This window comes from Morchella sextelata, assembly GCF_020137385.1.
Source record: "Morchella sextelata strain SCLS chromosome Unknown scls_14, whole genome shotgun sequence".
Classification (NCBI taxonomy): Eukaryota; Fungi; Ascomycota; class Pezizomycetes; order Pezizales; family Morchellaceae; genus Morchella; species Morchella sextelata.
Window position 1 is genome coordinate 723,842 of NW_025408629.1, and position 468,132 is coordinate 1,191,973.

The window sequence follows — 468,132 nt, forward strand, 5'->3', positions numbered from 1 at the left end:
CCCCCACGGGTTTTATACCACTGCAGAGGAAGGAAACAAAAAAAACGCCACTTTGATCCCAAGGTGTGCGGATTTCATATACAACTGGTGAAATATAACACAGCTGGTTTCTGATCTGTACCTTCCCTACTAGCCTGGCTGACAATATCGTTGTCATCCATTGCGCAATTCCGAATGTCCAGGCCCAGGCGCTTCAAGGTTTATACAGTACATATGCTGATAGTGCTGCTAATTACCTAGATAGAGAAGCTTTTGTTAGTTATCTCTGTTGCTGCGGGTAGACATATATGGAGAGTGCCATATAACAAAGCGCGCGGTAGACAGGGAATCCATTTGTCAATTCATCAACTGCCACGGTACCAGTGAACAATAATGTTGGCTGCAATATATCAACCTAGAAGGGGAAAAAAACTCCAATTTCAATAGCGTGACACCCCGCTTGATTGAAATAGGTTGACACGTAATCCTATAATGGGGGCTAATTTGGTCCTATTGTTGATATCATGCTATTAGCAGACCCAGAAGAAACAATTAACGTATTGAATTGTACTATGCTTAAGTCTCTCCTTCTCGAGGCTAATATGTCGGTACATACGTACGCAAATCCAGATATTTCCAGTATATCAATGGCGGTTATCTACTCCACTCCACCATCTCGATCTATAGGCGAACATCCCCGCCAATCCCAGACTCATAATCCCGCCAAACCATTTACCTCAATCTCTCCACAGTTTCACTGCAGAAACACCTACAGAAGTATGTACTCACACCAAACTTCTACCAAATTCGTAAAACAGCCAAGATCTATCGTTGGCCACGGCTAGCGGCAAAAGTTGCAGCCGGGTGATATTTCATGAAGCAAGTCTACCCGACCAGAAACTCCTAACCGCCAATCAAAAGACCCACAGGTCTTACTACCTCAAAGTGCATGAGTCTCTGTTTCGTTGTAATCGGGGAAGAGGTTTGAAGGGGGACATACCATCATGACGTTCTGAAGTCACCCCGCCATTGAAAACTCGGATAAAACCGCACCAGACGGGCAGAAATTCCAATTCAGTCTCACTTATAGCTGAGCTACAACACACGGCGCCTAAGCTCTAAGATTCTGTTGGATGAAGATCGTGATGGATCGACCAGTAGTAATCTCCGCTCTACGAATCACGGGAACGGCCTTAATATAGAAATACTGATAAATGTGAATACATGATGTAAGTAAATACGTAGTTGGTAAAATGAAGGAAATGCATGTATAGCCGTATCATACGCTTGGCGAGGCGTTAATGGTGATGAGAAGTCGACAGTGGTTTGTGGAAACAAAAGAAAGAAAGGCGGATCTAGAAGAAAGCTCTCTGATGTATTAGGTCGATGTGCGTGGATTGTTGTCCGCTATTTTGCGGGCTAGTGTGAACTCCAAGTTGTCCTTTTACATCTATTACTACAAAGTACATGTACTTAATACATGTAGTTCTAATTCTACAGTCTAAAAGGCATCGCAATAAGAAAGAACTTTCTTGAGTGTACCACAGGGTCAGGGTGGATAGTAGGTTTATAGATCATGACTCGAGACCTAAAGAAGACAAAAAATTGAGTAAAAAATCAAATTAAACTAAAATATCTTTCAAAGCCAAAAAATTGGATGTCACTGGGCCTAGATGTTTCTAATGGACTTCCCCGGACAGGCTTGAACTGTCAACCTCTCGATTGCAACAAACCCCATAGATGGGACAAATAACAGTCGAACGCGCTAGCCAATTGCGCCACGGAGAACTGTTTGTTGGTGGTTGCTTTACTAAAATGAACCCAATTTACACTAGCCATAAACTGTTAGTGAGACACGACCACTCCCATTATTTCAAGGAAAAGCTTCTCGAGTGATATCTCATGCGGAAAAGTAGAATATACGTCTTAAAAGGATGTAGTCCACGATTACTATTCTCATCCACTCTTGGAAACTCCGATAAAATGGGTGACAGATAGACTCTCGTCAAAGACCGTATACCGTCTTCACTTTCACCGCTTTTTTCCAGCCGCACCCCCGTGGTCTGTAACGTCACACCCCATCACTCGTCCCGCACGTCGCACCAGGACATTGCAAATTTCGGAATTTTTCCTGATCGCCAATTCGGTCAGTGTAGTGTATTAGGAAAACTCCCCCGAAAGTTGAAACGTACAAGACAATAAATTGTAATTTTAAACTGGCATGATAAGCAGTGTGATATGTGCACATGGTGATACTGGAGAGAGAGAGAGCGGGGATGGTTGTATCGACAGCCTCTAACGTACTAATCGTTACCTCGAACTTTAATCAAATGTTTTGTTATCAAGTCACACGCTGGCAGCAGTAGCACTAAATATGTACATGTAGTCTCGAGCTCGTACCCATCGCCTACGAGCAGATCGCTGCTCATCGTAGGGTCTGGAGCATTAATTTGCTGACAAATGTCGGGAAATAATCCTGACACCCTCTAGCTTCCTGTCCGAGTCCAAATTTCCCTGAATTGTGATATCGGAGTCTAAATTGTGATATCGGGGTCAAAATAAACTTTAACTTTCATTTCGGAGCCTAAAAACCCATTATAAGCTTGATTGTCATGTCGGAGTCTAAAAGAAACCTTAATTTTGTATGTAAACTGGGCTCCGAAAACATCTCCGACATTGGAGAGCTCTCAACACCCCTAGAAAAGGATCCCATCAATTAACGTCAGAAGGACAATGCCCTAGCTCCTCCGGTAGTTAGACTAGGTACAGGCCTACAGTAGCACGTATGCGTAGTGAACAATGAGCAGTTCAACGCTTTAACCTTATAGGGCTCGAGGGTGGTTAGTTAGTTTACAGGAAACCGATAGTTATGTCTTTCTCTAACTTGAGTTTGAGTCGGTCTAGCTATAACTGCCGAAAGGTGATATCATCTCTCATCGACTCGGAGGTATTCGCTTTATAGGAATACATAGCAGATACCACACTGGCATTGAGCAACCTTACCTTACGGTTATCCATTGTCACTGTCTCTCCCCCCACGTAAGTGCATATATATGGCGCATGTGATCTTAGCATCTCGCACTCACATTCTGGGCAGTGGTTCAATGCTAATCCGTACTACATACTAGACACATTCAGGTTTTTCTCACAGAATTGTATAAACTGTTAATTTCTTGCATGCAGCTAGCCTGCACGCATAACGAATAAGCTCACCGCCAAGCCGATATATGCACCCAAGGGCACGGATCCCAGAGCCTCACCCCACGTCAACCTCAAGAAGTCCAGGTGCTCTCTGATACCAATACCAAATACAGACCAAAATCACCATGGTGTTCCCCACAATCCACATATCATGTCCCTGTGCCGATTCGATCTCTATCACTCCCAAGCCTGCCAAAAAGAAATCCCGATCCCACAAAGCGGCGGAAGAAGAAGAGTCGGAGGAGGAGGAACGGTTTGACCCCAGGTCGGCCAGGAGCAACTTCAGTCTATTCCCACTCGAAAGCTTGCTTTATTGCGAGGATTGCAACCAGATACGGTGCCCCAGATGCGTGCATGATGAGATTGTCTGCTACTTCTGTCCGAGCTGTCTCTTCGAGGTCCCCAGCTCCGCCATCAAGTCTGATGGGAACCGGTATGCACCTCTCCGACTGACCCCCTCTCCCATAGATCTGGGCCACGCTCACTCGGACACACAGCTGCACCCGTAACTGCTTCTCCTGCCCCATCTGTTTTGCCTCTCTCGTCGTCGCCTCCACCCGTGACGACCAAGGCGGCCCATACGTCCTCCTCTGCCCCCACTGCCACTGGAGCTCCTCCGAGATTGGCATTGAGTTCGAAAAACCTACCTCAATCACTACACAGCTTGCACAGAAGCTCAAGACTGTCTCTACGCCATCAGTAACCCCTGCGCCATCAGTACCATCAGACTCCTACTTTCCTACCATTAGCATCACGCCTACGATATCCCTCCCGCCCAACGATGCGCCTCGCGCACCCCCGACAACAGCAGAGATGTACCAGCGCCTCAAGGTCCATTACGCCTCTCAGCGCGCCTCTACCGGCACAGACGAGTTTGGCTCAAACGCTCTTTCGCGGCTGATAGGGCTATACTCTTCCACCTCTCTCACTGTCGGGGGCCCAAAACCCCGTTCGTTCAGCGGTGGGTCTGGAATCTCGAAGCCACTGATCGGACGAGACCGCAAGTCTGAGTGGAGCGAAATGGATCACACACTCGAGATCCAGAACGAGGACGCCACAATCGCGCAGCTGCGTAAACAAGGCTTTGCCGGCACCACCAGCACCGCGCAGCGACTCAACCAAGGTGTCCCCGGCCCGCTATTCACGCAGGACGTCCGCCCGCTTGCGGTACTTCTACGGACGAAGCGCTCTAAGCGCTGTAGAGCTTGTCGTCATATTCTCGTTAAGCCAGAGAGCAAAGTCACCACCACGCGATTCCGCATAAAGCTTGTAGCAATGAACTATATCCCATCGCTGTCTATCTCGCGGCTTGATCCAGGGAGTGTGAATTACAACTCTCTGACACCGCTAACGACGCACCAGTTCCTGCTCACGGTGACGAACCCACTGTTTGACGCAATTAATGTGACACTTGCAACACCACAGCGGACCCCGGGGCGCTTCGGCACCACTGTGACAATTCTCTGCCCAGACTTTGAGGTCGGCGCCAACAGTGACATATGGGACGAAGCGCTCGGGACCGGCGATGCCGCCACAGGAGGCAAGAACACACGCAAGGGCAAGAAGACCGGTAATACCGGGACTGTCTGGGACGCAGGCCGCAATTGGACCACCGTCGTGATCGAGATAGTGCCCCCGCTGCTGCCGAGCGAGTATACGACCGATGAGGCCGGAGGCAAGGACTCACCGACCGAGGACGATTACCTGGTACAGGTGCCCGTTTCGGTCAGGGTTGAGTATGAGACTGATGTAGAGCGCGAGGACGGCCTCGGAAAGGAGGTCAAGGAGCGTAGGGAGCATACGTATTGGAGTGTGCTGGGGCTTGGTAGGATTGGCAAGTTTGGAGCGCCAACGACGCCGCTGGCAGTAGGGACTGGTGGGCCGGTAGATCTATTAGGCGCGCTGGGGCCAAGTGGCGTGGGGCTGGGCAGGTCGAGTACTTATAACGTTGCGAAAGTGGGGAGCTCGCCGCCGATTGTGGCCGGGATGGTGGGGATGGGTGTTGCGGGTGGACTAGGCAAGAGAAATTTAAAGTAATAGCGGGATTAGGAGGAATTAGATATGTGGAATAGACTTATTTTCGTCTTCATGTTTTCTTGGTGCTATGTTTTGTTTGTGTTGCGGTTTAGAGTCTAGTCACTGTTCTCAGAATAGGTATTGTCAACCTATGAAGGGCCATGGGCTCGATGAGCTTTAAAGACTATATTTATCGGCTTCGAATAGTTTGTGGTGATGTTATTAATGGAATATAATATGTGTCATATCGGTTGCATTCATTTTTTTGCGTTTCGGTGGTCATCTTCAGATACGATATCCCACAGACCAAGTATGGGGCCGGGGGTGATAAATAACTCTCGAGGCAGTAGACCATGCTCTACACGCTCCCAAGACCAAGGGAACCCCATTCCTCCGCGCTCGGCGTAGGTGTGTAACCCTCTTGTTATAGGCAAGACGTGCCGAGTGATATTATGTGATGCTCACTAACTGTGGAGTGGAGAAGAGGTTACCGTGTAAGTTAATCTTTTGTAGTGGAGGATGAAATTCTTACTATTCTTTATCTGTTGGTAGGCACTATATGACTGTGCTTTGCCTGCCCCCCCCCCCCCGCGTCGGAGTAGTGGGGGGCTTCTTCTCCCGGTATCGTGGTTATCCCCTAAGAACACAAACTTACAATACTGGTTACACCCACTCCAGGAACCTTCACCGACTGGCTGATAGGCCTGGTATAAGATTCGATCCACTGACGGAAAGGGGCTCTTAGGGCTTGTGCCAGGACCATGAAATCTGCATACTTCTATAGATCTAGATGGATGACTTCTCATCATTACCGAGAATAAATAATCACACACTTAATTCGTTCAACCACAATCTTCAATCCGGTCGCCCCAAAAGTCCTGCACGTTTCATGGCTAGCAGGTGAGCATAGCGCAGGCCCAGCAATGATCCCGTACTGGTTGCAGTCGCTGTGATGGGCCGGGGTTTCCCCCCAAACCATGTACGTATCTGCATGAACAATATGTAGGCGCTCTCTACTTGCAGCTGTGTCTCTTGCTAGGAGTTCCTGTAAGATGTTTTGTGGAAAACATCACCGGCGGTAGTTGTAGTTGCGAGTGAGGATGGGAAAGGAGAGGAGGGGGAGCTGCCTCGATAATGACAGTGGTTTCTACTCATGCGTGACGCGCTTAGAAATTGGCGCTTGAAGGCAAGCGAGTGATAATCCATGACAATAGCCTAGCGCAGTAATACCTGACAAAGCCTACAGCATGAAAGAGAATCCCAATCTCGTCACGTTGGTAGTCAGAGACACGGTATCATTATCGCAGCTTATCCCCCCTCACCCATCGAGCCCATCAGCACCCAAAGTCTTATCCTGAACCTCCCACAAGCGACCCATATGGATAGTATTATCCTCGTCATTATACAGCGTGACTAGCACCCCACAATCATACATACCCCTCGCACTACATCTATAACCTTTACACTACTGCGCACCACCGACGGGAAGCGATGTTGCGCCGCCTCTATTCCCAGATCCGCAACGGGCTACAAGAGGTCTGCACGCTGTGCATGTGATTCTTGCGCTAGATAAGTAGTTGTAATTGTCCCGATAGAATCAACTATCTTGGTCCTATTACTAGAGTCCTGGTAGCGGGGTAGGCTGTTCATGAGGAGGGACAGAACAGATCCACTAGATCAGCTATTCCAAGGCTTCAGCAAGACAATATCTGATAGACCTCCATCCCATATATTCCCAGCAACACCTCTCTATCTCTACCACAAAAGTATTGGGTGCGCTGACACCAGTCAGTCTGAGTTTATGAACATATCTGCAAATTCAATTCAATAAAAGGGGACTCTGGATAAAAAAAGAATGCGGACGAATAATAATAAGAGGAGAGGGTAGATAGAACCCGAGAACCACGCACGACTCATCACTCGATCACTCCCTCTCTGGCCTGCATTTTCTCAGGGCCAGATGTCTAAAACCAGCCGCAGCACTTGTTGGAGCAAGTTCTGCTTCCGATCTTGAATAAGATGGCCCGACCCCCAAAGAACAGTAAACTCCCACCAATGAAATAGCTGTAAAGAAAAAGAAAGAAGACAAACCGCAGCAACTCCTTAAGAAAACATCAAAATCAAAATAACTCATAGGAGTCATATGGTTCATGAAGGAAAGAGAAAGAAGAAAATGGAAAAGGGGGAGAGTGTAGAAGATATCTTTGCACCATTGAACACCCATCATAACCCCCTTCACCAAACCCGGCACTCCTTATAGTAGATGAACCTCCCAGTAAAAAAAGAAAATTGCAATTCCAAGAAACCCCCCACTAACACAAAATCACAAAAGAAAAGACAGTAAAATAAAATTGATCCATGAAAGAGTGAATAGAATCTCTCACAATAATGTGCCTTACCGGCAAAGGCGTATAAAAAAAAGGGAAGAAATACCGTCTAGGTCTCCTCCTGTTACCCGCTATGTCACCCGACCAGCTCCCCTCCCACACGCAAATCTCAAACCGCTTAACGCACAGTCACCAGAAGCTCTGCCTCCAAGATGAACTTTCCCTCCTTGTACTTCTCGGGGGTCTCGTAGGCTTTGTCATATTTCCAGCCGACGATGACCTTGCACTGCTTGCATGAAATATCACGCACGATGTGGCGACCAGTCGTCATGTTTCGCTCCACCGGTTCCGCCTCTTTGATGTTTACGACCGTATTGAAAAGGTACGCTTTTCCATGTTGGCCACGAAAGTTCTGTAGGAGCAAGCGAGCTAGGTTAGCTTTCATGCGAGCTTTAGAACTAGAACTAGCTAACGAGCTGGGGGGCGACGTACCCTGCTGATGATATCGTCGTGGTTTGAGAGGTGTGTTTTACAGTCTTTGCATCCGTAGATACGGCTTGAGTTGAGGTAAACGTTATATGCGAGGCCCATCTTGTTCTGTGCTGTAGCTGGTTGTTAAGCTTATTGAAGTCTGTCTTGCTTGCTCTCTTGGTCCACTAACGCGTGCTTTTAAGCCGTTCCTTTGATCAACTGAGTTCCCTGTTTTCCCTCTTGGTCCCTATCTCTCCGGAAACGAGTCAGGTGTTGTAGAAATGAGAAGTGCACTCTAGAGCGGAGGGTGGTGTCCTTCTTGTCTGCGTGTTGCCGTCGAGTAATTGTATCCTGGTAATCGGTAGCAACGAACCGTTATCGTGACCTGACGTGAGGTGTAGTTATGAAACCAGCACTGTCTTTACTGCTAATCCTCCCGGCTCGGAATGTAGCTGCGGGGCTGAGGAAGTGCGGAATGACCCGGTTAAGGGATCAATCGTTCTTTATTCTGCCTCTTGTAGTAATGCAACGGTTCTCTATAGCTAGTAATGTGTCTGAGCGCGGAGAGATATCTGGAGGTAACCTCGGCGGGAATCCGAGGAGCAAGCAAGTAGTTGGTATGGTAGTGGGTAGGACTTGAGGTTTTGGGACACAGAAGATCGATGGAAAACCCGGGCACAAGTCTGCTGCAGTCACCTGTCACTTGTTCGGATTCGCTTGTTCACTCGAGTAGACTATAGTAGTAAGAAAGATAAAAAGACTAGAGAGAGAGGGAAGAAGAAGAGGAAGAAGAAGCTCGGATGGTAGGGCCTTATCTGCCGATGACGTGAGAGCCGGACGGAGAGGAGAGAGGGGGGCAGGTTGATTGAATGATTGATTGATTTACTTTACTGTATTGATTGTAAGGATTAGGAACATCCTGTCCTACAGTACCGCCAGTACTAATAACAACCTACATAACACGCTCTCTTACCTGCTTGCTTGCTGCTATCTGCTGCTGCAACGCAACAACGGGTGAAATTGGGGATGCAGCGTTGAACGTCGGGAAAGTGGAGAGAGAGCCCCACGTGAGGGAGGGGAGTGGAAAGAGGCGCACGCGGGGGGGGGGGGGGGGGGTTCAAACTCATCACGAGGTTTGTTTGACTCCTCTTGTCCCTCCTCCTCCTGCCATGGCCATGCTCCCCCAAGGAAAGTTCTGAAGGGAGGAAAAACTGCAGTGGGACCTGACTTGCGCTATCGTGTTGCTATCCGGGGAAGCTTCAATAGATAGATAGCTCGATAACCTAACTTCCTCGTCCATCCCCTCCCCTTCCACCACCTCTATCATGCAAATTATAAAAAAAAAAAAACATCTTCAATCCCATCCCATCGCACTTTTGAGCCCCCACGGGTAACGGAGCTCCGGGAAGGATAAAAAAAAAGGGCGGAGGAGAACCGAAACTGGGTCCTGCCAAAAGACATCATTTTAGTCCCGGATCGGACAGATGCAGGAACCTTGCGTAAAAGGCACGCCCTTGCTTTTTCCCTGACCTTGGGATTTTTATCGTGAAAGCCGTTTTCCTTTTTTCCCCTGGTACAAAGAAGGGCTTTCTTTCTTCTTTCTTTGAAGGGCATGTTGGCCATTCACATTGGCAGAGCCTAACGTGCATTCAACCACTGACAGTGGCAGATGAGCTATCATATTATTACCCTAGCAGCTGACAAACCGGAGAGAAGTATTGAACTACCCCGCAGAAAAAAAATTGGTGCCTAAACAGAACCTGATATTGATCCGCCCCCGCCGAGCTTTCGACTCTTATTCGGAAGTGGTAAATTAATCCGGGCGCGCCAAAAACAGTAGCAAACGCGCACCTGGCTGGCCAATTAGCCATCCCCAGCGGAGCTTACTCTACAGAGCCGGATATTTAAAGGAAGCAAAGGCACAATCCGGCGTCGACTTCTCAGCAGTATCATGATATGCATATGTGGGGAACCGCAGATTTGCAGGGCACGAGACTACTTACTTATGCAGTCAGTAAGCAAATTCCCGGGATTCAATTGTTGGCATATCTTCTGCAGGAAACGTTAACTACGGGAAGCTTTAGTTAACCTGACAAGGCGAGAATCTAAACAAAAGCAAAAAGAATGGTACTCTACTAGAGTATGCGATGACGCATGGTTTATGGCCCCACTCCGGCAATAGTAATACTCAACGTCTAATGCTCGAGATCAAATGCCATACTACACTAACATCAGGTATATAATCTACTCAATAGCCACGACCCGAAATCCTCTTCCATCTAGATCCAGAATAGATACAAAACTACAATGATTGTATCGCAAATCCTCAATTGATTGACTTTGACTAGCAACAGACACACACAATAGGGAATACACACTTTTTCGGCACCTGCCATCCATCCCATCCTTGATTCCTATCCCCTGCGTTGACAAAGGAGAAATACCTGACTAGATAACAAAGAAAGAAAATAACCCGATGAGTAAGTAGAAAAGGAATAAAAGATAATAATAAGTAATAAGATAAAAAAATAATCAAGCAGATTGATCTCATCTCAATCAATGTCAACGCCTCGCCCCATTCCCATCCTCCATATTAGCCCCCGCCCCCGCCCAACCTTCATCACTGTCTTCTGCGCCTTCCGAATTCCAATGACAATCCTAAGAAACATCTACGTATCCTCAACAATGCTTTATATTATTTTCTTAAACATTTCCGACCCATCCCAAAACAGCCCCTACAAGGACTGTCGCAAGCGTCCAAACTCCGCTAATACCCATAGCACCCTTGAAATCCCCTCCCTTTACCGTCCCAGCCAAAGCTACAGTTGCGCTAACACCTTGGTAGGCCGCAACCAGCAGAGTCCGCTTCACGATCTTTCGGCCTCGTGGCGAAAGTGACTTGAGCCACAGACGGAGGATATAGGCCCAAACACCCGTCGCTTCTTCTCCTGGCCCTTCGTTCTTCTCCACTGGTGGATATGTGGTGATCGCGGAGTCAGTGGCATCGTTAGGAGAGTAGAAGATGATTTCTGATGCAGCCCATCCGATTGGAATCATCAGAAATGCTCTTGCCAGCAGCACCCCCTCGGGGGCATCATGCACGCGCACAACGCTTTCAATATCCCATCCGGAGCTGATCAGCCAGCCCACGAGAAATTTCTTGCCTGTAGAGTGAAGTACTAATTGATAGAGTGTACTTGTTAATAGCGTCGTTAGGAGTCTTGTTGTGTCCAAAATCTTATTCTCTTTCTTTGCGGGAGTTGACTTCGAATCTGGGGGGCTCTTGCGAAGAAATAGGAGCGGTAGATAGAGACTTAGAAGATCTCCTGCCGCGACAACTGCAAGGGTTGGTATCAAAGGGGAATGTGACGGTTGGAAAGTGTGCATGTAATGCATGGTTGGCGCGAGAGAGAGCATTACTAGGGAAGCTGCTTGGGTCGCTGTTTTGCGCAGTCGGGTCAGTAACCAATTTAAACTGTAGGGCGAGCGTTGTACCATCCCAGCCGCCGACCCAGTGGCACATAAGCTCGATGATTCGCCATCCTACAAGGCCCATATAGTCACTGAGAGAGGTCATAGGGCGTTGGATCGCGGTGACATCTTTATATATCCAGGGAGACGCGAAATAGGAGAAGGCTGTGGAAAGGACGAGGTTCATGAGAACTAGTAGAGGAGGTTTAAGGCGCGTCGGGATCGCGTCTGAGGCAGCACGTAGAGTGGACGGCATAGCTTGAGAGATAAAGTGGTTAGGAAAAGCTTGTAATTATGGTGGTTGTGGTTGAGGTGACGATGATGGTGACAGAAGATAAGGGAGAGGATGGGGATTTGAGAGAGAAGGCTGTAGGAAGTGTTGGAGGTGTTGGACGAATTGTGTGACGTAGAAGAACGAGCTAATCAGGGTCGTCATGTCATCACAACAAGCCGGCACCAAGAATTTAACGTGAACAGTTTCCCCAAGGGGTAATAAACGAATAAACATGGAGTGGAAACAAAATCCGGGAAAGATGGAAAAATGTCGACGGGAGAAAAGGCAGTGGGTGCGATATTTGTTTAAACATGTGTATATGTAGCGTCCTATTCTTTTCACACTCCTCTATCACTGCATCCTTCCCTGTCACTATTGCTCAGCTCTATCTTGCTCTGGAATTTCTGTAGGTACATACCGTCCCGTACTGTGCTGCGCGGGATACATGATTCCTAACCCCAGATTCGAACGGCTTCACCAAAATAGGAATAGCCTTGCTCAGTCACGTGTGTGGCGCTACCGACCACTGGCTGGGACAAACCATGATGAGGTATGTATGGCGGGGCTGTTGTTGCCAACAGCACAGTGATACGGTAGGGCGAGAGAGATACATGTAGGTAGCGCTTCTCGGGCCGGCGATAAATATATGTATTCTGTAAAATGATTATAATAGTATTTGTTATACTCAACAACTTGTGTTTTATTCGAGATAGTTGTTTTGATAGCTTGACAGATTCGAAAAGGCACAAGCAGAGAAGGCACTCCCGTACTTTCTTGTCAGCCCCAAAAATCTAAAGCCACCTCAACAAAACACCTACGATTCACATCTCAACCCTCTACATTCATCCTCATTCTCTTTGGCCCCAACCCCGCACCTTGAGCTCTTAACACCCGCGACACATGGAGCATATCCGGGTCGCTAAAGTATTCTACCCTTGCCCTTTACTCTCTATATTTTACTGGCTTTGAAGCTAACTATTAGATACCCACAAAGGTCGAAGAGGTGACAATCCTACACCGTGGTCTACCCACCGTTGGAACAATCCACCTCACCCCTCATCACCTCATCTTCCGAGCAAATCCTGATGAAGAATCGAATACACGACCTACCGAAATATGGATAACATATCCTATTATCGCCAATGTGTACCGCAATCCCCCGAGTGCCGGTTCACAGGCTCACATTAGACTTAGAAATCGTGATTTCATGTTCTTAATGTTGCAGTTTCGTACGGATAGGGAGTGTAGAGAAGTCTTCGAGAGCATAAAGTCTCTGTCAGTTGTGAAGAGTGTGGAGAAGCTCTATGCTTTCTTCTATACCCCTGGGTCCCCAGAAAGAAAGCACAATGGTTGGGCAGCTTACGATCCACGGAAGGAATATGAAAGAATGGGAGTTGGTACGGATAAGTGTAAAGGCTGGAGGATCTCAAGGATTAATAAAGACTACGCTGTGAGTAACGTCATCCTCTGAGTTCCAATCGTAAGCTTTGTTGCCATCGATATTTTACTATACTTCCTAGCCTCTCAACCCACCAGCTAGCTTATGGTTTAACATCTATAGTTTTCGCCGACGTATCCTCAATTATTGGTAGTTCCAGCAACTATAAGTGATACGACACTGTCTCACGCAAAAAACTACCGATCTCGTGCCCGGATACCCGTACTAACGTATTTATACCTCTTTTCCTCTATCACTTGGGGCGGACAGAAGACTAACAAATAAGGGCATAGATACCTGCATCCCCTCAACAACTGCTCAATAACTCGTTGTGCACAGCCCTTGACTGGAGTCCGCGGAAATCGCAGCATTCAAGATGAAAAGCTTGTCGCAGCGATATTCGCTTCGTCGCAGCCTCAAAATGCGTCACAAACCCCCGCATATCTCACCACGTCTACCCCATCCCCCAACGGTTCCTCGACCAACCTCTCCAGCTCATCATCCGTAGATAATGGCGTGGATTCCATAACTTCAGAGCCGGTAGTTGCGGAAGGACGCGTTTACGGAGCACAGCAACACAACCTCATAGTCGATGCCCGCCCAACAGTTAACGCCTACGCTATGCAAGCCGTCGGAATGGGTAGTGAAAATATGGATAATTATCGACATTGCTCCTCGCCTCCCTGTACCAAAACTTATCTCGGTATCGACAATATACATGTTATGCGAGATTCGCTAGCAAAGGTTGTAGATGCGATCAAGGATTTTGATATATCCCCATTAAGCCCTAATAAAGAGCTCCTCGTGCGATCCGGTTGGCTAAAACACATCGGTCTTATGCTTGATGGGACTTCAATTATTGTCCGTCAGATTGCAGTCGAACATAGCCATGTTCTTATTCACTGTTCCGATGGATGGGATCGAACCTCTCAACTAAGCTCACTCGCACAGATATGCTTGGATCCCTACTTTCGAACCATCGATGGCTTTATCGCTCTTGTGGAGAAGGATTGGGTTAGTTTTGGTCATCGTTTCCGTGACCGTTGCGGCTTCCTTGGGTGTGATAAATGGTTTGTCGAAACCAACCGAAATGCACCACCCACAGTTGAAGAGGGCTCTCTTGCCGATGAGGACCCGCTCCAACGCACTACTAGCATCGGTTCTTTCACCCCCACTGGGGGGTTCGGAGAAGCTCTCGAAAAGGGCTTTGGGCAGGCCAAAAACTTCTTCAATACCGTCAACCGTTCTTCCTCCGCTACCGATAATAACGACAGTGATCCCGATTCCTCAAACATTGATCGTAAGACCAAACTTGCAAACCTTGTATCCACCCCTGTACACATTACAAAGCCAAAAGAGGTATCTCCGATGTTTCAGCAGTTCTTGGATGCAACCTATCAACTTCTGTATCAAAATCCAACTAGATTCGAATACAATGAGCGATTCCTCCGACGGTTATTGTACCACCTTTACTCGTGTCAATATGGAACATTTTTGTTCAACAACGATAAGGAACGCGCTGATGCACGGGTTAAGGAGCGTACTAGAAGTGTTTGGGATTACTTTCTGGCGAGACGGAACCAGTTTGCTAACCCTCTTTATGATCCCGGCGCTGATGGGGTTGAGAGAGAGCGAGATGTCGGTGGTGGAAGGGTGTTATTTCCAAGAAGTGGAGGGGCGGTTAGATGGTGGGAAGAAGTATGGGGTAGGGACAATGGGGAAATGAATGGTAGTGAGAGCGTACTGAATATTGGGGTTATGGGAATGGAGGAGAGGTCTCGGACTCCTATATCACCTGGTGAGGTAGGTACGGGAGCTGCGGCTGGTACAGCAGGGAGTGCAGGTTCGATCGGTGGAGCTGCGGATTCTGGAGTTGCGACGAGTAGTGGACTTGCAGCCGGAATAGGTGCGGGCGTTACGGGAGTTGCAGGACGTTTAGGTGGCGTCGTTGAAGGAGTTAAAGGATTGAGCATCTCTCCTGCAAGATCTGATTCAACAAGTGAAAGGAGAAGAACACCCGTGGAAGTGGAGATGATGTGAAGTGATTAGGACTAACGGTGGTGTTTCTTCATTCTTTCATTCTTTTCTTTTTTTTGATTTTTGTTTTATTCCAAATTTGTACCATCTTGTTTGCGCGCTGAATCACTGGGTCATTCGAGGGTAATTGTACGTTTAGCTGCAATATTTTTCTTTCTTTCTCTATTTCCTGGGATTCTTCTCTCTATTCTTTGCTTTTCTTTGTGATGTAGTGGAACGAGTATGATGATTACGAGGCATCTCTACTTTTAGCCCTTTTTTTTGTTCAGAATTCTTAGGATAGGCGAGAGCGAGGGTGGAGCAACGAGAAGGCGGGGTGTGTGCGTTAATTCAAGATACCCGAGATGCTCAAAGAGGGCAAATACATGTGTATTAGTGGGTGTATTGAAGCTGTTTGCAATTTTAATGAAAAACTGGCTAGATGCATGAAATAAAGGTTTGGGGGGTATGGCATTTTCCTCGATAATAAACCGACAACACCAAGAAAGCCAAGACAGTATAAGACTTCTTTATTCCCCACATATCTAGTTTAACCCATACCCCCACACAACAGCCATACCCTTGTGAAAGCGTCTACTCATAAAATACAGGTAGCCGTCCTACGCATCTGGCACCTTGCCTCTACCTCAAGAGGTTTACCAACCTCGTCTCTTAGATCAGAATAGTCTGTTATCTTATCTAGTAAGTTTTGATAATTAATGAACTTACTGTATACAGTGATCGCTCGCACAAAAATGAGCGGTAGGATTATTCGCACGATCGATCACTCGGTTTCTGGCATGTGGCTTACCTAAGGATATTCAAGAAGTCCATGCCAAGATTTGACGTTCAGGGATAATCATTAGTAAGTAACCCTAACCCAACTACCAACAACTCGGACCTGGGGGAGTCCGAAATCCGATTCGAGATGCTTGCTTCTGTCTTTGCAGGCTGAGGTCGAGACGTTAGACGAGATCGCTCTCAGTTAAATCACGCAAAACGCCTACACATCTGTATCACCCAGGAACTGTTTCTCGATACTAACTATTATTGGACCTGGGGAATCTTCGGGACCTGAAGCTGCCGAGTGATTTTAGCTGACTCAATACGTATCATATCATAGTGCCCTTTGTTACGTTTGCTCTTTAGGGAAGAATGATTACATGTACTCCCAGGCACTCGGTAACAGGACAGCTCTGGGGTAAGTTCTGTACTAACGTACGTAGGCTGCTAACCTAGGAGCTGCGTGAATCATTTGCTACCAATCAACTACATGAATTTACTTGATTAGGCCTCGGCATGGTAATGCGGTAGATGGCTATTATAGACGCTTATTATTAGCGCTTGTGATATACGAACGATGTCACACGATTTAACCAGCCTATTTGCAATTGCCTTAGAGGCTCATCGCCCCCACGCGTATACTACATGTACTTGCCTGCCACCTTCGTAAAAAAAAAGCTCAAATTTTCGCCATCCATATTTGCATTTGTAATCGTGCCAAATGGGGAATTAAGCTACAGACAGCCAGTACATACACAGCTGTATGTAGTGATAGATACTTTCAAACAAAGTTCTTTTATTTCCGTTTTGATCTTCCATGCAAAACATGATTCTGTCACTCGTACAGCCAACCCTACATCAAACGAGCACCATACATAGATTTTAAAACAAAAAAAAAGGGATAAACGATAGAGGAAACAAGCCTCTGTAGCCGCATCTGTAAACTATCAACAATGAAGAAAACCCATTTATGACCCCGAAAACGAAAGAAAAAGAAAAAAGGCATTAATGTAGCGAGATTTAGAAAGAAAAAAATAACAAAAAAACCCTTTCCCCAAATATTTAGTATCTCGCCCTAATAGTGAGTAGTGAGTTTGAAAGAATAAACAAAACAAACCAAGAAAAGAAAGTAATATAGTACCGCCGTTTGGAAATTTTCAAAGCAGCAAGAGAAAAGATAATGAACCCCAAAAAGGATGGAATGTAACGCTGATGGGGTACATCTCGCCCCATAACGAAATTTCAATCCAAATAGCGCCAGTGATCCGTTATAATGCAAATGGTAAGATCCTGAGATGAAATAAACAAATAAACAAATGAGAGTGCAATGCCGAAACAACGAAGCCCACCATGGAAAAGGAAAGAAAAGTGCTCAATCATCCGATGCATATGCCGAGAATCCAGTCACGACCTTTAATACTGCTCCTTCAAGTCTGGATGCACACGATATGTTGATTGTTGCATTAGGACATCATCCCACTCATACTCGTCACCAAAAAAACTATCCAGATTCATAGCACCTCCCGCAGTTCCTGACATGAAAGTCTGTCCTGGAATACCGCTATTTGGTACTGGACGGCTATTACCAACTGCAATGTGTTGTGTTGGTCGTTCACCCCCTGTCGTCGGAACATCCGACGAAACTGGTTGGGGTTGACCCTGTAGGAGGTATGGGGGTAAAGGGCCGAACAATTGGACCTCTAAACTGTCGTATGGGTTTCCCTGTGACCCGTTTGCACCAAACATACTTTCAGGGGATGAAGGGCTGTCTTGTTGCATGCGTTCCGTCTTCGTATACTGTTGCTGGCTCATATTGTGTGCGTAGTTATAGCTGAAAGGGTCCGGCGAGGGGAACATTAAAGCGTTGAGATCCGGCAGTCCACTCCCGGAAAGATGTGCCTGGAAAGACACTGGCTGTGGATCTGGAGTGCTATGAGTAGAAGGGAAAGTCTCGGCAGTTGTAAATACTTCATATGAGCTTCGACGATTCAAGTCTTCTGGAGCCTGAGTTAGAGCCACTGTTCGTTGAATTTGCATAGGTGTCGTTTGGCGTCTCATGTCTACATCCGGGGACCCGGGAAAGGTTCTTGAGCGCCTGTTCTGAGGTGATTCTGAAACTTCAGGTGAGACCGTCCGGGAGGTGTTGCTCCAAGTGGCAGACTGATCGGCATCCCCAGATTTTGACCCCGCTCTAGCCCGCTTTTTCTTGGCTAGGCTCGCTTTTTCTAGATCTGGTTTGATCTTTGGGGGGACTTTGTCAAATAAAGGCTAGAAGATGTCAGAACTTGAATCACGTGCATGAAAGGACGTCACATACTTGTAGAGCCATCGAACACCTCTTTGCAGCTAGGCTTCGTTCCTTAAGACCTAATAATAAGTCTCGCCCAATCTCCGCATCCTTCAGTATTGCCAACGATGTTACATCGGTGGAATTCTCAAGGACGTAGTACAGCATTGTGATGACGGAAAAGAAAGTGGTGTATATGCTGAACCAATAGGCGCCATTCAAGATGCCCTTTTTTCTCATTTCATCTGCCGTGTGAACAATTTTGCGCGAAACATTAACGCATGCGGCGGCACTGGCGTAAGGTCGCTCGTCGCAACCTCTGTTCTTTGGTCGAGAGATATAGTGTAAAAACGGGCGATATAGCATCATTTGCACGTGAGCAAATGCCATCTTAAGAAGAAATTGGGCCCTAAAAAGAGTTATTAGATTGATGAGTCATTAGCAAAAAAGCGATTACTTACTTAAGTAGACTCTGCGGCGTATCTCCTCCGGGTCTTAGTTGCATTGGAAGAGCGTCTAGCCAATCCCCAAGATCCTTTTCAATTTCATGAACTTTTGAGTAGCTCACACTATATCCAAATCTCCTACCAGTCACACTAGCCTCAACTCCTTTCAAGGGATAAATATATTTAACCAATTTTCCCATAATCTTTAGTAATTTAGCATGAGCATTTGCAGCAGCCATCGCAGGCATAATTCCTTCTGGCTGTGGTAATATTTCCTTCTCGGTAATATACTCGTCATCCACTTCAGCGGGTATTTCTTGATCTATATCCTCGTCTGCAATACCTTTCGGAAGCCCCAGTAGAGCCCCGACATATGTATCCATTTTCCGTACGGTCCAGAATATTCTTTTACGAATTTCCCTTTCTATAGGACTAAAGCTTGTTCCTGGTAAAGATCGATGAAGGCCTAGCCTTACAGAAGCGGAAAGCGCAATGCCGACAAATGAATAACATGTTGACATCCTAGCAGATGATTGAAGAAATACAACCATCATGAGGACGGTCTGGATGGAATGGATATCGCGACAATCAGTTATTTCAATCATACGGCGACCAGCACTAAAATATTTGGTTCTGTATGAGAAAATAGTTTGATTAGAAAACATGTGCATTGCTAGTTTCGGAAACTAACTCACCCTTCAGTAACCGGGCTCTCAACCCCGTATATAGACATGTCGTTGACAAAGATACATCCTACCGCCAATGTCAAATATAGTAATGGTAGGAAGCTAAGTTGGTTTTCAGTGTAATTTCCAGGTTCTGTCTGGTAAATTTGGTCCATCAGTTCGTTGAATGTCGGCCTGTGGACAAACCGCATAAGAATACAAGCATCGTCTAGACATGCATCCACCAAAACAAGAGCAACCTCCTTCTTTGGCAACATAGCTGTTATTGCCGCGCTTGCCTCTGGGGATGAGCTGATAGATGATTGCGGGGAATCAAAAACTGCGGGGAAAGCAGTAGAACGCATCTTCTTCAAGGCTTTGACATCCTCGCCTAGTAGATCGCCGAATTGGTTATTTAAATGTGCCAGGAAGGCCATGCCCGATGAGTGACCATGGAAGTCCATATGTCCACTCTCATCGATATCTAAACGCCCTGCTGCTTCTACCATAGATTCAAGAAGAGAATCCTTTTCTGTCCCAGTGCCGTTACCATTTGTGCTGTTATTGATTCCGAGCCTTGCTGTGCGGACCGTTGCAGCCTCCTGTATCTGCGGCAGAACCTTATTGAGGTCGAAGTTAGGGTGGTTCACATCGATATCTGGCAGTACTGCCTTCAACAATGCTTCGGTCCGCTGAAGTCGGTTCTCTAATGCCTCGATGTACTGTGGAGCGGGGTTTCGTCTCCGGTTTGAGGGTTGGTCATATGTGCATTCTAAAAGGTACCAAGAAGCAATAATCAGTGGAAAGTTCTTTTACGACTACCAGTTTGCCAGTACAGTTAAGGGTCAAGGTTGTATGACAGGTCAAACAGAAGTTCTTGCTCTACTTCGTCCCGGGAACGGGGGGCAACATAGGAAAATTCACAAACCATAGCTGTAGACTGTACAGTGTGTACATGGCTGTTTCCCGTCGCACTTAATCTTCTTCCGCCGACACTCATCGCATGCTCGAGTAACCCTTCTACGTTTCTGTAATGGTAGTGGCGCCTTGGTAGGTACAGACGATGTCGCACTGCTTCCCGCCACTGAAGGCGGGGCCGTTTGTGGAGGAGGGGGCATATGTTGCCAATTGGCAGTTCCCATCATTGCAGTATCATCGTCAAAGGACTCGGGCGACGAGTGGGTGGATCCCAAATGTGAAGTCGAAGACATATCCATAACGAACAGCTTTCTCGCGCTCAGCTCGTCCAAATTGATTTTCATCCAGCACCAGCAACAATAACGAGAGTGGTAAAAGCAACGAAAACCGATTGTCCTGGATGTATGCTCACAGACAAAGGGATATTGTTCGAAAAGAGGGGGGTTTTTGTGAAGAGTTGAGTACTAGGAAGAGAGCAGGGGATAATACTCTGAGAGGTATGGTGGGGTGGCAGTGCCTTTTTCTCTGGCGGGCTTTGTTTTGCGTCAGATCAAAAGCTTGACTATTATTATGCCCTTCTGCGACGAGGGTGCTGTTGGTCTATGTATGTACGACCGCGGCCTTTCTGTGTGCAGGTAAGTCAAAGTGTAGGGAGTAACAATTCAAATCCTGGATTCTGACGTACGCTATCCTTTTTTTTTGCCCTCCCTTGGTAGCCGTGCCCAGTGCTGCGGTCGGAAAATAGAGAATGTAACCAGACAAACCCAGGACAGAATTCGTGATGCCTAGAGAGTCTGAACGAGGGTCTTTTTTCAATCTGGCCTTGGGTCACACCTTTGATGGACAGGACTGGTCATCCACTGAACCTGATGGACAGGACAGGTTATCCACTGAACCTCCATGGCGTCTTGGAGGTTCTCACTATTTTGTCTCGAAGTGGAAAAAGAAGGGACCCACAAGGCAGATTTGGGCTTAGAATACCTCCGCCATCCATCGGTCGACCACCAAGCGAATAGTGGTTACAGGGGCCTTTGCCTTATGATAGGATAAGGTAAGGTAAAGAAAGACTACAGTACCGTACAGAAGTCTTGTCTTTCTTACTTTCTGGGGCTTGTCACAACAGGTCCGGCCGGAGGCCATGCATGTTCCAAGTGACAAGCGGCAATCAATCTTATCGCCCATCGATAGATGTGGCAACCCCTCCCGCGAAGGAAGTCTCACGGCATGCAAAGAATTGGATCATCACCTTCGCCATGTCTATGAAAACTGCTTCGTTATGTTCTAGAAAGTTCCCAGGAAATAAACGCTTGAATTCAGCAAGAAATGAAAGAAAACTCACTTATGAATCCAGTCATCTGCCCCCTTTTGATGCAACTTTTGGGGGGGGGGGGGGGGGGGGACAGAAGAGAGCCTTTCTGCAACCCTTTCCAGTGCGTAATTTTCGCTTCGACCCTCCCAACCACAGGACTTCGTCAATTGTAGTTCCACCAAAGGGTGTGAATGCAGCACTAAATGGTGGCGTCTGGTGGATTTCTAAACAGAAGAACCTTGTACCTCGTTGAGGTCCCCATAACGGCAACAGAACTCAGAACGCATCGGTTTCTCCCGCTTAGGGCATCTCCGTAAATCTCGTATTGGAAACAAGCAGGAATAATCTATTTTCTCGCAAACTTCCCCGAATCAGAAAATTTTCCTTCAAGTAAGCTTTTGGATCCTGGTTCCTCCCGGCGAAAAGGAAATTCTTTGACGTAATTCACCTGGCGATACAATTGGGGTTACGCAAAGGAACATTTCTTCCGCCGTTTGGTCTATTTTACGGAGGTCATGACATCACATCACACAGCATATGGAGGGCACAATGCAGCGAACAGTGTCCGTCACGTGTGGCGTTTAAGATGTCAATTATGATTGCATCAGTGAGAGTTGCAGGTACAGTTTGAAAGTCAATCGGCCCTCTCGATAAACATCTCATTGATGAACAGGAGTTACTTGGGGTCGTTGCGAGTCCCAAGAACCGATTAATCGATTTGAGGAGGGATCCCGTTTCCATGGCATGGGGGGAACCCATGCCCCACGCGAGAAAACCGCCGCGCCTGAAAGCTTGTCAACGCCTGCCGCGACTGTACTCTATGTAGCTGCATGTAATCTACGGCTGATACAGTGGATCAGCCTAAAACCATATCGACCGTCTTTGTCACCGTTCGGTAAGCTCCAAACCTCCAATCCCCGATCACCTTCGGCCGGCGTGGGCTCTTAACGCCGGGCTCTAATTTCTTTTGGAGAATGTCGCTTCAAAGTTGGTAGTTGGCTCAAGGCTGATGCAAATAGGTCAACAACATCACAACCGTCACCTACTGTGTACTGTGTGTAAATACGTGTATCTCAGGAGCCCAGGGAAAAGAATGGCATGTAAGGGCCACCTGCGCGCATCCTGCGGGGTTTTCGAAGTTAAGTATCGAGAAAACCTAAAATGTGGGAGACCACCGATGTGAGACGGCAGTTTAGTCTCGTCTCAAGCGCCTAATTTGCAAAGCAGGAAAGTCCCTCAACTAACTATCATTGTTTTTTCTGGGTTTGCAGTAGTCTAGTGGGTGTGACACGCAACTTCTCAGGTCCAGGACGGTGTTCTGGCCGAACTAGCGCCCAATATCTTTCACTACGCCAGACAGATCACCCCTGGGCGATGCGTGAATGGTGAGGTTAATATTACCGTATGTACTTGCACCTCTCGAGATACAAAAATGATCTATTGACATTATTAGAAGAGTGAATGGTACAGGTGTCCCAATTACTTGTTATAGAGTGTGCTCATCAGACAACCCATGAGAGTCACTCGCAGCCGTTTCTGCACTTTCATGCAGTCTGCAGTTGATAAGAAGTCAAGCTTTTTCACATCACACGAGCATGGATCAATGCGGTATGGTTAAACACACCGACCGCAGATCTGGTATCAAACAAGCCTTCTGCGTGTGCCCAAATAATATAACAATGCGCATTTTATACCCCCTAAGCATTGGGGCGAAGCGGTATTTGGTCCAAACCTCAGTCTCGGGTATTGAAACCGCCATATCCATCCAAGTACTACCGACCGATCTCTAAAACATCAGTGGTCGTTTCCCTTAAAACACTTTATGTAGTTGCCCAATTCAGGGAGCAATAAAACTCTGCCTAGGTGTCTAAACAATATGAGCAGTGAGCAGTTTCAGGGACCTGGTATTTGGACAGGCCTCGTCATCACAGCATCACATTACGACGACTTTCAGCTCAGCTCCTGTAGGCTGTAATGATCCTCCGAGCCCTTTTGCCCCCCCCCCCCCCCTTCCACTTCACTCCGCACATGGTTCCACTCCACTGGGACCCTTCTCCATGTTTAGACGGGTTGCTTGGCCCTTCGCTTGTGTTGGCTAAGCTTTTGCCCACCGGCCCGTTAATCTCAAATGAAGTCTGACATTGACCACTTGGGTGTACGAGCCCCCTACGCCTAACCACAAAGGACGAAAGAGGGGGGCGGAGCATCGAGACCCTCCTCCGTATCCCAAAAAATATCTCTGATGTCGGCCAGTTATTATCCGATCATGTAATAGTACCCATACTCGGCTTGTTCTGTCTTAGATCTTATAATCGCCATTAGAAATGATATCCGCTAGGCCTATAGGAAAGATGCCTACATTCCTCGATAATCAATAATCAAGGAGCTACTTTGGCGTTCTGTGATATTATGACTGGTTGCTAAAACTAAAAGGGATGAGGGGATTGACACGCCCTGACATGCCATTAGTGACTCGATGCTTGTTTGTCAATCGCTGCCAAATGAGCGTTATATATGTGGAACACTAGTGCTGATATGAGGCTACCTGTCCATGCGAGTCTCAAAGGCCTTCGTATTTCTCATCTTTGGCCCCAGACAATCGACAGCAAGGCATAAGCTAATTAAACCCACGGGACACCTATCCTCACAAATAATACCTCTTCGTCATGACTACACTTCACCGTCCCTCATGAGTCTGAGACTTCCATCTCGACTTTCACCCTCTTAGTAGCCCCATAACTCATGTCTATACCACTTCATCGGTCGTTAACAATAGTTCGAAGTCCACAACCGATCAGGGACAAAAACTAGCAGTAAACTATGTGTGTTATCTTATCTGTCTTTTTTCTTTTTACTTTCATATCTTCAAAGTGTTGACTGGTGTTAGAGAAGTGCACATGCCAAGCCAAACGGGTAACTCTCATCAACCTCCTACCACAGGTCTCGCAAATTCATACCCCACATCAAAACCCCGACCGGTGAACCCACTACCGAGTCCGACTCCCGAGGCTATGCACATCTTTGTCTTGCTCGCGATTACCAACATAATCGATGCCATCTTGTTCATCCAATCACTGGGAATTCGCGGTCCCTTCAAATCCCACACACATGGGAAAGAATAATCAGCATGAAATATAAAAAAAGCAATTTTCATTAGCAGCATGTTGACCTCATAGGCACTGGCGGCAAAAATCACCCTCTTCAGTCTAGCCAAAAATTATGCCGTACTACTTCACTTAGAAATACAGGGTCTCAAAACAAATGCGAAATCGCGGACCGATATCGCGACGAGTAAAGGGAAGAGGAAGAAGAAAAAAAAGCAAAATTCGGGACGCGTATACCCCAAGCCGTCAAGACATGCGGGTTCTCTCCTGAAATAGACGTACGGCTACATGCAACGGGTAACAAATACGGCTTAAGAGATTTCGATTTATCTAAAAGTACTTTCCTGGGCGGCATCACCATCATACGATTGATAATATATTATCACCTTGGCTCCCCTTTAGTCAATTAATGTCAACGGTTGAATAGGGAGGTGCAGTGTAATAAACACAAGAAGTGCGCAGGAACCCATTTCTCGGCCGATGTGACTCGCACGATACGAGGACAAAATGCTATGATCTCGGTGATTATGCCCCGCGTTGAACCGCTTGAGGGGTAATTATCAATCTCGGGATATTAAAGTTCGCTAAGTTGTTGCTAGGGAAAAGCCAAGTCCATGTGTGGAACCTGGCGAGATTGCCAAGGGAATTGTATCATGAGATATCACTCGTCACAATTATTAATGCTCGATGCCTCCCTATATCGGCTAGACAGTCGCTTGGCAACCAAGAGTTTAAGGGTCCACATTAAACGAGTGATCCCTCATGTAAGATTGTTAGGAGGGTTCTGTTTCGGATGAACCTATGGAGAGGTGGCTTTTCAGGGTGGCACTATCTATGTAAATACAACTGAAATTACTCAGTTGCCTATAAGAACATTTAACAATGCTTGAGCAAGCAAAACCCATGCATCTAAAATATACATTGTATGTACCTACATGTAGGCATAAAACAATCGTCTTCTAGGTTAGGGTTTAACAGCCCCCACGTTCCTGGGATCGTGCTGGCTTGCAGGGATCACACTCTCTCCGATGCAGCCAAGCCAAGCCTTTTCAACTCAACGTTTTCACGATCCCGGAACACGCCGGATCTGCTGGTTTTCCCGACCACTCCCCGTACCCTTGCTTCCAGAAGGCCAAGAAAGAAGAACGTTAACCAGACTACTAAGGTATCTAGCAATGTCTCACATGCCAGCTAAGTGTGTACCGTGTACGGTAGATGTTGGGTTTTTTGGCGTTGGAGCTAGCCGTCCTATGCATGTACCAGTACGGAGTTCTTCTCGGAGATGTGCGAGGACACACTATTCCGTGACTTGAACCAGTTCGTATGGGCGAGGAGGGAGACTCGCTCTGCATGTAGGTCACTGAATTCATCGACTGAGGAGTGCATGAAGTGTACCGGGGGCGGGCGATCTCTCTGTTTTTACTCTACTCTACTTTTCTGGGCATACATACATGTACTTGGCATATAATATCTTGATACCAGGGAATCTCTGTAGGTGACTTTACCTACTTTTGATTAAACCACTGCCGCTGCTACGTCACAGAGGGGGAGGTTTATATTGCGCTTCTAGAACAGAACATTGGCACAGCTGTTGCATTGCTCTGCTGATCTACTCGTGGTTATATAAGTTACCCTACGGCGGAGGCACTTAACTCAAGTTCAGATGGATCTCAACCACGCTGCACAAACAAAACACACCCATCCATGGCTAACCTTGCAAGCCCATACTCAAACGATACCTGAACCAGCGGATACAGTGCGTGACCCTGTAGCTGCAGAACAGAATCCCACGGTACCCATATATGCTCTCTTTCGTCATCATCCTTCTACTAGAAGATACATGTACTCAGCCTCAAAACGTCAACCCCTGCTACATACGACCTTTCATCTCGGAAACGCCTTCTGTTCCAAAACAGAAGTGACAACATGTCTTGCGATACCCGGCTCGGAAAAACCATGCGCATGAGTTAAGGTTATTCCGAGCTCTGCAGGACGGATTGACGTGTTGTTCTGTCCATCCGGAGGAGCACAGCTGCATGTAGGGGTGCTTATGCGAAGCATTCTGTCTCTTGATCCATTGTAGGAAAAACTAGATGATCAACCCGGAGAACAGTGATTCGGCCCTGAGTTAGGTATACATACGAAATACACTCGGGGCACCCGTTCGTGTCTCAAGTTACGGACGTTGTCCGGCTATCAGATAATCTGTATATGAGACAGCTACTTTTCCGACGCTAGCTATAGGCTAGTTTCTCCTTCCCCGGATAAATGCTTTTGCGGGGGAGGAAACCATGAAGGTTTCACTTCGGGGCGGTTTACGATATCTGTTACGGGAGTGTCCTCTTAATGGAATCTTAACTTTGCAATTTGATACTTAGAGTAAGCAAAACCTCTGAGAAACACTGTGGCTTTCTTACTACTCCATGACAAACCGAAGATTCCTTCCGAGTGAGTACAGGTTGTTTTAGGTATTAAGCTGAATGATTTTTCACAACGCCTTATAATAAGACACGTAGATCTCAAAATGGTTAGTTGCTTACATTGTATATAACTCATGTGATCTTTAAACGCATAACACATCGGTAGATGTATATAACGGCTGGTACCTAGCCACATGCCTTTAGTACATGTACTTGTTATGCATTTTATAGACCCCATACAGAACAAACGTAAACCGGCAGAGAGCGTAGGATAGTCTAGACTTCCGTGTCGATCTACCATCTACCCGCCTTCATACCTGCATGTCAATGAAAGTGGAGCAAGCTCAAAGTGCTTCTCTGACACCACATCTACCCAATTTCTTAGCCTTAACCGGTGGATACCCTCATGTGTACCGGATTTAACAACCGGCACATATACATACGCATGGAAGCTCCTGCTCCATCTATCACTCTCTCTCAAGGGAAGGATCATCACGCCAGTATCCCAAAAGACTTTTTTCGTGTTCTCTAAATCGACTTCCTCCCCCAGTCGGATTTATGCAGATGAATCGTCGTGAACATTCTGATCGACACACGATTGAAGGCCCGAGATCTCCGAGATTCCGGAGGTATATCCAGTCCAATCCAATCATGTACCGGCATCTGATTTTATCTTCTGCCCCCACCTCCTCTGCCATTTCTTAATTTCCACCGCCCTGAAGATCCTTCTGTAAACGCCACAATGCTGCATTGATCGATAGCGAGGAATATAGTAACTCACTGACCCAGGTCAATTCCTTTTGACGACTTAGGTAACAGTGAGTGGGGGTCCCGTCAAGCGTACACACTTGGAGTACGTACGCTTTTGTTTGAAAAAAGAAATTCTGTGTTGGCACCAAGACAACTTGGATCATGCAGTAACATTTCACCTATTACTCTACCAATTTAATGACTTTCCTTGGCCAGCACTCCCATATGTATTGCGTTTCTGTCAAGGAGGCTATGTCGTGCATGTCGACCAACTCAAAGTCGTCCTTGCCAGCGAAGAAGGCATGGAATGTAAGAGGTCGGGGAGAGGTCAAGTCAACAATTTAGTCCTCTGACTATCAATACCACACCTGGCATTAGTAGATAATTGCCAGGGGTAGCAACTGAGTACGTATACACACTTGTCTCGGCTATTTCCCAAATGTCATTACACCTTCCTCTGTAGTATCTGAACGCGTTACCGACTTTGAAGCTGCTCTTCATTGGCCAGGTGTCCCGAACCTTTCTTTTATTAGTTACCGTACGGCTGGTTTTCAGATTAGAAGTTTGTACGAAGGGTAAGCTTTGGAAAGCGAAAGAGAGGGCGGGTGTCGATCGGATCGAGACTCTGAGCTAAATGTAGTAATCAGATATTGGAGTTTGTAAACGAGATATTTATGATCTAAAACCTGACTCGTTTTATTATTTGTGTTAGACTCGACACATAATAACATCATCTTCACGACATACATATCTGTGCCCAGGGATTGAAAGTGGTGAATGACTGACCACGAGTCAGTATAGCAACTCGTGAGTGCAGTAAAATTCAGCTCCTGCATCGAGCACCAATGACGAAGAATAGTGGCGGCGTTGTGCGTCCCATGAAAAATATTCTTGTTTATCTGGCCTTGGAAATAATTTTTCTCAATATAGACTGCCGTCACACGATAGAATCTTTGCACGAACAGACCAGCTATGATTCTAACAACTTTATTGGCGCAGATCGTCTTATCAAGGCTGGAATGTCAGTGCGAGGGGCCAAGTTCCTAATATATTCCCATCAATATAGCTAGAGCACACACATTCATTCACTCAGATATGTGCTATGACGAGACCAATCGGCGATTGTTTTCTCACTTAAATATGATACTGCCTCTTCTGGAACCGCGCAGCCTGCAGGGACAGAACCAGAACCAGAATCTCGGGATTCTCTAGAATTAGAGTAGCTAATCTCGATGTTGACCGAGATATTATTGAGTATGATAAGTGGCAGGTATGTATATTTGCTCTTCTTCTCGGTAGCGGTGTACGGATAAAATCTAAGGGGATGTCTATATATATTCAGTAAACGGCCCGTAATTAAATCTATCCAGTCATATTTAAGAGTACGTGTACACGGGCCGACGGATCCCCAAATAAATGTAAAAGAGAAAGGATCGACATATAGGAAAAGTATTTTTACAAGGAAAGTAGGAAGCTAACCTAAAACTTTTAGTTGGCATAAAGATAATGTTGGCCAAATAAAAGTCCGTGTTTCGTTGACTGAGGTGAAATTCGACTGAAGGGCAGAGCCTGGGAGAGCTCGTCGAGGACCCGCATACATTTAGTGTTCATATGTGCCTTTTGGGAGCGATCCGGAGGAATGTGCCCGCCTTGCACCATGTTTTGAGCCCAAACTCGTAATATTTGTTCCTATCGGCCGTGACCTTTATGTGAGTGATAGTCTATGATCGACATTCGTTTTAATGCCCGCACTCGGACAATAATTTTCCTCTAATTTTGTGTGCATGGTTTCTGAATACCTTCCGATTCTTTGAAGCGGAGGTCGTGGGATGGAGGACGCGATAAACAAGCGGTGCAACCTTTCCCAACTCTAGTCCTCTTTAGAATCTATCTCTAAACAGTACCTATAGCATAAAGCCCCCGAAATCGCCGCGAAGCAGCAACAGCTTGAAGCACTGGTTCTATTTTGTGCGACGTTTCGATGCGGGTAGTATATAAACAGCCAGATCTGTAGAGATGAGTAATTCTGATGACTCAAGTTTGATAAAATGCCAAAAAAGCATAGTTGAAATGATAGTTAGCAAGTGTTGAACCCGACGAAAACAATCCCATCTTATAACGAGCTCGTTCTTATTCTCATAGGGAGCACCAGTGCTCAATAGTCATTCTTCCTAGGATTCAAAAGACCATCAGCCCTCAACTCAGCAAAGAGTTTCTACACTGATACTCGGAGATCAAGGGCTTTGTGATTCCGCTAAAATCCACAATTTCCATCATAATTGGCCTGTATGCCTGGATGGAAACCAACGAATCATCTCCACCCCTTTCTCTTTTCTTTCGTTTGCAAGATCTCCGTCTCTGTGACTGATTCTCTATTCCAGCGACGAATCTTTATTGTCGATAGACAATTGATAGAAGGTTATAGATAGAAAAGATCTAGAGTATGTATGCTCCTGGCTTTTGTGATACTGATTTCCCTTCCAACGAAGCTTGTGGCCAATCAAGTATCGATAAATTTAAGCCGAGCTGACGCTTGAGAAGAAACGTGAAAGACATTGCAACTTCAACTTGATATTCGCTTTGAACTTGGCGGTTTACAACTGATTTCTTGATATTAGGGGAACAGCCGTAAATTCTGTGGGGAGAAATTAAGGTTGGAGGAGTAAAGTGTTGTAGGTGCATTGGTCGAAAGCCCTTTGAAGACCTAAAAGGTTCACCTGAAAACACTTACACACATCCTAGTCTCAGTTAGCACGCTTTCAAGCTTTGCCACATGTCACTAACAGGGTCAACAAACGTTTTGGTGAACGTTTTTTTGTTTTGTTTTGCACCTCAAGAGTCAAGAAGTCCGTGCCCTTGTGGAGTGGAAAATCGTTTTTCCACCAGCGGATGATCCGTACATACCCATGACACGCTTGTCAATCGTTTCGGTTGGCGTAACCACGCTCCACGCTATGCCGTTATGGGCGGCGCAGTTCGAATGACGCAATTTGTCGTTTGTTTCTCCTTCCTTTCTTTTTTCCGTTGAGTTGTGTGTGTTGTGTGGATTCTTGAGGGGCGATGGGCATGGAGCAAGGCAAAGGAGTGCTTGTATTAAGTGCGGAATGCGCAAGGTCTGGAATTTGCGCGCAGGTTTCGGCTTGGAGATTCTTCGTAACATATCGTAACGTAACGCTCCAAGGTAAAAATAGGGACGCTATACAACTAATTGGCTGAACAAGAAATGGAAATAACCTCCAAGATAAACTATTCTCATTTCCTCTGTGAAGATTGTAAAGTACCAAGTCAGTGAGTAAAAGAAAGCCCCATCATTATAATGATTGACAAGGAGTCTTGGCGTTGCGGGACATTGTTGTGACAGCCTGCTGCGACGCCACTCGCCGCATCGACTCAAACACCGCGTCCGCCGCCCATCACGGTGTAATACTGTGCAGTCAGCCTTTGCCCACCCACGACGGTACACAAGACGAACACCAAGACGACAACGACTACTCAACCACCACCACCACCACCACCACCACCACCACCACCAACAACTCCTCCCCGCCGCCGCCCGAAAACAGCACACTCGCGCACCTCATCTCATCGCACGCTTTGACACTCTGCTGCACCAAGCTGTGGATCCCACAACCCCACAACCCCACAACCCCTCCCCCACTTCAAGATAACTAGCATATAAATAATATAAAGATAACCTCGTCGGTATGTACGCACATACACTTTTCTTGTCCCTTATCGCCATCACTCTATCTCGTGGTGCTCGTTTGACGTTGCCGTGCTGCTGCTGCCGATATCGGTGCTACTGCACTTGGTCTGCATCCCTTCGCATAAAGTGGCCTTATCCTAGCTATGAATTGAGAGTCACGAGTTATGCAAAGCCCACTAACCCATGCACTACGACCACAGAGACACACGTTGAGCCCCCCCAAGAAGCATCAACTTCTTCCCCTCCCCTCTCCCATCAATAGGCAACGGTTGCGTACCTGCGATGCCACCTTCGACTAACCGTCGGACTCGGGCTCGGCGCGCCGGTTCTACGCCAGATCATGAAATGCCAGATTCTTCTCCATCGCGACCGCGGAACAAGAGACGCAAGGTATTCACTTTCACTACCCCACGTTTCAACCTGCCGATCAAACTAAACGGATCACCATGATCTTCATCCTCAAACAAACAAAATACCTGTAACCTGGTGTGAGACAATGATAATGACGTACTGGTTCATATTGACTGACAATCTACCCATAGGTTCAGGAACCGCAAGAGATCCAGGAAACCACCCCTCTCTTACAAACCGACCATGTAAATGCCGTTATTGCATCTTTGGCGATGCCAGATCCCAATCCAATGGTGGCTCTCCAACACGCCAATGATGAGAACTTCCGCCAAAATACTCAAGGAATAACTGCGTATGCAAAAGTTGCTGGTGCTACGTGGACCTACTATGTAAAGGAATTGGTTATCCGCATTGGCCGTCCGCCAGATGTTCGTGCCATCGGTGCTGGCGCCGCTGGGTCACCTACACCTCCCCCTCATGCGAAACCTGATGAGGTTGTCCATATCGACTTGGGACCAAGCAAGTTGGTATCAAGGAACCACGCTACAATTAGTTATGATCAAAACGGATACAGTTGGCGATTGCAAGTAATTGGAAGGAATGGACTTAAAGTGGATGACGAGTGTTACAAAAAGGACTCGACGATAGTACTCCGCAGTGGGAATATCATTGAAATTGGTGGTGTGCAGATGATGTTTGTTCTTCCAGACACTGCTATCAATATCGCCCCATCAGTTCTCCGTCGTTTAAAAGTGCTGCAATTCCCCCTCGAGGACGATCCAACACCCCTTCCAACACAGACAAATGAATCCTGTTATGACACTTCGGCGTTATCTTCTTCTCAAAATGCCAGGCCTTCGTCATCCCAGCTGGTGTTGCCGTCGATTTCGACTGATCCAGTCTCGATGCCTGATATTATGGTCAAGCGGGAGAATATTCCATCATACCATCGCGGCCTTGTTCTTGAGAGTACTGAAGATGTCGATTATGCAAGTGACGCGATGAAAGATGTTAAGCCGCCCTTTAGTTATGCCTTAATGATTGCACAAGCGATCCTCTCAAGTGAGGGAGAACAATTGACTTTGTCGAGTATTTACCACCATATTCAGGATAAATATGCATTTTATCGTCATTCAAATACGGGTTGGCAGGTCAGTTATATCATTATCCTCAATAAAGTCGGCGTACTAAATATAATTATATAGAATTCAATTCGTCATAATCTATCACTCAACAAAGCCTTTAGGAAAATCCCTCGTCGTACCGACGAGCCGGGCAAAGGGATGAAATGGGAGCTTCTTCCAGAACATCGTGATGAATACATAAAGAAGCTCCAAAAACCACCCAAAGCTGGGCCTGGTCGCCAGAATTCTGTTCCAAATTCACCATCCTCTCCTAAACCTAATCTAAATGTAAAGACCGCCTCGTCGCAATTGCAGCAATCAATAGGGCAACCACTTGCCCAGAGTTCTTCCCAAGGATTGAGACTTGAAGACTCCCAGGATCTTAATATGAAGTATCCCACTATCAAACGATCTCCACGATCTGTCACGCCTCCGCCCATCACCTCATATCGTGTTGCACCACTTGAAGCGTATACCCCAGATCGCGGGTCCAGGCTGCCAACTCTTCCGGCTCTTCGCAGTCTTGATAAGCCACTAGTTGACACCAAAGACTCACATCATACCCGCCGTGCGAGTCTTATACAGCCCGCAAACATAAACGAGATGATTTCATCAGCGCAAAACCATCATCATCATGATTCACCGGTTCGCGGGGACGTCAATTATATACCACCATCTCCGTCACAAAACTCTCAGTATGCCGATGATAATCCAGCAGTGACCGCCATGACTCCCGCACCTCAGAGGCAGCACCCACGTCTCGCACCTCCTTCTACTGGACAGCTTCCCAGTTCATACCTGCCCACGAGCTCTCCGGCGCCGTTCTGGAAGTATATACATTTCGGATCGACGCCAGCTAAACCCAGCGACTATAGTCCTCTGAAGGACCTGCACAGTTCCTCGCCGCCGCCTGCTGTTGGGCGGGATGATAAGGAGCATCGTGTTAGGGAGCTGGCAAGTCCGTTGAAGGAAAGAGGAAAAGGATTCCGGCTGGGAGCTGGACCTCAGCTTGTACCTGATTTGAAGGAAGAGGATGAAGATGAAGATGGCATGGGTGATTTGCACGGCATTGATTTGACACGGTATGTTGCGACTTTTCGTATTTTTTTTTTGGCACAGACCCCGATGGATAGCAAAACTGATCAGTGGGATATTACGTACGTACAGAGGTTTTGAAAAGATTGGCAAATTCCACATGAATGGGCGAATAGCCGAGAGTGATTGGGGTGCATAGAAAACTGACAGATCTTAAATGGTTTGTGGTGGCCTATATTGTTAGATGCATTAACAGTTGGTGTTCCTCGAATACGGCTCGAGAGATTCATGAACCTTTACCGCAATCGGGCGTCGTAACAAAATATCCGGTGAATGTTCATTGCTTCTCGAGCCTCCCTACCCATTCTCAAGGTTTAGCGGTTCATATCGCTATCCAAGGAAAGGCGTAGAAAACCGCTTTCTTGCCTTCGCTCTTTCTTAGAGTTGGGGGATTATATATTTTTACTTATTCATACCTATTTATGTAGGTTGTAGTTTGGACTTTCCTTCTGGACATTTTCCTTCTTTATTCTGAGTAGGGTTGAATACGGCGTTATCATGCGGGGGGGAACGAAAAAAAAAACCGGATTTGTTGTCTGTCATACCGTTCCAATTTTGAGCTGGTTTCTCTTCTAGTCGATTTCAAGTTAACTTATACCACTGTCCATTCCTTACTATACCACAGTTCTTTTCTTACTATACCACAGTTCATTCCTTACTTACTTTCTTTTATATCTTTACTCGGTGGTAGGCTTTAACTATTGACCCTATAGTCTCTAGTTCTTCTATTTACGCTACTTTCTACTCTACCAGTTAACGATTGTATGAATAACTTTTGTTTCGGGGAACTTTTTTGCCCCATGTTGATCATTCTCTATCTTTTTATCGGTATCTACGGTTTGTTTTTTTGGGTTTCAGGGGACCGGGGTTGCATGGTATTGGGTCTTCTATCTTTGTCTTCTTTTTCTTGTCTGCCCGTGTATCTCTGGGGAAAAAAGGAAATGGAAAAGGAAAAATCTTAGGGTGCCTACCTCTGGCTGCCTCTGAGTTTCCGGAGTAGGCGGGTGAAAGTTCCAGGGAACTCTACCGTCTCGTTTCAATCAATTCATCGTCTCGTCTCGTCTTGTCCCGTCTCGTCTAGCAAGAAAAATAAAACAAAAAAAACGAATGCTCTAGTGAAGTATGTAAAAATAACAACCATGGGGTGCATATGCAGCGAATTTAGTGGGGGGGGGGGGAGTTTTTCCGGGCATGAGGAAATGGAGGGTGGGGAGGTGGGGATGCGAGATACGATGTAGAATGGATGTATGTAGGATGTATGTAGGATGTATGTAGGCACAGAGAACAGAACATGCCCATGGTAGATGGAAGTGATATGATGTGACCAGGAGTCTGGATGACGATGTGATATCAGCACTTGTCGTCTGTAGTTGTTGTCGGTTCTGATTGGATCGTGGGAGAGCGGTTTTTTTTTTTGTTTTTTCGTCAAGATCATCTGGTTATCTAGATAGCATAGAGTTTGTGCGATGTGACACAACTGCTTTTCTTCTGCTGGGCAATTGGATCGTGGATCGTGGAACGTCTGTTCTTGCCCCTTCCCTTGGTACATGTAGTTACGCATGTGTGTATGTAGAAGGGATTAGAGAATTTAGAGTAGAGTGCTATGCATGGTGGAAGGACGATGAGTGAGTGGATAATGTACTCTACTTCGCCTCGATATATCACCTCGATATATGCGTGTACCTGTCTGCTCTATCCCACTGTCAAGATGGCCTTTGCACTTCGAGATGTGAAATCTAGCTCTCCCTACTAGAACCGTATGTATGTATTTCCGCCCGGGACGGGGGGACCACTTCAACACATCACCACTTACCACATCTACGCGCACCCCATATTTCTAGCTAGTTAGTCTATCGACAAGTTAAAGGTTCATCCCATGTATGTACCTACATAGACTCCGAACAGAAAGAAAAAAAGAACCTGCGTTATTTCCCTCACCTCCCACCTCCACCCCCCCCCCCCGGGGGGCCGGGATACTAGACGTAACGATATCAATCGCTCTCCCCCATTCCACCTGGCCCGATTGCGAATCAGACCGGAAGACTTTTAGATTAGCTCGTAGCGTGACAGGTAGTTAGGTACTTCTTTATCTCCGCCGGGGGTAGGAGGAAGGATTGTGGGTTGGAGTACCCCGGACGGACGGGCGGGTGGATATCGTGGAGTGAGAGAGGCTAGAGAATCGGGTCTGTGGTTCTTTTTTATTTTATTTTTCCGCATTTTGGCTTGCTGGCTAGTGAGGGAGCTCGAGGTTGTTTGTTTGTCTATTTTGGAGCGGCCGGGTGAGGCTGATACCGCTGATGAATGAGGGTGAGGGTGGGCGTGAGAGGATCATATCGATGGACCGCGGTCATAGAGCAGGTGGAGTGGCAGAGTCAGTCTGTGCTTTTTGCACGTGTAGTTCCAGTTCAGCCAGAGGAAGTTTCAGGGGGTCTGGTAATATCTATCATCTACCGTTCGGCCCAACGCAAGCACGGAGAAACAAGTGGGGGGGCGTGAGGATTAAGAGGGGGTTGTGAATATTGTGTGTGTCTCTCTGGATGTGTGTACCTGTGTGAAAGCTTAGACCACTCAGTCCAGTTCAGTGGGGGGAACAGCTAGCTCTAGAATAGGAATTCCGGGCGCTTGTGGTTGTGCTTGTGGACTCTCAGATCTTCTCTCTCTACGACTACATGGAAGTACTTACATCTTACTTACTTACGTATATACTCTAGAACCAGAACACCCACCCACCCCCCCGCTCCCTCTAAGACCGGGGAACTGGGGCCGGAATTATGTACTCGCTGGTGGGAAGAAAATGTGGGTTATTTTTTTGGTGTTAGTTGTGTGTGGTGGTGGGGGATATTTTGGGGCGCCGTCTAGTGAGTGCGGGTGCGGGTTTGGCTGATGCTTGCTTGTGTTTTTAGTGAGTGGTTGTGGTTCAATTGTGGTTGTGGAAGAGAGGTGAGGTGCAAGACGATGGGCTACATGTGGTTAGGGAAGGGGTGCGTGCGATGGGGACGGGCTGTGAATGCTTGGTTTCAATCTGGCGCTGTCTGTCTCTCCCTCTCTACGCGGTACTCACTTACCTCACTGCCTGCGCATGCTGATCTGCTCTTCTCTCTATCTATCTACTTTGTAACGTAACCACAATGTTACGCTAGCCCCCAAATATGTATGTGTGTATTTCCTATGTACAGTCCCTCTCTACTCACACTTGTACCAGCTATGTACCACCCCCATTGCTGTACTCACACCCCCTCGCTAGTAGATTACGAAACGAAAACCACGGGTTAATATATCACAATGGAATAATAAAAAGAGCCAGAAGCTAGAGTAAAATTTACGGAATACAGCGGGGTTTATTTCAACCTAGCTATTATCTACCTATTGCACTTTCTACACACATACACGTGAAGAAGGGTTGGGCGGCCGGCCGGCGCAGGTTTTTTGGGGGGGGGGGTCGATGTCTCAATTAATATAATACCCAAATCCCGAAGGTCGGTTTCAGAGCCCGGAATCGATATCTCTGACAGATGCTTTGCTCTGCTTTGTTGATCTAGAGTAGGCAGACAGCCAACGTAGTTCCGGAAAATTACCTGGCGCGTGGGCGGCAATGTGAGACAAACACGGTCGTGGGTTGCGGATCATGGGGTATCACTCGTTGCCAATTTTGCGTTGCTAGTTGCTGTTGCTATGTTGATCATGAGTGGCGGCGGTGTCGATTATTTGGTCAACAGGTACGTCTAGTCACTTTTCCCTGGCCGAAGGCTTCCAACTGCCATCATAACTTCACTTCAGGTCTTTTCAGCCCTTCACTGCTCATCACCCTCACTCTGACTGATTGCACACCCGCAAAGCAGCACCTTGGGGGTGAACTTTTCTTTCTTTCTTTTCTTGGAAGAGGGAGGGGGAGCGGAATACCTTACCACACCACACCACATCACACCACACCAGACGCGGAACCATACATGTACTCTATCCATATCATGGCCAAGGGATTTGCTTTATTTCTTTCTTTCAGGCTCTCAAAAGCAATCATCTTTGGATTCATTTCCTTTCTCTCTCCTTCTCTCCCTCCCGATATTGCTGCTGTGGATGATGTGAAGAGGGGGGTAGTAACAATGAAATAGATACAAAAATCATGGATCATCATGGAACCAAAAAAATGGACCACTACTGCCTGACTCAAACTCCGAGTAATAACAGGTAATCTGAAAGCTACACAAGCTTATAAAAATGTAAACAAAAAAAAACAAAAAACCCACGCTCCCATAAGAAACGCCCCCCTACTCCATAAAGATAAAATACACAATGATATGGTAAACAGCAGGCTAACTAAAAACAAAAAAAAACAAATACACCAAACCAAAACGCCTGCCCTGGTTTACATTTCACGACTCCGTAAAGAATATATAAAAAAACAATGAGGAGGAAGCGGAGAGCCTATGCGGAAATATTACCGCCACTAGACTGGCACCGTATCCGTTTGGCCGCCGGATGGCTCGAGTGCTCGACGAGAAGGAGGTTGCTGTCAGAACTCCGGCGCTTCAGGGAGAATGTCTTGTTGAATGGCGGCTGTGCGAGGATAATGCACGCGGTTGTTATCGCCGCACTCTTGGCTGCTGTTGTCGCCGCCGCCGCCTTTGTATCAACAACTTTCTCGGCCATTCTTCCTCCAGTCGCCGTTGCGGTCACTGGCTCCACCTTTACCGCCGCATTCCCTCCAGTCTCTGACTCCGACTCCGACCCCGACTCTGTCTCTATTTCCATATTCCTCACCGTTTCCTTCTTCTCAAACCTTTCTCGCTCCTCTTCCTCCTCATCCTCCTCGTCCTGCCTCACTAAGCCTGTAACATCATCCTCAATCTCGTCTGCTCTAACCTCCAATTCGTTTAATCTCCCCTCAAACTCAACCCCAATCCTTTCTGCGCCGCTCAACCGCTCTTCGGCCTCGTCCATCCGTTCTAGCAACTCATCAACCTTCTCGTCGATCCCGCGCAGCCCATATACAACCTCCTTCATCTCGGGCCCCGACTGTAGCCGTGACTGTGACTCCCTCTTCAACTCTCGCTCCCGCTGTGCCTCGAGCTCCTGCTCTAGCTGCGATATCCGCTTCATCAGGCTTGCAACTGCGCCCATTGTCAACACACTGCTCGGGCTGCTAGGTGCTGGAGGTGCCGGGGTTGGTGCAGGAGGGGCAGTAGTAGTACTCTGTTGCGGCGTACTTGAATGATAGCAGGCATGGTGCCCACAAGCGCACAGGTCGGGTGTGTGCGGGTTTGGCCAGTAACTACGGCACTGGCAGCGCACTGATTGGGCCGCGTTGAAGACGAAAGGTGGAAGGGGGTCCGCGCAGTAGACAACAAAGCCGCAGTCACCAGTGGGAAGCATACGGCGTGGCATGTGGGTGATTGGGTAGGCCGGGAAGGGTGCGGGCACTGGTGCGCGGTGCGGTAGGTGGTAATGGGGATTGATTGTATTTAGAGTGTTCATCTTTGCGGTGAGTATGTATTGTGAAGCTTAGGTGAAGTGAAGTAAAGTGCTAATGTGTTGCAGGTAGGTAGATATATGAGTATGTGAGGTGAGGTAGGTATGGCAATGTGTATCCAGGTAGGTGAGTGGGTGGGCCGGTTCTTATATTTATCGATATGAGGTTGATATATATATATCCCAACACAGAATAATAGTCTTATACTGACTCGACTGAATAACTGACTGACTGACTCGAGTTGGTATTTTGATGTAATATTTATCTCCTCGATCTTGGGTTCAGGCTCAGGGTTCCCTCCTCCGGGTATTTATCTTGGGGCTCTAGGTCTTTATCTCCCTTGCTTTGGGCTGAACAAACTGATAGATAGACCAACTAGGTCCTGAAAACCAAAAAACCAAAAACAAGGGATGAGAGGCGGGGGAGGGAGAGGGAGGTAAGATATAATAGTACCTGCTCTCCATCTCTCCCCACCATACAATTACATTAGGATTGGATAGGATAGAAAAGATGTGGGGACCCCTTCTTAGATCACGGAAGATAGGCTAGGTAGGAAGGTAGGTGTGTAGTACTCTCGGGAAATGGTGGGTACTACCTACAGTTACCACCCTACACTCCATAGGGTCCTAATACAGCATCATCTATCCTAGCGTGGGGAAAAATGTCACATACTCTAGATGATGGTGGGCGACAAAATGCAAATCCCATAAGCCAGGAGTATGGTACCGCTGTATTTGTGAATATTCGTTGCGCCTCAGCAGGGGTATAAGCCAACCAGAGGCAGTATTTGGACGTCAATATGCAAGTTTTTGTAGAAAATACCCCTGCTGCAGCGCAACGAATTTTCTCAAATACTGCGGTAGGTAGGAAGCTCAATATTATCATCATGCAGTACTTACTCGCGCGAGTAGAAGCAAAGAAAAAGACCAGCTAGAACCGGACTGGACCCCCCCCTCGGGCTGTAAATTATTTTTTTTCCGCCTGCTATTCGGAATGTCGTAAAAGAATGTGGAAGTGACCCCCATGCGGGCCAACCCACCCGCAACCACCACCCACCACCGTAACGGGACGACCCGTGGGGCGACCACAGCAAACTAGAGCAGAGAGAAAAAAAAACAAGAACGAGACACAGAAACTCAGGATGGGCTAGCTAAGGCAAGGGAGCGGCGAGAGTACATAGAGTAGTAGGACTCATCCCACGTCAAAACCTGAGTTTGTCGGATTCGACTTTTGCTTTTTTGCTTCCCCTTCCTTTCTTCGTTTCTCTACTACAGAGGTATCCAGACCCAACTAACTAACCCAGATACTAGTTACATGTAACCTAACCCAATTTCCCCAACCCGACACCCCAAATAACCAATCTCCAACATGCCTAATGATGTAAACATCTCTGGCAGCCAAGAGGCGGGCCCGGGAAGGATCTCAGATTAGATCAAGTCGTTATGATCTCTCCTTCCCTCGATGCGTACGTGGGAGGTTAGGTTACATAAGTTCGAGGTGAGTACCTACCTACATGAGAGAAAATGTGGTTTCGGGGTTAGAATAAAATAATCTCTCTAGGTACATACATACACGTACATAATGGTACTGGGGGGCGCGGTCTCCTTCCCTTTTCCCACAACTGCCGTATTGGATTGGCTGCGATAAGGGAAAAGGAAGATTGGGGGAGAGGGTCCCCCCCATCCATGATCTCCCTCTTTCTCCACACCCCCCCCCCCCCCCCCCCTTGGGTTCCCTTCTCTCTTCATCCTGGCTGGATTCCTTTGTGCGGGAGGTGAGCAAGAAAAAAATATCCCGTAGGTAGAAGGAAAAGGAAAAACGGTGGTACATGGAATGTGCGAATCAACAGTTGCTAAGGGTACGAATCAACCTATGATCGACTGGTGAAACTACCACTATGGAAACAATCGCAGTGGATGGTTACTTTTGGGATCATCAAATCAACCTCCATGTAGGTAGAATAACCACATAGGTACTTGTCTCTACACGCCCCCTACAACACAATCCACAAGGAGTCCTCCCAGTTCTCGCGTGGCCGCAGAAATGAATGCAATCGAATGCTCGATTTAACAGAGTTGTCCCATCGTATGTACATACGTACACGGGGAGCCCACTTTTAGAGTAGCATACCCGCCAGATACCTCGTGGAGATTGATTGATTACTAAAACCGCTCTGTAATTCTCCTAACGTATCGGCGTGTGCGCGTCACTGGTAGGCACCTAGATATGAGACCCCTAGAATCTTCGTTTCCTTCGTTGGATCTATATTTCTCCCCCCATATTCTTTTTTTCTTGGGGGGGGGGGATGGCTCAAATAATAATCATTTATTTATTCACCAGTGGGTGGTTCGCCCGCTCCGCCAGTCGGCTTGCTGGGGAAAGTTTGGACCTTGCACCTCTAACTGAAAACGGTTACCGACTAGAATTGTTGTGTTGTGTGGGGGATCTTCAAGGGACGCCGTTGGATTAGTAGGGGGGTGGGAAATGGGGGTTGTTGACGTTGGAACCTTGTTAGGGTCTGGTCAGGGATGAGATCACGGGCAACGGGGAGAAAGTCGAGGTTCTCAAGAGCGAGCTTCATGTCGACTTTCTAGAGCAAGCGACTTGGTGGTTAGAAACGGCTATATGGGGTAAGAGAAATGTGCAAGCCAAAGACCCTTCATTTCCTTCGTCTACGTGTGCTTTGGGCAGGATCTGTGAAGGGGACGAAAATATGTGCCGTGGGATCTCATACATCCTACTCACATAGAGCGCGATGAAGTTCCTTGAACTGTCTTTGTGTATCCAGCTTTGTCCTAGGTGAAAGACTGTAGTCATATCTTGGACCAATTAGCTTACGCATACGCATAAATGTCTCCGGGACGCATATGCAAACAATTGCTTGATCTCATTTGTCGAAATTATCGGCATCCAACTACTATTTAGATACCTGTAGGTGATATTTTGGACAGAGATTATACCAAATGTCCCATTGCTTCGATCCTGCTCGTATCAGATTGGAATTGGAATTAGAATAATGTTCACTCGGATACCCGGCCCTAGAATAAGGAGGAAAGAAGGACTCGGATAATTGTTTGGGGGTACCCTCACTTGCGTTGCGATTCCCCGATCCTTGAGACCAGTGCGTGGGAGCTTAACGGGTTGCCACAGGGATAGAAACCAAATGGGGCCATCTTATCTTCAAGATAAATAGCCTGATCCTTAAACTACATGTACCCACAAGCAAACGACGGGTGTAAAACGGCGTGGGGCGCTGGACGAAGGGGGGGGGGGGGGGCAATACAATACAGAGTATGTAGTACGAGTACGTATTTGTATGACGGCCTGGACTGGTAAAACACCAATTCATCTGAATTCTGGCCAGCTCGTCGTCGGATTTCAATTGTCGCCTACCTTGGATCCGACTTGACTAGAAGGAATCAATCAACACAAAACCTCGGATCTAGGACCGATATAGCTAGATGGGTGGCAGTTTAGAAGCCCATATGATATCATCTTCAAACCACTCTATGTTAATTATTTAAGTTCCCGAACTGCCTAGCTGAATGATCATTGCAAATCATTAGAGATTCCGATATAAAGCAGTAGTCAGCGGGCACTTGACCTGTAGTTCTTCAGGGCGGAAATAAAAGAAAAAGTAACATTAAACTTCGCCTGGCCACATGGTCTTTCCGTCCAGTTTAAAAGTCCGATCTAATCCGATCAGTACGATAAACACCCACCACACTCGATCTCTCGTCCAAGAGAAGGCGCAAGGGGTCCCATAATCCTTATTGTTGGATGTCTCGGTGGCTGCAAAGAAGGTACCTATCTCATACGCGTGAGAGACGGTCAAAGTGTATGAAGGGAAGAAACATAGAAGCAAAAAAGAAAGAAGAAAGACCTGCACGTCAGCCGGCACACACATTCGAATTGTCCTCCCGTACCGTCCGTTCACTTCCTTTCGTACCGCCAGTTTCCCCCCTCGCTTCCCTGTCCTAGCAAAAGAAACAGTCTTTATTTTCTTTTGGTCCCGCAAGAGTTTGGGGGTAGTGAAATGTCTAGAAAGGGTGAAGCTTTGTGCTGGTTGTCGGCTGGCTACCAACAGAAACCCGACCTTTGTGACGTATTCATCCATTGGCCTTGGTTTGTGGGGTGACATGTTTGGCCGATGGGTTACTACACGGCGAGTGATTTCGTGTGACTACCAGGTAACACCCCACTGTCGGCATTTATGTTGACCGCGATATACAGGTCTAGCCAGCCGTACTCGCCTCCACTCCATCGGTATTTTCGAGTGGATAGATATCTAAAAGACATGACTATCTGAAATTAGAGGGTAGGAGTTTAATGAGCCGAGCCCTAACATAACCTGCGTTGGACATGATACTACACAGACGCCCAATAGAGAGAGCTGTGTGAATTGCCAATGAACTTTACTATTCCTATCGGCCAAAAGCGTATCCCAACGGAACGTAGCATGATCAGCTGTTCATGTAGAATGAAGAGAGAACAGAATTACTGGCTGGTTTTTCACGTTAGCATGTCATTCACGTATTATTTGGGGGGAAGGCAGAAGAAAAAGGAAAGGGAAAGGCAGGAAAGGAAAGGAAAGGAAATATGTTTATTTGTTTGTCTGCCTACCTGACACCCCCCGCGGTTCATGTTCAAGCATCCCCACGCAATTGCACAAATCAAAGAATCTGCCGGCATGTAGCTGTGGGCTATATTCCTCTCATGAAGGATTGGCTTCTCAGGTACTGTTGATGCTCCAACTCTCGGGGTTAACAAGCTCGGGGAGCGGGTATGGATTAATTCTGATTGGAGTATTCCTCTGACAACTCTATGTTAGTAGATGGCTTGTGACACATACCCTTAACCAAACTCCCCACAGTGTCCTCCATGGCGTGTAACTTACTCCACACGGTATACGCACCCCACTCCACCATCATCATCTGCTTTCTCTTCATCATCATCTTCAAAGCAGTGTACATGAACTGGAGCTCCAATCACACATCTGCAGTTGAGCTACTCTATCATCGATACGTCTCCGCCTATCTGCCTAGAGCCTGATTGCTTCTAGCTATCAATCTCCATATGCTCTCAATTACTCCGTGGGTGGGGATCTAGAGCCTTCCTGTTGGCCGCACTTCGCACGTGTTACCTCGCTCGCATATTTAGAGTTGCATGCTCCATAAAAGGCAAGAGAGGAGGCCTACATACGACCGCACACCTGCCTTCAACAAAAGCTTATCATCCATGAGATCAGCCGAGAATACAGGTTTGAGTCTGACGATTATGTAACCCGCTTCTTCGTCGAGGGCCCTCCCCACGAGCCAGCGTAAGGAAAGACCGGCAACGCCCAAACGGTTAATACGTAAACTTTCAATGAAAATCTAAATGTCCCGCTTTATAAAAAAACGATTCAATTGACTTATATCTACATGTATCTACACAAGGATTCATGCACGGTTGTCCTGGCTCTGGTAAATACCATGATACATGTTGATACCGCTTTAATTGGGCAAACATGTTTTTGAGTCTGATATATTTGAGAAACAAGGCTATTCCCTTTGAAATTTGCGCGGGATTGCGTATCGTTGCAAAAAGTCTTAAATTGGTGGTAGCCTTGTGCGAGATCAATCCCAACAGCCAAAGCTCTCGGCTACAGTCGTGGTTTTTCTCATCAAAAAAAAATTCTTCAGGCTTGTGGGGGTAGAAGTGGAGTTATCTCTGGCCAGACTTGGACGCCTCAAAATAACTCGCTGCTGTCATCGCCGTTACGACAAAATATTAAATCAAATCAATAAAAAAGAGAGCGGGGTGCTGGCATGGCGGTGGCGAATAACCCATGACCAGCCCAGTAAATCTCTTCTTCCTAGACTTACAACTCGTCCCACGAAAACTCCAACGACGATAGCCGTTTGAGGTAGGCCCGGAAGGAGTGGGGGCGGTGTTTTGTGATGCGTATTCGTTCATCATGCACCGGTGGTACTCATACCAGGCAGTCGATATGCATACTGAATTAACCCTAACCCCCACCCACCCGGTTTTGGTAAACATCCCGTTCATGTACGCACATGTACTCCGGGATTACTACACAGATGATCTCCCGCGGAGAGTTCGGTTTCAAACTATCAATCACGGAACTATGTCATTCCGGCGATTGGGCGTAATGCGTAGAACGAACTCCGGGACGAGAGCATCATATTGCATAGTAGTAGAAGATGATTGGCTTTTCTAGAAGCGCCGAGGTGGGTGATCTTGTTTTCAGTCTGTTGTTGGATCTTTCTCAAGGGGTGTATACCGGTGGTGAGGGCGCTTACTACTTCCAATGTCACGCAGCCATTTACTGTCCGAGTGAGAATCTGTGATTGTTATCTCAAAGGAAATTTACCTACCCGCATGTCACCGTCTTGGGCCTTTCGTCTCGAGTAATAAGAATAAAGCGCCTTGAGATTGTATTCTTCCCTCTTTGGTCAACATTACCGCCGATTAAATCTCATTATGTTCCGCGACAGATCCAGCTGAAAGTCGACTGCCTAAACCAATTTGGGGTTATCATCATGGGCTATATGACTTTACAAAGAAATTGACCTTCAATTTCGTATTATCTATTCAACTATATATACAGCTAGTCCACGTCCAGCGCCCATAACTACCTAGATATGTATATTTCGATTGCAACTGCTTCCGCCCGGGTGCTTACCGCATTTAATGATCCTATGTACATATGCACACAACCGTCCTATCTCGGCTCTAAGATCGGGAACAATCTCGACCCCAGGGAAAGGTGGGATTTGACCCCCCCTCCCACCCGAATGAGAGGAGTTTTAAGATTTGAAGATATGTAATATATATAGCTATTATGGTTGGATGCAGTGATGCGTGGATGCAGGATACCGTTTAATCACCTCCTTGGGTGTTGTTTCGTTTTTTCACCCGCTGCACCCCCCCGCTCTCCCCCACCCCCGGAGGGGGGGGGTATCTACGGATACGTAGTTTATTGTGGCAGATAGGTAACTACGTGTATGTAATATACACGCTCATTATTCTGATAGATATGTACTTTTGGGCCAAACTAGAATCTGGACATAATATTATAATTAAGCCCTAGTGAGTGGCCATGAACGAGAAGCATGAAATATCACTCGACGCGCACTTAAACTCTTTTTTTGCTTTTAGCGTCAGCTAATACATAATTCCTCACCGACGACGTACGAGGAAAAAAAAAAAAAAAAAGAGGCCAGTTTATTTTTGGTTGTAACGCTGATCTCAGCTAACAACGAAAAGTTAAGAAGGTAACGTACCCCCACACACGCGTATCACTAACTAATATACCGCCCCTCGCCCAATAGTTCCGCACAAAGGGTTTAAAAAAACTACCTAGTGGTCTCGTATACATAGCTATGGTTGGCCTAAGGCTATGGCCTTCCCGTGTAAAGTTTTATATAACCTGATCATCACACACGCACGCGCGCGCCCGGGGAACACAAACTGCTCGGCTTGTAACTCCTCGGCTGGCTGGAGGGGGGGTGGGAGTGGGAGGGCAGCTTGTGAAGGGAAGGGACCTTTTCGAGATTCTGAGTTGAAAGTAGAAAAAGGACCTAGGTCTAGAGCTACTTACTTAAGGCACGGGAATCCTTCAATCGTCTTGTCTCGGCAGCTCGTGCATGGACCACACGAAACTGACTGCCGGTGATTGTAAAACCACACAAAACCATTATCAAATTTGGCGATAAGCTTGTTTTGGAGCTGTGTGGAAGTGACCGGCGGTGCTGAGTGAGGTTCGTGGTGAGATAAGCTTCGCCCCCCAAATCGTAGATAGGTACTGTCGTTCACGGGGTATTGGCGGATACTGGGTGATGGCGGACAGGGCAAAAAAGAGACAGCCAAGCCAACTTTTACCTGCAATTCGCCAATACCCAGTGTCCGCCAATACCCCGTGAACGACAGTACATGTACTTGTGGGCACATTCTCGAGGGCTTGTTGTGTAATGCATACATATGTGTTTATGATGTTTCAGGCTGTGGTTTTTACATCACATGACTTTGGCTTGATTAATTAGGTGGCCCATATGTGGGAGATCATAGGGCTTAGTGGAGGCTTGCATATATGTATTCTGTTTCGTTTGATGAGCTACATATACCTTTACATCATGACCATTACGCGTTTCTGGAATACCTTCGAGCAAACATGCACGGTGAAATCTCAGGAGAGATTTCTTCTTTGCAATGCAGGGAGGCATCTGAGGAGAAGGTCTGATTCCGAAAGTCTTAATTCATGGGCCTGATGCAATGTAGTACAATGCATCAACATCATCACAAAAAAGCGCATCGAAATGGTTGAAGCAAACCGGAATTGAGGGATCATCATAGAGGAAAGGCACCGGGACAAGGACCAGAAAGGCATCACCATGAAAGGCATCACGTAATTCTCATCCCGGGGTTTCCTGGGCAATGCATTGATTTGTCTCCGAGCACCAGTGGAATAACGTCCATTTTGATCAGTGATCACCACTTTTCATCTCAGTTTACAATTTGTATGGCTTTAGTATCCGTATTCCCAAGTACACTTTGCTTAATTTGCAGGACGTTTAACGCTGTGTCCTGTTTTGCTGGCTTTGTTTTCCAGACTGCTTCCAAGAATTGGCTGGATATGCACCCCTGGGCCAGTTTCTCTCCTCATCAGTAATTCTGCAGGCTCCTGATCGCACCACCCTTGACGGAGGATCCGGGTCGTGGATCCATTTGTTTATGAGAGGAAATCGAACGTATGCACTCCCATCGCACAACAACTACAACAACAACAATCAAGCTGGCCAGGCCTGTGTTTCCCCATCCCTTGAGTGTACCCATACGCTCCAATGCCCCGAGATTCGGTCCTGGGACCCTTGCGAATCGCCATTGCTCAGGATGCACCTTCCAAACGTGACACGCCAATCCGCTGTTGTCCTTGCCCGTCCTTCGCCAAGAGTGATAAACGGTGACGCGTAACAAGGGTTCGATATTAAGGCACACTGACTGGGGTCTGGCTAGTAAACCTCAAACAAACAGCACGCGCCGGACTGGGAACTTGTCGGGCGATCAATCAACCAGTTGCTTGCTAGCTGCTAGTACAGCGGATATCTCTGGCAGGTTGTTCACAGCTCCCTATTCACAAAATTTATTGCTATCATCCATCAATTGGTCAACATCAAGTTGGTAAAACAATTCACTCCGCAGGAGGATATGTTTATTCACAGCCACAAGCAAGCAGGTAGGTACAGGCTCTAATAGTTTGATAAAGTTTATGATTTCCACCGAACTACACCAACAACCTATAAAAAAACCCTTTCACAAAAAGAATCTAGAGAAAAATAAAAAGAACCACAACATGTACAAACACGCCACCACTTCCCACCTAGGGGGAGGAAAACAATGAAGTACAACGCCGCCACATGAAAAATAGAATTAGAGATTACACCAGGCAGGACTAAAAAAAGTGTATTTTTTTTTCAGTCATCTCTTGCTATGCTACAGAAGAAAAGTCATCAATCCATCGTCAGAACGGTAGACGGAAAAAAGCTCTCTATCTCTTTAAACAAGGACGTAGGCAGCGGCGGCGAGGGCTACAGCAGCGAAGGAGAAGCCCTTGGCGGCAGCAGCGCCCTCGAAGGTGTCCTGGACAGCGCTGGCGCTGGGAGATGAAGGAACAACCGGGGTTGAGGTGTTGAGGGCAGCTGAAGGAAGGCCAGCAGAGGCTGAGGGGGTCCATGAGTAGACACCGGTGCTCAAGGGAACGGGAGGAATGGACTCGTGGGCCTTGACGGTTCCGGTGGCAGAGGTGGGGACAGCGGCCGGGGCAGAGACAGAGCCGGTTCCGACAGCTGGGGAGCTGACAGCAGGAGTCTCAACGGCAGCGATGGCGGAGCTGGCCGGGATGGTGACGGACTCAACTGGGGCAGATGACCCGGCAGCTGGGACAGATGCGACGGGCTCAACAGCCGGGGAGGAGGCGACCGGGGCCGAGGTGTAGACCGGGACGGACTCGACGGGGGCAACGGTCGGGACAACCTCGGCGGAGGTGGCGGTAGCACGAGCCGGGCAGTTGGTCTTCTCGGGAGCGCAAGAGGTGATGGTGACGACCTCAGTCTCGTAGACAACGGCGGGGACAGCCATGGCAACACCGAAGACGGCGGCAGAAACGGCAATGGCAGAGAAACGCATGTTGATTGATTTGGGTTGGTTCTTTAAAAAGGTAAATAGATTCTTTAAAAAAGTGAAGTGGTAATTAAGTTGGTCAAGGTGCGAAAGAACGTGGTAATGATCGTGGGTGCTAAAAGAGCGACTGGAATGAATGACTATGCGAGATAGGATGCTGTGGGTAGAGAAGAAAGGAAGACATTTATGGAGGGGGAGGCAGCGGCTCCTTATACCATGCTCTGCACACTACACAACTCCACCAATTCACAGTGTCTCTCCAACGTGCTCGACATGGGCTCTTGGTGGGCTCTTGGTGGGCTCTTGGTGGGCTCTTGGTGGGCTCTTGGTGGGAAAGGGGGATGTTTCCAATTTGGGAGTAGTTTGATGTCCATCCTTAATGAACATCCACGCTGTGCGCAGTTGGTTCATCTATTCACCTCCTAGATCAACAAGTATCAGGCACACTCTTGAACAATTTCGGGAAGAGCCCCTCGTCCGTGCTGAGGACCTTGCTGAATACCCTGAACAATACCAAGGTTTCCTTTCACACCTGCCTGCCTGCTTCGAGGTTCCTCTCTAGCTCTTGCTTGCCATTCTACTCTATTTTAGAGTAGGGTACATGAAGTACCTTCAATTACGAGCTCTACACTCAGGTAAAAGACTTGGAAGCCGAGATTGGAAGCGATTTCTAAGGATACGGGCAATTTGGTCCCTTGTCCAAACGAAAGAGCAGAAATAGAACTCGTTATTGTTGCCCATCCATACAAGTACTTTAGAGGTACATATACAGCAGCGCTAAACAGCAACCAAAAAGCCGCCGAGTCCCAGTGCCAGGTGAGCGGAGCGGTGTGATAGAGATGGGAGAGACAGGATGGCGCGCCTCGTTTCCCTGTATTATCAACCACACATTAAATTACGCCCAGTATGCCGCCCCTCTCTGCAGCCACACTTTTTACATATGTGTGGGTGTGTTGTAGGTTTTGATAGGCATCTATCTATCATGCACCGAGCCCCCCCTTTGCAGGTGCAATCTGAAGCGACCGTTATTTCGCTTCGTTAAGATCATGATATGAGATAGAGAAGACCGTGTACCCTACCCTACATACATGTGGCAATCCAATGGGGTTTCAAGTTTCAATTGCATGTGTTGCGAGATCGAGAGGCAACAAAAATAAAAGTTACTTCTAACGTCCATATACCTGGTAACGATAGAATAGATCTGCCCCTCAATCTCAAAGGGCAGATTGTCCCATCGGGACCAGAGGATTCTACTGGATTGAAAAACAAAAATGATCTCATCTCATCTCATAATCACCTAACTACTATTCTACCTATCTGCCAGCGCAGCCACTTAAGTTCCCCTGGATCATGTACTCCATATGCCGTTCCTGATCGCCCTTGCTGATTTCCCCATATCCATCTTGGTATGGTGGTACGGTGGTACCTGAATTCAACCTCCACTCTAGTTTCTAGGGATTTTACCGGGGTACCAGCCGACGACACGACCGCCCCCCGCGCGCGCATGCAATAGAGTAGGTAGGTGTAGCTACGGATCCAAGCGGAACTTTTTTTTTTTTTTTACGGTGCCTGCATGATCATGTAGTTTACCCACTTCTCTAAGTTCTCTCCGGCGTCGGCCGTGATGAAATGGGTTTCACCAGTCCTTCTCAGGGACCGGAGACGAGAGCGTCTGTCCGTGCATGTGCAAAACAGGAAAGTCGCTAGATGGACAGACGACGGAGACTGCAATTCGGGTGGCACAGCGGGCGAGCGAACGGAACCCCTACCCTGGCTGGCCTGTAGAGACGCGGTACGGCAGCTCCTCGTCGACTGCATACAACAGGTAACTTTGGAAGCTGAAGCTGAAGCTGGAAGGGAAGCTGCCTTCTAGAGCTATCTAGTGCCCTATGCCTGAATGGGTACCAGCTGTGCATAGATACCCTTGGTCAATTGATCTCAGGGGACGGGGGGAAGGAGAGCTGTGCGAACGATGGACGTTCTGGAAGAATGAATACGGGCGGTCAGAAAAACATCTACATCTCCTCCCTGTACAGCGCATGCGCAATCAATTGCAAGAGATGTAAAGTGATCAAGAAAGCTCTTCTTTTCACGGCTCTCGAGAAAGAAAGGAGGTCTCGGATACGCGTCCCAATCGATACAACCCGTACTTCAGATGGAATTACTACTGCTGGATCTGCACTTCTGTCGGTAGATATTTCCCCGTATTGTCTCCCCCTTCAAATTCCCTAGTATGGTAACTTTTTGTACATCTATTTACAGTAGGAAAACGGGTTGAGAAGAGATGCTAAAATCAACTCGAAAGGGATAAGGAACAAGAAACAAAAAAAAGGGAAAACAGAAAAACATAAAAATCAATTGCACCCATACAGAGTTTCCTACAGTGGACAAGAACCTACTACAAACCCAACGAACGGTCCCGTATAAATTTCCCCCCTTTAAAGCATGCTTTTTTCATTTTGCAACTTTTGTCCGCAAAGAAATAAAATATACAGCCAAAACCCATCCGTCACCATCCATCAGATCCGATTAAAGAAAACAAAACAAAAGAAATATTTATTTTGGTTTCGCCGAGCAAGAAAACACAGATGAAAGATATCGAAATGGAAGGGAAAAAAACTACTTATCATGTTCTAGAAGCACTGCCCCCACCACCCCCGCGCCTCTTAGGGTTGGTCTTGCCCTGTCTCTTCTTCTGCTTCGGGCCCTCAGAACCCTCAATGAACTTCAACAAATCGTCAATACTCCTCGAGTCCATTCCTGACCTGCTGGTCGCGGTGGTGGTGGACTCTGGCATCCCCAGAGAGCTCTGGCCAACCTGTGGCTGGGGCTTTGCAGACATCGTGACGCGTGGTGTCATCTGCAACATACGCTTGCGGCGTTCCTGAAGATCCTTCGCCTGTTTCGCAAGAGTCACAGCGTTCTGTGTGAGTTGCTCGAGCCAGTTCTCAGCCTCCTTTGTGTTGCGGTCCTTAGGTCCGAGCTGTGCGAGGAAGACGTTGTAGGCATCACGCATCTTGCTGACAGCGCCCTTGGAATCGTTGTCGAGGGCAAGAGCTTGGGCGAGCTGGAAGCAAAGAGTGGCGGTGTGCGGTGAAGACTTTCCAAAGATGTTTTCGCAGACCTTGAGGGATGCCTCGAACCATTTGCGGGAATCGGTGTAGTACTTGAGGGCCTGGAGCATGACGGCGACATTGTTCATGGTTGTGACAGAGTCTGGGTGGGAATCGCCATAAATGATTCTCCAGAATCCAAAGGCGTGCTTGATGTAGGCCAGAGCAGTCTTAGTGTTGCCGCTGGCATGCTCAAACAATCCCAAGTTGAGGTAGTTGAGGATGGTTTCTGCTGAATCGACACCAAGAGTGCGCTCAGAGACAATGACTGCCTTCCTTGCAAGCTCTACGGCAGCGGCCTTCTCATCGAGCTGGTAGTACAACATTGAGAGAGTGTTGTATACACGGGCGACCTCAGGGTGCAAAACACCGTAGATCTGCTCATGTAGAGAGAGCGACTCAAGAAGCAATTCCTGGCCAATATCCTTGTGGTCTTGGATGAGAGAGATACGGCCGGCTTCAAGGGCCTCCTCAGCCAACTGACTCTTGGACGCAGAGTCCTTGACAATTGGGACAATGTTCATCAAGTCATCGGGCTCGAAGGTTGATCCACTCTTTGAGACCTCAGTAAAGTCGGCAACAGATGCTGCGGGAGACTTCTTCTTGCCCTTGCCAGACTTTGCATTGCCATTTGTAGGAGTAGGTTCCTCTTTAGGCTTAATAGCCTCGCCTTCCTTTGCGGGGCCGAACTGGTAGTCTTTAATCCTCATTTGAAGACCCAACTTGAGAGCAATTTCACGGAGCATTTGGAGAGGCTTGATCTTGGTTTCCCATCCTGCCTCAAGCTCAAAACGGTATCTCTTGAGGACCTCCTTCTCAATTGAAGCACGGAGATCCTGGATGTTAAGCTGCTCAAAGCTGAAATCGGCATCATGGTACAATTTCCACAGACCATAGTCCTTAACAACCTTAGGGTTAGGGTTGTGCTCAGCTCCGAGAAGGCAGTTGAGGAAGTGAGAAATGCAGAAAGGTGCAAGAGGGCTAGGCAAACCACGGAGGAGACCGTTGAGAATGTACTTGCAAGCTCTTGCAACCATTTCCTGGATGGAAATGATCTGGATAGAGATAAGCTTGCTGCCCTGCTCAAGCGCGAGCTTGGCAATAGTTCCAAGGTAGCGGACGTTGATACCGCGCTTGTGCATGAGGCGGGTGAGCGAGTGACCGTCCATGGGGGAACCGACCTCGCCTTCCTTGAGATCCTCAATCTATAGGAGGTTAGCAGTGGTATTTTCATAGTCGTATAGTTTGGGAGGTTTACCAGGCGTGGGATGATCTTCTCCTGCAAGAATGCACATGCATCTCGGACATCCTTTTCGTCCTTCTCCATCTGTGCCTTCTCCTCATCGGTCTGGGGAACCTGTCCGGACATGACATCAGGGTTAAGCGCGAAGTCAAAACCAGAGATGTCAATGGTTTCTTGCGCCTCCTCGGGCTTCTTCTCCGCAACTTCCTTGGATTCCTCCTCACCTTCCTTGGCGGCCTGTTTATGTCCGTTAGCCTTTATCTTGATCATCTCTCGCATTCTGATCACTGACCTCGCCCTCTGCGGGAGTCTTCTTCTTTGCCTCCTCCTTTGCAGCCTCTTCAGTTGGCTCTTCCTTGGCCTCCTCCTTGACCTCTTCCTTGGCAGCTCCCTCAACTGCGGTAGCCTCTTCCTTGGCCTTCTTTCGCTTCTCCAACTCTGCTGAGACATATTCTCTCATCTTGACCTTCCAGAAAGCCTCCACAAGCTCCGGCCTCAGTACAGCCATTCTATGCGGGTAGCCACCCTCAGCAACACCCTCAACACCCTTCCAGTACTTTTCGATAAAGTCGATATCCAGCGGGGTGATCCTGTACAAATCAAGCACGTATTTCCTTCCATCAGTTCCCAACAATCCCTTGGTCTCTACGGAAGCGACAAGCTCATGGCTCTTAGCCTCCTTATCCCAAACAGTGTGCTTCTTCACCCGCATAGCCTGGCTCATCTTCTCAAACAACGGGACAAAGATCTCATTAGAAGCAACAACGTCCTTACCCTCTACACCACCGTAGTCGATCTGCGACTGTCCCTCTTCTCTGGGGCGGAAGATACCGGGGACAATGCTCTGGGCCACCAATCGGCGACCCATGTAGTCAACAACAACAGTTCCGGGGGTCTGTAGGCCGGGAATGTCGAGTCCATTAACAGCCTTAACACCCATAACATCTTTTCCAGTCGCAACTCTTGCCGCCTCATCACCACCCTCGCTGGCAAAAGTGCCGACTCCATCACTACCGTGTGAGAAGAAGATGTTGTTGTGGACGTAGATCTGCGCGTCCCTTCCTTCCGTTGGATTCAATGGCGCAAGCTCTCCCCTTGCGATCGCGACGGCGCCGCGGACGGCAGCATCTGTGTAGTCGGCGAACAACTTTGAAAGAAGGCGCTCGCGGAAAACACGGTCCTGGACGGTCTCACGGGGGAGTTCACGGGTCGACTGGAACTCCTCGTTGAAATCACGGAGGGAGTCGCCGCTCTCGGTTCCTGAGATGAGGTATGTCTCTTGTGGGCGGGCTTGGTCGGCCTGGTGGCTGGATATGTTTTGTCCCGGAACCAACCACGGGGAAGCTGGGATGGCATTGGTGGGAGGGTATGTGATCAATGGGTCCTTACGGCTGTTCCACTCCTGGAATGTAGCGAAATCCTTCTCAAAAGATGGGGAGATCATGCTCAAAAGGGTAATGAGTGAGTGGGCGCTTTGCAACTTCGGGGAAGTCTTTGGTGTAGGGTCAAACTTGTTGTTTGTGCACTTGTTTACGTAGAACCCAGAAACATGGGCGGAAATCTGGAATTGCTCTCCCTCATTTGTTGTTACCTGAAGGTACAAGAGGTGGCCGCGCTGTCTAAGGTTGTGTGGTGGAGGGTTCCACGATGAGAGGCACATACCCTTGATGCACTTTAGTGGAGGGGTAGGGTCGACTTTGGGGAGAAAGTGGTCTAGAGAAGCCGGAGCATCGAAATCGTAGTCGGACATCGGGTGACGAGCATCCTCGGTCTTCTTTCCCTTTGCATCCTGCGCATCTTCGCCCTGGCTGAGGCCGTCGAACAGAGAAAGACCTGCCTGGATGCCGTGAACAACATCTACACGGGGGGCAGCTGCACCAATCAATTCCCGTACCCGCAGGATGTGCATCCTAGCCTCCTTCTCGGTGTATGGGTCCTCAACGAGAACGAGCTCCGAGTCAGGCCCAATGCCAGGAACATCGGTGAGCTCGACGAAGTCGCTGATTCTGGTGCCATTGTGTTCAAGATGAAAGCAGGTGTATTGGAATGTTCCTGGAAGCTCAACAATAGTCTGTCGGATGTCCTGGACTTGCTCTGATGGACCGACCTGAACGATAATAAAAGCATTCGCAGTTAGAAATCTTTGTAAATATAACATTTGGGAGTAATAAATCTCTTGAGCCCGATGTTAATGACGTACCATGATGTCGATCTTGTGAGGCTTGTGCGGAAGCTTAACCGTTAATTGAAACACTGCCGTCATCGTATTATTAGCAATCTTACAATTCAAATCTCAAGAAGATCCAATTGAAAAGAGAAGAATCATCCGTGCACAATGCTTAACCCCCTCCCCCACACTTGACATTCTATGAACCCCACAAACTTGGCGAGCAATTGAGTGGTGGGGAAGGATATTTCAATCAAGAATAAGAGGTAAGAAATCTTACAATCCTGAGACTGCTCCTCCGCCACGGCCTCCTCCTGAACATTTTCGGTCTCCTGCTGGACAACTTCGGCAGTGGTCTCGTTGGCGACTTCATTTTCTATCCCGCAATGATGACAACATCCCCACAATTAGCACAGGCACAGGTACAAAACACCAATTTGTCCGACTCAATCCATGTCTTATCCTCAAAAATCATAGAATGAAGGAATACTCACGAGTTTCAGCAACGGGATCCTTTGAGGGAGCCATGATGACTGATGGTTGTCAAATTTACAGTAAACCAGGAATGGCACCGAATGAGATTCTATCCACAAACAAGCGACTAGCTGAAGCTTATCAGAGCCGTCTGGTGGTGAAGCAAGGGAAAAAATAAGAGAAAAAGGAAATTCGAAGAAAAACAAAAATCTATTGTTCGCTTCGAGAATGTTTTGAAAAAAAGGTTTCCTCGGGATGGATGACGAGGGGTGTTGAGATGATGATAGAAGTGAGATTTTTTTTTTTCCGTTCTGTGGGGCAACCGGCAACACCCATCCATGCATGACAGCCTCCCAAAGACTTTTTTTTTTCGCACACTTTTTAGGGCCATGGTCGGGCGAAAGATGCACCAAGGAAAAAAAAACATCCGGCTCTCCTCTCCTCTCCCCCGCGAGAATTACCGAGAGTTCGGTAATTCAATTGCCCGGCGAGCACAGCGGGGATCCAAAAGCGGGAAAAACTAAAACGGGGATCCGGATCTTTGAATTGCCCCACCAAAATTGGGGGGTGTGCCGTACTCTACTCTACTTAGAGTAGGTACGGTATCTACCCTACAGATTTCATGGATGGGATGCCTTGCAGCAGCAGTTGTACTGCGAGTCGTCATACATCCTGCACCTGCAGGCAATTGCGCAAGACGTCAACTGATATGCGTCGGACAATAAACAACATCAAAGACATCTTCTAGAATTCTGCCTCACCAAAGCCATAACTTATCGGTAAAGATTAACTGCGACCCATTCCTAATTGAACCATTTCACTCGGAGAAGCCTCTAGCTGCCTATTCAAGATGAACTAGAGAAGAAGACTCGGCGAATACTGAGTTCAACTCAACAGCAATCGTTTACACAGTTTATATCGCTGGATATCATCATAACGATAGATAGAGAAAGTCTCTATCGCTGAAGTAAAGATAGTGAGTAAAATCGAAGCTATGGCTCTAGTTTGGATTAGATTGCTTACAGCAATTACAGAAACTGCACTGTTGTACGATCTTTCTGATAATAACAACATCTTACTGACAAATGGCATACCAGTTGGTTTTCTTACGACCAGAGTACTCAGTATTATAGTGCTTAGAGGGCGGACACCGACATTAGAGGATTTTAGCTGAACAAATTCGACAGAAACTCGAGCACTTTGAACAGAAGCTCATGTACTGTTTAAACAATCGAGAGCGCATGATTTGGATGAGTTTTGTTCAATTGGTACAGCTAAAACCCTCTATCATCCCATCAAATTCGGATGGCATTGCTAGCCCTAATTACAACTACGACGACAGCCGTCAAAGTAGCTCAATCGCGAAAATAAATACAGCCTTTCTTGCTCTAAATCTGTTTACCTAAAGAAGCGGATTGTATAAAGTTCATTCGGTCGCTACGGGCTGCAAAGAAGATGGCTTGGCGGCCGAGTGATACATCCTGAAGCAATATGCTTGAAGTTTACGACCAGGCAAGGGGAAGCCGGGACCACTAATAACCAACCATCAATGTTGTGTCTATCTGATTTTAAGGGCGCAGATATCCTACAATTGTGAACAGTACTGGGATATACTTATTTTTAAGTAAAAATCTCCTAGCTTCTGCCTAGTGCGTAGCTACTATGTCCTATGGACTCTATAGACAACTCGCGGTTGATGGGGGGTTCAAGATATGTACATAGCTTTGTGGTTTAAAAACTGGTATGGTCGCCAAAGCGTGTACCTCAGAAAACATGGCTTAAAGCTGCGTTTCAAGGAGTCATTGCGAGGTTTACCTTCCTACTACTAAGGTTCTTTGTAACCCATATCACATATTCCGTCTGTAGGGAGCCGTCAGTAGTTACGGTTATGTGTACAATAGAGGTTAAGGATGTCGTGGCGAAGACGTGATAACATCATGGCGCTAAAGAGAAGCTAGGGGAGTATTTAAGGCTGTTCCCTCCAAACCTCCTGATGAAATCACCATCAAAGATACTTCTGTCGAATTAACTCTTACACCGTCCGTCCGTCCGGGCTTTAAGTCGATAAATTTAATAGCTAATATTGCGGTGTCTTTTTAACACCGCCAACCACCTCTAAAAGTAGAGTACAAGACAAAAAAAAGAACCCTAGACAAAACAGAAAGGAAAGATATGAAAAGACGATGACAGCCACCACCATACCGTCGCAATGTAGATAAAAAAAAACGAAGGAAATTTCTGAATCGGATAGACTATCTATGGTCCCAAAACAAATCGGGAGAATAAAAAAACAATCAAAGCGCCCCAGGTATTTTGATGTATATGATAAAAGGAAAAATGGAAAAAAAGGAAAAGGACAGCCAGAGTCCGGTGAGTGCCATATGGAAATAAAAAATAAAAATGTAAGCCGGGAAAGATAATACAAGAAACAGAACCAGTTTCTCCAAATGCGTGGTATGTGCAGGTGGGAGGGATATATTTACAATCGCCGCGAGCTTGTCGGCGAGATAGAAATCTAGTTGACTAGAGAACTAATCATCAGATTTTTCCGCGTCTCTGTCGCCGGGTGTCACGTCCCAGGAAATGGTCTTTTCAGTTTGGCCCTTGTGGTTCTTAACCGTCATATTGTACTTCCCGCCATGCCAAAGATCCTAAAATAATCCAGGTCAGTCTCTCTCCTCGCATAGTTGTATAATATCAAACTGGGGTTCAGTCTTACCTTTATTGTGATCTCCCTCGTTCTGCCCAAACTCTCGATATCACTGATTCTCTGCAGCGTATCTTCCAAGTACTCTGCAAATCCCTCTTCGGCCACCACCTCTCTAAACGCATTCATCATGGGCACGCTGTCGGCCCTAACCTTGCTGTCGCAGTCGATGGTGAAGATGTTGATGTGGTCAAACTCTTCGATAAACTCGGCCCTTGTCATGACCTGCCTGGCCTTGTACAGCTCCAACTCCGGCAGCTTATGCCCATGTACTCCATGATCATGTCCAGCGTTCTCCGCCTTCTTCGCGTCCTCCTTCTCCTTCTCCACCAGATGCTTCACAAGCACCATGGCCGAGGACGCAAACTTCTGCTGGTCCATCACATCATCGTCCATGTCCATTCCAAGCAGACCACACTTGTTCAACAGCCACGTTTTCTCGTCCTGGCAGATTTCTCTGCACTTTGCAATCATATCGCGCTCCCTGGCAACCTTATTCAGAAACGCAAGACGCCCGCCGACAAGATCATACACCTGTTCGAGGATTTCCTGCTTCGGCGCCTCCTCCTTCCTATATTTCATCCTATAATTCTTCAGTGCCGCGATCGCCTGCGATCTCGGTAGATCCTTGACCGAGATCAGTTCCATCCGCGACCCGTACTGCTTCAGCCTCTCATACACCCAGTAATCATCACTGTTCAATATCATCGTGACCAACTGACTCGCCGCCCATGCCTCCGCCTTCTGCTGCAGGAGCTCCAGCAAGTCGCGCCCGTTCTCGTCGTTGCGCAGCAGATGCATGCTGTTTATGATCATGACCAGAGGCTTTGGCTTTCCACCCTCAGTCTTGCGCCGGTTGAGGGCCACCTTCTCGAGCTTGTTGAGCGCGCGCTCAATGTCGAGGAGAGCGGTGGTGTCGCGGGGCCCACGGATGGAGAAGAGGGAGCCGATGTAGTCCTCGTGGAATTCGAAATCGAGGGCCTTTCCGAGGCGCAGACGGAAGATTTCGGGGTCGGCGTGGGCTTCCATCATGGAGCAGGAATCACCCTCGACTTTGTGCATGGCTGCGAGGAGCATGGATGTTTTCCCGGTCCCCTAGGGCACATGGGTTAGTTACATGGTTTTATATCTCACCGGAGGGGGGTCCCGGCGAAATGTGGGGTCTCCGGGGGGGGGGGGCGTCTCACCTTTTCTCCGACGAGGAGGTAGTAGCGTCCACGTGGGTCACCGGCTATGATTCTGTTGATCTTTTTCTGCTGCGGGAGCACGATCCTAAGGCCGCTTGTTAGCCCGCTTCAAGGTGAAAATAGGATATCTCAATATATTACCAAGGTTGCTCATCATCCTTGTCCGCGCACGCCGTTGCCATACTCAGCGCCGGGTCATCGCCCAGGTTGAACGCGTTGTCAATCTTCTGGAGCACGATGCTCTTGTAGTACCTGTGGTAGCCGTATCCCGCGAGTCTACAGTCGATCGATCCCCTCTGTCAGTAAAACCACCCACATACCACACGCTTCACCATCTATATCCCACTCACCCCAAAACACCCAGACTCATTCCCGTGGTTGCCGCGGCCTCAAAGACCTTCCACGCCGTACCGCTCCAATCATGCCCTTTACGTTTCTGTCCGCCGCTCCCACTCCCACCACTCCCACCACTCCCACCATTCCCACCACCACCACCATCACCACCGCCGCTCCCACTTCCACCTCTACCACTCTCATTAATGGCACCAACAACTTGGGTGCCGGGCTGCGGCTGTACGGTGTTTGCGGGGCCGAGCTGGTAGTCGCTCCCTCCTCCTGCAGCAGCGCCAGTATTAGAGGCCAGCCATCTGTGTTGCTGCTGCGGGAATCGACGTGCTGCCAGGACGGCTCCGGGCCGTGCTGCGATGAGTGGTGAACTGCGGTAGTGCCGGAGCGTCCGTGGTATTACAGCGAGGTTTGACATGTTTGTTGTGAAGGGGGGTGAGTACGCCTAGCTATCGCGCACGCGCACAAGGGTAAAATGCGTGAGGTGGGGAGTAGGAAAAAAATAGAGTTTTCGGATTTAAAGGTGAGTTTTCAATAGAGCTATGAGAGAATGATGGGGTGGGTGGGGTTGTTGTGAGGTTATGAGGTTATGAGGTAGGATAGGACGTGATGCAGGTAACTCGGGGGTATTATTATTATTGCTACCGGGGGGGGGTCGCCCACTCCTGATCGATCAACGGCAGGGGGAGCGTTGTGAAGGGTTTTCCGAATCGGTATCGGTACCGGCACCAAGATCCAAAGAAAAAGTAAACGTCACTGCGCTAACGGTTTCGGCGAAGCGTTTAAGGGGAGGGGAAGAGGAGAGACCTAAATAATCAGGGCAGGAAGATGTCGGCCAATAGCGGTAGGAAGCAATGCAGATTGTATATGCTTCAGGTTTCTCTCGGGGAAATGATTCTATGATGATGATATGCCGACATGTTCTTCTTCTACTACTTGCCAAAAAATAAAGTCTGGGGGGCGAATTAAGTACCTGGCCGAATGGCTGCGTTGCAACGGTACTTATTTCACCGCCAGACTTTATTTTTTGGCGAGTATGTACTGGATTAACGATTTTTCTGAGGACCTTGCGGTCTGATTGGTCGAGATCCGTGCCCTAACCCCCACTAACGATTTACGCGCTAATGTTTAAAGAGGTCTATGTATATAATTTAATGATTTTACTGGGAGTACTGGGGGTAGCTGGATTGAGTTGGAGGCTGGAGAGGTGGAATGAGAGGCGGAGCGGGAGGCGGAGCGGGAGGTGGAGGGCGGTGGAGGGCCGTGGAGGGCAGTGGATATAGGTAGAGGAAGAGAACTGGGGGGGGGGGTGCGGATGGCGGTAGAGTGGGCGGGGGGTAGAGGTGGATGGCGGTAGAGTGGGCGGGAGGTGGAGCGTGGTGGAGGGTGGTAAAAAGTAGTAGAAGATAGTAGAAGAGGAAGAGGCAAAAGAGGTAGACAAGGTGAACGGAGTGAGAGTAGTAAAAGAGGTAGAGGGCGGTAGAGAGCAGTGGAGACAGGTAGAGGAAGGGAACTAGGGGGGAGGTGGATGGCGGTAGAGTGGGCGGGGGGTGGAGGTGGAGGTGGAGGTGGATTGAAGGAGTCCACTCCATTGGAGGTATTCCAAATTAATCCCACTGTATCCAATATTATTACGCTCAGAATCCAACAACTCGCGGTGTACTTGTATTGTTGATGTTGATGCGCGCGCGATAAGGTCAATGATAGTTTCTCGTTTATTTAATGGAACATGCAGGTAGGCATTAATGCGAAGTTTATATACAGTCAATAATAGTCCCCCGTTTGTTTAATGGAACATTCTCGTTTGTTTATTGGAACATGATGGGCATTGCAAAGTTTATCGCTCGAGCAGTGACGTCTTTTCTCAAATTTACGATTTTCGCCGAGCGATACGGTACTGTAGACAGTGCCTGAGATGCTGACATTCTACAGGGTGCCCAATCACCTCGCATAGGTACACATACATATAGAATATAGAATAGAGTGTTTTATCGAAGGTTGAAATATCCACGGGTATCGAGGCAAAATGACCATGAAAAGACCTAACGTCGGATTATTTTTTGCGAGTTGAGGAATCATTACGCCGAGAGAAGAATGAGTCCCGTCAGTTTCTAAGCGGGGCGCAGTTAGGGTTAAAGTCATCTGCGCCTATCGGAGTAACAACGGCAATGCCGAAAAATACAACGTGTGCGGAAGAAGCACAGTTCTTTGGATTGGTAATGATCGGGATACAGCTATGTAGCTGAGGCCTTGTTGGAGAAACCAGTCAGTTCAAACCGGCCCTCCAGAACCGTTTTACAATTTGGTTTAGAACCGGTTTTGTATGCCCTATGATCCTGGGCAAGTTGTTGTGATTTGGAGGGGGCGGGTGATCCTCGCAGTTCTAGAGTATCTGTTGCACTCAACATCCTCGTTGCAACGGACATACCCCACCAATTTTTTGATGTGGTGAGCCATTGCTACGCAAAACCGCATTAAGAATGAGCGGCCGGTCACACAAGACGTTGAAATTCCCGTGCTTGGCTAGGTATTTGTCTTGAATACGCCCCCCCCTAATCTTCCCTCATATTATCTTGAAAAGGCAACTTCGACGTCTTGTGTGACCGGCCGCTCATTCGAATTGATGCGGTATTGTCAAAATATTCAGAGGGCGTTTTTGCAAAGATGACCAAAATACAATTTGACCAAATTACAATTTCTATCACCCAAATCACAATTGGCGGGATTGTGGTTGCGACGAGAGCGTGCTTCCAAACGGAGCCTAATTAAATCGGTTCGTATTCGGTCGGTTCAGTTGAACCGGTTACAACTGTTGGAAACACTGGAGCCTCAGCCTAGCTCTGGATCTGGCTACGAGGACTCTCTACTCTTGGGTAGAATAGAAGTCTAGGTACTTGATCTTGTACATGTAGGTACAGCATCCAGTCTATTCTGCAGAGTCTATAGTTAGGACACTATCAATGGCCGGCTGTTGTGTTCTGTCTCTTCGGCGGCGGCGGTGCGGATGCGAGATGAATCAATTTCGACTAACAGGGAGATATGTAATATGTACTCGTTGACCTTCATAAGAACCTGAAAATGCAAGTGACAGTTACAAGGATTATTTGTATGTAGTGGCGCCGTTCTCCCTGCCTTATTCGCCTACATTTTCAGGTTCTTAAGTACTGTATTGATATGATAATCTAATATTAGGATGTGACAGTGCGTTGCCTAGTCACATAGTAGATATATGTAGTAATGCGTAGAGTAGAGTAGTTAGGTGAGAGTAGACGATTTGTAATACGGTCGGAGTTGCTATCTACCTATAGCTAGCGTGCCCAACAACACCTCAGGTAACCTGACCAGTTGACAGTTGTGACATTGGTTTCTGAAGATCACTTTCCTAATCGGGTAGTTAATTATTCATTTTAGACCAAGATCAAGTGCCAAGACATACCAAGACTAGGAAACTGTCGCCATAGACCTCAGGAGCTTACCCAATCGGGAAGGTAAGTATCCAGATTGGGTAATGATACTGTCCCAAATACATGGGCAGTTATTGCTCAGACATTCGTTTGACCCTCCACAAAAAAACCCAACTTTTAGAGAAAAACAATTTAGGGTGTGGTTGGGGAAAGCCATTAGCGGTTGAAGTTGACCCCCGAAATTGGTCAGGTTACAGGTGTCCCCAACCATACTATACAGAGGAATCACGTTGTCTGTCTGTCTGTCTGTCGCAGCGGGAGGAAGAGAATGGGATCTGGGGGCTGGGGGCTGGGGGCTTACTTTGTGGAGGAAGAGAATGGTTGTGAATTCAAGCTGTTGAATGATCATATACACTGCCGTGTAACGCACCGCCACAGCTCGTTTGGTTGGGTTGTTCTGACAAGCCACGGCCCCTGACGTAAGGTGCTCGACGACAGGCTGGCTGAGGCTGAGTCTTGGTCTTCTGTTCCTCCCCTCCAAGTCCAATCTACTTATCACCCACCGCTTCATCTTCAGCTACACAGCATCAGCAGTAACAGCCCGTAGTGATCACCGTGCATGCCTACGATCCCAGCATAGGAGCATAGGAGCATAGCATATCGACAAACCATGGACTCCCCACCCCCCACGCCCTTCGCCCCGCCCAAGGAAAAGCACGACTCCAAACACTACAACGACTCCAACGGCCGCACCGACTCCAACGGCCACACCGACTCCAACGGCCCCAACACCCCCACCCCCACCCCCAACGGCACCACCCCCAACGGCATTGCCCCCAACGGCACCACCCCCAACGGCATCACCCCCATCACCCCCCCCATCCTCCCCACCCCCGAGCCAGCATACTACTCCCTCATCCCCACCGGCTACGACCGCTACACCGCCGGCCTCTACCCAACAACCCTCCTCTTCGGCTCCCTCTACAGCATCCTCTCCCCCGACCCCGCCTCAACACACTCCTACTTCTCGCACAAGTCCAACCTCCTCAACACCCTCTTCGTCAAGAACGGCTGGCTCTGGACCACCATCGTCTTCGCCCTCCACCTGTCACGCCTGCGCCTCTCCACGCGCCCGCAGGCGCTCCTGCAGGCGTTCCTGCGCTACACGCTGGCCACACTATGGTGGATCGCCGTCACGCAGTGGTTCTTCGGCGCGCCCATCATGGACCGTACCTTCACGATCACGGGCGGGGCGTGTCGCGCGGTGCTGCACGACCCCGCCGCGGCGAGCGAGGTGCTGGGCGAGACGGCGGTGGCCGCAACGAGCGCGGCGTGTAAGCTGGCCGGCGGCCGGTGGGGCGGCGGCCATGATCTGAGCGGGCATACGTTTCTGCTGACGCATGCGAGTTTGTTTCTGTGGAGTGAGGTGATGCCGGTGCTGGAGGGGGTGGGCGGGTGGCGGGGGTGGAGGACGGGCGCGGTGGTGGGGTTGCTGGCGGTGTGGTGGTGGATGTTGTTGATGACGGGGGTGTATTTTCATACGTGGAGGGAGAAGGTATGTGTTTTTTTGGTTTTTTTTGCCCTTTGGTTTTGGGGTGGGGTGGGTGCTGACTGGGGTGCTGAATAGTTGACGGGATGGATCGTGTCGATGGTGCAGTGGAGCATCGTATATGTTTGGGCGCTCAAGACTCAGCCGCAGATTAGAGATGTTGTTGGGGTGCCGGGCGTTTGATAACCCCGTCCCTTCTGCCTCCTCTCTTCGATTTGTTATTGTTGTGGAATCGTAAATATACACTTTACGGTTGATGCGTTTTTTCCTCCTCTTCTTCTTCTTTCTATGCGTTTCTGTGTTTTTTGTGCGTGGTATGCATCCTTAGTAGGAATAGGCATTCCCTTTTTTGTTGATTTTTTTATTGAATATATAGAACCCCGGCCCGGCGGTCCGGGGGTTGGGGGGGAGCAGCGCGCGCACGGCGCCGGCACTGTAAGGATTTTGAACTTTTGACTCAGGTTGTGGATAATGAGGGACAAAACAAACGCTATGTAATTTTTTATATCTATTGCTATAATTACACCGACATCTATCATATCATGCGCGTTCTCTAGTGCTGCCTAGCTACATGTAGCTGAGTGTTGTGAGGTTGTTGTTGCTGTGGTGGTGGTGGTGGTGGTGGTGGTGGTGGTGGTGGTGGTGGTGGTGCAAAGTGCAATAATAATCACAGCACTATAGCGGCAGTGCTGAGTATGTAGTCGATCAGTCGGCGGTACAGTGCCTAAGATGTGCCAATACAATACAACCGCCGGTAGAGCAGGTACTCTAGGTAGATCAGTAAGACAAGGTCAGGTCAGCCAGCATGGTGGGCAAATAGAGTTATGTGCACGCACACACACTTCTCAGCTGGGGTTGGGGGAAAGGTGCATGCCCTATCATTACCCCACAACCCTTCGCCTTCGAGCTAGGCCGGATGTGAGAAACCCTAAACCGATCCCCAGCACGTGATCCCAACGTCATAATTTCAACGATCATTGATATCTCCTCCCCGCCAGAGCTGCTAGTAGATCCATCCCCGCCGCCCACCCGCGCTCCTAGTAGATCCATCCCCGCCGCCCACCCGCGCTCCTAGTAGATCCATCCCCGCCGCCCACCCGCGCTCCTAGTAGATCCATCCCCGCCGCCCACCCGCGCTCCTAGTAGATCCATCTCCGCCGCCCACCCGCGCTCCTAGTAGATCCATCTCCGCCGCCCACCCGCGCTCCTAGACCACCAATTGACAGACACAATGGCGCCGGCAAAGCACCTCCTCGCCCGCCTGTCCCAGCGCCGCTTCCTAGCCACGGCGTCGAACCCCAACGCACCGCCGACCTTCAAAGTCTTCAACCGCGCCGTCAAGCGGCTGCAGCGTGACCGCGCCGCTGCAAATAAGGAGGCGAGCAGGAACGTGGACTATCTTAAAGATGAAGTCGCTGATCGTCTTGTTGAGCGCATCCTCGTACTTCCCCTCCCCCCCCCCCCCTAAAAAACTCCTCTACTCCCCCGCTTCTGTTCATCCCTACTGGCGCCGGGGCAGAATGAAACACTGACTCCCCAAGAGCTAATCAACCGGCCCCTCCCGCGCGTCCTCGACCTCGGCGCCGGCGCCTGCCACATCGCCCGCTCCCTCACCAAGCCACGCCCGGACGAGCCCACCCCCGTCGCATCCCGCATCTCGCACCTGGTGTGCACCGACATGTCACCGGCGCTGCTGCACCGCGACGCCGACGCACCGTGGAACTCTGAACTGAGCATCGAGCGCATCGTGGCAGATGAAGAGTCGCCTCTCCCGTTCGAGGAGAATAGTCTAGACGCCGTGGTCAGCAGCTTGAGCATGCAGTGGATCAACGACCTCCCCGGGGCGCTGGCACAGATACGGCACCTGCTGAAGCCCGATGCACCGTTCATCGCGGCCATGGTGGGCGGCGACACGTTGTTTGAGCTGCGGACGTCGCTGCAGCTCGCCGAGTCTGAGCGGCTGGGCGGCGTGAGTCCGCGGGTGAGTCCGTTGGCGGATGTGAGGGATGTGGGCGGGCTGTTGCAGACGGCCGGGTTCAGGCTGCTGACGGTGGATGTGGACGATATTGTGGTTGATTATCCGGATGTGTTTGCGCTCATGATGGATCTGGGGGCGATGGGGGAGGGGAATGCGGTGCTGGGGAGGAAGGAGGGGCCCATCGAGAGGGATGTGTTGGTGGCGGCGCAGGCGATTTATAAAGAGCTGCATGGGAATGAGGATGGGACGCTGCCGGCGACGTTTAGGATTATCTATATGGTGGGTGCCTTGCTTGTCGTTGCGGTTGTGGTTTGATGCTGATGATTGTCGAATAGATTGGATGGAAGGCGAGTGAGAACCAGCCAAAACCACTGCCGAGGGGGAGCGGGCAGATCAGTATGAAGGACATACTGGAGGGCAGCACCACCCCAGGATCCGGAGAGGAGGGGGAGGGGGAGAAGAAATAGAAAGGTGATAAAAAGAAAGGTTTGTGCGTAATGTTATCATTCTTCTTGCTGAGAACTTCAAACCCTTTTCCATAGAGGTACTGAATAAATAAAAAGACCTTTGCTCTATTCAAATGTTGCCATTGTGAACAGCCATATATGGTATCGTTGCTTCTTAGACCATCGCGAGAAATATAGGTCAATGATCGTTTCCCACGTATTGGTGATAATGTCTCATGTGTTCCCGGTTGTGACTAGCGCCACCGTGGAGGCGCTGGTATGTGTTTATTTTATCCCGGAATATGTCGACATGGACTGCCCAGCGGAGGTCTGACAAAGCTGTGGAATCCTCGAAAGGGGGATCGAGGCAGGCAAGAGAAACCCATATACATCAGCCCCCTTGTGTCCACCCGTCTCGGCAGGTTGCAGGATCAATCCCCAAGTATTTCGAGTCGGAGGTCACACAACCTTCATGAGTTCAGCTCTTACCCCCCCCCCCCCCCCCCCAAAAAAAAAAGCCCTAGGCCAGATGCCATCATCGTGCAGCTCGACGGATACCACGTTACGCAACAGCTACTATGACGCTTTCTGTGACCGGACCTTCTGGTGGCTCCTTGCCGGCCCCTTCAGCTGGACTCCTGAGGGTTATGTCTTTCACCGGGGCTTGGTTAGTGCAGCCACTTGCTCGGCTTCAAGTGAGATGTCACTGACCCGTTACGTAGATGACGATGCCAACTGTACTTTCAGCTTGGTAGCTTGGTAAATCATATCCCCGAGCAGAGATTGGTACCGTCGTAATTAGGACACTTAAGGCCACTCCAGCGGACAGTTAACTTCCTTCGGGTGAAGGTTGAGTTAAGGAGAGAAACATGAAGAGATGACTTCCATGTCCATATTCCTACCCAAAAATCTTTCCAAGATGGTCCCTCTGCTAAAATGGTGTTACTTGAATGGCGGAGGTGTTATTGTTCTAGAAGCCATATAGATATATATATAGTTGGCCAAGCCGAGTGATATTTCATGAGTGGCGTGAAGGAACTCTCCGCACCAACATTGAGGGCTAGCGCCGCTCTCGCTAGCTTAATATCTTGGCGTTGCTTCCCATCCTGTTCTATAACCCTAACCACGCTGTGTGACGGGGGATAGTCGACGTCGATGCTCAACCATCCGCGCCAGGCTTGTGGGAAGGGGAAGGTACACTTCTTGCTTGCCGTATCGAGTTCCCCGCGCTCGACGGATTAAATCACGTCGAGTGATAATACATGATACACACCTCGGCCATTCCTCCTCTCCGAGAAATAAAGATCAAGACTTATCTCTTCTCCGGTTTACACAAAAAAAGAAACAAAAAGTACTGCAACGACTTATTGATTAATGTGCGTTACTACTCCCACCCCCGGTTTGAACTCAGGACCTTGCCCAAACACTCGGTGTCTAACCCGACGAGCAGTCTAGCCACTAGACCACCCGCCTATGCTGGGCTCTGCGTTGGAAGTGGTACCTAACCTTGGCGGTGTGCCAAGATGAAGAGTAACCCCTAACCCTTCGATGCTGATGCTCGACGACCTGCGTTGGGCTTAAGAGACCCGAGAGGTCCTAATGCACCTACCGGCTGAGTGGCGTAAAGGGAAAAAGAGGGACATTCTGCCTGCTGCAGCTGGCTTTCATATCAAAACTCTATTTACAGGTATTAAAGACCATCAAATTTCCAAGACCGCCCCACCAATATGCGCTTTACTCGTCTTCTCCCACAGAGGAGACTCTACCTCTCTTCCCCCTTTGACGTCTGATTTATCTCCGTTTCTTCCCTGGAGAACCTCCTAATCTGTTTCATCTTTCCTCGCCCTACAGAGGGTGGGACTTTCCCTTCTCCTTCCTTCCCAGTCCCCCCCCCCCCCCTCTTCTCGTCCGCTACATACATATATCTCTCCTCTCCTTACAGAAGAAAACACAGTTACCTTTACCCCTCTCCATCTCTGCCCACCCTCCCGTCTACTGGATCTGTCCCGACTCCTGAGAAGGATTTCTCCTCTTCCCACCCAACATGTCCCGCGTCCTCTCTAGATCTATGCGGAGGGATCTGTGCCTCTTCCTCCTCCGCATTTGCTCATGTCTCCCTTCTCCCTATACGAGAGGGAAACAATCCTTTTACCTCCTTCCCACCCCTCCGCTCCTCTCTCAGTTCCTGGGTGCAATCCAAGGAGCTAAGGGGGAAGCCTCTCTCCTTTGTCCTTATGTTTCCCTTCTCCTTCGGACCTCGTGGTTTCCTTCTGTCTCCTCCTTGGAGGGCCTCATTTCTCTTCCGGCAGTTTATATCTTCACGTCACGTAATGCATGTCACGCCAAGGCCAAGAGAAATAATCGAGTGATACTCCATGACCAAGGCATCCCTCACACACAAATAGCGCGTAGAGATAACATAAATTAAACAACCTTGTAATATTAGAAGCGCTAGCTATTTCTATATTAGTCGCGCTAACTATTTAGTGTGTTGTGTCAACCGTTGTGAAAATTGTACTTGTGGGTAATTCGTTCTATTTTTACTCGCTGGGGGCCGGAAGAAGTGTGGTCTAAAGTAATCCACATAGCGGCGATCTTGCCCGTAACTTCATGATTTTTTGTCACTACAGAATTTGGAGTTCAAGTAGAATATAAAGGGGTTTAAGATGGTGTAAGTTGTCTGGATCGGTTCATGTGAGTATTGGTCTCTAACAATGGCTATCTTATCTTGCCTGAAACGATTCGGGTTCCTAGGCTTACCTTAAGACCAGTCTTTTCCTTATGAGTAGTGGTATAAAATGCCAGACGAACTCATGCCATCAATGACTACTTGCACCGTACAGGTATTCCCCAAGCCCGGCCCAAGCGTCTTCTGATGACGAGTGCCAAGGTATATAAACGAGTGATATTCAGTGACCCGAATGAAGTGGGATGAATTCATAAACAATGACAACCATTATTCCTGTATTAAGCGGGGGTTTTTATCTTAAAGAGATACTCGTGCTTCTTGATACCTTTACATAGAAGGAAGAATCTGATATTAAATGATCTAGTGCTAGCTACTAACATTACTAATCCTTGGCAGGTTGTAGATACAGTACATGTAGTACGGTCTCTGATATCTCAAGAGTCAGCTCCATTCCTTCAACATCAACAGAACCGTCCTTATTTTTCGGTAAACATCAACCTCCCCCCGCTCAAAACCCTCATGATCAAAATTGTACTGCGGGCCGAGCCTGTCGGAGATTTTCCCAGCACGCATAGCACACTACTAGTAATGTAACTCATCGGTTGCTACATGCGCCACTGCATGCTGTGTGTAACCAGCCCCCAGATGATCTGTGTGGGGTAGATACGGTAAAATCATACCCCGCCGTAAGTATCTACCTATTATTATTGCCGTACTTTATTTTCCTACTGGCAGCATATGGGGAGTCGCTGTATTCCAAGAGCATCTTTTACTCGGTGTTAACCTCGGCTGTTGCCACACGGCAGTCAATGATGTAGAACACCACTGCATGTTTCCCAAGATATGCCATGGCCCAACTTGCCCAGCTTACTCTACTCGCGCTGCCGGATTGAAGCCGCTCAGACAAAAAAGGTAATTGATCTGAGTACTGCAAAAACGTGAGCTCTTATTGGCTGCCAGATCACTCGCCACAGTTCTTTGAGCGGCTTCAAACCGGCCGCGCGAGTACTTCTGCCCAGGCACGGCAGTGGAGTACAGTAGTGCAGTGCCTAACACCTAACAAAGAAGCTGGTCGCCTCGGTCCCCCGGAGCTCGTCTGTGGAGGAGATGCGATTTCCGAGGCTGTTGGTCCATTTTACCCCACATTTCTGGCCAGGAATGTACTCCAATTCCCCGAGCATGTTTATAAAGTGGGACCACATCCCATCACTGCCGATGCTGTACATAGCTTCCTAGATCAAACAATTAGCTTCAAATAACTACACGCCCACCTACAAAAATGACTGGAACTATGAAAGCAGTGGTCTTTAAGGGACCTCATAAGATTGTTGTTGAGGACCGGCCGATCCCAACGATTGTGGATCCGACAGATGTAATTATCAAGGTCTCATACACGGCGCTGTGTGGTAGGTTAGTAGCAATCCCCAGTGCCCTCTCTATGGCGATGAGGGTAGAACTGAGATGAGATGTATAGCGAGTTGCATGTATTCCGAGGCCACCAACCCAGTGGGACTGGATTCATCATGGTCAGTACATAACCAGCCCAATTGCTGTCTAGTAACCAGCTAACAAACTCTTTATAGGGCCATGAGTTCACGGGAGAAATCGTAGAAGTTGGGCCAGGCGTGAAGGATTTTAAGAGGGGAGATAAGGTCGTTGCGCCGTTTACAGCTTCATGGTGAGTTCTTCACCTGTACATATTATGATGAGCTAGCAAGCTGATTACCTAGCTTGGAATGCTTCTACTGCAAGCAAGGGCAGACCTCCAGATGTGAGAAGTCATTGTTGTTTGGTTGTGCCAAACTGGATGGTGCGCAGGCGGAATATGTAAGGCTCCCTAAATTGTGTGCTGGAGGAGAGAGAGAGAGAGAGAGAGAGAGAGAGAGAGAGAGAGAGAGAGAGAGAGAGGCTAATTACAGGTGTTATTGAATAGGTGCGATGTCCTATGGCGGATGGAACTCTGTTTCTGGCACCGCAAGAGATCCCAGAGGAGAAGTTGGTGTTAATGGCGGACATTGTAAGATTCTCTCACGCGCCATGTTTCAATCTTCGAGACCATCGTAAGCTGACTATCATATAGTTCCCAACGTAATCCCCCCCCCCCCCAATTCTCCATAGCAAGTATAGCTACCAGCAGTTAGAAACACCAATACTGATATCTTCTTGTAGTGGCTACTTCGCCGCCTCCAATGGCCTCTCCCAACTCACGCCCGCCCAGCGCTCCGAAACCACCGTGGTACTGATTGGCTGCGGCCCCGTCGGCCTCTGCGCGCTCATAGCCGCGGTCTCCATGAAACCCAAACACATCTTCGCCATTGACTCTGTGCCATCTCGTCTGGCGCTTGCAGAGTCGCTCGGCGCCGAGCCACTCAACTTCATGACCGACGGAGAGGGCATGAAGCGGCGCATTCTGGAGGCCACGGAGGGGCGCGGCGCGGACGTAGTAATTGAAGTAGTGGGAATGAGTCCAGCCCTCAGGACCGCATATGACGTGATCAGGCCGTGGGGCGTGATTAGTAGTGTGGGCGTGCATAATGGGGAGGTGAGTAGTATCATGGAGGGAACGATATGCCGAACGGTGGATATTGAGATGGACGATACTGATCATCTCCGTGAGCTGTGAAACAGATACCGTTTTCGGGGAGCGATGCGTACAATAAGAATTTGAGAATACAGTTTGGAAGGTGTCCCGTTAGGGCGGTATTTCCGGAGGCGTTGGAGCTATTGAAGCAGAAGTCGCATTTGCTGGGGTAAGCTTTCCTTTTTATTTCTCTTCTAGACCTTCCTCCGGGCGGTTAGGTGTTGAAACGGCTCGTGTTCTAGGTTCATGGCGGATAAGATCATGCCGCTCTCGCAGGCGGAGGAGGCGTATGAGATTTTCGACAAGATGCAGGTCCAGAAGGTCATATTCAAGCTTTAGGTTGGCTTGGAGTAATTTAAAACCCATCGGAAATTCTAGTTTGTCTCGTATTCTCTACCAGGAAATAGAAACGTTGGAACGGAATTAATTCGAATAAGAGATTTTTTTGTTTTGTTGGAAAAAAACATCAATCTTTGTATCTGGATCCCTGTGATGCTGGAAATTGGGTGGGATGGGAGTTTTGATATGGTTGGAATTACAATCGGTTTTTGCTGTATTTTTCATGTGATTGACGTTTTGTGGAAGTGGCCGCAGCAGCTGTGGTAATTTCAGTGTCTTTGTAATAAGGTGTTGATGGAATACCATACCTTCGATGTTTCATTTCCATGTATCATCCAACTTGCATTATTTCCCAAGCCCATGGTACTAGGGAAGTATGAAACAAAACGAGTAAAAGAAGATGACGACTTGTCGGATCGCGGAAAAAAATTACCAAACCAAACAATTGGCGATCCTGGTTTGTTAATTTTCCCGTTTCGAAGTATTAACGGTGATATATGTGGTTCGTCTTATACCCCGTGCCCCATGATGTCTCGAGTTGTCTCGCGCGCTCCGGCAAGAAAAAGCAAAGATGGCTAATTGATTAACAGGGTTAGGTTTTTGGTGCCACCTCACTTTGCGAGGGAGAGATGGATGATTACGCAGCAAGGAGATGGTTATGGAGATGTCTGGAGAATTGTTCAGGCATGATGCTGATGATCATCAACTGTAGGTACAGCTATGTGTGCCTACATGTACCCATGGCCTGAGCTTACTCTAGCTCTCCCTAAGGGATAGAGTCTTGTGGCCTTACCCTTGCACTAGCTGGGGACGGGAGACTCGTGGAACGTACCACGAGCACGAGTGCAGACTGAGCAGATTTGCTCTGTGGCCGACTGGCTCAGATCTTGAGACCATAGTGTCCTTTTCAAAACGGTACAAAATAGCCTTGGGTTTCCTTCTCACCATTGATCTCCACGATTGGTTTTTTGCTTCACCTGCTGCTCCATCCACCTGCTCTAGCTAGGCACAGCTAGCAAGATCATGTAGCTTTACGGCCAGGTACGGTTGTGCGTAGCAGCAGCTACTGGTGTCGTTCCACAACTCTAAATTATCCTCAAGTGATGATCATTCCCTATCAAGGAGGTCATTCCTGAGCACCTTTTGCTCAAGCCTCTTCTTCTCTTCTTCGATCCTCCTCTACTAATCAATCAATCAATGTCTTTGCTTTAAGACTCACCGGCGAAACCTTCAATACCTATCTCCAAAGCCTTATCACTCGGAATACAAGTGTATATAATATGAAACAGATATACTATACTTGTTGCCGAGGCTGGATTCGTGAAGTACATAGCTTTGTACCCACCAAGGTAATCCACCAAGGTACTCAAACCTGCTCAATTCAACGCGCTCATATATACATACAACATACGCAACCAGCCGGATGGCTGTATTGAAAGTACAAATGCCCCACCAGCAGTATAAAAATGCTGATTCTCTTCTCATAGTCAAATATCTCGGATTCTCATTGAAAAGTTCCACCAATTGCAATACGACGTTACCCTTAGCTTCTTTGTAGCTTCAGCGAATAGTAACAAGCCGAATATCAAACCCCGTCGCCGAAAAAGAAACAGTCATGTGTCAAGGCCAGTCGTCAAGGACATCTTTCGGCGGTGCAGGTGAGTTCGGTGGCTTCTTATACATAAGACAGATAGAGCTTCGTCTTGTCAATTAAACCGGATTAAATCTTTACTAATAAACCCCCGTTTTTGTGTAATGTAGTCGCCCGAATCCATCCAACCGGCACGAACTCTTTCAGCTGCCTCCTCCAGTTTAAGAACGGAGCCGGCCACTCGGACCCTACTATTCTGACTTACGAATTCGAGCGCCTGCAGTTGCCCTGCTGCAAGCTTAGGATCCAGTAAGTTTTGTTCCCCTCCTTCTCCGCCTCCTCCGTCAGCCGGTTACATCCGGCAGGGCAGACTTAAACACTTCGCACGGATGCATATGTAAACACAACTAGTACATGATATGAAATATAATTTTTTTGCCTGATCTAACTCCTTTGAACAGTCAGTTCGGCGACCTGTCTTCAAGCGTTGCATCAGCAGGCCGAATACTTCACAGTGTAGACCTCATGTTCCCGTCCGCGGAGAAAACCGCCGGATCGGTGGTACTTGACCGACGGCTTGATCTTGGAGTTGGCGAGGAAGGCATTATTGGAAGAGTAGTTTCTGTGACTACTACTGCTCCTGCTGCTGCTGCTGCTGCTGCTCCTCGTGCTCGTGCTTCTGATCTATATGACGAGGGATCTGAATCTGAGGAGGATCCTGAGGGCTTGAGTGTTCTGCTTGGGGAAGGCGTTATTGGGTGGAACTGATCGATCAACTGATATGATTGACGTACTGACCTTTTTTTCTTGTTATTTTTTGTAATCCTTTCCTCACTCTCTATCTTGCGCTTGCGTTTGGGGAGCAAAGAAGGTCCAGGGGGACGTACGTACGTATTCTTTGCTCTACATACATATGCGTAAGATACTTCGTACTTTCCCAACCTCGTTAATTGTTTCATTATCTGCGCTGTTATTTATTTATTTTTCTTCTGTCTGGGCTGCTGGCTGGGGGAATGCATGTACGGTCATGCGTGGCTGGTACACTGTGCTGAATAGCATGTGTGGGACTGGTCCATGGGTTTGTGCACGTGGAGAGATCCCTTCTCGTTTTGTTCTGGCGTTCATAGATTTTGGTTTATATTTATAACTCGTTTGAATGGATAGCATTTCGTTATCGGATGCTGGGCCTGTCAGAAGAGAGGAATCGTTCCAGGCCAATAGAATATATGAAAAACAAAAAAACCTGTACTCCACACAAGACTGGTACATTAACCGGCCACTCATTCCCACTCCATTTAGCCTCCGTACCAGGGGGGAAAAGGACCGGGGGTGAGAAACCGAAAGATAGACGATCATCAACCTGACCCTCAGCCTTTTGCCCCTGCCCTCGTCCTCATGCTTCTCCACTACTTCGACGACTTCACTTCCACTCTCGAAGAGCTACATAGCTAGCTTACATGTTCCACTTCTTCACTCCCGGATCCTCTCAGGGCCCCCTGTCTTATTCCATGGACAATCTATCCAGACCCCGGGAATCCTACAATATGTTTATCTAAAGCCTAACAGCTAGCTGGGGGCCCCCGCAGCGATTGTGGGGTTCCATTCGGAACATATGCCAATAGCTCATCCCACATGGCTAACTATTCGGTTTCATCCGAAGCGAAGCCTGTGTATGTACTTCACCTACCTCGCCCCCCATCACTTCCCGGGGTGTGCTGTGTTGTGGGTTGTGTTGTGGTTTTTCGATTTTCTTAAACTCTGCGAGTCATAATCCATGATCAGCTTCTCTACCTAGTTAGCCTAGCTAGCCCTATTCTTATTCCTCTTCCCTCTTGACGCCCATGATCCCGGTACCGTATGTATGTACGCTGCAACGGTCTTTTTGTAATATACCCCCCCCTCCGATCACGAGCTGCCTGCTGCTGCTTTGAAACAGAGGGTGGGTGCAGGTAAGTACCTTCTTGCACTTGCGAAGGGCAGACACGGGATTTCCATTGGGAATCGAACTGATGTAGTTATGATTATATAGATACTTACTTAGGTACGTATTACATGTACCTCGACCCTACCTCTGTCTATATCAGGTAATGACTGGCTGGCAGGCCCGCTGACATGATATGACACTTGGACAGGGTAGGCCCGTAGGGTAGATAGCTGTTAGTTATTCCGCCGTTAACTGCGTACCTGTCTGTATCTGTATCTGTATCTGTACCTGTACCTATCTGTAGCTGTGCCTGTTCCTCCTCAACCCCCACCCTTGTTTCTTTGGGGTATGTAGGCCGGTCTGAATAATGGCTCCTCCTGTAGTACCCCATCCGGTCACGAGTTGTGCTGTTGTGAAGGGCCCGGCGGGTACTGTGTTTAATCCTCTTTTTTATTTTTCATTTTTTTCATTTCAAAAGCTAGGTCAGGTCAGGCCATGCTGCCAGACCAGGCCAAGGCAAAAAAAAGAAGTCGTGATCAGAAACAGAAACATTCCGTACCGTACCGGCCTAAGGAGAATCAAGTCAAGGTAAAGCACTACCCCCAGAAAAAACAAAGGAAGTGGTACTGGCAAGAAAAGAACAGCAAAAGCAAAAACCAAGACAAAGCACAGGCCGGGACGGAGCTCGAGGGAGAGTGATCACAGGGAGGGAGGGAGGGAGGGAGGGAATAGAAGGGAGGATCAGGTCATGTGGATGATAAACCAGCGCGGGGGGGGGGGGGGGGGTGGGCGGCGTGTATGTACATCATACTACTAGCTTTGTATGTAGTCGAGGAGATATTAATCACCTACCTTCTCAATCATGAACAAGCATATGTGCGCGATTCACAATGCGTCGAGGAGGAGGAGGACCGAGTGTAGGTTACTTTATTCAGTCTTTTTTTTCCGCCCCCATTTATCATGCGGAATGAGATCAAGTGAGAAGCAGCGGAATATTGCAAGAGGAGAAAAGAAAAGCACAATATTCTCACTTTATTGCTGAGAGGGAGAGAGAGGGAGAGAGAGGGGAAAAAAAGGGATAACTAGCCTAGCTTACTAGCTATCTGACTGGACGGCCATATTGGTTAGATGGGATCACCAGTTGATTATACAAGAATCCCCAGTACCGTCACTGACTGGCCAGAAAGGAAATTAAAGCTTAGAAAAGAGAAAGGCGGGGCCCGGAAAATCTGTAAGCCAGGGGGCGAAAGAGGCAGACGGGGAGAGAGGATATCAGGAAACAGGAAATCGTAAAAAAAAGAAGAAAAAAGACGTAAAACCCAGTTCCTCAGATCCTATCCATCCCATCCCATTCCATCGACCCATCCAACCCCCGCTCCACCCCCGGCCCCACCCCCTTCGATTCTGGATCTTCGTGAGTTCCATGATCCAAGTAAATTCTCTCTATCTCTCGATCTCCCCCCTCTCGAGCTTGTTATCTCCGAGCTAAAAGCAAAAGTGGAAAAATTGTCCCCCCCTCGAGCTCTCTGTACTATGTGTGCTAATATTGTTCGTGATAATTCACACTTGAAGTGAAAAAATCTGAATACGGAAAATCAAAGGAACGGTTTCTTGATACTTGAAACTGTACTGGCTATGGCTTGATCGCGAAAAAGAGTAAATAGCTAAATATGTGCAAAAACGAGTGCAAGAAGCGAAGAAAAAATGAAAAAGGAAATGACCACATCCTGATATATATCCCAATGAAAGAGAAAAATCCACGCTATGCCACCCTTCCCACCGGCCTCCCGTAATCCAGATTGCTTGCCTACCCTAAGTATTACCTTCCCTAGAAAGAATGAATGAAAGAAATGAAGAAAATTGACAAATTGATTGACAAATAAAAAAAATGGTAGATGTACCAAAAGATAAAGAAAACGAAACAACTGATCAAGCCCAGGCGTAAAAGGATCAGAAACTAAATAAACTACAAAGGAGAAAAAAGAGAAATACAAAAGATACAAAGATAGTCAAGCCCCGATTCTCCAGTAATCGGCTCTTGCCCCATATTCTCTTTTCTTTTTTTTTGTTTTCCGGCATTGCTGCGACCGTCTTAATAAAACCTCAAAATTGCAAACCACCCGCGATGATAATATAACAAGAAGAAAAAGCATTAATCAAACCAAAAAAAGTCAACGCTACGCTTGCTAATAAATCAAAAAAGGGATAAACGAATAAACAAGACATTGTACAAAGGGAAAAAGGGAAAAAAAGGGAAAAAAAGACAACGCTTGACCGCCGACCGCCACCCAACCGATCGCTAAAATAAGAATAAACGTAAGGAAAAAAAGCCCAAACAAAAAAATCAGATTTGACCGCCCAATGATAGTACAAGTGTTCAGTGTTGTGTGTGTATGTGTGTATCGTCGCTCGGTATTGTGGCTCCGACCATTTCCATCCCTGCGATCGCTCGCAAAACTCCTCCCCGTATAACCGATTAAACAATTTGAAAGAAAAGTGCTGATAAGGCCCTGTTCATGTCTCATCGCTGTTGTTTCGTATCTCTTCCAGTCTCGTGAATGCCAGCTCCAACCATCCTTAGAAATTTCTCTCCTCCTCCGCAGGTGATCTTGCCTCAGATTTTCCTAGCGCGCCCGGCAGTCACATGGTTGTTGCATATTCTTGGTACCTATCCCAACCGAAACCGCCAAAACCACTCCCAGTGCTGCACTGTTGGGCCAACAAGCTCGGAAGCGGAAGCGGAAGAGGTGTCAAGGGCAGTTGGTGCGAAGGCGGCTGAGAATATTGCTGCTGTTGCTGATTCTGATGCTGCTGGTGCTGGTGCTGCTGTTGCTGCTGTTGCTGCTGGTGCGTTGTGGGTGAGCTCATGCTGGACATATCCGACATACCCATATTCCCCCAGATCGACGGATACATTGTTGAGTTTGACGTGGGTGGACTGTCTGTATCGGGGCTGGATGGTAGTATCTTCCAAGCCTCAACCGGAGGAGGCGGTGGTAGTGATGGCGGCGGAGCGGGCGGGGTTGGCGACCACCAATTTGTAGTCCCAGGCGAGCTGGGAAGCAGGGGAGGAGGGGCACGAACAACATCCACGATTCTAGGTGGAGGCGGCAACAAGGGTAGGAAAAACCCCATCACGAGGTTCCTGACATCATCGCTCCGCCCGCAGAGAAGTTCACCAGCGCCGTCATCTTCCATGCCTTCCAGCGCAACTGCATCCGTTCGATACACGAATTTGTTGACAGTTTGGACAAATTCCTCATGCAGCCTCTTCATTTGCGTATCCTTGTCAGTCCAGTGCCAGGTTGTCGCCGCCTGATCCACAAGAAATACATCCTGGTGATATTGGATAAGATCCTTTATCGTGTCCTGTGAAAGCTTGAAGGCGATTTCGTTTGAGAGGACCAGGTCGATATGGACAACATATGCCTTGATATGGATGAGTTGGTACCGGTAGATAGCGTCCAGCAAGGGGTTTTCATGTCTTTCGATTTCTGCTTCGGGCGCACGTGCTACCATGAGACTGCAGAGATTCCAGATCGCTGAGATTTGTGAGAGAGTTTCAATTAAACATTTCATGTGCTGAGGAACGCTGTTGAGGGGACGCTTGATACGATTAATCCGTTTCAGTGTGGCGGTCAACCATGGATCAACTGTTGTATTCAGTACAACGGTAGGAGGCGAGCGGGGGGCAAAGGGCGCTGCTGTATCTGGCAGTAGAAGAGCAGGCATTCTCGACATATAGAGAAAGGAACGACTAGTGGTAGTTGTTGTAGTCCGTAATCAATATGTTAGAGTAGTATAATGACTCCAGGCCAGTTGGAGAAATAAGTTGTTGAGAAATGTTGTGGTGTGAGGTGATGATATGAGAGTAAGATGGATGTTGGTTAGGGTTGAGGAGGAAGGATAGGATGAGTATGATATTGAGGAAGAAGAGGAGTAGAAGAAGGATGAGTAGAAGAGGGGGGGGGGGGGGGCGGAGGTGAGTGAGTATAGGTGGAAGGAGGGGAAGGCTTAGTGGAAAAAGCCGAGACTAAAAAAGAAAGACAATATAGCAAAAACAACAAAGAGTGTAGACAGAGTGTCGGGACTATGACGAAGTTGAAGAGGAGGAGGAGTAGTAGTTGTAAGAGGAGGAGGAGGGGGGGGATCGAGGCAGAGAGAGTGAAAGGAGCCGAGAAGGGAAGGGGAGTGCGATCCGGGAGGGTGGGAAATCCTACTTTATAAACTTCAAGTTATCGAGACTCACGGACCACGCAGAGGCTGGGGGATCCCGGGGCAGGTGCTGTTGATTGTGATTTGGTGGGGGGGTGGATAAAACTTTGAGTGGTGGACAGCATGGATGAGCATTTATTCCAAAGTGTGTGGTGGTGGTGGGAGCGATGCGTCCCGCGGTAGCTCCAGCTTGGGTACTCACTTTCGAAGTTTTTCTGACTCTACTCTCGAGTCCGGATACCTCATCGTCTCTGTCTCTCCCCTCTTCTTAGCCTTCTTCTCTCTAGAGTATGTATCTCTCTGCCTCTCTCTACCTTTTGATAGTGCCAGTAAGGTCAACCCTTGCTCCGTGCCCAATCACTCGCTCTCAGAAAAACCCCACTTTGATTACCTCCCCCATCGGTTTTTTGGGCCATACAATATGAACCCCTCACCATCCTGCAGCTCCTCTTTGTGCAAGTGTGGGCGGGCCCCGTTATTACCCCCCAATTCTCGGACTTGTCCATAAAGACAATAGTAAGTCAAAAATTGGATAATAAGAATTAAAATCCATAAAAAGATTAATAGATACGGTAACCCGTAATAGTATAATAAAAAACAAGTTCTTTTCTTCCCTTTCCATGGCCAGTAACCACACCACAAAAAATGTGATGATTTAAATTTAAAAATAAAGATTAAATGCATAAAAAATGAGCTCCGAGATGATCTCTCACCACTCTGAGACCATGGAAACCCCGGGGTAATGGCACTGGATCATCCCTTCCTGTCGCATGTGAAGGAATATCCGTCCATTGGTGGACAATATTACTCGCCCATGGTTCCCTCCCCAAGAGAGAGGGAAGGCCGCGAAAGCCGTTAAGCTGCCGGGGGCGGCGGCGAGCTAGGCGGACATCCTTCCTCTCACTGTATATTTCCGTATCCTTCCCCGAAGAGGATCTCAAATGCTATATTGCCTCATCGTTCGCCGCCTGTCATTGGGAACCGCTTTTTTTCTTTTTCATTTGGCGGAGGGTACCTTGCAGCTCCAGATTAGTTCCATATCTGGTTCCTGCGTATTGGGAGCTGCGAGGAGCATGCAATTTTCAGCGCTGCTAAAACTTGAAAAGGCGGAGGAAAGTACTCAGGAGGGGGTGAGGGGGGTGGGCAAAATATCCGGAGGAATGGCATTGGTGGTACTTACGCGTATTACGGGGAAAGATGATAGAACCCTTGTGATGAGCAGGACAATTGCAGCAGGACATTTGCATTGTCCTGCTTCATGCTTGAGGGACGACTCAATCATTCGGCCATGCTTTGACCGAACGCCCATCAATTTCGAGGTCTGGCCTGTAGATTTGAGTGTCGTCTCCTTCCCACTGGAATATGGTGGCTGGATACGTCTAGCTAGGCTGAAATCATATTATCGTTATTCTTTTTTTCTGGGAACTGCATCCTTGTACTCTGGCCATTCGGGGCCTTAGAGCGTTTTTTTTCAGCTGAGTAGTGTAGCTCGGGAGTGGCAATTCTGGAATGGGATTCGCTGGAGTAATTTTTTTGTTTGATGTGCCACTTGTTTGGAGGAGGTGAAGATTTCTAGATGATTGGGTTACATCTCTAAGTCGATCACCCCTGCCAAACATTGTCGCCTAAACGGGATAGCGCGGTTGTGCATCTAAGAGCGCGAGGACTGATTAATTCGGCTTGCGAATAATCCGGACTGGCCATACCTATCACACAGCATAGGCATAGTGGAGCACCGCAATCAATAGAAGCAGCAGGAGCAGCAGCAACCAGGAGCAGCAGCATTAGCATCAGTCAGGAGGAGTAGCCATCATCATCAGCAGCAGTGGACCGATAATCTTAGACACTACTACAGCCACAGCCACAGCCTCGGTCCATGACTCGATGCGAGCAGTAGTAAAGTGGAAATGATTCCTCTAGCTCTAAGGTACGGAACGTGAAGATTTGGACAACCGTCGTCATAGTGGCGAATGGAATGGCTTACCCAGCTGGAGGCATGTCGCAAGAAGAAAAGAAAAAGAAAAACAGCCTTGTCTGGATGACTGGGACTGGTTGACTGCGTGTCAGCTCAGAACTCGTTCCTGCGCAGCTCAACGCCGCATACGTCCAATTGAAACGTACATAAAGAACCCTCTCCCCCGCAGCCGTACCTCGCGTGACATACCGAGGAAGCAAAGCATCTGTAGGCAAAATTAAGTAGAAGTGCAGATGTAACAGAAGTGTGACTGTTGTGATGTGACTGTGGCAGGTTAGGTACGAAAGGCTACGATATACATCATAACCATCATCATCATAATCATCATCACTCATGTCGTCTTACACATTTCAAGGTTATTTTCTCATAGCATAATATTAATGCTGCTGCTGTTGCTGCTGCCGCCGTCGAGGCCAGCGGCGGGGGTCGAGAGTGAGGGGAACATAAAAAACAAAAACCCTACTCTAGAACCAAGGAACGAGATGAATTCGGCAGCAATGTCGAAACCGGGAGAGTGACAGAGAGGGGAAAGAGAAGGAACACGAGGGCGGAGCCTAACGAGAGGCCTCGGGGGCAAATGCAATGCATGAAGGGTCTCCTGCAGGCCGACCGATCCATTGCAGAACCGAGGAAGCGGTGTTGACGACCTGGGGCGGTGGCCCGAAGAATTCCCAATTCCAAGTTTCTCAACCGCCGTCACCTTGTGATCCGTGCTCTGTTATTTAGTGTCGTTTCATGTTGTGATAAAACGGTCATGCTCGTCGGGGGTGTCCTCGGACTGCGAAGTGCACATTATCCATGTCCATGACAGCTGAAATCCATGGACCTCAGTAAACACCCGACTGACATTATGCAATATATAGCTAGGCATGTCCCAGTAAGTTCATGTAGGCAGACAGAGGGGAAAGCGGTGGTAGGTTATTAGTAGACAGGTATTATTGCCAGGTAATATTGTAATATTGCCTGTAGCTATGGTACATGGTATCTATCTATCATGCACATCTACTCACTCGGAGGTCTATCATACTCTACTCCTGACTGCTTCTAAAAATCCTCAAACATCAAGACTTGGATTGCGCAAGCACATGGTTAGGTTGAAAATAGCTAGCTGTAACAGAAAAAGTGATCGTCCCGGCCCTTGATCACCTCCACCGCGTATACCTCCACCTCATCTTCTTTCTACCTCTCTACAGTACGATCATGGCCATTCTGTGCTGAGTATCCTACTAGTTAGAGGCGACAGAAAAGAAAACTGCAAACTCTACTGAGATAAGTGTAAGCGAGGCCGTTCCGTGAATTCAAAAAATAAATAAGCACGGACGAGTTCCTGACCCATCGTACTTTCCTTCACAAAACCTTATCGACACCTCCAGGCCTATCGATATATCGCAATGTACACTGCAAATTAAAGTCGTTGCTGTAACAACACGTGCAACGTAATAATCATCCGTTCAAATCACAGAACTCTCCTGGCCAGGTCATCGTCTTGCATCCATCCGTCTCTTCACATCACATCACATCAACTGCTCCACCCACACATCCATCGCTTCATTCAACCCATCCACTAGGACCTGCAGAATGACAAAGACTTTGATATCAATCAATTCTGTTATTACTCCAATCGATATTCGCGTTACAGCTAACCGCTGCACTTCCCTCCTGCAAGTCTGCGCCTCATCGAGATACGATCAATTACGATATGTGGTAGTCTTGCCCAATCTTTCCCCGCATTCGAATCCGTATCTACCTGTCTTGTCGCCTTCCATTTAATTCTCCGAGCTTTCCCCTGACGGAAAGTCTTGTTTTCAGCTGTTCAGGGATGTTCAGGAACTTCAGGTACAGTGCTAGACTCTTGGCCAGCTCGCCCTGCCGCCTCTCCTTTCCTGCGCCACCACATGTATTGTTGAGATGCATTAGCCACGTTGACAATATGCACACACTAGCCTCCATAGCCACGAATTGTACACGTTCTGGTTTTGCTTCGTCCGATGTTTTCCCAACATACATCGTGCAAGTCCAGGCTGGACGGGCAGGGAAAAAAAGAAACCCCCAAAGGGCACGCAAACACACACACACACCACCACACGTAGGTAGTAGAATATTCTACTTCCGAAAACATGCGCAAACGAAACCTAGCCTATTATTAGTCACATCGCCAGGGAGAAGGCAAAAAAAAAACACATAAACGCTGTCGATCTCATTTTTTTTTTTCACTGAGGGTTCAAGAGCAACAACAATTCAAATGTCTACCCTACCCTACTTAGCTGGCCAGCTTTCAACGGTCGCCCGTATCAAAATCCAACAACAAAACACACACGTATCGCTGTGTGAACGCAACAACTATATGAGCTATCTATCTAGCGAGCTGGGTATCGGTCGGTTAATTTAATATGGTTGATAATAAATCTACCAGATGGACCAAGGATCTAGGATCCAGATCCAAGTGTTACCGGCAGACCACCACCATGTTTGATACCATGAGAGATCGAATGCCTTGGAATCGAACCGCATCTTAATCTTGCACAACCACATTCATTCCATCCATCCACCCTCCCTTATGAGGTGGTGGTATGTTTTGACTAGCGCCGTGGGGAAAAATCCATAAACAAATATTGACAGACCTCTTTTCCAAGATATTGGTAATACAAGCTGGAGGCTAGCACCCAAACCTGAGTGGGCTACATACATACATGTACATACGAGAACAGCCGACTTCATATTTCTCCCCCGGGCCGGCGACCTTGATAGATTACAACTGATATAATAATTTATTTGTCACCTTGGACGTTGTCGTTGTCGTTGTCGCGGGATTATGTTACCGAATCTGGCATTTGACTTTCAAATAATTCATTAATGGAGACCAAGCCCAAGTAGGCAATTTCACACTACCGTTTCTCAAGCTTGGTAGCAAAGGAACAAAAGGCCAGAGAACAAGTATCGAATTTTTTAGAGAAATTTGAAAGGCGTATATATGCTGGCGCTAGAATGTTTTACGAATTTAGCTACATATTGACTGACATGTCCGGTGTGTTTCGGTTGATCGATTCGCACCAGGTATGGTTGCAGCAGTAGCCTTTACAAGGAGCATCACCGCAGTTAACCGGCCGACTCCGGCGCCGATATCTAGTGATAATAAATGCGCATTCCTGCGTACGCAAAACCCACTTATCGAATTGAAAACCCATCTACATTTCTGTAGTGGTTATTTGTGGAATACCTACCTAAAAAGAATCCATAAGGCAAGTATTCCACTCAAATTGAATAATATTCCCTCATTCTCAAACATACCTACATCAACGTTAACCGGCGGCCGTGCGGTGCGCAATGTGGGTGCGCATAGTCCAGACCATGGATGAACGTGTGTTTTGCTGGGCACGGAGGGGGGAAAATCCCATTGTTTATTGAAACTGATTGTTCTTTACCCACGTCTGCAGCACGTTGTCTGCAGTAGGTTCTCTGCAGACGGCCCATTTAGGTTGGGGAGGGGAAGAAAAAACAATCAGGCATCAAAACCCATCAATCATGACCGGTGAAAAAGAAAAGTAGGCAGAAAATGATCCACGCGCAGACCGACGGACGGATCGGCACATCCCGCAAAGGCCTGTTTTGATACCTAACCGTGGTGGACCCTTAGATCATCATCATATGGACTTGGAATGTTTATCGAAGGATAACCGGTCTGTGCGTTACATATCAACAGATCGACCGATGGGTTTAGGTTAGGTGTTTTGCAGGCAAGCCTACGCCATATTATTACGTGCTTGGCCGTCTCCCCCGTCGTGACATGGGGAGAAAGAAGCGTCTCAGATAATCTGGGCGCGTAACTTTTCTTTTTGTTTGTCCCTTTACTTTTTCCACTCGCACTTTATGCTAGGTTTAGGTGGTCTATGTGGAGAATGTCTCTCGTTAGAGCCCTCCTTGCTAGTTAGATATTACTTGTTTTTTTTATTATTACTTCTTTTCTTTCCGTTTCTCTAGTCTTTTTTTCTTTTCTTTTTTCCTTTTCTTATTCTCCATCTTTCACTTCACGAACACGAAACGATAGTGCAGTTGCAGGCAGTACTTGTTGGAGGTGCCAGATCGGGAGCTTTGTGCAGCATCTGTGGATGTGTGTGTGGGCCATGTGGTTTCCTGTTAGAAGAGCTTAATGTACGAGATCAGCTGGTGAGGAGGAAGACGAGCAAACCCGTCCCTTCAAGGCCTGCATTTCGTGTTATTGTTGCTCCTCGAGTTGCCTGCTGTTGCTGGTTGCCGTTGCTGTTCGTAGAAAAGTAGGCGTGGTGGTGAGGGGTAAAATAGGCGTGGATGCTTGCTTAAGCTTGCTTTACTGCCTGCTTTTCCTTATCGCGGAGCTAGCACAATGTCGATTCTGGATCTCGTCTTGTTCGCGATAAGAGAACACATACGCTGAACACGGACACACACAAGCGACGGAACTAGATGCGCAAGCGAATGATGCCCGCAGCTGGGTCCCTGCACGCTCTCTACTTTTTTTCTAATTTCTTTTTTTGTGTTCTTGTGATGGTGATACATGGACTCGAGATACCCGTATGGTGTTTGATGTTTGGGCGGTTTGGGGGGGGGGGGGGGGGGGGGTGGAGAGGAGAGAGGAGAAGAGAAGCGTAGGCAGGTAGGGTATCTCGGTTTAGTTAGGCATGTACAGACGCTACACCCCAGGCCCCCAGCTTCAGGGTAGCTAGCTAGGCAGGTAGGCAGGCAGGTTTGTAGGCAGAGTAGAAATGAGAAGAGCAGAGATAGAGCACTCTAGGTAACTCTATCTAGGATACTATTCTGTAGAGTAGAATAATTAATGCATGAAGGAGGAGGTTACTTTGTGCACATATTCATGTAGGGTAGGTAATACAAGGCACAAGTCACTCTGGTATCCGACCCCCAATAGGCATCCAGAAACCGACGCTGACCTGGAAAGACACCTACAGAAACGAAACACTTTTCCTCTCTACCCCGGTAATTTCAAGGGTTTTTGGGAAAGGGAAAAGCAGCAAGGCAACGATTGACGGACGACGTCCCACAACCTCAAATGATTATATCCGGGAAACGAGATACATATTCCCCGCAGCGCAGCGGCGCTTACTCGTTTAAATGAACATTTCCCACCACCACCACCTTCGATGCATCGCGGAGAAACACGCCGCCGAAAAATAAACAGAGTAGAGGTAGGTACACACACACGAAATGAAGGCACTGTAGTACTGCACAGTTACGTATCGTGGTGGTGTAATATTCTTAGAAGAAATAACCCCTCCCCTCCACCCCTCCTCGCTCACCGCTTCTTCATTCTCTTCTGTAAGTACAGCCGACCGCTTTCCATATCTAGTTGTCATAACCCTTTCGCAATCAAACAAACCCACCTGAAAACACCAGAATACACCCCGCAATATCAAGGAACACACATACAAAATTGAAAATTGAAAAAAAAAAACAGGAAATTATGATCTCGTTCTTCGGATCTAGAGTCCTCTCCGCTTCCATCCTACTATCATCGCGATTATGGATGTAGATCCTCCTCCTCCTACTCGCCCTCTCGGATAACGTACGGACCACCGACTGGTTTCTATTCCAGGAAACCCAAGAGGTAGAGTACATATTGCAAACCCACATAATATTCGTACAACCCACGCCCCACTTTTTTTTTCTTTGCTTCTGCCAGGCCCCCCGATATTTTTGTTTTTATTGGAATGTCCCTTCAAGTTCCTTTCCAAGATTAACCGCTGACGAATAGTCGTGGAAAAAAGACCCCTGAGCTGCCGGTAGCGAATTGGTGTGTCAGGTGACTTGAAACACTCTGGAAAGGCTGCATTAGCTCCATCTACAAATACCATGGAGCTGCAGTTCCGTTGGTTCGTGCAACTCCTGCACGCACGCTCTCCTGCAGCCATCTGCATCTTCCCATAGTGTTTTAAGTCACCTGACACACCAGTTTTCTAGCATCAATGGAGGAATTAAAAAGGCATATTGAGAATTGAGGCAATTTCCTCTTTTATCATCGTACACTATCGTGATATGCGGTTGCACTGGGGGGAGCGCCCGGTCCAGCATGTCCACCACTTGGAGATATCATATGCGGCACCCCACCTCCGCTTCCTCCGTCTCCCCCACCCTCATTTCTACCGCCTGCCCCGTCTCCTCCTCCTCCGTCACCGCTCAACATGTTCATATTCAGCATCTCCGCGCCTCGAGCTTCGTAGCCCGGAGGGCACGAATTAAAGGGTAGGAACCATGCGCTACTGGCTTGATCATGATGGAACACATTCGCATCCGTAAGGTTGATGTGCGGGTCAAATCCCGTCCATATACCGGTACCAAGCGGGCCCGTAGCCGCTGCCATTGTCGACGGATCAGATCCCCCTGGATATAAATCATAAAAATAATCTTGCTGCTGGGAAGCGTGCATCCCTGTTGAGATTGGACTGACGGTGGCTGCGGATGTCCGAGATATTAAAGGGAAATTAGAAAACGAGACTGGCGATGAAATATTTGGGACCAGCGATGACATTGGGGGGTGATGCTGGGCAGATTGCTCAAAATTAACCGGAGAGGCATCTGATGGGCGACGAAGCATGGGGGGATTTAGCAGCTGCGGGTCCAACTTCAAATCAATGTTTCCATGTCCAGAAACCATCGGTGGTGTAGGTACCATAACCGGAGGAGATACGCCCATAACCGGAGACTGCTGCATTGTCGGAGACTGATATACTGCGGGTGATTGACTATGATGTACTGACTGAGGGGAGGCGCTATGCATCGATGCCGATCCATGTGCCGGCGAGGCGCGAGTATGAGATTGTGTTTGACGCTTGGAAAGGGGTGGCACTGATGGCGTGCTCCTTTGGCTTCTTGATCCTAGTTTTGCAAAATATTCTTCTGCAGTTTGAAGATTGGATCTTTGACTAAAAATTGCATCTTCAGAAGAACCATCGACTTCTTTGCCGGTCCTCTCTTTCTTTGTATTCCTTGCGTAATCGCTGGCTGATACCCCTTGCGGGTATTTCTGAAACCAATCTCCATATTGTAATACCTGTCCAGTTTCCCGATGATTTGATAATCCTGATAACGAAGAGCCTTTGGCAGCAGCCTCTGAGAACTTGCGATATGTTCGCTTTAGGTTGTCTGTTATATAGCAAAACAGTCCCCAATATTGTCTGATATTCAATAGGAATCTAAGGCAGACTTCCATATATCTTTTTGCCTCAATCTGTGCATTATTTTCTGTAGTAAACATGCGCCCTAGGTGAATCAAGGCAGAACTGAATGCGCAGTAGCCCATGAAAGGCGCAGCAACCACAGCGCCACGCTCCTCAACATCCTCCAAAATCTTGGCGATTTGCGTAGCCGCGTCAACTGTTATATCGCTCGCCGATTTTACGAATTCTCTTGGCATGCCCGGAATCTCATCAGGCGTTGGTGGTATAGCGGATTTATGAAGAAAAAGCCTGATCTGATGATAGGAAAGATGCACAAATATGAACTGACTGAAGATTCGCTCAGTTATATGGGCTTTTATGTTTTCAGTTGTGTAATGTAGTCGCTCGGGCAAAGTATTTGCAAAGCGGTCTGCCTCGGCGGCAAGGCCAAGAAATTCGGAATTGGAATCCCAAATATGACGTGCATCATGTTCTATTCCACCCTAACAGCTAATGTCAATGAATGTTTATTTATTTTTACTAAGAGTGCATATTTCCATAAGCACCCCAGAATATCACGGTGGGGGAGGGGGAAGATCCATAATATTTCTGTAAAAACGAAAATTCGTCCTATGCGCGTGATATGTTGTATTTTCAAGTGACATAGTATCAAATCGCATGACTTCACCTATGGGGATCAATTCCAACGCGAACGTTGATGATATCGTGGCAAAGATAGGCAAAAATCGAGGAAACATGATGCTTACCTGGTTGAAATATTTTGCAACTCTGCCATACAACGATACTACCCTGACAATATATGCTCCAACACCCATATTATCCACTATATTACTTTCCCCGAGCACGAGACCCTTCACATCACGAACGTTAACAGTGCCATCCAATCGTTCCGTAACTGTTGGTATATCAAGCTCGAGATTTCTGTCGTGAGACGGAAGTTGGATTTCGATTTCTGATTCTGATATCAAGCAAGGCCTTTCCGTGCCGGATGAAGTAAATCTGTCCATCACGAAACAAGCCCACATACAGCGTCGTCGTATTTCTCTGTCGACAAAAGACATATTGTTCCCCGGTGCCCCTTCCTCGGAGAGACAATCTGATCTCGACGTTCCTGAAGCCTTTCCAATGGGATCATTATTAATTTCCCTATGTAATTGTAAAGCGTGTGCCATTCGTGTTGCCATTCCTCCAAATGCCCAACTCCTACCTCCTTGGCATGTGCCAAATTCATGAAGACAGAGCAGTGTACAAACAGTAACATTAGTAATATTTGGGTTATCGAAGTTTTTTAGTACCAATCGCCGCGCCTCTGTAGCAAAACTCTCACCAGCCAAAAACGGCGGATCATGACGTACAGCGGGGTGCTTGGAGAATCTTGCCGAAATAGCGCATATTGCTAAAACTAATACCGGCGGCGCAGTTCCATTCCTAGATAATGTTTAGCACTGATAAGACTCGGGAGAGAGATGGACAAGATATAGGATTACCGTAATCGTCTCATGAATGATGGTTTGTGTAATAAGTAATAAGGCTGCCCATATATAAATTCGAAAAATGTCTCCACCAGATGTTCTTGGATCTCTTTTGACGGCAGTGCTTGAGAGCCATCATCTGGGTCGGCTTGCTTTAAGGTCGATGGATCTCCCAGACCTCCGGCACGGTGTTTGATCGGGTTTTCAGAACGGGCCCACGTCTCTAATTCGTTCCCAAATGCAGTACCAGCTGTTCTTTTCTTCCCCATTGGTCCTGACCTGGCGCTGTTGGTAGATAGGCTAGGCCTAACAACGGATCTCCCGGTCACAGAAAGTACACTACTAACCTCTTCTTTTGGCACGTTCTTTATCAGTCTCTCTTCCATTCTTTTCAGCCGACGATCAAGCATTGCCATGTAATCGGTACGGGGAGCAGCTTTCCGTGTTGATTGTTTGTAGACACATGGTGTGCGTGAACGAAGGCAATGTCGGCATGTAGGTTTTTCGCCAGAGCAGCGTATCTTCTTACGGCGACAAGCAATACACGCAAGCGGAAGTCTTTTCCTCTCTTTTCCAGCCTGAAATTCCTATCAGTTTACCGTTTTAAAGGGTCCAAGTAGCAGGAAAAAAGATTAAACAATGATGCTGGAGTTGTATATGATGGACAAACCTTTGTCTTAGTCTCACTCCATGCAGTAGTTTGCCCTTGACTTTCATCCATATTTATTTTCAGTATACCATGTGTCCCCTCTGGTCCTCCTGAAAGAGCATCCTCACTCCCCTCTCGACCAGCACCTTCGCCCATCTCATCATCCACATTCATATGTCCACTGTCCAATGTATAACCCTGACCGACCATATTAACCGGTAGCATATCATCGGAAATAGCCGTCATATCTGCTGCATGTCCCTGGAGACCATCACCACCGATCCCGTCAATACCCCCGTGCCTAGCTTCCATTTTTCCGGTTGAACTTAAAGTCGACGTCCGCCCTTGACCCCCTCTAGGTTTTATATCCCCAACCACAACAGTATCAAACATGTACTTGTCCTCCTCTCTTTGTTGCTGGGTAGAGTCTTTCTGTCGCTGTTCCATAAACTGATAATCATCGCGTGCTGGATTTCCTGATGTCGTGCTCTGTCCATAAGCAGTCTCCCCTGATATATTAACGCCACCAAAGTCCATTCCGTTCCCTGTTATCGATATCCCGTTCCTTTCTGTTTCCAGGGCGCAACCATCCGTCGACAGCCTTGCAGGATAACACTGGTAATATCTCTCGCTACGTAGAAGTATCGACGATCAGAATACGGGATAAGTGATTCTTATGGTGACTGCCACTTCCAGTCACAAGTCGCGTGTTGCCGTTTTTTTTTAGGGGGTTCTAGGGAGATAGTGTCGTTGGTGTTGCTGTAGTAAGAAATCCTTCGGAGGGGTTGTGCGTGATATCTGCGGGAGCTGTATATACTTATGCAAAGTCAGCTCTAATATTTCCCTGAGCCCAGACCCAGTTCCCAAGAACGACCTTAGTCTTCTCCACGTTTCAAGGAAGAGCTTTACTGTCTTCGGAATTTCCCAGCTACGACCCTGTCTCGGAGATGGCTAGCTTAATAGCTTGGTCGCAGATCTTTCCACAACTGAGGGGGCCGCAAGGTCACCCTTTCACTTACTCTCCGCTTATTCGTTCTCACAGGTCTGACCCACTTTTTTTTTTTGGGCTGCTATCAAAGCAGACTAAGGCAAGAGAAACAGAAAAAGGACGTTGAAAAAACAATTAATAACGAGAATAAGGAGTTGGTCCCACACACTAGACTGGCAAACAAGACTTGGAATTACTGCAGATTGCAGTGATAAGCCTTACGACTGGCCAACTGTTGGCTCCGATGGGATGAGCAAAAAAGGAATAACACCAAAATTTGACGTACTACCAAACGTTGCTCATGACTTTTTGGGAACAGTCACAAACGATCCCCCCTTCCGTCCTCGATCCCTCGTCTATGCGCTATGGTCAAACGCCGTTCGCTAGAAGTCGTGGCGTATGTATGTAAAAGCCTGCACGTTCTAGAAAGTAATTTTTCTGTAGGTACAATAAAGGTTCACTTATTTGATATACCGGTTTTGCGAGCGTTCCAGTATATCGGGCCGGGGGTTCCGGGACTTGGGGTTGTTCCGGGGGGGAGGTATAACGGACCGGTATTACGTTTTATCTGAAAAGCTCGGAGCCGGTGAGCGATTATCGGATCGGAGGAAGAGCAACACCTGGGTACCTCTGCGGGAGCTCCGTGATTTTTGCGACTTTTTCTGCTTTGTTCTTTCTTTTTTTCTTCTACTTGAGGCTTTATTTTCGTGGCTTAATTTCCCGGTTGAAAAGATGCAGGTGTCACTAATTAGGCAGCTGTGGAGGACCCTGAGGTTTGACAAATGACCGAAATGATGCAGTAGCACTGGGGACTGTGAAGTAAAAGGTCTCGCCTCAAGTTTCTTTCTCGCAGATCTTGCAAGAGTGGGATAAAGCTTTCGATTGAATCGAGTTTCTCTGCCCGTGATTGATAGTGAATTGTGACGAAAACGATGTCATGACAGAGTTTCCGGTTCCTGCTTCCTGTATGTACGTTTCCTGTGCATACACAATTGGGACGGGGGAGGGGAGCAATTGTGCAACTTCGTTATGAATCTTCTTTCTCGGCTAGTCCACCGGATTTTGCACTCAGGTTGGAGGGGTTTGAACTGCCGGAGTTTCCCCAACCTCACCACTTCTGCCGTTCCCCTAAACTTTTTGGTGCGTGATGACCCGAATCTCCTTCCACCCTACCGAGCGGAGATGCGCCTCTTCTGCAGCTGCTTGACTCGATTGTGCTCTGGGTCCACCTCACCTCACCTCCTGAATCAATAGTCGGTCGTATTCTGTAGTCTTAGGCCGGGCTTATACAAGGTGTATGAAGTTGTTGAGATGGGGGGGGGGAGCAGTTCTGAGCTGAGAGAGATGAAAAAGATCAGAAATTGCACAGCTCAGACGCTTTTCTGAGGATAATAGAGGATTTTGTGCTCAATTGATGCCACAGTTGACAAATGCACGATATCAAGGAACCTTCATTTGGGCACGACTGCAGACGTAATGGGCCCAGGATAATGGGATTGTTTGCGGTTAAGGCTTAAGGAGACGAACGCGCTAGCCCGACGCGCTAGGGAAGCACGAAAGCAGCACGAAAGGGAAAAAAAGGATCCCAGGAAGGTGCTGTTTCGTCCGAGGGTCCTCCTCTCTTGCCCGCTGCCCCCACGGCACGCAGAAACCTGGTCTAGAGCCCACCAGCACAACACCACTGTAATTCGTGACAGGTTGCGTAACGTTCCCTCACTCCACACAATTTGTAGAGTACCTACCTATACCCTGACCTGTCCCGAGGCCCGAGATGCACGTCGGAAAACGTTTCAGTTCGAGGGACGCAAAAACTCCCCAGGGCCCCATACCCACACGTTGCCTTCAATCAACTCCTGGCCGTTCAGGGATATGGCGATCTTTCGTTACTCGCTAAACCCCGTAAGGCAACATATCAGCTGCCAGGGTTGACCTACAATTTATCTGAAAAAGCAATGCATTTTCGGTTACTATTCGTAGGTTCCCGAAGAGAAGGAAGTCCATATACATACGTATGCATAACTTGCAGATTACAAATTGTCGGTATTGATCGAAAAACAACGGCCTAGTCTAGGCTTGTTCGTTCCAATCAACAAGTCGCTCATGGGGAAGAAACTTGAGGCTACACAATCCACCAGTTTCCGATGTTCCCCCTGTAACTACCATGCAACCTTACTTTGGAACACCCTGCGTTGAGAATGGCCTGTTCCAGTGCGAAACTGGTGGAGTAGGTATTTAGACTATGCACATGTACTTTACGGCCCTGGCACCTGTCCGAGTGACGTTCCTGTTACTTTTCTGATTCGTTTTGCTGATGAATAGAGACGAAAGCAGGCGAACCACGTCACGTCTGATCCATACGCTCCCCCTTTCATGGCCTGTGTAGAATCTGTTAATGGTTTATTTGCGCGAGATTAGTTACACTTACGAAGCCGGAAAACTATCTCCGGCATTGAATAATAATTAAACCCATACGCACTACGCACATTTTAGGACGTAGTCCTACTTTCTATATACGCATAGAGAACCCGTCGTACCACAATACTATCGCCATATGCACAGTGTACTGTAGCTGATCCCTGGGCATGGGAACCTACAAAACTACATGTAGTTGAACTTATTAGAGCATTTTAGTCTATCCCTGCTGTACAAACTGCAGCTATACTTTAACTACGTAGGATCTGTGCTGTGGTTTCTGCGGGTACAAAAACACCCTAATCAACTCCAGAATAGGCAATTTACGGTGCAGTGCCTTGAGCTCGCATACACGCAATCTATACAAAAATTCACGGAGGTTCCTGCCTGCCAATGGGAAAAAAAGTTACAAAATTTGGAGTGGATAGTTATGAGATGGAGAGTCGAGTGAGGAATCATGAAACGGATTTAGGGGCCACATCAGATATCACAATTTTCGACATAGCTTAAAAGGGTGAATCTTAAGCCAAGTCTGCCCTACCGCTAAATCTCCTTTATACTTGCATGATAAGCTTCTCCGTGCCTACCCTAACAACACCAACATCCTTGACAAGCATGGAAGCGATATTAACGACACGTCGTGGATGCGATGCCGAGAGGTATGCGGTGGAACCTACTGAAGCAGAGGCATCCCGAATGTTCTACGCTCTCATATCGAGGCACGCAGGGACAATTAATATACCTATGTGTATTATAGCCTCTGGTACTCAGCTCTACGCCTCTGATACATACTTACACATACTAAACCTAATTCTCTTGGCAATCTGTCTCATCACCATTGTGGGGATTCCTTGCGTGTGGCGCCCTCAAAAGATATATTGGCGGTCAGCTGAGTTTTGCTGCATAAAGACGTGCAGTATTTAATATCAGACAAGCAGATGATCGGCGTGAACCCGGGAGAAGCAGTATATAATGTTAAGGGGCTGACAAGAGACGAGATCATGATACGATCGATGATAATAGCCAAAGAAGGCAAAGAGCCCGACATGCAGGTCTAATTTACCAGATCTCTACCCCCCTAACACCAAATTGGCTTTACCGGATTTTCTCAGGGTGGCGCCTGGAGTTAATATTCCGAATCATACAGAATCACTCGAATGCTCTTAGCCTACGAAATCTTGGTTCCTAGTCCGGTATATTTAGATGAACGTTATGAATCATCACATATCTGAGCGTAGCCATCCCGGCACAAACGCTTGTGTATTACCACATACATGTGGCTTCAAATAGTTGGTTCCTCACTTCTCCACTATGTTCAGTAAAACCATAACGGCGGGGCCCGAGATGTCCCTGGAACCCAAAAGTACCATCAGCAACGATATGAAAACAGGGGTGCGACAGAACCAGTCACCCAAATTAATACGGATGAGAGAATTAAGAGGTGATCAAAGTGGAGCTAAAACACGGCTACATATAGTCCCTGTGCTTTCTTGGTGGAGTGCGGAGGCTCGTGCCGTCTCTGGAGCTTATTCTTGAATATAAAGGCTGATTTCAAACGCTTTCCAAGCCTTATATTTAACCTTCCCCTTTGTTGCGCTTTTTGTCGGGTACTCTTTAACTCTTTTCGGTTCTTGTGAGGAGTACCTTGGATCATGGGTGATCACTCGATGATTCATTTAGCCTGTTTTGGGGAGCGAAGTGGATATCTCCTTCAATACGAGGGTTTTTTTTCGTGTCCCAATCTGGACAGGGGACAATCTGTCTCGCAACCAAGCGCCTGAATTGGCGAATCATAAAATGGAGGGTTTGCAATGGGCTTAATTTGTGGTACTGAGTTAGCGCAGTAGATGGATTGTGAGGGTAGAATGAAGGAAGATAGACTGGACGGTGATGAAAGATAATCCAAGCCTACTTCACCAGGAATGGCTTTCAATGTGAGTCAAAGGTGGGGGTATGGGGCTAGATTTTAGGGTGTAGGTAAATTGATCAACCAACGTTGTCAATTTGCGATTTTTTTCTCCTCCGTTCCATGGAGCAGATCGGTACTAGACACGATATTGAGCATAGAGAATACCGTGTTCGGATTCTATAACCATACTAACCAGACCTCAAAGGTTGCTAATCAACTGGGTTTTCTCTCTTCCTTTTAACAGCTTTTTGGGGCCATTCAAATTAATCCACTGGATTATAGCAAAGCTACACAGATAAAGAATGGGAAAGCTATACATACAATGAGGCATCTTGATATGGTATCCATATTTTCGGCTCTGGAAATGAATGTATCGTCACTTGCCTTCAAGGCCCCATCCTACAACCATGCACGAAACGCATTGAATATATCTACACTAGAAATAAATCTTCTTTCTTATATTTTACACACCTACCTATCTCTCTAACCTTCTTTTGGCTTCTCGCCCTCTACCTTTACTTCCTCTTTGGTCTCCTTGACCTCCTTTACCTCCTCTACCCTATCTGCCTTGGCTTCTTTTACCTCCTCAGCCTTAACCTCAGTTACCTCCTCAGCCTTGATCTCAGTTACTTGAGGAGAAACACTCTCCTCTTTCACTTCCTTTACTTCCTCCTTTGCTTCCTTTGCATCTGTGATGATCTTCTCAACGACTGGCGAGTCCGCTGAGGCAGGAGCTTGAGTAGCCTCCACTGGCGTCTCAGTCTCGGAAATTGTGGATACGGGGACATCAACCGGTGCCACGACCGGAGACTCGGCTTTTGCGGGCTCTGGTGTTGGTTCAGGGGTGGAGGGCACTGCTTCTACGGGCGCTTCGGCCTTGGTCTCGAGGATGGGTGTAAGTACCTCTTCTTCTACCTTGGGCGTAGGCTCGATGGGTGTGGGTTCCATAGCCTGTACCTCGGGGGTTGCAGTGGGTGTGGTTGGTGCAGCTTGTGCCTCTACTGGTTCCTCTGCGGTGGCCTTGAGGATAGATTCAAGTGGTTCTACCTCTGGGAGAGAGGCGGCTACGGGGGCTTCCTCGACTGGAGGTGCTGCCTTGGCTTCTGGGGCGGGTTCGGGAGTCTCTGTAGGGATGGGCTTTGCAGCATCTACGGCTGCCTCCACCTTGAGAGTCTCTTCCACCTTGAACGGCACCTCCTCCTCCCTTAGAGTTTCCAAAACCTGTGGAACTTCTTCGACTTCGATCTTTGATATCCCCTCTGCCTGTGCTACCTCATCAACCTTTGGTGATACCTCCGTAAACTCCTCTGCCTTCTCTAAGGATTCCTTAACTGCCTGAGCCTGAACTTGCTCCTCCTCAATCATGATCTTGTCCATCACAACTTGTTCTGCTACCTTCTCTTCCTGTGGCGCTTCCTTCTTTGCTTCCTCTACGTGCTTATGGTATCTTGGATCTTCTAAAATGCTCTTTGCTGCCTTCTGAATATGCTCTTCCTCGGTAAACTCTTTCAAAGCATCCTCATGTGATAGGGATTTATACTCTGGGCTCTCAAGTAACTGCCTTGCCTTCTCAGCGGTCTCGAAACTCTTACGGGAGCCGAAGTGCGACCACCTGGGGCGGGCGACGTCCTTGATGGTCTCAAGGGATACACCCATACGTTTACCCACACCTACACCATATGGTCAATCCCCAACACCATAAGCTCTCTTCCCGGGAGGAAACATACCGAGCTCATCAAAGCCGTACATATTTGCCTTCATACCCACACCATAGTACTGGTGCTTCCTGAGGAACGCCAGCCACAACTCCACTGTCTCGGGGTGGCCATCCTTGATCTGAATCAACCTCTTATACGTAACTCTCTCGTAGTTCTCCTGACTCTTCTTGTGTACGAAATGTCCTCTGGGGACAGTCCACCTTTCCGTCTTTCTCGGCAATGGCACAGGGCCCGAGGCGGGGAGATGGCAGTAGTAGGCAGCGCGGAGGGCAAAGTCGCACATAAACTCTAGATTTCGCACGGAGTAGGAACGTAGCTGGAGGTCGCAGACGGGGAGCCCCATTGTGGGTTGCCGGCGGAATGGTTCATAGTAGATAGCTTGGAGGGAGAGCGGGAGGCGGGTGCCTGCGGGGGCTTCGGGGGAGTCGGCACTACATAGGTTTAAAGTAAAGCGTCAGTGTATGCTGGGTGCGAGATTATGGGCGAAAAGGTGGTAGGTGGAGGGTACTCTTCGACGGGAGCAGCCTGTCGCAGAGGAGCTATGGTAGAAAATTTCGTTCGGGATAGTACCGGAATCTAGGCGCAAAGAACGTCAATTGAGTTATTCTAGACGAGGTTTTGCTTGTAAAATTATACCCTGTGGAGGGCCTGAAGCCGTGCCAGGCCAGACCGCGAGCGACAAGCAAACATGGTTTTCCTATGTCAATTGAAGCGCCTCAATGGAGGGGTCGAATTTTGATATCCCAAATCCGATATTGTCGTGTGTGTGTGTTGGGGGGGGGGGGGGGGGGGTGAATGACCGACGAGGCGGGTAACGGCGGTCCTCGGTAACCCGGCCGCTCTGATACATTGAACAGATTGCAGAGGCACAGTTCTACACGTCTTCCCTACTACAACTTCACTTCAGAACTCCTGCCCAACATCGTGGATATAGCTCCCAGTCGCCCTAATACCTTAAATACGGCTACGCCTAATAATAATCAGTTTACACGTACACTCTCGCTATAATTCACCATGGAGTCCTCACGCGGCCCACCCCGTGTCAAAAACAAGGGAGCCAGCGCCCAGCAAATCAGGTAAGTGAGCCCACAGCTCCCTCGAATGTCCACAGAGCTAATGGTACCTCTATAGTGCTGAGCAAATCCTTCGCGAAGCCTTCGAGCGGCAAGAACAGGGCCTGCAAGCCCCCTCCCAACGCTTCGATGATTTGGAAGAACTGCACGAGTTCCAGGGCCGCAAGCGCAAGGAATTCGAGGACTATGTCCGCCGAAACCGTATTAACATGAACAACTGGATGCGATATGCACAGTGGGAACTCGACCAGAAGGAATATGCCCGTGCGCGTTCTATCTTTGAGCGTGCCCTCGACGTCGACAGCAAGTCCGTTGTGCTATGGCTGCGGTACATCGAGGCTGAGATGAAGACCCGTAATATCAATCACGCCCGCAACTTGCTAGATCGAGCAGTCAGTATTCTGCCTAGGGTCGATAAGCTGTGGTATAAGTATGTGTACATGGAGGAGACGCTTGGCAACATCCCCGGTACTAGGCAGGTGTTCGAACGTTGGATGAGCTGGGAGCCGGAGGAGGCAGCCTGGAGCGCATATATTAAGCTTGAGAAGCGGTATGGGGAGTGGGCAAGGGCAAGGGCGGTGTTTCAGAGGTTTACGGTGGTGCATCCGGATGCGAAGAACTGGATCAAGTGGGCGCGGTTCGAAGAAGAGTACGGCAATGAGGATAATGTGCGGGAGGTGTACAATCTGGCTGTGGAGACTCTTGGAGATGAGTTTATGGACGAGAGGCTGTTTATTGCGTTCGCCAAGTACGAGGCAAAGCTGAAGGAGTTTGAGCGCGCGAGAGTCATATACAAGTACGCCCTTGACCGCCTACCACGGAGCAAGTCTCAGCAGCTGCACAAGAGCTACACAACCTTTGAGAAACAGTTCGGTGAGCGTGAGGGCGTCGAGAACGTCATTCTCTCAAAACGCCGAGTGCAGTACGAGGAGCAGATTAAAGAGAACCCCAAGAATTACGATGTCTGGTTCGACTATGCCCGCTTGGAGGAGACTCTTGGCGACAAAGATCGCGTCCGTGACGTCTACGAGCGCGCCATCGCCAACATCCCCCCCACAAAAGAGAAGCGCCACTGGCGGCGGTACATCTACCTTTGGATCTTCTACGCGCTGTGGGAAGAAATGGAGGGCCAAGACATTGACCGCACCCGCCAGATTTACGACGAATGCCTCAAATTAATACCCCACAAGCAGTTCACCTTTGCAAAGATCTGGCTCCTCAAAGCACACTTTGAGGTCCGACATGGCAACCTCACCGCCGCACGCAAGATGCTCGGCAACGCGCTCGGGAAATGTCCAAAAGACAAACTCTTCAAGGGCTATATCGCCCTCGAAACCCGTCTGCATGAGTTTTCGCGCTGCCGCACCCTGTACGAAAACCACATCAAGTTCTCACCAACGAACGCACAGACATGGATCCGCTATGCAGAGCTGGAGATGGCGCTCGAGGACGACGACCGAGTACGCGCCATCTTTGAACTGGCGGTTGAGGAGGAGAGCCTGGATATGCCAGAACTGCTGTGGAAGAGCTATATTGACTTTGAGGAGGAGAGCGGGGAGTTTGCCCGGACGCGGGATCTGTTTGAGAGGCTGCTGCAGAAGACAGATCACGTTAAGGTCTGGATCTCATATGCACACTTTGAGATCAATGCAGATGAGGGCGGCGAGGAAGACGCCGAGGGCAATGATGTGGTCAGTGATGAGGCAAAGGCCCGTGCCCGGGGTGTGTTTGAGAGGGCTTACAAGAGTCTCAAAGCAAAGGATCTCAAAGAAGAGGTATTTCCCTCCATCCCATGTCAAACTTAACCCTGGTACTTGTACTAACTCCACAAACCAACAGCGGGTTGTCCTTCTCAACGCCTGGAAATCATTCGAAAACACACACGGCACACCGGAAGACATCAAGAAGGTGGAGGAACAGATGCCGCGCAAGGTCAAGAAGAGGAGAAAGCTCGACGACGACAGCTACGAGGAGTACATGGACTACATCTTCCCGGCCGACGAGCAAGCCAATGCAGGGATGCTCAAGCTGCTGCAAGAGGCGCATCGGTGGAAGCAGGCGCAGGCGGCGTTGGAGAAGCCGTAGTGGTAATGCTGTTTGGGTGGGTAAAAATATGTATTTTTATTTTATTGTGGAATTTTTTTTTGGTGTTGTGGGAGCCATGTAATGAACAGAGCGGACTGGGCTAGAGCGGTTTCTTTCTAGAATACCATGTGCATAGCTAGATAGTGGGTCCCCGAAAAAAGGACCCTGATGATTATTATGGGATACGAATGTAAAGATTTTGTCCTGTATCCTTCCTGATTGACTGCTGTGTTTTCCGCCCATGCCTGTAACCTAGTGGGCTCAATCCAGCTTGAGTGGACCTTTGAGTTAGTCTGAAGCCAGCCATCTTCGTCCACTGCACCAGCCCTGCCCGTCCTTATTAAGGTGGAATCATGGGAAATCACTCGATGACCAAGCCCTTGGCGGTTAGTGATCTCTGGTGACGCACTCGATTGCAATACTGGGGAAAAAGTACTGGCTGTTATCGTCGTCGAGGTACTTTGTCGTTTTCTTGCTTGTCCTGCTGGCTCTGCATGCCGTCTTTATTCGTAGTGGGGGGCAAGTAGGTGACTTGTGGCTTTGGGCGTCTCTATTCTTGGCACCACGGTCGAGGTGTGCTATCGCTTTTGTGGGGTGCGGCTCTTCTAGCTGCGTATCTCTTGAGCTTGGTGCACGGATATGTACTGCTCCTTGCCGCCTAGCCTACTTACTGCCCGGTTTCTAGTCAGTTTCGGGGGTGAGGGTTGTAGATTTTACCAATACAGGAGAATCCTTCATAAATGTCGCAAAGACTGCGATACGCAAGCCATTGATCAGCATTGCATCGATTCCGGTCGCAATTGTCTGCGCTCGATGTCACCCTCAAGGCAGAAAGCAACCATGCAGTTATTGTGGATATGGGGAGGGGGTTGGCATTTGTCCACGGCGAGTCCATGGGCTCATTTTGTTGCATTTCCCCCCTCCTCTGTATACAAGAGCTGGAGATTTCCTTCCGCTGTAGAGCTTTTGTATACGGGGTTGAAACCTACGGTTCTTTTTTCTTTAGGCTTAGTATGAGTAAGAATTAAAGGTTTTGTTTCTTCCGAAGATTCTCTCCCGCCCTCAAGCCCACAGCCCGCAAGCCCTCAGTGCCATAGAGCCAGCCAAAAACCCAAAACCCAAAACCCAAATTCCCTCTCCCCCGAGCCCTCGCGGTAGCTAAAGCCCGAGAAAGAAAAAGACCCCACGTGAAAGAAACGACCTTCATACACCACTTTGTATCACGGATCAACACTGTCATGGATCGACGTGTTTAGCCACAATACAATGCGGTGCATCAAGACGTTGTGGGGCAATGTCTGGGGCGAAAGGGGGTGGGGGGGGGGAAACGACCTTCATACACCACTGTGTTGCGGATCTACACCCATTTGGTGTTAGTGGTGGTGGTGGGACTTGGGCTTGTCTTGGTACCTTGGCGCGCCAAGACATATGAGTGATGAGCTATGATCGAGGTTTACGGTCTGGTAGGCGTCGTACTATACCGCGTTACCGGAGGTGATGAGGACTGAGTAATTAATATGGAGGCTCGCGCTCTCACGGCAAACCTGTAGCCAAGAGAGACCTCGACATGATGGAGAATAAATAGAGTGAAAGGACATGACACACCGGGATCAGGAATGCGCGGTGGACAACATATCTAATCGATCTGCAATCACCCAGTAGCGGAAACATCGAAAGGGGGGGGCTCTCCGTGATCGACCGTTTTTTTTTTTTTCTTTTACGCACCCCCTAACGAATCATCACAACAAAACCAAATCTTCCATCGCATCACAGCAATCATCATTGAGCTTACTTCCTCGAGACACACACCAAAGAGGGGCTCTACACGCCTTCCAAAAGCGGGCGCAACAACGGGAAAACGTTCGAGTGTCGAACTCAGCCCCCCCAGGAGCGCCAGACGATAAGCTATCTATCGCGGGTTTGGCAGATGACGCTGTATTATGGGTTGACAAAAAGTTCCACATAGCTAGTAACCATGCAGCTATAACCACCCCAAGATACCAGCTCACAAAGTCGGAGTAGCTCTGTCTTCACATGACTATCTCATCTATATATTCTTTTGTGGAGTTATAGTCGGTTCATGGCCCATCCTCGTGCAGGATCATATCACGAGAACTTTTGGTAGCCTATAGCCATTATATACGAAGGCCTAGATCCGACTATAGAAGGTTCGGGAATAGAGGCAGTGTCAAGCTCAACACGCTGGGAATTACAAGGCCGCTACCACTACTACCGCTACAAATAATAGCTCTATCTCAATAGCCACATCTAGAGCTTTCTTCAAAGCCTCGAGAGCTACACATATCACCCGCGCGCGCACCCGCCAAGAGAACACCGCCCCGGGGCGTGCTCGAATATCTCAGCTTTGGTATGCTGATACCAGCAGGATGCTTAACAAGTGCAAAAGAGCATATGATCGGGCGGGCCTTGAGGGCTAGATCATTTTATGGTTCTGCTTTAATGGGACGCAATCAGAGTTGGTGCAAGTGTGGTGCGTCCCTCTTTATACACACTGCCAAGACACTGACCGAGTGATATTTCATGATTGGTTCGGTATATTCGGACTCGGCGGATATACGATAGGAAGTTAGGAGATACAGGCAACGGGGGGCGATCACTACCAGCTGGAAAGCTCTAGAAGCTACTACACCAAGAGGTCGTGTCTACATTGATCACGCTACGCACATATATATCCATGCGCAGCCGTCGGTGTAATGTATGAGCAAGCAATCAGCACATCCATTCCCGTAATTACCATCTTCACATATTTCAATACGACCTAACAGGCGTCCAGGAATGGCTAATTGAAACTCCTCTATACACCTAAACAAACACCTCTCCAGCCCCTTCCGCACCTCTACGCCCCCACCTTCGCCGAATACTTCCCCGCCGCCCTCTCAAACAGCTCCTCCTTCTCCCTCAACTCTCTCAAAAACGGATGCGCCTCCGCGCCCTCCGTCGCCTCCAGCCTGCTCCTCCACTCCTCCGCCTCCTTCCCCGCGATGGTCGCCAGCACCAGCATATTTGCCAGCGCGTCCGCATCGTCGCCCTTCTTGTCGAGCGCCTGCTGCAGCGCGACCTCAGCCTCCTCCAGGCGGCCCAGGTGCAGCTCCGCCACGGCCTGCCCCACGAGCGTGCGGCACGTCGACGACGACGGCGCCTGCGCGAGCTCCTCGAACACGTAGTAGGCCGACTGGTACTTTTCGCCGCCGATGCGCAGGCCCAGGTAGGACTCTGCGAGGTTGACGAGGAGGCTGTCCTGCGCCCAGCGCTTGGCGGTCTGCACCTCTTTCAGGGCGAGGTCGGTGCGGTTCTGCGAGAGCCGGATCTGGACGGTGAGGGCGACACTGGTCACATCACATGCGTCAGCAATTGCCCCGCCCCAAGTGGTGGTGGTGGTGTGGTGGTGGTGGTGGTGGGTGGTGGAACTCACGCTTCTAGACTGTTGACATGGTTACCCAGCAGCCCCAGCGCCTCTTCGCCCCGTCCCTCGTTCTGGAGGACAATGGCACCAAGGACCTGGACCGTGGCGTTGTCGGCTGCGGACTCGACGAGGCCCTCGATGGCCGCGACGGCAGATTCCTTGGCGCCGGTGGTGTACTCGGCAAAGGCCTTGACGGCGGCGAGGTCGGGCGTGCCGGTCTCGGACTCGAGCTCGGCGATGACGGAGGCGGCGTCACCGAGCGCGATGCGGGAGCGGAGGGCGTAGATGCGTGCGGGGAGAGAGTTGGAGGGGGAGAAAGTGCTGGTGTCGGTTTCGAGCACGGCGTGGTACTGGCCGCTGAAGAAGGCGGTGTGCATGGCGAGGAGCTCTGGTGGGGGTTAGTTGGCTGTTTGTGGGAGCGGGTAGGTGGGGAGGGGAGGGGAGGGGAGGGGATGGGGATGGGGATGGGGATGGGGATGGGGGGGTAGGACCTCCTTCGCTTGAGAATGGATCCATGGTCAGCTGTGTGTGTATTTAGGTGAGCTGTGGGGGGGGGGGTTAATTGAATTGCTGTTTCTGAGACTGCTGATGTTCGTGATGGAGGGGAAGTGTGTGAGAGATCGAGGTGTGGAAGCAGAGTGGGACAGCTGTCTCTCGGGTTGCTACCTCCCTGGGCGTGTGGGCGCGTGGGCGCGTGCGTGCGCAACCGACAGAGCCGCCGACCGTGGAGAAGGATTGAATTGGATTGGATTGGATTGAATTGAATTGCACTGCTCGCTGCCTCCGCCACATCACATTGGCAGCTGCGGGCTCTTCTGTATACTTGTGGATACTTGATACTTGCGTGCCATCACTCGGCTTTGATCAATCCTTTCTCTCGGTCTCTCTCTCCGCGGGCAGGCAGGCAGGCAGACAGCAGACAGGCAGGCAGGCAGGCAGCAAACCACACTGATAGTTCTTGCTCCCAGCGTCTCTGCTGCTGCTGCGTCTCTGCTGCTCCCGGCACATGACAATATACTCACAGCCATCCGTACATCCACGAACAAGCAGCAACCAAATAACGTAGCCCTGCGTTCAACGAGGTCCAAGCTGCCGGACGTCAACGAAACACCAGACGACGTACGGGCAGAGCAGAGCACACGACACCGCGAACGCCCCACAGACAGACGCGTTACAGCAGAGGCACAATACCATCATCATCATCATCATCATCATCATCATCATCATCTGTATATAAAGCAGACGACTGACCTCGAGGCATCTTCATCAGAGGATCAGACTTCAGTGGATTGCAAGAGAGTCTGTCTATCTATCTAACCATCTGCCAGCCCCCCCCCCCCCCCCTCGTTCATCGCCCACCAGCTCCTACTTCAACGTCCGTGACAAACGGCACGGCATCACCACCACCAGAACCACTGCTGCATCAATCAGCCAATCAATCTACACACATACACCTCCCGGCCATATCCCCTCCCCCCCCCCCCTCCTCCTCCCCTCACTCGGATCCAGCATCTCCCCCACCCCCCAGACCGAGCCGGCAGTCAGTGGATGTCCGCACCACCCACCACTGACAGGAAACGCAAACCCTCGACCACCACCCCCGACAGCAGCACCACCCCCGCGTCCAAACACCCCAAACTCACGCCCCCCACCACCACCGCCGCTGCCGCAATGTCCACCCCGACCCCCATGGCCCTCGCCGCCCAGCGCCGCGCCCACATCCAGCAGCTCCTCAACGCGCAGGTCGCCATGACCGAGGAGACAAAGCAAAAGTACATCACGGGCCTCGACGGCCTGCGCATGGTCGTCGAGACCAAGGGCCCCAACAGCGCCGAAGGCCAAGCCGCCCAAGCCCGCTACGACACCATCGTCAACAGGCTCCGCGGCGCCGTGCGCGCCCAGCAGCAAGCCGCGCAGCAGCAGCAGCAGCAGCAGCAGCAAAACAACTTCCAGCCCCAGCAGCCCCAGCAGCCCCAGCAGCCCCAGCAGCAGCAGCAGCAGCCGCAGCAGGGCGGCGTCACCAATGCGGGCCAGGCCACGCTCAACAGCATCATGGGCCCCAACGCACGCTCGACCTGGATCCTGCCGCCCAACATCACGCCGGCCGACGCGGACCGCTGGCGCACCGAGATCCAGACGAAGCTCACGCAGGTGGGGCAGAAGATGAATGCGGCGCGCAACCAGATCCAGCTGCTGACGCAGCAGTCGCAGCAGCCGGGGGTGACGCCCGAGCAGCAGCGCGAGATCCAGGCCAGGATTGCCGAGAGCACACAGCACTTTCAGCACTTTAAGGACGTCATCAACAAGTTTGGGCAGCAGCAGAAGATGCTGGCGGAGCAGAAGCTGCTCCAGCAACAGCAGCAGCAGCAGGCGCAGCTACAGCAGCAGCAGCAGATGTTGCTGCAGCAGCAGCGGGCGGGACAGCAGCAGGCGCAGGCACAGGCCCAGGCTCAGGGCCAGCAGGGGCAGCAGGGGCAGCAGGGCCAGATGGCCATGCAGAAACCCGTGCAGCAAGGCGTGGTCCCGGAGGCACATGCCGTGAACCAGCAACAGCAGGTGGCGGCGGCGATGGCGCAACAGCAGCAGCAGCAGCAGCAGGCAAACATTGCAAACAACATCCAGCAGAACCCGCAGAACCATCATCCCCAGCAGCAGCAACCTCTCCAGCAGCCCACAGGCCAAATGCAGCAACAACAGCGCCCACCGCAGCCCCAACAGCAGCAGCAGCAAGCCCAGAACCCCCAGCAGCAGCAGCAGCAGAACCCCGGCGTGGCCGTAGCAAATGCCCAGCAGCAGCAGCACATTGTGCCCCCCGCCGCAAGAGCCGACTCTCCACCGGGCCCGGCCCTCAACGCAGCCGCCAATCGAGCCACCATGTCCCCGGCAGCCCAGCAGCCGCCTCTCCAGCAGCAACAAGCACCGGCCGTCCAGCAGCAGCAGCCTCAGCAGCCCCAGCAAGCCCAGGCCCAAACCGTCGTCCGCCCACCAATCCCGCAACCCACCGCGCAGCAACAACAGCAGCAGCAGCCCCCCTCGCAACAGCAACGCGCATCAGTCCCCCCAGCACAAGCCGGCACACAACCCAACTCTCCCGCGCCCCGCGCCGGCTCCGTCCAACCCGCACGCCCCCCCACCGCCGCCGGCACCCCCGTCTCTGCAACCCCTCAACAACAACCACAATCGCAGCAACAACAGCAGCAACAGCAACAGCAACAACAGCAGCAGCGTCTCCAGCCCGCATCCTCCGCGTCAGTGGCGTCGCCAACAGCATCCACACACCCATCCCTCACCTCGCGCGACGCAGCGCTCCCAAGCCGCAGCGACAACGCGCAGGGCCTCCGCAAAGAGATTCCGAAAACATTTGCTGTCGTGCCGCCGCAGGCTGTTGTGATGCCGCCTGCTAGACCCACGCTCTCCGGCGGGATGAACTCGTCGGGCAACCAGATGATGAGTACGCCGGCGCTCGTGAAGCAGCCCGCCTTCGAGTTTGATGAGGGCGGCATGGGCCTGCTGAGTAAGAGGAAGCTGGAGGAGTTGGTCAAGCAGATTGATCCTGAGGAGAAGTTGGATCCGGATGTTGAGGAGGTTAGTATTTTTTTTTGTCACTTTTTTTTTTGGGCGTGTTTCTTTTTTTCTCATTTTTTTTTTTTTTTTTTTTTTTTTTTGATGGCTATGTTTATCACTATCACGCCGTTTTGTGCTATGGATACATGTTATTCTGCCCATATTCCCCCATCCATCAATCCCACCCAGCATCCATCCCATCATTTCCACTCTTCCCTTAACCACACTCTCTCCCTCTCTCTGCTTATGTCATCACACTCCTCGCAATCATTACCCCCTACTAACACGCACATACAGTCCATCCTCGAGCTCGTCGACGAGTTTATCGACAACATCGCCACCACGGCCTGCAAGATGGCCAAGCTGCGCGGCTCCGACATCCTCGACATCAAGGACATCCAGATCATCCTCGAGCGCAACTGGAACATCCGCATCCCCGGCTACGCCGCCGACGACATCCGCACCGTCCGCAAGTTCAACCCGGCCCCCGGGTACCACCAGAAGATGGCGGCGCTGGCCGCGCAGAAGTCGCTGAACCAGACGGCGGGGAAGGGGGGTGATTAGAGGGTCTTGGGAGAGAGTGTGGGGTGGCTGTGGAGTGATAAAGGCTTCGCGTGTTTCTATCAATTGTGATTTTCAGTGCTCTTCTTTCTTCTTCCGCTTTCGGGAAGACTATTCTTTTCTACTTCTTCCACTTCTTCGGTGTCGTTCCTATTCTTTGGTGTTTTTCTGTATCCTTTTTTTTCCTTCTACATTATCTCTTTTTTCTTTTCTCTCTACAAAGTTGTCACAAAAACTGGGCTTTCTTCTCTCTCTCGTCACTATAAATCCGCAATTTTCACCCACCCAACATCCTATCTTACCTACTGGTTTTTCTGGTTCTTTCTATTCTTGCTGCATGTTACTACTACTACTACTACTACTACTACTACCGGCGTGGATGTCGAGGTTCAATAAAGAGTAATTAAAAAAGAAAAAAAAAGAAGAAAAGAAGAAAAGTTTGCTACGTATCCATAGTATTGAAACCCACAGATCAGATCTCATAGAAAAGGAATGCCGTGCCGTGCACGCCAGGGTCATTGATTAAATGGTCCTTTCTATTCCATTTTGAGCAAGTTTCCCCCCTTATATCGCGAGTAGACCGTACGCGTAGTATGTGCTCAGCTGTGGTGGTGGTCAAAGGATAGAATTCCGAGTATGTGATATCGAATCTGTACAAGGCCGCTCGAGGCAACTATACTATTGGACTGCAACCCTTGTCAATTGTCAATGAGCGGGAAGGGCGTAGGAGTATTAGCATTGAGACTATTTTTAGCAGGTCCGTGGTTTTTCTAGAGTAATTCCCTTTCAGTTCCGCCGGAGAAATAGTGCCCGGAGCCCGGGAGTTCGGCCTCGGCCTCGGAGATTTTCCATGCCGGCGGGTAGATTGCTACCGGAATATTCCATCCACCGGAGGGTTAGGGATCGTCTGTGTCTTTTTATAGTAGCTATATACACATCAATGCGCTTATGTTTCCCAAACAGGTGGTCGAGACTTTTGATTATGTGCTAACTCACTTGATAAATGTGATTTTTATATGTAGAGTACATGATACCGATGCAATGCAGGTAGAGTACAAGCAACCATGCCGCGCAGATGATGAATCAAATGAAGCGAGAGCAGCCCCAGCCTAGAAAACAAAAACCCAATAAACAAAAACCGTTATTCCAAAGAAAAAAGAAAACGAAAAGGAAATCGAAAAACTCAAAAAACTCCGACAAACCCAAAATCCACCGACCCCAGAAATGCCCAACCCAGAGCGAGACCGAAAACGAGAGGAATGCAAAGAAAGGAGACGATAAGGATGCAGGACAACAAACAATAAGCGTACAGACATGTGAATGTTCAAGAGATTGGTGATACGGGCTCTTGCTCGTCAATCATCATTTTGCTCAAAATCCCTGTTAGTAAGGGGTTACCCCCGCGTTCTTCTAGCATCGCGTTTGCTTTTCTGTGCAACCCATAAAGCACTTTGCGCGTATAATCGAAGCTTCCGGTCTTTTCCATGTACTTAACCGCGTACAACTTGACGTCATAGTCCTTCGTGTGTTGTTTCAGAATGTTTAGGAGTTGCCGATTCGACTCGTCTGTGCGTATCGCATGGATGATTGGAAACGAAAACTTCCCTTCCGTCAAGTCCTCGGCAAATCCTTTGTGTTTTGCATACTGGGATATATTAGTTTTAATCATTACGAAAGAAAAACGATTCTAAGGAGATTTTTGTACCTTGTCGCATTGAAGATTTATGTAGTCGTCACGGATCTGGTAGATGAGCCCCATCAAATTGACAAGAGGGACGTAATCCTCAGTAGAGGCACTCTCAGACTGCATGAGTTTCACAGCAAGACGGAAGAGGCCACCGGTTTCTAAACTCAGAAATCAGTATCGATAGAAAGTGTAAAGGTAGAAAAGGGGGGGGGGAACTGACTGTTGCTGACCATCTCTAAGTAATCGTCCTCCGATGGCGTTGTCAACGAATCCCTCCAAAAGAGGTCCATCCCCTGTCCGCGGTGAAGGTTCAGGAGCTCTTCTGTGAAGATCTTGAGAACATTGGGGTTATTAAGCTTTGACAGCTCATCCAACGCACAAAAGTACACGTAATTGGCAGAGTTGATTGTTTGTGCTACACCGAAGATACTATGAGCTACGGGGACACCGCGACGAAGGTTCGAGCTGTCCTCGACATCGTCGACTCTGTAACCCTCAAACTATTAGCCTTCAAGGGGAAGCCAGAGATGATTGATTAGTAGCTTACAAGAGTGAAGCTGTGTGCAACATAGCTACGACTTTGCTTATGATCTCTAGCGAAGCATCAGGGACCTTAAGCCAGGTATTGAAAGCCACCAGAAGCTGGTGACGAATGTCTTTTCCTGGGTGCTTGAGCAAGTGGTCATATGGTTCGAGGAGGATCTGTCCAGAGGTTAGCTATTGTCGAGATCCCCATAGACTGGCGCCCTATTACTTTTTCCTTCTCCGCCGACCAAGTCTGCTTGTACCCAGCTGCTGCTAAGACGTCTGCACTCCGAGGAGCTGAGGTACCTTTACCGTTACCGTTACCGTTAGTATGGCCGTTCATCGATTCTGCTGTTTTCGATTCCATGTGCATTCTCGTATTATAATGGGTTGTTGTTTGGGTTGGTGTTGCCACTAGAACTACAGACGTTTGTGATGATGATGAGTCAAGTGAAGGGTGTGAGGAGGAAGGAGGTGTTGATTGATAGAAGAGAGAAGATAAGGAGGAGGTCAAGCGTTCTAATACAGATGGGAGCAGCATTCCACTTTTACTGCCGCGCAGGGACATCAAGACACGAGTACGACGGCCAGTACTTAACTAGCGGTGGGGCCCCGCGACAGGGTTTTTCAGTGATGGTGGTGGTGGGGCGCGTGCTGCAGTCGTTGCCTTTCCCAACCCTTGCATGTGACTTGAGTAAATCCCTCCACCGATGCCCCGCCGTAGGAGATCCTCATTCCTCTCCGCAAGCACTGGTGAGCCTGGTTTTTCAGCTCGCAGCCGCGGTTACCTACATATTCTAAGCGAAGCCCAATAGTCTCTGTCGGTACTACACCATGCTCTTGGTGGTACTGGAGGATGAAGAGGAGGAGGAGGAGGAGGAGGGGGAGTGGGATCGATACTCTCGATGAGAGTGTGCAAATATGTCTGCAAATCCAATACCAAAGCCTCTCTTTGCAAAGTTTAAGCATCCTCCGTTTGCAGGCTGGGTCGTGGGAAGCGGTTGGTACCTACATTTCGATTTGTTCTATCTACGCCGCAATCATGCGGAGCTTTTTATGGATCTCCGTCAGAGGGCAAAATAAGCTTGATACTAAACATCCCCTGTCTCAAACTGCATACTTACACTAATGAAAGGCTTCGCTTGATAGGTTGAAACTATTTTGCCGAACGAGGAAACCGAGAAACTAAGATGCCTTTCTGCAACTTACATCCCAAAATACAGCATGGGGTTCAAAAGAGTCCCATGTGGGCGGTTTCCTTTTCGGTTGTCATTTGGTTTCTGCATGCTGTGTAACACGGGCACATGTTCAGCTTGATCAAGCCACTGCATCGATTAATGCCTTCATTATGCGATAAACAGGAAAGTTGAGCATTGAAACCGCTTCTTGCAGGAAATGTCAGAAGCATATTGCCGGGTAAAGATTGTGGGGTAATCTATAACCCCCACTGATGAGCTGGACTCTCAGGTTAATGCTCTTAGGATGTTGTGCATAGAGTACATGTTTTTACCTTATGGCATTGGTCATACGGGAACAACAACCGTAATACATACTACCATTCAAACATAACTTGTCACTCGCACGCTGTGCATGTGCTTGACAACAGCACAGGCGACGTGTCTTAGGTGCTGTTTCTACGCTCGAACAGACGAAAGAGTAGGCAAGAATGATTCCAGATAGTACAAATTACTCGGGGCAGGCAAGTATAGCCTCGTTTGCCAATACCTCCTAGTTTGTCTACACACTTCAAAATTCTCTGTGACTTAGACCCCTGCATATCAGATCCCGAGTAATACGATCGCAACTCAATACCATGGCCAAGAATGAGGATTTTGTGCGGGATAGCAAGGGATGCCAAGATTTCAGAGATACAAAACAAATTGTTTTACAAGCGGCTCTTGGTGGGAACTTTAACATGATCTTCAGAAGGACGGCTTGGCACCAGGTTCAGGCGAAGGCGAGTAAATAAACCAAATTAAGGTTCTAGGAGCTACGTCTCATCTATTTCTCTGTGTATCGTTCAGCCCTGGGTAAAATTAATCGTCCTCGTCTCCTCTTTCTAGGGAACCCTATCTGAGAGTTCCACAAGAATAATGATACCCCCAGACAGCTTCGTGTGGGACCCGACATATCAAATTCTGACATATCAAGCTTCAAATATAACTTTTCGGGTTAGACAATGATAAGATTTGGCCGTCAGGTTTGTTGCCAAAAGGATGGCCCAATGCGCCTGGAGCTCCTACTCTTCTCTCTGATCGTGATACTTAGCGCTCTTGACGATATTACCACTGGCTTTGGTGTACGGCAGTGATAAAAATAGAGGAGAGGATATGGTGAGAGTGGCCTCTGTCTTGAAGAGAAGGAGATAACATAGATCTAGATTCTTCCAGTCGTCTGCTAAGCCCCCCCCGCGCGCTCTCTCTAGATAGGATCTTCTCTAAATTGTCAAACACAAGAACATCATTCAAACCGCCCATCGGAATATAGCCAAATTAGCACGGAGTGGTAGCGAAATGTCATGCGATATAGAACGTTAACTATAATATTGTTTTGCTGAAGACTATCAGAAATCAACAAGATTTACAGGCAGTCTCGTGAGAGTATAACCTATTTCTCGGTCTCAGGAAGGTGGTTCGAGCTTTTCGAACATTCCAACTAGCTTTCTTCTCCAACACTCAAGCCAAAGGTCACGCTTGTGCCTGATACTAATAACTACTTCAATGCGCAATGACTAGATTCGGGGAGAAGATGAAAGCCTACGAAGATCAGGTGATGGAAGTTTGATGCTTATGTGGCCTGCTTGTAATCCGCCGCCTATTACGACAAGCTGTTTAAGCATGATGCTGGTAGATGTAGATTTTCCCGCCCCCGGGGCTAAGATAATGTTTCCTCCACTGCTTCTTTAGGGTTAGTCCCCTTTCACACCCCTCTCTCCCACTTCCGTCTACTGATATTGTTGGGCTTCGGACGGCTCTCGGTCATAGGGGGTTATACTGACTTACTAGATCAGCAGGTGCACTCTCGCTAGGCCCACTATTCAGTAGCCTCTCGAGTGCCCCCCTCGCTCCTCACTTCAGTCAGAAACACAGGTGGAGAAGGCCAACACTGTTGCAAGGACCCATGAAAAAAGTTTACCAACGACATCGTCGTCGAAGAGGCTTCCCCTACGTTACAATGGGGAACTTTTATCCAAAGATATGGATCAACAGGACGCTGCAGAATTCGAAATTGCAAGTGGGAAAGGAAGAAAGAGTGACAGGAGGGACCTAACATATTGTTTCCGAGGAGGGTGCTTTGAACTGTTAACTGACGTCGCTGCTACTAGCTACCGCCGCTGGGTAGAAGTCTCTTACAGATAACAGCATTGGTTGATTCACCCATGGATGATATTCCGTGCTCTCAGGAGGTGCCTGCGTGTCCTTCCTCACTGCTCAACACATCAGTCCATGTCCATACTGCTACACACTCAAGGATAAGTGTTTTATAGGATTCATGCTTAACTAATCTACAATCACAATCAATCACTCGGGCGATTTCTTGGCACAATGGAGCGAATATTCGGGACAACAAATGTCCAAGTTGTAGTGAGTGGCTAAAAGATAGCTTAGCATACTTCTACCACTACAGACCGACTCATCCAGGTATGCCTAGAGCTTTTAGCCAGTCCACAGTCGGCGAAAAACATTCTGCAACTGGCGAAAAACCAGATCTTGGCATCTCTCACCAGTATATAAGGCCATGTTCTCCCGCCACTCTTCTTTTCCCTCCTTGTTGCACTGCGTTCACCTTCGGGTGGCTCAACTGAAATTTTTCTTTCTTTTGGGAGCAGTTAATATTATGGTTTTGCCCATAGCCCTAAAATTAGGGTTAGGGTTATAAACAGAATTGTTTGGATAGTTTTTTTTTTTTAAATAAATTTTTTTAACTAGCTCTTTGCTCTCTCTCTCTCTTGCCTTTTGTGACTAGTAGATTTTATATCTTTTTATTGTAAATAATTTTGTAGATATTTTTTTAATAAACTCTGGCTCTCTCATGACTTCAAACTCGCTTTTCAGTGATTGTGATCCATGACTACTACATGTAACCAAATTAATAGCCACACCAACGGGCTCATCACATATAGAATCCGGTTAATCGTAAACCCGGGCAAATCGTGAACGGTCAACCACTGGAACACAAACAAGCCAAGGTAAAGGAGGCAGTGCGATTCTAGATCTTCTAGTTTACCTATGTATGTTTAGTCATTCTCTATTATCAAAGTTCGCCTAACAGTTGGTCCAGAATTAAACCCTTCTCAACTCGCAAGCAAAGAAGAGAACGTAGGCTAGATCTAGTCACCAAATCTCCTCTTCTAACCCAAGAGCAAGGTGACTCTGAGGGCCTAAAAGATCCGCAAAGTGTCACATATACGAAACTAGAAACGGACCTCAAAGATACTTTTCATAGCACAGCACAGACTTCCTTTCCCCACCCACATACCATAAACTTTCATCACCTCCATAAATCCCTTTCATTCCGTCCTCCAAATACATGCACCCAGGTCATAAACCGCCTAAACACACATATATTCAAGCTCTGGTGGTGCAATTGGTTAGCATGCCCTCACCAAAAACATTAAAAACTTATAAAATCGCAGGGAGAATTGGGTTTAAACCCCAACCAGAGCATCTTTTTCACCCCCGACGAAAAGAGAGACCGCCAAGCCCAATCCAATGTTCAGAAAACCAGTTTTGGGGTAGTAGGGGTATGGGAGTATGATCATCGTCGGCTGTAGTAATTTTGGGGATTGAAGGACATAATGTACGTCGTCGATCGGCCATGCATAGGAAGTATTGATAGCATAGGCTAGATAAATCTATTAAATACGGCGAAGGAGGTTTTTGCAGCACTGGGCCAGCTATTAGCACCGGGGGGTCGGAGACATCGTATCTAGGAAGGTGATGTTGCCACCCTCTAGGTTTAGTCAAGTTATATCCTGATCTATACTAAGAACTACGTGGTTTCATATGAATTCGCAGTGCAAGCCAAAACTGGGTGGGTACATGTATCTGGCAAACCATACACCCAGCCTCCCTGTCAAGCTACCGTCATAGGATATCACTCGACTGTCTATTTGTCTCGGCGTAAAATTCCACTTACTCCAACGAAACACAACCCACCAACCACAAAAGGACAACTTCATTACTTCGGCTCAAATTCAATGGCGACCAAATCGCCGATGCTTTCTTTGGGCTGTAGTCAGTCGCTTTGAAGAGCCGAGTTTTAGTCAACGGGTCTGGGTTGAAGTGTTTCTGGATTGGGTGAACTGTTGAAATGCCATGCGCTTAGCGCGTATATACCATTTTCCACGATAATATAACTTCTCCTACTGTGTCCCTACGGTAGATAGGTTTGTGGCCTGAGAAATAGAGAACGGGTGTTGTCAAGAAATTGAATCTGTCCCATGCCCTTACCTAGCGAATATGAAAAGAGTATAACCCCACCACTTCTTTTCGATGGTTCTCTATTTTTCCCGCGCAGATCTTTAGGTGAATCGATATTTCCCCGATCCCAGCATCAGTGTGCCATTTTTCGCAAGACAACTAGAGCGGAATCCAAATGGTCCATTCAGGCGGACTGGCCACAGGCATGAGACAGTAAGAGGCTTATAGAATCTTAGACCTACATGTATATCCCATGGCCAATGCTGACCCCCCTATCCCTTGACCCGTAGCAGAGGGCTTTGAAGCCCTCGCCAGTAACCAACGGTGCCTGGTTGTCGACCGTATGTTCTCTAATCGACCCCATATCTCATCAACATGATTCTTAAGGTGCGGAGCTCAGGATTGCATAGTTTCATGAGTGGTGGGTTGCAGGATAGTGTTTTAGCCAAAGTGTCAAAACCAAGCTACGGGTCATGGGATAATAGAGGAATTAAATTTGTATGAGAGATCTATTATTTGATAAGAGAGATAACAAGATCCCACACAAAACTTACTTTTTTCTGGGGGTCAGCATTTCACTGACGGACGATGGGATAGTCAGCCCTTAGTCGTACGAAAGAAGCGGTTCTCTGCAAAGCCATGCGAGGATCGAGTTGCGTTGGCAGATCATCTTTGATATCTCTCGTCATTATAGTTACACCACTCGATTAAAGTTTCCCCAGAACCTTGTTCAACCCTTAATCAACCCGCCGACTACATGTAGCCAGTAGCAGGCTCATTCCCAGCCCCCCGACCGCCCGAAGGAGACGAACACGAGACTAAGCCAGTAGTACCGATCGGACCTGATGCTCTTGACGGATCTGGGTTAGTCCCGGCTAGTTAGTAGGTAGCTGCGGAGTGTATCTCACGAGGCAGTGGCGCCGTTGCCTTGCCTGAGGATTCGGTTTGGGGCACTTGACTCCAAGACAGAGGGTGTCTACAGGGCGTGTTTCCAGACACCCTGAGCCTTCCTCTCACGATTGCGGATGAAATGACCATACATCTTTTCTCGGATGAAAGATGGGTGTCAAGACAAGCCGTCACGGAAGGTACATGCATCGTACAAGAGGTTCCATGCTCAGAAGCCACTCGAAGATCCCCCCAAAAGAGCTGTAATTACTGCGTGACTATTCCTACCACTCGGACTCTTCTTCCTGATGGTTCTCTGCATAAAGCCACACCTTCATTTTGTGGGTGAAGCACCGCAGGTGCTCACCGTTCCACTGATCTAAGACCGATTAATTCCGTAGAGGAAAGAGATATCCATCTTGCCCTCACAACGGATAGAGTGCCGAGACGCTTTCCTGGGGCAAGTTTAACAAGCTGGTGCTCGGACCAAACGTCAGGTGGAGCACTACATGAGCGAACTTCCACGAGGTTGATCAATTGAGACACCATTAAATCTATGAATTTTGGTTCAGAGTTCATCTAAAGGTCAGCGTGAGCATCCAGACCAAGACTTTCAACTCTAGAAAGGCTCGAGCCGATCCTATATATGGTGATTTAGAACTACATACCAGAACTCAATATCTCCACCACAAAGCTTACTTCCAGAGGATATCCCAAAGGGCAGAAGATACGATGTGTCGATAGGGCGCGGTACCATCAGCAATGTGAGCGACTGGAGCTTGCTGGTAACATGGTAATAATTTACCTGTAGTAGATGGCGACGCTAGTTGTGGGGGTATTTAGTATTGGTTGTATGGTTTCAGCCAGTTAGGGGTTGGCATAAGCGAAAGTCTTTATGGGAGTACCGCTTTCTTGTGCGCACACCTGTCCAAATAGCCTTTTTGACGCTACACGCACCTAAACCCTAGCCCTACACAGACCAATGAGAGTCTAGTACTTCAGCTAGTACGGAGTGCACTACGAGTTATGTTTGAGAGCTTGATAGCTGGTTCAAAGCCATCGCACTCGAGTGATATTCTGTGATGTCACCATCTAACTTGAATAGCAAAACATTAAAAAAAAGAAAAACAGGTTATATTCTTACTATCGTTACATCGTTCATAAGACTCATAAAGCGACAAAAGAAAAATATGACAATAAATGGTTTAAATCAAAAATCAAGCGACCCATTGTAGTTGGTTCTGCCGTGCAATTTGATGTCCATCCTCCCAGCTGGGGTGGCTCTGCCACACAATTTATGTCCACCCTTTCCGATCCCAGACCTTGATTAACAAGAACGTACAAGTATGTAAGATCCGGACAAATGAAAAAAGAAACGAAGAGAGTAGTGTAACCCGAAACAAGACAAATTCAACGCCACGCCTAAAAAAAACAAACGAGAGAGAGGAAATATACCTATTACAATTCGTTCAGCCCTAACAAAAGAAAAAACGCACTCAATCAAAAAGAAATTCCCGCAAAAAAAAAAAAATCACACCCAATCACCAAGACCCAAACAAAAACCTCGCTACACGCCTCAGTCTACTCTCGCCATGCCCGCTACCACCACCGCCATAATGACTAGGCGATCTCGCCATCCTATCCCGCCGCGACCCATCCCCACCAAGCCAAGCCGGTGGTGGTGACGGCGACGGCGAATACGGATTCCTCGACCTCTTCGACCGAAACATGGGCGGGTGATTCTCGGTACCCATGTAAAACATCGACTCTACCTGCGGGCTCGCCGACCTGCGCCTACTGCTATGCCTCGGCTTATCACAGTATATCTGCACCGGAGGCGGAGGGGGCGGAGGGACAGGCATGGACTTCCGCTTCCGCGACGACTTCCTGCGGCCCTTCTGCTCGCGCTCGCGCTCATTGTAGCGTGCGTTGTACTCTGCAAAGGTGCGCGAGTGCGGTGGGTATGCGTCTTTGGGTGTAAAGTAGTGCGTGTGGTAGCGGTTGTAGGCAAGGTCTTGCTTGACGGAGAAGAGAGGGGCGTCGCGCTTGCTTGCGCCACGCTGAACGGGTGTGTAGACTTGTCCTGATCCTCCTGATGAGGGATAGGCGTAACGGTATGGATCGCTGCTGGGTTGGGGAGCGTAGCTGTGGGCGGCGCTATTGGTGTACCTCATTCTGAAGGTAAGCTTAGGGATGTAGGTCCCGCGATTCTCAAGTGTAAAGCTAGTACTAGTTGGAGGATATTGGGTAAGTAGTGTTATTGGACGTATGGGATGATCAGTGGGGGATAACGACCTACCTTCCAAGTTTATATATCGTAGATTCCCACAGGACGGCAATGACTTAGCTGATATTGACCGTACCTCACAACAGGCATGAGAACTCATCGGTATTTGTAGCTATTTCGTCCCTTCTCTGGTCCGAACCGAATGAGTGGCCTCTGGCGGGGGCTCAGCACCAAACTTTAAACCTCATGATATGTTTCTGTCCAAAACAATGGTCACAGGTCGTGTAATACAAGAAAAAAATAGTACCTGATGAACCCCGGATCAAGAGAGCGCGCATATTTATGACGCAACGCAGCTCGGAATGTTCTCAATTTGCAAGGCTTGACCCCTTTTGTTTGTCGCAGAAGGAATAGTAATAATGCCACGAATGGGTCATTTGGGTCGTGTGCGCTCTTCTCAGCAAGATGTATTTAACTTTTATGTCTTGAAGAAAATTGGCTGTGCGTCATAGTCAGAAGGCTGAACCCGGTGGACCCCTTCTAGAAGACGCGAAGTTTGGTGGTGGGGTTTTGGGGGGGTGATGGGGGGGTGATGGGGATGAGGGGGGATGAAGTTCATACAGAAGCTAATATGCCCATGTGCACACATCATGATCCACGTGTGGTGGTTGCAGAGTGCCTGCCTGCTTGATTGATTAATTGATCGCTTGGGTACGTGCGCATGCAGGCACGCCGGAACGAAGCTTCGCCTTTGGATAATATGGGGCAACTCTCCCCTGCATCTGATCTTGACGTACGTATATAGGGCGTCCAGCCATATCTCTCAATATAGCGACATCTAAACAATAGTAAACATCGGCCATGAGAATATATAGAAGCGATGTGGTGATGGCTGTGCCTCCATCTTAGCTTCATCTTCGGTGCCCCTGCTCATCTTAATTCCTCCTCTTCACGCGGAACCACTTATTCCCTGCAAGGCGACCATTACGCCCCAAGCAGGAGAAAACTTCCCTCAGACATTCTCCTACTGCAGTACGTACTTACTGGCAAAAGTGAAGGAATAAACGGCAGTTCGACGACTATGTATGACCGCGTCATATTTAAAACCTGGATAGCCCCCAGCTGATCATGTGGGCGATTCCAGGTTGGGACCTGTCACTGTCACACCCGGTCACTCGGTCGGTGATTAGGCGATAGCGTGACTACCAACAGCCCTGGCGTCACACCATGCAACTGTAAGCGCTGATGAACATTTGCTCGATCTGCTATCGCACGTCTTAGAAATGGATGTTTTGGCGTTATTCTAAGCCATGATATAATCCGGGAATTCTATCATTGACCTGCAGTCTAGAGATACGCTAGTGGCCCCAAAAAGGATTTAGTAGTGCAGTCTAAACCACCAATCAAGGCGAACGCCAGGGCTTCAAGGCGACACTCACGAGAATAGGCTACAGCGATTCACAGGCATTTGGCGAATACACCCATTTGACGAACAGGGGTCACGGCCAATAAGAATCAGGATATCTTAGTCAAACTCGCAGTTTGACTGGTTGCTGGCTGGTTGCTACATACAAATTCGCCAAATGGGTGTATTCGCCAAATGCCTGTGAATCGCTGTAGCAGGGCAACAAATCCCCTGAAAATTCTCAACAGATACGAGTAACCAATCGGGATGCGTACTATTCTCCTTCACATACACTTCAGTTGTTGAGGGCATCGGCTGAGCTAATATCAGTTTGGTAACCACATTGGGCTGTTCAGCGATCATTAAAATGAGAAGGCCGAAAGAGAAACCTTGATTGGTCCAGAAGGCTAGTCCTCCTGGTTATGATCGCCACATAACTACGTTTCCACCGGCCGGCGCTGTAAACTTAATTTTGAAGCCATGCCTCGCACTTGATGCCACATCGGGATGCAAGGTCTCGATCTCCCCAAAATACTTAAGGTTATCAAGCAAGACTGCGGATGAAAGGAAATCGGGATGAATGGTAGTATCGGAGGAGTGCGAGTACAATATTATTCACCTAAATTTCATAACCAACGAACGTTCACGGGTATCTTCTATTACGACAGAAGATATGTTTTTTCTCTTAGAGACCGTGACAGTCACCGAGGGATCAAAAGTAGTTACATTATACGTGAATCCATTATTAACTAGCGGAAAATTGCTTTTTTCTTGCGTAACATCCCTGCCTCATCATAATACTTGCCTGCATACCACATTCCCAAAAATGGGAGAAAGAAAAGAAGGGCTTCAGTAATTTCCCTTCTCTCAAAATCGGAAAGAAAAAAAAAAAAAATTCGAACAACCCAGAGCCATGAGACGGCAAAAAATAAGAAAAGAAAAAGAAATGAAAAAACCAACGCCCCATTGCTCCTATTACCTCCTTCTACCCATTGAATTGACTCCCTGTGTTCTTTAACACCCCAATCTATCACTCCTTCGCCTTTTTTTTTTTTTTTTTTGTTTTGGGGTGGTCTTTCTCGTTTCGTTCCTCCATTTATGATAGATCGGTAACTGTGCCAGAGAATTAAGAAACCACCAATATAGGTGTTTTTTACCCAAGTGACCGATTCACCGTTTTGTTGATATCCACCTCCTTTCTTTTCTTTTTTTCTGATGACGATGGTGATGTTTAAATATACAGTATTTCGAACCTCAGACATGAAAAATAGAGAAAATATAGTTAAAATCCATAAAGGAAAAGAAATGATTCCAGTGTCTGATTCTTTATCTTTACGCCTGCAAGGTTGCGATGAAGTTGTTGAGATCGTATTCGTCGGTGTATTGGGAATCGTCCCATAGTTCCCCGAGGTCATCCAACACGCCTTTGTTACCTTTCTTGATAACCTGCCCATTGATATCCACCATATCTTCTTCGGCAGCCTCTTTTTGTATGGCTCCCGTATCACCAACATTAAAGAGATCGAGAATTTGATCCGTTTCCATGGTGGCTAGACCAGCATTCTGTTGATTTACAACTGTCGATGCAACATCCAATTTGAATCGTTGAAGACTGTATTCTAATGTTAGTACTTATAATATAAAAAGAATGAATAAAACATACCTCATAATCTTCTCCTCCAACGTGCTTCGTGTGACCAATCTATACACATTTACCACTTTCTTTTGCCCAATACGATGCGCACGATCCATAGCCTGCATATCCTTCTGGGGATTCCAATCATGCTCCACAAATATAACAGTATCCGCTCCAGTTAAATTGAGACCCAGACCACCAACGTGAGTAGTCAAGAGCAAGACATCGATTGATGGATCTCCATTAAATTTGGTGACAATATCTTGCCTTTTTCTTGCCTCGGTACCACCATCCATTCTCAAATATGACACAGTTGGCAGTAGTTTCTTCAGGACGTCATTCTCCACAATATCCAACATCTCTTTTAACTGGCAAAAGATCAATGCGCGATGTTGACTGATAGCAGTTGCCTCGGCCGGAATTTCACCTCCGTTATTGACACTGTCGATCCCGATTCCGCAATCCACAAGTAAGTCGCGCAAAGCTCCCAACTTTGGCGCATGAATAGGATCCCGGATATGTGATTTGTCTTTGATTAGTTGACGACTAAGCTTCTCAAACTGGGGGTGCTTTTCATTGAGGACTAAAGCTGGAGAATTGCATAGCTTCCGCATGTACTGTAAAGCCTGGAAGATGTGTTGCTTGGCCTGTTTGTCCCCTTCCGCTGCAACTGCCCCCGCAATCTGTTTCGATTGTTTTTTCGCAAAGTCGTCATACAGCTTCTTTTGCAACTCGCTGAGGTCGCAGTAATAGTTCTGAATGATTTTTGGAGGTAGATCATCCAGCACTTCTTCCTTCAGTCTTCTAAGTAAGAATGGCAACACTTGTTTATGCAGTGCTTCAATAGCAAGGGCACCCGCTTCCTGTTCTTTTGAATTGCTCTTACTATTTCGACTAGCTGCAATCGGTTTGGCGAATCGGTCCAAAAAGACTTTTTCAGTGCCAAGGAAACCAGGCATCAAGAAATCAAATAGAGACCATAGCTCAAGGACATTGTTCTGAATTGGCGTTCCTGATAAGATGAGGCGATGGTTCGCAGATATCCTTTTGACCGCCTGTGTAAGCTTCGCCTTGGAATTCTTAATGATGTGCCCTTCGTCAAGAACGCAATAGTTCCAGCTGAAAGAACCAATGTTCTCAATATCATTCCTACATATATCGTACGAGGTAATAACGATATCTGTTGTGCCAAGCTGTGCACGGACACGCGCGCGCTCTGCTGGATTTCCAATATAGCACAATGCAGTAAGGAAAGGCGCAAACTGGTTGATCTCCTGCATCCAATGCCCTGACAGGGTTGGAGGGCAGACAATGAGTGATGGTAAACGACGATTTTCGATGGCACCCGTCTTCTCGAAGTCTTGTGCTCGTAGATAGTGATCACTGGCAATGATACAAATCGTTTGTAGTGTCTTTCCAAGACCCATATCTATGTTAAGTCAGCAAAAGCTTAGCCTAGGTTTTTTCATCAGTCTGGGGTAGGCACTGACCATCACACAAGATACCATGCAGATGGTATTTGTTTAAGAAAGCCAGCCAATTAACACCCTCCTGTTGGTAAGATCTCAATGAAGCCTTGATGGCGACTGGAAGTTCAAAGGGTTCGACTTTGTGTACGTCGAGCATTTGCGATATAAACTTCCGCTCCCTATCACGTCCTTTCAACAGTTCCTCAGAAAGCCCAGGGGGGTCAGGAATACCGGCCTAGAAAGATTGAACTAATCAGTGACTACATTCGAAAGTTGGATAAAAACGAAACTACACACCTCTAATGGCACCAATTTGACCAGTGTTGCAAAAGTGGTCGTGGAAATGAGGCGAACATCATTGTCTGAGTCGCTCATTCTTCCCAATACTGGAACGATCAAGAATACAACGTATGGAAGAATATCAGTCTCCATTACGTGGATCAAATGATAGACACATTCGATAGCTCCTTGACGATAGCGCAACTCATGAGCATTTGCAAAGTTTGGCAAAACCTTTTCAACCAAGGTAGTCATTCCCTCAATAGTAATCACACTGCATATTGTAGCAAAGCATTTGGCAGCAGCGTAACGGAGTACCGAATAATTTGACTGGAGGGCCCTTATGATTAAAGGAAAGAGACTGATAATTGATGGGTGAAGATCAGGGTGGAACTTAGGAAGTAATGCCCGGATCGTTGAAAGACCGTCAACAACCTCTTGTCCAAGAGTGACGTTGGGATCTTTGATATTACTTGGAAGGTCGCCATCAAAAGCAGCATGCAAAGGCGCCTCGATACAATCCCGTAGTTTCGGTACAGCATCAAATAAGGAGGCACCGAAAGTCTGTGCCAATTGTTCCAGTGCCTCTTTGGCACCACGCCTTTTAATCCTTGCTTCTCTAGCTTCTCTTTCGAAGGCTGCCTGATCAGCATGGTCTTTGCGATCTTCCTCTTTCCTCAAGGACAAAATGTTCTCCTCTAGTGTCTCATTTTGGTGGAACATGGGGACTTCCGAGGTGTCTACGCAGAGGAAAGAGTTGAGATTCTTAGTGAGCTTATCTGCCACCGCAGCACGCCCACTTCTTGAACACAGCCCCACAAGTGAGGCAATTGCTTGAGCTGAACGCCGCTGTAAATCGAGGTTTTCTTCTAACTTGACGCTTTCCATAACACCGTGAACAACCGGATTGAGCTTCTTCGGTAATTGTCCAGAAGCAATATATGCACCAGCAGCAGCTGCCAAAACCCGAACGTCGCGCTGCGCCTTCGCTACTTTGGTATCTTCGATAGCTGCTACAGCGCTTGCTCTGGCGTCTGCAAGTGCTTGAGAAGACATTAATTTTTGCGTCGGAAGGAGCGCACGCTTGAGACGGGTAAACTCTTCCCCGGCTATCTTTTCTGCCTTTTCAATACTAAATGCATCCGGACCAGCCTCTGGGTCTCCTTGACAGACCGCAGCGATGCTGGGAATTTTAGAAGCGGAAACACGGCCGATATCCCGGAAGGCGTTAAGTAATGAACGGCACTGTGCCTGAACGATATGCACGTACGAGGCCAAGTCACGGTAGCAAGATGGCCGTTCAGAGTTGAGAAGATTGGATAACGCTTCTAAGAATGCTGCTTTGAGATCCGTCATTTCGCTCGTCTCTTTTGCGTACTCCTCGATAATCATTGCTGTGACAAGCTCCGTGGAAGAAAACTGAGATTGAAGACATGTGACAATCCTGGAATGGAATGTAGATAGGGCTTCCTCCTTTGGCCAAAGGCTCATGGCTTTACCCAGGGCCTTTGCACCAGCAATCTTTGTCTTGATAATTGTCTCCACACCAACTAGGTCAACATCACCTTGAATCATATGACCATCAACATTATGTGCCGATACAATTGGCTCTTCTTTCTTTTCACTCTTACGACGTCTTTTGGCAGCCGGTTCTGTGGCAGCGGGTGGAGGTTGGGCCGGTGAGGGTCCTCTCATTAGTCCAGGCAGAACCAGTGTCTGCCCTGATGGTCTAATGAACAGAGACGGGTCCATAGGATGGGGGTGGCGTGATACACCAATAGGAGTGGTTAATAGGGAAATTAGTGGGTCAAGATGCATTCCAAACTCGGTGGCAAACCGGTGAGGGTCATCTCGGGCGAGCTCTTCAGTCAACGCCATCCAAACCTGTAGAGATAATGATAAGACAGACTAATAAAAAAGTTAGCTGAGTACGACAGAGACAATGTGGAGTATTTTACCTCGACTCTTTCGACCAATAAATTCTGGAAAATCAGTCGCAAGATTTTACCCTCGACCCATCCCTTCGTTCCATCACCTTGAATATTCAAGAAGGTCAAGAGAGCACGTAGTACCGCAGCCCGAACGCTGGTAATTGTATGACGCAAGAAGGGATAAAGTCGGGGCACCAATAAGGCAAACGATTGACTATAAAAAAAAAATATCAATAAAGCGCTACTTCAAAATAAATGAGGAGGGTAAAAATGTGATTGGTGAGAGCTTACGATGGGTCTGTAGAAGCTTTCATCCTCATGGCTTCTAGAACTTGCGGGAACGAGCATAGTTTCGCCAACAAATCCATGACCGAGCCTGTACTCGCACTGAGATCATCTTTGAGGTGCGAAAGACATTCCCAAACAACGTTGATTAAGCCATCGACCGCTGCAGGCCGCAAATTAATGAATTCAGAGGCAATAGGAATGAGAGTAGCTGCACTGACGGCCCTAACATCGTCATCATGATCCGCCAACCCCCGCATGACAGCTCTAACCACTCCATCTAGGAGCTCTGTATCTTGCACTAGCAGGTCCGTACGAACGGCAACGAGATATTTTAACCCGAGCATACCACCATGGCAGACCTCCCATACAGGGTTAGTGAGATTGAGGTCCTCTTGCATAACGAGTCGGTACAAAATGCGGTATACAGAATGAACCGAGGCTGGTGGAAGATGACACAAAAGTGCACCCATTGTCTGCGATGTAGTTTCACGGATCGGGGCAACCACCTAAAAGACATTCTTAGCAACACGGAAGACGAGTGAGAATTCGAGAGAACGTACGGTATCGGAGACATAGTCGCCAAAACGATCCAACATGAAAACACAGCACAATCGACACGCTAGATCATCTAGCCATTTCTGGTTGAGAACATCATTCTCTTTACGAGTTTTACCTCTCTCTCTCCCTGCACCATTTCCATGTACCCTCACAACTTGCCGGATGCCCATAGCAGCACCATGCCTGATTTCCCAATTAGGATCGAACAGGTCTACGAGGAGAATTTCACAAAGACGCTCGAAGGGCCATTCGAACACCTCTCCGGAAGTTTGAATTATTGGAGATGGCGGAGCTGCAGGGCCCTTATGCTCAACAATAATTTTGGTATCATCCGGAGGGTTCTTTGTATCCAAGGAGAAGTAATCGGGAACAACAACAGTTCCATTGGCAGCATCTTGTTGCTTCACTGGATGCGGGGTATTGGCCTCAATGGGGGTTTGTGGCACAACATCCATGCTCATCCTTCGGGCTGATGACCCTAGATCTACCACGCGAACTTTATTCGCATGATTCTTGGCATTTGCTTTAGCTTTTCTTTTCAACATATTTTGTTGCCTTTTGCTAAGTGCTGATGCGCCTTCATCCGTTGGGGTTTGCGGCGTATTATTTGGGCCATCAGGGGACATTGCCATCATTGTTGTTTGGATGGCTGGGGAAGCCATAGGTGCACGGAAAACTCCTCCAACAGAAGTATCAATCCGTGGTGTTTGTACTGAGTGCCCTGTTGCCGCAAAATCCTTCTCGGTAACAATCTCATCTTCAATATATTCGCCTCCTAGGCCCAATCTTGCCGTTACATTTCTCTTCTGCGCCGCTAGACGCTCCGCTGGATCCAGATCAGCCAGAGAAAAGTCATACTCTTTTCCTGAGCTCCCAAGTAGTTTCTTTCCGTTCTTAATGACCGCCGTTATATCAAGAGTGTCGAATGTCAGCAAGTCATCTGCACTAGCAGCGGCGGCGACACCATTTTCCAACTTGATTAAAGCTGTCTCAGCAATTAAGCTTCCATGCTCTTCTTCTTTAACTTCGGACTTTATAGGATCATCTAGAGCGTTAGGGTCCCATTTTTCCGCATTTTCAACAATCCCAGAGATCGCCCTATTTGCTGCGAGTCGAGTATCCCAGTTCCTTGATCTTAGGAATGGGACAACCCTATTGAGTAAGTTGAATAGTTCATCAGGATGTGCTTTCTGGATATCGGCAAGTTGGGCAGCGGCGGTATTTCGCACGAGCTGACTCGACCCGGAGTCGAGTAGCCTATATTGACAAAAAGCACATCCGTTAGAAACAGTTCAAAACAAGCTTTAGGGAAGGTTGAACGACAAAAAGCAAAGGGTGAGGCTCTGCGATAGATGGTGGTGCAATGAAACACAACAGGAACACTGGGAGTAGGATTTCACTCACGTTACAAGTCTGTCTAATCTGTAGGGCAGGCAATCACAAGGATGGACTCGTTAGTCTCCGGCATGTAGATAGACAATAGCAGCAGCAGTAGCAGCAGCAGCACCATCATCATGATCTGAAGGACGGGGCGCCATGAATCATGAATCATTCATTCATCATAATCAATCACGTAGTCTGCTGATGATGCAGCAGGCGTTGTGAGAAATCACGTGTGGGGCCAGTGGATAGGAAATGCTTACCTGGACATGTTCTAAGCAACAACGCCCATAGTGGGAAGGGCAAAAAAGTGTGGGTGAGGGGACAGACTGGTTGAAATGGGTGGTCGCAAATAAAGAACAAATATCCCTTGGCGCGATGTGAAGACGAGCTAGACAAAGAAGGAAGACTATTATTATTGTTTACTTTATTAAACTCGTGGGCGGGAAAGAGGAAGGGGCGCGCGAACGGGAGATCAGATACGGTGGTGGGTTCAAACACACACGCATACACACCACTCACACACGCAGATGAACACACCAATCAAAATGAGGTCCCGAGAGCGACAACAACTGTCGAAGCCGTAGAGGTCGGTGGTTGGTCGGGTTGGCAAGCAAGCAGCAGGTACAGCAGTTCGACGAGGGGGTATGGGTAAATGTTTGAACGGGCGGGTGAGCGGGGACAGCGGTCGGTTTTTAAGGGGGCTCTGTTTGGTGTTTTTGCAGTGAAGCTTGGCAGACTAGGGTAACGCGCCGCTAGTTGAAGCTAGGAACGTTGCTTTTCCAGGTTGGGGGGGGGACGGATGGCGGAAATGGAAAAAGCAAAAAATGGAAAATAAAGACGAGGAAAATCACAGCTCCAAAGACGGCGTTGCTGCTGCGGGGAGCTTTGAACACTCCATTTCAGAGCTTTCTGGGGGTTACCGCCTCCCCTTTTAACGTACTGGCCTCGCGTTAGACCCCGGCATAGTGCCAAGAGGCGCTAGCACCGTAGTGGAATGGTTTCATGCACATTGGCTGCAGCCAGCCTTGCTTTGGGGAGGGATTCGAAAGCGAGGGAAGAACAGTTTGTGCCGAGTTCAGTCTGGGAGCCGGGGAAACACTCCTGCTCTTGGTGATATCTGTCCTCGATACAGTGCATTTGTGTTTCAACGGAGCAATAGGTTACATTCAACTCCCTCCTTGAAAGTCTAAGGACTTCGTCATGTGATTTCAACAGATCCAGAGATTGGGGTTTGACGACTCATCTCGATTGATATTTTACGGCTGACCGCTGGATTTGACAGGCACCTCACGACTGACTCTGATGTGAAACACTGTAGTATACATAGATGACGAGTGGAGGTGTGATGAGGGGTCACTCGTCTCTTGTCTGCGTATTGCTCGTAGGATGACTTAGCAACGACATTACTCTACACAGGCTACCTTGGTAGGGATCCAGGAAGTCTAGGATTTTCGCCCACCAAACAGAATAATCTCTACTCACACCCCGTATCAACTTGGTACTCTATGCCCACACGTATGCCTGTAGATTCGTATGTCAAGATGTGATTCGCTTAAGAAATATGCATTTTCACGATAGTTCTTATTCGACTTACGGATAAAACGCGTCGACATTCCAATAGTGTAAAGTAGAGATTGAAGCACTCCAGTATTCTGCAAAGCCTATCGTCTTCCTCGATCTCGATTCAAAGATCTGGGGGATTGATAGATTAGAACGCAATATGAAAGTCATGTACTCTACCTACAAATTAGTAGAGTACAGGATATACAGTATGTACAATACTCTAGAGAAGGAGTTGCCTCGCGCTCGCTGTCTGTGAGCATTCTCAGAACTGTCTAGGGTCACCGGCTAGCAACGACCACCTCATCCGTTGAAACCTCCGCATGTACGTACCTAGGTCGAGGAGGTAGATCAGTGACTTCTCCCAACTGCACCTAACGTCTACAAGGAGAGACCTCAACTCATCATCAGATCAAACCAAATCTCCACAACCATTCATCCCCCATTCAACTTCACACTTATTTCCTCCCATATACAGCAACTACCCCCCCCCCTCCCCACCTCGTCATCCCGTCTCCATCTCGACACCGGGGTGTGCTCTGAAGATAATCCCCCGCTCATCCTCATCACCTCCTCCAAAAAACGACCCCCGAAACCCTTCTTTTCAAATAGAGCTGCATACCGAGACATACCCCTTCGTCTCGTTTCCCGGCTACTGACCAAACGGAGAGCAACCTACCCCCTCTTTTTCTTGCTATCCTGACTGCTGCTGCTTCTCTGCAGCTTCGTTGGCCCCCTCCGCGATTGGCTCTTTAGCAGATACTCAATCCCGGTACCCTTCTATGGCTGCGCCGAGTTACGGTCATCACCCTGCTCAGTATCCGCAGACTTATCATGCTCCCTCGATACCTGTCCCAAACGCCCCACCTGGGACCTTTCTTCCGGGAACGTTAATAACAGTTGGCGCCCACAAGTGCACTATAGAGCGGTATTTATCTGAAGGCTAGTAGTAGTTTGCCATTTGCATTTCTTGCATTTGACCTTCTGCTGACATTGATTCAACTTCCCAGGTGGTTTTGCTCATGTTTACTTGGTCAAGCTTTCACGCCCAGTCGATGGATTGGATGTGGCGGTTTTGAAGCGAGTCGCCGTTCCGGATAAGGAGGCCCTTACGAGTATGAGGACAGAAGTTGAGACAATGGTTCGTTCCGGTCTCTCTGAGTGTCTTATTTCATATCTGAATTTTGGGAACTCTTAGAAACGGCTAAAAGGCCATCGACACATCGTTACATATATCGACTCGCATGCGTCTCATTTGAAGGGTGGTGGATATGAGGTGTTTCTATTGATGGAATTTTGCTCGGGTATGAGGCAGTTAAAGATCATTTTAAAAAAATAGCTGCACTGACAATATGTGAATAGGAGGAGGTTTGATCGACTTTATGAATACCAGGCTCCAGAATCGACTCACGGAACCCGAGATCCTTAAGATTTTTGACGACGTAGCGGAAGGGGTCGCCTGCATGCACTACCTTCAGCCTCCCCTTCTTCACCGAGATTTAAAGGTCGAGAACGTTTTGATAGGGTCACATCGAGGGTACAAACTTTGTGATTTTGGATCATGTGCTTCAGTAAAACCTGCCGCACAGACTGTTGTAGAATGTCGACTGGTGGAAGAGGATATACAAAAACATACGACACTCCAATATCGATCACCGGAAATGGTTGATGTGTACCGAAAACTACCTATTGACGAGAAGTCAGATATATGGGCTTTGGGCGTCCTTTTATACAAGCTTTGCTATTATACAACGCCTTTTGAGGAGCAAGGAACACTCGCTATTTTGAATGCCTCCTTCAAGTTTCCTTCGTATCCTCCGTTCTCGGATCGTATAAAAAAACTTATTGGTGGGTGTCTAGCCATTTCGCTTCCCCGTAGTTTCTACTGACGGCATCAGCATGGATGTTGCGAGAGGCTCCTCAGCAGCGACCCAACATTTACCAGGTAGTCCGGGAAGTCTGTTCGATGCGCGGAAAGCAAGTACCGATAAAAGATGTATGTTTCTCAAAAGATTGGTATCAAGCATCACAGTTGACACTTATCAGATTTATTTAGAGCTTTCAGCACAAAGATCGCCTGTGGAACCGCAAGTATCTCCCACAATTCAATCTCCTCCTAGCGTTGTCGCCTACCAGCCTCCTCCCCCACCACAGCCACAACCACTTCCAGATATCACGCCAATGCGCCGTGGTAGGCCGACCAAAGATGGACCCGTCGCACACTCGCCGGGTACTTCAAGAACAAGGCCAACCATACCCGACCCATCACCCAAAATTCGCTCAACATCAACTGATCCGTTTTCCGCCCTTGATCAAAATACGAGTCCTTTTAGTATGAATGATTCTGCATCTAGGTTCCCAAGTGTAGAGCAATTTAATTTACTTCACGATTCCGGAAACAAGTTTGAGTTTGCGGAGGGACTGTTGCCGTCAACTTCAGATCCTGGAAAGAAAGATCTTAGCACCCGATTAACTGAGAAGCTGGCAGATGATGCATTTGCTTCAGCAGCTCCACAACCCGCCCAGAAAGCACCAACTGGTTCAAAACAGTATCAAAGTGCATCCCGGCTAGTAACAGGGCATGGAATGTCTGGATGGCCAGTTCTCCTTGAACCTCAACCCACTCGGCCAGTGATGGTTTCTACGGGAACTATGACTTCTCCGGAATCATCCTCTTCTAGATCACCGTCTCCCCGAGAGTTCCCTATGCTGCGTACCGACAGCAAATTACAGGAACAGGCCTTTGAATCACAGGGCTCTGCTCCTGCAGTGTCACGGTTGAAACAACAGAGACCGACAACACTTCTTGAAGTTGGTCGGTCAGCAACACACACTCCCACTGTGTCTCGAACACCAAATTCTTCGCGGCCCTCACTCGAGTACTCTCGCTCAGCATCAACACTCGAAGCTGGAAATCCCAACCCGCCACCTCGTTCGGCCTCCGTAAATTCTAAACAGCGTCCCACTAGTGTTTTCGTTGAGTCCAATTTAGAATTCCTTCGGGATTTGGATTCTGCGACAACCCAGGGGACCAGCAGTATGCAGCCTCCGAATGGAGGATATACGGTTCAGCAAAGCATCACCGGTCAATCTATAAACTCACAAAGGTCCGTAAATATTGAGTCGAACGTGGACTACCTAAAAGCAATAGAACTCGAATCAGATGTGAAGCCAGAAAAGAGGGGTGCAAGTGGCAATTTTGTCGCGAAACATGTTAAGCGTGCTAGCATGCCCTCTATATCACTCCCTAGCTCCAAAGGTCTTTTGGCCGGCAAATTTGGGGATGCATTTCGTAGGTTCGAGCGTAACAATACCGGGTCGTCGCAAGACCAAAATCCAGAGAGGACGTCAAGTCCTGAGCGTGGGGCAATGCCCGTAATTACTGATAGTCAAGATATATTAGACTTGGATGATTACTGGGAAGTTAGTAGCCAGGACGTACCGCCGGAAATGAAACGAGAGCTTGAGAAGCGACGACTCTCACAGGAAGAGAGGCGGGTGGCAGCAGCGGCCGCAGAATACAAGAGACAGCTCGCGGAGCGAGATGCGGGCGGCAAGCCTACGACCTCGAGAAATAGAGCAAACTCGATTCAGAACAAGGTCAAAGCGCTTCTTAGTGAAAACCGCGTCCCACCTCCTAAAACTGCAGAGGGATATGGTCGGTACACTAATGCCCCGCAACAACAACAATTGGATACCTTGAGTCGATCAAAATCAAACCCCACGGACAATCCACAAACGGACGGACACCATCGAGGAAGCGTTAGCTACCGAACTGGTACTTCATCTGCTAGCGCAACTATTACCGTTGCTTCATCTATCTCTTCTAGGAAGGCCGCGCCACCAACCATTATACCATCAGCATCTACAGGCTCAGGGCAGCCTTCGCCACGCCCACCTCCACCCCCGAAACCGAATAAATTGCGAGTTTCGGGAACTGGTGGTGGAAGTGTGGGTACAACTGCACCCCAACTTCCCCCCAGAACAGTAGCGAACGGCGGCGTTGCCGAAGATGGTGGTATCAATCTATCGGACGAGGACTGGCAGAAAAGCTTCGCGAAGCGTTATCCTAGCCTTGCGGGATTGGAGATGGTCGAGACAGTTGTGGGGCCAGGGAGGAAGGATTAATGTGGTTGAAATACCAGACCAAATATACTGAACGATATAGAGTTGAATTGAGTTAGGTATGAAGTGTAATGCTGCATAGATTTTTTTTTATTATTATTTGAAGCGGAATGAGCGAATGTTTATTTTCTGAATTGTAAGAGAGGCCTGTAAGGCATTCCAGGCGGAATTTATGGAAGGGCTACATATATATGGGTTGTAGAGATGGGAATAGTTTTTTATCATATTTTTTTATCTTTTAAATATCCTGGTCGGTACTCTGGGTTCTTCTTATTTTCTTCTTTCCTTTTATTTTGTGTTTATTTTGCATGTCCAAGGGCAATCTATACAGTAAGAATGAGAAGGCGAAATCAGATGAAAGCCTATGTCGAACTATAATGGTGTTTGTTTAATTTGTCTACTTTCTTTTTTTGTTAATACTCACTCTAGAAACGCACGTCAGTGTTGGTCCTACTACATACCTACCTCAGTCTAGATAATTAAGTCTAGATAATTACCTTAATCACCAACTAGCACTCGCAGGGCAGGAGGTACTAGTACATAGGAGTCAACTGTCAACAACCGCACCCATAGAATTTTTTTTCACCAATGAATGACATCATTATTGATTGGGTCAATGATGGAGCGAGTGATAAATAATGATGCATTCCCTCCCTCCACTCATATATGAGATTTAGAACTACCAAGTTGATGCTTGCCATCCAAACATTCAAAGAAGCCGGATAGACATAAAACCGATACTATAGACCGAGCAAAAAAAAAATGGTTATTTAAGGGCGCTCACAAAAAAAGGGAAGATAAATAATATTAGAGGAAAGTGAAGAGCGGGGGGAAGGAGGAAAAAAAAAAAAAAACCAAATAGCTGGAAAGAAAATGATAAAAAGAAAACGATGACCCGAACCCTATGAAGGAGACAAAAAAGAGTATATAAAGAAAAGAAGAAATGAAAAAGCCAGACATCTAATCCAGGCTCCCGAACACCTTCGCCCATATTTTACCCACAACCCCTACTTTCACATTAATTATGAAAATGTTTCCAGCGAGCTAGCGGTTTTTGACCCTTTCGCCGCCCCCACCATTCCATTTCCAATCATATTGGTAATTGCCTTTACGAAAATAAACTTAAAGTGAAATATTGCCCCCCAGGATTTGCGTTAGGAGATTCAGAAATGCGTTAATCAACCTCTTCCAATTCTTCATCCATATCTTGATTGTCCTCATCATCCACGTAGTAATTCTGATCTAGGTTTGGTGTTCCCTCCGAGTGTGCTTTTTGTGCGTTGAGATAGTTCCGTAGCTTGCCGACGCCGCTGCCACTGAAAACACAGCTGTGAGGAGGAGTATTAGTTAATGGCCCATAGTCCCCAAAACTTCGGGGGAGATAAAAAGTAAAGTGTTACTTACAAGACTTCCCGTTGGTGCTCGTTGAATTCATCAGGTGGTGGCCTGCAGAACTGTGTGAAGTCCTTCCTACGGTAAAAGACGTCCACTCCAGTCAGACTCAAATGAGTTAGTCTTTGGCAGTTGGTGATAAGTTCGTGAATGCCCTGAAACCAAATTTGTCAGCCATAAATCCCCGGGTTGTTTCCAATTAACCGAGTCTCTCCGTTTACTCACATCGACAGTCAGCTTAATGCAGTAAGAAAGGTGCACTCTTTCCAACGGACACGGCATATCCTTGTTCCCCTTCAACAATGTTTGGATTGAGTAATCCGTAATATTTTGACATTTGACCAATCCAATTCTCCGTAACTTCGGAAGACCCGCAAGATGGCTCACACTCTGATCCGTCAGGTGCGTGCAGCATGCGAGATCGATGTACCTTATCCTATTACAGTAGCGAACTAAAGTCTGTACAGCCCTATCTGTCAAATGCTGGCAGTGGCCGAGGTGCAAATAGTGCAGATTCTTCCCAAGCTTGATGACACTGTGGGTCACGGCTTTATCTGTGATATTCCTACATTTCGCCAGGACCAGATTGCGCAGGCGGGGCGCAGCTGTCACGATTTTATTAACTGCCTCGTCTGTGAGGAGCTCACAACCAGTGAGATCCAGAATGCGTAGAAAATCGTAAGTCCGCGTTGGCAGCTGGAGGAAAGCGTCGTCGGTCAGGAGGTCGCAATAAGCTAATCGTAGTTCTCGCAGCTGGCGCAATTGTGTGAATAGATGGCCTATAGCTTCATCGGTGATATTGTGGCATTTGTAAAGATCGATTTCTAGAAGTTGGGAGCAATGCGCGGCTAGTGAGGCTACTGCAGCGTTTGTGATGAAGTTACACTCGTTAAGTTTAAGCTTAAATAAGTTAGCATTGGTGCGATAAGAGTTTACAAGCTAACTTTCTTACCCTTCGCAAAGATTTACATCTTTCCGACAACGGGATCAGAGATGTGTCTGTCACACGCTTACACCCAGCAATGTTTAGACCTTGAAGGCGTGGGCAGTTTTTCGCCACGGCCAACAGCGCGTTATCGGTAATACTATGGAGTTGCGACAAATCGAGGGCTTGGATCCGAGGATTATTATCGAATATTTTTTGCAGCGGCAAATCGGTAAGGTGCGAACAGTTGGTGAGGGTCAGCCGTTCCAACTTTGTACACTTGACCAGGGGCTCCATGCTTCCATCACTGATTTTTCCAGCGATAGTGGTGAGATTAAGACGCTTGATCAGCTGCGCGTATTTGTAAGTGGCGTTAACGTCTTCAACAGCCTTTACCATGTTCTGGTACTTGATGAACTCGTCAAACGAGGGGCGATGCCACAACAGTTCGACGCTGCAGTTTGCCCACTGCCTCGAAACTAGCATGCATGACCTCAGATCCACCACCGACGAAACCTTGGAGAAGATGGCGATAAGGAGCTCTGGGGGTAATCGGTAGGCGGAGGGGGTGGAGGAAACATGTTGAATGTTTTGATGGCTCAATTGTTTGTGCGTAACAGTTAACTTGTCGGTTGGGGACACGGTCATGTTACGAAATTCAGTCAACGCAGCTAGGGAGACGTTGTCGTCGGGTACCATAACGAAGTCGTTGCTGCCATCGTCGTTGCAGGTAAAGTGTTCTGGGCTACTGCTGCTACTGGAACTAGTAGATGCCGACACAATAACCGGCTCTGGGCGCGAACGAGCCATCGGGATAGAGGATAGAGGAGGAGAGAAGATCAGGAGAGAAGGGGGAGGAAAGGAGAGAATAGGGAGAAGAGGGAGGGGGGGAAGTTGATCGCAAGAGGTAGAAGAATATGTTAGTCCTTGGTGATTACTTCTCGAGGCTTGTGGTGTCCGTAGGGACGGGTGGTGATGTAAATAATATAAAGCGTGGGAGGGAGCGGGGGAAGAAATCAAAGCAGCAGGGGTTAGGGTTGCGCTTGGAGCTTAAAGAGGCGGCGACGTGGGGCCGTTTGGAATCTGGCTGGCACTAGGGTAATTTAGGAGCCCGATTAAAAAGCATACGCAAGCATCACCGTGGGGTGAATATTGGAGCACGTGTTGTAGAAGCAGGCGGCGGAGGAGGAGGAGGAGGAGGAGGAGGAGGACCGAGGGGCGGGCAGCAACAGGCGGGGATGAGGAGATAGGACAGAGTCAAGTGGTGGGATGTGGATAGGTGAGTGAGGTAACTACAGTATGTGGAGAGCAAGAACTGGATATGTGGAACAAGAGAGGGGGCAACGGGCAGAGTGAGAGAAAGAGAGGGTGTGTGTGGTGTGTGTGTGTCGATATCAATAACGGTAACACGCTCAGTATGTTATCAGTGAACTGTAGGTACTTGCTATCCAAGTTCAACGAGTACCTATCAGGATTCAGTGGGGAGCGGGCAGCACGGCGACGAATACTAGCTTCGTGATAGGTATAGTTTGGTGATGGCTATGAGGATCGTGATGTTGATGTTGACGATGGTAGCAACGAGAATGACCAACTGAACACAAGCTCGTGAGAGTGAGAAGAGAGCAAAAGAGCAGGACTGGATAAGGATGGATGAGATTGGAATGGGGAAGGGGAAGGGGAAGGGGAAGGGGGGCACTAAGGGGCGGGGTGGCTGGATAACAGAGTAGAGTAGGCACATGTAGTACCTACATGTACATTGCTTGAGTACCTAGAAGGACGCATGGAAGGGGCACTATCTACTGTCACTGCACACAACCAAGGGCAACTCCGGAAGGAAGCGCTCGGTGCTCGACACAAGCGCCTCAGAGGCTCTGAGGATTTATTTTTAAGCAAGAAAGCGATGGGCGATATCTACACTCCAGGGAGCAACCAACTTTTCATTTCTGTGATAGATAGAGAGAGTGTCGCGGGTGTCGTTCCCTTACTGTATTTGTCACAGCCGCGGGAGCACCATCCCCTGCCGGAATCCAAATCGTGTGCCACCCACACACATCTCTGTTACTCTAGTTAGAGCTAAATGCAAGGCCCAACTTCAAGGCGGCGCTACTGAAAAGTCACCTGCGTGCGTAAAGTACCTACATGTACCTACTAAGATTCATGTCATTTCTAGATTATCCCATCCGTCCAACCAGCAACAACCACAGCCAGGCCCGTCAGGGATAGGAGATGTTCGCAGGGTAACCCCCGCGACGTTTCAGGGCGATAACCAAAATCTCAGCTACAACATCCACCGGAAACCGACGTCACACCTTTAACGGTGGTGAACAGCATCTAATATTGACAGCACACGCACTGCTAACACCATGGCTTAAACCCATAGGAACATGCTCCCAAATTTCTATCTGATTTTGTCTCCTATGGTACCTATCAACAAAGTCCGCGTGGAGTCAGTGAGGAGGGGCTTATGTGAAAGACATCGGGGATCGTGCCCGCCGCGCAAGATCTCGGTACTAAGCTTATGTGTGGACACATGCACCCGTAACGCCATTGGTCAAGTCACTTTGAGCACATATCTAACCTCACCTCACCTACTGAATCTGAAAAAATTTCTAGTAGAGGAGTACCTACCAAGCTATTTTTTTTCCCTTTTCACAGCCCTCTTCCTTCTGGAACTCAAATCCATTTTCAGGGCGCTAAAACGTCACTTTTTACCCCTCTTTTATTGCCCCTCCCCCAGGAACATGCTTTTGATAGGACAGAGAAAGCTTGAATCCATCTACACTGGCCTAGACACTAAAGTTGGTCTGATGCTTTCGCCCACTCTAAACTTCTTACCTGCCAGCATCATCGTGCATAAACTCTTCAAGTGATTAATATCCGGCAGTTGGAGAACATAGAACTGTCACCGAAGAATTCCTCGTGCTGGTTGGTTTCAAAAGATTGGATGATTCCGGATGCGAAAAATGTTTGTTGAGATGTACTTAATGGTGTACATGTGAGCGATGAGTGATATGTTTCCTGCTGGTATGTACATGAACATACATATAAAGGCGGTTGTGTTTGCTACCGTATTTCCCGAATAGTGCAATAGCGCGGGAGCATTACAGAAAATCCTCTTAAATACGGCTTTAATCCGGTGATGCAGTAGTACTACTCTACTGTATTGTAGTAATTTCGCCTTGTTTTTGCGTACTGTATGTAGTCAAACCTTGTAGTTGAAACCCTGCAACGACTATATACAGTACCAAAAACGTGGTTGGGATTGCTACCCCCGTTTGGTCCAATATCGCAGTAACGCCGTTAAACTGCGGTGTCTCTTCTCAGATGCTGCTTTCTAATCCTTGAGTCTGCAACAATGGGAATAGTCCACTCAGTCTCCGGTATAATGTCACCATACTGCGGCGTAAACGCAGTGTAGGTATTGTTCTGCCCTGTTATGAAAATATTTATCGCTATTTTAAGAGGTAATAGGGTCGGTTGGTTGGTATAATGTTGGCCCCCACGATCCCTTGCATAAACTAATCCGGCCCTGTGGGCGTGACAGCCTCCAAGAGTTACTTATCGAAACACACCGCACAGCTCGATGCCTTCTCGGGTCCTGAAGCCTACGCTTCTGAGGACAGATACCAAACTTATTGATTTGTTTCTATAGTCAATGGATTAGCCGTCGTCCACGCGGTGCAAAAAACAAAGAGATAGACCTGAATTGAGACCCAAGAGCAAACCCCTCAACTTAAAATTAGTCTTCTATGCGTGATACCAGGGGAGCAAACAAACTTTCCATGAACTTAAACCTGGGGCAGGCTATAAACCCCAAAAATATGCCTCCAAACAGCTCCTCCAACCAGGTCCAAACCTGGTTCGGCACTGTGTCAGCATGTGATAATGCTATTCTCCATCTAAGAGATTTGAAACGGGTTATTGGGATGCTTCCGACTTTGGCTACTATAGCCAACCTTATCATCTTATCGGCCGTGATCAGTGCCCCGCTATCACTGCACCCACCCATCCTCATATCCCGGAAAGTGCGGGGTTGGTTTGGGGGTTTTTACCCGGGCTGCAGATGGACGTTGAGGCGAGGATATTATGATGATGATGATACCCTGATCGTCCGCTGATGCTCAGTATGCTGATAGGGAGATTACATGGAGTTGGAAGAGACAACGCTTATCGATAGATTAGAATAGAGTGTCTTTTTGTCAGCATTAGCATGTGAGGTCATTGCTGAGTTAACAAATTGACTTTTGAGTTCAATATAAGCTTTTTAATTGAAACATTGCGTATAGGTGGTTACCTTAAATTTTAAGCTTTGGGTGCTTTTCTCTCTTCACGTACTATGGTAGAGATATACGCATCAAGAACCACCACTCGGCTGGCTTATAATTAGACGTCTACCAGAAGCTAGGGTTGGTTGGTTGGTTGGTTGATTGATTCATTGAACTGTAGATGCATGCTCTAGAAGCCGTGACCTTCGATGGGCGTTTCATATAAAACTAGATAATTGATCGAGCATGTATATCGGGAAAATTGAAAAACGGAGCTATGGAGCTATTAAGCTACGTGGTACTGAATTGATACGTTCCAAAGAATACAGTTTCTGATGGCCGGTCTTCCACTAACTCGTTCACTCGATGTGTTCCTAGGCCTTGTAGTTCCCCTGAAACCCCCTGAGGCTCCACAAAAGCAATTATCAACTAGCTATATATGTACAAACATTTATCAAATAACAAAACATAAAAGGTACCATGATCCCCTCGAAATTTGATTCGCTATATAGTCTCACCCTAGGACCTTATCGGGGACGTTATGCCTGTTGCTTGGTGATATATTTGCTGACTTCACTGGACTTAAGACGTTTATACCTACTCTTGTGTATTTCAAGTATCCGCTAGATCATTAGGAATACATTCAGGAATGTTTCTCATGGTTTGAGAACACTTCTAATAGCACATGTATCGAACCAATAAAAGATGAAGGTATAATGTTTACATGTACCCTTAGCATTAATAATTTCTACAACCCAAAACTAAATTTTATCACAAGTCTATCGTATGAAAAGGTTTGAGCGTGAAATTGCCTTCGTAGCTTGCTGAAACATTCCCGGTTGAAGATAGGTACATGTAGGCACCCAACGGTGCTTAAGATTATGAGGCCAACTGGATGTATGTCTCTATGGAGTATTATGTGTGAGCTACATAGAGAGGAGGCTGGAAACTTCATATTTACATAACACGTTATCAGTTTAACATCACTCGAACCGGATGACGATATGCTTGATTTGATTACTGTAATGAGATAGGGCAGTCACTAGTAACTGGATCTATCGAGTGATATCGCATGATTAGAAATCGTAAGGGGATGGTTACCGATTACTTCAGTAATCCCGTAATAATAGTAGTACATGTGGTTCTAATGAAGGTTCAATGACGTAATGAATCACTCTTTCTCTACTGATTGGCAGGTTGATAATGGGATATACAAGCTTTTACGATCAAACATACTTCACAAGTCATTTCATAGAAAATGCAATTAAATAATTTAAAAAAAATCATTTTTTTTTTTCATACGCCCTTCCCAGATGTATTTTTAATGATAGTTAGTTACATTTAAAAAAATGATCCTAACGCCCATCAATCCAAGCCCGTTGGTAAAAAGAAATACCCCGTTTTTTGTTGTTTACCTGGTCTGGAAGTACTCAAGGAGGTTGTTGCGCTCCGTGGACTCTTCACCCCAGTCGCGGACAACAACGCAAGAGCAGTTAACAACCTTGCGGGCGTTACCCTCACGGTCAAGGACGCCTATCATCAGAATTAGCCCGAGATTCTAAAGAAACAAACAAATTTTTATGACGGGAAAACCCACAAAGTCCAGCCCACTCTCCGAGCTTCTTTCCATCAGCGACCTTGATGAGGGGGATCTTGTGCTCGGCACAGAGAGCCTCAACAAGCTTCTTGTATGGCTCCTCCTCGCAGTTCTCGTTCAAGACACACATGTGGGCCTGGCGACGGTCGAGGGCCTTGGAGGCCTCACGGAGACCACGGGCAAGACCATCGTGGATGAGGGCGTGCTTGAGAACACCCTTGAGGGAGTCCTCGACAGACATCTGGCCTTTGCCGGCGGAGGCATCGGCGGGAACTTCAATTTCCTCGGCGGCCTCGACTTGAGGGAACTATTCGGTGGGAGCTGTTAGACACGGGATTCGGGATAATCTATCAAGATAATTCAAGGTATTACTTCTTCTCCTGCGTCAGACTAGATGGGATGAAAGTTAGCAAAATTGGCCAATATTTGTCATTTCGTAGGGAAATAAATATAGGCAACTCACCATGATGATTTTTGTTTAATGGACTCTAGAAAGAAAGAGAGATGGGGGATATGTCTTTAACCGTCCTCGAAGAGTTCCTTGACGAAAGGAAAGAAACATTTCGGAATTTCCCCCCTTGTGTTGACTGTGTGGGTGGGGCCCTGTTGTAGTCAGGGCACGAACCCTGATTCTCTAGCCCGTCACTTTTTTCTCCCACAATGAATTTGTGTAGGGTGGAACGTCTTGGCGCAACTCCGCACACTGCAGGACGCTTTCTCAACTCCAACAAAATCAATTCACCCCCCTCTCTCCCTACGTATACTTGACGATTTCGATAACCCATCCATCGAACAACTAACCATGGCAGTAGCTAAGTCAGGTACGGCTATCAATCCTACCGCCCAACCCTACGGCCGGTCAAACAAAACAGATATGCTGACTCGAGTGGTGGAATTGTGAAAAGGTCTCGCCTACGGCATCAACAAGGGATACAGCGGAGTCACTCTCCGTGAGTCCAAGCCCCGTGCTTCCCGCAGAAAGGGTGTTCTTTCCAAGCGCACCGCTTTCGTCCGTGAGGTCGTGAAGGAAGTTGCTGGGTACATACACCTCTCAATTAAGATTACAATAAGATCGGGTTATTCTGGGATCCGAAATGGGGCATAGCTAACTGCTCGTGTGCTTCAACAGACTTGCCCCATACGAGAAGCGTGTTATTGAGTTGCTCCGCAACTCCAAGGACAAGCGTGCCCGTAAGCTCGCGAAGAAGAGAGTACGTCTCGAAAACCTCCTGCTACTATTCAGTATCTGGTTTGGCTGACATTTTTATTCTCATATAGCTCGGAACCTTCGGCCGTGCCAAGAGAAAGGTCGACGAACTCCAGCGCGTTATCGCCGAGTCCAGGAGAGCTGGTCACTAAACGAAATACAATTGTTTCAGTTTTCCTCTTTTTTTCCTTTCCGGGCTTTAAATGTACAAGCAAAAAAATCAAAAGTGGCATATGGGGCAACCATCAATTTAATGGATTGGGGTCCTAACGAATCACGTTCTGCTTACTTGTGATTGTAGTTCCCGGGTGATATTTGGGGGGTTTCTGTTTCTGGTTTGGGCTGGACCTTGGGATGGTGTTTTTGGAGTAATTGAACAACCTGAACAGTAAATCCGGCCTCCTGTTCAAAAATTAATCGCTCCAAGTAAAAAATCGTCAGGGCTTCAGGTTTCAGGCGCCTTACCTATCTTCCAAATATTGCTGGAACAAGAGCATCGCAAGACATTCTGAAGGCAGCTAAAATTTAAAGCCCTGATAATTCTGCCACAATGTGCCCATCGCTTCTTAAATATATAAAGTTTTGGAAGCATCCCGCCGTGTGTAATCTCACGCTAACCCATCTCACATCTCCATAATATGCTTTACTGTCAAGTAATATTGCCGCCTGAAACCTGACAATATAATATCTATCAATGATGATTATAACAAAAGAAGACCGAGAAGACCTCTAAAATGTGTGCAAACCAACCAAATTTCTAGCCAATGCCCTTAACAAGAAAGAAATAACCCACAAAACGAGTGGAAACAGTGATAAAAACTCCCTGTCAATGATCGAAATGCAAGTTTATTCCCCACCTAACAACCCATCGCTCTCGTCGTCCCAACCACCCGCACTCCACCTTGGTCTACTCGCGCCACCCCTTCCTCTGATAGCACTACCATAACCACCCCTACTACTCCCTGCATTGCCGCCGAGCCACTTCGGCTTCTTAACGCCATCAAAGTCCTTCATCCACTGTGGTGCATCCAGTGTCTCGACAGTGTTCTTAACTCTATGCATAAAACCCCTGAAAAATCCTTCCTCGGGTACAGTATCCAAATCATCCCCATCATCGTCTCCCAATCTAATGGGGCCTGTTCGGCCTGTGCGCTGAGCCTCTGGTCCAAGGCCTGAACTTGACCCTCCTGCTCTGCCGCCCAGTCTGCTGGCGGCAGCTACCCGTGCGATTGTCCCGCCCCTCCCAACCTCGCCCTGGAGCTCCCGATCTATCAAATCTCGCCCTTCCCTCCACCCTCCAAGACCATCCTCATCATCTTCGTCGTCTGCCAAGACATCTCCAAGGCCAAATGTGGTCTTGATCCAACCGTACACATTGAATCCTGTGGCTGCAACTGGCAGTAGAATCAGCACCGGGAAAAAACCATCAAATCCCTCTCCAAGTGGTATGAGGTTAATGAGCTTCCCCAGAAAACCAAAAAAGACAGTGTCCTTCGCCACGGCTGGGAGCAGTAATCCCGTAAAATTATAAGCTAACGGCACGGTGAGCCGGGCGGCGTAGGAGGCATAGAAACACGCAGATGAGCCTGATGTCATTCGCTTAACAAGTGCATAGTTTCCCCAGACCTTAACCGTAGTAAGGGAGGAGTATGCGCATGCACACATATAAGCGATCCATGCTGCGGCGATACATTGTCCAGCAAAACCAACCTTTCCGTGAGGAGATTCGGGATGATGAACTACGGTATAATTGATTACTGAGAGCTTTGGGGCTGTGGCGTGGGTGATCTCAGACCAGATTATACAGGCTGAGGCAAGCGAAAGAAAAACAGAGAGAATACGGTGGACCTGCGGCAGAATGTGGTAGTGGAAGATGTGTCTTGTGTAAGGATTAAGTATGGAGATTTTGTCAAACATTGTCGGAGATGCGAAGTGTTTCGTGAAGGTCAAGCGCTTGGTCCGTGCAGAGTCGAGCATCTCCTGGCAGTCAGAGGCAAACTGGACAAGAGCTTGCCATTCAGCGTTGAAGCGTTGCCGCTTGTGTATGGCAACTTTTAAGCGTTGGGTTAGACCTGCTAGATATTGCTCTGTGATCACCGGGGGAGCTCCACCCCTCCTTCCTCCAACAATGTTACTTCCCCCTGGGGGTGGTAACGAAGACTCTGGGAGCTGCGCGATATCACCCAACTCCTCAATCCATTGTTGAAACTCCAGGGCAGATCCATTCTTCCTTTTACGTACTGCCAAAACCTCCTGTTCAATATCCTCGAGATTATTGGTCGCGTCTAAAAGCTTATCATATGCTCTAGGTGCTGCAATCTGTAAACTCTTTAGCTTTCCTGGGATACTTGCATTCCGCATGAGATTCCGCGGGATTGCGACGAGGCCATGACCCATAAGGAAGATAGCGATGGCGAGAGCATAACAGTAGGACAGAGCCATTACGAGACCTTTGAGGGACTCGATATGAATCCCAGATGTTATGAAGACATAGATGAGGCCTACACCTCCGATAGCAAGCATCATAAGCTGGTATCGTGCATTTTCGCGAAGGGCTTCGATGAAACGATTACGCGGGGAACGGTGGCCGGAGTTACTGTAGGACTGGAGAATAGGAAGGACAGCCCTGTAAACTTGTCAGTTGGGGCTCTCGCTAGGTCTGTTCTGGGAGATAGAAGTTGGGTACCATGTGAGCACGAAGCAGAGCCAGTACGATACTCGCCATGCTACAAGAAGCAACCCTTCGGGAAACACAATACCTATTCTCTGGTTGAGCAATCTATTTCTATTGTGACAGAGAAACAGGGGATAAACTTACCTCGTGATCCCGAATCGCCAGCGGATGAAGAGGCAAGATCTATAGGCACCAGTACCACGATAGATGACGAGATAAAGAGCGGTAGAAAGGTAGAAACAAGCAAGTACTCCGGGGTTGAGCGTAGCGGTAAGAAAAAGCGTTGTAGTAGCAGTACCGCACCGGCTAGCGAAGTCAGACAGAGAGCTGAAAAGACTCCTGAGGTGGCAGCCATGAGGCAAGACCAAGGGAGAGGTTCAGCTGAGTGGGGGTGGGGTCTGTTATCGTGCAGGCAAGGTAGGTAATCGTGTAGAGAGGTTGTTGTTCTCTGAAGGTTGCATGATGATCCACGACAGCTTAGTAACAGCTTTATTACCCATTATCAGTACATGTATTCTTGGTCTCTTTTTAAACAGCACCTTACACCTGGGAACACGGAATTTCGAGTCAAAAGCGCCTTGGACAGCTAAAATAGACAAGAAAGGAACTCGCTCTATAGGAGATCTAATGGCCTTCTTCAACCACCACGTCCGACCGAAGGGCGCAAACGTCTAACATAGATACTGCTGGTCACATTTTACACAATATTGAGCTAGACAACATTCACCCTTGCCTTTCGACTTTTACAATGGTCTTTGACTCACGAGTGAACTTTCTTCTTTTTTCCTCTTTTTTTCAGGCAGGGAAGAAGACATCTTATGAGGATACTCAGATGGACATTATGAACGGGAAATAACAGAATTCCACTTACTATATAGAGTACTAGTGCCAAAGAAGCAGCATCGGGACTACATTCACTCTGATTCTTTCGATTGCACTTTACTCGAGGTATTCGAAACTCAGAATACCAAAAAACCAAATGAAACTGCTCAAATTATAGTAACATAAGATTATTCTTTAGCTTACATAGGTTCAAGTTATCATTAACGAATATGATAGATTCATCGTCAAATTCTCCAAACCTCTAAACATTTTATTCAATATCTATTAATATTGGGTTCTTCGAACCTCATGGCTCTAATCTCACATGAGGCCGAGGTCTTTTCGCTTGGTTATTTCCTTAAATACGCGATCAACCCAAGGACTTTAACGGGGCTAGTTAACTAAAACCAAGCTTATACAATTTTTTATAACATGCTAGTAAAACCCCGAAGCCCTTCTTAAAACCAACCTACCCCATTCCCCGCCTTCTTCCTCCTCGGCCCCACAGTCCTAAGCCACCTACCCCACGTTTCACTACACAAAATATCACTCGACCCGCACCAACTTATCACTCTCACCAGTGCTCTTGATGCCCACCTCACTACTGTCAACCACCTCGTCTTCCTGCTCCACACCCTCCATCTCCTCTGCGGTCTGTATCTCGCCCTCCTTTGTGTTCTTCGGTGGTCTCCCAGGTCGCTCCGCATCTTCCAAGTGTAGCAGAACATCATCGAAATCATTCGGATCCGTAGCTCTCTCCTAGTTATAAAATAGCCCATTTCAACCACCGCTCCAACTCATTCCCATCTTCCCCTTTTCCAAAAAAGGAGGTACCTTTGCACGAATACATATCTTTCTCGCCGTATCCGGATGGACTCTTAGAATAGTCGAGATCTCAATCCAGCTCTTTTCTGCATGCCAGTGCAGCGTCAGGATAGCTGCCCGCTTGAGGAGTGGAATTTGGGGTCCGCGTGGTGGCATTTTGGTTTAGCGTTTTTGTTCTTATCAATTGGTTCGAAGTCTTTGGAGCAAGTATGATTTGAGCATTCCTGAATTCCGGACATCTGGATATGGGGGACGGAAACGATTGCGTCATTGTTTCTTGTTTATCTTCCTTGGTGGGCACGTGACCTGGAGGAGGGCCTGATTGTCGTCATGGGAAATCACTCGTTTGAGTCGGTACTTCATGATTGGGTGGGGATATTGAGGTAAGGTAGAGAGTGCTCTAGAAGTCTCGAAATGAAATAGGTACGTTTGAGCTTATCCCAACTCTGGGGTACACCGTGGTAGCTGCCGTGTGATTAGGTCGGGTATGCATGTAGAGTACGGTACTGCATGTCAGAGAGTAAATTGGGAGGCTTCTGTGTGGTCAGATTAAAATTGTGTGGGCCAGCTTACGGATTTGAAATGATCCATCTAAGCCATTCCTCAGTTACCAAGCATGCATGCATCATGCGATATCACTCGCTGCACCACACTACACGTTTCCCGCCCTACGGTGTGTCGCACGTCCCTGTACCTGTTCATCCATTACTCGACACAGAAACAGGGTCGAGGAGAATGGAGAATGAAGGATAATTCAATATAATGAACGGGGATCGATAACAAATAGTCCAATCAAGCCCAGACCAACAACATATTGGCGAAGAACTTAGTTTTAGTTTAGGCGCGACCACCAACTCCACAAACCAAAGCTCCTGACTTGTTTGAAAATATATGTTGCTTTGCTATGGATTACGAAATTAGCTGTTTGGAAATTAAGTGTGGGTTCATCCGCAAGTATGGTACTAGGTCGAACCGCATGTAGTGGTATTGATCGGTAGGCACGACATGATGTGCTAGCATTGGGGGGAAAAGGAACAATGAGAAGAAGAGCCCCAGAGGTAATGATCGAGTGAAATTCAATGACCTCCGTCTAGCTTCCCCTCGAAGACCCAGCTTTAAACTTCAGTACGTACTGGTACGTACACGGACATCCCCCCCCGTTAACCGATGCGCCAAGCTTTGAGGCTCCTGCGCGAGTGGGGGAATTTCCATAAACAAAACGCCCAATTGCCAGCGAAGCTTGAAACTCGAGGCTCTGCTGGCTGCCATCAAACTTTGCCTCTCTCGAGGGCTTTGTGGGGTATACGCGTGCGGTTGGAGTAAGGTTATTTAGCCCTGAGCAAAGTGAGTGGGCGGGGGGAGTGTTGGTGTTGGAATCTCTTCCACCTTTTCACACTAACTAGTATCTACTGCAACTGCACGCACCGCGTCGATCGTGGCAAGCCAGCCAGCAGTTAAGCAAGCTTGCTTCTCACGGATTGCTACTCTACCAATTTGCGGTGGCACTACAGGGTGGGTAATGCTACATATGATACATCTTCGACTTTAGCAGATGATCGAGAGACTCAGTGAGGAAAAAAGCCAATTTGCCGGCGACCCGGGTGTAGAGTAGATAAGTGCTCTCAAGCCGTCATCATCATTAATCCGGCAAAGTTTTCAAGTTAATGAGGTTCCCCAACAAGAGGAGAGAATTAAAGGCCAGAGGGAGTGGATGGTAGAGAGGAAACGGGGGGGGAAACTGCATCGAGTTGAGTTCAATCAATCAGACAGGGCCCGCGTAATGTAATACCTACATGTACCTACTTCCTCTGATCACATACTCATGGGAGGGTACTTCTTCTGTTTCTTCTTCTTACACACCTTGATGTGCCTGGAGTTTCTCAGCCGCAATCAAGCAGAGTACCTACATCCTATGTGTAAGAAAGAAAGAAAGAGAGAGGTTGTTTCTGTGTGCGTGGGAAAATAAGCTGTGTGTTCTCTGGCGAGTCGACCGCCAGGAAGAGGCGCGACATCATCATTCTTCTGCCTCTGCCTCCGCCTCCGCCTCCCCCCGTCCAGTGCCAGTCCTACCACACCAACTCCTCTCGGGAAGACACACACAATACTTCCTCTTACACACTTTGCACACATACAGCCTACATACGCACCCGCACTTCGAGCACTTCACTCACTTCGCTCACTCATGAGACATAACCCTAAAAACAGGAAGACCGATAGAAGCAGCGGAAGAAGAAAGCGATAACCCACAAAACATAAAAGGACAGCCGTAAGAAAGAGGGAAAAAGAAAAAAAGGAAAAGGAAAACAGGTGCATTCATACATGCATTATGCCCCAATTGCCCAATGAACATACCGAGGCAGGCCCTCAGGCAGCCGATTGGGGCAAGGACCTGCTAGATACGGGAAGATTTGGTGCCAGGGTAGTTATTGGGTGCCTTGGTTTGGTTGAGAAGTGGAGGAATCCCCAGGTGAGCGAGTGAGTGAGGAACGGGCAGGCAAGCAAGCACGAAGCAGGAGAGGAAGCATAATAATAGGGGGTGGGTGAGAGTGAGGAAGATGGGAAAGAAAGGCTTTCGAGAAAGAGGATGTAGAGGAAGAGGGAGAGAGAAAGAGGGGACGTAAGGGAGTGGACTAATACAAGGGGAAGTTGAATTTCCTTCCCTGTCGTGGTACTGTGTGGGAGTAACTGATCCACTTTTCTGGACCTCAAACTCCACAAACCAACGATTATTCCCGTCGCCCCCCAGACATAACCCCCCAACTGCTTGCCTGCCTGCCTGCAAGTTGTAACTCACTCGAGTCTTCCCGGCCTGTCCTATACTGTCCTGCCTACCTGGCATACATAAGTTAACTAAACCAATACATATTGTGATTCCAGTTATTCCGTAACCCCCCCCCCCCCCAAACCCGTCCACCCGTCCACTCGTCTTCGCTCTTCCCTCCTCCTCTTCCATTCCACACACCACACACCTTCGCTTCCCGTCTCTCCCTTCAATCCACACTCTCGATTCCTTCCCCCCTCTCTCTCTCTGGTTCTCTTCACTCGCTCTCACACCCCCCTCCCACCACCCCCACCCCCCGTCGCCTGGTGGAGACGGTAACTCGCTCTCATCCTCTCAATAATTAACCAAATTATACAATTAAAATCAAATATTCTTCCCACTTTCCCTGCCTGCCTCCCCCAGATAGTGGGAAGTGACTACAATACGACGCTGCTTTCCCTAGCCGCCCCGCGCTCTCATAGCGATGAAGGTCTTCCATCGCCACTGCCTGCGATCATAATGTCCTCTTCCCCTGGTCTTCCACCACAACAGGCTACGACCACACCTTTACCACTCCACTTGCAGCAAAATAAACAACAAAACCACAACCATTTACAACAGTCCCAGCAACACCAAAACAACCGTCTACAGAAACAGAAACAACAGCATCAGAAACTCCAACAACACCACCGCCCTCCGTTCCCAACCGTGTCGCCATCAAAATCTCCTCGAAATAACGGTGGGGGCGATTCGGAGGCAGAGACTGTCGTCTTGCAATCAATCGAGGTGGCCCCCAACACGCGAAAAAATGACGATGAAATCAGTGAATATGAACGCGGTCGTCGGAGACGGGGCTCAGAAGTACGTCCTCCAGTTGATCAAGAACGACCTCGACGAACAAGACCATTACGGACGGGTACCGCCAAACGCCGTCTCAAAGAAGAGGACCGTGATGAAGAATACTCTTCCGACTTGAGTTCCGCCCCATCACGTTCTTCCCGTCCCAATTCACCTTCGCATCCCATGCGTCGTCGTGCCAAACACAGCACAGGCCATCAGAAGCCGAAGGTGCATGGTGGTTCTTCTGCGTCCGAAGGAGATAACTCGGATCGGGAAGATACTCGTCAGAGCCGACTGAGATCGAGGAAAAGAAGAAGAAGTCTGATGGATTCATCACCCCCCAATCATCGTATTAAATCATCTCCCCCAATTTCTCCCCAGCCTCTCGGCAGCCCCATAAAGAGTACACGAAGCAGAGAGAAGGCTCACGCAGGGCAGAGGACGCTGAAGCATAGAAAGTTGCCTGCGCCCCTACTTACCAACCGTGGCGATATATCGTCCTCTTCATCGCGAGACAATTCACCCTCCTCAGTTCCCCGATTACGAAGACCCCAATCCGTCCGAACTCCTGGCTCACCAATGAGCACTTCCCACAAACCAAAACGAGATACAGCCGGCCGGACACACCTCCACAGAGCCTGCCAACGGGGGGATGTTGCGGAGGTTGAGGCTATCTTGAATGCAGGTAAAGAATTCTTGAATGCAGAAGATAATGCGGGGTACCAGCCCCTACACGAGGCGTGTTTACATGGTCACTTGGAGGTGGCTAAAATTCTCATCGAAAATGGTGCACAAATCGATCAGCCATCCAAAATTGAACAGGATACGCCACTACTGGATGCGGTGGACAATGGACATACCGATGTTGTTAGATACCTTCTTGAGTTGGGTGCAAATCCACGAAAAAGGAACAAGCAAGGCCAGACAGCCATGGACGCCAATGAATCCAACCGTGAAACAGAGGAGGTTTTTGAAGAAATCGAAGGGTTGCTCAAGACTGCAATTAGCGAGTTGCGGAAACAACGCCCCTCTGACGATGAAACCGCACGGGCTAGCGTCGCTGCCGACAGCCATTCCTCTCGTGATCCTTCAGTAGCCAGTCCCGTACACCAATCCCCACCAGCACCAAGTATTCCCTCCGGAGCCCGCCGACGGAATGCTCGGACCGAACAGAGCAGGAAAGATCTGCTCTGGTTAGATCCCGGGAAAAACGGGCTGCAGAAATTAAGGGAAAAAGCCCGTGAGGGGGATCAACAGATGGTACACGCATTACTGGAGCGGGGAACTAAGCCGGATACCGAGTCTTTAATTGGGGCTATTAAAGGCGGTCACGCAGATACAGTTAGTCTACTCTTGGCGTATGGTGACACAATAGTGGACCCCGAGCCTGGGTCGTCCCAGGGCCATCGAAAGACGAGGGACAATTCAATGCCGGCGGCGGAGGAAACACCCATGCTCGCAGCTATCGGTCGAGGTAACCTGACTGTTTTGGGCTATCTGTTGGCAAATGGGGTGAACCCGAGAAGACTGGACCATAAGGGGAAATCATACATGGATATTGCACGGGAACGGGAAGGGGATCTCTGGCAAGATGAGGTTGAAATGTTGCAAAAGGCTTATGACAAGGCGGGTGGTGGTAAAATAGAGAAGATTACTCGCCGCGGACACTCACCAGAAAATTACAGGAGTACATCACCTAAGCCCAAAAAGCTTAATGACACCAAAGGTACGTCATCTGGATCGCGGAGACCAAACTCGACCCTCGCATCGGCAAATACCCCCCGACGATCCGCATCTACGGGCCCATCTAGATGGTCATCTACTTCTGCAAACCCGACAAAATATGAAGACACGACCGCTGTTTCGGATCAGGAGGAAGTATCTGCCGAGCCTTTGGGACCACCCAAAAACCGTTCCAAAAAGGGGAAACGCAGCGAATCGGACTCACTTGCCCCCCCAGTTGCGAAGAAAAAACGACGTCTGATTTCTGGGAAGGATTTGGCCAACGAGGAATCATTGGCCCGTTCATCACAGGAGCCAACAAGATCAGTTCCCCCAGAAAGTGATCTTGATTCAAAGGAGAAACCTTCCGCCAAAAATTCTACTAAAAAGCACAGGGCAAATTCTGCAATGGAAGAAACCATCCGGGTAGAACAAAAGCCTATTATTCCGAGAAAATTAAGGATGGGATCGGAAGATACTCGAATCTCAGATTCCGCTACTGAGCGAGCTACACATAAAGCCAGAAATGACGATTCAAATCTTCTGAGGCCGGATAATATCCCCTCTCCCAAAGATAAAAAGCCTACACTGGGCGGCAAGCGGGATAGGACACGCTCGCCCACAGCTCACTCTGACTCTGGCCGAAAACTAGAAAAGGAGGAGCCCAGGAAACAGCGAAAACTTGTCGACAAGCAAGAGAAATATGACAGCGACAGCACGCTTAAACAGGTTACTGTGAAGGAGGAGGGCAAATCTCGGAAGCCCCCCCCAACAAGACGCGATTCCCCCGATGGCAGACGGCAATCTGTATCGACCACTGAAGCTTCGGAAAAGGAAGATCAGCGTCAGCGTATCTTACGGGAACGGGAAGATACAGAGCGTGATCGGCGTGAACGTGAAAAGAGGCAACGAGCGAGAGGTGAGAAAGAGGATGTGAAGCGCCGCGCGGAGTCAAAAGAACTGAGGCGCCAGGAAGAGTCGAAAGAACAGAGGCGCCAGGAGGCTCTTAGAAAGGAGCTTGAGTCAATCCTCGAAAAGGCACGCGAGGAGTCGAAACGGGCCAGCGTGGATCAAGTCATTGACCGCGAGCTAGAAGTCCGCCGACAACGAGAGGAAAAGGATAGACGGGAGAGGGAGCTCCGAGAGAGGGAGGAAAGGGAGCAGGAGGAAAGGGAGGCCAGGGAGGCCAGGGAGAAGGAAATACGAGAGAGGGAGGAGGCTGCTGCACGAGAAATCCGGCGGCGGCAAGCTGCCGAGCGGGAAGCAAAAGAGCGGGAAGCAAAAGAGCGCGAAGCAAAAGAGCGTGAGGAGCGTGAGGAGCGTGAGGCAAGAGAGAGTGAGGCTAGAGAACGCGAGGCCAGAGAACGCGAGGCCAGAGAACGCGAGATCAAAGAGCGTGAAGCCGAGAGGAAACGCCGCGAAGAGGAACTAAGGCAAGCAGAGGAAACCCGCAAACGTGAAGAGGCTATACGCCGCGCGGAGCAGGAAGTACTACAGAAGAAGCTTGCCGAAGAACAACGCCGAAAAGAGGAAGCCGAAAAACAGCGTCTAGAAGCGGCTGAAAATCAGCGTCGTGCAGCAGAGGCTGAGCGGAAGCTTGCTGAAGAGGAGGCTCGTAAGCGCCAAGAATTTGAGCGAGCTGAGAAAGAGGCCTTAGCTCGACGAGAGGCCGAGCTACTACAGCAGCAGCTTGCGGCAGAGCGTAAACGAATTGAGGACGAAGAGCAGCGTGAGCTTGCACGGAAAAGGGCCCTGCCTTTCGCACTTAGAGAGATAGAGGAGAAAAGCAATACACCTGTTGAGAGCTCAAGGTTTATGCCTTTATACTCCGCGGTGCTTCCTCCTCAATCAACTGCAAACTCAACTTCAATCAAACCGGGTATGAATGGTTGTGGGCCACAAAAGCCGCAGCAGTACATCTTGAATGTGCAAGCAGCTTTAGTGCTTGGAAGTACTGACCTTCAGTTTTCGAGTTGTACGTTGCACTCCTCTTCTTGTAGCTTTTGCATTGCGCTAACAAATCAATCACTAGACCCTGACATTCATAGACGTGAAGTTGATGACCAGCATCGGTCGAGAATGTGGTCAGTCCTTTCGGTCATGCTCTGTGAGAGTGTACATCTCAGCGGTCACCGTTCGATTGAAGAATTGGAGAAATCACGTAGGGAGGAGAGGGAAAAATTCTTGAAGATGTCTCCTGTCTTTTGGATGAAGGTATGTAAACTTTCCAAGAATTAGGACGATCATGCTAATTTTCTATGGAATAGGTTGACGACCTCCGCACCATCATTCAGGAAGACCACAAATACGCCAACCTCGCAAGTCAAATAATCCGCACCGTCGACGTAGATTTAAGCTGTTCTGTCCTTGCAACCCCCATGAAGGTCAATGGGGACGGGCCAACTACTCCCACTTCTGCACCTACCATTACGAAGGAGGAAATGGCCCAGAGATTGCAGCGATTATTTGGCACACCATTGACATCGTCTTCGCTCCAATACAACAACCAATCTCATGTTTCTTCCTCGCCTTCACCTCTTTCTTCCCAACTCACAGTATCTATGCCGCCACCCACTCCTCTTAACGCGACAAATGCTGCTTCTACTACTTCTAATTGAAACATAAAACTGGGCGGGTGTTTTTGGCGCTTTTTCTTGTTTAGTTTTTATCGCTTGGCTTTTTTTCCCATCTTTTTTTTTGTTTGAGGGTCTGGTTCTATTTGGTTTGCGGTTGGTCGGTTGGGTTGCCATCCTTCTCATACTTATCATGTCTGTTTGGATCGCGGGGATGGGGGATGGGGTGATATGTTTCTTTTTTTTGAGCAAATGTTACGTATGTGTACATGATACCGTGGATTTCCTTTTTTTGTTGACTATTTATTGGTCGTTGTTCCCCCTCGAAGAAGGGTTTTTATCAAAGGGTTTTCAATTGCTTTATGTACTGTGGGTTTCTTTTTTCCCCTAAGCCAATTTTTCTTGGTATCTCGTCATCATGGGTGGGTTCGTGTTTGTTTTTATTCTTCTATTTTTTTTTTTTTTTTTTTTTTTTTGGCGGCTACGTTACTCTTTAAATGTAGGGGAGACAACCACTACAACTGCAACTACTACTACTACTACTACTACTACTACTACTACTACTACTACTACTACTGCAACTACTACTACTACTACTACTACTATTACTACTACTACTACTACTACTACTACTACTACTACTACTACTACTACTACTACTTATACTTACTACTATTACTACTATTACTACCACAACAACACTACTACTACAACCACTACTACTACAACCACTACTACTACAACCACTACAACTACTACATACTTATTATACTCCTTTATTTTTGAAAAGCTAGTGTTGGCTTATTTTTTTTCCTCTTGGGAGCATTTTTGGCATCATCATCATCGTTATCGTCATCGTCATTGTCATCATCGTCTTGTTCATCATTTTTGCTGGAGCGGGCTTTTCATTTTTATTTTTTATTTGTCTGGTGGCCGGGACTGGACTGGGCGGTAAACTATCTATCTATACCTCAATTGCTTTATGAGTTTTTTTTTGCGCTTGGTATTTTTTGCTGTTGGTTGATTGTTTTATTGCGTCTTGCTTGGTTCTTTTTATGCATGCATAGTTACGATAGCGCGGGATCCAGGAGAGGGGAGTTGGAGGTTTTATGACACGTTATGAGGGTGTGCTATGATTGTGTTGCGGGCATATATTATATATATATACATATACCTTTTTGGAATTGAATATAGGAGGGAGAGAGGAGACAGGGGATGGGGGATGGGGGATGGGAGATGGGACGGGGGAGGGGCTGATGTGTACTCTATCTACTCTACTCAAAAATAAATATTTCTGTGGGATGTGATTCGTGTGGTTTATGGAGTTTGATTAGATGTAATGAACTGGACAGGACTGTCCGTGACCTGGCAGCAGCTGCTGCTGAATTGTGTGCTTGGCCAATAGACAGACGGGTATGGGGTTTGGTTGGATGTGATGGACCGGACAGGACTGTCGTGTTTTGTGTTCTTGACCTCGACCAATGGACAGACGAGGATATGGTTGACCTAAGCTCAACTGACCCGGAGTTGAGTTGATGCAGGCCAATGAAGTTGATTGTATCCAACCAACTGAGTTCATTTAATCCGATAGATCTAACCTTGGTCCGACTGAATTTGCAATTGCCTGGTTGGTTTAAAACCGAGCTTGTCGCCGCCCAACTAAAACATATCTGTCCAACCAAACATCAAGTATCTGTCCAACTGAACGTATCTGTCCAACTAAGTATAGATATCTGTCCGGCTGATCTGGTCCGTCCAACTGAGCCTATCCGTCCGACTAAGTCAGTTAATAAACCGAGCCCGCTGCCGTCCAAATAAGCTTATCTGCCAGACTGATTCAATCTATTTACATATGACCCAAACTGAGCTGGTCTTACCTGTTCAACTGAGCCAGCGAAAGTGTTGCTGTTTGGGTCCGACTGAGCTGGTTGGGACTGGGATGAGTTTAACTGTTTGGCTGAGCTTTCTCTGCTAGACTGAGCTTTTATGTTCGACTTAGTTTGACTTTCTGGCTGAGTTTTCTACTTGACTGAGTTGACCCCATCTGACTGATCTGCCTGTCGTTTAATTAAGTCGATTTAGAAACTCATCTGGCCTCGTCTAACAGAGCTTATCTGTCCGATTCAGCTTGAGCTTATCCCTTCGTACGTTTTCACGACATGTGGCGATTGGTGGCTCACAATACAAATTGTAGAAGCTAACTGCAAATGTCAGCTGGCGGTGCAAGATGGACCCACTTGTCACGCAAATTTTCTCTAAAAGGTAGTGGAGTATACTCTTTTTCGTTAAAATTTTGTCTATCACGACGCCGTCGTGGGCCTAACATGTTGTGATTACCGGGAACAGACGAAGGGATCTGGTCGACTAAGTTTAAGGTCTACGCGACTAAGCTTATCCATCCAACTAAGTCGACATTCATACTAGACTAAGTTCACCTCATCAAGGTGTCAGTTTACAATCTTGACGCCACCCAACTGAGTTCAGACTGGACTGAGTTGACTTTGTCCGACTGAGCCAACATGAAAAACGGACTGAGCTTGTACTCTTCCCGACTGAGTTGACTTCGTCCGACTAAGCTAACTCTGTATAACTGAGTCCTGGATATGCGCAGACTGAGTTGACCTGAGCGGACATGCAAACCAGACTGAGCTTGTATACCCGACCTCACGAGATCAACTGGGCTGACCTCGCTCGACTGACCTTACCACGCTCCTATAGACCGGCTCACGGTCCAAGAACCCCAGATATAATAAAGCGCCATATACGTAATATACAGTACCCTAGCTGTGACCGTTGGTTTCTAGTTTCCACAGCTCTAGCCACTGATCCCTAACCCCAGCATCAATCACCTCCCTGCGAGGAATGATATTGTAGATTACACTTTAATACTCTAGCTATATAGCTCGCCGGTCAAGATTTGGGGAGTAGGGGCTTGAAATGTTTCAGATATAGTATGGTATGGCATGGGTGGCTTGCTCGGTAGAGTAGCTAGCTGGGAGGATCGGCGGGTGAGGCGGGGAAGTCCTGACTTTGGGAAGATGTTGCATGTTTCGGTGGGCTTTGTGTGTGTCTGGTTGGGTGGCCGCGGAGAGGGAAGGGAAGAAGGGAAGGAAGGGAGGGAAGAGCGAGTGATGTTTTGTGAGTCCCGTTGTAACCGAGTAAACAAGAAAGGTGGGGAGGCTCAAGGGTACATACAGTACCTGTAGCTAGCTAGAACATAAGGAATCCCGGCTAGCCTCCCACCAAAGCACGCCTTATCCACACGATGTTGTAATTGTGATGTATCAACTGTACTACCAAAAATACAACTGACGGGTGGCTGAGACCTACAAAATTAGCTCTCGTCCCGTTGTGCATCGAGCGGGATAATTAACAGCTGTCAAAGTGAATGATATCCATGGTGGAGATTTGAGGGGGAATGAGGAGAGGAAGCGAAAGTGTCGGACGCACGCACGGCCTTATCGCGGGTGTGTTATCGCGGGATGACTGGGGTGGTGGGGTGGTGGTGTAGTCATGGTTGATCACTCGATGGGTTGATAAGGAGGTATCGAAAAAGTTCATCTAAAGTATAGGATAATCTTCGTCCAAATATTAATACTTTTTGGGACTATTACGTTAAGGTGGGGTGATGACTTTTGATTTATTGTACAATATGAGGTACCCGTTGATGTGTCTTCTCTTTTTGACGGGTCTCCTCCGCGCTGGTCTCAAATGAACAGATAGACCGTTTTGACCAAGCACTCGTGGGAGATGAATCTTCATGGCTTGCTAAAGGGTCTATTGAGCAGTCCGGGACAGCCGGAATTAAACAGCTGGCTCGTAAAACCCTCCCGGTGCACGCATGAAGAATCACACTAACGAACCTCCGGGGCGGCCTAGGAAATCGATCTCTCCAACACTGAGACTCTACTCACGCATGGCTATAGTTCGTAGTCTGCCTACCCCGCTCTACGTCGTTGATAAACCACTGACAGTGAAGCTAGAATTCTCGAAGCTCCCGTTAATTGCAGTGTTCATAGGCAGAACCCTCTTGAGAACCGATGGGAGTGAGGCAACTGCAAGAACCCTACCTCTCCAAGTACCACCATAGAGATGTGAGTTTGACAGACACATGCAGGCTATCTGCACTGGTTCTGTGGGGGGTCTCTATACATGCGCACTTACAATATTGCTTCGGAGGGGATATGTAGTTCGTACGTGGGCATAGCCCAAGATTACAGCTTCCTCTAGGAAACCCTATATCTCGTGTGTATGCCCCGGGGTTATATGAGCGAGGGGAGAGCTGGCTAACAAAAGGTTTCGTTTTTTTTTTTAAAAGAAAAAGGTTGAACATGCTACCCGATAGCTTCCGAACCACCTTCTCACTCTGCTCTCTTTCAAGCGATCCAAGCAGGCCCACTGACAGCGCCTATTTATTAACAAACAGGATAAACAGTGCACCGCCTGGCGTCCGGACTTCTCTCCTTGGTACAGTGCTGCCAGAAAACAAACGCATTGGTGCTGGCTAGCGAAACATTTTTAGGGCAAAGAATCTTTCTGCACAAAAGACGTTCTCGATATAAAGATAAGGCTGGGACGGGACATCAAAGCTCCGATGAAATCTCGTTAGATTGCCCCCTTGAATAGACTCTGGTCTGCAGGTGGTCGAAGTATACACGAATTATCGTGGGCTGTATGATGGGGGCATTCTTTCGTCCAGCTCTCCGCCTCTGGGCTATTTCGTACTTTCTAGAGGTCAAAGGGAGTCTTACCTCGCCATGAAATCGGGGGTGAGAGGACTACACGTATTTCCCAGCGACGAATCACCTCTAAAGTCTAGCAAGTTAGGAGGCTCACAAGTCTGCCTACCCATGGATCTCTGATACTAGGCGAGTGAAGCTATCATCTCGGCTCTGTTACAGCGATTATTTTCAATTTGGGCAATTGGTTGGATGCGATCGAGGCTAGGTGTTTACACGGACAAACGTTGATAAAAGCAAAGGTCACTAGTCCGCACCGTCTAATATGCATGATGTGCCTTGGGGAAAAGACTGTGCAAGCATTCTTAGTAGTAGGTAGGGAGAGTTAAGGGGCTAAGTGGATAGAGAGGATGTTTCCGTCGAGTGTGTAGGACACTAACAGTTGAAATGGCTGACATTCATGGATTATCACTCGACAATAATTACTACTGATAAAGTTAGCTAGATTACATAATATAAAGGAAATGATAAAAGACGATACGCAGTAGTCTCTTGAGCTTTAGCCTTCATAATTGTATTTTGTGGCCTTTTTCCAAGACCTCATGTTAGCTATAGCATCATACCTCGGTTTTTCTAGTCCTTTTGAAACAAAATTTAGAATGGAAGCTAGTATTAGTAAATAGTCTCTATAGAGAACAATTTACAGTTAAACACAGAAATCTAGAAGCTTCTAACTTGACTAAAACGTCACAGATACCCATAGATACACCATTCAAACTTCTGGTTGGAGCTCCATATACTGAGTCCACGGTTTAAAGTTCTAAGACGAGAAAGAGCAGAGGCGGAATTTCTTAATACAGCATGATATCACCCCGGAAGAATAGGAAATAATGGAGAAAATTGAGAAAACAAAACTAAAACATACTCCCACTCGTGATATATGAAATCTCTAGCGTGGTAAAAGAGACCCAACGAAAGACCGACAACAGGCTTTGAAATCAAAAAAATACAAGCCCATAAAAAGGAAATAAAAAACAAAAAAACAACTATGCACTAGGAAACACACCTCCTTATTATGGATATAATAAGTTTAGTCCGAGTCTGATGCCGGGCCGTCGTTATCGTCATCATCTACAACATCGTTCCCGACAGTCATAGCGTATTCTGCCCTCTGTAGGATGGCCCTGAGCTTTGTGTCTCGGGGATCCACAATGTCTATTGGTCGTTGCTTTTGTTTGTTTCGTATCCTGTTTATCCAACCATTGTCAGCCTCAAGTCCGAAACGGAAACCAATTCCCCCCCGCCTCCCCCCAAGTGAGGTTAAAAATAGTTAAATGCGGCACAGAATGCAGGGGTAAGGTATGACAGGCAACGAACCTGGGATCGGCACCAGCATCAATCAACATCTCCACAACCTCCACGCCGTGCTCCTTTTCCTTGTTCGCATACTGCACCGCCTTGTGGAGTGGGGTCTCTTGTTCCATGCGGTTTATGGGGTCTACCTCGAGGCCCTCTTGGTCGAGAAGATGGTCTAGTACTTCCACTGGAGAGAAAAAGCTATTAGAACCTATCAAATGAGGGGTAAAGGAGGGGAAGGGGAAGGGGAAGGAGGAAGGGTCATAGTAACTAACAGGATCCGTGCTGCGCAGCCATGTGCAGGGCGGTATTTCCAACCCCATCGGTAGAGTGATTGAGGAAATCAGCATCCACTTTTTTATTTCCGAGGACTTCCTCAAGAAGGTCCACGTTGTTCCGGCGGGCAGCTTCGAGGAGAAGTTCTTTCGGCGATGCACCCTGGATGGTTGTTTAATCCTTATTATTAGTGACGAAATTCAGGAACCGAAACCTAGGGACCAAAAGGCCAGGGAACCCCCCCTCTTCACAACAACGGCTTTGTGGGAGGGAGGGGAAGCCACATACCTCGTCCTCGTGTACAGTAGTAGTTCCAGCCATGACCGCAAGAATTCCGAGTGTTTTGATGTAGGCTGGGAGTAAAATGGAGCTCGTGAAAGTGTTTGATGCAAAACCGGAGGAGAGCGGAACAGAAAAGGAGGAGAGCTTGCTTTGGCCGCGTTACTCTAGGTAAACAGGAGTGAACTGTGGACAAGCGCGGCGCGTATCACGCTAGTGGTGGGGCAGTGAGGCGGGGTTAGGGTTTGATAAAGCTTGGCAAGTAATGGATCCTGGGAGCTTTTTTTTCTTTCCCAACTCTGACTGACGGAAGCTGTTAAGATACTCGAGCTGTACAACATTAGTGTCGCGATGCTGCTATTCTGCCCTCAATGTTCCAACTCGCTTACGGTAACTAAATTACCCCTATCTTGTGTTCCAGAACCAATATGTTCACTCGCTCTGGGTATCGAATCAGACTTATAATTTCTAACAGTCACAATAGGTTTCGCGATCCCCAGAAACCGGTACCAATCGTCTCGAGTGTCGCACTTGCCCATACCAATTCATCCTCACGCGAAAATACTATGAGCGCAAGCCCATGAAGCGGAAGGAAGTCGACGATGTTATGGGCGGAGAGGGCGCTTGGGATAACGTTGACCAGACAGAAGGTATGACTGCTAGTCCCTCCGTCACCCAATCCGCCGCCGCGCCGACAGGCCGAAAACCTCGAGTTGTAGGGAGTTATGAAACATTAGATTTACTGACGTGTTTGCTTTCTTTCACCCACCGCAGCGCAATGCCCGAGCGAGGACTGTACAGGGACGAAGGCATACTTCTACATGGTGCAAATTAGAAGCGCTGATGAGCCGATGACGGCGTTCTTCAAGGTGGGGGTTATTGTCGTCCAATTCTACCAGATGTGCGCTGACGTTTATGATGTAATATTAGTGCGTTACATGCGGTCACAAATGGAAGGAGAACTGAGTGTCAACGATTTAGAACACGGCGAGGAAGGGTTCCTAATGGTTATTACTATGGTGTCTCGGCGTAATGATTTTCCGGACAAAAGTTTTTTCTAATCGATATAAGTATAAACAAACAATATACACTTTAGCGTTTTCCTTCTTGCGAACCTTCCCTTATTTGGACCGAGTTATCGATTGTGATGCTGAATTTGTGGAGACACCCAGGTATTGAAGGCGGAGAAGAGAGAATCAAGTAAAATTAATACCAGCCTATAAGAAATCAAGAAATCACAAGACCAGCTTGGGTACCAGCACAGCTCAGCTCACAAAGCTCAGCTCAGACCTAGCAGAGTCCCCTCTAACCCCTCTAACCTCTAAACCCCATCGCTACAAATCGAACAAACCAATTATTCCGGGTCAGGTGGTTTCATTTGTTTGGAAGAGCTGATGATATTCACAAAACCCTCTTTGCCCATGACTCTTAATACGCACCATGATACCCACAAGGAAAAAAAGAAAAAAGAAAAAAAAAATCGCCGAGTACCCAGAAGAGAGAGCAAATATAACCCCCGCAACACAAACCCACCGAATCCCTAGAACCTTGTAACTACTTTTATTTTCTTGACAGTCCCTTCTATTCCTGCCTATGCCCTCAGCAGAAGAGACCTAAAAAAAAATCCAAACGTGCGAAAAAAAAGAATGAGAAAATTTGTTTGCGGATTTTCGTAAACTGGGAACTTTTGGAATCGATTCGCGTCGTATTTAAGGGAGTACACATATGCGACACGTCTAGTACCCGAGGGCCGCCAATTCCTCCTTGTTGGTGGCGGTGTTCTTCTGTGCCTCGCCCAGCCTCTTGGCGAGAGCCAACTTCCTGGCGTAATAAGCCTTGGACTTGACCTTTCTCTTCTCCTCGAGCCTGTGTGCATCCAATAATCAGTCCTATATTCCCAAAATACCCATTTTCCACATCCCTCCTCCAGAATCGTAGATTTCGAGTTCACTGACCTCTTGACAACATCATCGTATTTCCAGCCAACCTCCGTGCTCAGTCTTCCGACTGTGCAGTACTTCCTTCCGGGCTTCAACCTCAAGATCCTCAGGGCTTGGGGAACGACGAGGCGCTTCTTGGTGTCGTATGGGGGAGGGATACCCTCGAAAACCTTAAGGCGCTCGAGAGCGGCCTGTCCACGGGCGGTCTTGTGCGAGATCATACCACGGACGGTCTTGTAGAAGATGCGGGAAGGAGCGCGGAAGTGGAAGGGACCGCGAGTAGGGTTGAACCTGTTACCCTTCCTGAGGTATGCGTGGTACTTAACTATACGGGTAGAAGATTAAGATATTAGTTGAGCCGTTCATCTTGAAACTATCATTTACCCTTTGCCGGAAAAATGCATAAAAGGAGAAGCAGGCAACGTACGCTTGTTCCTAAAGAACTCGCCTGAGATGTTGAGGTCCTCGCATCTCACAACAACGATCTTTTGGCCTTCAAGAAGCTGCTTGGCCACAATACTGGCCAGACGACCAAGGAGATGTCCCTTGCCATCGATAACGACCTATGCGCAAATTCCCACCCATTAGCGCAACTGCTACACCGTAGTCCCCTGGCTACCCTGCCATATAATCCCGGCTCTCTCTATCATCTCCACCACCCAAGCGGTAAAAATTCGAAGAAGCTGATAGCTCCGGAATGGGTAGTTTAGACTCACCACGGGCTCGAATTGGGACATTCTTGCTAGTGTGTGGTTTGGCGAGTAACGAGAGGTATTGACGTCGGAGGGGGAGGGTTATCCGGAACGGGTTTGTCGTCGTCGGAGTGCTGTTGTTGATGTTGATTGTCGTCTGTGGGAAAGATTCCGTGAGTGAGGTTGACGATGGGTGACTGTGAGTGGGCGCGCCGCTGTGTGCGCGACTGCAAAGCCACACATAAAGACAGTCGCAAGGGGTAGGGTAAGCCCTTATCGGGGTGTTGAGCCACAACAACGACCACAACAACACTTTATCGCAACCAACGTCACTTATCGTTGCAATAATTAACATGGGATAGCACTCTTAATTGTGAACGTGCTAGACCTTTTGGAATAGTGCGGTGGCTCAGCTCTCTCGTGAGAACATGACTAGACTAGGAAGCATTGCGCAGAGTATACGACATTTACTCTGGGGAGGTAGTAGTTGTACATGTTACTGTTCTCAGTAATCATAAGTATGAAAGTCAAAAGAATCAAATAATTGCTATTGAAATGAATCCCAGTGTTTATAATACGATTATTATGGGTACTATGTTCAGATCTATAAAGCCACAGAATACTTAAGCACGTACCTCAATTTTTGAGTTTACAAGCTACATATAATGCGGGAAAGGATAAATGCAGTTATTGGTATCTGTCCACTTCACCAGAAGACCTCGCTGAGTTTCTTTCCGATCTCTTCGAAACTCCTTCATGGCGGTGTTACCATCTCCGAATCTCTGGATCCAACTGTTCCTTTCCAGGTTCTCTGAATCATTAATTATGCCGTCCTATTTTTCTAGCTTCCAGGACTTGAGATATAATAACGGGCCCCTTGCCCCGAAATTTAGAGCCATACTCTCCTCTTCCTCTGAGTGTTTTGCTCTATTCCTAGCTGCCTATCTCAGAGCTATGCCGCTTAGCTGGCGTATTATGTAAACCCCATCGTCTCCAGTAAATCTTTGACCCAAGTCTATCTAACCATAGAAACATGCAGCCTGTTGTCCGGTACCAGGATCCTCGGCTGAACGATTTCACATATTTATTAGAGCGTGTTGCCGGTGGCTGAGCTGCTCTCGAGAAAAATGGTGGGGTATCGTCAAACATCCGACACACATGTGCGGAAAGCATTTGAGTCTGTCTGCCCTTAGTTTTAGAGGATGGTTACCCGGTAAGGCCGGCACGGCGAGCAGAAACAAACAGCTCTCTTTTTGAAGTGCGTGGGGTTCGTCAATTATAACCGAAAGAAACCCTGTAATGAAAGCGCGTTCCCGAGAGGAGAGGATGGGAGCAAATTTGCTCTGCTAGGGATCGAGAATCTCGCAAGCACATACCTTCAGGAGGCAGATCGTCATTGTACCTGGAGGGACAAGCAAATATTTCTTTTATCCTGCAAAGAAGAATGTACAGCCCTTCAGGGTAGGTACAATTCGCGAGCTGCCCCTGCAAACCGAACCCTGATAGTGTGGGGTCGTGGTAATGATACATAATCCGATAGGATCAAAACGTCACTCAAGCGGCCCCTCCCGTGGTTTAGATGCATCCCCATTCCCCCCCACACACCGGAAAGAAGAAATAAATAAAACTCATCCCAAAACTCACGATGGGATCTTCAAGAACACCACCAGATTCCGCTCTGGTATCATCACTACCAAAGACAACTTACTACATACCAAACTTCATTAGCCCTTCTGAAGAGTCACAGCTGCTCTCACAAGTACGTACACCTTGTCCATCTTCCCTGGCACTGTAGACGCTGCACCCCGCATTGCACTAACCCAAAATTTTAGATCGCCTCCGCCCCAAAGCCAAAATGGACAATTCTCACCCATCGTCGTCTCCAAACCTGGCCCAGCGCTCTGTCAAAATCAAATATTCTTCTTGCCGAGCCGCTTCCTTCCTGGCTTGAATTGCCAATAATTCCCCGCATGCAGGAATTAGGTATTTGGGACAATTCCCCTCATAAGCAGCCAAACCATGTCCTGGTGAATGAGTACAAGCCCGGAGAAGGAATCATGGCCCATGAAGACGGTCCAGCCTATCATCCAATGGTGGCAACTGTGAGCCTGGGAGCGCCGATTGTTTTAGAAGTGTTTGAGAAGAGCGAAGATGGGCTGGGTGAAGCAAAATTTAGAATTTTGCAGGAGCCAAGAAGGTACGATGAACCCTAGTCTCGCAGCCATCCCCTACGAGCAGCTCGGTGAACCTCTCGGGGATAACTTTGGTAATCTAATTGTTCTTGCCACAGTCTTTTGGTTACTACGGATGACATGTATACAACTCATCTGCATGGAATCGCGCAACAAACAGTAGACGAGAATATTGGTCCTGAGACTGTGGCCAATTGGGATCTTCTAGGAGAAAAGGACCTCTTTGCTGATGGTCGATATGACCGGCAGATCAGGACAAGCTTGACATATAGAGATGTCCTCAAAGTTGCCAAATTTAATCTTGGAAATTCGCTTTTCAAGCGTTAATGCGTCTTACACCATCTAATAAGAAGCATATAGATATAGATACCAAGTATTCAATGTGCATTTTAAAGTTTATGCTTGGCCAGTTTGGGGAAGTCTTTTTCCTCTCTTCTGTTTCTGTTATACCCTTCCTTCTATAATGTTTGTTTCAGTCAGTTAGTCGGGTATTGGTACCAACTCTGTTTGTTTGTTTGAGTCAGTTGAGCGACATTGGAAACTCTACTTTTGAAACATAGGAAGTTTATAGGCTTCCTATGATCTTTATGTTGCAATTAGCAAAGTGAGAGCTATATATGCTGTTCACGTCATATCGCTACTCCGGCTGAGGGCCGGAAAACGCTGGTATATGGATAATATAATCAATTGAACAAAGCTGTAGAATAGCCTCTACCTTGACACTCCTAGTTTACAGTACCGTGGGGATATGGAGTACCTCAAGTATCACCGCTACTAACGAAGGCGATAAATACTCAGTATCTAGTATGTGAAGGACTACAAGTTCAGTCCAGCATATAACCAGCCTCTCGATCACGTCAAATTAATAAGTTAAATCTGCCGTATCCTTCACCGTGACCGTAGAGGTCTGGACTAATACAAGAAACCCGGTGCCAGCTTCGTTTCCTTCTGGTACCCTGAAGAGTTCTAACGATATAGAGGCGTATGGATGAGAAATGGAAGGCCTGGGGCGCTCGATAAAGCAGCTCTGGTGATAGGAGTCACGAGATCTATTAAACGTTCTAGTGTCACGTCACCCGCTCCACCCTATAAGTAAGTAGCTAGAACATCATAAAACCGATAGGCAGTACTGAATATTCACAAGGCCACGTTTTGCAAGGCCTTTTTATTTGGAATGCAGAATAGAATGTATGTTTACGATTCATTAAGGCTTGAGTAAAACTATGTTGATGGCGGTAGATCTGGAGAGTAATAGTCCTGTAACTTGGTGTGAAGGAGGAGAGGGGGTATCCCAGCCGCCAGGAGTGGATGGAAAATGAAGTTTTCTATCAATTTTACTTTGCTCGAGTAATTTCGATCATTGACAATGAGTAGGCACTCCCATGTGCATGGATGGTCCTTGTAGGCATATGCGGTCCCCCCAAATGTCAACCCATAAACTCAGAAAATATTACTACTTGCATTAAGGACCAGAAACTACAGTCATTGACCAAGAGGTTTCCGTCTTTTTATATATTCATGGTTTCCAATAAAAAAAAATAAGATATCGTCTACAGGTGGCCTAGATTCAAGCCATGAAACATAGGATATGACCTAAAACAACCACGGGATCATATTATACCGGTCTTCACCATCATCCACACATCAGTAAAAGATCCCTAGACACGGCAATGCTAGAAAGGTTGGAGGTAAAAACTCACGCTCCACCGAATGTCTTCCAAACTTCTGTATATACCACTCCCTCGTCGACAAACTCGAGCACCCCAGATTTACCACCACAAACACCAACCCCGCGAGCACTGTTCCATTCACCGGCATTCCCACTCCTCGGGGCGCCGACAGGAGTGAGAGCGCGAGATAGATAAGGCACTCGGCGGCATAGTGCGGGCAGAGCAGCGAATCGAAGAAGGGTCCCGTGGGGAGGGTGTACTTCTTGAGGGTGGCGAGATAGACGTGGGTGTCGTGCTGGATTCCAGAGCCGAGGAGGAAGAGGATTATCCCGAAAAGGGACTTTAAAGATGGTGGTCCGACGAGGTTGTAGAAATTCATGGGCGTGAAGTTGAATTGGTTGATCGCCGCTATAGAGGGTTGTAAACGCCAGTCAGCGCGCATATACTATACTACCGGTAAGGGAAAGGAAGACTAACCTGTCCCTTCAATCCAGATCGCGATGCTCATGGTTAGATAGAACCATATCCCAATCGCATAATGCCCCACCCACATCTTTGATGCCCCCGGCTTCTGGATATACAGACACTCATATATCCTCCTCGACGCCTGAATCATGAAGCACAACCACGTGAGCACCACCTGGTGTATCGTCTGCCCCACCACCGCCTTCCTCCCGCTCTCACTGACTGTTGCTGCCACCGGCGGCGTGATGTAGCTGCTCAGTAGCTGGTATACACTCCCGTGCGTGACGATCTGCCACGCCCAGAAAAGGTTGCAGGCGAAACAGACGTAGTAGAAGTGCGTGAACCAGCTGTGAGGCGTCTTGGCCTCGGCCGCGGCGTCGAGAAACCGCGAGACGGGGGTGTCGGAGGGCGGGGGCCGCTTTTCTTTGTAGCCTTCGGGGATGGGTTCGGCGGAGACGCCGTAGGCAATGAAGCGCCGGCTGAGGGCGGGGGTGTATTTTGCGAGGATTGTCTATATATGCGTGTTAATTGTAGGTTTTTGGTCTTTGGCTTTAGCAGTGGTAGCTGGGCTTCTTACGGCAGCGGAATTGAAGAGGAAGGCATAACGGATGACGGTTATGGGGTCCATCCTGGTTTGGCTCTGCTCCTGCTTTGCGCCGGTATCGGTAGCTAGCTGTAGTAGTGGAGAGAGGAATTGGCGTTGGGCGACGAGCTGTGTTTCTGGAAACAGTCGGTTTTTATATAGCTGGCCAAGGTAGTGGTGAATGTGCTACGTAGTACGGTTGCATCACGACTTGGAGATTCCTCGGTATTTTGTCAGCCTGCAGGGATTGCCCCTGCGTGCATGCGGAAACATCTGAGCTGCCTGGTGTGACAGCGCCTTATGGGGAAACGATAATTTGCTTGGGATCGATTATAGGCGAGGAGCGCAAACAATTGTGTAGAATCGTCAGATGGCCGTAGCTGTAGAATTGGTGGTTCGCCTGCCTGCTTATGAGAATATTACAAAGACCAACCAATTGCAATGGCAGTTAGTCTTTTGTGGTATTTAATGGACTAGACGATTGTCAGCTACGTAACGTACAAGACCTGCTGTGCCATATTTACCGCCGAATAAGTGGAATTGATACTCGCGATACCAGATGCATGCAGGCCATAGCAGAATATTTACACGCGCCGGCCGGTGAGGGCAATCCATTTTATATTTGGTTATTAAATACTTTGAGGGCAAGTATCTACGTAAATAATAGTGGGCTGTATCATATCCATGCAAATAAAGTAAATTTCTCGAAGATAGTAGACTTGATTGGTTGACAAGAGGGGTAGTGCAGTCTCTCTTGCCCGATATACAGCTAGCTAGTTGGTGTGTTCCTGTCCTCTTCTTAGAGTCCCGTTGTCTACGATTGATATGTAGTTGGTTACCTGTCCTTGAGCTAGCCTACAGATAAGCTCCCAATTTGAGAATGATTACGGTACTGCTCAAACTCTCCTGCTCAAACTCTCCTGCTCAAACTCTCCTGCTCAAACTCTCCTGCTCAAACTCTCCTGACGAATTGAATTGCGGTCTAGTTATTCTAGAGAACGTTTGTCACACCGACTGAAAAGGGCACTGGCTAGCAATTGAATTTAAATATATACAAGGAGGAATTTCGAAGATCAGGTACGTACCAGCCAGCGGTCAGCTAGAATACGGAGCGGCGTTGGGACAAATTGAGACTAGGCCGCTACCATAACGCAGAAGCCGGGGACAAAGACCTCGCAATTGAAACACACCAAAATATACCCTTTCACAACTACAAGCCTATACATGACACCGACGTTGACATTGATATTCCATCCTTCTGAGTGACGTGCTACACAATACGCAGAACAGTGTATGCAGGCAGGAGTAGCTCTAGCTAGTGCCAAGAGTAATTAAGCTTTTTTGGCGCAAACTTTAGCTGTCATGTTGTGGCTTAGGCCAATCAAGCTTTTTTTTTTTTTTTTTTTTTTTTTTTTTTTTTTACTTTAAAAAAATTCTCGAAGTGTCTGGCAGGCACACGAAACTTCTTCTTCTGCCTCCCTTCGACTCTTGAGTACAGCACACAAAAAGGTATAGGACCTGAATCCGCTACGAGTTTCTTGATCTCTAGCTGCGATGCTACAGTTGGTTGGATTCGAAGTCACCTATTGCCTTTTTCGTAACTCTTGACTTTGGGTGTGAAGAAATTTTCGCACCCAGTTTGTATCGCAACCTCAACAGAAAAAAGCATCGTCAATAATTACTCTATTGTATTGTCTCATTCCCGACTGCGCGTGGAGAGCTGAAAATACGTAGTAGTCTCGCAAAGAATCCTATGACCAAATTTGAACAAAGCAGAATTCAAGATTGGTAATAACTACCAAAAGATGAAATGTTTGGAGCTGAAAACTTGCAGTGGCACGCCAATGACGACATATGTCCCGCTAGTCCAGACGTGGGGCAGACAGGAACAAGAAAAAAACGGTTCCAGGCTTAAAAAGCAATTACAACTTGTGCCTATTAACCTAATTTAGCTTTCGGGGAGATAGGAGGATTTTTGCAACCAGCTTCAGAAGTTGAGTTCGCATGACAACACATCTTCGGGCCTTAAGACTGGAGTGCCAGGAAAGAGATGGTATGACTGAGTAGGTACTAACTAACTAGTCGCAGCCGTTTTATGTCCCGTAAGGAGATTTTATGTCTCGTAAGGAGATATCGCTGAAACGAGGATTCTGCCTCTTTCTTTCTTTGAGGATTTTTGGAGAGAGCCTCGAATTATGTAAACCATGATTTTTGCTCAGATGCTTTCCTTACAATGTGGAGTATCATTTAGCCCAGGTCGACGGTTTCATCTATTGACCATGGGCTTGCATTAATAGCACTATCTATGGAGAGCGCCCACTATACCGAGAACAGGGTAAATTTAGTACAACACATCTTCGGTCATTAAAACTGGAGTGCCAGGAGAGAGACGGTATGGCTGTGTACTGACTAACTAGTCGCAGCTGTTTTATGTCTTGTAAGGGGATATCACTGAAACATGGATTCTGCCTTTTTGCTTTCTTTGGGGGTTTTGGAGGGGGCCTCGCCATTATACAAGTTAGAATTTGGTTCCAGATGCTGGATGCCCTTGGGGAATATCATTTAGCCCCATCTAGGTCGACGCTTTTACCTATTAGCCATGGCCAAAGGCTTGCATTAATAGTACTATCTATGGAGAGCACTCATGATGGCAACAAAGGACTTCCAAGAAAGGGTAAATTTAGTAAGTGTTGTAATTCTGCTCATTGAGGCAGGATAAAGGACGTACTTCGCAGTGTCCCACCTTCGTTTTTCGAGAAAGGTGATTTCGGTAGTATGGACCCCTGGTGCGGGTGATATGTCATGACTTGGCTGGCCCGATTTCTCTTCTGGCGCGCACAAGTATAAAACATGTATCAAGGAGATACCGAAGGCAGTTACAGCACAAATCCCAGACAGAAAAATTCTTCTCTTGCTCTGTCTAATGTCAGTGTTCGTTCCCCGCTAGCCCGAAAATCCGACTCCAGCTGAGATTGATATACTAAGGTGACCACTACAAAGCCACGAAATGCAGGAATACGTTGGTTGATGGAACTGCTTGGCATGGAATTAGAATCGTACGTTAATTAAGCCGGATCAAAGTTCCTAAGTACTGATATGCCTTGTGGTTGCAACTGGGAAAAAAGTCCTTCTCTGGTGGTCGTGGATAAACATTTGTTTGGACTTTGTTTAAAGACATGAACTACCGTGCTGACTGCATACCTATGTGCATATCACTGAGAAAAAAGTAAAAAAGCAAAGTCGATATGCAGCCTATGAGGTACCTGCATTATGAAAGCAGGCTCTGTTTCAGATGCACTGAGCTCAGTCTATGGTAATGAAGATTGTTACCGTATCGATGGTTGGACGTCGGGTTGTTTCAACCAGGGCTAGAATGTTTCCGATGCCCCAAACTCTCCAGTTAATAGTTTATCCGAACTTTTTCGTTGCGTTTTGTTTGGCGAGTGTAATAATAGATAACAATAGAGACCTCGCTCCATTGTATTTGTTGATATTTGAGGGCCGGACCCCCAGCACCCTCGAGCTCTGTCTGCAATGATCAACGCGACGTAAACGTGTACCTCTCCACCATAGGGTTCCCTCTCTGATCCGAGGTCATCGTCCTCCAATGGCGGCTGAAAATAATAGAGGCTGTGCAAAAAAATAAAAAATTTCCCCACCCTGTCGATGCTGTCTTAGGCTAGTTTTGAATCGCGATATGCGCCTATGCGTCGATCTTGAGCAAAAACAGAACATGAACCTTCCATGATGCAGCGACTTTTCACTCTCGAAGACCGGTTCCTTACATTATTGTACTTGCACAATGCTGTGCTTCACGTACATACAATGGAAGGTCGCTAGCTAGCTAGCTAGATATCAATCCCATTGTGAAACTGCCAGCGTAGCGGTGACAAAGACGTAGTGGGCGCATAATGGTAGGTGTCGGCAGATTCAGCAGCTTCATCCCCTCCCTCTCTATTATCGCCACAATAGCATTAATCTAATGCAGTGCAGCTAGATGTTCGGCTCCAGTAGGCGTTTTTTTCATCTTTTTTTTTTTTCATGTTGTCCCTTTATTGCGCCATAATTTATGGTTCGAAGCTAGAACTTGAACTCACCCTCTCATGGGAGGGCATTAGTTGCAGTGTCTGGTTTGAAGCAGTGCTGCTGCTGCTGCTGCTGCTATTGTTGTGATTTTGCATGTACCGGTGTCCGTCAGTACAACATTCCAAATCGATTGTCAAACAGTTGGCGTGCACGTGCACCACTACGCGTTTTTATGCTACAAGCTGTGTAGCTGTATTTACCTGTGCTTATGAAGAGAAACAGACGTACTGTCATTCACGGGGTATTGGCGGATACTGGGTGTTGACGGATTGCAGGCAAAACTTGGCTTGGCTGTCTCTTTTTTGGCTTGTCCGTCAACACCCAGTGTCCGTCAATACCCCGTGAATGACAGTACCTGTCAAATAATTATTTACTGCGCACACTGGAACTACCTGACTAAAGAGGTAACCTTGGTACTGTCGTTCACGGGGTATTGGCGGATACTGGGTATTGGCGGATACTGGGTATTGGCGAATTGTAGGTAAAAGTTGGCTTGGCTGTCTCTTTTTTGCCCTGTCCGCCATCACCCAGTATCCGCCAATACCCCGTGACGTTCTGACGTTTCTCGGTACTGCACGTTTGTAAGACACTGAAGTGTACTCTTGGCGCACCCAGAAACCATGATTCGAGAAATTTGTGACGAGAGCCTCAAAAAGCATAAAATAGAATCCACCGTCGGGGGAAATCTTTTTCCACTGCAGCTGCAGGGGTGCTGATGGACATCAGTAGACTTGGAAAAAGAAAAACGGTAGGGATGAGTCTGCCTGGATCGGTCCAGACGACGGTGTAACAGAACAGCCGTGAATAAACTTTTGTTGTATTTGCAGCTTCGATATCGATGTTGTACGTAGACAGACGGCGTACAGCAAGCCTGTCGGAATCCGCGCTGTGTGCGCGTAGAGGCTGTGGTATAGCTATAGTTCCGATCCTGTGCGTGTTTTCAGAACTCTTGTGTTTCATATTCCACAGTGTTGTAGAGAAGTTCTCGTACCTGTATGTGTCCAGCTTAGTAGCTGCCTGTATCACTTGCTAGCCAAGGCTTCGTAGCCACGGTGCTTAGGATGACGCAAGACCAGATATTTTATTATATAACAATTCCTGATATTATATTTTCTTCTTATTTTCAGATCCACTGTCATTCATCACCAGATGCACGAACAACAGTACCACGAGAAGGGACCGGAGGAGCATCCGAAGAGCCTCAGCGACTGACCATACGATAAAGGAGGGCTGTGTAGAGAGATGGAGTGAGGGGGAGCAAATCGGGGAATTTGGAACAAGGGGGTTGGAACTATCCTGTAAGAACATCAGACGAAAAGATGCACATTAGTGCTCCATTTGGAACCGTTGCAATGTACAAGGCAGGACTAACGTTTTGAATAAGGGCCTCCATTCGGGCACAAAGGCTCAGCCTCGCAGATCGGTACCAGCATTTGGGCAGATACTGGCCCAATCTTATTCTTTTCGTAGTACCACCCAGGCACCTGGTACCAGGTAATAGACTCGAGGGAGGCTCTATGAGGCTTCTGGAAGAATGCTACGATTGGGCCTGTAGCTTTGGTAGGCTGTTTATACTGTACAATTCATACGTACTGTACGCACCTGAATACGAATTACTACGCACAAAGGCTTTTACTGGCCCCCACAAAAGCAGGCACCTGGACCTTGTCGTCATCTGTGGTTTGGAGACGCTCCAGGGCATAATTCAGGGCACAATTCATGATATATCTGCGCGTCGAATGCGCCGAATGATAAACCATGATCGATACAAATAAAACGGTCGGGCCCGGCAACCAACCAGCGTAAACTCCGAACCCTAAACCGTTATTCGGGCGTTTCGGCTAAGTTGAAGAAGATAATCCATTCGGGATGAGGGAAAAATCCTGATTAATGTGCATGGCATATTCTCGATGGCTTACATATCTATTTAGGCACGAATGGGTGTTGTTCCATAGGCTCCAGGTGGCCTTTGCAGCAGTCACGATGTTTAAAGCACATCCCTTCGTCTGTTCCCGCGATTCACAACTTTTTGCCGAAGAAACGGCGTGGTGATAGACACAATTTTAACGATAGGTGGTATACACCACTACTTTTTAGGCCAATTTTGCGTGACAAGTGGGTCAGTTTTGCACCGCCGACTGATGCTTCCAGCTAGTCTGTGGATTTTGCGCGGTGAGCCACGAATTGCCACAAGTCCTGAATACAGACGAAGGGATAAGCAACCGTATGCTGAGTACTGTTTTGGGAGTGATTTTGTGCGCACAGAACTCTCTTCGGAAGAGGAATATTGAGTCATGACATCAGTGGTGCCCATTGCTCTCTACCTACGAGTAGTGTATCTGGGGACTTTACTATTTTTTTCATTGCCCCCAGGTCGCTCTTCTAAATATGACTGCATGGTGAAACATCCAGATATTTTCTTGGACATTGGACAATTGATCCAAAGCAGCATCTTCCGCTTCGATGTTCCGACCGCGTACGGTGTGTGCCCAGGATGCGCCTGGCGTCTTCTTCGCTTAGTCCCTCGAGTCGTCGACCTAGGCAGTTCTTTGGCTGGCCAACACAACCCACGTCAGGGTGCGTCTAGCCCAAAGATCGTGTGTCTGCACGTTGCACAGGGTGGTCTGAATCGTGTTCAGGGCCCACACCACCATACCTTTTGGAGATAGAGTATCATCTCGGGATTCTAGGCCATTGGGGAAAAGTTGGATGCCAAACACCTCCGGCTGTGCTGAGGGCCTCGAAAAAAAAAGAAAAGAACACGAAGAGATTGGAGATTCATCAGAATCCAGTGGTCTACAAGCCCCCCGTTAGCAGCGTTGTGATGATTTTGTGCCTGAGGCTCTGGACGCCCTGCGTCGTTTGAGACTTCAACATTGACCGATAGACTTCTTCTTGTGAAGTGGGGAAAAGAAAGAAGTGGGGAAGTTAGAAGAGAGGGGGAATAGTGCAGAAACATGCGCAGAATGGAGGTTGGGTTGTTTGAAGGCCGTATCCATTGGATCGTCAATTATCAATCGTGCATGATTTGTTAGTTAACCCCGACCGCGACCGCTTTCGGCCCATCCAACACCGTTGGTCCGCGCGCCCCCGCCGGATATGCGACTCTCGAATCGTATTACATATCCGATTCAAGCTTATTCTCATAGAGGGACCTGGAAGAAGAAGAATCCATAAATGCCATATACCCTCCCCCGAGTTCCATTCTCAACTTCACATCCCCACACTCATCATCAGCCATCCGCCAGATCAATTGCAAACAATTCAAACTACAAACAATTATAATTCCCCAGCAAACACTCAACCACCCAATAAAAATGTCTATCTTCGGATTATTTATTCTCGCATGCACCCCGGATAAGCACCTTGAACGCAAAGCATTCAAGAAGACTGAGGCCAGGATGAAGTTACAAGAGGAGGCTCTCGAGAAATCCAGACATCTCTACTACAGAGTTGGAGGATTCCGATGATTGAAGCAATGTTTATTGTAACTGTAACACTTTTTTGACAGTCCAAGTAAAAGCTTGGCCCATGGATGGTGGAAAACACTCATTTATTCGGATCCGTATCGGTTGTTAAATTACTCAACAACCACCATACCTATATATCCCTCCATAATTCACAACAACCCTCCCCCCCGCCCCAAACAACAAACAATCCTCCACCACACTGCACCGAACTACATTATCCATTTGTCAGATTCGCAATATGCAAATATCAGGGACTTCTTCCTCAGACGTGCCAATCCGTCTTATCACCCACAACATCCGTTATGCCACCACCAGCCCATTCCGTGGTGAGGAAAAGTGGCCTGTTCGACTCCCATACGTGGTCAACTCGCTCAAGCTGCACACCCGCTACATTCCTGCCTCATTCATTTGCCTGCAAGAAGTCCTCCACTCGCAGCTCCTCGACATTCTCGGCTCCCTCAACGCCACCACTCCCGGTGAGTGGGCGTACATAGGGGTCGGCCGGGACGACGGTGCCGAGGCCGGCGAATACGCGCCCATCCTCTACCGTCCCAAGGTCTGGCGGCTCAATTTCTGGAAAACAATTTGGCTGTCTGAGACACCAACGGTGCCGTCAAAGAGCTGGGATGCAGCGAGTATCCGCATCCTGACCATTGGCGAGTTTACAAACCATGAGACGGGCACCTCGGTGATGGCCATGAACACCCATCTCGACGACCAGGGCTCGGTCTCGCGTACAAACGCAGCAAAAATGATTATTGCGCAAGTTCAGAAGGCGGCCTTCCCCACCTTCCTTGCGGGGGATTTCAACTCCGAGCCGAACGAGGAGGCTTACACGGTGCTGAATGCCGCGGGATCACCCGTGTCGGACTTGAGGGATTATGTGGATGGGCGGTCGAGATATGGGCACAAGAACACATTCACGGGGTTTGGGTACGAGGAGGATGTGGGACCGAAGAGGATCGATTTCCTCTTTTTGGGCGGGATGGGGAAAAAGATTGAGAGAGGAGGGGTGATGATGGGGGATGCGCCATGGACGGTGGAGGACTATGGCGTGCTGGAGAGTCGATTTGACGATGGCGTTTATGCCAGCGACCACAGAGCAGTGCTTGGGGATGTGCTGCTTCATTCTTGGTGAGGACTTCTTTTTTGTTTCGGCAAAAGTTTATTTTTTTACATTTATTTTCACTTCTTGGTTTGGCGTTTTTTGGGAGCATTTTTTATGGGCATGAGATTGAGGGATTATAAAATCTGTATATTTGTTGTACCCATGGAACTATTAGCTGCATATGTTTTACAAATCAAGCTTTATATTTGTTTGCCATTACAAAACCGGTGCCTCAATTGATCAAAACGTGACATTTTCGGAATTGTGATTGATGTGCAAGCAGCCATCGTTAGCCAAACCTAACCTTAAGTTTACAGCAGGATGAACCGAGCAGACACCTCAAGCGAGCAGAAAGCTCTCAAGCGAGCCGACAGAAACTCTAAATTCTAGCCCTCAAGTCTCCGAATCATTGACTTTAAAATCCTCATGCACCCCGACCCACCAGAGCCTCAGAGCCTCAGAGCCCCAGAGCTCTCCTATTCACTATTCACTATTCACTAGTAGTTCTCGACCCTAGCAACGCTAATAGGGTGTTCTTGGCAAACCCCAATTTGACAGCCTTGGCCATTCACAATTCTGCTGGGTGTAGGGGGACGATCATCTCTGTCGCAATTTCGGAGCAACACTCGCTAAAAATTCTCGACCACGGATTTTACCACTCAATTATTAGGTGCAAATTTATTAGGATTAGGCTCTCGGCCCCCCGTTTTTTTGTTTTACTGCCAGAACAGTCACGTGTGGGACTGGTGTGTAGGCGGTGTGGAGGTGTGCAGGTGGGCAGGTGTGTGGGTTGCGTTAATTTGGTGGTTCAGGGCTGGATTCTCTAAATGTCTGGAGATGCGGTTCTGGAGCGATTGCGCATCTTGGTTTGTTGGAAAGTCTGGGTGTAGAGGTACCTTTTGTTTTTTGTCTAGAGTCGAGTCTGGAGTCGAGAGTCTGGAGTGTGCAGTCTGGAATGTGCAGTCTGGAGTCTGGCAAAAGAAGGTTGGTGTTTTATGCGTGCCATGGCCCTACGTTTCTGTGGGGGATGGGTTCTCAGTGAATGCATCGGCACCGGCGGGGAACCAGACAGATTGATAGACGCACGGGCCTGGCCTCGTCTGGGCTGCTGTGGATAGTTGACAGGGAACACCTAACCCACCGCTACCCTTCCGAGTCCCACCCAGCCTGCTTTCTGGGGCCGAGGTTTGATTTGTGGGGAGAAGTGTTGTTAGCGCCGGTGGTGTGCGGTTGAGGCGGTAACTAACTGCATACATGTCGTGAGCTGTTATGTAAGCGACCCTCACTGGGCTAGGTACTGAGGTATGGATGGTTTGGCGAGTGATGGGTTGTGAAGTGCCGTTGTTGTGAACTGGCTGTCGTGGAGATCTTCATGTGTAAGACGGCCTTGCTTGTAGCGGGTTGTTCATCGAGAACGTGCTTTAGCCGTGGGTAGTTGGATTGTTTACACGGCATCGTAACCTCCAGCCGGGCTCTTCAGCGTCCCGAGTTGTTTCGTAAGATAGCAAGGTCTTGGGCTTTCACAAGCCACATGAGATAGAGAGATACATGATATCAATATCATGACTCAAGCTCCTCAAACACGACAAACACACTCTAAGCGGGTGATCCTCGCATGGCATATGTGCATGTACCATGCATGTACGTTTCTTATCCGGCATACGACGATTCCTCTGCCTATTCACGAATAGGATATGATACCACGACCAACCCCGCTGCTGCTGCCTGTGTTAGCTCAGTCAGGCAAGAAAGAATCCCTCATCTTGAAAACTTTGTCGAAATACATAGTGCGGGGTTTGCATCTTCATCGTTTTCGTGGGTTCTGGTATCTTACCGGTCGGTGGATTTAGATCCGGATAGCGGGTATTGCATTACAGATGTAGTTTTGCCTGTAGTTATTGGCTCCGAGGGAGGTCGTGAGATGAGTTGTTGCGGTGTTTTGACCTCCGGCCTCCCCAGGTGGTAGGGTGCTGTGATGGAGACCGTAAGTTAGATGCGTTTTTTTTTTATTTATCTTACGTCTTTCTTTGCAATTGGTGGTGCGATGGATCGGCGCACCTGGAGAGCTTTAGTGCCCGGCTGGCTGGACGGATTAAGGTTTGTGAGGGATGTTGATGACCCATCCTACTGTAACTACGCTTTGCCCATTTCGCCATTCTCTGCATACCCTTCACACACGCCTGAGAATGGAGTGCAATCACTTCCCACTATCTTCACACCTCCAACTAAGGAAGATGATGTTCATTCCTCTCCATACAAGCCTCACCCTAAACATGTGAAGCTCCAACACCAATGCACAGCTGTTCTAGCCAGCGTCCTTATCCAAGTATTCGACAGTATCCGCATATTTTTAATGGGCTTTGTACAGCAAACCCCGCACCACTACGAGCCCGAGGAGAATCACCCCTCACAAGGCCCTGTGGTCTGCGTACTAAAAGTTCATCCCTAGTGCTCTTCAAGTATTGTACTCGACAAGGAAGGTAAGTGCATGCCAGGTATGTAGATCTATAGAAGTTGGCTGCTGGGCGTTAGATGTAGATTTCATCTTCCAGAACCTTGCCAGTGGACTTCTTGTGTGGAGATCAAGACGCTTTAAGTGTTGATGCGGGTGTAGACATCCAATGGCGTAGTTGGGCTAGTATATGTGTTGATGCGGGGTGAGGTTAGATAGCTGGGTTTGATGAAGCGGGGAAGAAATGTATCTCACGTCTTGACTTCCACAGATCAACGAATTACAGGTAAGAAGGCTTCCCCATCTCCAGATGAGAGGCCCACTGGGTTTCTCCGCCAGATTCTTTATCTCCCTGGTCAACGTGCGAGGAGAAGATGGATCTGAGGGTGGTCTATGCAGAGTTTGTTATTATATCGTGATGAATGAGGATGATATTAAGTGTATTGCAAGTAAAAGGAAGAGAAAGGCCGTAGCTAGGCCAACTAAAAAGCAGGACAGCAAGAGAGGACAGTAAGACAGGACAACAAACTCTTTACAGACCGACCCACAAATGAGTTGCCAATGACTATTTCAACAGAGAATATTGGGCATCTTGGGGGATTACATCAAGGCGTTCTAGTCATTCCCGTCAAGCCCCTCGGTCAACTATCCCACATCCCTCTCAAATCTCCTCTTTCACCAAAATTCGCCCCATACACACCACCATCCTAGATATGGGCTTGAGGGGAATTAACTCTCTATGAAGCGCTATAATTTACTAACAATGTATCCCAATTCTAGTTCTCTAGACCTTTGCTCAATATTCATGGTAAGTACAAGTCGTGCAAGTCTATAGAGGCTGTTTAATGGCACAAGGTGCGGGCCTCTTCCCCAAGCTCCGCCGTATGTCTTCCCTACACGAAGGCACCCCCAAACACTAACGACGAGACAGGCCAGTGTACGGATCAATAAAGGGCCACTGGGTGCAACTAGTAAGAGTTCGGTGGAGAAGGCGTTTACATTTTTACGTCCGTGGACCTGCTGTCCGCTGTAAGAGGACTTCCTATCTTCATGAAGGTGAGAGACCGGCCACGTCCGTAAATCCGAGCTCCGATAGTTGCCCCCCGAGCCCGCGGCCCCGACAATGCTAAGCGGAGATATGATATCTCAGCCCCTCCGGTATATAGAAAGAAGGAGGGTTAGGAAATATCTTACAGACAGTTACATGTGCTATGAGACTGCAGCTGGGAGAAACCCTGTTTGGTGGACTACATGTAGCTAGTAACTACCAAGGGCTAGGGTTGAGTTTGCGTTTCGAGTGATGTTATGTGACTGGGAAACCCCGGTACGGTGTAGAAACCTGAAATTTAACTAATCTAACCAATTCAAGTACAAAACAATCATATATATAGATATTAATATACTCAAACTTCCTCCGTATATACCCATGGCGAGATTGGTTCGGCCGCGCTCTCGCCCAGCACGCCCACACCACCACCACCACCACCACCACCACACCATGTTCCTCTTCCAAAATTACGATCACCGATCGATTCTCAACGTCCGGCTAGTTATCGACCTTCACACGCACGATGAACCAGAAGCCATGACGCAAGTCATTATCTCTAATTATACTCAAAGCGAAATTATTTTTTTACCGAACGACAAAGAAAAGTCAACTAATATGACTAGATGTAATTCAACTACTTAATATTTGCCCGCTTATGGTCCACGTAGAAATGCTTAAAGTCCCACGAAAAACTGGTCATTATTTTCTATTTATCCTCAATAAAAATGGTAGCTAAAGCGAACTGATGACAAAGCAGACTGATATAATTGGTTTGAAAGTACCCAAAAGAAATTAGAAACGGTCTATTTCCATGAAGTCTATATAACAATGGAGAACACCATATATCTTTATACGAACGATCATCCAGTCATTTTAAGTCTATTTATGCTCAAAGTGCAGGAACAAATTTCATTACGATCAAATTAATAATAGAAAGCCAACTAAATTAACTAGTTAAAGGTCTATATGAAAGTGCTTCAATTCTAGCGAAGTCATTATTTCGCTAATTATACTCAAAGCGCAATTAAACAACGGTAAAAGACTGCATTAATGCCACGGCTTTTTGTCGTATTACGAGTTGCCAAAATTAACCGGACGCTCTGCTACAACCACCCAAACCAAATAGGCCAGAACAACTAACCTTTTAAATAACTGCGATTGAGCCATATTAAAACCTGAAATAATACAAGCACAGAGAATCACAGACATAACATCTCTTGACTTTTCCAGCTGTGGTTGTGTTGCAAGGCGATGTTGAAGTTGCATTCCCATACTAAATTTGGTTGTAACGCAGTGTCCGGTTAATTTTGGCAACTCGTAATATATATCTAGGGTGTCATGTATGGCAACCAGCACATGCACCGAAGATCTAACTCTAACTAGCCTTAACTAACTCACTCTATCTAATTCAATGCCATAGAGCATACGGTGTTCCATACCATATCAGCGGTGAAAATATCACCTTAAAGTCTATGGTGTTCCATACAGTGTAAGCAATCAAAAGAACACCATAGTCACTACGGTGAACCATGTAATGTAAGCAATGGAAAGAGCACCGTAGAGTTTACAGTGTTCAATACAGGGTAAGCAGTGAAAAGAGCACTGTAGATTATACGGTGAACTGTGTAACATCACTAGGGTTAACTAGGGTTATTGGCAACCAGCGAATATACTAAAGATCTCACAACTTCACTATAAATAAAAAAAACAAAAAACAAAAACGCCAGTAAATTTATCTGTCAAGGTCATTTGGAAAACTCTGTGATTTTAAACTGGTGTTTTATGGGGTGCACTAGGCGGTTTCTATATCCAGTGGCAGTCACCCTTCCTTCTTGAGTACAGCTCTCAAAAGTGGAGCGAAAAATAGGAGGAAAATAGAGAAACAACACCCCAAAGCTGAACTTCTTTTCTTTCCTTATATCTCACAGTTTTGGCCATGAAACCTAGGTCTTTGTTGATATTATGGTGTTGCGAGGATATTGTTAAACAAAAGGCTTGCCGGAGGCGGCACGGGCTCGCGAGTGATAAACCGTGATTCAAGCGAGCTAACAGACAAAAAGAGGAATGGTCTAAACTGATTCAAGGCCACCTGAAAGAGGCTACAAGTGATCTACTTCAAAGCCTATATACCATAAAAACACTCAACGCCTCACGAACGATCATGGTGCACAAGTCATTATTTGTCTATTATATATACTCAAAGGTCCACATGACAATATTTCAACCGGAACAGATTCTACTTAAAGTGATGATTAAAACTAAGTACATGTAGTCCAACTAAACCGAACAATACAATAAATGGAAATAAGCTAAAAAAGGTAAATTCAAAATACATAAACCCTCACGGACGATCAGCACACCGAACCAGCGACAATGACCGAAATCATTATCTGTAATGTACTCAAAGCGAAAATACCCAATTACAATCAAGGACAATGGTTCATGTGTAAACGAATGATCCATAAATTGATTATTAAAATCTACTTACTATTCTAACTAATTCGACTAGCTAAAAGAAGCCAACGAAAAAAAAAAAGAAAAGAAATCTATCTAAAACTCTATATAATAACAAACAAACAAACAAACAAGAAACTTACAAGCTACTGAGGCCTACCTCGCAAATTCCTCAACATGTACCCAGGCCGCATCTCCCCTCAGCACCTTCTCCCCAACTACTCTCCTCACCCTCGCTCCCAACGCCCACGGCCCACACGCCAACACCGCAACACTCCTCCTTCCACCCTTCCCGGCATCCTCGATCAACATGTCCACATCCGGCCTCTCAAAATACACCCTATCCCTCGAGATCCCCCACGCCGTAACCTGCGTTATAACATCTTCCCTCCCCTCCCTACCCCCGAGTAACCGATCCCTCATCTCAACACCTTCTTCACCCTCCTCACCCTCCTCACCCTCCTCTTCCTCCCTCTCACCCGTCACAAACAGTTCCACCTTACCTGCTACAACCCTTCCCTGTGTCCCTTCGCTTTCCACTGCCCACCGTACATCCCCGATGCTCCTTACAGCCCACACAAACACACACCTCTCGAGCGCGCCCTCGCGTGCCAGATGCCGCACCCACGGTACGGCCCATGCCCCACCGACTCCGCCTGCGATAACAACGACACGGTCGAAGTTATCCGCGAGCGTGGCGAGGGAAGGGCTGTCGCCGTAGAAGGCGTCGATCTGCGCGGGCAGCTGCAGCGTATTGTCGGCGGCGAGGGCGGCAAGCTGTTTTGTGGTGGTGCTGCGGACACGGGAAATGATGGTTAGGGAGGTAGGAGTTGAGGAGGCGACAGTGAACGGGTTTGAGGCGAGGCGGGTGGTGATTGTGGGGATGTATAGAATGAGATGGGAAACGGGGGTGGGGGCGTGGCGGGAGGTTGCGGGGAGGGTCAGTGTGATATGGAGGGTGGTGGATGTGGGGAGAGTTATTGTGGCGGTAACGGGGATGGTGCTGATGTATCGGTGGACACGGTCGTAGAGAAGGAGAGAGGTAGTGGTGAGGATGTAAGTGCGGAGGTGGGTGACGTGGAGGTAGAATAGTGGGAGGAGGACGGCCGAGAGGACAATGTGAGAGACGAGGAAGACCCTGTAGTAGTGGGTTCGCACCCACGGGTATGCCAGCGTACTTAGAACAGTCTGCGTAGAGTTAATTAGAAATTCTATCATGGACAGTATGTGTATAATTATCAACCCAGCTATCATTGACAATGCGTGACCTACCATGGCAACGAGCCCAACAACACCACACATGACGTCAAACTCGAGCAGACGCGTCTTCATACGGCTTGAGTCCCAGAAGAACTTTAGATATAGGGCCATATGCGTACAGAGGAGTATGTAGATTATCTTTGCGAGCCCTTGGTGGAGATAATTGATTTTGCCCTCGTAGGAGACGGAGAATATGTACCGCAGCGGACTCCGCTTCATGGAGAGGAGGATAAGGGCTGGGAAGTTTGCGGAGGCGGCCATGCCAAAGGCCTTGGTAAGGTGCAGGTAGTCTGTCGGTTTTGTTAGTATATGGGTTTTATAATTATTATTATAGTTCGAGGCTTTAGATAATAAAGAGGTTTGGATATGGGCAATCAATAGCCAAAGATCAATTGGGATCTGATATGATTACCGGGTAAAATTGGTGTCTAATCAGATCAGATCCCAAATGATCTTTTGAAATTGCTGATAGAGAGCTTTGGCTCAAAAATGGCATACAGCCTGTACGAAAGCCTATTTGGGCTTGCATCCAACTAGTGAAACTAGCTCTTAGCCCGTTTGGGAGACCTAATAATTCGGCTCATCGACGCCCATTCGAAAGCTTCCGCTTTACCAACTACCCAGGTATCGGAATTGTTTCCTTTGAATCCAGTCGTGTTTGGTAGAAAGAAAGAAAAAAAAAACATGCCCAATAAATATCAGGTCTCCCCCGCACGAGTCCAGAAAAAAAAAACCGGAATCATTGTTTATCACTCTAGCAGCATACGTACCGTCGCCCGCGTCCCTACCCACCAACCACAGCATCCACACCAACCATCCCACGGCTACCACAAAATCCCCCACCGATCTTGACTCCGGGTCCTCCCACGACAATGGCCTCGTGAGCCTCCACTCCAGCCTCCTCAAGAAGCCTTTCTGATCGCGTTTCCGCCGCGTGCAAAAGAGCCGCCTGTAGGCATATGCGCACAGCGCAACCGCCAGTTGCGACAGCACCACGTGGTGGCCGAGTGCGTCGAGCGCGTTGCGGCGGTGGTGCTTCTCGGTTTGCGAGAGGTCTTTGTAGGTGTAGCCGAGCATTGTTTTTGCAGTGCAAGTAGTGCAGATGCAAAGAAGGGCTACGGAGAGAGAGGGTTTTTACGTGATCGCTGGCGGATATCCGAATTGCTGGGCCGGTGAGGGAAGTGGGCAGGGATTAGTAAGGACGGGGCGGATGGTTGTAAATAATTGCAAAGACCAGCCTTTGGGAGGCGTGGAACGTTGGGCAAGGGACCTACAGGAGATGCACATGAGGGTCCTATATGTAGTACGGTGTGCTACAAGGGAGCTTTGAAGCTCGGGGCCTGATATAGAGCGCTATTGTAGAATGTTTTTTTTTCCTCCGAACATTATTGTGGTGTTTTGTTTCAACTGTCTGGATATGTAGGTATATGTACTTTTGACAGATCTACGGATGAAGTATCAACGATCAAAACGTGTGACGCAGCTAAGTATTGAAGTGCAACTGTGATCGATAGACGCCCTCACGCCCAGCTTACTTACATATCAGCTACATAGCATTCCTCATCGTGCATCCTTCAGCTGTCGCTGCTGTCGTGTGTGTGTCGGTGATGGGCAGTGAGAGCCACGTGGGGCCAAGATCCTCATGTCGCTGCTAGTGCAGACGGTGCAGGGCTGAAGCTGAAGGAGGGGAGGGGAGAGGACCCTGCCTGAGTGAGCGAGCGAGTCCAGGGATTCTGCAGATGAAACAAACCTGATAGGCGCATGTCCGACCTCATCCATACACACGCTGAATTATGACCCCGCCAAAAAGGAAGGAAGGATTGAGAGGGATTGGGACCGTGTTTGGTGCGGGGAAGCTGTAGAGTAGATAGCTGAGATCTAGAGATAGTGGGAGTGAGTGAGTGAGCGAGTGAGTATGGCCCGTTGCCCAAGCTCCATCCATCGATCCCCGCATCTACTTAACTCGCCCATATCCTCTCTCCTCTTGGCTTATCTTACTTGCCTGTCCACTCAGTCCAGTTCAATTCCCTCTGTGACCTTGTAAACAATTGCATCCATCAATTGCTTCTACGATACTGAACACTTACTTACCTGTCTCTCTGCAATTGCCCTCTCACCATGACTACGAGAACTCCCCTTTGGCTCGACTGCGATCCCGGTTAGTTCCCCCATACGTACACATATCTCTCGTTGCTGCGAGATAATCTGACAATACTGCCCTCCCCCAGGCCACGATGTAACTATACACCTTATCTCAATCATATGCACTCCCTATCTGGTTGCAAAAAGTCCCATTAGAAACAAAAACTCATATATCAACCGTTTAGGACGCGTTTGCTATTATTCTCGCTGCAGAGCATCCAAGCTTCGATCTCCTAGGGGTAAACTATATCCAGCTCCACTCTTTATAACGCAGTGACTAAGGCTACCAGATCTCCACCGTTCACGGGAATGCCTCCATCCCCAAGGTAACAATCAACACCCTCTCTCTCCTCACTGCCATCGGCCGCACCGATATTCCGGTCTACTCCGGCTCGTGCAAACCCTTTATGCGCCCTGCTGTCCACGCCCCGGATATTCATGGTGAGTCTGGTATCGACGGAACAACTCTCCTTCCAAAGCCCCCGGCGGATATCAAGGTACAGCCGGAGAATGCGGTGTTGGCGATGTACAATGCGATCATGAAGACTCCAAAAGGTACTTGTGTGATCGTTGCGACAGGCACATTGACGAATGTTGCATTGTGCTTCGCGACGTTCCCAGAGACGGTGGGGCATATCAAGGAGCTGTCAATCATGGGAGGTGCCTTTGGGGAGCGTAGTGATTCGAAGGGTAACATCACGAAGTGCGCTGAGTTTAACATTTACGTATGTATCAGCCCTTTCTTAATCCGACAGTTTCTAACCGTACTCCCAGTGTGATCCCGAATCCGCCCAATCGATATTCTCAAATCCTCTGCTTTCCGGGAGGATAACACTTGCCCCGCTCGACCTGACACACACCATCCTCGCCGGTCCACGCATTCTCGAAGCCCTTCTGTACCCCGACGGCGACATGACTGTGAAGCCGTCAAACCTCCGCCAAATGCTCCACGATCTTCTCACATTCTTCTCCAAGACCTACATCGAAGTGTTTGGTCTTACCGACGGGCCACCACTACATGATCCAGTCGCTGTTGCAGCAATCCTGCCCACTGACGAGATTGCGTGGGACATTGAGACCGTTCGTGTGCATGTATCGTGCAACGACGACGATCAAGTTGGAAGGACCCTCAAGAGGCCTAGAAACCAGAATGTCAATGAGGTTCGTGGAGAGCAATTGGGGGCACCCGGAGAGCTGGTTGAGACTCTTGTGAAGATCCCGAGGAGCTGTGATGTGGCTGCATTTTGGTCGGTTATTTTGACGAGCGTGGCACAGGCGGATGGAAGATATACCTGGGAGTAGATGTTTCTTTATGGTTTGAACATCTCAAGCGAACAGTTTAGTTATCAGAACTGGGTTTGTGGAATTTGGAGTAGGTACTTGTAGCGAAAATAATAGCACTGGTCACACAACGTTCCTATGGTTTCGAGTGATGATACATGAGGAAAGGATCCAATTGAGCATGGACAAACGGCTTGTTTTACAGCTCCCAGCACCATGAGTGACCACGCATAATTCATGCACCTAGACCAGCCGAGTGACGGCCCATGCCTCACACACTCCCAGCCCACAATCCGTCCACAAGCGTCCGAGAAATTAAGAAACCTCTAAAAATAACCCCCCGCTTCTCTTCTTTCCCTTCACTCTTCACTCTCGCCAAGATCCCCAATCTCCTATCCCCCAAACCCAATCTCCCGCCCCATGCCCAACATGCACCCAATCCCCCGGTTCACAGTTCTAGACCCCCCCGTTCTTTTCCCCACCACCACTGCCTCCTCAATGCCCGAGCGCCGCAACCAAACCATCCCCTCTAGCCTGAATTCTCCGGGAACGTTGACGCCTAGACCATCCCATACACACACACACACACTCTAGACTTCTGATTTTACTATCGATGTAGTTTTTCTGTTTTTTGTTTTTTTTTGTGTGTGTTTGGTTTGTGCAGTGGTTTGTGGATTTGTGTCTCTGTCTCTGTTTTGGAACAAGTTTGTCTCGGAGGATGGGATGGATGGGCATGGGGCATGGGGCGTGATTACTGGTTCGGGAAGGTGTGCGGTGATCGGAGGTTTGCTTTTTCCTTCCTTTTTCCCTTCCTTTATTTTTTTCTTGCTACGGTTGTGATGGATCGATGAGGGGAGACTACTCTAGAGGGGAGGTAGAAAAGGGAGGCGCGCGGGTGGGGCTGCGTTGGAGGGAAACGGGTCGCAGATCATAACGTATCACTCGCGCGTCTACCCTCCACTCCCCAATTACGCATTACACCATCCATCCGTTGTTCTAGCACCACCACCACCACTACCAGCGGTTCTCAAATGCTGGATCAACGATGGTAAAGCCAGCGGCCAACCGGTGTCAGAGAATACCGCTATGGCCGCTGCATGCGGAGCGCAGAGGGCAGTTACAAGTATCCCGCTCATCACGAGCATTTTGCTTTTTTGCGAGAAGAAGGAGTTTCAATGTATGGCGCGCAGCATGCATCGATATTGTGCGTCTAGAGTAGTTCTATTGTTTCTGTCTGGATTCGAAATGGCGAATTGGAGTTGTAGCAAGAGGAGCCTTCCATGCACAGGGTCCCCAAGGTACTCTACTCTGGCTCTACTCTACGGGCTGAAGCCTCCCTATTAGCTGCCCTTTGTTTTCGACGGGCGAGAGGTAGAGTATAGTATTGGTCCAGAATTAAGCCTCCAGAACAGACAGCTCGTTTTCTTCCAATTCACCCGGCGCCATGCCTTCCTTGCCTTGAAGCGGGCCCGCCATCACGGCGGTGGAGTGGTTCCACGTAGTTTATCCTCTCTTTCTCTACTCTGCTCTTCTCTACACAGCTTCTCTTGGGTATTCCGCTTCTGTTCCACCATCACATAGAATACAGTGGGTACAGCTAGCGAGGGTCACGTCACAGCCAACCCACCGGTGAGAAACACAGACCCGGCTAAATAAGCTTTCGCTCCCAAACGGCGCGCAAGGTTTCGCCAACCAGGCAGGGCGTGCACGTGTGTGGTTTAGCCGGGGTGTTCCGCGCGGGTAGCGTAGCGTATGTAGCGGGGGGAAGGAGGGAGGCTGTCTGTGCCACTGCGCGCTAAGAGGGTGGGTGAGGCGGTGGTAGTAGTAGTGGTAGGGCCAGAGGATGAGAGAGGATGGGTGAGGTGAGCACAAGGCTGCGGACCGAGTGATACCCTGTGAGGGTGTGAGGGCACGTGCTGCTGCTGCTACGAGGGTGTGACGTGGGGGGCGTCTGTTTAGGGTTGCACTGGGATGGGATGGGGTGTAGCTGTGTATGGGGTGGTGGTGATGATGATGATGATGATGGTGCTCATGACCAGGGCTGGCTGGTGCTGTGCTGTGCTGTGCTGCGCTGCGTACGAGACGAGATAAGTCTTCAGATGGGCGCTCTGTCTCTAGCTAGCTACATACGCTGCCGGTACTGTACTTACGGTGCTGCCCGTACTCTATATCCCCATCACTGGTACATGTATCCTAGAGCACTCCAGCCCCCAACATTGCAGTAGTGTAGGCCCATGTCCATCTCATCTCTCATGAGAATATAAGAATCCGAACTGCATAGATCTAGCTCGTCGTTCTTTAGTAGATCTGCGGATAAAACCCACGATGCAACAAACCATCTAATCTAATCTCATCTATGCATCTACTTATGCAACCCTCCCTCCAATCCATCTCTTCCTGTGCGACCCCAGAACCTGACCCGTTCAATCATGCCCACCACCGCCTGAGGCTACCTACTGTCTACATGATCTGTTTAAGGTACTCTCCACCAGCCAAAGTCAAGGTTCGAACCCTATTCCGCCTCATGACGATGATTGCCTTCCCTTCCCTTCCCTTCCCTTCAGCTGGCGGGCGCTCCCTTCCTTTCCATCCTTCCTTCTTAAGTTGCTTGCCTGAGTAGAGCAGTACCGCTGGATGAGTAACCGCTCCCTCGCTCCCATCCCACCCTAATCTCCGCTCAGTCAGTTCAGTCAGTTCAGTCTTCCACCCCCCTCCGTCATATCATCGCAACAAGCCATGGAGCGATAACGCACCCACATCACCGCGTTTCGGATTCGCGTTCTTGCAATTGGCTGCGATGGACCTCGCCCGTCCAGCACTTTTTTCTTTTCTTTGCTCAACCCCCAAAAACCCATCTCAGCGAACGAGTCAATGGTCCGCACGTGCTCCCCTCCCTCTCTCTGTAGCATAGACAGCGTAGGCAGCATAGGTAGACTTGGGTCAGTCACATATTTTTTCTGGCATGGAACTGCACATCGATACGTGTATCGCCCGCCGTGCGATCGCGTGACAAACGACGGGTTGCTGGAACCAATATCGCAAACTCCCTCTTCCGCGCAGCGCACGTTGATTAGTGGGTTAGGGTTTAGTTATTTCTGTAAGTTATAGTTTCTGCGCAAGAGAAAGAGAGAGTGCCTTGTGGATGAGTGGTAGGTAGAGTAGGTGGGCCGGATGTGTCAAGTCCACGCCCCCCAGCTCAGTTTGGCCTACTGTATGTAGCTACTCTACGGACGGGTATGTACCCATGCCTGGTTAGGTCTGGGTCAAGAGTGAGTGTGAGTGAAGTGTGAGTGAGTGAACTGGATGGACTGACGGAAGTAGTTGGTTGCACCCGGTTTTGGTGGGGAGATGGGGATATTGGCTGAGAGGGGAGGAAGTTCTACAGAGGTGACTGAACTGACTGGGGGGTATGGGTATGGGGATGGGCGAGAATTGGGGTGGGAATGGGATGGGATGGGTGCCTTGGATGAGTGAATGAGTGAATGAGTGTTCTCAAAGGCGTAGGAGGAATGTCTATGCTAGCTACTAAAATAGGTAGTAGAGAACCTACACTATGAGTGTTCTCTCTACAATCCTCGAGAGAAAAGAGTTCTCCAGGATCTAGCTTGACTCCATTTCCTGTGCTCGCTCTTTTTCGAGTAAAAGAACGAGTCGAAATAACAACCAAATCAATCGATCACTCGTCTGTCTGTCTGTGGTGTGTGTGTGTGCCATCAGTTTTATGTCAAACCCGGAGATATTTCTTCTGGCCACAACCACCGTACCGTGCCGTACCGCGCGCGCGCCGCCGCCGCCGTTATTAGAGCTTTCCCCCCTTCCCTTCCCTCCCCATATCCCGAAGAAGAAGAGAAAGAAAGAAAAAATTTAAAATCAAATCACAAACATGATCAGTGCTCAACAGGATCTATGGTATCTGGCTGGTAGGTAGGTTAGAGTAGGTAGGGGAAGGCGAGACGAGACGAGACGAGACGAGCGAGCACCACCATTACCACCGGCGCCCCAAAAAGAAAATAAAAAGAAAAAGGGCTTTTACCCCAAGGTAGGGGGAGTGTGCGCGATGCGCGTGCCAGTTTACTCTTTTCTACGGCGGGTGCCAAACAATGATCTGCCATTAGCAGTCCTGATTGGGAGGGAGAGAAGGTTGTGAGTGCCAGAGAAGGTGCGAAGGAAAAAGCGAAGCAATCAGATATTTTTATTTCATTATTTGCTTTTCTTGCTTTTTTCTCTTTATTTTATTTCTTTCCCCCATCATGATCAGCCAGAGGGTCCAGGGAAACGTGGAAAGCTCGTGAGGGCTTCACCACTACCTACGTAGGTAGCTGTCTGTCTGTAGAGTATGTTGGTAGGTATGTAGCTGGAGGGAAGGTCACCCAGGCAGGTATGCTGATTGTATATACCAAGTAGGTTGTTGGAGCCGCAAAGCATCTACAATCGAGTCGCTGCTCGCTGTAACTCTGCTTGCACTAGGGGTTGTTGAGTTTGTGAGTGAGCGAGTGCGAGTGCGCCTTACGGATGGGTGGTGGCGCTAACGGATCTTTTGGGCCCTGGTGGATGCATCAGGTTTGGCAGCGGACCAGGATGTCACTAGGGGACGTTATTTGGATCACTTACCGAAGACGGACATGGGCCAGTAAGATCGCGACCTCCACCCCCCTCTGCCCTCTGCCCCCCGACGAAACCGAAATAGCCAGGCCAGGGATTTTGTGGCTGCCCCATCCACTCCGCATTCCCAACCAGAGAGATGGACAGACAGACGGAGACAGCTAGACGGACCAGGGCCGCCAGGGGAGTAGTGAAATAAAGGATTGAAACCTGTGTTCAGGTAAGTAGGTAGAGTATGTATGAGTAGGTGGGAGCTGGAGGAGGGAGGAAGAGCATGTAGGTATACTGTATGTAGGGACCCCAGAGTTTACTGTAGCCTGTAGGCCTGCTTTGGACGTATGTAGTACTGGTGGTCCTGGCTTTTTTTTTTGATCACCCCTTCCTTCCCTGGCTGACCTGACCTCCCTCCTGGACTCTTGTTCTTTTTTTCTTGTTACTTTTTTTCGTTCTGGGATCCCCTTCCCGTTGAAAAGTGAACAACTTGAACGTACGCTCCTTTACCCGCGAAAATCAATCTGGCGTCTCTCTAGAAGCGAGGTACTCTAACCACTCTCCAATACCGGCACCACCACTACCTCTCACTCACTCACCTCACGCTCGCTTTTCTGCCTTGCCTTCCCCCCATCTCGCTCGTTCCTTCCTTTGTGTGTAGTAGCAGCAGCGTAGGAGAGCTTCTACTTCATCTCTCTATCCAAGCTGTGGGTGTCATTGCCGTCAATCCCTACGTACACATACGTGCCATAGGTATCATTGCCTCGGGGGCCTAGTGTTATTTGTTTTCTTTTCTTCTCCTCCGCCAGTGCTAGTCTAGTTTATTCTGGTCCTGACCCCTCTCTCTCTCATTGAATTCGCGAGACCTACATCCGTAAGTAGGGTAGGTAAGCAGTTTAGGACTTCGTTTTTTTGCTGCAGAGCGATCAGTGCCTGTGACCTAGTTGTACCTGCTGTTGTGCGATACCTGTGGACCACCACACCCACCACACACCCACCCCACCCCTCCCTTCCTTCCCTCCCTCCTCAACAACCCTAGTCTCCGATCCGATCCTCGAACCTGGCGAAACAACTGCAGCAGCAGCAGCCAGCCCAGCCCAGCCAGTCAGCCATATAACCACCCACCGCTCCCCCCCTCCCTACTACCATCTGTTGTTATAACTTGACTACGACGGGGCACCTAGGGTGACTTTTTTTGCATTGCAACTTCCTACCCACCCACATCACCTATTATCCCCATTAACTACTACTCGCTTTTCGCAGCACGGGGTTGGGGGGAACAAAAGGAAACGCAACGCAAAAAGGAATAAGAGGAAGAAGAAGGGATTCACGCAACAACGGCTTATGTTCGTTTGCGTCTGTGGGGATTGCAGTTGCTTGTGTGTGAAGAGAACGGGGGTGTTTGGGGGCTAACTGACTACTCATTGCTGCTGGACTGCTTGCCTCTAATTACAAGAAGTTTTGTCATTTCTACTACTACTACTACAGTCAAACCGTCAGCGAAACGTTTTCTCACTTTCACATTATTCACAACCTTATTTTCTAAACAACTACCTTTTTCTGACGCGCACGGGAGAAGGAAAAAACGATATCATATCATTACCCAAGAATAACAACTAAAAAGTTCCAGTGTAACTGTAACAAGCTGAGTCGGTTCAACGACGACAACGACGACGACGGCCGCAGGAGAAGCAACAAAGCATTACGCGACACATGAACGGCCAAGGAGCCGGCGGATTTGGCGGCGGGAGAATGGGCGGAGGTGTAGCTGGGGGCGGCGGAGGAGCAGGAGGGGGAATGCCGGGAGGGCAGGAGAATAATAGTACGCTCTCGCAGATTGTGCTACACGAGCTCAAGTCGAAATGGAACCCGCAGGGGTGGCAGCAGGAGATGACGCCCAATGAGCGTGCGAATATTATCCTTCAAATGTATAGATTTTTTTTTCTCTTTCTTTTTTTCTTCCTCCCGTTTTGCTGCGTCTTTGATAAATTCCATTCTATTTCTTTTTTTCGTTTTGGGGACCTCTGGTTGGGGGAGTTGGGGGGCGCACTCTCTTGCCTCTTTTTTGGAGGAAGGGAAGAGATGCGGCCTGTTCTCCCCGGATATCCTCGTTCTCTTTCTTCTTGCGTTTTCCCTGGATCGTGAGAGCTAAAATATTCATGACATAAACAGCGCCTCGTCATTACGACTGGTACGGACCGAAGTAGAGCAAGAACAGGCTATAAAGATCGCAACAACCTTCGAACAGGCAACATATGATAAAGCAGTAGATAAGGTACGCTTCCGTCTAGCTTATTTCCTCACGGGATTATCATCGCCCCAAGCGTCTTAGGGCCGTATTTTAGCATAGTGACGTCAGATTCAGTTGTTAACACCCTTTTTCCCTTTTATTTCGTAGGAAGACTACCGAATACAGTGCCGATCAAAACTTCTCCAGATCCGCGAATCGAGACGGAGACAGATGGCTGCCGAAGAACTGAAGATGCGAAACAACCAGCCAGGGATGCCATTTAATCCTCTGCAAAAGATTCCGGGCATACCAGATGGACAGCAGTTGACCATTCAGCAGCAGCAGCAGATCCTACAGCAGCGTCAGCAGCAGGCCCAGCAACAGCAAGCCCAACAAGCCCAGCAACTTCACCAACAGCAGCAGGGCCACAGCCTCCAGCAGCAGCAGCAGCTTCAGCAGCTCCAGCAGCAACAGGCCCAGCAGCAACAACAGATCCAGCAGCAGATCCAGCAACAGCAACAGGTGCAGCAACAGCAGCAGCTGCAGTTGCAGCAAGTTCAGCAACAGCAGCAACAGGGCATGATGCTTGGGCTGCAGCAGCAGCAGCAGCAACATCAGCAGCAGCAGCGCCCCCCAATTAATCCTCAACTGGCAGACCAGAATCGCATAATAAGCAACTTGATGTCCTCAATAGCCCAGAAGGTGGGTACGGCCATGTTATCAAATATGAACCAAAACCCGAATCCGGACATCCGAGAGCTTGCCGCAAAGTGGAATATGGAGCCAGCGCAGGCTTTTCTGAGGCAGCAGGCCGTGAATCTCTATAGGCAGAAAATGTTGCAGGATCGACAGCAGCAACAACAGCAACAGCAACAGCAGATGGCCCAAGGTGCCGCAGGGCAACAGGCCCGGCCAATGCCCGCCAATCTTATGCCTGGGGGGGTATCGCAAGTGATGAGGAATCCATCCCTCCTTACCACTGCAGAAAGTTATCAAGCCCAACAGGCCGACGCAAAGCAGAGGGCGGATACCGGTGATGAAGTTGTTCCGGTCTCACAAAACAATCCCCAGTTTCCTGCTGGTCCTGGTATGAGAAATTCTAGTCCGCAGACACAGGTGCAGGCGCAGGCACAGGCAGAGCAACTAAGACGGAATGCTGCAATGCAAAATGCCCGCTTACAGGTGTGTTCCTTCCAGGTCACCTAACGGCACGTTAATTTGAAGAAACTGACAATTTTTCATAAAAGGCTGCGCAGTTTCAAGGTTCTCCGGGACAAACGCTCCAGAACGTGGGTGTGGGTGTGGGACAAGCAGCGAAGGCTCCTAGTGCGTCCCCAAACCAGGGCAACGCGCCTGGCCTTCAGCGCACACCTAACCCAGCCGCCCAGCAACCAGGCCATCCGCAACAGTTTCCCATGCAGCCACTTATGAACCAGCAACGGCCTCCTATGGTTGGTCCAGGAGCTATTCCCGAAGGTAAATCCACCGAAGCACTTGCACTTATTAAAGCAAAGTATCAGGAACATCTTAACCAGCGAGAAGGTGGAAAAGCCCAGCAGCCCAACTTTCAGCCACCGGTCGGTGCCATGTCGCGACCAGGTCAACCAGCTCAACAAATGCCAGGATCCCAGCCTCAGATGCAACAAATGGCACAAAACCCTACGCAGCAAGGGCCGGCTCAACAGCCAACTGGTGTTCCGCCTGCAGCGAATGCGCAGGCTAAGGTCCCAGGCATACCAGTTCTCAATCCGGATATGGTTTTGACCGATGAGCGGGTGGCTCTCATGGATACCAAGCCGTTTCCAAGGCCCATGTTGGGACAGCTAGGCAACACAATCCCTGCACAGTACACAACATGGGGTCAAGTCAAAAATTATCTCACGATGGCCAATGCTCCTCCACATTATATTGAGTCTATACGGACGAAGCAAGCTCATCACTACCAGATGATAGTCAGAGCCCAGATGGTAAAGAGACTACAACAACAGCAGCAGCAGGCTCAAGGTGCTTCTCAGCAGCAGCCGGGCCAGCAGCAGGTCCCACAGCAGGCCCAGCAACAGGCCCAGCAGCAGGCCCAGCAGCAGGCCCAGCAGCAAGCCCAACAAGCCCAGCAAGCCCAGCAAGCCCAACACGCCCAGTTTCAACTTCAACAACAACAACTTCAACAACAACAGCTCCAGCAGCAACAGCTTCAGCAGCAGCAGCAAGCGCAGAAGCAACACGTGCAGCAGCAAATTCAGGCGCAACAGGCACAGATGCAAGCCCACATCCAGGCACAGATGCGGCAGCAACAACAGCAGCAACAGCAACAGCAGCAACAGCAACAGCAGCAACAGCAACAGCAGCAACAGCAGCTTCCTATATCTCAGCCTCCTCAATCCCAGGGCGCCCCTACTGTTCCAGCTGTTGTGCAAAAGCCTTCTGCCCCACATCCAGCGGGCCAAACTCCTGGCCAGAACCCACTCGCCGGTATGACGATGGCCCAATTTCAGCAACTCCAATTATTGGCTCAGCAAGGAAAACTCAGCCCTCAGCAAAGCCAACAGCTTTTTGCCATCAGACAACATCAGGAACGTAGGATGATGGCACAAAGGGCGGCGGCGGCGCAGCAGAATGCTGCTCCCCAGGTGCCTGCTCCACAACCACCTGCTGTTGCTCGACCTATGCAATCAGCCGGTTCTGACTCGCCGTCAGCTGCAAAGAAGTTGAAAAGGGAAAGGGATACGAGCGAAGAAGTTGTTCTTCTTGATCAACGACCGGCGCCGCAACAGAGTAACCAACAACTTCCTGTTGCACGTACAGTTCAGCAGTCCCCCCAACAGTCACAGTTTGCAAACAAGGCAATACAGGGACAGAGACCAAACGCTGCCCCTTCGTCAACACAGCAATCTCCCACTGTAAAACAGAATCCTGATCAACAGCAGTTAGATGCGAAGCATGCTATGGAGCAGAAAAATATGATCGCCTATCTTACGAAAATGCTCATGGATGAAAGGGGTAGTCACGAGGGCCGGCCGATACTACAACTTCAGAAAGAGGAGAAGGAATGCCTTCGCCAACAGCTGTGCGAAGTAAATACAAAGAGCATGATACAGCGTATGACGCAGTTGCTGCCGATGTTTGTTTTGTTGGGTGGAAAAGCTGTTGACACGAGGTCGCTGATTCGAACGGTATTTCCCGCTGATCTTGGTCATGTGTCTTCTTTTTACTAACATATCGCCTAGAAAAACTTGCTTACATCGCAATATCAACAAAACGGGGAGCCTAAAGAAGCTTTTACCATCAACATGGCACAATTGGCCGAAGCGAGGGCGTCTTTGGCTAAGTGTTTTGGTTTCGTGAAACAGAACATGGCGCAATTGGCGAGCAGGGACGAGAAAAAGGCAAAGGATCTTCAGCTTGAGGCACATCGATTTACTATTCCTAATTTGATGATGGCTGGACCTGGACCTCGTATATCTACTCCTCAACAGCAACAGGCCCAGCTGGCTCAACAGGTCCAACAACAACAGCAAGCCCAGCAGCAAGCCCAGCAACAGGCCCAACAGCAGGCCCAACAGCAGGCCCAGCAACAAGCTCAGCAGCAGGCCCAGCAGCAGGCCCAGCAGCAGGCCCAGCAGCAGGCCCAGCAACAGGCTCAGCAACAAGCTCAACAACAAGCCCAGCAACACGCTCAGCAACTGCAGCTTCAACAACTCCAGCAACAGCGACAGCTACAGCAACAGCAACAGCAACAGCAACAGTTGCAGCAGCAGCAAAGGCAGCAACAGCAGGCTCAGCAACAGGCTCAGCAGCAACAGCAGCAGCCGGCCCATCCTCAGCCACAAATGCAGGCCCGGGCGCAGCTTCAGGTTCCCAACCCCCAGTCCCCGCCGAACCCCCTCAGTGCTAGCAACCTCGAGCAACACACCCAGAAGTTGGCGCTAGAAAGATCGCGATCTATCCAATCGCAGAAAACACAACAGATAACCGGGCAAGCCAATCCACTAGGATCAATGTCACCAGACGGAAGCCCGCCGACAATGATTCCAGGAAAGTTTGGTCCTGAAGATCTGAAGCTTCCTATCCGAAAGAAGAGACAGCGAGAGGTTGAGCCAGAGGCCATAAAGGTGAAAGAAGCCCCGAAGTTGCTTCACAAATGTCCCATGGTGAATTGCGGTAGTGGTGTGAAGGAATTCGAAACAAAGGAAGAGCTGGAAGAACACCAGAAGTGGCATGAAAGGGAAAGGCAAAGATTAGTGGAGGAAGAGAGAAGGAACAAGCATAAGATCGAGAACCCACTAGATTACCTTTTGAGCTCGGCCCGGGAAGCTTTATGTCTCGATAGCGATGGAAAGCCTAAAGGAAGACCTGATGAAATCATGAAGGATGATATGCCGGCGAAAGCTGTTTCAACGCCGCAGATCAAGCCTGGGTCGACACCGCTTCTTAGCACAACGCCCATTAATAGAGGTTCCGGGCTCACTCCTGCTCCTGCAAGGTCTCCAGCCGCGCTCAAGACGCCACAATTGTCGAACGCCAAGACGCCGGGCGGGAAATCCACCCCGAATTCCAAATCTCAGTTGAAGGAGGAGAATGCAAACGAACAACTTCCCACTCCCCCAAGCACCAATGCATGGGAGAGCTCGTCTATGTCTCCAGATGTGATAAGGCAGTGCTTTGAAGGTGTCCGAGAGGGAGTTTTATATCTGTCGACTATGAACCCTGCCATCGTTACCCCCGCATACACCCCGGGGTCGTCTGGTCCTGAAGGTTTTGAGGGAGTTATTGAAAGCATGGGTGGAAGTCTTGAGGATTGGAACCACTTTGGGGACGGGGGCAATATGGTAGACGATTTGTTGCAGGAAGTGGAGTGGGATAATGATCCGTCTTTTAGTAGTTCCGATTTGGGTGGTAGGAACTGGGCTATGGCGTATGGGTTTGAACTGAGGGTTTAACCACTATACACATTAATGTTACATTTTTTTCTTCTTTTCTCTTTTCTTCTTACTGGATAGGTTTCAATTCGGGTTTATATTTTTTTTTGATGGGGATTTTTTTTCCGACTCTTTTGGCGGACATCAAAAGTTGGGCGAGGATCATGCGGCCACGGTTTTCTTCAGGAAGTAAATATTACTTCAGGTATATCTCTTTTTTTCATTTGGTTTAGGGGTCTTATTTGGGAACTTGGCATTTGTATTTGTATTCGTTCTTCTTACTACACTGGTCATAAGGCGTTGTTCTCTTTTTTTCTTTTTTTTTCTTTTTAGCCCTCTAATCATTTCTTTTCATTCGGATTATTTTTCAACCGAAGTAGCCCTCTATAGGAGTATTAGCAGTACTAGCATCACTATTTCTTTCTTGTTAATAAAGAGAATGTGATCGAATTTAAGTAATTCAACTGCCCACGGAAAGACAAGATTTGCCTGTCATTTGTTTCACGTGAAACCTTGCACTTTGAGTATAAATAGGGAAATAATGACTTGGCTGGTTCGTAAGACCTTGGACGTTTTTACATAGAATTCTAGCCATTTGAATTGGTTGGCTTAGTTGGTCTTGACCATCAATTCTAACATCCATTGCACGTGGGATGTCGTTTTTGCACTTTGGATATAATTAGTAAATAATGACTCTCATCATGCATGGCTGGTTCGTGGCGTGGGTGATCGGCTTGTGGGGCTTTGGGTACATGTATGTTTATATGGATAGAACTTTTGAACAGAATGGGTTTTGCTTTTTTCTGATTGGTTGAATTAGCTAGGTACCGCTGGTTTTACAATGTTGTGCTTTGAGTATAATTAGAGATAATGACTTCCATCATGGTTTCTGGTTGTGGCACGAGTGGCAGCGGATCTGGCTATCTGTGGGGCATTTGGGTGGTGGAATTGGTTAGAGTTATCGTTGTTGCACACAAGATGCCGTCCTTAAGCATGCACTTTGAGTATAATTAGTAAACATTGACTCTGGTCAACGCTGCTTGTTTGTGACACTGATCCTTCGTGGGACTTTAGGCATCCTATATAGAATATTGCGCCTTGATGGTCTCATGGTATGGATGCCGAATATGAAACCCCTGATTTGGTGCGTTAGCTGGTCGAAGCTATATCACTACTACCAGAGAAATAACACTTACTATATGGCCGATATTAAACACACTGGCTGCAGTCTGAAACTGCAAAAGCCAACTAACCACACCACGGATTATGTAACGGACGTTTGTACGAGTGATATCACATGACCAAAACAGCACAACCAGTGTTCGCTGTCATGTACGTTACCGAAAAGATCAAGGTAAGAAGCAGCGCAGCAACCCCCATGATCATATGAGTGACCTACCTATTTCGTGACTAACAATTGAAGAAGCCATCTAAAAATACGGTAGATATTTTTAGTTGTGATAAAAGACTGCCCTAGATATGCCCTACATACATATGTAGCAAGATGTCAAAGCTCGGCGGTCGAGCTCGTCACTGCTTTCTATCTGATGCGCTGGGGAGACGTCCGGGGGATTCGGGATGGGGGTATTAGAGTTCGTTGACATGACCGTGAGTGAGGAGGATTTGATGTCCCAATGGTCATGACCTAATCAATGACCACGACATGACATCTGATCTTATAATAGCTGTCCTCTAGACCGTGGCGCTTGGAACCAAGAACAACATCCAATCTCACACACTGAAATAATAATAAAACTTGTCCGTCACGTTAGGCTCATCAAAGGCTACGGCGAATTAGAGGTTGGGTGGACCGGATAGGCTCATTAGAACGGCGTCTATATACGTACGGAATACTATGTAAGTCATGTTACATAGAAGTAAAGTTAACATACGCATTTAAAGAAGAAAATGCACAAACAAGAGGAGGATAAAAGAGAACCGGAGAGAACCAATTAATTGAGGAAGATTTATTGAAAAAAACCCCATCTAAAATTATTCTATGATTATAACCGACCCTAACCCTAACTTTAGGGCCATGGGAAAATCCATAACTGCGCCCAAAAGAAAAATAAATTCTCAGATGAGTCATCTGAAGGTGAACGCAGTGAAACAAAGAGGGAAAGGAGAAGTGGTGGGAGAACATTGTCTTATACTGATGGGGAAGAATTCCAAGATCTGGTTTTTCGCCAATTGTAGAACTGGGTAATAACTCTGAGCACACACGGTTGAGTTAGGTTAGTTTAGGGGGTGGTGTAAATGTGCTAAGGTGTCTTTGATACAAAGTAAGTTGCCAGGACTTAGACATTTATCGCTGTCACACAGGTTTGTAGTCTTTTCCGACATAGTCAATGAAAATAACCTTCTAGCCTGGATATATATGATATGATATCCAATACAACGGCTAAAAACCAGGTGAGAGACAGTAATTATTCCGTCCCAAAAGGAAATTCTATTTAACGGAAGGTTTGTCGGTCCTGAGGTATCGTGCAGTATAAAAGTGACTATATTCTAATACTCAGAGGACCCAGAGCTAGAGGGAAGCCAAATCTCCGTTATATGAGCTCGGTAGCTAGCCGTGTTTGTTTAGCGTCAAGTGGACTGCACGAGTAATAGTTGGTGATCCACCACTCCAACTGACACATCGTCAACTACGCACACAGTTCCGCCAGATTTCCATAACGACAATGGCCAACCCCAGAGATTCTCCATCCCGAGGCAAACACCCACCTCCCCCCATCGGTTACGCTGCAATAAGAAAACCTATATAAGCGCCGAGTACACCACTGCCCTGGCCCTTGTATTGCATCGATATGCTAATGTCTATATCTTGTAGGTTCTTTACGCCCCTTCAATGTCTCCCAGAGAAAAGAGGATAGGATACAATACCTTCGTGATTATGACAACAGCTTAACATCTTCCCGAAATGGTGGATCGGATGAACGGAAGAACGGAAGAGCAAGTATTCCTTACCCGGACTTACTCAGAGGCCTACATATACTAGTATACATGTACCTACATAACAGCTAGTTCCAAGTATTAACAGAGGTGAATTTCTAGGTCTGTACCTTCAACTTCTCTCATCCTCCGGATTGAATGGGGGTATCAGACATTGACTAGCTTCGAACGGATACACACACTACCTCCAGCCAGAGACACAAGGCGGTGTATCGGAGGGCTGGTAGGTTAGTTACAAGTATACAGGCAGCAGAATCCTCCTCGAATGTCTATCAATCTTAAGAAGTCTAATTGAGCACAAGACAGCCCGTCCATCTCAAGAGCCATGATACCCAAGACCCCTCGACGTCGTGGGTCCATCTACTCATCGCACAGCGGCCAGGGCGATGAAGGATCTATTACAGATACGGTACGGGCTTAAGTTTTCCCTTAGACACCGATATGCCCCCCAAAACCGGGTTATCTTTCAGGGGGTTAAGCTCTCTCTCTCTCGCCGGAGCTTTTCGGGGAATACTTCCCGCAAAATCGAACTAGCGCGGTGTGGGTTCCAGACTAGCCCACAGAAAATGCTGGGTAAGTCAACGGAGCGAGTGACCGGCCATGATTGTGCATGTCAGGCACTCCAGCAATCAAACTACACCCTTAACTTCCCCATTACACCACATAGGTTCCTGCAGGCTGTAAAGCCACTCTGGCATCAAGTGTCGCTCAGGTCCTTAGTTGGTGTGATTAATATGAATTTGGATCCATCGGGCTACATTCCGAGATTCCTTTCATCTACTAGCAAGTGGATGCCCTCCGTATGGTCTCTACGAGACTGGTGCATCCTCTAATTGTGCACTTTGGCGGCGAACGAGTCTTTGTTTAAAAGGGTTTTTCTTAGAAATCTAATTCCTTGAACTCGGAGGTTTTGCTCTTTTCTCAAGAGAATAAACAGTTTCTATACATCTGGCATCATGATAAAGGTCACAGTGTCTCCCCTTCCCTCCCTAAACCCCTCAAAGCCAGAGGGAACTCAACTAAATGCATTTGTGTACAGGATCTAATAAATTAAATGAGGTAAAAACACCGCCAGGCACTCTTCCGGACATTTGATACACCAAAAAGAAAACCGACGATACATTATAGTTAGATATTACCGAGTAGGTGCTATAAGACTGCCAGCTAAGACCGTTTACACCTATGCAAAATGAACGCACCCCTCTCCCAGTCTCCTACTCCTCTTCTAAAAACATTTTGTAGGTACAATCCTTCAAACTCCTCCCAGGTAAGTAGTACAATCATGATCCAAAAGAAAAGTTGTCATTAACCATTCTCCCTTGTCTATACTTCTTTTGGCGTTTACACCTTTTAGCCTAGAAACCCAATTGTCTCCCGATTATCATCTATAACTCTTCCATATCTGAACACCATTTGTTAGCCGCTAATTATTAAAGGATGGCGCTGGCCCAACTTACTCTAACAACAGCCTGAAGAACCAGACTTCAAAATCTTCTTTCCTTAACACCGCTTTTGCCCACTTCCTACCCTCCTGCGCAATCTTTTGAATGGCTCGTTTTCCCTCCTGCTCCATCTCAAAGTACCTCATCATCTCTGCAATCTCCTCGAGATCCATCGAAACGGGTACGTAATGCACCCAGGGCACAATCCACTCTTCGTGCCACTCACGGAATATCGCCTGTTTGAATACGGCACTGTTGCTTTCAAGGAATGCGTAATATCGTCCTGAAAAAGCGTTGCCATCCATATCGAGGAGATATTTCCATTGCCATGCATCATCTTGATCTGCTTTGGGCGCGATGTCAAAGAATTCATGCTGATCATCGCAGTCCTTCGCATCGCATTGGCCCACATGGGAGAAGCGGACATCGAATAGACCCGACAAGCTCTCTCGTTTCACTTCGCGGACACTCCAGTCACCTGACCCGCCGTGATGTTCTTGGACCAAGATTTTGGCAGTTTCATTCTTATTTATGACTGTGACGGTATGCTGGCGATGTTGACGCTTCCAGCCCCCATTGCGAGAGAATCCACCGGTAGTGGAACCTCGCCAGTAGAGGTTGGAATGTTTTTGGTCCCAGTCTATGTCTTTTACGTCATCGTATTCAACTCTACCGGCCCAATACCAAGGGGATGGGTACAAGATGTCGTTAAAGGAGGAGGGCTTGCTTTGGGAAAAGACAGGGATAAGTTGATGCGCTACGTTAAATGCGTTGGGACGGTCGAAGAAACCATGGCGACGCTGGAGACTAGGGGATAGACAGATATCTGACGCCTCTGTTGTGTTGGTTATGAATCCAAGTGGCTGGACTGAAAATCGATCAATGTCGTCTTTGACGTCAATATCAATCGATTTGGCAGGTGAATCAGCTGGACAGGACATTTGGGCTCCATTCCAAGTGGGCTGGTGAGCAAAAACATTGAACAGAGTTCGAGGAAAGTCCGGTACCGATCCGCGCTCCTCAGCCGGCAATGGTGTGAAATCATCGCTGAGAGGATCAGAGCTTTTGATTCTGGACAACACGGTGTCTGCGCGATCGAGGTACTGGGTCAACATGTCGTTCGGAACAACAATTCGCGGTTCATCGTGTATATTGAAGCCAAGTTCCATATCTGGTAAGAAAGTGACAAATTTCTCTACCATGAGCTGAGTTGCCTCTTTTTGCCAATCTGGGCCTTGTCCGCCAACGTTGATAGCACCATTTCGGATTGATGCATGGAGAAGCTTATTATTATGGAGTCCGATGGGGTCGTTGAAACCTATAGCTTCCCTAGCGCGCTTCCTGATTTCTTGTGGTGGAAGCCCCCAGAAAGGCTTGAGCGAGTGATATATGGTGTCGTAGTTATCTATTATGACGGAGTCTCTGTTCTTCGCATATTCGTACCACTTATCAAAGCCTGGTGGAGGATTCATATTATAGCGTCGCCGATACTCAATGACGGCCTCTGACAGTGAGTTTGATTGGCTTTCTTGCATTTGCTTGTAGCGTGCCTCAGCATCTTGGATAAGCTTTGGAATTGGATGCCCGGAGTTAAGTACATGCACATGCACTGATGCACTGGGTGTTTTCGGAGACATTCCAATGTTTTCGCTAAAATATGCAAACCCCCACATCACCAGAGCAGTGAGAAAAAATACAAGGATCGTCACAAGTTGCGCTGAACGTGTGTGGAATAACTGCGAGAGGGCAGCTGCACGCTCGGTGCCAGGTTTTGCAGTGAAGTAACCAGACATTCCGACGAAAGCACCAACCATCCCGAGAAACCTTATCACCGAGAATACCGAAAATATTCCCATCAGGAGAGTCGTAGTTAATTCTAGAAACCCTACACTGACAGCGGAGTATCTCATCATCTGATAAATTAGTGATTTCATCCCAGACCAGATGAAGAATAACAGTACTCACCACAAACGGTGTAAGAGCCCATTGAGCGGCGCCCAGCGCAGATATAACAATCAGCTTCAATGCCAATAAGATTACACCTTCTTCAAAATATACGCCCATGTGTCCCAAGATTCTCAAGGGAAACCGTTCGAAAGTGAGGCTGGCCCCCAAAAAGCCTAGGGACAAATACATCCCCAAATCCTTCCCAATCAATGCACAATTTCTCCAAGGGCCAAAACTCCCTGTAGAGTTCGAATTGGGCACCCCAGAAACATCCGACAATTCTGCCAGACTTCGCTCCAGTAATACCAATGCTAAGGCCGAAAATACAGCGCTACAAACACCAAGTGCCAATACAGAACTGCTCACAAATGCCGGTTGTAAAGCTATTGCTGAAGCCATCATGACTAGCACCATAACCCTTCTCATCCCGCGGAGCGGTAATCCACTGGCATTATCAATTCTCCAGGAAGATCGTATGAAATATGCCGCTGAAGGAATACCTGCCTTTGATTTTTATGGATCCTTAATCAGCATCTCGAGCGTATATTACTAATGAAAGACATTCCACAAACCTTCAACCAAGGACTCTCAACACCGCTAGCGCTTTCGCAAATACCTGCAAGTAGTATACTACCCGCCAACATTATTGGAATTCCTCCACCAGACCATCCACCCCCACCACTAATACTATATCCTTTTCGACGTCCCGTTCCGGTTCCCGAATACCGCCCAGCCTTAACCCTTGTACAGACACCCCATATTATCCCCCATGTTAGTGCTGACGCGAATAGTGAGTGCTGGTCAATTTTCCATGCTGAGCACAAAAAATTGAGCCCCAGAAGTAGTACAGCAGATACTGGGGATCCTGAATCATTGGCATATGCCTTGGCAGCGTTGAATCCAATTGGCGGCAGGCCAGGAGACCGAAAGGGTAAACCAGGGGATGGAAGACTCGCAAGAAAACTCATTGCGACTTTGTGTCGTCGTTTTTAACAGTATAAGTAGTGCCTAAGCATGTAATATTCTGCGCAAATAAACCAAGAAGTTCTTTATTCTGGTAAATCGGTTGCTGCAGAATGTTTGAATGGGAATTGGGATTTTCTGATGAGTTGTTATCAAGAAAAGGAGTTGCCAAGGAGGTGGAGCCTCAAATTTGTCCATGCTACTTCCTACTTATACGTGTACCTTACGTGTTGAAAACGAATCTAGAAAAAGCGTCGTAATTGACACGTGCATCCTATAGCCAATCCGTCATCAAAGATTTGGGCAGTTTGGGGACTCCTTGTAACCATTGATGTGTTTGGCAGACTGCCACAAATTGACTCAAGAACCTGGGATGTTAGAGAGAGTTTGCTGGCTATGTACTCGATTAGTGATCTTTGAGATACAGTTAAGACATCTTGCTCCCGTACATTCGTTCTATGAAGAATTGATCAGCCAAGGTAACACCCCTTAATCAAAGGAATATTCCGAGCGGGGCGACGCTACACGTACACGCGGAGATCCGATAAGATAAGCATGTCTCAGATGCATTTTGAGTATTTTCAGATCTAGAAAATGGGAAGTAAATTTAACGTTTTTAATCTAGTACCGTGTCAGACTGGGAAATGGGTCGTTATCATGTAATTAAATGAAGTACTGGATTAGTTGGCCGTGCACTGAGAGTTCTCCTGAGAATGAACCATGAAAGTCTAGTATGAAACCAAAAGAGAAAATATTAGGGTTGTCTCGATCAAGTGTGTACTTCATCTAAGACGTGGGAACCCGGGAGGTTTATTACTATTACGGATTAGAGGTTTGTAGGGCCAATGACAATCACGTTCGGTCTGGCTATACACAGAGCAGCTAGCCACATGTAGAGTGACGTGTAGGATCAACTAAGGACTCTACATGAACTTGACAGCTCAATTTAATTCATCTTCCTCCATTGAGGTCCGAGGCCTTCTCATACTTCTATAAGTGTTGCTAAGATGATCATCGAATTCTTCTGTGAGACTACTTATACACTTGGGCACGTACAATTGAAGAACTTGGAAAAAACGCTGGGAACAGAGATCGATTTCGACTAAAGGGAGAGACTTATTTAATTAAAACATTGTAGTAAGTTCCAATTTAAGTCACCGTACTCTACTGCCAGGAATGCATGCCGTAACAATTGCAATGCAGTATGTGGCTTCCAATTGGAATGTAAATATCTACATGTACATCATATAATTCACTACTCTACAGGTTCTAGTACTTGCTAAAAAAAAAAAAAAAAAATGCTGCATGTAAGCATGCACTTCAAATGTTATTACCTTGGCCGTCGATCACAAAGGGTTCACTACCAAGGGCTGGGGTTCAGAATCGATATCATTACTCGGGTTATCCTTGGGCGTAGCGGATAAAATGCTACTGCCTCATCGATCCGGCATCCGTGCATGGATCTCTCTGTATTTTGAACTCTAACCCCCGGTGATAGGCGCACCAGGAAGTGACGGCCAATGGATCAACATCTATATATCGTTAGTACCTGAGCATCAACATTCCTACTTCTGAGTCTAGCATCACGGCTGCTCAACGAGAAAATACTGTGAACTTTAACTCAAACGAACTTCAATTCAGGGGACATAAACCGTGAATTGCAGTGTTAAGATTGCCTGATGAACTGCATTATGCAAACAAACGCGATAACAAATAAGTCATTATATATCATAATATAGTTCCATTAACATCGTTCAACGTTATAAATACAATGATAAAACACAATAATATCCCAAAATTACCAGCGATAAAAGAGACCTATTATCGATTCACACAACTACTTTCATTTTAACTTCTCAACAGTTCCCTCGCGGTTATCTCTTACACTCCTTCTCTTTTGGCGTTCTTTGATCTTTTTCTCTTCTTGTCTCAGCTGAACAAGTCTCTCCTGATGCAGTCTCTCATGAAGCTGGGCTTCTTCCATGAAGAGCGGTCTCCATGGGCCATGTTTCTCACACTTCTTCTTGAGACAAACGCCCTCCCTCCCTGGTATCCTCTCTTCCTTGAAGACTTCCTTTCCTTCCTCAGAGTTCCTCCATGCAGCCCACTCAACCTCACCAAGTGCAAACCTTTCATCATATCCGCAGATCTCTTTCCCGACATTTCTAGATTCTGGGTCTGCTTTAAGTTCTTCATGAATGCGCTTCGCCCGCTGATGTGTCCAGTCAAGATAACGCCCACGATCCTCAACAAGATGCCTTTGGTTTTTCAACGACTCACGCTCCTTGGCAATTGCTACAAGACGTTCAATCTCTTCCGGATAGTCACGGAAATTCTCGTCAGATAGTGGTGGTGTTGGCATGCGGTAACCAATACGACGGAACTCGGTGGCGGAAGAGACACCATTGGCAACGACGGCCAACTCAGATGATGAGATGGCGGGACGAGACAATTGTGCAGCAGTTTGAAGTTTGAAGAATTGAATGCCGTGTTCATCGCAGCAGTACTTTGATGGTTTTGGGCGTTTATCCACTTGTGCAGGACGACGACAGACTGGAAGACGGCATTTCCGTTTCCATGTGGTAATTCCGTGACCAGAAACTTCACAGCGAGGGCCTAGACAACGTTAGTGGGGTATAAAGGGGGAAGCGCGGTCATGAAGCTTACAAAAGTATTTATCAATCAAATCCCCGTCTTTCTCGGCAACATTAATGCATTCCCCATGGAACCAATCCTCACAACCATCACATCCAATCATCCATTTTCCAGAATCAGGTTTCCGGCAGACACAATAAAGTTCCATACCTTCGGCATTATACTTCGGGAGAGGTGATAATGGGAGAGGTGGTAATGATTTTGTTGGCGGCGGGGACTCAGTTTCGCGTCTCGGTGGAATACTGGCAGGTCGCTGGCCATTGACCTGAGCGTGGCTCGGATTAGAAGCGAGGCTCTTCTTCTTCCTAGACGAAGCAGCAGGTCTTACAGGAATCTCGGATTCCAGATCATCCTCTTCTACGTCAACCTTCCGCTTCTTCTTTTGGGGCTTTGCAATTCCCTTCTTCTTTGCGGGGACATTTTTTGCCGATGGGCGTTTCTTAGATTTGGCAGTAATACTGGTGGTTACAACATCTTTAAGATTTTGTGAAACGGTAGAAGGTGGGGGGGATGCTGATGCCGCAGGTGGCGAAGAGCGCAAGCCCTCCTGGACCATTGGAGTCGGCGAAAGACGGTAGTCAGTCAGGCCCTGCGGTTTAACATTGTCCTCGCCCATTTCCTCATCTTCCTCATCTCCATCAGCATCTCGCTCTGAGCTGCTGGCACGAAGAATTTGGGTGAAGTCGTTTGATGATTTGTGTACCGCAGAGTTTCTCATAGGAGCCACTCGACGTGGAGAAACAGGTGGTACCGGAGAGGAGGAAACCGTATCAGAAGACGAGGAATCATGGTGTGTCGCTATAGGGGTTACAGGAGACCGATCACCATCGTGCTCATTATTAGGAAGACTAAAGGAATTGCGATGATGGTGATCTGCAAATAATACTAGAGCGCTGGCAGCTTCTTGCGTATTGGTCGCGAGTCCATATTTGTGCACAGGTGGAGGGCTTGGGAGACGTGTTGTGACGGGGGACGAAGGGCCAGACGAAACAGGATTGAGGAGATCCTGTAACGATGACATAGTGTAAGAGAGTTATTTTTTTCTGTTTTAGCTATTTCTCTGTGATAGTGATAGAAATTGGGGAAATTGAGTGCAATTTTGAAAATTTCTGGAAGGTTCGTCAGAGAAGGTGGATCGTCAGATGAAGCTGTGAAGCTCTGTTGGGAAACGCGTTGACGTTGAAGATGGGCCAACATCAAGATTGTCGCCAAGCCCTGTATTACCTCCAGCCTGTGTCACCATCCATGATTCGCTTACGGGTGCTCGAGTAGGGGTGAGTTTCGGAACAGTAGCGCCCAAAACGGCCGGCGCCACCACAGCCACTGTCACAGGCTCCCTGATCCGCGGTAGGAAAGCATCTATCTTACTTCATTTCACCTGTCAGCTAGGAGGACTGTTTCCCCGCCGAATGCCCAAGTTGATGTTTCAGATGTGGAGTACGCCATTAACTGTTGCTGTCAATATTAGACAATAACATGTAGGTATTGGAGGTTACGTACATAATGTACATGGCCAGACAGACTGTTTAGAGGAACGCAGAGGCTGGGCCTGTAGAATACACATATTATATCGACTACATGCTTTGTTTGGGCTTTTAAAGAATATATGTACTTGATGGTTTCACAGGTTGTAAGTATCACTGGTCAGCATAGGAGAAGTACATGTAGATGCGGTGAATGGTAGCCTGGTTGTGAAATAGATGTTTATGGAATACTACATGTAATAACAATACCTGGTCATTTATTTTTCAGTACATGTAGTTCATAATGTGATAAATCAACCAGATATGCGACGGCGAGCGCGGCTTAGGCAACGATTTCTGCCTATAGTCACCTAGCCTTACTACATATAGTACGGAACGGAAGTTCTGATATTCCGTGCTTGCGGCTGGACATGTCGCCCGGGTATTAAATTTCTTGATATGGATAAACCATCACCTACTAACGCTGACTGACTAAGTCTCAATACTCAGCACTGTAGAGAGTTTACTATTTAGACAGTGTGTTTAGCGGCTAGTTCAACTAGCATCTTATGGCTTTAACTGAATTATCTCTCGTGATCTGGCGCCGCCAGTACCGTGGCCGGTGCACTGATTAATTGTAAAAAGTACCACTAGGTTTATAAAACCAGCAACCGTACCGAATCTTGAAGCGTAGGGTTTTTCAACAAAGGGGTACTGCGGTTGACTCGACTCCATTTTATATTTTGGTATTATGATCATAGCTGGTACGTTGGTAGTATATTTACTGATATAAAAAGTACATGTACCGACAGCTGCAGTTGTGCATCACGTGCAACCTGCAATTTTAATGGTTCAAATCACAATGTATCACTCGATTCGGTATCACCACAGAAGGCCTTGGACACCAAGCCACCAAATCTCGTTGCCACATCATCTAAGGGGCTCGGGAAGTCACACAAAAACGTGCAGTACAACGCTTCTGGATCTTGAAAGTGTTAGATTTATCTAGAAGGCTCTCGGAAAAACCCCATTGTATTGGCACGAGATCGCTTTTAAGCTTAAATACCGGTCGAACCAGCCGCCTTGGCAAGCAGTAACCACCCGTTTTGAATACGATAGGTACATGCATGTGCGTAGGTCGACGTAGACATATTGTAGAGTAGGCTAGCATTCTGAAAAACGGCCATCGGTCAGAGTAGCGCATCTGCAAGGTACATATAGGTGCATGTATATACAAACATATATGTTACATGCCCCATAAGAGGTGCTCATGGTGTCACTCATGTCGATGAGTGTCTACCTAATGTAAAGAAAGCACTCAACTCTCTAGTGACCGAATTATGCTACCCCTATCACACGAGGCTATACCCAGGGCTAGAATATTTGATAGGAGTTGTTCCCTCAATGTTTCTGTAGCCCTAGGTGCTCCACTCATAATATTTCCTAGCTCGGGTAATATGTAGATGAGAGAGGCTACGACGCTCTAGAGTATCGTCGGCTGGTCGAGATTTAGGTGAGTATCAACTGCTTGTGTGCATGTGCATGCACCATCCAGGTCAAAACAATCAGTTTCGATGATAAAAGCAGTGAGGGGCCTCCTTCTGGCAGTCTGAGCCCAAGAGTCTTGACGTCTAATCCAATCCAGGCAACGCTGCACAGCGAAAGGAGAGGAACTAAGACAGCCTTGTCGCCATGTCTAGCATCGAATGTAGGTCTTGCAACTTGAACAGGGCCGAGCAAGTGTGCGTAATAGCCGATTGGGCACAGACACGGAATTGGCAGCTTCTTCTAGACCATTTAAATCTTTCAAATCGAATGCCTTCGCATGAAAGAATTTCCTTTGAATCTGTTTAGCTTCCTCATGTGACACGTGTGTGGGGAGACGCGCCCAAACATCCTTGTACCAGGTACACGAGGCTACTGGTGGCATTATCTTTGATAACTTCGTACAAATCCAAATCCTTGGGCTCCGATCCGCCTGTCCTTAAGCTTGGACACCTTAATGATAATCGCAGTCCCCTTTTCTATAAATTCTCGGTGAGTCTGCTAGAAATCACTGTACATTCAGTTTCAATATACTTGCATCAAGGTTTTCAGTCCTCCACCATTTGAGGAGTTCTCAGTAGATCGTTATAGAGTGCATATATTAGGAGATGTCGGTCTCAAGCTTGGATGATCCTCTCAATTTCATTCGCGCAGAGGACTTCTTTGCGTCAGCACAGCGATTCACCGGACCTACAAAGATAAAAAAAGTTCAAATTTCATCAAATCCTCGAAGACCTACCGATCCTATTATCCTGGAACGTGGCATCGCTCTCCTTTTTGACGACAGAACTATTTGTGTCATTCAGTTCATCAGACCTACACTCTGGAGGGTTAGATATGATCCCACAGTCAAAAGTTTAAATGGTTATAGAGACGAAAATACGTAAGTTGCTCAACTTTGTTTGTGGGAACGCATACAAAGTCCTAGTTTTGCTGACTTTGATCGCCAAACGTACAGTAGGACTATCGTCCAGGATTACATGTCTCGGCTTACTCACCAGCTTGATCTTGAAGAAAGATGCTACTGGAATACCACTCTCAGCATGTCCGGCGATGGAAAACATTACATCTTCTCGGTAAATAATAACTTGGTTTTGATTTTGGTCTTTGCACTACTTCCGCTGATTTCTATATCACGTCCCTGTTGATAGTCCGTCAGGTATAACTCGCCAGAGGACCTCATGGCTAGCAAAAATGGGAAGGTGATCACCATGATATATTTGTACAAACACCCTTTCCGCATCCAGGTGCGTTATAATAGATGCATTCATAGTACCTCTATCGTTGCTGAATTTAGTAGGTTGTTCGTAGATTGCATGCTGCTCCAGATATCTACCCAATCCCTGCAAGCCACCCTACTCTCTCGGTAGTTCGTGAAGCAGAAAAGGTTGTTTGGCAGACCTCAGAGAAAACTTTCCGTTGGAAATTTGAAGAACCTTTGGTCAAAAATATAGTCTTGGACGTAGTGAAGGCTGGACCCGGCGAATTTCTAGGTTTTGGAGAACAGGGAGGCAAGAACTTTTTGAAGAAACCCTCTTTCATGAATTATTACAGTCAGTCTTATGAGATCTCTTCTCATCCTAGACCTTTATTCTGTTCCGTTCCGCTTTACTAATCCAATTACGCTGTAGACTTCGATAATATGCTCTATAACCAGACATATAACGTAGGCGCTCTTGATAACCGTGAGCCATTGTAAGCACTCACTTATCATTTTGGGACATAACCTATGCCTGCCTATTACAGCCATATATAGGGCTGACAATAATTTTGGTTGGGGATTAGATACCATTCAGACCCGTATTTCTTGGATGTAAATTCGAATCCGTCCTATCAGAATGTCACGGCGACATTCATCGATAATTACTCTCAAGTTTGCATTGACTTTGCAAAGACCAATGCAGGTCGTATAAAACTTGCAACAAGGTTCGGTGGGATGGATGTCTATTTGATGAGTGCCAAGGATATTCCAGAGGTTGTAAAGTATGTGGTAATCTGGTTTAGCTATATTTTATTGCGTACTATTGATATATCATCTGTTGGTATAGATATTGGGCTGAGCTAACATGTTATTTAGGCTTTATACTAGCATCCTCGGAAGGCCAAGGCTGAAGCCCAAGTATGTTTTAGGACATCACCAAGGCTGTAAGTTTATCCTGCAAACTAGGGGGTGTCGAAGTACATGGATCTTGGTTTCACAGTAATATTCAGATCTATTGGCTAATATCTGAATTTATGTAAGGTTATGGCTACATGAACCAAAACGATATTGAACAGGCCGCTCAACGCTATCGTGCACACGAAATTCCTTTAGATGGGATACACATTGATGTCGACTTTCAAAATCAATACAGAACATTTACTATTGATCCAAGAGCATTTCCTAATCCAAAGGAAATGTTTGAAGGATTAAGACACCGTGGATTCAAATGCTGTACTAACATCACACCTATAATTAGTTTGAATGGTGGGCCCGACAACAACGACTACCCTACGCTGAAAGAGGGATTGGAAAAGAAGTAAGTGTTAGTTCCTGGCTAGATGTAGTGCCTTCGTAACCCTTGATCTTTGCTCCAACCAACATGTAAGATATTTATGAGGCTAACAATATCTTTCCCCGTAACAGCTATTTCGTGACGGATGATAGATATACTCAAGGCACTAGTGGCAAAGCCTCCGATGTTCAATATGTTTGTTACTCGGGGGGATCGAAGATCACAATTGACCCTAAGGATATCCACCAGCGTCCAGGCTTTGGAGATGACTAGTATGTTTTGATGGATTTCATAAAAATAAAATAGATCTGGAGATAATTGTGGTATGTTATACTGATTTTTCTACAGTAACTTTGAGCAAACCTGGAATAGTAAGAAGCCATATCATGGAGGAGTGAGTTACGGGGGGGATCTTGGAGCTGTAAGTGATCAGCCTCGTTGAAATAACTGTAAGGTTCTACATTAGGATACAGCTGTTGACAAAATGACACATTATAGGCAGGCTACTATCCGGACCTCAACGATCCTGTTGTTCGTAAGTGGTGGGGAGAGCAGTATGCATATCTCTTTGACCAGGGTCTTGAATTTGTCTGGCAAGATATGACAACTCCCTCAATTGCTACAGCTTATGGTGATATGAAAGGGTATGTTATGAAACCATTATAACATGCTGGCCTCGAAACTCATAACCTGCTCTTAGGTTTCCTTCACGCTTAAACCTAACATCCGACGCAATATGTGCGACAGAATTGAAAAAGCAGCCGGCAATCGAGATTTGGGCTCTTTATTCTTATAATCTTCACAAAGCGACATTTCAGGGTCTTAATAATCTTCCTTCGCGTCGGAATAAACGAAATTTTATCATTGGCCGTGGAAGTTTTGCTGGCATGCATCGTTACTCTGGGCTGTGGACGGGAGACAATGGAAGCACATGGGACTTTTGGAAAATTTCAATTTCACAAGTACTATCACTTGGGCTCAGTGGAGTCAGCATTGTTGGCTCCGATATCGGCGGTTTCATGCCTAATGGGAATGAGAAGTTTTGTGACCCGGATCTACTCATCCGTTGGTACTCAGGCGCATTTTTACTGCCATGGTTTAGGAACCACTACGTAAAAAAGAATGGGGGGAAGTTATTTCAGGCATGTCTATCATTGGCTTTTCGTTTGAGTTAAGCAGTATTAATGGATTTGGCATGATTAGGAACCCTATGCGTACACGGATTTCATAAACAAGCATCCCGAGCTTGAGAGAGAACAAGGATGGCTCTACCGCTCCGTAGAGGTTGTTTGCAGATACTATGTGAAACTTAGATATAGTCTCATTCAACTTCTTTACGACGCGATGTTCGAGAATCAGATCAATGGTCTGCCAATCGCGAGGTCTATGGTAATACAATACCTCCGACGGATAGGCTTGTTAAAAGCTTGAATTGATCATACATGTGAACAGTCAAGCTAACCAAAACTTGCGAACGTAGTTGATGACCGATACACTTGATGCATCATTTTACAACGAGTGCCAGGATTACCTGGACAGCCAGTATCTTGTTCGTCGGGATCTACTTATTGCGCCAATCATGGACAGCCATACCTTAAATAATGGGCACACAGTCGTGTACCTCCCGGCACCGAATAAATGGTACACATTCAACCTAAGGATCGATGGAAGCCTGGGAGTTGCATTAGAACCAGCTATTGAAGGAGGCAGCATGTTGGATTTTGATGCACATATTTCGAGCGAAATATCTCATATCCCTTATATCACACCGATTTTCATTAGAGAAGGTAACAAGGTTATCTCCCTGATTAAGAAAATGGGCCGCTAACGTGTATTCAGGTGGCATTATTCCTCAAATAGAGCCTCGTCAGTACATTGGTGATGGCAAGATAAACCCTATAACAATCCATGTCTATCCCGGAAGAGATAACGTAGGTTCCTTATCGTAACTTGATAGTATGCCTGACTAAACCCGTCTTTTAGACCTATGAGATGTACCTTGATGATGGGGTTAGCCGGAGCAGTGCGCCTAGTATCTTACCACAATATGCATCACCCGTCATGGTTGAAGATGATTTCGACGAGGGTGATTGCGATATAACGGCAAATGACGAATACCGAGAAGTCTGTATTCAGCAGGTAATTCTTTCCCTACACACATTTATATTGCCTTTCTGTAAGATTCTCATGCTTTGTAATCTACAGATTACAAATGGTTCATCCCGGACTGTCACCATCCACAACAAGCACGATCAATATGACGCCAGGCAAGACGTGGGGGACACGTATACTATTGTTATATGGCACGACCAAGGCACTGATCTCAAACACTGCTCGGTGAGCATCAAGGACCAAGAGGGTGGCTATATTGGCCAGTATAGAACGGACTACAGACTAGCGGCAACGATAATTACTATCCCCGTACCGGAAGGGACCAAGGACAAGGCCATTATAGAAGTTGCTAATATAGTATTTTGAATTGCATAACTCATAGACTGTGAGGGTAGTTGTATTAGATTAATGAGTAGGATGTTTATATGTTTTATTCCCCCCCCCCCCCCCCCCCTTTCCATTAATTTATAGTCAATTATGTATTTATTCTAGATTTATGTCGGTTATATTTATGTAATCTAATCATAATGTAATGTAGATATATATTCAAATACCATAGAAGATATCAATATATAGATCAAGGCGTTTTACTCCCCTGAGGACTGTGTCAGAGTGTTCGAGATCTTTTCTTTTACTATAAATCTCACTCGAGTTTGAATCACACGATATCACTCGATGATTGTTTGGGAAATTTGTGTGCTAAAAAACCGAAAGGAAAGTAGACAAGTGCACATATAGGTAGATAGTTGTCCTATACTAACCGCTGTAGTAATGCAACGAAGTATTCCTTCTTCCCCACCACCCGGGTATCCCGCCAGCCAAGCATCTCTCCCTACATCCATGCATCCATCCATCCATCCATCCATCCATCCATCCATCCATACACACACGCACCCCTCCTACTCCCTCCTCGCCAAACTCAACTCATCAAAGTACTGCAACGTATTCTCAATATCAATCTCCTGCATATAGAACAGGATCTGGCGCTTCTCCACGCCCGCCTCCTTCGCAATCATCTCCAGCACCTCCTTCATGATCCTGTCCTTGGCCTCCTGCGGGCGGCCGCTCTTGCAGATGGTGTGCACCCAGATGAGGGTTCCGACGGCGGCGGCCGTGGGCAAGCCCCCGTGGTAGTGGTCCTCGGGGGCCAGGTGCCGGAAGATTACCTGCACGGCGACGCGGTCGGCGCCGGTGAGCGTGCAGTGGATGTTTGTGATGTTCTCGGCGAGGGTGGCCTTTTGGGAGGCGGTGAAGGGGAGGGTGGTGTTGAGTTGGAAGGTGGGCATTTTGGATGTTGAGCTGGGGGTTGTGGTAATGATAGTGTTAGCCGATTGGTAGAGATATATATGGGAAAGTGGATGGATGGAGGGAAGAGTTGTGGGCGCGGGCCGGGGTGGGGTTGCGGGGGAGTGACTCCCTGGTTGGGCCGAGATATCGCTATCACCGCAACCTTGCCAATAGCAGATAGCAATAGTAGCAAATAGTAATTCACCTTCTAAGGCGCAATAAGGAAGTCCAGTCCAGCAGTAGCTACAGAGATGAGATGAGATGATATGTAATTGTCTCATCAACTGTAACTGTCTGACCCACCGCCCGCTCTTAAAGCCATCCCAAAGTCTTGGACGTCGGCACCTCGGGCTAGTTGCTCGATGCCAATGACTAATTCACCCCCCGAAAGCCCTTAACCAAGCCCGTCAACACCGGCAGGGTTAGGATAAATGCGGACTATATGTACTCTACCAACTACAGTCTACAACCTGTAACACCGGGGGAGCGCGGCGGCACCATTCATACCGACAGAATTATCATTGCAACCAACACCCAACCATGGGCGAGCTCGAAGACGCAATCGCCCGCGCCGTAATCAGCGCCTACAATGCGCTCCCGGCAAAGAGCAAGCCTAAGCCCCGCCCCGACGCTACGGAATGGGTCCCGCTGTCGGGCGTGGTTCTGGAAACGGGGGAGGGCGAGGCTGTGTGTGCTGCGCTGGGGTGAGTGAGTGCTGATCCTGGATGGATGGGTGGATCTAGATTTTAATAAAGAAGGGATTGTGAAGGACTGGGATGAAGTGTCTTCCGCACTCCAAGATCCCGCTGGCGAAGGGACTGGTGCTGCATGATTGCCATGCTGAAGTTGAGTTTATCATGCGCTTTGTGGCTTTGTGGTGCGGTGGGGTTTGGAGACTGGAGGCTGATGGAGGGTGCTGCGGTGTATAGTTATTGCGATTAGGGCTTTTAATTGGTGAATTCCACAATAATAACTATTCTAGATCTACAACTAGTATTGTACTAAACTCTAGATAACTATCTACGAACAGTTTCATAATCGAAGAATGCTTCAAGCTCGCCAGCGACAGCACCTACACCTCCCAGTTCGTACATCGGCGCAGTGCTGAAGATATCACCGAAGACTCACCGCAGCCCTTTACAATCCGCTCCGACGTGAAGGTTCATTTCTACTCGTCCGAAGCACCCTGTAAAAACCCCCACCCCGATCATTACCCCTCCCCTAGCCTGTAGCACAAAATCTCACACAGCACAGGCGGCGACGGCAGCATGGAACTCACAATGTCCGCCCAGTCCGACGCCACCCCCTGGGCCCTCCCCACAAGCACCCCCACCCCGCCAAGCACCACCGCCTCTACTCCTGCCACCAGCACCCTCCTCCGCGGCCGCGGCTACTTCTCCTCCCTCGGCACAATCCGCACCAAGCCCGGCCGCGCCGACTCCCCACCGACGCTCTCCAAATCCTGCAGCGACAAGCTCTCCCTGCGCCAATGCACCAGTCTCCTCCTCACCCCCGCCGCCCTCCTCGTATCCCCTCACCACGCCTACGCCTCTACCGTCGTCCTACCAGAGACAGAGTACTCCGCAACTTCTGTCCAGCGGGCCTTCAGCGCAAGTGGCCGCATGGCGCCGCTGGTGGGCCGGAGGTGGCGGGGCGGGTATGAGTTCCGTCCGTTTGCGGTGCGGACGACGGGGGTGGTGTTTGGGTGCTCGAAGAGGGCGGCGGAGCGGGCGACGCCCGGGAGGGCCGTGGGGAGTAATGTGACGGCGGTGTGGGTGCGGGGGGTGGGGGGTGAGACGTTGATAGGGGGGGTGTTGCAGGGACGGAAGCAGTGGGCGGGGGTGGCGGGGGCGAGTAGGGTCTGTAAAGCAAGGGTCTGGAAGGCGGTTAGTGTTGTTGCGGGGGTGCTGGGGGAGAGGGCGCTGGTGGGGGCGGTGGCGGCGGAGACGTATGAGGGGGTGAAGAGGGGGGCGCGGATGGTGGAGAGGGGGAGGGTGAAGGAGGAGACGAGGGAGGTGCTGGGCGGGTGGGAGAGGAATGGGAGCGGGGAGTTTGGGATGATGGAGTAGTGGGGTCGGAGGTCAATGATCTGTGTAAGGGTCAATGATCGGTGACCGGTTTCTTGCGCTGGCCAATGGTCGGTTTGTAGAAACATAATTTTGGCATCTTATTGTGAGATGGCAATTCACAGGTAGATACATAGATATCCAAGCACGGTAATTGCACAGCATTATCTCCCGAGAGGTTCGTATTCCGGAATATGACTTCAATAGTACTATGACTTCTTCAAAGCTTCGGGACACAGTCCGGCCACAAATGGTATTCGATTAAGGAACAAACATTATCTATCTACAAACCCCATAAGCATCCCCACATCTCAACACCAGGTATATCATTCAGACAAGCACCTACATGCTCACGTATTTCCAGCCCCGCCCGCCCGGGCCACGCTCACTTCTTGCCGCCCTGGCGCTGCTGCTTCTCGCTCTCCTTCTTCTGGAGACTATCGTGCACCGCCTGCAGCGTGGCCTTCTCCGCACGCTTCCGTCCGATGTCCTCCTGGATCTCGCGCTGCTCCTTCTCGATACGATCGATAGCGCGTTGGTGCTCCTCCTTCTGCTGCTGCTGCTGCTGCTCGCTCATGGCGGGTGGTGGTGGGGGGGATGCCATTGGGGTCTGATCTTTTGCGGTACGGGAGCGGTGGTCGTCGTTGTCGTCGTCGTCGGTGATGGCTGGGAGAAAGAAAGGGCTGAGAGATGCTGCTGCTGCTGCTGCTGCTGCTGCTGCTGCTGCTGCTGCTTGCGGGTGAAGCGAGAGCTTGGCAGGCGCCTTGGCGGATGAGGGTTGTTGCGATAAGCGGTCAGGTCAGGGATTTGTGCACTTTGGGGATCGGTGCAGCGGAGGCGAGAGGGGAAGTGCGGAGTGAGTGCTGAGAGTCTCTCAGAGCAGCGCACCATCACGGAATTTCCCTCTTCATCCCTTGCAGGAGGAAGTGAAGCTGTGCAGAAAGAGCACCTCGATGCAATAAGCACGATCGTACTCTACTGCACGTACGTACATGTAGGTGCTGTAGGTACTCTCTGTCAGACCCCGAGGTCTCTCACTGTGAACATCCCGCCCGAGTGCTTGTCCATGACTGCGCGGGGTTCAGGCGAGCGACACTGCGAGTTAGTCTGCAATGGATCAGAGAACCCCCTCAGGGATCGGCTGGTCACAAGGCAATCCGCGCATCCATACATACATGTAGGCACTCTCCATACAACATGAGCTAGTTTGAGCTCATACCCACCGTTACTACGTAGACTCTGAAGGTACAGTACAAGTCGAGTACTTGAAGTGAACGAAGCTCTGAATGTAGGTACAACCCCATTCCCATCCCACATCCCACATCCCACATCCCACATCCCACATCCCCACACTACATACACGACTACATACACCGACTGCAAACATGCTCTCCATATTCAACAAGCTCAAGTCCGAGAAGCCCTCGAAGAAGAAGGCCACCACTGCTACTACGGCCTGCAATCAGCACGCCCCCAGCCGCTGGGGTGGCTGCAACTCTGACGGTGGTTGGGATGCAAAGGAGGTTGCGTGTGATAAGGAAGCAGGGTATGACTGACTGTCAACAAACTGACCGACCGACACCTCGTTGCAGCTAGCTTGGAAGTAGGTAGCTGACATGGAGAATAGTGCGTGTGGAGGCGGTTGCGGCGGAGGTTGCGGAGGCGGAGGGTGCGGTGGAGGGTCTGTATCTTCATCTTCTTGCTTGCTTGCTAAACAACTACCTACTCTACTGCGGTAGACTCCTGGGGTGTGACGCTAATCTGGTTTGAGATTTGCAGATGTGGTGGTGGTGCGAAGTAGAATGGCAATTCAAAGTACCATGTACCTAGGCGATAGTAGATACAGCCTACTACTCTACGTACTCTACTCTGCATACAGGGCTGGCTTTGACTTCTTTTATTTTTATGATATGTGCTTGTGTGCGTTACGTATGTGTTATCTATCTACCTTTCAATGAGCTTCTTCTTCTGGAACATTGCGGGCATTTTTGATATTTTGTTTTTTGTTGAACTGTTGAGAGCGTTGGAAGGGTCACGCCCGTCTTGAATTCACATGGCATGGAGTATCATTGTGTAGTGGTGGTGTCAACCATTATCATTTCGTTTTCTGCTGGCCTCAAGTACTACTACAACCTACTTTGCGGTCGTAACTAAAGAAATAGGAGTACATGTTTTGACTTTCCACACGATACTCCTCTGATATCGGGCAAAAGCAAGCAATCGAATCGAGAAGAAATTGGGAGAAGTGTATTTATAGCGGACATCCTTCTGGAACCATCACAATACATCTGAGCGCGGATGGAGATCCTTCCTTAACGGAGCGGAGTTTCTCACGAAGCCCGGTTGCGGGAGCTTCGACTTGTGTGAAATCCCGCTGAAATGAGGAGACGAACAGACGTCGTGCTACTTGCAGTCTTACGAGCTCGAACACGAAATTCTATCTTGGGGTTCTTCATTTCATTTTAAAATGTGGGGTGCTCGGGAGGCGGTGTTCTGTGTCATTGAAGAACGCTGCTATGCACAGGCCCTCGAGCCCCTTAGTTCGACTCGAGTGGAAGCTTATGACCCATGGCGTGATGGCTCGCTCGCTCGGGAAGGTACTTGGGGGCACTCTACACGAAAGTCCCACGAGATCACGTGCACCGCACGCTAGTAACATTGGTGAACAATCTGGAGTTTCAATATATCTGTCCAAATGACGACAGGTAGGTATGTCTATCGCAAAAAGGCCTCAAACAATCGCAACGTAGAGTCAATCGGGATATTCCCAGGCATTATAAATTACGCTACTACTACACACACATCATTTTGTGACAATTTCATGTAGTTGTGTCAGGCGGAAGAAGAAATCTTCTAGTTGCCATTCTGCTGCTGGACCACGATCTCGTTGGTTGGCAATGGGCCGGGGTCGGTCTCGGGGTTCATGCTAGTGACAACGTCGTTGAGCATTTCCTGAGCGACCCCGGGGTTCATTATGTCCGCACGAAACTGTGGCTGTTGAAGGAGTGTAAGAGCAGCGAGGGAGTGCACGGGGTAGCTAGAGGAGCTGAGTGTCAGCTTGTCGACCAGATATTAATGATCGCGGCAGAAGGGGGGAGTATTCGGACGTCAGGAGCTTGGCATATTCGGGCTTGCGCCAGTACTCGAGATAGACGACGTAGTTTACGAAGCGCTCATCGTCAAGGACCTTTGAATGTGCGAGAAAGTTCAGGTAGAAGGGATTGGCCAAGCATTGAACGAACTGCAAGATGATGTTAGTTGATATGCGCCTGGGTATGTAGCTAACCAGCCAGCTAGCTAGCTATGAAACAGATTGAGAATACGGGACGGGCAGGGCAGGATGGAGGAGACCTCAAGCTCGATCTCGAAGCGAGTGTAGGGTTGTTGTGATAGTGACATTATTATTAGGGGACCTGATGGGTTGAGTGCATGTGTCGCTGCTGGGTGAAGCCCTGGGACTGACTCGAATGCTTCATCGCTTATCACGCCAAGGACGCCGTGCAGAATTATACGCGTGGCACAATGTTCAGGTCACTTGTGGACATGAGGACGTCAGCACGCTTGGCAACTGCTGCTTGCAGATCCGAATCGGGACCGCGAAATCAAGTCCCAAGCCTGTAAGGTCCCCCAGGAGCTACCACAACTCTCCTTCCTTGGTCCGCAAGCAGCAGCAGCAGTAGCAGCAGCAGCATCACACTCGCTCAGCCAGCCCTCCCAACAACCGGGACAAGAGGCAACCCACTCTATTTTCTTCGTATTTTTATATTTTCAAGACACTGCTCGTTTGAAGCTTGCAAAAGTCGCTCCTTTAGATCAGATCTCTCCCCCTTCCTCTCTCGGCCCCGGCATTATTCAGGAACACAACTTTTCCGGTCTGTATGTAATTACTTCTTCCCTTCACACCACCACAGATATTCGTCGAGAAAGTGTTTCCAGTCAAAAGCCACACCCACCCAGCCTATCACAGCTCTCGCATCCCCACCTCTCGTTCATTCACTGTGCCTGGTCGTTTTGGGAGTTGATCCTTGGGGAGCCATCCATCACGTCGCCCCTAACCTGTCAACTTGTCCATTCACCCACACCTTTGTTTGATACTTGCTCTTGCCTGCTGTAACTGCACCCATCAAATCCATCCAACCCATCCATCCAACCCAACCCCAACCTAGCCAACCACTCACACCCAGCCAGTAACCCATCCCCATTTCCCATTTTATTCTCCTTGACCTCCCCCCGGTCATCCGCTCTCCGGTATCACAGCTGCTGCCGCTTACGGATTTCATCCATTCCACCCCACCCCCCTCCCCCCCCCCGGCCTTGTCCCTTATTTTTGACTCCACACCCCTCTGACCGTTCATTGTAGACTTACTTAGTTACTTACATAGAGTAGTAGAGCAATCAATACATACAATACATACAATCCATACCATACCATACCATACCATACCATACGAACAAGCTCTCTTCTCTCCCTCACTCGACTTTCCCGCATGCTTGCTTAAATGTCATGACCGCTGCCAATACTCCGGTCACTCTTTTTTGCTCCCCCTCTTGCCCGATCTTGACTATATCTCTACCATCCCCCACCATCTCACGCTAGGTGCAAGCAGCAATGCAGACATTTGGTATGAAGTTCTCCTCCTCATTTCCCTCTTTTTCCTCCCACTCCCACTCTTCAAACTCCACCACGTCTTCCTCTGGATCATCGTCTCCCCCGTCTCCTACGGCCTCTACACAAGCACCACACATGCCCCCCCGCCCCGTCTCCAGTTACACTTTTTCTTCCACCTCATCGTCCTCTTCATCGCTACGACGAGGTGTGCTGACGAGGGATTTCTCATTCGACGATATTATAGTGCCGAAAAACCGCCGGGTATGCTTTCAAACCAAACCCATTCTACTCGAACCGTGTCCTTAACAACCCTTTTTTTTCTTTCTCTTTTCGAGTGCTGACATGTGATTATTCTACAAACAGCCTAGATTCGATCTTTTTATAGAAGTAACAGCCCCCCGCCTCTCCCCGAGTATTGGCGAAACATTTTTTTGTTTCTTTCTTAGACATAGGGCCCGAGTTGACATGTTTCGCAGATCCACGACCTCAACAATGTCCCGCTCGTCTCCGGTCAAGCATACGTCAAATGGCATCTCCAGGGCTCAAATCGCGCCGAAGCCCGAGGGCGCACCACGAAGGAAACAATAAAGGACCATAAGGTCGCATGGCACTTCACGCATACCTGCGAAGAGATCCGGATGACAATTGGGCGAAATGGGATGCTGCAGGAACAGCTCCTCATCTTTGAGGTCTGCCAGGAGTATGCGGGCGCGAGGGAGCGCATTACACTGGGGACGGTGCAGCTCAATTTGGCGGAGTATACGCAGGTCCATAGGGATACAAGGAGGTATCTGATGCAGGATAGCAAGATTAATTCGACTTTGAAGGTACGTGGTTCGATATTTGATCCCGAAATACCGATATGTGGCTAATGTGGATGCGACACTTTTAGATCACAGTTGCGCTGACCCAGGTCGGAGGAGATGAAAATTTCATAGCGTGAGTTTTGTTACTCCAGAGTTTTACCCTTACCATGTACTGACGGGAAGTCATAGTCCACAATTACAAGGCGCCCAGGTTTTTGGTGGTATAGCAGGAATAATCGGAGAAGCTCGAGATGTGGAAGACCCCGGACGTGAGTTTGCAATCAACCCCCAGCATTGAGCTTGCCTAATCATGTACAGATCGTTCTATTTCCAGATTTCAAAAGCGGGACAGAAGCGCGATCCACGACATGTACCGCAGCACCCTCGCAGCTTCGTGGCAACTTCAGGCAGGTGAACTCAACCCGGAGGAATGCATAGATGATATCTTTGCCGGTGGTGATGGCTGGACCCCCCGCTCCGAACGATTCCGCCGTGGGAAACCCAAATCAGTCAGATATGAGGGGGGTCTTAGTCGGGGAGGAATCGACGGCAGTGATAGTGATTCGTTGAGCGCTGTGAGCAGCGGTGGGGGGAATTCAACCACAGGAAACACACACCTCGGTACCAGCGATCTGCGACGAAAGCGGGACGGTGATTCACTAAGCATTGTTAGCTTTGCTATACCACCTACGGAAAGGAGAGCAAGCGGCAGAAGTAGTATCCGGAGCACTAAGAGTGAACGAGAAGTTGACGAGGTGCGCGCAAGGGAGGATCTGGTTAGCTGGAAAATGCCAGCGGTGTCGCGATGACGGAAGCAATGGGGGCAACGGGAATGCGAGACTTTTCCCATTTCACGTGCATGCATGAAAGGCGGAGAAATGTGCCTATAGCCCATTGTTGATGGGCTGGACTTGAAGGGTATCGTGGGGTGCTGTGCCGTATTCCGGAGTAACAGCACCCTCCAGATCCAACAACCCTTGTTCTAATAAGTTATCGGATCAGGATTTATTAATTCCGTGACACCTTTTTTCCCTTATAACTGCATACGCATAAACACTCTCTTTATTTTTCCTTGTCTATCAATCTGTCGCTCGTTTATGAATCGTGTTTTCTCTCTCCTTGTCTGCATAAATACACGGGGTTCCGGGTTCGGGGGTGGACGGGCTGGCGGGTCTTTTCGTTATATTTCTTTACTGTTTGAATGGTGTTGGATATAAAAGTCTGCGATTGAGGTTCGACAGGGACTGTAAACAAGTGGTAGTATTTCCTTATTCTTTTTTGTATAACTAGTATCTAGTCTTTGGTTTCGGAGTTCTTTTGTATAATAAACATCCACGGCGGGGCGGAAATAGAATCTAAGATTTAGCTATCATGCGGACCGAATGGCGAGAGTGCGGGGTAGATGATCTAGATCTTGATGTAGGTGATTGCATGTATGAGTGATTTCCTGTGAATGAAATGGGGGCTACTCTGCTGTTCAGTGATTGGTGCTGGATAACGATCTTATTCCAACTGGGAGGCTTGCTACCCCGGAGGTGACTTGCGGCTCTGTATATTAATCAGTGACGTGGGACCCATGCCTATAAGCAATATTCGGCGTTGCGGAATATTTAGGCTATTGTTTTCTAGACCTAAGGTATCTATCGAGTGCACTTTATGTAGATGCATGTACGTGCGCTGCGTTTAGTGCTACGAAGGTACTAATTGATCACTATCCACAGGCTCACCCTGGTGGAGAATACAGCCTGTAGATGAATTAGAGATCTCGAGATGAAGTTGGGATATTAAAGGTACAGTGCAATTGCAGGAAAAGTAGACTCATACGACCTAAAATTAGGTGGGTAAAGTTAATTGGAAAACGTTGGTAGTACAACGAAACGATAGCACTGGCCTTAATTTGATACTTGCAGTTGACCCATCATCCTACTAGACTCAAAGGTGGTTTTTATTCACGATTATTTTGGATCGATTGATGTGTCCATACATTCTGCTACCGTGGGAGAGTAGTGTGTAAGTACTGGAATGCTTCTTGATAGGACATGCATGTATCAAGACACCCACGCTTACGGACTAATGTGGTTGTGAGTCCGACTTTGGGGTATAAAGGTACTCTCGTCTGTCTATTTTAATTTGTAAATAGTTCATGTTAAATATAACCTAGTTGAAATCTTGTCTTTTGGGGCTACATGATATCTAGAGTACGGTTCATGGGTAACCACCACTGCATGGGTTTCCCTCGATTCAACTTTGGTTACTTGCATGGTCCACCTGGTAAATAGTATAGTTGAGTATGCCTACCCGCACACTCATGATATTGAGATTTTATAGATTCCTAAATAAAACGATATATTCTCTTTGGCGTTACGTGGTTACTGAATTTAGGTCTTAATATGACGGTAGTGATCTCAGGCTAGGGTTTTGTGGTGTGAATCATGACATATCACTCAATGTCAATTCAATCCAATATTTAATCTCATTGGTTGATAATTGGCTTCCGAGCCTAGGAGAATATATATGATGGTCACTATTAATCACTATAGTGTCAGTATTAAACAGTGGAAGCTGTTGGATAGTGTGGTACGAGTTAGCCCTTAAGGCTAGGACGAATTTTGTAGACAGAGGGTGCTGATTGGCCAAGTATGTACTGAACCCAGGTACATATAAGACAAGGCATGACGGTAATAGTCCATGGCGAAACTTTCTACGACAGCTGGTGATATGTATAATAATAGCGAATATTATGACATACCATAACCGTTATGTCACAAGCCCTCAATGATGATGAGGGACACTCCGTTTCCCACCTTTGGTATTCGTCTGAAATGGGGTGTTCCTAAACTGCGGTGGCCAATTTCTCTCAGAGGAACCGGTTGGTGATAATCGGTAAACCTCGAGTATAAATAGATAAATACTTCTCGCCTAGGTCCTGGGTGATACTCCCAGGAGTGGTGGTTCACAACTACTAGACTCTACTAGTGGTACTCTACTAAAGACCCCCGGCAGCCAAAATCAAACCCTGTACCCTAAGTTCCACAAACAGCTAGCGTATCCATCTGAAATTTTCGAGAGCGAGTTCTAAACTTTCAACGACAATCCATCGCTGCAACCATTCCACCCACCAACCAACTTCGCAGATTCCTCCCAGCAGCCTCCAAACAGAAACTGCTACAACGGAATTGCCCAACATGTCTGCTGTCGATTACCTTCTCCAAGAGACCTCGGTAGGCTATGGCCTTTACCAGGTCGTTTTGCAGCCTGAGACTATTGGTAGTCGCCTTAAAGAGGTGCAAGAAGCTGCTACTGAGTTGTCCAAATTCGGGAAGATGGTCAAACTTGTCTCTTTTGCGCCTTTCCAGTGAGTGTCTCTTAACCTGCCGCTCAATTTGGCAATTACACCGGGTAGGTGTTTTTTGTAAATAGTCGTTAACGCAATTGCGAAAATTAGAGGTGCTGCGCAGGCACTCGAGAACGCAAACGACATCTCGGAGGGTATCGCGAGCGACCACCTTAAAGCTCTCCTTGAGGTCAATCTCCCCAAGGGTGGGAAGAAGAAGAAGGTGGTTCTTGGTATCACCGATAAGAACTTGGCCGGTTCAATTAAGGCTGCTTTCCCCGGTGTTGATTGCGAGACAAATGAGGTTGTCCAAGACTTGCTCCGTGGGCTGAGGCTTCATGGACCTAAGCTTCTCAAGCAGCTGCACGAGGGCGATATGGACCGCGCTCAGCTAGGTTTGGGTCACGCATATTCCAGGGCCAAAGTAAAGTTCTCGGTCCAGAAGAACGACAACCACATTATTCAGTCAATCGCGTTGTTGGATACCCTGGATAAGGATATCAACACTTTTGCCATGAGAGTTAGGTTTGTGGACTTCTTATTGGTGCCGAAGAATTTCAATTCTGGCGCAAAAGCAAGCGCCTGCTTACTCAGTTATTTTACAGGGAATGGTACTCCTGGCATTTCCCGGAAATGATCAAGATTGTTTCTGATAACCACCAATATGCCCGCCTTATTCTTTTCGTCCGGGACAAGAAGACACTGTCTGACGACCGTCTCCATGAACTGGCTGCCCTCGTTGACGACGACGCGGAGATTGCCCAGGCAGTTATTGACGCTGCTAAGGTCTCCATGGGCCAGGACATCTCCGACGCCGACATGACCAACATCTGCTCATTCGCCGAGAAGGTTGTTTCGCTCGCTGACTACAGAAAAACTTTGCACGGATACCTGGTGGACAAGATGGCGATCGTTGCCCCTAATTTGGCGCAGCTTATCGGGGAGATCGTTGGTGCTAGATTGATCTCACATGCTGGAAGTTTGACCAACCTTTCCAAGTACCCTGCGTCTACAGTGCAGATTCTTGGTGCCGAGAAGGCTTTGTTCAGGTATTACCAAAACTAAGATTCGGGTGGGTGACGGTCAATGATTTGTCTTCTAACGAGGTGCAGAGCTTTAAAAACTAAGGGCAACACCCCTAAATACGGTCTCATCTACCATTCTTCCTTCATCGGTAGGGCTGGCGCCAAGAACAAGGGAAGAATTTCCCGATTTTTGGCCAACAAGTGTTCCATTGCCTCCAGAATCGACAGTTTCTCGGATGTCCCTACAACGAAGTTCGGTGAGGCTCTGAGGAAACAGGTTGAGGAGCGCCTTGATTTCTATGCCAACGGTTCCGCCCCTACCAAGAACCAGGATGCCATGGTATGCTCTGTAATCTATTAGAGAGGAAATTTGGTTATGGCTAATACTTGCTTAGAGAGCTGCAATGGATGCTGTTTTGGCAGAAATTGATGTTGACGCTGATGACGATGATGACGAAGAAGAGGTGGACAAAGAAATGGAGGACATTGTCAAGCCAAAGAAGTCCAAGAAGGACAAGAAGGAGAAGAAGGACAAGAAAGAGAAGAAGGTGAAAAACGAAGCCAAGGAGGAAAAAGAAGACAAGTCAAGCAAAAAGAGGCGGAGAGAGGATGACGCGGAAGTCGAGGAGGTAAAGGAGAAGAAGAAGTCCAAGAAGGAGAAGGAGGAGAAAAAGAAGAGCAAAGCTTGAGTGGGAACAAAGGAACAAACAAATTACGGGTACATAAACTCTTTGCTGATTTTTTTCTGGCCGACAGACAAGGGTCGAGCTGGTAACCGGAAATCGGTATAATTTCTTATGGCGTCCTTCCTTTCCTTGTTATATTTTTCTTCATTCTGTACTCTAAAATTTTCCGCTGGTTGAATTGAACGTTTTGAGTTATTTCGATTTAAATTTTGAGAGCAGCCAGAGCGGATTACTAGTTGAGGGAGATGGAATATGTTTCTTCATGTTGAAGCACGAAAACAGGGATTGTAGGTAAAGCACATGCACATATACTTTATCATCTCATTGGAAAAAGCTACCGTGCGGGTTTGATAAGGATAATAAGTTCTCAGGGTTAGGGCTGCCCGGAGGTCAGCCGCAAGTCCAGCCTCCCCATAGGTGTCACGAATGCTTATTGAATTGTTCCATGCATGGTCTTGTATCCGTTATTGGTCCAATCCCAGGACTTTTCCATCCCTCTTCATCCCCTCGCCAGCGAGGCTGGTCGCTCGCACACCCATCAGTCTCCCCAATCTCTCCGCGGGTTACTAAATAAATTGTTATTCACAACTTATTTTTAACTATTACTTTTACGCACGAGAAACGATATTTCTCCGGTATGTTCATTCACGATTCGATGGCTACACGAGCAAGTCTCCAACGGCGCCAGGCACTTGGCCTCCTCAATGGAAATGTCTCCACTCATCGAGCAGCCACTCCGCGCAGAATTGGTAGTGAGTTTGACCATGAAAAACTCAGGAGAGAAGGCCAGGGCAGGGTGCTGGGAAAGCACTCAATTGACTTCCTGGACGACGCACAAACACCTAAAGCTGCCCGGTATACCGAAACCCCCGACAAAAGATTGGGAATTGAGCACTGGTTGGAGGATGGCGTTGTGGATGGAGCTCTGTCGTGTTCATCAGCTCATGATGATGACACGGCGGTGCTTGGACAGCTTGTAAGTTTTCGGTGCTCGTAGTGACGCAAGGGGTTGCTGTTTTAGGAACTTTAGTTATTGACAGGGATTAAATAGACTACAGATGGGAGGGATCGGTTCTTATGCCATTCGGTCCCGGAGCCATTGATAGACGAAGGGCAGGAGTACCGAGACCAAGAAGAAAGGTTTGCAGAGGTAGAAAAAGGTTATTTCGAAAGCAGGCAACGATTAGATTCTTTGGTATTCCCGCAGGCGGGAAAATCGGATTATCCATTGCAGACCTCGGTCAACCCGGAGGCTTCAGTGTCGGAGGCCTTCTCCAGTTCAGCAGCGGCGGCAGCAGTAGCACTTCGTCTTCGCCTCCGTGTAGCACTCTTTAAGGTGCAGACAAACCAGACTGCAATCCCAATATCGCACCTGCAAGTTCCCGAGGCGTCCCCACAGCCTCTCTCAGTATTTCCGCCATCCCTGGTGAGAGTAAGCACTGAGAGAAATGCTCATGATGGGTTCTGTGGCTTTTTCTATGGCGACGATACAAATACGGCACCACCCTCTTCACCACCACCGCTTACAATGGCAGGCACTCTTCTTGATGAACTGCCGTTTCTGGTACCAACCAGGTCATCGTCACCATCTGCAGGATTTGAGGGCTCGCTGCAATTTGGCAGTTCCACAATTTTGCGCCGGAGAATTAGTCTTCAAAATCACTAGCTTCTCGGTGCAAGAGAGAGATTTATAAGATAAAAACATCTCTGAACATTCTAATCTTTTTTGAATTACATAATTCGGTATATTTCATGTCGTTCTCTATCGCAGATACGAGAGAGTGGGGGGATCAGTTTGCAAAAAAAAAAAAAGGCGTTCTTTAGGAAATTTAGTTAATAGTCGGCCGGTTTCAAGAATAAATCAAATCGATGAATTGTTAGAATGTTGAGGAGAAAGTGACATAGTTTTTCTCCGAATGTGTATAGTGGACCTGGTATTCGTAATAAGCCGGTACTCTCTCTATATTTGAATTGAGGATATATGAGAGACGAGGAGGATCCATCGAGTCAGAAAGGCAAAAATTAACGAATTATCAATGAATCAATCAAATTAGAAAAAGACAAGGCTTGCATCGAGTGATATAACATGATCCCCACAAGTCAAAGAGGTATGGCCTGAGACAGCTTCTAACCTACAAGCCAAGTCACACATTACGCTTCGGGAGTACAGCGACACCTCGCTATATAGCGATTTGACGAGAGGTTGTCAGTCAAGTTGACATGAAAGTCAGGTTCCGGTTCCGGTTTTTTTTTTGTATATACCTTTAGTGCGGACAAGGGTGCTGGAGGCGATGGGGGTTAAGAGGGGACCCCAAGTCCAGGAAAAATGAAATCTTTGCAATTGTGCACTTGGTTTGGTTCATTCAATGATCGTTATTTATTTATCTATTTCTTATTCATACCGCATACACCCGAACCCGGGTACTACTCGCCTTTCAAAAAAGTGTTCGCCCGCAACGCAACCAACCCCCACGGTGAAATACAAAAACCTGAATGACCCCAGAACCATAAACAAGGTGGTAGAGGAAATACAGAAGAAGAGTATAAAAATTAAAAGTTGTAGTTGTTGCCTCCTTTATCTTTAATACATGCTTCAATGCGAGAAGGCAAAAATAATGGGACGCTCTACCAGATTTGTAAACGAATCAGTACTTCTTTGGCACTGGCAAATGCAGCGGAAATGTGCTACTAAAATCATCCCGATTTTCCCTCGAGATCAATCCTTTTTATATGTAGAAATGAATCAGAAAACGTGCTTTAACTGCAAATTATAAATTAATACCTCGGAATATACATTATTTGATACCATACCATAATCTACCAACTATGAAAGTGAATCATATCTTACTTCAATAAACAAATTATATAAAAAAATTAAAAATAAAAAATGATTCGGGGGTGGAACCTAAGGGGCTGCGATTACACAGTCCACGTCTTATCACCTACGCTATTAATCCATATACTAGGCCATCTACCATCAGTTTATTAAATGAGTAAAGTACCAAAATGCCCTTCACGGTTGCGCTTCAGTTTTCAATGCCCTCGAGGGTTTATAATACCCCGATGGCAACGGGTAAGAAAAACCCGATACTAACATAACAAATAATAATGAATTTAAGACTCGGATTATACTAGCTACAAGTGCTTTACTCAAAAGCAATACAAGCACATACCCGTGTTCATGTTGGAAGAGAAGGGTAAGTGCGAATAGTGTGTCCAGGTTGGGCACAGCGTGAACATTTATTTGTACCTGCACGAGGTCCTTGACCACCTCTCTCCTGTCTAGCGAGCTGAGGCCTACCCCTCTTTTTTTGCTTGTGAGTTGGTGCGAGACATTCCTCAGAGCTTGTGAGATCCGCAATGTCAATAGGTGGAAGGTTAGGGACGCTATATGTCATTTGATATGCGTTGAGGGTTAGGTTGAATGGTACCCAATCGCGTGGTGCCCTTCCAGACTCATAGATGCAAGAAATTGCATGCACACAAGGTATGTCATACTCCTGAAATAATCCACAACTACAGCGCTGGGTTTCCAAATTGACAATGTACTGATCTCCCCCGTGAGTTGAAACTGTAGCACGCAGTGGTGTTGAAAATGCGACATGTCTTTGTGTCGCATTGTAATGGGAAAGAGCCGACTCAAGAATTTTTGCACTATATTTTGTGAGCAAAGTTCCCGCTGAATATATACTTAGGTTGGTACTGTCTTTGAACCTCTCGTATCTGCTGTTCATGGTTTTATTCCACAACGCTTGGAGAAAGTCGACAATTGCAAGCTTTCTTTCCTCCGTTATGCGTGAATTAAAACTTTCCACAATATTTGGCGTACTGTGTCCATATCGTTTAGCTGTCAAGAAAGGTGAGGACCACAGCTCTTTGTCAATTGTCTGTTCAATGTATGTAGCCGCACGGGAATTTATTGAGCGGACACTTTCCAAACCAGTGTTAAAACTCGCCACGGTTTTCGCAAACATTACATGTGAGTTGAAGGCTGTCCTTGAAGCAAGGCCACAGTGTGACCCAATGTTCCGTGATATGTGTAACGGGGGTCTCTTCTAAGAAAAAATAGAATAGGATAGTGTCAGGGATGCGTACCAGATCACAAGAGTACACTACGCAGAGCTCAGAGTTCGGCTAACAGCTACAAAGGTAGAAGTCTTCAAGGTCTCTTCAGTCAATGTCGAGTAGGAATCTCCTTGGTCCGATACGGGCCCCGCGAGCTACGTTATCAACAAAGATTCACTAGAGTTAGCGGATGGTATTCGACCGTCTTCGACGTAATAGTTCAGGTAGAGTACGAAGTCACAATAGCATAAAGTATTTCGAATAGTATAGTCAAATAGATTTGTAACTCGCGTATCAACAATTTATATTGTTAAGACTCTGATTTCGCCGATAATGATTTGGCTAGTCAGTGAATGACACCGTATTTATATCCCTCGCGTATGTCTCGAGGACTCAGTCTACTAATAATACAGAATACACTCGGGGCCTGCCCGAGACCCTGAAAAACAGCCAAGACATTTAACTCCTAAGTCTGTAACCCAAACTCCTAAGCCCGTTGGAACCCCTCAACCTATTTACCCATTCTAATGCACGTTTCCCTATCGATGTTTCTTCTCCATCGGCCATCTGGTGGATAATCGTCAGTGTCGGCTACTCGTAGGTCTCGGACGGCAAGACTACCTACTCAGGCCTCTTCCCACATCGCTTTCCCACATAGCAGGGTCCTCTCATGCATACGGGTACCGCCAACAGGTACTCGGTCGGCTGGTAGCTTGCGCCGATCCACTCCGAGTGGTCCGATCTTCGATCCGATTGCTTCCAGCTGTCCCTCATCATCAGCAAAAAATGGGTTTCCCCAAGACGAATTCCGGCACCCAGATGCCCAAATTCGTCTTTTGCCCCCAAAACCTCGTCTTTTGGCTCTGGGATCTCGTCGTATGTTCCCTTATTTTTGGCCGCTCATCATTCGACCACAGAACGTTGTCCATTTAGAGCTCCAATTACGAAACCGGTCGTGCGACCTCATTAGCTGGTCTTTTGAATCAATCTATCCTACGCTCGTCTTATGCCAACTGTCCCCGTCTTCACTACCCGTCAAAAGACGAAGATGGCTCAATTGGGAAATCCTCGTCATTTGACTCGGACATAATTCTGTCCAAAATCCAAGTCCAATAATCATTTCATCTAAAATACAAACTCTAATGACCCCCGGGCCCATCTAATACCTTCCACCCAATATGTACAACACAACCTAGTGCATCGAATATCCACTGTTTAACATGTCTAAAGACTCCCGTCTAATTCCCGTTTGTCTTCCCCGTTCGTCATAATCCCCCCTGCCCAAAACCTATCGTCAGAAGTCCACCTGTCTAAAGTCTCTTGTCTGGTGTTCATGTCGTCAGTATCATTATAAAAAACTCAGTCCAACGTCCCGTCTGTGAGGGATGCGTACCAAACCACAAGAGTACACTACGCAGAGCTCAGAGTTCGGCTAACAGCTACAAAGGTAGAAGTCTCCAAGGTCTCTTCAGTCAACGTCGAGTAGGAATCTCCTTGATCTGATACGGGCCCTGTAACGGTGCCATTTCAACTGTCTGGTGTATGAGTACACACAGGGCCCGGTTACATGCTGAGAGTTATTGTTAGAAGCCAGTTGCACGATGATATGCAAGTACCGGCAGTATGGTTAGCTACCAGCTGTTAGAGTAACTACATTCCGGGCGCTAGGAAGGGGATCTATTCACGGGAGCAAGGACTGATGAGTCTATGCCTTGCCAGTGACTAGAAGACCGGCCAGAGTGAAGCTCTGATTGCCCGGTGATTCTCTGTTTTCCTCTAAGCATTGTGAGTCCGCCGAAGGGCAGGGACTATGCTAGGGAAGACTACAATAAGTGGAAACTCTACAGCAATGATTAAGCTTACACCTGAGCGGCAGCTCATTCATGCAGGCCCTCGGTTGTGTGGCAACCAAGGCTGCAGGTGTTACAAAGGCTTTGACTAAGGGTGGTTGCCTTGGGTATCGGAAACACCTGCTGACGCTTAGAGAAAAAGCGGGGTAGCGGTGGTATTGTTTCCGGCACCGAGGAAAGGCTTCACCGGAACTTAGTAAGGAGTTAGGAGCAGAGAATAGAGGCCTTCGGAGTATAAGTACTCAGGTTCATTCTCGCCCTTCAGTCCTGTTCTCTCGAGTCTTCATCAAAAGGAAATATCAAGTTCTTATCGGTAGCAGAGCCCTTAAAGATTATTGAGTTCTAGCGATAGTATCTTTGAATAATCTGCAACCTGATTGTCTATCTTGCACGGCCGTCTCTATTCTACTTCATTCAATTTCTCTTTGAAGAGACCCCCATTACAGATAATCTTTAAGGCTCAAGTCACCTTCAGATTATTCTTCCTCTATACAAAATGTCCGCCCTCCCGGCTCCGGATGCACCTCTTCAGATTGAATGGCAGCCGGTGCCCCTCCAGCTTGATGCCACCGGGCAGACACAGCTTGTCAAGAAGCCCAGGACCGCTCTACAGACCTATATTCCCGGTTGTGAGCCTGCCTGGCAAGATACCGACGAGGTTTCCCTTCAGCAGTTCTTCACAGAGCTCCAGACCTACCTCCAGCACAGCCTGCAGAATCAGTTGACCCGGGGCAGTCAAGCACTCCTCCTTATACAAGAGCGCCAGGCAGCACAGAATGCTCTTATGGCAGAAGCTCTCGAGTATATGAGGATGGAGGTCAACTCCGTTCAGGAAGAACTCCGGAGGTATGCGGAAAGAGATGAACTGAATGATGATGCCATGGAGATCGAGTGGACAAATCCGGCCACCCCACCAGACTTTGTTGCCGAAATACAACGAGCCCTCGATGAAGGAAGGCTGGTGGTGGGTAGACCAGGAACTCCGGCACCAAATCCTCAGTCCAGGTCCTCTTCTAGGGCAGCTACCAGAACAATGCAGCGAAAGACTAGTCCCTTCGCAGCGTTTCCGGTCCGATCCTCTAGGAGAGTTATCCCTATTGTGCAGCCAGCAGTGGGAGCATCTCCCTTACCTCCCAGCTGCTTTAGTGGAGTACTCCCATTCCTTGGAGGAGCCGACCGATCCTTTGACTATGAAGGAGAGCTCTTCCCAGGTGCAGGCCGAGGACCTCCCAGTCCATTAGCCAGCCTGAGGAACCCAGGAAGGTTCACCATGTCTGGGGCCGCTCAAGCAACACCAACCTCACCATTGGCCAGCAACTCCGCACCAGTAGCACCTGTGGCCCCTCCTGCTGCGGCCGCCGCTCCCCCTCCTGCTAATGCACAGGGTGGAAGCGGTGGAAATCAGAACCCTCCACCTCCTGCGGCCCGCGCTCCCGCTCCTGGAGATCCAGATGGTTCTGACAGTTCAGACTCGGAACCAGAAGGTGGTGACAGAAGAGGCTGGCGGAGATACCTTAAGAAGAAGTTGGAAAAGAAACAAAGGGATTTGTTAGCTATGATGTCCCAGCAGTACCGACCTCCAGCCGCCTCTCAAGGGGGTGAGTAGCGAGTGTTCCACAGGGTACGAAGGAGGTAAATAGGGGACGGTATGGGAACTCGCAATAGGGGTACTACGGGACTCTAGCGTTGGTAAGGTTCGACGGAGCACGAAGGAAGCGAGGCGGTGGTCTTCTTTAAAGAAAGAAGAGGACGATAATATTGTATAGCAATAAACAGCGTAGATACAGAAGACGTTGCGTAAAGAAAGAAGAAAGAAGAGAACGAGAAAAACGAACAACCCCCCTTAATATACTCAAGGAAATCCCAACGATGACAAATCCAACATGACTCATACATTAACAATCAACAGAACCCGATAGAACCCAATAGAACCTTTCTGACTAATCCAACTCTCCGTAACCCCGTACCTCCACTAGTCGATCCATGAAAGTAGCCCCTCCCTTCAAGCGCGAGCTCCTGCGAGCCTTAACCTTAATCTTGCCTTCCAACGGTCCAGGTTTGTCGGGGTAATGTATATGGAAGATATCGACGGCGGCGGTATTATCGTGGTATGCGGCGGGTTCCCAGGTAGGGTCGGTATAGCCTGTCCATTTAACAAAGTATTGCAGGCCACCATTCCGTGTTTCTCGCGAGTCCAAGATTTCCTCAACTGCATACTCCTCCTCTTGCTCGACGATAACCGGTGGGGGTGGTGGTTGAATTTGCCCCGGTACAGGATCGTTTGCAGCGGGGTCTAGCAATGATACGTGGAAGACGGGGTGCATCTTCATACTCCTAGGCAGGTCGACTCGATACGCATAGGGTGATATAATTTCTTTAACGGGGAACGGTCCCAGCTTCTTCCAGTCCAGCTTCCGGGAGTTACGCGTGGTTCGGATGTTTTTTGCTGAAACAAACACCATATCGCCGATATCGTACCGTGGAGCCGGCGTCCGTTTGGTGTTGACGGCCTGCTCTTGTTGATCTTGTGCCGTGCGGATGTTGGAACGTAAGTGCTCATGGAGTTCCTTCATCTTCAAGGCGAAGTCTTTAGCATTGAGACTCGGTGGTGTCCTGTCGAGCGATTTAATCGTCACTGTGAACCGGGGGTGGAATCCATAGTTCGCGAAGAATGGTGTAGCTTTAGTGGATGCGGAGACCTGATTGTTGGCGGAGAATTCTGCCATAGGAAGCCATTTTACCCAATCGTCCTGTTGATAAGAGACATACCCACGTAGGTATTGCTCCATCACAGCATTCAGCCTTTCGGTTTGGCCGTCGGTCTCCGGGTGGAAGGCGGTGGACATCCTTGCCTCGATGTTGAGGTGTTTACAAAGAGCCTTCCAAAACTTAGCTGTAAATTGCGTACCGCGGTCGGAAGTGACGTGTGTGGGTAGCCCGTGGAGCTTCCATATGTTTCGCAGGTATAGTCGGGCGACGTCTTCGGAGTTGACAGTAGTATTGCAGGGCAGGAGATGTCGCATCTTTGTTAGCCGGTCAACCACTACCATAATTGCATCGTACCCTTCACTTTCCGGTAGGCCAGTAACGAAGTCCATCGATACCTCCTGCCATGGTTGTTCGGAAATCGGTAAAGGTCGAAGTACGCCGAGTTTTCCATGGGTGTTGGGTTTGCTTCGTTGACAGATGTGGCAGTTCCGAACGTAGCGGGCAATATAATTTCGCATGAGGGGCCAGTAGTAGTCCCGACTGACGAGTTCGAATGTTTTTTCGCGTCCCGGGTGTCCAGCAGAGGCAGCGTCATGGTAAAGTTGGAGGATTCGAAGCTTAAGAGGGTCGTAATCGGGGACATATATGCTGCCTCGGTAAAGCAATCGGCCTTCAACCTCGGTGCATTTGGCGAGTGATATGTCCTTTGATTGTCGATCGCCTTTATCCCGCATATCCAGTATCTTTTGGGGAAACGGGTCAGCGCTATATCCTTCATCGAATAATCCCTGCAATGAGGCGTTCTTTTCAGCGGGCTCGTTTGAGAAAGAACCCGCCAACAAACTTAGCTTTGCATCGAGATTCTCCTTCTTCAACACGACTTGACTCTGATGTAATTGTCTTTCATCCCCCTCTCCAGGGAGATCTCCTGATCTTCTTGTCAACGCGTCCGGTTTCCCTCCTTGTTTCCCTGGTCGGTATTTGATAACAAAGTTAAACCGTGACAGGTATTCTGCCCACCGTACTTGTCTCCGGTTGAGTTGTTTGGTACTCATAAAGTATTCGAGATTCTTATGATCGGATATGACGGCGATTGGGTGTGCAGCCCCTTCAAGTTCCGGTCGCCACTCCTCAAAAGACCGAATGATTGCCAGTAATTCCTTGTCGTAAATCTCGTAGTTGCATTCGGCGGGGGAGTGCTTTTTCGAGAAGTATGCAACAGGTCGGAGGATACCATTGTCATCGTATTGGGAGAGTACACCGGCGGAGACATAGTCAGATGCATCGGTTTCCACAGTAATTTCCTTCTCCGGGTCGAAATGGGTAAGAATGGGCGCCGTGGTAAAGGCTTCTTTCAGGGCGTTGAAGGCGGTTTGGGCTTCGGATGTCCATCCAAATGATATGTCCTTACGTGTCAGTCTGGTAAGAGGAGAAGCCAGTTCCGAGAACCCGCGTATGAATCGGCGGTAAAAGTTAGCAAAACCTAGGAATGCTTGTACATCCTTAACTGTTTTGGGGACGGTCCAATTCTTCACCGTCTCCACTTTCTTTGGGTCCATTTTAATACCATTGGGTTCGATAATCAGGCCGAGATAGGTGGTGCTTTGTGTATGAAATTCGCATTTCTCCGGTTTCAGCAGTACTCCATTTCTTTGTAGGGCTTCCAGAACCTTTTCGACGTGTATTTGATGTTCCTCGAAGGTGTCGCTGTAAATAAGGATATCGTCAAGGTAGGCTGTGCAGAACATATCAAGGTAATCACGGACGCAATCATTAATGAAATGTTGAAAGGTGGCTGGTGCATTGGTAAGGCCGAAGGGCATTACGGTGTATTCGAAATGTCCGTAACGCGTTCGGAAGGCTGTTTTCCATTCTTCACCCTCAGCCATTCGGATCTGGTTGTACCCTTGGCGAAGGTCAAGTTTGGTGTACCACTTGGCTTTGGAAAGGCGGTCGAGAGTTTCCCGGATGAGTGGCAGCGGGTAGCGATTTTTAACAGTAAGTTCGTTGAGGCCACGATAGTCGACACAGAGGCGGAGTGTTCCATCGGCATTTTTAACAAATAGGACAGGGGCACCGGCAGGCGAAGAGCTGGCCTGAATGAACCCCTTTTGAAGGTTGTCCTGTATGTATTGTTTCAGCACAATGAGTTCCTCGCGGGACATACCATAAAGCGGCCCAAAAGGGGGCTCTTTCTCTCCCTTGAGCGGTATCTTATGATCATAGGGACGGCGAGGTGGCATCTCGTTAGCGAATTCTTCGTCCATCATTTTATGAAATCTCTTATACCGGGTTGGGACCCGGTTCCTCCAGTCTTGCTTAGGGGCCTCGCCCGTTGCTTGATCTATTTCCTCAATAGTTGTACTAAAGATTTGGAGTTTGTCTCTCCGAGCAAAGCGACAAAGAGCAGCTGAACTGACGAGGTGAAAACGGGGCGGTGGTGCAACCCCTCTAATAGGAACGGGTATCGGGGAAGAGTTGCACTTGCGTTTACAGTACTCGGAGTCGAATAGTATGCTATTATCCTTGAACCGTAATGTTGCATCGTGCAATTGAAGCCAGGGGATTCCGAGGACGAGTGGGTACGAGCCGAGTTTGGTAACAAAGAAGGGGGTAGTTTCATGGTGGGAGTCAATGGATAGCGGCAGATAGCAGAGGTGGGTAATTTGTCCAGAAGATATGGGCCGACCGTCGATGACTTCAAGAGTGCGGGGTGATTTAAGGGGGAGAAATGGGAAGTTGTTATGGCGCGCGAATGTTTCATCAATGAATGCGAATCCGGAGCAACCGGTATCGATCAGTGCGTGAGTTTGAATGGGTGTTTTATTGTTTATAATTTTACAAGAAGCAACAAAATGATCCCCATCCAATTTATCCTCCACAGACGATACCGAGAAGCCAGAGATAGAAAACGCAGACAAAGGAGAAACATTGAAAGGTCCCGGGCAGGGGCCATTAATCAAGCCCGGGACTACTGAAAACCCGACTCAGAGGAGGCGGGACTAGCGACCGGTGGAGCAGCAGGGTCGACGGCCGTATGGCTGGGTGCGAGGAGGGCCCCTCTCATAACCGGTTGGTTACCGCGCGGGCGATTGGCAGAGGGGCAGTTGGCAAAAACATGACCGGGGTTGGCACAGTACATACAGAGATTGTTGTCCCTTCGCCATTGCTTTTCAGCGGCAGAGGTTTTGCGTTGTCCATTGACAAAAGTGTATCGTTGTTCAATGGCAGGGCGTTGAGTAGGGCGGCTTTGGAGAGCGGAAAGATCTATTGGGGCGAGGCCTCCGGCGGTATGAGATGGGTGTGCGACAGCAGCGGGGGCGGTGAATTGTCCCATTGTATTCCGAATGGCCCTTTGTTCAGCTTTGCGGCCCCGAACCTGGTTATCGATTGTCATCAACATGGTGGCATAGGCTTCGACAGTGTTAGGCCTGTCTGTCCGGTAGGTCATAGTGTCCTTCAAGTCTTCTGACAGTCCTTCGGCCAGGGCATCGATCTTGGCTCCCTCGTTATAGTCCAGGTATGCCACGATGCGGAGGAACTGCAAATAATAGGTAGCGAAGTCCCCTTTGCCTTGCTTCAGGGCAACGAGTTGGCGACGGGCGGTACCCCGGGGGTCTGGGTCTCCAAACGAGGCTTCCAGGTGGGCAACAAAGGCAGTGACGGAGGAGAAGGGGGCGGCAGGGTTAGCATTGACGAGTGGAACGACCTGGTCAAGGGCCCTTCCTTCCAAGCGACTGACTGCATAGATAACCTTTGCTGCCTCGTTTCGGAACCGATCGTGGTTGACCTCAAGTTTCATTCGAAGTTGGGTGGTGAATCCGGGGAGCTTGGTGCGGGTGCCATCGAATTTTTCAGGGTCTGGGAACTTTTCGGACCTGAAGGCGGGGGCAGGAGCAGGTGGGGGAGCAGCGGCAACGGGGACAGCGACGGTAGGGGCGGGGGCAGCACGGGCGACGTTGAGGTCGAGGTTGAGCTGGTTTATCTGCTCCTCGAGGTTGTCAATGGTTTCATTAGCGGCGGTGAGTTGTGCATGGAGAGTGTCCCTTTGGAGGCGGACGTGCTGGACGAGGGTGGCGATGTTATCGAATAGTTCAGTAGAGTCGGCCTCATACATCTGTCTGAATGCTTCTACATCGTTGGGTGCGGCCCATACAGGTGGGTCGGGGGTGGACATGTCGTACGGTGCGGATGACGACGCAACGTAATCTCAAGGGGGTGAGTAGCGAGTGTTCCGCAGGGTACGAAGGAGGTAAATAGGGGACGGTATGGGAACTCGCAATAGGGGTACTACGGGACTCTAGCGTTGGTAAGGTTCGACGGAGCACGAAGGAAGCGAGGCGGTGGTCTTCTTTAAAGAAAGAAGAGGACGATAATATTGTATAGCAATAAACAGCGTAGATACAGAAGACGTTGCGTAAAGAAAGAAGAAAGAAGAGAACGAGAAAAACGAACAACCCCCCTTAATATACTCAAGGAAATCCCAACGATGACAAATCCAACATGACTCATACATTAACAATCAACAGAACCCGATAGAACCCAATAGAACCTTTCTGACTAATCCAACTCTCCGTAACCCCGTACCTCCACTAGTCGATCCATGAAACCGCCTCTCCCCCTACTGCTTCTACTAGGGCCCGAGAACCAAAGGCACCACCACCCTCCAAGTTCCAGGGCAAAGCGGAGCAAGTGGAGACCTTCATCCGGCAATGTGAGAATGTGTTCTCCATTGAAAGCCTATCATTCACCTCTGAGGAGGTTAAGATCCGATATGCAGGCAACTTGATGGAAGGAGAGGCAGCGATCCGATGGTATGAGGCATACCACAACTCAATTGATCAAACCTCCGCCAACCGTCTTGCCGGAATGCCGGTGATGTTGGACCAGAGATGGAAGCGCTGTGATTCCTTTGTGGATGCTTTTAGAGCAGCCTTCGGTGAAGCCATCTCTAGAGATGATGCGGTAGCCCATTGGAATACCCTTACCCACACGGCTCGAGGAGGAATAGATCTCTTCCTGAATACTATCATTCAGCTGATGTGGAAGACTGGCTATGAGGGTCAGTTGGTGGATGATAAGATCAACAATTCCCTCCTTCCGGACCTAGGCATGAGTTGGGCTCTCTTCAATCCCAAGCCAAAGTCCTTGATGGAGCGGATAGCTTGTGAGGGATGCGTACCAGACCACAAGAGTACCCTACGCAGAGCTCAGAGTTCGGCTAACAGCTACAAAGGTAGAAGTCTCCAAGGTCTCTTCAGTCAACCTCGAGTATGAATCTCCTTGATCCGATACGAGCCCCGCGAGCTACGTTATCAACAAAGATTCACTAGAGTTAGCGTATGACGCTTCGACCGTCTTCGACGTAATAGTTCAGGTAGAGTTCGAAGTCACGATAGAATAGAGTATTTCCAAAAGTGTAGACAAATAAAGTTGTAACTCGCGTATCAACGATTTATATTGTTAAGACTCTGATTTCGCCGATAATGGTTTGGCTAGTCAGTGAATGGCACAGTATTTATATCCCTCGCTTATGTCTCGAGGACCCAGTCTACTAATAATACAGAATACCCTCGGGGCCTGCCCGAGACCCTGAAAAACAACCAAGAACTTTTAACTCCTAAGTCCGTAACCCAAACTCCTAAACCCGCTGAAACCCCTCAACCTATTTACCCACTCTAATGCACGTTTCCCTGTCGATGTTTCCTCTCCATCGGCCGTCTGGTGGATAATCGTCAGCGTCGGCTACTCGTAGGTCTCGGACGACAAAGCTACCTACTCGGGCCTCTTCCCACATCGCTTTCCCACATAGCAGAGTCCTCTCATGCCCATAGGTACCGCCGATAGGTACTCGGTCGGCTGGTGGCTTGCGCCGATTCACTCCGAGTGATCCGATCTTCGATCCGATTGCTTCCAGCTGTCCCTCATATATCCACCGGTTACCAAAGCACTCCCCTCCGGTGGTTTGACGCTCCGGGGGTTATTATTGGGGTCGAAAACGTGTTTTTTATGACTCCGTGTTTTGGTCGTATATTGGTCGCACCACACCCCACGGGTGCGGTCCAGAGTTGACATTAGCGTGCAGAGGGTATTGGGGTATCTACTGGCCTTTTCTCGCACTCCCGTAAATGCTTGGCATGCCCGTAACAGGAACCTTGGGAACATCTCAAGAAGAGTGCTGAACAAGCCCTTCGGGATTTCCACATGAGGTATCCTAAGAAACCCAAGGACAAGCGGATTGTTGGGGTGTAGTTTTTTCCTTTAGATTTTCATTCCTTACATATCACGGAATTTCTTGTCACATAGAATGGATGGTAATAGAATGTTTATAGATCTTGGAGACCAAGATCCTGGAAGAGGGGAGTGGTGTAACGGAGCCATTTCAACTGTCTGGTGTATGAGTACACACAGGGCCCGGTTACATGCTGAGAGCTATTGATAGAAGCCAGTTGCACGGTGATATGCAAGTACCGGCAGTGTGGTTAGCTACCAGCTGTTAGAGTAACTACATTCCGGGCGCTAGGAAGGGGATTGTTACGGGCATGCCAAGCATTTATGAGAAAAGGCTAGTAGCTACCCCAATACCCTCTGCACGCTAACGTCAACTCTGGACCGCACCCGCGGGGTGTGGTGCGACCAAAATACGACCAAAACACGGAGTCATAAAAAACACGTTTTCGACCCCAATAATAACCCCCGGAGCGTCAAACCGCCGGAGGGGAGTGCTTTGGTACCGGTGGATATATGAGGGACAGCTGGAAGCAATCGGATCGAAGATCGGATCACTCGGAGCGAATCGGCGCAAGCTACCAGCCGACCGAGTACCTATCGGCGGTACCTATGGGCATGAGAGGACTCTGCTATGTGGGAAAGCGATGTGGGAAGAGGCCTGAGTAGGTAGCCTTGTCGTCCGAGACCTACGAGTAGCCGACGCTGACGATTATCCACCAGACGGCCGATGGAGAGGAAACATCGACAGGGAAACGTGCATTAGAGTGGGTAAATAGGTTGAGGGGTTTTAGCGGGTTTAGGAGTTTGGGTTACGGACTTAGGAGTTAAATGTTCTTGGTTGTTTTTCAGGGTCTCGGGCAGGCCCCGAGTGTATTCTGTATTATTAGTAGACTGGGTCCTCGAGACATAAGCGAGGGATATAAATACCGTGTCATTCACTGACTAGCCAAAACCATCATCGGCGAAATCAGAGTCTTAACAATATAAATCGTTGATACGCGAGTTACAACTTTATTTGACGATACTTTTGGAAATACTTTACTCTTTTGTGACTTCGCACTCTACCTGAACTATTACGTCGAAGACGGTCGAATACCATCCGCTAACTCTAGTGAATCTTTGTTGATAACGTAGCTCGCGGGGCCCGTATCGGATCAAGGAGAATTATACTCGACGTTGACTGAAGAGACCTTGGAGACTTCTACCTTTGTAGCTGTTAGCCGAACTCTGAGCTCTGCTTAGTGTACTCTTGTGATCTGGTACGCATCCCTCACAGTATATTGTTACTCACAAGTTCACTTGGAGTAACGAAGTCACCTCAAAAAGAAGAACTATCATCATTATCCCTATCACAATGACTACCCGAAGGGATAATTATTTCATAGATAACTCGGCCGTAACTGAGGAGGCCGGGGAAGATTCTATGGTAATATCAAGGGTTGCTAGCCCAGATCCCCTACTCCAGGGAGGACCCTCTACACAAACTAGGCAATCGAGCAAACGCTCTGCTCAAGCCCAGTTTACGAGGAATATGCAGGAGTTTTTGGATACCCATGAGGCACAAATGAGGTATCCTGGTACAGCTGGACAGGCCATGTGGCAGCAGCTACAAAACCTCCAGGAACAAGTGCAAGAGGGCGGGCAAGTCCTGGACAAGAAAGTACGGCAAGAAGCCATCGCCCAGAAGCAACATCTCGAATCGCTCTTTGAGCTCGTCGAAAATGTTCGGCAAGTACAGGAAGCCGCACGAGCCGCCGACCACCAGGTTCTGGATCGCAACCATCGGATTACCCAGAACCAACTGCTGGAGGCGGAACGACAGCTGAGAGTTGCAAGAGAAGAACGAGAGCAGGAGAAAAGGGAACAGCGGGAACTGTTGGCGCAATTCAAGCAGTCCGATGACGTAAGAAACCAACGAATAGCCGAGATGGAGGAACGACTACGACAACATATGTCGGTAGCACCCTCCATGGTGAGTATTCCCTTGGACCCTAATGCACCCCAAATGGTTCCTGTTGGCAATGGCAAGAAACCCGAAAATGCTGGCCCAGTAGGAGGAAATGCTGGCCCAGTAGGAGGAAACGCTGGCCCCGTAGGGGTAAATGGAGGCAGGCAACCGGAGGATGCCGGCCCAGTGCAGGAAAATAGTGGCAGGAGACCGGTGGGAACTGCCCCCGTCGGCGGGAATGGTGGAAATCAACCTCCCCGAAACCCACCGAGAGGTAATATTGGGGGAGACCCAGAACCTTCCGACGATGATGACGATGATAACAGCGAATGGTCGCATGGTCGGAAGAATTGGAGAATGAATCGAGGCGGGAACCGGAATTCGGCGCCGCCTGAAGACGAGGATATGGTAGATTCACTCGCCAAAATACCATTCGAGTTCGATAATGCCAGGAAGCATAACCTGCGGCATTGGCTCATGGAGTGCGAGATCTACTTCGAGCAGGAGCCCAAGAAGTTCCGAACGGACAGGAACAAGGTACTGTTCGCTGGGACGTATACGTGTGGGTTGGCAAAGGTGTTACGGGCATGCCAAGCATTTATGAAAAGGCTAGTAGCTACCCCAATACCCTCTGCACGCTAACGTCAACTCTGGACCGCACCCGCGGGGTGTGGTGCGACCAATATACGACCAAAACACGGAGTCATAAAAAACACGTTTTCGACCCCAATAATAACCCCTGGAGCGTCAAACCGCCGGAGGAGAGTGCTTTGGTACCGGTGGATATATGAGGGACAGCTGGAAGCAATCGGATCGAAGATCGGATCACTCGGAGCGAATCGGCGCAAGCCACCAGCCGACCGAGTACCTATCGGCGGTACCTATGGGCATGAGAGGACTCTGCTATGTGGGAAAGCAATGTGGGAAGAGGCCTGAGTAGGTAGCTTTGCCGTCCGAGACCTACGAGTAGCCGGCGCTGACGATTATCCACCAGACGGCCGATGGAGAGGAAACATCGACAGGGAAACGTGCACTAGAGTGGGTAAATAGGTTGAGGGGTTTAGCGGGTTTAGGAGTTTGGGTTACGGACTTAGGAGTTAATTGTTCTTGGTTGTTTTTCAGGGTCTTGGGTAGGCCCCGAGTGTATTCTGTATTATTAGTAGACTGGGTCCTCGAGACATACGCGAGGGATATAAATACCGTGTCATTCACTGACTAGCCAAACCATTATCGGCGAAATCAGAGTCTTAACAATATAAATCGTTGATACGCGAGTTACAACTTTATTTGACTATACTTTTGAAATTACTTTACTCTATCGTGGCTTCGAACTCTACCTGAACTATTACGTCGAAGACGGTCGAAGCATCATACGCTAACTCTAGTGAATCTTGGTTGATAACGTAGCTCGCGGGGCCGGTGTTACGGGCATGCCAAGCATTTACGGGAGTGAGAGAAAGGCTAGTAGATACCCCAATACCCTCTGTACGCTAATATCAACTCTTGACCACACTCGCGGAGTGTGGTGCGACCAAATTACGACCAAAACCCAGAGTCATAAAAAACACGTTTTCGACCCCAATAATAACCCCCGGAGCGTCAAACCGCCGGAGGGGAGTGTTTTGGTACCGGTGGATATATGAGGGACAGCTGGAATCAATCGGATCGAAGATCGGACCGCTCGGAGGGAATCGGCGCAAGCTGCCAGCCGACCGAGTACCTATCGGCGGTACCTGTGGGCATGAGAGGACTCTGCTATGTGGGAAAGCGATGTGGGAAGAGGCCTGAGTAGGTAGCCTTGCCGTCCGAGACCTCCGAATAGCCGACGCTGACGATTATCCACCAGACGGCCGATGGAGAAGAAACATCGACAGGGAAACGTGCATTAGAGTGGATAAATAGGTTGAGGGGTTTCAGCGGATTTAGGAGTTTGGGTTACGGACTTAGGAGTTAAATGTTCTTGGTTGTTTTTCAGGGTCTCGGGCATGCCCCGAGTGTATTCTGTATTATTAGTAGACTGGGTCCTCGAGACATAAGCGAGGGATATAAATACTGTGTCATTCACTGACTAGCCAAACGATTATCGGCGAAATCAGAGTCTTAACAATATAAATCGTTGATACGCGAGTTACAACTTTATTTGACTATACTTTTGAAAACACTTTACTCTATCGTGACTTCGAACTCTACCTGAACTATTACGTCGAAGACGGTCGAATTCTATACGCTAACTCTAGTGAATCTTCGTTGATAACGTAGCTCGCGGGGCCCGTATCGGATCAAGGAGAATCATACTCGACGTTGACTGAAGAGACCTTGGAGACTTCTACCTTTGTAGCTGTTAGCCGAACTCTGAGCTCTGCGTAGTGTACTCTTGTGGTCTGGTACGCATCCCTCACAGTATATTGTTACTCACAAGTTCACTTGGAGTAACGAAGTCACCTCGAAAGGAAGAACTATCATCATTATCCCCTATTACAATGACTGCCCGAAGGGATAATTATTTCATAGATACCTCGGCCGCAACCGAGGAGGCCGGGGGGGAAGATTCTATGGTAATATCGAGGGCTGCTAGCCCAGATCCCCTACTTACGGGAGGACCCTCCACAACAACTAGGCAATCGAGTAAACGCTCTGCTCAAGCCCAGTTCGTGAGGAATATGCAGGAGTTTTTGGATACCCATGAGGCACAAATGAGGTATCTTGGTGCAGCTGGACAGGCCGTATGGTAGCAGCTACAAAACCTCCAGGAGCAAGTCCAAGGGAGTGGACAAATCCTCGATAAGAAGGTACGGCAAGAAGCCATTGCCCAAAAACAACATCTCGAGTCACTCTTTGAGCTCGTCACCCATGTTCAACAAATGCAGGAAACCGCACGAGCCGCCGACCATGAGGTTCTGGACCGTAACCATCGGATTACCCAGAACCAACTATTGGAAGCGGAGCGACAGCTGAGGTTGGTACGAGAAGAGAGGGAGCAGGAGAAAGGTGAACAACGAGCTATGTTTGCGCAGTTCAAGCAGTCCGATGAGATAAGAAACCAACGGATAGCCGAGATGGAGGAACTACTGCGACAACATCTATCAGTAGCACCTTCCGTGGCTAGTGCTCCCTTAGATCCTAATGCACCCCGAACAGTTCCTGTTGGCAATAGCAAGAACCCCCAAAATACTGGCCCCCAAACATCAGGGAATGGCAAGCAACCAGAAGAAGCTGGCCCAGTTGGTGGAAACGGAGGCAAGCAACCGGAGGACGCAGGCCCAATACAGGGGAACAGTGGCAGGCGCCCGGTAGGGAATGCTCCGGTAGGAGGGAATGGGGGAAATCAACCTCCCCGAAACCCACCAAGAGGGAACGTTGGGGGAGATCCAGAACCTTCCGATGACGATGACGACGATAACAGCGAATGGTCGCACGGTCGGAAGAATTGGAGAATGAACCGAGGCGGGAACCGGAATTCGGCGCCGCCCGAAGACGAGGATATGGTAGATTCGCTCGCCAAAATTCCCTTCGAGTTTGATAATGCCCGGAAGCATAACCTGCGGCATTGGCTCATGGAGTGCGAAATCTACTTCGAGCAGAAGCCAAAGAAATTTCGAACAGACAGGAATAAAGTACTGTTCGCTGGAACATATACGTGTGGGTTGGCGAAGGAATGGTTTATGGAATACATCGAAACCAAGATGCTAGGACCGGCAGCCGCGGACTACGCTACTTGGACTCGGTTCCGTCAGGAGATTAGGAAACGTTTTCTAAGCACTCAAGAGGCTATGGAGAACGCGATGAAGATGCAGCAGTTTAAGTACTCTGCTAACATCGGAGACTACTTGACGAGAATGGAGATCATGAACCAGCACGCTCAGATGAAAGGAGCATCCTATCGCGCCGCCCTGCTCCAAGGACTACCAAATGAAATCCGGGAGCGCCACTCACGCTTCGATCCAACCGATGACGACTCCGAGTACATCCAAGAGTTGGAACGAGCCGGCAAGGCTCATGAAGCTTATCAAGAGCAGATGAAGATGTTGGGGAAAGCGGAGTCGAGAGGAAGGGAGACGAATAATGGTGGGAACTCGCGGCAAAAGGAGAAGGGGTTTAAGATCAAGGGGAGGGCTCAGACTGAGGAGAAAGAAAAGGGGCAAGATAAGAAGAGCACCAGCAAGAACAAGTCGGGGAATAAGCCAATATACCACGACTATGACGAAGCCACCAAAGGAGTTCCACAGCCGGTCCGAGAACAGCGAAAGACCGATGGAGCCTGTGTGCGATGTGGCCGAAAGGGTCATCTTTGGAAGTGGTGTCGTTCAGATGCTAACAGCAGTGCATCTATCTCCTCTTTCTCCCGAAAGCGTACCCGCGATGACGATGGCGACCACGATATGGAACCACCGGAACCCCAACCTCAGAGAAAGCGAATGAGGCACCGTGCTAAGAAGCCGGCTGCGACGGCTGCTGCGGAGTACACCAGTGGGCAAGCATTTGTGCGAGAACGCGGATCGGAATCTGAGATGGATTTCGATGAGGATTTTTAAAAGGGGACTCTGATGAGTCAGGTCAGGAGTATCCCCAGATTGCTATGTTATCACTGACAGAAAACAACAAAAAAATATGAAAAGAAAAAGGCAGGAAGGGAGAGCGTCCCAACCGGAGAAAAAACAGAAAACTTTGGAGGAACCTATTCATGGTCCTCGACCTATCGTTAATCAGTTCCTTTGTTTTGCGGAAAAATGTTTATCTTGTAAGGTGTTGTTGGATACTGGTGCAACTGGTCCTGTTTTGTCTGCTGTTTTTGTTGATAGTTTTGAGGTCCCGAAGGTGAAACGAGACGTCCCGGCCCGGGTATTTGGATTTACGGGAGAAGTTATGAAGGGCACGGGACACGCCTTTACACAACCATTAATTATAATGTCAAGGGGGCATCAGACGCAACTATCATTCGAGATCGCCCCTCTCCCAGTTGGCATCGATGCAATATTACCGAACTGGTGGTTGAAAGAACACAAGCCGGTTATAGGGGCAAATGGGGAAGTTTCCTACGATGGCAAGAACTGCAAGAGTCGATGCTTCACTGATAAGGAACCTCAAATAGAGATGGACGAGGGTGTACTGGACGATCCGGAGGCCCAATTCATCGGTAGTATTTGCCTTTTGGAAGATGAATCGGTCAACCTCCGTGAGACTCTTCCCTCTTGGCTCCATGGGTTCCTTAAAGTCTTCCTACCATCGGAAGCAGACAAACTACCACCGCATCGATCCTACGACCATGCGATAGATCTCGAAACAGGTAAACAGCCACCATGGGGACCCGTCTACTCCCTATCCGAAGTCGAGCTGAAGGTGCTTCGGGAGTACCTGGACAAAATGTTGCGATTGGGAAAGATTAGGCCGAGCAAATCCCCGGCAGGAGCCCCAATTCTATTTGTAAAGAAGAAGGACGGTAGTCTACGACTTTGCGTTGACTACCGTGGACTTAACCGCGTGTCCATCAAGAACAGGTATCCGTTACCACTTATGGACGAACTACGAGATCGAGTGGCAGGCGCGGTTATCTTCTCGAAGATTGACCTGAAGGAAGGTTACAACCTCGTCAGGATCAAAGACGGCGACGAGTGGAAGACAGCATTCCGTACGCGGTACGGGCATTTTGAGTACCTCGTCATGCCTTTTGGGCTGGCAAATGCGCCGGCGACCTTCCAGAACATGATGAATGATGCGCTGAGGGAATTCTTGGATCAAGGTGTAGTAGTATACCTTGATGATATCCTAATATATAGCAAGTCTCGAGAGGAGCACAGAGAGTTGGTCGGCAAAGTCCTTAGTAGGCTACATGAATACAATCTAGTCGCCAACCCGAAGAAATCGTTCTTCGAGCTCACCGAAATCGAGTTCCTTGGATACATCCTTGCCCCAGCAGGCGTCACCATGGCACTGGATAAGGTCATGTCTGTTACGAATTGGCAAGCCCCGCGCAGCGTTAAGGAAGTACAGATCTTCATGGGCTTTGCCAACTTCTACAGAAGGTTTATCCACAATTTCTCCGGGGTCTGTAAACCCATTACCGATTGTCTCAGGGGTGATGCTAAGAACTTTGTCTGGTCTATGACGGCCCAAGCAGCCTTCGAAAAACTCAAAACCCTGTTTACGTCTGCGCCGATCTTGGTACACTTCACCCCAGATCGCCAGACTATCGTGGAAACGGACGCAAGTGATTTTGCTATTGCCGCAATTCTATCCCAGGTTATTGACGGAAAGACTCACCCTGTTGCCTTCTATTCTCGAAAACTTAACCCAGCGGAACTTAACTACGACGTCTGGGATAAGGAGATGTTGGGAATTGTGTCAGCCTTCAAGCAATGGCGTCACTACCTCGAAGGACCTAGCCGAACGGTTCTCGTATATACGGATCACAAGAACTTGGAATATTTTTCAACAACCAAGGTTCTTAACCGACGACAGGCAAGGTGGGCTGAGTCTTTGGCGGAATTTGACTTCAAGATTATTTACCGCCCGGGAACCAAAAATGGGAAGGCAGATGCACTATCGCGACGGCCGGAGTACCGTCCTGAAGGGGGAGGCACGCTTGGGAAACAGCCGATAGACAAGTTCTTTAAGCCCGGACAGTTGGCGGAGGAAGAGTTTGTGGTATCAGCGGTGTCGCTTGCCTCCAAGGGGGTGATTGACTGGTCTAAGAATTTCCTGGATCACGTCAGGCAGGCGGCATCGGGAGACCCGACATGGGTAGGATTGAAAGAGAGAGTTGAGCAGGGAGAGAAGCTGGGGGAAATGAAGGATATCGCTGAGAAAGACGGGCTACTCTTCTATAAGAATCGACTCTACATTCCGGCAGACGACCGTATCAAGATCCGAATCGCACAGGCAGAACACGATTCGAAAGTAGCAGGACACTTTGGACAAGACAAGACACTGGAACTCATCACGCGTAACTTCTACTGGCCAAAAATGAACGAGTGGATTGATGATTACGTTCGGTCATGTGACGAGTGCCAGCGCAACAAACCCAGCCGCCATAAGAAGTACGGTGCGCTTCTACCATTGTCCACACCACATTCCGTCTGGCAATCGATATCAATGGACTTCGTCGTGCAGTTACCGGAATCGAAGGGATATAACCAAATTTGGGTAGTAGTCGATAGGTTCTCGAAGATGTCGCACTTCATTCCCCTAGTAGCAGAAACGACCGCGCAGGATTTAGCGAAGATATTCCTCGGTCAAATCTGGCGACTCCATGGGCTGCCTCTTGATATAGTTTCCGACAGGGACGCCAAGTTTACTTCAAGCTTTTGGGCATCCCTTATGGAATTATTGGACGTGAGGATAAGAATGAGTACGGCTTTCCACCCTCAGACCGATGGGCAAACAGAGCGAGTCAACCAAACCCTTGAGCATTACTTACGAGCGTTCTGCAACTACGAGCAAAATGATTGGGCAGAGCTACTCCCGTTGGCGGAGTATGCTTACAACAACTCGGTTACCACCGCCACGGGTCAATCTCCGTTTTATACCAATTACGGTTATAACCCAAGAACCAACTGGCCAACAGAAGCCGAAGTGGTCAACCCAACTAGTGACCTGTACGCTCACTTCATCCGAGGGGTTCACGATTCTGCTCTCGCTCGCTTAACAGACACCAGGGAGAAGATGGGGAAATACTATGATCGAAAAAGGGACGAACCGCCTAACTTCAAGGTGGGAAACATGGTTATGCTCAATGCGACCAATATCAAGACACGTCGCTCCACCAAGAAACTCGATCATAAGAAACTCGGTCCGTTCAAGATCATCCGACTAGCCGGGAAACGAGCCTGCGAACTGGAACTGCCGCCACAAGTCAAAATCCATAATGTGTTCCATATTGAACTCTTGGAACGGTATCGACAGAGCAGTATCCCAGGCCGAGAACAACGTCCCCCAACTCCCGAAGAGGTCGATAAGGAAGGAGAGGTGCTGTACGAAGTGGAAAGTATCGTGGGGAGCCGGAAAAGCAGAAGAGGATTAGTGGAATACCTGGTGAAATGGCGGGGCTATTCGATGAGTGACTGTACGTATCAAGTCATGGACGCTATGGATGAGGAAGTACTTGACCTTGTCCGCGACTTCCATCGAAGGAACCCCAAGGCCGTGAAGGACCAACGCCTGAGACTATAGAGGTACCCTACGGGGCTAAGTCCTTCCCCTTCACAGACACCGCGGGTGATATGTGGAGCAGGTTTACTGGAACCATAGTCTGTCAGAAGATGTCCCGAGACGTGACACCCTGGAAGGGGGGTAAGCTGTTACGGGCATGCCAAGCATTTACGGGAGTGAGAGAAAGGCTAGTAGATACCCCAATACCCTCTGTACGCTAATATCAACTCTTGACCACACTCGCGGAGTGTGGTGCGACCAAATTACGACCAAAACCCAGAGTCATAAAAAACACGTTTTCGACCCCAATAATAACCCCCGGAGCGTCAAACCGCCGGAGGGGAGTGTTTTGGTACCGGTGGATATATGAGGGACAGCTGGAATCAATCGGATCGAAGATCGGACCGCTCGGAGGGAATCGGCACAAGCTGCCAGCCGACCGAGTACCTATCGGCGGTACCTGTGGGCATGAGAGGACTCTGCTATGTGGGAAAGCGATGTGGGAAGAGGCCTGAGTAGGTAGCCTTGCCGTCCGAGACCTCCGAATAGCCGACGCTGACGATTATCCACCAGACGGCCGATGGAGAAGAAACATCGACAGGGAAACGTGCATTAGAGTGGATAAATAGGTTGAGGGGTTTCAGCGGATTTAGGAGTTTGGGTTACGGACTTAGGAGTTAAATGTTCTTGGTTGTTTTTCAGGGTCTCGGGCATGCCCCGAGTGTATTCTGTATTATTAGTAGACTGGGTCCTCGAGACATAAGCGAGGGATATAAATACTGTGTCATTCACTGACTAGCCAAACGATTATCGGCGAAATCAGAGTCTTAACAATATAAATCGTTGATACGCGAGTTACAACTTTATTTGACTATACTTTTGAAAACACTTTACTCTATCGTGACTTCGAACTCTACCTGAACTATTACGTCGAAGACGGTCGAATTCTATACGCTAACTCTAGTGAATCTTCGTTGATAACGTAGCTCGCGGGGCCCGTATCGGATCAAGGAGAATCATACTCGACGTTGACTGAAGAGACCTTGGAGACTTCTACCTTTGTAGCTGTTAGCCGAACTCTGAGCTCTGCGTAGTGTACTCTTGTGGTCTGGTACACATCCCTCACATCTACCTTTGTAGCTGTTAGCCGAACTCTGAGCTCTGCGTAGTGTACTCTTGTGGTCTGGTACGCATCCCTCACAGAGGCCTGAGTAGGTAGGCTTGCCGTCCGAGACCTACGAGTAGCCGACGCTGATGATTATCCACCAGACAGCCGATGGAGAGGAAACATCTACAGGGAAACGTGCATTAGAGTGGGTAAATAGGTTGAGGGGTTTCAGCGGGTTTAGGAGTTTGGGTTACTGTGAGGGATGCGTACCAGACCACAAGAGTACACTACGCAGAGCTCAGAGTTCGGCTAACAGCTACAAAGGTAGAAGTCTCCAAGGTCTCTTCAGTCAACGTCGAGTATAATTCTCCTTGATCCGATACGGGCCCCGCGAGCTACGTTATCAACAAAGATTCACTAGAGTTAGCGTTTGATGTTCGACCGTCTTCGACGTAATAGTTCAGGTGGAGTTCGAAGTCACGATAGAGTAAGGTAATTCCCAAAGTATAGTCAAATAAAGTTGTAACTCGCGTATCAACGATTTATATTGTTAAGACTCTGATTTCGCCGATAATGGTTTGGCTAGTCAGTGAATGACACGGTATTTATATCCCTCGCTTATGTCTCGAGGACCCAGTCTACTAATAATACAGAATACACTCGGGGCCTGCCCGAGACCCTGAAAAACAACCAAGAACATTTAACTCCTAAGTCCGTAACCCAAACTCCTAAACCCGCTAAAACCCCTCAACCTATTTACCCACTCTAATGCACGTTTCCCTGTTGATGTTTCCTCTCCATCGGCCGTCTGGTGGATAATCGTCAGCGTTGGCTACTCGTAGGTCTCGGACGACAAGGCTACCTACTCAGGCCTCTTCCCACATCGCTTTCCCTCATAGCAGAGTCCTCTCATGCCCATAGGTACCGCCGATAGGTACTCGGTCGGCTGGTAGCTTGCGCCGATTCGCTCCGAGTGATCCGATCTTCGATCCGATTGCTTCCAGCTGTCCCTCATATATCCACCGGTACCAAAGCACTCCCCTCCGGCGGTTTGACGCTCCGGGGGTTATTATTGGGGTCGAAAACGTGTTTTTTATGACTCCGTGTTTTGGTCGTATTTTGGTCGCACCACACCCCGCGGGTGCGGTCCAGAGTTGACGTTAGCGTGCAGAGGGTAATGGGGTATCTACTAGCCTTTTCTCGTAAATGCTTGGCATGCCCGTAACAGCTTACCCCCCTTCCAGGGTGTCACGTCTCGGGACATCTTCTGACAGACTATGGTTCCAGTAAACCTGCTCCACATATCACCCGCGGTGTCTGTGGAGGGGAAGGACTTAGCCCCGTAGGGTACCTCTATAGTCTCAGGCGTTGGTCCTTCACGGCCTTGGGGTTCCTTCGATGAAAGTCGCGGACTAGGTCAAGTACCTCCTCATTCATAGCATCCATGACTTGGTACGTGCAGTCGCTCATCGAATAGCCCCGCCATTTCACCAGGTATTCCACTAATCCTCTTCTACTTTTCCGGCTTCCCACAATACTTTCTACTTCGTACAGGATCTCTCCTTCCTTATCGACATCTTCGGGAGTTGGGGGACCTTGTTCACGGCCTGGGATACTGCTCTGTCGGTAACGTTCCAAGAGTTCAATGTGGAAGACGTTGTGGATTTTGACTTGTGGTGGCAGTTCCAATTCGCAGGCTCGTTTTCCGGCTAGTCGGATGATTTTGAACGGGCCGAGTTTCTTATGATCGAGTTTCTTGGTAGAGCGACGTGTCTTAATATTGGTCGTGTTGAGCATAACCATATCTCCCACCTTGAAGTTAGGCGGTTCGTCCCTTTTCCGATCATAGTATTTTCCCATCTTTTCCCTGGTGTCTGTCAAACGAGCGAGAGCAGAATCGTGGACTCCTCGGATGAAGTGGGCATACAGGTCACTGGTTGGGTTGACCACTTCGGCTTCCGTCGGCCAGTTGGTTCTTGGGTTATAACCGTAATTGGTATAGAACGGAGATTGGCCCGTGGCGGTGGTAACCGAGTTATTGTAAGCATACTCCGCCAATGGGAGTAGCTCTGCCCAATCATCTTGCTCGTAGTTGCAGAATGCTCGTAGATAATGCTCAAGGGTTTGGTTGACTCGCTCTGTTTGCCCATCGGTCTGAGGGTGGAAAGCCGTACTCATTCTTATCCTCACGTCCAATAATTCCATAAGGGATGCCCAAAAGCTTGAAGTAAACTTGGCGTCCCTGTCGGAAACTATATCAAGAGGCAGCCCATGGAGTCGCCAGATTTGACCGAGGAATATCTTCGCTAAATCTTGCGCGGTCGTTTCTGCTACTAGGGGAATAAAGTGCGACATCTTTGAGAACCTATCGACTACTACCCAAATTTGGTTATATCCCTTTGATTCCGGTAATTGCACGACGAAGTCCATTGATATCGATTGCCAGACAGAATGTGGTGTGGACAATGGTAGAAGCGCACCGTACTTCTTATGGCGGCTGGGTTTGTTGCGCTGGCACTCGTCACATGACCGAACGTAGTCATCAATCCACTCGTTCATTTTTGGCCAATAGAAGTTACGCGTGATGAGTTCCAGTGTCTTGTCTTGTCCAAAGTGTCCTGCCACTTTCGAATCGTGTTCTGCCTGTGCGATTCGGATCTTGATACGGTCGTCTGCCGGAATGTAGAGTCGATTCTTATAGAAGAGTAGCCCGTCTTTCTCAGCGATATCCTTCATTTCCCCCAGCTTCTCTCCCTGCTCAACTCTCTCTTTCAATCCTACCCATGTCGGGTCTCCCGATGCCGCCTGCCTGACATGATCCAGAAAATTCTTAGACCAGTCAATCACCCCCTTGGAGGCAAGCGACACCGCTGATACCACAAACTCTTCCTCCGCCAACTGTCCGGGCTTAAAGAACCTGTCTATCGGCTGTTTCCCAAGCGTGCCTCCCCCTTCAGGACGGTACTCCGGCCGTCGCGATAGTGCATCTGCCTTCCCATTTTTGGTTCCCGGGCGGTAAATAATCTTAAAATCAAATTCCGCCAAAGACTCAGCCCACCTTGCCTGTCGTCGGTTAAGAACCTTGGTTGTAGAGAAGTACTCTAAGTTCTTGTGATCCGTATAGACGAGGACCGTTCGGCTAGGTCCTTCGAGGTAGTGACGCCATTGCTTGAAGGCTGACACAATTCCTAGCATCTCCTTATCCCAGACGTCGTAGTTAAGTTCCGCTGGGTTAAGCTTTCGAGAATAAAAGGCAACAGGGTGAGTCTTTCCGTCAATAACCTGGGATAGAATTGCGGCGATAGCAAAATCACTTGCGTCCGTTTCCACGATAGTCTGGCGATCTGGAGAGAAATGTACCAAGATCGGCGCAGATGTAAACAGAGTTTTGAGTTTTTCGAAGGCTGCTTGGGCCGTCATAGACCAGACAAAGTTCTTAGCATCACCCCTGAGACAATCGGTAATGGGTTTACAGACCCCGGAGAAATTGTGGATAAACCTTCTGTAGAAGTTGGCAAAGCCCATGAAGATTTGTACTTCTTTAACGCTGCGCGGGGCTTGCCAATTCGTAACAGACATAACCTTATCCAGTGCCATGGTGACGCCTGCTGGGGCAAGGATGTATCCGAGGAACTCGATTTCGGTGAGCTCGAAGAACGATTTCTTCGGGTTGGCGACTAGGTTATATTCTTGTAACCTACTAAGTACTTTGCCGACCAGGTCTCTGTGCTCCTCCCGAGATTTGCTATATATCAGGATATCATCAAGGTATACTACTACACCTTGATCCAAGAATTCCCTCAGCGCATCATTCATCATGTTCTGAAAGGTCGCCGGCGCATTTGCCAGCCCAAAAGGCATGACGAGGTACTCAAAATGCCCATACCGCGTACGGAAGGCTGTCTTCCACTCGTCGCCGTCTTTGATCCTGATAAGGTTGTATCCTTCCTTCAGGTCAATCTTCGAGAAGATAACCGCGCCTGCTACTCGATCTCGCAGTTCGTCCATAAGCGGTAAGGGGTACCTGTTCTTGATGGACACACGGTTAAGTCCACGGTAGTCAACGCAAAGTCGGAGACTACCGTCCTTCTTCTTCACAAATAGGATTGGGGCTCCTGCCGGGGATTTGCTCGGCCTAATCTTTCCCAATCGCAACATTTTATCCAGGTACTCCCGAAGCACCTTCAGCTCGATTTCGGATAGGGAGTAAACGGGTCCCCATGGTGGCTGCTTCCCTGGTTCGAGATCTATCGCATGGTCGTAAGATCGATGCGGTGGTAATTTGTCTGCTTCCGATGGTAGGAAGACTTTAAGGAACCCATGGAGCCAAGAGGGAAGAGTTTCGCGGAGGTTAACCGATTCATCTTCCAAAAGGCAAATGCTACCGATGAATTGGGCCTCCGGATCGTCCAATACCCCCTCGTCCATTTCTATTTGAGGTTCCTTGTCAGTGAAGCATCGACTCTTGCAGTTCTCACCATCATAGGAAACCTCCCCATTTGCCCCTATAACCGGTTTATGTTCTTTCAACCACCAGTTCGGTAGTATCGCATCGATGCCAAGTGGGAGAGGGGCGATTTCGAATGACAACTGTGTTTGATGCCCCCTTGACATTATAATTAATGGTTGTGTAAAGGCGTGTCCCGTGCCCTTCATAACTTCTCCCGTAAATCCAAATACCCGGGCCGGGACGTCTCGTTTCACCTTTGGGACCTCGAAACTATCAACAAAAATAGCAGACAAAACAGGACCAGTTGCACCAGTATCCAACAACACCTTACAAGGTAAACATTTTTCCGCAAAACAAAGAAACTGATTAACGATAGGTCGAGGACCGTGAATAGGTTCCTCCAAAATTTTCTGTTTTTTCTCCGGTTGGGACGCTCTCCCTTCCTGCCTTTTTCTTTTCATATTTTTTTTATTGTTTTCCGTCAGTGATAACATAGCAATCTGGGGATACTCCTGACCTGACTCATCAGAGTCCCCTACTAAAAATCCATATCGAAATCCATCTCCGATTCCGATCCACGTTCTCGTACAAACGCTTGCCCAGTGGTGTATTCCGCAGCAGCCGTAGCAGCCGGCTTTCTAGCACGGTGCCTCATTGTAACGGAGCCATTTCAACTGTCTGGTGTATGAGTACACACAGGGCCCGGTTACATGCTGAGAGTTATTGTTAGAAGCCAGTTGCACGGTGATATGCAAGTACCGGCAGTGTGGTTAGCTACCAGCTGTTAGAGTAACTACATTCCGGGCGCTAGGAAGGGGACCTATTCATGGGAGCAATGACTGACGAGTCTATGCCTCGCCAGTGACTAGAAGACCGGCCAGAGTGAAGCTCTGATTGCCCGGTGATCCTCTGTATCCTCCGAGCATTGTAAGTCCGCCGAAAGGCAGGAACTATGCTAAGGAAGTCTACAATAAGCGAAAGCTCTACAGCAATGATTAAGCTTACACCTGAGCGGTAGCTCATTCATGCAGGTCCTCGGTTGTGTGGCAACCAAGGCTGCAGGTGTTACAAAGGCTTTGACTAAGGGTGGTTGCCTTGGGTATCGGAAACACCTGCTGACGCTTAGAGAAAAGCGGGGTAGCGGTGGTATTGTTTCCGGTACTGAGGAAAGGCCCACCGGAACTTAGTAAGGAGTTAGGAGCAGAGAATAGAGGCCTTCGGAGTATAAGTACTCAGGTTCATTCTCGCCCTTCAGTCCTGTTCTCTCCAGTCTTCATCAGAAAGAAAACCAAGTTCTTATCGGTAGCAGAGCCCTTAAAGATTATTGAGTTCTAGCGATAGTATCTTTGAATAATCTGCAACCTGATTGTCTATCTTGCACGGCCGTCTCTATTCTATACAAATCTATTTCTCTTAGAAAGGACCCCCGTTACAGATAATCTTTAAGGCTCAAGTCACCTTCAGATTATTCTTCCTATATACAAAAATGTCCGCCCTCTCAGCTCCGGATGCGCCCCTGCAGATTGAATGGCAGCCGGTGCCCCTCCAGCTTGATGCCACTGGGCAGACACAGCTTGTCAAGAAGCCCAGGACCGCTTTACAGACCTACATCCCCGGTTGCGAGCCTGCTTGGCAGGATACCGACGAGATTTCCGTCCAGCAGTTCTTCACAGAGCTTCAGACCTACCTCCAGCACAGCCTGCAGAATCAGTTGACCCGGGGCAGTCAGGCCCTACTCATTGTACAAGAGCGCCAGGCAGCACAGAATGCTCTGATGGCGGAAGCTCTTGAGTACATGAGAATGGAGGTCAACTCTGTTCAGGAAGAACTCCGGAAGTATGTGGAGAAAGATGAGCTGAATGCCGATGCCATGGAGATTGAGTGGACAAACCCGGCTACTCCACCGGACTTTGTGGCCGAGATACAGAAAGCCCTTGATGAAGGAAGACTGGTGGTGGCCAGACCAGCAACTCCGGCACCAAATCCAGTCTCCAGGTCCTCTTCCAGAGCAGCTACCAGGACAATGCAGCGGAAGGCCAGCCCCTTTGCAGCATTTCCGGTCAGATCCACTAGGAGAGTTATTCCTATTGTGCAGCCAGCGGTGGGAGCTTCACCCTTACCACCTAGCCGCTTTGGTGGGGTACACCCACTCCTTGGAGGAACTGATCGATCCTTTGACTATGAAGGAGAGTTCTTCTCAGGTGCAGGCCGAGGACCTCCCAGTCCACTAGCCAGGAACCCGGGAAGGTCCACTATGTCTGGGGCCGCTCAACCAGCAGCATCCTCACCTTTGGCCAGCAATCCGGCACCAGTAGCACCTGTGGCCCCTCCTGCTGCGGCCGCCGCTCCCCCTCCAGCTCAGGCACAGGGAGGAAGTGGTGGAAATCAGAACCCTCCACCCCCAGCAGCCCGCGCTCCCGCTCCAGGAGATTCAGACAGTTCAGACTCGGAACCAGAAGGTGGTGATAGGAGAGGATGGCGGAGATATCTTAAGAAGAAGTTGGAGAAGCAACAGAAGGACTTGTTTGCTATTATGTCCCAGCAGTATCAACCTCCGGCCACCTCCCACCCTTCTACTTCCACTAGGGCCAGAGAACCAAAGGCACCACCACCTTCCAAATTCCAGGGCAAAGCGGAGCAAGTGGAGACCTTCATCCGGCAATGTGAGAATGTGTTCTCCATTGAGAGCCTGTCATTTACCTCTGAGGAGGTTAAGATCCGATATGCAGGCAACTTGATGGAAGGTGAGGCAGCGATCCGATGGTATGAGGCATACCACAATTCAATTGATCAAGCCTCTGCCAACCGTCTTGCTGGAATACCGGTGCAGTTGGATCAGAGATGGAAGCATTGGGATTCCTTTGTGGATGCTTTTAGAGCTGCCTTCGGTGAAGCCATCTCTAGAGATGATGCTGTAGCCCAATGGAATACCCTCACCCACACAGCTCGAGGAGGAATAGACCTCTTCCTGAATACTATCATTCAGCTGATGTGGAAGACTGGCTATGAGGGTCAGTTGGTGGATGATAAGATTCATAATTCCCTCCTCCCGGACCTAGGTATGAGTTGGGCTCTTTTTAATCCCAAGCCAAAGTCCTTGATGGAGCGGATAGCTGCTCTAAGAGAGTTAGGGCACACCCATGAGAGGTACCAAGGGATGGCAGCTGAGAAAGCGCACCCTCGGACCAAGAAAGATCCTCCCGCTCAGAAGGACCAGCAGCCTAAGAGGAAAAGAGAAGCTGCGAGCTCCTCTGGACCTCAGAAGACTCCTGGACCTAAGGACAAAGCGGTGGAACTGAAGGGTATCCCGGGGGATATTCTAGAAGAAAGAAGGAAAGCAGAAGTATGCTTGAAGGTATGACCTTCCGGTACTCCCTATTGGTAGAGTGCATAGACTGACTTGTGCAATAGTGCGGCAAGTCCAGACACAAATGGACCGATTGTTGGTCCAAGGAACCTACTGTTGTTCGAGTAGCAGCAGTGAGGGTACAAAAGCGGAAAAGAGGGAATGGCAAGTCCAACTCTCAGAAGAAGGCTAAAGTGGCTGCTGTAGTAGCAGAGGATCCACTTATTGTACTCCCGGAGGTTACGGAAGATTTTGCTTTGCAGCCTGAGCAAGACTCGGACAATGAAATCCTCTGGTAGAAAAGTGTCTGTTTTGGGTCTATGTTTACTAGTTTTCTTTTATATGGGATTTGGGTTTCTATGTTTCTCTTGAATAAATTATGATTGTGTTTCCGCCTATTTGACTGCTCTAAGCACTCTGAGGATGGGTTTAAGACCCGAAACAGCTGGTCTGTCAGTGCTCTACCAAAGTTACATTTGCTACAAAGACACTTCCAAACCGCTACCAAAAAATTACCACACATCATACCCGCTATATTACCGCTTGGGAATAGAACCAAAGGATCTTTGATCTTAGTAGTGCCCGAAGCTATTAGCTATGCTGAAAAGACAAAGAGAAACGAGTCCAGAATCCGCTGTTAAGCAAAGAAGGTTGGAACAGAGGCTTCCCTCCTTACCAGTACATGGAAGAAGACCTATACTGAAGGCAGGACTGTCATGGACAGTCAAAGGAAAGGATGAAGGCGCCCAAGGGTCTTTCCTGTTTGACACCGGTTGTACAGGAGCAATCCTCAACCAGAGTTTTGTCAGGAAGCATGGAATTCCCTTAGTACGGCGGGATCAACCTCTGACAATGTTTGATGCTCAAGGAGATGTCATGATGGGAGGAGGCGAGTATTACACTCACCCGGTCCGCATGATTATGGGAGATCATAAGGAGACACTCCGATGGGAAGTGGCTACTTTGGAAGAAGGAATGACCGGTTACCTGCCAATTAGTTGGGCTAGGAAGCATAACCCGGACATCAACTGGGAACTCAACACCATGAGCTGGAGAAGTGACTACTGTAAGCAGAATTGTCTCCCAGCGGCCACCAAGATTGAACTGATCTCTCCATACCAAATGTTGGAAGAAGAAGAGACAGTCTATCAATTGGTTGGTTCAGTATGGCATGATGAGGACGGAGGTGATATTGCTGAGAAAATACACCACCTATACCGGGATTGGGCTGATGTGTTCAGTCAAGAGAAGATTGAGGAAATGCCGCCGCATTCCCATAATGATTTAAAGATCAAACTCTTGCCTGGGACCGCTCCCCCATTTGGCCCACTGTACCCATGTTCCGCTCCAGAGTTGAAGGCCCTCCGAGAGTACCTGGACAAAGAATTGTCTTCAGGAAAGATCTCTAGATCTAATAGCCCTGCTGCGGCGCCCATACTGTTCATTCCTAAGAAGGATGGGACATTGCGAATTTGTGTGGACTACAGAGGATTGAACAAGGTCACTGTCAAGGACAAGTACCCGCTGCCTATCATGAGTGAGCTCAGAGACAGGTTGTTCAAGGCCAAGATCTTCACAAAGATAGACCTGAAGAACGGCTTCAATTTGATCAGGATAGCAGAAGGTGATGAGTGGAAAACCGCTTTCAGAACCCGCTATGGACTGTATCAGTATAATGTGATGCCATTTGGTCTATGCAATGCCCCCTCAGCCTTCCAGGCAATGATCAATGATGTGCTAAAGGAACTACTGGATGAAGGAGTGGTTGTCTACATCGACGACATCCTCATCTACTCGGAGACTGAGAAGGAGCATGAGCTACTGGTCAAGAAGGTATTACAGAAGCTTAGGGAAGCAAAACTCTGTGCCTCGATCAATAAGACATCCTTCCATGTCCGAGAAGTAGAATACCTAGGCTATCACATCTCGGAAGAAGGAGTATCTATGTCAGAAGACAAGGTGGAGGCAGTTAAGGAATGGCCGGTCCCTGAGAATATCAAGGCAGTACAAGCATTCCTCGGATTTGCAAACTTCTATCGCCGCTTTATTGAAGGCTTCAGTAAAGTCTGCAAACCATTAACTGACCTCCTGCAAAAAGACAAGAAATGGTATTGGACGGCAGCACATGAGCAGGCCTTTGAAGAACTCAAGAGGCTGTTCACAAGCGCTCCAATCCTCCTTCATTTTGACCCTAGTAGGAGAACGGTGGTCGAGACAGATGCCAGTGATTTTGCCAAGGGAGCGGTGCTCTCTCAGTATGGGGATGATGGGAAGCTACATCCGGTGGCATTCTATTCTAAGAAGTTCTCCCCCGCCGAGATCAACTACGACATTCATGATAAGGAAATGGGAGCTATTGTAGCCTCTTTCCGGGAATGGGAACACATGCTCAAATCTTGTGAGCAAGAGATCACGGTTTTCACAGACCACAAGAACTTGGAGTATTTTAATTCTACCAAGGTTCTCACTAGGCGGCAAGCTAGATGGTCCGAGGACCTAGCAGGCTATAATTTCAAAGTTGTCTACAGACCGGGAGAAAAGAATGGCAAGACTGATGTGCTATCTAGGCGCTGGGATCACCGCCTTGGAGAGGGAGGTGAAACTCTGCAGCCGGAGCCACAGATCTTTTTTAGGCCAGGTCAATTGGTTCTGGATCCTGCAAAGCTAGCGGCTGTCAGGGTGAATCAATTGCAGAATACATTCTTAGAGCGCCTATACACGGCTGCTAAAGAGGATAGTTTCTGGCAGGAATTGCACCGCTCTCTGGTTGAAAGGAAACCAAATTTGGACCAGAACTTGTCGGTCAAGAACGGTCTCATCTTCTACAAAAATAGATGGTATATACCCAAAGACAAGAAGCTTCAGATGGAAATACTGTCCGATACCCACGACTCTAAGGTGGCTGGTCATTTTGGCCAATTTAAGACACTAGAGCGGGTGAAAAACAACTTCTTTTGGCCCAACATGGATAAGGATGTTGAGGAATATGTCCGGAGCTGTGACAGCTGCCAGAGGAATAAGACCTCAAGACACAAGAAGTTTGGTATGCTCCAACCGTTGGAGATACCCTATCGGCCATGGACTTCCATCTCTATGGACTTCATTGTGGGATTACCGGAATCTAGTGGGTTTACAAAGATCTGGGTAATAGTGGACCGCTTTTCGAAAATGGCACACTACATCCCTCTTCCTACCCTCAATAAAACGGAAGATTTGGCTAAGTTGTTCTTGAAGGAAGTTTGGAGACTCCATGGTTTACCTGATGATATAGTCTCGGACAGAGATAGCAGGTTCATTTCTCACTTTTGGCAATCTCTCATGAGTCTCCTCAATGTGAAGCTGAAGATGTCCACATCTTTCCACCCACAAACGGACGGTCAAACAGAAAGAGTTAACCAGACCCTGGAACATTACTTGCGGAGTTATTGTTCATATCAACAGGATGACTGGGCAGAACTCTTGCCTTTGGCAGAGTATGCATATAACTCGGCGGTCTCTGAGTCTACCAAAGTATCGGCTTTTTATGCCAACTATGGATATGAACCCAGGACCAACTGGCCGGCCCCAAAGGAAGGAGTACAATGGAACAATCCAGCGAGCGAGGTCATGATATCTCAATGGGAATCTATCTGGCAGGCTATGAATGCCAGCTTGGGTAAAGCTAGATTAAGGATGGCCCGGTGGTATGATACTCATGCCCTGGCGCCGCCTGAAATCAAGCCCGGAGATGAAGTTATGCTAGACCGGCGCAATGTGCAAACAAAGCGGCCTTTGGGAAAATTGGATCAGAAGAAGATGGGACCTTTTAAGGTCTTAGAAGCCATTGGTACCCGTGCCTACAAGCTCTCTCTTCCCCCCCAAATGGGAATCCACCCGGTCTTTCATGTCTCTCTTTTGGAACCTTACAGAGCACCGGTAGATCCTGAGAGAAGAGTTCCATTACCGGAACCTGAAGAGATTGAAGGAGAACAGAACTGGGTTGTCCGAGAGGTAGCTGATAGCCGGGTCAATAAGAAAAGGAGACTAGTGGAATACCTAGTGCTATGGGAAGGGTATGAAAACGAGGATGCTACATGGGAACCTTGGGAGCATCTCAAGAAGAGTGCTGAAGAAGCCCTTCTGGATTTCCATATGAGGTATCCTAAGAAACCCAGAGACAAGCGGATTGTTGGGGTGTAGTTTGTTTTCCTCCAGGTTTTCGTTCTTTGCATATCACGGAGTTTCTTGTCACATAGATTGGATGGTAATAGAATGGTTATAGATCTCGGAGACCAAGATCCTGGAAGAGGGAAGTGGTGTAACGGAGCCATTTCAACTGTCTGGTGTATGAGTACACACAGGGCCCGGTTACATGCTGAGAGTTATTGTTAGAAGCCAGTTGCACGGTGATATGCAAGTACCGGCAGTGTGGTTAGCTACCAGCTGTTAGAGTAACTACATTCCGGGCGCTAGGAAGGGGACCTATTCATGGGAGCAATGACTGACGAGTCTATGCCTCGCCAGTGACTAGAAGACCGGCCAGAGTGAAGCTCTGATTGCCCGGTGATCCTCTGTATCCTCCGAGCATTGTAAGTCCGCCGAAAGGCAGGAACTATGCTAAGGAAGTCTACAATAAGCGAAAGCTCTACAGCAATGATTAAGCTTACACCTGAGCGGTAGCTCATTCATGCAGGTCCTCGGTTGTGTGGCAACCAAGGCTGCAGGTGTTACAAAGGCTTTGACTAAGGGTGGTTGCCTTGGGTATCGGAAACACCTGCTGACGCTTAGAGAAAAGCGGGGTAGCGGTGGTATTGTTTCCGGTACTGAGGAAAGGCCCACCGGAACTTAGTAAGGAGTTAGGAGCAGAGAATAGAGGCCTTCGGAGTATAAGTACTCAGGTTCATTCTCGCCCTTCAGTCCTGTTCTCTCCAGTCTTCATCAGAAAGAAAACCAAGTTCTTATCGGTAGCAGAGCCCTTAAAGATTATTGAGTTCTAGCGATAGTATCTTTGAATAATCTGCAACCTGATTGTCTATCTTGCACGGCCGTCTCTATTCTATACAAATCTATTTCTCTTAAAAAGGACCCCCGTTACACTCATTCGCTTTCTCTGAGGTTGGGGTTCCGGTGGTTCCATATCGTGGTCGCCATCGTCATCGCGGGTACGCTTTCGGGAGAAGGAGGAGATAGATGCACTACTATTAACATCTGAACGACACCATTTCCAAAGATGACCCTTTCGGCCACATCGTACACAGACGCCATCGGTCTTTCGCTGTTCTCGGACCGGCTGTGGAACTCCTTTGGTGGCTTCGTCGTAGTCGTGGTATATTGGCTTATTCCCCGACTTGTTCTTGTTAGTGCTCTTCTTATCTTGTCCTTTTTCCTTCTCCTCAGTCTGAGCCCTGCCCTTGATCTTAAACCCTTTCTCCTTCTGCCGCGAGTTCCCACCATGGTTCGACTCCTTCCCTCTTGACTCTGCTTTCCCCAACATCTTCATCTGCTCCTGATAAGCTTCATGAGCCTTGCCGGCTCGTTCCAACTGTTGGATGTACTCGGAGTCGTCATCGGTTGGATCGAAGCGTGAGTGGCGCTCCCGAATTTCATTTGGTAGCCCTTGGAGCAAGGCGGCGCGATAGGATGCCCCTTTCATCTGAGCATGCTGGTTCATGATCTCCATTCTCGTCAAGTAGTCCCCAATGTTAGCAGAGTACTTAAACTGCTGCATCTTCATTGCATTCTCCATAGCTTCCTGAGTGCTTAGGAACCGTTTTCTGATCTCCTGACGGAACCGAGTCCAAGTGGCGTAGTCCGCGGCTGCCGGGCCTAGCATCTTGGTCTCGATATATTCCATAAACCATTCCTTTGCCAACCCACACGTGTACGTTCCAGCGAACAGTACCTTGTTCCTGTCCGTTCGGAACTTCTTGGGCTTCTGCTCAAAGTAGATCTCGCATTCCATGAGCCAATGCCGCAGGTTATGCTTCCTGGCATTATCGAATTCAAAGGGTATTTTGGCGAGCGAATCTGCCATATCGTCGTCTTCGGGCGGCGCCGAATTCCGGTTTCCGCCTCGGTTCATTCTCCAATTCTTCCGACCGTGCGACCATTCACTGTTATCGTCGTCATCGTCGTCGGAAGGTTCTGGATCTCCCCCAAAGTTTCCTCTTGGTGGGTTTCGGGGAGGTAGATTTCCACCATTCCCTCCTACCGGAGCAGTTCCTACCGGTCGCCTGCCACTGTTTCCCTGCACTGGGCTGGCATCCTCCGGTTGCTTGCCTCCGTTTCCTCCAACTGGGCCAGCTCCTTCTGGTCGCTTGCCGTTCCCTGATGTTTGGGGCCCAGCATTTTGGGGTTTCTTGCCATTGCCAACAGGAACCGTTCGGGGTGCATTAGGGTCTAGCGGAGCACTAGCCACGGAAGGTGCTTGTTACGGGCATGCCAAGCATTTAGGAAAAGGCTAGTAGATACCCCAATACCCTCTGCACGCTAACGTCAACTCTGGACCGCACCCGCGGGGTGTGGTGCGACCAATATACGACCAAAACACGGAGTCATAAAAAACACGTTTTCGACCCCAATAATAACCCCCGGAGCGTCAAACCGCCGGAGGGGAGTGCTTTGGTACCGGTGGATATATGAGGGACAGCTGGAAGCAATCGGATCGAAGATCGGATCACTCGGAGCGAATCGGCGCAAGCCACCAGCCGACCGAGTACCTATCGGCGGTACCTATGGGCATGAGAGGACTCTGCTATGTGGGAAAGCGATGTGGGAAGAGGCCTGAGTAGGTAGCTTTGCCGTCCGAGACCTACGAGTAGCCGACGCTGACGATTACCCACCAGACGGCCGATGGAGAGGAAACATCGACAGGGAAGCGTGCATTAGAGTGGGTAAATAGGTTGAAGGGTTTCAGCGGGTTTAGGAGTTTGGGTTACGGACTTAGGAGTTAAATGTTCTTGGTTGTTTTTCAGGGTCTCGGGCAGATCCCGAGTGTATTCTGTATTATTAGTAGACTGGGTCCTCGAGACATAAGCGAGGGATATAAATACTGTGTCATTCACTGACTAGCCAGACCATCATCGGCGAAATCAGAGTCTTAACAATATAAATCGTTGATACGCGAGTTACAACTTTATTTGACTATACTTTTGAAATTACTTTACTCTATCGTGGCTTCGAACTCTACCTGAACTATTACGTCGAAGACGGTCGAAGCATCATACGCTAACTCTAGTGAATCTTTGTTGATAACGTAGCTCGCGGGGCCCGTATCGGATCAAGGAGAATCATACTCGACGTTGACTGAAGAGACCTTGGAGACTTCTACCTTTGTAGCTGTTAGCCGAACTCTGAGCTCTGCGTAGTGTACTCTTGTGATCTGGTGCGCATCCCTCACAGTATATTGTTACTCACAAGTTCACTTGGAGTAACGAAGTCACCTCAAAAAAAAAAAGAACTATCATCATTATCCCCTATCACAATGACTACCCGAAGGGATAATTATTTCATAGATACCTCGGCCGTAACCGAGGAGGCCGGGGGGGAAGATTCTATGGTAATATCGAGGGCTGCTAGCCCAGATCCCCTACTTACGGGAGGACCCTCTACACAAACTAGGTCAACGAGTAAACGCTCTGCTCAAGCCCAGTTCGTGAGGAATATGCAGGAGTTTTTGGATACCCATGAGGCACAAATGAGGTATCTTGGTGCAGCTGGACAGGCCGTTTGGCAGCAGCTACAAAACCTCCAGGAACAAGTCCAAGGGAGTGGGCAAATCCTGGATAAGAAGGTACGGCAAGAAGCCATTGCTCAAAAACAACATCTCGAATCGCTCTTTGAGCTCGTTGCCAATGTCCGACAAGTACAAGAAGCCGCACGAGCCGCCGACCATGAGGTTCTGGAGCGAAGTCATCATCAAACCCAGACCCAACTACAGGAGGCGGAGCGACAACTGAGGATGGTGAGAGAAGAGCGGGAGCAGGAAAAAGGGGAGCAACGAGCTTTGTTTGCGCAATTCAAGCGGTCCGATGAAGAAAGAAACCAACGAATAGCCGAGATGGAGGAACTACTGCGACAACATCTGTCAGTAGCACCTTCCGTGGCTAGTGCTCCGCTAGACCCTAATGCACCCCGAACGGTTCCTGTTGGCAATGGCAAGAAACCCCAAAATGCTGGCCCCCAAACATCAGGGAACGGCAAGCAACCAGAAGAAGCAGGCCCGGTTGGTGGAAACGGAGGCAAGCAACCGGAGGACGCCGGCCCAGTGCAGGGAAACAGTGGCAGGCGACCGGTAGGAACTGCTCCGGTAGGAGGGAATGGTGGAAATCTACCTCCCCGAAACCCACCAGGAGGAAACTTTGGGGGAGATCCAGAACCTTCTGACGACGATGACGATGATAACAGCGAATGGTCGCATGGTCGGAAGAATTGGAGAATGAATCGAGGCGGGAACCGGAATTCGGCGCCACCTGAAGACGAGGATATGGTAGATTCACTCGCCAAAATACCATTTGAGTTCGATAATGCCAGGAAGCATAACCTGCGGCATTGGCTCATGGAGTGCGAGATCTACTTCGAGCAGAAGCCTAAGAAGTTCCGAACGGACAGGAACAAGGTACTGTTCGCTGGGACGTATACATGCGGGTTGGCAAAGGAATGGTTCATGGAGTATATCGAGACCAAAATATTGGGCCCGGCCGGTGCAGACTATGCCACTTGGGCTCGATTTCGTCAGGAAGTCAGAAAACGTTTCCTAAGCACTCAGGAGGCTATGGAAAACGCGATGAAGATGCAGCAGTTTAAGTACTCTGCTAACATCGGCGACTACCTGACGAGGATGGAGATTATGAACCAGCATGCTCAGATGAAAGGGGCATCCTATCGCGCCGCCTTACTCCAAGGGCTACCAAATGAAATCCGAGAACGCCACTCGCGCTTCGATCCAACCGATGACGACTCCGAGTACATCCAACAGTTGGAACGAGCCGGCAAGGCTCATGAGGCTTATCAGGAGCAGATGAAGATGTTGGGGAAAGCGGAGTCGAGAGGGAAGGAGTCGAACCATGGTGGGAACTCGCGGCAGAAGGAGAAAGGGTTTAAGATCAAGGGCAGGGCTCAGACTGAGGAGAAGGAAAAAGGACAAGATAAGAAGGGCACTAACAAGAACAAGTCGGGGAATAAGCCAATATACCACGACTACGACGAAGCCACCAAAGGAGTTCCACAGCCGGTCCGAGAACAGCGAAAGACCGATGGCGTCTGTGTACGATGTGGCCGAAAGGGTCATCTTTGGAAATGGTGTCGTTCAGATGTTAATAGTAGTGCATCTATCTCCTCCTTCTCCCGGAAGCGTACCCGCAATGACGATGGCGACCACGATATGGAACCACCGGAACCCCAACCTCAGAGAAAGCGAATGAGGCACCGTGCTAGAAAGCCGGCTGCTATGGCTGCTGCGGAGTACACCAGTGGACAAGCGTTTGTACGAGAACGCGGATCGGAATCTGAGATGGATTTCGATATGGATTTTCAGTAGGGGACTCTGATGAGTCAGGTCAGGAGTATCCCCAGATTGCTATGTTGTCACTGACGGAAAACAATAAAAAAAATATGAAAAGAAAAAGGCAGGAAGGGAGAGCGTCCCAACCGGAGAAAAAACAGAAGATAGTAGAGGAACCTATTCATGGTCCTCGACCTATCGTTAATCAGTTCCTTTGTTTTGCGGAAAAATGTTTACCTTGTAAGGTGTTGTTGGATACTGGTGCAACTGGTCCTGTTTTGTCTGCTGTTTTTGTTGATAGTTTTGAGGTCCCGAAGGTGAAACGAGACGTCCCGGCCCGAGTATTTGGATTTACGGGAGAAGTTATGAAGGGCACGGGACACGCCTTTACACAAACATTAATTATAATGTCAAGGGGGCATCAAACACAGTTGTCATTCGAAATCGCCCCTCTCCCACTTGGCATCGATGCGATACTACCGAACTGGTGGTTGAAAGAACACAAACCGGTTATAGGGGCAAATGGGGAAGTTTCCTACGATGGTGAGAACTGTAAGAGTCGATGCTTCACTGACAAGGAACCTCAAATAGAAATGGACGAGGGTGTATTGGACGATCCGGAGGCCCAATTCATCGGTAGCATTTGCCTTTTGGAAGATGAATCGGTCAACCTCCGCGAAACTCTTCCCTCTTGGCTCCATGGGTTCCTTAAAGTCTTCCTACCATCGGAAGCAGATAAATTACCACCGCATCGATCTTACGACCATGCGATAGATCTCGAACCAGGGAAGCAGCCACCATGGGGACCCGTTTACTCCCTATCCGAAGCCGAGCTGAAGGTGCTTCGGGAGTACCTGGACAGAATGTTGCGATTGGGAAAGATTAGGCCGAGCAAATCCCCGGCAGGAGCCCCAATCCTATTTGTGAAGAAGAAGGACGGCAGTCTCCGACTTTGCGTTGACTACCGTGGACTTAACCGTGTGTCCATCAAGAACAGGTATCCATTACCGCTTATGGACGAGCTGCGAGATCGAGTGGCAGGCGCGGTTATCTTCTCAAAGATTGACCTGAAGGAAGGTTACAACCTCATCAGGATCAAAGACGGCGACGAGTGGAAGACAGCCTTCCGAACACGGTATGGGCATTTTGAGTACCTCGTCATGCCTTTTGGGCTGGCAAATGCGCCGGCGACCTTCCAGAACATGATGAATGATGCGCTGAGGGAATTTCTGGATCAAGGTGTAGTAGTATACCTTGATGACATCCTAATATATAGCAAGTCTCGAGAAGAGCATAGAGAGCTGGTCGGCAAAGTACTTAATAGGTTACAAGAATACAACCTAGTCGCCAACCCGAAGAAATCCTTCTTCGAGCTCACCGAAATCGAGTTTCTTGGATACATCCTTGCCCCAGCAGGCGTCACCATGGCACTGGATAAGGTCATGTCTGTTACGAATTGGCAAGCCCCGCGCAGCGTTAAGGAAGTACAGATCTTCATGGGCTTTGCCAACTTCTACAGAAGGTTTATCCACAATTTCTCCGGGGTCTGTAAACCCATTACCGATTGTCTCAGGGGTGATGCTAAGAACTTTGTCTGGTCTATGACGGCCCAAGCAGCCTTCGAAAAACTCAAAACCCTGTTTACATCTGCGCCGATCTTGGTACATTTCTTTCCAGATCGCCAGACTATCGTGGAAACGGACGCAAGTGATTTTGCTATTGCCCCAATTTTATCCCAGGTTATTGACGGAAAGACTCACCCTGTTGCCTTTTATTCTCGAAAGCTTAACCCAGCGGAACTCAACTACGACGTCTGGGATAAGGAGATGCTAGGAATTGTGTCAGCCTTCAAGCAATGGCGTCACTACCTCGAAGGACCTAGCCGAACGGTTCTCGTATATACGGATCACAAGAACTTGGAATATTTTTCAACAACCAAGGTTCTTAACCGACGACAGGCAAGGTGGGCTGAGTCTTTGGCGGAATTTGACTTCAAGATTATTTACCGCCCGGGAACCAAAAATGGGAAGGCAGATGCACTATCGCGACGGCCGGAGTACCGTCCTGAAGGGGGAGGCACGCTTGGGAAACAGCCGATAGACAAGTTCTTTAAGCCCGGACAGTTGGCGGAGGAAGAGTTTGTGGTATCAGCGGTGTCGCTTGCCTCCAAGGGGGTGATTGACTGGTCTAAGAATTTCCTGGATCATGTCAGGCAGGCGGCATCGGGAGACCCGACATGGGTAGTGTAACGGGGGTCCTTTCTAAGAGAAATAGAATCGAATAGAATAGAGACGGCCGTGCAAGATAGACAATCAGGTTGCAGATTATTCAAAGATACTATCGCTAGAACTCAATAATCTTTAAGGGCTCTGCTACCGATAAGAACTTGGTTTTTCTTTCTGATGAAGACTGGAGAGAATAGGACTGAAGGGCGGGAATGAACCTGAGTACTTATACTCCGAAGGCCTCTGTTCTCTGCTCCTAACTCCTTTACTAAGTTCCGGTGGGCCTTCCCTCAGTACCGGAAACAATACCACCGCTACCCCGCTTTTCTCTAAGCGTCAGCAGGTGTTTCCGATACCCAAGGCAACCACCCTTAGTCAAAGCCTTTGTAACACCTGCAGCCTTGGTTGCCACACAACTGAGGACCTGCATGAATGAGCTGCCGCTCAGGTGTAAGCTTAATCATTGCTGTAGAGCTTTCGCTTATTGTAGACTTCCCTAGCATAGTCCCTGCCCTTCGGCGGACTTACAATGCACCGAGGATACAGAGGATCACCGGTCAATCAGAGCTTCACTCTGGCCGGTCTTCTAGTCACTGGCGAGGCATAGACTCGTCAGTCATTGCTCCCATGAATAGATCCTCTTCCTAGCGCCCGGAATGTAGTTACTCTAACAGCTGGTAGCTAACCACACTGCCGGTACTTGCATATCACCGTGCAACTGGCTTCTAACAATAACTCTCAGCATGTAACCGGGCCCTGTGTGTACTCATACACCAGACAGTTGAAATGGCTCCGTTACACCACTCCCCTCTTCCAGGATCTTGGTCTCCGAGATCTATAACCATTCTATTACCATTCTATATGACAAGAAACTCCGTGATATGCAAGGAAATGAAAACCCAAAGGAAATAATCTACACCCCAACAATCCGCTTGTCCTTGGGTTTCTTAGGATACCTCATATGGAAATCCCGAAGGGCTTCTTCAGCACTCTTCTTGAGATGCTCCCAAGGTTCCCATGTAGCATCCTCGTTTTCATATCCTTCCCACAGCACTAGGTATTCCACTCGTCTCCTTTTCTTATTGACCCGGCTGTCAGCTACTTCTCGGACAACCCAGTTCTGTTCTCCTTCAATCTCTTCTGGCTCCGGTACAGGAACTCTTCTCTCAGGATCTACCGGTGCTCGGTAAGGTTCCAGAAGAGAGACATGAAAGACCGGGTGGATTCCCATTTGGGGGGGAAGAGAGAGCTTGTAGGCACGGGTACCAATAGCTTCTAAGACCTTAAAGGGTCCCATCTTCTTCTGATCCAATTTTCCCAAAGGCCGCTTTGTTTGCACATTGCGCCGGTCCAACATAACTTCATCTCCGGGCTTGATTTCAGGCGGTGCCAGGGCATGAGCATCATACCACCGGGCCATCCTTAATCTAGCTTTACCCAAGCTGGCGTTCATAGCCTGCCAGATAGATTCCCATTGAGATATCATGACCTCACTTGCTGGATTGTTCCATTCTACTCCTTCCTTTGGGGCCGGCCAGTTGGTCCTGGGTTCATATCCATAGTTGGCATAGAAAGCCGATACTTTGGTAGACTCAGAGACCGCCGAGTTATAAGCATACTCTGCCAAAGGCAAGAGTTCTGCCCAGTCATCCTGTTGATATGAACAATAACTCCGCAAGTAATGTTCCAGGGTCTGATTAACTCTTTCTGTTTGACCGTCCGTTTGTGGGTGGAAAGATGTGGACATCTTCAGCTTCACATTGAGGAGGTTCATGAGAGATTGCCAAAAGTGAGAGATGAACCTGCTATCTCTGTCCGAGACTATGTCATCAGGTAAACCATGGAGTCTCCAAACTTCCTTCAAGAACAATTTAGCCAAATCTTCCGTTTTATTGAGGGTAGGAAGAGGGATGTAGTGTGCCATCTTCGAAAAGCGGTCCACTATTACCCAGATCTTTGTAAACCCACTAGATTCCGGTAGTCCCATAATGAAGTCCATAGAGATGGAAGTCCATGGCCGATAGGGTATCTCCAACGGTTGGAGCATACCAAACTTCTTGTGTCTTGAGGTCTTATTCCTCTGGCAGCTGTCACAGCTCCGGACATATTCCTCAACATCCTTATCCATGTTGGGCCAAAAGAAGTTGTTTTTCACCCGCTCAAGTGTCTTAAATTGGCCAAAGTGGCCAGCCACCTTAGAGTCATGGGTATCGGACAGTATTTCCATCTGAAGCTTCTTGTCTTTGGGTATATACCATCTATTCTTGTAGAAGATAAGACCGTTCTTGACCGACAAGTTCTGGTCCAAATTTGGTTTCCTTTCAACCAGGGAGCGGTGCAATTCCTGCCAGAAACTATCCTCTTTAGCAGCCGTGTATAGGCGCTCTAAGAATGTATTCTGCAATTGATTCACCCTGACAGCCGCTAGCTTTGCAGGATCCAAAACCAATTGACCTGGCCTAAAAAAGACCTGTGGCTCCGGCTGCAGAGTTTCACCTCCCTCTCCAAGGCGGTGATCCCAGCGCCTAGATAGCACATCAGTCTTGCCATTCTTTTCTCCCGGTCTGTAGACAACTTTGAAATTGTAGCCTGCGAGGTCTTCAGACCATCTAGCTTGCCGCCTAGTGAGAACCTTGGTAGAATTAAAGTACTCCAAGTTCTTGTGGTCTGTAAAAACCGTGATCTCTTGCTCACAAGATTTGAGCATGTGTTCCCATTCTCGGAAAGAGGCTACGATAGCTCCCATTTCCTTATCATGAATGTCATAGTTGATCTCAGCAGGGGAGAACTTCTTGGAATAGAATGCCACCGGATGTAGCTTCCCATCATCCCCATACTGAGAGAGCACCGCTCCCTTGGCAAAATCACTGGCATCTGTCTCGACCACCGTTCTCCTACTAGGGTCAAAATGAAGGAGGATTGGAGCGCTTGTGAACAGCCTCTTGAGTTCTTCAAAGGCCTGCTCATGTGCTGCCGTCCAATACCATTTCTTGTCTTTTTGCAGGAGGTCAGTTAATGGTTTGCAAACTTTACTGAAGCCTTCAATAAAACGGCGATAGAAGTTTGCAAATCCGAGGAATGCCTGTACTGCCTTGATATTTTCAGGGACCGGCCATTCCTTAACTGCCTCCACCTTGTCTTCTGACATAGATACTCCTTGTTCCGAGATATGATAGCCTAGGTATTCTACTTCTCGGACATGGAAGGATGTCTTATTGATCGAGGCACAGAGCTTAGCTTCCCTAAGCTTCTGTAGTACCTTCTTGACCAATAGCTCATGCTCTTTCTCAGTCTCCGAGTAGATGAGGATGTCATCGATATAGACAACTACTCCTTCATCCAGTAGTTCCTTTAGCACATCATTGATCATTGCCTGGAAAGCGGAGGGAGCATTGCATAGGCCAAATGGCATCACATTGTACTGATACAGTCCATAGCGGGTTCTGAAAGCGGTTTTCCACTCATCACCTTCGGCTATCCTGATCAAATTGAAGCCATTCTTCAGGTCTATCTTTGTGAAGATCTTGGCCTTGAACAACCTGTCTCTGAGCTCACTCATGATAGGCAGCGGGTACTTGTCCTTGACAGTGACCTTGTTCAAACCTCTATAATCCACACAAATCCGCAAAGTCCCGTCCTTCTTAGGAATGAACAGTATGGGTGCCGCAGCAGGGCTATTCGATCTAGAGATCTTTCCTGAAGACAACTCTTTGTCCAGGTACTCTCGGAGGGCCTTCAACTCTGGAGCGGAGCATGGGTATAGCGGGCCAAATGGGGGAGCGGTCCCAGGCAAGAGTTTGATCTTCAGATCATTATAGGAATGCGGCGGCATTTCCTCAATCTTCTCTTGACTGAACACATCAGCCCAATCCCGGTATAGGTGATGTACTTTCTCAGCAATATCACCTCCGTCCTCATCATGCCATACTGAACCGACCAATTGATAGACTGTCTCTTCTTCTTCCAACATTTGGTATGGAGAGATCAGTTCAATCTTGGTGGCCGCTGGGAGACAATTCTGCTTGCAGTAGTCACTCCTCCAGCTCATGGTGTTGAGTTCCCAATTGATGTCCGGGTTATGCTTCCTAGCCCAACTAATTGGCAGGTAACCGGTCATTCCTTCTTCCAGTGTAGCCACCTCCCATCGGAGTGTCTCCTTATGATCTCCCATAGTCATGCGGACCGGGTGAGTGTAATACTCGCCTCCTCCCATCATGATATCTCCTTGAGCATCAAACATTGTCAGAGGTTGATCCCGCCTCACTAAGGGAATTCCATGTTTTCTGACAAAACTCTGGTTGAGGATAGCTCCTGTACAACCGGTGTCAAACAGGAAAGACCCTTGGGCGCCTTCATCCTTTCCTTTGACCGTCCATGACAGTCCTGCCTTCAGTATAGGTCTTTTTCCATGTACTGGTAAAGAAGGAAGCCTCTGTTCCAACTTTCTTTGCTTAACAGCGGATTCTGGACTTGTTTCTCTTTGTCTTTTCAACATAGCTAATAGCTTCGGGCACTACTAAGATCAAAAGATCCTTTGGTTCTATTCCCAAGCGGTAATATAGAAGGTATGATGTGTGGTAATTTTTTGGTAGCGGTTTGGAAGTGTCTTGTAGCAAATATAACTTTGGTAGAGCACTGACAGACCAGCTGTTTCGGGTCTTAAACCCATCCTCAGAGTGCTTGGAGCAATCAAATAGGCGGAAACACAATCATAATTTATTCAAGAAAAGCATAGAAACCCAAAAACCCATATAAAAGAAAACTAGTAAACATAGACTAAAACAGACACTTTTTCTACCAGATGATTTCATTGTCCGAGTCTTGTTCAGGCTGAAAAACAAAATCTTCTGTAACCTCCGGGAGTACAACAAGTGGATCTTCTGCTACTACAGCAGCCACTTTAGCCTTCTTCTGAGAGTTGGACTTGCCATTCCCTCTTTTCCGCTTTTGTACTCTCACTGCTGCCACTCGGACAACAGTAGGTTCCTTGGACCAACAATCGGTCCATTTGTGTCTGGACTTGCCGCACTATTGCACAAGTCAGTCTATGCACTCTACCAATAGGGAGTACCGGAAGGTCATACCTTCAAGCATACTTCTGCTTTCCTTCTTTCTTCTAGAATATCCCCCGGGATACCCTTCAGTTCCACCGCTTTGTCTTTAGGTCCTGGAGTCTTCTGAGGTCCGGAGGAGCTCGCAGCTTCTCTTTTCCTCTTAGGCTGCTGGTCCTTCTGAGCGGGAGGATCCTTCTTGGTCCGAGGGGGCGCTTTCTCAGCTGCCATCCCTTGGTACCTCTCATGGGTGTGCCCTAACTCTCTTAGAGCAGCTATCCGCTCCATCAAGGACTTTGGCTTGGGATTAAAAAGAGCCCAACTCATGCCTAGGTCCGCAAGGAGGGAATTGTTGATCTTGTCATCCACCAACTGACCCTCATAGCCAGTCTTCCACATCAGCTGAATAATGGTATTCAGGAAGAGGTCTATTCCTCCTTTTCCGGTGTGGGTAAGAGTATTCCATTGGGCTACAGCATCATCTCTAGAGATGGCTTCACCGAAGGCTGCTCTAAAAGCATCCACAAAGGAATCCCAGCGCTTCCATCTCAGATCCAAAGTCACCGGTATTCCAGCAAGGCGGTTGGCGGAGGCTTGATCAATTGAGTTGTGGTATGCCTCATACCATCGGATCGCTGCCTCTCCTTCCATCAAGTTGCCTGCATATCGGATCTTAACCTCCTCAGAGGTAAAGGACAGGCTCTCAATGGAGAACACATTCTCGCATTGCCGGATGAAGGTCTCCACTTGCTCCGCTTTGCCTTGGAACTTGGAGGGGGGTGGTGCCTTTGGCTCTCGGGCCCTGGTAGAAGTAGAAGGGTGAGGGGTGGCCGGAGGTTGGTACTGCTGGGACATCATAGCAAACAGATCCTTCTGTTGCTTCTTCAACTTCTTCTTAAGATATCTCCGCCAGCCTCTTCTATCACCACCTTCTGGTTCCGAGTCTGAACTGTCAGAACTGTCTGAGTCTCCTGGAGCGGGAGCGCGGGCCGCGGGAGGCGGAGGGTTCTGGTTCCCACCACTTCCACCCTGTACATTGGCTGGAGGGGGAGCGGCGGCCGCAGCAGGAGGTGCCACAGGTGCTACTGGTGCCGGGTTGCTGGCCAGTGGTGAGGTTGCTGCTGGTTGAGCAGCCCCAGACATGGTAAACCTTCCTGGGTTCCTGGCTAGCGGACTAGGAGGTCCTCTGTGTAACGGGGGTCCTTTCTAAGAGAAATAGATTTGTATAGAATAGAGACGGCCGTGCAAGATAGACAATCAGGTTGCAGATTATTCAAAGATACTATCGCTAGAACTCAATAATCTTTAAGGGCTCTGCTACCGATAAGAACTTTTGTTTTTCTTTCTGATGAAGACTCGAGAGAATAGGACTGAAGGGCGAGAATGAACCTGAGTACTTATACTCCGAAGGCCTCTATTCTCTGCTCCTAACTCCTTACTAAGTTCCGGTGGGCCTCTCCTCAGTACCGGAAACAATACCACCGCTACCCCGCTTTTCTCTAAGCGTCAGCGGGTGTTTTCCGATACCCAAGGCAACCACCCTTAGTCAAAGCCTTTGTAACACCTGCAGCCTTGGTTGCCACACAACCGAGGACCTGCATGAATGAGCTACCGCTCAGGTGTAAGCTTAATCATTGCTGTAGAGCTTTCGCTTATTGTAGACTTCCCTAGCATAGTTCCTGCCTTTCGGCGGACTTACAATGCTCGGAGGATACAGAGGATCACCGGGCAATCAGAGCTTCACTCTGGCCGGTCTTCTAGTCACTGGCGAGGCATAGACTCGTCAGTCATTGCTCCCATGAATAGGTCCCCTTCCTAGCGCCCGGAATGTAGTTACTCTAACAGCTGGTAGCTAACCACACTGCCGGTACTTGCATATCACCATGCAACTGGCTTCTAACAATAACTCTCAGCATGTAACCGGGCCCTGTGTGTACTCATACACCAGACAGTTGAAATGGCTCCGTTACACCACTCCCCTCTTCCAGGATCTTGGTCTCCGAGATCTATAACCATTCTATTACCATCCAATCTATGTGACAAGAAACTCCGTGATATGCAAAGAACGAAAACCTGAAGGAAAACAAACTACACCCCAACAATCCGCTTGTCTCTGGGTTTCTTAGGATACCTCATATGGAAATCCAGAAGGGCTTCTTCAGCACTCTTCTTGAGATGCTCCCAAGGTTCCCATGTAGCATCCTCGTTTTCATACCCTTCCCATAGCACTAGGTATTCCACTAGTCTCCTTTTCTTATTGACCCGGCTATCAGCTACCTCTCGGACAACCCAGTTCTGTTCTCCTTCAATCTCTTCAGGTTCCGGTAATGGAACTCTTCTCTCAGGATCTACCGGTGCTCTGTAAGGTTCCAAAAGAGAGACATGAAAGACCGGGTGGATTCCCATTTGGGGGGGAAGAGAGAGCTTGTAGGCACGGGTACCAATAGCTTCTAAGACCTTAAAAGGTCCCATCTTCTTCTGATCCAATTTTCCCAAAGGCCGCTTTGTTTGCACATTGCGCCGGTCTAGCATAACTTCATCTCCGGGCTTGATTTCAGGCGGTGCCAGGGCATGAGTATCATACCACCGGGCCATCCTTAATCTAGCTTTACCCAAGCTGGCATTCATAGCCTGCCAGATAGATTCCCATTGAGATATCATGACCTCGCTCGCTGGATTGTTCCATTGTACTCCTTCCTTTGGGGCCGGCCAGTTGGTCCTGGGTTCATATCCATAGTTGGCATAGAAAGCCGATACTTTGGTAGACTCAGAGACCGCCGAGTTATATGCATACTCTGCCAAAGGCAAGAGTTCTGCCCAGTCATCCTGTTGATATGAACAATAACTCCGCAAGTAATGTTCCAGGGTCTGGTTAACTCTTTCTGTTTGACCGTCCGTTTGTGGGTGGAAAGATGTGGACATCTTCAGCTTCACATTGAGGAGACTCATGAGAGATTGCCAAAAGTGAGAAATGAACCTGCTATCTCTGTCCGAGACTATATCATCAGGTAAACCATGGAGTCTCCAAACTTCCTTCAAGAACAACTTAGCCAAATCTTCCGTTTTATTGAGGGTAGGAAGAGGGATGTAGTGTGCCATTTTCGAAAAGCGGTCCACTATTACCCAGATCTTTGTAAACCCACTAGATTCCGGTAATCCCACAATGAAGTCCATAGAGATGGAAGTCCATGGCCGATAGGGTATCTCCAACGGTTGGAGCATACCAAACTTCTTGTGTCTTGAGGTCTTATTCCTCTGGCAGCTGTCACAGCTCCGGACATATTCCTCAACATCCTTATCCATGTTGGGCCAAAAGAAGTTGTTTTTCACCCGCTCTAGTGTCTTAAATTGGCCAAAATGACCAGCCACCTTAGAGTCGTGGGTATCGGACAGTATTTCCATCTGAAGCTTCTTGTCTTTGGGTATATACCATCTATTTTTGTAGAAGATGAGACCGTTCTTGACCGACAAGTTCTGGTCCAAATTTGGTTTCCTTTCAACCAGAGAGCGGTGCAATTCCTGCCAGAAACTATCCTCTTTAGCAGCCGTGTATAGGCGCTCTAAGAATGTATTCTGCAATTGATTCACCCTGACAGCCGCTAGCTTTGCAGGATCCAGAACCAATTGACCTGGCCTAAAAAAGATCTGTGGCTCCGGCTGCAGAGTTTCACCTCCCTCTCCAAGGCGGTGATCCCAGCGCCTAGATAGCACATCAGTCTTGCCATTCTTTTCTCCCGGTCTGTAGACAACTTTGAAATTATAGCCTGCTAGGTCCTCGGACCATCTAGCTTGCCGCCTAGTGAGAACCTTGGTAGAATTAAAATACTCCAAGTTCTTGTGGTCTGTGAAAACCGTGATCTCTTGCTCACAAGATTTGAGCATGTGTTCCCATTCCCGGAAAGAGGCTACAATAGCTCCCATTTCCTTATCATGAATGTCGTAGTTGATCTCGGCGGGGGAGAACTTCTTAGAATAGAATGCCACCGGATGTAGCTTCCCATCATCCCCATACTGAGAGAGCACCGCTCCCTTGGCAAAATCACTGGCATCTGTCTCGACCACCGTTCTCCTACTAGGGTCAAAATGAAGGAGGATTGGAGCGCTTGTGAACAGCCTCTTGAGTTCTTCAAAGGCCTGCTCATGTGCTGCCGTCCAATACCATTTCTTGTCTTTTTGCAGGAGGTCAGTTAATGGTTTGCAGACTTTACTGAAGCCTTCAATAAAGCGGCGATAGAAGTTTGCAAATCCGAGGAATGCTTGTACTGCCTTGATATTCTCAGGGACCGGCCATTCCTTAACTGCCTCCACCTTGTCTTCTGACATAGATACTCCTTCTTCCGAGATGTGATAGCCTAGGTATTCTACTTCTCGGACATGGAAGGATGTCTTATTGATCGAAGCACAGAGTTTTGCTTCCCTAAGCTTCTGTAATACCTTCTTGACCAGTAGCTCATGCTCCTTCTCAGTCTCCGAGTAGATGAGGATGTCGTCGATGTAGACAACCACTCCTTCATCCAGTAGTTCCTTTAGCACATCATTGATCATTGCCTGGAAGGCTGAGGGGGCATTGCATAGACCAAATGGCATCACATTATACTGATACAGTCCATAGCGGGTTCTGAAAGCGGTTTTCCACTCATCACCTTCAGCTATCCTGATCAAATTGAAGCCGTTCTTCAGGTCTATCTTTGTGAAGATCTTGGCCTTGAACAACCTGTCTCTGAGCTCACTCATGATAGGCAGCGGGTACTTGTCCTTGACAGTGACCTTGTTCAATCCTCTGTAGTCCACACAAATTCGCAATGTCCCATCCTTCTTAGGAATGAACAGTATGGGCGCCGCAGCAGGGCTATTAGATCTAGAGATCTTTCCTGAAGACAATTCTTTGTCCAGGTACTCTCGGAGGGCCTTCAACTCTGGAGCGGAACATGGGTACAGTGGGCCAAATGGGGGAGCGGTCCCAGGCAAGAGTTTGATCTTTAAATCATTATGGGAATGCGGCGGCATTTCCTCAATCTTCTCTTGACTGAACACATCAGCCCAATCCCGGTATAGGTGGTGTATTTTCTCAGCAATATCACCTCCGTCCTCATCATGCCATACTGAACCAACCAATTGATAGACTGTCTCTTCTTCTTCCAACATTTGGTATGGAGAGATCAGTTCAATCTTGGTGGCCGCTGGGAGACAATTCTGCTTACAGTAGTCACTTCTCCAGCTCATGGTGTTGAGTTCCCAGTTGATGTCCGGGTTATGCTTCCTAGCCCAACTAATTGGCAGGTAACCGGTCATTCCTTCTTCCAAAGTAGCCACTTCCCATCGGAGTGTCTCCTTATGATCTCCCATAATCATGCGGACCGGGTGAGTGTAATACTCGCCTCCTCCCATCATGACATCTCCTTGAGCATCAAACATTGTCAGAGGTTGATCCCGCCGCACTAAGGGAATTCCATGCTTCCTGACAAAACTCTGGTTGAGGATTGCTCCTGTACAACCGGTGTCAAACAGGAAAGACCCTTGGGCGCCTTCATCCTTTCCTTTGACTGTCCATGACAGTCCTGCCTTCAGTATAGGTCTTTTTCCATGTACTGGTAAGGAGGGAAGCCTCTGTTCCAACCTTCTTTGCTTAACAGCGGATTCTGGACTCGTTTCTCTTTGTCTTTTCAGCATAGCTAATAGCTTCGGGCACTACTAAGATCAAAGATCCTTTGGTTCTATTCCCAAGCGGTAATATAGCGGGTATGATGTGTGGTAATTTTTTGGTAGCGGTTTGGAAGTGTCTTTGTAGCAAATGTAACTTTGGTAGAGCACTGACAGACCAGCTGTTTCGGGTCTTAAACCCATCCTCAGAGTGCTTGGAGCAATCAAATAGGCGGAAACACAATCATAATTTATTCAAGAGAAACATAGAAACCCAAATCCCATATAAAAGAAAACTAGTAAACATAGACCCAAACAGACACTTTTCTACCAGAGGATTTCATTGTCCGAGTCTTGCTCAGGCTGCAAAACAAAATCTTCCGTAACCTCCGGGAGTACAATAAGTGGATCCTCTGCTACTACAGCAGCCACTTTAGCCTTCTTCTGAGAGTTGGACTTGCCATTCCCTCTTTTCCGCTTTTGTACCCTCACTGCTGCTACTCGAACAACAGTAGGTTCCTTGGACCAACAATCGGTCCATTTGTGTCTGGACTTGCCGCACTATTGCACAAGTCAGTCTATGCACTCTACCAATAGGGAGTACCGGAAGGTCATACCTTCAAGCATACTTCTGCTTTCCTTCTTTCTTCTAGAATATCCCCCGGGATACCCTTCAGTTCCACCGCTTTGTCCTTAGGTCCAGGAGTCTTCTGAGGTCCAGAGGAGCTCGCAGCTTCTCTTTTCCTCTTAGGCTGCTGGTCCTTCTGAGCGGGAGGATCTTTCTTGGTCCGAGGGTGCGCTTTCTCAGCTGCCATCCCTTGGTACCTCTCATGGGTGTGCCCTAACTCTCTTAGAGCAGCTATCCGCTCCATCAAGGACTTTGGCTTGGGATTAAAAAGAGCCCAACTCATACCTAGGTCCGGGAGGAGGGAATTATGAATCTTATCATCCACCAACTGACCCTCATAGCCAGTCTTCCACATCAGCTGAATGATAGTATTCAGGAAGAGGTCTATTCCTCCTCGAGCTGTGTGGGTGAGGGTATTCCATTGGGCTACAGCATCATCTCTAGAGATGGCTTCACCGAAGGCAGCTCTAAAAGCATCCACAAAGGAATCCCAATGCTTCCATCTCTGATCCAACTGCACCGGTATTCCAGCAAGACGGTTGGCAGAGGCTTGATCAATTGAATTGTGGTATGCCTCATACCATCGGATCGCTGCCTCACCTTCCATCAAGTTGCCTGCATATCGGATCTTAACCTCCTCAGAGGTAAATGACAGGCTCTCAATGGAGAACACATTCTCACATTGCCGGATGAAGGTCTCCACTTGCTCCGCTTTGCCCTGGAATTTGGAAGGTGGTGGTGCCTTTGGTTCTCTGGCCCTAGTGGAAGTAGAAGGGTGGGAGGTGGCCGGAGGTTGATACTGCTGGGACATAATAGCAAACAAGTCCTTCTGTTGCTTCTCCAACTTCTTCTTAAGATATCTCCGCCATCCTCTCCTATCACCACCTTCTGGTTCCGAGTCTGAACTGTCTGAATCTCCTGGAGCGGGAGCGCGGGCTGCTGGGGGTGGAGGGTTCTGATTTCCACCACTTCCTCCCTGTGCCTGAGCTGGAGGGGGAGCGGCGGCCGCAGCAGGAGGGGCCACAGGTGCTACTGGTGCCGGATTGCTGGCCAAAGGTGAGGTTGCTGCTGGTTGAGCGGCCCCAGACATGGTGAACCTTCCCGGGTTCCTGGCTAGTGGACTGGGAGGTCCTCGGCCTGCACCTGAGAAGAACTCTCCTTCATAGTCAAAGGATCGATCAGTTCCTCCAAGGAGTGGGTGTACCCCACCGAAGCGGCTAGGTGGTAAGGGTGAAGCTCCCACCGCTGGCTGCACAATAGGAATAACTCTCCTAGTGGATCTGACCGGAAATGCTGCAAAGGGGCTGGCCTTCCGCTGCATTGTCCTGGTAGCTGCTCTGGAAGAGGACCTGGAGACTGGATTTGGTGCCGGAGTTGCTGGTCTGGCCACCACCAGTCTTCCTTCATCAAGGGCTTTCTGTATCTCGGCCACAAAGTCCGGTGGAGTAGCCGGGTTTGTCCACTCAATCTCCATGGCATCGGCATTCAGCTCATCTTTCTCCACATACTTCCGGAGTTCTTCCTGAACAGAGTTGACCTCCATTCTCATGTACTCAAGAGCTTCCGCCATCAGAGCATTCTGTGCTGCCTGGCGCTCTTGTACAATGAGTAGGGCCTGACTGCCCCGGGTCAACTGATTCTGCAGGCTGTGCTGGAGGTAGGTCTGAAGCTCTGTGAAGAACTGCTGGACGGAAATCTCGTCGGTATCCTGCCAAGCAGGCTCGCAACCGGGGATGTAGGTCTGTAAAGCGGTCCTGGGCTTCTTGACAAGCTGTGTCTGCCCAGTGGCATCAAGCTGGAGGGGCACCGGCTGCCATTCAATCTGCAGGGGCGCATCCGGAGCTGAGAGGGCGGACATTTTTGTATATAGGAAGAATAATCTGAAGGTGACTTGAGCCTTAAAGATTATCTGTAACGGGGGTCCTTTCTAAGAGAAATAGATTTGTATAGAATAGAGACGGCCGTGCAAGATAGACAATCAGGTTGCAGATTATTCAAAGATACTATCGCTAGAACTCAATAATCTTTAAGGGCTCTGCTACCGATAAGAACTTTTGTTTTTCTTTCTGATGAAGACTCGAGAGAATAGGACTGAAGGGCGAGAATGAACCTGAGTACTTATACTCCGAAGGCCTCTATTCTCTGCTCCTAACTCCTTACTAAGTTCCGGTGGGCCTCTCCTCAGTACCGGAAACAATACCACCGCTACCCCGCTTTTCTCTAAGCGTCAGCGGGTGTTTTCCGATACCCAAGGCAACCACCCTTAGTCAAAGCCTTTGTAACACCTGCAGCCTTGGTTGCCACACAACCGAGGACCTGCATGAATGAGCTACCGCTCAGGTGTAAGCTTAATCATTGCTGTAGAGCTTTCGCTTATTGTAGACTTCCCTAGCATAGTTCCTGCCTTTCGGCGGACTTACAATGCTCGGAGGATACAGAGGATCACCGGGCAATCAGAGCTTCACTCTGGCCGGTCTTCTAGTCACTGGCGAGGCATAGACTCGTCAGTCATTGCTCCCATGAATAGGTCCCCTTCCTAGCGCCCGGAATGTAGTTACTCTAACAGCTGGTAGCTAACCACACTGCCGGTACTTGCATATCACCGTGCAACTGGCTTCTAACAATAACTCTCAGCATGTAACCGGGCCCTGTGTGTACTCATACACCAGACAGTTGAAATGGCTCCGTTACACCCTGCCTGCACCTGAGAAGAACTCTCCTTCATAGTCAAAGGATCGGTCGGCTCCTCCAAGAAGTGGATGTGTTCCACCGAAGCGGCTAGGTGGTAAGGGTGAAGCCCCCACCGCTGGCTGCACAATAGGGATAACTCTCCTAGTGGATCGGACCGGAAATGCTGCAAAGGGGCTGGTCTTCCGCTGCATTGTCCTGGTAGCTGCCCTGGACGAGGACCTAGAGCCTAGATTTGGTGCCGGAGTTGCTGGCCTAGCCACCACCAGTCTTCCTTCATCAAGGGCTCTCTGTATCTCGGCCACAAAGTCCGGTGGAGTAGCCGGGTTTGTCCACTCAATCTCCATGGCATCGGCATTGAGCTCATCTTTCTCCACATACTTCCGGAGTTCTTCCTGAACAGAGTTGACCTCCATTCTCATGTACTCAAGAGCTTCCGCCATCAGAGCATTCTGTGCTGCCTGGCGCTCTTGTACAAGGAGTAGGGCCTGACTGCCCCGGGTCAACTGATTCTGCAGGCTGTGCTGGAGGTAGGTCTGGAGCTCTGTGAAGAACTGCTGGACGGAAATCTCGTCGGTATCCTGCCAAGCAGGCTCGCAACCGGGGATGTAGGTCTGTAGAGCGGTCCTGGGCTTCTTGACAAGCTGTGTCTGCCCGTTGGCATCAAGCTGGAGGGGCACCGGCTGCCATTCAATCTGAAGAGGCACTTCCGGAGCTGATAGGGCGGACATTTTGTGTAGAGGAAGAATAATCTGAAGGTGACTTGAGCCTTAAAGATTATCTGTAACGGGGGTCCTTTCTAAGAGAAATAGAATCGAATAGAATAGAGACGGCCGTGCAAGATAGACAATCAGGTTGCAGATTATTCAAAGATACTATCGCTAGAACTCAATAATCTTTAAGGGCTCTGCTACCGATAAGAACTTGGTTTTTCTTTCTGATGAAGACTGGAGAGAATAGGACTGAAGGGCGGGAATGAACCTGAGTACTTATACTCCGAAGGCCTCTGTTCTCTGCTCCTAACTCCTTTACTAAGTTCCGGTGGGCCTTCCCTCAGTACCGGAAACAATACCACCGCTACCCCGCTTTTCTCTAAGCGTCAGCAGGTGTTTCCGATACCCAAGGCAACCACCCTTAGTCAAAGCCTTTGTAACACCTGCAGCCTTGGTTGCCACACAACTGAGGACCTGCATGAATGAGCTGCCGCTCAGGTGTAAGCTTAATCATTGCTGTAGAGCTTTCGCTTATTGTAGACTTCCCTAGCATAGTCCCTGCCCTTCGGCGGACTTACAATGCACCGAGGATACAGAGGATCACCGGTCAATCAGAGCTTCACTCTGGCCGGTCTTCTAGTCACTGGCGAGGCATAGACTCGTCAGTCATTGCTCCCATGAATAGATCCTCTTCCTAGCGCCCGGAATGTAGTTACTCTAACAGCTGGTAGCTAACCACACTGCCGGTACTTGCATATCACCGTGTAACTGGCTTCTAACAATAACTCTCAGCATGTAACCGGGCCCTGTGTGTACTCATACACCAGACAGTTGAAATGGCTCCGTTACAGGTAGGATTGAAAGAGAGAATTGAGCAGGGAGAGAAGCTGGGGGAAATGAAGGATATTGCTGAGAAAGACGGGCTACTCTTCTATAAGAACCGACTCTACATTCCGGCAGATGACCGTATCAAGATCCGAATCGCGCAGGCAGAACACGACTCAAAGGTGGCAGGACACTTTGGACAAGACAAAACTTTGGAACTTATTACGCGCAACTTCTATTGGCCAAAAATGAACGAGTGGATTGATGATTACGTTCGGTCATGTGATGAGTGCCAGCGCAACAAACCCAGCCGCCACAAGAAATACGGTGCGCTTCTACCACTGTCCACGCCACATTCTGTCTGGCAATCGATATCGATGGACTTCATCGTGCAGTTACCGGAATCAAAGGGATACAATCAAATTTGGGTAGTAGTCGATAGGTTCTCGAAGATGTCGCATTTTATCCCCCTAGTAGCAGAAACGACCGCGCAGGATCTAGCGAAGATATTCCTCGGTCAAATCTGGCGACTCCATGGGCTGCCTCTTGATATAGTTTCCGACAGGGACGCCAAGTTTACTTCAAGCTTTTGGGCATCCCTTATGGAATTATTGGACGTGAGGATAAGAATGAGTACGGCTTTCCACCCTCAGACCGATGGGCAAACAGAGCGAGTCAACCAAACCCTCGAGCATTATCTACGAGCATTCTGCAACTACGAGCAAGATGATTGGGCAGAGCTACTCCCATTGGCGGAGTATGCTTACAACAACTCGGTTACCACCGCCACGGGTCAATCTCCGTTCTATACCAATTACGGTTACAACCCAAGAACCAACTGGCCGACAGAAGCCGAAGTGGTCAACCCAACCAGTGACCTGTACGCTCACTTCATTCGAGGAGTTCATGATTCTGCTCTCGCTCGCTTAACAGACACCAGGGAGAAGATGGGGAAATACTATGATCGGAAAAGGGATGAACCGCCTAACTTCAAGATGGGAGACATGGTTATGCTCAACGCGACCAACATCAAGACACGACGTTCTACCAAGAAACTCGATCATAAGAAACTCGGCCCATTTAAAATTGTCCGACTAGCCGGTAAACGAGCCTGCGAATTGGAACTGCCACCGCAAGTCAAAATCCACAACGTTTTCCATATTGAACTCTTGGAACGTTACAGACAGAGCAGTATCCCAGGCCGTGAACAACGTCCCCCAACTCCCGAAAACGTCGATAAGGAAGGAGAAGTCCTGTATGAAGTGGAAAGTATTGTGGGAAGCCGGAAAAGTAGGAGAGGATTAGTGGAATACCTGGTGAAATGGCGGGGCTATTCGATGAGCGACTGCACGTATCAAGTCATAGACACTATGAATGAGGATGTGAGGGATGCGTACCAGACCACAAGAGTACACTACGCAGAGCTCAGAGTTCGGCTAACAGCTACAAAGGTAGAAGTCTCCAAGGTCTCTTCAGTCAACGTCGAGTATGATTCCCCTTGATCCGATACGGCCCCGCGAGCTACGTTATCAACAAAGATTCACTAGAGTTAGCGGTGGTATTCGACCGTCTTCGACGTAATAGTTCAGGTAGAGTTCGAAGTCACGATAGAATAAAGTATTTCCGAAAGTATAGTCAAATAAAGTTGTAACTCGCGTATCAACGATTTATATTGTTAAGACTCTGATTTCGCCGATAATGGTTTGGCTAGTCAGTGAATGACACAGTATTTATATCCCTCGCTTATGTCTCGAGGACCCAGTCTACTAATAATACAGAATACACTCGGGGCATGCCCGAGACCCTGAAAAACAACCAAGAACATTTAACTCCTAAGTCCGTAACCCAAACTCCTAAATCCACTAAAACCCCTTAACCTATTTATCCACTCTAATGCACGTTTCCCTGTCGATGTTTCTTCTCCATCGGCCGTCTGGTGGATAATCGTCAGCGTCGGCTATTCGGAGGTCTCGGACGGCAAGGCTACCTACTCAGGCCTCTTCCCACATCGCTTTCCCACATAGCAGAGTCCTCTCATGCCCACAGGTACCGCCGATAGGTACTCGGTCGGCTGGCAGCTTGCGCCGATTCGCTCCGAGCGGTCCGATCTTCGATCCGATTGATTCCAGCTGTCCCTCATATATCCACCGGTACCAAAACACTCCCCTCCGGCGGTTTGACGCTCCGGGGGTTATTATTGGGGTCGAAAACGTGTTTTTTATGACTCTGGGTTTTTGGTCGTAATTTGGTCGCACCAAACTTTCGCGAGTGTGGTCAAGAGTTGATATTAGCGTACAGAGGGTATTGGGGTATCTACTAGCCTTTTCTCTCACTCCCGTAAATACTTGGCATGCCCGTAACAGAGGAGGTACTTGACCTAGTTCGCGACTTTCATCGAAGGAACCCCAAGGCCGTGAAGGACCAACGCCTGAGACTATAGAGGTACCCTACGGGGCTAAGTCCTTCCCCTCCACAGACACCGCGGGTGATATGTGGGGCAGGTTTACTGGAACCATAGTCTGTCAGAAGATGTCCCGAGACGTGACACCCTGGAAGGGGGGTAAGCTGTTACGGGCATGCCAAGCATTTATAAAAAGGCTAGTAGATACCCCAATACCCTCTGCACGCTAACGTCAACTCTGGACCGCACCCGCGGGGTGTGGTGCGACCAATATACGCCCAAAACACGGAGTCATAAAAAACACGTTTTCGACCCCAATAATAACCCCCGGAGCGTCAAACCGCCGGAGGGGAGTGCTTTGGTACCGGTGGATATATGAGGGACAGCTGGAAGCAATCGGATCGAAGATCGGATCACTCGGAGCGAATCGGCGCAAGCCACCAGCCGACCGAGTACCTATCGGCGGTACCTATGGGCATGAGAGGACTCTGCTATGTGGGAAAGCGATGTGGGAAGAGGCCTGAGTAGGTAGCTTTGCCGTCCGAGACCTACGAGTAGCCGACGCTGACGATTACCCACCAGACGGCCGATGGAGAGGAAACATCGACAGGGAAGCGTGCATTAGAGTGGGTAAATAGGTTGAAGGGTTTCAGCGGGTTTAGGAGTTTGGGTTACGGACTTAGGAGTTAAATGTTCTTGGTTGTTTTTCAGGGTCTCGGGCAGACCCCGAGTGTATTCTGTATTATTAGTAGACTGGGTCCTCGAGACATAAGCGAGGGATATAAATACTGTGTCATTCACTGACTAGCCAAACCATCATCGGCGAAATCAGAGTCTTCACAATATAAATCGTTGATACGCGAGTTACAACTTTATTTGACTATATTATTCTTTATACTTTACTCTATCGTGACTTCGTACTCTACCTGAACTATCACGTTGAAGACGGTCGAATACCATCCGCTAACTCTAGTGGATCTTTGTTGATAACGTAGCTCGCGGGGCCCATATCGGATCAGGGAGATTCATACTCGACGTTGACTGAAGAGACCTTGGAGACTTCTACCTTTGTAGCTGTTAGCCGAACTCTGAGCTCTGCGTAGTGTATTCTTGTGGTCTGGTACGCATCCCTCACACCTGCGCAAAACCTATCGTCAGAAGTCCACCTGTCTAAATTCTCTTGTCTGGTGTTCATGTCGTCAGTATCATTATAAAAAACTCAGTCCAACGTCCCGTCTTACTTCAGTAAATTAATCCGCATCTCGATAGATCGATCGTACTATTAATAAACCATCTATTGTTCATAGATGACGTCATCTCAGGCACCAAATGAGCGGCGCCCAAAATGCTTTTTATTTTTACTACCCATATATCGTCAAGAGAGCTTGAGCAGCATGATACCCTTATTAGCCCGTGGTCGACGTTGGGGTGTCCATTGAAGCCCGGCTTCAATGGTTGTATCGCAGCCAGAAGTCTGGCCCTCCTTCGTCTTGGGTCCCTGAGCTTAAAGACCGCAAGCAGTCTTGCTGGGCATAAACCCTGCAAAGCGTCCAGGTCAGCCGGCTTTTGACGAAACCAGACCCAGTCGTTGCGCGCGTTTCCCCGTCTATAACCTGACGTTCCCGGCGTACGAAGTGTGTGAATTGTCCTCTCGTCGCCCTCGCCGTGCAAAGGAACCGGTACATTGAGCTGTTTGAATGTGTTTACCCACCAGCTATCGATGTCTTCGGGCATATCTTCGTATCCAAGACATAGCTCCCTCCTGAAATACCGCCGGATGTAATACCCCAGTCTCTTTGTAGCACCTGCGATATCTACACTACCGACATTTGTTAATTTGACCGGGCACTTGACCCACCTCTTCTCCACCCTGGTGTCGCTTGGTAAATAGACCAATGGCGCGATATCCTGCGCTTGAAACGCCGGGTCGTCCTGAGGGTCTCTAAGATCCCGTCTTGCAGCTTGCATCCTCCTCCTCAGACGTAGCTCTAAGACGTCGAGATTGCCGACAAGCTCAGTGGTCGAAAAACCGCCCCGGGCAATTTGTAGAAGATTTAATTCGCAAATGGAAAACGTATAATCACGGTTAAACGTCCGAAGTATCTGCATTGCGGGATCGACGCGATTGCTCCGACGATACGGTATTTTGATCTGATCCCTGTGGGCTGACTCGCAAGACTCCGTCGAATAGTCCGGAATATTGCCGTATTGACGAATGTGCTCTGCGAAATGGCCCATGAGGTGTATCTTGGGGAAGTTGAAGTGGGATTCTGCTCGCAAGATCTCGTCGGTTTCCGCCTGGAGATTTAGCCTTTGGTCTGCGATAACCCTTCGTCTTTGGCCTAAAGAGTCGTTTAGGCCTGCTAACTCGACGTCGTATTCCCCGCGCAATTCCCTCCGTCGTTCCGCCACAAGTCTGTCAGTCTCTCTAGTCGAGCGATATTTCCTGAAGATATCCTTCGTCCTATGGAAAGCCTTTAGGTAACTATCCAACATGTCTATCGTCAGCTCGTTATGAGAACGATGCTGGGCGACTAGTGCCCAGTCGACCAATGCCCGGACGCATTGAAAGGCTTTCTTGAATGGCTCTGCCTGGGCAGATGACGGATTCCTGAGGGCAGACGCCAGGGCTGGTAAGATTATTTTCTGAAAATTACGCATCTCCTTCCCTTGCCATTGACTGACCGCTTGATAAAGCTTCGTCGGTGGGGTAAATCCAGGGTAAGGTGGCATGCGCGTCCATATGGCCTTGAATTCATCCAAACGACCATGTTCCTTCAGGAAGTCTTCCAGCCACTCCATAAGATGTTTCAGGATTCCCAAGTATACAACATGCAGCATGTCTGGCTTATGGAGGTCGTAGGTTTGGACGAAGAGGAGATTCCAGAAAGGGTTGTACAGAGGTCGTAAACCACGAGAATCGAACCACTTGGTCAGCGTCTTCAGCTCCCGCCTTTCGTCTCTCGTCGGATTCTCCAGTACCTTCAGCGCCCTGTACTGACGATACATTCTCTTGTATTCGTCCTGATAACGAGGGTAGGTCTTGAGCGGTTCAGCTTCGTATTCGCCCAGTCTATTGACGGGTATCTCGCACTTGGGGTACAAGTTGAACTTGGTATTCAGAATATTGCAGCTCTCCATGTGGTCCGAAAGCCATGCCGTCAGAATCGGCCAACAACGTCTCTAGTACCCGTCTGAGCAGCCCATTAAGATGCCGAGCCTTTGGTCAAAGTGCAGCAGAGGCTCCAGTATAACTGACATGACTCTCCTCAGCGTCTCCGCCGCCCAGGACCGGAGTCTCCCCTTTGACGTCACGTCGCCAATTATCTTAGGAGGTATTGGCAATAGTGCGAGTAGCAAATGCGCGTTGGTCGACAGCTTGGATCGTACTTTTCCCGGTATATTGCCTATCGTCATATATATCGGCCAGGTCTTCTTGTCTCCAGAGAAGTTTGTCAGATGCGTGACGTCGGAGCTGCAGATAATCGGGACAATCGTGGCCCCGGTAGGAAGTCTTTCCTGCATATTCTACCACCAGTCCGCTGTATGCATCTCGGAATAGAGTTGATATCTGTGAGGGATGCGTACCAGATCACAAGAGTACACTACGCAGAGCTCAGAGTTCGGCTAACAGCTACAAAGGTAGAAGTCTCCAAGGTCTCTTCAGTCAACGTCGAGTATGAATCTCCCTGATCCGATACGGGCCCCGCGAGCTACGTTATCAACAAAGATTCACTAGAGTTAGCGTATAATATTCGACCGTCTTCGACGTAATAGTTCAGGTAGAGTTCGAAGTCACGATAGAGTAAAGTAATTTCAAAAGTATAGTCAAATAAAGTTGTAACTCGCGTATCAACGATTTATATTGTTAAGACTCTGATTTCGCCGATAAATGCTTTGGCTAGTCAGTGAATGACACTGTATTTATATCCCTCGCTTATGTCTCGAGGACCCAGTCTACTAATAATACAGAATACACTCGGGGCCTGCCCGAGACCCTGAAAAACAACCAAGAACATTTAACTCCTAAGTCCGTAACCCAAACTCCTAACCCCGCTGAAAACCCCTCAACCTATTTACCCACTCTAATGCACGTTTCCCTGTCGATGTTTCCTCTCCATCGGCCGTCTGGTGGATAATCGTCAGCGTCGGCTACTCGTAGGTCTCGGACGGCAAGGCTACCTACTCAGGCCTCTTCCCACATCGCTTTCCCACATAGCAGAGTCCTCTCATGCCCATAGGTACAGCCGATAGGTACTCGGTCGGCTGGTGGCTTGCGCCGATTCGCTCCGAGTGATCCGATCTTCGATCCGATTGCTTCCAGCTGTCCCTCATATATCCACCGGTACCAACGCACTCCCCTCCGGCGGTTTGACGCTCCGGGGGTTATTATTGGGGTCGAAAACGTGTTTTTTATGACTCCGTGTTTTGGTCGTATATTGGTCGCACCACACCCCGCGGGTGTGGTCCAGAGTTGACGTTAGCGTGCAGAGGGTATTGGGGTATCTACTAGCCTTTTTCTCGTAAATGCTTGGCATGCCGCCCGTAACAGGCATCACATTATACTGATACAGTCCATAGCGGGTTCTGAAAGCGGTTTTCCACTCATCACCTTCGGCTATCCTGATCAAATTGAAGCCGTTCTTCAGGTCTATCTTTGTGAAGAGCTTGGCCTTGAACAACCTGTCTCTGAGCTCACTCATGATAGGCAGCGGGTACTTGTCCTTGACAGTGACCTTGTTCAAACCTCTGTAATCCACACAAATCCGCAATGTCCCATCCTTCTTAGGAATGAACAATATGGGCGCCGCAGCGGGGCTATTAGATCTAGAGATCTTTCCTGAGGCCAATTCTTTGTCCAGGTACTCTCGGAGGGCCTTCAACTCTGGAGCGGAACAAGGGTATAGCGGGCCAAATGGGGGAGCGGTGGCAGGCAAGAGTTTGATTTTCAAATCATTATGGGAATGCGACGGCATTTCCCCAATTTTCTCTTGACTGAACACATCAGCCCATTCCCGGTATAGGTGGTGTATTTTCTCAGAAATATCACCTCCGTCCTCATCATGCCATACTGAACCAACCAATTGATAGACTGTCTCTTCTTCTTCCAGCATCTGGTATGGAGAGATCAGTTCAATCTTGGTGGCCGCTGGGAGACAATTCTGCTTGCAGTAGTCACTCCTCCAGCTCATGGTGTTGAGTTCACAATTGATATCCGGGTTATGCTTCCTAGCCCAACTAATTGGCAGGTAACCGGTCATTCCTTCTTCCAAACTAGCCACTTCCCATCGGAGTGTCTCCTTATGATCTCCCATAGTCATGCGGACCGGGTGAGTGTAATACTCGCCTCCTCCCATCATGACATCTCCTTGAGCATCAAACATTGTCAGAGGTTGATCCCGCCGCACTAAGGGAATTCCATGTTTCCTGACAAAACTCTGGTTGAGGATAGCTCCTGTACAACCGGTGTCAAACAGGAAAGACCCTTGGGCGCCTTCATCCCTTCCTTTGACCGTCCATGACAGTCCTGCCTTCAATATAGGTCTTTTTCCATGTACTGGTAAGGAGGGAAGCCTCTGTTCCAACCTTCTTTGCTTAACAGCGGGTTCTGAACTCGTTTCTCTTTGTCTTTTCAACATAGCTAATAGCTTCGGGCACTACTAAGATCAAAGCATCCTTTGGTTCTATTCCCAAGCGAAGTTATAGCAGATATGATGTGTAGTAGTTTTTGGTAGCGGTTTGAAAGTGTCTTCGTAGCAAATGTAACTTTGGTAGAGCACTGACAGACCAGCTGTTTCGGGTCTTAAACCCATCCTCAGATTGCTTGAAGCAATCAAATAGGCAGAAACACAATCATAATTTATTCAAGAGAAACATAGAAACCGAAAGACCCATATAAAAGAAAACTAGTAAACATAGACTCAAACAGACACCTTTCTACCAGATGATTTCATTGTCCGAGTCTTGCTCAGGCTGAACAACAAAATCTTCTGTAACCTCCGGGAGTACAACAAGTGGATCCTCTGCTACTACAGCAGCCACTTTAGCCTTCTTTTGAGAGTTGGAATTACCCTTCCCTCTTTTCCGCTTTTGTACTCTCACTGCTGCCACTCGGACAACAGTAGGTTCCTTTGACCAACAATCGGTCCATTTGTGTCTGGACTTGCCGCACTATTGCACAAGTCAGTCTATGCACTCTACCAATAGGGAGTACCGGAAGGTCATACCTTCAAGCATACTTCTGCTTTCCTTCTTTCTTCTAGAATATCCCCCGGGATACCCTTCAGTTCCACCGCTTTGTGCTTAGGTCCAGGGGCCTTCTGAGGTCCGGAGGAGCTAGCAGCTTCTCTTTTCCTCTTGTGCTGCTGGTCCTTCTGAGCGGAAGGATCCTTCTTGGTCCGAGGGGGTGCTTTCTCAGCTGCCAACCCTTGGTACCTCTCATGGGTGTGCCCTAACTCTCTTAGAGCAGCTATCCGCTCCATCAAGGACTTTGGCTTGGGATTGAAGAGAGCCCAACTCATGCCTAGGTCCGGAAGGAGGGAATTGTTGATCTTATCATCCACCAACTGACCCTCATAGCCAGTCTTCCACATCAGCTGAATGATAGTATTCAGGAAGAGATCTATTCCTCCTCGAGCCGTGTGGGTAAGGGTATTCCAATGGGCTACCGCATCATCTCTAGAGATGGCTTCACCGAAGGCTGCTCTAAAAGCATCCACAAAGGAATCACAGCGCTTCCATCTCTGGTCCAACATCACCGGCATTCCGGCAAGACGGTTGGCGGAGGTTTGATCAATTGAGTTGTGGTATGCCTCATACCATCGGATCGCTGCCTCTCCTTCCATCAAGTTGCCTGCATATCGGATCTTAACCTCCTCAGAGGTGAATGATAGGCTTTCAATGGAGAACACATTCTCACATTGCCGGATGAAGGTCTCCACTTGTTCCGCCTTGCCTTGGAACTTCGAGGGGGGCGGTGCCTTTGGTTCTCGAGCCCTAGGAGACACAGAAGGGGGAGAGGCGGCTGGAGGTTGGTACTGCTGGGATATCATAGCCAACAAATCCTTTTGTTGCTTCTCCAACTTCTTCTTAAGATATCTCCGCCAGCCTCTTCTGTCACCACCTTCTGGTTCCGAGTCTGAACTGTCAGAACCATCTGGATCTCCAGGAGCGGGAGCGCGGGCTGCGGGAGGTGGAGGGTTCTGGTTTCCACCGCTTCCACCTTGTGCATTAGCTGGAGGGGGAGCGGCGGCCGCAGCAGGAGGGGCCACAGGTGCTACCGGTGCCGGGTTGCTGGCCAATGGTGAGGTTGCTGCTGTTTGAGCGGCCCCAGACATGGTAAACCTTCCCGGGTTCCTGGCCAGCGGGCTAGGAGGTCCTCGGCCTACACCTGGGAAGAGCTCTCCTTCATAGTCAAAGGGTCGGTCGGTTCTTCCAAGGAATGGGAGTACTCCACTGATACGGCTGGGAGGTAAGGGAGATGCTCCTACCGCTGGCTCCACAATAGGGACAACTCTCCTAGTGGATCGTACTGGGAATGCCGCAAAAGGGCTGGTCTTTCGCTGCATTGTTCTTGTGGCTGCCCTGGAAGAGGACCTGGAGCCTGGATTTGGTGCCGGAGTTCCTGGTCCAGCAACCACCAGCCTTCCCTCATCAAGGGCTCGCTCTATTTCAGCAACAAAGTCCGGTGGAGTGGCCGGATTCGTCCACTCAATCTCCATAGCATCAGCATCCTGTTCATCTCTTTCCGCATACCTCCGGAGTTCTTCCTGAACAGAGTTGACCTCCATCTTCATATACTCGAGAGCTTCTGCCATAAGAGCATTCTGTGCTGCCTGGCGCTCTTGTATAAGGAGGAGTGCCTGACTGCCCCAGGTCAACTGATTCTGCAGGCTGTGTTGGAGGTAGGTCTGGAGCTCTGTGAAGAACTGCTGAAGGGAAACCTCATCGGTATCCTGCCAGGCAGGCTCACAACCGGGAATGTAGGTCTGTAGAGCGGTCCTGGGTTTCTTAACAAGCTGTGTCTGCCCGGTGTCATCAAGCTGGAGGGGCACCGGCTGCCATTCAATCTGAAGGGGCACATCCGGAGCTGGGAGGGTGGACATTTTTGTATAGAGGGAGAATAATCTGAAGGTGACTTGAGCCTTAAAGATTATCTGTAATGGGGGTCGTTTCTAAGAGAAATGAAATCGGATAGAATAGAGACGGCCGTGCAAGATAGACAATCAGGTTGCAGATTATTCAAAGATACTATCGCTAGAACTCAATAATCTTTAAGGGCTCTGCTACCGATAAGAACTTGGTTTTTCTTTCTGATGAAGACTGGAGAGAATAGGACTGAAGGGCGGGAATGAACCTGAGTACTTATACTCCAAAGTCTTCTATTCTCTGCTCCTAACTCCTTACTAAGTTCCGGTGAAGCCTTTCCTCGGTCCCGGAAACAATACCACCGCTACCCCGCTTCTCTCTAAGCGTCAGCAGGTGTTTCCGATACCCAAGGCAACCACCCTTAGTCAAAGCCTTTGTTACACCTGCAGCCTTGGTTGCCACACAACCGAGGGCCTGCATGAATGAGCTGCCGCTCAGGTGTAAGCTTAATCATTGCTGTAGAGCTTTCGCTTATTTGTAGACTTCCCTAGCATAGTCCCTGCCCTTCGGCGGACTCATAATGCTTTAGAGGATACAGAGGATCACCGGGCAATCAGAGCTTCGCTCTGGCCGGTCTTCTAGTCACTGGCGAGGCATAGACTCGTCAGTCATTGCTCCCGTGAATAGACCCCCTTCCTAGCGCCCGGAATGTAGTTACTCTAACAGCTGGTAGCTAACCACACTGCCGGTACTTGCATATCACGGTGCAACTGGCTTCTAACAATAACTCTCAGCATGTAACTGGGCCCTGTGTGTACTCATACACCAGACAGTTGAAATGGCTCCGTTACAGATGAAGCCTCTCGGATCGAGGCTTTGATGGAAGGTATTAATGCGGAACTCGATGAATCAATGATACACCATGACACTCCTGCGACGGTAGATGCCTGTGCGACACTCTTGCAACGGTTGGATAATCGTCGTCTTGCGGCGGTGTTACGGGCATGCCAAGCATTTATGAAAAGGCTACTAGATACCCCAATACCCTCTGCACGCTAACGTCAACTCTGGACCGCACCCGCGGGGTGTGGTGCGACCAATATACGACCAAAACACGGAGTCATAAAAAACAAGTTTTCGACCCCAATAATAACCCCCGGAGCGTCGAACCGCCGGAGGGGAGTGCTTTGGTACCGGTGGATATATGAGGGACAGCTGGAAGCAATCGGATCGAAGATCGGATCACTCGGAGCGAATCGGCGCAAGCTACCAGCCGACCGAGTACCTATCGGCGGTACCTACGGGCATGAGAGGACTCTGCTATGTGGGAAAGCGATGTGGGAAGAGGCCTGAGTAGGTAGCCTTGTCGCCCGAGACCTACGAGTAGCCGATGCTGACGATTATCCACCAGACGGCCGATGGAGAGGAAACATCGACAGGGAAACGTGCATTAGAGTGGGTAAATAGGTTGAGGGGTTTCAGCGGGTTTAGGAGTTTGGGTTACGGACTTAGGAGTTAAATGTTCTTGGTTGTTTTTCAGGGTCTCGGGTAGGCCCCGAGTGCATTCTGTATTATTAGTAGACTGGGTCCTCGAGACATAAGCGAGGGATATAAATACCGTGTCATTCACTGACTAGCCAAACCATCATCGGCGAAATCAGAGTCTTAACAATATAAATCGTTGATACGCGAGTTACAACTTTATTTGACTATACTTTTGGAAAGACTTTACTCTATGGTGACTTCGAACTCTACCTGAACTATTACGTCGAAGACGGTCGAATACTATATGCTAACTCTAGTGAATCTCTGTTGATAACGTAGCTCGCGGGGCCCGTATCGGATCAAGGAGAATTATACTCGACGTTGACTGAAGAGATCTTGGAGACTTCTACCTTTGTAGCTGTTAGCCGAACTCTGAGCTCTGCGTAGTGTACTCTTGTGATCTGGTACGCATCCCTCACAGTATATTGTTACTCACAAGTTCACTTGGAGTAACGAAGTCACCTCAAAAAGAAGAACTATCATCATTATCCCCTATTACAATGACTACTCGAAGGGATAATTATTTCATAGATACCTCGGCCGTAACTGAGGAGGCCGGAGGGGAAGATTCTATGGTAATATCGAGGGCTGCTAGCCCAGATCCCCTACTTACGGGAGGACCCTCTACACAAACTAGGTCAACGAGTAAACGCTCTGCTCAAGCCCAGTTCGTGAGGAATATGCAGGACTTTTTGGATACCCATGAGGCACAGATGAGGTATCTTGGTGCAGCTGGACAGGCCGTTTGGCAGCAGCTACAAAACCTCCAGGAACAAGTCCAAGGGAGTGGGCAAATACTGGATAAGAAGGTACGGCAAGAAGCCATTGCCCAAAAACAACATCTCGAATCGCTCTTTGAGCTCGTTGCCAATGTCCGACAAGTACAAGAAGCCGCACGAGCCGCCGACCATGAGGTTCTGGAGCGAAGTCATCATCAAACCCAGACCCAATTACAGGAGGCGGAGCGACAACTGAGGATGGTGAGAGAAGAGCGAGAGCAGGAGAAAGGGGAGCAACGAGCTCTATTTGCGCAATTTAAGCGGTCCGACGAAGAGAGAAACCAACGGATAGCCGAGATGGAGGAACTACTGCGACAACATCTGTCAGTAGCACCTTCCGTGGCTAGCGCTCCTTTAGACCCTAATGCACCCCGAACGGTTCCTGTTGGCAATGGCAAGAACCCCCAAAATGCTGGCCCCCAAACATCAGGGAACGGCAAGCAACCAGAAGAAGCTGGCCCAGTCGGAGGAAATGGAGGCAAACAACCGGAGGATGCCGGCCCAGTGCAGGGAAATAGTGGCAGGAGACCGGTAGGAACTGCTCCAGTAGGAGGGAATGGTGGAAATCAACCTCCCCGAAACCCACCAAGAGGAAACTTTGGGGGAGACCCAGAACCTTCCGATGACGATGACGACGATAATAGTGAATGGTCGCATGGTAGGAAGAACTGGAGAATGAACCGAGGCGGGAACCGGAATTCGGCGCCGCCTGAAGACGAGGATATGGTAGATTCGCTCGCTAAAATACCCTTTGAGTTCGATAATGCCAGAAAGCATAACCTGCGGCATTGGCTCATGGAGTGTGAGATCTACTTTGAGCAGAAGCCCAAGAAGTTCCGCACGGACAGGAACAAGGTACTGTTCGCTGGAACATATACGTGCGGGTTGGCAAAGGAATGGTTCATGGAGTATATCGAGACCAAAATGTTGGGCCCGGCCGGTGCAGACTACGCCACTTGGGCTCGGTTTCGTCAGGAAGTCAGGAAACGTTTCCTAAGCACTCAGGAGGCTATGGAAAACGCGATGAAGATGCAGCAGTTTAAGTACTCTGCTAACATCGGCGACTACCTAACGAGGATGGAGATTATGAACCAGCATGCTCAGATGAAAGGGGCATCCTATCGCGCCGCCTTGCTCCAAGGGCTACCAAATGAAATCCGAGAACGCCACTCGCGCTTCGATCCAACCGATGACGACTCCGAGTACATCCAACAGTTGGAACGAGCCGGTAAGGCTCACGAGGCTTATCAGGAGCAGATGAAAATGTTGGGGAAAGCGGAGTCGAGAGGAAAGGAGTTAAACCATGGTGGGAACTCGCGGCAGAAGGAGAAAGGATTTAAGATCAAGGGTAGGGCTCAGACTGAGGAGAAGGAAAAAGGACAAGATAAGAAGAGCACCAGCAAGAATAAGTCTGGAAATAAACCAATATACCACGACTACGACGAAGCCACCAAAGGAGTTCCACAGCCGGTCCGAGACCAGCGAAAGACCGATGGTGTCTGCGTGCGATGTGGCCGAAAGGGTCATCTTTGGAAATGGTGTCGTTCGGATGCTAATAGTAGCGCATCTATCTCCTCCTTCTCCCGAAAGCGTACCCGCGATGACGATGGCGACCACGATATGGAACCACCGGAACCCCAACCTCAGAGAAAGCGAATGAGGCACCGTGCTAGGAAGCCGGCTGCTACGGCGGCTGCGGAGTACACCAGTGGGCAAGCGTTTGTACGAGAATGCGGATCGGAATCAGAAATGGATTTCGATAAGGATTTTTAGAAGGGGACTCTGATGAGTCAGGTCAGGAGTATCCCCAGATTGCTATGTTATCACTGACGGAAAACAACAAAAAAAATATGAAAAGAAAAAGGCAGGAAGGGAGAGCGTCCCAACCGGAGAAAAAACAGAAAATTTTGGAGGAACCAATTCATGGTCCTCGACCTATCGTTAATCAGTTCCTTTGTTTTGCGGAAAAATGTTTACCTTGTAAGGTGTTGTTGGATACTGGTGCAACTGGTCCTGTTTTGTCTGCTGTTTTTGTTGATAGTTTTGAGGTCCCGAAGGTGAAACGAGACGTCCGGCCCGGGTATTTGGATTTACGGGAGAAGTTATGAAGGGCACGGGACACGCCTTTACACAACCATTAATTATAATGTCAAGGGGGCATCAAACACAGTTGTCATTCGAAATCGCCCCTCTCCCACTTGGCATCGATGCGATACTACCGAACTGGTGGTTGAAAGAACACAAACCGGTTATAGGGGCAAATGGGGAAGTTTCCTACGATGGTGAGAACTGCAAGAGTCGATGCTTCACTGACAAGGAACCTCAAATAGAAATGGACGAGGGTGTATTGGACGATCCGGAGGCCCAATTCATCGGTAGCATTTGCCTTTTGGAAGATGAATCGGTCAACCTCCGCGAAACTCTTCCCTCTTGGCTCCATGGGTTCCTTAAAGTCTTCCTACCATCGGAAGCCGATAAATTACCACCGCATCGATCTTACGACCATGCGATAGATCTTGAACCAGGAAAGCAGCCACCATGGGGACCCGTTTACTCCCTATCCGAAGTCGAGCTGAAGGTGCTTCGGGAGTACCTGGACAAAATGTTGCGATTGGGAAAGATTAGGCCGAGCAAATCCCCGGCAGGAGCCCCAATCCTATTTGTGAAGAAGAAGGACGGTAGTCTCCGACTTTGCGTTGACTACCGTGGACTTAACCGTGTGTCCATCAAGACTAGGTATCCTCTACCGCTTATGGACGAGCTGCGAGACCGAGTGGCAGGCGCGGTTATCTTCTCGAAGATTGACCTGAAGGAAGGTTATAACCTCATCAGGATCAAAGACGGCGACGAGTGGAAGACAGCCTTCCGTACGCGGTATGGGCATTTTGAGTACCTCGTCATGCCTTTTGGGCTGGCAAATGCGCCGGCGACCTTCCAGAACATGATGAATGATGCGCTGAGGGAATTCTTGGATCAAGGTGTAGTAGTATACCTTGATGATATCCTGATATATAGCAAGTCTCGAGAGGAGCACAGAGAGCTGGTCGGCAAAGTACTTAGTAGGTTACAAGAATACAACCTAGTCGCCAACCCGAAGAAATCGTTCTTCGAACTCACCGAAATCGAGTTCCTCGGATACATCCTTGCCCCAGCAGGCGTCACCATGGCACTGTTACGGGCATGCCAAGCATTTACGGGAGTGAGAGAAAAGGCCAGTAGATACCCCAATACCCTCTGCACGCTAATGTCAACTCTGGACCGCACCCGTGGGGTGTGGTGCGACCAATATACGACCAAAACACGGAGTCATAAAAAACACGTTTTCGACCCCAATAATAACCCCCTGAGCGTCAAACCGCCGGAGGGGAGTGCTTTGGTACCGGTGGATATATGAGGGACAGCTGGAAGCAATCGGATCGAAGATCGGATCACTAGGAGCGAATCGGCGCAAGCCACCAGCCGACCGAGTACCTATCGGCGGTACCTATGGGCATGAGAGGACTCTGCTATGTGGGAAAGCGATGTGGGAAGAGGCCTGAGTAGGTAGCTTTGTCGTCCGAGACCTACGAGTAGCCGACGCTGACGATTATCCACCAGACGGCCGATGGAGAGGAAACATCGACAGGGAAACGTGCATTAGAGTGGGTAAATAGGTTGAGGGGTTTCAGCGGGTTTAGGAGTTTGGGTTACGGACTTAGGAGTTAAATGTTCTTGGTTGTTTTTCAGGGTCTCGGGCAGACCCCGAGTGTATTCTGTATTATTAGTAGACTGGGTCCTCGAGACATAAGCGAGGGATATAAATACTGTGTCATTCACTGACTAGCCAAACCATCATCGGCGAAATCAGAGTCTTAACAATATAAATCGTTGATACGCGAGTTACAACTTTATTTGACTATACTTTTGGAAAGACTTTACTCTATCGTGACTTCGAACTCTACCTGAACTATTAAGTCGAAGACGGTCGAATACTATACGCTAACTCTAGTGAATCTTTGTTGATAACGTAGCTCGCGGGGCCCGTATCGGATCAAGGAGATTCATACTCGACGTTGACTGAGGAGACCTTGGAGACTCCTACCTTTGTAGCTGTTAGCCGAACTCTGAGCTCTGCGTAGTGTACTCTTGTGGTCTGGTACGCATCCCTCACAGTATATTGTTACTCACAAGTTCACTTGGAGTAACGAAGTCACCTTAAAAAGAAAAACTATCATCATTATCCCTATCACAATGACTACCCGAAGGGATAATTATTTCATAGATAACTCGGCCGTAACTGAGGAGGCCGGAGAAGATTCTATGGTAATATCGAGGGCTGCTAGCCCCGACCCCCTACTTACGGGAGGACCCTCCACACAAACTAGGCAATCGAGTAAACGCTCTGCTCAAGCCCAGTTCGTGAGAAATATGCAGGAGTTTTTGGATACCCATGAGGCACAAATGAGGTATCTTGGTACAGCTGGACAGGCCGTTTGGCAGCAGCTACAAAACCTCCAGGAGCAAGTCCAAGGGAGTGGACAAATCCTGGATAAGAAAGTACGGCAAGAAGCCATTGCCCAAAAACAACATCTCGAGTCGCTCTTTGAGCTCGTCACCCATGTCCAACAAATGCAAGAAACCGCACGAGCCGCCGACCGCGAGGTTCTGGACCGCAACCATCGGATTACCCAGAACCAACTGTTGGAAGCGGAGCGACAGCTGAGGATGGTACGAGAAGAGCGGGAGCAGGAGAAAGGGGAACAACGGGCTATGTTTGCGCAGTTCAAGCAGTCTGATGAGATAAGAAACCAACGGATAGCCGAGATGGAGGAACTACTGCGACAACATCTGTCAGTAGCACCTTCCGTGGCTAGTGCTCCCTTAGACCCTAATGCACCCCGAACGGTTCCTGTTGGCAATGGCAAGAACCCCCAAAATGCTGGCCCCCAAACCTCAGGGAATGGCAAGCAACCAGAAGAAGCAGGCCCAGTTGGTGGAAACGGAGGCAAGCAACCGGAGGACGCCGGCCCAGTGCAGGGAAACAGTGGCAGGCGACCGGTAGGAACTGCTCCGGTAGGAGGGAATGTGTAACGGGGGTCCTTTCTAAGAGAAATAGAATCGGATAGAATAGAGACGGCCGTGCAAGATAGACAATCAGGTCGCAGATTATTCAAGATACTATCGCTAGAACTCAATAATCTTTAAGGGCTCTGCTACCGAATTGAACTTGGTTTTTTCTTTTCTGATGAAGACTGGGGAGAACAGGACTGAAGGGCGAGAATGAGCCTGAGTACTTATACTCCAAAGGCCTCTATTCTCTGCTCCTAACTCCTTACTAAGTTCCGGGGGGGCCTTTCCTTAGTACCGGAAACAATACCACCGCTACCCCGCTTTTCTCTAAGCGTTAGCAGGTGTTTCCGATACCCAAGGCAACCACCCTTAGTCAAAGCCTTTGTAACACCTGCAGCCTTGGTTGCCACACAACCGAGGGCCTGCATGAATGAGCTGCCGCTCAGGTGTAAGCTTAATCATTGCTGTAGAGCTTTCGCTTATTGTAGACTTCCCTAGCATAGTCCCTGCCTCTTTGGCGGTCATACAATGCTCAGAGGATATAGAGGATCACCGGACAATCAGAGCTTCACTCTGGCCGGTCTTCTAGTCACTGGCGAGGCATAAACTCGTCAGTCATTGCTCCCATGAATAGATCCCCTTCCTAGCGCCCGGAATGTAGTTACTCTAACAGCTGGTAGCTAACCACACTGCCGGTACTTGCATATCACCGCGCAACTGGCTTCTAACAATAACTCTCAGCATGTAATCGGGCCCTGTGTGTACTCATACACCAGACAGTTGAAATGGCTCCGTTACACCACTCCCCTCTTCCAGGATCTGGGTCTCCAAGATCTATATCCATTCTATTATTTATTCAATCTATATGACAAGGAACTCCGTGATATGCAAGGAAATGAAAACCCAAAGGAAAAATCTACACCCCAACAATCCGCTTGTCCTTGGGTTTCTTAGGATACCTCATATGGAAATCTCGAAGGGCTTCTTCGGCACTCTTCTTGAGATGCTCCCAAGGTTCCCATGTAGCATCCTCGTTCTCATAACCTTCCCACAGCACTAGGTATTCCACTCGTCTTCTTTTCTTATTGACCCGGCTATCAGCTACCTCCCGGACAACCCAGTTCTGTTCTCCTTCAATCTCTTCAGGCTCCGGTACAGGAACTCTTCTCTCAGGATCTACCGGTGCTCGGTAAGGTTCCAGAAGAGAGACATGAAAGACCGGGTGGATTCCCATTTGGGGGGGAAGAGAGAGCTTGTAGGCACGGGTACCAATAGCTTCCAAGACCTTAAAGGGTCCCATCTTCTTCTGATCCAGTTTTCCCAAAGGCCGCTTTGTTTGCACATTGCGCCGGTCCAACATAACTTCATCTCCGGGCTTGATTTCAGGCGGTGCCAGGGCATGAACATCATACCACCGGGCCATCCTTAATCTAGCTTTACCTAAGCTGGCGTTCATAGCCTGCCAGATAGATTCCCATTGAGATATCATGACCTCACTCGCTGGATTGTTCCATTCTACTCCTTCCTTTGGGGCCGGCCAGTTGGTCCTGGGTTCATATCCATAGTTGGCATAAAAAGCCGATACTTTGGTAGACTCAGAGACCGCCGAGTTATATGCATACTCTGCCAAAGGCAAGAGTTCTGCCCAGTCATCCTGTTGATATGAACAATAACTCCGCAAGTAATGTTCCAGGGTCTGGTTAACTCTTTCTGTTTGACCGTCCGTTTGTGGGTGGAAAGATGTGGACATCTTCAGCTTCACATTGAGGAGACTCATGAGAGATTGCCAAAAGTGAGAGATGAACCTGCTATCTCTGTCCGAGACTATGTCGTCAGGTAAACCATGGAGTCTCCAAACCTCCTTCAAGAACAACTTAGCCAAATCTTCCGTTTTATTGAGGGTAGGAAGAGGGATGTAGTGTGCCATCTTCGAAAAGCGGTCCACTATTACCCAGATCTTTGTAAACCCACTAGATTCCGGCAATCCCACAATGAAGTCCATAGAGATGGAAGTCCATGGCCGATAGGGTATCTCCAATGATTGGAGCATACCAAACTTCTTATGTCTGGAGGTCTTATTCCTCTGGCAGCTATCACAGCTCCGGACATATTCCTCAACATCCTTATCCATGTTGGGCCAAAAGAAGTTGTTTTTCACCCGCTCAAGTGTCTTAAATTGGCCAAAGTGACCCGCCACCTTAGAGTCATGGGTATCGGACAGTATTTCCATCTGAAGCTTCTTGTCTTTGGGTATATACCATCTATTCTTATAGAAGATGAGACCGTTCTTGACCGACAAGTTCTGGTCCAAATTTGGTTTCCTTTCAACCAGGGAGCGGTGCAATTCCTGCCAGAAGCTATCCTCTTTAGCAGCCGTACATAGGCGCTCTAAGAATGTGTTCTGCAATTGATTCACCCTGACAGCCGCTAGCTTTGCAGGATCCAAAACCAATTGACCTGGCCTAAAAAAGATCTGTGGCTCCGGCTGCAGAGTTTCACCTCCCTCTCCAAGGCGGTGATCCCAGCGCCTAGATAGCACATCAGTCTTGCCATTCTTTTCTCCCGGTCTGTAGACAACTTTAAAATTGTAGCCTGCGAGGTCTTCAGACCATCTAGCTTGCCGCCTAGTGAGAACCTTGGTAGAATTAAAATACTCCAAGTTCTTGTGGTCTGTAAAAACCGTGATCTCTTGCTCACAAGATTTGAGCATGTGTTCCCATTCTCGGAAAGAGGCTACAATAGCTCCCATTTCCTTATCATGAATGTCATAGTTGATCTCAGCAGGGGAGAACTTCTTAGAATAGAATGCCACCGGATGTAGCTTCCCATCATTCCCATACTGAGAGAGCACCGCTCCCTTGGCAAAATCACTGGCATCTGTCTCGACCACCGTCCTCCTACTAGGGTCAAAATGAAGAAGGATTGGAGCGCTTGTGAACAGCCCCTTGAGTTCTTCAAAGGCCTGCTCATGTGCTGCCGTCCAATACCATTTTTTGTCTTTTTGCAGGAGGTCAGTTAATGGTTTGCAAACCTTACTGAAGCCTTCAATAAAGCGGCGATAGAAGTTTGCAAATCCGAGGAATGCCTGTACTGCCTTAATATTCTCAGGGACCGGCCATTCCTTAACTGCCTCCACCTTGTCTTCTGACATAGATACTCCTTGTTCTGAGATATGATAGCCCAGGTATTCTACCTCTCGGACATGGAAGGATGTCTTACTGATCGAGGCACAGAGCTTAGCTTCCCTAAGCTTCTGTAAGACCTTCTTGACCAGTAGCTCATGCTCTTTCTCATTTTCCGAGTAGATGAGGATGTCATCAATATAGACAACCACTCCTTCATCCAGTAGTTCCTTTAGCACATCATTGATCATTGCCTGGAAGGCGGAGGGAGCGTTGCATAGTCCAAACGGCATTACATTATATTGATACAGTCCATAGCGAGTTCTGAAAGCGGTTTTCCACTCATCACCTTCAGCTATCCTGATCAAATTGAAGCCGTTCTTTAGGTCTATCTTTGTGAAGACCTTGGCCTTGAACAGCCTATCTCTGAGCTCACTCATGATAGGCAGCGGGTACTTGTCCTTGACAGTGACCTTGTTCAAACCTCTGTAATCCACGCAAATCCGCAATGTACCATCCTTCTTAGGAATGAACAATATGGGCGCCACAGCAGGGCTGTTTGATCTAGAGATCTTTCCTGAAGACAATTCTTTGTCCAGGTACTCTCGGAGGGCCTTCAACTCTGGAGCGGAACATGGGTACAGCGGGCCAAATGGGGGAGCGGTCCCAGGCAAGAGTTTGATCTTCAAATCATTATGGGAATGCGGCGGCATTTCCTCAATTCTCTCTTGACTGAACACATCAGCCCATTCCCGGTATAGGTGGTGTATTTTCTCAGCAATATCACCTCCGTCCTCATCATGCCATACTGAACCAACCAATTGATAGACTGTCTCTTCTTCCTCCAGCATCTGGTATGGAGAGATCAGTTCAATCTTGGTGGCCGCTGGGAGACAATTCTGCTTGCAGTAGTCACTCCTCCAGCTCATGGTGTTGAGTTCCCAATTGATATCCGGGTTATGCTTCCTTGCCCAACTAATTGGCAGATAACCGGTCATTCCTTCTTCCAAAGTAGCCACCTCCCATCGGAGTGTCTCCTTATGATCTCCCATAGTCATACGGACCGGGTGAGTATAATACTCACCTCCTCCCATCATGACATCTCCTTGAGCATCAAACATTGTCAGTGGTTGATCCCGCCGCACTAAGGGAATTCCATGTTTCCTGACAAAACTCTGGTTGAGGATGGCTCCTGTACAACCGGTGTCAAACAGGAAAGACCCTTGGGCGCCTTCATCCTTTCCTTTGACCGTCCATGACAGTCCTGCCTTCAGTATAGGTCTTTTTCCATGTACTGGTAAAGAAGGAAGCCTCGGTTCCAGCTTTCTTTGCTTAACAGCGGGTTCCGAACTCGTTTCTCTTTGTCTTTTCAACATGGCTAATAGCTTTGGGCACTACTAAGATCAAAGATCCTTTGGTTCTATTCCCAAGCGAAGTTATAGCAGATATGATGTGTAGTTTTGGTAGCGGTTTTGGAAGTGTCTTCGTAGCAAATGTAACTTTTGGTAGAGCACTGACAGACCAGCTGTTTCGGGTCTTAAACCCATCCTCAGAGTGCTTAGAGCAATCAAATAGGCAGAAACACAATCATAATTTATTCAAGAGAAACAATAAACCGAAAACCCATATAAACGAAAACTAGTAAACATAGACTTCAAACAGACACTTTTCTACCAGATGATTTCATTGTCCGAGTCTTGCTCAGGCTGGAAAACAAAATCTTCTGTAACCTCCGGGAGTACAACAAGTGGATCTTCTGCTACTACAGCAGCCACTTTAGCCTTCTTCTGAGAGTTGGAATTACCCTTCCCTCTTTTCCGCTTTTGTACTCTCACTGCTGCCACTCGAACAACAGTGGGTTGCTTGGACCAACAATCGGTCCATTTGTGTCTGGACTTGCCGCACTATTGCACAAGTCAGTCTATGCACTCTACCAATAGGGAGTACCGGAAGGTCATACCTTCAAGCATACTTCTGCTTTCATTCTTTCTTCTAGAATATCCCCCGGGATACCCTTCAGTTCCACCGCTTTGTCTTTAGGTCCAGGAGTCTTCTGAGGTCCGGAGGAGCTTGCAGCTTCTCTTTTCCTCTTAGGCTGCTGTTCCTTCTGAGCAGGAGGATCTTTCTTGGTCCGAGGGTGCGCTTTCTCAGCTGCCATCCCTTGGTACCTTTCATGTGTGTGCCCTAACTCTCTTAGAGCAGCTATCCGCTCCATCAAGGACTTTGGCTTGGGATTAAAAAGAGCCCAACTCATGCCTAGGTCCGGGAGGAGGGAATTGTGAATCTTATCATCCACCAACTGACCCTCATAGCCAGTTTTCCACATCAGCTGAATAATAGTATTCAGGAAGAGGTCTATTCCTCCTCGAGCCGTGTGGGTTAGGGCATTCCATTGGGCTACAGCATCATCTCGGGAGATGGCTTCACCGAAGGCAGCTCTAAAAGCATCCACAAAGGAATCCCAACGCTTCCATCTCAGATCCAAAGACACCGGCATTCCAGCAAGGCGGTTGGCGGAGGCTTGATCAATCGAATTATGGTATGCCTCATACCATCGGATCGCTGCCTCTCCTTCCATCAAGTTGCCTGCATATCGAATCTTAACCTCCTCAGAGGTGAAGGACAGACTCTCAATGGAGAACACATTCTCACATTGCCGGATAAAGGTCTCCACTTGCTCCGCTTTGCCCTGGAACTTGGAGGGTGGTGGTGCCTTTGGTTCTCGGGCCCTGGTTGTTGAGGAAGAGGGAGAGGCGGTCGGAGGTCGGAACTGCTGGGACATCATAGCCAACAGATTCTTCTGCTGCTTCTCCAACTTCTTCTTGAGATATCTCCGCCAGCCTCTTCTATCACCACCTTCTGGTTCCGAATCGGAGCTGTCAGAACTGTCTGAGTCTCCAGGAGCAGGAGCACGGGCCACAGGAGGTGGAGGGTTCTGGTTTCCACCACTTCCACCCTGTGCTTGGGCCGGAGGGTTCTGGTTCCCACCACTTCCACCCTGTGCCTGAGCTGGAGGGGGAGCGGCGGCCACAGCAGGAGGGGCCACAGGTGCTACCGGTGCCACATTGCTGGCCAGTGGTGAGGTTGCTGCTGGTTGAGCGGCCCCGGACATGGTGAACCTTCCTGGATTCCTGGCTAGCGGGCTGGGAGGTCCTCGGCCTGCACCTGGGTAGAGTTCTCCCTCATAGTCAAAGGATCGGTCGGCTAATCCAAGAAATGGATTTACTCCTGCAAAGCGACTAGGAGGTAAGGGAGATGCTCCCACCGCTGGCTGGACAATAGGAACAACTCTCCTAGTGGATCTGACCGGAAATGCTGAGAAGGGACTGGTCTTCCGCTGCATTGTCCTGGTGGCTGCCCTGGACGAGGACCTGGAGCCTGGATTTGGTACCGGAGTTGCTGGTCTCCCTACCACTAGCCTTCCTTCATCAAGGGCTTTCTGTATCTCGGCAACAAAATCTGGCGGAGTTGCCGGGTTTGTCCACTCAATCTCCATGGCATCGGCTGCCAATTCATCCCTTTCCACGTACTTTCGGAGTTCTTCCTGGACAGAGTTGACTTCATGCCTCATATATTCAAGAGCTTCTGCCATCAGAGCATTCTGTGCTGCCTGGCGCTCTTGCACAACGAGCAGTGCCTGACCGCCTCGGGTCAACTGATTCTGCAGGCTATGCTGAAGGTAGGTCTGAAGCTCTGTGAAGAACTGTTGGATGGAAACCTCGTCGGTATCCTGCCAGGCAGGCTCACAACCGGGGATATAGGTCTGTAGAGCGGTCCTGGGTTTCTTAACAAGCTGTGTCTGCCCGTTGGCATCAAGCTGGAGGGGCACCGGCTGCCATTCAATCTGAAGAGGCACTTCTGGAGCTGATAGGGCGGACATTTTTGTATAGAAGAAGAATAATCTGAAGGTGACTTGAGCCGTAAAGATTATCTGTAACGGGGGTCCTTTCTAAGAGAAATAGAATCGGATAGAATAGAGACGGCCGTGCAAGATAGACAATCAGGTCGCAGATTATTCAAGATACTATCGCTAGAACTCAATAATCTTTAAGGGCTCTGCTACCGAATTGAACTTGGTTTTTTCTTTTCTGATGAAGACTGGGGAGAACAGGACTGAAGGGCGAGAATGAGCCTGAGTACTTATACTCCAAAGGCCTCTATTCTCTGCTCCTAACTCCTTACTAAGTTCCGGGGGGGCCTTTCCTTAGTACCGGAAACAATACCACCGCTACCCCGCTTTTCTCTAAGCGTTAGCAGGTGTTTCCGATACCCAAGGCAACCACCCTTAGTCAAAGCCTTTGTAACACCTGCAGCCTTGGTTGCCACACAACCGAGGGCCTGCATGAATGAGCTGCCGCTCAGGTGTAAGCTTAATCATTGCTGTAGAGCTTTCGCTTATTGTAGACTTCCCTAGCATAGTCCCTGCCTCTTTGGCGGTCATACAATGCTCAGAGGATATAGAGGATCACCGGACAATCAGAGCTTCACTCTGGCCGGTCTTCTAGTCACTGGCGAGGCATAAACTCGTCAGTCATTGCTCCCATGAATAGATCCCCTTCCTAGCGCCCGGAATGTAGTTACTCTAACAGCTGGTAGCTAACCACACTGCCGGTACTTGCATATCACCGCGCAACTGGCTTCTAACAATAACTCTCAGCATGTAATCGGGCCCTGTGTGTACTCATACACCAGACAGTTGAAATGGCTCCGTTACAGAATGGTGGAAATCTACCTCCCCGAAACCCACCAAGAGGAAACTTTGGGGGAGATCCAGAACCTTCCGACGACGATGACGACGATAACAGTGAATGGTCGCACGGTCGGAAGAATTGGAGAATGAACCGAGGCGGAAACCGGAATTCGGCGCCGCCCGAAGACGACGATATGGCAGATTCGCTCGCCAAAATACCCTTTGAGTTCGATAATGCCAGGAAGCATAACCTGCGGCATTGGCTCATGGAGTGCGAGATCTACTTCGAGCAGAAGCCCAAGAAGTTCCGAACGGATAGGAACAAGGTACTGTTCGCTGGGACGTATACGTGTGGGTTGGCAAAGGAATGGTTTATGGAATATATCGAGACCAAGATGCTAGGACCGGCAGCCGCGGACTACGCTACTGTGAGGGATGCGTACCAGACCACAAGAGTACACTACGCAGAGCTCAGAGTTCGGCTAACAGCTACAAAGGTAGGAGTCTCCAAGGTCTCCTCAGTCAACGTCGAGTAGGAATCTCCTTGATCCGATACGGGCCCCGCGAGTTACGTTATCAACAAAGATTCACTAGAGTTAGCGTATAGTATTCGACCGTCTTCGACGTAATAGTTCAGGTAGAGTTCGAAGTCACGATAGAGTAAAGTCTTTTCCAAAAGTATAGTCAAATAAAGTTGTAGCTCGCGTATCAACGATTTATATTGTTAAGACTCTGATTTCGCCGATAATGGTTTGGCTAGTCAGTGAATGACACAGTATTTATATCCCTCGCTTATGTCTCGAGGACCCAATCTACTAATAATACAGAATACACTCGGGGCCTACCCGAGACCCTGAAAAACAACCAAGAACATTTAACTCCTAAGTCCGTAACCCAAACTCCTAACGCCGCTAAAACCCCTCAACCTTTTTATCCACTCTAATGCACGTTTCCCTGTCGATGTTTCTTCCCCATCGGCCGTTCAGGCCTCTTCCCACATCGCTTTCCCACATAGCAGAGTCCTCTCATGCCCACAGGTACCGCCGATAGGTACTCGGTCGGCTGGCAGCTTGCGCCGATTCGCTCCGAGCGGTCTGATCTTCGATCCGATTGATTCCAGCTGTCCCTCATATATCCACCGGTACCAAAACACTCCCCTCCGGCGGTTTGACGCTCCGGGGGTTATTATTGGGGTCGAAAACGTGTTTTTTATGACTTCTGGGTTTTGGTCGTAATTTGGTCGCACCACACTCCGCGAGTGTGGTCAAGAGTTGATATTAGCGTACAGAGGGTATTGGGGTATCTACTAGCCTTTTCTCTCACTCCCGTAAATGCTTGGCATGCCCGTAACAGCTTACCCCCCTTCCAGGGTGTCACGTCTCGGGACATCTTCTGACAGACTATGGTTCCAGTAAACCTGCTCCACATATCACCCGCGGTGTCTGTGGAGGGGAAGGACTTAGCCCCGTAGGGTACCTCTATAGTCTCAGGCGTTGGTCCTTCACGGCCTTGGGGTTCCTTCGATGGAAGTCGCGGACAAGGTCAAGTACTTCCTCATCCATAGCATCCATGACTTGATACGTACAGTCACTCATCGAATAGCCCCGCCATTTCACCAGGTATTCCACTAATCCTCTTCTGCTTTTCCGGCTCCCCACGATACTTTCCACTTCGTACAGCACCTCTCCTTCCTTATCGACCTCTTCGGGAGTTGGGGGACGTTGTTCTCGGCCTGGGATACTGCTCTGTCGATACCGTTCCAAGAGTTCAATATGGAACACATTATGGATTTTGACTTGTGGCGGCAGTTCCAGTTCGCAGGCTCGTTTCCCGGCTAGTCGGATGATTTTGAACGGGCCGAGTTTCTTGTGATCGAGTTTCTTGGTGGAGCGACGTGTCTTAATATTGGTCGCGTTGAGCATAACCATGTCTCCCACCTTGAAGTTAGGCGGTTCGTCCCTTTTTCGATCATAGTATTTCCCCATCTTCTCCCTGGTGTCTGTTAAGCGAGCGAGAGCAGAATCATGAACCCCTCGGATAAAGTGAGCGTACAGGTCACTAGTTGGGTTGACCACTTCGGCTTCTGTTGGCCAGTTGGTTCTTGGGTTATAACCGTAATTGGTATAAAACGGAGATTGACCCGTGGCGGTGGTAACCGAGTTGTTGTAAGCATACTCCGCCAACGGGAGTAGCTCTGCCCAATCATCTTGCTCGTAGTTGCAGAACGCTCGTAAGTAATGCTCGAGGGTTTGGTTGACTCGCTCTGTTTGCCCATCGGTCTGAGGGTGGAAAGCCGTACTCATTCTTATCCTCACGTCCAATAATTCCATAAGGGATGCCCAAAAGCTTGAAGTAAACTTGGCGTCCCTGTCGGAAACTATATCAAGAGGCAGCCCATGGAGTCGCCAGATTTGACCGAGGAATATCTTCGCTAAATCCTGCGCGGTCGTTTCTGCTACTAGGGGAATGAAGTGCGACATCTTCGAGAACCTATCGACTACTACCCAAATTTGGTTGTATCCCTTCGATTCCGGTAACTGCACGACGAAGTCCATTGATATCGATTGCCAGACGGAATGTGGTGTGGACAATGGTAGAAGCGCACCGTACTTCTTATGGCGGCTGGGTTTGTTGCGCTGGCACTCGTCACATGACCGAACGTAGTCATCAATCCACTCGTTCATTTTTGGCCAATAGAAGTTACGCGTGATGAGTTCCAGTGTCTTGTCTTGTCCAAAGTGTCCTGCCACTTTCGAATCGTGTTCTGCCTGTGCGATTCGGATCTTGATACGGTCGTCTGCCGGAATATAGAGTCGATTCTTATAGAAGAGTAGCCCGTCTTTTTCAGCGATATCCTTCATTTCCCCCAGCTTCTCTCCCTGCTCAACTCTCTCTTTCAATCCTACCCATGTCGGGTCTCCCGATGCCGCCTGCCTGACATGATCCAGGAAATTCTTAGACCAGTCAATCACCCCCTTGGAGGCAAGCGACACCGCTGATACCACAAACTCTTCCTCCGCCAACTGTCCGGGCTTAAAGAACTTGTCTATCGGCTGTTTCCCAAGCGTGCCTCCCCCTTCAGGACGGTACTCCGGCCGTCGCGATAGTGCATCTGCCTTCCCATTTTTGGTTCCCGGGCGGTAAATAATCTTGAAGTCAAATTCCGCCAAAGACTCAGCCCACCTTGCCTGTCGTCGGTTAAGAACCTTGGTTGTTGAAAAATATTCCAAGTTCTTGTGATCCGTATATACGAGAACCGTTCGGCTAGGTCCTTCGAGGTAGTGACGCCATTGCTTGAAGGCTGACACAATTCCTAGCATCTCCTTATCCCAGACGTCGTAGTTGAGTTCCGCTGGGTTAAGCTTTCGAGAATAAAAGGCAACAGGGTGAGTCTTTCCGTCAATAACCTGGGATAAAATTGCGGCAATAGCAAAATCACTTGCGTCCGTTTCCACGATAGTCTGGCGATCTGGAGAGAAGTGTACCAAGATCGGCGCAGACGTAAACAGGGTTTTGAGTTTTTCGAAGGCTGCTTGGGCCGTCATAGACCAGACAAAGTTCTTAGCATCACCCCTGAGACAATCGGTAATGGGTTTACAGACCCCGGAGAAATTGTGGATAAACCTTCTGTAGAAGTTGGCAAAGCCCATGAAGATCTGTACTTCCTTAACGCTACGCGGGGCTTGCCAATTCGTAACAGACATAACCTTATCCAGTGCCATGGTGACGCCTGCTGGGGCAAGGATGTATCCGAGGAACTCGATTTCGGTGAGCTCGAAGAACGATTTCTTCGGGTTGGCGACCAGGTTGTATTCTTGTAGCCTGCTAAGTACTTTGCCGACCAGCTCCCTGTGTTCCTCTCGAGACTTGCTATATATTAGGATATCATCAAGGTATACTACTACACCTTGATCCAAGAATTCCCTCAGCGCATCATTCATCATGTTCTGGAAGGTCGCCGGCGCATTTGCCAGCCCAAAAGGCATAACGAGGTACTCAAAATGCCCGTACCGCGTACGGAACGCTGTCTTCCACTCGTCGCCGTCTTTGATCCTGATGAGGTTGTAACCTTCCTTCAGGTCAATCTTTGAGAAGATAACCGCGCCTGCCACTCGATCTCGTAGTTCGTCCATAAGTGGTAACGGATACCTGTTCTTGATGGACACACGGTTAAGTCCACGGTAGTCAACGCAAAGTCGTAGACTACCGTCCTTCTTCTTCACAAATAGGATTGGGGCTCCTGCCGGGGATTTGCTCGGCCTAATCTTTCCCAATCGCAACATTTTGTCCAGGTACTCCCGAAGCACCTTCAGCTCGACTTCGGATAGGGAGTAAACGGGTCCCCATGGTGGCTGCTTTCCTGGTTCAAGATCTATCGCATGGTCGTAAGATCGATGCGGTGGTAATTTATCGGCTTCCGATGGTAGGAAGACTTTAAGGAACCCATGGAGCCAAGAGGGAAGAGTTTCGCGGAGGTTGACCGATTCATCTTCCAAAAGGCAAATGCTACCGATGAATTGGGCCTCCGGATCGTCCAATACACCCTCGTCCATTTCTATTTGAGGTTCCTTGTCAGTGAAGCATCGACTCTTGCAGTTCTCACCATCGTAGGAAACTTCCCCATTTGCCCCTATAACCGGCTTGTGTTCTTTCAACCACCAGTTTGGTAGTATCGCATCGATGCCAGGCGGGAGAGGGGCGATCTCGAATGATAGTTGCGTTTGATGCCCCCTTGACATTATAATTAATGGTTGTGTAAAGGCGTGTCCCGTGCCCTTCATAACTTCTCCCGTAAATCCAAATACTCTCGCCGGGACGTCTCGTTTCACCTTCGGAACCTCAAAACTATCAACAAAAACGGCAGACAAAACAGGACCAGTTGCACCAGTATCCAACAACACCTTACAAGGTAAACATTTTTCCACAAAACAAAGGAACTGATTAACGATAGGTCGAGGACCATGAATAGGTTCCTCCAAAATTTTCTGTTTTTTCTCCGGTTGGGACGCTCTCCCTTCCTGCCTTTTTCTTTTCATATTTTTTTTGTTGTTTTCCGTCAGTGATAACATAGCAATCTGGGGATACTCCTGACCTGACTCATCAGAGTCCCCTTCTAAAAATCCTCGTCGAAATCCATCTCAGATTCCGATCCGCGTTCTCGCACAAACGCTTGCCCACTGGTATACTCCGCAGCAGCCGTCGCAGCCGGCTTCCTAGCACGGTGCCTCATTCGCTTTTTCTGAGGTTGGGGTTCCGGTGGTTCCATATCGTGGTCGCCATCGTCATCGCGGGTACGCTTTCGGGAGAGAGAGGAGATAGATGCGTTGCTATTAGCATCTGAACGACACCACTTCCAAAGATGACCCTTTCGGCCACATCGCACACAGGCTCCATCGGTCTTTCGCTGTTCTCGGACCGGCTGTGGAACTCCTTTGGTGGCTTCGTCGTAGTCGTGGTATATTGGCTTATTCCCCGACTTGTTCTTGCTGGTACTCTTCTTATCTTGCCCTTTTTCTTTCTCCTCAGTCTGAGCCCTCCCCTTGATCTTAAACCCCTTCTCCTTTTGCCGCGAGTTCCCACCATTATTCGTCTCCCTTCCTCTCGACTCCGCTTTCCCCAACATCTTCATCTGCTCTTGATAAGCCTCGTGAGCCTTGCCGGCTCGTTCCAACTGTTGGATGTACTCGGAGTCGTCATCGGTTGGATCGAAGCGTGAGTGGCGCTCCCGGATTTCATTTGGTAGCCCTTGGAGCAGGGCGGCGCGATAGTGTGAGGGATGCGTACCAGACCGCAAGAGTACACTACGCAGAGCTCAGAGTTCGGCTAACAGCTACAAAGGTAGAAGTCTCCAAGGTCTCTTCAGTCAACGTCGAGTATGATTCTCCTTGATCCGATACGGGCCCCGCGAGCTACGTTATCAACAAAGATTCACTAGAGTTAGCGTGTGATGTTCGACCGTCTTCGACGTAATAGTTCAGGTAGAGTTCGAAGTCACGATAGAGTAAAGTAATTCAGAAAGTATAGTCAAATAAAGTTGTAACTCGCGTATCAACCATTTATATTGTTAAGACTCTGATTTCGCCGATAATGGTTTGGCTAGTCAGTGAATGACACAGTATTTATATCCCTCGCTTATGTCTCGAGGACCCAGTCTACAATAATACAGAATACACTCGGGGCATGCCCGAGACCCTGAAAAACCACCAAGAACATTTAACTCCTAAGTCCGTAACCCAAACTCCTAAAACCACTAAAACCCCTCAACCTATTTATCCACTCTAATGCACGTTTCCCTGTCGATATTTCTTCTCCATCGGCCGTCTGGTGGATAATCGTCAGCATCGGCTATTCGGAGGTCTCGGACGGCAAGGCTACCTACTCAGGCCTCTTCCCACATCGCTTTCCCACATAGCAGAGTCCTCTCATGCCCACAGGTACCGCCGATAGGTACTCGGTCGGCTGGCAGCTTGCGCCGATTCGCTCCGAGCGGTCCGATCTTCGATCCGATTGATTCCAGCTGTCCCTCATATATCCACCGGTACCAAAACACTCCCCTCCGGCGGTTTGACGCTCCGGGGGTTATTATTGGGGTCGAAAACGTGTTTTTTAACTAGGGAAACCGCAACTCCGCATTTGGTCGCATATCGATCGCACCGCACCTCGTGGGTGCGAACCAGGGTTGTCATTAGCATACAGAGGGTATTGGGGTATCTAATAAACCTTTTCTCTTACTCCCGTAAATGCTTGGCATGCCCGTAACAGCTTACCCCCCTTCCAGGGTGTCACGTCTCGGGACATCTTCTGACAGACTATGGTTCCAGTAAACCTGCTCCACATATCACCCGTGGTGTCTGTGGAGGGGAAGGACTTAGCCCCGTAGGGTACCTCTATAGTCTCAGGCGTTGGTCCTTCACGGCCTTGGGGTTCCTTCGATGAAAGTCGCAGACTAGATCAAGTACGTCTTTGTTCATAACGTCCATGACTTGGTAAGTACAGTCGCTCATCGAATAGCTCCGCCATTTCACCAGGTATTCCACTAATCCTCTTCTGCTCTTCCGGCTTCCCACAATACTTTCTACTTCATAAAGAACTTCTCCTTCCTTATCAACCTCTTCGGGAGTCGGGGGACGTTGTTCACGGCCTGGGATACTGCTTTGTCGATAACGTTCCAAGAGTTCGATGTGAAACACGTTATGGATTTTGACTTGTGGTGGCAGTTCCAATTCACAGGCTCGTTTCCCAGCTAGTCGGATAATTTTGAACGGACCGAGTTTCTTATGATCGAGCTTCTTGGTGGAGCGACGTGTCTTGATATTGGCCGCATTAAGCATGACCATGTCGCCTATCTTAAAGTTCGGCGGTTCGTCCCTTTTCCGATCGTAGTATTTCCCCATCTTCTCCCTGGTATCTATTAAACGAGCGAGAGCTGAATCGTGAACTCCTCGAATGAAGTGAGCATACAGGTCACTGGTTGGATTGACCACTTCGGCTTCCGTCGGCCAGTTGGTTCTTGGGTTGTAACCGTAATTGGTATAGAACGGAGATTGACCCGTGGCGGTGGTAACCGAATTGTTGTAAGCATACTCCGCCAACGGGAGTAGCTCTGCCCAATCATCTTGTTCATAGTTGCAGAACGCTCGTAGGTAGTGCTCGAGGGTTTGGTTGACTCGCTCTGTTTGCCCATCGGTCTGAGGGTGGAAAGCCGTACTCATTCTTATCCTCACATCCAATAATTCCATAAGGGATGCCCAAAAGCTTGAAGTAAATTTGGCATCCCTGTCGGAAACTATGTCGAGAGGCAGTCCATGGAGTCGCCAGATTTGACCGAGGAATATCTTCGCTAAATCCTGCGCGGTTGTTTCTGCTACTAGGGGGATGAAGTGCGACATCTTCGAGAACCTATCGACTACTACCCAGATTTGGTTATATCCTTTTGATTCCGGTAACTGCACGACGAAGTCCATTGATATTGATTGCCAGACAGAGTGTGGTGTGGACAGTGGAAGAAGCGCACCGTATTTCTTATGGCGGCTGGGTTTATTGCGCTGGCACTCTTCACATGACCGAACGTAATCATCAATCCACTCGTTCATTTTTGGCCAATAGAAGTTGCGCGTGATAAGTTCCAAAGTTTTATCTTGTCCAAAGTGTCCTGCCACCTTCGAATCATGTTCTGACTGTGCAATTCGGATCTTGATGCGGTCGTCTGCCGGAATGTAGAGTCGGTTCTTATAGAAGAGTAGCCCGTCTTTCTCAGCAATATCCTTCAATTCCCCCAGCTTCTCCCCTTGCTCAACTCTCTCTTTCAATCCTACCCATGTCGGGTCTCCCGATGCCGCCTGCCTGACATGATCCAGAAAGTTCTTAGACCAGTCAATCACCCCCTTGGAGGCAAGCGACACCGCTGATACCACAAACTCTTCCTCCGCCAACTGTCCGGGCTTAAAGAACCTGTCTATCGGCTGTTTCCCAAGCGTGCCTCCCCCTTCAGGACGGTACTCCGGCCGTCGCGATAGTGCATCTGCCTTCCCATTTTTGGTTCCCGGGCGGTAAATAATCTTGAAATCAAATTCCGCCAAAGACTCAGCCCATCTTGCCTGTCGTCGGTTAAGAACCTTGGTTGTCGAGAAATATTCCAAGTTCTTATGATCTGTGTAGACGAGAACCGTTCGGCTAGGTCCTTCGAGGTAGTGACGCCATTGCTTGAAGGCTGACACAATTCCTAGCATCTCCTTATCCCACACGTCGTAGTTGAGTTCCGCTGGGTTAAGCTTTCGAGAATAAAAGGCAACAGGGTGAGTCTTTCCGTCAATAACCTGGGATAGAATTGCGGCGATAGCAAAATCACTTGCGTCCGTTTCCACGATAGTCTGGCGATCTGGAGAGAAGTGTACCAAGATCGGCGCAGACGTAAACAGGGTTTTGAGTTTTTCGAAGGCTGCTTGGGCCGTCATAGACCAGACAAAGTTCTTAGCATCACCCCTAAGACAATCGGTAATGGGTTTACAGACCCCGGAGAAATTGTGGATAAACCTTCTGTAGAAGTTGGCAAAGCCCATGAAGATTTGTACTTCCTTAACACTACGCGGGGCTTGCCAATTCGTAACAGACATAACCTTATCCAGTGCCATGGTGACGCCTGCTGGGGCAAGGATGTATCCGAGGAACTCGATTTCGGTGAGCTCGAAGAATGATTTCTTCGGGTTGGCGACTAGATTGTATTCTTGTAGCCTACCAAGAACTTTGCCGACCAACTCTCTGTGCTCCTCTCGAGACTTGCTATATATTAGGATATCATCAAGGTATACTACTACACCTTGATCCAAGAATTCCCTCAGCGCATCATTCATCATATTCTGGAAGGTCGCCGGCGCATTTGCCAGCCCAAAAGGCATGACGAGGTACTCAAAATGTCCGTACCGCGTACGGAATGCTGTCTTCCACTCGTCGCCGTCTTTGATCCTGATGAGGTTGTAACCTTCCTTCAGGTCAATCTTCGAGAAGATAACCGCGCCTGCCACTCGATCTCGTAGTTCGTCCATAAGTGGTAACGGATACCTGTTCTTAATGGACACGCGGTTAAGTCCACGGTAGTCAACGCAAAGTCGTAGACTACCGTCCTTCTTCTTCACAAATAGGATTGGGGCTCCTGCTGGGGATTTGCTCGGCCTAATCTTTCCCAATCGCAACATTTTGTCCAGGTACTCCCGAAGCACCTTCAGCTCGACTTCGGATAGGGAGTAGACGGGTCCCCACGGTGGCTGTTTACCTGGTTCAAGATCTATCGCATGGTCGTAGGATCGATGCGGTGGTAATTTGTCGGCTTCCGACGGTAGGAAGACTTTAAGGAACCCATGGAGCCAAGAGGGAAGAGTTTCGCGGAGGTTAACCGATTCATCTTCCAAAAGACAAATGCTACCGATGAATTGGGCCTCCGGATCGTCCAATACACCCTCGTCCATTTCTATTTGAGGTTCCTTGTCAGTGAAGCATCGACTCTTACAGTTCTCACCATCGTAGGAGACTTCCCCGTTTGACCTTATAACCGGCTTGTGTTCTTTCAACCACCAATTCGGTAGTATTGCATCGATGCCAACCGGAAGAGGGGCGATCTCGAATGATAGCTGTGTTTGATGCCCCCTTGACATTATAATTAATGGTTGTGTAAAGGCGTGTCCCGTGCCCTTCATAACTTCTCCCGTAAATCCAAATACCCGGGCCGGGACGTCTCGTTTCACCTTCGGGACCTCAAAATTATCAACAAAAACAGCAGACAAAACAGGACCAGTTGCACCAGTATCCAATAACACCTTACAAGGTAAACATTTTTCCGCAAAACAAAGAAACTGATTAACGATAGGTCGAGGACCATGAATAGGTTCCTCCAAAATTTTCTGTTTTTTCTCCGGTTGGGACGCTCTCCCTTCCTGCCTTTTTCTTTTTATATTTTTTTTGTTGTTTTCCGTCAGTGATAACATAGCAATCTGGGGATACTCCTGACCTGACTCATCAGAGTCCCCTATGGAAAATCCATATCGAAATCCATCTCAGATTCCGATCCGCGTTCTCGCACAAACGCTTGCCCACTGGTATACTCCGCAGCAGCCGTCGCAGCCGGCTTCTTAGCACGGTGCCTCATTCGCTTTCTCTGAGGTTGGGGTTCCGGTGGTTCCATATCGTGGTCGCCATCGTCATCGCGGGTACGCTTTCGGGAGAAAGAGGAGATAGATGCACTACTGTTAGCATCTGAACGACACCATTTCCAAAGATGACCCTTTCGGCCACATCGCACACAGGCTCCATCGGTCTTTCGCTGTTCTCGGACCGGCTGTGGAACTCCTTTGGTGGCTTCGTCGTAGTCGTGGTATATTGGCTTATTCCCCGACTTGTTCTTGCTGGTGCTCTTCTTATCTTGCCCTTTTTCCTTCTCCTCAGTCTGAGCCCTCCCTTTAATCTTAAACCCCTTCTCCTTCTGCCGCGAGTTCCCACCATTATTCGTCTCCCTTCCTCTCGACTCCGCTTTCCCCAACATCTTCATCTGCTCTTGATAAGCTTCATGAGCCTTGCCGGCTCGTTCCAACTGTTGGATGTACTCGGAGTCGTCATCGGTTGGATCGAAGCGTGAGTGGCGCTCCCGGATTTCATTTGGTAGTCCTTGGAGCAGGGCGGCGCGATAGGATGCTCCTTTCATCTGAGCGTGCTGGTTCATGATCTCCATTCTCGTCAGGTAGTCTCCGATGTTAGCAGAGTACTTAAACTGCTGCATCTTCATCGCGTTCTCCATAGCCTCTTGAGTGCTTAGAAAACGTTTCCTAATCTCCTGACGGAACCGAGTCCAAGTAGCGTAGTCCGCGGCTGCCGGTCCTAGCATCTTGGTCTCGATGTATTCCATAAACCATTCCTTCGCCAACCCACACGTATATGTTCCAGCGAACAGTACTTTGTTCCTGTCCGTTCGGAACTTCTTTGGCTTCTGCTCGAAGTAGATTTCGCACTCCATGAGCCAATGCCGCAGGTTATGCTTTCTGGCATTATCGAACTCAAAGGGTATTTTAGCGAGCGAATCTACCATATCCTCGTCTTCAGGCGGCGCCGAATTCCGGTTCCCGCCTCGGTTCATTCTCCAGTTCTTCCTACCATGCGACCATTCACTATTATCGTCGTCATCGTCATCGGAAGGTTCTGGGTCTCCCCCAAAGTTTCCTCTTGGTGGGTTTCGGGGAGGTTGATTTCCCCCATTCCCTCCTACCGGAGCATTTCCTACCGGGCGCCTGCCACTGTTCCCCTGTATTGGGCCTGCGTCCTCCGGTTGCTTGCCTCCGTTTCCACCAACTGGGCCAGCTTCTTCTGGTTGCTTGCCATTCCCTGATGTTTGGGGGCCAGCATTTTGGGGGTTCTTGCTATTGCCAACAGGAACTGTTCGGGGTGCATTAGGGTCTAAGGGAGCACTAGCCACGGAAGGTGCTACTGATAGATGTTGTCGCAGTAGTTCCTCCATCTCGGCTATCCGTTGGTTTCTTATCTCATCGGACTGCTTGAACTGCGCAAACATAGCTCGTTGTTCACCTTTCTCCTGCTCCCGCTCTTCTCGTACCAACCTCAGCTGTCGCTCCGCTTCCAATAGTTGGTTCTGGGTAATCCGATGGTTGCGGTCCAGAACCTCGTGGTCGGCGGCTCGTGCGGTTTCCTGCATTTGTTGAACATGGGTGACGAGCTCAAAGAGCGACTCGAGATGTTGTTTTTGGGCAATGGCTTCTTGCCGTACCTTCTTATCGAGGATTTGTCCACTCCCTTGGACTTGCTCCTGGAGGTTTTGTAGCTGCTGCCATACGGCCTGTCCAGCTGCACCAAGATACCTCATTTGTGCCTCATGGGTATCCAAAAACTCCTGCATATTCCTCACGAACTGGGCTTGAGCAGAGCGTTTACTCGATTGCCTAGTTGTTGTGGAGGGTCCTCCCGTAAGTAGGGGATCTGGGCTAGCAGCCCTCGATATCACCATAGAATCTTCCCCCCCCGCCTCCTCGGTTGCGGCCGAGGTATCTATGAAATAATTATCCCTTCGGGCAGTCATTGTAATAGGGGATAATAATGATAGTTCTTCCTTTCGAGGTGACTTCGTTACTCCAAGTGAACTTGTGAGTAACAATATACTGTGAGGGATGCGTACCAGACCGCAAGAGTACACTACGCAGAGCTCAGAGTTCGGCTAACAGCTACAAAGGTAGAAGTCTCCAAGGTCTCTTCAGTCAACGTCGAGTATGATTCTCCTTGATCCGATACGGGCCCCGCGAGCTACGTTATCAACAAAGATTCACTAGAGTTAGCGTGTGATGTTCGACCGTCTTCGACGTAATAGTTCAGGTAGAGTTCGAAGTCACGATAGAGTAAAGTAATTCAGAAAGTATAGTCAAATAAAGTTGTAACTCGCGTATCAACCATTTATATTGTTAAGACTCTGATTTCGCCGATAATGGTTTGGCTAGTCAGTGAATGACACAGTATTTATATCCCTCGCTTATGTCTCGAGGACCCAGTCTACAATAATACAGAATACACTCGGGGCATGCCCGAGACCCTGAAAAACCACCAAGAACATTTAACTCCTAAGTCCGTAACCCAAACTCCTAAAACCACTAAAACCCCTCAACCTATTTATCCACTCTAATGCACGTTTCCCTGTCGATATTTCTTCTCCATCGGCCGTCTGGTGGATAATCGTCAGCATCGGCTATTCGGAGGTCTCGGACGGCAAGGCTACCTACTCAGGCCTCTTCCCACATCGCTTTCCCACATAGCAGAGTCCTCTCATGCCCACAGGTACCGCCGATAGGTACTCGGTCGGCTGGCAGCTTGCGCCGATTCGCTCCGAGCGGTCCGATCTTCGATCCGATTGATTCCAGCTGTCCCTCATATATCCACCGGTACCAAAACACTCCCCTCCGGCGGTTTGACGCTCCGGGGGTTATTATTGGGGTCGAAAACGTGTTTTTTAACTAGGGAAACCGCAACTCCGCATTTGGTCGCATATCGATCGCACCGCACCTCGTGGGTGCGAACCAGGGTTGTCATTAGCATACAGAGGGTATTGGGGTATCTAATAAACCTTTTCTCTTACTCCCGTAAATGCTTGGCATGCCCGTAACAGATAGGATGCTCCTTTCATCTGAGCATGCTGGTTCATGATCTCCATTCTCGTCAGGTAGTCCCCGATGTTAGCAGAGTACTTAAACTGCTGCATCTTCATCGCGTTCTCCATAGCCTCCTGAGTGCTTAGGAAGCGTTTCCTGATCTCCTGACGGAACCGAGTCCAAGTAGCGTAGTCGGCAGCTGCCGGACCTAGCATCTTGGTCTCGATATACTCCATAAACCATTCCTTTGCCAACCCACACGTATACGTTCCAGCGAACAGCACCTTGTTTCTGTCCGTTCGGAACTTCTTGGGCTTCTGCTCGAAGTAGATCTCGCACTCCATGAGCCAATGCCGCAGGTTGTGCTTCCTGGCATTATCGAACTCAAAGGGTATTTTGGCGAGCGAATCTACCATATCGTCGTCTTCAGGCGGCGCCGAATTCCGGTTCCCGCCTCGGTTCATTCTCCAATTCTTCCGACCATGCGACCATTCGCTGTTATCGTCGTCATCATCGTCGGAAGGTTCTGGATCTCCCCCGACATTCCCTCTTGGTGGGTTTCGGGGAGGTTGATTTCCACCATTCCCTCCTACCGGAGCAGCTCCTACCGGTCGCCTGCCACTGTTTCCCTGCACTGGGCTGGCGTCCTCCGGTTGCTTGCCTCTATTTCCACCAACTGGGCCAGCTTCTTCTGGTTGCTTGCCATTCCCTGACGTTTGGGGGCCAGCATTTTGGGGGTTCTTGCCATTGCCAACAGGAACCGTTCGGGGTGCATTCGGGTCTAAGGGGGCACTGGCCACGGAAGGGGCTACTGACAAGTGTTGTCGCAGTAGTTCTTCCATCTCGGCTATCCGTTGGTTTCTTATCTCATCGGACTGCTTGAATTGCGCAAACATAGCTCGTTGTTCCCCTTTCTCCTGCTCTCGCTCTTCTCGTACCATCCTCAGTTGTCGCTCCGCCTCCAACAGTTGGTTCTGGGTAATCCGATGGTTACGATCCAGAACCTCGTGGTCGGCGGTTCGTGCGGCTTCATGCATTTGTTGGACATTGGTAACGAGCTCAAAGAGCGATTCGAGATGTTGTTTTTGGGCAATGGCTTCCTGCCGTACCTTCTTATCCAGGATTTGTCCACTCCCTTGGACTTGTTCCTGGAGATTTTGTAGCTGCTGCCAAACGGCCTGTCCAGCTGCGCCAAGATACCTCATTTGCGCCTCATGGGTATCCAAAAACTCCTGCATGTTCCTCACGAACTGATCTTGAACAGAGCGTTTTTTTGATTGCCTAGTTTGTGTAGAGGGTCCGCCCGTAAGTAGGGGGTCTGGGCTAGCAGCCCTTGATATTACCATAGAATCTTCCCCTCCGGCCTCCTCAGTTGCGGCCGAGGTATCTATGAAATAATTATCCCTTCGGGCAGCCATTGTAATAGGGGATAATGATGATAGTTTTTTTTTTAAGGTGACTTCGTTACTCCAAGTGAACTTGTGAGTAACAATATACTGTGAGGGATGCGTACCAGACCACAAGAGTACACTACGCAGAGCTCAGAGTTCGGCTAACAGCTACAAAGGTAGGAGTCTCCAAGGTCTCCTCAGTCAACGTCGAGTAGGAATCTCCTTGATCCGATACGGGCCCCGCGAGTTACGTTATCAACAAAGATTCACTAGAGTTAGCGTATAGTATTCGACCGTCTTCGACGTAATAGTTCAGGTAGAGTTCGAAGTCACGATAGAGTAAAGTCTTTTCCAAAAGTATAGTCAAATAAAGTTGTAGCTCGCGTATCAACGATTTATATTGTTAAGACTCTGATTTCGCCGATAATGGTTTGGCTAGTCAGTGAATGACACAGTATTTATATCCCTCGCTTATGTCTCGAGGACCCAATCTACTAATAATACAGAATACACTCGGGGCCTACCCGAGACCCTGAAAAACAACCAAGAACATTTAACTCCTAAGTCCGTAACCCAAACTCCTAACGCCGCTAAAACCCCTCAACCTTTTTATCCACTCTAATGCACGTTTCCCTGTCGATGTTTCTTCCCCATCGGCCGTTCAGGCCTCTTCCCACATCGCTTTCCCACATAGCAGAGTCCTCTCATGCGCACAGGTACCGCCGATAGGTACTCGGTCGGCTGGCAGCTTGCGCCGATTCGCTCCGAGCGGTCTGATCTTCGATCCGATTGATTCCAGCTGTCCCTCATATATCCACCGGTACCAAAACACTCCCCTCCGGCGGTTTGACGCTCCGGGGGTTATTATTGGGGTCGAAAACGTGTTTTTTATGACTTCTGGGTTTTGGTCGTAATTTGGTCGCACCACACTCCGCGAGTGTGGTCAAGAGTTGATATTAGCGTACAGAGGGTATTGGGGTATCTACTAGCCTTTTCTCTCACTCCCGTAAATGCTTGGCATGCCCGTAACAGCTACTTGGACTCGGTTCCGTCAGGAGATCAGGAAACGCTTCTTAAGCACTCAGGAGGCTATGGAAAACGCGATGAAGATGCAGCAGTTTAAGTACTCTGCTAACATCGGGGACTACCTGACGAGAATGGAGATCATGAACCAGCATGCTCAAATGAAAGGAGCATCCTATCGCGCCGCCCTGCTCCAAGGGCTACCAAATGAAATCCGGGAGCGCCACTCACGCTTCGATCCAACCGATGACGACTCCGAATACATCCAACAGTTGGAACGAGCCGGCAAGGCTCACGAGGCTTATCAAGAGCAGATGAAGATGTTGGGGAAAGCGGAGTCGAGAGGAAGAGAGTCGAATAATGGTGGGAACTCGAGGCAGAAGGAGAAAGGGTTTAAGATCAAGGGGAGGGCTCAGACTGAGGAGAAAGAAAAGGGGCAAGAAAAGAAAAGCACCAGCAAGAACAAGTCGGGGAATAAGCCAATATACCACGACTACGACGAAGCCACCAAAGGAGTTCCACAGCCGGTCCGAGAACAGCGAAAGACCGATGGAGCCTGTGTGCGATGTGGCCGAAAGGGTCATCTTTGGAAGTGGTGTCGTTCAGATGCTAATAGCAGTGCATCTATCTCCTCTTTCTCCCGAAAGCGTACCCGCGATGACGATGGCGACCACGATATGGAACCACCGGAACCCCAACCTCAGAGAAAGCGAATGAGGCACCGTGCTAGAAAGCCGGCTGCTACGGCTGCTGCGGAGTACACCAGTGGGCAAGCGTTTGTACGAGAACGCGGATCGGAATCTGAGATGGATTTCGATATGGATTTTCAGTAGGGGACTCTGATGAGTCAGGTCAGGAGTATCCCCAGATTGCTATGTTATCACTGACGGAAAACAATAAAAAAAATATGAAAAGAAAAGGGCAGGAAGGGAGAGTGTCCCAACCGGAGAAAAAACAGAAGATTGTAGAGGAACCTATTCATGGTCCTCGACCTATCGTTAATCAGTTCCTTTGTTTTGCGGAAAAATGTTTACCTTGTAAGGTGTTATTGGATACTGGTGCAACTGGTCCTGTTTTGTCTGCTGTTTTTGTTGATAGTTTTGAGGTCCCGAAGGTGAAACGAGACGTCCCGGCCCGGGTATTTGGATTTACTGGAGAAGTTATGAAGGGCACGGGACACGCCTTTACACAACCATTAATTATAATGTCAAGGGGGCATCAAACACAGTTGTCATTCGAAATCGCCCCTCTCCCACTTGGCATCGATGCGATACTACCGAACTGGTGGTTGAAAGAACACAAACCGGTTATAGGGGCAAATGGGGAAGTTTCCTACGATGGTGAGAACTGCAAGAGTCGATGCTTCACTGACAAGGAACCTCAAATAGAAATGGACGAGAGTGTACTGGACGATCCGAAGGCCCAATTCATCGGTAGCATTTGCCTTTTGGAAGATGAATCGGTCAACCTCCGCGAAACTCTTCCCTCTTGGCTCCATGGGTTCCTTAAAGTCTTCCTACCATCGGAAGCAGACAAATTACCACCGCATCGATCTTACGACCATGCGATAGATCTCGAACCAGGGAAGCAGCCACCATGGGGACCCGTTTACTCCCTATCCGAAGTCGAGCTGAAGGTGCTTCGGGAGTACCTGGATAAAATGTTGCGATTGGGAAAGATTAGGCCGAGCAAATCCCCGGCAGGAGCCCCAATTCTATTTGTGAAGAAGAAGGACGGTAGTCTCCGACTTTGCGTTGACTACCGTGGACTTAACCGTGTGTCCATCAAGAACAGGTATCCTTTACCGCTTATGGACGAACTGCGAGATCGAGTAGCAGGCGCGGTTATCTTCTCGAAGATTGACCTGAAGGAAGGTTACAACCTCATCAGGATTAAAGACGGCGACGAGTGGAAGACAGCCTTCCGTACGCGGTATGGGCATTTTGAGTACCTCGTCATGCCTTTTGGGCTGGCAAATGCGCCGGCGACCTTCCAGAACATGATGAATGATGCGCTGAGGGAATTCTTGGATCAAGGTGTAGTAGTATACCTTGATGATATCCTGATATATAGCAAATCTCGAGAGGAGCACAGAGACCTGGTCGGCAAAGTACTTAGTAGGTTACAAGAATACAACCTAGTCGCCAACCCGAAGAAATCGTTCTTCGAGCTCACTGAAATCGAGTTCCTCGGATACATCCTTGCCCCAGCAGGCGTCACCATGGCACTGGATAAGGTCATGTCTGTTACGAATTGGCAAGCCCCGCGCAGCGTTAAGGAAGTACAGATCTTCATGGGCTTTGCCAACTTCTACAGAAGGTTTATCCACAATTTCTCCGGGGTCTGTAAACCCATTACCGATTGTCTCAGGGGTGATGCTAAGAACTTTGTCTGGTCTATGATGGCCCAAGCAGCCTTCGAAAAACTCAAAACCCTGTTTACATCTGCGCCGATCTTGGTACATTTCTCTCCAGATCGCCAGACTATCGTGGAAACGGACGCAAGTGATTTTGCTATCGCTGCAATTCTATCCCAGGTTATTGACGGAAAGACTCACCCTGTTGCCTTTTATTCTCGAAAGCTTAACCCAGCGGAACTCAACTACGACGTCTGGGATAAGGAGATGCTAGGAATTGTGTCAGCCTTCAAGCAATGGCGTCACTACCTCGAAGGACCTAGCCGAACGGTCCTCGTCTATACGGATCACAAGAACTTGGAATATTTCTCAACAACCAAGGTTCTTAACCGACGACAGGCAAGGTGGGCTGAGTCTTTGGCGGAATTTGACTTCAAGATTATTTACCGCCCGGGAACCAAAAATGGGAAGGCAGATGCACTATCGCGACGGCCGGAGTACCGTCCTGAAGGGGGAGGCACGCTTGGGAAACAGCCGATAGACAGGTTCTTTAAGCCCGGACAGTTGGCGGAGGAAGAGTTTGTGGTATCAGCGGTGTCGCTTGCCTCCAAGGGGGTGATTGACTGGTCTAAGAACTTTCTGGATCATGTCAGGCAGGCGGCATCGGGAGACCCGACATGGGTAGGATTGAAAGAGAGAGTTGAGCAAGGGGAGAAGCTGGGGGAATTGAAGGATATTGCTGAGAAAGACGGGCTACTCTTCTATAAGAACCGACTCTACATTCCGGCAGACGACCGCATCAAGATCCGAATTGCACAGTCAGAACATGATTCGAAGGTGGCAGGACACTTTGGACAAGATAAAACTTTGGAACTTATCACGCGCAACTTCTATTGGCCAAAAATGAACGAGTGGATTGATGATTACGTTCGGTCATGTGAAGAGTGCCAGCGCAATAAACCCAGCCGCCATAAGAAATACGGTGCGCTTCTTCCACTGTCCACACCACACTCTGTCTGGCAATCAATATCAATGGACTTCGTCGTGCAGTTACCGGAATCAAAGGGATACAATCAAATTTGGGTAGTAGTCGATAGGTTCTCGAAGATGTCGCATTTTATTCCCCTAGTAGCAGAAACGACCGCGCAGGATCTAGCGAAGATATTCCTCGGTCAAATCTGGCGACTCCATGGGCTGCCTCTTGATATAGTTTCCGACAGGGACGCCAAGTTTACTTCAAGCTTTTGGGCATCCCTTATGGAATTATTGGACGTGAGGATAAGAATGAGTACGGCTTTCCACCCTCAGACCGATGGGCAAACAGAGCGGGTCAACCAAACCCTCGAGCACTATCTACGAGCGTTCTGTAATTACGAGCAAGATGATTGGGCAGAGCTACTCCCGTTGGCGGAATATGCTTACAACAACTCGGTTACCACCGCTACGGGTCAATCTCCGTTCTATACCAATTACGGTTACAACCCAAGAACCAATTGGCCGACGGAAGCCGAAGTGGTCAACCCAACCAGTGACCTGTACGCTCACTTCATCCGAGGGGTCCACGATTCTGCTCTCGCTCGCTTAACAGACACCAGGGAGAAGATGGGGAAATATTATGATCGGAAAAGGGACGAACCGCCTAACTTCAAGGTGGGAGACATGGTTATGCTTAACGCGACCAATATCAAGACACGTCGCTCTACCAAGAAACTCGATCATAAGAAACTCGGCCCGTTTAAGATTGTCCGACTAGCCGGGAAACGAGCCTGCGAATTGGAACTGCCACTACAAGTCAAAATCCACAACGTTTTCCATATTGAACTCTTGGAACGTTACCGACAGAGCAGTATCCCAGGCCGTGAACAACGTCCCCCAACTCCCGAAGACGTCGATAAGGAAGGAGAAGTCCTGTATGAAGTGGAAAGTATTGTGGGAAGCCGGAAAAGTAGGAGAGGATTAGTGGAATACCTGGTGAAATGGCGGGGCTATTCGATGAGCGACTGCACGTACCAAGTCATGGATGCTATGAATGAGGAGGTACTTGACCTAGTTCGCGACTTTCATCGAAGGAACCCCAAGGCCGTGAAGGACCAACGCCTGAGACTATAGAGGTACCCTACGGGGCTAAGTCCTTCCCCTCCACAGACACCGCGGGTGATATGTGGAGCAGGTTTACTGGAACCATAGTCTGTCAGAAGATGTCCCGAGACATGACACCCTGGAAGGGGGGTAAGCTGTTACGGGCATGCCAAGCATTTACGGGAGTGAGAGAAAAGGCCAGTAGATACCCCAATACCCTCTGCACGCTAATGTCAACTCTGGACCGCACCCGTGGGGTGTGGTGCGACCAATATACGACCAAAACACGGAGTCATAAAAAACACGTTTTCGACCCCAATAATAACCCCCGGAGCGTCAAACCGCCGGAGGGGAGTGCTTTGGTACCGGTGGATATATGAGGGACAGCTGGAAGCAATCGGATAGAAGATCGGATCACTAGGAGCGAATCGGCGCAAGCCACCAGCCGACCGAGTACCTATCGGCGGTACCTATGGGCATGAGAGGACTCTGCTATGTGGGAAAGCGATGTGGGAAGAGGCCTGAGTAGGTAGCTTTGTCGTCCGAGACCTACGAGTAGCCGACGCTGACGATTATCCACCAGACGGCCGATGGAGAGGAAACATCGACAGGGAAACGTGCATTAGAGTGGGTAAATAGGTTGAGGGGTTTCAGCGGGTTTAGGAGTTTGGGTTACGGACTTAGGAGTTAAATGTTCTTGGTTGTTTTTCAGGGTCTCGGGCAGACCCCGAGTGTATTCTGTATTATTAGTAGACTGGGTCCTCGAGACATAAGCGAGGGATATAAATACTGTGTCATTCACTGACTAGCCAAACCATCATCGGCGAAATCAGAGTCTTAACAATATAAATCGTTGATACGCGAGTTACAACTTTATTTGACTATACTTTTGGAAAGACTTTACTCTATCGTGACTTCGAACTCTACCTGAACTATTAAGTCGAAGACGGTCGAATACTATACGCTAACTCTAGTGAATCTTTGGTGATAACGTAGCTCGCGGGGCCCGTATCGGATCAAGGAGAATAATACTCGACGTTGACTGAAGAGACCTTGGAGACTTCTACCTTTGTAGCTGTTAGCCGAACTCTGAGCTCTGCGTAGTGTACTCTTGTGATCTGGTACGCATCCCTCACAGGCGGAGGCTAAACGAGGAAATAAAAAACCTTGGAATGTTACTACTACCTCGGCCCCTCGTCCCCCACCGGCGAATCCTGTTTCTGCTCCCCGTGCTGCCACCCCAGTCGCCAATGCACCTGTTACTGAAAGTCATCCCTCATCCCGTCCGGGAGGTGATGTACCAATGGATCTGTCTGGAGGACGTCGTCGCCCCTCCCCTGCCGAAAGAAATGCCCGCTTAGTTGAGGGCCGATGTTTTTATTGCGGAGGTGTTGGACATATGGTTAGGGATTGTCCCCAAGCGAGGGCAACTGGAAATCAACCCAGAAGGCCGGTAATGAGAGGAGCAGCATTGACGGTGGAAGAAAATGATGGAAGCGATAATGAGTCGGCAAAAGATTTGTCGCTGCACTAAGTGGCTTAGCACAGGGACCGTTTAGGGATTTCTCTAGGATGTGTATTTCTGGTTTTTCGGTATCAGAGGAGGAAATGGATGGAAACCAATTTGTAGTAACTTGTTCGATTTCACAGAATAAAAATTCTTTCATCCCTACCTACGCTCTTATTGATACCGGAGCATCAGGATACCCTTTCATTGACGAATCTTTTGCACGCCACAACAATCTTACAATGACCCCTCTTAAAATACCTCGCCATGTAGACGTTATAGACGGAAGGACTATTAAATCAGGAAAAATCACCCATATTGTCGATGTCTCGCTGGACATTCATGGTCATCGGGAGACTGCGCCATATTTTGTGACGAAGTTAGGACACTATCCGATTGTGATGGGGATACCTTGGATGTGACGTCATGATGTTACGATTCGACCAAAGGAAAATCTACTTATTTTTGACTCTCGGAGCTGTTGTCAACACTGTTCAATTAGTGGAACTGCAGTTATTGTTCATGGTATCTCGATTCCCTTACCGGAACACCATACAGTCATCGTTTCAGCAACTGAAAAATCTACAGTCGACATTGAACAACTAGTACCAAAGGAATTTTACCATCGCCTCCATATGTTTAAAGAATATGATGCTTCAATTCTCCCACCACATCGACCGTCCCATGATATTGAAATAGTATTGGAAGAAGGGAAACGACCACCATATGGACCTATATATGGATTATCTCAAATCGAATTGAAGGCACTACGAGAATATCTTGATGAAAATTTACCCAAAGGATTTATTCGGGCTAGTGAGTCACCAGCGGGAGCACCTATATTATTTGTGAAGAAAAACGATGGAACCCTTCGACTTTGTGTTGATTATCGAGGTCTAAATGCAATCACAATCAAGAATCGATACCCACTACCATTGTTAAAGGAAACTCTAGCCAAGTTGTCAAGAGCACAATACTATACCAAATTGGATTTGCGCTGGGGATATAATCAAATCAGAATAACGGAAGGGGATGAATGGAAGACGGCATTTCGGACTCGATATGGACATTTCGAATATACAGTAATGCCGTTTTGATTAGCTAATGCCCCTGCTACCTTTCAACATTGGATCAATGATATCTTACGTCCCTACCTCGATCAATTCGTAACGGCATACTTATACGATATCCTCATCTACTCCGAGACTCTATCGGAACATAAAGAACACATTCGAAAAGTTCTAAAGGTACTTGATGAGAATCATGTTCACCTTAAACCTGAAAAATGTGAATTTATGGTTCAAGAGACGAAATATCTTGGTTTAATTCTTACCCCGAATGGGAATAGAATGGACCCAAAGAAAGTTATCGATGTTTTGGAATGGTCCACACCGACGAATCTCCATGATGTTCAAGTATTTCTAGGATTTGCAAATTTCTATCGACGGTTCATTCTAGGATATTCGAAAATTGTTGCTCCACTTACAGCCTTGACCAAGAAAAACGTTAAATTTGAATGGACGGATGATAGGGAGGAAGCATTTCAAACTTTGAAAAAGATGTTTACTACGGCACCGACACTAGTTCATTTTAATCCGGATTGGAAGATTGTGATAGAAACCGATGCATCTGACTATGTTTCAGCAGGAATCCTATCTCAACGTGACAACGAAGGAATCCTACATCCAGTCGCTTTCTTCTCCAAGAAACATTCTCCTGCAGAATGCAACTATGAAATCTATGACAAAGAACTTTTAGCAATCATACGATGCTTCGAAGAATGGCGACATCACTTGGACGGAGCTCAATTCCCAATTGAAGTTCTTAGCGACCATCGGAATCTTGAATATTTTATGATAACAAAATTGTTAAATCGTCGACAAGCCCGTTGGTCCGAATTCCTTTCACGCTTCGATTTCGTTATACAATTTCGGCCAGGAAAACAGGGGACGAAACCAGATGCATTGACTAGAAGGTCAGGTGACCTACCCAAAGAGGGGGATGAACGGTTGACGCATCAGAGTCAAGTGATTTTGAGGCGGAAAAATTTGGATACCAAGCTAAGTTTGTTTGCGGGTTCTTTGTCAAATGAATCCGCTGAAGGAGCGTCCACTGTAGAGGAATTATTTTCAAAAGCTTACCAAGTGGATAGTTTCCCAAACAAGATCCTCGTTATGCTTCGGAATGGCGTTCGTCACTCGAACAAAATCTCGCTTGCCGAATGTACGGAAGATAACAACGGTCGGCTACTTTATCGAAGCACGCTATATGTACCGGATGATAATGACCTTCGGTTAAGGCTTTTAAAAGAATACCATGATAAACCATCCGCAGGACATCCGGGTAGAGCAAAGACATTGGAACTCCTAAGTCGAGAATATTACTGGCCACAGATGCGAAGATACGTCGATCAATATGTTAGGAATTGTAATGTGTGCACCCGTAGCAAGGCGCCTCGAAATGCACCTTATGGAGTACTTCGTCCGATTCCAATACCTGATGGACCGTGGACGGATGTGTCAATGGATTTTGTTACCGATCTTCCTGAGAGTGAGGGATATGATGCAATCTTGGTCGTGGTTGATAGATTAACCAAAATGCGACATTTGATACCAACAACCAAAGAAGTGGATTCAAAGGAAGTAGCGAGGCTATATATCGATAATGTTTGGAAGCTACATGGATTACCAGATACTATTGTATCAGATCGAGGAACACAGTTCGTTGCAGAATTCTGGAGGTCGCTTTGTAACCGTCTAGAAATATCACCAAAATTCTCTACCGCATTTCATCCCCAAACAGACGGACAAACGGAAAGAATCAATGCCATAATGGAACAGTACCTCCGAAGTTATGTTTCCTACCAACAGGATGATTGGACTCGAATGTTACCAATGGCTGAATTTGCGACAAACAATCATGCCTCCGAAACAACAAAAGTATCCCCGTTTTATGCCAATTCGGGAAGAAATCCAAGATTGACCTTTGGCCTTTTAGAACATGATAGGACCACTGCGGAAGACCAAGCTAATAGCATTGCACGGGAGATGAAAGAGATAGTGGGATTCCTAAAGGATGAGATCTTCCGAGCGCAAAGAATAGAAGAAGAATCCGCCAATGCGAATCGAACTCCAGGCCCTCGCTACAATTTGGGAGATAAAGTTTTCCTATCGACACGTCATATTCTAACGAATCGACCTTCCAAGAAATTCGATTGGAAACGTATTGGACCCTATAGCGTCAAACGAATTATCAATCCCTATGCTTACGAATTGGAACTTCCCCGGTCAATGAAGATTCATCCAGTATTTCATGTTTCGTTATTGTCGCCCGAAGCAAATGATCCTTTACAAGAACAACGACAATTACCACCAACTCCGGTTGAGATCAAAGGGGAGGAAGAATGGGAGGTCGAAGATATTTTGGATTCGAGGAAACGAAGAGGAAGGTTTGAGTACTTGGTACGATATACAGGATATGATGAAGCCTCCTGGCAACCACTATCGGACCTTGAGCATTCACCTAACATTGTCAAACGATTCCACGAGCGTTATCCGGAGAAACCTAAGCCTACCAGGAGGTAGGCCTTAGAGGGGGGCGTGGTCTGTAACGGCAACTATGTATTTCGGCTAGGTGATAAATTGGAACGAGAAGAGGAGGTATTGTGTAGTGGGATTAGGATTTGTAATGGGGATTTCTGTTATGTTCTTTTAGTTTCTGTTACGCGGAAGTATTAGTCATCATCGGACTATGGTTGGATATATAAGGGGGCGTTGTTTTGTGCTTTTGTCTGTTTTCTCTCTTTCCTTCTTTCTTCTTCTTCTTCTGTATTCTACCGGCTCGCTAAGGCTCGCAAAACTTCCTGACAATAAACCTCGCTTCAAAAACACTTTATTTTATTCCTCTCGGTTTACCCTGGTATATCATACCAGGCTGAGCCACTTCGTCCCTGACCGTACGGTCGCGTTTGTTGTTCCTAGCGAAAGAAACACCACGAAAACTGGCTTCCAGCGAAGAATTCTCCAGCCTTGACCTCCCGAAAGGAAGGAAAAGAAACCTATCCGAAACATCAACCTACGCCGCCGGAAGAACCGGACATTCAGTCATGTCGCAGCAAGCTTCCCTCCAGTCCTTTTTTACTCAGTCCTCCCCTCAAGGGACAGCCCCCCCACAGAACAGGAACACTCAGGATCCCGACCCAACCCCATCCGGAGCACAGGAACAGGAATTTTCCACAACCTTTGCAACAGAATCCGACTACAACGAACCCTACCAACCGAGAATTGACTATCTCTACCCGAGCACTGTCCCCCATACCACGCACACCCAGACGGACCTAAACTACATTACCTGGGCCATCAGACACGCAACCAGCCGGATCTGCCCACCCTCCGACAGGATTGAGGTCCTGGAAGAGCAATCGATTACACTCCGGAGAACAGTGGAAACATTGAAACACCAAATTGAGGCTCAAACAATGATGATCACCAATATGCACTCGGCGATCCACGCCCTCCTCAACAAACAACCACAACCGCAGCAACCGCAACCGCAACAACAACCGCAACAAGCGCAACAACCACAACAACCACAGAGACAGAGAAAGGCCCCTCCAGCGGCCCCTCCAGCAGCTCCCCAAACAGTATTCCAAGCAGGACCACAGGCAGCTCCTCAAGCACCATCACAAGCCCCATCCCGTGGATGGAAAGCAGGCACCTGGGCAGCTGTGGCAGCTGCCGACCCTGCCCAAGGGAAATTCCAGCTTGTCGAAAAAAGAAAGAAGCCCGCAAAGCCAAAAGCGGACCCCCTCTTTAAACCAGAATATACCAAAATCAACAGAGAAATTATTGTTGAAACCACTGCCCCATCTGACGTCAACCCCTCTGAGATTAGGTCCCTGGTCAACGCAAGAATTCAGGACGAATCTTGCCATTTTATCTCAGCAAGGAGAACAGCCAAAGACAACTTCATCCTGGAAACAAAATTCATCACCCCAGCAACGAAGGCAATGGAATATGCCAAAGAAATTGAGGAGGCCCTCCTCACCCTACCAGTACCGGTCGCCAACATCCGTGCAAACTCCAAATGGTCAAAGTTCCTTCTCCACGGAATCCCCACAACGATCGGGGAGGGCATCGAGGCAGGACAATTGGTACCATCCGAAATCAGAAGCAATTATGGAGAGAACCTCCAACTTGCACAGGTTCCCCGCTGGATCTCCAGAGCAGAGACTCGAATGGGGAAAACCCACTCATCAATGGTCATCGCGCTTCCAGGACAAGTCACGATGGAAACACTAGGAATCAAATTCCTGTCCCTTTTTAACCGAAGCTGCCATATCGAGGCTTTCCTCCCAACCTTCCCAGACACCCAGTGTGCGAAATGCCTCGAATACGGCCACCGCCAGGAAAAATGCAAGAACAGTGGAAAATGCGGCCATTGCGCCGGAGAACACCTCACCAGCTTCCACCCATGTAACGAATGCCAGGGAGGATATAAATGCACCCACACCCCAATCAGATGTCTGAACTGCAAAGGAATCCATAAGGCCTCTGACCCAGCATGCCCCGAAAGAGTCAAACGCCGATTCCTTAACAAAGGGAAGGAAAACGCCCCACCCGCCCAAGACCCACCTGCCGCACCCGCCCAAGAGTTACTTCCAATAATTCAAGTACCAGCCACCACCCCGGTCGGAGCCACACCCGTTCCCGAAGACGACCAACACATGACGAATAATGCCTAGGCCTCGAACCACCGCGCTCGCACACCAACTTAACTGTGCACGGAGCGAACTAACCACCAAGGCGGCGGTGGAGGAAGCGGAAACAGACTCTAGTATATTTTTCCTATTATTACAAGAACCATGGACCTCAGCAGAGGGATACCCACCAGAATCAAACCTCTTCTATCTTTTTACAGCCAGCAATACCAACACAAAATGCGCAACATACGTCCGCAAACATGCCAACCTTAAACCAAAACACCACTATACATATGACAACTTCATAGTTTCGATTACGGTAGAAATCCAGAACAAGAAAACCCAAATCCTAAACATATACTCCCCAGGCCGAAGTGGCCCCTTTGCCCAAATAGCAAAAACAATCCAAACTCTCGACAACTGCCTAGTAATGGGAGACTTCAATTGCCACCATCAAATGTGGTACGGAGTAACCTCACATGAATACAGAAACAACATTCGAGTAGACCGCGCCAACGGTGCACGGCTAAAACAATGGATAACCCGACAGAAACTGACCCTCCTGAATGAACCAGGAGTCTACACGCATTTCCCCAGAGATAGAGGGAAAAGGCCCACAATCATCGACCTTACATTTGTAAAAGGCCCAATACTTGACCACAACCTACGATGGAGTACTGAACCCTACGGAGCGGGCTCAGACCATGGGAGAACCTCCGTCCATCTACACCTGGAAAAACCACCCTTTGTACCAAGACGAATGTGGCGACAAACAGACTGGAAGCTATTGGAAAACCACATATCAAACCTTTCTGTTACGGGCATGCCAAGCATTTATAAAAAGGCTAGTAGATACCCCAATACCCTCTGCACGCTAACGTCAACTCTGGACCGCACCCGCGGGGTGTGGTGCGACCAATATACGACCAAAACACGGAGTCATAAAAAACACGTTTTCGACCCCAATAATAACCCCCGGAGCGTCAAACCGCCGGAGGGGAGTGCTTTGGTACCGGTGGATATATGAGGGACAGCTGGAAGCAATCGGATTGAAGATCGGATCACTCGGAGCGAATCGGCGCAAGCTACCAGCCGACCGAGTACCTATCGGCGGTGCCTATGGGCATGAGAGGACTCTGCTATGTGGGAAAGCGATGTGGGAAGAGGCCTGAGTAGGTAGCCTTGTCGTCTGAGACCTACGAGTAGCCGACGCTGACGATTATCCACCAGACGGCCGATGGAGAGGAAACATCGACAGGGAAACGTGCATTAGAGTGGGTAAATAGGTTGAGGGGTTTTAGCGGGTTTAGGAGTTTGGGTTATGGACTTAGGAGTTAAAAGTTCTTGGTTGTTTTTCAGGGTCTCGGGCAGGCCCCGAGTGTATTCTGTATTATTAGTAGACTGGGTCCTCGAGACATACGTGAGGGATATAAATACCGTGTCATTCACTGACTAGCCAAACCATTATCGGCGAAATCAGAGTCTTAACAATATAAATCGTTGATACGCGAGTTATAACTTTATTTGACTATACTTTTGAAAATACTTTACTCTATTGTGACTTCGAACTCTACCTGAACTATTACGTCGAAGACGGTCGAAGCATTATCCGCTAACTCTAGTGAATCTTTGTTGATAACGTAGCTCGCGGGGCCCGTATCGGATCAAGGAGATTTCTACTCGACGTTGACTGAAGAGACCTTGGAGACTTCTACCTTTGTAGCTGTTAGCCGAACTCTGAGCTCGGCGTAGTGTACTCTTGTGATCTGGTACGCATCCCTCACACTTTCCCTCCCTGCAGAAGCATGGGAAACCAAGGAACACACGGAACAAACTGTCGAATTCTTCCTGGAACTGGTCAAATCAACAATCAACATAGTCACGCCACTCTCGAAGGAGGGGGTAAGAGCTAACTCCTGGTGGTCAGACGAAATGAAACAAATGAAGGCAAGGGTAAACTCGGCAGAGAGGAAGGCGAGAAATACAAGGAAACCCAACCACGTGGAGGAGCACCGGAAGGCATGCAGAGAATGGATAGTCATGATCCGGAAAGCAAAAGCAGACCAGCGGGAGAAGACGATGAACGAAGCGAAAGGTAGTGAGGTCTGGAGAATCCTAAATGCAGGAAGGAGAAGAGACACAATCATACCAACCATACAAGGTGAAGAAACGTTTGCAGGGAAGTGTCAAGCCCTAAGAGCCCAACTCTTCCCCTCAAAACGGACGTCCCCCGACCATCCCCCCCTAAACATTAGACCCCCTTCTTTTGACCTTAGCGATACCTTCGATACAGTCACCCCCGAAGAACTCAAGAAAGCTATCGACTCCTGCCCAGCGCACTCGGCGACCGGCCCGGATGGCATTCCCTATACCTTTATCAAAGCAATAGTTAAAGCGAACATAACTCTAATCCAAGACATGTTCTCCGCCATGCTCCGGCACGGAGTACACCCAGCGGAATGGAAAATAGCAAAATGCATCCCGATCCCGAAACCCGGCAAGGCAAACTATCATGAAGCAAAAGCCTATCGGCCCATCTCCCTCCTACAATGCTTCAGCAAAATCTTGGAGAAAATAGTGGCTCAAAGACTCTGCACCGCTGGAGACATCCTAGGCACACTCTCAGCGAATCAATTCGGAGGAAGACCAACCATCTCAGCAATCGACGCCCTTTTAAGAACCCTAACACCGGTACAACAAAACCTACTTTTGAAGAACAGCACCGGAGTCGCCCGGCGGGACAGACCAGCGATCCTAACCAACGACATCCAGGGAGCGTTTCACTGTGTAGACCACCTACTCCTCGCAGAAATCATGCACCAGCAAAAATTCCCCACCTACCTAACAGAATGGTGCAAGGAATTCAACACCGGCAGAAAACTACAGTTCCAATTTAACCATGAACTAGAGGAACCACAGCCCTATGAATCTGGAGTCCCGCAAGGTAGCCCCATGTCCCCGGTACTATTTATGATCTATGCTGGAGTAATCCTGGACCCAACAAGCAGCCCGAAAGAGATGGACACCACATATATCGATGACGATGCGCTGGTGCAAATATCCAAAACACCAGGCTTCACAATCAAGAGAATGGAGGAACGAATGAGAGAGAGACTAATAAAAGCTGAGCCACTCCAAATTAAATACGACCCGGATAAATCCGACCTGATCTTCTTCCGGCCCACCACATCATCCACACAACAACCACGACTTCCGGTCAAAATTAACAATATCAATATACACCCCAAGGAGAGGCTGAAATATGTAGGAGTCTGGATAGATCCGACCCTCTCCTTCCGGCCCCACATCGAAGCAGCGATCGCAAGAGGCCTTAAAGCCCTCCACCAGATTCGATACACCGCCCGCCTGCCAGGCATAACGGTTAAAACAATCCATCACATCATAACACAAGGCTTCCTCCCAAGCCTACTCTACGGATCCGAGGCTTGGTGGACTGGCGCAGACCACATTATAAGATCCCTCGAACCACTATATAATGAAGCGGCCCGGATCATCACCGGCCTACCACGATGGACCAAAAGAGCTAAACTCCTCCGAGAAGCAGGCCTACCCCCCTTAGAACATCTCCTGACATATCGCTCAAGAAAGTACGGAACCAGAATACTCTGCACCGATGCAACCCACACCAACAATGAATCCCTGATCGAGCTCCTCCCATACAGAGAAGCAAATATCAAAGGAACAGGCTTATACCGAATCGCCTCCCTACTACTCCCATACCAAACCCCCGGAAATGCGAGAGATAAGTGGAACCAAAATAAACTACTACGCAACCACCTGTTGGAAGAATGGAATACACAATCAATACCGAACTACCACCATCGGGGGGAATTCCGCCCCCCTCCCAAGATAGCGAAACTCACCCTTACGGAAGCAAAAAAAGTATTTCGAATCCGGTGCCAAACCACCCGAATCGACAGACACGCAGTACATACAGACCCCGAACCATGCCAGTGTGGTATGGAAAACTCAGCGAAACATATACTTATGAAATGCCCAGTGTGGGCTCGAATCCGCACCCCTCTGATAGAGAAGATCCCCGGAGCGATGACCTGGGAAAACTGGATGTTTACAAACCTGAGGACGGACCTCATCCTACAATTTGCAAAACAATCTCAACTCTCGAAATGGTACGAGTCGGCGGAGGCGGAGGCGGACCTGGAAGAGGGGATGGAAGGAAATAATTAGGGACGGGATTAGGAAGTGCAGGTTCCTTTTACTCTTTAATTTTGTTTTTATCTTTTGTTTTGATGGATCCAGCGCTCGAGTCCGCTGAGATATGTTATTTCTCCTTGTCGTTGGGTTTTCTGGTTGAGTGTCGTTCTGGAATTTCCTTGTTAGTGTTTGTGTTTGTTTGTGTTTGCTTTGTTCTTGTTCGTTTGCGTTTGCGTTTGTTGTTTTTCTTTTCTTTCTTTTGTTCGGTTCGTGTTTTAGGCGGTTGGGTCGGCGTGCGATAAGTCTTGTACTTCAAAGCAATATAAGTTTCTTCTTCTTCTGTATTCTACCGGCTCGCTAAGGCTCGCAAAACTTCCTGACAATAAACCTCGCTTCAAAACACCTTATTATTCCTCTTGGTTTACCCTGGTATACCATACCAGGCTGAGCCACTTCGTCCCTGACCGTACGGTTGCGTTTGTTGTTCCTAGCGAAAGAAACACCACGAAAACTGGCTTCCAGCGAAGAATTCTCCAGCCTTGACCTCCCGAAAGGAAGGAAAAGAAACCTATCCGAAACATCAACCTACGCCGCCGGAAGAACCGGACATTCAGTCATGTCGCAGCAAGCTTCCCTCCAGTCCTTTTTCACTCAGTCCTCCCCTCAAGGGACAGCCCCCCCACAGAACAGGAACACTCAGGATCCCGACTCAACCCCATCCGGAGCACAGGAACAGGAATTCTCCACAACCTTTGCAACAGAATCTGACTACAATGAACCCTACCAACCGAGAATTGACTATCTCTACCCGAGTACCGTCCCCCACACTACGCACACCCAGACGGACCTAAACTACATTACCTGGGCCATCAGACACGCAACCAGCCGGATCTGCCCACCCTCCGACAGGATTGAGGTCCTCGAAGAGCAATCGATTACACTCCGGAGAACAGTGGAAACATTGAAACATCAAATTGAGGCTCAAACAATGATGATCACCAATATGCACTCGGCGATCCACGCCCTCCTCAACAAACAACCACAACCGCAGCAACCGCAACCGCAACAACAACCGCAACAAGCGCAACAACCACAACAACCACAGAGACAGAGAAAGGCCCCTCCAGCGGCCCCTCCAGCAGCTCCCCAAACAGTATTCCAAGCAGGACCACAGGCAGCTCCTCAAGCACCATCACAAGCCCCATCCCGTGGATGGAAAGCAGGCACCTGGGCAGCTGTGGCAGCTGCCGACCCTGCCCAAGGGAAATTCCAGCTTGTCGAAAAAAGAAAGAAGCCCGCAAAGCCAAAAGTGGACCCCCTCTTTAAACCAGAATATACCAAAATCAACAGAGAAATTATTGTTGAAACCACTGCCCCATCTGACGTCAACCCCTCTGAGATTAGGTCCCTGGTCAACGCAAGAATTCAGGACGAATCTTGCCATTTTATCTCAGCAAGGAGAACAGCCAAAGACAACTTCATCCTGGAAACAAAATTCATCACCCCAGCAACGAAGGCAATGGAATATGCCAAAGAAATTGAGGAGGCCCTCCTCACCCTACCAGCACCGGTCGCCAACATCCGTGCAAACTCCAAATGGTCAAAGTTCCTTCTCCACGGAATCCCCACAACGATCGGGGAGGGCATCGAGGCAGGACAATTGGTAGCATCCGAAATCAGAAGCAATTATGGAGAGAACCTCCAACTTGCACAGGTTCCCCGCTGGATCTCCAGAGCAGAGACTCGAATGGGGAAAACCCACTCATCAATGGTCATCGCGCTCCCAGGACAAGTCACGATGGAAACACTAGGAATCAAATTCCTATCCCTTTTTAACCGAAGCTGCCATATCGAGGCCTTCCCCCCAACCTTCCCAGACACTCAGTGTGCGAAATGCCTCGAATACGGCCACCGCCAGGAAAAATGCAAGAACAATGGAAAATGCGGCCACTGCGCCGGAGATCACCTCACCAGCTTCCACCCATGCAATGAATGCCAGGGAGGACATAAATGCACCCACACCCTAATCAGATGTTTGAACTGTAAAGGAATCCATAAGGCCTCCGACCCAGCATGCCCCGAAAGAGTCAAACGCCGATTCCTCAACAAAGGAAAGGAAAACGCCCCACCCGCCCAAGACCCACCTGCTGCACCCGCCCAAGAGTTACTCCCAATAATCCAAGTACCAGCCACCGCCCCGGTCGGAGCCACACCCATTCCCGAAGACGACCAACACATGACGAATAATGCCTAGGTCTCGAACCACCGCGCTCGCACACCAACTTAACTGTGCACGGAGCGAACTAACCACCAAGGCGGCGGTGGAGGAAGCGGAAACAGACTCTAGTATATTTTTCCTATTATTACAAGAACCATGGACCTCAGCAGAGGGATACCCACCAGAATCAAACCTCTTCTATCTTTTTACAGCCAGCAATACCAACACAAAATGCGCAACATACGTCCGCAAACATGCCAACCTTAAACCAAAACACCACTATACATATGACAACTTCATAGTTTCGATTACGGTAGAAATCCAGAACAAGAAAACCCAAATCCTAAACATATACTCCCCAGGCCGAAGTGGCCCCTTTGCCCAAATAGCAAAAACAATCCAAACTCTCGACAACTGCCTAGTAATGGGAGACTTCAATTGCCACCATCAAATGTGGTACGGAGTAACCTCACATGAATACAGAAACAACATTCGAGCAGACCGCGCCAACGGTGCACGGCTAAAACAATGGATAACCCGACAGAAACTGACCCTCCTGAATGAACCAGGAGTCTACACGCATTTCCCCAGAGATAGAGGGAAAAGGCCCACAATCATCGACCTTACATTTGTAAAAGGCCCAATACTTGACCACAACCTACGATGGAGTACTGAACCCTACGGAGCGGGCTCAGACCATGGGAGAACCTCCGTCCATCTACACCTGGAAAAACCACCCTTTGTACCAAGACGAATGTGGCGACAAACAGACTGGAAGCTATTGGAAAACCACATATCAAACCTTTCCCTCCCTGCAGAAGCATGGGAAACCAAGGAACACACGGAACAAACTGTCGAATTCTTCCTGGAACTGGTCAAATCAACAATCAACATAGTCACGCCACTCTCGAAGGAGGGGGTAAGAGCTAACTCCTGGTGGTCAGACGAAATGAAACAAATGAAGGCAAGAGTAAACTCGGCAGAGAGGAAGGCGAGAAATACAAGGAAACCCAACCACGTGGAGGAGCACCGGAAGGCATGCAGAGAATGGACAGTCATGATCCGGAAAGCAAAAGCAGACCAGCGGGAGAAGACGATGAACGAAGCGAAAGGTAGTGAGGTCTGGAGAATCCTAAATGCAGGAAGGAGAAGAGACACAATCATACCAACCATACAAGGTGAAGAAACGTTTGCAGGGAAGTGTCAAGCCCTAAGAGCCCAACTCTTCCCCTCAAAACGGACGTCCCCCGACCATCCCCCCCTAAACATTAGACCCCCTTCTTTTGACCTTAGCGATACCTTCGATACAGTCACCCCCGAAGAACTCAAGAAAGCTATCGACTCCTGCCCAGCGCACTCGGCGACCGGCCCGGATGGCATTCCCTATACCTTTATCAAAGCAATAGTTAAAGCGAACATAACTCTAATCCAAGACATGTTCTCCGCCATGCTCCGGCACGGAGTACACCCAGCGGAATGGAAAATAGCAAAATGCATCCCGATCCCGAAACCCGGCAAGGCAAACTATCATGAAGCAAAAGCCTATCGGCCCATCTCCCTCCTACAATGCTTCAGCAAAATCTTGGAGAAAATAGTGGCTCAAAGACTCTGCACCGCTGGAGACATCCTAGGCACACTCTCAGCGAATCAATTCGGAGGAAGACCAACCATCTCAGCAATCGACGCCCTTTTAAGAACCCTAACACCGGTACAACAAAACCTACTTTTGAAGAACAGCACCGGAGTCGCCCGGCGGGACAGACCAGCGATCCTAACCAACGACATCCAGGGAGCGTTTCACTGTGTAGACCACCTACTCCTCGCAGAAATCATGCACCATCAAAAATTCCCCACCTACCTAACAGAATGGTGCAAGGAATTCAACACCGGCAGAAAACTACAGTTCCAATTTAACCATGAACTAGAGGAACCACAGCCCTATGAATCTGGAGTCCCGCAAGGTAGCCCCATGTCCCCGGTACTATTTATGATCTATGCTGGAGTAATCCTGGACCCAACAAGCAGCCCGAAAGAGATGGACACCACATATATCGATGACGATGCGCTGGTGCAAATATCCAAAACACCAGGCTTCACAATCAAGAGAATGGAGGAACGAATGAGAGAGAGACTAATAAAAGCTGAGCCACTCCAAATTAAATACGACCCGGATAAATCCGACCTGATCTTCTTCCGGCCCACCACATCATCCACACAACAACCACGACTTCCGGTCAAAATTAACAATATCAATATACACCCCAAGGAGAGGCTGAAATATGTAGGAGTCTGGATAGATCCGACCCTCTCCTTCCGGCCCCACATCGAAGCAGCGATCGCAAGAGGCCTTAAAGCCCTCCACCAGATTCGATACACCGCCCGCCTGCCAGGCATAACGGTTAAAACAATCCATCACATCATAACACAAGGCTTCCTCCCAAGCCTACTCTACGGATCCGAGGCTTGGTGGACTGGCGCAGACCACATTATAAGATCCCTCGAACCACTATATAATGAAGCGGCCCGAGTCATCACTGGCCTACCACGTTGGACCAAGAGAGCTAAACTCCTCCGAGAAGCAGGCCTACCCCCCCTAGAACATCTCCTGACATACTGCTCAAGAAAGTACGGAACCAGAATACTCTGCACCGATGCAACCCACCTCAACAATGAATCCCTGATCGAGCTCCTCCCATACAGAGAAGCAAATATCAAAGGAACAGGCCTGCACCGAATCGCCTCCCTCTTACTCCCATACCAAACCCCCGGAAATACGAGAGACAAGTGGAACCAAAACAAACTATCACGCGACCATCTGTTAGAAGAATGGAATACACAACCAATACCTAACTACCACCATCGGGGGGAATTCCGCCCCCCTCCCAAGATTGCGAAACTTACCCTTACAGAAGCGAAAAAGGTTTTTCGAATCCGATGTCAAACCACCCGAATCGACAAACATGCAGCACATACAGACCCCGAACCATGCCAGTGTGGTATGGAAAACTCAGCGAAACATGCACTTATGGAATGCCCAGCGTGGGCTCGAATCCGCGCCCCTCTGATAGAGAAAATCCCCGGAGCGATGACCTGGGAAAACTGGATGTTTACAAACCTGAAAACAGACCTCATCCTACAATTTGCAAAGAAATCTCAACTCTCGAAATGGTACGAGTCGGTGGAGGCGGAGACAGACCTGGAAGAGGGGATGGAAGAAAATGATTAGAGGCGGGACTAGGAAGGGTAGTTTTCTTTTACCTATTATTTTGTTTATTTCTCTTTGTCTTTGATGGATCCAGCGCTCGAGTCCGCTGAGATATGTTAGTTTTCCTCGTTGTTGGGTTTTTCTGGTTGCGTATTGCTCTTGGATTTCCTTGCCTTTGTTCGTGTTTGTTTTGTTCTTGTTTTGCTCTTGTTCTTGTTCTTGTTTGTTGTTTTATTGTTCGTTGTTTTCTTTTTGTTTTTTCAGTTCGGCTTTGTTTTAGGCGGTTGGTTCGGCGTGCGATAAGTCTTGTACTTCAAAGCAATATAAGATTCTTCTTCTTCTTCTTCTGTATTTATTCCACGAATACTACTTTTGTTCTACGCTACGTCATAGGGCTCGTCTTGGATCTCGGATCAGGATTGAACCACCTAATAGTCCATAGTTACGAATATCTTCTACTACGTTCTTGCCTCGGTTGTATTCCTTGGCACTATAGTCCATCGTCCATAGACCCACGTTATACTGCGAAGGGGCTGGTCTTTCGCTGCATTGTTCTGGTAGCTGCCCTGGAAGAGGACCTGGAGTTTGGATTTGGTACCGGAGTTCCTGGTCTAGCAACCACCAGCCTTGTAACGGGGGTCCTTTCTAAGAGAAATAGATTTGTATAGAATAAAGACGGCCGTGCAAGATAGACAATCAGGTTGCAGATTATTCAAAGATACTATCGCTAGAACTCAATAATCTTTAAGGGCTCTGCTACCGATGAGAACTTGGTTTTTCTTTCTGATGAAGACTGGAGAGAATAGGACTGAAGGGCGGGAATGAACCTGAGTACTTATACTCCGAAGGCCTCTGTTCTCTGCTCCTAACTCCTTTACTAAGTTCCGGTGGGCCTTCCCTCAGTACCGGAAACAATACCACCGCTACCCCGCTTTTCTCTAAGCGTCAGCAGGTGTTTCCGATACCCAAGGCAACCACCCTTAGTCAAAGCCTTTGTAACACCTGCAGCCTTGGTTGCCACACAACTGAGGACCTGCATGAATGAGCTGCCGCTCAGGTGTAAGCTTAATCATTGCTGTAGAGCTTTCGCTTATTGTAGACTTCCCTAGCATAGTCCCTGCCCTTCGGCGGACTTATAATGCACCGAGGATACAGAGGATCACCGGTCAATCAGAGCTTCACTCTGGCCGGTCTTCTAGTCACTGGCGAGGCATAGACTCGTCAGTCATTGCTCCCATGAATAGATCCTCTTCCTAGCGCCCGGAATGTAGTTACTCTAACAGCTGGTAGCTAACCACACTGCCGGTACTTGCATATCACCGTGCAACTGGCTTCTAACAATAGCTCTCAGCATGTAACCGGGCCCTGTGTGTACTCATACACCAGACAGTTGAAATGGCTCCGTTACACCACTCCCCTCTTCCAGGATCTTGGTCTCCGAGATCTATAACCATTCTATTACCATTCTATATGACAAGAAACTCCGTGATATGCAAGGAAATGAAAACCCAAAGGAAATAATCTACACCCCAACAATCCGCTTGTCCTTGGGTTTCTTAGGATACCTCATATGGAAATCCCGAAGGGCTTCTTCAGCACTCTTCTTGAGATGCTCCCAAGGTTCCCATGTAGCATCCTCGTTCTCATAACCTTCCCACAGCACTAGATATTCCACTCGTCTTCTCTTCTTATTGACCCGGCTATCAGCTACCTCTCGGACAACCCAGTTCTGTTCTCCCTCAACCTCTTCGGGTTCCGGTGGGGGAACTCTTCTCTCAGGATCTACCGGTGCTCTGTAGGGTTCTAGGAGAGAGACGTGAAAGACCGGGTGGATTCCCATCTGGGGGGGAAGAGAGAGCTTGTAGGCACGGGTACCAATAGCTTCTAAGACCTTAAAGGGTCCCATCTTCTTCTGATCCAATTTTCCCAAAGGCCGCTTTGTTTGCACATTGCGCCGGTCCAACATAACTTCATCTCCGGGCTTGATTTCAGGTGGTGCCAGGGCATGAGCATCATACCACCGGGCCATCCTTAATCTAGCTTTACCCAAGCTGGCGTTCATAGCCTGCCAGATAGATTCCCATTGAGAAATCATGACCTCACTTGCTGGATTGTTCCATTCTACTCCTTCCTTTGGGGCCGGCCAGTTGGTCCTGGGTTCATATCCATAGTTGGCATAAAAAGCCGATACTTTGGTAGACTCAGAGACCGCTGAGTTATAAGCATACTCTGCCAAAGGCAAGAGTTCTGCCCAGTCATCCTGTTGATATGAACAATAACTCCGCAAGTAATGTTCCAGGGTCTGATTAACTCTTTCTGTTTGACCGTCCGTCTGGGGGTGGAAAGATGTGGACATCTTCAGCTTCACATTGAGGAGGCTCATGAGAGATTGCCAAAAGTGAGAAATGAACCTGCTATCTCTGTCCGAGACTATGTCATCAGGCAAACCATGGAGTCTCCAAACTTCCTTCAAGAACAATTTAGCCAAATCTTCCGTTTTATTGAGGGTAGGAAGAGGGATGTAGTGTGCCATCTTCGAAAAGCGGTCCACTATTACCCAGATCTTTGTAAACCCACTAGATTCCGGTAGTCCCACAATGAAGTCCATAGAGATGGAAGTCCATGGCCGATAGGGTATCTCCAACGGTTGGAGCATACCAAACTTCTTGTGTCTTGAGGTCTTATTCCTCTGGCAGCTGTCACAGCTCCGGACATATTCCTCAACATCCTTATCCATGTTGGGCCAAAAGAAGTTATTTTTCACCCGCTCTAGTGTCTTAAATTGGCCAAAATGACCAGCCACCTTAGAGTCATGGGTATCGGACAGTATTTCCATCTGAAGCTTCTTGTCCTTGGGTATGTACCATCTATTCTTGTAGAAGATGAGACCGTTCTTGACCGACAAGTTCTGGTCCAAATTTGGTTTCCTTTCAACCAGGGAGCGGTGCAATTCCTGCCAGAAACTATCCTCTTTAGCAGCCGTGTATAGGCGCTCTAAGAATGTATTCTGCAATTGATTCACCCTGACAGCCCCTAGCTTTGCAGGATCCAAAACCAATTGACCTGGCCTAAAAAAGATCTGTGGCTCCGGCTGCAGAGTTTCACCTCCCTCTCCAAGGCGGTGATCCCAGCGCCTAGATAGCACATCAGTCTTGCCATTCTTTTCTCCCGGTCTGTAGACAACTTTAAAATTGTAGCCTGCGAGGTCCTCAGACCATCTAGCTTGCCGCCTAGTGAGAACCTTGGTAGAATTAAAGTACTCCAAGTTCTTGTGGTCTGTAAAAACCGTGATCTCTTGCTCACAAGATTTGAGCATGTGTTCCCATTCCCGGAAAGAGGCTACAATAGCTCCCATTTCCTTATCATGAATGTCATAGTTGATCTCAGCAGGGGAGAACTTCTTAGAATAGAATGCCACCGGATGTAGCTTCCCATCATCCCCATACTGAGAGAGCACCGCTCCCTTGGCAAAATCACTGGCATCTGTCTCGACCACCGTTCTCCTACTAGGGTCAAAATGAAGGAGGATTGGAGCGCTTGTAAACAGCCTCTTGAGTTCTTCAAAGGCCTGCTCATGTGCTGCTGTCCAATACCATTTCTTGTCTTTTTGCAGGAGGTCAGTTAGTGGTTTGCAAACCTTACTGAAGCCTTCAATAAAGCGGCGATAGAAGTTTGCAAATCCGAGGAATGCCTGTACTGCCTTGATATTCTCAGGGACCGGCCATTCCTTAACTGCCTCCACCTTGTCTTCTGACATAGATACTCCTTGTTCCGAGATATGATAGCCTAGGTATTCTACTTCTCGGACATGGAAGGATGTCTTATTGATCGAGGCACAGAGCTTAGCTTCCCTAAGCTTCTGTAGTACCTTCTTGACCAATAGCTCATGCTCTTTCTCAGTCTCCGAGTAGATGAGGATGTCATCGATATAGACAACTACTCCTTCATCCAGTAGTTCCTTTAGCACATCATTGATCATTGCCTGGAAAGCGGAGGGAGCATTGCATAGGCCAAATGGCATCACATTGTACTGATACAGTCCATAGCGGGTTCTGAAAGCGGTTTTCCACTCATCACCTTCGGCTATCCTGATCAAATTGAAGCCATTCTTCAGGTCTATCTTTGTGAAGATCTTGGCCTTGAACAACCTGTCTCTGAGCTCACTCATGATAGGCAGCGGGTACTTGTCCTTGACAGTGACCTTGTTCAAACCTCTATAATCCACACAAATCCGCAAAGTCCCGTCCTTCTTAGGAATGAACAGTATGGGTGCCGCAGCAGGGCTATTCGATCTAGAGATCTTTCCTGAAGACAACTCTTTGTCCAGGTACTCTCGGAGGGCCTTCAACTCTGGAGCGGAGCATGGGTATAGCGGGCCAAATGGGGGAGCGGTCCCAGGCAAGAGTTTGATCTTCAGATCATTATGGGAATGCGGCGGCATTTCCTCAATCTTCTCTTGACTGAACACATCAGCCCAATCCCGGTATAGGTGGTGTATTTTCTCGGCAATATCACCTCCGTCCTCATCATGCCATACTGAACCAACCAATTGATAGACTGTCTCTTCTTCTTCCAACATTTGGTATGGAGAGATCAGTTCAATCTTGGTGGCCGCTGGGAGACAATTCTGCTTGCAGTAGTCACTCCTCCAGCTCATGGTGTTGAGTTCCCAGTTGATGTCCGGGTTATGCTTCCTAGCCCAACTAATTGGCAGGTAACCGGTCATTCCTTCTTCCAGTGTAGCCACCTCCCATCGGAGTGTCTCTTTATGATCTCCCATAGTCATGCGGACCGGGTGAGTGTAATACTCGCCTCCTCCCATCATGACATCTCCTTGAGCATCAAACATTGTCAGAGGTTGATCCCGCCGCACTAAGGGAATTCCATGTTTCCTGACAAAACTCTGGTTGAGGATAGCTCCTGTACAACCGGTGTCAAACAGAAAAGACCCTTGGGCGCCTTCATCCTTTCCTTTGACCGTCCATGACAGTCCTGCCTTTAGTATAGGTCTTTTTCCATGTACTGGTAAGGAGGGAAGCCTCTGTTCCAACCTTCTTTGCTTAACAGCGGGTTCTGAACTTGTTTCTCTTTGTCTTTTCAACATAGCTAATAGCTTCGGGCACTACTAAGATCAGAGATCCTTTGGTTCTATTCCCAAGCGGTAATATAGCAGATATATTGTGTAGTAGTCTTTTTAGCAGTGGTTTGGAAGTGTCTTGGTAGCAAAATGTAACTTTGGTAGAGCACTGACAGACCAGCTGTTTCGGGTCTTAAACCCATCCTCAGAGTGCTTGGAGCAATCAAATAGGCGGAAACACAATCATAATTTATTCAAGAGAAACATAGAAACCAAAAACCCATATAAAAGAAAACTAGTAAACATAGACTAAAACAGACACTTTTTCTACCAGATGATTTCATTGTCCGAGTCTTGCTCAGGCTGAAAAACAAAATCTTCTGTAACCTCCGGGAGTACAACAAGTGGATCTTCTGCTACTACAGCAGCCACTTTAGCCTTCTTCTGAGAGTTGGATTTGCCATTCCCTCTTTTCCGTTTTTGTACTCTCACTGCTGCCACTCGGACAACAGTAGGTTCCTTGGACCAACAATCGGTCCATTTGTGTCTGGACTTGCCGCACTATTGCACAAGTCAGTCTATGCACTCTACCAATAGGGAGTACCGGAAGGTCATACCTTCAAGCATACTTCTGCTTTCCTTCTTTCTTCTAGAATATCCCCCGGGATACCCTTCAGTTCCACCGCTTTGTCTTTAGGTCCTGGAGTCTTCTGAGGTCCGGAGGAGCTCGCAGCTTCTCTTTTCCTCTTAGGCTGCTGGTCCTTCTGAGTGGGAGGATCTTTCTTGGTCCGAGGGTGCGCTTTCTCAGCTGCCATCCCTTGGTACCTCTCATGGGTATGCCCTAACTCTCTTAGAGCAGCTATCCGCTCCATCAAGGACTTTGGCTTGGGGTTGAAAAGAGCCCAACTCATGCCTAGGTCCGGAAGGAGGGAGTTATGGATCTTATCATCCACCAACTGACCCTCATAGCCAGTCTTCCACATCAGCTGAATAATAGTATTCAGGAAGAGGTCTATTCCTCCTCGAGCTGTGTGGGTGAGGGTATTCCATTGGGCTACAGCATCATCTCTAGAGATGGCTTCACCGAAGGCAGCTCTAAAAGCATCCACAAAGGAATCCCAGCGCTTCCATCTCTGATCCAACTGCACCGGTATTCCAGCAAGGCGGTTGGCGGAGGCTTGATCAATTGAATTGTGGTATGCCTCATACCATCGGATCGCTGCCTCCCCTTCCATCAAGTTGCCTGCATATCGGATCTTAACCTCCTGAGAGGTAAATGACAGGCTCTCAATGGAGAACACATTCTCACATTGCCGGATGAAGGTTTCCACTTGCTCCGCCTTGCCTTGGAACTTTGATGGTGGTGGTGCCTTTGGTTCTCGAGCTCTGGTGGAAGTAGAAGGGTGGGAGGTGGTCGGAGGTTGATACTGCTGGGACATCATTGCCAACAGATTCTTCTGTTGCTTCTCCAACTTCTTCTTAAGGTATCTCCGCCAACCTCTTCTGTTATTACCTTCTGGTTCCGAGTCTGAGCTGTCAGAATTATCCGAATCTCCTGGGATGGGAGCACGGGCTGCTGGAGGTGGAGGGTTCTGATTTCCGCCACTTCCTCCTTGTGCCTGAGGTGGAGGGGGAGCAGCGGCCGCAGCAGGAGGGGCCACAGGTGCTACTGGTGCCGGGTTGCTAGCCAGTGGTGAGGTTGCTGCTGGTTGAGCAGCCCCAGACATGGTAAACCTTCCTGGGTTCCTGGCTAGCGGACTAGGAGGTCCTCGGCCTGCACCTGAGAAGAACTCTCCTTCATAGTCAAAGGATCGGTCGGCTCCTCCAAGGAGTGGATGTGTTCCACCGAAGCGGCTAGGTGGTAAGGGTGAAGCCCCCACCGCTGGCTGTACAATAGGGATAACTCTCCTAGTGGATCGGACCGGAAATGCTGCAAAGGGGCTGGTCTTCCGCTGCATTGTTCTGGTAGCTGCTCTGGAAGAGGACCTGGAGACTGAAAGTGGTGCCGGAGTTGCTGGTCTACCCACCACCAACCTTCCTTCATCAAGAGCTCTCTGTATCTCGGCAACAAAGTCTGGTGGAGTGGCCGGATTTGTCCACTCAATCTCCATGGCATCAACATCGGCATTTAGTTCATCTCTTTCTGCATACTTCCGGAGCTCTTCCTGAACAGAGTTGACTTCCGACCTCATGTACTCTAGAGCTTCTGCCATCAGAGCATTCTGTGCTGCCTGGCGCTCTTGTACAATGAGCAGTGCCTGACTGCCTCGGTTCAACTGACTCTGCAAGCTATGCTGGAGGTAGGTCTGAAGCTCTGTGAAGAACTGTTGTAAGGGAACCTCATCGGTATCCTGCCAGGCAGGCTCACAGCCGGGAATATAGGCCTGTAGAGCGGTCCTGGGTTTCTTAACAAGCTGTGTCTGCCCGGTGGCATCAAGCTGGAGGGGCACCGGCTGCCATTCAATCTGAAGGGGTGCATCTGGAGCCGAGAGGGCGGACATTTTGTATAGAGGAAGAATAATCTGAAGGTGACTTGAGCCTTAAAGATTATCTGTAACGGGGGTCCTTTCTAAGAGAAATAGATTTGTATAGAATAAAGACGGCCGTGCAAGATAGACAATCAGGTTGCAGATTATTCAAAGATACTATCGCTAGAACTCAATAATCTTTAAGGGCTCTGCTACCGATGAGAACTTGGTTTTTCTTTCTGATGAAGACTGGAGAGAATAGGACTGAAGGGCGGGAATGAACCTGAGTACTTATACTCCGAAGGCCTCTGTTCTCTGCTCCTAACTCCTTTACTAAGTTCCGGTGGGCCTTCCCTCAGTACCGGAAACAATACCACCGCTACCCCGCTTTTCTCTAAGCGTCAGCAGGTGTTTCCGATACCCAAGGCAACCACCCTTAGTCAAAGCCTTTGTAACACCTGCAGCCTTGGTTGCCACACAACTGAGGACCTGCATGAATGAGCTGCCGCTCAGGTGTAAGCTTAATCATTGCTGTAGAGCTTTCGCTTATTGTAGACTTCCCTAGCATAGTCCCTGCCCTTCGGCGGACTTATAATGCACCGAGGATACAGAGGATCACCGGTCAATCAGAGCTTCACTCTGGCCGGTCTTCTAGTCACTGGCGAGGCATAGACTCGTCAGTCATTGCTCCCATGAATAGATCCTCTTCCTAGCGCCCGGAATGTAGTTACTCTAACAGCTGGTAGCTAACCACACTGCCGGTACTTGCATATCACCGTGCAACTGGCTTCTAACAATAGCTCTCAGCATGTAACCGGGCCCTGTGTGTACTCATACACCAGACAGTTGAAATGGCTCCGTTACAAGCCTTCCCTCATCAAGGGCTCGCTGTATTTCAGCAACAAAGTCCGGTGGAGTGGCCGGATTCGTCCGCTCAATCTCCATAGCATCAGCATCCAGTTCATCTCTTTCCGCATACCTCCGGAGTTCTTCCTGAACAGAGTTGACCTCCATCTTCATGTACTCGAGAGCTTCTGCCATAAGAGCATTCTGTGCTGCCTGGCGCTCTTGTATAAGGAGGAGTGCCTGACTGCCCCGGGTCAACTGATTCTGCAGGCTGTGTTGGAGGTAGGTCTGGAGCTCTGTGAAGAACTGCTGAAGGGAAACCTCGTCGGTATCCTGCCAGGCAGGTTCACAACCAGGAATATAGGTTTGTAGAGCGGTCCTGGGTTTCTTAACAAGCTGTGTCTGCCCGGTGGCATCAAGCTGGAGGGGCACCGGCTGCCATTCAATCTGAAGAGGTGCATCCGGAGCCGGGAGGGCGGACATTTTGTATAGAGGAAGAATAATCTGAAGGTGACTTGAGCCTTAAAGATTATCTGTAACGGGGGTCTCTTCAAAGAGAAATTGAATGAAGTAGAATAGAGACGGCCGTGCAAGATAGACAATCAGGTTGCAGATTATTCAAAGATACTATCGCTAGAACTCAATAATCTTTAAGGGCTCTGCTACCGATCAGAACTTGATATTTCCTTTTGATGAAGACTCGAGAGAACAGGACTGAAGGGCGAGAATGAACCTGAGTACTTATACTCCGAAGGCCTCTATTCTCTGCTCCTAACTCCTTACTAAGTTCCGGTGAAGTCTTTCCTCGGTGCCGGAAACAATACCACCGCTACCCCGCTTTTTCTCTAAGCGTCAGCAGGTGTTTCCGATACCCAAGGCAACCACCCTTAGTCAAAGCCTTTGTAACACCTGCAGCCTTGATTGCCACACAACCGAGGGCCTGCATGAATGAGCTGCCGCTCAGATGTAAGCTTAATCATCGCTGTAGAGCTTTCGCTTATTGTAGACTTCCCTAGCATAGTCCCTGCCCTTCGGCGGACTCATAATGCTTAGAGGATACAGAGGATCACCAGGCAATCAGAGCTTCACTCTGGCCGGTCCTCTAGTCACTGGCGAGGCATGGACTCGTGTAACGGAGCCATTTCAACTGTCTGGTGTATGAGTACACACAGGGCCCGGTTACATGCTGAGAGTTATTGTTAGAAGCCAGTTGCACGGTGATATGCAAGTACCGGCAGTGTGGTTAGCTACCAGCTGTTAGAGTAACTACATTCCGGGCGCTAGAAAGGGGATCTATTCATGGGAGCAATGACTGACGAGTCTATGCCTCGCCAGTGACTAGAAGACCGGCCAGAGTGAAGCTCTGATTGCCCGGTGATCCTCTGTATCCTCTAAAGCATTATGAGTCCGCCGAAGGGCAGAGACTATGCTAGGGAAGTCTACAATAAGCGAAAAGCTCTACAGCAATGATTAAGCTTACACCTGAGCGGCAGCTCATTCATGCAGGCCCTCGGTTGTGTGGCAACCAAGGCTGCAGGTGTTACAAAGGCTTTGACTAAGGGTGGTTGCCTTGGGTATCGGAAACACCTGCTGACGCTTAGAGAAAAGCGGGGTAGCGGTGGTATTGTTTCCGGCATCGAGGAAAGGCTTCACCAAAACTTAGTAAGGAGTTAGGAGCAGAGAATAGAGGCCTTCGGAGTATAAGTACTCAGGTTCATTCCCGCCCTTCAGTCCTGTTCTCCCCAGTCTTGATCAGAAAGAAAAACGAAGTTCTTATCGGTAGCAGAGCCCTTAAAGATTATTGAGTTCTAGCGATAGTATCTTTGAATAATCTGCAACCTGATTGTCTATCTTGCACGGCCGTCTCTATTCTATCCGATTCTATTTCTCTTAGAAAGGACCCCCGTTACACTCGTCAGTCATTGCTCCCATGAATAGATCCCCTTCCTAGCGCCCGGAATGTAGTTACTCTAACAGCTGGTAGCTAACCACACTGCCGGTACTTGCATATCACCGTGCAATTGGCTTCTAACAATAACTCTCAGCATGTAACCGGGCCCTGTGTGTACTCATACACCAGACAGTTGAAATGGCACCGTTACACTACGTTATCAACAAAGATTCACTAGAGTTAGCGGATGGTATTCGACCGTCTTCGACGTAATAGTTCAGGTAGAGTGCGAAGTCACGATAGAGTAAAGTATTTCAAATAGTATAGTCAAATAAAGTTGTAACTCGCGTATCAACGATTTATATTGTTAAGACTCTGATTTCGCCGATAATGGTTTGGCTAGTCAGTGAATGACACCGTATTTATATCCCTCGCGTATGTCTCGAGGACCCAATCTACTAATAATACAGAATACACTCGGGGCCTGCCCAAGACCCTGAAAAACAACCAAGAACATTTAACTCCTAAGTCCGTAACCCAAACTCCTAAGTCCGCTGAAACCCCTCAACCTATTTACCCATTCTAATGCACGTTTCCTTGTCGATGTTTCTTCTCCATCGGCCATCTGGTGGATAATCGTCAGCGTCGGCTACTCGTAGGTCTCGGACGGCAAGGCTACCTACTCGGGCCTCTTCCCACATCGCTTTCCCACATAGCAGAGTCCTCTCATGCCTACAGGTACCGCCAACAGGTACTCGGTCGGCTGGTAGCTTGAGCCGATTCGCTCCGGGTGGTCCGATCTTCGATCCGATTGATTCCAGCTGTCCCTCATATATCCACCGGTCCAAAAGCACTCCCCTCCGGCGGTTTGACGCTCCGGGGGTTATTATTGGGGTCGAAAACGTGTTTTTTATGACTCCGTGTTTTGGTCGTATATTGGTCGCACCACACCCCGTGGGTGCGGTCCAGAGTTGACATTAGCGTACAGAGGGTATTGGGGTATCTACTAGCCTTTCTCTCACTCCCGTAAATGCTTGGCATGCCCGTAACACTATCCTATTCTATTTCTCTTAGAAGAGACCCCCGTTACAAACAATAACTCTCAGTATACAACCGGGCCCTGTGTGTACTCATACATCAGACAGTTGGAATGGCTCCGTTACGTTTGGTTGAACAGATTTGCTGCCTGATATGGCAAGATAATAACTCTGTTTTCTTTATGACGTCTATTCATGATGTTCATGAAATAATTGCCAAACTACGCAGAAGCCCCAGAGAAAACAGCACAAAGTTGCAGTTGTTTACTCTGTATTTGGTGGTGATGCACGTAAAGTACTTTTGATTCCCATCTTTATCAATGATTACAATTACAATATGGGGGTGTCGACATTGCCGATCAATTAAGAAGCTATTATTCAACTCAACGCAAAGCACGACGCAACTGGTACCCCTAATTGTTTTGGCTGCTCGATACTACAGTTATTAATGCATATATTATTAAATGCACTAAAGAGAATGTCCCTAGCTTCAAAAGAAAGAGAACCGACAGCCACAAGCAGTTCCGAATCCAACTTGCCCGAAATTTAATTACCATTAGTTTCAAACAACACCTCGAGTTTACAGCAAAAGCAAAAACCGGAAAAGAAGGGAAAAGTGACCAGGATGCCTAGAAGCCACATATATACATATCCCGCAAAACTCAACAATACCCTACTAAAGTAACCTACCCGCCTCCATCCTCACATACCTTTCAGGACAGACCTACAAACGCGGGTTGCATTCTTTGCAGGTGGAATCACAAAGTCAATTCTGAAATAAAGATAAAGAAGGTTACATTTGGATGTAAAGAATGTAATGTAGCACTTTGTAAAAACCGTTTCAAAATATACCATAGTTAAACTGCATCGTTGGCTTCTCAATCCGATTTTTTATATCTTGATTTCTACCCGCATGTCTGTTTTTTGGGATACCTTCCTAAATAGGCTTAACCTCCCGCATATCAATTGAGCCTGACGGTCTAAGGGATAGCACCTCGTCAGCTGTTGATAACCTGTAAGTCTCGAATATGAATATCCAGGGTGGCAAGACACCATTGATTTTGGTAATAAATGAGATACTGACATAATGCAACCTTATACAAAAATATGAACTGGGATGTAATCACTCTTTTTTCCTGGAATTTGGCATAATTACCCATCCAACAATTTTCACAATTTAGGAGAATCAAAGACTATCAAAAGTAAGGCTCTATTTAGACGCACCCCGGTTTATTTTTCTTTTTTTTTCAATTCTGTAGAAAATTTCTAATAATAAGTGAAACGATAACATTTCCCGGAGTTGGGGGTTGAGTTCTAATGGCGACCGCGGTTGGTTTATCGCGACCGGCGCTATAGCAGAATAAGCTTGAACTTTGGCTTATGAAGGTGATTGACCGGACAGACCAGCCACGCTACTCAATCAGAGGGAGATAATTCCTGGCCGTGCTGTACTGTAGCGAATTTCTGACTTTCCGTTTCTGATCTAGAGCTCGAGTATATACAGCCTTTAAGCACGTTCCTAACGCTGCTAGCTTTTTTGTCCAACCTCCCCGGCTTTCTGTTCAGCTCGCATGCATTAAACTTCAATTATTCATAGATTATCACTCGGCTCTCTGTGGGCAGTTGAATACCTCCATAACTCGAGATTTTGGCTAGATCAAAATTACTTCTATGGGAAACTTCTGCAGATCGATGCTATTTAATAAATCACTCAAGTGATGATCCCTGGGCGTAGATAGCCAATTTTCAAATTTTAGCAGTAGTCCGATACGACATCCTTTGTCCTAAACTGTCACTTCACCCTTAAATTTCTGTCACGTAAACGGAGTCTATATATTCCTACCTAACTGATCCTGCGTCAATTCTTGATCTGTAAGATTATAGAGATCATTACTCGTCCTAACTATCTTACAGAAGGATTCTAGATCCGGTAGAGTTCGGTGAGAGAATTTAATCAATCCACCAATTCGTATAGAAATCTTACGGCATTTTGAGGCTGACGATCTACCTAAGGAATAGGGCGCGTCCCCAAACCGACAACCCAGGCCACGTTGCCTCGCAGCAACTTTTTGAGTTGGTTGTGGACGATTGGTATCATAACGTAGGTGGTATTCGGTGCTTTGAAAACGAGTTGTATTATTCCGGTAGTTGGGATGAGGGAGGTGTGTCCCTAAGGACTTGCAGAGTTCGTATTGGAAAAAGAACATTGTGTGTGACGTCAGAAGACGTAGAAAAGGAGAAGATGGCATGAGATGTATACGCACTATGGAGGAGGAACGGGAAATACGGTGTGATCATTCCTTTACTTCATGTGGTGCATATGGGGAACATCGATGACTCCTATTACCAATTCTCTAGCGTTCAACAGTACGTCCGTAATTGAAGAAAGTAAGGCTGTATTTGAGATAGAAAAGATTTCATTACCGCCACTAGCCTAATATAAGTTCTAAGACTACATCCTCGCCTGAGGTTTATCCTCCTACAGTAATCTTTTTGTCTTCAAGCGCTAAGCGTACTTGTAATATTACTCAATCCTCTTCTATTAGCCATAGACTCGATGAATACATTTAGTTGGCCTTTCGGTTAGTACTATGTAGTAGTATTTATCGAACCTTACTAATAGGTACTAGTACTGCTAGCGATTACGAGATCAAGGTGTTTCTACCTATCAGAGTCGGCTACAAAAAAGCGAAATCAGAAAAATAAGCCCACCAATATCTCTTACTCTTCTTTTTTTTCCATTCGTCATGTTAAATTTCTTACGAGCAGGACTATTTCCCTAGTAAAATAAGGGTATTGACCATTAATATGGCCATGGTGGGTAATCAATCATCAAATATCACTCGCACTCCTTCTTTAAGGTAATAATTATTGTTGTTAACTCATAGTCAACACAGCAGCAACAGTACGGGCTTAGGAGGTGTCGTTCATGATCCTGAACGGTCTCGGGGATTTGATCAGAGTTGGTCTATTAACAGATCCCTTATGCAAAGGTTAAATCTCTGATTATTAAGTCTATGGATTGTAAATAAGACCTTTCCCTGGTCTCTTCTCCAGCGGTGTCATAGATTACACTAGCTGTTCTCTGACGTAACCTCTGGCTTAAATAACTCTGGTTGTAAAGGTCAATGTCTGAACAATTTGGTTCTAACCTAACCCAGACTTTCGAAAAAAGGGTGGCTCGAGTCAGCTTCAATTGTCACATCTTGGGCCGGATATGTTCGGGCTAGGATTTTGAGCCCGGAACTCAAGCCAGCTCGGCTTTACCCAACAGTTCAAGTTGAAGTTGAAGTTGAAGCTGAGGCTGAGGTTCTGTGCAATCAACAGTCCAAAAAAGTCGCTATCATATTTTTCGCGTGAGACCCGCATGAATGGTAATGAAATTATTAGATTCCGGGCTGGAAGGTTTCGATGAGATTAGACCCTTCATGAATTTAGGTGTAAAAACACACCATAACGTCAACTATTCTTTACACGTAAAGTCGAGGTAAATATTTAGTAGATTTCAATTTAAACCTTTGTCTGTATAATCAAGCATAAAAACTTTCGAACTAAAGTCCGGATGATAAACGTCCCGTTTCCCATGCATAAATGTACTACTTGTCTTTTGCGTGATGTTTCAAGATCTAGAAGCGATCAACTAGCTCCTCGATTACCTTTCGCCCACTCTCTTAAAACATTCTTCTTTACCTTTCCCGTTGATGTCTTCGGTAATTCTGTCAATATCTCAACCTCCCTTGGAACCTATAAGTTTTCTTATTGTCAGCTGTCAGAAATGCAAGTGCGAGGATTCGTTATCTGACCATGAAGCCCGAGATTGTTGAGCTTTTCTTTGCCCAAAGAATGACATCCTCGCCCGTGAGTTGTGGATTTGTGGTAGTAATGAACGCTTTTGGACGTTCTCCAAAATGTGAATCTGGAACAGCAATGACCCCAACCTCTACGACATCTGGGTGACGGGCAAGCATTCCTTCTAGAGACACACTACTGATGTTTTCTCCCCCTAGTGATATATCAGATTTAGTAGAGGCACTTGTAATAAAAACCTTTGGATTCGATTACCTGAGATGATGATATCTTTTGCTCGGTCTAAGATTTGAATTGCACCATCTGGATGGCAAACAGCAAGATCGCCGGAGTGTAAGACACCACCCGCAAATAGCTTGGCCGTGGCTTCAGCGTCCTTATAGTAGCCTCGTGCGCATATATTTCCTTTCAAATTTCAGTAAACGTGAACCGGTTTTTAGACTAACTGGCTAGGAACATACCCGCGAATACTATCTCACCAATTTCAATCCCATCTTTTTTCACATCTATCACCTCTGTTATATCAGGCTTGATAACACGAACCATTTTACTGGTTACAAATCCGTGACCTGGTAATTAATAAGCATATCTTTCTTTTTAGATATAAAAGATAGAGGGAACGAACCCTGCCGAGCCATCTTTTTGTACATTTCCTCTGGTGATAGATCAAGCCACTCTGGAAGAAAATATCCTTTTGTAATAGGGCCATATCTGGAGCATTGGTATCAGCATCTCTTGGTATTAATCTTAACCACACCTTGACCATATTTATCGTATATGAACTTACGTTTCTGTCTATTAAAAAAAAGTTAATCTCTGATATAGTTGGGGAGCCATCGGGTTCACAGGGCTACATACCAAACCATAGACGTGAACTGGGATAAGATTCAATGAAATCATATCCTCAAAAAGCTTTGCTGATGGGGGAGACGCAGCTACCGTGACTCGGACTGCTCGTGGTAGCCGCTCTGCTTGAGGAGAACGGCAGAGCAGGGTATTAACTGTTGGCGCTGCATTGAAATGGGTGATGCCTTCAAACTTCAATAGCCGCCACATTTCCTCATAGTCGATTTTTCCTATTCATCACTTTAATTAATAATTCCTACCAAATAGAGGTCATTACTTACTCATGCAGTAGTGAGTTCCCCGGGCACTGACAACTGCCCATGGGAATGTCCAGCCCACGGCGTGGAAAAGTGGAAGGATTGTCAAGTACCTGTTTAATATTAAATGAGTAAGTTTAAAATCCTCAAGAATACTAGTGTTGTACATGGCACTGACTTTGCTCTATCCTTAGAAAGAACTGACGTGCAATTCAAACCGGACTCGATAACATTCGCAAGAGCAGCTAGGTATGCCCCTCTGTGAGTATACTCGACCCCCTTTGGCTTTGCAGTTGTCCCGCTTGTGTATGCTAACGCAAACACGTCGTCTTCACTCTCTGCCTCTAGATGCAATCCCTCCCAGCCACCTCTATGCTTCCTGTCATAATCTAACCCCTCCGATATTATACGATCAAAGTCTCCGCTTAGCTCGCCAACGGTTGCATCTGTATCATCATCAATAATTCTAGGGACCTTGTCATCAAAGCCTTCTAGCAGTCCCACAAACTCTCTATCAACAATAATGATATCGACTTCGGCGTGTTTAAAGATATACTGGACGTCTTCTTTTTTAAGACGGTAATTCACGCCCACTTGAACAGCACCTGCAGCAGCTATACCGAAAATACATTCCAGAAATGCAGGTGTATTGGGACAGAGAATTCCAACTATGCCGGAGTTAGAAGCTTCATGGCTTATGAAGCTTTACGTTGAATACATACCTCTTTTGTAACCATGAGTCTTAAGGTAATACCCGAGACCTCTGGCTCGATCAGCAAATTCCATGTATGACCGGCGGAGCACCTTTCCATTGGCAGTAACATGAATGATTGCTTCAACCTATTATTCACATTACTTATCTGATCTTTGGGAAAGTCCAGAACCACCAAGTACAAAGAAAGAAGTCACGTACGTCAGGTTCAATTGCTGCTGCTCGGGGTAGGAAGTATGTCGGTGAAAGCTCTGCTCTACTGTTTGATAGGTTGGTTTTCGGTGGTGATGTAGTTGAGGACCATAGGTGGCGCGATATACTTGCCAGACGGGACTGAGGCGAGGACATTGGAATTTAGCAATATTACGTTGGATATTCAGGATTAGGTGCTCGAGTTTTGTACGGTATCTTTGCTATGGGTTCAATTTGCGTATTATGTAGGTGCTCCAGCTCTCCTGCTTATCATGACCGTTCTCAGCCAGACTCGGCCCTCGGTCCGGCCAGGACCGGTTCAGGTATGCAGGTATTGCTACATGTATGTCTAAGTTGTAGTGAGTCCGGAGTTCACTGGCGGGGGCCTGCACCCTAGCCTGGCCAACCCGCAGCTTTATCAACTCGCGGCGATGGCCACGCGTGTTTAAAATGTGGGGAAGATAAGTCTGGGGCCAGGGTTTCCCGCAGTACGTAGAAGAGCTTACAAAAATTGGTCAGTGCGCTTGGAGCACGGGCTAGGGTTCCTGAGGAGCTCACTCATATGTCGTTATCTAGATCGCTTGCATTATGGGCACAGCAAAGCTGAACGTCAGAGAGCAGACACATATCTACACCTAGAAATGATCTGGTGACTAGAGTGTCATGTCAATAAGGAACCTAAGTGTCCTAATCGGTACATACATGTAACTACATGTAGTTGTAAGACATTCTGTAAAATGGCTACTCTACGAGGGAAAAATCTTCATCGCAAGCAATGGCGTGCGGCTGTTCCTCTTCCCTACAGTGATGAGAATATGGTTGTGAACACTTAAATATCAAATACATATACAGAAAGCTATAATATACTACTTGGTATGTAGTGAGGAGACTCCGGGTGCAACAATTGTATGAAGGGAATTAATGTTCAAACACCCATTATGTATGACACGTAAAGAGAAAATATAAAAATGGAAAAAGAAAAAAATGAACAAGAAGCAGGGTATTGGGGAAATAAGGTTAAATAAGCATGTAATAAGGTAACAATCAATGACACCCAGGCTTATGTAGAATCCAAAACCTGCTCCTACCACCCGCCTTGATAACAACTTCAAGACGGCCTTGGAAAACCAATGCAAAGGGTTGAACAAACCAAACAGCAACCCGATTCCCAGTATCTCAATAGCCGGGAATAAAAACAGATAGAAAAAGACAAGATAACGGGCAAGGCTGCCCCGGAACCAACACAAGCTTCCGAAATTCGTAAAAGTGACCCGGTTTAAACTTTTAAGTCATTCCGATCAACTAACATGATGGCCCCACGGCCAGCGGAATATGTGCTCATATCAACTTCACCAAACAATAAATCAGGGGAATGGGTTTTGTTGTCCCATACCCTACTCACAAAGCACTATGCAATCCTACACAATACCAACGGAAAAGCGAAGGGGATAGAACTTTAAAAGGAAATTAAAAGAAACTAACAGATGTCGTAGTTTACTTTCTTCCACGACACAAACACGCATGCAACTCTTGATAACCCACGACCTAATTCATAAAACCCACATGGACCCATACTAATCGTTGCGCCTCTTGGACTTCGACAAACTCCTGACTCGCTTTAAGAGTCCATTCTCGCTGCCTTTGTCCCCAGTGCCTACCCTGGCTGGTTTCTTTGGTGAGTTTGGCGCTCTCTCGCCTTTACTCTCTGCGATGGCCTCGCTCTTCTTGTCGTATGCGGTTTCATACTCCGTGAAAAAAGGATTGCGGTCATTTTTGCCTGCTGTTGCACTGACAGGGGTAGTGGGTGAGTACTTTGATTCCGTTGGCGATCTTCCTGGGGGAGGAGGGCGGCGGTGCCCAGAGCCGACGGGTCCGTCACTCATATTAGTTCTGTTTTGACTGATGGATCGAATCTTTTGTGCCAATGACTTCTTCCGCTGGAGACCCCCTCCACTACCACCATTTGAAGACCGAGGCCGGTCATCATTTGTTTCAGACATGGTCCGTTCCATTGCTATCTTTGATGCTGGTGCCCCATCTAAAAATGTTGAAGTACCTAGGCCAACAGTCTCATCTCCATGAATAGTTTCAGAAGCCTTGGGATCAAATGATGCAGTTCGAGTACCTGATGGGCGAACATCGAGCTTTCCCGAGGCTGAGTCGCGTCTTCCTGTACTCGTAAAGTCGTGGAAAGCTTCTGGGTCTCGATTCCCAAAGAGGTGAGAGTGGTCGGCTTTAAGACTAACCGGACCAAACCCAGAAAGCGCATTGTTTGCTGAATCGGCTGGGAAGGCATGCACAGGTGCAAGTTTATGGGTTTTCTTATTACGGTGGGGATTACATGCATCAAATGGACCATCGTGATGGAACACTAAGATTTGTTAGAATATCTAAGATAGAAAAGAAAGGACCTAACTCACATCCAGTGCCATAGATTCCAGTTACATCAAGTTTGTCAATAACATCTAGAGGCGAGCCCTTCTTTCTGTCCCTTCGTACACCCTCGTCTTTACCCTTAGATCGGGAGCCAGACCCTGAACCATTTTCAGCTTTCAGGCGTTGCTCTCGACGGCGCCGTTCGTTTCTTTCCCGCTCTTTCTCGGCATCATGAGCATCCATAACAGACGAATCTGAATTGCGTCTGGGCCGCCTTCTGGCATCGCGGTCGCGGTCGGATTCCCTGAGTCTATCTCCATTTGAAGGACGACCGCTTGGTGGGGGGCGACGGGGCTGTTGTCTCTGTTGTCCACTGTTTGAGGAGAATGTATCGATCGAGATCAATTGTGAGTTATCATCGGAAGATCGCGAATGATGGTGTTCGTATGGCGGTGGTGGTGGCGGTCGGGACCTTGAACCGTTTGACTGGTGACCACGGGGTGGGGGCATCCTGTTCCTGTCTTGGTCCATATTTTGGAAAGGATCTTGGGAGTGATCTGTAATAGTAAGATTCTCCTGTACCTAGAGTATTAGTAGTCTGTTCTCGCAACTACTATCAGCCGGAAGGATGGGGTGTATTTACAAAAAGCTCTGCTGCAGCGCCTAGAAGCTGTGGAGAAAGCTGAGGTCTTGTAGCGGAAGTTGCGTCAAAAGAGTTAGATTTATGAGCGCCAGGTCGGTCAGTTGGGAATGGATCAAGATCGTTATTGTCGTCAAATACGTCAAGAAAAGGATTTCTAGACTGTGGCCTGCCAGCAGAAGGGCCGAAAGAGAAAGGGTCGGTAACACCGGGAGAGGGGGTCGAAAGTCTTTGGCGAAATGGATTGTTGGTCCCTAGCTCCATGTTCATAGAGGGGCGGCGCTCTATCGACGTTTTAAACAAAAGATGAGAGACCATCGGTCAGCACACGGCCCTGTACGGAGAGGGGGAATGGTGGGTCAAGGGTTACGTATAGAACTCTATGATTCTTGATAGTGCGGCAGAAAATAACAGGATTCAGGAAAGAATAGATAACGAACCTGGGACAGGGGGCTGTACGAGCGACATGTTAGGATTGGGAGGAGCTGTCGGATGAGAAGGGGAGCACGATCGGGATGGCGAAAGACTGGTCGATCTCTAAGATATTGATTGCTTTATTGATTTCAGTGGAGTCGCGCAGGAGGTTGGAGGGATGGGACGCGGCAACGGTAGGCAGAGGAGCAGTGGTAATGGAAACGGTAGCAGTAACTGTAGCAGTAAGAGAAGAAGAGGAACAAGGACGGCGGTTGGCCGTTAGACACAGAGAAACTATGACGAGGGTGAAGGGACCCAGAGAATGTCGAACAGCCGGACGGGGGTTGGGCGAAGGGAGAGATGGGGGGGTAGGTTGAGAAAGGGTGGGAGGTTGTGATGGGTGGAGAGAAAGCAGCGAGGGGTGGGACACCTGATTGATAAATGAATAATAGGCAGGATGAGGGATTGTGGAAAGGGTGTGCTGTGGCGGTTGGATTGCCTCCTTTCCTTTCCTTTCCAATAGACAGATGTTATTATTAAGTATTGAATGTTAATGATCTCGGTCTGGTCTCAACAAATTTTGTTCGCCTGCTTGCCCTGAGTCTGTTTAAACTGTGTGTACAATCTTCTTGCTTTTTTGCCTCACCAGGATCAGCTTCCTAGGCAGCTTTCGATCTCTCACTTCGCACTTCAACTTGCAAGATGTAGATGGTGGTGATCTAAGGACTGTTTGTATTGTCTGTAGTGGAGTACTTGCTTGGGTTAAGTGGGGGAGGGAAAGGGGAACGGTTTCAAGGGCACCTGACAGACCCTGCCCAGAAAAATGAAAAACGAAATAGGTTGCTTGGGATTGTCCGGCCCTTACCGTTGCTAGTTGAAGCGCAAATTGAGGGGAGCTACCGAGGTTTCAGTGAAAGAGAGAGTGAACAGGCCTACTACGCTCCACAGGCGTTCTGAAGACCTTGAGAGATATGATGAGCTACCTGCTGTACATGTAGTAGCCAGTACTACTAGTATTTTTTCTTCCCTGCGGCACACACTCGTTCCTGGTTGAATCTAACAAGCTAAAGAACTAACAGGAATTGATCAGGGTCCATTAAACGCCCGGTTTGACAGCAAATATACAAATATGTAGATCGAGGAGCAAATTGAAAGGGGGTGGGTGGGTATGCTGTACTTGATGGCTGGTCACAAAAATACAAACTCTACTCTACTCCCCAGCTCTCTTCTCTCCAAGGTGCAAGTACATTCAATTCGGAGGTATGTGACGGTATGTCTCTTTTGTTCGCGAACCCAAACACCCTTAGATGTCAGGGGTGTTACCCGTGCACTGTGCGCAAGAGACTAAGCTCTATTCTTCAGTTGCTATCCTCCTTCCCCATGACGGTTCGCAAAAATGCGGTCGAAGAGATCATCATGGAGCTTTTCGGCATAGTGCCTCACACAAGACTAGCTAATTGTACATATGTACCTGTCCTCGTGGGATCTCACAGCCAGGCAAACAGTTGTTGTTGTTCCACCAATCCGCCGAGAACCAATACAAAGCTCGAAAAGACCACCGGCTGAAAAGTGCTTCCCCCGCAAAAAGGTGGCGCAGAATTTCATCATTCGGAACCATCACAGTGCGATCTGGCCCGAGTGCATTGCCCCAGCATCTGCTCGCGAGAAATATGACTTGTGGGTTAATATAGGTGCACATTCAGGTATCGGCACACATGTCCTAGAGTAATAGTATGTAGAATAGGTACCGCAGTGCTCAGTGACCAGGCTTGGAAGAAATACTACCATAACCTGCATGGTAGTGAGAGCTCTGTCCGTAAGGAAATCAATTTGTATCCAGAATTGGGTTTAATAACCTCTCAACAAGAGTGATTGTTACTGAGCCTCCTCCGAGCTGCTCATCTCATTCTTTGAAGTTTACTTCTATGGATGTAGGCACTATGTAGGTACAGTTACCGAAGAGTACCCACACGTTAGGATGCCAATCAAAACGTGCGTTCTATTTCCCCCTAATTTGCACTTTAGATTCGTTCCCGACTCCCGACCCCTTTGTGAATCTCAATCAAAAGTGCCTAGCACTCCCCCGTCAGTAAACGGCAAATATTTTTAGGGTCTCGAGGTTGTTGCAGTGTGTACCTACGGGTAACCTCAGCCTCGAACTTTGATCGAAGCCACTTAGATGTATTAATGTGGAGATATATATTTCGGTTGTTAGATAACGATTCCTCATCAACTCCTTTAACATTGACATCAACCCCGAAGTCAATAAAAGTTATAGTTATGATGTTTGTAAAGTCAAGTCACGTGGTTCTGCGCACGTAGTACAGAAGTTGATCTTATCAGATCCTCGATACCGCGTGCTTGGGTGGTTGGTTGATGATAAATTGTAGGGAGGGGTGTAGGGCTAACCCCTCGCAACAGCAGTCTCCCATGACGAAAGTTGTTTTTCACGAACACTGGTAAATTAGATTTTTTTACAAGAAAAAACTGATCACCAGGATTGAGTTTGGAAGCAAAATCTCGTTTAGGCCTAAATTGCCTACCCAAAAATTCAATTACGCAGGTTTACTGACCCTGATTGGTTTGTCACTTCCCCCCGCCAAAAGTTTCTGTGGCCTTCAACTTGCAGCGTCGTCACCGATTGTTTCTGCCCCCCCACCCAGAAAATTATTTCCCCTCCTCCAACCTCTCTCCCTTCTCCCATCTCCTTTTCTCTCACTCTTTGAGTGAACCCACAAACTTCAACTATCCCCATCGAAATCTCCAATTAGTCCGTCTTCTAAAGACAGAAGGAGAAAGCAGGCACCATGTCTGCCTCCGTTGCTTCTCAGGTTCGCCTTCTCTTCCATTGTTTTTTTTGGCTATTCATCGCAACTAACCTTGCCATTTTGTCAAAGAACCCGTACGACCTCCTTGGTATGTCTCATTACTACGCATCTCCATACCCCCTCCTACTCTTTGTAAACACCTAAGGCGAAGAATAAACATTTTTGACATTGCCCGAAACTACCCCGCTTCTATACATTTTTATTATATATATTTGCTTATTCTCCTACTTTGAACTACAGGAAACGACATCGAGGATCCCGATGCTCCACCTCCACCTGCTCCAAGGCAGGTGATCAAGAACACCACTACCTCTAAGAAAAGAGATGAGAAGCCTGCCCCGGCTGTGGCTCCCGTAGCCAGTGGCTCCAGAGCTGGTGGCTATAAGGGACGAGGCCGTGGTGGAAACGACGGAGGTTAGTACGATCCCACAGGGAATTGATTCCATCTAGAGGCATTCTTTATCTTATTTGGTCACTTCTTACCATAGCTTCATAATTCTAACATCCTGATTTTACTTAAGCATTCCGTGATCGTGAGGCTGGACGCCAGAACAATCTCGCCAAGAACACTGATGAGGACAACACCGCTCCCCAGGGCGGTGCCCGTGGACGTGGTGGACGTCGCCAGTATGATCGTCACAGCCAGACTGGCAGAGTGTATGTTCTCTGGAAATTTTCTAAATTATGCTTTTACAGTCATTGACCCTGATTTCTTGATTCGCAGTGACACCGAGAAGCAAGTAGGCCAGGGATGGGGTGCCAACAAGGGCACAAAGGAATGGGACGACGAGCTTGCTGGTGCTGAACTTGCCCAGAAGGATGCTGCTGGTGCCGATTCCGCCGACCCCAACGCTATCCCCGCCTCCGAGGATCCCGCCGCTGCCGAGGGTGGGGCTACTGCTGAGGTCCCTGAAGAGGTCGAAGAGGTTCACAAGACCTATGACGAGTACCTTGCGGAGCTTGCTCAGCGTCAAGCCGACCTTGGCCCCCCTACCGAAGTTCGCCGTCCCAACGAGGGTGGCAACGACAAAAAGTGGGCTGCCGCCAAGGAGTTGTCTCGCGAGGAGGGTGCCTACTTTGTTGGCGAATCCAGGGACAAGACAAGGAACCGGGAGCGCAAGACTAAGCAGATTCTCGACATCGAGCCTCGTTATGTCGAGCCCAGGGATGCCGGACGTGGTGGACCTCGTGGTGGCCGTGGACGCGGTGGTGATAGGGGCGGTCGTGGTCGTGGCGAGAGAGGCCCCCGTGGTGACCGTGACGGTGACCGTCGCGGTGACTACCGTGGTGGAAAGAGCAGCACTGGCACCCCTAACCTTGACGATACCAGTGATTTCCCAAGCTTGGGAGCTTAGGCTCACCCCACCAAACTGTCCTGCAAAAGGTCGGAACATATTAGTATGAATCAATAGCATACCAAGATGAAATCAATTTTCTTTTTTTTTGTGAAAATTCAATTCTTTGGTTGTTTCTTTCTTTTTTCTTTAGGGTGGAAATCTTGAGTTTTAAGGGTATTGGGGAAAAGTTGAATAAAAGTCAATTTCAAGAGCCTCCACTTTGACTTACGCTTTGTCATCGATTGGATGGATCTAGGACAGGTATCATACCTTTTGCACCATAATGCGGGGTCTCCCGCTCCAGCACATGTAGCCTATTACTCTATATTAGTGTACAGGGATATAACCCGAAAAACTTGGTTTCCTCTAGTCAATCGTCTCTGCTGCACTTGCACTTTGGTATAACTCAGTGGCTATTTTGTGAGATCCACAATCAGCTGCAACATTATTGAATTGGATCTGCATTCCCTTGAGAATTACACGCTGAGTGTCGCAGAGGATTCTTTTAGGGTGACCAGGCAAAATTTGGTTAGTGGGAGTTATCGCTTGCCTCGGCCTGGTCTCCAAAACCCGTTTCTCCTTGATCTGTTTTGATGCGAATTTGTAATGTCTATTGGTACTCGAGTTGAGATGCAAGATTAAAGAATTAGTCATAGAATATCACTCGGCGATGTTCTTCTGAGGTGCAATGCTGACTCCATTGGACGATTGATTGGTTTATTGATTCATTTTGGATGTTAATTCCGTTTTTATAACGGATAGTGGAAGCCTTCCCGTGGATATTCTGAAGGTGTTCAAACTTGAAGCCTTGAAGATAAATTACAGATCTTGCATAGAAACGGCTCACAACAACTCTGTAGACACACCCTGGAGGGATCTACAGACCACATTTGAACGCCTACAAACCTTCAAAAATATCCACGTGATGGCTTCCAGTGATGATTCATTTCTGTTCGATGCATACGTGTACTCATATAGAGCCGATAATCTTATGACCTCCGTCATCACCTATGTTACAATCGATTCGAGATCGAGATCAAGTCTAAGTATGTAATAACAGATGTCGAAGGTGCTCTCTGGGCTGCGGAGTAGTTTCCGCTCGACAACATACATAGGATGTGTTTCCAGCTTCTAACGTTCAGTTACTATACGTACTTGGTACATGTATGTACATAAGTTCCTCGGTTTCTAGAACCCCAGCAATAAAAAGAACAGGGCGTACCACTATCCCATTATCAAAACTGCAAGAATAAGGACAACAGCGTGTGTCTGCAGCTTTGCATTCCCATAATAAAGAGCTAAAGTTTTGTCACCACACAATGAAGACCCACCAGGTAGTCAAAAGGATCAACATATATACATGTAGGTCCTACAAATACAGACACAGGATATTTTGCTCTTCGCCGCCTCGCTGAAACAAATCTGGAGTAACTACATGTAATTACCAGTGATACGCACGCAACAAAAAAAAAAAGAAAAACAGGATAAGAAAAAAACGCCTTCGCGATAAAACATACACAACGATAAAACAAAAAAGGACGCCAGTAAAATCTACGTATCTAAAATACCCCTATATCTAACTAACCTCCTAACTCGGATATACGAAATAAATAAAACCCGATACCCTTCTCCCCAACTGGAGAATAGGGTTTAAATAAGAACATACAGCGCACTGATCTATATCTTACAGTTAGTAAAGTTCTCAAGGTCCAAACGAGCAAGTATAATGTATGGGTTACTTACCATAGCAAGTCCCCAAATCATACTACACCAAAACATGATATTATTCAGTGTATGCCAACTCTGCATGAACTTCGTCCTCTGGACCGCGATAATCGGCAATTGCAGCATCTGGCACACAAACCCATACCCCCTCAACTTTTTCGTAATACAGAATAGCACCAGTTCATGTGCCGCCGCACTGATCAGGAACGTCACCAGCGTGGCCACACTTCTCGACATATGTCTTCGTGATGCACCATACACATGGCGTTGCAGGAACCTGTGCACTGGAATATTCCATTCCCTTGAGAATTCAAGCCAGTTCGTCGAGTTCCACCAGTCGGCATAGAAGTGGCGGTCAGCGAAGCATGTGATCTCCGCAAAGGCGCCAAGTACATACTCGAAGATGACGAGGAAAACGAGGAGGAAGGTGATCATGTACGGGAACAGGAGGAGACTAATACTCTCGAGTAAGACGAGCCCGATCTCGGCCCAGGACTGGACGCTCTCGAGGCGGAGGGCCGCTTCAGTCATGACAGGGAGGATGAATTCTTCAGAGGTTACGGTAAGGACAAAGACGCAGCCAAAGACAGCAGCGGCCTTCTCTGCTACCTTTACCCAGCGGATATGGTCAACTCGGGGATAGCTCATCTCGTAGCAGAGCGTTGGGCAGAGGAGGTAGTCCAGAAAGTTGGGGAGAGTTAGGTTTTGCGGGTATGTGACCTTTCCTGCAGGGCAAGTAAGTTCGAAGGCCAGCTTTTCGCGGAGCTCGGCATCGGCCTCCGACTCAACTGTTGTATTGTTGGAGTCGAGGGACTTGAGCTGTTTGTGGCAATCCGAGAGATGGCCGCAGTAGAACGAATAAGAGTGAATCTAGAGAGATGAGTTGATGCCATTGACCTAAGAGAAGGAAGATAAAGGTACCTTCATGAGTAAAGTAAGAGCATGGAGTGTAAAAAACACTTGATGAGTCCTGTCGTATCCGCCATGAGTTGTGTCGCCCTTCAAGCATCACCACCCCCTCCGGGAATTGAACTCACCACTGCCACTCGAGATAAAACGGCAAATACACCCAGATACCTAACCAAATACTCTGTATCAAATGCTGCAATAGATGCCCCTCCTTCTCCCAACTAACAAAGTTCCTGGCAAACATCTTCTGCAATGGCAAGCAGATAACCGTACTACACGCCATCGCCAAATCAGCGAACGCCAGCTCTGCCGGCGCCGCATAAAACAAGCTGAATATACTTGTCCTTAGGACCTTGCCTGTGTCTCTATAATTCCGCAACGCTGTATTTAACACCATGATGAATATACCGATCCAAAACAGGGCAAAGAAGCCCCTAAAGTCGTGATATTGGCTCTGTGGGTCGAAATGGGATACGCGCGACTCGTAGGCGACCGTCGGGAACATTCGTCGCCGTTTTTCGCGGCGGGCATGTTGAATTGAGTGGGCGGATGGAGGTGCATCTTCGGGGACGGGTGTGCTACGGCCACTATATTCATCAATCATTCATGTGAGAAACAGCCTCATCTTGATATCTGGACTTGCAGACAGGCCGAAGCTAGCTAACCTGGAGATGGAGGACGTGTTATCGCTCTCGATTCGGGCCGCCTTTAGATGTCCATTCCCCTCTGAGGGCGTAGGGAGGGGGTTAAATGGTGGCCTTGGCCTAATCTCGCTGGCATGGCCGTTTAGCTGCTTCCCCGAGGATGAAGCTGTTGTCGTAGCAAGTATTGTCATGGCTGTAGAGTTTTTGGTAACTAGGAGTCGAAGCAAGGCAAGAACTCAACGTGTCTAGTTTAAGGGTTCAAAGGGGGTGGACAAAGGGAAAAGGGTCTTTTATGTATGTCCCTCCCTGATGCGGGGAGGCGTTTTTAGGGTAAATCTTTTTTTTTTTGCAGATGGCAACAATTCTCGACGCACGAGCACAGGAAGGGCGTTTCTCTGTCTCACCACTGACTTACTGAAAGTCACTCTCCCACTTACCCTTACCTACTCTCGTGTGATCTATTTAAAAGTCCACCACCGACCGAGAACTGTCCTGTATCTGCCATCTACATATGTCTAAGATACACACATACAGATATGAAAGGGGTTCATGTTCAAAACCTCAAACCAATGGCATTTCCCGGATCTGAGAGTCCGGGTACTATGAGGCTCTGACGTATGTAACCCTGCTACCGAGACGGGATTTGCCGCCACCTACATGAATTTATTCGTTTGCTTCCCTTTCTTGAGAAGGATTTTCTTCGGATGAGGGATAGCTCCGAGCCCCGCCTGTCGTGGCGAGCCCGGAAGCTTCTTCGTCTGATGTTGAGTCGAGTGATCGCGGGTGCTACAGGCAGTGGAGCAGTAGGTGCTAGTACTCTAGGGACTCTACTTAGAGCAGTTAGTGGTACATGGCCGGTTATTAGTAGAGTAACGATGGTACCCATTTAAGTGGTGGCTACGGTGGTCGGACACGCTCAGATCAGGGTGTTAATATGTGGATATATTTAGAGCAGTCAATTTTACTGAGCTGAATCTGAGGGTAGGAATGGAGATTGTTATTAGGATGCAATATATTTATTACGCGTTGCCATAATACCGGTTATTCGCAGATGTACCAGTAGGCAGAGTGAAAAGGAGATGAGAATGTCCGGTCGGTCGGAATCACCGTGGGTAGAGTACATAAGGCAAACAACATCGCTTGGCATCTCGGCTCACGTCAATCGTGCATGTGCACTTAGGCATCCTTGCCACGAGGCACGAAACAAGATCTGATTACTGGGGTGAGTGGCTCGTGAACGTGAAATCGCACACGGCTGATGCTGATGCTCTGTGATGATAATATCAAAGTATGCCACAAGCAGCCAACGACCTTCAAGAATCACTACATGGTCTAGAGATAGACAAGTACGTATCTTACATCGCCTATTTACTAGAGCTCACAATAACCTGAATCAAGTCAGGATACGGGCCGGGGGAGCATCAAACCGGCATCCCCGATCATTGCAGTATCTCTCCTCACTGTCCCCACCCCTCCCGACTCGCCGAGCCTCTCACCCACAGATGATGCATATTCAGAGCACTCTCATCCACCAGATTACTTTCAGGAATCGCTCATCGCAACATCATGCACTGCCCTTGATATCGCCCTCCGTGGTGGCTTCCCATATCGGCGCATAACCTCACTCTCTAGCGCCCACAACGTAGAGCGGTCATTGCTCGCAATGCATACAGTAGCTTCACATTTGATTGAAAGGCCACATGCGCACGCTGTGTGGGTTGACACTGAGGGTTTGTTCTCTGCTGTAAAGTTGGGAGAGGTTATTGCGGGTAAATTAGAGGATGCAGGGGAAACCGGAAAAGAAATAACGATAGGCAGCGTGTTGGACCGCGTAACGATCTATAGGGTCGTGGATATGCATGAACTACTCGAAGTGCTAAAGGAAGTCAAAAGTGAGATACAGGATGAAGCCAAGGTAGGAGTAGAGATGACAGAGGTGGAGATGCGGTTGAGTGAAGTAGAGAGGGTAGTCGATGATAGCCAGGGTAATAAAGATGACGAGGGGCTTCCCCAAGAAGAGTTGGAAGAAAAAGTCATCCAAGACAGCCAGGAAGAAGAAGAAGAAGAAGAAGAAGATTGGGACGATGACGAAGATCAGAGGAAAGAGGAAGAGGTCAAACTGCAAAAGGCGGCAGTGAAGGAACAAGAAAAACCATCAAGCCCTCAGCAAACAATAGGAGTAATAGTAGTCGATACAATCACCCACCTCCTTCCAGACCTAAAATTTACGCCTCGCATCAACCTCCGCGGCTATCAGAAGGACACTTACGGAGGAGAGGATAAGTGGCACCAGTCCGAGAAACCTGAGGGTAGGTCCAACTATTTGCAATTAGTTCCTATTATCTATAGCACGCCACTAACTATCCTTCAGCTGCGGCGTTATTTGTGGACTTCTCCCGCGCGTTCAATCTATTCGCGAATGCCACAAAGACATGTCTTTTACTGCTGAACGATGTAACCTCTGTCCCGTATGATGAGGACGTTTATGTCCGCGGCCATGAGCTGCCACCGAGTAGATTTCATTTTCACACCGGGGTTAAGCCTGCACTGGGACCAGTCTATGCGGAATACGTAGATTTGTCGATTCTACTGTTCAAGCAGCCCCAAGATGTTAGCGTGGAACCTGGAAGCGTAAAATTGCAGGGAGACGGGGAAGAGAGAGAAGGAGGGGAGATTTGGGTGGCTGAGGTGTTGAACGATAGGCACGGAGATAGTAGTGGGCGGAGAGGTATATTCGGAATATTAGGAGATGTTAGACTTGTCGATATTTAGGGTTCATTGACAAGTAAATTAAATGTCTTTTCAGAGAGACAAGCTTCAGATCCGGATTTTGCAGGGGTTTATGATTACAGATGGGGAGAAGCATATCCGTAGGTCTAGGAGATCAAGTATAACTATTGACCATCAGATGCCGCTTCCGTGTTGTTGCTCATAGCCCATAACGCTCGCAAGCTCGTAAAATCACATCCACACCAACTATCACTCCATCACATCCCATCACTCGACCCCACCACCCCACCACCCCACGTGACCGTCTCGCGGCCAAGCCAGGCGGCTCAAATTTTCCCTCGTTTCACGTCTGTTTCTCCCACCAAAACCACCAGCTCCCATCCAGAGACGCTCCCACGACCTCCAATGCCACGCCCACCCTCGCTATCACTTGCAATATGCCTCCGCTGCCAATTCCGCTACTCCCTCCCGCGCCCGAAGCTCCTTCCCCGGCCGCTCCTGCGCCTAACTAACACCCCACGGGCCAGCACCCTCATGACAACCACCCCTCGTCATTACGCCGCCCCCCGAGAATTGATCGTGCTGACGCCGCCCGCGCCCTGGAAACCGCTCAACCGCCCGCGCAAGGCCGAGGTCCTCGATGACACCAATCTCGAGAGCGGCGCGCGCAACCTCCTTACGTTTGAGCACCCTGGCGGTGTGCTCGATGCAACGCAGATGGAGATCTCGCTGTACAGGCCCGAAAGGTTGCGTGTGTCGCGCGAGCGGTATAACCAGATGGTTGAAGAGCTTGACAATGCGTTCCTGCGGCTGCAGTTGTGGGAGTACTACAGCGAGTTTGTGAGCAGAACTCCGGAGAAGGCGATTGTACCGCTGCGCAAGACGGCGAAGAAGTCGCAGGTGCTCAACACGATTTTGAGGAATCTGTGGGGTATTGAGGTGACTGATGAGATTGCGGAGAGGGAGGACGTGCTCATCACCAGAGAGATCACGAGCAGGAGGAGGGACCTGTTCTTCATGGTCGGGGAAGGTACGGCGCTGGTTACTTTTTTGATACTTTTTAGTTTTGAGATGGGGGCGTGGGATGGGATGGGTATGGCATTTTGAGGTTGGCTAATATGATCGTGCGGCGGAGATATACAGATGGACATGTTCTCAGGACCTGGGCCCAGAAGTTCATGACCAGGATCACGGTCAATGTTGCGAAGTCAACAATACAGTTCCGCGGTTCACTGGCCAACATTGAGCGCCTGTCATTCGCCATGGACGAGATGCTCAAGACGATCATTACCGAAGATATCGACCTCTCATGGACGTCAAAATACGGCAACTTTACAGAGGACTACGTTACGCCAATTGCGAGACTTACTAATACTTTTATCGAGAAAGTCGACGAAACCACCGTATGCTATCCTCCGTAGCTCTGTGCAGCGTGGTGTACTAATAATAAATCAGATACGGGTTATGGCACTTGGGCCCGAAAGGCATGCAATTGATGATGCGCGCCGACTACTCTACTCCGCTCTAAACATGCAGATCCGGTCAAACTACTCTCTATTGTACAATTCCCATAGCGATCAAGAGAGCCCCAAGGGCGCTCTATATAAATTTTCGGAGGATCCTTCATTACCATGGGTATTCAGAGGCCGAGATTGGGCCCGCTGGAGAATCGTCAGGACCAAGCCAAACCCGGCCGCACAGGAGGCGGAGCCTAACCCCGACGAGGCGGAGCGAGGCACCATCAAGATGAAGGGAGAGCGGAGCTTAGGCCCACTCGAAAATATCCGGCAGATCCTCGATCAAAGCCCCATTGCGGAAGTCGCAATCGGCGAGCGCCCACCAGCAGAATACCAGGCAATTCTAGGCTGCATTCTCCACGACTCAGAAGGAAACTCCGTACCACAATCTCCCCAGACCCTCGAGGAATTCATCAAAGACGAGCGCCCCCGTGTTCTCTCCAACGAGTTTCCAGGTGTCTCCTTCATTGCACAAGCACCTGTAAGCAGAAAGGACCCGATGTGCGCCTACAGAGACGACTCGGCAAAACTCTTAGATGAGGATATTGCCTACTCCTTCTCAGTCCGATTCGCGGCGTCGCCCTGGTCACTTCCGGCGACATTTGATCAGTACCCCATCCTTGAACTGACACTCCCAATCGATAGATACACTGGCAATATCTTACAACCTACACTAATCGCCCGTCACTCAGAATCAGTAGCAGACATGCTCATGCCGAACCGACAATGTGACCTCCGCTTCCTCCGCCATGTGGACGTCCCACTGGCAATGGGTACTGGGGATGAACATACCGTCGGTGGTGTCACCGTTGAGGAGCTAGAACGTTTCAAAGAGAACAGTAACCTGGACCTGAGCGGGAAATCGAAGCTGCGAGTGGTCCCGACGCTTAAGGCATCGGTGCCACAATGGATGATGCAGCATATGCCCGATCTACCAACTACAGATGTGGATTACCTATTCGTGGGCATGGAATTTAGAAGAGAGCTAAACTTCGACTGGCATGGGCTGCAGCTGAGGCACACCGTCATTGAGGGCGGAGCAAGCGGTGGAAAGAGGACAGAGGTGAAGCTGATCTGCAATGGTCCTCTTGAAACTGAAGGAGTTCTGGAAGTCAAGACAGATGAGGAGATTCTGCAGACACAGGAGGAGGTGGAGAAGAATATGGAGCGCGAAGTTGAGGTCAAGGAGCTAGTGGCCGAAAAGGCAAAATGGGAAGAGGAGGAAATTGGTTCTAATGAAGAGGTAGTACCAGAAGGTAATGAGGTTGGCCTAGCAGCAGAGGTAGCGGAGCTGGATGGCCAGGCAGAGGAGGCGGAAACGGAGATTTCGCGGACATCTACAGAAGTTCCGGATTCGTCGTTTGCAGAGTTTGTGAAGGGCACCATGTCGTTGGTGAAGTCACTTGAGTCCCGGATCACACGGAGTACAAGGGACGGAAAAGGCATTTTACGATGAAGGGTCGACATAGGGCCAACAGTGGGATGTTGGGACATTTCAATTGTATATATTTCAAGCCTTGGAGTCTGGTCGACACCACATAAAAACAATACAGGAAAAGAAAAAGGTTGGGTTGGGAGGCTAAAAGTTTTTTAAAAGCAAGGGAGTGGAGGGAACAGTTGATAGACATAGAGTGTAGAAGTTTCAAAAACTCCACTTTGATAAGCTCTAAGGTAATGATCGTGGCTGCCCGAGTCACCGCAGAGCAAACATAAACACACACCTACATGTACTGGGGATTACGTGACACACAACAGCAACCAGCTGCGCACGCGGGAGTGAAAATAACTTAATTCCAGCATCAAAACTTAATCGAAAACACCGCTCTACGCATTACTCACCCCATTACACAAATGCCAGCAGAAAGCAGCAGTAAAAATACAGATTACAGAGCAATCAAACGTCCGGGAAAGAGCAATCAGCAATCAAGAAGCACTTCAGTCCCAAACCAACCGCTCCTGCTCACCCTTGGATTTTGCCAGGTCCTGTATATGTTGGTTCTGCGTCTTCCTCTTCACCTGATCCAGTTGCGCACCAAGCTTACCGCCCTTCTGCGCGTCATTAAGCCGTTTCTATAAACGTTAGTTCAGTACCTGGTACTGCGCATGGTATAATATCATACCTCTGCGGCTAATGCCGCCGCCGTCCTAGCATCTGGCGGGGGAGAAGCTGCTGAGCCCGACGACTGCTCACTATTTACACTAGCATCCCCCAGTGTTCTGCCTGGTCCCGTTACTTTCGGTTTGCGTGGGTTCTTTGGCCTCGACGCTGCGGCGGGCGTGTGTGCATTTGTACTGGACAAAGTAGCCGGTGCGGAGCCCAGTACACGACCTGGGGGAGCTGTGGAGGTGCTCGTTTCTTTGCCGCAGAGGTTGCCCATCTCTAACTAGCTGGTTAGTATGTGACTTAAGTATAGAGAAACAGTGAAGCTTCGGTGGATCGAATATACATACCTAATGACTAACGACCGTGAATGAGTGGAAGTAGAGCTCCAGATGGGTTCAGAGCCGCGTGTTCCAATACCAAGCAGCAGGCCAATCGGCTGTTGTAGTTGTCGTTGTCGCCAAGTCGCACCCCCAAGCCTACTGCTCGACATGGAAATACTACATGGAGTATCTACGAACCAGGCGACTCCAGCAAGATCAACGGTTGTCTGTATCACGCACGGCAAATACGGATTGTATCACAATGTAGAGTAGGTACAATCAGTACCGTGTCTACAGTAATACCAGGCATAGTTAAATCTTACCTGTATATGCAATCCAGGGGTTTCCAAAACTTTATCTGATCCCATATGCATGCAACGGGCAATACCTACTCTCTCCACTGTATGTACATAATCAATGCGCTCAAACACCAACTTGCGTAATTCCCATTATGAGTGGTTACTCGACTCTTGAGATTGTACCCATGAAACCAACCCCACAAAGCGGGGGGACCTTTTTGACCTGCAGCTAAATAGTTAAATTTGTGAGGATGGGTGGTGTGCCAGTGACAGCGGAGTGCAGTTTTCCCCCAAAGACGAATTATTCTATTCTAGAGTTCTCTATCTAGCTACGGACCAGATTTGGATGTGGTCTTGACATGAGTGCGGCGTAACGGCATAACATACGTAAATTCATGACGTTTCTGAACACGACTGCTATTGCATACCATACAAAAAAGCGCCAAATCCACCTTTTTGTATGTCATGTAATATTGGTCGTGTTCGGAAACGCCATGAAATTACGAGCACCCAAAGAAGACAACCACTGGCCTTTTATTTTTAGGCACTTCTATGCCAGTAGGCCAACCAGTCGGCTTGTGCTTTGCTTTTGGCAGGTTGTCTCGTGGGATCATTGGCCCTGTCCGCATCATCAAAAAGCTCAAGCCAGGAGTTGAAGTTTTAAATCTCAAGCAACCTTTTTAGGAAAATATAACCTAGGTACATGATTGACGTATTGCGTAATCAGGCCATCAGGCCCAGGAACAGCTGACTATAGTTAGGAAAACATATCACAAGCTGGCTCGAGTCAAGCCGACCTCCTGCTTGTAAGAGCACAAGTTATGAGCTCGAGATGCCTCAAGCCGACAACTACGTAGGCCTACTTACACGTTTGTTTGTTGGCAACCTTAGGGCCATAACTGCGTCATATATTGAAGCATCAGGAGGATTGGGTCCAATCAGACTGTGTACACATGCCTTGTAAACAATGGGCGAATGCGCAAGGCGTTTTGTATAAACTGAAAGGAAAAGATAAATCAAATTCCAAAAGAAGAGAAAAGAAAAAAAAAAACGCCAGCAAATCCTGCTTCCAGTCCGGAAACCCCCACCATCAACCTGCAAAAGGAATGCAAGGGAACAAAAACACTCAAAATGGTAGAAACATAGTACAACCCACCCAGTATAGTCATGGGGGAGGAAGGGGTGGGAGCGGTGGGTGGCGTTACTGATACATGACAGAGCACACCATCCACAATAATCCAAGCTTCTAACTTCTGAAATGAAATTCGTTAAATTCCTGAAGAGATAACTGATAATGGGACATATAAAAGAAGCGGTGATAAGTGCACTGATGGAGTAAATCAGGTATAATCAACGGAACTCGTAAGTAGGAAACAAGCGTTTTTGAGGTCTAAGATTAAGCTCTTGATAGGGCTGGCTTTTGGGATCGTAGTAAAACCCTTGTATCTGTCCGTTTGATCTGCGGAGCGACAGGAAATAAAAACCCCCTATTGTTAGTACCCCACTGTCAGGAGAGGTTTGTGGCGAGATGAAACATTTTTCTGCAGGTGGCAACGCCATGAATAGTAAGCTCGGCCATATAAAATCTTGATAAATGTTGTTTGATATAGGAAAGATAAGGGAAAAAGAAAAGGAGGACAGAGATCACGATCAACATGAGCCCAAGAGTTTCAAATATCTCACCTTTCCACCTCATGAACACCCAATTATCTGTGAGATTCTTCATGAACTGCTTAGAAACCAAACTCTTCACGAGCTCTTCATTGCTTAATTGGCAGAATGGCTCTAATTTTCTCCAGTTGCTTGCGTCATCCTTGATGCTACTCGGAAAGTTAAAGGTTTGCAAACTATGCGTCTTGAAATCAATAATTTCACCCTCTAGGTACGTCGTAATGCTTGTCTTTGTTGCAGCACCAGTTGTTTGAAAGTCTGTGAATGCTTCCATAGTCCCAGCTGTAATCATCATGAAAATAATTATCCCATGGTTAGATTATAGTAACGTTCCTTTTTGGAAAGTGGTATTTGCTTACTCAGACGTAGCTGCGCGTAATCTATGCTAGATATGATCACTTTGACTGTCCAGTGGTGTGGACTACTATTACTATAATACGATGATGCGCTACCAGATTCCCTGTGGGGATCATCTTGATAAGATATTGCGGCAGCAGTTGTATTCGATGGCAAAGATGCCGAAGACGAATCCGAAGATATGGTGGGACGTGAGGGGGGCACAGCAGAAATTATCGGGGTTGTTTGGGAGCCCCAAAATACACCACCAACTTTAAGCCACGAGGTTTCGGCAACATTTATGAATTGGGTGTCCAGTAAGAGATCGTCATACATGGATTTATCTCTAATAATCTCAAGCCAGTCATCGCCACGGCTGAAGAAGCCTGCTTTGACGGCAAGACACAAACTTTCATCACTGCTGTTACTGAATCGAAGTTTTGCCAGATACCCAATAGCTTCCTCAAGTTCGTAGGAGGACGAGGGGGCTGTACTTTGATCCCTGTAATTTTCGTCTCGAGTCCTAAACGGGCGAGAGCGGAGCGCTACCTCAGCATCTCTCTCGGAGCGGGAGCGGGATAGGTCCTCCCTTCGTTCTCGCACATGTTCCCTATCCCAATTCCAGCCATGCCATGGGGGCCGTGAGCGCAATAGAAGACGTGAATTCTGCCTTTGTGGTTGCGTGAGAGTTCTGAATGGTGAAAGTACTTGAGGACCAAATAAAGTTTCATACATTCGGACATCATTATCGAGATTTCGGTATGCCCGAGTGAGCGGTCCGGGAACTGCAGAAGGCGGCGGACTGTCGGCCCGGTATCTCAAAAGATCTCTCAGCATCTCATCGTGTGGTTCTCCTCCATCAATCATGGGGGGAAGCGGGAGCGAGCGGTTCTCATATTCATCCTCTGGCGGCGTAGCTGGAGCCCAATCATATAGTGACTGCCTCTGCCCGGGTCTCCATAAAGGTATTCGTGGCCCATATGATCTTTCTGTCAGTGATAGCTGCCGAGGATCATTATCTCTCAGAGACTGGCGTAGGCGTGCAGAACCAGACACTCTTCTTATTCGGTCATCACTACTGCCAGGACCTAGCTGGTCCACAGATGCCCGATGTGGTCGAAGCTGTGACTGACCATGTAATCCTCTGGCTCTAATTCGAAGATTTTCCTCGGTATCCATGACTGGAGGAGCTTGGGCGACGGACTGCAGAAGGGGTGAGGGAACGATGGTAGAGGTGAACATGCGGTTCGGCAGACTATCCGGGGTATCTTCAGACAAGAGGGGAGCACGGTACGGGGAGATGGATGGAGAACCCTGGAAACTAGGGTCAGCGCAGCTCCCAGGAAAAGTGATCACTACATGAGATTCCGAGCATGAATTATGGTGCTCTTACGGATGGTGAGTTTTCTGGAGGAGCCATCCTGCAGGTAGATAAAGAACACGACGGGGTGACGGTTTCAACCAAGGAGAGCTGTAGAGATGATCTCTAGCACAGAGTACGGGTTCTTTCTTGTTCTCTAAGTTTCTTTACTTGGTACCCTCTTTTTCTTTGCGAGGGGCGATATAAACAAATGGGAGGACGAAGCCGAGTTCAGGCCTGATATGAAGATAAGAGGACGAGACGGACGTTTACTCTTCCTATTTTAAGGGGGGGGGGGGGGGGGGGGGGCCATGAGCGGGGGCTGTGGTTGTCACGATATGAACAACAACAGTCGTGATCATCCTCTTCATGGTTCTCCCCCAATACTCCCCATGCTATCTGCCTTGTTCATTTTCACGATTATTCTAGGGAGCAATGCGGATCAAGACAGCTCTACCACCAATTTTCAGATACACATTTTAGCATATATTTGCGGGGGTAAGGTATGTGCAGCTATAGCTACATACAGAAAACGATCGTGCCAATCTTGGTCTGCGGATCGCTGGATTTCGAATTTGCGACATCACTCGCTGTTCCTGAAGTCAATCAATTGTGGTGGCCCCACAGAGGGCTGGCTGTTGGTTTTGGCTAATTGAATTCGAGCATTCGCTGGTGGCACAATTCAGTGAGATGCAGTAGTGTGTTATTCTGTAGACTACTCGGGAACACATGTACCACAAGTAACTCACATGTCGAGAAACCTGATGTGCTAGAGACTCTACTCTACATACTCTACTCGTAGCTTCATAGCGTTTCCGAACACGACCAATATTGCATGACATACAAAAAGGTGGATTTGGCGCTTTTTTGTATGGTATGCAATATTAGTCGTGTTCGGAAACGTCATGAAGCTACGAGTAGAGTATTGTGCAGGACCGCAGGTGCTGCTGTTAGACCGCCTACATGTGGATGGAGTTGCCCTGCCCTGCGTGGGTCCCTGGTAAAACCAACTCTCTGAAGCATTGTGTGCATCAGCATGCTGTCTCGGATAGCCCTACTGCTCGGAACGTCTCCTCATCCTTCTCTATCAACCTCTAATAATCTTCATGGCCCTTAGTCAATTGCGCAACATATACGACAAAAGCTATTTTACCATTTCCATCCATACAACCATCCCTACTGTACCGTCGTCTCTCATCCTACTCACTCCCCGATCCTTTGTTGTTTCCACATCCTTACATGCCGTGCCTCTGCATTCTCCATCAGATACATCTCTGTTTCTTTGGGGCACCAATCGTTTAGGTTATTGGCCATGTACTTCCAATACATTACCCGGTAGTTCTTCTTCCCCTCCCCGCCTCGTTCTTAACACCAGCAGTCTCTTTTCATCCATTTCCCGAGAATTTGATGTTCGTACTAGCATTAGTTTCCTGTTCCTGTAGCCCTGATTGCTATCTCCGAGGTTTCTTTAAAAATCGTATAATTTCAAATCTCTTGTTTTCTATGTGAAAGTTGATCCTTTGCACCTGGAATAATATGAGTTTTGTCTTGATTTCTCTCGATATTTTTGCCACATAATATTGATGCGCACTTATTATCTCGGCCGTGGCTTGCTACTGTGGGTACAACTAGTGATTAAACGTGTAGGCAAACGAGAGGTATCCGAGTATCTCAATACGGTCCGAGTGCCAGGAAATAATGTTCCGTTTATGCATAGTCTGTCCGAGTTGTTCTCGTATTCTATCGCTTTCAACTTGAGACTATCTTTGTGAAGCTATACCTAATGCTTTTAGCACCTGTTAAATCTAGCTACTATTCAGCGTGCTTCTCGAACTAAAATCCCTGCCATCCCGCTTAAGCGCGGTTGTTCTATTCGCTTCGGGTGTTGTGGTATCTGATTATCGATAATGAGCTCTCTTTTTTTTCCCCGGCGCATATGTGACGCACAGCTTAGCTTCTGCACCCTGCACGTTCGCCAGACAGGTGGGTGCAGAGAGCACTGGCTTCCGGGGATTTGAGGAAAAAAAAGGAAATACGAAGAAGGCAGCGATTGAAAAGAAACCAAGAACCTCTTCCCCTCATCTGATTGGAGAACTGTAATAATGGCAAAGGACTTTCGAGCAGAGAAAAGAGACATCACCACATTTCAGACTGCACAACATCCACGATGTCAAACAACTGTTTTTGGACCGTTTCAAAAGCAAAACAGCCAATATACAACTGCATTTATGTCGAAAACTCATGAAAAATCGTCATCTCCTGGTACCACCAGTGCCCTCTGTACACAAGGTTCAATGAATTGCGTATTCCGCAATTAACGCCGCAGAAGCTTTAATTAAGACGGCTTTAGAGCTACTATCGATTGCTATCGTTGTACTTGCATGCATAGTCCAAAGTCGGATAACGGAGAAGTAAATCTATGATATGTCATTCTTGACGTTCCAATTGATCGTGTTAAAGTAAAACAGGGAATTAGTAAAGGCGTCTACTGCGTTGGAAATCACCACCCTGGTAAGCTTGCTCAATTCGAGACGGGGAATCTCGAACAACATGATCTTGGCAATTGAACCAAAACCAAAATATCTCTCTAGGGAATTCCATATTATGTGTTGGCACTCCCCCAAAAATCTATATATCTTTGGCTTCTCTCTCTCTGTTTTCTCCCTCTTCATCAACTTACGAAACCCACACTACAAGCTTTATATTCTTGTCAAAATCGCTTTCTTATTCATACCATTCCAACCCAACTTTCAGATATGGCCAAAATCACTTCTATTGAATACTTTCGTGTTCTGCCCCGCTGGCTATTCGTTAAGGTTACCAGTGAGGACGGCCATTATGGCTGGGGAGAGTCAACATTGGAAGGGCACACTGAAGCAATTGAAGGCAGCCTCGATGAATTGATCTTGAGATTTGTGGGCTATGAAGCTGAGTAGGTTTTTCCCTTTGCAATCTTATTTTATTATAGTTCATGGTCGCCCAGCATTTCATGCTAGCTCCCGTAAATTATGGCATAAGAATTTGCTCGCCGAACTATACCGCCGCACAAGAATAAATTTTAATTTGACGCTTTCTTATACAGTGATATTGAGCACATCTGGCAGACTGCCTGGAGATTGGGATTTTATCGTGGTGGTGCCGTTTTCATGTCTGCCATCTCTGGAATTGACATTGCTTTATGGGACTTGAAAGGTATGCCACAGAATATTTCTTACACTCTCTGTAATTTCGCCATATAAAACGACGTTCGACGTTTGTTCCATCATTGTGCATCCCACGTCGCAGTCTTGGCTAGATTTGCCGATCTCATTAAAGACGCGGGGGTCACACTTGGTGAGGCTGAGCGTGGGGTTATCCCGGATCGACGCACCCGCATGAATCGATCGGAGAATTACCGTTAGAGTGATCACTCATGACTGACGCTTGATACAGCCAGGAAGCTTGGCGTCCCTATTTACTCGCTCCTTGGAGGAAAGGTTAGAAACAAGGTCGCAGTCTATGCCTGGATTGGAGGGGACCGTCCTGGAGACGTCGAAGAGCAAGCGTGAGTAGTCTTTGATTTCTATCTCCTATGCCAACCACTTCAGCTTTGTTTCTTTTCAAAAAAAAGAAAACATGACTTTAGAAGCTTTCTGGCTAACTTCAAGTTATTTTGGTTTTTAGCAAGAAGCGCAAGGCTCAGGGATTCACAACTATAAAAATGAACGCAACCGAGGACTTGGGCTGGTTGGACTCCCCATCCGCGTTGAACGCTTCTGTCGAACGTTTGAAGGCTGTTAAAGCTGTCGGTCTCGATGCTGGTCTTGATTTTCATGGCCGTATTCACAAACCGATGGCCAAACAACTTGCGAAGCTCTTAGAGCCCCACCAGCCACTCTTCATCGAGGAGCCATTGCTTTCCGAGCACCCCGAAGCCATCAAGCACTTTTCTCAGCAGACCACAATCCCAATCGCTCTCGGTGAACGTCTTTACAACAGATGGGATATCAAGCCATTCCTTGAGTCATCCTCGATCGATATACTTCAACCTGATGTCTCTCACTGCGGTGGAATCTCTGAGATTCGTCGCATTGCAGCTATGTGCGAGGCATACGACGTTGGTGTAGCTCCCCATTGCCCTTTGGGACCAATTTCCTTGGCCGCCTCGATTCAAGTTGCCATGGCTACTCCCAACTTCGTCATACAGGAGATGTCTTTGGGCATTCACTACAACAAGATGACCCCCGCAGGCGCTGGCACCTGGGACTTGAACAGTTACCTTAAAGACACATCTGTTTTTGAAGTCAATGAAGGATATGTTAAGGGCCTTACAGGTGTAGGCTTGGGCATCGAGGTTGACGAAGTGTTGATCAGGAAGGTTTCTACCGAGTGTAAAACTGCCTGGAGATGCCTTGAGTTCCACGGCCCCGACGGTGCTATTAGAGAATGGTAGAAACTCCTTTTTGGAAAAGGTGCATGCTGTTTCTGTTCTTGATGCGGGTCGTATGGTGTAACGGGTTTACTCTTTTCATTTTTTCTTTACTCATTCAAGTATGATGGTCCCGATGTCGATACCAGAGTGGTGAATTTGTCCTAGGTGCATGCACTTTTAAGTTTTGTAGCCAATTTAAATTGATCTTTTTACCTTCAATCTGATATTTCTTGTGAATTCAAATTCCAGCCGGATCCATGCCAAGCATATGAGTAGAGTAAAGGGATTATCAGTTTAGCTTCACCGCAGTAAAGGACAACGGCATAGAGTATGATCAACCGCAGGTTAATGAGGTAGTCGCTCACACTTAATGTAACAGGATTGACATGTGGGTATTCTGATAGTTTTTCACCATTAATCGGGGATCTCCAGATCGTAATACCAGCCCTGTGCTGGACTCTGAGCCTACCCGTATACGTAGTTTGCCTACATGTAGTAAATGTGGCAGTTAAAAGGTATCAAGTACCTACTCTACTGCATTGGCTAGTCATAGGATTACTTGTTCCAGCAAATCAGAGCTTCAGGATATCTTTGTATAATGTGGTTGGAATGGGCGGCACTAGACCAACAAAATAACAGCATCAAGTATCAGTATCAATCAATCATGACATGACGTTGATCGATTCTGGAAGTGCTACTCCATGCTCTCGGAATCAGATAAGCGACCAGATATCCACCCCACCCATAAGGAGTTACAGCTTGCTTCACGCACGTCATTCTTGCGATGAGCTTTGTCCCCAGGCAATATCTACCGGCGATGTGGCCTGCAGCTATGGGTGGGTATTTTTGTTGAACAACGCAACCCGTGCATAAACTTACATGTGCCTGTCTGTACCTTTCCCAGTCTCAACCATTCATTTACAATAATACCATATCAGAGTGGTCAAAAACAAAGTCCCGTTTTAGACATCCGGGGGGCTTTTTGATATCAACGAGAGAAAATGCGTTAGATATTCTGATGGTCCCCTTATTTCAAGCTTCAATTTAATTGAATAAGAAGCATAACTCTGATTAGCCCAGAATCGAACACACATTACAACGTATCTGCGAATTGGTTCTACGGCGGTAAACGCGGAACGCACAAAAAAATCTGGTTTGGTCTCTCAGAATACAGTTGCAACTCGATATGCCAGAACTCAAAATCACCGGATCCTTTGCTGTTCCGTACGGAATCCTCAGGGTCTTGGCAGTCGGGTTGCAACTCAGGCAGCGATTGCAAACAGCGGGAAGGGTGTATGTACTCTACCTAAAAGTTAAAACCACAACCTGCCTGTGATATAGCATAATGGGGTTAGACCGGGTTGATGATCCAATAAGCCCACGCTTCTTCCCGCGCGCTAGAGCGGGAACCAACCCCTGTTTTACCCCAGGGCCCAAGGCAACCCGTGCTTGTCAGCCATAACTATTGATAATTCTTAGAGGTGAAGTCTGCGCAATGCTCATGAAAAATAGCTACTTAGAGGGCACTAATAAAAAATCTTGAGGCGAACCATACATTGTGATGTACCGAGATGCTGCTGTTCGTGGAGAATGTTGGTATTTACACACATACATACAGCAACCTATGGGACAAGCCAGAAGACAAGGATCGTGATAAAATTGGCAGCCTGAACAGTGTAAGGGATATCGAGCATTATTTCATCTTTTAAACCGCACTGCATCGCAAAAACAAGATATCCAACACTCTCCGCTCAGTTGGCCCTTTAACTCTTCTTTTCTTATCAGTATGAGTGAACCCCACAACAATGACGATTTCCTGGACAACTGGATCAAAACCCAAGCCATCAAGTACGCGTTCAACGAGAAAACGAAGGGCTTCGTCGGGAAGAAAATCATTCGGGAACGCCTTGTCAGCACAATCCCACGAGAGTTCATTGCACGAGGCATTACAAAGGACAGAGTGGGCATCCGACTTACCGAAATGTTGGCGAGCGATTTGACTCAAGAATTGGTTCGGGAATGTGACGAAAAACGTATCAAATCCAACGAATTTGATTCCAATGCTTTAGCAGCTAGCGGTTCATCACAATATAATCGTTACGGCAGTGATGACGGTTTGCAAAACGGCAAGAAGCCGAAAACCACAACGGTTGGTGCTGAAGTTAAGGGCGACATGCATAGGGGAGTAGAAGTCTCGACAACCGCACCAAGCCCTACCCTTTCAGTTGCCAGTGTCGGTCTTGTTACTGCAGAATTTGTGCCAGGAAAGCTCAAGTACTGTCTTAAGTCTTCCACAATGCACGCCGCAGCCCAAAAGCCAAATGATAGATTTTCTCAAGGAGGGAGTTCGACCCCTGCAAGTCCAGCCTCATCAATTGCCCCACCAGTGGTTCCACCAGGAAAGCCCAAGTCCTGTCTTAAGTCTTCCACAATGCACGCCGCAGCCCAAAAGCCAAATGATATATTTTCTCGAGGAGGGAGTTCGTCCCCTGCAAGTAGAAGTCCAGCCTCATCAATTGCCCCAGCGGTGGTTCCACCATTACCTTCAGACCCCGAAATTCCGTCTCTGCCTTTCAAGCAACAACATCGGATTCTTACCACTCTACAAAGCATTCTCGAATGTGCCTACTATGATTTTGCGCGAAAGCATTATCCCAACTTGCTTGTTCGGAAACATTGGGACTGCCCTGAAGCAGGTGAAATAACCCAATGGGCTCGAAATATAGCATTCGAATTCCGAAAGGACCCCATCAACACTAAGGGGGCGAGAGATGTAGAGGTTTTTATCTCAACATTGAAAAGTACCGATGAAATTAGGCACGCGGCGGTGCACCGTATTCCAGTCTCGGGAAAGGATATCCAAAGACTTATCGAGAACTCTAGAACCGTTATGAGTATGCTTGGTGACAAGAGACGGAAGCGGGAAATTGACAGGATCAGTGAGGTTATGGAAACAAATATCGAGATTGTCTTGAAGTTGCGGAGAGAAAAGGAGGACAAGCTGAGGGTCGAACTGGAGAAGTTGGAAGAGTGGAAGAGAATCCTTGAACTCAGAGAGATGAGGGCAATCAGACAAGCTGATCAACAAGAAGAGAATATAGAGAGGTCGTTCCGTGATGAGGTTGAGCGAGCCCTGGATTTGTTAGAAACCGAGGAAGATGGTGCAGATGTTGAGAGTGATGGTAGCGAGAAGGAGCCAGAAACGGCCCGCTCAGAGCGGGTAGCAAATTCAACCCCGGATCAACATGATGAAGAGTACTTCCATGAGTCGGAAATTTGGCCTGCATCTATTGAGGTCGATAATAGCTATACTGGTGCTTAGTCAGTAGTTCTGGGTAAGTTGTTACATAGATTGTTGGTTGAAAGTATTTTTGAAGTTTAATGAATGAGATATAGTGGCCGATCTACTTATATATGTGCCCCACTCCGCCTCGAGATTCTCTTCTGATAACTTCAATTGGGTGGGAATCGGCGTTGTTATCTCTCAAAGCCATCGTGGGAAGGATCACGGTATGTTCAAGTTGTAGATGATAAGCTTCAGTTTTATCCCCCACAATTAACCCAAGTTATACTACACCTTTGCGTTTATCATCGTTCCTTTTCTCTCCTTGTTATTATCTCTCTATTTTCCTGACTATTACCTCTCTATTTGTCACGAATATCCGCGCCTAGGAAGCTATCATTTTTGATCCTGGAGCAAGATAACACCGATACCTAAATATTACCACTCAGAAAGTGAAGTCCTATCGGCAGAGCCCTGGAGTCTACGTCAGAGTTAATAAATCCTTGTTGGGTTCATGGGATACATTAATGGACTTCACTCCTCTCGTAATGATGATAATATCATCCCTAACCGTAGTCCCGAGTCAGAGTTCATGAGATTACTTTAGCTGCCACATCTACGCTGGTGCTTTAACGCACCTCAATCCTTTGGGACTTTACTAAACACAATATTGTAATGGAGCTCCAGTATACATTGGGATATTTTAAATTACCTAAAACGATTTATGGCATACTCACGAAGTGGATCGCACACTCTGGGGAATAACTTTGACCTGGCCCATATGCATTCATCCGGCCCTAGACTTGGGCTAAATACTTCAACATAGTAAATCGACGCAAGGAAAGAATTAGGTTGGTGTATAGATACTTGCGGAAGTGATTAAATAGGCGCGCTTTAAAATCTATTGCATGATGAGAAACAGCGCAATATGTAAACGGATTCACTTTATTATCTAAACATCCATCTGACATTGCTCAAGTTCATCTCCTCATGTACTTGTCATCTGCTCATACTCGATGCTAGCGTAAATAAAAGGTCCAAGGCCCTTGAAATCGTTCTCCTTCTCTGCCACCGAGATATAGTACTAAAATCCAGTTATGTTAGTATCAACGTCATCACTTCAATCTTAGAGATGAAAGAGTCAACTCACTTCGAACGTTCCATTACTACCCAAGCTTCCCACGTTTACTGTTCCTTCCCAATTCAACAGTCCATTACTATCTTCGACTACATAGTCCGAAAGCAACAACTTATACGCCTTCTCTGCTGTCGGGAAGTAATCCGCTTTACTAATATAGCCCTTGCGGATTCCCTTCAACATTGCATAAACAAACATTGCCGTCCCACTGGTCTCGATATAATTACCAGCATGTCCCGGCCACGGCTCAGACATCACCAACCACCAGCCTCCCGTCGCCGGGTCTGCTGCCGCCTTAACCCCTGCAACAGCTCTGATGAAGTAGTTCTTTAACGTAGTCGCTCCCGCATGCGACGCCGGGAAGTAATCGAGCACGTCCAAAAGTGCCATCAGATACCACCCTAACGCCCTATCCCAGACTTCCGGGCTCTCGCCAGTTACGGGATCAGCCCATACAGCTACCTTCGACTCGTCATAGCCGTGCTTCAGGAGACTGTTTGTGGAGTTGCGGGTGTATTTCTCGATAAGGTCAAACTGCTTTACGATGTCGTTGTAAGCAGTGGTGTTCGTGGGTTGGAAGAAGCTGGTGTATTGGGTGTAGAACGGGGCCTGCATGTATAGTCCGTCGAGCCACATCTGGTTGGGATAAGTGGAGCGGTGCCAGAAACCACCTAGATAATTGTTAGGTTTGCTCAATTCAATTGGGTTACTTTGAGATGTATTTACCTTCTTTGTTGCGTGTATGGGTCTGGAGCTGGAGACGCAATGTGTCTGCTGCAGTCTTGTATTTTGCGGTCCCCGTCTTCAGATACCTATTCAGTAGCTTTGTAAGTAACTTGTTTATAGCGCCATAGGATTCTCCCATCAAGAAAACAAATTTTCATGAAAAACTCACATATAGATAAACTCAGGTCCCAATCTCACATCATCGAGAGTATAATAGTCAAGATCATAGTCCAACAACGTGCCCGCCGAGTTCATGATATTATCAACTCCTGTCTTCAAATAGCTGAGATAAGTTGCATTTCCAGTCACATTATAGACCATCTCGAGAGCGCGCTCAAAAACCGCATGGTCGTAGGTCATTAGGACGCTCCCCGCTGCGTTTTTCCCAAGAGGGGTCTTGCGGGCAATAACAGAGTCGGCCATCCATTGCGAATACGGCTTCGCCCCAGCAACAAACGAAAGGGGAAGAGCGGAAGCTCCCAGGATTATTGCTGTCGTAAAACTCCTCATCTTGGAATATCAGAATTGGTCTCTGTAAATAAAAAAACCAACTTGAAGTTTCTACAAAAAAAGACATATTACACCTCTCTTATAGGTAGGCTTTAGACCCACCTCCAATGGGGACTTCCGATGAATTCCCCGGGTACGCCGTTTCTTCGGCCTATTTGACCCCGTAGTATGTCGCCGTTGTGGGGAGACATGTATGTGCACATGTCCAAAAAGAAACATGTTTGTACAACGAGAGGGATCGACTGCCGCCGGGGTTTTGGCGATATCGGATACATCAACTGGGATCAGCAGTCCCAGGTGTACGGAAGCTCGCCCGAAAGTACCTGTAATGTCCCACAGATAGCGATCAGGAAGCTCGGCGCATCTCGATGGCAGTTTACCTTAAAGTTTATACATACTCCCTTATCAAGGGCCTTTGGGTCTTGCAGGGAGGTTGTATGTACGGATGGAATACCGTTTTCATATTGAGTTGTCAGAGCCAGGATGCCAAATGTCCGTAGCACTGGGGGTGGAGACAAAAACAGAGATTGGAGTTGGATTTCCAGTGTTTTATAATCAATCTCTATATTGTCGTACGTGCAGCGAGCGGTTGCTTTGGGCAGCTGCGGTAATAATTCCGAGATATGTCCTGAGGTTTATTTACTTCAGGGTTAAGTATGCACAAAACTCTATGTATTGCTTAGTCACCATTCCACTCAGCTCATGCATGATATATGAATTCACTTCTCCAAGGTTCCCTGTGACAGCCAGGTATAATAACTTGGTGGTTGTGGTGCTGCCCCGGTCCTAGTGCAGAGCCGGACACCATCAGGAGCCCGGAATTAAACTCCGCGAGCTGTGAACCTATGTACGTAGGTACAAATACTTAACTTCCGAGCCAAATTCCCAGAAGTTCGAGTTAGACTATTTCCAAGATTACTTTGGCAGTCAGGCTACATCTAGATACAGGCGTTTTAACTCATATTAATTCTTCAAAGCGCAGAGTAGCTCATGTAAATGCATACGTGATGACTAATGCCGGAAAAGAGAGGTGACGAGTGATTTTGGATGCATCAACGCTCCCAACGATAGTAAAACGAATGAAGCCATGTCATTCGAATCAGAGGAATATCTTTATAGTGAATAGAGAGAGAAAGGGCAGGAATTATTGTCGAATAAAAAAATGTATAATTAACTAGCGGGAAATCGTACTATCCAATCAACAACATCTTGCTCGCAAGCACACGGGTGACTGAATAGCCTCCCGCCAGGCAAACTAAATAACTGTTGCAAAGTTTTAAATGCTCAGTTGATAGGGTGCTTGCTTCATAAAGAAACACTTTAGGCACATTATGAGTGAGCATAAGTACTATGAAGTACAATGCAAGGAATAACGTTGCTACTCTTGGGAAGCACACAGAGATAAAGTGCTCTCTATATTAGATAGCGGTACGATGAAATGAAATCATTCTACAAGGTCACAATTGGATAGGCACAATCCATGATCATGATTGATGGTCACGAGTGATGGTCACGATTGATGGTCACGATTGATGGTCACAATTGATGGTCACGATTGATGGTCACGATTGATGGTCACGATTGATGGTCACGATTGATGGTCACGATGAGAAAAGTGGAGAGGGAAACATTTTCGTATTTCTCAACTCTTGAACAAAAAAAGAAAGGAAATATAACAGAAATGAAATGAATCTTTTTTCAACGCCCCAAGTATACAGAACACAGTGCATCTAGAACTCGTGGAACTATCTCTCACCATACCCAGCACACCATTTTAACCCGTTTATTTCTTGGCACCGGCCTTGACGGCGGCCTTGGTAACCTTTCCGGCCTTGTCAGCCTTGACAACGGACTTGATGACACCGACGGCGACGGTCTGTCTCATGTCACGGACGGCGAAACGACCGAGAGGAGGGTACTCAGTGAAAGCCTCAACACACATGGGCTTGGAGGGAACCATCTTGACGATGGCGGCGTCACCACCTGTGATTGATATATTAGTATCATAATTGATCAAGAAAGAATGGATTAAGGAATGATAACTTACTCTTGATGAACTTGGGGGAGGTCTCAGTGGACTTTCCGGTACGACGGTCAATCTTCTCGAGGAGCTCAGCGAACTTGCAAGCAATGTGGGCGGTGTGGCAGTCGAGAACTGGGGCGTAACCGTTTCCAACCTGACCAGGGTGGTTCATCAAGATGACCTGGGCGTTGAAGGACTCGGCACCCTTGGGGGGGTCGTTCTTGGAGTCACCAGCAACGTTACCACGACGAATCTCCTTGACGGAGACGTTCTTGACGTTGAAACCAACGTTGTCACCGGGGAGACCCTCAGTAAGCTGCTCGTGGTGCATTTCGACGGACTTGACTTCAGTGGTCACACCAGCGGGGGCGAAAGTAACGACCATACCGGGCTTGATGACACCAGTCTCAACACGACCGACGGGAACCGTTCCGATACCACCGATCTTGTAGACATCCTGGAGAGGAAGACGGAGAGGCTTCTCGGTAGGACGGGTTGGGGGCTCAACGGAGTCAATGGCGTCAAGGAGAGTCTTTCCGGAAGACTTTCCAGCCTTGGTCTCCTTCTCCCATCCCTTGTACCAGGGGCAGTTGGAGGAGGAGTCAATCATGTTGTCACCTGAAAGATGGATGTCAGACAATGTTAAAATTGAGGAAAGGAAGGTTACTAACCGTTGAATCCAGAGATAGGAACAAAGGCAACAGTCTTGGGGTTGTATCCGACCTTCTTGATAAAGTTGGAGGTTTCCTTGACAATTTCCTTGAAACGATCCTCAGACCACTTGGTGGTGTCCATCTTGTTGATAGCAACAATGAGCTGCCTAACACCAAGGGTGTAGGCGAGAAGAGCGTGCTCACGGGTCTGACCATCCTTGGAGATACCAGCCTCGAACTCACCAGTCTGTGTTGCAAAGTAATTAGTAAATGTTTAAAAAAAATCGAATGACGTGGTAAGAACTTACACCAGCGGCAATGATGAGAACGGCACAATCAGCCTGGGAAGTACCAGTGATCATGTTCTTGATGAAATCACGATGACCGGGGGCATCTATAACAAAGAAATATTAGCGTTGTCTCGGAAAAATTTCAAATGGGACTAGCGGGGTAGATCTAGATACACAAAAGATCAAAAAGATAAGGTGCGAGGTCAACCTACCAATGACGGTGACATAGTACTTAGGAGTCTCGAACTTCCAGAGAGCGATATCGATGGTGATACCACGCTCGCGCTCGGCCTTCAATTTGTCCAAAACCCAGGCGTACTTGAAAGAACCCTTTCCGAGTTCAGCAGCCTCCTTCTCGAACTTCTCGATGGTACGCTTGTCAATACCACCGCACTATTATCATAAGAAAATCAGTTAGTATCGTAAATTAATTTTTTTTCTTTCTTTCAGCAATGAATACAAACCTTGTAGATCAAGTGACCGGTAGTGGTGGACTTTCCGGAGTCGACGTGTCCGATGACAACGACGTTAATGTGAAGCTTTTCCTTTCTGTGAGCAGAATTGATGTTAGCATTTGTTGAAAAATTTTCAGTCCCATCAAAAAGCAGCGAACTTCAACAGCCACAGCAAAATCGAATACCGTGAACAGCTTCTGATAGCTTTCCCATCACCGAAATGAAGAGAAGCCATCAAAAAACCACTTGCGGTGATGATTTTGTTGTTGCCATAGAGGCGTTCACTGTTGTTTTCAAGAGAAAGGAACGAACTTACCCCATTGTGAATGTATGGATGTTAAAAAAGAAGTGTGTTTTTGTGAATTACTCAGAAGAACGTAGCTTTTGTTCGGTATGCTACGAAGGAAAGTCAGTAGATGTTGATGGATGAAAGTTTTGGGGTAGGAGAGAGAAACTCACAGTGACAAGGAGGGGAGAAAAGAAAGAAGAGAACTTTACAAATTCGTGTGGAAGATGGGAATTTAAAGGGAAGAGGGGTAGTCAGAGGGGTTGAGGGCAGCCCCGCCTCCGGTGGGCTTGGCATTTGTGACTGGGAGCCCTCAGTCCCCACGTAGGTAAGATGTAAGTAAATTCAATTTTTTTTTTTTATCTTTGGATTGCCACTTGCCTTGCAACTAACAGCCTACCCTGCCTCTATTAGCTTCATTGGGTAATGAAGTAAAAATTATGCGGAGGGTGCAAGGGAAAAAAACGAAAAAGTGGATGATGGAGGGTAAAATTTGTGATTCGCCTTACCATATCCTTGAGTCAAGGTTTACTCGACCTACCGGCTTCGGAAACGGTGAGAGATAAATCATTCTGCTATCAATATCAAATACAGGGTCCGTAATTGATACCCATTGCCCAATGGATGGGCTGATATTCCTCACGAACGAAACTAAAGTAATCATCTCGAAATTTCTTATCGTCATGCATCCGTGCCCTCGAGAATGAGGCTTCGAGCCACATCTGCACACCGGTGCCACCAGCATGCGGGTAGTAACGTCTATTCAAGGCTTTTAATTGTGTAGTTTGATGTCTCATCTTCTATCACTAGCAAGGTTGAGGCTTTATCAAAGAAGGAGCAAACCTTCAACCATGTAACAAATACCTACATCATGCACTGTCATGAAACTGCAGTACCGCCGGTAGACTCATACTGTAACTACCATGTAACCTCCACATCTGGTGTTCCCATCTCATCAGTTTAGAGTCATGCCTGTTGGCAGTGGACGTTGTACAGTCTAGAATAACATCCCTTTTCTTGGTCTCTATCCAACACCAGGCTCCGGCCAGCTCTTATGTAGGGTCTGTTAGAGTTCAGTCAACGAGAACCCTTGCAGCTGGCTACTTTGGTTAGCGTAGATATAGTCCCCTGGCAGGGAGACCTGATGAAGTCCGAGAAAAATCTTCCGCTCACGTTTTTGAGATACCTTAATTAATCAAGCTTAACCTACTTGAAGCGAGAAGCTTATCTCGGGAAAGGCGTCCATGCCTGTGAATCGCAGCACCGACGATGCATAAAACCCCCCTGAAAAGAAGAGACGGATACATGTATATATTCACCGTGCGTTCAACGGTTTGTCCCTCGTTGTGGGTATTTTTTAAGTTCAACAGGCCCAAGAAACCCATGCCTCCACCCGGATTCTTGCCTCGCACTCAATTTGAGTTTGACTGAGAAGTCCATAACGACTAATCAGGTCAACTTTTGACATCATTTACTTACACCTTTATTAACCTCTCCATCTCGATCAAGTGACCAAAGAGTCTACTCTAAAACAGTCAACCCAACTCACAACATCTCACTCGTCTCCTCGTTGATGCAGTTTAGATTCAGCTTCTGTACATGAAAAACGTCTTTATTCCATAAAACCAGATGTAACGCAATGCTTCCAAAAACTTCTTCAAAATGCAATTGACGGAGAAAAAGAAAAAATAAAACAATGTGGGAGAAACATGAGCGAAACAAAAGACAGAAAACGCCAAGTGGAAAAGAAAGAAAGACACACGATAAACTCCCAAAACAAAGCGATATCAACAGAGTATTTTACAGCCAGTTGTCTGTGGTGAACCACGCTTCCTCATGTTAGCCAGTACTTAATCCAATAGACATCAGGCAACTTCACAGCTCCATGTAAAGTAGGCCCATGCTATAAACCCCACGACATGCAGAGGTTGGGAGAGACGCAGAAACAAAACTTTTGCCAGATGGGACTGACATATCCCAGCCTCACGACTTCTTGGGTAGTGGAGAAACTTACGATCATCGAACAAATAATCAAGTATAAACCTATACCTACGACCTAGGTATAGAATCACCTCGGTTCTCACCACTATCGTGCTCCTATCGCGTCGCTATAGAAAGCCGGAATGTATTGAGGGACGAAGGTTCCATAGAGGCCATCTAGTTGTCCGAGATAATACTCACGTGCATCGGACAGGGCCTCCTTAATGATTCGAAGGCGCTCGGCAGAGGTCATCATTTGTTTGAAACTGGAGTATTGTTAGTGATTCGAGGAAATAAACGGCCCCCTCCTAATCCCCGTCTTACTTTGTGATGGTGAAGTCCCCACGGACGTAGAGCAAGTGTTGCGAGAATCTCGCACCACCCATATAATCACACAGTTCCCGCAACCAACGGCTCGCGGTTGCAAGCGTCACAAAGCTGCTGGCTGATTTAGCCATTGGCATGTCCGCCATCACATGGCACTTCTCACGTTAGCATCAATGGCTCTTAATCGACTTTTTCCCATAGACAACCTACCAGAACTTCACTAGCCTTGGCCCTGGCATCCTTCCCTCTGAAATTCTTCACCAAGCCATCGAATACAATGTGGAGATGATACAACGCTACGCACTGGAGGGTCTTCTTATCATGCTCGTTTTCCGTCTGCATGTACAACCTAACCAAGCCAAGAAGGAAACCAGCAATTGGCTTTGCACCCTCTGGGATATCAGAAAGCACAGGATCCGATGGATCGTACTCCAGCTGTGAAATGCGTCCCAGCGTCACTTGGATATCGAAGTCGCCCTGTTTCAGGTCCATGATCGACTTCGCCTTATGGGCAATTAAACGATCCGACTTTTCACCGGGTTGGCGAGAACGGCCTACGGTCTATCCACCAAGATATAAATGAGTACAACTTCCGGGGCTCAGAAAAGGTAAATTAAGGAATAGCTACGCTCGGAGTTTCAGGAGGGGTCGAAACCCCACCACCACCACCGCCGCCGCCGACACTTCCACTACTCCCAACTGAACCGTGTACCTCCCGCCCCACTACAGCATTGACTCCCGGAGCAACACTCCCACCTGTCGTACTACCCCCAGCAGCCTCCAGCATGGCAGCGTCTCTAGCGAGTGCGGTGGTATCCAGCTTCGTGGCACTGAGCACAAGCTCTGCAACCCCAGGAAGACTAAGTCGGTAGAAGCGCAGGGCAAGGCTGCTCTGCTGGGCACTCCAGCTTTCTGCAGCAGATGCTGGGGGTGGGCGTGACGCGTGACGGGGTGCAGCAGGAGCGGGGGGGTCAGGAGGCGACATCTGACCGAAGGGAGAGCCGAGGAATGCGTCCATAGCTGGAATGGATATGTGTATATTTAGTCTAGGGATGGGCCTGTTGAAATAGTGATATGGAGAAGGATGCAAGTGTAGGGAGCTCTGGTAGAGGAGGAGGAGGAGGAGTCGAGGGACCGTCGGGAGCGCTGCTCAGGACTCGGGTGATTGCAACGCCAAGAAGACGTCTAACCTTAATGAAGAGCCGCAAAGACAACAGGGGAGGGAGCGGGAAGGGGTAATTTCTGGGGATTGACAGATGTCACCCTTCTTCTTTTATAGACGGTGCCAGGGAGTAATTGAAACAAACGGAGGTTTTCACATTTATAATACAAGACAAATAAACATCCAGGAGTACATAACTCTTGACATCTGGGTCTCTATGATGTTTGTTGACGTTGCTCTTCGAATGGGGTTCTCCGCACTTTCTCTGTGACCCCTGCAGCGGATCCCCACAAGATGTGCTTAGTAGAGTGGAAATAAATATGGATTAGTTATATGAGGTTACGGATGGGCAGGTACGTACAGACAGGTACGGGGCATACATGCAAACCGACACCATGCAGAGACAGGCATAAAACAGCCCACTCCTGAAAACGAGAAACTACAGAAAGCATTCACATGCAATAAACCTTAAAAGTGGCGAGGGTCTGAGCTATCACGGGAACTGAGGTTAAGTTGGTGCTTTTAGTAAGGGACACGGCCACTTGAGCTTAAGAAGTGAGTGTGAATGCTAGACCTGCGTCCTACTAAGCCCTAAATATATACTCATCCCAAAATGACAATTATCTACTACTCTAGTAGCTTGTAGTATCAGCGATTCAGTACGTTCTGGTTAAAGTAGCCGTACTAGTACTAATGAGGAACCTGTTATGATATTTCAGATTAAACTAGCATTGCAGGTCATTGCAAGGGGTACTCCTGTATCTCGTCATATCTGGAAGGGGTCATCCCATATACATTATATAGCCTTCCAAATCTTGGGACACTGTGGGCCTGGGTCTTCTGCGTTGGATATTTAACAGATCATATAGCAAAAGCCTCCGAGGAATCCTCCCCTAGATCTAGAGATTGTGGTTGTGTTTGGAAGAATGACCTACCCCTGACACATCTGCTAGATCTTTTGCGTACACACAGAGGTCTAAATCGGGCCTAGTCACTCCCAGAATATACGTATCTCTACGGTTTCCTTATCTTATCTGGAGAGACTTCCCCTCCCCTCCTCTCCCCCAGATAAAGATAGACACCACTCTGCGTGGCGATTTAAGTCATGGGAGAAACCGCTGGTGTACCTGCAAGAACGCTATCAGGATTAGTATCAGACTACGGTGGTATTACTACAATCTTGTGGATAGAACGCTGTTCGCCACACAACGTCTCAGTCTATCTTCAATTTTAATTCCCCACATGTCTTTATGCCATCTTACACTTCTAGAAGCTTTGGCATGAGTCAACGTATGGATGCTGCACTTTCTTATAGTCGCCACAGGCACGATATAGCTATCCCCAGATCGTATATTCTGCCTGACTGCACGTAGTCAGCGAACCATAGCAGATTCGACTACAATTGCACCCATATGGCCGGTCTGATTTCTATATCTTATTCTCCGCAAAATACGAGGACTTGATATTGAGTTCATGCAGTTGATTATAGCGCACAGTTACTACAAAACATAACCCACCGACTCAAGCCAGTCAAGTCAACCAACTACGATGCAGGGCAAGCCATCAAAAATGACTTTCTGGATTTGAAACGACATACCGTTCTCTCAAGAGACATCGTTACAACCATTGGGGTGCAATATCAAATATCTCGTACTGGAAGCTTCGTAGTCTTCTCGAGCTCTTTGTGAGATGACTCAAGCTTTGTGTGAGATGACTCAAGCTATATTAAGCTTCACTAGTGTTCGTTGAGTTCAGTTGTACTCGGCCAGACCCTCACATTGCATATCGGGGTAGGAGGTGGTGGCACCGCGGGCCAAAAATCGTGTACTGTAATGGGACACGCCACTTCGAATAGGCCCTGAAGAATCACTGCAGCTAGGATGAATATCAAAACTCGGACAGCATCCAGTTTTGATGTTCGACCAGTCACACTGAGTACTCAAAGTACGGGACCCCTAAAGACACCCACGATTAATCAAACTAGATAGTGATGGTAAGGTAATAGGTACATGGCCTACAAATATATTATCTACAGTCTCTATACAGTAGAGAAATCTTTATTTGCTTAAAAAAAAAAAAAAAAAAAACGAAGAGGAAAAGCAAGACGATCTTTTGTTTTTGAAAAAAAAGCCAGCACAAGAAGAAACAGAACGGAAGAAGGAAAAAAGAACCAAAGACAAACCCGCTCTTTCCTCACGCAATGCATGATATATCCCTCTCACTCCTCCTTCCCTACCTTCCTCCCCTCCATACTCCCCAAATCAAACCCCTCCGTCCCCTCCTCTTCTCCCTTCCCGTCTTTACTCCCCACCCTCAACATCTCCCCACTGCCCCCCACCCCACTCCCACTCCCACCACCACTACCGCCACCCTTCCCCTTCCCCGCCACAAAGCCCGTCTTTGCCTTCACCGCCGGATCGTCGCCCAGCATCCACGCAAAGCTGCTCTGCGCCAGCGACGACCGCGGCTTGTGCGTCAGAAAGTCCGGGTCCGAGTTGTTCTTGAAACTCGTCTTAACAAAGTTCCCCGGCGGCGAGCTCGGCGTCTTTACCATCGCCGAAGACGCCGCAGACATTGGTGATGCCGGGTTCAGCGGCGATATTGCGGCGGCAGACGACGCCCTCCTAAATGATGGCGGATGCCTCGCCGACACTGGCGTCCCAGGCGCACTACCTGGAGTGCCAGGAGCTATTGTCTCCAGCAGCTCCGGCCCCACCACTTTAGTGCTATCCGCCAAACACGCCCTCACGCCCTTCAACCTTTCAATGGCACTCGCCCTCTCCACGGCGCCCAGCGGCTCCTGCTCCAGCGCATCAATGACAGCACCAAGCGCCTTCTCAAGCAGTCTCCTACGCTCCTCGTCGAGCTTCAGTTTCTTACTGAGTGCCCTACTGCGCTTCACGAGCTCCTCTTCTTTCGCGAGCTCCTTGCTCGCCTCGGCCCACTGCGCCTGCTGCTGCTGCTGGAAGCCCTGCACGTTCTTCTTGACCTCGCCGACAGCGCGGCCGATGGTGCGGTTGACGCCCCACTTCTCGCCGCGGTCGAGGACGGTGCGTGTCACGTCGCTGAGGACCGAGTCGAGCTGGACGCCGGGGATGAAGCGTGTGGGACTGCCAAGGGGCGATTTTGTTCGGGATGCCGCAGTGGTAGTGGAGTTGGCGGTGGGTTTGGCTGGGCGCGGGGGAAGGGGGGTTTTGGGGGGCCGGTCGGAGTAGAGGGTGATGATGTGCTTGCCGCCGGTGAAGGTGAGGTTGGAGCGCAGGTGCAGGGCGTCGGCGACGAAGGTGCGCGGCGGGTGTGCGGCGGAGGGAGACGGGTAGCGGAGGACGAGGGTGAGGGCGGTGGAGTAGTCGGCGGTTACGACTGTCGTTGGCGGGGTGTTAGTGCTGTCTTTGACATGTAGATAGATGTGTGCGAGTGCTGGCTAATGATGTAGATGTATTCTGGGAATATATAGGAGAGAGGTAGATATTTTAGGAATAGAGAATAGGTAGATATATTCTGGGAATATAGGAATAGAGGAATATAGGAATAGAGGAATAGAGGAATATATAAAAGGAGAGAGCATACGCTGCCAGCGGATGCGCAGAAGCATGGCCACGCAGATGTAGTCCACGAGCTGCAGCCCCGGGTCCTCTGCAAACAGGCAATCCCACACCTCGATGAGCTCGTCGAGGGGAAACTCCCGCCCAAAGAGCAGCCTGATCCAGCGTCTATCGATATGAAAACCCATCATTAGCCATAACCCACTCCAACACCAATCTCACCCCCCATCACAGCAAATCACTCACATCAGAAACACCTGCGGCAACACATCCAGCGCCTTGAGGTGATTGCCCAGCTCCGGGTCCACGGCCATGACAAGATGCTCATGGATCCACCGACTCTTATCCACAATCGGCGGCCGTCCACGACTCTCCCTGCCCCTCCCTTTCCCCTCGCCCTCCTCGCCGAGCTCATACCACGCCTTCGCGGAGCGCATCACAACCTGGAACAAGCTGAATGTGTCGTGCTCGACGTAGTGCTCGTCGCAGAGCGCCCTCACCATCTCCTCTTCCCCCTCCTGCCCTTCCCTCTCACTCTCCTCTTCCCCTTCACCCTGAGCAGCAACAGCATCAGCAGACAGCACCCACAGGATCACCGCCACAATCTCATGCATCCCCTGCCGGTACCCCAAGTCCTCGTTGAGCTTGCAATACACAAACAGCACGTCCAGCAGCGACTTCTGCACGGCCGCGCCGCGGAAGTAGGCCACGTCCGGCATGCACCGCTCCACGTCCTGCACGATCTCGGCGCGGAGCTCCTCGTCTTTGCGGTAGCGGTCCCAGGGATTCTACCTCCGCCACCTCCATTAGCACCATATAGAGAGGAAAGAAAAAAGGGGGGGGGGTAGTACGGCTTCATCCTCGGCCAGCGGGTCCAGCTCCACGCCGGTGCCGCCGTCGGCGCGCTCGAGATCGAACGGCGCCATGTAGCGGGCGCGCAGGTCCTCGAAGACGCTGCGGGAGGCGGCGAGCGTGGCGCGCCAGGTGCTCTGGTCGGTGGTGGGGAGGAGGAGCCATGTCTGTCGTTCACCCCCCAATTCAATTCTCAGTCAGTCTTAGGTAGAGAGGGAGGGCGGAGGGGAGAAGGAGAGAGGGGGGGGGGAAGGAGGAAGAAGAGATGTACCTTCCAGCACACGCTGCGCAGGCCGGCGGACGCTTTGAGGCCCTCGGGCGTGGGGCGCGGGCCGGGCTCGAAGGTTGCTTTCCAGCGGGCTCTGTTGGTGCACTACCGTCAGCCATGAGCTCTCTGGCCAGCTAGGGATTACCGGGCTGCAGCTGGGGAGAGGGGTTGATAGGTACCGGGCGTCCTGAATGTCCAGCATCGCAATGTCTTGTTTGCCGGGCTGGATTCGAGGGGTTCTGTAGCTGTCTTTGCGGGCGGAGGGGCTGGCTGACCGGCTGTATATAAATGCATATGGAGCTGCGATATAGCTCGCTGCCGCTGTGTTCTGGGATTCGCTGCGTCGGGGGTGGGATGTGCGGTACGCGGGGCGCGGGCATATGCTGGTCTTCCTTCGGGTCGCGCCCGTTGCTGTGCTGCGAGGGAGGAGGAAAAGGTGCGATCATGAGCGGGTGTCAATGATTGGGATGCTGGTTGCTCGACGCATGGGAACTCACTGATTGATTGGCTACTTCATGATCCGGGAACACTCAGAAGAATCGCAGCAATCACAAGTGAGAGAGTAACAGAGACGCAGCTATAGCACAATCCAATCATCTGATTCTTACTGTAATACAATGCCCCCGCAGACTGACCTTTTGATTTGTACAAGAAGAAAATGCTACCTCATTATGATACCTAGAAACATCCTACAAAAAAAGCATACAATACAGAATCCAATCATTTCCGCACACACACAAAAAACACTAATGCCTCCTCCAACCCATCAACCCTTCAGCGTCTTCCCATGCTTCTCCCAAAACCCCCTACACCCGCCATGCCCGCCCCACCCCGCATCCCACCACCCCAGCCTCTCCGTCCGCTCCTTCAGCCCCGGCAGCACCTCGCTCTTCGCCAGCCCACACAGCTTGCACCCGCCGACTACCTTAGCAGGCATGCGTCCGACCTCATCCGTCACCTCGGGAACTCCCGCTCCCATTGCGGCCTTCAGTCGCCCGGCACCGTCGCCCCACAGCCGACACGTCTCCTTGACCTCACGCTCCTCCTTCTGCTGTTCCCACCCCGAATTGGTACCGCCCGCTAGCTTCATCCCACCGCTGCCTGCACGCCCGCGGCCGACAGTCTTGGGCCGCCGCTTGCGGCCGGCGATGATGCGCCCCGCCACCCGCCCGAGTTCGCAGGTGCCTTCGAGGAAATCGCGAGACTTGGGGTGCGAGAGGACGCGTTGTCGCAGAGGGAACGGGAGCGCGGTGAGCTTGTCGAGGAGGTGGGTCTGTGGTAGTAGAAACAGTGGTGGGAATGCTGTTAGCAGGACCGCTACTGGTGGCATTGGGTCTTCTTCTTGTACTAGTTTCCGGGGTGGCGAGAGGTGCGTGGGCGCAAAGTTCTTCAACGTGATACTGGGACGGCTGGCATGTGTTCGCGGCGGGCTGCTGAAGCTTTTGGTGGCAGGTGGTGGAGTGTTGAAGACGTTCTTCGGTGGCGCAGAGACGACGGGGGACGAGATAAAGTCGCCAAAGTCGTCATCGTCGTCCATCAGCGTTGGGGTAGCGAGCTTCGTCAAGAGCTGGTTTGTCGGCTTTGGAGGCGTCGGTGGAGCAACTGAATTGCTCATGCTGTTGCGGTAATTGCCACCTGTCTGTAGTACTGGCAGGCCATTTCTCGGCGGTGTAGCTGCTGCAGTCGAAGGGAAACTGAACCCTGATAGTGACGCTGGAGGGGGCGTGCCAATGCTATTCCGCGCTGGATTTAAGCTCTGTAGTCCCGCGAAGCTGTCCTTGGGGGCATTGTTGACCGCCGGGAAGCTAAACCCCGACATTGAGCTCGGTGGCGGCGTGTTATTCCGTAGCCCATTGCCATACTGCTGCACTCCCGAAAAACTATTCTTTGGCGTATGATTCCCCGACGAGCCCGAGTTCGGTGTACCAGGCGCCGTACTAGTAGCTGCTGGCGTCGGTGATAGAGCTTGCATGGGTGTCAGCGCCGGAATTGACGGTTTCTTCGGAGCACTTGTCGTCGCAGACGCAAAGTCCCCGAAATCGTCCTCTGCCTCGCACTCGAGCTTGTCGCTGTCCATGAGGTCTAGTAGGTCTGGCGGCGGCGTAGGCGCCGAGAAGCTTCCATACGCAGATCCGTTCGTGCTACCTCCCTGATGTGATACCGGGGTCGTCTTCCGACTGATGCTGTGCCCATTCCTGCTGGACGACCTCGGTGGTGGGGGTGTGAACCTCCCACCCCTCCCATCACTCCCCGAAAAATCGTTCCCCAGAGCTTCAAAGAGATCGATCTTCTTTGGGTTCGGCAGAGGGCCATGGTAGGACATCTGTCTCGGGGTGTGGCCTAGCCTCGACATGTGGTGCGGCTTTGGGGGCCATGGTGCTTGCGGGTTGTTGACGTATGCAAGGAGGTCGTCGAAATTCGTCGCGGATGCTCGGTGCTGGTGGCCGTGGGAGCCGGTTCGTACCAGGGGGACATTGTGGAGCGGGGCGTGCTGTGGAAGAGGGGCAGAAGAGGTCAGGTCGAGGCCGAGGGGGTCTGCGGAGGTGAAGCGGCGGCTGTTGGGTGGTGCCCTGGAGTTTGGTATGGTGGGAGCAGAGGGTTTGGGGGAGGAGTAGGAGGAGGAGAATTCTGCGAATTCACTCAGTAGGTCTTGTGACATTGCGGGAAGGAAGAACGAGAGCTATCGTGGGAGCACAGCAAGGCAAACAGTCGAGCACGGTGAGATGGGTATGTATGTATATGTATAGAATAGTAATATTTGTTAGAGCACAGTAAAGTAAAGTAAGTTTAGTGAGTAGCAGCAAGTAATGTATGCAGTAGAGCAAGTAAGAGAGCAAGCAAGTAGCAAGCAAGCAGCAGCAGCACCGTTTGAGAGAATGTCGTCTGTCTGATGATTATTACTGACTGACTGAAGGAATGGACGGATGAAGCATTAAATGAGTGATGAGTATAAGTGCTGCGTGAGAGTGAGAGCGAGAGTGAGCAGCGAGGGAGTGAGAATAAGAAGAGAGACACCGTGGACAGAGTAAGAGGGAAAAAAAGTATGTAGACCACCGATCCCCTTCGCTCCGTCCCCGTCCCTGCTGCCTCCTCCTCCTCCTCCTCCTCCTCCTCCTCGTCCTCCTTCTCCGTCCACCCTTTTCTCTGCGGGTCCCTAGGGGACTGAGGCACCGAGGGATGCCGGCATCGTATGGTTCTGGTCATGCTCATGCTCTTGCCTCATGCCTCATGCTCTTGCTCTCAGTTACATAGAATTCTCCAGACCTCCGCTCCTACTGGGTGCACGGCTCGGTCTCCGACTTCCTCTTCCTTTCCTCGGCCCTCGCACTACTGCGCTGTGCATAATATACCTATGGCTATTACTGCTCTTTTCTCCCCATGATCATGCACATCCACGCACTCGAGGGAACAGCAGCTTTAGTCTAGCAGAGGGTGTAGAGCATAGAGCATGTAGACTATGATTATGAATAATGATACACCACACCGACCGGGACTCGGGCAGACCCTTCGTCTTCTTTTTCTCCGCTGCAGCCCTTTCTCTGCTCCTTGGGCCTGGGGAACGGGACCCTACATAGAGTCACACTGTGCCTATAGAGGACCTACATAATATCCAGCTAGTTTGCATGGAGCGTAGTGACGGTCTCTCCCTCTCTCTCTCCATGTTCCCAGCCAACCCCCTGGGCCATCCCTTCTTTTCCCCTTCTTTTGTTCCCCTTCCTCTCTCTTTCGCTCTCCAGGATTCAACGCTGGGCCGGCCAGGGGTTGAGGCTCAAAATAGAGTTGGTTGGATGTGGGCTACGCAGGCTGCGCGTAGAGCCAATGGCAGGTGCAGCAGCCACACACCTCCACACACAGCCACTGGGGACTGTGCGACCGATTGGCTGCCGATCCCTGCCTGCTGGCTGCACCCTTGCTGTTGCTGTTGCTGCTGCTGTTGCTGTTGCTGCTGCTGTTGCTGTTGCTGCTGCTGTTGCTGTTGCTGTTGCTGCAGCTGCCCGTTCCTGGCAGAATCGCTCGCTGGGAAAAAGAAGGAAGAGCGAGTGCGACACAGATTGGTGAGGTGAGAGCTTGGACTCATCCGAAGAACACCGTGGTCAAAGGACAGAATTAGAGAACAAGTGAGGTGAGAGGAGAGCTCATCTCGACAACTCCACATCTCCACATCTCCACATCTCCCCTCCTCTTATTCTTCCTCTTCTTCCCCTCATTCTCTCCCCCTCCTAGATCCTCTCTCTCCCCCACGATCTCTTCCACCTGCAACACACTCGCTATTTCCCCTGCATAAGCCCTGCGCTGTCCCTCACTTCCTATTCTTCCTTTTTCTTAACCCGCCTTTATACTGAATTGAGTTCAGTGCCTTTTCTGCCATTTCCACAACCCACTTTCTCTTACTTATAGAAATGACACGTTTAAAGGCTTCCTCTGCAAAGCGCCACCGTCACCGTGCAAAGACCGCAAAGGACCCCATCACTGCCGTTGCTGATTCAGTCGCCCATAGAGCCGAGGAAGCAAAGGACCATGGGAGCTCCATATTCCAGCTGGTCATCTGTGTTGGTGGCATCTATGCTTCATTGTAGGCACCATGATCATTACCTCAGCTATGCGCACTCCGCTAACCAGCTCTTAGCTTGACCTGGGCCCTCTTGCAGGAGAGGATAACCACCACTCCCTATGGCGCAGACAAGAAGATCTTTCGCGCGTCGCTCGTCCTCAATACCGTCCAATCGATCTTCGCGGCGTTTACCGGATACATATATTTCCGCTACTCCAACGCTGGTTCCACCACTGCGCGAGTGTTCCCCAATCTCTCAATCTCACTTAGGCTTCTCCTCGTATCCGTAACCCAATCGCTCGCCTCGCCCTTTGGCTATGCGTCGCTCAGACACATCGACTACATCACCTATATCCTTGCAAAGTCATGCAAGCTCCTCCCCGTCATGTTCCTGCACGTCACCCTCTTCAGGCGCAAGTATCCGCTCTACAAGTACGTTGTCGTCATGCTTGTCACTGCCGGTGTTGCCGTCTTTACCCTGTACCCCAGCAGCCCCAAGAAGATGAAGAAGTCCTCTACCTCCGAGTCGGAGAAGAACGTCCTCTGGGGAATGTTCTTGCTTGGTGTCAACCTTCTCTTTGATGGTCTCACAAACACCATCCAGGATGACATCTTTGCGCGCACTCCTAAGGGTGTCGTGAGTGGGCCGCAGATGATGACTGCGCTCAACACGCTTTCATCCGTCATGACCCTCAGCTACCTTGCGCTGAACCCGTGGAGCAATGAGTTGGCCGACGCACTCGCATTCGTCCAGGAGCATCCTAAGATTGTCATGGATATCCTTGGATTCGCTATCTGCGGTGGTCTCGGCCAGGTGTTCATCTGTAAGTCTCCTTCCCTAGGCTAAATTAAATAGAGGAAGAATACTAATCAATCCCCAGTCCACACTCTCTCCAAGTTCGGCTCTCTTGTCCTCGTGACTGTCACCGTTACCCGAAAGATGCTGTCAATGATCTTCTCCGTGTTTGCGTTTGGACATAGTCTCTCCAGTATGCAATGGCTCGGTGTTGGTCTCGTCTTTGGCGGTGTTGGCGCGGAGGCGGAGATGAAGAGGCAGAGCGAGGTTGCCAAGAAGAAGGCAAAGTTGGAGAATGAACACGCAAAGAAGCAGTAGTTGTGAATTGTGCTCGCTCTTTCTTTCTTTGTTTTTTTATCTGGTGGTGTAGAGGGCGTAGAATTACACTGCATTTGTATTATATAGGTTGGGATTTATAGAAAATAAATGAGCTATACTTTACATATGACCTCTTGATGATGATTGGTACTTGGTCGTCTATTTAGTAGTGGTGAAAATTTTGGTAGTACATACATGTATGTACGTGGACGAGGTAGCGAATGGTAGTCGTGGTTGCAGCTGTTGCCACTAGACACGAAACCGAGTGATAGTTCCTGACTCAACCCTTCCCCCACTCCCCACACCCACCATCATACATGTAAGAAATTCCAGGTATAGAGTGGTGGAGGGGCAAATCTTCGAACGACGTCGTTCGTGTCCTCTAAACCGTTACGACAACCTCCACCAACATCAAACGTCCTTCATCCTCATCACAAATGTGGCGTCAAAAGTATACACACCAACGTACTAAACAGACACCCCCTCCCACACCACTTCTCTCTCAAATTTTCCAAAGGCCTCTTGAAACCAAGCTGAAAGCAGAGGCTTTTGTAGTTTCTACTCCCTGTGGTACACTACGAAGAGCTAAGGCAAGAATAGTTTTGTTTGTGCGTGTCGCAGATCTATTTAAATTTTGGCTAGGAAAGGTTTTGTGTGTGAGCTTAAGCTTGACTACATGTACTTTTACACTAGCAGAACCTTTGGCCCACAGAATGTGGTCATGCTTTCATGTACAGTACAGTCTCCCTATAAGGGTTCGGGTTATAAGGGTATTCGTCCTTATAAGGGCAGGTGTTTGGGGTCCCCAATGGGCTTCGTAGGTACAAATTTGCTCGTCCTATAAGGGTAACGGCTCTATAATGGTAAATTTCGGTCCCGGAGTACCCTTATAAAGAGACTGTACTATATAATATAACGGATTGTAGTACATATTAATTTAATGATACCTCCCCATACCCCGTTAATAAATAGCTTTTGATACCCCGCTGATGGTATCTCAATACCACCCAGTATATTTTAAAGGTTTGTTCAGTCTGTGTAATTAAAGGAAAGAAAGATCTTCACGAATTTGACTGTATACCGTTTAAATTTGGGGTATGCCGTTGGGGGGGTACTATGCAGGGTCAGGGTTTCCGCTCTCGACCAATCAGAGTGCGAGTAGGTTAGAAGAATTAAGGGCAGCATATTAGATATGCGTGGCTGATGGTTACGTGTAGTATATTGTTAAACTAGGGAATTCTCTGAGTCATCACCCTTTTAATGCAGCTCTTCCCCGCCTTGAATCTCGTCGGTTGGGAGTCAGCGGGCAGGTGGGCTTGGCATGCGAGTGATGACCTGTGACTCGATTCACACACCTCTCCTCCCAGCAGGAAAATATCAATCGAGCATCCCACTACTACATGTACCCATACGGGTGAGCTACGAGACCATCAATGTACGAACCGTTAGCAAAGACCTTCTCTACCAAGCCCTCTCCCCTACTTTTTCCACCATCCTCAACAGCAACCAATGGCTCTCCTCCATCCTCCTCCTCCTCCTCCCTCCTCAAACCCTCACGGGGCCACACGCCAACCACTCTTTTCTCACCCTCCCCCTGCCCAGAAAATCCTTCTCCCTCGCCCCCCGTCGGGGGGTTAGAGCAACTAGTAACCGCCCCGTCATGGGCCGGACTCCAGTTCTGTGTCTTCCTCCCCCCACGGGGAGGTGTTTTGGTGTCCCTCCCCTCACGGGGAGGAAATTTTTTAATGTGCTCTGCCTCCTCCCTTCATCGGGAGGAGGCCAAAATTCGACTTCTTTTTCGGCCCCTCTTGGGTCCTGGGCGGTGCCGAGGACCTGATAGGGGCTTTTGGTTTTTGGGTTGCTTATCCCTCTGGTTTCCTCTCTTCTCTTCCTTTTTGGGAGAGAGGGTTTTATCTTTGTCATTTCCCTTGGGAGGTGACATTGGTTTTGGCTTCTCTTCTCTCCTTCGTGGAGAGGGGGTTTGATTTTTGCCCTTTCCTTTACGAGGAAGTGGCATTAATTCTCTCTTCGCCTCTCTCTTCACGGGGAGAGACATCTTGTGGCTTCCTTTTTGTCCCTGTCAGGTCTTGGGCGATGCCGAAGGCCTGAAAGGAGCAAAAAAGTTGTCTTCTGTCACGTAATGGCTTTCTCCCCTCTTTATAAGAGCGTCCCTTTTCTTTCTCTCTTCTCCCCTCTATGAGAGGGGGTTTACGTTCGCCCTTTCCTTTCATAGGAATTGGTATTCGTAATACCATTACTCCTTCCATCGCTGGGAGGAGCTTACAATGGCTGCTTTTCTGTCCCTGTTTGGTCTTGGGCGATGCCGAAGACTCGAAAGGAGCATAAATGTTGTCTTTTTTGTCACGAAGTGGGGTCCATGATACCCAGTGTGCTTGTGGGTTTGCTTTGAGACCATGATCTCGAGGCTAGATGAGGCCAAACACCATATAAGGTTGACATACGTGGATGTCACCAGATGTTTGCGTGTACATGTAGCTTTCGTCCGAGGTTTTTCAAGCCTATAGAATAAATATATTCGCCAAAAACCAGACTTACAAACTGGCTAGTAATCTCACAAACAGCGTCTAGCTGGGGATTCTACAGCAAGGGATAGGAGAGATCAGCATGGTGAGTAGAGCTTCAGGGAAGTGGTAAGACAGTGAGTATTGAAATAATGAAAGAGCAGAATATTGAGTGTCTTTCCTAACTGATCGATGAACATAGCCTGTGTCTACATGTACATGTAGTTTCGTGTTGGACGGTTTGTTTAAGGAAAGATGCATGTTTTCATCTGGTTGAAGACTGTGGATGGGATGGGCGAATTAGATACTGTTTATATCTGGCAGGTATGTAAATTTTCAAGTTTGTATCTTTCGAACCTTGTTTATTCTATGCAGATGAAAGATTGACACCATACTCAGCAATGCAGAAGGGCGTTAAATGGTCAAACCGATGAGCTTGAGCTCGGGGTCTACATTCCTAACTTGGGTGCACGTGCGTAGTTGTAGAACCTATATGTCTGAACTCTATTCTGCAAGCTTTTAGAATGGTAGTGAGATGTCACTCGATGGAGTAACAATGTCCACCCAAATTCATGTGGTTTGGCAAACTGGTCGCGTTTGTGTTACGTCTTGCGCGGTGGTTGTAGTTCGGTACCTGTGGTGGTTGCTAGTTGATTGATAATTCAAGAATTGTTTGCAGGTTGCTAGTTGTTAAAATGTGATGATCATGATCCCCTTTTTGCGAGTGATATCTCGAGATGCAACTGTATCTGAGAGATCAAGCCCTCGCACTTTGCACAGGTTTCCGCGCATCTCAATGAACCAGACTGAACGATGAAAACTTTTTTATTTATTTATTCTAAAACCAAACCTCAAGCCCAAGCTAACTAGCACGAAAGAACCCAATGCAATATGGTATTCCAGCCCAGAAATCTCAAATGCCTGGCCCTCGCCAACAGATCACAGACCCGTCTACAAGAATGCCTCGAGATTTATCTCCATCGCCGAAACGGGGTATGGGATTTCGAACTTCTCCAGAACGGAGGGGTGAAGACTGTTTTTTTCGTTAGTATTGGCGGAGGGAAGTTCTGCGTCATGAATTATCACTCACATTCCAAAGGTTCCAATTGACGCCTTTCTGCCGTCCTGGTAGCTGATCCAGATACTGGCTGCGCGGCCAGGGAAGTAGGTTGGGTCTGCTTATGTCAGTGTTGTTTAAGACAAAGGTTCTTCTGTGCGGCTCACCATCGCAGGCCTCAATCCAGTATCCCTCCTTCGCCTCCTCCGCACCGCTCTCCGTCACGCCCGTAGACAACATGGCCATAACCCTATCCAGCAGACCATGGACAACCTCAAATCCACTTGTCTTCCCGCAGATCGCCGCCGCAAAATGCCTCTCGTTGCGACTCTTCCTCTCCAGACTCTCGTCCTTGAACGCAACGTCGCTGCTCTCAAACACCTTGATCGGGAGCGAGTGCTTCCTGTTCTCCCTGATTGTCTTCAAGATACCGGGCAGCAGCGAGGTACGCACAACCTGGTACTCTGTAGTCTTTGGGTTCGCAAGCTTGACAGCCGTCTTGCCGTCGTCGGTGCGGTTGAGCCATGCAAAGTTCTCGTCGTGCGAGCACAGGATGAGCGGCATCACCTCGCTCCACCCACACATTGCAGCCTCGAGACGTACAATGTCGCCGAGCTTGTTGAGGGGGAGAGGGGCGGCGATGGTGCCCGATTTTCCGGGGAAAGTCTTGGGGAGGTTGTTGTAGCCGTAGGCGATTGCGACGTCCTCCATGATGTCGCATTGGTGGAGTACATCGGCACGGGTAACGGGGACCTCGATATCGATGATATCGGCGTCTGTGGTGGAGGGTTTGGCGATGAAGGACATCTTCTCGAGGAGCTTGCAGATCTCCTCAGCGGTGAGGGAGAGGCCGCAGCATGAGTTGATGTAGCTGATTTCGGCGGTTGTGGAGCGCGGAGTGAGGTTGGGGACTTCACGGGACTCGGAGTTGTGGGTGGAGACGATCTTGACGGGTTCCACGCTATTTGTGGTGTTAGTAGGGCTTACGGGATCTGCGGAGAAGGGAGGAATACGTAAAAGCTTCGTCGCAGTATTGGGAGAACATTGCGACGAGGATGTTGGTGACGATCTCGACCTTGGTGCGGTCAGTCGCTGTGACCTCAATGAAGACATTTCGGGTGTCAAGGGTGATCTTTGAGCGGTCGCTGTTGATGATTGGGGGAAGTGAGCAGACGTTGCGCTCAGCGTCGAGGATAACAGGGTACACGGGCGAGTCCCTGATGATGTGGAGGTATTTCCCGAGGTTCCTGTCGTTCTACAACCAGAGCTTCAGCAAACGTGGAATATCCTCCAACAGGATCTCGCCCGAGCGCGAACCTCGTAGAACTCCATCAATTCCTTCCCGTTCATAACCTTCTCCTGGTTCAATGGCGCAAAGACAATCTCCTCCGGTGAGAGGGCCTCGTAGGTGAAGGGTCCCTTTACTGTGTCGAGATCATGGGTCCCCATAGACACTAATGTACGCTGGCGACACAGGTTCTGGTGAAGTTTATCTTGGAGCGCAATGAATGAGTCATATCGGTCCTGGGTGAACTTGATCCCACGCAGCACAGCAGCGGAGACGTACGGCCGGATTTGAGCAGTCTGGTGCTCGGTGTCAGTAGAAATATCATGTGCTGGAAATCAAAGTCTGTCTGGTACCGATTCATGGACATGGATCTCGTGAACTTGGCCCTCAGCGGGAGAAACGACACGGTAATTTGGCATTGGGGTCTTTCCACGGAAGATGTTCAACATCAGGGAAATACCCTCGTGGCAGAGCATGTCATATCTACGGGGGGGTCAACTCCTGCAATTTTTAACGGCGCGGACAACTTTACCTGTTGGCGGGAATTTCAATTTTGAGTTGAGGCGCCTGGTCTTTTGGTCTGTCGGCGTCGCCCTCGGTCTATTGATAAATTGGAATACTGTCAGAGCAATCATTTCCAGAACCGTGAAGTATTTTTCATGAGACCATACATCTTCGTCCAACTCGATACCTATGAATTTCGAAAAGCATGGTTAGTGATATGATTAACTATGCATATGTAAAAATAGAGACAGAGCCGCATACCAAACTCGAAGCAGAGCTCATCGAATTCTTCGGTGGTGTACTGCTGGCCAAGAGCCTCGAAGAGATCATACTTATTTACTGCAACGGTAGGCATGGCTTAAGGTGGCCTGCTAGCTCTCTATCAGACAGATGAACAGAGGTTGTTAATTGAGCTGCGATGAGGTCTGTGAGCTCTGCAGTCGGCAGCTGTGATTATGGCAGATATGACTCGATGGAGGGGTTGGAGGGGTCAAAGGCTGGTGGGTTGTGCGGGGGTCTCAGATAAGCCTCATAGTGTGGCTGTGCGAGATACCAACTATCTACAGAATGTGGCGTAATACATCACCTCTACACGGGACCAGCTTCCTGCTTGCTTGATAGTAAGGTGCTTTGTAGTTATTTTTGTGCCATCTGTGTGCTACTGCTGCTGCTCCTCACTCGACTTTGCTAGTAGAGCCAGCAGGGTGCGACAGAGAACGAAGACAGCATCTCTCACCTCACACAACCAACACATCCCACTCGTTGCTCTCATTCCAGCAACAACACAAGCCCCTCATCCCAAGCCATATCAGCTCAAGCCTGTTCTCCTTCCCCCACATCCACATCAACACTCCATCCATCCATCCACGCCCACGCCCTTTGCTCAATTACCGTGTGTGTCCCTCCCCTCATTCCCGCTCCTTCTCCACTTGTTGCTGCTTCCTCTCTTCTTGACATTTCCTCCCTCTCCTCTGACACCCCCCCCCCCCCCCCCCCTCTCTGCCCTCTACCCTCTTTGCTCGCCCGCTGCTGCTTTGACCCGTTGAACGCTATCGGTCGCAGCCCAGCAAGCAAGCATAAGATACCATAGTGCACAGTTTATTTCATCACCAATACCCCCAACCAACTCTTGTTAGTAATTCTTGACTTGCCATACCACCCCCATCCCCCCTTATCCGATATGATTGCCCCTCCCTGCACGATATCCTTCAACGCAGATCTATTATCTACCTACTCAAAGAGATCCCCCCACCACCCTTGAGGCTCTTCAACTAATTCCGTTCCTCCTACATTTCATAGTGCCCAGTAAACCTCTCGATTTCCCTCGAGCTACCTCTAACAACAATAGTATCCTTTACCTGAGACACCCCCATCGATCTCCCGTCGAGATCAATAACTACGCACGACCATAACAAGCTGATCCCTTGCTCCTCTTTGCACAATGGATCTTCAGCCCGCTAGCGATGAGCTTTACCCAATAGCTGTCCTGATAGATGAACTAAAGGTTGGAACTAACCTGGCGATACTCGGCGAGCATTGTTGTTGATTATGGAGCACAAGTTACTAATGGAGGCTGCAGCATGACGATGTTCTTCTCCGCTTGAACGCTATCAAGCGTCTATCGACCATCGCTCTCGCGCTGGGCGCAGAACGAACCCGGGATGAACTCATTCCATTTTTAGACGGTACGCATAATAGTGAATGTCAAAAAAATAATGATGAAAAAGGAAAAAAAAGAGACAGAGAGAGAGAGAGGGGAAAAGAGAAAACAAATAAACCAAGCATCATGCATTTTCATCCATTCGAGTAGTGCTGACTGGCGTATTTTCACGGGCAACAGAATCTGTAGAAGACGAAGATGAGGTATTGACTGCTCTTAGCGAGGAGCTTGGAAATTTTGTGGAATATGTTGGAGGTCCTGAACATGGTCACGTGCTTCTCTCACCTCTGGAGAACCTTGCTGCTATTGAAGAGCCACTTGTGCGTGAGAAGGTAGGTTTATGAAGCTTCAAGTTTAATTTCCTTGGCGTATCAACCGAGTTGCGCCTCGTGTTCTAGCCCTGACAAGTATCATAGGCAGTCGAATCACTCAACAAAATATGCGATGATCTGTCTCAAGCTCAAATCGAAGAATATTTTATTCCTCTTGTCATTCGTCTTTCAAAAGCCGATTGGTTCACTTCAAAGATCTCGGCGACGGGTCTCTACACAGTGCCATACTCAAAAGCGTCCCCTCGTTCCCAGGATTCGCTTAGATCGCAATTCTCCCAACTCGTACACGATGATACCCCCATGGTACGAAGACAGGCAGCTACAAACCTGGCAAAATTCGTCAAGGCTATGCCCGCCGAGTTGGTAGCTAGCGAGATGATTCCTCTGTTCCAGCATTTGGCCCAGGATGATCAGGACAGCGTAAGGTTATTGACGGTGGAGGTTTTGATTAGCATTGCAGAGGTTGTGCCCAAGGACCAGCAACAAAGTCATTCAGTCCTCTTGGCTATTCTCAGAAGCTTGTTTGGAGACAAGAGTTGGAGAGTCAGATATATGGTTGCGGACAGATTCGAGAAGGTAATTATTGGTTATACTACAAGAAGTATGTCAGATTCAACTGACATATCGGATTTTTACTTAGCTTGCGAAAGCTGTCGGAGATGACATTGTCAGGCGCGATCTTGTTCCTGCTTTTGTCAAACTTTTGAAGGACTCCGAGGCGGAGGTCCGAACTGCTGTTGCCGGACAAATCCCAGGTAATCATTTTATTCCATTATTAGTCAAAGGGACAGATAAGTTAAGTGAAATGTAGGATTTTGTGGGTTGCTTGACCGCCAGACTCTTTTGGATGAGATCATGGGAGCTGTTGAGGACTTGGTCAGCGATGGCTCCCAGCACGTCAGGGCCTCTCTTGGCACGCAAATCAGTGGACTTGCCCCCATTCTTGGAAAGGACGAGTGAGTGAATCTTTGTGTTTCTTTGAAGCTTGGAGAGTGCCATACTAAGTATCCTTTCGCACTTTAGAACAATTGCACACCTCCTGCCAATGTTCCTACAGATGCTCAAGGACGAATTTCCCGATGTGCGTCTACACATCATCTCAAAACTGGAGCTTGTAAATGATGGTAATAATGGCTCTATTCTTCTATTTATCTGGATACTGATATCTTTTGATAGTTATCGGTATTGAGCTTCTTTCTCAATCCCTCCTTCCAGCTATCGTCCAATTGGCCGAAGATAAACAGTGGCGAGTAAGATTGGCGATCATTGAATACATTCCCCTCCTCGCCAAACAGCTAGGCGTAGAATTTTTCGATGAGAAGCTCGGAAACTTGTGCATGAGCTGGTTGGGAGACACTGTCTTTTCAATCCGTGAAGCTGCAACCCAAAACCTGAAAAAGTTGACAGAGGTGTTTGGCGTCGAATGGGCTAGACAGACCATCATCCCCAAAGTTATGGCTATGGGCAACCAAACTAATTATTTGTACCGTATGACAACCTGTGCCGCGATCACGGTAAGTGCATTCTCCGTTTTCTCTAGAAAATCTTTTGAACTAACGGAAATCCCAGACACTCGCCCCCGCTGTCAATATCGCGGTCATCCAAGAATATATCCTACCCATGATCAACCAGCTGATCGATGACCCAATCCCCAACATTCGTTTCAACGTTGCAAAGTCTTATGGAGTTCTTATCAATGTTCTCCGACAGCTCCCCGCTGAAGGAACCTTGGCGAGCCTGCGGCCGGAGGATGCAAACAATGGCCCATGCCCTGCAGGTTTGGAGTTGATACAGAAGCAGATCACTCCAAGCCTGGAGAAACTGCAGGGAGATGAAGATGTAGATGTTCGATTTTTTGCGAACCAGGCATTGGCCAATCTCGGGGAATTGATGCAAACTTCTCCGTAGACGATCTCAGGGAGTGGAACTGGGCAAATAAATTCGAGGTCTTTTTGTTTTTGATAGATCGTTGGGTATCCTTTGTGTGTTTGAAAATTCTTGTGGGACCCGAGCCTAAGTGCTTGAAGAAAGGTATCTATTGATTTGCTCCGAAACAATTAGGAGGAGGAGAAGAAGAAGGGGGGGGGTGGAAATACCGGATTTCTTAGTCGTGGCTGAATATGAGTTTTGTAAATCTGTTTTGCTACAGGTACTAACTCTAGATATGCTAGTTGCAGAAAATAATTGTGAGTGGTAAAGATAAATATAAACAAATTTTTCCTCTGTAACCACTCCGTTCTTATCGTGTTCCTTGCCAGGGTTTAGAGGTTATTGATTCATGCCGTATCACTCGGCGGAAACGACCTGAATTCCTCGCATGTTCACATTCACACTGTTTGCATCTCTAGTGCCAACCTGACCCTTAAAGTAGCAACAATCTAGAATTCTGAACCTCAACCACTCCTCACGGAGTCCTGACGTTGAGACAAGACTTCTGCATGCTTGGCAGGGTGCAGAGCCGCACTTCTACCCCACCACGCATGTGCACTACCCCGCCTGTATCCCATAGCGCGTCCCCAATATCAAAAAAGCAACCGGGCACAATATCACTCGTCCATATACTCATAACAGCGCTGCAATAATGGCTTCACCACTAGAGCCCACCAGCGAGCACCTAAACCCCAGCAAGCTGGGCACCAAGGAATAGTGGGTCCCCCCCCCCCCTCCCCTCCCCTCCCTCCCCTCCCCTCCCTCCCCTCCCCAGCTGCAGGCACAAGCCATGGCCATTTGCAATTAGAGATCTCAATATCTATCTACATGTACCCATATCTCCTACTAACACCCGCAAGAACCACAGCTGGGACCAAGCCTACGAAACCGAATCCCACAACTTCTCCGCCGACCCCACCAACGAAGGGCAAATCTGGTTCGACGAGTCCGACGCCGAGTCGCGCATCCTCCGCTACCTCTCCACCCAGGACCTGCCCGCCTCAACATCCTTCCTCGACGTTGGCACGGGCAACGGACACCTGCTGTTCGAGCTGGTCGAGAGCGGCGAGTATGATGGGGGTGCCATGGTGGGGATCGATTACTCGCCCAAGGCTGTGGAGCTCGCAGAGAAGATATCTGTGGAGAGAGGCGTGCAGGAGAGGGTGAGGTTTGTCGTCGCGGATTGTGTGAAGGATGAGTTGAGTGCGGCGGAGTGGGTGCCACAGGGCGGCTTTGGGGTCGTGCTGGATAAGGGGACGTTTGATGCGATTTCGCTCAGTGGGGAGGTGCTTGGGGATGGGAGCGGGAGGAGGCTGTATGAGGGGTATGCGCAGGGGGTGGTGGGCGTGATGGCGAGGGGCGGGTTGTTGGTTGTTACTAGCTGTAATTGGACGGAGGAGGAGCTGAGGGCGAAGTTGTTGGTGAATCAAGGTGAGTACTAGTGGATGTGTTTGTGGGTTGAGGTGTTTGGAGGGAGTGCTAATAGCTGTGTGACAGATTTGGAGTATCACGGGAAGATATCCTATCCGTCTTTCTCGTTTGGGGGAAAGACGGGGCAGACTATATCCTCAATCTGTTTCCGTAGGAAGTAGATCATAGCAGTGTAAATAGAATAGAATAATAAAAGGTCTATAATTCCAGAGCACTTAGAAACGATTGTGGTATTTATCTCTAGCTAGCATGCACCGCACAACAGTAAAATCTACAAAACTCCCCAAGCCCACGCATTCACAACCTCCTATGCCTAAACACCCCAATGGCCAACCACTGCTTCCTCTCCACCGGGTCCTCAAACCCTCTATCCCTAACCCACGGCCTCTCCACCCCCTCCGTATTTCTCTCCCTGATGGGTCCCACCAGCTCCAGCCCGGCCCTCTCCGCAGCGTCAAAGAAGCTCGCAACCTTTGCCCTCCCGGTGTGGTACCCGGCAATTGCGAGACAGAGGCCGCCGTCTTTAGCCAGTAGATGTGCGATCGACTTGCTCAGATTGTCGTGCTGCCAGTCCATCCAGAAGCAGTCGGCCGCAATGACCCGTGTGAACCCGCCCGGGTTCGCCGTACACAGATCGTCGCTGAGCTCGCCCCACATGTGGCCGGCGACGGACACTCGCTGGCGGTCGGGTGGGGCGGTGATGTTGGTGTCGATGTTTTGGCTGATGTTGCTGATGATCTCGTCTGCGGGATAGTCTGATATTACCGTCTGCAATGTTTGACAGGTTTCTTTAGTTCAAAATGTTCCCTTCCCTCAATAAAACCAATAAACCAATAAACCAATAACGAATCCCGGACAAGGTCAATATACCTGTTTAGCTCCTGCAAGCACTGATATGATACTTGGCAGCCCCGCGCCCGCCCCCATCTCAACTACCGTTTGGTCCTTGACATCAAACTCGCCTTCCGTGATCATCTCAGCAGCTTGAACACCCGCCTATATTCCCAGACAAACCTGCCGCATGTTGATCCCTCATTAGCCCCTTCCCCCCACGCAGAAATCCTCAAAAGCCGCCGCGTCATAAAAAACACTTTATAACCGGCGGACGGAGCTATATTACGTGCATTCCAAAGAAAGTGCGAAAAGAGGCTGTTGTTCTCCTTGTCCGGGTCTGATAGGCGCAGCTTTATGTCGCCGTATACATCGGACTTGTAGAGGACATAGTGGCCGGGCTCGCCGTGCTGGTTGCGCGCTTCGGCGAAGATGGTGAAGATGGACTGCTCGAAGATATCGACGTCCTCAGTCTCACTGCCACTGTTCTCAAGCTCAACGACCTTGTTGGTGAGCATTGTATTGCTGGGGGTAGAAATTTATGTAGTCGAGAGCACGAGGTGGAGGGATAATGCGTCGTCGAAACAAGTTTTACTGTTTTACTGCTTTAGTACTGCAGTTACCCCACATACAAATCAATTATGACGGCGGGGTGGTGGATGCAAACCGTGGTTTTGGGCTGTTGTAGTCAGACGAGGACCGAACCCATCTCTTGGCAACTCTCCCACTCTGGTTAGCGGCTGGTGCCGACGGGGCCAATGATTCGCCAGCTGCATCTCATTCGGGAAATGTCGGACTGGTCATTGGACGTCGTTAGTAAAACAGGTTTGTCACTATTGGGATAGGCACCAGTTACTCTAGAAAGCTTCTTTCGGAAGGCTTTCTTGTAACTCACTCGCCACTCGTTAGAGTACCACTGCGCTCGACGAGGTGTGCCGTTACCTAGATAAATTAATAGCGCATAGTGCTCAATAAATCGGCCGTTTCTTGTCCTATACCTTGCAATAGAATAGTATGGATGTATCTGCAAGGTAGAGTGCTTAATTTCTACCCTCATCTGCTGTGTTCGACATGCACTGTAAATCCTGTTCAAGGCCACATATACTGAAGGTCATGTCAAGGTACCAGCCGCATTGCAGCGTTGTAGAAGTTAGCGAGCAAGCTTATGTCACTCCTGTTACTGCTCAACGGCTGCCTACGTCCGGGAACGTGGATCGCCAGCACGCAATATCGATACATGCATTAAAGATGGTGTGGGGGGGCTATATTCGAGTAGAAATATTAGCCTGGTAGTAACTTGGAGACATGCAGATCTGGCCTGAGTAACGGGCGGGTACCGGTTCACAGCCATCATCTCTATTCCATGTCCGTTAAAAGACAGATCCACGGGGAATCTTATTCACTGTCTGACACAGCTGTACAGTGCAAAGGCTGCAAGGGTAGATAGTAAGAGTCTGCGTCCGTTTTACACCCCGTGCACGTGTGGCATAATATATATTAACTTTGGAAGACTCACAACGAATGGCCATGGGCACATACATTCTGTACCCTGTGCTTCTAGCCCACATATCGTAACCCCGTGTCCACTGACCGTGTACGATATTTAGGCTTATTCTCTGACATGGCCGTACTCATGTCGAACCAGTATTTCCTGTGATTCGTGTGTGCCGGTGGGTTAGCTGCTTATATGACTCTTGATATAATAACAAGGCTTGGAAAACGTTACGTAAACTCAAAACCTACCGGCCTTGAAAAAAAAAAAAAGAAAAAAAAGAACTATCAAGCATATATCAGAGAACTGACGGCCTAGTAGGCATAGATTTATTTTTTTTGAGCTCATGATGCCTAAATACGTCTGCAACCTTGCGCTGCATAAGGTTAATTGCACAACTATTAGTGATCATGTGCTATCACTCGCATAACATAAACTTTCAAAGTTAAGCTTTTGCGCCGTAGGACAAGATATATGAATAATTGGGCTCATTTTAATAAATATTTACCTAATTGGGCTCCGAAAATGATCTTCGGGGAAGTCACCTCTGACAGGTCGGAGTCACCCGAGTGATGTCTCGTGATTAAGGCTCTGAGTAAACCTTGGGTGCCGGCCAGTTAGTTACCAACCATCTGGAGACGCATCAACGTAAAGTATTCCTTTTTAGTGATGAGGAGGGTAGAACGGTCACAACAAGCGTGACTAAACACAGTTTCTCGAGTCACATTAGTGACTTTGCGTAACAAGAGTACATGTACTCACTTAAATACCTTGTAGGGTAGACAAATTATTACGACAGAAATGGAAATTATAAGTCATTCCGTGCATAGCCTTTCATATAGTTCAAAGCTTATAGTTATAATAGCGGATCTTGGACCACACATTTTTATAACGGTCTAGTGGTTCTTAGAGGCTCGGATCGACCGGGCACTAGTAATTAACATCCCAACCTTCGGGATCCCCAGACCCAGGAAAGCCCATAGGATAAGACAAAAAGTAATATAATAATTGGCCCAATGTATAGGCGCTAGTAATGTGGCTTGAGTGAAAAGAGAAACTACCATAGATACTCGGGGCAGGTAAAAAGTACCGGACAATGCAGGTTTGTGGTTCACCAATGGGTGTGCGTGCTAGGCGTGAGCTACTGCAAAAAACCCCAGAGACAAAACTTGCATTGTCCGGTACTTTTTACCTGCCCCGAGTACCCTTGGAGCCCACATACGTACAGGCTGACGCAGGGGACATTGCAATGGTGGTTCCGGTGAGACTTCCTGATATGCAAGATAGAGATGCATGACTTCCTCATCTTATAGTTTAATTTCCTTTTGAACATGGATCATAAGCTGAAATGGGATTCCCATCTCGCCGAGCTTGATTACTTGTGCTCTGGTATGACTATACTCATTGGAGTCATAGAACATCACTCGTTCTTTAAGCACATTTTATGATGTGCCCTCAACTTGCGAGTTAAAGGATGTTTCCACCAACTTCATAGAGCATTTATTCTAGACTACCCAGATGTAACGAGCAGCATGCAAGAAGTTGAGTAACTCAACTACGCATCGATATAAGCACGTGCAGCGCCAGGCAGGGTAACATGGTGTCAGTAGCTGTTGTAAAGTCCCTAGCTGAAGAATCGCCGGTCCTGTCACTGGTACGGATCGAGATCGGGGTTCGAAAAAGCAACCCTAGAATATACCAACCAAGCATTTCAATACCACCGTTAAAACCGTCAAAAGAAAAGAAAAAGCACCGTTCGTCACGACTAACCTACCCGTAAATTAGTCTACTGCGTGCCCAAAGCCTCTCCGTTGGTCTTTTTCCTAAACGTCACCTCAATGGTTTTTCCGCAGGGTGAATTCATGAAGGGCGAAGGGTGTCGCTTTTAGCCGGACACACCGTTGTCATTACAGGCTGCAGCTAGCTACAGCACAAACAAACTGTGGAGAACTGTGCGAGACGACTGCTTAAATGAATGTGATACCTGTCTAAGACTGGGCCGAGCCAGAAGTGAATAGATCGAGTCCAAACTATGACCCTCGCCGCTTGGAAGCAGAGAATAATCGATCCTAATACTCCTTCACGATGGCCATAAAGACGTGCCGGAACTGCAGAACTAATCATTTCGCGACAGACTACCCATGCTCTAGGGCTACCATTCGAAGGGTTTCAAACAGCCCAACTTTCCGCAAAGGTCCGATTTCATTTGTTTACTTCCGAAGGGACCCGGAATGGATGGAGGCTCTAGAGTTCGCCTTATCACTCGGCCTGCCTGATAATCGAAAAGGTGTGTAGTCGCTAGAGGATCGAGTCTCATGGCTAGATCGAGTCTTATGCATCCATGGCTTGAAAATGGGTGCAATATGATAACACCGTTATCAAATGCTGCAGGCATTCATCGACGCGTGGTGAGCAGGCATTGTTACACGCCGTTCTGTAGCTTCGCAATGGTACAAAGTCTAGAGATCACTTCCGTGATAGGATACTATGGCCACGTTTACGCTCTCATCCATTTGAGCAACAACAGGGCTTAACCTAAGTTTGAACGTTTCTTATACTTGTGTTTTTCCGGCATGAAGCCGGGAGAACGACAGACAAACGCAAATGAAGCCGAGTTGTTGATATGTTGATGCATAGCATAAATTCATTTTATACCTATTTATTGCGACAAGTAATTCCTACTGGCTCGAAGTGGGTTATCCTCTCGAGTCCTAGGCTCATGGTTTCGAGAGTATGTACCTATGTAGGTACGTTCAATCGTAAACTTAGCTGAATCGTGAGGATCAGTACCTGCAGACCGACGGCTACCTATATAAAAAGTATTAACATATGAGACTAACCCCTCCCCCAGACATCAAACATCAGTTTACATTCCCAAAGAGAATCATCACCCGTAGGAAAGAAATGGACTGACTCCTAAGTTTGATCCTCTTGATTTTGCGTCCAAGGAGTCGATCTTCAGCTGCACATGGGAAACGTGTTCTCGCAGAACTGATAAAAGCGTCTCACAGAACGCAAATAGACCCGCTTAGCTGTAGATCATCACCCTGGATATTTTCTTCTGTCGTCTATGCGGGGGGTAGCCAGTAATCATCTATGCTGCAATCAATTGATTATTTTTACAATCCACGATGCATGGATCCCTAGCCATAATCTGGAGTCTAGATGTAAGGGCCCACCCAACAGGTACCAGACCAGGACATTAAGACCAACATACCTGACTGGGGACGCACGGACTCAAGAAAGCACGATCCAATAAAGTATTATGAAAGCGCCGGACAGCCATTTTCTCGATTGCTAATATTTAGGGCGTTGATAAGATATTCATACTGATTTGAAACAGAAATGAATTTAGATAATGCGCTGTGCTGATTTATATTGAAGATAGGTTGACATGCAGTGAGTTCCCAGGATGAAGGGGTTATTTGATAGATCTTTTGTGAAATGCCACCTCTGTGGGAGTGTCAACGGAATATTGGTTGAGCTAGTCTAAGACTGAGAACTGCGCGTGCTGCAGCTGCTGAGGAGTTCTAGCAACGTCATCAACATCCTCAGTCCTCGTTTTTTTTTTCCTTTTTTTCCCCTCCGCCGTTGTTTAACAATCCCTCTACTCCATCCTTCTTGCTGGAGCCACTAAATGGGATGTGTTCATTACTACGCACCAAATCCTCTACTTTTCAAGGTGTCTTTTCTGAGCCTGTTATAAAACCTTTGAGTATTCTTCGTGCTGTTACAGCTAATCTACTAGCTAATAATCCAATCCTGCATAATTATAAGACCCAGTAACTCCGGTGGAATCTAAGCCAATACTGGTCATGATATGTGAGTGACAACACAGAGTCACCTCTGTTTATCCACAGAGATAATATCACCTCCTTATGAAGTTTCAGGAGATAAATATGATAAACGACACGTACTTGGGGAAGAACGAGGAAACATGTGGATCTTACGTTATGATACAGGAGTGTTATTTAATTTCTTGGTAGACTCGATCCCCGTCCCGCCGCCGCCGCCGCCAACGATTGCCGAGATACCTAACGCTCTTCTGGAAACAAACTAAAGCCGCCGGTCTTCGGAAAATACGAAGCCGTATGTCCCAGGCTGAATATAGAAAGACCTAAGGTATGTAGCACAAAGACAGACATGCTCTACGGTCTACCTATGTATGTACCTACATGTAAGAATCCCGGTCAAAATAACCGGGGCGTCATAATCACGGAACATTCGGATTTGATCGTTCCACCTCGGTCCAATTTCGGCCGTGTCACCAAGGCATTGGGCCTAGGGTGATAAAAGTTACCTTTATGATCATTTCCCTCCCTAAGCTAGAATTGGCGATGGGTGATGCCTAATGATTCCCGTAAGTAAACAACGTCAAAAATTTATTATAGCTATAAAGGCCTCAATAACGTCATGAATAGGGACTCCGTAGCTCAAATATCATTTTTGCCCTTGGGTTACTGGCCTTTGCATTATGATAGTCTACGAAAGATACACAGCCCGTCTCTGGGCAGACAAGGCATTTCCTAAGAATGATGAAGCCCATAAATTTCTTCAATCAGCCCAATTACATGAAGTTTGAACTCATACACATCGAACAAATCTGTGTCACTGGATCCTCAGGTATCTCTACATACTGGCAACAAGCAGAATTAATTCTATGAACTCAGCAAACCTTAATTTTCCGAAACTGGGTGCCACCACAGTGAAAAGGCAAAAAAAAGGGTCAACCCTGAGTCCCGGAGTCGGCATACCCGACCCTAGCCACTCAACCCTACCGCAGTTAACGCGTGGGTACCCTGGGATTTATTTCTTTTTCGTGGTAGAGTACTCACGACAGGCATGAAGTACCCGAATATGCAGCTGCAAGTTTTTGGTGTATTTTTGACTTCTACTCCAATGGAAATTGCAGATTAGGACGTGCATTTTCGGGTACTTATTACCTGCCGCGAGTAGAGGCGGGACCAGATGACATCAACTATTCAGCAATCGGAATGGTTTGGTTTGCGGAATTTTCGCGAATGGGTGCCTACATGCCTGGTCCGTGCAACGATACGATACAACAGTGTTTTAAAAATGCCCGCCGGATGCCCGCCTTTCCCGCCTTGGCCGAAGCTGGAGAAATGCTTACTAATGCAGCCCCGTTGTTCGGACAGGGCCTTCCAAATTCCTGCATTTGGCTTTTGTAGGTGCACCATGTCTTTAGGCAAGGGGAGTTGTTCCTATCCCAGAGCACGTTCCCCTTGACCACGACAACACTTTGAAGCAGCTCTTGTTGTTGTCCTCTCCTCCGAAGAGTCAGCAGATCATGTGGACATCACATTGATAACAGTCTAGCTAGATTGGCTGTATCTTAGGCGGGCTGCAGTTACGGTCTTCACTTTTTTTTTTTGGCTACATATGTTGAGGTACTCCATGAACGAGACGAGCCAATTGCGCCATGCATGCATTAGAGAGTTCCGAGAACGAAGCGTTGAGAAAAAGAAGACAAGACAAGACAAGACAAGGAAGCTAGGAGGAATGAAAACTCTGCCGGGGCAAAGGGGAAGGATGCCCCCAAGTTGGGATATTTGGAAGATTAGAGTTAACGGGCACGCTGGTTTGCAGGTTCCTGTGTTCCGGAGTTTGGACCGGATTATATACATAGGTTTCACATCACTCAATTCGTCGAAAACAATTATTTAGGGAACAAAAACGAACGAACTTAACTTCGAAGACCGACTTGGAAAATCAAAGGATTTTGATTAAATAAGCACTTGTATGGTCTAAAAGCCAATTTGAAACTTTTGAAACTTTTGATGCCTACATTTTTGCCTACATCCCGGCGCATGCGCAGTCACTCGCTTGTTTTCTCTCGCGCTTGGAAAATTAGTAACCAAAGAAAAAGTCATAGGGCCAACCAGGTCAAAATCAACTTCAAGTTTGAAGAATCAACTAACTAACGGAGCTCCTAGAGTGAGCTAGTTTTGTTTGTAGGTGATATTTAGTGTTAGTAGAGAAAATTTCTCTCTCTATTCTTTGAAATTGGTCGAGGCTCAACAAAACGAAGGAGCGAACCAGCTTTCTTCCCGTCGTTTCGACAAGACAACATGTAACACGATGCTACATACATTACGTAGAGGGAAATGTGGGGGAATACACAAATACGCACAAAGAAATCTTTGATTATTTATTTCCTCCTCATCACCTTCAAACGAAGGAATAGAGGGATGGCAGGCCGGTAGACTGGAGACGAACGTTGAACTCGGGTCCGTTGTACCAAATCCAGCGGCCAGGGCGGCGAGCAGAACGCAGGTCAGGTGCTACCACATCAGTGCTGGTGAGCATGATTGCTATGTCTTGATGGATTGAATAAGGGTCTGAAACGAGAAAAAAAAACATGTCACGAGAGCCTGTAAGCTGAAGATAGATGGTTCACTATTCAGATGAGACGGATGTTGGTTGTTCCGGTATTGTACCTACAATGACTCTAACCTATCATCACAACAAAACCTATTGACAACTAGAGGAAACAACTGTCACGCCCCCCATGAAACATCCCTTTCTTCTGTCTCTGGATAACGTGGCTACATACACCATGACGAACGACGAGATTCAGGAATATATCGTTCTTGATCGAAAGGGAAAAACGATATTGTTAATAGGATCGATCTTGTACTCTACCGGTAAGCGGTCTACAACGTCTTGCATGCACCCTTTGTTGGTACATGGAGTACCTAGAACAGTTAGGGGTTTTGAGCGCCATCTGCGTCTAAGACACACCACTTCTAAATGCTACTGCAGCAAGGCCTGGATTTTATCGGAACCGTGGGAATCGTTCAAGTAAAGTGTAATAACCTCAGAAATCTTATTGCAAGTTAGTATAATTGAAGCCTTAGGATCGTATCTAATCATTAGGGCGAACTCGGAAGTATTTATGATGATATAGGGACGGTAGATATGGGCACTTAGTTGTAGCTACATGTATGTCTGAGTAGAGGTTACTACATGTACCTCCCTATTATCATCAATACTTGCACATGATTCGCGCGCACAGAACGCGGGGAAGCGGGGCTAGGGGCGGATATATTTTATGACAACTCGTTTTTTTCTTTTGGTGGTAATTCTCGATAAGAATTGCTTTTGAGGGGGAGGAGGTTCAAAATTTAGTCTTGGGCTGGTGAACCTGAACCTGGAGGTTTTTTTTTTTTTTTTTTTTTGCTTTCAACCTCCTCTCGGGAGTTGGTGGAACGCAAGGAAGAGGAAGAGCTTGATGGGATCTTCGTGCAAGGTTCGCAAGGAGAGAAGATGGGTAGGAAGGGTCCATCTCGCATCCGGACCAGGCTGAATGAAGCTGGAAAACGTAAGCGATGGAGGGGAAATTGACGTCAAAAGAAAAGATCTCCGGTCAACATATCTGTAAGAAGATACGCTATTAACTCTAGAACCGTGATGTGTGGACAGGGCATGGTAACTGCGCGTAAAGTGGTGTGGTTCACATTCCACTCCAGCCTTAGAGAGAACGACTGAACAAGGAGAGATTTACCTCAGGGTATTAGTATGAGCAGCATACCAGGCTACAGCCAGTACTCTAGAGTACTCTACTCTAGAGTACTCTACCCTAGAGTACTCTACCCTAGAGTAAGCGCATGAAGAAGACAGGATGAAACAAGTTTCGAGGCTTGAATGGGTAATTATACGGCGTGCTAGTTACCGTACTGGGTGCATCAGGCTCAAGCAGTTACCCGCAAAATAGTAGTTCATCTGAGCGTGGGGAGAGAGAAAGATCAGAGAGAGGGATAGCCCTGTATGTATGTAGACCATTATGTGGGAGGCTTCCCGGGGAGATATCTTGGAGCGGAAATTGAAGTGATGATGATGAAGTACTTGGGGTGGGGTTATTATCATTTTTATTTTCTCCTGTCGAAACATCTGATCAGTCTGATTTGAATTCCCGGCGGGCGCTCATGAAGCCTGAGGCCGGGAAAGCCGGGGGTGACGGTTTTTATGAAGCAGCGTTATGAAGCGGCGAAGAGGGGGTTTTCAGGAGATCTCCAGTAGATGATTAGGTATGAGAATGCCAGATGATGATGATGGAGGTGAGTTGTGAGTGGATGAGAAGCTGAGGGACAGACACAAGTCAGATTTGCCTCTGTCGAGCAGCTCCCCATTGAATAAGGTTTTAGGAGACGGTGAACGGACCCGTGAGGCAGACTACCGTATGTAGGTACAATGTAACATGTGCTCTAGCTCTAGATACATACATGATCCATCCATACGATGTAGTCCGTGAAGGGACCGGGACCTGAGAAGACGAAGAAGCAGGTAGGAAACCGAACCTAGCTTGGTTTGGTGTTGCTGCTGTGAGTTGTTACTCACTTGGGGCTTGCTGTGGTACAGGCAGGACAGGACAGGAAGACAAGGTCATGAACATGTGTTCAAGTAGGACGTTATTGATCTTTTTCGGGAGAGGTTCGTGATACATACCGAGATGAATCGTCTTGTTCATCGATGCATCTGGATGTTGGTCTCTATGATTCGATACAGGTACCGACAGGCACCTGCTTACCTACATAATACCACTTTGACCTTTTTATCAAGTCGTTCCAAACATTGGGCCTAACTCGTTTGCGAGTCTTCTCCTTCCTCAGTGAGAATTAATCCCAATATCATTCGGGGTTTACGGCAGTGGGTAGCTCTGGATGTACCGTTCCTCCTGCTACTCCTGCTCCTGCTCCCCAGGTCTCTCGGGTGGTTGCCCGGCCGGCCTTTAGTCGTTGAATCCGTCAGTTATCCGTCACCCTCGCTTGGCTACATTCAGTTCTATTCCTGGGTTGGGCTGGGGGGCCGTTCAAGCAAAGAGCCTCTTTGTGTCTGTCTCTCTCCCCACAACCCAAGCAGGCACGCACTAAGGCAAGTAAGTATTCTGCTTGCCCACAGTAAGTAAGACGCCAGCCACCGCTAGGTCCTGCCTGGTCCACCACTCTCTCTCACTACTACCGCTGCCTGATACCTGCCTGCTACCACCGCCGCGGATACGGAGTGAGTGAGGGCGTGAGTGATAGTTAGAGAACCTAGAGAGAGAACGCCGCGCTGCACAACAAGCAGGCACACTCACTCGTTCACGCTTCTTTCTGTGACTCTATCATCTGGCGCCTATAGTCCCAACTGTCTACAACACATCACGCTCACGATCTATCCATCCTTCTATTCCTCTCTCACCACCTCTCTTTCTCACATCCCCCATCCCCCATCTTCAATCTTCCTCCCTCCCTCCCTCTATACCTCCCTCTCTCCACCTCGCATACTCCCATAATCCCCGTCATAGGCGCCGTCTTTGTTGCACTCGTCTGATCTATTGCCACCGCTGCCCAGTGTTCAACCAAGACTTCCAAGCAGCAGCAGCATCAACCAGTACCCGCAGAGTAGCATTAGCAAAAAACAACAATACAATAGAACTCACTTCACTCTCTAATCAGTGCAGATTAAAACTTTCGCTACGGTCACTGGCACTCACTCACTGCACTCCACATTTCCGCCTGTCTATCAATCAATCAATAATCCAGCCAGCCAGACAGACAGCCATACACCATCACTGCCCCCCCCCCCCCCCCCCCCCCGGTCACCCCCAACCTCCCACTCATAATCCATAAGCCCCCCTCCCCCCCACCTCTCCCGGCCCTCCATATCTTACCCACCATCCCTTCTGAATTACATAGACAGCCTGCATTTTAAATCTCCCGTCGACAAAACCGGCCGGCTAAGCAAGGCGATATAATCCTGAACCCATCCTGCGGACCTTTTCTTCAGTTTTTTTTTATTGTATCATACATTACCCTTTACCAACCCGCGCGACGAACAGAAGAAAAAAGATTACAAAAAAGACAATTTACAGAAAGTGATAGGAAAGACAGCACAGATCGCAAGAGAAACAGATTCGTGGAACTCTCTCTTGGCTCTCTGCGTCGTTTTTCTTACCACCAATTCTACAATTCGAGATTCGAGTCTTCTAGCTTTGAGAGTATTTAATGGAAGGACTCACAGTCTCGAATAATCGCAATGGTGAGTCTCAACATTATTTTCCGTGGTTGGGAGTAAAGTGCACCTTTTTTGTTCCATGTCAGTGCCAGTGCCCTGGGAAAGAGAGGAGCACAAGATAGAGAGAGACAGTGTTCCCCCAAATATCTCATTTCCCCAATAACTATTCTTTCTATCTTTTTCAGAGGGTGGTAAAGGAAAAAATATGGAAAGAAAGCTGCTGCCCTCCCCCGCCCCCCTTCCTTCGCTCTCTTGTCTGTCTCTCCCCCGCAGAGTGCGTGGCCTATGTACGGCATGTTGTACATGCACGATCACAACTCTATGTACTTGCTTATCGACAACGGCCCATGCTGACGACTTCCCCCCAACGCAGGCGAAGGCTCAGACTCTTTGGGCGAGATCATTCGACCCAAATCTACTCCACCAGTAAAATCAGCCAGCCTTAATTTCCCCCCCAGCGGTAACGACGCCGGCTCTTTATCGGTTCGCCCAAGGATACGGTTCTCGATAGATTCTGGTGCTCCACAACGGATCGTCGATCCCTTATCTCAGTATGTTGTTGTTTCTCATAAGCTTTTTTTTTGTCTATCCTCAATCCATTGGAGGTAATTTCTAGAGCTCTTGAGAAGCTGAACGGTTTTTTCTTCTTTTGTATTTCTAGTAGTCCAGTAGCCATTGGTGAAGGTGACCATTTGTACACTTCCGGCCTACGACGGATACGACAGCAAGTGGCCCCCCCTCCTGGCGCGCAGACCTTCGTTATCCCCAATTCCATGCACTCAAAGTCAGTGCCTGGAACCCGAGTAAATTCAATCTCATTCCCCACCTCGCCAACGCTGGGGTCATGCGAGGACCTTGCACGCTTTCCAACAGAGTCGCTACATTCATTCTCGTTTGCAAATCAGTCTGAAGATCTCATCCATAGCAGACAAAACATCCTTAAGCGAAGTATTGAATTCATGAGGGACAAACTGGGATGGGGAACGCAATCCCCCATGATAGCGTCCGCCCAAGCCAGGATCGATGGTGACGACGAGGTAGCAAGTATAATAGATCTGCTGCAAAAAGCTCAGCTTTTGTCCGAGGAGAACACCCCACTGATGTCAGGGCCAATCACGGGGCCTGCTGAGGTAGATGGGAATCCCTTTGAGCAGAGTTTTGGACCTACGGCTTCTTCGAAGGAGAAGAGGGGAATTGGCGCGACTATATCTGCAAGCTCTATCAACGGAATGGGGGCTAGATCTGAGGGCACATCCCGCTCCACAACCAACGAGTCGACATCAACCTCACACAGCTCCCCACCTCCGACTCGAAGAGCCAGTCTGAAGAGGACCTATACCGATACGACGCCTCTAACGGTGCAGACGAAGCTTTACGAGGCACTCGCACAGCCGTACCTAGCCTCCGATGTCCCAATGTCTGCGAACGGGATGGGCCCGCGACCAATGATGAGCAAATCCTCCGTCCACGGTCATACAAGCCGGTACACTCCTGCGTCACAAGCGATTTTCACAACCGAAGCGCACCACCCCTGGACAATCTTGGCCGCCAACGATTTGGCTTGCCTGGTTTTCGGTGTCACCAAAGCTGAGGTTCGGAAGATTGGGATTCTGGAGGTTGTCAGGGAGGAGCGCCGGGAGTGGCTCGCAGCTAAACTTAATTCTGGAGAGAATTCCTCAATGTCGTTCCCCTACCCCCACAGCCATCACGGGTCACCGAACGTCACCGGAGCGATGTTACAGAATGGCACGTTCGCTGGAAACAGGAGATCCAAGACCGATGTATTCTATACCAGTTCCCCACGGAAAAATGGCGACTTACCCAATGGCGGAAACGTAACCCTTCACCATCCACAAAACAAGTCGAGGGGAGTAATTCTATGCGGGGACGTCGTACCGATCCAAAAGCGGAACGGTAACACCGGAGCCGCCAGTTTGTGGGTGAAGGAGAAGAAGGGAGGACTAATCTGGGTTTTGGAGGAGATCAGCGAGGATGTAGCATTCTTGTACGTTTCAGAGGAGGAAGGCACAAAAGGAATGGCCATGCGCTTCACCGGCAACGTCAAGAACATCTTTGGAGAGGAGACTTTTCCCGAGACTGGTGTCGACGTTTCTGACATGATTCCGATGATTCCCAAGAGAGCTGATGGATGCGTCGACATGGATCAGACTGCCATGATTCATCAGTTTACAGCGATAAGCATAGATGGAATGGCGATTCCCTGCGGTGTCGAGCCTTTACCTGACCGAAAAGCCCTTAGAGTCTCGTCGTTCCCCCACATTGCCGGTATCATCGTGCTCTCGGCTTCAACTCTGAGAATCACGAGCTCTAATGCTGTGTTTTCTGCTGCGCTTTTTGGGCAGTTGACACCGGTTGGGCTCGACATCAACGAGTTGATTCCGCAGTTCGACCGAATTCTCAGGTTCCTCGTAGATGAGGACGGTGTTAATCTCGTAGATGGTATGGTCATCCCTGAGCATTCCTTCCGAAAAGCAAAGGCTATGATTGCTTTGAGGGATGGCAAGGAGGACGCGATCGCAGTTTTCTCAAAATCAAGTGGTCTTCCCGCCAGGCATCGTGATGGCGCGGAGTTGAAGGTAGATGTTCAGATGAGGGTTGTGATGTCAGAATCAAAAGATAGGGAAGAGGTCATGATTGTAGATGATGAGGATGAGCGAAATGGTACTACAGAGAAGGGCCAGCTTGTGTACGCACTTTGGATCACGTACTCCCGACACCTACACGCGGCATCCCTGGACGTAGATCCAGCCTCTGCAGCTTCTCGACGACCGCTGACACCACCCAAGAGACCTAGCCCAGGTCAGCCGAGCACCCCCACAGTTCCCAACTCACCTGAGGACCCAGGCTCTCCCGCCAGTCTATTAAGGGAGCTCGACGCCATTCAACAGTCCCCAACCCCACCAAGCTCCGACGACGAGTGTCCGTCCCCCACCACCCTCAAACACGTACCCTCAACTGCATCTATCGGAATGTCTAAACGAAAGAAGGCTATCTCAGACTTTGTGATCCTGGAGGAAATGGGCCAGGGAGCTTATGGTCAAGTCAAGCTTGCAAGATACAAGAGAAACCATGCAAAGCGCGTCGTCCTCAAATATGTCACCAAACGCCGCATTCTCGTCGATACATGGACGCGGGACCGAAGACTTGGAACTGTTCCTTTGGAGATTCACGTTCTGGACTACCTACGAAGAGACGGACTTAAGCACCCCAATATCGTCGAGATGACCGATTTCTTTGAGGACGACATCAACTACTACATCGAGATGGTCCCTCACGGCCTTCCTGGAATGGATTTGTTCGACTACATCGAGCTGAAGGTCAACATGGACGAGGACGAGTGCAGAAGCATCTTCGTGCAGGTGGCTAGGGCACTTCATCATTTGCATATCAAAGCGGGTGTTGTGCACAGAGACATCAAGGATGAGAACGTGGTTTTGGACGGCGAGGGCAACATCAAGGTCATCGATTTCGGAAGCGCTGCTTACATTCGGAACGGGCCTTTTGATGTCTTCGTTGGTACTATTGGTATGTGTTGACTCCTGCGAATTTTGAGGGAAATAAAAATTGACTAACAATAACTTAGACTACGCTGCTCCTGAAGTCCTCGCCGGAAAATCTTACAAGGGCAAAGAACAAGATGTTTGGGCGTTGGGTGTTTTACTCTACACCATCTGCTACAAGGAGAACCCGTTCTACAACGTGAGTCACTCTAAAAATAATTCTTCAGGATTACTTTCTAATCGAAATGTAAAGATCGATGAAATTATGGATCGCGAACTCCGGATTCCCTTCGTCATGTCTGAGACCTCGCTCGACTTAATCCGGTTGATGCTCGACCGCGACGTTGAGCGAAGACCAACAATCGAAAAGGTTCTGGCCCATCCCTGGTTTGCAGATCTTCCTGGACCGGAGGAAGCGCTCTTGGCCGAATCACCTGTATTGGCCAGCTCTAGAAAAGAAGACTAAAGAAAAGAAAAGAAAGGGGAAGAACGCGCGACTTCGTCACAGGACATGTATAGTACAGGGAAGATGTGTATGCGTTTGTCTCCATTCTAGACGGGATTGGACCTGGCGACTGGGCGCGAGGTTGGGTGCAAGGTCATCGATAAAACTAGCTTTTCGTTGCTTCTTTTCCTTTGCTTTTTTTCTGCTTCTTTTTGCTTGGAAATGGGGTTTCGTTTTGGCGAGTTGGGGACTTAGGTTTTTTCTTTTTTCTTTCTTTTGTTGCTTTTTCTCTCCCTTTCTACTTACTTTTCTCATCGTGCCTAGGCTTTTCAAAAGATTTGCTTTTGGTTTCTCTGGTAGAACAATACCTACTAGAATTTGTTACGTTCTGTGTAAAGACTTTTTAGTTTACTTTTTTTTGAGAGTTCTTTCTTTTTGTTTACTTTTTTTTTATACTCGTATTTCCTCGTTTTTTTTTTTTTTTTTTTTTTTGTTTTTTTCAGCGCAAAGATGGGAACTGGAGTCGATTACGGGTTTTCGTTATGTTAAACTGGGAAATTTGCAATTGCATTCATTGCATGAGAGGAAGAGACGTATGAGGAAATTCAACGAAGAAGAAGTGGGGACAAAAAAAAGAGAAGATTGTTCTTTTTTTACGGAAAAATACAATGTGGATTCGATTCATTCTTTGATGTTTCTTGATCTTTAATTTACTACTATGCGGGTTTTTGCTGGTATACTTATGTTGGATGGGCCTATGTTTATGGAGGCCGGAGTTATGGGTTCATTATCACAAGATGAGAAGGGAGATTGGTTAAAGTTTACTTACTACTACTGTTGTTTAATAAATATACCACATTTCGATTAACTAAATCCCATATGCGTTGATTGTCTCCTTCCACAACATTGAATATCGTCACTTGTTATTGACCAATCCATGACATCAACATGAGCGAGTCGAGTCCCAGAGACAAAGATAAGGTACAGCTGGAATAGAAACCGAGTGGACTGTCGTTAGTTATTGTCTCGGAAGGTTATTACATCGTGAAGATCCCCAACCTTCCCACCACAACCGAAGTAAGACCCAGCGATAAGCTCTTTTCCCCACCCACCATCAACCAAGATCTCACTCGCGGGGGAAGGCCACGTTGTTTTATGGGATCCACGCAAATGGGCCGGTGGGTTTCACATGGGATTTTGTCGACAACGACAAAGCTTAATAAGGAGGATATGTATGAGGTGAGACAGCAGAATGTTGTCTAGGAAACAAGATTTCTCTCTGCCGGCTTTGCCGGTGCGAACAGCTTGATCCTTAGAATAAAAAGAAACACTCAGCTAGCTGAGGGGAAGCTGGTGCTGACTGGCATGAAGGATAAAACGACGAACTAATTGCTATGGGGGCTGCGAGCTGCTTGCTGGCTGGATTGGACAGCTAGAAGTGGAATCGCAACGCAAATCAAACCTTAGCCTTAATTATGTGGGAGCGAATTATGTTTCCCTCTCTGGCTCTTCTGGAGAATAACGTTTTACTGGTGGGGATTCTTTGCGGTGTCATGGTGGTCGTATGCATGACTGAGCACTGACGTTGATATATTAATAGAGAATGAAATGCAGAAAGGAATCGTCCCTGCCAAGCCTGTATTTCCCTGCAAATCATCTTTCAGAGTTTATAGACTCTTCCCTCTCTATATATACTGCTCTGTATATTGAGGTCTGTACAGCTATAGGGTATTAAGACTTCTTCATGGGGCAACGCCACACGGCCATGACTTCCCAACAAACCAGGCGTCTGCTTTCAGCAGAGACCGGCCAGGCACCTTGATCTAGATTAAGGGCACAAGGAATGCAAGGGCGACGATCTCTGACGTTTCCACGGAGGTATTCCTATGTGACAGGGGCAGAGTTCTCGAGCACAAAAGGCTGGTAGACGTACTTCTGGGGTATGGTTAACCTGGGGGTTATGACTAACTCCTTATAAAATCGAAAACGACTTCAACAAAACAGCACTCTTGGTGACTCCTGACAATTAAAAACGGTTCTCTATATTCTTGCAAAGAATAGAGCCTATAGCTATTCTCTTAAATTTAGGTGGAATTAATCATCCCCCCAGTTTAACCATACCTCTGGGATCGCGTCTAGAGCATGCAGAGAAGTTACTACAATAACATCTGTTCTATGGTCAGGAGACCATATCCTTCCAATTTACGAACACCGGATGAGTCATAGTATAATTTTGTACCATTGGATGTTTGATGGATCAGAGGCCCTTGCAGTACCAATCATAGCTAAAGAGCCCATCCTGTGATTGCTCATGTCCTACACGTTATTAAATCCACTTTTGAATATGCAATATTCTATCTTCTACAGGTAGCTATAAAAGTATATGAGCAATTCAGGAATAAGAAAATCGAAAGACATCAAGCAACAAATGAACTAAAGGTATAATAGCCCTAATAACCTTCCCGGGTCCCGTCAGTACGAATATGTAGTTATTTAATACACCGCCCCAAATTATAGTTTTCCACTTTTGACGCCTTTAGAAATGTACATGTAATCACAGCGGTACTTCTCTATATCAGGAATTAATCGCCACAAAGATATTGCCGTGTAGCGTTGTAACTCGTATTTATCTCCTCCAGGGATCCCGATCTTCCGCTGGGGCCGGCCGGCCACCGGCGGGCCTAATACCTTCCGAACCCCGAGACAGATTAAGGGATGAGATAGAGGCCGATAAATTGGTGTAGCTAGTGCTACTAATAGCTCCTGGGGATTAAATCAAAGCGTCAGTGTAAGGTTGCCAACTGCTACAAGAAAGACCGCTGATATTCCTGGTGCGTGCGCCGCTCCTAGATGTATGTATGGCGCTACTATGGGGTGGTGATATTCTGATAGAAAATAGCTACGCAAAGAGAGTTTCTCGAGCCTTACAAGGTTAGGAGTACGTGCTAGTAAGCACATCGGTAAAAGCTAGACGTCGGGAGGTACATTAGTAAAGGTACCAGTACTCGCAGCAGGTAACAAGTACCCGAAAATGCAAGCCCCAATCTGCAATTTCCATTGGAGTAGAATTCAAAAATACATCAAAACCTTGCAGCTGCGTTTTCGGGTACTTCAGGCCTGTTGTGAGTAGTTGCGGGTGTAGATCTCGATGCTTTCCTAATAGAAGTCTAGTGAATTGACCCATAAATTCTCACTAACTACATGTATTCACTTCCCGTCATGTTCCGATTGTGATTTGCGGTTACATGTACTCTAGTTAACATGTAGTTATGATTAGCATGTAAAAGTGGCCCTATCCAAATATGCTCAAATAAATTGAGGGGAAGAAAGAGGCCTGTGTGCATTTGACTAAGATCTTTCTCTAGACTTGGAAGGAATATCGACCCTCGAATGAATATTGTTGGCTTTTGGGGGGTTATATAGATACTTGTATCTGATATTGTTTAGTAACATACGTAGTTAACGTGCGCTCCGAGGATAGGAAGACTCCACTCGCTCAGTTGTACCCTCGGCAATAGTAGAAAATGATGCTTGTTGGATGTTCGACAGATGGGCACACCTCTGGCACTAGTATATGTTCTTCAACTGCTAGAGAGCCAGATGGTCGATTAGAGCATACAACTTTTAACGGGTCTGGAGCTCTCTAGACAGTTACAATGTGGCTCCCGTTGATCAACACAGTAGGGCTCCTATTGAAGGGTTGTGCTGATTGTAAGTCTCCATTTTCCCCAGTTCTCACTGTGCTTTAATGAAGTTTGCGGTGGACCGGCTTCTATGTCGCAGTTTGTGTTATCATATACTCCTAGTAATCTATCAATAGATGAATCGAGTTGTTGTGTAAAGAAAGGCATCAAATCAATATGGGGAAATCTATGCCTCGTGCGGGGGAAAAGTCAGAAGCTCATTGGGGCGTTTCTTCTCCCTACACCTCAACCTACTCGCTAATATTGACGTACGGTCCCCCTCTTCTTATGTACTTAGTGAACTTACAGGTGGCTTTCCAACACACCCTACTGGCCGCCTTCGGTACCTCTAATGATGTTCCCACGCCACACACACGCACCCCGATTCCTCTATCAATCAATGTTCTAAATACCAAATTCTACCGTAGGACGGAAATTGACGATATCACATACATATAGTGATATTAGTAAATTAGCGGCACAGTAGTCATCAGCTAGCAGCGGATCGAAGACTCCACATTTCCTATTAACGGCAACGACTTTAAGAATCGATCGATCGATGGTCTGCAATACAAGTTAGTAAAGGGTGACGGGAGGCGGACAGCGCATAATACTGATAACGGGATAGTGCCGATGATGGCGAGGGAAGTGACGATGGGAAGGGAAGTGACGATGGGAAGGTAAGTCAGATCCCCACCTTCCTCTCCAACCAAGCCCTGGGCACAAGTGCAGGGAGTAGGAACTTCATTCAAAGTGTCGAAGTTGGTGAGCAGGAGCGCATGCAGGAAACTCATCGGAAAGGCAACAGGAAGTGTGCCGCTAACCAACCATCGAGTGATAGTACATGATTCACAAACCAACGACATACTTATGTATAGTACATCAGTTCAGTCGACACTACGTCTCTACGTAGAACATTAGCTTTAGAAAGCTCAATAGAGAATTCTCGGGACGTTTGAAGGCTGTAGACAGTATTGTGGAAACCACATATTGTAGAACTGCTAGTTGACTCCAATCGAGTGATGCCTTCTGACGCGAGATCATCCACGCGAACACTTCAAGTCTCCCTTGTATCGAAAAGAAGTAAGTAGTGGCTATAGAAGGATTGAAAAAACTTATCATGAATTTAGCTTACCGGATGTTGAAAAAAAAAAAAAAGGTGTTTGAGCTCCTGTGCGAGTGATAATCTGTGAAGATATCACTTATAATACTTCATGACTTGAATCTAACTTTACCCGCTATTGAAGTCTCATCTATAAGCCTTGCTTAGCTCTCTTGTTATAAGAATGGGCCAATTTTGGGTAGAGCGATACTCTAGCTGCGTCGTTGTCGAAACAAAAATCCCGGAATGCCGCGTCATCTTCAGGACGTCACTAGCGTAAAGTGATCCGCGTAATTATAATGGAAACACGTTTCAGAGAACACATCTACATGTAAATGTAGCTACAACTAAGAGCACCCCTTACAGTCTTCGCTTCTTCTTCTTCTTCTTCTTCTTCTTCATCATCATCGTCATCGTCATAATGAATAATGGTCAACATCCATTGAAGGCCAGCTTACAAGGCACCCATCGGAATTTGGCGCCTCTTCTCACTGGTTTACCACCTAGTATCTCTAGTTTTCTAAAAAGAAATCTCAAGGGGGGAGCACAGGACATCTCCGCCACTCCATGTGGAATGTGTAGGGTTTACCTATGGCCAAGTTTCCCATGGTTTATCATTAGGCAATATGACCCCGTGATTAAAGGTTTGAAGACTCGAATTTCCATTCTAATATATTTATAAGCTGATTATGTGCACTAGGACATCATATTTTCTAAAAAGCCAAGAACAAACTTACTGTTATTAGCTGCACGTTGTCCGTCTTGATATCTTGCGAGAGGACCACTGAAAATAGACAACCAATTTAGCAACCGCGCGCGTCACTATCATTGGCCCTAATTGGTACGTCACTTCGATACATGTATACTTGCACTTACTTTACTAACTAGCCTAGAGAATAGTAGAAAACTGTCTTGGCGCACCAAATGTGGTCGCCGGTCACTACTCCCTTGCATAAAACATCGTGCCCTAAAAATACAAGGTATGAGGATTCTGACCAGTAAAGCACGCCTGTAGAGTACTCTAGTGACTCGTATCCGACGTTATGGGTCATTAGTAGATACAGGATCTAGTGAACCTGCCAACAGAAAAAGCGCAGTTCCATTTTACTTCGGAACATCATACCCGACCTGACACCTCCAAGTACAGGAGTCAGCCCTACAGTTATTCAACATTAGTTTATGATGTTTAGAGTACATGAGGCTCGCATATATTGTCCCGTTATTATCCAGAATTAATTCTCCGACACGATACCATTTACCTGACGGCGGCCCCGACTGCCCCCCGCAGATCGCCGGAGGCTGTAAGACGTAACTTCCACCCCCTTGATTTCAAACATCAAATTTAACTACTCTAAATAAGCCCAATAAATCTTTAAGGAAAGGAAGAGTGCCCAGTCTATAGAAAACGCGTGTGCGGAATTGCGCAACCCGAACACATCGCATTGCTCGAAAAAACCAACAACCCAGGGTTCATGACAATAGGCGGTCATTAGGCCGCCGTGTCTCTAAAGTTAAATTATGTAGAGAAATCGAGATCTGGATCTAGAGAGAGAGGTAAATCACTCATTCACAATCAGGGCCTCATCGGAAGTGCAAGAGCACGAGATGCTTCAATCACGCATCTGATTTGATCTGTTGGCATATTTATATATATTCGTCTATATTTAGAAACATTACTTTCGAATCAGCCCCAGACTCGGGTATGATCGACATTCCTTGGACCTGTACTAATGAATGGAGTATCTCGAGGTAGGGAAATTGATACGCACAAGAAGGCCCACCTCATCTTATCTTACTAATAGGAGATCCAAGGATTCGGAAGCTTACAGCGGGAGGTGCGGCGGCGGAAATAGGGGTGAGGACAGGCAAAAGATATGTACCCGGGTACATAACAAACTAAACCCATGAACGGCCAAGCACATCAATAGTGAAGAAGATATCAATACAGACGGCAAAAAGTATAGAAAGAAGTTTGCCGAGACATTGGATGATCAGCCGGAGCCGATATCTGCCTTTCTCCCGCCCCGCGCGATTATGGGACGATTATTATTGTTCAAAATTGTGCCTTACCTTTTCAGCCTCTTCAACCTATGGCCTGTCCCATATTAATATGAAAATCGAGTATGCTGCTGTAGATACTAGTACTAGTACTAACATGCCATTGAAGGTTTTGAGAAACAACAACGGGCAATGCCAAGTCAGTAGAGAGGTTCTTCCCTTCCGGCACTGTATCTGCGGGTAGGCAAGCGGCTGTTTAAAACTCTCCGTCATTTGCGTAAGTAGAGTAGAATTGAATACAACACGCAAATCAGCGCCAAAGCGATATTGCGGCGCCTAACCGTTGGTCCGTGTCGGAGATTTCCTTTAGGAAGTGAGTATGTACTGGATGGGGTAATTCCTAATAATGTGCACTTCACGCAGATTTGGAAATGATACAGGTCAGTTAATATTTATATCAACTTTAATTGGGATCACGAGCCACATAAAAGACCCCCGAAAAGTTCCCAAAACCACTTTATCCATGATTTCAACTTAGCTAGCGCTCCCTTCCTTTCTGAGTAGGGTTAATTGCTAATTGACCTGTAGGTGGATATTTCAGGCTCTAAACGCGCATATAGCCTGAGGTACTCATCTCGAATACGATGAATTTAATCTCCTTGTCCAAAGAAGCTTACTCAAGCAGTGCCTCGGCTATGATGCCCAGGTTCTTTGCCTTCAAAACGGCGGTGGCGCTTTCTCATGAGTTTTGTAGTCAAGTTCGAGATATCTATCGATTCGACAATCAATCGAGGGGGGGGGGGGGAAGAAACCGGCAGAGTAATCGCCCGTCAACAACCCACCTAATTTATCTACTTTATCAGGGTAGAACCTGCATATTTTGCGTGCGGAAAAACCTTTTTCAATATATATACCCTGAAAAAGCGGTAGGTAGACACGCAGAGCTGGAATACCGAGTTTTACACTCTACATTGCTCTACCGATACGTACCCACTCCACAATACACGCACGCACGGCGCGCCCTGTGAAACGTACTACTTCAGCTCCCGCACGGAGTGTTTAGCGATTTGGGGGGGGAGAGTAGTCTCAAAAAGTACAAGCTTTGTATATTGTTACTTCGGTAAGTATTTCAATGTTCCTGTAGGAGCAAGAACCATGGGTCAAGGCTGACACGCTGTGATGTGCCGCAGATTGAGGGCCTGGGTTACTTATGCACCTCTCCTTTCGGTTATTACGTTCTAATGATAATGTTTCTCTAGTTGAGAGAGTGTGCCTAGGGTTGCATGTAGTTCGGTGCCCGTGTACGAGCAGCAGCTCTGAAGTACCGGTATCGAAGCAATCTCTGCGGTATGTGAATTTATGCAATGCCCAACACCCTTAAGGTCTGACCTGCATAACCCCATGGTTTAGCCCCCATAGAGGTCTGTGTTGAGGGGGTGCGGTGAAGTAGTAAGATCGAAAACCAGGGAAACGTTTGTGGGGGTTGTTTCCGGAGTCGGCGTCATTAACTATCACTCACCCACCTCCACACTACTTTAAACTTGGAAGATCTACGCAACCGCCGGTAGTACTCACAACCTGACCAGTAGATCACCCTGACAAAAACCGGCTCTGCTCTAGTCGCCGGCGTCTATCAAATGCCAATCGTCGCCACAGGTTCCGATTGACGAATCCTTTATTCGCTTCTACCACCTACCTAGTCGGACGCATGAGACATTTCTTTCTCTTTGTTGGTTACCAACTCCAGCTGAGAGAGCTAGAGGGATGGCGTTCAACGAGGGGTCCGCGTGGCGGCGTAGTGACTACGCCACAGCTACAAACCTACCGTGGGGTTTCTCGAACCTAGATAGAGTTAACCTTTTACTGTTTCCTGTAGGTGATGAAAAGCGTTGAGATCCCAAGGCTGCAGGTGCTGGGAGATATCCATCCCGCAGCATAATATCAGCTAGCTAGCACAACCTCGGTGAGATGTTGGGAATTCTACCGGGAACTTGGCGCTCAAATCGAATTCCCAAGTGTATCAAGTAAGTACTCTAAAGTCTGTATCGTCTAATGTGTGTCTACGGCTCGGATTATCTCCGGGGAAATCAAAGTTTATTTCTGCAATTTTATGCCATAACTACTAACCTACATGCACACTCTGGACTCTAACAATTGTTCGCAATTTGGGTGGAACTCCGCCGTCCCTCATAAATACTTGATATTTCCGGAGCCGACAAACACCGAAGAAAGACATGGGAAATTCGGCATGGTATTCTCCGTCAACTGGATACATACTGCCACGGAGATCGATGATGGAGATTTGGAAGCGCATGTTTCACGGCCTCAATGTCGTCTGTCCCCGGTGTGCTCAGTTCAAAACAGGAAGTCCGTGCCGGCTGTTTTGTATCTACCTAGTACTCTGGCCATTCGACAAGCTAGGTATCTACTCTAGCCAGTGTCTGATGACGATTGGAGCTTAAACGTGAGGAAACCTCTGATGTGTCTTAAGCGTGTGAAGTGAGTTCACTTCATGCACACTAAAATAACGCGAATATGTAGGCACACTCAATACCAGGTAAGCCTGAAATCTTCCAGTTTCATCATGATCCGGACTATTATTGTTACTTTTACGTTTAAATATCTTAAAGGTCGGACGGGACTCTGAGGCCGTGACTGGTATGGTATTATGGGATAGCACGTGGGCAAAGTTTACTATGAGTAGCAAGTACTACCAATGGTAACTGCCCAATATCAGAGTGAGCGAGTGAGCCAAGAAGCAGAAGAAAAAGGGGAAACAACTTGAATAGAATAGTAGGGGAATTACCAATAGGACCCCCGGACCCCGCACGGACATTTCCGGGTATATTTTTATGGTTTGTCCCTACCCACCGGATGGCCGACCTTTGAATCTGTCAAACGTGTTCAAACTTCGGGAGTCGGGACGAACGTGATGGGAGGCTGGGTAAGGTTGTAGCTTGTTCGCTCGTCTGTTGCCCACTACAGAGGTAGGTGGTGACAGCAGCGTTTACAGATCAGTGGGTGGGAATGATCCTATTAGCTGGAATACGGGCACCCTGAGAGTGGGTATAGGTATGGATAGATGGACGTATTGGAAGGGTATTGCTTGTTTTTTTAGAGTGATTTACAGATCGCGAGGTGTAAGCGAGATTGATTGATTGATTGAAAAAAAACGTGGGTCTGATTAATGCTGCTGTTCGTGTACCTTACAGCTCATGCCGGGAGGGAGAGTCTCTCCTTCCCAGACCAGCAAATAAGGTGATGACCGAGGTGGATGGAAACAAAAGGGTCAGTTTCGGCGTGCAAGGGTTTTGATTGGGTTACAGGATTTCGAAACGAGATGAAGTGTTCTCGAAACGGATATTATTACTTTTTTTTCTTTCTTTTCCTTTTGGATTCACTTTCTCGGCTAAGAAGGAGATCGACATTCTAGAACTGATTCAGGGCTATATGATATGTTTCTATGCAGATATCAAGAAGTTATTAGAAGACCATTTTGGGACTTGTTGTTTGAGGTTGTAGGAAAGTTCAACTGAGCCATACTAAGGAGAAGAAGTTGTTTTAGTTAACCTGGATGGATCCACCGATGAAAGCTCATCGCGCCAGGGACCAGGCAGGAGGTTTAGTACCGTTGCTAGCGTACATGAAGTCACCACCGTCGAGGACGACGTGGAAAGACCTGAAACCCGACCAAGATGGAGCACCAATGGACATACCGTTAGCGAGTTTCCGAACACGGAGATGCGCAGTCCATTTCTGGCCTAGTCTCACAGGCACAAACGGTTCGGGATGTGGGGAGGGGTGTGGTTGTTAGTGGTGGTGGGAGGGGGTAAGGGTTTGTGCAAGCTAGCACAGTGATGCACGGGCGGGATGAAATTCAGGAGGACGCTACTATTTTTGGTACCCACCCTCTTCTTCTTTCCCTCAGCTGCTGCTGAGCATTTTTGACTGTCACTCATGTCGCTGTTGCGGGTTGTTGGGAACACTTGATGATGATGGATGATGGCAATGAGGAATTAAATTTTTTATTTATTGATTAATCCCCCTCATCTCGAGGTTTTGAGAAACAGGCTGGGTCTGTACCCGGTACAAAGAGGTTAGAAGCAAAGAAACCAGAATTTTGTTTCGCGCAAGTGGGTGGTGGGATGCTCTCGTTGTGCACGTGGTGAGATACATGTAGTTAAGGGTCTTTGTAATTTTCTCTCAGCAATGTACTTTCAAGTAGAGTAACTAAATCTGATCGGAGTGTTTCTACCAACAATTCTTTGTAGCGCGAGTGGGTTCTGTCTATCGATAGCAAGCAAGAGACGATTGGTTTTCGTGATTTCACCTTTTTTTTTTCTTTTTTTTTTTTTAACCTTCTTTACTTTTTCAAGAGTTGCGACTGTGACCTGGTCTAGAGTTTTTATTTTGCTAGCTGGTCCTAGATCACGTCAAACGAGTGATCGTGGAAAAGGTTCTGTCACTTTTTTACGATTGTTAGGTTAACCCTACATACCTTCTATACCGTAAACATACCTTCTCAATTACGAGAAGGCAGTTCTGTGCGAGAGAGAGAGTCTCTTTCCCACAACCTTCCTCCTCCCCTACCTACGGCTACCATCGTGGTAAGTATCATTATTCCCGGGACAGCCAGCCAGCCCTCTCGGCCTCCCCTTCCTTCCTCTTTCACCTCTCCTCTCTCCATCTACCACCACCCCCCCCCGTCCTTTCTCGCTTCTGCTCTTTTGTTCCTTCAGGCCAGACGTAGCAGTCAGCAACCTTGGTCAGTCTGGCTCGTTCGTGTTTCCTTTCCTTCCTTTATACCTCTCCTCCCCACTCGGTTTTTTTTGTTGTCCGACCTGGGAATTCTTTGCTTCCGCATTGAATAGAATCTTGCGACGGTAGGCCATTCCTCAAACCCCCCTCCTTCCCCTCCGACCCCTTCACATATTGTTAGAATGCATAGGGACGATTGCGCGGGAGCAAAAAATAACCATCACAATTGCGATCACAAGAAGAAACTGCCCCCAATTCATTCCTCTAGCCTCCCACTCAAACCAACCCCCGTCCCCATCATATTCATTCCCTAGTTGGACTATTTTTGTTGAATTTCCCATTATCCATAATCGCGCCAGGCCTCCCCCCCCTCCCCCTCCAAACCCCCCATGACCACCTTCTTTCCCCTCCATACATCACTCGCCATTTTATCTTTCCACCCTGTCCACTGCAGAGGTTTCGTTCGTCGTGGCATCTAACGGATCGAATGCGCTTTTAGACCCTATCGTTGGCTTGTCCATTTTGAAATTTTGCCTGCCCCGTCTCTTTGTTGGACCTGCATAATTTCCACCAACCCCACACGACTCAGCAGACGGAAACAGCACCAGTACCAGCAACGGAAAACATCTGTGAAGGGGCGCACAAGACAACCAATCCAATCTCTATCCCTCGATTCGTTGGAACAATATTGAGAGGAAATCCATTAGTTTGATCGGCTGCTCCGATACTTTACGGTGGGGAAGCAAGAAAAAAAAAGGGAAAGATCGATATATTTGAAGAAAGACGCTGCAGCAGAGCTAGGCGATAATACGTCATTAACCACAAGCCTTACCGGTGGGAGTCAGAGACAATCATCATATAATACACAGGAAAAAAAAGGCTGTGAGAAAAGCAGGAAGATATAGTCTTATTATAATCGGTGGGAGTATTTGAATTCTGATAGGCTGGGAAGAGGAGGTAACGCTGGACGTTTTTCTTCGCACGACGGATTAAATAAAGAACTGCGTGTTCCATACACTCCTTTCAACATAATTGTTCCCACTATTCTTCCTTACACAAGGAAACAAAAAAAAGGAAGGAAAAAAGGGATCTATCGGCTTTTACATCGCGGATTTCTCTTGAGTTATCGGCGACAGGATAGCAACTTACGTGGCTTCAATCATTCACCTTTATTATTCGACCTTTCACGTTTTATTGTCGGAATTTACGGGGGATATCTCGAAATCGTGTGAAAGAGAGGCAGCTTTCCGATTTAGCAACTAAAAAGCTACACTGTACGTGAGAAAGGGCAAAGCTCATTTTTATTATCTGGACCCGTGGCTAAGAAATTTTAGAGCCTTGAGTTATTCTTAATTTTTATTACTCGCTATTCTGCACTTGGATTAATCAGACGCGGGGGCTTTTGCGTGCGACTCTCTCTTTACTTGCGAAGTTTGAGATCCACTTTTTTTTTTACCCACTTCTTTTTTCTTTTTCTGCTGGATTTCTCGATTTGCGGTGAGTTTGCCGCCTAATGGTCCAATTTTGGTGTGTCTATTCTTGGGATTTGGTAGCTGCCATTTGAGATTGGATAGAGGCTTATACTTGGATACCTCCGCCTCAGACACACACCACACCCTCTACCACGCACGCATATACACGCATACACACTTCACAACCCTGCAACAAACAAGGTAAATAGTTGATCCCCAAGAAAAAAAAACCCATACGTCTTCCCGCATACATACCTCTTGACTTTTGTCTTCCGGCCCTTCACTCTTTATGGTGCCGAACTTACCTCCTTACCTTACTCCACTTATAATTACTACATACTCACTTCCAGTTAATTATTATTATTACTATTTACAATCCCCCGCTGACGACTCCCCTGTTAGTTCAACCCCCTCTCGTGCCTATTTCGTGGCATTTGTCACAGTAGCGTTTCTTCGATAAGGAGATATTCCATCTTTCCGTATTCTTGGAACCTCCTCCTGCACCTTACTGCTACTCGAGTCATTGGGCGCGTGGCAAGACATCCCTACAGGCGCCACAGCTAGACCAGATCCCAGGGACCCTGACTTGCATCTGGTTAAAAAGGATCTTCGGTACACCCCTTTTCCATTTGTATACCGTCTCGCCCCCGCTGCTGCGACTTTCACCCCCCACTACATTTTCCTTACTACCTTTTTACTATTCCTTCATACAAATCATATCTACCTACCTACATACCTACATACCTACCACACATTACATTACATACCATAGATATCTTGTTCCAGTATATACTCTTGTAATGAGCGACGGCCTACTCCTCCTGTCCTCCCCGGCCTCTTCCCACTTCCCTCATACTCATCCACACGAGGCGGACCCTTTCCACATGACCTCAACGAAGACTGACCCACCAGCCTCATTAAAGCGGACCTATACCCTTGTGTCGCGATCAAACCCTCCATCACCTTCAGACCCCCAGGACAACTACAACCCCAACCCATTCAAGGTTCAGGCTCTTAGTCCTTCGAGGCTTTCACCGCGGCATATGTCACTGTCGCTGAAGCGTCGTTATCCCTTCTGCAAATCACCTACCGCGCCGACGATAATCACGAGCACGGGCACGGGCACATCAAGTTCGCCGACAGTACCGTCGTTTGTGTCGATATTCGATATAGACGTAGATATGTCTGGTTGCTCACCTACATCTCTCCACTCACAACACACAATAGTCCAGAAGGGACCCAACAGCTGTTTACTCGAAGATTCAATCGGTCCTTTACAGCGCTGCCAGTCAGGAAGCCTATCTACATCAGCTTCATCATCAACTAATTCGTCACCTACTACAACTATCTCAACACTTGGATCAGCAATCACGGAGGACCACACACCAGAGTCCTCCCCGGATTCGCTGGTCTCTGCGATGCCATTGTCTGCCCTCAGGTCAAAGAGCGAAGATCTGGGAGTAGTGCCTCAAAGTCCATTGCCAGGCTATACTCGCTCTCTATCACCTAGCAAGAAGCCGCGGAATACCAAGAACTTGTCATTAAAACCACTCAGTGTTGCTACATCACCAGTACAGGCTGTTGGTGATTCAAACAACATAGTTAACCAGAGCCCGCGATCAATGTCGGCCCCAACTTCTCCAGCGTTCATCAAGCCTCCCCCACCACCACAGAATCCTCGCAGGCGACCGAGCAATCTTGGACTGACAATAAAGCTGCCCGGTGCTTTGCCTGAGAAGACGGCAGTTCAAGGTCCGCCTGCAGGGGGTATCACAGCCTTGCGACACCACCAGTCGTCGCCGTCCTTGTTTTCCCCTGCGCACGGTGGTGTTCCCGGGGGCATGAAATTGCCACCAACACCCGGCTTCCAGAGGCCGTCAAGGCTGTTCTCACCCCCACGTCCAAGTTTGTCGACTTTTACAGCACAGGATTCGCTTTCGTCCTCATTATCGTCTTCATCAATATCGAACTCGCCTCCAAAGAGCCCGGATGTTTTGCACGAGATGGAGGAGGAGGACGAGGAGCCTCGGTCGGGCGAAGCGAAGTCACCTGCCTACCCTAGTGGACCGGTGTGCATATTCGAGCCCAACATTTATCTATATGCGGAACCGGACGCTGAGCTGGCGTCAAAATTCGATCTAATTGTGAACGTTGCCAGGGAAGTTCTTAACCCATTTTCGGAGGGCGTCAGGGGCCCGGTAAGCGCCCGGTTTGGTGGGTTCGAGTCAGGAACTATGCCGCCTGACACAGCCTGCACCGAAGCGAGTTTCACAACCGCATTCGAGGAAGCGCTGTTTTCACCAATGGTGAAAACGACCGGAAGGCTGAGACCTAACGAACCGGAATACGTGCACATGCCATGGGACCACAACACGCCCATCCTGGACGATCTGCCGCATTTGGTCAACCTGATCGACGACAGGGCGAGCTCTGGAAAGAAGGTATTGGTGCATTGCCAGTGCGGTGTCAGCAGATCTGCGACACTGCTTATCGCCTATTCAATGTTCAAGAACCCTGGAAAGAGTATGCAGGAGGCGTATGCAGCGGTCAAGGGAAAGAGCAGATGGATCGGACCTAACATGGGCTTGATCTATCAGTTGACTGACTGGAAGAAAAAGATCGACAACGATGGAACACGCCCGGGAAATGGAGGATGGAGGATGGGGAGCCAGTCCAGCGGAGGAGTTAGAGGACTGGTGTTGAAGAGCGGGAACAGGAATGGGTTTGGAAGGGCTGGGACAATGGACGAAGAGCGAGAGAGCGAATCGATGCCAGAGCCGCAGACCGCCCCATTACCAGAAATGCGAAAAACGCCGTCACCGCCGCCTCCCAGCAAAACCAGAGATCACCCAATCCCAGCGATGGTTCGAACTCGGTCGGAAAATGGGGGGTTTATTTCGGGTGTTTCGCCGGGTCCTTCTTCGGCGCCGCCAGGGATGATTTCCATCCCGGGGACGGAGTCAGGACCCTCGAATATGCGACAGTCGTGGCCTGATTCGGACTCAATAGACTGTGTCCGGGGCCGATCAGAATCACCTCGCGCAGATTCACCGCCACCATCATGGGCGGAAGCAGCAAGGGAATTGGAAAAAGAGGAGGTGGGTGTGAGCGCAACTGGATTTGTGCCACAACCAATGCCGCCATCAGCAGCCTACCTTGTGCAGCGCGCTGAGAAGGAGATTTTTGGACGAACGACGGCCGTAGGTAACGAGGACGATGACCCGCCGCCTACGCCAGGCGGGACCTTCATGAGCCCGAGAAACAGCGCATATTTCGGCGCGCCGATACGGCGGTCCGGTGGATTCTTCTTTGCAGACCCAAGGAGCCCTACACAGAGGGGTGGAGAGCCGCCAATAGTCCGGAGCATATTTGATGTCCTGTAGCAATTACTGTGGGGTCGATGGTACAACCGTTCGACCAGCTGACTGTCGATTGCTGCCAGAGGACCGGGATAAGCAGGGGGTGAGGGGCTGAGGGCATTGCTTTTCCCTTTCTTTCTTTTTTTATTGCTCGGGGAATTCTTTTTTTAAAAAAGGGTTCTGGCCGGGAGTAAAGATTTTGGGGAAGAGGGGGAGAAAACAGGGTTCTTGTGTGTGGGGTGTATCATTCCTATTGGGAGGGGGCAACAACGTCCGGAAAGCGGGTAAAACTATTTTTTTTGTCTATTTTTTTTTCTATTTTTTCTTTATTTATTCCACTTGTTTTATTCTGGATTTTTTCTATATGGGGAAAAACGGAGCGCATATAATTGGTCCCTATCGTTTTTGTTATTTCTTTTATTCCCTTTGTTGGTTGAGTGGGTTGGCGGTTG

At 48.3% G+C, this 468,132-nt stretch overlaps 132 protein-coding genes across 132 annotated transcripts; 63 read left to right on the forward strand and 69 right to left on the reverse strand.

Annotated features, from left to right (window-relative positions):
• Positions 1 to 882: 882 nt before the first annotated feature.
• Positions 883 to 2,408, reverse strand: H6S33_003051 (uncharacterized protein; the record flags this gene model as incomplete). The annotated part of the gene is made up of 8 exons (XM_044834398.1): positions 883 to 914; positions 980 to 1,074; positions 1,742 to 1,810; positions 1,903 to 2,042; positions 2,083 to 2,110; positions 2,172 to 2,195; positions 2,284 to 2,299; positions 2,360 to 2,408. The coding sequence occupies 8 exons, from the start codon at positions 2,406 to 2,408 to the stop codon at positions 883 to 885; spliced, it is 453 nt and encodes a 150-aa protein (XP_044692258.1).
• An 897-nt stretch (positions 2,409 to 3,305) lies between these two features.
• H6S33_003052 (uncharacterized protein) lies at positions 3,306 to 5,217 on the forward strand (the record flags this gene model as incomplete). Its single annotated transcript, XM_044834399.1, has 2 exons — positions 3,306 to 3,613; positions 3,678 to 5,217. 2 exons carry the CDS (start codon positions 3,306 to 3,308, stop codon positions 5,215 to 5,217), a joined length of 1,848 nt encoding a protein of 615 aa, XP_044692259.1.
• A 2,484-nt stretch (positions 5,218 to 7,701) lies between these two features.
• On the reverse strand, positions 7,702 to 8,114 carry H6S33_003053 (uncharacterized protein; the record flags this gene model as incomplete). The annotated part of the gene is made up of 2 exons (XM_044834400.1): positions 7,702 to 7,935; positions 8,016 to 8,114. 2 exons carry the CDS (start codon positions 8,112 to 8,114, stop codon positions 7,702 to 7,704), a joined length of 333 nt encoding a protein of 110 aa, XP_044692260.1.
• A 2,583-nt stretch (positions 8,115 to 10,697) lies between these two features.
• H6S33_003054 (uncharacterized protein) lies at positions 10,698 to 11,721 on the reverse strand (the record flags this gene model as incomplete). The annotated part of the gene is made up of 2 exons (XM_044834402.1): positions 10,698 to 11,434; positions 11,490 to 11,721. 2 exons carry the CDS (start codon positions 11,719 to 11,721, stop codon positions 10,698 to 10,700), a joined length of 969 nt encoding a protein of 322 aa, XP_044692261.1.
• A 918-nt stretch (positions 11,722 to 12,639) lies between these two features.
• On the forward strand, positions 12,640 to 15,217 carry H6S33_003055 (uncharacterized protein; the record flags this gene model as incomplete). The annotated part of the gene is made up of 4 exons (XM_044834403.1): positions 12,640 to 12,663; positions 12,722 to 13,189; positions 13,301 to 13,407; positions 13,471 to 15,217. The coding sequence occupies 4 exons, from the start codon at positions 12,640 to 12,642 to the stop codon at positions 15,215 to 15,217; spliced, it is 2,346 nt and encodes a 781-aa protein (XP_044692262.1).
• Positions 15,218 to 17,389: 2,172 nt separating this feature from the next.
• On the reverse strand, positions 17,390 to 20,585 carry H6S33_003056 (uncharacterized protein; the record flags this gene model as incomplete). Its single annotated transcript, XM_044834404.1, has 5 exons — positions 17,390 to 18,244; positions 18,294 to 18,672; positions 18,725 to 19,342; positions 19,405 to 20,146; positions 20,303 to 20,585. 5 exons carry the CDS (start codon positions 20,583 to 20,585, stop codon positions 17,390 to 17,392), a joined length of 2,877 nt encoding a protein of 958 aa, XP_044692263.1.
• Positions 20,586 to 22,187: 1,602 nt separating this feature from the next.
• H6S33_003057 (uncharacterized protein) lies at positions 22,188 to 23,093 on the forward strand (the record flags this gene model as incomplete). The annotated part of the gene is made up of 5 exons (XM_044834405.1): positions 22,188 to 22,221; positions 22,275 to 22,496; positions 22,621 to 22,655; positions 22,905 to 23,003; positions 23,058 to 23,093. The coding sequence occupies 5 exons, from the start codon at positions 22,188 to 22,190 to the stop codon at positions 23,091 to 23,093; spliced, it is 426 nt and encodes a 141-aa protein (XP_044692264.1).
• A 3,496-nt stretch (positions 23,094 to 26,589) lies between these two features.
• On the reverse strand, positions 26,590 to 28,039 carry H6S33_003058 (uncharacterized protein; the record flags this gene model as incomplete). The annotated part of the gene is made up of 9 exons (XM_044834406.1): positions 26,590 to 26,794; positions 26,848 to 26,875; positions 27,025 to 27,063; positions 27,246 to 27,311; positions 27,366 to 27,426; positions 27,488 to 27,494; positions 27,569 to 27,638; positions 27,907 to 27,932; positions 27,987 to 28,039. 9 exons carry the CDS (start codon positions 28,037 to 28,039, stop codon positions 26,590 to 26,592), a joined length of 555 nt encoding a protein of 184 aa, XP_044692265.1.
• A 1,324-nt stretch (positions 28,040 to 29,363) lies between these two features.
• On the reverse strand, positions 29,364 to 29,534 carry H6S33_003059 (uncharacterized protein; the record flags this gene model as incomplete). The annotated part of the gene is made up of 1 exon (XM_044834407.1): positions 29,364 to 29,534. The coding sequence occupies one exon, from the start codon at positions 29,532 to 29,534 to the stop codon at positions 29,364 to 29,366; it is 171 nt and encodes a 56-aa protein (XP_044692266.1).
• Positions 29,535 to 31,863: 2,329 nt separating this feature from the next.
• On the forward strand, positions 31,864 to 34,290 carry H6S33_003060 (uncharacterized protein; the record flags this gene model as incomplete). The annotated part of the gene is made up of 4 exons (XM_044834408.1): positions 31,864 to 31,971; positions 32,124 to 33,083; positions 33,138 to 34,138; positions 34,224 to 34,290. The coding sequence occupies 4 exons, from the start codon at positions 31,864 to 31,866 to the stop codon at positions 34,288 to 34,290; spliced, it is 2,136 nt and encodes a 711-aa protein (XP_044692267.1).
• Positions 34,291 to 38,573: 4,283 nt separating this feature from the next.
• Positions 38,574 to 39,623, reverse strand: H6S33_003061 (uncharacterized protein; the record flags this gene model as incomplete). Its single annotated transcript, XM_044834409.1, has 1 exon — positions 38,574 to 39,623. The coding sequence occupies one exon, from the start codon at positions 39,621 to 39,623 to the stop codon at positions 38,574 to 38,576; it is 1,050 nt and encodes a 349-aa protein (XP_044692268.1).
• A 1,477-nt stretch (positions 39,624 to 41,100) lies between these two features.
• Positions 41,101 to 43,735, reverse strand: H6S33_003062 (uncharacterized protein; the record flags this gene model as incomplete). Its single annotated transcript, XM_044834410.1, has 12 exons — positions 41,101 to 41,127; positions 41,197 to 41,379; positions 41,447 to 41,470; positions 41,543 to 41,600; positions 42,035 to 42,064; positions 42,126 to 42,208; positions 42,364 to 42,437; positions 42,579 to 42,600; positions 42,927 to 42,942; positions 43,012 to 43,027; positions 43,341 to 43,425; positions 43,502 to 43,735. 12 exons carry the CDS (start codon positions 43,733 to 43,735, stop codon positions 41,101 to 41,103), a joined length of 852 nt encoding a protein of 283 aa, XP_044692269.1.
• Positions 43,736 to 49,176: 5,441 nt separating this feature from the next.
• Positions 49,177 to 49,806, reverse strand: H6S33_003063 (uncharacterized protein; the record flags this gene model as incomplete). The annotated part of the gene is made up of 1 exon (XM_044834411.1): positions 49,177 to 49,806. The coding sequence occupies one exon, from the start codon at positions 49,804 to 49,806 to the stop codon at positions 49,177 to 49,179; it is 630 nt and encodes a 209-aa protein (XP_044692270.1).
• Positions 49,807 to 51,482: 1,676 nt separating this feature from the next.
• On the forward strand, positions 51,483 to 52,065 carry H6S33_003064 (uncharacterized protein; the record flags this gene model as incomplete). The annotated part of the gene is made up of 3 exons (XM_044834413.1): positions 51,483 to 51,592; positions 51,663 to 51,990; positions 52,063 to 52,065. The coding sequence occupies 3 exons, from the start codon at positions 51,483 to 51,485 to the stop codon at positions 52,063 to 52,065; spliced, it is 441 nt and encodes a 146-aa protein (XP_044692271.1).
• Positions 52,066 to 52,426: 361 nt separating this feature from the next.
• H6S33_003065 (uncharacterized protein) lies at positions 52,427 to 56,851 on the reverse strand (the record flags this gene model as incomplete). Its single annotated transcript, XM_044834414.1, has 6 exons — positions 52,427 to 54,118; positions 54,172 to 54,393; positions 54,449 to 56,263; positions 56,357 to 56,409; positions 56,604 to 56,699; positions 56,818 to 56,851. The coding sequence occupies 6 exons, from the start codon at positions 56,849 to 56,851 to the stop codon at positions 52,427 to 52,429; spliced, it is 3,912 nt and encodes a 1,303-aa protein (XP_044692272.1).
• A 2,477-nt stretch (positions 56,852 to 59,328) lies between these two features.
• Positions 59,329 to 61,454, reverse strand: H6S33_003066 (uncharacterized protein; the record flags this gene model as incomplete). The annotated part of the gene is made up of 5 exons (XM_044834415.1): positions 59,329 to 59,448; positions 59,517 to 60,599; positions 60,692 to 60,776; positions 60,833 to 60,967; positions 61,042 to 61,454. 5 exons carry the CDS (start codon positions 61,452 to 61,454, stop codon positions 59,329 to 59,331), a joined length of 1,836 nt encoding a protein of 611 aa, XP_044692273.1.
• Positions 61,455 to 65,110: 3,656 nt separating this feature from the next.
• On the forward strand, positions 65,111 to 66,172 carry H6S33_003067 (uncharacterized protein; the record flags this gene model as incomplete). Its single annotated transcript, XM_044834416.1, has 2 exons — positions 65,111 to 65,995; positions 66,068 to 66,172. 2 exons carry the CDS (start codon positions 65,111 to 65,113, stop codon positions 66,170 to 66,172), a joined length of 990 nt encoding a protein of 329 aa, XP_044692274.1.
• A 1,048-nt stretch (positions 66,173 to 67,220) lies between these two features.
• H6S33_003068 (uncharacterized protein) lies at positions 67,221 to 68,434 on the forward strand (the record flags this gene model as incomplete). The annotated part of the gene is made up of 3 exons (XM_044834417.1): positions 67,221 to 67,430; positions 67,533 to 68,246; positions 68,303 to 68,434. 3 exons carry the CDS (start codon positions 67,221 to 67,223, stop codon positions 68,432 to 68,434), a joined length of 1,056 nt encoding a protein of 351 aa, XP_044692275.1.
• A 3,947-nt stretch (positions 68,435 to 72,381) lies between these two features.
• On the forward strand, positions 72,382 to 74,022 carry H6S33_003069 (uncharacterized protein; the record flags this gene model as incomplete). The annotated part of the gene is made up of 9 exons (XM_044834418.1): positions 72,382 to 72,512; positions 72,577 to 72,628; positions 72,686 to 72,780; positions 72,833 to 72,929; positions 73,036 to 73,119; positions 73,183 to 73,190; positions 73,272 to 73,644; positions 73,731 to 73,852; positions 73,926 to 74,022. 9 exons carry the CDS (start codon positions 72,382 to 72,384, stop codon positions 74,020 to 74,022), a joined length of 1,059 nt encoding a protein of 352 aa, XP_044692276.1.
• An 84-nt stretch (positions 74,023 to 74,106) lies between these two features.
• Positions 74,107 to 74,384, reverse strand: H6S33_003070 (uncharacterized protein; the record flags this gene model as incomplete). The annotated part of the gene is made up of 2 exons (XM_044834419.1): positions 74,107 to 74,280; positions 74,331 to 74,384. 2 exons carry the CDS (start codon positions 74,382 to 74,384, stop codon positions 74,107 to 74,109), a joined length of 228 nt encoding a protein of 75 aa, XP_044692277.1.
• A 1,253-nt stretch (positions 74,385 to 75,637) lies between these two features.
• Positions 75,638 to 76,381, forward strand: H6S33_003071 (uncharacterized protein; the record flags this gene model as incomplete). The annotated part of the gene is made up of 3 exons (XM_044834420.1): positions 75,638 to 75,680; positions 75,784 to 75,922; positions 76,075 to 76,381. 3 exons carry the CDS (start codon positions 75,638 to 75,640, stop codon positions 76,379 to 76,381), a joined length of 489 nt encoding a protein of 162 aa, XP_044692278.1.
• A 3,796-nt stretch (positions 76,382 to 80,177) lies between these two features.
• Positions 80,178 to 81,278, reverse strand: H6S33_003072 (uncharacterized protein; the record flags this gene model as incomplete). The annotated part of the gene is made up of 1 exon (XM_044834421.1): positions 80,178 to 81,278. The coding sequence occupies one exon, from the start codon at positions 81,276 to 81,278 to the stop codon at positions 80,178 to 80,180; it is 1,101 nt and encodes a 366-aa protein (XP_044692279.1).
• An 8,453-nt stretch (positions 81,279 to 89,731) lies between these two features.
• H6S33_003073 (uncharacterized protein) lies at positions 89,732 to 93,551 on the reverse strand (the record flags this gene model as incomplete). Its single annotated transcript, XM_044834422.1, has 4 exons — positions 89,732 to 91,375; positions 91,640 to 92,321; positions 92,381 to 92,943; positions 93,036 to 93,551. The coding sequence occupies 4 exons, from the start codon at positions 93,549 to 93,551 to the stop codon at positions 89,732 to 89,734; spliced, it is 3,405 nt and encodes a 1,134-aa protein (XP_044692280.1).
• A 5,255-nt stretch (positions 93,552 to 98,806) lies between these two features.
• On the reverse strand, positions 98,807 to 100,731 carry H6S33_003074 (uncharacterized protein; the record flags this gene model as incomplete). Its single annotated transcript, XM_044834424.1, has 5 exons — positions 98,807 to 98,872; positions 98,930 to 99,993; positions 100,051 to 100,472; positions 100,550 to 100,617; positions 100,678 to 100,731. 5 exons carry the CDS (start codon positions 100,729 to 100,731, stop codon positions 98,807 to 98,809), a joined length of 1,674 nt encoding a protein of 557 aa, XP_044692281.1.
• Positions 100,732 to 101,055: 324 nt separating this feature from the next.
• Positions 101,056 to 103,199, forward strand: H6S33_003075 (uncharacterized protein; the record flags this gene model as incomplete). Its single annotated transcript, XM_044834425.1, has 3 exons — positions 101,056 to 101,117; positions 101,173 to 102,889; positions 102,954 to 103,199. 3 exons carry the CDS (start codon positions 101,056 to 101,058, stop codon positions 103,197 to 103,199), a joined length of 2,025 nt encoding a protein of 674 aa, XP_044692282.1.
• Positions 103,200 to 106,056: 2,857 nt separating this feature from the next.
• Positions 106,057 to 107,139, reverse strand: H6S33_003076 (uncharacterized protein; the record flags this gene model as incomplete). The annotated part of the gene is made up of 3 exons (XM_044834426.1): positions 106,057 to 106,546; positions 106,633 to 107,011; positions 107,115 to 107,139. 3 exons carry the CDS (start codon positions 107,137 to 107,139, stop codon positions 106,057 to 106,059), a joined length of 894 nt encoding a protein of 297 aa, XP_044692283.1.
• A 1,032-nt stretch (positions 107,140 to 108,171) lies between these two features.
• H6S33_003077 (uncharacterized protein) lies at positions 108,172 to 110,751 on the forward strand (the record flags this gene model as incomplete). The annotated part of the gene is made up of 2 exons (XM_044834427.1): positions 108,172 to 110,208; positions 110,485 to 110,751. 2 exons carry the CDS (start codon positions 108,172 to 108,174, stop codon positions 110,749 to 110,751), a joined length of 2,304 nt encoding a protein of 767 aa, XP_044692284.1.
• A 1,321-nt stretch (positions 110,752 to 112,072) lies between these two features.
• H6S33_003078 (uncharacterized protein) lies at positions 112,073 to 113,501 on the reverse strand (the record flags this gene model as incomplete). Its single annotated transcript, XM_044834428.1, has 5 exons — positions 112,073 to 112,393; positions 112,454 to 112,593; positions 112,656 to 112,921; positions 112,983 to 113,137; positions 113,190 to 113,501. The coding sequence occupies 5 exons, from the start codon at positions 113,499 to 113,501 to the stop codon at positions 112,073 to 112,075; spliced, it is 1,194 nt and encodes a 397-aa protein (XP_044692285.1).
• Positions 113,502 to 120,812: 7,311 nt separating this feature from the next.
• Positions 120,813 to 121,445, reverse strand: H6S33_003079 (uncharacterized protein; the record flags this gene model as incomplete). Its single annotated transcript, XM_044834429.1, has 1 exon — positions 120,813 to 121,445. The coding sequence occupies one exon, from the start codon at positions 121,443 to 121,445 to the stop codon at positions 120,813 to 120,815; it is 633 nt and encodes a 210-aa protein (XP_044692286.1).
• A 2,790-nt stretch (positions 121,446 to 124,235) lies between these two features.
• H6S33_003080 (uncharacterized protein) lies at positions 124,236 to 130,715 on the reverse strand (the record flags this gene model as incomplete). Its single annotated transcript, XM_044834430.1, has 9 exons — positions 124,236 to 124,515; positions 124,567 to 125,968; positions 126,030 to 126,243; positions 126,306 to 128,195; positions 128,246 to 128,432; positions 128,510 to 129,012; positions 129,067 to 130,321; positions 130,469 to 130,486; positions 130,708 to 130,715. The coding sequence occupies 9 exons, from the start codon at positions 130,713 to 130,715 to the stop codon at positions 124,236 to 124,238; spliced, it is 5,757 nt and encodes a 1,918-aa protein (XP_044692287.1).
• A 2,074-nt stretch (positions 130,716 to 132,789) lies between these two features.
• Positions 132,790 to 136,135, forward strand: H6S33_003081 (uncharacterized protein; the record flags this gene model as incomplete). Its single annotated transcript, XM_044834431.1, has 6 exons — positions 132,790 to 132,949; positions 133,018 to 133,148; positions 133,206 to 133,311; positions 133,370 to 133,855; positions 133,906 to 134,003; positions 134,054 to 136,135. 6 exons carry the CDS (start codon positions 132,790 to 132,792, stop codon positions 136,133 to 136,135), a joined length of 3,063 nt encoding a protein of 1,020 aa, XP_044692288.1.
• A 1,171-nt stretch (positions 136,136 to 137,306) lies between these two features.
• H6S33_003082 (uncharacterized protein) lies at positions 137,307 to 139,259 on the reverse strand (the record flags this gene model as incomplete). The annotated part of the gene is made up of 4 exons (XM_044834432.1): positions 137,307 to 137,460; positions 137,537 to 137,679; positions 137,750 to 138,424; positions 138,477 to 139,259. 4 exons carry the CDS (start codon positions 139,257 to 139,259, stop codon positions 137,307 to 137,309), a joined length of 1,755 nt encoding a protein of 584 aa, XP_044692289.1.
• Positions 139,260 to 141,749: 2,490 nt separating this feature from the next.
• H6S33_003083 (uncharacterized protein) lies at positions 141,750 to 142,671 on the reverse strand (the record flags this gene model as incomplete). The annotated part of the gene is made up of 7 exons (XM_044834433.1): positions 141,750 to 141,880; positions 142,059 to 142,095; positions 142,151 to 142,176; positions 142,227 to 142,305; positions 142,387 to 142,413; positions 142,502 to 142,552; positions 142,615 to 142,671. The coding sequence occupies 7 exons, from the start codon at positions 142,669 to 142,671 to the stop codon at positions 141,750 to 141,752; spliced, it is 408 nt and encodes a 135-aa protein (XP_044692290.1).
• A 1,454-nt stretch (positions 142,672 to 144,125) lies between these two features.
• Positions 144,126 to 144,777, reverse strand: H6S33_003084 (uncharacterized protein; the record flags this gene model as incomplete). The annotated part of the gene is made up of 4 exons (XM_044834436.1): positions 144,126 to 144,247; positions 144,312 to 144,618; positions 144,684 to 144,701; positions 144,775 to 144,777. 4 exons carry the CDS (start codon positions 144,775 to 144,777, stop codon positions 144,126 to 144,128), a joined length of 450 nt encoding a protein of 149 aa, XP_044692291.1.
• Positions 144,778 to 145,113: 336 nt separating this feature from the next.
• H6S33_003085 (uncharacterized protein) lies at positions 145,114 to 145,670 on the forward strand (the record flags this gene model as incomplete). The annotated part of the gene is made up of 4 exons (XM_044834437.1): positions 145,114 to 145,132; positions 145,217 to 145,349; positions 145,441 to 145,522; positions 145,590 to 145,670. The coding sequence occupies 4 exons, from the start codon at positions 145,114 to 145,116 to the stop codon at positions 145,668 to 145,670; spliced, it is 315 nt and encodes a 104-aa protein (XP_044692292.1).
• Positions 145,671 to 146,364: 694 nt separating this feature from the next.
• On the reverse strand, positions 146,365 to 148,547 carry H6S33_003086 (uncharacterized protein; the record flags this gene model as incomplete). Its single annotated transcript, XM_044834438.1, has 3 exons — positions 146,365 to 148,144; positions 148,205 to 148,277; positions 148,337 to 148,547. The coding sequence occupies 3 exons, from the start codon at positions 148,545 to 148,547 to the stop codon at positions 146,365 to 146,367; spliced, it is 2,064 nt and encodes a 687-aa protein (XP_044692293.1).
• Positions 148,548 to 149,560: 1,013 nt separating this feature from the next.
• On the reverse strand, positions 149,561 to 149,995 carry H6S33_003087 (uncharacterized protein; the record flags this gene model as incomplete). The annotated part of the gene is made up of 2 exons (XM_044834439.1): positions 149,561 to 149,773; positions 149,849 to 149,995. The coding sequence occupies 2 exons, from the start codon at positions 149,993 to 149,995 to the stop codon at positions 149,561 to 149,563; spliced, it is 360 nt and encodes a 119-aa protein (XP_044692294.1).
• Positions 149,996 to 153,119: 3,124 nt separating this feature from the next.
• Positions 153,120 to 157,780, forward strand: H6S33_003088 (uncharacterized protein; the record flags this gene model as incomplete). The annotated part of the gene is made up of 3 exons (XM_044834440.1): positions 153,120 to 157,137; positions 157,195 to 157,376; positions 157,430 to 157,780. 3 exons carry the CDS (start codon positions 153,120 to 153,122, stop codon positions 157,778 to 157,780), a joined length of 4,551 nt encoding a protein of 1,516 aa, XP_044692295.1.
• A 3,871-nt stretch (positions 157,781 to 161,651) lies between these two features.
• Positions 161,652 to 162,597, forward strand: H6S33_003089 (uncharacterized protein; the record flags this gene model as incomplete). The annotated part of the gene is made up of 7 exons (XM_044834441.1): positions 161,652 to 161,667; positions 161,719 to 161,792; positions 161,853 to 161,870; positions 161,943 to 161,980; positions 162,054 to 162,202; positions 162,362 to 162,504; positions 162,559 to 162,597. The coding sequence occupies 7 exons, from the start codon at positions 161,652 to 161,654 to the stop codon at positions 162,595 to 162,597; spliced, it is 477 nt and encodes a 158-aa protein (XP_044692296.1).
• Positions 162,598 to 163,504: 907 nt separating this feature from the next.
• H6S33_003090 (uncharacterized protein) lies at positions 163,505 to 164,367 on the reverse strand (the record flags this gene model as incomplete). Its single annotated transcript, XM_044834442.1, has 4 exons — positions 163,505 to 163,661; positions 163,792 to 163,957; positions 164,046 to 164,208; positions 164,335 to 164,367. The coding sequence occupies 4 exons, from the start codon at positions 164,365 to 164,367 to the stop codon at positions 163,505 to 163,507; spliced, it is 519 nt and encodes a 172-aa protein (XP_044692297.1).
• Positions 164,368 to 164,676: 309 nt separating this feature from the next.
• On the forward strand, positions 164,677 to 165,291 carry H6S33_003091 (uncharacterized protein; the record flags this gene model as incomplete). Its single annotated transcript, XM_044834443.1, has 4 exons — positions 164,677 to 164,715; positions 164,810 to 164,975; positions 165,100 to 165,194; positions 165,256 to 165,291. The coding sequence occupies 4 exons, from the start codon at positions 164,677 to 164,679 to the stop codon at positions 165,289 to 165,291; spliced, it is 336 nt and encodes a 111-aa protein (XP_044692298.1).
• Positions 165,292 to 166,061: 770 nt separating this feature from the next.
• Positions 166,062 to 167,002, reverse strand: H6S33_003092 (uncharacterized protein; the record flags this gene model as incomplete). The annotated part of the gene is made up of 4 exons (XM_044834444.1): positions 166,062 to 166,191; positions 166,281 to 166,590; positions 166,693 to 166,828; positions 166,982 to 167,002. The coding sequence occupies 4 exons, from the start codon at positions 167,000 to 167,002 to the stop codon at positions 166,062 to 166,064; spliced, it is 597 nt and encodes a 198-aa protein (XP_044692299.1).
• A 1,600-nt stretch (positions 167,003 to 168,602) lies between these two features.
• On the forward strand, positions 168,603 to 169,476 carry H6S33_003093 (uncharacterized protein; the record flags this gene model as incomplete). Its single annotated transcript, XM_044834445.1, has 3 exons — positions 168,603 to 168,716; positions 168,790 to 169,154; positions 169,248 to 169,476. The coding sequence occupies 3 exons, from the start codon at positions 168,603 to 168,605 to the stop codon at positions 169,474 to 169,476; spliced, it is 708 nt and encodes a 235-aa protein (XP_044692300.1).
• A 1,317-nt stretch (positions 169,477 to 170,793) lies between these two features.
• Positions 170,794 to 171,912, reverse strand: H6S33_003094 (uncharacterized protein; the record flags this gene model as incomplete). Its single annotated transcript, XM_044834447.1, has 3 exons — positions 170,794 to 171,227; positions 171,297 to 171,795; positions 171,862 to 171,912. 3 exons carry the CDS (start codon positions 171,910 to 171,912, stop codon positions 170,794 to 170,796), a joined length of 984 nt encoding a protein of 327 aa, XP_044692301.1.
• A 7,358-nt stretch (positions 171,913 to 179,270) lies between these two features.
• Positions 179,271 to 179,423, forward strand: H6S33_003095 (uncharacterized protein; the record flags this gene model as incomplete). The annotated part of the gene is made up of 1 exon (XM_044834448.1): positions 179,271 to 179,423. The coding sequence occupies one exon, from the start codon at positions 179,271 to 179,273 to the stop codon at positions 179,421 to 179,423; it is 153 nt and encodes a 50-aa protein (XP_044692302.1).
• A 238-nt stretch (positions 179,424 to 179,661) lies between these two features.
• Positions 179,662 to 180,561, forward strand: H6S33_003096 (uncharacterized protein; the record flags this gene model as incomplete). The annotated part of the gene is made up of 1 exon (XM_044834449.1): positions 179,662 to 180,561. One exon carries the CDS (start codon positions 179,662 to 179,664, stop codon positions 180,559 to 180,561), a length of 900 nt encoding a protein of 299 aa, XP_044692303.1.
• A 6,080-nt stretch (positions 180,562 to 186,641) lies between these two features.
• On the reverse strand, positions 186,642 to 188,822 carry H6S33_003097 (uncharacterized protein; the record flags this gene model as incomplete). The annotated part of the gene is made up of 3 exons (XM_044834450.1): positions 186,642 to 187,673; positions 187,758 to 188,035; positions 188,516 to 188,822. 3 exons carry the CDS (start codon positions 188,820 to 188,822, stop codon positions 186,642 to 186,644), a joined length of 1,617 nt encoding a protein of 538 aa, XP_044692304.1.
• Positions 188,823 to 189,863: 1,041 nt separating this feature from the next.
• H6S33_003098 (uncharacterized protein) lies at positions 189,864 to 191,189 on the forward strand (the record flags this gene model as incomplete). The annotated part of the gene is made up of 5 exons (XM_044834451.1): positions 189,864 to 189,903; positions 189,974 to 189,981; positions 190,073 to 190,126; positions 190,178 to 190,612; positions 190,662 to 191,189. The coding sequence occupies 5 exons, from the start codon at positions 189,864 to 189,866 to the stop codon at positions 191,187 to 191,189; spliced, it is 1,065 nt and encodes a 354-aa protein (XP_044692305.1).
• Positions 191,190 to 197,474: 6,285 nt separating this feature from the next.
• H6S33_003099 (uncharacterized protein) lies at positions 197,475 to 202,928 on the forward strand (the record flags this gene model as incomplete). The annotated part of the gene is made up of 5 exons (XM_044834452.1): positions 197,475 to 197,689; positions 197,934 to 198,036; positions 198,160 to 199,173; positions 199,239 to 201,161; positions 201,216 to 202,928. 5 exons carry the CDS (start codon positions 197,475 to 197,477, stop codon positions 202,926 to 202,928), a joined length of 4,968 nt encoding a protein of 1,655 aa, XP_044692306.1.
• A 1,642-nt stretch (positions 202,929 to 204,570) lies between these two features.
• H6S33_003100 (uncharacterized protein) lies at positions 204,571 to 207,008 on the forward strand (the record flags this gene model as incomplete). The annotated part of the gene is made up of 12 exons (XM_044834453.1): positions 204,571 to 204,594; positions 204,735 to 204,764; positions 204,939 to 205,002; positions 205,331 to 205,370; positions 205,436 to 205,472; positions 205,677 to 205,682; positions 205,741 to 205,797; positions 206,025 to 206,089; positions 206,169 to 206,271; positions 206,800 to 206,827; positions 206,902 to 206,921; positions 206,991 to 207,008. 12 exons carry the CDS (start codon positions 204,571 to 204,573, stop codon positions 207,006 to 207,008), a joined length of 492 nt encoding a protein of 163 aa, XP_044692307.1.
• Positions 207,009 to 207,212: 204 nt separating this feature from the next.
• Positions 207,213 to 209,097, reverse strand: H6S33_003101 (uncharacterized protein; the record flags this gene model as incomplete). Its single annotated transcript, XM_044834454.1, has 2 exons — positions 207,213 to 207,264; positions 207,320 to 209,097. The coding sequence occupies 2 exons, from the start codon at positions 209,095 to 209,097 to the stop codon at positions 207,213 to 207,215; spliced, it is 1,830 nt and encodes a 609-aa protein (XP_044692308.1).
• Positions 209,098 to 209,366: 269 nt separating this feature from the next.
• On the forward strand, positions 209,367 to 209,804 carry H6S33_003102 (uncharacterized protein; the record flags this gene model as incomplete). The annotated part of the gene is made up of 1 exon (XM_044834455.1): positions 209,367 to 209,804. The coding sequence occupies one exon, from the start codon at positions 209,367 to 209,369 to the stop codon at positions 209,802 to 209,804; it is 438 nt and encodes a 145-aa protein (XP_044692309.1).
• A 2,253-nt stretch (positions 209,805 to 212,057) lies between these two features.
• H6S33_003103 (uncharacterized protein) lies at positions 212,058 to 213,890 on the reverse strand (the record flags this gene model as incomplete). The annotated part of the gene is made up of 3 exons (XM_044834456.1): positions 212,058 to 212,830; positions 212,882 to 213,134; positions 213,198 to 213,890. The coding sequence occupies 3 exons, from the start codon at positions 213,888 to 213,890 to the stop codon at positions 212,058 to 212,060; spliced, it is 1,719 nt and encodes a 572-aa protein (XP_044692310.1).
• A 2,595-nt stretch (positions 213,891 to 216,485) lies between these two features.
• Positions 216,486 to 220,850, forward strand: H6S33_003104 (uncharacterized protein; the record flags this gene model as incomplete). The annotated part of the gene is made up of 18 exons (XM_044834458.1): positions 216,486 to 216,760; positions 216,836 to 216,953; positions 217,029 to 217,124; positions 217,178 to 217,430; positions 217,509 to 217,572; positions 217,663 to 217,860; positions 217,955 to 218,022; positions 218,120 to 218,276; positions 218,337 to 218,396; positions 218,504 to 218,644; positions 218,721 to 218,793; positions 218,871 to 219,016; positions 219,073 to 219,484; positions 219,576 to 219,761; positions 219,853 to 220,159; positions 220,212 to 220,303; positions 220,356 to 220,511; positions 220,578 to 220,850. The coding sequence occupies 18 exons, from the start codon at positions 216,486 to 216,488 to the stop codon at positions 220,848 to 220,850; spliced, it is 3,075 nt and encodes a 1,024-aa protein (XP_044692311.1).
• Positions 220,851 to 221,383: 533 nt separating this feature from the next.
• H6S33_003105 (uncharacterized protein) lies at positions 221,384 to 221,770 on the reverse strand (the record flags this gene model as incomplete). The annotated part of the gene is made up of 1 exon (XM_044834459.1): positions 221,384 to 221,770. The coding sequence occupies one exon, from the start codon at positions 221,768 to 221,770 to the stop codon at positions 221,384 to 221,386; it is 387 nt and encodes a 128-aa protein (XP_044692312.1).
• A 541-nt stretch (positions 221,771 to 222,311) lies between these two features.
• H6S33_003106 (uncharacterized protein) lies at positions 222,312 to 223,840 on the forward strand (the record flags this gene model as incomplete). The annotated part of the gene is made up of 5 exons (XM_044834460.1): positions 222,312 to 222,475; positions 222,541 to 222,653; positions 222,701 to 222,725; positions 222,802 to 222,959; positions 223,026 to 223,840. 5 exons carry the CDS (start codon positions 222,312 to 222,314, stop codon positions 223,838 to 223,840), a joined length of 1,275 nt encoding a protein of 424 aa, XP_044692313.1.
• A 382-nt stretch (positions 223,841 to 224,222) lies between these two features.
• H6S33_003107 (uncharacterized protein) lies at positions 224,223 to 224,441 on the reverse strand (the record flags this gene model as incomplete). Its single annotated transcript, XM_044834461.1, has 1 exon — positions 224,223 to 224,441. The coding sequence occupies one exon, from the start codon at positions 224,439 to 224,441 to the stop codon at positions 224,223 to 224,225; it is 219 nt and encodes a 72-aa protein (XP_044692314.1).
• A 781-nt stretch (positions 224,442 to 225,222) lies between these two features.
• On the forward strand, positions 225,223 to 225,638 carry H6S33_003108 (uncharacterized protein; the record flags this gene model as incomplete). The annotated part of the gene is made up of 3 exons (XM_044834462.1): positions 225,223 to 225,383; positions 225,465 to 225,518; positions 225,617 to 225,638. The coding sequence occupies 3 exons, from the start codon at positions 225,223 to 225,225 to the stop codon at positions 225,636 to 225,638; spliced, it is 237 nt and encodes a 78-aa protein (XP_044692315.1).
• A 1,052-nt stretch (positions 225,639 to 226,690) lies between these two features.
• Positions 226,691 to 227,236, reverse strand: H6S33_003109 (uncharacterized protein; the record flags this gene model as incomplete). Its single annotated transcript, XM_044834463.1, has 3 exons — positions 226,691 to 226,874; positions 226,945 to 227,078; positions 227,189 to 227,236. The coding sequence occupies 3 exons, from the start codon at positions 227,234 to 227,236 to the stop codon at positions 226,691 to 226,693; spliced, it is 366 nt and encodes a 121-aa protein (XP_044692316.1).
• A 1,210-nt stretch (positions 227,237 to 228,446) lies between these two features.
• On the forward strand, positions 228,447 to 230,061 carry H6S33_003110 (uncharacterized protein; the record flags this gene model as incomplete). The annotated part of the gene is made up of 9 exons (XM_044834464.1): positions 228,447 to 228,459; positions 228,691 to 228,707; positions 228,810 to 228,833; positions 228,923 to 229,273; positions 229,339 to 229,385; positions 229,442 to 229,521; positions 229,571 to 229,761; positions 229,836 to 229,873; positions 229,926 to 230,061. The coding sequence occupies 9 exons, from the start codon at positions 228,447 to 228,449 to the stop codon at positions 230,059 to 230,061; spliced, it is 897 nt and encodes a 298-aa protein (XP_044692317.1).
• A 2,376-nt stretch (positions 230,062 to 232,437) lies between these two features.
• H6S33_003111 (uncharacterized protein) lies at positions 232,438 to 234,300 on the forward strand (the record flags this gene model as incomplete). Its single annotated transcript, XM_044834465.1, has 5 exons — positions 232,438 to 232,607; positions 232,698 to 233,111; positions 233,192 to 233,635; positions 233,699 to 233,951; positions 234,007 to 234,300. The coding sequence occupies 5 exons, from the start codon at positions 232,438 to 232,440 to the stop codon at positions 234,298 to 234,300; spliced, it is 1,575 nt and encodes a 524-aa protein (XP_044692318.1).
• Positions 234,301 to 234,952: 652 nt separating this feature from the next.
• H6S33_003112 (uncharacterized protein) lies at positions 234,953 to 235,963 on the forward strand (the record flags this gene model as incomplete). Its single annotated transcript, XM_044834466.1, has 2 exons — positions 234,953 to 235,273; positions 235,349 to 235,963. 2 exons carry the CDS (start codon positions 234,953 to 234,955, stop codon positions 235,961 to 235,963), a joined length of 936 nt encoding a protein of 311 aa, XP_044692319.1.
• A 4,745-nt stretch (positions 235,964 to 240,708) lies between these two features.
• Positions 240,709 to 241,818, forward strand: H6S33_003113 (uncharacterized protein; the record flags this gene model as incomplete). Its single annotated transcript, XM_044834467.1, has 1 exon — positions 240,709 to 241,818. The coding sequence occupies one exon, from the start codon at positions 240,709 to 240,711 to the stop codon at positions 241,816 to 241,818; it is 1,110 nt and encodes a 369-aa protein (XP_044692320.1).
• A 334-nt stretch (positions 241,819 to 242,152) lies between these two features.
• H6S33_003114 (uncharacterized protein) lies at positions 242,153 to 247,098 on the reverse strand (the record flags this gene model as incomplete). The annotated part of the gene is made up of 2 exons (XM_044834469.1): positions 242,153 to 245,892; positions 245,925 to 247,098. The coding sequence occupies 2 exons, from the start codon at positions 247,096 to 247,098 to the stop codon at positions 242,153 to 242,155; spliced, it is 4,914 nt and encodes a 1,637-aa protein (XP_044692321.1).
• Positions 247,099 to 247,517: 419 nt separating this feature from the next.
• On the forward strand, positions 247,518 to 248,099 carry H6S33_003115 (uncharacterized protein; the record flags this gene model as incomplete). Its single annotated transcript, XM_044834470.1, has 1 exon — positions 247,518 to 248,099. A coding segment is annotated over one exon (582 nt), but the record flags the coding sequence as incomplete, so codon positions are not given.
• A 5,751-nt stretch (positions 248,100 to 253,850) lies between these two features.
• Positions 253,851 to 255,632, forward strand: H6S33_003116 (uncharacterized protein; the record flags this gene model as incomplete). Its single annotated transcript, XM_044834471.1, has 1 exon — positions 253,851 to 255,632. A coding segment is annotated over one exon (1,782 nt), but the record flags the coding sequence as incomplete, so codon positions are not given.
• A 76-nt stretch (positions 255,633 to 255,708) lies between these two features.
• Positions 255,709 to 259,266, forward strand: H6S33_003117 (uncharacterized protein; the record flags this gene model as incomplete). The annotated part of the gene is made up of 1 exon (XM_044834472.1): positions 255,709 to 259,266. The coding sequence occupies one exon, from the start codon at positions 255,709 to 255,711 to the stop codon at positions 259,264 to 259,266; it is 3,558 nt and encodes a 1,185-aa protein (XP_044692324.1).
• A 2,440-nt stretch (positions 259,267 to 261,706) lies between these two features.
• Positions 261,707 to 265,338, reverse strand: H6S33_003118 (uncharacterized protein; the record flags this gene model as incomplete). The annotated part of the gene is made up of 1 exon (XM_044834473.1): positions 261,707 to 265,338. A coding segment is annotated over one exon (3,632 nt), but the record flags the coding sequence as incomplete, so codon positions are not given.
• A 951-nt stretch (positions 265,339 to 266,289) lies between these two features.
• Positions 266,290 to 268,158, forward strand: H6S33_003119 (uncharacterized protein; the record flags this gene model as incomplete). Its single annotated transcript, XM_044834474.1, has 1 exon — positions 266,290 to 268,158. A coding segment is annotated over one exon (1,869 nt), but the record flags the coding sequence as incomplete, so codon positions are not given.
• Positions 268,159 to 268,214: 56 nt separating this feature from the next.
• Positions 268,215 to 268,448, forward strand: H6S33_003120 (uncharacterized protein; the record flags this gene model as incomplete). The annotated part of the gene is made up of 1 exon (XM_044834475.1): positions 268,215 to 268,448. A coding segment is annotated over one exon (234 nt), but the record flags the coding sequence as incomplete, so codon positions are not given.
• Positions 268,449 to 268,746: 298 nt separating this feature from the next.
• Positions 268,747 to 272,328, forward strand: H6S33_003121 (uncharacterized protein; the record flags this gene model as incomplete). The annotated part of the gene is made up of 1 exon (XM_044834476.1): positions 268,747 to 272,328. One exon carries the CDS (start codon positions 268,747 to 268,749, stop codon positions 272,326 to 272,328), a length of 3,582 nt encoding a protein of 1,193 aa, XP_044692328.1.
• Positions 272,329 to 273,184: 856 nt separating this feature from the next.
• Positions 273,185 to 274,527, reverse strand: H6S33_003122 (uncharacterized protein; the record flags this gene model as incomplete). The annotated part of the gene is made up of 1 exon (XM_044834477.1): positions 273,185 to 274,527. A coding segment is annotated over one exon (1,343 nt), but the record flags the coding sequence as incomplete, so codon positions are not given.
• Positions 274,528 to 275,611: 1,084 nt separating this feature from the next.
• On the forward strand, positions 275,612 to 277,666 carry H6S33_003123 (uncharacterized protein; the record flags this gene model as incomplete). The annotated part of the gene is made up of 1 exon (XM_044834478.1): positions 275,612 to 277,666. One exon carries the CDS (start codon positions 275,612 to 275,614, stop codon positions 277,664 to 277,666), a length of 2,055 nt encoding a protein of 684 aa, XP_044692330.1.
• A 74-nt stretch (positions 277,667 to 277,740) lies between these two features.
• Positions 277,741 to 279,879, forward strand: H6S33_003124 (uncharacterized protein; the record flags this gene model as incomplete). The annotated part of the gene is made up of 1 exon (XM_044834480.1): positions 277,741 to 279,879. The coding sequence occupies one exon, from the start codon at positions 277,741 to 277,743 to the stop codon at positions 279,877 to 279,879; it is 2,139 nt and encodes a 712-aa protein (XP_044692331.1).
• Positions 279,880 to 280,768: 889 nt separating this feature from the next.
• H6S33_003125 (uncharacterized protein) lies at positions 280,769 to 284,350 on the reverse strand (the record flags this gene model as incomplete). Its single annotated transcript, XM_044834481.1, has 1 exon — positions 280,769 to 284,350. The coding sequence occupies one exon, from the start codon at positions 284,348 to 284,350 to the stop codon at positions 280,769 to 280,771; it is 3,582 nt and encodes a 1,193-aa protein (XP_044692332.1).
• Positions 284,351 to 284,649: 299 nt separating this feature from the next.
• On the reverse strand, positions 284,650 to 284,883 carry H6S33_003126 (uncharacterized protein; the record flags this gene model as incomplete). The annotated part of the gene is made up of 1 exon (XM_044834482.1): positions 284,650 to 284,883. A coding segment is annotated over one exon (234 nt), but the record flags the coding sequence as incomplete, so codon positions are not given.
• Positions 284,884 to 284,939: 56 nt separating this feature from the next.
• Positions 284,940 to 286,049, reverse strand: H6S33_003127 (uncharacterized protein; the record flags this gene model as incomplete). Its single annotated transcript, XM_044834483.1, has 1 exon — positions 284,940 to 286,049. A coding segment is annotated over one exon (1,110 nt), but the record flags the coding sequence as incomplete, so codon positions are not given.
• Positions 286,050 to 286,994: 945 nt separating this feature from the next.
• H6S33_003128 (uncharacterized protein) lies at positions 286,995 to 290,576 on the reverse strand (the record flags this gene model as incomplete). Its single annotated transcript, XM_044834484.1, has 1 exon — positions 286,995 to 290,576. The coding sequence occupies one exon, from the start codon at positions 290,574 to 290,576 to the stop codon at positions 286,995 to 286,997; it is 3,582 nt and encodes a 1,193-aa protein (XP_044692335.1).
• A 297-nt stretch (positions 290,577 to 290,873) lies between these two features.
• Positions 290,874 to 291,107, reverse strand: H6S33_003129 (uncharacterized protein; the record flags this gene model as incomplete). Its single annotated transcript, XM_044834485.1, has 1 exon — positions 290,874 to 291,107. A coding segment is annotated over one exon (234 nt), but the record flags the coding sequence as incomplete, so codon positions are not given.
• Positions 291,108 to 291,163: 56 nt separating this feature from the next.
• H6S33_003130 (uncharacterized protein) lies at positions 291,164 to 293,032 on the reverse strand (the record flags this gene model as incomplete). The annotated part of the gene is made up of 1 exon (XM_044834486.1): positions 291,164 to 293,032. A coding segment is annotated over one exon (1,869 nt), but the record flags the coding sequence as incomplete, so codon positions are not given.
• Positions 293,033 to 293,861: 829 nt separating this feature from the next.
• H6S33_003131 (uncharacterized protein) lies at positions 293,862 to 294,593 on the reverse strand (the record flags this gene model as incomplete). Its single annotated transcript, XM_044834487.1, has 1 exon — positions 293,862 to 294,593. The coding sequence occupies one exon, from the start codon at positions 294,591 to 294,593 to the stop codon at positions 293,862 to 293,864; it is 732 nt and encodes a 243-aa protein (XP_044692338.1).
• Positions 294,594 to 295,411: 818 nt separating this feature from the next.
• Positions 295,412 to 296,902, forward strand: H6S33_003132 (uncharacterized protein; the record flags this gene model as incomplete). Its single annotated transcript, XM_044834488.1, has 1 exon — positions 295,412 to 296,902. One exon carries the CDS (start codon positions 295,412 to 295,414, stop codon positions 296,900 to 296,902), a length of 1,491 nt encoding a protein of 496 aa, XP_044692339.1.
• A 1,914-nt stretch (positions 296,903 to 298,816) lies between these two features.
• Positions 298,817 to 298,985, reverse strand: H6S33_003133 (uncharacterized protein; the record flags this gene model as incomplete). Its single annotated transcript, XM_044834489.1, has 1 exon — positions 298,817 to 298,985. A coding segment is annotated over one exon (169 nt), but the record flags the coding sequence as incomplete, so codon positions are not given.
• A 5,043-nt stretch (positions 298,986 to 304,028) lies between these two features.
• H6S33_003134 (uncharacterized protein) lies at positions 304,029 to 305,906 on the reverse strand (the record flags this gene model as incomplete). Its single annotated transcript, XM_044834491.1, has 1 exon — positions 304,029 to 305,906. A coding segment is annotated over one exon (1,878 nt), but the record flags the coding sequence as incomplete, so codon positions are not given.
• Positions 305,907 to 307,934: 2,028 nt separating this feature from the next.
• H6S33_003135 (uncharacterized protein) lies at positions 307,935 to 309,986 on the forward strand (the record flags this gene model as incomplete). Its single annotated transcript, XM_044834492.1, has 1 exon — positions 307,935 to 309,986. One exon carries the CDS (start codon positions 307,935 to 307,937, stop codon positions 309,984 to 309,986), a length of 2,052 nt encoding a protein of 683 aa, XP_044692342.1.
• A 77-nt stretch (positions 309,987 to 310,063) lies between these two features.
• H6S33_003136 (uncharacterized protein) lies at positions 310,064 to 310,293 on the forward strand (the record flags this gene model as incomplete). Its single annotated transcript, XM_044834493.1, has 1 exon — positions 310,064 to 310,293. A coding segment is annotated over one exon (230 nt), but the record flags the coding sequence as incomplete, so codon positions are not given.
• A 74-nt stretch (positions 310,294 to 310,367) lies between these two features.
• On the forward strand, positions 310,368 to 311,607 carry H6S33_003137 (uncharacterized protein; the record flags this gene model as incomplete). The annotated part of the gene is made up of 1 exon (XM_044834494.1): positions 310,368 to 311,607. A coding segment is annotated over one exon (1,240 nt), but the record flags the coding sequence as incomplete, so codon positions are not given.
• An 836-nt stretch (positions 311,608 to 312,443) lies between these two features.
• On the forward strand, positions 312,444 to 313,283 carry H6S33_003138 (uncharacterized protein; the record flags this gene model as incomplete). Its single annotated transcript, XM_044834495.1, has 1 exon — positions 312,444 to 313,283. One exon carries the CDS (start codon positions 312,444 to 312,446, stop codon positions 313,281 to 313,283), a length of 840 nt encoding a protein of 279 aa, XP_044692345.1.
• An 895-nt stretch (positions 313,284 to 314,178) lies between these two features.
• Positions 314,179 to 317,760, reverse strand: H6S33_003139 (uncharacterized protein; the record flags this gene model as incomplete). Its single annotated transcript, XM_044834496.1, has 1 exon — positions 314,179 to 317,760. One exon carries the CDS (start codon positions 317,758 to 317,760, stop codon positions 314,179 to 314,181), a length of 3,582 nt encoding a protein of 1,193 aa, XP_044692346.1.
• A 294-nt stretch (positions 317,761 to 318,054) lies between these two features.
• Positions 318,055 to 318,288, reverse strand: H6S33_003140 (uncharacterized protein; the record flags this gene model as incomplete). Its single annotated transcript, XM_044834497.1, has 1 exon — positions 318,055 to 318,288. A coding segment is annotated over one exon (234 nt), but the record flags the coding sequence as incomplete, so codon positions are not given.
• A 56-nt stretch (positions 318,289 to 318,344) lies between these two features.
• On the reverse strand, positions 318,345 to 320,264 carry H6S33_003141 (uncharacterized protein; the record flags this gene model as incomplete). Its single annotated transcript, XM_044834498.1, has 1 exon — positions 318,345 to 320,264. A coding segment is annotated over one exon (1,920 nt), but the record flags the coding sequence as incomplete, so codon positions are not given.
• An 821-nt stretch (positions 320,265 to 321,085) lies between these two features.
• Positions 321,086 to 321,610, forward strand: H6S33_003142 (uncharacterized protein; the record flags this gene model as incomplete). Its single annotated transcript, XM_044834499.1, has 1 exon — positions 321,086 to 321,610. The coding sequence occupies one exon, from the start codon at positions 321,086 to 321,088 to the stop codon at positions 321,608 to 321,610; it is 525 nt and encodes a 174-aa protein (XP_044692349.1).
• Positions 321,611 to 322,552: 942 nt separating this feature from the next.
• Positions 322,553 to 326,110, reverse strand: H6S33_003143 (uncharacterized protein; the record flags this gene model as incomplete). Its single annotated transcript, XM_044834500.1, has 1 exon — positions 322,553 to 326,110. The coding sequence occupies one exon, from the start codon at positions 326,108 to 326,110 to the stop codon at positions 322,553 to 322,555; it is 3,558 nt and encodes a 1,185-aa protein (XP_044692350.1).
• A 77-nt stretch (positions 326,111 to 326,187) lies between these two features.
• H6S33_003144 (uncharacterized protein) lies at positions 326,188 to 326,875 on the reverse strand (the record flags this gene model as incomplete). Its single annotated transcript, XM_044834502.1, has 1 exon — positions 326,188 to 326,875. A coding segment is annotated over one exon (688 nt), but the record flags the coding sequence as incomplete, so codon positions are not given.
• A 4,786-nt stretch (positions 326,876 to 331,661) lies between these two features.
• On the reverse strand, positions 331,662 to 333,648 carry H6S33_003145 (uncharacterized protein; the record flags this gene model as incomplete). Its single annotated transcript, XM_044834503.1, has 1 exon — positions 331,662 to 333,648. A coding segment is annotated over one exon (1,987 nt), but the record flags the coding sequence as incomplete, so codon positions are not given.
• Positions 333,649 to 334,671: 1,023 nt separating this feature from the next.
• H6S33_003146 (uncharacterized protein) lies at positions 334,672 to 336,123 on the reverse strand (the record flags this gene model as incomplete). The annotated part of the gene is made up of 1 exon (XM_044834504.1): positions 334,672 to 336,123. The coding sequence occupies one exon, from the start codon at positions 336,121 to 336,123 to the stop codon at positions 334,672 to 334,674; it is 1,452 nt and encodes a 483-aa protein (XP_044692353.1).
• A 992-nt stretch (positions 336,124 to 337,115) lies between these two features.
• On the forward strand, positions 337,116 to 337,952 carry H6S33_003147 (uncharacterized protein; the record flags this gene model as incomplete). The annotated part of the gene is made up of 1 exon (XM_044834505.1): positions 337,116 to 337,952. The coding sequence occupies one exon, from the start codon at positions 337,116 to 337,118 to the stop codon at positions 337,950 to 337,952; it is 837 nt and encodes a 278-aa protein (XP_044692354.1).
• Positions 337,953 to 338,026: 74 nt separating this feature from the next.
• H6S33_003148 (uncharacterized protein) lies at positions 338,027 to 341,557 on the forward strand (the record flags this gene model as incomplete). Its single annotated transcript, XM_044834506.1, has 1 exon — positions 338,027 to 341,557. A coding segment is annotated over one exon (3,531 nt), but the record flags the coding sequence as incomplete, so codon positions are not given.
• Positions 341,558 to 342,692: 1,135 nt separating this feature from the next.
• H6S33_003149 (uncharacterized protein) lies at positions 342,693 to 343,088 on the forward strand (the record flags this gene model as incomplete). The annotated part of the gene is made up of 1 exon (XM_044834507.1): positions 342,693 to 343,088. A coding segment is annotated over one exon (396 nt), but the record flags the coding sequence as incomplete, so codon positions are not given.
• Positions 343,089 to 343,162: 74 nt separating this feature from the next.
• On the forward strand, positions 343,163 to 343,479 carry H6S33_003150 (uncharacterized protein; the record flags this gene model as incomplete). The annotated part of the gene is made up of 1 exon (XM_044834508.1): positions 343,163 to 343,479. A coding segment is annotated over one exon (317 nt), but the record flags the coding sequence as incomplete, so codon positions are not given.
• Positions 343,480 to 343,563: 84 nt separating this feature from the next.
• Positions 343,564 to 344,158, forward strand: H6S33_003151 (uncharacterized protein; the record flags this gene model as incomplete). Its single annotated transcript, XM_044834509.1, has 1 exon — positions 343,564 to 344,158. A coding segment is annotated over one exon (595 nt), but the record flags the coding sequence as incomplete, so codon positions are not given.
• A 252-nt stretch (positions 344,159 to 344,410) lies between these two features.
• On the forward strand, positions 344,411 to 346,645 carry H6S33_003152 (uncharacterized protein; the record flags this gene model as incomplete). Its single annotated transcript, XM_044834510.1, has 1 exon — positions 344,411 to 346,645. One exon carries the CDS (start codon positions 344,411 to 344,413, stop codon positions 346,643 to 346,645), a length of 2,235 nt encoding a protein of 744 aa, XP_044692359.1.
• Positions 346,646 to 347,166: 521 nt separating this feature from the next.
• On the forward strand, positions 347,167 to 348,713 carry H6S33_003153 (uncharacterized protein; the record flags this gene model as incomplete). The annotated part of the gene is made up of 1 exon (XM_044834511.1): positions 347,167 to 348,713. A coding segment is annotated over one exon (1,547 nt), but the record flags the coding sequence as incomplete, so codon positions are not given.
• A 91-nt stretch (positions 348,714 to 348,804) lies between these two features.
• Positions 348,805 to 349,610, forward strand: H6S33_003154 (uncharacterized protein; the record flags this gene model as incomplete). Its single annotated transcript, XM_044834513.1, has 1 exon — positions 348,805 to 349,610. A coding segment is annotated over one exon (806 nt), but the record flags the coding sequence as incomplete, so codon positions are not given.
• A 5,582-nt stretch (positions 349,611 to 355,192) lies between these two features.
• H6S33_003155 (uncharacterized protein) lies at positions 355,193 to 358,382 on the forward strand (the record flags this gene model as incomplete). The annotated part of the gene is made up of 1 exon (XM_044834514.1): positions 355,193 to 358,382. A coding segment is annotated over one exon (3,190 nt), but the record flags the coding sequence as incomplete, so codon positions are not given.
• Positions 358,383 to 359,883: 1,501 nt separating this feature from the next.
• On the reverse strand, positions 359,884 to 363,465 carry H6S33_003156 (uncharacterized protein; the record flags this gene model as incomplete). Its single annotated transcript, XM_044834515.1, has 1 exon — positions 359,884 to 363,465. The coding sequence occupies one exon, from the start codon at positions 363,463 to 363,465 to the stop codon at positions 359,884 to 359,886; it is 3,582 nt and encodes a 1,193-aa protein (XP_044692363.1).
• A 300-nt stretch (positions 363,466 to 363,765) lies between these two features.
• H6S33_003157 (uncharacterized protein) lies at positions 363,766 to 363,999 on the reverse strand (the record flags this gene model as incomplete). The annotated part of the gene is made up of 1 exon (XM_044834516.1): positions 363,766 to 363,999. A coding segment is annotated over one exon (234 nt), but the record flags the coding sequence as incomplete, so codon positions are not given.
• A 56-nt stretch (positions 364,000 to 364,055) lies between these two features.
• Positions 364,056 to 365,939, reverse strand: H6S33_003158 (uncharacterized protein; the record flags this gene model as incomplete). The annotated part of the gene is made up of 1 exon (XM_044834517.1): positions 364,056 to 365,939. A coding segment is annotated over one exon (1,884 nt), but the record flags the coding sequence as incomplete, so codon positions are not given.
• Positions 365,940 to 366,737: 798 nt separating this feature from the next.
• H6S33_003159 (uncharacterized protein) lies at positions 366,738 to 367,235 on the reverse strand (the record flags this gene model as incomplete). Its single annotated transcript, XM_044834518.1, has 1 exon — positions 366,738 to 367,235. One exon carries the CDS (start codon positions 367,233 to 367,235, stop codon positions 366,738 to 366,740), a length of 498 nt encoding a protein of 165 aa, XP_044692366.1.
• Positions 367,236 to 373,316: 6,081 nt separating this feature from the next.
• H6S33_003160 (uncharacterized protein) lies at positions 373,317 to 375,650 on the reverse strand (the record flags this gene model as incomplete). The annotated part of the gene is made up of 11 exons (XM_044834519.1): positions 373,317 to 373,424; positions 373,484 to 373,683; positions 373,743 to 373,892; positions 373,949 to 374,056; positions 374,113 to 374,198; positions 374,275 to 374,282; positions 374,346 to 374,563; positions 374,615 to 374,703; positions 374,769 to 375,258; positions 375,313 to 375,430; positions 375,504 to 375,650. 11 exons carry the CDS (start codon positions 375,648 to 375,650, stop codon positions 373,317 to 373,319), a joined length of 1,722 nt encoding a protein of 573 aa, XP_044692367.1.
• Positions 375,651 to 377,068: 1,418 nt separating this feature from the next.
• On the reverse strand, positions 377,069 to 378,978 carry H6S33_003161 (uncharacterized protein; the record flags this gene model as incomplete). The annotated part of the gene is made up of 4 exons (XM_044834520.1): positions 377,069 to 377,865; positions 377,915 to 378,446; positions 378,514 to 378,794; positions 378,951 to 378,978. The coding sequence occupies 4 exons, from the start codon at positions 378,976 to 378,978 to the stop codon at positions 377,069 to 377,071; spliced, it is 1,638 nt and encodes a 545-aa protein (XP_044692368.1).
• A 2,753-nt stretch (positions 378,979 to 381,731) lies between these two features.
• Positions 381,732 to 383,107, forward strand: H6S33_003162 (uncharacterized protein; the record flags this gene model as incomplete). The annotated part of the gene is made up of 5 exons (XM_044834521.1): positions 381,732 to 381,755; positions 381,822 to 381,840; positions 381,993 to 382,166; positions 382,274 to 382,409; positions 382,477 to 383,107. 5 exons carry the CDS (start codon positions 381,732 to 381,734, stop codon positions 383,105 to 383,107), a joined length of 984 nt encoding a protein of 327 aa, XP_044692369.1.
• A 1,632-nt stretch (positions 383,108 to 384,739) lies between these two features.
• H6S33_003163 (uncharacterized protein) lies at positions 384,740 to 386,558 on the reverse strand (the record flags this gene model as incomplete). The annotated part of the gene is made up of 4 exons (XM_044834522.1): positions 384,740 to 384,766; positions 384,833 to 385,684; positions 385,950 to 386,310; positions 386,389 to 386,558. 4 exons carry the CDS (start codon positions 386,556 to 386,558, stop codon positions 384,740 to 384,742), a joined length of 1,410 nt encoding a protein of 469 aa, XP_044692370.1.
• A 1,099-nt stretch (positions 386,559 to 387,657) lies between these two features.
• On the forward strand, positions 387,658 to 392,070 carry H6S33_003164 (uncharacterized protein; the record flags this gene model as incomplete). The annotated part of the gene is made up of 7 exons (XM_044834524.1): positions 387,658 to 387,713; positions 387,766 to 388,676; positions 388,739 to 389,095; positions 389,174 to 389,237; positions 389,625 to 390,127; positions 390,241 to 390,500; positions 390,553 to 392,070. The coding sequence occupies 7 exons, from the start codon at positions 387,658 to 387,660 to the stop codon at positions 392,068 to 392,070; spliced, it is 3,669 nt and encodes a 1,222-aa protein (XP_044692371.1).
• A 479-nt stretch (positions 392,071 to 392,549) lies between these two features.
• On the reverse strand, positions 392,550 to 392,992 carry H6S33_003165 (uncharacterized protein; the record flags this gene model as incomplete). The annotated part of the gene is made up of 2 exons (XM_044834525.1): positions 392,550 to 392,684; positions 392,735 to 392,992. The coding sequence occupies 2 exons, from the start codon at positions 392,990 to 392,992 to the stop codon at positions 392,550 to 392,552; spliced, it is 393 nt and encodes a 130-aa protein (XP_044692372.1).
• Positions 392,993 to 394,687: 1,695 nt separating this feature from the next.
• Positions 394,688 to 396,764, reverse strand: H6S33_003166 (uncharacterized protein; the record flags this gene model as incomplete). The annotated part of the gene is made up of 4 exons (XM_044834526.1): positions 394,688 to 394,878; positions 395,021 to 395,290; positions 395,368 to 396,658; positions 396,738 to 396,764. 4 exons carry the CDS (start codon positions 396,762 to 396,764, stop codon positions 394,688 to 394,690), a joined length of 1,779 nt encoding a protein of 592 aa, XP_044692373.1.
• Positions 396,765 to 399,460: 2,696 nt separating this feature from the next.
• On the forward strand, positions 399,461 to 401,136 carry H6S33_003167 (uncharacterized protein; the record flags this gene model as incomplete). Its single annotated transcript, XM_044834527.1, has 4 exons — positions 399,461 to 399,636; positions 399,787 to 399,896; positions 400,137 to 400,248; positions 400,368 to 401,136. The coding sequence occupies 4 exons, from the start codon at positions 399,461 to 399,463 to the stop codon at positions 401,134 to 401,136; spliced, it is 1,167 nt and encodes a 388-aa protein (XP_044692374.1).
• A 1,765-nt stretch (positions 401,137 to 402,901) lies between these two features.
• On the forward strand, positions 402,902 to 404,437 carry H6S33_003168 (uncharacterized protein; the record flags this gene model as incomplete). The annotated part of the gene is made up of 1 exon (XM_044834528.1): positions 402,902 to 404,437. The coding sequence occupies one exon, from the start codon at positions 402,902 to 402,904 to the stop codon at positions 404,435 to 404,437; it is 1,536 nt and encodes a 511-aa protein (XP_044692375.1).
• Positions 404,438 to 405,386: 949 nt separating this feature from the next.
• On the reverse strand, positions 405,387 to 406,772 carry H6S33_003169 (uncharacterized protein; the record flags this gene model as incomplete). The annotated part of the gene is made up of 4 exons (XM_044834529.1): positions 405,387 to 405,482; positions 405,549 to 406,207; positions 406,263 to 406,348; positions 406,432 to 406,772. The coding sequence occupies 4 exons, from the start codon at positions 406,770 to 406,772 to the stop codon at positions 405,387 to 405,389; spliced, it is 1,182 nt and encodes a 393-aa protein (XP_044692376.1).
• A 1,783-nt stretch (positions 406,773 to 408,555) lies between these two features.
• On the reverse strand, positions 408,556 to 410,514 carry H6S33_003170 (translation elongation factor EF-1 alpha; the record flags this gene model as incomplete). The annotated part of the gene is made up of 7 exons (XM_044834530.1): positions 408,556 to 408,755; positions 408,820 to 409,413; positions 409,467 to 409,695; positions 409,757 to 409,842; positions 409,951 to 410,131; positions 410,203 to 410,287; positions 410,510 to 410,514. The coding sequence occupies 7 exons, from the start codon at positions 410,512 to 410,514 to the stop codon at positions 408,556 to 408,558; spliced, it is 1,380 nt and encodes a 459-aa protein (XP_044692377.1).
• Positions 410,515 to 412,565: 2,051 nt separating this feature from the next.
• Positions 412,566 to 413,804, reverse strand: H6S33_003171 (uncharacterized protein; the record flags this gene model as incomplete). Its single annotated transcript, XM_044834531.1, has 4 exons — positions 412,566 to 412,725; positions 412,784 to 412,941; positions 412,997 to 413,347; positions 413,415 to 413,804. The coding sequence occupies 4 exons, from the start codon at positions 413,802 to 413,804 to the stop codon at positions 412,566 to 412,568; spliced, it is 1,059 nt and encodes a 352-aa protein (XP_044692378.1).
• Positions 413,805 to 416,166: 2,362 nt separating this feature from the next.
• H6S33_003172 (uncharacterized protein) lies at positions 416,167 to 418,815 on the reverse strand (the record flags this gene model as incomplete). The annotated part of the gene is made up of 6 exons (XM_044834532.1): positions 416,167 to 417,311; positions 417,519 to 417,661; positions 417,740 to 418,281; positions 418,345 to 418,512; positions 418,617 to 418,707; positions 418,793 to 418,815. The coding sequence occupies 6 exons, from the start codon at positions 418,813 to 418,815 to the stop codon at positions 416,167 to 416,169; spliced, it is 2,112 nt and encodes a 703-aa protein (XP_044692379.1).
• A 564-nt stretch (positions 418,816 to 419,379) lies between these two features.
• Positions 419,380 to 421,272, reverse strand: H6S33_003173 (uncharacterized protein; the record flags this gene model as incomplete). The annotated part of the gene is made up of 1 exon (XM_044834533.1): positions 419,380 to 421,272. The coding sequence occupies one exon, from the start codon at positions 421,270 to 421,272 to the stop codon at positions 419,380 to 419,382; it is 1,893 nt and encodes a 630-aa protein (XP_044692380.1).
• A 1,110-nt stretch (positions 421,273 to 422,382) lies between these two features.
• H6S33_003174 (uncharacterized protein) lies at positions 422,383 to 422,691 on the reverse strand (the record flags this gene model as incomplete). The annotated part of the gene is made up of 1 exon (XM_044834535.1): positions 422,383 to 422,691. One exon carries the CDS (start codon positions 422,689 to 422,691, stop codon positions 422,383 to 422,385), a length of 309 nt encoding a protein of 102 aa, XP_044692381.1.
• Positions 422,692 to 423,013: 322 nt separating this feature from the next.
• On the forward strand, positions 423,014 to 424,279 carry H6S33_003175 (uncharacterized protein; the record flags this gene model as incomplete). Its single annotated transcript, XM_044834536.1, has 3 exons — positions 423,014 to 423,186; positions 423,241 to 423,989; positions 424,047 to 424,279. The coding sequence occupies 3 exons, from the start codon at positions 423,014 to 423,016 to the stop codon at positions 424,277 to 424,279; spliced, it is 1,155 nt and encodes a 384-aa protein (XP_044692382.1).
• Positions 424,280 to 427,752: 3,473 nt separating this feature from the next.
• Positions 427,753 to 430,005, reverse strand: H6S33_003176 (uncharacterized protein; the record flags this gene model as incomplete). Its single annotated transcript, XM_044834537.1, has 9 exons — positions 427,753 to 427,834; positions 427,892 to 427,976; positions 428,026 to 428,819; positions 428,872 to 429,113; positions 429,176 to 429,442; positions 429,500 to 429,629; positions 429,679 to 429,746; positions 429,818 to 429,837; positions 429,912 to 430,005. 9 exons carry the CDS (start codon positions 430,003 to 430,005, stop codon positions 427,753 to 427,755), a joined length of 1,782 nt encoding a protein of 593 aa, XP_044692383.1.
• Positions 430,006 to 431,091: 1,086 nt separating this feature from the next.
• H6S33_003177 (uncharacterized protein) lies at positions 431,092 to 433,550 on the forward strand (the record flags this gene model as incomplete). The annotated part of the gene is made up of 9 exons (XM_044834538.1): positions 431,092 to 431,154; positions 431,230 to 431,335; positions 431,491 to 431,642; positions 431,727 to 432,218; positions 432,283 to 432,397; positions 432,454 to 432,598; positions 432,666 to 432,766; positions 432,819 to 433,156; positions 433,212 to 433,550. The coding sequence occupies 9 exons, from the start codon at positions 431,092 to 431,094 to the stop codon at positions 433,548 to 433,550; spliced, it is 1,851 nt and encodes a 616-aa protein (XP_044692384.1).
• A 673-nt stretch (positions 433,551 to 434,223) lies between these two features.
• Positions 434,224 to 435,163, forward strand: H6S33_003178 (uncharacterized protein; the record flags this gene model as incomplete). Its single annotated transcript, XM_044834539.1, has 3 exons — positions 434,224 to 434,288; positions 434,440 to 435,002; positions 435,069 to 435,163. 3 exons carry the CDS (start codon positions 434,224 to 434,226, stop codon positions 435,161 to 435,163), a joined length of 723 nt encoding a protein of 240 aa, XP_044692385.1.
• A 136-nt stretch (positions 435,164 to 435,299) lies between these two features.
• On the reverse strand, positions 435,300 to 436,351 carry H6S33_003179 (uncharacterized protein; the record flags this gene model as incomplete). Its single annotated transcript, XM_044834540.1, has 3 exons — positions 435,300 to 435,770; positions 435,873 to 435,998; positions 436,094 to 436,351. 3 exons carry the CDS (start codon positions 436,349 to 436,351, stop codon positions 435,300 to 435,302), a joined length of 855 nt encoding a protein of 284 aa, XP_044692386.1.
• A 10,981-nt stretch (positions 436,352 to 447,332) lies between these two features.
• On the forward strand, positions 447,333 to 451,329 carry H6S33_003180 (uncharacterized protein; the record flags this gene model as incomplete). The annotated part of the gene is made up of 5 exons (XM_044834541.1): positions 447,333 to 447,366; positions 447,716 to 447,893; positions 448,004 to 450,888; positions 450,947 to 451,062; positions 451,117 to 451,329. 5 exons carry the CDS (start codon positions 447,333 to 447,335, stop codon positions 451,327 to 451,329), a joined length of 3,426 nt encoding a protein of 1,141 aa, XP_044692387.1.
• Positions 451,330 to 456,514: 5,185 nt separating this feature from the next.
• Positions 456,515 to 456,810, forward strand: H6S33_003181 (uncharacterized protein; the record flags this gene model as incomplete). The annotated part of the gene is made up of 2 exons (XM_044834542.1): positions 456,515 to 456,737; positions 456,794 to 456,810. 2 exons carry the CDS (start codon positions 456,515 to 456,517, stop codon positions 456,808 to 456,810), a joined length of 240 nt encoding a protein of 79 aa, XP_044692388.1.
• An 8,311-nt stretch (positions 456,811 to 465,121) lies between these two features.
• On the forward strand, positions 465,122 to 467,704 carry H6S33_003182 (uncharacterized protein; the record flags this gene model as incomplete). The annotated part of the gene is made up of 1 exon (XM_044834543.1): positions 465,122 to 467,704. The coding sequence occupies one exon, from the start codon at positions 465,122 to 465,124 to the stop codon at positions 467,702 to 467,704; it is 2,583 nt and encodes an 860-aa protein (XP_044692389.1).
• Positions 467,705 to 468,132: the final 428 nt, after the last annotated feature.